Source organism: Homo sapiens, chromosome 5 (assembly GCF_000001405.40).
Source record: "Homo sapiens chromosome 5, GRCh38.p14 Primary Assembly".
In the NCBI taxonomy this organism is placed as follows: Eukaryota; Metazoa; Chordata; class Mammalia; order Primates; family Hominidae; genus Homo; species Homo sapiens.
This window is the reverse complement of record NC_000005.10, coordinates 177103993-177615323: the sequence shown is the minus strand read 5'-3', so window position 1 is coordinate 177615323 and position 511331 is coordinate 177103993. Positions and strand designations below refer to the sequence as shown.

Genomic DNA, 511331 nt, shown 5'->3' with positions numbered 1-511331 from the left:
ATTGAATGCCTATATTAGAAGAGATTAAAAAGATTTAAAATTCATAATCTAAGTTTCCATCTTAGGAAACTAGAGAAGAAAGATCAGTGTAAGCCTAAAGCAAGCAAAAGGATAGAAATAAAAATTATAGTAGAAATCAATAAAATAGAAAACAAGAAACCAATAGAAAAATTCAGTGAAGTAAAAATGTGCTAATTTGTGCAGCAGCAATAGAAAAAAGAAATAAAAACAGTACTTTCACAGGTCAGTAAAATGTATAAACCTCTAGCTAAGCTAACTAAGAAAAAAAAACACAGATTGCTGATAACAGAAATGAGAAAGGGGTCATCACTACTGATCCCAAGGACATTAAAAAGATAACAAAAGAATATTATGAGCAACTCTGTACCCACAGATTTGACAGCTTAGGTGAAACAGATCAATTTCTTGAAAGACACAAACAACCAAAACTCACACAGGGAAAAGAGATGATCTGAATAGGCCTATATCTATTATGGAAATTGATAAATTATGGAAGTCAATAAACAACCTTGCAAACAAGAAAGCACCAGACCCAGTGGTTTTGTTGTCAAATCTAGCAAACATTATGGAAGAAATGGTACCAATTCTCTACATTCTCTTCCCAAAAAATAGAAGTGAAGGGAATACTTCCTAACTCATTTCATGAAGTTAGCATTTCCTGTATCAAAATCAGATAAAAACATTGGAAGAAAGGAAAACTACAGACCAATACCTCTCATGAACGTAGATCAGCGGTCTCCAACCTTTTTGGCAACAGGTACCAGTTTTATGGAAGATAATTTTTCCATGGGACATGGTGGGTGGGGCAGATGGTTTCGGGATGAAACTGTTGCACCTCAGATCATCAGGCATTAGTTAGATTCTCATAAGGAGCTTGCAACCTAGATCCCTCATATGTGCTGTTCACAATAGGGTTCACACTCCTGAGAATCTAATGCTGTCGCTGATCTGACTAGAGGCAGAGCTCAGGTGGCAATCCTGGCTCACCTGCCACTCACCTCCTGCTATGTGGCCTGATACTGTTACTAGTCCCAGGCCTGAGGGTTAGGGATCCCTGATATAAATGCAACTATTAGCAAAATATTAGCAAATTGAATTTATGAATAAATGTGAATCTGTGAATACACCACAATTTAACAGGATTTATTTCATATGTGCAAAACAGGTTTAACATTTTAAAAACCAACATAGGCCAGGTGTGGTGGCTCACGCTTGTAATTTTAACACTTTGGGGGGCCAAGATGGGCAGATCACCTGAGGTGAGGAGTTCGAGACCAGCCTGGCCAATAAGGCGAAACCCTGTCTCTACTAAAAATACAAAAATAAGTTGGGCTTGGCAGTGCATGCCTGTAGTCCCATATACTCAGGAGGTTGAGGCAGAAGAATCGCTTGAACCCGGGAGGCAGAGGTTGCAATGAGCCGAGATTGCACCACTGCACTCCAGCCTGGGCGACAGAGCGAGACTCCAACTCAAAAAAAAAAAAAAAAAAATTACTGTGCCTAATAGCTCCCTCAGCTACAATCCACTGCTGTTACACTGGAGCCCCGTTGATGTGGTGGTATGATTTAGGAAACGGGGAAGCACGTTTCTAATTTTATGATTAAATCTTGGTCTTTTAGTGCATCCGTATCCCTGGTGTCTTCACAGGTGTCTTAGCTTTGTCCCACCTCCTTAGGTGAGACAGGAAGGCTAGAGGCGGCTGGAGCTGGGTGACTGTCGTAGGGCCTCAGTAAGACAGGCTCTTTTTTCTTGTTATAGAGATCGCTCTTGGTGTTTTTATTATATTTATTTATTTATTTATTTATTTAGAGACGGAGTTTTGCTCTTGTTGCCCAGGGTGGAATGCAATGGCGTGATCTCAGCTCACTGCAGCCTTCTGCCTCTAGGGTTCAAGCGATTCTCCTGCCTCGGCGTCCCGAGTAGCTGGGATTACAGGTGCCCGCCACCATGCCCAGCTAATTTTTTTTTTATTTTTAGTAGAGATGGGGTTTTGCCAAGCTGTTTACATGTTGATGCTGAAACTGAAAGTTGCTGTTCTCTTTTTTTGTTTTGTAAAATATGTTCTCAAGGCATGAGGGCTGAGATAGCAAAAAGGCCATGTGTCCGTCCATTTGGCCTTTTGGGAAACAGTCTGCAGTGGAGTCGACCCTCCGTGAAGGGAAGGCCTGATGGCGTCTGATTGATCCTGCTAGGGAGGGCTCCTACTGGCTCTGGGGGTTTAGCATCCCCACGCCCACTCACCTGCCTCATTCTGGCTTCACCATCTCTCCCTTGGACTGGGTGCTCTCCTTCCTCAGACTCCACCCTGCAGTCCACCCTGGGTCCCCCAAAGGATCTTTGTTATCCCCCAAAGGATCTGTGTCATAGAACACAGGTAAGTGTTCAAAAGTTCTCCCCTGGCCGGGCTCACACACATAATTCCAGCACTCTGGGAGGCTGAGGCGGGCAGATTGCAAACATAGTGAAACCATCTCTCTACTAAGAAAATACAAAAAATTAGCCAGGCGTGGTCCCACATGCCTGTAATCCCAGCTACTCCGGAAGCTGAGGCAGGAGAATCTTGAACCCGGGAGGCAGAGGTTGCAGTGAGCCGAGATCGCGTCACTGCACTCGAGCCTTGGCCACAGAGTGAGAGAGGCCCTGTCTCAAAAAGAACAACAAAAAAAGTTCTCCCATGCTTGAAACTTCTCAAAGCCCCTGCACCCCTAGAATAAAGTACAAGTTGCTTAGTGTGGCATTCACAGATCCTCATGACTCACCCCAGCCTTCCCTCTGCTGCCCACCTCCCCACTTCTGCACAGTATCGTGGGTGCCAGGAACACTCCAGCTGCTCCTGGGTACCTGACACACATGCTGGCTCCAGGCTGCCTGCCTTTGCACATGATGATCCCTTCCCTTTCCTGCTGACAAATTCTCCACCAGCAAGACTTTGCCTCCTCGGGGAAGCCTTCCCCAAGCACTCCACACAGCTCTCATTTACAGTGCCACACTCTGGGTCCCACTAATGCCCCATCGGCGCTCCTCAGCACCCAGCAGCAGAATCCCTGTCTTCCTCGAGGCAGCGGAGCCTGAGGCAGATCCTCTGCATCTCCACCATGCCCCTGTTTTCCTCTCAGCCCTCCCCATCTGCCCTTTCCAGCAGGGGAGAGGAGGGAGGCCTGTAGGGAAGGAACACCTGCTCATGGGCACCTGCTGTACAGGGCAAAGGGGAAGAAACCTGGCTCTGAAAGTGGATTCCAGGGGTTCCCAATCCCAGCCCCCCATCCCTTACAGCTCTGCGACCTTGGGCAAGCTACTTGCCTGTCTGTGCTTTGCCTTCCTGATGTACAGAACCAGTGAATTAGGACCCAGCTCTTAGGTAGGGAGGCCTAAGTGAAATGCGGTGTGGAGAATTTGGTTATCTGGTGAATGTTCAACAAGGGATGGTTATTATTATTGCAACCACCGCCTCACTGGCCAAGCGCTGTGCCAGGTGCTCCTACATCCTGGGTAGGTTTCGGCCACGCCCTGGCCAGCAAGGCAGGGATGTCAAGTCCATTCCACGAAGGAGGCAAGTGGGGCACTGAGGCGGCACAGGACTGCCGCTTCTCGCCACCCATGGCTCAGGCGTCTCCCACTCTCCTGGAGAGTGGTGGAGGCCCAGGATGCAGAGTGAGGGGAGCTGCAGATTTGGAACGCGTCAGGCCCAGCCTGGAGTGCCCAGCACAGCCTTGAAGATGGAGGTGGGGGTGGCGGTCAAGGGAAGCAACAGGCTGCAGGGCTAGGGATGCACCTAAGCTCAGGTGTCAGCTGATCTCAGAAGGTGGAGGGACCTTCGCTTTTCTTCTGCTCATTGCACTCCCCCAGTGCAGGTGGAAAGGAAGGAACCTCCATTTTCTGAGGTCTTCCTATGTGACAGGAGAGTGCAGAGCTGGGAGCTTTGATATTACACCTGTTCCCACCAACTCCCAAGAGCTGGTGTTACTGCCTGGTGTCCATGTCAGTCCAAGATGAAGCAGCTGGGATTGTCCAGGGAACTGGCACAGTCCCCTCTCCACCACCCCTGCACTAGAGTCGAGGCCTGTCTGCCCATCACAATAGTGGGTGTGGCTGAATCGATGGGGAAGGTCAATTTAGGATCACAAAGACCCTGGACTAAACACCTGAACCTGAAGCTTTACCCCAGCCCTTTCTGCTTAAATCCCTCGGCTTATACACAGGTTACACAGTGCGCAACCCACACAACTGCACACAGCAGCCCTGATCATCCTCAGAGAAGTCTTTTGAACCAGAGCTGTGGATTCCACCTTCCTGAGCTCTGGGATGGTGCTCAGGAATCCCTTCCTTCAGGACTCCAGGTGTCCTGGTGTTAAAACAAACCCACATTACTGGGGCCTGATGGTCTCCTCTGCCTTCTGCCTTGCATCTTTGGCAGCCAAATGCCTTGGAGTGGCCTACATGCAGGGTCCCTTGCCTCCCACTCTCATGGGCTCTGGGCTTCCCTCCAAGTGATTCCCCCAAGAGCACTCCCCAGTTCATGTCTTCTCACTGCTCCTGGGCATTCAGTGACCACTGTAATCCCTCTGTGCTGAGGGAACACCACAGGGATCCTCCCACTTCTCCCCTTCTCCTCCCCACTCAAGCCATGACCCGAGGCACCGGCTGAGTGCCCTGCCTGCCTCTCTCCAGTCCTGTGGGTGAATCTCCTCAGCCACTCTCCCTCCTCCGTGTCTCAGTGAGGCCGGAGGAAGCTTACCCAGAGAGAGCCTGAAGGTGGTAAGACTGCTCAGAAGGGCATTCGGGGGCTGCCCAGAAGCCTTGGTGGGGTGGAGGTAGTACAGGAACCCTCACACCTTTGGCTTCTCCTCCCCCCTGGACTTGTCGTCCCCGCCCCACCCCAATTCCTTGCCAGCTTGTAACTCACCCGTCCCCTTGCCCCTCAGCCAAAAGTGACATGTGAGCGGTCCACGACACATTTTGTCTGGCCTGCCATACTTTTTGAAAGTTTCATTTAGGTGCTATCATTTAAAAAATCAGAAGATATCACTTAAGAATCCAGCATTCTAGTTTCTTTCGAAAAATCAGAAGATCTGGCAACACTAGGCCCACATTCCGGCATGGCAACAACCAGCTAGAGCGGTGCTGGCTGTTCCCCCTCTGTGGGGCTTGTGCTCTGGTTTCTGAAGTCCTAACCCTCACCAGGCCCAACTGCCACCTACGCCAGCTGCATGGCCCCTACACTGTGTCTCTGCACGAGGCAGCCCAGCAGGAAGGAACAAAAGTGGGGGTGATGAGAGGTTGTCCTGTTCAGCCCTCCCCACTACCCACAGGCCTGGGCACGTGAAGGAGGTCAGAGTAGGGTGAGCAGGAAGGCAGGGGGGGTCCCGGACAGGACACACCCCAGCCTCTCTCTGATCACTGTGCATGGCAAGCAGCGTCCCAGGCACCCCACGTGTCCTGGCCCAGCCCAAGCCTGCCTTGGCGGCCGGGTGGCTGCAATTGCGTAGCTTGCTGTCTTGGTCCTGGCCACTCCACATCCTGTCAGAGCTGGGCCCACGACCTGAGGCCTTGTCCTGAGCCTGAGCAATATGGCCTGTAGGTACAGGCTTCCTCACTGTCCATCCAGCTCAGCTGAATGTGCACCAGGGTGTGGCGGTCTTGTCACAGTCCAACATGATGTTGAGGACAGTGCAGGGGGCCCCGCCCACAGACAGGGCAGTGCGGGAAGCCACATGGTACTTCACAGTGTTCAGGCCTCCCTCCCTGTCCACCTTGAACTGCTCCTGGGGAGGAAGAGAGGAAAGAGCACGGACTCAGGGCTGCATGGGTGCCAGCTACCCACTGACCCCACACAACCTCGCCATCAGAGGTCCTGTGGTCCCCACTGGAGAGGAAGAACCCAGAGCTCAAAGCAGTGAAGCCTCTTGCCCAGGGCTGTGCCCCACTAGGAAGCAGGCGAGCCGGGATCTCCAGTTGGATGCATAAGCCTCCTAGAGAAGGGGCTGTTTGAGGGTGGGATCCCTGCATCCCGGGTGTGGCTGGGATTCTGGCACCTTCAGCTACGCCTCCGCCACCCCACCCTGCCAGCCTGCATGGACCCTGAGGTCTGGGCTGACCCACAGTGCCCAGGGTGCCCACAGCAGCCACCAGAGCAGGGCACGGTGCCCAAGCAGAATGCCCGTCGACTGACCTGGGCCAAGCAGGGGAGGATGGGACCATTTGGGCCAAGGAGAACTTGGTGAAAGCCCGGGCCTGCTGGCTCCCCACATGACCACCTATCTGTCCCCAATGAGGAGCCCTGCCAGCACCTGTTTTTGAGCTGCGATGCGCTTCTGGTCCCTCTTCCGCCAGGCTGGGTCATGCAGGTGGCGAAATGTCTTGTACCCAGTTGTGATTCCCGAGGGGCGGAAAAGCTAGGGAGGTCCAAGGAAGTCGGGGTCAGGCTGCCCTTCCTGGAGCCCCAGCCCTCACCACCAGCTCCCGAGGTCCCACAGGAAGGGACCTGCACTCCCAGCCTGCAGGAGAGGAGACTGGGGCCCACAGGGCAAGGAACTGGCTAGATGACCATGCAGGGCAGGGTTAGGGCAGGGATCAGAATCAGGGCCATCTCCAGACCCCAGGAGCTTCATCTGAGGAAACAGAAGAAAATCTCAGGGCAGCCACCGCAGCTGAGGTGGCGGCGGGGCCCGGGGAATCTCACCTGGAGCCCAGCTCCCTTAATGCGCCGGTAGAACTCGTCGTCCTCGCGGCCCCAGCCCCAGAAGCGGTTGGACATCCCATTGCACTGACACAGAGACAAGCAGCGTCACTCGGCCCATCTTCCCGGGGGGGGGGGCCTTTGGTCTCCTACCGCTCGGGAGTGCCCCTCTCCCCCAGCGCCTCTGAATAAGCCCCGGGTGCTTGCAGGCTCCTGCACTTCTGCAGTGCGGGCGGCAGGAAGCAGCGCGTCCCGGGCCCTCTCCCGTTCTCACGGGGCCTTGAACCTGTGTGAGAGGCTCACCTTCTCAAAAACGGCTGGCTGCCCAGAGGGGATCTCTGTGGGGAACTGTCGATGGGCAGAAGCGCCAGCTCCTACTTGATTTCTGCTTCCCCCATTCCCCTTTCTCCTGGTGGCCCTGCCCTCATCTCTTCCTGTGTGTGTGAGAGGGGTAGCAGGGTTCCATGACAGACACCCATTCTTGCACCTGGCTCAGGGGCTTCATTTACATAAAGCTGGCCCCTGCCATGGCCTGGAGAGGAGGACACCCAGGCCTGAGCCACAAGTGCTTCTTCCTGCCTGCCCGTCCACCAGCCAGTGACTGGCTGAGGGGTGGGCTCAGCACTCAAGCCGGCCAATCAAGAGCCAGTGCAGCTCACTGCGGGACTCCTGCCTGAGCTACAAGGGAAGGGCCCCATCTCCCACCAGCCCGGGGCCTAGATGGATACAGACTGCAGTAACAACCACCACCTTGCCAATAAACCCAGTGCAGGGAAGGAGAGCTGGGAGATGCACAGAGAAACAGGGTCCTGGTGACACTGTCTGAGAGGTGGGCAAGGTACACCTGAACCGCCCCTACACTCTTCAGTGTTAAGGGCCACTAACCACCCAGGTTTCTGAAGCCCCCGTGCAAGCAGTTCTGCTGCTGCGGCTGACTGGCTCGCCTGCTCTTCGCACTCTGGCTGCTCCCAAGTTCTCCTGCTAGGCCAGGGCAGGGCTCCATCTGCTGGGCCCCAGAGGCACTGCCCCATCCTTCCCACCACCCGCAGCCTGGAGGGAGCTCCCGGCTCTGAGCAGAGCAGGCTGTCCGGGCCTCACCAGCCGGTAGTGCTGCTTGGAGAGCAGCAGGATGCCGCCGACATAGGTCTTGTAGTGGTAGAGAGGGTGGAGCTCCGGGGAGGCCACGTGGAAGGGCCCAGCCTCAGGAAAGCCATAGTCCAGCTCCTCGTTGAGAGGGAGCAGGTCAACGTCGTGCATGGCAATGTAGTCCGTGCTGTTGCTGCTCTCCAGGAAGCCCACGTTGATGAGCGCTGCCCGGTTGAACCTGTGCAGGGTGGGCAAGGCTGGGCAGGGGCAGCACACGGGCTCACTGCCTGGGGCTCAGCACCCACCCGGGGGTCCCCATGGTGCCTATGCTGCCCTCTGGCCCAGCACTGACTTCACTCAGCCTGTGGGGCAGTCCCTCCACTCATCGCATATTTACTAAGCACCCACTATGTGCCAGAAACCATTCAAAGCACGGGAGGTACAGCAGTGAAAAACCAGGCCCTGTTCTCAAGGAACTGAGATTCCAATAGAAGGAAACAGAAACAAGCAAACACAAAGCGTGGCCAGCAGTGGTTCGTGCTGGGGGGAAAAGCAAAGCAGGCAAGGAGGGCGATCTTGCTGGGGGTGGAGGTGGCTCTTGTCCTCGGTGGGGCCGTCAGGGAGGGCCAGGGGAACTGAGTGACAGAAACCTGAAGGCCTGAAGAGATGACCCACAGGGCAGTGGGTGCCTAGGGCTCTGCATAGGAGAGATGGCACTGCCACGGCAGGAGGCAGGAGCAGACCAACGGGCAGCTGGGCAGGGCGAGGGCAGAGGTGGGGATGTTGGGGGTGACACAGTGACTGCACAAGGCCCAAGGGCCACTGAAGGACGGGGCTTTGACTCGGGTAAGATGGGTGCCATGGAGGCTCTGAGCAGGGTAGAGGCGTGCTGTGACTTATGCCTGGACAGGACCGCCCTAGCTGTTGTGCTGGAAGAGACTGTCAGAGCAGGGGTGAAAGCAGGGAGACCAGCTGGGAGACTATGGCAATGATTTAGGTGAGAGACCAAAAGATGAAGGTGGCCTAGCTCAGGAGGTGGCAGTGGCAACAGCGAGAAGCGGGCAGATTCTAGATGGATTTTGCTGACGAATAGGACGCAGTGTATGACAGAGAAGGAGCAGCTGAGGATGACCCCCGGGCTTTTGGGCTTGAGCAATGAGAGCAAAGAGCTTCCATTCCCATGGAGAAGAGGACAGAGCTACAGGTTTGGGGCAGGGCAGGCCACCAGCAATTCAGCTGTGATCATGGAAGCTTGCAGTAGCTCTGAGGCCACCACGTGGAGGGACTGTGTAGATGGCTGGGCTGTTGAGCCTGGAGTTTAGGAGAGAACTCCAGGAAACAGCCTCAGGAATCATCAGAGACGTGGTTTAATGCTGGAGATGACATGAGATGCCCCAAGGAACACCTGGAGTTAAAAAAGGGGGGCTGCCGAAGCACCGAGTCCAGAGAAGCCCCGATGGTGAGAGCTCGGGGAGATGAGCAGAACCCACAGACACAGAGGCCCAGCCAGTGCAGAGGGAGGACCAGAGGGTGCTGCCCCAAGCAGGGGCATTTTACGAAAGAAGATGCTGCTGGCAGGTCCACAGGATGAGGGCCCAGCATGGCCTCTGGACCAACAGAGTGGAGGAGGTGGCTGGTGACCTCAGTGAGAGCTGCTCTGTGCCATGGTGGGTGCAGGAGTCTGAGCGGAAGGGGTTCAAGAGAGACGAGGGGAGAGAAAGGGAAGGAGGTCTGCCAGAAAGCAGAGAAGGGTGACAGCCTCGAGGGATGTGGGATCCAGGGAGTCTTTTTCCTTTGAGAGAGGAGCCACTTCAGGGTGTGTGTGCTCATGGGTATGCTCCAGGAGAGGAACGCTGATCGAGAGGGAGAGGAAGGGCCCAACTGTGGGGTGGGGGGAAATACTGAAGGATGGGGATGGTGGGAGTCAGCCCGGACAGAAGCTGGAACAGCCTTGAGTCCCTGTGCACAGAGGCTGGCAGGTGAGTTGTGGAGGGAACTGGGGAAAGTTCTCTTCCATTTCATTCTGTTTTCTGAAATTGGAAGCAAAGTCGTCAGCTATGAGTGAGGACGAGGGATGAATGAGGAGAACAGATAGTTTTAAAGGCTGCAGTGGACAGACCAGAGGAAAGTGAGGCTCCCAGCAGGGCAGAGGGCCTTCCTGGCAGGGGCATCATCGGCATGGGGACAGCAGCATGGCCGCCTCACGTGTTGTCTTTCCTCTCCATACCCTCCAGTGCCCAGGCACAGGTGTGGAGCAGAGAGCTGGAGTAAATCAGGCTGGGATTACGCCAGCAGCAAGGGACCAGAGGCTTGAGGGAGTATGCCAGGGAGGGTTTTAATGATGGACCTTGGACTCCAGGTTGGGTAAGGAGGAAGTAAAGACAAGAAGGGTGGCAGGGAAAAGGGGGGGGTCTGGGGATCTGGATCAAGGGGACTTGAAAAGGTGGGAAGATCAGGCTGGTGGGGCTGAGAATCCATCTTCCAGTGGGAGTTACCTAGAGGGAAAGGAGGTGGGGGCTGGTGGGTGAGATCTCAGGCTGTGGTCATGGAAGGGAGCACTTTTTGGTAAGGGCAGGGATTTTAGGATAACGCCAGACTGTGGGCAACTTTAAAGCCGTGGCCTTGACCCTCCCTTTCCCTAATCCCCGGGCCAATCCCCAGGGAGTCCTGTCTGGGCTTCCTCCACAGCACCTCTCTCTACCCACCCCCCACCAGGCCATCAAGCCACTGTCACCGCAGACCACAGCAGTGACCACCTAACTGCTCTCCCTGCTTCTCCTCTTGCCCTGGTATAATCCATTCCACATACGGCAGCCACAGTGAGCTTTTCAAAATGGAAATTAGATCAGGGCCCTCTCCAAAGGTTCCTGTCACACCCAGTGAGAGGGGTCTGCCACCTCCCGCCCTCCTGCCCCTGCCCCAGGTGGCCTCTCACAGGGCCTGAGAAGCCTGAGCCCGGGCAGGGGTGCCGAGGGGAGAGGGTGGGGGCGGGCGCTACCTGAAGTGGTCCACCTGGTTGAGCACGTAGATGTGGTGCCGGATCTTCTTCCTGCTCAGGAAGCGGCGCATGTGGGGCACGAAGACCAGGAGCTCCTCGAAGCGTTCGCGGAAGGGCACCAGCACTGCCAGGCGGTGGGGGCCCCAGGATGCGTCTTCTTCCCAGTGCTCAGGGGGCGGCTCTGGGGGGCAGGCACGGGGAGGGCCCGAGGTCTCCTGCCCTTGTCCCCTGACTGCCCGGGCCACGTCCCCAGAGCAGCTGAGCTGCAGCCAGAGTAGGGAGAAGAAGCCCAGCGAGAGGCAGGCCACGAACAGGTGGAAGACGGAACACTTCCGAGGGAGGCCGCCGGAGAGCAACCCGGACCTGGAGCAAGCGCGGGACAGGGTCAGGAGGGCGGGGCAGGGCTGGCCCTGTGACAGACCCGTTCTCTGGCCTCCCCACGAGGAGGCTGCACATAACTCGTCTACCCCAAGCACCTGGGAATTAGTACAGAAGCAACTTTAATGTTTCTGCTCATGCCACTACCATGCATCCGAATCCTGCTTGCCTCTCTAGACCCAACCCATGCCACCCGCTCTCGGGAAGCCCTCTGAACCACTCCCAGTTCACAGAGCTGCCCCGGCTCCTCAATGCTCTCTTACTTTCTGTGACTGAGTCCTGGTCAGAGCTGCTCAGGGCAAGGATGAGGAGGCTCCTGTCACTTGCAGGTGCTCCTCCCCACGATAGTGGCTCAATGTCCTGAGCCAATGACAGGAGTCCCCACCTTAGAGATGCAACCCACTGCTTTCCAAACCCGCTCCCCTACAGATCCACCCCAGCAGAAACCGTGGCTCCATCCTGCTTCCAAGAATGACCAGAAAGGCCACCCAGACACGGGTGTGTGCTGGCATTAGTCCAGGTAAAATGACCAATGTTTACTCTGGGAAGATCAGACGTGCCCCCCGAAGCAATGCAAGGCCCAAACTGTCAGTGGCGGTTCACTGAACGAGCCTCAAACCTTTAGTCCAAGAGGCAGCTCATGATAAAAGATGGGAGATGGAGAGGGAAAGAAAGATGAGGGCTGGGTACAGCACAGGCACTGATTTCAGAAACTGGAAAAACAGCTGAACATCACAGACACTGGGGTGATGCCAGGAGACAGCCTTTTGGTTAGCAAATACAAAGAAACAGAATTCACCAGATTCCTTTGCCGCTCCTCTGGAAGTTCCTGAGTATGCTGAGACAGGAGCTGAGGAATCCATGAAGGGAGAAGCTTCCTCTGTACTCCCCCTACCTTCTCCCCAAAGTAATCTGCAAAGGAATCCACTTCACAATCTTAAGAGTCAGCGATTAGCTATCAGGTCTTATAAATTCTATCTCCTGGCCAGGCGTGGTGGCTCACGCCTGTAATCCCAGCACTTTGGGAGGCCGAGGCAGGTGCATCACGAGGTCAGGAGCTCAAGACCAGCCTGGCAAATATGGTAACACCCCATCTCTACTAAAAATACAAAAATTAGCTGGGTGTGGTGGTACGCGCCTATAGTCCCAGCTACTTGGGAGGCTGAGGCAGAAGCATAGCTTGAATCTGGGAGGCGGAGGTTGCAGTGAGCTGAGATCACGCCACTGCACTCCAGCCTGGGCAACAGAGCGAGACTCCATCTCATAAATAAATAAATAAATAAATAAATTCTATCTCCTAAGTCCCCCTCTGATCCTTCCTCACTCATCTGTTCCTTGCCCTGCTCAGACCCCTTCAGTCTTCTGAATGACCCTCCTCTGTTTGCCAGACAAAGGCCAAGCCCTTTGGCCTGACAGTCAAAGCCCTCCATGACCTGGCCCCAACTCCAGGTGCTCCCAAGCCTTCGCCCCATGTTCTCATGTTGGGCACCTCGGAGCTTCTCCACTTGCTATATTCCTTCCTGCTCCAGCCCTCACACAGCCTGCTCCTTCTGCCTGAAATGTCCTTCTTTATCTGCCTGAGGACCCCTGTTGATCCTTCAGAGCCGAACTCCAATGTCATGGCCAGCACTGCCCCCTGCCCCCATAATGCTCCCACTTTTGTATTCCCACGGCATCTTCCCACTTTTTTGTAATGCCTTGTGTCCTTGCTTCTCAGGCCGTGTCAGATTCTTATCTGTGGCCCCAGCACAGCAAGCACAGGCCAGACAGCAGAGAGCTTGCCAAGTGAGTTACAGAAAGGGGTAAGGCAGTCAGGGCATGCCTTAAGTCACATGCTAAAGCCAGACCAACTCCTCCCTTTTTCTAGAGAGACCGCCAACCTGGAAGCCAGTAGCCTTGCAGCCAGGCCCAGGTTCCACACGCAGCTGAGAGGTGGCCTGGTAGGAAACCCCCCAGGGCTTCTGACTTACCCCCCATTATCCTGTGGTGGTGGATTCAGCTGGGGAGGAGCACAGCCCAGTCCTGAGAGTGGTCTGGGAAGGCTGGAACCTCTACAGATTCTCCCTTGCCCTCTGGGCTTTTTCTGGGGACAGGGTAGAGACTGGAGAGATGGATATGGGGTGATATCCCACCTTCATGAAAAGAAGCAGTGACTATTATCCAGGGGAACGGCGTGGACTGGGTACTCCGAGCACGTCCACACGCTAATTCCCTCGGCCCTGCTCCCCTCTCCTATGAGGACCACATCCCCATGGGCATCATCCTGTGCTCTAAGAGCACAAACCGCAGAGCAACTGGATTGAACCCAGAGTCCCAATTCCTCAGGACAGTGGACACCGAGAACAATTGTTCCTGGTGCCACCAGGTGGCAAACCAGATTTGCAGTCCCAGTGGCTCCCAGGCCCAGGCCACCCTGGCTCTGAGGGGCAGTCCAGAAGAGGCTTTGTCTCCCTCATCAATCACTGCCCAAGACTAGTAAAAGGCGGATTCAAACCCAGGCAGGCTGGCTCCAGAGCCTACACTAGATAGCTACACTAGCCTGCATCAGTTGCGTGGATCTTTGCACCAACCCTGTGTCAAAAGCACAGAATTGACATCAGTAAATTTCTCTGGAAACAGCTATGGAAAAGGATCAGGAAATAGAAATGCTCCTCTGTTACCTTTCCTTTCTTGTCTCATACAGACCTTCGTACTACGAGGTTTGAATCCTCAGCTGCTCTGGTTACAGGACCTCAAAACTGCAAAGGTAACGGGAAGACAACTGGCACCTCCTGTTGTGCTAGGCAGTGCCATGCTCTTTACATGTGTGCGGTCCTTTAATCCTCACACAGCCCTGCAGAGCCAATACTGTCATAACTGGCTCAGTGACGGAAAGGCTGCGGTCGGACAGATGCAGGGGTCTCTGCTCACATAATTACGGAGGACTCCTGCCCAGGTCGAACGCTAGTCCACGCTTTCTATTATATTCCTGTTTTCCCCTTTCAACACCAAGTCTGAAAAATCCCCAAAAGTACAAGTTGTGGCCACTAAATTCCAGAATCTTATGGCACCTGACGGACTTAAGAAACATGAAGGAAATGAGGTGTCATTCACGAGGAGGAGATCCAGTCATGTGTTCTGTGAGAAGACTTACAGGGACACATCTCAAGTGCCCCACGAATGGAGGCAGTCAAATCGCTTTCCCCATTCTGCTTTAGTGAGAAACAAAATTAGCTAAGGTGTGGGCCAAGCTCGCATCTTTCACGTAGGGCCAATACAGCTGCACAGGAAATGGACTAATGCGTGTATAAGGAGTGTCTAGTACGTGCCAGGCAGTGACCAGCCAGGCAGAGCACGGAGCTTCTGTCTGGTGGGTTCTGCTGGTGGCCTGCGAAGGATGGGGGGAAGTGTTAAGGAGGAAGGGTAGGGTCTGAGGCTATATGGATGTGATGAGGAAGGCAGAGACCAGAGAAACGGAATACACGTCCTCAGGGATCAGAGACAAATTGAGAAACACAAATCCATGGTGAGAGGTCAGCGGAGTCAGAGACCCGCATGCAGATAGAGGGAGGCTGGTGGAGAAACACAGACACAACGAAACACATAACGAGAGAGACTAGCAAAGAGGGGATCAGAAACTCACAAAGGGAAGTCAATGGAGAAATACGGACCCACGGGCCGGGGGGAAGGTGCTGGGGGAAGGACGAGTGCCGCGGAAAGGGAGAGGGGGCGGGGGAGGCAGAGACCCACAGGGACAGACAGAAACCGGAACAGAGCGCCAGGGACCCACAGGGAGAACCACACGCCCTCACAGAAACCCGCAGACATGGAGACGTGATGGCCTCGGGTTCCCAGATTCCGCCGGCGGCCGAGAAGGGAGCGGCGCCCGGGAGGACGGGGCCCGGGCCCACCGCCGCCGCTCACCTGCCGTCCTCCCAGGGCAGCTGCGCCGCTTTCCTCCGCGAGGGGAACATCGTGCGGAGAGGCGGCGGCGCATGGGGCAGGCGCTCGCAGCCCGGCCGGCCCGGCCTCCCGGGCCTACGCGGCGCCTCCGCCTCCCGCTCCGCCCAGGCCTGTCCGCCCCGCCCCCCGGTCCGCCGGGTCCGCCGCTCCGGCCGCGCCGCCAGCTCCCGGAGCCGCCGCCTCCAAGGTTCTGCTTGCGAGCAGCGCGGGCGCGCCTCCCTCTCTGGGCGGCTCCTTCCTAGCCGCCCCGGGACCCGCCTGGAAGCCCGAGAAACTGAAGCCCAGAGGCCCAGGGCCTCCCAACAAATCACTGGGCTGGGACTGGACCTAAGAGTCCAGACTCCCAAACCAACGCTCGGGGAGAATCTGCATCTCCGTCCTCTTTCCGAGGGGAGGCGGGAGCGTCCCGGGGTCCCCGTCTCGGCCCAGGCGGCGCGTTCTCCGCGCAAGCTTGGAGGGGCAAAGCCAAGCTCACGGCTCGGCGCTGAGTTCAGCTGACAGCCCGCGCAGGCGTTAGGAGCCGAGCCCTGAAGACAAGTTGACTGAATTTGAAACCCGACTCTGCTTGCCGGGCGCGGTGGCTCACGCCTGTAATCCCAGCACTTTGGGAGGCCGAGGCGGGCGGATCACGAGGTCAGGAGAGCGAGACCATCCTGGCTAACACGGTGAAACCCCGTCTCTACTAAAAATACAAAAAATTAGCCGGGCGTGGTGGCGGGCGCCTGTTAGTCCCAGCTACTCGGGAGGCTGAGGCAGGAGCATGGTGTGAACCCAGGAGGCGGAGCTTGCAGTGAGTCGAGATCGCACCACTGCACTCCAGCCTGGGTGACAGGGCGAGACTCCGTCAAAAAAAAAAGAAAAGAAAAAGAAAAAGAAACTAGACTCTGCCAATTCAGCTGTGTTTTGACCAAGCCACATCTCTGCATCTGTTTCCTCACCTGGGTATATCAATGGCTCCTATTCTATATGGTAGCTGTGGGGATTCAAGGAGAAAGTGCAAACACTTGTGCAGCGCTAGGCACACAGTTCAACGCCATATAAATGACAGCTGTCATCCAGGAAAAGGGTACTTTGGTGGAGCTGAGAACTGAAGAAGGGAATAGGAGACTGAGTTCCCATATCTGCCCCGTCACCGTGGGAACTTAACCATCCCCCTCACCCCCAGCCCCCCCACCCCTCCTACTAGCCTCCTACCTGGGGAAAGAAAGCGGCAATTGTTAGACTTGACCTCCTCTGCTCTTCCAGGCAAACTTTTAAGTTTCCTAATAGATAGCAAACATCTATTAAGTTCTTATTATGTGCCAGTCATTGTTAATAGTTCTTACTACATGAGGGTTATCTCACGTAGTCCTTATCGGTAGGTGCTTATCCCCAAGTTAAAATTGAGAGAACTGAGGCACAGAGAGGCAAATCAGGTAGTTTGGTTGCAAATCTATGGGTTTGGGGTTTTTGTTTTGTTCTTCCCCACAATCTATGATCTTAATCACTCTGCTCCAGAGAGAACTTCACCGTGGGTGGGAAATGAATCATTCCCAGTAACCCCTTTACCCCGTAAACCTGGAAGTATATAATCCACCCATTCCCCTTCCTGTTGACTCCCCCAGGGCACTGCATCCTACCCCAGAACCGTGGTCAATGCACAGCCCATCTAAAGGGGACCACTCCATCCGGTTAGCTGTTACTATATCAGGATGAAGCTCTACTTCAGATTGTCAGATTCACACTCTCAAGAAATCAGATCTCAAATGAAAACCCAAATTATCTAATTTTTAAATGTGATATCCAGCTAAGAGCCATGTTGATAATGACACTTCAACTCTGATCTCTTTTCTACTTTTTTATTTTATTTTATTTTATTTATTTATTTATTTTTTGAGACAGAGTCTCACTCTGTCAGTCAGGCTGGAGTGCAGTGGCACGATCTCGGCTCACTGCAACCTCTGCCTCCCGGGGTCAAGCAATTCTCCTGTCTCAGCCTTCCGAGTAGCTGGGATTACAGGCGCCTGCCACCACGCCTGGCTAATTTTTGTATTTTTAGTAGAGACGGGGTTTTACCATGTTGGCGGCTGGTCTCGAACTCCTGACCTCAGGTGATCCGCCTGCCTCTGCCTCCCAAAGTGCTGCGATTACAGGCGTGAGCCACCATGCCCAGCCTGTGGTCTCTTTTCAAAAACCCACAACTCTAGTCTAATCATGAGAAAAACATCAGACAAATCCTAGCTGAGAAATCGTACAAAATACCTGACCTGTACTCCTCAAAACAGTCAAGGAATCATCAAAAACAAGGAAGGTCTAAGAAACTGTCACAGCCAAAAGGAGCCTAAGGAGACACAGTGACTAAATGTGATGTGGAATCCTGGAACAGAAAAAGGACAGTAGGTAAAAACTAAGGAAGTCTGGATAAAGTAATGCATGATGTTACTAATAGGGAAAATGTCTTCACAATTTTTCTGCACTTTTAAAGCTGTTCTTTAAAAATACTTTTTTTTTTTTTTTTGACATGGAGACTTGCTCCGTTGCTCAGGCTGGAGTGCAGTGAAGTGATCTCGGCTCACTGCAAGCTCCGCCTCCTGGGTTCACGCCATTCTCCTGCCTCAGCCTCCCAAGGAGCTGGGACTACAGGCGCCCACCACCACGCCTGGCTAATTTTTTGTATTTTTTTTTTTTTTTTTTTTTGTAGAGATGGGGTTTCATCATGTTAGCCAGGTTGGTCTCGATCTCCTGACCTCGTGATCTGCTCGCCTTGGCCTCCCAAAGTGTTGGGGTTACAGGTGTGAGCCACCGCTCCCGGCCTTTTTTTTTTTTTTTTTTTGAGACAGAGTCTCACTGTAGCCCAGGTTGGAGTGTAGTGGTGTGATCTTGGCTCACTGCAACCTCTGTCTCCTGGGTTCAAGCAATTCTGCCGCCTCAGCCTCCCAAGTAGCTGGGATTTCAGGCATGCGCCACCACACCTGGCTCATTTTTTGTATTTTTAGTAGAGATGAGGTTTCACCATGTTGGCCAGGCTGGTCTCAAACTCCTGGCCTCAGGCCATCCACCTACCTCAGCCTCCCAAAGTGCTGGGATTACAGGTGTGAACCACCGTGCCCGCCAAAAAACTTTTTTTTTTCATGTGGAAGAATTAGTTGGCAGCATGAGCCCAGATTGCATCATCCCATTAGGGGAAGCAGCCCCCAAACTTGTCTCCTTCTTCCTGGTCTTTCTCACACACTGCTGTAACCTCCCTCACATTTCTTATTAGAAGGTTCTTCTCAAAACTGCCTGCCCATTTGCCTCCCCCAACCCCCAACAGCAGCCTCACATCCCTGATCAATAACACTGTGATTCTGAGGTGCCAGTAGGGCTCTCAGTGGCTTTACCAGACCCTGGGTGATTACTGCAAAGGGCCCAGAGGCCAGAGGGAGGGGGGCAGGCATTTACCCCACCACCTGCTCAGTATTAAGCCAGCCAAGCTGCTGCCTTCAGCTTGTGCCTGTGGGTGCCTGCAGCCCCTCTTGAAAGGTGGGCATGTCCAAATCGCTTACCTGGAGCTCGAGGCTTCTCTAATCCAACCTTCCTTTCCAGCTTCCTCACAACACCCTCTGCAGCTGAAATTAAACACCCACCCACCTCCATTCCAGCTGTTTGCCTCCACTTCTCCAACCACCCCTGTCCTGCCATCTCCTTCCAGCAGAATCCTTCCTCTCCTTCATGGTCCTGGTTGAAATCACTTGCTGTTGGTTTAGCCCATCAACATCCTTGTCCCTGCCAGCCCAGGGTGGCTGTCCTGTAGCACTCCCCTGCTCAATGCACCTCCTTACCAGGCACTTCCTGGCAGCATCCATGACAATCCTGCTTACTGACTCTAGAAAGAGGGAACTTCACCAGGGAGCTGGCACAGAGGAAAGGGTGTAAATTTGAGCCCCAGCCCAATTTACTTGTTGTATAATCTTGGACAAACCCACTATTCCCTGCCACAGGAAGGCCTGGAGAAGAAGGAAAGAATGAAGCTGACTGGTGGGAATTCACTTTGGAATGTGAAGTGCTTTGCTCTTTGGAAGAACTGGCATTCCCTGAGGCACCCTGCAGTGTGTGCCCACTGATGACTGAGTCACTTGCACTGGACAAGAAGTCATTTTTTTTTTTATTGGGAAACTCATGTAACAAACCTACATTTATTGAAAATGAAATCAGTAACTAAGACTCTGCAGGCCCCACCCCAACCAGCACCAAGGCCTCTACTTGGTCTGGTCCCAGTTCTTTAAGCCCCAGAATGGACAACCATGTGAAGCAGCTCAGGTCAACTGCAGGGCCACATTCCCACACTGCAAACCCCTCCACCCACCCTCAACTCACACACACCCTGGATCAGCAGGTCTAGGCTGAAAGAGAGAACAGTGAGGTTCCCAGGGTGGCAGGTGGGTATGACAGGCACCATACCCCAACCTGCTCAAAACCCTAAGTTAGCAAAGGAAGACAGAAGACTGGCTTGCCTGCCCATTCCCCTCCCCCCACCCCCAACAGCAGCCTCACATCCCTGATCAGTAACACTGTGATTCTGAGGTGCCAAGAGGAGGGGCTTTACCAGCCCTTGGGTGATTACTACCAAACGGCCCAGAGGCCAGAGAGAGAGGGCAGGAATTTGCCCCACTACCTGCTCAGTATTAGCCAAGCTGCTGCCTTCAGCTTGTGCCTGTGGGTGCCTCCAGCCCCTCTCCCTTCCAGAACAGGTATGGCTGGAAACCAGTCCTCCTGACAGAAGAAGTCAGTTCCAGGAGGTCCTTTCTCCCCCAGCCTGGGAGGATGGGTTGTGACGCCTGGGACAGCTACACAAGCTTCTTGGCTTCAAAGAAGCTCTTGAGGTGCCGCATCTGCCAGACACCGATGGCCACGAGGATGAGGGTCTGCAGAATGGACCACCACAGCACCCGCTGGTTGGTGCTCTCACTGGTCTGCCGGAAGCGCTCCTCTCGCCACTGCAGGGGAATATAAGGTGAGCCTGAGTTGGCTGGGGCTGCTAGAACTGCTGATTCCCAGACCAAGAGGATGCCCAAGGTCAGCCAGCTTTGCCCAGGTTCCAGCCAAGTGCCTGCAAAGTGTCACTCTACCTGGGGACTATCTTTACCCTCAGGCAACCTACTCATTCTCCCAAGTCTGTTTCTTCATCTGTCAGGCATAGCCCTCACCTAGTCCTGCCCTGGTGCCTGGGAGAGAGGTAAGGTAGTTGTGGTATCACCCCACGAGGCAGAGCTGTCCTGGAGCACACAGGAGTGGACTTGCTCTAAGCCCTCTGCCTAGGTCTCCCACACTGCTCCTTGAAGATGGTGGGCACAGGCTGTAAACTGGCAGGCTGGGGGCTGGATCTGGCCTTTAGGTATGTTTTGTTGGCCTCACACAGTGCACAGTCTTTTGTCAACATTTAAAACACAGGTAATTTGTGCAGCAGCAATAGAAAAAAATAAAAAATAAATTAAAATGTTCGCATAAAAATCCTATTTCCTCTTGAAAAAATGGAACATCTGTAAAGCCAGGGCTGGTATTTCTGCAAGGAAGCCCCCAGGTGACACTGAACAGTGGCTGTGCTTGTTTAGATGGGTCACTGCCCTACTAGTCCTTAAGGTCACAGATTCACTTATGGTAATCTCTGGTTCCTGGTCACCGGTAAGTTTGAGACCCTGGTCCTGGGAGCATGTGGACCCACTGAAACAGCACCCAAGGTGTTGGTATCAAATGCTACTGTGCCATTCTGTGTGTAACTGTGATTTAGGGCAATGACAGCCTCTTACGAGTCTGTATCCTCAATTACAAGGTCGAGTTAGTAATACCCGCCCCACGACCTACAATGCAGTGCAGGTAAGTCCCTTGGGGGTCTCAGAATGAATTTAATGTGAAATTCCTGGCTGAGCCAGTGGGCAGCTTCTAGGGAGAAGCCCACTGCTCCCGGCCCAGTCACTCACCCGCTGGTAGTTCTGCTCTTTCTGGATCTGCTCCACTTGTTCCACCAGCTGTCGCACTCGTAGCTGCAACTCACTCAACTTGTCTTTAGCAGCAATTTCTGCATAGTCATTGGCATGTTCACCTACCTGGATGTCCAGGTGAACTCTCTGAGGACAGACAAAGGAGATAAGGGAAATCTGGTAGCCCTGCTCCATCTTCCTGCCAGAGACTGACAGCTCATCCCCGACTTTCCTTCATCTGTTCATTTAGCCAACAGACTGGGCCCTCTTCAGTGTCTTAGCCCCATGAGGCTCTGGGCACACAAGCAAGTATTAAGCCTGGGCTGGTGCTCTGAGTGAGGCATGTACAAAGAGCTCAGTCACTGTGTCCTGGACATCCAGTGGAAACCCAGTGTTCTTAGGAGACACAAAATCTGACATAATCCTCTCACACCCACAGCACCACCAGTCCCCCAGTCCTCACCAAAGGATGAAGGCTGAAACCTGCAAGTCTCACATGGGCCCACTTACCAGCATGCCTCCAGCAAAGAGGGAGAACTTGGTGGAATTGGAGTGAAGACAGATCTGGTGCTCACCAGGGGTATGGGAAGTGAAAGTGAACCTGCCCTCGGAGCCATACTGCCGGGCCAGGATGACCTGGAGGAAGGTAACAAGCTTCAGTCAGTATTATGGTAGGGATGGGAATGGAGGAAAACAGTGCTTAAGGCTCTAAGTACTGCAAAAGTTGACAGGCACAGCCTTTCGCACCTCACAACACTGAAAGATTCAAAGCTGCTCAGCAGCTGTTGCCATATGCTTGTGTGAGAACTCTCTGGGGCAGGTGTTTAGACTCTGAGAGTCTGACATTAGGGTGGCAAGTGACTGACTGCTCTTGGGAAGGGCTTTCCTTTATAGCTTATGCCCTTTCAACTTTTTTGGTGTGAGTTGTTTTTTGGGGGGTTCTTTTTTGTTTTTGTTTTTGAGACAGAGTCTCACTCTGTCGTCCTGGCTGGAGTGCAGTGATGCTATCTCAGCTCACTGCAGCCTCAGCTTCCCAGGTTCAAGCAATTATCGTGCCTTAGCCTCCCAAGTATCTGGTATTAGAGGTGTGCGCCACCACACCCGGCTCATTTTTTTTTTTTTTTTTTTTTGTATTTTTACTAGAGACGGGGTTTGCCAGACGGAGGTTGCCCAGGCCGGTCCTGAACTCCCGGCCTCAAGTGATCCACCCGCCTCGGCATCCCAAAGTGCTGGGATTACAGGCAAGAGCCACCACACCCCGCCATGAGTTTTTTAACGAAAAGTGACAGAAGGTGAGAGCTGAAGGGTTTTGCCGTTCGTTTTAATATCCTTACTTGGGAAGATTAAAAGCTGCTCATTTTGTGGGGAAAGTATCATGTTCTGTGAAATCTTAAAGTCTAGATGACTTTAAGAGTTGACAAAACTCTTTGATTTTTATCACCACAATTAATCCGCCCATTTCACAGACCGGGCGGGGTCTGCAAGTCAGCAGGATATTCCCACAACATCAACTGTCTCTCCCACTTTAGCAGATGCAGGAACTAGAAGAGGAAGTACCGGAGCCCGCCTAGCTGAGAGGCTGGCGGAGAGGAGGGGGGCGGTTGGCTCACCTTGTCCTCTGGGTCCTTCACCTCCACAAACATGCCAAGCCCCGGGGTGGCCGGCTGGTACTCCTCCCGCTGCTTGTCATACAGCTGCGTCCGGTAGTTTCCTTGAGGGAAGCAGGGCGAGCCCAGGTCAGAGGAGCGCGAGGTGGCATGGGTTCCGCGACCGCCTGGGCACGGCGAGGCCGTCTCCTCCCGGCTCTAGAGAGCTGACTGTCTCGCATCCCCCGCCCCAAGACCACGGTCACGTTCCAAACTCGCCCCTTCCTCCCCGCCCCCGCACCTATGACCATGGTCTCGTCCGGGATCTCCTCAATAAAGCACTTCTTCTCCGTCTCTCCGATGTGAAAGTAGAGCGCGCTTCCGCGCGTCGCCAGCCACAGCACCAGCAGGAGGGTCCGCATCACTCTACCCAGCCCGGTTCCGGGCCGGGGCCGGACGAGCAGCACGCCCAGCTCCACAGCCATCTTGCTCCACCTGCCTGCGCAGCCGCAGCCGGCCGCGCCACGTCGCCCTGCCGCCGCCGCGGTGCCTGCCGGGACCGCGAGTTCCGCCGGGTGGACCACAAATCCCGAGATGTCCCGCGGCCCTGGCGCGGCAGTACCTGATTGGGGCGCGGCTTTTACCTGAGAGAGAGCGGGTGCCCTAGAATAAAAACTTATTTCCGTTGACTCTCTTCATGGCCTGGCAACTGACGATGGTTACCAGCTTTTCATAGATGAAACTGAGGTCGTTTGTTTGAGGTTGCGGAGCGAATTGCGAACAGAGACAGGATTCGAACCTAGGATCCCTGACTTTCCTTGGCACAGCATCTACCAGTCTTGATTTGCTTCTACCTTTAAAAATGAATTTAAAGAGAACGACCAAATAATGCACAAATGTATTATCAAAAAAGATTAAAAGAAATAAAAGGCAAGGTCTCCCATTACCACTTCTTTGTCCTCATACCCTGTCCACTCCTAAATCGGGTGTTACCCTCTCAAGCATTTCTCCGATCACACACACACACAAACACACACACAGCCTCTGCTGCCAGATCCCAACTGCAATGGCTCGTTACTAGCAATTCTACAGAAATAGAAAGGATCATAAGAGAGTACTATGAGCAAATATAAGCCAACAAATTGGATAACGTAGATGAAATGGACAAATTCATAGAAATGCAAAACTGACTCAGAATAGATAATATAATCTGAATAAACCTATAACTAGTGAGGAGATTGAATCAGTAATTTAAAAAAAATCATCCTTACTTAATATAGTTAAGATGTCAATACTATCCAAAGCAATCTACAGATTTAATGCAATTCCTGTCAAAATCCCAATGACATTTTTTGTAGAAACAGAGAAACTCATTCTACAATTCATATACTCTCAAGGGATTTCGATTAGCCAAAACAATCCTGAAAAATAAGAATAAAGCTGAAGAACTCACACTTCCTGATTTCAAAACTTACTTCCAAGCTTCAGTCATCAAGACAGTGTGGTACTGGCATATAGACAGACATATAGACCAATGGAATACAATAGAGAGCCCCAAGATATGCCCTCCCATATATGGTCAAATAATTTTTAACAAGGAGACCAAGCCCATTCAATGCGGGGAGGAGGGACAGTCTTTCTAACAAATGGTGCTGGGAAAACTGGATATCCACATGCAAAAAAGTGAAGGTGGTTCCTTCTCTAACACCATAGATAAAAATTCACCCAAAAAGACCCACAACTTTTAAAATCCCAAAGCATAAAACTCATAGAAAACATATGGCAAAGGGTTTACCACATCGGATTTGGCAACAGACTTCCTGGATATGACACTAAAGGCACAGGCAACAAAAGAAAAAATAGACAAATTGGACTTTATGAAAATTAAAACATTTTGTGCATCAAAAGACTCTGTAGCAGAGTAAAGAGGCAACCCACAGAATGGAAGAAAATATTTGCAAATCATATATCTGACAAAGGATTAATATCCAGAATATGCAGAGACTCCTAAAACTCAGCAACAAAATAAGAACAATCTCATTCAAAAACCACAACAAAGGGCTTGAATAGACATTTCTCCAGTGATCAACAAGTGGCCAGTGAGCACATGAAAAGATACTCAACATCACTAATCATTAGAGAAACACAAATCACAATGAGATAAAGAACAATGAGATACTACGTCATATACCCATTAAGATGGCCACTAGAAAAAAAAAAAGGAAAAGAAAGAAACTACAAGCATTGGCAAGGATGTGGGGAAATTGAACCCTTGTGCACTGTTGGTGGGAATGTAAAATGGTACAGACACTGTGGAAAACCGTATAATGATTCCTCAAAAAAGTGAAAATAGGCTGGGCATGGTGGCTTACGCCTATAATTCCAGCGCTTTGGGAGGCAGAAGCAGGAGGATTGCTTGAGCCCAGGAGTTCGAGACCAGTCGGGGCAACATGACGAAACCCCATCTCTACAAAAAATACAAAAATTAACTGGATCTGGTGGCATGCGCCTGTAGTCCCAGCTACTCAGGAGGCTGAGGCAAGAGGATTGCTTGAGCCTGGGAGGTCAAGGCTACAGTGAGCTGTGATCATGCCACTGCACTCCAGCCTGGGTGACAAAGCAAGACACTGTCTCAAAATAAATAAATAAAAATAGAATTACCATATGATTCAGCAAGTCCATATCTAGAGATATCCTCAAAATAATTAAAAGTAGGGTCTCAAAGAGATATTTGTACACATATGTTCACAGCAGCATTATTCACAAGCAAAAAAAAAAATGGAAGCAACCCAGTTCTTCATCAGTAGATGAATAGATAAGCAAAATATGGTACATCCACACAATGGAAATCCTTTCAGCCTTAGAAAGGATGGGAATTCTGACACATGCTACAACATAGATGAATCTTGAAGAAACATTACGCTAAGTGGACTAAGCCAGACATAAAATGATAAATACTGGGTAATTCCATGTATATGAGGTACTAGAGTCGTCAAAATCACAGAGACAGAAAGCAGAATGGTGGTTGCCAGGGACTGGAGGACAGGGAGAGTGAAGTTATTGTTTAATAGGTATAGAGTTTCAGTTTTCCAAGATAAAAAGAGTTCTGTAGATGGATGGTGGTGAGAGTTCTATGGCAATATAATGTACTTAATCCCACTGAAGTGTACAGTTAAAAACAGTCAACTTTGGCCGGGCACGGTGGCTCACGCTTGTAATCCCAGCACTTTGGGAGACCGAGGCGGGAGGATCACAAGGTCAGGAGATCGAGACCTGCCTCACCAACATGGAGAAACCCTGTTTCTACTAAAAATACAAAATTAGCCTGTGTGGTGGCACATGCCTGTAATCCCAGCTCCTCGGGAGGCTGAGGCAGGAGAATTACTTGAACCTGGGAAGCAGAGGTTTGGTGAGCTGAGAAGGCACCTTTGCATTCTAGCCTGGGCAACAAGAGTGAAACTCCATCTCAAAAAAAAAAACAAAAGTGTGGTAGAATGCTCCAGTGTAATCATCTGGGCCTTGAAATTTCCTTTTGGGGAGTGTTTTAATTATGAATTAAATTTCCTTAATAGCTATAGGGCTATTCAAAGTATCTATTTCATACTAGTAAGTTGTGATAGTGTGTGCTTTTTGAGTAATTGATCTATTTTGCCTAAATTGTTACATTTATGTATGTAGAGGTTCAGTCAGGATGGTGGGGAAAATTATACAATAAAACACAAAACTTGGAAGGCCAAAAGGTTTTTGCTTAGCTTCAGATAGTTTGGCTGAAAGCGGCCTAATCCTCTTTGAGCCATAGCAAGGGTAAGTAACATAGGAATGTAGAGGAGTCTATCTAAATAGCTTGTTTACTCATGTGGTTCTAAAAGTAACCTTTAATCATTCGCGGGCAGGATGGCGCTCTGGGGGAGGCAGGGGAAGGCGACCAGGTTGATTACCCTCTAATGGTGTTTACTTGAGACTTTTGCTGTGTTTAATGTGTGCTAAGTAAATGACGAGAAGGCCAGCGAGTAGGAGGCGGGGAGTCGGGGCCACGTTGCAAATGTACAGCACTCTCCTGGGAGTCTGTAGGGGGCCTGGACAATCGGCCTGACTGACAAGCAGAATATCTGTGTCAGTGTACATTATTCATCTGTCGTTGAGTTGAGGTCTGCAGCACACACCCCCACATATGTATGTAAAGTTGTCCGTGGAATTATTCTCTTATGATCCTTCTGATGTGGGCAGGGTCTGTACTGATGTCACCCGTTTCATTACTGATACTGGTGATTTATGTCTTCTTTTTTCTGTATCAGTCTTGTAAGAGGTTTGTCAATTTTATCAGTCTTTTCAAAGAATCAGCTTTTTGTGTCATTGATTTTCTCTGTTGCTTTTCTGTTTTTAATTTCATTGGTTTCTGCTTGTTATTTTTTCCTCTTCTGCTTGCTTTGGATTTAGTTTGTTCTTCTTATTCTAGTGACTTGAAGTAGAAGTTTGTGGGGTTTTTTTGTTGTTTTGTTTTGTTTTGATTTTTGAGACAAGGTCTCACTCTGTCACCCAGGATGGAGTACAGTAGCAACATCTCGGCTCATCGCAGCCTCCACCTCCCAGGTTCAAGCGATTCTCCTGCCTCACCCTCCCAAGTAGCTGGGATTACAGGCATGTGTCACCATGCTCTGCTAATTTTTGTATTTTTAGTAGAGATGGGGTTTCACCATGTTGCCCAGGCTGGTCTCGAACCCCTGACCTCAGGTGATCTGCCCTCTTCAGCCTCCCAAAGTGCTGAGATTATAGGCATGAGCCACTGCACCCGGCCAGAAGTAGTTTAGATTATTGATTTGAGACTCCTCTTTTAGTTAGGATTTTGGTTGTACCTAGCCAGAGGAATGGAGAAAAGTATGTCTATATCATCTTCTCAGAAGCAGAAGTCCTAAACTATCAGGTATGTTTTAAAGAACAAAATTATTACAAATAAAATTAAATCCTTATTCCCTCCATCCCTTTCCAGATGCAGCTACTTTAATAACTTTGATTTATATCTATTCCACTAATAAGATATTTTAAAAATAGGCCGGGTGTGGTGGCTCACACCTGTAATCCCAGCACTTTGGAAGGCTGAAGCAGGAGAGCTGCTTGAGCTCAGGAGTTCACGACCAGACTGGGCAACATGGTGAAATCCTGTCTCTACAAAAAAATACAAAAATTAGCCGGGTGTTGTGGCTCGCACCTGTAGTCCCAACTACTTAGCCAGGCGTGGTGGCACATTCCTGTAGTCCCAGCTACTTAGGAGGCTGAAGTGGGAGGATTGCTTGAGCCCAGGAGGTCAAGGCTGCAGTGAGCTGTGATTGTGCCACTGTACTCTAGCCTGGGTGACAGTGAGACCTGTCTCAATAAATAAATAAATAAAAATTAAAAGAAAGAAATTATGGACCAGGTGCAGTGGCTCACGCCTGTAATCCCCACACTTTGGGAGGCCAAGGTAGATGGATCACCTGAAGTCAGGAGTTCGAGACCAGCCTGGCCAACATGGTAAAGCCCCGTTTCTACTAAAAATACAAAAATTAGCCAGGCATGATAGCACACACCTGTAATCCCAGCTACTCGGGAGCCTGAGGCAGGAGAATCACTTGAACCCGGGAGGCGGAGGTTGCAGTGAGCTGAGATCATGCCACTGCACTCCAGCCTTGGCGACAGAGTGACACTCTGTCTCAAAAAAATAAAATAAATTATGGCACACTTCTATAATTAAATATTATATCGCCATGAAAAAAGAATGGCCATCTGGTTATCAGTAAGAAATTGGTAACTATGCCTGCTTATATAAAAGAGGAACAGGGGTTTGGGGAGCTATTGTGGGAGAGGAAGCTGCTTTGTAAATGTTTTACTGAAGCATAAAAAAAAGACAGAAAAGTGCATAAGCTAAATGTTTACCTCTCAGTGAATTTTCATAAATTGAACACAATTTGTGAAAATACCAACACCAGATGCCATAAATGTGTATAGTTGCTGTCTCTGCATCTATTTTTGGGTCTGGCATAAGTTGTCTGAAGCCCAGCCATACCCTTTCACCTTTGGCCTAGTTAAAACTTCCCGTCCCCATGTAGTTGCCTCTGATATAATTCACTCATTCCTCATCCCACTAATTCAAAACCCAACACACCCCATAGCTGCTGACCACGATAAAACCTAATGGTCATCACTAGGGTCATGTAAATGTTTCCCCTTTCATGCATGCTTTCTTTAAAATGCTCAACATCACTAATGATCAGGGAAATGCAAATCAAAACCACAATGCAATACCACCTTACTCCTGCAAGGATGGCCACCATCAAAAAATCAAAAAATAATAGGTGTTGGTGTGGATGGAGTGAACAGGGAACATTTCTACACTGCTGGTGGGGATGTAAACTAGTACAGCCAGTATGGAAGACAGTGTGGAGATTCCTTAAAGAACTAAAAGTAGAACTACCATTTGATCCAGAAATCCCACTACTGGGTATCTACCTAGAGGAAAAGAGGTCATTCTACGAAAAAGATACTTGCACACACATGTTTATAGCAGCACAATTCACAATTGCAAAAATGTGGAACCAACCCAAATGCCCATCAATAAATAAACTGGTATATATATATATATATATATACACACATATATATATTATGGAATACTACTCAGCCATAAAAAGGAATAAATTAATGGCATTTGCAGCATCCTGGATGGAACTGGAGACTATTATTCTAAGTGAAGTAACTCAGGAAGGGAAAACCAAACGTCGTATGTTCTCACTCATAACTGGGAGCTAAGCTATGAGGCTGTAAAGGCATAAGAATGACACAATAGACTCTGGGGACTCAGGGGGAAAGGGTGCGAAGGGGGTTGAGGGATAAGAGTCTACAGATTGGGTTCAATGTATACTACTTGGGTGGTGGGTGCACCAAAACCAAAATCTCACAAATCACCACATCCCACATCTGTGGGATCAACTGCCTGGAAGCCTAAGGAGGGATGGACTAGAGGGAGAGATCATGGGGCCTTTCAGGAAATTCACCAGGGGGAATCTACTGGGGGACCAGTGTGAGCAGTAGAGCCCAGTGGGAAGGCGAGGCAGGCCCAGAGGCTCCAGGTCTGGCGTGACACTGTTCCTGATGCTCCTGGATTCAGCACCACCTCTCCCCTCCAGGGCCTGGGTGTTCTGGGACAGAGAGCACAGGGGAAAGAACTCTGATAGGAAATCCCTTTGTAGAGAGGCTTATAGGGAATAGAAGGTGTTTTTCCACAGGCCAGAGAGGAAGATGAGTGGTTCAGAGGGGAGAGAAATTGTGTGCCGGGGGTGATGTGGAGGTCACCAGCAAACCAACAGAATCCACCCAGCACCAGAGCAGAAGAGCTGCACATGGAAGCTCTGGCTCTGTGTCCTGAACATTCTATCCCTGATGCATCCCCTCCCCGACTACCCCCAGTTCAAGATGACTAATGGGAATAATGGTGGGGGAATCACAAGAATATCCAGATGTAGAGTATAAAGATTTTAGCTTCCCTGTAATTATGATTTATCATTCCTCTTTTTTCTCTCCTCCCTCCTTCATCCTTGCTTTCTTCCTTCCTCCTCCTTCTTTCTCTGTCTCTCATTCACTCTTTCTTCTTCTACCTTATCTTTCTCTTTCCCCCCTCTCTTCTGCCTTTTTCCTCCATATGCTCTCCTTTCTCTTTTCTTTGTCTCTCTTCCCTTTCTGTCACTAAACATCCACTGCCCACTCAAGTTGTTCCTGGATCTGTGTGAGGCTTGGTGGAGCACAGAATTTGTGGCAGAATCTCTCCCAGCTATAAGCCCCTGCAGAACATGCTTGTAAATGGACAATTGTAACTGAACACAGTTAACACTGTGATAGAGGGATTTACAAGGCCCAAGGAGCCCAGGAGATGAAACACTTGAGACAGTACTGCTGGACGTGGGTCTTGAGGGGTGTATAGGAAGTAGGTGGATGAGAGGGCAGGAATGGAGGTTGGAGGCATCCTTCAGAAGGGGCACAGCAGTTAGTAGAAGCCTACCAGAGTCCTGGGGGAGCCACAGGTGGAGTGAATGATGGAGCTCCCCAGTGTTGCCACAGATGGCATCCAAGTTCGGTGTCTTGGCAGCCAGTGCAGAATGAGATCACTCCCAAGTGAGAGGATCCCAGAGTAGTGGACCCACTGCTCTTATCTTACATTCCCAGCCGCGTTGTCTTATTCCATTTGTGTTACCATAAAGGAATGCCTGAGCCTGGGTAATTTATAAGGAAAAGAAGTCCATTTGGCTCATGGTTCTGCAGGCTGCACAAGAAGCGTGGCACCAGCAACTGTTTCTGGTGAGGGCCTCAGGAAGCTTCCACTCACGGTGGAAGGGAAAGGAAAGCAGGCATCACATGGCAAGAGGAAGGAAACAATAGAAAGAGGAGCTGTCAGACTCCTTTTTAAAAAATATTTATTTATTTTTATTATTTTTGAGACAGAGTCTCACTCTGTCGCCCATGCTGAAGTGCAATGGCATGATCTTGGCTCACTGCAATCTCCTCTTCCCAGGTTCAAGCTATTCTCCTGACTCAGCCTCCTGAGTAGTTGGGACTACAGGCTCCCTCCACCATGCCCAGCTAATTTTTGTATTTTTTTTAGTAGAGATGGGGCGTCACCATGTAGGCCAGGCTGGTCTCGAACTCGTGATCTCAAGTGATCCACCTGCCTTGGCCTCCCAAAGTGCTTGGATTACAGGCGTGAGCCACCACACCTGGCCCAGGCTCTTTCAATAAGCAGTTCTCCTGCGAACTAAGAGTGAGAACTCACTCACTCTCTCTAGAATGGCACCAAACCATTCATTATGGATCCAATCCCACAATACAAATACAATACAAACACCTGCTGCCAGGCCCCACCTACAACACTGGGGATCAAATTTCAACATGGGATTTGAAGGGGACAGATATCCAAACTATATCATGTGTCATCGCTCAGAAACAGATTGTTCTATCAGCACAATACATTTGCTACTTGGAAAACCACATCACCCTTCCTAATGTCTGGGTTACGGGCTTGGCAATATTGCTGTGAAGCCACTGGTGCACTATCTCCCTACATGCATGTCACTGCAAGCCCTAAGAATTTTTCCTTTTTATCCTTTAGGGTATTTCTATGGGCAGTCTGACCACTGGACCACTGCCATGGCACAGTGCAATACACAGTGTGATCTGCGGGCCAGCCCTGGTCTCTCAAGTTTGTTACAGGTCTGCAACAAGGTAAGTATAGAAATTTGAACCAGGTTCAGTGGCTCATGCCTGCAGTACAGCACTTCAGGAGGTTGAGGCAGATTCCTTGAGCCCAGAAGCTTGAAAGCAGCCTGGGCAACACAGAAAAATCCCATCTCTACAGAAAAAAAAAAAAAATTAGCTAGGCATGGTGGCATGTGCCTGTAGTCCCAGCTACTGAGGAGGCTGAGGTAGGAGGATCTCCTGAGCCTGGGAGATCGAACCTGCAGTATGCCATGATCGCTCCACTGCACTCCAGCATGAGCACTTTGTCTCAAGAAAGAAAAGGGGAGGGGAGGGGAGAGGAGATTGGGAGTAATTGTTTAGGATTTTTATTTTTTTAAATTGAGACAGAGTCAAATTGGGAGTAATTGTTTAGGAATTTTTTTTTTCTTTTGAGATGGAGTCTTGCTCTGTCGCCCAGGTTGGAGTGCAATGGTGCGATCTCGGCTCACTGCAAGCTCCACCTCCCAGGTTCACGCCATTCTCCTGCCTCAGCCTCCCAAGTAGCTGGGACTGTAGGCGCCCACCACCTCGCCCGGCTAATTTTTTGTATTTTTAATAGAGACGGGGTTTGACCGTGTTAGCCAGGATGGTCTCAATCTCCTGACCTCGTGATCCGCTCTCCTCGTCCTCCCAAAGTGCTAGGATTATAGGCGTGAGCCACCATGCCCGGCCTTGTTTAGGAAATTTTTATAGACATTTGACATTGGTATAACATCCAAGCACATGATCTGGTTTTTTTTTTTTAGTTTAATTTAACTTAATTTTTTTTTTTTTTTTTTTTTTTTGGAGACAGGGTCTCGCTCTTTCTCCAGGCTGGAGTGCACTGGCATGAGCTCAGCTCACTGCACCCTCCACCTCCCAGGTTCAAGCCATTCTCCTGTCTCAGTCTCCCAAGTAGCTACCATGCCCGACTAATTTTTGTATTTTTTGGTGGAGACAGGGTTTCTCCATATTGGCCAGGCTGGTCTTGAACTCTTGACCTCAAGTGATCAGCCCACCTTGGCCTCTCAAAGTGCTGGGATTACAGGTGTGAGCCACCTTGCTGGCATTTTTTTTTAAACTTAAGTTCTGGGATACATATGCAGGATTATGCAGGTTTGTTACATAGGTAAACATGTCCCATGGTGGTTTACTGCACCTATTAACCCTAGGTATTAAGCCCTGCATGCATTAGTTACCTTTCCCTGAGGCTCGCTCTCCCCACTCCCCTGCCCCGATCAGTTTTATTTTTTATTGGATTTTACAAAAATACTCATTTGTGAGGGGTTGGGAATTTAAACAACAACAATGGCCGGGCACGGTGGCTCACACCTGTGATCCCAGCAGTTTGGAAGGCCGAGGCGGGCGGATCACGAGGTCAGGAGATCGAGACTATCCTGTCTAACACGGTGAAACCCCGTCTCTACCAAAAATACAAAAATTAGCCGGGCATGGTGACAGGTGCCTGTAATCCCAGCCACTCAGGAGGCTGAGGCAGAAGAATCCCTTGAAGCCAGGAGGCAGAGGTTGCAGTGAGCCGAGATCATGCCACCGTGCTCCAGCCTAGGTGACAGAGCGAGACTCCATCTCAAAAAAAAAAAAAAAACCTCCACACCCCCACCCCGCAACCCCACACACAGGTTCTTGATACAGTTGATAGTACCAGTCTAGAATGGTTCAGAACCATGGACAGCACCTCAATCTCCCTCCAAAACCCTATTGTCATTGCCTCTGCCTGTTTCCAGCTCCAGTGAATGCCACTGGTGAGCTCCTAGCTACCAAATCCTATGGGTGCTTTTAAGCACGTGCCTTAATTGACGTTTCTAAAGCGTTTAACTTTTATCAACATCTGCATCTGTCATTTTTGTTTAAAAATAATTCCCAATGAAATAATAGAAAACGTTCCCCTAGGATTATTAAGATGCCATACCACTAGAATGAGCGGATGGTTTTTTGTAGCTGAAACATATTATTAATCTTAAGACATTGCATTAACAGTTTTCATGTACTTTTTAGTGGGTTCTTGGAGGCAGGAGACAGGTTTCATTCAATTTTGTATCCAACATGTATCATAAGGCCTGGCCCAGAGTTTGTGCGAGTAAATGCCTGCCACTTATCAGCTGAATGACCTTGGACAAAATATTACTAAACTTCTTTTTGATGCTGTTTCCCAAGTTATAAAATTATTATAATAATAAAGTCTATCTCATGCCATTATATTTAAGATGAAATTAGTTAATACCCTTAAAAGTGCTTAGAACAGTGCCTAAAACAGAAGAATAAAAGATATTATCATTTTAAGCCAGCCACGGTGGCTCACACCTGTAATCCCAGCACTGTGGGAGGCCAAGGTGGGCAGATCACCTGAGGTCAGGAGTTCAAGACCAGCCTGGCCAACATGGTGAAACCCCATCTCTAATAAAAACACAAAAATTAACTGGACCTGGTGGTGGGCACCTGTAATCCCAGCTACTCAGGAAGCTGAGGCAGGAGAATCACTTGAACCCAGGAGGCAGAGATGGCACCACTGCACTCCAGCCTGGGTGACACAGTGAGACTCTGTCTCAAAAATAAATAAATAAATAAATATATATATATATGAACAAATAAAATAAAACCTGGGAAATTTGACTCAACTTTTGGCATTCTTTTCTCTGCACCAGATACTTTTCTCCAGATAAAGGAAAGACCCCATACAAAGACCCCATACAAAGGGGCCTCTGTCTTTAAAGAGCTGGCCATATCAGGGGGAGTATGTTCATTCTTATGGCTTCTGTAACAAATTGACACAAATTAATATGGCTTTTCCATTATTCTCTCACAGTTCCAGAGGTCAGAAGTCCAAAATCAAGGTGACAGCAGGGCTGTGTTCCCTCCAGAGGTTCTAGGGGAGAATCCTTCCTTGCTTCTCCCAGCTTCTGGTGGCTCCAGACATTCCTTGGCTTGTGGCTGCATCATTCTCGTCAGTCTCTGTTTCCATCTTCACACAGATTTCTCCTCTGATGTCTTTTCTACTCTCCTGACTCTTACGAAGATTCATGTCATCTGGATTTAGGGCCCTCCCAGGTAATCCTGGATAATTCACCCCAGAATGATCTCATCTCAAGATCTTTACATTAGTTATATTTGCAGCTAGGTGCAGTGGCTTATGTCTGTAATCCCAGAACTCTTGGAGGCTGAGGTGGGAGGATCATTTGAGCCCAGGAGTTGGAGATCAACCTGGGCAACATAGTGAGATCCAATCTCTACAAAAAAATTTAAAAATTGGCTAGGTGTGGTGATGCATACTTGTAGTCCCAGCTACTTAGAGGCTGAGGTGGGAGGATCACTTGAGCCTAGGAGGTCAAACCTGCAGTGAGCTGTGATCTTGCCACTGCACTCCAGCCTGGGTGACAGAGAGGGACCCTGTCTCAAGAAAAAATTATTATTATATTTGTAAAGACTCTTTTTCCAAATAAGGTCATATTCAAAGGCTCTGGGGGCTGAAGCATAGCCATATCTTTTTTGTAACCACTAGTCAACCCATTACAGAGAGCAAGAAGTGTACCCATGATAAGGTATCCAGTGACATTAAAAAATGGGACAATTGGCTGGGCACGGTGGCTCACACCTGTAATCCCAACACTTTGGGAGGCTGAGGTGGTCAGATCACCTGAGGTGGTCAGATCACCTGAGGTCAGGAGTTCAAGACCAGCCTGACCAACATGGAGAAACCCCATCTCTACTAAAAATACAGAATTAGCCAGGCGTGGTGGTGCATGCCTGTAATCCCAGCTACTCGGGAGGCTGAGGCAGGAGAATCACTTAAACCCGGGAGGCAGAGGTTGCGGTGAGCCAAGATTGCACCATTGCACTCCAGCCTGGGCAAGGAGAGCAAAACTCCGTTAAAAAAAAAAAAAAAAAGCACTTCAAGTGGCTTAACCCTTAATTACATAACATGTTAAGGTTAGAGGCTTTTTCTGAGACAAAGTTGCAGCCTCAGCCTCCCAGGCTCAAGCCATCCTCCCACCTTAGACTCTGGAGTAGCTGGGACTATAGGTGCATGCCACCACGTTCTGGCTAATTTTTTTGTAGGGACAGGGTCTCCCTGCGTTGCCCAGGCTGGTCTCCAACTCCTGGGCTCAAGCCATCCTCCCACCTTGGCCTCCTAAAGAGCTGGGATTACAGGTGGGGGCTACCATGCCTGGCCAAGATAGAGGCTTTTTTTTTTTTTTTTTTTGAGAGTCTCTCTGTCACCCAGGCTGGAGTGCAGTGGCGTGATCTCGGCTCACTGCAACCTCTGCCACCAAGGTTCAAGCGATTCTCCGGCCTCAGCCTCCTGAGTAGCTGGGACTGCAGCCGCCTGCCACCACGCCTGACTAATTTTTGTACTTTTAGTAGAAACAGGGTTTCACCATGTTGGCCAGGCTGGTCTCTAACTCCTGACCTCAGCTGATCCACCACCTCGGCCTCCCAAAGTGCTGAGATTACAGGAGAGAGCCACCGTGCCCGGCCAATAGAGGCTTTGAAAAGGAAAGGTTCAGCTGGGCATGGTGACTCATGCCTGTAATCCCAGCACTTTGGGAGGCCAAGGCAGGCGGATCGCCTGAGGTAGGTAGTTCAAGACCAGCCTGACCAACACGGAGAAACCCCGTTTCTACTAAAAATACAAAATTAGCTGGGTGTGGTGGTGCATGCCTGTAATCCCAGCTACTCGGGAGGCTGAGGCAGGAGAATTGCTTGAACCCAGGAGGTGGAGGTTGTGGAGAGCCAAGATCGCGCCATTGCACTCCAGCTTGGGCAACAAGAACGAAACTCGTCTCAATTTAAAAAAAAAGAAAAAAGAAAAGAAGAAAGGTTCAGGAAAATAAATGTGGCTTGATTAGAATGAAGCCAGGAGAGAGGTTAGATCAAACAATGGGTGGAAGTGAATATCCTTACTACAAGTTGGACAACTAGAAGTAGGCTGTCATCAGGCTGCAGACTGGTGGCCTGCAGGCATATTTTGTTTGGCCGGCACAATGTTTACAATTTTTCTTAGATTAGCTGCCAACAGTGACAATGCCACAGTTTCTATATAATAAGAATTTGTGGGATGGGCGCGGTGGTTCACGCCTGTAATCCCATTACTTTGGGAGGCTGAGGTGGGCAGATCATGAGGTCAGGAGATCAAGACCATCCTGGCCAACATGGTGAAACCCCGTCTCTACTAAAAATACAAAAGTTAGCTGGGCGCGGTGGCAGGTGCCTGTAATCCCAGCTACTTGGGAGGCTGAGGCAGGAGAATTGCTTGAACCTGGGAGGCAGAGGTTGCAGTGAACTGAGATTGCACCACTGCACTCCAGCCTGGTGACAGAGCGAGACTCCATCTCAAAAAAAAAAAAAAGAATTTGGGGACATATTGGATAGGAGCTTGAAGCTGTTTTGCCACATTTAACATAAACATGAGAAAATGATAGCCGTGCATATCCTAAGAGGAGTGATGGAGATTATGAGGAAGAAGTGGATCCATCAGTCTGCCCCCCTCAGCTCTGTTGCTAACTTTAAATGTAAAATTAGGCCAGGTGCGGTGGCTTATTCCTATAATTCCAGCACTTTGGGAGGCCAAGGCGGGCAGATCATGAGGTCAGGAGATGGCCAACATGGCGAAACCCCATCTCTACTAAGAATACAAAAATTAGCTGGGTGTGGTGGCAGGCGCCTGTAGTCGCAGCTACTCAGGAGGCTGAGGCACAAGAATCACTTGAACCCAGGAGGTGGAGGTTGCAGTGAGTCGAGATCATGCCACTGCACTCCAGCCTGGCGACGAAGTGAGACTCTGTCTCAAAAAAAAAAAAGTAGAGTTAGCTGGGTGTGGTGTCACATGCCTGTAGGCCTGTAGTCCCAGCTACTTGGGAGGCTGAGGCAGGAGACTCACTTGAGCCCAGGAGGTCGAGACTGCAGTGAGCTATGATTGTGCCACTGCACTCCAGCCTGGGTGACAGAACAAAACCTGTCTTAAAAAAAAAAAAAAGTACATGTGGCCAGGCGCAGTGGCTCATACCTGTAATCCCAACACTTTGGGAGGCTGAGGCAGGTGGATCACCTGAGGTCAGGAGTTCGAGAGCAGCCTGGCCAACATGGTAAAACCCCGTCTCTACTGAAAATACAAAAAATTAGCCGGGGATGGTGACAGGCTCCTGCAATCCCAGCTACTCCGGAGGCTGATGGAGGAGAATCGCTTGAACCCGGGAGGCGGAGTTTGCGGTGAACTAAGACCGCACCACTGCACTCCAGCTTGGGCGACAACAGTGAAACTCTGTTTCAAAAATAAAAATAAAATAAAATAAAACATGTTGAAATGATAATATTTGAAATACATTTGGATAAATAAATTATATTAATAAAATTAACTTCACCTGTTTCTTTTTTTTTTTTTTTTTTGAGACGGAGTCTCACTCTGTCACCCAGGCTGGAGTGCAGTGGCATGATCTCTGCTCGCTGCAAGCTCCGCCTCCTGGGTTCACGCCATTCTCCTGCCTCAGTCTCCTGAGTAGCTGGGACTACAAGTGCCCACCACCACACCCGGCTAATTTTTTGTATTTTTTTTTAGTAGAGACAGGGTTTCCCCGTGTTAGCCAGGATGGTCTCGATCTCCAGACCTCGTGATCCGCCTGCCTTGGCCTCCCAAAGTGCTGGGATTACAGGTGTGAGCCACCGCGCCAGGCACCTGTTTCTTTATACTTTTTTTAATATGGCTACTGGAAAATCTTCAAGTAACATATATGTCTTATTCTGTTCAAGTTGAATAGTGTTGCTCTATCTCTCCAGCCACCTCCTGAGGTCTCTCCTGTGAGCTCTGGGAGCTAGAAAGTTGACAACATGATTAAAATGAGCCTTAAGGCAGCTGGGATAGGGAATAGAGTAAGGGTTTGGATCAGACATGGATTGATTTCCAGGCTCTGAAATTCTCTAGTGGCATGCCTTCCAGTGAGACACTTACCATTTCTGACCTCGTAAATATAGTCTAAATGTTCCGTGGGACACTAAAGGCAAAGCATCGGGCACAACACCTGGCATGTAGTAGGGACTCAATCAGCAGGAGCTACTTTCCATCAGAGAGGGCGCTGCTCCAGTACTTGTTACTGTGCAAATATAACTAGACTGCAAATACAGGTCTAGACATGCCAATTTAATGGAGATCTGAGAGTTAAGAAATCTATTTCCTGGCCGGGCACGGTGGCTCACACCTGTAATACCAGCACTTTGGGAGGCTGAGGCAGGCGGATCGCCTGAGGTCAGGAGTTCGAGACCAGTCTGGTCAACATGGCGAAATCCTGTCTCTACTAAAAAATATAAAAATTAGCTGGGAGTGGTGGCAGACACCTGTAATCCCAGCTACTCGGGAGGCTGAGGCAGGATAATTGCTTGAACCCGGGAAGTGGAGGTTGCAGTGAGCCAAGATCACGCCATTGCACTCGAGCCTGGGTGACAGATTGAGACTCTGTCTCAAAAAGCAAAAAAAAAGAAAAGAAATCTGTTTCCTAAACTGGGGCAGCTTCCAAACCCCACTGGAGTGGGCCCGGGAACATCCTGCAGGAAACTGGGCAACAATTCATGTTTCAAGTTTCATGTGGCCTCAAGTGAACAAAAGATCAGTTCACAGGTGGGGCACTGGCTTTGGCCTGGTGAAAAGCAGGCAAAGATGTGTGAGCTCAGTTAGCTTTGGGAGAGTATCACAGGCAGGCAGGTGACATTTCCCTCTGATATGGCCCACTAAGAATAAGGGGGAGCAGTTTAGGGATCTTAGGCAGAATGACGTCTTCAAGTAGCCACTGAAGGGAATGATATCTGAGAAGAGAAAAATAGGACTGCTGGGTAGGGCTTGTAAAAAGTAAAGTAGAGGTTCTTCTTCAAAGACTTTCCTTCCCATCTAATTAGGAATAAATAGTAACTTCTCTTAGAAGCAAAATTTATTCAAAGACCTGTGCTAACATCTTAAATATCTGCTAGCCGTAATAAAGAAATCAATGTACTTTATGTTTTTAGCTCCCACAATTTAGCCTAAATATTTGCCCCGGCATGCTTATACTGGTCCAAGCAAGCATTAGGTCATAGCCTGTTCCTCTTCCTTATTTGAAGGTGTTTTTACCTTTCTCAGCATTCCACAAGTTACTTCCTCCTTCTTTTGTTCTCCTCTGCCTTTGCCTCTTTTAAAAAGTTCTAAGTTACTAGCCAATCAGGACAAATACAAAATGTGAGGTCCCGTTCCAGCCAATAAAAACCGGACACAGCAGGAAGGTGGACGCGTCAGGTTATAGATGACCCTGTCTCCTTTGTTCAGTGTACTCTCGTGGCAAAAGTGCTGGCGAGTGTATCCTTTCTGCAAAAAGTAAAAATGGCCTTGTTGAAGAAATTAAATTTATGTTCAAGTGCTATTTCTTTACAGCACCGAAAAACCAACATTTCTAACAGGCTGAAGGTCAAGGGAGAGATTGACCTTCTAGATCTCTCCCTTGGAGCTAGATCTGCAATGTGGCCAACCCAAAGGTTGTCTCCAAAGCCAGGAGAATAGAGCAAGCTGGATGAGGAGGTGGGCAGAATCCTGGGGAGGAAGGATGATTAGGGAGAGCTCAAAAGGAGGATGGCAGTCAGGAGAGTGGTGCCATGGCCTCCAGGGGATGTGGGTACATGAAGGCAGCAAGTGTCAGCCTTGGAGCCGTTGAGAGGGCTGATCCAGTGGAGGTGGAAGTTTCCAAGGCCCCCAAGACCTTACTCTCATGCTAATCCAGAGCAGCTTCTTGGCGTGAGGAAAACAGGAGCCAAGAGTGAAAGGGACGTGAGAATGTGTCTTCTGCTTTTTGGAAGGCAGGGAGAAAGGAAGGGCTATACCTGCAGGAGGGCCATATAGTCCATCCTCATTATTGTCATTGTCAAAAATAGGGTTGATAGGCCAGGCGCAGTGGCTCACACCTGTAATCCCAGCACTTTGGGAGGCCAAGGCAGTGGCTCACCTGAGGTCAGGAGTTCGGGACCAGCCTGGCCAACGTGATGAAACCCCGTCTGTACTAAAAATACAAAAATTAGCCAGGTGTGGTGGTGCATGCCTGTAATCCCAGCTACTCAGGAGGCTGAGGCAGGAGAATCACTTGAACCTGGGAAGTGGAGCTTCCCAGGAGCTTCGCCACTGAACTCCAGCATGGGTGACAAGAATGAAACTCTGTCTCAAGAAAAAAAAAAAAAAAAGGTTGATAGGTCATTTATATTCTTAGGCAGAAAATGTAGCAGAAACAGGATTTAAGATAACAGAAGAGAAAATAGAAGAAGCCAGGTCCTCAAAAAGGCGGGAGGAAGTGGAATCAGAACCCAGGTGGAGAGATTTATCTAGGATGGAAGGGAGTCCTTGACACCTGGGCCCGAAGGGACACAGAAAGAGAGGAGTCTGCGTCTTCTGTTCATGGCTCCACAGACATGCTGTGAAGAATCTGCTACACTGAGGAAGTCTGTAGGCAGGGACTGGGGTGTCCCACCTCTATTCTTGCCACTTTAGGAAAGAATGAGGATAGGGAATTTTTTTTTTTTTGAGACAGAGTCTTGCTCTATCACCCAGGCTGGAGTGCAGTGGTGAGATTTCGGCTCCCTGCAACTTCTGCCTCCAAGGCTCAAGCGATTCTCATGCCTCAGCCTCCCGAGTAGCTGGAAAAATAGGCATGAACCATCATGCCTGGCTAATTTTTGTATTTCTTGTAGAGATGGGGTTTAGCCATGTTGCCTAGGCTGGTATCAAACTCCCAGGCTCAAGTGATCGGCCGATCTCAGCCTCCCAAAGTGTTGGGATTACAAGCATGAGCCACTGTTCCCAGCTGGATGGGGAAAACTAAGAACCTGAAGGGAATCAGAACATGCCACCCAAAATATGCCACTTTGAGATATCAATTATTTTAAGCTAAAGGCAATTGAGACAAAGCAGATGCAGGAAGCGCTCTTTGACCTCCCACTTTCTACCTAAAAGAAGGGCATAAATTTCCCAAGAGAAAGGTGCCCTTCTTTTTTTTTTTTTTTTTTTTTTGAGATGGAGTCTCGCTCTGTCGTCCAGGCCCAAGTGCAGTGGCGCAATCTCGGCTCACTGCAAGCTCCGCCTCCCGGGTTCACGTCATTCTCCTGCCTCAGCCTCCTGAGTAGCTGGGACTACAGGCACCTGCCACCACGCCCGACTAATTGTTTGTATTTTTAGTAGAGATGGGTTTTCACCGTGTTAGCCAGGATGGTCTTGATCTCCTGACCTCGTGATCTGCCTGCCTTGGCCTCCCAAAGTGCTGGGATTACAGGCGTGAGCCACCGCGCCCAGCCGAAAGGTGCCCTTCTAATAACAGGAAGTGAAGAACATTATAATCACTGGAGATGAGGAGTCGATGCTGAAATGAATCTGTACAAAGCAAGCTTTATTCAAATAGCCCTTATCAAGCTGAGCACAGTAGCTTAACCAGTAATCCCAGCACTTTGGGAGGCTGAGGTGGGTGGATTACTTGAGGCCAGGAGTTTGAGACCAACCTGGGCAACATGGCAAAACGCCATCTCTACAAAAAAATTAGCCGGGCGTGGTGGCATGCACCTGTAGTCCCAGGTACCCAGGAGGCTGAAGTGGAAGGATCACTTGAGCCCAGGAGGTCAAGGCTGCAGTGGGCCGTGATCACACCACTGCACTCCAGCCTGGATGGCAGAGTGAGACTCTGTCTCAAAAAATAATAATAGCCCTATTAGCTGGGCACAGTGGCACACATCTATAGTCCTAGCCACACAGAAGACAGAGGTGGGAGGATCACTTGAGTCTAGGAGTTCAAGACCAGCCTGGGCAACATAGAAAGACCCTGTCTCTTAAAAAGAAAAGAAAAGAATTCATCTTTCATTAGCTTCCCCCATATATTCCTAGTCACTTTCCCACAATTTTTCAGTCCCAGCTCAAGTCCCTTTTTTCTTTGTCTTGTCACATGTCCACAATTTATCATTCATTGTTAAAATGGTTTATAAGCTGTTTCTTTGGGTCTTTATTTCTTTTTTAATTTACTTTTCTTTTTAATTTAATTAGAGACAGGGTCTCACTGTGTTGCCCAGGCTGGTCCCAAACTCCTGGGCTCAAGTGATCTTCCTGCCCTGGCCTCCCAAAGTGCTGGGATTACAGGCATAAGCCACTGTACATGGCCTGGGTCTTCATTTCTTTTCTAGGAAGGTGTCCATGTACACATAAAAATTAAAATTTTAACATCTAAATGTGCATGCTTTCCCCCGCTAATCTTCTTAGGTCAGTTCAATTCACAGAACCTAAGGGGGTAGAAGAGAAGTCAAGAAGTACCACTGAGGCAACTACTAAAGTGCACCCCACTAATTTAATGTGCTTTTTATTCTTTTTTTACTTTTAAAACAATGAACAATTTTAAAACAAAGATCAATTTTAAAAGATACTATTGAAATTCAATAAAACAACTTCATATATCAATTAAAATATGCACTTTCCCACTGTTTTACATGCTAAATACAAATAAATGTGGTCACGTACAGGATTATAGAAATGAAATAAATTCTGTTTCTTTGTCTTTAAAATCATCATACAGGCGAGGAGTGGTGGCTCTTGCCTCCAATCCCAGCACTTTGGAAGGCCGAGGCGGGAGGATTGCTTGAGCCCAGGAGTTCAAGTCCAGCCCGGGCAACAAAGAGAGACCTTGTCTCTACAAAAAATAAAAAAATTAGCCAGGCATGGTAATACACAGCTGTAGTCTCAGCTACTCAGGAGGCTGCATTGGGAGGATCGCTTGAGCCTAGAAGGTCGAGGCTGCAGTGAGCAGTGATCATGCCACTGCACTCCAGCCCGGGTTAGAGAGTGAGACCCTGTCTTGAAAAATAAAAAATAAAAAAATTAACAAATAAAAACATAATTTAAAAAGGAAAGATCATTATACTATCATTTTTTATTCTGAATCTTTAAACACAAGAATATGTACTGTCAGGGGGTTGGAGCCACAAACTGCCCTTGACTATAACTCAAACAATTCCAAACAGCTCCAATTTTACTTTTTTTTTTCGAGATCAAGTCTCACTCTGTTGTCCAGGCTGGAGTACAGTGATGCAATCTTGGCTCACTGCAACCTCCACCTCCGGGTTCAAGCAATTCTCCTGCCTCAGCCTCCCGAGTAGCTGGAATTACAGGCCTGCGCCACCACACCTGGCTGATTTTTGTATTTTTAGTAGACATGGGGTTTCACCATCTTGGCCAGGCTGGTCTTGAACTCCTGACCTCATGATCCATCTGCCTGGGACTCCCAAAATACTGGGATTACAAGTGTGAGCCACTGCACCTGGCCATATATATATATTTTTTTTTTCGAGACAGAGTCTTGTGTCTTGCTCTGTCACCCAGGCTGTAGTGCAGTGGCATGATCTCAGCTCATTGCAGCCTCCGCCTCCCAGGTTCCAGCGATTCTCCTGCCTCAGCCTCCCAGGTAGCTGGGATTACCGGTGCCCACCACCACTCCCGGCTAATTTTTTGTATTTTTAGTAGAGACGGGGTTTCACCATGTCGCCCACCTCAGCCTCCCAAAGTGCTGGGATTACAGGTGTGAGCCACCCCGCCCAGCCAATTTTACTCTTGAAATGAATGTTTCTCTGTTTTCATTTCAGAAAGCCGTTTGGGGGAGTTGGGGAGGAGACAACTGTATGACTGGGAGTTCTCACAATTAATTTCCACATAGAACACAATGTTTATTAAAGGGTAAATAAAAAATAATAATTTGAAGCATATATGTATATTATTAAAACTTATCAGCCAGGCATGGTGGCTGATGCCTGTAATCCCAGCACTTTGGGAGGCCTAGGCGGGAGGATCACCTGAGGTCAGGAGTTCAAGACCAGACTGGCCAACACAGTGAAACCCCATCTCTACTAGAAACACAAAAATTAGCCGGGCATGGTGGTGTGTGCATGTAATCCCAGCTACTCAGGAGGCTTAGGCAGGAGAATTGCTTGAACCCGGGAGGCAGAGGTTGCAGTAAGCCAAGATCATGCCACTGTACTCCAGCCTGGGCGATACAGTGAGACCCAGTCTCAAATAAAAAACAAACAAACAAACAAAAACTTATCAGTAACCCCAGCAATTGTTTATATTAATAACTTAGACCAACAGAAGCTGGTAAAATACTTCCCTGGGGAGTGTTTCATCAGTGACACTACTTAGAATTACCAGCACTTGGTGATGATAAAAAAAATGCAAACCAATTTTTAGTCAGTGTTATTGTTTTTAAATTCTCTGCAGACACATCCCTGACTGCCTGTACGCTGCACAGAAGCCTCACTTCCTGTCCTTGGTCAGCTGCCACCATCTTTACAGAGGAAAGAGCATGTGCAAAGGCCCTGAGGTGGGAGTATGGAGACCAAGGAAGGCAAGTGCCTGGGATACAGTGAGAAAGGGGAAAGGAAGAGCTCAGGAGGAGGAGGGCATCCGGTAAGGATTCTGGCTTTCACTCTAGGTGATATGCAGGTCTAGCTAACTCCAATTTTCACAGTCTGATGAATAATTGTCCAACAATTAATAATTGTCCAATAATGATAATATGATTGGCATGCTCCTGGGTGCATCTGAGTAGCTGGACAGCCAGAGGACTCGCCCCTGGGAGATAAAGGTATCACTGATATATGGGATATCATTTGCCAGATGAGACAGTGAGAAAATGCCTCTTCCAAGATCCAGGCTCTCTGAAGAGCTATCTTATCTGTGAAAATCCTCAGCACTACAAGGTGACCTCCAAGCAAGGATTTTTAGAGAGAGGTTGTCACTTTGTAAATAGCTGTGAAGATTTATCTGCAGAGGAAAAAGTAACCAGGTTAGTTTCTTCCCATCTCCCCAAGCAATGCCCCTCTTCTGGGTCAGAAAATGAGGGAAGGCTTTGAAATGGGGGAAAGGAAGCTACTCCCAAACTTAAGGCTGCAAATGCCGTCCAGCCCAGCATCAGAGAACCTCTGGAGGCTGTCACAGGGAAGAACTGCTTTTCCTTTCAAGGAGACAGCCAAGGCAAGCCACATCCCCTGGGCCCTACTACTGTTTTCTCCCTCCCCAGAGCCACTGAGTGGCAGAAATGAAGAGGACAGAGCCCCAGCCTCCCAAGGGCACTCCAGCTGCACCAGAAAAGCACCCCCACCACCCCACCCCGCTGCCCTGCTGGACCTCTGACCACACCGTGGGGCCCCAGCAGCAAAAGCAGCCAGAGAAAAACAGAGTGCTTCCGGGGCTTCTCCAAGCTTTCCAGGGTTCTATCCTGCAAAATCCTCACCCAACTGGCCGGGCACCTGAGTTGCAGACAGTGCAGGGAGGTGAGGGAAAAAAGACATTCTTGGAATAGTAAATAGGGCTCCAGGCCAATTAATATGAACTTTTTTTTGTTTTTTTTTGAGACGGAGTCTCGCTCTGTCGCCCAGGCTGGAGTGTAGTGGCACGATCTTGGCTCACTGCAAGCTCTGCCTCCCGGATTCACGCCATTCTTCTGCCTCAGCCTCCCAAGTAGCTGGGACTACAGGCGCCCACCACCACGCGTGGCTAATTTTTAGTATCTTTAGTAGAGATGGGGTTTCACCATGTTAGCCCAGACAGTCTCGATCTCCTGACCCTGTGACCCGCCCGCCTCGGCCTCCCAAAATGCTGGGGTTACAGGCATGAGTCACCGCACCTGGCCTGATGTGCCTCTTTCTCCTGGCCCTGAAGATGTCCCTTACTTCCTTTGAAGCTGAACAATGCATCTACATTTTGTATCATATTTTGTGTCTGGAGTGGAAGGACTCCTCTTCCCCTCTGCCTTGGCTGGAGACAACCTCCCTTGGGTAGCCAGCCTCCAAGGTGGCCTCGATGACTCATATTTCCTAGTGTTCACGCTCCTGTGTTGTCCCCCTTCACACCAAAGAGGGTCAGTCTGTGTAACCAATAGGATGCGGAGAGGCCCACACGGTGAGGACAGGGGCCTCCCACCAGCAGCCTGACTGCACCCTCATGGGTGTGGCTCCTCCAGCCCCATCGAGCCTGCAGATGGCTGCAGCCCCTAGTGACATCTTTCTTTTTTTTTTTTTTTTTTTCAAGATGGAGTTTCTGCTCTGTCACCCAGGCTGGAGTGCTGTGGTGCGATCTCGGCTCACTGCAACCTCTGTCTCCCAGGTTCATGCAATTCTCCTGCCTCAGCCTCCCGAGTAGCTGGGATCACAGGTACCCACCACCACACCCAGCTAATTTTTGTATTTTTAGTAGAGACAGGGTTTCACCATGTTGGCTAGGCTGGTCTTAAACTCCTGACCTCAAGTGATCCACCCGCCTTGGCTTCCCAAAGTGCTGGAATTACAGGCATGAGCCACTGCACCCAACCTTCGAGTGACATCTTGCCCTCACCTTTCATGAGAGATGCTGAGTCAATCCACCACCTAGCTAGGCCACTCCCAAATTCCCAGCCTGAAGAAACTACATGAAATAATAAATGCTTATTTTTGTTTTAAGCCACACTAAGTTTTGGTGTAATTTGTTACTTACCTCTTCTCTCCAATTAAGTATCCTTCAATAAACCACCCCCACACCTTTATCCAGACCCCCTGTCATGGGCACTCTGGGTGTGAGATCCTATGTGAGGTCCCCATTCCCTGCAGATGCTCCTGGGGTGGGCTTCAAGCCTATTGGAGTTCACGTGCCTTGCAGACCATGAGAGCTCTTGTCTCCTGGCCCAACTCTAAGCCAAGAGATATCAGTGGGACCAGGAAGTGAGTGGGTTAGGTGACCAGCAGATTTCCCATCTGCACTCTGCCCTAATCAGAATGACTTCCTGCCGGACCACGCATTTTCAGATGTGTAGGTGAGACCCTTCTTAATGTCCAGTGATGAGGACTCATTGTTCCTATTTGGTTTGCCTATTTCAGCAGGCGCTCAGAAAAGGCTATGCATCAGAAGCATGGATGTGGAGAGCCATTTCAGAACGGAAACTACTGAAACCCTCAGTTACATTATGACATCTATTAGAAAATTCACTCTGGGGCGGTGCATGGCAGGGCTGGAAGGTATAAATGTCTGGAGGCAGGGGGCCCTGAGATAAGGCTGTTATTGTCCAACAGAGCAGTGACGACTTCGCTATCTTTCCGTAATAAGTCATTTTGTTAGCTGACCTTTTTTCTTTCTTTCTTTTTTTTTTTTTTTTTTTTTTTTTTTGATGAAGTCTTGCTCTTGTCGCCCAGGCTGGAGTGCAATGGCACGATTTCAGCTCACTGCAACCTCCACCTCCTGGGTTCAAGCAATTCTTCTGCCTCAGCTTCCCAAAATGCTGGGATTACAGCATGAGCCACTGCACACAGCCTTGTTAGCTGACTTCTGACGGGCAGGCTGCATTAGTTATTGGAGGCACTGAGAACCACACACTGCATTTCTATTTTTTGAGAGGGAGTCTCACTCTGTTGCCCAGGCTGGAGTGCAGTGGTGGGATCTCGGCTCACTGTAACCTCCACCTCCCAGATTCAAGTCATTCTCCTGCCTCAGCCTCCTGAGTAGCTGGGATTACAGGCATGAGCCACTGTGCCTGCCCACATACCACATTTCAAGATGCCCTGGACTTTAACTGTCTGTGCCAGGCTCTTGTTAGGGTGCTCTTGTTTTTGGACACCCTACTGTATGTGCCAGGCACTGTGCTAACGTCTCCATTTATATCTCACAATGCCATAAGACACTCTTTTTGTTTGTTTGTTTTTCAGATGGTGTCTCACTCTGTTGCCCAGGCAGGAGTGCAGTGAAGTAATCTTGGCTCACTGCACTCTCCACCTCCCAGGTTCAAGCCATTCTCCTGCCTCAGCCTCCCAGGTAGCTGGGATTACAGGTGCACACCACCACACCCAGCTAACTTTTGCATTTTTAGTAGAGACAGGGTTTTACCATGTTGGCAAGGCTGGTCTCGAGCTCCTGGCCTCAAGTGATCCATTCACCTCGACCTCCTGAAGTGCTGGGATTATAGGCGTGAGCCACCACACCCAGCCAAGACACTACTTTTATCCCTGTTCTCTAGATGGTGAGACTGAGACCCAGAGAAACTGAGGACTTTCCTGGAGTCACGCAGCTAGCAAGTGGCAGAGCTTTTAACTTAACTCTGTCTGACTCCCAAGCCTTTCCACTACAATGTACAGCAGAGTGAGTCCACAGATGGCTTCAAAGAAGAAGGCACCCTTGACCTGGTCCTTGAAGGATCAGCACAAGTTTATCAGCCCTGGGAGGCATAAGGGAGAGAATCCAGAGAGTTGAGCACATCAAAGTTGTAAGATGTGGCTAAAACCCAGGGTTCAAGGTGGAGAGTGATGGGGAAAGATGCTGCTGTCAGGCAAAGTCCAGAAGGAAATACCAGGCCTGGGCTGAGCGTGGTGGCTCACCCCTGTAATCCCAGCACTTTGGAAGGCCAGAGGCAGGCGGATCACTTGAGGTCAGGAGTTTGAGACCAGCCTGGCAAACATGGCAAAACTCCGTCTCTATTACAAATACAAAAATTAGCCGGGTATGGCGGCGCATGCCTGTAGTCCCAGCTACTCAGGAGGCTGAGGCAGAAGAATTGCTTGAACCCAGGAGGCGGAGGTTGCGGTGAGCCAAGATCTCGCCACTGCACTCCAGCCTGGGCGACAGAGCGAGACTCCGACTCAAAAAAAAAAAAAAAGAAAGAAAGAAAGAAAAAAAAAATACTTGGCACTTATTCTTCAGGCAGGGGGCCTCCTGAGTTGTTGTAAGCAGGGGTGACAGGGCCAGACTTAGTGTTTCAAGATAGCACTGGGAGCAGCATCAAGACTGGTTTGGACAGTGGTTCTCCACAGTACTGTGTTTGAGAATCACCTGGAGGTTTGTAAAAAAAAAAAAAAAAAATACCTGAAATCCACCTCAAAGTGTCTGATTCAGTGGGGCTGGAGAGTGGCCCACGGATCTGCATGTCAGTCCATTTTCCAAGTTTTTATGACACAAGTGGTCACTTGAGGAAACACCAGTAATCTAGAAGGGAGAAGAAGCAAGGAGATTAGTTACCAAGCTGCTGCCAGAAGTAAATGATGAGTCCTGAACTTGAACAGTGGTGAGGAAAATGGAAACAACAGGATAACGTTTGTCTAATGTTGCCATTTGTTTTTCTTTTTCTCTAGTAATTCACATCTGCCCTCCCACCCCCGCTCTCAAATAGCTAGTCCATTCTGTGCTCATTGCACCTCAGGGGCGGGACATGACGGTGCAGAAAACAGAAACAAGAGTTCTGGTTATGATGCACTGGATTTGTTTCAACACAGGCGTGGGGAGAGAAGGTAGAGGTACAGATGAATCAAACAGGCCATGTGTGCCAGGCGCGGTGGCTCACACCTATAATCCCAGCACTTTGGGAGGCCGAGGAGGATGGATCACCTGAGGTCAGGAGTTCAAGACCAGCCTGGCCAACATGGTGAAACCCTGTCTCTACTAAAAATACAAAAATTAGCTGACCATGATGGCAGGTGCCTATATTCCCAGCTACTCGGGAGGATGAGGCAGGAGAATCACTTGAACCTGGGAGGCAGAGGTTTCAGTGAGCTGAGATCATGTCATTGCACTCCAGCCTGGGAGACAGAGCGAGACTTTGTCTCAAAAAAAAAAAAAAAAAATAGGCCATGTGCGAGATAAGATGGTGCATCCCTGTAGTCCCAGCTACGTGGGAGCCTGGGAAGTGAGGATTGCTTGGACCCAGGAATATGAGTCCATCCTGGGTGACAGAGCAAGATCTCTTCTCTTTAAAAAATGGCCAGCCAGGCACGATGGCTCACGCCTGTAATCCCAGCACTTTGGGAGGCCGAGGCAGGTGGATCACGAGGTCAGGAGATCGAGACCAGCCTGGTAACACAGTGAAACCCCGTCTACTGAAAATACAAAAAATTAGCCGGGCATGGTGGCACGTGCCTGTAGTCCCAGCTACTCGGGAGGCTGAGGCAGGAGAATAGTGTGAACCCGGGAGGCAGAGCTTGCAGTGAGCTGAGATCGTGCCATTGCACTCCAGCCTGGGCAACAGAGTGAGACTCCGTCTCAAAAAAAAAAAAGAAAAAGTGGCCATGAGTTGATAGCTGCTGAAGCTGACTGATGGTTGCATGAGGACATGGGGATTTATTACGGAATTCTGTCTATACTTGTCTATGTTTTAAAGGTCTGTAATAAAAATATCTTTAAAAATATTTCTGGATTTGGTTTCAAAAGGACTTAGAGAAAAGAAGTCTCAGACATAGCTGAAAAGTTCCAAGAAACATCAAGAGCAAGAGGAGAGGGAGGAAGGATTAGGAGAGATGCCTATTCCTCACTCTTTCCAGGTGGTAGGGCCCCACAGGCCTGCTACTTCTGCATCATGGGGAGAGAATGAGTCCTCTGATCAGTGCGTCTGGAGAATCGGGTGCATGATCTGCTCTGTTCTGCCCTTCTTCCTCTTGGGATCTCCCTGCCTACAATGGGTCCACACCCACTGCCCCTACAGGGATTCTGAGAGGGAGGCCTACCCAGCCCAGTACTGCCACAACTCAGGGGCTGCGGGGGGTGTCTGCCTAACTTGGGGGCTCAGTCATCAGCCCACACCAAGCAACATACTCTGACCTGGGGCATGACTTAGTTGGTAATAAGGCTGATATTGTGACTCCATCTGCCTTTCCTTTGCTTCATTTCCCAGTGTGTTTAGAACCCTGGTCAGGGAGACAGGGCCATCTCTTGAGGGTCTTCCAGAGACCCTAAAACAGAGGTTTCTGGAGGCTAGAGAAAAGGAAGGAAGGAAGTGAAGAAGAGAATGGAGGTAAGTGACAACAACATCTGAGGGGCCCAGAGAGGGGGCACAAAATCCAAGAGCAGAGGGAACTTATCCCAGGAAGCAGGAACAGTCAGCATGGAACGCCAATGAGGTGTGTCTAGGAGAAGACCTTAGATAGCCTCACCCAGATTCCCACAGGCAAGAATGGCTGGAGGAGGAAAGCCAGCTGTGGGGAAGAACGAGCCAGGTCTCAGCACCAACCAGTGGGGACCAATGACCTCTCCATGAATGCCTGTGGGGACAGATGACACTAAGAACTAGATTCCCCCAACACACACACTCATAAGGCCCTGAGCCCTTATGCACAGCCTCAGGGAACCCTAAATTAGCTGAGATTAAATTTCTGTCACTCCAGCAGAGTGCCAAGTGGAAATTAGGTGGAGTTATAGAAAACTTTATATTTCTTGCACACGTGGGTTTATGAACAGAGATTCATCCTAACCGGAGTAAATATTTTGGAAGCAGAATCAACAAGACTTAGAGGTCAGATGAAGCCGGAGTGGTGAACAACAGGAAGTCTCTCCTCCCTTATTTGGGAGGTTTGTTTCCTAAACACCCCAGGCAAATTCAGGTTCTTCAACACTGTCTGTGATGTTTTATTCCTTCCCCTGGTGGTGTTCCCTCATAGGGCCTTTAGTGTAGGTTTAATTGTTCTTGCCCAGTTAAGTAATAATCAGGAGTAATTACCATTTACTTTAATAATGCAATCTAGTAGCAATTTACTATTCGTAGAAAAAGAGTATCTGTTAAAAATATACCATTAAAACTTTTAATAATAGTTACTATAACATTTAGGCCTGGAAAAGATCAAGGCAAAGTCCAGCAGGCTTCACCTCCCCAGAGGGCCTTACCTGGATTTCCCTATTTCCTTCTTCCTCTGTGCCCCAGCTCCATCACCCTAGAGGAAGGTCCAATCTCACCCTGGGATTCAAGATCCCTCATACCCGACCCCATCTCTCACCCTCTGCAACCATATTTCCTCTCCTCTAAACTCCTTTTGCCCAAAGGTGCAAGCCCATTCTCAAGGTTAGAAGGAGGAGGACTGAGGAAGAGGGGATCAGAGTTGGTTTCCTCCCTCAAAAAGTGCTAAGAAATCCCTCTGTCTGGCTGAGGTCCAACTCCAGAACTCAAGGAGAGGAAGGGGCTTGGATCTGCTTTCCTCTGTGATGAGGGGGATTGGACAGATGGTGCTCAGTGACTTCCCTGGGGCTGGCTGAAGCACACACCTGTGAGGCTCATTAGCACCCAACATTACCTGTGCCGATGGGAAACAATGCTGAAATGGTAATCTAGTTTACATTGCCCTTGCAATTTCCCCTTCCTTCCTCTCCACGCGAGCAACTAGGGATTCCATGCCTGTTGCCTTGGGAGGGGAGACTAAGTCACAGGGTGGAAAGGAGGAGGCCTTGCAAACCATCCTGGATTTGGGGTTCCAAAAGCCCAAGCGCTTAGTGGCTTTCAAAACTTTTACTTGCAGTGGCGTGGTGGTTCATACCTGTAATCCCAGCACTTTGGAAGGCCAAGGTGTGTAGGGTCCAGCCCCACAGGGTCAGTGGGTTTTTCTCCCCGTGTGCAGAGACGAGAGATTGTAGAAATAAAGACACAAGACAAAGAGATAAAAGACAGCTGGGCCCAGGGGACCACTACCACCAAGACACAGAGACCAGTAGTGGCCCCGAATGCCTGGCTGCACTGTTATTTATTGGATACAAAGCAAAAAGGGCAGGGTAAAGAGTGTGAGTCATCTCCAATGATTGATAAGGTCTCGTGAGTCACGTGTCCACTGGACAGGGGCCCCCTCCCTGTTTGACAGCCAAGGCGGGGGGAGAGAGAGAGAGAGGACAGCTTACGCCATTATTTCTGCATATCAGAGACTTTTAGTACTTTCACTAATTTTGCTACTGTTATCTAAAAGGCAGAGCCAGGTGCACAGGATGGAACATGAAGGCGGACTAGGAGCGTGACCACTGAAGCACAGCATCACAGGGAGACGGTTAGGCCTCCGGATAACCGTGGGCTGGCCTGACTGATGTCAGGCCCTCCACAAGAGGTGGAGGAGTAGAGTCTTCTCTAAACTCCCCCGGAGAAAGGGAGACTCCCTTTCCCGGTCTGCTAAGTAGCGGGTGTTTTCCTTGGCACTGACACTACTGCTAGACCACGGTCTGCTTGGCAACGGGCGTCTTCCCAGATGCTGGCGTTATGGAGACCAAGGAGCCCTCTGGTGGCCCTGTCCAGGCATAACAGAAGTCTCCCACTCTTGTCTTCTGGTCACTTCTCACTATATCCCTTCAGCTCCTATCTCTGTATGGCTCGGTTTTTCCTAGGTTATGATTGTACAGCAAGGATTATTATAATACTGGAATATAGAGTAATTGCTACAAACTAATGATTAATGATATTCATATATAATCATGTCTATGATCTAGATCTAGTATAACTCTTATTGTTTTATATATTTTATTATACTGGAACAGCTCGTGTCCTTGGTCTCTTGCCTTGGCACCTGGGTGGCTTGCTGCCCACAAAGGTGGGTGGATCACTTGAGATCAGGAGTTCAAGACCAGCCTGGCCAACATGGTGAAACTCTGTCTCTACTAAACATACAAAAATTAGCCGGGTGTGGTGGCACACGCTTGCAATCCCAGCTACTCGGGAGGCTGAGGCAGGAGACTCACTTGAACCCGGGAGGTGGAGGTTGCAGTGAGCCGAGATTGTGCCACTGCACTCTAGCCTGGGGGACAGAGCAAGACTCCGTCTCAAAAAAAAAAAAACTTTTACTTGTATGTCCCCTAAAAGCAGTTAAAAACTTTTACTTGTATGTCCCCTAAAAACAGTTAAAAACTATACAACTTATGTAGCTCGTCCTGTGTCCTGCAACATAAATTATAGTGCCCAGAGCAAAATGAAAATGTGGGCCCTTTGTTCAAACATTAAGAACTTCAAGGCTGGGAGTGGTGGCTCACGCCTGTAATCCCAGCACTTTGGGAGGCCGAGGCGGGTGGATCACGAGGGCAGGAGATGGAGACCATCCTGGCTAACACGGTGAAACCTCGTCTCTACTAAAAATACAAAAAAATTAGCCGGCGTGGTGGTGGGCGCCTGTAGTCCCAGCTACTCGGGAGGCTGAGGCAGAATGGCGTGAACCCGGGAGGCGGAGCTTTCAGTGAGCTGAGATCGCGCCACTGCACTCCAGCCTGGGCGAAAGAGCGAGACTCCATCTCCAAAAATAAATAAAGAAAGAAAGAATTTGGGGGGGGGTCAGCCCCCCGCCCGGCCAGCCGCCCAGTCCGGGAGGTGAGGGGCGCCTCTGCCTGGCCGCCCCTACTGGGAAGTGAGGAGCCCCTCTGCCTGGCCAGCCGCCCCGTCCGGGAGGGAGGTGGGGGGGTCAGCCCCCCGCCCGGCCAGCCGCCCCGTCCGGGAGGGAGGTTGGGGGGTCAGTCCCCCGCCCGGCCAGCCGCCCCGTCCGGGAGGTGAGGGGCGCCTCTGCCCGGCCGCCCCTACGGGGAAGTGAGGAGCCCCTCTGCCCGGCCAGCCGCCCCGTCTGGGAGGGAGGTGGGGGGGTCAGCCCCCTGCCCGGCCAGCCGCCCCATCCGGGAGGTGAGGGGTGCCTCTGCCCGGCCGCCCCTACAGGGAAGTGAGGAGCCCCTCTGCCCGGCCACCACCCCATCTGGGAGGTGTGCCCAACAGCTCATTGAGAACGGGCCAGGATGACAATGGCGGCTTTGTGGAATAGAAAGGGGGGAAAGGTGGGGAAAAGATTGAGAAATTGGATGGTTGCCGTGTCTGTGTAAAAAGAAGTAGACATGGGAGACTTTTCATTTTGTTCTGTACTAAGAAAAATTCTTCTGCCTTGGGATGCTGTTAATCTATAACCTTACCCCCAACCCCGTGCTCTCTGAAACATGTGCTGTGTCAACTCAGGGTTAAATGGATTAAGGGCGGTGCAAGACGTGCTTTGTTAAACAGATGCTTGAAGGCAGCATTCTCATTAAGAGTCATCACCACTCCCTAATCTCAAGTACCCAGGGACACAAACGCTGCGGAAGGCCGCAGGGTCCTCTGCCTAGGAAAAGCAGAGACGCTTGTTCACATGTTTATCTGCTGACCTTCCCTCCACTATTGTCCTATGACCCTGCCAAATCCCCCTCTGTGAGAAACACCCAAGAATGATCAATAAAAAAAAAAAAAAAAGAAAGAAAGAAAGAATAAAGAATTTCAAGGAAGCGACAGCAGAGCACTGAGCCAGGCACACAGCCCTTCTGGGCGTGGAGCCCTATGTGGTGGCACAGGTTATGTATCTATGAAGCCAATCCTGCTCTCACATGTTAACATGTACAAAATACATGTTTAAACAGTTGTATGTGATACAATTTCACTATATTGTGCATTGTATACTTGTTTTAAATATATTTTATTTTCATTTTTTTAAGGGATTTTTATTTTTTTAAGGCGTCTCGCTTTGTCACTCAGGCTAGAGTGCAGTAGCATCTTTTTACCTCACTGGAGCCTCGAACTCTTGGGCTCAAGGGATCCTCATGCCTCAGCCTCCCTAGTAGCTAGGACTACAGATGAGTGCCATCACGCCCAGCTAAATTTTTAATTTTTTGTAGAGATGGAGGGTCTCACTATGTTGATTGGGCTGGTCTCAAACTCCTGGCCTCAAGTGATCCTTCTAGCTTGGCTTCCCAAAGTGCTGAGAGTACAGGCGTGAGCCACTGCACCCAGACTTTATTTATTTCTTACAGATACAGGGTCTTGCTTTATCACCCAGACTGGACTGCAGTGGCAGTGATCACAGCTCACTACAGCTTTGAATTCCTGGGCTCAAGCAAGCCTCCCAGCTCAGCCTCCTAAGTAGCTGGGACTACAGGCACATACCACCATGCCAGCTTTTTTTTCCTTTCTTTCTTTTTTGGAGAGACAGGGTCTTGCTTTGTTGCCCAGGCTAGTCTCAAACTCCTGGCTTTAAGTGGTCCTCCCACAGTGTTGGAGGTACAGGCATGAGCCACTGCGCCCAGCCTGTACTGGGCTTTAAATATATTTTCTTCCAGTTCTCAGAGCAGCATAATAAGCTAATTTAATGCATGAGAAATGTTTGTCATGACTGCTCATCAGCACTGAATGGATACAAAATGTGATACTTCCATACAATGGAATACTACTCTGCAGTATAAAGGAATGAGCTATCTAAACACGCTACAATATGGATGAATCAAAATAATTATGCTGCAGGAAAGATGCCTGGCAAAGCAGAATACATACTGTATGAAAATGCAAAATATTCTGTAGAAACAGAAGGCAGATCAGTGCTGCCTGGGGAGAGAGGAAGAAGTAGGAGGGAAGGATTATCCTCTGGGGGAACCATACAGTGGAATTCTCCCCAATGGCGCGTGAGTAAAAGTGATGTATATTCATTTCTGGGTACAGCTCATAGAAATGTCCCATGCAACCCTCACTTTTTTGCCTTTCCCATCCTCTGGATGAATGAAGAGGACTTTGAGAGCCGAGGTGAAGACAGAGCCACAAGATCCAAGGAGACTGGATCCCTGAGTGACTGCAAAGTCCCCTTCAACAGGCATTGGCCTGCGACACGAGGTAGACGAGATCTAAGGTGTTAAAACTCTTGCTATGTGAGGTTGGTTTGTTACAGCAGCTAACCAGCCCTAATACATAGTCCAAAGTAATCATCCTGCTAGAAGAGAGTCAGGTGTGCCCCTCAGAGTAAGGTTCCACACGGACCTCTGGCTGGTTCCTGCAAATTGGACTCAGCACTGAGAGTAGATAGGTCAGCCAGCCTCAGGGAGGAGACAGTCCAAATTGCTGAGCCAGTTTTCTCATGCAGCCATTGAATAAGTTCTTAAATAGCTGGGAAGAGACAGTCTGACAGCCACAGAAGGGGCCATACTGCCCATCGGACTTTTAAGAGGTTCTTTTGATGAACGTTCATCTGGGACACAAATAGCCTTATGTTCTGAAGCCATTCTGGACAATCTTTCCACATCTGTCATCCTCAGAACTTCCTGTCACTAAGCCTGCAGTCTTTTTTTCCCTCAAGTCCCTCAACAACAGAGTAAATCATGATCCAATGGCCAGGAATTGATGTGTCTTTATTTCAGGGTCTTTGCGTGGATTTCCCTTTTCTGTGCCCTTGGGCCCTGTCTGAGGAAGACTAGAACACTCTAGCAATTTGCTTCTGGCTGGAGCCAGCACACCATGCAGAGCCATCTGCAAACTGGACTTTGGATTTTTCTTCCTTAGTCAACTCATCATTAAACCGTTCATGAAACCACTGATCCAGGTTGAAGGATGGAATGGAGAAGAGGGTGGCAGCAGAGGAATGTAAGTAACTTGCTCTGGCAACCTACTTGTGCTTTAGGACTTGCATGGACCCAACCCACACATGTCACTTCCTCTCGATGACAGGGTGTTGCTGAGCACCCCTGATTTTATGGCTGAGTAGATCAGATAACACTCAGTTCAGGTCACGTGGTCACCTAGTAGGCCAGGATCAGGCATCCAATTTCACCAGACCCCTGAAGCAAGCCAGGAGCTATTTCTAAAATGGAATATAACTATTTGCTGAAGGAAAGCATAAGTTTGCTCCAAAATCCAATGCTTGAGTATTAAGACCAAAGCCAGAACTATTTACTCTGCAGCCTGGTCCACTAAGAAAAGTTTCTCTTTTTGTATGATCCTGCCTTAAAGTTGGCAGCTTTCAAGTGACCCAGTAACTGGTCAAAATAACGTACCTAAGTACAGGCCGGGCGCGGTGGCTCATGCCTGTAATCCCAACACTTTGGGAGGCTGAGGCCGGAGGTTCAGGAGGTCAGGAGTTCGAGACAAGCCTGACCAACATGGTGAAACCCTGTCTCTACTAAAAATACAAAAATTAGCTGAGCATGGTGGTGCGCGCCTGTAACCCCAGCTACTCCGGAGGCCAGCAGGAGAATCACTCAAACCCGGGAGGCAGAGGTTGCAGTGAGCAGAGATCCCGCTACTGCACTCCAGCCTGGGTGGCAGAGATTCCATCTCAAAATAATAATAATAATAATAATAATAATAATAATAATAATAATAATAATAATGTATCGAAATACATCTATGTTACCTACCAAGTCTAAAGAAGCCCCAGCCCAAGTATTGCACCTCTTCCCTAGTAGGGAGTGTGATCTACAGCAGCTTTCCCTTCACTTTGTACGAAATATCTCAACATATCCCAGACTCCTAGATGGCTTACTGCGAGGCCCCTATATATTTGTGAGATTTATTATCCATCCTCTGGCACACACATCATGCCTTACCAAATCATCCAGGATATCTGCTATTCCCTTTTCTTAAGGTCCATCAAGATGATGTCATCAGTGCCTCAGCAGATTAGCCTGATATCCATTAGAATGGAGATTTAGTAAAAAAAATCCCTGTAAACTGGCAGGGTGCAGTGGCTCCGCCTGTAATCCTAGCACTTTGGGAGGCCGAGGCAGGTGCATCACCTGAGGTCAAGAATTCGAGACCAGCCTGGGCAATACGGGGAAACCCCGTCTCTACTAAAAATACAAAAAAATTAGGGGGCGTGGTAGCATGTGCCTCTAATCCCAGCTAATCTGGAGGCTGAGGCACGAGAATCCCTTGAACCCAGGAGGCGGAGGTTGCAGTGAGCTGAAATTGCGCCACTGCACTCCAGCCTGGGAGATAGAGTGAGACTCTGTCATTAAAAAAAAAAAAAAAAAAAATCCCTGTAAACTAAGTGGCTGGGTCCAGAGTGTGACATACCCTGAAGCAAGACAGTGAGGGTTTACCGCTGCCCCTGCCAGATCAATGCAAGGGATTCCTGGTGTTTGGTACAGAAGAATAACCATTGACCAGACCTCTTGTTGCCTATTAGAGACCAACAACTGTGCTGATCTGTCCCAAGAAGGACCGCATCTGGAAGAATGCCTGCAGTTGGGGTTCTTACCAGAATAAGTAAGTTTATCATAATGCTCTGTTGTTCTTCAAGGCCGTCTCTCTTCTGTTCTGGGCAAACTGAAGAGGTAATGGTGATGTGATGGGACTCACCCTGCGTCTTTCAAATCTTTGATAGTGGCATTAATCCCTGGGTGAGATAAGGTACTATTTTTGATTTATTTTCTTGGTAGTTAAGGAGAGCTCCAGGGCCTTCCATGTAGCTCTTCCTTTCAAAATAGCCCTTGCCCCATGGGTTAGGAAGCCAGTGTCAGGATTCCGCCCCTGTTGATACCAATAGCAACTCTGCATATAACCACAATTTCAGAGTACATAGCCCAGGCATGAGACAGACTTCACTCAAAACTTTTTTTTTTTAATCTGTGCCATGTACATGTATTATACAGTATATTCACAAAAAGAGGGGGGAAATTCCATTTTTAACAATTAAATACATAATTATTAAGTTTTAAAAATTCTCCTTTGTGTACCACTCCAAAATCCTCTCCTGCACATACTATTTTTTTGGAAACACCTAGTCGTCTCATCGTTATCACACCGGTTGTAACTATGTACCTACGTGTCTACCTTCCCCATCAGACTCGGGAACAAGGAGTCGGGTTTGAGTCCCACTGTCCCAAGCACAGAACGCTGGACTCCCAGTAGACCATATGTTGCAAATAAAGACCTTCGTCCCTTTCAACTCAGGCCGTCCACGAGCCCAGGAGTTCCAACAAAATGATGTACAGCAACCTTTTCCAGGCCTTTATGTTGCCTCAATATTTCTCACCTGCAAAATGGGAATGATCCGTACCTGCCTCGCTGTGCTGTCGGAAGGAGTCAGACGATGGGTGTGAAAGTATTGTAACACTATAGAAATTAATTCACTCATCCATTTAACAGGCAATTATTAAGTGCTAGGGTGGTGCAGCGCGATTACCACCGCATTACACGCGTTCCTCCAGCAGGTTGCATCCTTCCCGTCCCGCGTAGGGGGGGAAGGGCGTCTCCCCACCAAGTTTTTCTCCCAGCGAACTCCGGGTGGTGACCTTATTCAAAATGGCGCAGGCGGCCTCGGGGGCTAGTGCGGCGGCGCGGACTCCGCGTGCCCTCTGACCTGTTGGCAGCAGGCGGAGGGGGGGAACCGGGCGCCGCCATATTGGCTGTTGTCCTGTGAGGGGAGCGGTAGCGGCGGCGGCGGCGGCGGCGGCGGCGGCGGCGGCGGCGGCGTGTGGAGCGAGGGAGCGGCGCGAGCGGCGGCATGACGCGGAGGCGGAGCAGGCCGAGCGGCGGTGCGGGCAGGCGCGAGCGGGCTCGGGCCGCGGGGCCGCAGAAGCCCCAGGCGCCCGAGCCCCCGCCGCCGCCAAGCCTGGAGGCGGGAGCGGGTGCAGGCCCTCCGGAGGCGCCGGCGGAGCCCGACCACGACGGCCCCAGGGAGGATGACGAACCCAACCTGGTGCCCGGCCCGCAGGTAGGAGCGAGCGGGGAGACTTCGGCGGCTCGGGCGCTTTCACCTTCCCCGAGCGGGAGCGGGAGTGGGGCGGGGTTGGGGATGGGCCATCCTGCCGCGGCTGGGGTAGCAGCCTTCCCCCGGGTCCGGCGCCGAAGCTTTCTCCCCCGGGGCGGGAATGGAGGCTGGACCCCTCTCCCCAAAGCCGAGGCTCGGTCCGCGCTCCTGCGACTAGGCTGAAGCTGCTCCCCTCTCCCCGCCGCCTCCGGGCGTTCCGGCCGTACACCCACACTGGGACTGGGACTGGGACTGGGCTGTGATCCCGAGGCCGCAGCTCCGCTCTCGGCCCGCCACCTCCCCCGGGCCCACCTGCTCCCTCAGCCACAGGCCATCTCGGGGCTCTGGGACTGGACGACTGCAGCCTCTTCCCTCTGCCCCCGGGAACGGCTCCACTCCGTCCCCTGCAGCGCCTGCAGCCGCGGCCCCCTCAGCAGCTGTGTCTCCTGGCGCCTCCTCGCCATACCCAGCAGAGCAGTTGGAGCAGACAGCCAGGCTGCCCGGAGGAGTTTTTGGTGGGGTTTCTGCACTGAGGTGGAAACCCAGCAGAACCTGCCCTTCTTCCCTCCCCTGCTCCGCAAGGCAGCCCACCCCGACCTTGAGATCCCAGGTTTGGAGAATCCTGCTGAGAGCGAACAGTAGGAGGATTCCCCAAAGCTTCCAGCTTGCCACCTGGAAGAAGGTCACTTTCTTTTGAGCAAAGGAGATAACGGGAGGTACCCTGCCAAAGTTCACTGAGAGGCGGGGGTGACATGGGCCACGGTTGCTCTGGGAGGGTTGTGGCACTCGGGGCTGGGTGGCTCTCCCTAAGCTTGCTCTGACAAAAGAGTTTTGAGTTGGTCTTTTGGCTGAGCCTGCCCAGGAAGGCAGGCTCCTGCAGGAGTCTTGGAGGGTCGGATGCGGCGCCGGATGAGGATGAGGCGTGGCGGAAGATGCGTTTGGCTCTGCAGACACTGCATCGGGCAGCAGGGGACTCTGGGAGGCTGGTGCAGCCAGAAGGCATGGCTCTTGACAGCCTTCTAGTAGAATCTCTGGAATTGTGCATGTGAGTGGGGTTGCCGTTTGGGGTACCTTCCCACAAAGCCTCCCCTGACCTCCCCAGTTGCGTCAGGTGCCCTCTCTGTGCCCACAGCCCTCTGTGCCTCCCTCTGGTAGCACTCCCCTTTCTGTGATGAAACATTGTGTTGATATGTCTGTTGCCTGCCCTGGACTGTGAACTCCACAGGGACACAGGCTATGCCATCTTTCTCTGATCTTCCACGCCTCGCCCAGGGCCTTGCTAACACAGAATAAAAATAACTAGGTGAATGAGAGAGAAAATGAATCGGTCCAGAACCCGTGCTTATTGTAACCCAGTTTTCATGCTGATTTCCTTTGTGTCTCAGATCACAATAAGGTTTTTAATTAATGAAAATGTCAGCACTTACTGAGTGTCAGAAGCTCCACCTTCATCCGCATCCCCATCTCCTATCCTAGGCTGACACTTCCGTAGGAGACTCCCCAGGTTGGACCCCCAACCCCTACTGGGTCTAGCTTCCAACCCCAAAGCTGCTTCCCCCACCAGCCTACTCTGGGACCCCCGTGGGAGTGCTGTTATCCAAAAAGGGAGAGTGGGAGAAGGGAGAGCTGGAAAGCTGTTGTCTTCTCTTCTTCCCATTCAGCAGACCATAGAATACTTCAGGGTCTCTGCCACATAGAGATGCCAAAAAGCTTGGATGATGGCTCAACCATTCAGTTTTTATTAAGGACACAACTTTGCCAAGAGCTCTAAGCTTCATCAATTTCTTTGACATCTAGGTTCCTACCATGTTCTTACCTACTCCACTACTTGACCTGCTGATTCATTTATTTGTGCCAGGCACTTTACATACCTTACTTCTAATCTTCCCACCTCACCTGTATTTCTCCGCAGCGTTTAGCACAAATATGATGAATTGACCATTGATGTGATTATTTGTTTTTATTTGTGAACTCTGCGAGTTCAGGAGCCATGTCAGTCACCATTGTACCCCTGTGCCTGGTGGTTAACAAATATTGATCAACAAACTGGAGGATATAATTATCATTACTCCATTTTTCAGATGAAGAAACAGAAACTCAGAGCAACTAAACATTTGCCCAAATGACTCCAACTGTAGGTGTCAGACAAAAGAAAAGAAAAGGACTTTTAGGTACTTTGGGGGATTTTCAACAAGGCATTTTTTTTTAAACTATAGCCCCAAAGAAGGGAAACAAACTGGTAAATTCGGTTCTAGTTATGCCCCACTTTGACCGGGGGTGGGGTCTGGAAGCAGGCTTTTGTGCCCTGGTGCAAAGCACCTAGTGTAAGGGTAGGGTTCAGTCATTGCTCTGCCTACAAGCGTGTTTTTGGTGAGGAACTCTGGCTCCCATTGCCACTCATAACCCTGTCTTACATCTACAGAGTGGATAAGGAAGATGAAACTCAGTGTCATATACCAAACTGAATCCAAAGGTGGCAAATAAGACCACTTCCAGTCCACAGGCTTGTTGTAATGCCCCAGCTCACATATTGTTTTGTTTCTGTTTTTATTTTCATTTGAGCCAATATTTTAAAGATCAAAAGGTTTCCCACACATTTGGATTTGGGGCTCTTTTTTAAACTAAAGATATGGTGATGCTGGGTCCACTTTTCCACAAGGCAGTAATCAGTAGTCTCTGAGTAGCATTTGGCCCTTTTAGACAGCGTATGCTCCTTAGGCATCTTTGGTTCTTTCCAGGCCCCTTCACTCATTGGCATAACCTGTACACATTTAAAGCAGGACCTTGAGTTTAATTGGGATCCCAAATGGCTTTCAATTGTTTCAGGCCACTAAACCACATTGATCTGTTTCCTAACAACCCAAATCCTCGTTTATAGCACAAGAAGGCTGAAACAGTTACTACCTTATTAGCAAAGGAAAACAAAACAAACAAAAAAAAAAATAAAGAACAACTGAAAAAGCAATTGTAGGAGGCAGTGGGGAATAGTGTTTAGAGACTTGGATTGAATTCCCAGCTTAGCCTCCTAGCTTTGTGACTCCGCAAGTTGCTTCTCTCTGACCCCATCAGGAACTTCACAAGAGGCCTTGGTGGCTCACGCCTGTAATCCCGGCACTTTGGGAGGCTGAGGCAGGAGGATCTCTTGAGGCCAGAAGTTTGAGACCAGCATTGGTGACATAGTGAGATCTCTGGTTCTATAAAAAAAAAAAAATCAAAACTTAGCTGGGCATGGGTTCACACCTATAGTCTCAGCTAGTTGGGATGCTGAGGCGGGAGGATTGCTTGAACCCAGGAATTAAGTTACCCAGGACTTCATGTGCACGCCACTGCACCCCAGCCTGGGGGAGAGAGGGAAACACCGTCTCCTTTTAAAATAATAATAATACTTCACAAGAGAAGCAACCTATGCAGCAGCTAGTACATAGAAGCGCCTCACCTAAGAGAGGGGGCAGGAGCTGTGCCAGGTGGCCATACAAAGCCTGAGTGTTCTGGCCTGTTAGCTCTGCTAGCTGTCTTTCATCTCTCTTGGACCACTGAGTTTGTAATCCAGTGTACACTCAATAAGCCCCCAGGAGACTTGCTAGGATGTAAGCCAGCAGTTGGTGAGGAGAGGTGAACTCATCCTACCCTTCCCCACCTCTTGTTCCCTCCACATTGTCCTCTGGGACTTTGCCCAGTCTAGTTTAAAGGGACTCTAGAGATCCGATTCTTCCACTGTTCCCTCAAGAAATTGGAGCAGATGATTAGTCAGTATCTTTAATAAAAGCATCTCATTATGTTTAATTCACTCAGCAGATACCAAAACCACCTCTGTGCCAGGACCTTTATTTGGGGTGCACAGATGGATAAGATAGTTCCTATCTTTGGGGACCTCCCCCTTAGAATCAGTGCCTACCCAGCCTGCACTACTTCCATTGTCAGTAGGAGGAAATGATACTGAGGGGATCCTTGCCACCTCTGGTTCTTCTTTGTAAGCCAGTAGAGACTCACTATATAAAAATGTCAAAAGACCTTTGAAAATGAAGACTTACCCACTTAGGATTTTAATTTTTTTTTTTAATTTAGAGATAGGATCTTGCTATGTTGCCCAGGCTATCCTCAAACTCCTGGACTCAAGTGATACTTCTCCTTAAGCCTCCCAAATAGCTGGGACTACATGTGCATGCCACTACACCCAGCTGAGTTTTAAATTTTTAATTTTTGATATCAGATGGATGATCCTAACACCTTTACTTACCTCATCTAGAATTTTTTAGAGCAGGGTCTATGTTTTAATTTATTTGGGGGGAAATATATTGTGTGTGGACCTTATATACTCAATACATGGCTGTTAAAAATTATAATAAGTAAGGATTCTACCACTTTGTTCTTGTCTGCCCCCACAACTGGGCCAGGCTGGCAGTTATTCATTTAGGCCAGCCATTCGCATGCTGTGATGCCCAGTTTTATTTCACATGGCATTTATTGTGCAGACACTAACCGATCCCAGCTCTGTGCCAGGCCTGGGCTAGCTGCGCATGCAGAAGTGAATCAGACATAGTCCCTTCCCACAAGGGGCTCATAGTCTAGAGAACGTGTGTATAGTAATTGCAGTAATGCTAGAAGGAGATATAGCATCGGCTTCCTCTGAATAAAGGTTCAAATCCTGGACCCTATTAAGTGGCCTTTGCAAGTGTTTCAGCCTCTTGGTTTGTTTTCTCATGTATAAAATGACAATCCAGGCTGGGCGCGGTGGCTCATGCCTGTAATCCCAGCACTTTGGGAGGCCGAGGCGGGAGGATCACGAGGTCAGGAGATCGAGACCATCCTGGCTAACACGGTGAAACCCTGTCTCTACTAAAAATACAAAAAAATTAGCCGGGCATGGTGGCGGGCACCTATAGTCCCAGCTACTTTGGAGGCTGAGGCAGGAGAATGGCGTGAACCTGGGAGGTGGAGCTTGCAGTGAGCCAAGATCGCGCCACTGCACTCCAGCCTGGGCGACAGAGCGAGACTCCTTTCTCAAAAAAAAAAAAAAAAAAAAAAGAAAAGACAATCCAGTCTTACATGGTTAATGTTAGGGTCCAACAAGTGCGGTATGCTTAACACAAGTGGTAGCTCTGAGTATTGTAGATATTTGGTGTCAGGGTTGCCCAAGACATAACCTAGAGGAAGATGGGTCAGAGAATGCTTCTCAGAGCTGAGTCTTCAAGGTTGTGTAGAAGTTCTCCAGAGGACAAGGTGGTAGAAAGGAGTCTAAACAAAGGAAGGAACTTGTACAAAGACCCAGGGCGAGCACCACTCATTTGGAGAGTCGGGAGAGATCCGGCTGAAGGGGCTAGCAGGGTTCTTGAAAACCACACCAAGAGGTTTAGGCTTTATCCTGTAGGTGGTGAAGAATCAATGAAAGGTTTTAAGCAGGAAAGAGAACGTGATGTGCTTCAATACATTCTCTGATAGCATGTGAGGAAGTAATTCTCAGTGGGAGAGACAGCTGTGATTGCTTGATTCCACCTCTCCCTTGCCCCAAGCTAATAATCATCAGATCCCCTGTGCTTTGCTGGACCCTATCCCAGACTTACAGAGTCAGTCTCCAGGTCTGGATCCCAGGTATCTATTGTTGAATTGTTCCCAAGTGACTCTGACATGTGACTGGGTCTGGGAGCTGCTGAATTGAGGGTGCCAGGGGGATCTTTGAGGAGACCTAGGGTATTCTTCAAACAGTGGGTTTCCCAGGGAGGAGCTTTTCCATAAACAAGAACAGAAACAACCTTAGTTTAAAACAGAACAAAAAACCTTCCCCCAGTTCTGATCTATTAATGATATTTGCCAACTTCCATTGTGTATAATCTTCCATTGTGTATCCAAACACTTACCTGTGCCTACTCTGTGCTACAGCTTCTGCTGAATGACTGCAATACAGTGACTTGTGGGACACAGGCTCTGCCCTTGAAAAGCTCACAGTATTGTGGAAAGGACAGATTTCAACCACTAGAATATATATGATAAGCTCTATTCTAGAGATACGTTTTTAAACAAAAGAGTGTTAGGATATCCTAGAGCAAAGCCAAGTTCATTCTTCCTGTGGACTTAAGAGGATGTAACACCCAGATCGAGCCTAAAAAAAAGAGAAGAAAAAGGCAGAAGGAACAGCATATGGGAAGGTGTGACTACTTTATGTATTTGGTCCTTCTTGGCAGGATGTGCAGAAGCAGAGAAGGACTGAGGAGAGGCATGCTATGTCTTGGGAAGGGCCCTGTGTGTGTGCCTTCGGTTCTGTGCCTGTGAGCCTGCCTTCATCCTTCAGACTCTGGGTGGCTCCCAGCACAGCAGCTGCATGGTTGTGCAGCCTGTGGGCCAACATGCTGCAGTCCATCTCCCCTTCATTCTCCACCAAAGGCCCTTAGCTCCCTTTATTATTTCCCCCTCCATGCTTAGGATGCTTAGCACAAGTGGTAGCTACGAGTAGATCTATCTACTGTGAAAAATGATGTAGGGAAACTAAAGCAGAAAGAAGGGGCTGGTGGAACTGCAAACACTGAAGGTTTTATTAGGAAGTTATAGCCAGAAAACAAGGAGCTGGGGGTTCAAAGAGGCCTTGAAGTCACTTGTCTAGTCCTTCTGTCCTTTGCTTCAAGAAATAAATTTGGGGCCGGGCGCGGTGGCTCACGCCTGTAATCCCAGCACTTTGGGAGGCCGAGACGGGAGGATCACGAGGTCAGGAGATCGAGACCATCCTGGCTAACACGGTGAAACCCCGTCTCTACTAAAAAATACAAAAATTAGCCGGGCATGGTGGCGCGTGCCTGTAGTCCCAGCTACACAGGAGGCTGAGGCAGGAGAATGGCGTGAACCCGGGAGGCGGAGCTTGCAGTGAGTCGAGATCGCGCCACTGCACTCCAGCCTGGGCGACAGAGCGAAACTCCGTCTCAAAAAAAAAAAAAAAAGAAATAAATTTGGTTTGGGCAAGTCTCACTTAGTAAGTTTCCCTGTCATTTCTTCCAGGGCAGAAGAGGAAAGAAACTAACGGGTATTGAGCACCTACTTTGTGCCAGGCCCAGGCCAGGTACTTTACATAATTTATTTCCTTCTGTCCTCACAACTCTGTAAAATATGGTTTTATTCCCATTTCATAAATGAGGAAATTGAGGCTCAAAGAAATTGAGTAATATTCCAAGATCATATTGAAAATGGCAACTGGGATTTGAACTCACAACTGTGTGTCTCGTCCCCAAAATTCATGCTCTTCCTCCTCCATGAGTAACGTGTGCTGGGGTTAGAGTAGCAGAGTGGCAGTTTGACCTGAGGATTCAGGTAAATCTGCGGCTTGGGCCCTCCTTGTGGCTCATTGCACCCAGGAGGCAGTTCAGCGGATGAGCTAGCCTTGTGGGGATATTAAAACAGAAAGTTTTAGGGTTAAGGTCACTAGGATCAGAGAGACTCACTCCCAACCGAGCTTGTACAACCAGAAAGGATTCTCCACTGACTAGTCTCGTAGTGTGAAACAGCTGTTCTACCTCCTGGAAGGGCCTGAGCCCACAGCCTGCATGGAAGTTTGGGTAACAGCTCCAGGGCACTGAGGTGGGGTTGTGTCAGCTCTCTTAGAATTAACTGCAGCTCTGATTGTCAGCATTAGAATAGTCTGAGATTCTTCTCACTGATTGCCCTCTCATCAGTGGCTCAGAGTGACTCATAGCATGTTGGGAAATGCACTGTTTTGGCTCTGTTTTAAATTCTGCCTTTGTGTTGAACAGCTGAGACATGAGCCAGATGGGCTTTAAGCTTTCATTTATTTATTCAGTGAATGCCTGCAATGTGTCAGGCCCAAGCCAAGCCTAGGTTCCTGGGCATACTTAAATGACCAAGGTCCACACACTGCCCCCAGAGGGCTCACATTCTACCAGGAATTTAGGAACAGACAGAATACATCTGTGGCACATTTTGATGATGCTATACTAAATAGAATCAGTTGTGCTTAGCTTGACCAGCAAGAGCTTCATTGACCTTTGACCAGAATCTTAGGGAATGAATAGGAATTGTCAAGGGTAGATGTTTCCCGGCACTTAGCACAATTGGCAGGAGACAGGGACTCTGACAATGTTGAATGAGGGAATAAATGGGTGAATGGAAGAGTGACTGATGATAACTATGACAATGAGTTTTTCTAGGCTGAGGATTAATCATTTTCTCTGCTTCTGAAAGGGAATTTTAGCTGCTGGTGTTGTCCTCTGCCTGCCTTGGTGACAGAGAGGCTCTTGGAGTTGGGTGCCTTGAGAGTAGAGTGCTCTAATGGGCCATTTCAAAATAGAATTTGGGACCTGTTGCAGGGCAGCTGGTTAGATACAGCATGTGTCTTGGGGCAATCCTGTACGAACATACACAAACTCTGGAGATGAAAAAGAATCCATGGGATGAATGAGGCCACGCTGAGTGCTGGAAATTCAATCCAGCTTCAGAGTAGTCCTTGACAGCTGTCTGGTCTGGCAATGGGTTATTCCCAAATTGTGGACAGAAAGGCCAAGCTAGAAAATTGAGTCATGCCCCCAGAGAGCTATCTTTTTTTTTTTTTTTTTTTGAGACAGGCTCTCACTGTTACCCAGTTTGGAGTACAATGGTGCAATCTTGGCTCACTGCAACCTCCGTCACTTGGGCTTGAGCAATCCTCCAACCTCAGGAGACCTTATATATTCCTAAAAATTATTGAGGAACCCAAAGAGCTTTTGTTTGTGTTGTTTATATCTATTGATACTTACCAAATTAAATATTAAAGCTGAGAAAGCTTTAAAATATTTTGTCACTAATTTATTTAAGAAAGACAATATTAAAGCTATCTTGTTAACATAACAATTTTTAATGAAAACTATATTTTCCAAAACAAAATTAGAAGAATGGCCAGGTGTGGTGGCTCATGCCTGTAATGCCAGCACTTTGAGAGGCTGAGGCAGGCGGATCACTTGAGGTCAGGAGTTCAAGACCGGCATGGCCAACATGGTGAAACCCTGTCTCTACTAAAAATATAAAAATTAGTCAGGCGTATTGGCAGGCGCCTGTAATCCTAGCCACTTGGGAGGCTGAGGCAGGAGAACCGCTTGAACATGGGAGGTGGAGGTTGCAGTGAGCTGAGATCATGCCACTGCACTCCAGCCTGGATGACAGAGCGAGATTTCATCTTAAAAAAAAAATTAGAAGAATGGTCTTCTTTTCATTTTTGCAAATTTCTTTTCATCTGGCTTAATAGACTAAAGCTGGCTTCTCATATATGCTTCTGTATTCAGTCTTTTGCAATACATTGTTTTGGTTGAAGTATATGAAAAAAAATCCAACCTCACACAAATATGTAAGTGAGAAAGGGAGGAATGTTTCAGTAGCCTTTCCAAATAATTTCCATTATTGAATTTGAGCCCATATCAGTGAAGTCTTCATACTCATTTACACTAAAATCTATTGGTCGAGCCAGTGCTTTGAATCCATCATGCTTTGGTCATTTGGAAAATAGGCTCACTGGATTTTGCACATCTTCCAAATGTTTTCCATTTCATTTTACAATGCCAAAAGATAACATTTGTTAATATCACCACCAATTTCATCAGAAAAGTCTTCAAGTATTTGGAAGCTGTCAAACTCATGGTGGTAGATGCAAGTTTCAGAATTTTAATTTTCACTTGAAAGCTTGCATTTTATATCATTGCCCACAAATACTGTCAGTTGTTTTCCTTGAAGTGACAGGCTCATTTTATTCATTGTTCATTTTTTTGAGAAAATGTCTGCCAATACCCAAGTCTAAATAGTAAGTCATTCTTTCAGTTAAAAAATGGTGTTCCATGAAAAAAAGTGGCTTCCTCTTCCTTTGATTTTATCTCTCTTTTATCCAGGAAAAACTAGAATGCCCTAACTTAATGCTTCTCAGGCCAAGACAAAAAAGTCTTGGGCCTGATCTGGTAAGGGAGCAGAGATAATGGTTTTAATGGCTACAGATGCCAGCCCCCTAGGCCCTAGAGTGCACCTAGAGCTCACTTGGCCCCTTCACTGCTCTGGGGATGTGCATGCTACAGCATGGATCCCTTGTGAGTAATCTCACACTCTCCAGAGATTCTGGTTATGCTTAGAGTGAAGAAAAATTATCTTGGAGCTTTTTTGAGGAGATCCCAAATCAGTAGAACCCCCAGAACTTTTCTTCCCTCATCTTTTGCCTAAGGCTAGACCTGCATCCTCAGAGGCTCTGAAATTTAAACTGAGGTGAGCAGGAACAATGGGCTGCTGCCCAGGGCTGCTGGATTCAAGAATCAGTTCCATCAGCCTTTGTGATGAAGAAAAATGGTTGGAGTTTTCATTCATTGGATGAACATTTACTGATCTCTTCTTTGTGTAGGAATACTGTGCCAGGTGCTAAAAGTACAGCTTGGGAGCAGCTGATTGAAAGTCTGGGTTGACCGACTTTTCAGGGCATAAGGGGTCATGAATGCCAGAATTTGGGAAATGGCAGCAGATCACAGTCAAAGGGAACTCTGAACCAAGAGCTGTTCTCTGCCAAAGCAAAAATTTGAAGGAACCAGTGGCATTACTGACTATAAATATAACATCTCTAGGGCTTGGGATTCTTATCACCCTCTAGCAATTAAAGTGGAGATGAAAGTAGCAGAGGAAAGTTCCCAGTTCCACAAGGCATCATACCTAGGGGCAGGCGCCATGGCCTAGAGTTCAGACATCAGCTTTAGGGGTGGCCCCTCAAACTGCCTGGGCCTCAAAGAAGGACTCAAGTGTACCAAACTCAGAGAGGACAGTGGATAAACTAGTCTTCAATGTAGACTTAGAACAGAACAGCCAAGGGGCTTAGATAATAGATTGAGTGCCTGCAGCCTGGATCCCTTGAGCTAAGTGCTTTGTATCTCTAATGTGACTTAATCCTGTGGGCAGCTTTATGCAGCATGGGTGGTATCATCACTCAGTTCTGTGGGCAGCTTCAATTAGAGCTTAATTAGCTTTTCAGGCCCTGTGTTTCTTGCTTTAACTAGGAAGACAACCTATCCTGTAAAGTCACTTCTAGTGATGGCTAATCTCATTTATTTTGTGTACCATTTTGGCTCTCGGGAGAGTCACATTATTTCCATTAACTGGGGGCATCTCATTATAATCCCTAAAGAATGCAGTCTTTTACTCTTAACGCGGTTAAGATTGGAACCATTCTGGAGGTCAGGTGGACAGATGGGCCTTTCTCTGTAGGCAGCAGTAATTTCAAGCAGTGTCTCATTGGACTGCCTGCCGGCTGCATTGCCATGGGGACACCTAGCAAATCTGAGTTCTCTACCACATGGCCCACTGAGTCCATGCCTGAAGCCAGGCCCTGTGCTGCACTGTGAGGGATCCAGACAGGAATCAGACCTGGCACCTGCCTCTTGTAGAAGGGATGGAAGATACAGGAAAATAAATTGTGCAGAAGACACAACTACTGTAACCAAGGCACAGTGTACTAGGAGGAGATGGGAGAGGAGAAGTGAATTACGAGAGGAGAAAGCCTAGAGGAGGTTGGACTTAAATTGAGCCTTTAGTCTCAGCTAGTCATTGGAAAAACATGAGAAGAAAGTGGGTTTTAAGCAAGGAATCACCTTTAGCGAAAGCATGAAATAGAAAAAGGCAGAGATTATTTTGGGAACTTAGGGAATGACTTCATGGGGTTGAGGGGAGAGATTAAGATTTCTAACAAGTCAGTTTAGATTCATCATATATGAGAGACTCACGTTTGTGTAAAATGCAGTGACCATTTATTGTTTCCTATTGTTCCTGTCGTGTTAATGATGAATACCATGTGTTCAGCAACATCTATGTGCCTAGCACTGGACTAGGTGCTTTGTCACATTTATTTCTCACAGCTGACCCTACAAATTAGGACTTAATCCCATTTTACAGATGAGCAAACAGAGAGGGTAAGTAGAACTAGCCCAGCATCTTACAGCTGGTAAGTGATAGAGGCCAGGATTAATGCCAAAGCCAGTGTTGTTTCCACTGCGCCCCAGTGCCTTCCACAAGTACTTTGGCACTAAGTGCAGTCACACTGATTACACACTTAATTTATAAGAATTGTGTATTTGCTTTTAAAAACAGAAAACACACGTATCATACGTTTTATTACACATTTGAATTGTCGGTTATAACTACAAAACCATATACAGTCATTCCTCCACATCTGTGGATTCAACCAATTGTGGATAGAAAATATTCAAGGAAAGAAAAGGATGGTTGTGTCTATACTGAACAAGTATAGACTTTTTGCCTCGTCATTATTCCCTAAACAATACGGTATAGCAGCTATTTACATAGCATTTACACTGTATTAAATATAAGTAATCTGGAGATTGTGGGAGGGTGTGCATTGGTTATATACAAATATGACACCATTTTATATCAGAGATTGGAGCATCTGCAGATTTTGGTATCTGGGGGGTGTCCTGGAACTGATCCCCCATGAGTACTAAGGGATGACTGTATATTGTGCTTTATAGGCCACATAAAGAATTTCAGGCTGGGCACAGTGGCTCACGCCTGTAATCCTAGTACTTTGGGAGGCCGAGGCGGGCGGATCACGAGGTCAGGAGATTGAGACCATCCTGGCTAACACCGTGAAACCCCGTCTCCACTAAAAATACAAAAAAATTAGCCGGGCGTGGTGGCGGGCACCTGTAGTCCCGGCTACTCGGGAGGCTGAGGCAGGAGAATGGCGTGAACCTGGGAGGCGGAGCTTGCAGTGAGCCGAGATCGTACCACTGCACTCCAGCCTGGGCGACAGAGCGAGACTCCGTCTCAAAAGAAGAAAAAAAAAAGAATTTCGAGAATAACTATACAAGATTTTAATTGTATGTACTGACTTTCGAACCTAGCATGCAAATGAAATGAAACCGTTGTAGTAAAATTACATGTCTTGGTGCTCGCCTTGTGGTCATCATCATGGCAGGAAAAGGGACTCTATCTAGAGTTACTGTGGCACTTCGTAGCTATGGAAAGTTTCCTCTTTGCCTTAATTTCTCTGAATACCATCCTTCTCTATCCACCTTCCACCCCTGCAGTTGCCATTAAACAACTGTCTTGCTCATTGAAATGTTCCCTTGGCAGACACTGATTTAGGCTGTATCTTTTGTGAGTTCCACATGTAAAATTTCTGTCTCTCTGGTACTCTTTTTCTAAGTTCCTTGTACTTCCGAAAGTTTCATTATGCTTCTGGTACTACTGTTTGGTTCCTTTCTTTTTTGAGAAACCAAGGACCCAAGTCAGTGTAATGGTAACATTAGAGGTTTAAGGATACCCTAATGCTAACTCATTATGAGAAAGTAATTTCACGGGAGAAAAATGATGGCATTATCTTATTGGTAGGATGAGGGTGATACCCTTATTATTCCCGTAGGCCTCTGCAGACACATGTTACCCAGTGTTGGGTAAGTTTGGAAGGTATGTCAGTTAACTACCATTGCATAACAAACCACCTCCAAAACCTAGTGGTTTAAAACAATACCACTTTCTATCTCTCATGAGTCTGCTCTCGGCTGGGCTCACTCATGTTTCTCTGATCAGCTGGCCAATCAGCTGGGAAGACTTTGCTTTCTCCACAAGTCTCTCACATCCCTCCAGCAGCTAGCCTGGTCTCGCTCTCAGGCCATGGCAGAGGTTCAGGAGTGAGCAAGCCCAGCCGTGCATGGAAACAAGTGGAAATGTATACACACCTTTCAGGTTTATGGCTGGCAGCCTATTTGCTAACATCCCATTGGCCAAAGTGACATAGTCAAGCCCAGTGTCAGAGTGGGGGCAGATACAAAGTTGTAGGATATAGGAAGCTATTAATTGGAGGCATTAAATGTAATCAGTCTCCCAGTCAGGACCCCTCAATGTGAAAGCAAACCTACAGACTTATATTTGTTTTTCTTTTTTTTTTTTTTTTTTTGAGACGGAGTCTCGCTCTGTCGCCCAGGCTGGAGTGCAGTGGCGCGATCTTGGCTCACTGCAAGCTCCGCCTCCCAGGTTCAAGCGATTCTCCTGCCCCAGCCTCCCGAGTAGCTGGGACTACAGGTGCTTGCCACCATGCCCAGCTAATTTTTTTGTGTTTTTAGTGGAGACGGGGTTTCACTGTGTTAGCCAGGATGGTTTCGATCTCCTGACCTCGTGATCCGCCCACCTGGACCTCCCAAAGTGCTGGGATTACAGGCATGAGCTACCGCGCCCGGCCTGAGTTATATTTCTAAGCAAGTTTGTCACAGAAGGCAAAAAAAAAAGTCCAAATAATGACTGTATTGGGCCTATGCTATGGGCATACACAGGGTAGACACTTTACCTGCTACGCAGTGATGATCCTTACAACAACTCTGCAAGGTAGGTAGGAATTGGAGCCCAGAGAAGTTAAATAACTTGCTCAAGGTCACCCAGCCAGTATGTGTTCAGGCAGGAATTAGAATGCATATCTGTTTGATTTCAAAGCCCAGACTGTTTTCACCATACTCACTACCTCTCAGGAGCACCAACCAGAGCCTTACCTTCCCTCTGACACAATTTCCCATTGAGTTGATGCTTTCTGACTAGCTGTACAAACGCCTCCTCCAAAATGTTGCTGCGATCCTAAGGGAATTGTGCAATTCTTCAGAAAACCCACACATTCTCCTAAACTGTCCACTGACTAAAAGCATTCTTTCCTTCCAGATGGGCATTGGTCCCTGGGCTGTACAGGCAGCCCAAGAATTGTGGACACTCCCAGCCATGCCAGAGAGGGAAGGGCCATCTTCTCTTTAACCTTTAAGATTTGGGGATGTCAGAGAATTAGGATATTTGAGCATGAGTTTTGGAGCCAGACTCACTAGGGTTCAACCACTCGCTAGCTTTTAACCTTGGGCAACTCATTTAACTTCTTGAAATCTGTTTCTTCATCTTAAAAAATGGGAATAAGAACACCTCGTTTGCAGAGCTGTTACAAGGACTAAATTTTAATTATGTCTAAAAAGTGCCTAACCCAGTGCCTGGCACGTAATAAGTGGCATTACTAATATTGTTACTATTATTTTGAAGGAGAGCCTTTCCCCTCCTGGGAAACCCTGTTTCTGTCTGTTGGACAGGTCCCCCCCGCCTCCAGCCAGCCTGTGCAGACTTGCTGCCTGCTGTGTCACCGGGAACGCAAAGGCTGGGAAGAAGGCCCTTCTCAAAATGGACTGGTGTTGCAGGGTGAGAAGCTGCCCCCTGACTTCATGCCAAAGCTCGTCAAGAATCTCCTAGGCGAGATGCCTCTGTGGGTCTGCCAGAGTTGCCGAAAGAGCATGGAGGAAGATGAAAGGCAGACAGGTCGAGAACATGCAGTGGCGGTAGGTAACCGCTGACAGGGGTCCCTGAATGCAGGAGGGCTCCTCCCCAAGGAAGTCAGGCTGTTCCCTGTCCTCAGGTGGCTCTCCTTGGGCAGCTCCCATGCCCAGGCACTGAGAGACTTCTGGGCTGCACTGGCACAGCATTGGCAGCTCAAGTTCAGATTTGGGGGAAGAAGAGAAACTTCTGGCAGCCCACCGGTCAGTCCCTCAGGGTGGTCTGTGCACAGGATGAGGGCCCACTCATAGGTACTGGTAGATCACGAGCCTGCTGCCTTCGGCTCTGTGGCAGCTTGAAAGCCAACCAGTATGACATGGGAGACAGAGATGAGTTTGAGGGTCTGAAATGTGCCCTAGTTAGAAGGACAGACACTTGGGAGTCATCTAAGTCTGCTGTTTCATGAATCACGATGGCCAGACTTTCCTCATTTCTCACGTCGCTGCAGATCTTCCCTTTTACCCAGGAACAGTTTAGCTTCAGGACTCCTGGTCAAAAGGCCCTTCCTGTCATTGGCCGCTCTCTACTCCCCAAAGGCCCGCAGTTCACAGGCAGTCTCTGCCCCTACCAGAGTCTCTCTCCCCAGTCTCCACACATTGCATGTAAGTGGGACCACCGCAGCCCTTTCCCAGCAAAGGCCTGGCCCTCATTTGTTCTTATAGCTGGAGTTGTATTAATTGTGTTTTTGCTATGGCACATGGTCTGGAGGAGAAGGAGCTCCCTCAGGAAAAGCTGAGGCAGCAGAGGGTCAGCTCCGATGTTTGCTGTTTGACCGTGAGCCTTTTTCCTCCCCCTTCTCCAGATCTCCTTGTCACACACATCCTGCAAATCACAGTCTTGTGGAGATGACTCTCATTCGTCCTCGTCTTCCTCCTCATCATCCTCATCCTCGTCCTCCTCTTCCTGCCCTGGGAACTCGGGAGACTGGGATCCTAGCTCGTTCCTGTCGGCACATAAGCTCTCGGGCCTCTGGAATTCCCCACATTCCAGTGGGGCCATGCCAGGCAGCTCTCTTGGGAGTCCTCCTACCATCCCCGGTGAGTCTCCAGGCTCGGGAGAGAGCCAGGCCCTATAAATGTGGACAGCTGTGTTTTCCTATCCACTTTGTTCAAACAAATCATAAGACTGGTTACTAAAATAAGTAAAAGTGGAACTGTTCTGGTGGAAGCAGGGGCAGCTTAGACCTTGACTATTTCTGGAACTCCTTTCCCCACAACTCTGAACTTGAAAAATACTGCTAATAGAAAAACGTTTGCCTCTCAAAGTTGTCATTGGCTCTGGTAGTTCACATTGGATCAAGAGGGCATCCGGTGAGGTCTGTCTGAGTAGAAAGTGGAGTCATAGGACTTAGATCACCTGACCCCTGCAGCACCACAGAGGACCTGGGCAACCTTGTCTTCCTAGGCCTTGATTTCCCCACCTAAGGGATGGGTATAAAAGCACTGAATTTAAATGCCCAAGAGATTGGCAGTGTAAGCCGTAATAGTTATTAGCTAATTTAGCAGCTGTGTAAGTCTTCTTTGACCCTGAAATAACTCTCAGAGACCCAGAGACAAAACTCTTGGGTTATTGGTTTATTATGTAAATATGATTTACTGTCATACTTCTAAATGAAGGAGCTGAGTTCTTCAAAGTGGGTCTGCTCCCAGAATTATGAGTGTTGAGCAGTATATAATTCCATTAATTTTGGTACATAAGCTAGAGAGTCATCAGAACCTTTTTCCCACTTGTCTGAAATCTGGGGCCCTCAGGGGTCTGGCATGCCCTGCTGCTGTGGTACACGTGGCACAGAGGCAGAGCCTGGGCCTGCTGCTCCACTGGCTTCTGCAGATCATCCTCCAGGCCTGAGGAGCACCTGTGTACAAGCAGATCCTAGAGAGACCCTCAGAGACAGAATGCATATCTTCTGCTCATGCTGCAGAAAAGGCATGGGGCCTTGTGTGGAATCAGCATTCCTAGTACCTTCTTGCTTGGGCCTGGGCTCCTTGAGCCTGCTCAGCTGTGTTGCTGCCCACACAGAATCTTCTGCAGCTCCAGGGTCCCCTGTGCTGAGAGGCTGTGCCCTCTTGTCACAGAAGCAGGATGCTGTGGCAGTGAGCCTGTGGGCTTTCCTTCCCAGGTCTGGGCTCCCATTCTGACCCCTTTCTCCTCCCTCTGCCCACAGGTGAGGCTTTCCCCGTCTCGGAGCACCACCAGCACTCAGACCTCACTGCTCCCCCTAACAGCCCCACCGGCCACCACCCGCAGCCAGCATCTCTAATCCCGTCTCACCCCAGCTCCTTTGGCTCCCCACCCCACCCACACCTGCTGCCCACCACCCCGGCAGCACCTTTCCCTGCCCAGGCTTCAGAGTGCCCTGTTGCTGCTGCCACTGCCCCCCACACTCCAGGGCCATGTCAGAGCTCCCATCTACCCTCCACCAGCATGCCGCTCCTGAAGATGCCCCCACCATTCTCGGGGTGCAGCCACCCCTGCAGCGGGCACTGTGGTGGGCACTGCAGTGGGCCTCTCCTCCCACCCCCGAGCTCTCAGCCACTCCCTAGCACTCACAGGTAAGTGTGCTGCATGAAGGGCAAACTCGCTACCCACTTGAACTTAGAATTTTGGAAAATTTGGGGTTAACTTTGAGGTGGCAATTAAAAAGTAGACTATGTCTTTCCTTTCATTATTTTTCAATTGTAAAGAAGTATGTGTTTTGGCCTGGCACAGTGGCTCACACCTATACTCCTAGCGCTTTGGGAGTCCTAGGCAGGAAGATCACTTGAGCCTAGGAGTTTGAGACCAGCCTGGGCAACATGGCAAGACCCCCCTCTCTACAAAAAATTTTGAAAATTAGCCAGGCATGGTGGCATGCAACTGTAGTCCTAGCTACTCAGGAGGCTGAGGCAGGAGGATTGCCTGAACCCAGGAGTTTAGGGTTGCTGTGAGCATTGATCATGCCACTGCACTCCAGCCTGGGTGACAGAGCTTTAAAAAAAAAAAAAAAAATAGTATGTGGGGTTTTTTTGTTTTGTGTTTTGTTTTGTTTTAACTTGGAACAATTCAGAAATGTATAAGGAAAAAAATGTCTTCACAACCTAAACTTCTACCACTGTGGTATATTTTCACCATGTTTCTGTATATAAATAACATACTTAGATATTTGATATACCTTTCGTGTAGTAGTAATTTTTTAACATTATGTCATGATCATTTCCCCAGTTAAAATTCTTCAAGAAACTTTTCAATAGTCATATAATGTCTTACTGTATAGCTCAAGCATACTTTATCATTCCCCTATTCCTGGATATCTAGGCATTTCCAGTTGTTTAACCATAATGAATGAGACTGTAATAAGCATCCCTGCACCTAAATCTGTTTGAATGAGAAATCATGTCCTTCAGGGAGATTCCTAGAAGTAACTCTTAAGTACTAAGAAAGGTTATACTAACATATATTTGAAAGAGAATTCTTTGGAGAAGATAGAGGTATATTTTTATGTTAGAAATCAGATCTGTGTTTATCATGCATTTCTATCTTCCTATTGGAAAGTCTCCTGTGTCTGGCACATGCCGGGTTGACAGTGTCTGCAGTCTGCCACCCGCCGGTTTTCACTTAGCGTTGCCTCCTCAGCATATTTGTGTTCTCTTGTGGTGTTCTTAGCCTCTAGCTTCAAAGGCTGGAGAACATCGACCGCAATTCATGTTACTGTTCTCTAGTTGCTGAGCATTTGGGTTATTCGGACATTTTAACATTACCAACAGTGTCTCTAAAGATGTCTTTTCTTAAAGCCTTTTTCCTCTTTTGGATTTTTCTTGTTGGAATCAAGTTCTCAGAATGAAAAAAGTTACTAGTTAAAGGCTGTTTAGGTGTTTTTTGTTCTCTTTGAGGGTTCTTAATACACATTGAAAAACTGCTATCCAAAGGGGTCTCCAAACTGATGTAACCACCAATGAGTGCTGGTTTCCCATATTCACAAGCACACTATTTTAATTTTTCTAAAATCAATTTTGTGGCCTGGTGCCCAGCTCATGCCTATAATCCCAGCCCTTTGGGAGGCCGAGGCAGAAAGATTGCTTGAGCCCAGGAGTTGGAGACTAGCAAGGGCAACATAATGAGACTCTGTCTCTACAAAAAATTTAAAAACTAGTGGGGCATAATGTGCATGCCTCTAGTTCCAGCTACTTAGGTTGCGGGGGCTGAAGTGGGACAGGATCGCTTGAGCCTGGGAGATACAGGCTGCAGTGAGCTGACATCGTGCCACTGAACTCTAGCCTAGGCAACAAAGTGAGAGCCAGTCTCAAAATAGAAAATAAAATCAATTTTGCTGGCCAGGCGCGGTGGCTCATTCCTGTAATCCCAGCACTTTGGGAGGCTGAGGTGAGCAGATCACGAGGTCAAGAATTCCAGACCAGCCTGGCCAGCATGGTGAAACCTCATCTCTATTAAAAATACAAAAAAAAAAAATTAGCTGGGCATGGTGGCGTGTGTCTGTAGTCCCAGCTACTCAGGAGGCTGAGGCAGGAGAATCGCATGAACCTGGGAGGCGGAGGTTGCAGTGAGCCGAGGTCGCAACACTGCACTCCATCCAGCTTGGGCAACAGAGCGAGACTCCGTCTCCAAAAAAAAAAAAAAAAAATCAGTTTTGCTAATGCAATAGATAATGAATGGTTGGTTTAGAACAAACTTCTGTAAGCACCACTGATAATGATTCCTGCCACCATCTTTTTTAATCCACGTCACATGCTTAGCATCCTTTCTAGCAGCAGAGAGGGCTGCTTTGGACTGCCCTGGAAGCTGGGCCTCCACACAGCTCCTTGAGCTCCGTCCTTGCTCTCAGTTCCCCTGCCACCTCAGCCTCAGCCCAGCGTTGGGACCAGCCCAATGGGTGCTTCAGCTGCTCATGGCCCAGCCTAAGGCTTCAGCTCTTCCTGGCTCAAATTATGGGATGTTTCAGGCGTATGTCTCATTCTTACCCTGGGAAAATACTCTGTATTACAAGATATCCCAGTGCTTCCTGAAATCCAGAGGCAGAACAATACAGTGGAGAGAATATGAGCTTTGCATAGAGAGAAACGTGGGCTTGAGTTCCCCACATCTCCCCTGCCTGCACCCACCATGTACCCCTTCTCAGGGCACTGTGCACATCTCACTTTATCCTCCTGTTTATCGTGCATCATTGTCACTGTCTGTTTGCATCCTTGAGTCCTGGCCACCTGTTGGGCAAAGCAGTCAAGTACTCAGCTTCACTCTCTACCACTGCAAAGTGGGGATAATGACACTTATTTTGGAGGACTTGGGGGATGGTTAGAAATAATATGCCAAGGCCGGGCGCAGTGGCTCACGCCTGTAATCCCAGCACTTTGGGAGGCCGAGGCAGGTGGATCAACTAGGTCAGGAGATCGAGACCATCCTGGCTAACATGGTGAAACCCCATCTCTACTAAAAATACAAGAAAATTAGCCGGGCGTGGTTGCGGGCGCCTGTAGTCCCAGCTACTCGGGAGGCTGAGGCAGGAGAATGGCGTGAACCTGGGAGGCGGAGTTTGCAGTGAGCCGAGATCATGCCACTGCACTCCAGCCTGGGCGACACAGCAAGACTCCGTCTCAAAAAAAAAAAAAAAATGCCGACTCTAGAACCTGGCACAAACAGTGGCTCTTATAGTTGGTGTCCCAGAAGTCACTTGCTTTTTCTCAACTCCGTGCCCTGTGGTTAAGGCAGCTCCACCCATCTACTCCAGAGCACCAGAGTCTGCTCAGAAGCACCTTAGAAAGTGAAAGGAGACTGGCCTCATGGATAGCCCTGAGTGTTCCAGAGGAGCCTTCAGCCCACTAATGGGTTCAGGCCTATTTATTGAGCACCTGCTGTGTGCAGGGTTGTTATGCTACACACTGGGACCCAAAAACTGAAGCAACACAGCCCCTGCCCTTGAGGCGTGCAGTCCAGTTTGAGAGACAAATGCGCAAACAGACCATGACAGTGACGCACAATAAGCAGAAGATGGAGTGACGTGTGCACAGTAACCTGAGAAGGGGTGCATGGTGGGTGCAGGCAGGGGAGGCGTGGGGAAACCTTTCCAGAAGAGCCACATTTGTGTTTGGGATGGGCCTTGAGGGACAGTGCAGGTGTTCGCCCTGTTCAGGTGAGAGGTGCAATGTAGTTGGACCACCTGGGACCTCTGTGGAGTGGGGCAAGTGAAGGGCGGTCAGGATGGCAGGTGGTGGTTGGGATGCTTCCTGGGTTTCTGCATCACCCTGCCTCACCTCTGGGCCTTCCTCCCCATCATCAGGGATCCCGGGTGCAAGGGGCACAAGTTTGCACACAGTGGCCTGGCTTGCCAGCTGCCCCAGCCCTGCGAGGCAGATGAGGGGCTGGGTGAGGAAGAGGATAGCAGCTCTGAGCGAAGCTCCTGCACCTCATCCTCCACCCACCAGAGAGATGGGAAGTTCTGTGACTGCTGCTACTGTGAGTTCTTCGGCCACAATGCGGTGAGTGAGCCTGCCCAGGCTAGAGAGGGCTGGGGGCCAGCCAAGGTGAGCAAAAGGAGCACCCTGCTCTCCCCAGAGACCCCGTTGCTCACGGTGGTAATTACCGTGCTGGGGCCGTGAGTCCTTGCACCTGCGTCTGCTCGCTTGATCCTCACAGCACATTTGTGAGGTAGGGGTTTTTAAACATTTTGCTACCTTTGCTCTTCTCATGGTTTCTCTTAAGATTGACTTTTTTTCCTTAGGCAAAAGGAAAGGAAATGGCAGAGAGAAAGCTATGATTCTGATGAGTATGTATACGTGTGTAATCCCAGAGAAGTGAACGCTTGGGAGTGATGAAGGCAGAGTGGAAGCAAAAAGGCTCTCAGTCCCCCAAGTGTGACAGCCAGCCGAGGGACAGGCCGTGAGCACAGACGGCGCCAGGAAGGAGGCTCAGATCAGAGGGCATGCTGGCTCTGGCCAGGGGGAGGAAGCAGTGCAGAAGTCTCATAAGGTGAAGAGGAGAGGGCCGCTGGTTAGGGTAGAGCAGCTGAGGATAGAAGAAATGAAAGTAATTAAATTGCTAGTCACCTTTGAGCTAGGGGTTATTATCCTCATTTTAGAGATGACAAAATTGAGGCTCACAAAGACTCGGTGACTCGCCCAAGGTCATACAGCTTCCCAGTGACGAAGCCCGGGCTCCAACTTGTTTTTCTGGCTCCCCAGTCAGTGTTTGCCCAGCTCTGCCCTGTTCCCTCCTAGTCCCTTCACCCACTGCCGCCTGGATTCAGCCTGGCTGAGAGGGTGAAGCCATGTGGCCTTGGTGGCTAATGGTAGAGAGAACAGTTGTCTTGCTTCTCATCACATACTTGGTGCCCGTGGGAGGGAGTGCTGTGGGCCCCCCAGGCCCAGGGTGTAATGTCAGCACCTCCCCCCCACCCCCAGCCACCCGCTGCCCCGACGAGTCGGAACTATACCGAGATCCGGGAGAAGCTCCGCTCGAGGCTGACCAGGCGGAAAGAGGAGCTGCCCATGAAGGGGGGCACCCTGGGCGGGATCCCTGGGGAGCCCGCCGTGGACCACCGAGATGTGGATGAGCTGCTGGAATTCATCAACAGCACGGAGCCCAAAGTCCCCAACAGCGCCAGGGCCGCCAAGCGGGCCCGGCACAAGCTGAAAAAGAAGGTGGGTGTAGGGAGAGCCCAGCTCTGCCGTCTCTCCTCCCTGAGGACCCTCGCCCCAACCCCCAGGACTTCTGGGGCATGAATGATGCTGGCTGCCAAAGGCCTCAGCTTGGCTCACTGTTCTGGGAAGGTCTGAATGAGTTTGGGAGGCATCAGGGTCAGGGATCCTGGGGGCAAATAACTGGAGGAAAAAACGTGTCATGGCCTGAGAAGTTGCTTGCTGGATTCCTCCAAGCTGAGGACTTGCTTCAGTCAGTCATTTATTCATTCAGCAAACACTTCTACAAATACTGGCAGCCAAAGTGTGACACAGTTAAGTTCTCACCCAGAAGAAGCTGTCCAGTGGGGAGACTGACACAAAACTGGACAAGCATATTAGCATGTGACAAGTACTGGGATGAGGGAAGTCCCCCATCCTGCCTGGAAATGGCTTTACAAGAGGCTGACTGTGAGTACAGACTCCTCAGGAGGGCCCTCCTGGCAGCAGGCACGGCACATTCCACAGCAGCTTGACAGCCAAAACTGAGCAGAAGAGAGGCAGGATGGACAGTGTTGTTGAGGGAGGGCCTCTGAGGCCCTGCGGAAGAGCTGTGGCTTTATCCTACCGGTGAGAGAAGTCACTGAGGGTTTTAATCAAAGCATGCACTTGGTCACACCTGCATCCTAAGATTATGCCGTGGCCAAATGGAAGGTAGCTTGGAGGATTCCAGGCAGGAAGACCTCGAGTTCGATGCCTCAGGCAGGAAACGCAGGCCAAGGGAGAGATGATTGATTGTGGGGCCAGAGAAGAAGAGAGGGATTTTCAGAGGAAGCTGAAGTGATGGGCCTTTGATCTGATGGCAGGAGAGGGAGATGGAGGCAGGGATGTCTCCCAGGTGTTTGCTTGGTGACCAGCAAGATGGTGGTGCCTTTCACTGAGCCAGGATGGGATTTGCAGAAGACAGTGAATTCAGTTGAGGCATGTTGACTCGAAGGTTCCCGTGAGACATCTAAGTGGAGAAGTGCAGGGCTAGCATTTACCAGCGCAGAGATGTAATTGAAGCCAGGGGAATGAACCAGGCCTCGGGACTGAGGACAGAACCTGGTGATCTATTCCTCGGCAGCCCTCCTGCCAGATGAGCCCCAGAGCTTGATGGCTTGTCCCTTGTGGCTTCTTTACCTCTTCACCTGCCTACTCCCAACTGCATCTGCACAGTGACACGTTTAGGAGCCCAGCATCCGAAGAGATTTGGGTGTAACAACCAGCTAGTTCCAGTTCCTGGGTGGTCAAACAGCCCTAGTGCTTTGGAAAGCAGAAGTGATTCACCATCCTTTTTCAGCCCCAAGGACAACCAGGATCCTTCTCCCGCCGCCTGAAGTAGTGAGCCAAGGGGTCCCACCGCTGCCTTCTGAAGGTGGTCAGCACTGTCTTTCTCCCATGCAGTCACCTAGCCAGAAAGGTTCAGTGGGCTGCAGTAGTCTCTGGCCTTTCCTGGCTTCTTAGGACAGTGGTTCCCAGTTAGGTCCCCAGAGAGCACATCCGGCAGTTCCCAAGTCTGATGTGCTTTTCGTAAATATGTGTGCTCAGATGTCTCTTCCCCTTTACTGATAATGCTATCTTCTCTCACCTTTTCTTCTGACAAACTTTCCTTCCAAGTTCAGTTCAGCTGTTTCCTCCTTCATAGCCATCCTTGGGTAACTTCCACTGTACTCCCAACCTACCTCATATATCTGGAGGCTCTGCTCACTCATCCCACACTGCACAGCTCCTGTCTGGCAGGCCCAGGCAGAACCAGGCAGCCCTGCCTTTCCAGACTTAGTCGTGGGGCTGCAGGCAGGGACAGACACACAGTGGCAGCGTGATGCATCAAGTGATTATGGTCATTATCTCTGTAGACAGCAGCCTCCTCCCTTGTCTCCTTCCACCTCCTGGACTTCACAGTCTGGCTCTCCACCAAAGCCCAGCTGCTCCTTCTCTCCCGCCTCAGGAAATGGAAAGAGCTCAGTGTCTCTCTGCTCCCTTCTCCCACTGCCAGCCCGTGACACTCTCACCTTGTCTTTGTGTCTTCTGTCTACACGAAGGTGAGAGAGTCATGGGCTGACAGTGGGAGAAGGGAGCAGAGAGACACCCTGCTTCTTAAAAACTGCACCCCTGGCTCTGTCATCTGTGACCTCCTGCCACTCCTCCACATCCACTGAAGACTCTCCTGCCCCGTTCTCTTCTTCCCAGGTCAATCCGTTTCTCACTCACTTGAATGGAGTAAGCATTGCTAAGTATTGGTAGGAGGGCAGGCAAATTGACCCATCACTCACTCACTCACTCACCAGTACTCAATTCCTTGTCCCGCTGTCTTTCCTTCAGACCCACTCAGAAACACTGCAGCCCTGGGTTCCACCCCAGCCTGGCTCTCCCTTTCTACAGCTCAAGAAAAGCACATGAGTGAATCTGTGGCAGCCAGCCACGTGGGCTCCCGATTGCCGAGTTCCCGTGTCGCCAGGCGGGCCTCTCATGGTTCCCTGGGCTTCCTGTACCTTAGCACGTCCATTCCCCACAGTCCTTCTGTCAGGCCTCCAGTCTTCTCAAACCGCTAGGCCTTCCGAGCCCACACCTTATTTTTTGGCAAATAGCCTCACTTTTTATTTCAATGAGGAAAAAAGCCATTATACAGGGATTCTCCCACTGTTTTGCCATTCCCACCTGCAAACATACTTTCTTCCTTGTCATGAGAGTCACCCTTTTCCCGCCTAAGGCCTGTGCGGTACTTTCTTGACCCCTCAGCCCAGCAGCAGGCTCCTGGTCTAGCTTAGCCTCTCCTCCATGCTGTTCCCGTCCACATTTCATTGTGTCCACCATTCTCTTTTTTGGAAGCAAACTGCTCCTTGAGCCTGTTACCTCTCTCTCAACCCCTCCCCAGCCTCTTTCCTCTCATCACAGCCACACTTCTTGAAAAATGATGTCTGCATTCACTGTCTTCCCTTCCACCCATTAGCTCATTGCAGGCGGTTTTCTACCCACACCCTCTCCAGAGTCACCGGTGACTTTTTTGTTGCCAAATCCATCCTCCTCTGCTGTTCCTATCGTGTTAGTCCACTAGAGAATATCTGGCATTTGTGTTTGTCCTTTTCACACATTGTCTTTGGGCTCCTCTGTCCTCAGCCAGGCAGGAAAGGGCAAGGGGAGTGCCATGTTCTCCAGATGTCTTGCCTGCCCCTCTGACGTCCTTTCTGTCTCCTTTGTGAGCTCCTCGTCCTCCACTTGACCCTCCTTCATGGGGACATCTCCCTGGGAAAGAGATGCCATCTAGAAACAGCCCAATAGTGTTTCCTCCCCACCCTGTACATCCACGTCTCCAACTGCTACTGGACACCTCCTTGTGGACGTCCCACAGGTATCTCAGACTCTGCACATCCAAAGTTCAGCTTGTTGTCTTTCTCCGAACAGGCCTGCTTTCCCTTCTCTGTTGTCTGTCTAGTCAATGGCACCGCCTCCCACCCTGTTGCCTGAGCCGGAGCACTGGGCGCCCGCCTGGGGAGTGCATCATAGTGACCTGGAATAGCATGCCTGGAACTGGATCTCAGTTTGACACTTGGCTCTGCCACACTTGCTGTATGACATTGGGCAAATCACTTAACCTCTAAGCCTCAGTTTCTTCATCCATAAAATGAGAATAACAGAACCTAAGTCGTAGATTGTTGCAGGGATGAAATGGAGCGATGCATGGAAAGGTTAGGCAGAGTGCCTGGCACATGTGAGTTCTCAGGCAGTGGGGCTGCTGTGGCAGCCATAGTGGCCATCAATGTTTCTCTGACTTTTCTCATTCTGTCTCCCTACCCAGCACCAAAAGCCCTATCCATGCCACATCGCTGATAGCTCAGACCAGTCCACCGCTCTCCACCCTACTGCCACTACCTTAAAAGCCATCAGTGGCTGGACATTGCCCTCGGGCACAAACACTGTAGGGCCTGCAGGGCCCTTCACGATCAGCCCCTGCCAGCTTTATCTCTCAGCCTCTCCTTTCTGACCTTCCTGCCCACCTGCCCCACCCAACCCCCACATCCCCCAAAAAATCTGGGCTACAGCTATACCTCTGAATGATTTGCATTCCCAGAAGATACTGAGCTTTCCCATTTCCAGCCTTTCCACTTGCTATTCCTTCTCTCTAGAAAATGCTTGTCTCACTGCCTCCGGGATGATTCCACTCCCCATTCTGTGCTCAGTGCAGATCCTCCCACCTCCAGGAAGCACTCCCTGGTGAACCAGTCTGTGTTGGGAGCATCTCCTCTAGATTCCCAGATCACCCCGTGCTTTCTTCCATGCAGCACTTGTCACTGTCACTCTGAATTCAACAGGCTGTTTGCTGTTGTCTCCCTCAGCAGACTGAAGTCAGCGAGGCAGAGAATGTCTCACGTACGCTAAACTCACAGGGCCTGGCCTGCTGCCTCACAGCCTCAATGGTCGGTAAATGGTTGTCAGATGGAATTGAGAAACATAGGAACTTCTGAAGATCAGGCCTGGGTGTATTGTCCTGGCTCTGCCACTTCCTAGCCACCTCCTCCTCCTGTTCTTTCCAAAGTCGAGGTTTCTCACCTATAAGCAGAGGGTCATGATGCAGCAAAGACAGTGGCGAGGATTAAAGGAGACATCTATGGGAAGTGCTGACGGTACAGAGCAGAAAGTGTGTGTTTCTGTGCTTTCTCCTCTGGCTTCCAGAGTGTATATGGTTCCATATCATTCCCTCCACACCAGCAGTTGTCAAACTTTTTTTTTTTTAGCAGCCAAACTTTTCTGTGAAATCTGTGTGGTGCTGGGGGAGCGAGGTGAAGGGCCCTTGGTCCTCGTTGGTCCAACCCAGGGCCTCTGAGCCCTACTCACAGCTAGAAATGCTGCTGCAGCTGCTGCAGACCAAGCTGCTCCCTGAGGGCCACGAAGCCCAGCCCCACCTTCGCACATGGGAAAGGACCCCACACAGACTCTCAGCTGTCCTCATACTGACCCTGGAATGTAGAGATGCCTCTTCTTCCTAATTTACAAATAGGAAAAGTAAGGTTCAGAGAGAATAAGTGATTTGTCCAAGGTCCCACAGAACAATTGACTGTAGTCCATTGTGGAGCCAGGGTTCACAAAAGATAAGTGCCTGCTGGGACGCAGGGTCACCCTCTGTACATTGACTCCGAGGTGGTAGCAAGCCCTGGTTTCTCTCACCAGCTGCCCTTTCATGTTTCTCTTCCTCCATTCCCAAATCAGCTGGAAGTACAGGAGGCAGTGGGAGTCAATGGCGCCAGGCGCACCACAGCAACCTCCTTCCCGAGGGTTTTTTATCTGCCGCCTGTCTCCCTCTAAAGGCATCGTTGGCCTTGAGGTGGGATGGAGAGGTTGGGGTGACTGAGATCCCACAGACTTTCATTTTGATTCCCTAGATCCAGATCTGTCAAAGCCAACTGGCAGGGCCTGGCCTCTCTGAGCCTTCCAGGCCTCACCTGGGCAAAGGAGCAGCTCTCACATCTTGCTGTGTAGGCCAGTGTGTTTGTCCATGGTATGCCATTGGGCACACTCTAGGTGTGACCTTGATTACTTGAGACCAAATGTGCAGCAAGTGGCCTCTCTACGGGAACACCGCCCTCTTTGGTAACACCCAGACATAGCATCAGGAAGGCACATGCCCTCCCAACCAGAGTAATCTCATCTACCCCCACACCTGCCTCCTGTAAGACCCCGTGATGGCATGGCTTTTTCCCCACCACCCGTAGGGGTGGAGAGAATGCCTCTCTAGTAGTGGTCTTCACATGCATCCCCACTTTGGCTTTACTCCGGAATTATTGTCCCCATTTTGCAGATTAGTCCACTGAAACTGAGGCTCTGGGTGAACAAGCTGTAAAAACCCTACCCTCTGTGGGTGTGACTACCCCTGCCCCCAGGACATGTACCTGTCTGGCTGCAGTTTGCCCTCACTCCTGCAGGGTGGGTAAGCAGGCTAGGATTTTAAGGCTTTGCTTCCAGCAAGTTAGTGGCAAAGCTGGGCCCCAGGCTGATGGGTCAGGTATCACATTGTGCCTGGCAGTTGACAGCCTCCTGCTAAAACTGCCTCTTGCCTTGGCAGGAAAAGGAGAAGGCCCAGTTGGCAGCAGAAGCTCTAAAGCAGGCAAATCGTGTTTCTGGAAGCCGGGAGCCAAGGCCTGCCAGGGAGAGGCTCTTGGAGTGGCCCGACCGGGAACTGGATCGGGTCAACAGCTTCCTGAGCAGCCGTCTGCAGGAGATCAAAAACACTGTCAAAGACTCCATCCGTGCCAGCTTCAGTGTGTGTGAGCTCAGCATGGACAGCAATGGCTTCTCTAAGGAGGGGGCTGCTGAGCCTGAGCCTCAGAGTCTACCCCCCTCAAACCTCAGTGGCTCCTCAGAGCAGCAGCCTGACATCAACCTTGACCTGTCCCCTTTGACTTTGGGCTCCCCTCAGAACCACACGTTACAAGCTCCAGGCGAGCCAGCCCCACCATGGGCAGAAATGAGAGGCCCCCACCCACCATGGACAGAGGTGAGGGGGCCCCCTCCCGGTATCGTCCCCGAGAACGGGCTCGTGAGGAGACTCAACACCGTGCCCAACCTATCCCGGGTGATCTGGGTCAAGACACCCAAGCCGGGCTACCCCAGCTCCGAGGAGCCAAGCTCAAAGGAAGTTCCCAGTTGCAAGCAGGAGCTGCCTGAGCCTGTGTCCTCAGGTGGGAAGCCACAGAAGGGCAAGAGGCAGGGCAGTCAGGCCAAGAAGAGCGAGGCAAGCCCAGCCCCCCGGCCCCCAGCCAGCCTAGAGGTTCCCAGTGCCAAGGGCCAGGTCGCTGGCCCCAAGCAGCCAGGCAGGGTCCTAGAGCTTCCCAAAGTAGGCAGCTGTGCTGAGGCTGGAGAGGGGAGCCGGGGGAGCCGGCCAGGACCAGGTTGGGCTGGCAGTCCCAAAACTGAGAAGGAGAAGGGCAGCTCCTGGCGAAACTGGCCAGGCGAGGCCAAGGCACGGCCTCAGGAGCAGGAGTCTGTGCAGCCCTCAGGCCCAGCAAGGCCACAGAGCTTGCCCCAGGGCAAGGGCCGCAGCCGCCGGAGCCGCAACAAGCAGGAGAAGCCAGCCTCCTCCTTGGGTGAGTGCACCAGGAACTGAGCGGCTGACCCCCTACCCCAGCCAGTCCACGGGGTGGAGGGGCAGCCTTTGTGTGTAGACAGCGCTGCCCCCAGAGCATAACCCCAAAGGCCTGGCCATGGGCACTGAGCCCTCCTGGCTGTGTCTTCCTAGACGATGTGTTCCTGCCCAAGGACATGGACGGGGTGGAGATGGATGAGACTGACCGAGAGGTGGAGTACTTTAAGAGGTAGGTGTGGGCTGCCTGCTCTCCCACTTGTGGAGGACTCCAGGTCCTGCCCACACTCAAGCCCTGTGTTGTGCCTCAAGCCTCAGAAAGGCCTGCTCCCTTGGCCCTGACCCCTTGGGGAGGCTCACCGCCCCCCCAGGCCCTCTCCCACCAGCCTGCCTGCTGAAAACCCACGGAGCCACTGGGCAGGATGGCACATCTGGGAAGGTGCAAGAGATAGGAGGAGGCATGTCAGGCCCCAAGAACCAGGGCTTTTTCCAGCTTTATTTGCTTTGTGTCTTCACTTGCACATTCTCTGCTTTGCCTGGGCTGAGGTCAATGAAGCAGTCTAGACCAGGAGTCTGGCCATGAACATGCAGCCTACTGATAAATGGCATAGAGTTGGGGAGGATAGAAGGGGTGGGGGCTGGCCAGGAGGCCTTCCCAGGAGAGGTGGTAACCAAGTTGAAACCTGAAGAGTAAGAATGAGTTGGCCAGATAAGATGAAAAGGTATTCATGCCAAGGGGGCCAGTGAGTACAAAAGATTAGGGTGAAAGAAACACGGCATACAGTCACCCTCCATATCTGCAATCAAAAATATTCAGGAAAAAAAACAAAACACAAAAAATAGCAATACATTACTAAATAATGCAAATTTTTTAAAAATTAGTATTTTTGGCCAAGCGCGGTGGCTCATGCTTCTCATCCTAGCACTTTGGGAGGCCGAGGCGGGTGGATCACCTGAGATCAGGAGTTCAAGACCAGCCTGGCCAAGTTGGTGAAACCCCGTCTCTACTAAAAATAGAAAAATAAGGCAGGTATGGTGGCACGTGCTTATAATCCCAGCTACTCGGGAGGCTGAGGCAGGAGAATCGCTGGAACCTGGGAGGTGGAGGCTGCAGTGAGCTGAGATTGGGCCACAGAACGAGACTCCGTCTCAAAAAAATACGTATTTTTACAGGTGGTGGCTCATGCCTGTAATTTCAGCACTTTGGGAGGCCAAGGCAGGCGGATCACTTGAGGTACTTGAGGTCAGGAGTTCTAGACCAGCCTGGCCAACATGGTGAAACCCTGTCTCTAATAAAAATACAAAAATTAGCCGGGCGTGGTGGCGGGCGCCTGTAATCCCAGCTACTTGGGAAGCTGAGGCAAGAGAATCGCTTGAACCTGGGAGTCAGAGGTTGCAGTAAGCCAAGATTGTGCCATTGCACTTCAGCCTGGGTAACAGAGTAAGACTCTGTCTCAAATAAATAAAAATAAAAATATAATAACTACATAGCATTTACATTGTATTAGGTATTTTAAGTAATCTAGAGATGATTTAAAGTATGTGGGAAGGCCAAGCACAGTGTCTCCCACCTGTAATCCCAGCACTTTGGAAGGCCAAGGTGGGAGGATCACTTGAGCTCAGGAGTTCAAGACCAGCCTGGGCAATATAGTGAGACCCTATCTCTTATTTAAAAAAAAAATAGTAATTTTAAAAAAAAGTATATGGGAAGAGCAGTGCAGGTTTTATGCAAATACTACACCATTTTTATATAAGGGATTTGTGCATCTGCAGAGTTTGGTATCTGGGTAACTAATCCCCAGCAGATTCAGAGGGACGACTGTACTTAAGGGAATGACGGAAGCCAGCCTAGCAGAGCTAGAGAATCAAACACCAGATGAGGAGGAACTGGAATCCCAAGGCAGTTTCACTGTCTTCATACATAGTTCCCTGGGCCCAATCCAGAAGCCCCCAAGCCAGCAAAGCTCCTATGCCTGCTAAACCCTAGCACCTGAGAGCCAAAGAGGTTTTGTAGAGAACCTGGTCTCTTAGTGATGGGGACATGGTACCTTAGGAGTCCAGTGAGCAAAAGAATGAACCTCTGATTGTGCTTCTCATGTGTCCCCCAAACCCAACAGGTTCTGTTTGGATTCTGCAAAGCAGACTCGTCAGAAAGTTGCTGTGAACTGGACCAACTTCAGCCTCAAGAAAACCACTCCTAGCACAGCTCAGTGAGGTACAGAGACCCCAAGAGTTACATCCACTGCCTCTCCCTGTGCTTGGCCACCCTCTCTGTACGCTCACCAGACCATTCTGTGCTCTGGGGCACAGGGAGTTGGACTTGGGGCATGGGATCCCTGGCTTCTGTCTGCATCTTCACAGCAATGGCAGGCTACAGCCTCCAAAGGTCAAGGCCCCATCTCCTCCCGCAGCCACTCACCTGTAGGCCTCTGTTCTATTACTCCTCCCTGGGCCCTGCTGCCCATGCTCCTGAAGGTCCCCTTCCTGGACTGGCATCTCCTAAGGCATAACCATCAGGGTCTTAACCAGCTGATTTCAAAAGTGCCCAGGTAGCCATCAGACCCATGGGGCTGCCCTCACCCCTGATGTTATCAGTCCTTGTGTCAAGTCCCACTTCCTGCCCTGGGCTCCTCAGTGTAGGCTACCAAGGTACTTCCCAGCTGAAGCAGTATAAGAAGGGGCCAGCCCTGAGTGAACATCGTGGGTCATTTAGGCATGGAGGAGTTGATGGGGGCTACCCAAAGCAGGGCAAGCTCCATGAGGATATTGGTAGCCACAGTGCCTCCTAGAGGAAGAGACCTGGGTGCCAGATGGCATTGGCATCCCCTCCCAGCCACCCACACAGGTCCTTTTGTCTGAAACAATGATGTACCAGATGATGATCTGGACTGGGAACAGACAACTGGAGAAGGCACTGGGCCTGGAACCCTATTGATGAAGAGAAGGGCAGCTAGCAGGCAGACCTTGGGCTGGGGGCTGAGTGGCTCTGCAGTTTCATATCTCAACCCTCAGCTGTGTCCCTGGGGTCAGGCCTTTTCCGGCTGGCAACCACACAGCTGTCCTGGAGACTGGAAGGCTGGGGCAGGCAGACTGAGCTCACAAACAACTCACTTCCCCCATGATGGCCCCACCTGTCTTTCTCCTCTTTCCAGTGCCAGGCCAGCTCCTCTCTGGGCCTAAGCAGCAAACTTCCTGGACCCTCAGCTCCCCAGGGGCAGCTCAGAGAGCCTGCAGCCAGGACAGCCTTCAGAGCTGGGGCTCCCTGTGACCCTTGTGCTGCCCCAGAGTCCAGACTGTCTTCTTTACACTCACTTTAGTCCTCCTCTCCTCTGAAGGGGTTGGGCTCAGTCAGCCCCCTTTGCCAAACTGAGATGCCCACAAGCCCCAGAAGTATCTTCCAGATCCAAGGTGGCCTCCTGCCTCTTCTCCACCTCCATGGGAACCAGGAGTAGCAGGAACCCCAGGCACTTCATCTGTTATCCCTACTGAGAGAAAAGAGATCGCATTTCCTCCCACAAGCCCAGTTCTGTCATTCAAGAAATCAAATGCAACTGTCTCCTTCCACTGCCTCCTCTTGACCCTTTTTCACCTGGTCTGGCCTCTTTTCCAAGATAGAAGATGCCCCTCTCCCCACCCCCTAGTAAGCGCTCTCCTTTGAGCCTCTTCACCCTCCCCCGGGCTGTGCACCTACAGTCAGAGGCAGGAGCACAGCTGCACAGCTGGCCTCCCAGCCCCTGCTGATGGACAGCAAGTGCCAAAGGCTGGATCTACTCAAGGATTGTCCCCCACCTTGTCAGGATCCTGGGACTGGGGCTCTGTCTCCCAACCCGTTAACCTGCATCCTCTGCTACAGGTGATCCAGGGAATCTTCAACATTTTCAGCCCAGGGAACAAAAATAGCAGCCAGCTGTTTCTGCTACCAGAGACCCATGGGTACCCAAGTGGCATGGGGAGGCTGGAGCATGGCTCATTGCTTACTGTGATTCTGCTCTTTTTTTCTTTCTCAGGCCCTGCCCAGGCTGAGCTGCTTCAGGGCGTCCTGAGGCCCTGACTGCCAGCTGAAGGCGTATAATTTTTCCCTCCGTGTGCCCCACCTACCCGTCCAAGACCCTCTGTGCTCCCCACCATCCTGGACCAACCAAAAGCTGAACGGATGCCACACTGTGCTGGGGCCCCTTGACCTCAGCAGAGCCGCTTCCTGGTGCTACGCAGCCTCCACACTCAGAGCCCGTGGACTGGGCTGGCCTAAGGGCCAGGGCTGATGGTACTGCTGGCCCAACACTGCTCTCTTTGTGTTTGGTTTTTTTGTTTTTGTTTTTATTTTGTTTTTTTCCAATTCTTTACTTTTGATACTGTGAAGATCTTTCGTGCCGAAAGATAAAGCAACATTTGGACACAGAGTTGGCATGTTGGTGATTTGTGGGTCTGGGCGGGGAGGGAGTTGAGGGTGTGCTCAGAAGCATGGGCTCTCCCTTAGTCACTAACCCTAGCATGCACCATGCATCAGCAGTTTGGTGCTATTGTCCCATTTTACAGGTGAGGAAACTAAAGCCGATAGGAAAGTGACTCAGCTCAACTTAGTCTGGCTGATTAGCATTGAGCGCAGACTGGTATGATTATGGCATCTGTGCCCTTTTCTCCTTTTGGGAGGTCTCTGGTATGTGAGCCTGGGGCAGCCCCTTCCCCACTCTTTCCTGTTTCCCTCTTTGCAAGATGGGTGAGTTGGAGGGGTTGAAGATGGTCTCTGTGCATCTGGATGTGAGAAGAGGTCTAGGAAAGACCCTGAGGCCTTCATGGATCTGTAGCCTGGGCCATCGAGGCCCCTCACACTGACTTCACAGTCAGGGGAAGTTGGGGGTAAATTGAGTTTTTTATAAATTAGATCTGATTTTCCAGTGGGGGTGGGACATGTAGCTGAGGGCTTGAGAGTTAAGAGGATAATGAACTCTTCTGTAAAGTCAAGCAAACTACCTCATCCCCCGAAATGGATCTGGTTTGTAAATTTGGATTTTAATACAATGAGTTTTCCCAAAATGCCCCTGACACACTTGTGTCCAAACTCCATGCCCCAAATTTAGTTTTCGCTCCTAAAACCAACTCGAGGTTATGTGGGGAGCTAACAGGGTCACTAAGAGCCATGTATTTGGGTGTTGTGAGCAGGACCAGAAACCATGTCCTCCATCCCTCCCAGGTTGAGACCCACCATGGGACTGGCAGTAAGCACCAGCTTATTTTTTTTATAGAGATGGGGTCTTGCTATGTTGTCCAAGCTGGTCTTGAACTCCTGGCTTCAAGCGATCCTCCTGCCTTGGCCTCCCAGAGAGCTGGGATTACAGGAATGAGCCACTGTGCCCAGCCTAAGCTTTCTTTACTAAAGAAGACTTCATGAATTCCTGTGTATCCTTCACATCCCAGCTAAGAGGCCATTGTACTGTGAAAACTATGACACTTCGAAAAGCGGTACCTTGTCTTAGGATCTTTCTCTTTAAGACCAGTTATCTGTCTATATTTCTAGTCTCAATCTACATAAGCTCCTCGCACACCAGGTATGTGTCTTGATTATCATCTGCTTGAGCGCAGTGCCAGCGCCCAGCACACACTCTTGAAGGCAAGAAAGCACAGAGCTGACCAAGTCATTCCTTAGAAGTCTCTAATAAAGTTGAAACCACTTACTCTGACAGTCACAGCAGGCATGCTCTGGTCGCAATCTCCTTTTCTGGCCTTAGGTCTGGCTTCCCCATCCCACCCTTGCCGCAATGCTGTTGCCTAGTGAATCTGTGTACTTGCACATCGCCAGACCTGTATTCCTGCAGCGCCCTGGCCCAGGACGCCTCTCCTCTCCCGGCCTGAGATTGCCATGTATTTGGGTGTTGTGAGCAGGACCAGAAACCATGTCCTCCTCCATCCCTCCCAGGTTGAGACCCACCATGGGACTGGCAGTAAGCACCAGCTTATTTTTTTTATAGAGATGGGGTCTTGCTATGTTGTCCAAGCTGGTCTTGAACTCCTGGCTTCAAGCGATCCTCCTGCCTTGGCCTCCCAGAGAGCTGGGATTACAGGAATGAGCCACTGTGCCCAGCCTAAGCTTTCTTTACTAAAGAAGACTTCATGAATTCCTGTGTATCCTTCACATCCCAGCTAAGAGGCCATTGTACTGTGAAAACTATGACACTTCGAAAAGCGGTACCTTGTCTTAGGATCTTTCTCTTTAAGACCAGTTATCTGTCTATATTTCTAGTCTCAATCTACATAAGCTCCTCGCACACCAGGTATGTGTCTTGATTATCATCTGCTTGAGCGCAGTGCCAGCGCCCAGCACACACTCTTGAAGGCAAGAAAGCACAGAGCTGACCAAGTCATTCCTTAGAAGTCTCTAATAAAGTTGAAACCACTTACTCTGACAGTCACAGCAGGCATGCTCTGGTCGCAATCTCCTTTTCTGGCCTTAGGTCTGGCTTCCCCATCCCACCCTTGCCGCAATGCTGTTGCCTGGTGAATCTGTGTACTTGCACATCGCCAGACCTGTATTCCTGCAGCGCCCTGGCCCAGGACGCCTCTCCTCTCCCGGCCTGAGATTGCCACGCTTCCCTGGAAGCGCCCCCCAGGCAGCTCTGTTAGAGCATTTACAGTAATAACCGTTTACATTTATACAGGGCCTCCCACTTCAAAACCACTGCCATCCGTATCTGATGCGTGCCCCACCAGTGAACGTATGTGTCACACAGGCGCAGTCAGGGAGGCAGGGTGTGTCGAGCGGTTTATCCCGCAACCCCGGCGTCCCCGGCAGGGATGAAAGCGCAGGGCCCACGCGAACTCGGCCCGCAGCTCCCGGCCCTAGAGGACGCACTGTCCGCCGGCAGGGGCGTGCCCAAGACGCCATGCTCTGGGAGAGGTTGGGCACCTGGCAGGCCGCCCCGACTCCGGATCAGCTGTCTCCGCTGCGTACGTCTTCCTCTTCCAATGGGCTTGGATTGAGCCTTCTAGCGCATATTCCAAGTCCTCCAATGTCCCACAATGCCTTGCAGCCGGTTTCGCCCTCGGTCCTGGCAACTGTCGCGTAACCACCCATGAAAGCGTCCATGCCTCGCCGTGCGATAGTATCTCCGGAACAAATTTGTCCCTCTGCGCGATCCGGAACTCCGAGGTCGTTCCTACGCGCCGTCGTTCGCCTCTTCACATCGGATTGGGTCTCACGCAAGGATGAGGCGGGGTTTCGCCGTGGCGCGCATGCGTGCAGCAAAGAATGGAGGAGTCGGAACCCGAACGGAAGGTAGGAGAGAGGCGAGACCCCGCGCGTGTGGGAGCGGGCGTGAAGAGGGGAGCAGGCCGTGCCTGACTGGCGTGTGCTTGCAGCGGGCTCGCACCGACGAGGTGCCTGCCGGAGGAAGCCGCTCCGAGGCGGAAGATGAGGACGACGAGGACTACGTGCCCTATGTGCCGTTACGGCAGCGCCGGCAGCTACTGGTGAGGGGCACGCGTCCGGGGAGGGATGGGGCCGTGACCGCGGGGTCGCAGGGGGCGGGCGTGGCCTCGGCCTCCGTGGGGAGGAGGGCAGTCTGAGGAGTGAGCTTCAGTACACCAGGGCGCGGCCCCCAGACAAACGAGGGACCGACGGCTTGATCTGAGGGGTAGGGCAGCTTTGCGCCTCGGGCACAGGATCCTCGCCCCAAAGCCAGGATCCTGACGCTGACCTTGTGGACTCCATGCCCATCCTATCTGTGGATCCCGGGTGGAACCTCAGCTCCAGAAGCTGCTGCAGCGAAGACGCAAGGGAGCTGCGGAGGAAGAGCAGCAGGACAGCGGTAGTGAACCCCGGGGAGATGAGGACGACATCCCGCTAGGCCCTCAGTCCAACGTCAGCCTCCTGGATCAGCACCAGCACCTTAAAGAGAAGGCTGAAGGTGGGCTGGGCAGCACTGCCTGGGCGAGAAAGAAGAAGCTGAGCCTGGTACACCGTTTTGGTATCTGTCTGACATCTTCCACTTCTTTTCTCAGCGCGCAAAGAGTCTGCCAAGGAGAAGCAGCTGAAGGAAGAAGAGAAGATCCTGGAGAGTGTTGCCGAGGGCCGAGGTATGGTTGTAGCCAGGATAGTGAGAAGGTGGACTGAGTCTTCTCCTCCCAGCCCCAGGCATGTTATATCTCAAGGGATCTGGCTTCTCAGAAGCAGGAGCCAGCCCTGAGCCATGTCTCTCTCTTCAGCATTGATGTCAGTGAAGGAGATGGCTAAGGGCATTACGTATGATGACCCCATCAAAACCAGGTATGTCTGTACAGTCTGCAGTTGCCCTTGCTTAGGATGGTACATGCAGGGATGCTCCCAGGCCAGCTATTCCCAGGGCTCTCTTGATCCCTGTTACCCATCCACAGCTGGACTCCACCCCGTTATGTTCTGAGCATGTCTGAAGAGCGACATGAGCGCGTGCGGAAGAAATACCACATCCTGGTGGAGGGAGACGGTATCCCACCACCCATCAAGAGCTTCAAGGAAATGAAGTTTCCTGCAGGTAGTCAGGGGCTGGAGAGAGATACCACACTTTTATAATCAAATGCCTGTGAGGTTATGTCCTGGCTCCCACTGAGCTCAGCCACATCTGCATTGGATCCAGTCACTGGGGCTGGAGGGATTTGAGGAGGAGTTTCTTTAGGTTCCTTGTTGCCTCAGCTGTACGTGTTCATTGTTCTCTGCTGTTACAAAGCTTCAGGAGGAAAGTGCCATTGGGCATAGACACTGGGTACAAATCCTGGCTGCACCTAGCCTGTGGGCCTTGGACAAGTCTCTTTTTTTCTTTTTTTTTTTCCACTCTCTCTCTCTCTCTCTGAGCCTCAGTTTCATCATCTGCAACTTGTAGGGGTAGTGCCAGTTTTACAGGCTTTGGGGCTCTGAGAAAGTACCTGTGAGTCATGAAGACGATGTCGGTTGGTTTTCATAGCCATCCTGAGAGGCCTGAAGAAGAAAGGCATTCACCACCCAACACCCATTCAGATCCAGGGCATCCCCACCATGTGAGTGTGGACTGTGGACCTGGGGTCCTTGAGGAGGGCTGGAACAGGGAGGAGCAATGGCTAGGTGTCCTTCATCTTCTGTTGAAATTGGCCCTCGGGTCATCCTCTCCCAACAGTCTATCTGGCCGTGACATGATAGGCATCGCTTTCACGGGTTCAGGCAAGACACTGGTGTTCACGTTGCCCGTCATCATGTTCTGCCTGGAACAAGAGAAGAGGTTACCCTTCTCAAAGCGCGAGGGGCCCTATGGACTCATCATCTGCCCCTCGGTAAGATAGGCTGGCCTGGAGGGCAGGCCAGAGATTGGGGCTGCCATCTGGTGCCAGCCTTTGTCCCTCTGCCTGCAGCGGGAGCTGGCCCGGCAGACCCATGGCATCCTGGAGTACTACTGCCGCCTGCTGCAGGAGGACAGCTCACCACTCCTGCGCTGCGCCCTCTGCATTGGGGGCATGTCCGTGAAAGAGCAGATGGAGACCATCCGACAGTGAGTGCTGGCGCTCCCTGCCCCCCACCTCTGCCACCTGCGAGTCTGTGGAAAAGCTAAAGGACCCTTTACCTTAGCCACTCCACAGATCTTCACAGAGGGCTGCTGTGAGTGCGACCCTCAAGGAGCTCCCAGTCTAATGGGGAGGTTAGTTGGGGGAGGACAGAGGGATGTGGCCAGGTACTGTGGGAGCACGGCAGATGGAATGGCCCACCTTGCTGGGGACATCTGGGAGGTGGGAGCTCAGAGAAGGCTTTTCCGGGAAGGTGACATTTGAATTGGGAAGAGGGGCAGTCCAGGCTGAAAGCACAGAGGCGGACGGCCCAGGAAGGTCAGGGTCATTCAGTGGTCAGTCAAGGAGGTTGAGGCACTGGGGTAGGGCTGGATCCCAGCGGCACCTGTGTCCTTTCAGTGCTGTGCAGTCCTCTGCAGACCACCAGAGGCCCTGGACCAGGCCCTCTGTTCACAGATGGGCCAGACCCCATCCCGGAGGCCTTCCTCCACGGACTTCTGAGTATTAGGGAGATGGTGAGCACAGAAAAGGTGAAGCCAGTGGGCCAGGAAAGCGAGCCCAGAGTAAAGCCTCTGGAGCTTGATGACAGCGCTTCTGGGTGAGAGGCTGACCCAGGAGAAGGGGGAAGGCGCGCCAGGCCGAGCGGTGGTGAAGATGGCTGCAGTGCCTTGGGAAAGAGCTGTGTGCTATACATAGGGCAGGTGGTGGGAATGATGAGAAGGGGACAGACAAAGAAATAGGAAGGAGGACAGAGAGCAGAGCAGATGCAGGGTGCCTGCTTGCCTCTAGATAGGTGATAGGCCAGTGGCCCCAACCTCAGGGTCTCTCCTTGGTCCCCAGCGGTGTACACATGATGGTGGCCACCCCGGGGCGCCTCATGGATTTGCTGCAGAAGAAGATGGTCAGCCTAGACATCTGTCGCTACCTGGCCCTGGACGAGGCTGACCGCATGATCGACATGGGCTTCGAGGGTGACATCCGTACCATCTTCTCCTACTTCAAGGTGCCGCCCCCGCCCGGCCAGGGCACCCTGCACCGCCCCCCACTGCACGCCACATCAGACTGCAGGGACCCCATGCCCCTGGCCACCCCAACCCACTGCTCATACTTTGTGGGCTGTGTCTCAGTTGCTCAGCTTCCCCAGACCCCATGCCCCTCAGCCCAGCCCTGTGTGCCCTTGGTCGCAGCCCCCCTCTTCCTCAGGGCCAGCGACAGACCCTGCTCTTCAGTGCCACCATGCCGAAGAAGATTCAGAACTTTGCTAAGAGTGCCCTTGTAAAGCCTGTGACCATCAATGTGGGGCGCGCTGGGGCTGCCAGCCTGGATGTCATCCAGGTGGGCAGGTGCTCCTGATGGGCGGTCTCTCACCTGTGGGGGCTGGATCTGACAAGTCTCCCTGAAGCTGATTGGAGCCGGGGGTCCACCTTGTGGGAACCGGGGGTTTCATTCAAAGCCCCTGACGCTTAACCAGGGCCATTTTTAGGGCACCAGCCCTTGGCGGCCAGAGGCTTCTGGTCACCTCCTGGTCCAGATGACGGGCCATGGCAGGGCTGTGGCGGGTAAGCCTAATCTCAAGATCACCTGACCTGATCTTTGTGGTGGCAGGAGGTAGAATATGTGAAGGAGGAGGCCAAGATGGTGTACCTGCTCGAGTGCCTGCAGAAGACACCCCCGCCTGTGAGTGCAGCCAGGCCAGGCCGGGGCCAGAGTCCCCAGGACCAGGGAGGGCTTTGGAGGGGACAGAGTGCCAGGGGAGGTGCGGTGGGTGCCCAGGCAGTTAGCCCCTGACTGGAGTTGGTCTTTCCGGACAGGTACTCATCTTTGCAGAGAAGAAGGCAGACGTGGACGCCATCCACGAGTACCTGCTGCTCAAGGGGGTTGAGGCCGTAGCCATCCATGGGGGCAAAGGTCAGGGTGGTGCAAGCACTGGCTTGGACCCTGCTGCAGTAGCAGTGCTTTACCTAATGCCTTCCCCTGCCTGGTTGGCCTGCCACTCCCCTGTCCCATGGTGGCTCTGACAGTGTCTGCCTGACCCTCCCCAGACCAGGAGGAACGGACTAAGGCCATCGAGGCATTCCGGGAGGGCAAGAAGGATGTCCTAGTAGCCACAGACGTTGCCTCCAAGGGCCTGGACTTCCCTGCCATCCAGCACGTCATCAATTATGACATGCCAGAGGAGATTGAGAACTATGGTAAGAGCCTGGGGCCCAAGGGCATGGGTTAGGCCGGAAAAGGGCCAAGCCAGGCCCCTAGTGTCCAGCGATGGGCCAGAGACTCTGTCCTTCTCTCTGCAGTACACCGGATTGGCCGCACCGGGCGCTCGGGAAACACAGGCATCGCCACTACCTTCATCAACAAAGCGTGTGGTGAGTCTGTTACCAGCGCCACCTTAGCTGTTCCCTGGGTCCCCTGCCTGTGGCCACCCAGGTTCTGGCCACAGAGCCCAGGATGGGCCCTGATGCTTCCCCACTCCTCCCCCAGATGAGTCAGTGCTGATGGACCTCAAAGCGCTGCTGCTAGAAGCCAAGCAGAAGGTGCCGCCCGTGCTGCAGGTGCTGCATTGCGGGGATGAGTCCATGCTGGACATTGGAGGTGACTGCAGAGCGGGATCCCCGAGTCCCCAGCCGGCAGGTGGCAAGGAGGGGTGCTGGAAGTCAGAAACGTGAAACCGGTGGACCGAGGGTGCCTAACGGGGGGCCCGAAGTCCAGGGCATGGATCCTGGTCCTTGACTTGGCTGACCCCTGTCCCCATTCCCCCAGGAGAGCGCGGCTGTGCCTTCTGCGGGGGCCTGGGTCATCGGATCACTGACTGCCCCAAACTCGAGGCTATGCAGACCAAGCAGGTCAGCAACATCGGTCGCAAGGACTACCTGGCCCACAGCTCCATGGACTTCTGAGCCGACAGTCTTCCCTTCTCTCCAAGAGGCCTCAGTCCCCAAGACTGCCACCAGTCTACACATACAGCAGCCCCCTGGACAGAATCAGCATTTCAGCTCAGCTGGCCTGGGATGGGCCAGGCTGGTCCTGGCTGCCTGTTCCCTGTGCTCTTCAGAATTACTGTTTTTGTTTCCTTTTACCCCAGCTGCCATTAAAGCCCAAACCTCTAGCCCAGCCCTGGCCCTGCCTCTGTGTTTCACCTCATCCGCCCCCTGGTTCCTGGACAGACGTCACCTCTGACCTCTGGAGCCCCTCTGAGGCAAGGCCCCAGCATCTCCCACTAGCACTGCCAACACCTGGCCTGCTGGTACTTGGCTGTGGAAGGAGCCACCGAGCTGGTGCCCGCCTCTGGGGACTCTGGGTCTCTCCACTGGGTTGTCTGAATTTATGACTCAAGGAGGGACCACATTGGCGGGCCAAGGAGAAGTGCTTGGATTCTCTGGTCTCCCTGGCCAGCTGTCATAGCTCTCAGGCCCACTCTTCCTGTCAGGGCTGTGATGTTTCAGGGACTTCTCCTGAAGCCCCTTGGGAGGCTGCTTCTTGCCTCAGGACCCCCACCCACTGCCTGCCTGTGCCAGCCACCTGGAGGGAGCCCTCCATTCCGTTGACTGAGGAGGCAGCAGATGTCATAGAACTGCCATTTAGGCCACAAGCTCTCCCTAAGCCTGCTCTGTGCCCAGCTCTGCTGAGCTGTGAGGACCTAGATGGGCCAGGGAGATGGCTGCCTGGGAAGCCGTCAGGCGAGGGGAGAGAAAGACGCACACGCAGAAACGTGGACGGCAGTCACAAGACCGCTAGCAGATGAGGCAGGATCTCAGCATCTGGTGAGAGGTAGGCAGGGACGGCACAGGCGGCCACACTTCCTCTGAGCCAGGCACTTTGCATGTATGGCCACATGCTCATTCCAGTGAGACAGCGGTTGCTCAAGCCATATTTGTCACTTGATATGTGGCATTGGGCAAGTTACTTAATTTTTCTGAGCACCGATTTCCTCACTGTTGAAATGGCGATGAGAACGCAAAGGATGTGGCGTCTGAGGTGGACGGAGCTTAGGGCTGCTTGGGCCACAGTGGGCACAGAGCTGGGTGCCAGGAGGCCTTCAGGACATATTTCCTGGCCAAGTGCATTCCCAAATGGCATTCCTTATCCTCTTCCATGTTCTCTCCCAGAGGTGGTGCTGAATGACCTGAGGCTGTTCCAGAATAAAGGTATACACACAGCCCCGCTATTGGCATCTTGCTAGGCAAGCCAACAAAAGGCGCCCCCAGCAGGAAGCAAAGCTTTAAATGAACATGTGACCTCTCCGGGGCCCCCTGGGACCTGCCACCCACACTCACGTGGTTGGGGCCATTCAGGGCTGTGGGTCCCATGTGGACTGGATGCCCAGCGTGAGTGTATACCGTGAGGGCCTTTGAGCTCTCGGACAGCGTGGAGTGGTCAAGGGAGGCCTCCAGGAGGAAGAGGTGGCCAACCGCCCCAGGCAGCACAGTGGTGAGGGGGCCCTGGAGGGGCTGGCCTGGGGGAGATGCAGGCCAGAACACACAGGTCCCTGAGTGTTGGGCTGAGGAGCCTGGGCTGCACCCCAGGAAGGGGAGAGACAGGTTGGTCTTGGGTTGTGGAGAGTGCTGCATGGAGGCCCAGTGGGGCAGTGGCCCCTGGGGGGATGCCAAAGGCTGGTGATGTTCAGTGGCTCGTGAGGTGGAGAGGAGCAGGTGAACACGAGAGAGATTTCAGGGAGAAAGAAAAGCAGCAAGATGGGGTGAGGCGCTCAAACCAGGACGCCGAGTGGGAAAGCCAGGAGTTGGCTAGAGAAGGGTCCTGGGTGGAGGCAGGGCCAGGGAGTGTCAGGCCCAGGGTGCGCAGCTGCCCGGGGCGGGACGGGGGAGGGGCGGGAACTCATGACTCGGGGAGCCAGACTGCGATCAGACGCGCGTGCCCAGCTGAACCAGGTGCGTGAGAAGGCTGCCTTCAGGTGGCCGGGGGCTCCCTCCAGGTAGGTGTGGGCACCTTGGGCAGCCAGAACCCCAGGGAGGAAATACATGCTGCCCCCAGCCCCTGAGCTGAAGACAGGCTCCCCTCCCCCCGGCCTGCAGCTGTCTCTAGACGGAGGGACGGGAAGTGGCCAGAAGGGGAAGTGTGAGGAGTTCCCGTCCAGCCTGTCATCAGTCTCCCCAGGTCTTGAAGCGGCGGCCCTGCTCCTGGCCGTGACCATGGACCCTCTGGAGACCCCTATCAAGGATGGCATCCTCTACCAGCAGCATGTCAAGTTTGGCAAGGTGGGGACCCCTGGCTGCCAGGCAGCTGCCAAGGACCAACAGTGGGTGGAGAATGCAGCCTCTGCCCCTGCCTCGGACAGCCCAGGCAGACCTGGGAGACTTGGGAAGGGAGTCAGGGTGGAGGATCCCACCCAGGTATGGGGAGTGGAATGGAGTGCGGGTGTCAGCCTGAGACGGCAGGGGCTGAGCAGGCTCTGCCAGACCCTGCCTCCGGGAGAGATGGGAAATACAGGAGTGGGAGAGGGTCGAAGGCTCAAACCTCCCAGCAGGGAAGAGCTTCACAGCCTCTGACCCATGAAATAGTGCCACCGAGGGCCCTAAATAGGGTGAGGGGCTGAGCTGGAGGAGGCCTCAAGGGTGGAGCCCCTCCCTGCAGCGGCACTGTCCTGGGAGCAAGGAGGCAGGGGGTCACCTCTCCTCGGCAGCAGCCCCACACCCCCGCAGCTCAGCTGCAGCTGCTGCCCAGGCAGATAAACCGTCAGTTTCCTTTGCTCGAAGCTATTTGCATGTTTCCTTCCTTAACAGCTTGAGGCAGAGGCCTCCCTCCCACCCCAGCTCTTGGCCTGTGGCCCAAGTGCCCCTTTTTGGGGGTGAGAGGGAACCAATATAATGGCAGTGTCTGGTGGTCTGCCCGGCCACTGGATGCTTTACAAACATGACCCAGTAGCAGTCCCAGCTCGAGTTCTCATGGCCTTTTGAGAGACGACATTGATGCTTGTGGAGGTCACAGTTAGGAAAGAGCGGGCTGGGATTTGAACCCAGGGCTGACCAATCCCAAGCATAGCCAAGGCCTCCTTACCTGGCTCCCTGAGAAACTGGGGAGCAGAGGCCCGCTCCTGGCTGGGAGCGTTTGCCGAGCAGCTTGTGCTGAGCCAAGTGGCACGGACAATCTGCCACCCAAGGGTCTTCACCCTCCCGCTCCCCTCCCGCAGAAGTGCTGGCGGAAGGTGTGGGCTCTGCTGTATGCAGGAGGCCCATCAGGCGTGGCACGGCTGGAGAGCTGGGAGGTCCGGGATGGTGGCCTGGGAGCAGCGGGTGACAGGTCGGCAGGGCCTGGCCGGCGAGGGGAGCGACGGGTCATCCGCCTGGCTGACTGTGTGTCCGTGCTGCCGGCTGACGGCGAGAGCTGCCCCCGGGACACCGGTGCCTTCCTGCTCACCACCACCGAGCGAAGCCATCTACTGGCTGCTCAGCACCGCCAGGCCTGGATGGGCCCCATCTGCCAGCTGGCCTTCCCGGTGAGTGCGGCGAGCAGGGGGGCGATTGGGCTGGGGCACCTGCCCCCGACTTGTCCACCTCCACGCTCACATCCCATCACCCAGCAAGCTCCACCGAGCACCTACAAGCCTGGGAAAAGTAAATCTATAATGACTCTCAGAGGGCCGTGCGTGCCATGGAGAAAATGGACCGCCAGGGGAGCAGGAGGAAGTGAGGGAGCGACGGGCAGGGTGGCCAGGGAAGGCCTCTCAGAGGAGGGCCCTGAATGACAGGAACCCACTGGGCAAAGGTCTGAGGACAGGGGCAGCCTGGGGAGTTGTGAACAGAGGGAGTCCCGTGGGCAGAGGCCCCGAGGCCGGACAGTGTGGGGTGTTTAAGGGCAGAAAGAAGGCGACGTGGCTGGAAGGAAAGGAGTGCAGGAGGAAGCCAACTCACAGAGCTTAGGAGAGCGGCTGAAATGCCCTAGGCCATGTGTGTGGTTTTGTTCTGAGTGAGAGGCGAAGGCTTTGGAGGGTTTAAGCCGGACATGTTTGTAAAGCCCCAAAAGGTCTGTGATGGGTCAAAAGGAAGTGAGCCTGGGGGTTCTTCAAAGAGGTAAACAGAGTTACCATGTGGCCCACAGGTCCACTCCTAGGTGTGTGCCCAAGAGAACTTGAACAGGTGTTCAAACAAAACATGTACATGTGAGGCAGGAGGATCGCATGAGCCCCAGAGGTCGAGGCTGCAGTGAGCTGTAATCGTGCCACTTCACTCCAGCCCGGGAGACAGAGCAAGACCCTATCTTAAAAAAAAACCCACATGGACATGAACGTCCATAGCAGCACTACTCACAGCCACCAGAAGGTGGAAACAGCCTACATGGCCATCAGCTGACAAATGGATAAGCAAAACGTGGTCCGTCCGCAAGATGGAATACTACTCAGCCATAAAAACAAACAAACGCCTGGCACAGTAGCTCTTGCCTGTAATCTTAGCACTTTGGGAGGCTGAGGTAGGAGGATTGCTTGAGCCTAGGAATTCAAGATCAGCCTGGGCAACATAGTGAGACCCTGTCTCAAAAAAAAAAAAGAAAAGAAGAAAGAAAGAAATGTACAGACAAGGTAACTCCATTGGGATAGAAATCAGATGAGTGTTGGCAGGAGCTGGAGGAAGGGAGAAGTGGGGAGTGGCTGCTCATGGGTACAGGGCTTCCATGTGGGATGATGGAAAAGTTCTGGAACTAGACAGTGGCAACAGTGCACAGCCTTGTGAGTATACTAAAAAGCACTGGTGGCCGGGTGCGGTGGCTCAGGCCTATAATCCCAGCACTTTGGGAGGCCGAGGCGGGCGGATCACCTGAGGTCAGAAGTTCGAGACCAGCCTCAACATGGAGAAACCCCGTCTCTACTAAAAATACAGAAGTAGCTGGGCATGGTGGTGCATGCCTGTAATGCCAGCTACTCGGGAGGCTGAGGCAGGCAGAATTGCTTGAACCTGGGAGGCAGAGGTTGCGGTGAGCCGAGATCATGCCATTGCACTCCAGCCTGGGCAACGAGAGCAAAACTCCGTCTCAAAAAAAAAAAAAAAAAAAAGAAAAGAAAAAAAAGAGCACTGATGATACACTTTAAGATGTAAAATGGGCCGGGCGTAGTGGTTCACACCTGTAATCCCAGCACTTTGGGAGGCCGAGGCAGGCGGATTACCTGAGGTCAGGAGTTCGAGACCAGCCTGGCCAACATGGTGAAACCCTATCTCTACTAAAAAAAAATTACAAAAATTAGCTGGGTGTGGTGGCACACGCCTGTAATCCCAGCTACTACTTGAGAGGCTGAGGCAGCAGAATTGCTTGAGTCTGGGAGGCAGAGGTTGCAGTGAGCTTAGATCGCACCACTGCATTCCAGCCTGGCCGACAGAGCAAGACTTTGTCTCAAAAAAAAAAAAAAAAGTAAGATGGTTAAAACAGTAAATTTTATGTTCTCTGTATTTTATCATATTTTAAAAATCAAAAAACAAAAGGCAGTTGAGGTTAGGCATGGAGGTTCGTGCCTGTAATCCCAGCACTTTGGGAAGCCGAAGCACGTGGATCACCTGAGGTCAGGAGTTCGAGACCAGCCTGCCCAATATGGTAAAACCCTGTCTCTACTAAAAATACAAAAAATTAGCCAGGCATGGTGGTGGGCACCTGTAATCCCAGCTACTTGGGAGACTGAGGCAGGAGAATCACTTAAACCCGGGAGGCGGGCTGGGCGCGGTGGCTCATGCCTGTAATCCCAGCACTTTGGGAGGCCGAGACAGGCGGATCATGAGGTCAGGAGATCGAGATCATCCTGGCTAACATGGTGAAACCCCATCTCTACTAAAAATACAAAAAAAATTAGCCAGGCCTGGTGGCGGGCACCTGTAGTCCCAGCTACTTGGGAGGCTGAGGCAGGAGAATGGCGTGAACCTGGGAGGCGGAGCTTGCAGTGAGCCAAGATCGCGCCACTGCACTCCAGCCTGGGCGACAAGAGTGAGACTCCATCTTAAAGAAAAAAAACAAACCCGGGAGGCGGAAATTGCAGTCAGCCGAGATCTCGCCATTGCACTCAAGTATGGGTGACAGAGCAAGACTCCATGTCAAAAAAAAAGGCAGTTGACAGGAGCAAGGAGCCTGGTGAGGAAGCTGTGGCATTTGACCCGGCTGTGTTGCTATGGGCCAGGGTGGTGCTAGTAGAGGAGCTGAGTGGGAAAGAGCACAGGGGACATGCTGAAGGCCTGGGTGTGGGGATGAGGCAGAGATTGGGGGCACCTTGCAGGGTCATAGCAGGTGGCTGTGGTGAGATGGAGGAAGACACCTGGGGTACTGCTCTAGGCTGTCAGACATACAGAAGCTGGCCCAGCCAAGCCCAGGGGCTGCAAGGGACATCCTTTTGTGTCCCCAGTGATCTGCAGCTCTCAGACACCCTCAAGCACAGTGCCTCTTGCCCAGCCCAGCACTCTCAGTGGGGAGCCAGGTGGGAGAACAGGCTCGGAAGGGGACCTAGGCTTATGCAGCGAGCCGGGCAAAGCTGGAACTGGAGCCCAGGCCCCTGGATGCCCCCTGGCTTGTGGAGTTCTGGGATACTGAGGGGAGGGGACAGGGCATGGGAGTGCGGTGCTCTCACCTTTGACTTGAACTCATTCCCCAGGGGACAGGGGAGGCCTCCTCAGGATCCACAGATGCCCAGTCTCCCAAGAGGGGCCTGGTCCCCATGGAGGAAAACTCCATCTACTCCTCCTGGCAGGAAGGTAAGTTGGAGGACGTGCAAGGGCAGCCTCAGCCCCCCACACCCAGGGCTGGGTCTTTTTGGGACTGACGGAGCTGTCCTGGCCACCTGCCACAGTGGGCGAGTTTCCCGTGGTGGTGCAGAGGACTGAGGCCGCCACCCGCTGCCAGCTGAAGGGGCCGGCCCTGCTGGTGCTGGGCCCAGACGCCATCCAGCTGAGGGAGGCCAAGGGCACCCAGGCCCTCTACAGCTGGCCCTACCACTTCCTGCGCAAGTTCGGCTCCGACAAGGTGAGGTGCAGGGGTGGGAAAGGGTGAGGGGCTGACACCCTGGACCCTCCTGCTAATCCCCACCCGTGTGCCCTGTGCCCAGGGCGTGTTCTCCTTTGAGGCCGGCCGTCGCTGCCACTCGGGTGAGGGCCTCTTTGCCTTCAGCACCCCCTGTGCCCCTGACCTGTGCAGGGCTGTGGCCGGGGCCATCGCCCGCCAGCGGGAGCGGCTGCCAGAGCTGACCAGGCCCCAGCCCTGCCCCCTGCCACGGGCCACCTCTCTGCCCTCCCTGGACACCCCCGGAGAGCTTCGGGAGATGCCACCAGGACCTGAGCCACCCACGTCCAGGAAAATGCACCTGGCCGAGCCCGGACCCCAGAGCCTGCCGCTACTGCTAGGCCCGGAGCCCAACGATCTGGCGTCCGGGCTCTACGCTTCAGTGTGCAAGCGTGCCAGTGGGCCCCCAGGCAATGAGCACCTCTATGAGAACCTGTGTGTGCTGGAGGCCAGCCCCACGCTGCACGGTGGGGAACCTGAGCCGCACGAGGGCCCCGGCAGCCGCAGCCCCACAACCAGTCCCATCTACCACAACGGCCAGGACTTGAGCTGGCCCGGCCCGGCCAACGACAGTACCCTGGAGGCCCAGTACCGGCGGCTGCTGGAGCTGGATCAGGTGGAGGGCACAGGCCGCCCTGACCCTCAGGCAGGTTTCAAGGCCAAGCTGGTGACCCTGCTGAGTCGTGAGCGGAGGAAGGGCCCAGCCCCTTGTGACCGGCCCTGAACGCCCAGCAGAGTGGTGGCCAGAGGGGAGAGGTGCTCCCCCTGGGACAGGAGGGTGGGCTGGTGGGCAAACATTGGGCCCATGCAGACACACGCCTGTGTCCACCCTGGCCTGCAGGAACAAGGCAGGCCGCCTGTGGAGGACCTCAGCCCTGCCCTGCCCTCCTCATGAATAGTGTGCAGACTCACAGATAATAAAGCTCAGAGCAGCTCCCGGCAGGGGCACTCACGGCACACGCCCCTGCCCACGTTCATTGCGGCCAACACAAGCACCCTGTGCCGGTTCCAGGGGCACAGGTGACCTGGGCCTTACCTGCCACCCGTGGGCTCAAACCCACTGCAGCAGACAGACGGGATGGAAATCATTAGGACTCCATGTTGCTCTGCACGGCCGAGTGACACGAAGAGGCAGGCGGAGGGAGCTGTGAGGCTTACTTGTCAGACTCAGGAAGGAGCAACATGAGGGCCCAACTGGAGACCCGGAGGCCCGAGCTGGGAGGAGGCAGTGGGGGCGGGGTGCAGGTGGAAGGGATTTCAGAGACACCCTCGTCCAAAACACTTGTTCCCTGCTGAAACTCCAACAATTTGCAGATACTTCTGGGAACCCCAGGCGTCAGTCTCCTCATCTGTAAAGGAGAGAGAACCGATGACGTATCAGGCATAATCCTTGATGAGAGTTTGCTGCGTGCCTACTCAGTGCCAGGCGCTGGGGGACACAGCCGTGTTCAGGACAGCCTTGGTCCTGTTCTCCGGGAGCCGACATTCCAGGGGGAGAGAAGTTTCCTGAAGACTTCCATGCTGCGTTCCCTCCTCTGCTCCTGCTCCTGGCGCCATCCTAGGAGCCAGCCACGCACGCAAGCGTCATGCCTCCAGGGCTCTGACTGCCCAGCCCCTCACCGCAACTCCACCTCAGCTGCACACACCCTTGGCACATCCTGAACCTCATTTTCATGACGGACACACAATTTTTGCTCTCTCCTGTCCAAGCCTCATCCTCTGGCCGCCACCTCCTTCCAGCTCACTTCCTTTAGTGCGGCCAGTACCGCCCCTGCCTAGGCATGTCGACCTGCAGGGACCCTTTTCTGGCTCTTCGAGGCCTCTGCCCACCATCCCCTCTTTGTTCTCCATAGTCCCTTCCCCCTGTTCTCTCTCGTTTCATCTTACTGGTCTGGCAAAGTCCCCGGCCTTGGGCGAGCCCAGACCTCCTCAGTGCCTGCACACAGCTGCCCACAGCCAGAGAAATCCATTTAAGCAGACTGCCTGCATCCTTCTTAACAGTGCAAGGCAGGCACTCCCTGCCACAAGAGACCCTGTTCCCTAGTAGGGCAGCTTTTCTCCTCCCCAGAACCTCCTGTCTATCCCCACCCAATGTCTCCTCACAGGCATATTGGGGAAACAGGTCGGGCTCTCCCACCGTATCTGCAAGTGTACTGGCATCCATCTGTCTTCTTCCTACCCCTACAGTAGAAACAGTGTCTGTCCCCAGCTGTGCTCTGATCCCGGCTCCTTTCACCTCAGAGCTTGGAAAATTGAGCTGTCCCCACTCTCTCCTGCGCCCATTCATCCTACCAGCAGCTTTTCCAGCCACACGCAAACATGCTCTGTAATTTCACATTTTAAACCTTCCCTTGACCTCACATTCCTCTTCGGCCACCTCTGTTTCTCTGTTCCTCTTCACAGCAAAAACTGTTCAAAAGAGTTGTTGATTACTTTCATTTCCACTTTCTCACCCCCATTCTCCCCTCAATTAACTCTCCTTCATCCCCATGATGCCATTATGTGGCTTTTATTAGAGTCACCAACCTTATTCTCCAAAACAAAAGCAACAAGGACTTTGACTTCTCAGCAGCACTCGGCTCTGGTTCTTGAAACACCCCCGTTACTTGCTATTCCTCCTACCTCATAACAATCTCCTTCCCAGCCTCTACTGCTGCCTTCTCTGAGTTCTTCCCAGGGTCCTAGGCTCAGATGTAGTGTAGCTCAACCCTGCTACACAAAGAATCTCCTGAAAGCCTGTAAAAATGTCCATGCATGTTCTGTGAGTGATCTACCAAGAAAATAAAAAATTTTAAAAATCAAATGCCCATGCCTGGGCCCACACGCAGGGGCTCTGATTTCATCAGTCTGGTAGGTGGGTTCTGGGCATCCACGCTCACTGGATTTCCGGATGATTGTAGTATGCAGCCTAGGCTGGGAACCACTGGCCTCAGCAAGCCAGTCATTCTCCAGGTGTCACAGACCCTCTAGGTGCTAATGACCCCGAAGGTCTGTCTTCAGTGCACACCTCCCCCTGAGCTCCAGATTTAGGAATCCCACTGCACACGAGACATCTGGATGTGGAAAAGACATCTCCAGATCCCATGGGTGAAAGGGGGTTGGGGGAATGGAGACTCTGGTGTTCTTCCAGGATGTGTGTGGACACAGAATGCAAAGCCTGGAGGGATGCTAGAGCCATAGGGAGGAAGATTTTGGCTCACTTATTCATGCAAGCACTTCCTGATGGGTAAGGTCTTAGAGCAAGCTGAGGCCAAGAGGCGGGCAGTCGAGGTGCTGCTGCAGGCACCCCCACTCCCTACAGTGGCAAGCCCAAGCCCAGCCCTTGGCAGCTCAAATCCCAGGACACGCTGAAGGTCACCCAGAGAGTCAGGGGCATGGCTAGAACCAGAACCCAGGACTCTGGGGACCCAGCATGGCATCCTTTCCTTCATTACAAATCTGAGCTGCTTTGTTTCCTAGGGATTTCTGTGATATTCCAAGGGGACTGTGGGAAAGAAAGTCCTTGGAAACCACCAGGACGCTAGAGGCCTGGCCTGGAGCCTCAGGAGTCTCGGCCACCAGAGGGCGCTGGGTCCTTGTCCAGGTCCAGTTGCTACGCAGGGGCTGCCTGTGCTGGGAGGCTCCCCAGGGGACACAGACCAGAGCCTTGCACCAGCCCAAGGAATGGGAGCCTGGGGTCCTCTCTGCTGGAGGACTGCCAGGACCCCCAGGCTGCCGCCTCTTCCTTTGCTCATTTGCTGTTTCACTTTGTCAATCCTTCCTTTCTTCGTGTGTTCATTCACATCCACTGTGTGCTGGCCCTGGGGAAATGTTAGATAAGACACATTAGCTGTGTGTCTTCATTGTCCTAACAAAGAACACACCCTGGAAAGAGCACCGCAGAGAGTCCCCATTCCCCCATCTCCCTCCACACATGGAATCTGGAGATGCCTTTTCCACATCCAGATGTCTCTGGTGCTGTGGGATTCTTAAATAAACAAACATTTCATACAGAATGTGAGATGATGGAGATGCTATGGGGAAAAATAAAGCAGAGGGAGGGCCTAGTGTGTGATGCGGGTGAGGCATCCAGGGATTGCTGTTTCAGCTGTGATCAGGAAAGGCCCTGGGAGGAGGCCACATCTGAGCAGAGACCTAAATAAAGTTGGAAACCTGTTGCTGAGATATCTGGAGAAGTGTTTCAAGGGCCGGGCACCGGGCATGGTGGCTCACGCCTGTAATCCCAGCACTTTGGGAGGCCAAGGCAGGTGGATCGCTGGAGGTCAGGAGTTTGAGAGCAGCCTGACCAACATGGAGAAACCCCATCTCTACTAAACATATAAAAATTATCCGGGCATGGTGGTTCATGCCTGTAGTCCCAGCTACTCGGGAGGTTGAGGCAGGAGAATCACTTGAACGTGGGAGGCAGAGGTTGCAGCAAGCCGAGATCACACCACTGCACTCCAGCCTGGATGACAGAGCGAGACTCCGTCTCAAAAAAAAAAAAGAAAAGAAAAAAGAAAAAAAAAGAAAAGTGTTTCAAGCAGGGGAACTGGCAAGTGGAGAGGCCCTGAGGCAGAAATATGCTTGGCCTGCTGGAGGAAATGTGAGTGAGGAGGTCAGGGTGGCTGGAGTGGAGGGAGCGAGTGGTAGGAGTCAGACCCAGTTTATTCATATTCTGTAGGTCTTAAGGACTTCAGTTTTATTTTGAGTGCAATATGAGCCCACTGGAATGCTAAAAGCTGAGAGTGACATGGTGCTGTGATTCTGGCTTTAAAAATATCACTTTGGCTGCTTCGTGAAGACTCTGGAAGGGGCAAGGGTGAAAGCAGGGATGCCCGTTAGGAGACCGTTACAGGGGCGCAGGCACAAAATGGCAGTGGCTGGGACAATGGTGGCAGCAGCGGTTAGATGTGAACATGTTGAAGGTGGAATTTGCAGAATCTGGGGGAGGACAGAAGAGAAAGGATAACTTCATCGTTTCTGCTGAACCAGTTGGATAAATGTTGGTGGCACTTCTTGAAGTGAGGAAGGAGTTAGGAAGGTGGGAAAGGCACAAGTTTGAATTGGGCCATGATGGTCTGAGATACCTAGTACAGTGGTTCCCCAACCTTTTTGGCAGAAGGGACCGCTTTCATGGAAGACAATTTTTCCACAGACTGGGGGTGGGGTGGGGATGGTTTCAGGGTGGTTCGAGTGCAGTACATTTATCATTAGACTCTTTTTTTTTTTTTTTTTTTGAGATAGAGTCTCGCTCTGTCACCCACACTGGAGTGCAGTGGAGCCATCTTGGCTCACTACAACCTCTGCTGCCCAGGTTCAAGTCATTCTCCTGCCTCAGCCTCTCAAGTAGCTGGGATTATAGGCATATGCGCCACCACGCCCAGCTAATTTTTGTATTTTTAGTAGAGACGGGGTTTCACCATATTGGCCAGGATGGTCTCGAACTCCTGACCTCAAGTGATCCTCCCCCGCCTCAACCTCCCAAAGTGCTGGGGTTACAGGCGTGAACCACTGCACCCGGCCCATTTATCATTAGATTCTCATAAGGAATGAGCAACCTAGATCCCTCGCATGCACAGTTCACAATAGGGTTCACGCTCCTATGGGAGTCTAATGCTGCCGCTGCACTCAGCTTCTCTGGCTTGCCGCTGCTCACCTTCTGCTGTGCAGCCCAGTTCCTAACAGGCCACAAACGGGGAGTTGGGGACCCCTGATCTAGTAAACATCTAGGCAGGGTTTTGGATAATGGAGTTAGAGTTCCTGGGGAGAGGTCAGGCTGGCCATGAAACATGGGATGCCTTTGCATATAGGTGGTGTTGAAAGCCACAGGACAGTACGGGGTCTCAGGGGGTGAGCATAAAGAGAGGCGACATCAGATGGCCAAGGCCAGAGGCAGAGGAGGATGGGAAGGAGGGGCCAGTGGGGCAGGGGGAAGCTGTGAAGCCAGGGAAAAAGGGTGTTTCGCGGAAAAGGATCAACCTGGACCAGTGCTGCCCCTAGGCAGGGCAGGATGAAACTTAACCACCACGGATTCCATGGCCCCATGGCCTCCAGGCCACAGGGGACCTTGAGAAGAGAGATCTCAGGGGACGGGTGCGGACAAGAGCCCGCCTGGCATGGCTTCAAGAGATAACTGAAGGAAAGCAAGTGGAGACGCGATAAACAGACAACTCCCTGGAGGAATTTTACTCTCGAGAGGAGAATTAAAGGGTAGTAGCTGGAGAGGGATGTGGGGTCAAGAGAAGGTCTTTAACGACGAGAACTCTCACGGCGGTTTGTGCAGAACAGGGTGGGTGTGATGACTGTGGATGGAGAGGGGAGAACTGCAGCGACTCTGTCCTAGGAGGAGGTGATGGGCCGGGACCACCAAGCGAGTGGAGGGTGGACGCCCCTTCCCTCACCCCGACACCCGCATGTGCTCAGTGTCCGTGCCGCCGGCCCTAGTGCCTGGGCTGAACGCGGGGCCGGGACTCTGAGGACGCCTCCCAGGCGGCGCAGTCCGCTCTGGCCAAGGTGGAGCGGGACGCGGCGCTTCCGACGGTGCGCGGGTCGGCTCGGGGTTGCAGGGACATCCGGCGTCCGCTCCTGCCCTGTTTTCCTGCCTTCGGCAGAGCGTTGCGCAACTCTAGCTTTAAACGCCCCTGTCCCCCTCAACTTGTCTCCCCCAGCCCCTCTGATTTACAGATTCTGCAGTCCCCGAGGGTTGCGCCTACGATACCGACACTCGCGGCAGCCCTGCGAGGCGAGTATGATCGTCCCATTTTTCGGAGTAGCAAACTAAGGTTCAGAGACTACTATGTCCCAGGTCGGTCTGGTTTGAAGGTCCGCTTTCCTCTCCCTCCGCCAGCGGGCGGTGCGAGGGACTGGGCGAGGCAGCGCTTCCCTAAGGAGGCGACCCGCAGCCCCGGCCCCCTCCCGACTCCGCCCCGTTGCAGGGCCCGGGTCGGCGAGGCCTCTCAGCTCTAAGCCCGACGGGACTTGGTGATTGGGCAGGACGGAAGAGCTGGGTGGGGCTTTCCACCAGCGGAGAAAGTCTAGTGGGCGTGGTCGCGACGAGGGCGTGGCCTGGTGCCCCGCCCCCGTCCGCGCGCTCAAAGTGGAGGGTGGCTGTGGGGGCGGGGTCAGAACACTGGCGGCCGATCCCAACGAGGCTCCCTGGAGCCCGACGCAGAGCAGCGCCCTGGCCGGGCCAAGCAGGTATCGACGACCGCGCGGGGCGTCTTGGGCTGCACCAGGCGGGCGCCCGGGGCCTGCTGAGGACCACAAAGGGCACTGGGGGTCGTGGTCCAGGCTGTGCTTCCTCCCGCTGGCCCTGGCCCCTGCCTCCGCCCCCGCCCCCGCCTTCCTGCCGCTAAGCCGGCTGCGGCGGGGCCGATTGGCGCCTGCGCCGCTTCCTGCGGCCGGGGCCAGTCTAATGCATGGGGCCCGGGCGGGGGACTAAGGGGAAACTGAGTCACGTCGGTGTGGGAGCAGTTCTGTGTGGGAGGCACCACCCCCCACTGGGCTCGGGGAAGGATCCCCCTCCAAGCTATGCTTGAGGGTCCCAGCCCCCATCTGTCTCCACAGGGGCCGCACCCCACTCCCGCCTTCCCCTTCTTCAGCACCCAGGGGTCCCGCCCTGGCTCCCAGCAGCCTCGACTGGTCCCGGAATGGCTAGGAGGATCCGCTGCAGCCGCCTCCCTCCCCTCCCCTCCCCTCCCCTCCCCTCCCCCCCCCCTCGCGTCCCAAGCCCCCGTGTGCTCCCTCCGCTGGCTCTCCGCACAGTGTCAGCTTACACGCCTTATATAGTCCGAGCAGGCTCCAGCCGCGGCCTGCCTGCCGGGACCTGGGGGCGGGGGAGAGGAGAGCCGGCCCCTGACTCACCCGGCCGCCCGAGGCTCCAGGCTGGCTTGGGGGGAGGCCGCGCCAGTTTAGTCCCTCGGCCCACCCCTGGTTGCAAAGAACCTCAAGCCTGGATTCAGGCACCCCTCACCGTTCCAGTCCCAAGGGGAGGGGGGCTGCTCCTGTCTTTCCAAAGTGAGGTCCGCCAGCCAGCAGCCCAGGCCAGCCTGACAAAATACCTGCCTCCTATGGCTTGGGCGTGCTCAGGGGCTGCCCGTGCCTGCCTGGCCCCTGTCCAAGGCTGGTATCCTGAGCTGGCCCGGCCTGCCTGCCTGCCCGCCCACCATGCTGGCCACTCACCTTCTCTTCTCTCCTCTCAGGAGCCGGCATCATGGATTCCTTCAAAGTAGTGCTGGAGGGGCCAGCACCTTGGGGCTTCCGGCTGCAAGGGGGCAAGGACTTCAATGTGCCCCTCTCCATTTCCCGGGTGAGCCTAGGTTTGGGGAGGGGGCTCCCCCAGCGGTCTTTCGGTGCTTAGGTCTCCAGAGGGTGATGGGGGGAGTCCTAACAGGAGCTGGTCAGGGGCCAGCAGGCCAGGAGATGTCTAGGTCCGGAGATGTAGTGGTACCTGCCTGCCACAAGGACTCCCAATGAGGTGGATACTGGGAGGGAGCACCCAGGCTTCTCCAGCCCTGCACTGTACCCGATGCTGTTCTCCCAAGCTCCTGTGGCCACCTCTGAGGGCTGGAGGGAGGCTCATTGTGCAGGATGGGAGCCTAACATTTCAGGAGGTATCTAAACTTGAGGTGGCAATGCTTGGAGCCAGGCCCCAGGCAGGACACTGTGACTATAGGATTTCACTTCAGCCTCACTGCCGCCCAGGGAATAGCAATCCTCATCCCGTTTTTCCAGATGAGAGAAGAACTCATGGAGAGGTGGCGGGGCTCGCTCATCGAGTCCATGGTGAAGCAGGGATTGGAATTGAGGCACAGCATGGCGTACATTTTTTGTGGGTAGAAGGGGTCTCTCCCCAGCCTATGTAAGGACCCACATCCACTGTTCCCATTCAGGATGTGGTGGCCTTTGACCCCAAGCAGAAGTGTAGGACAGGGCTCCATTCTAGGGGCTTAACTTCAGCTTCCAAGAGCCTGCCCTGGTGTGGGTGGAGCTGGAGGCTGGCTCCTCCCTGTAGCAGGGGGATTGCCTTATAAGCCCAAGAATGCAGCCCCACGCTGGGATGGCCAACAGTGGCTGCGGTCTGCAGAGCTGAAAAGGGCTGGCCTAGGCCTGGCCCCCTGAACCCCACTGGTGGGCCTCTCAGCTGGTCACCAGGCTGCAGCTCCAGCTATATGGTCCAGTTGTGAGACACAACAAATTGCCTGCCCAGAGTGGGTGAGGCCAGCCTGTCGGCTGGCATCTCTGACTGGCCTGGGGGTCAGGAGGGGGTGGGGACTTCCTGCCCCTATATCCGCCTGCCCCAAGAGACCCACCCAGGCGCCGGGTGGGCAGGCAGCTGTTGTCAGGAAGCCCAAGGCAAGCCCAGCCTGGAGGGGCCCAGAGGGTCGTGGCCTGAGGAGGGGCTCAAGCTGGAGTCTGTCTGTAGGAGCTGGGCGTGGGGGTTAGGGTGGGCAGGCCAGCAGTGCTCTTCTCAGGGGTCCTTTGATGGCATTCTCCTGGAACCTGCCCCGCCAGCAGGGTAGTGAGGCAGTGGTTGCCCTATGACACACGTCCCACTACATAGCCCTCACACAGCCCTGAAACCTACCTGACGTCCTGCTCCCTGGGAAAGTGCTGGCCCAGTGTGTCTGGGGAGCCTGAACCTCAGTTTCTTCCCTGATGGAGATGACTTTCAGATATGGCCTGTTGGGGGCACTCCGGGCTCCAGCTCCCTGGTCAGCATCCCTGGCATGTGGGCGGGGCCACTAGCTGATCCCAGCCCTGGAGTTGGACCTGGGCCCACATGGGTGGGTGAGGTGGGCTTTTCTGAGTTAGGCCAGCCCCCTCCCCCTCCCCTGACCCCAGAATGGAGGGAGGTGGGAGGGGCAAGGGCTGGCTGTGGGCCCAGGCCTGGGAGATGAGGTAACGTCTGGGACTGGGGGGCTGGGCTGCTCAGGCTGACTCACCCCCACCTCATGCAGGGTCCAGCCCCCTGGCTTTTTCCCTCCTTGGTTCCTCTGGCCTTACCCTGCCCCTGGCTTGAGCCCCTCCCTGCCTCTCTCCAGCCACCCGCCCAGCGCTGTCTTCTGCTCTCCTGCTGCCCTCCCCACGCTCTGAACACCCCTCATCCTCTGTGCTTCCTGCCCTCCTCACTCTGGGAAGGGAAGCCGTCCCCGCCCCCCACCCCCTCTCCAGGAGCCAGCTAGCTGCACCCCAAGACCCCCACCTCGGGCTCAGCCCACAGCTCCCAGGAGCCAGCCCTGTGGGCAGGGAGTGGCTGGGCCAGGTTTCCCTTCTACTGACTCACCATGACCTTGAGTAAGTCACTTCCCCTCTGGGGTGTCACTTCCCCATACACAGTATAAGGGGTTGATTTAGTTGGATTGAACTAAAGGTGAGGGAGTGGCTCAGGGTGTCTCCAGGTGGGCTGACCCCTCAGTTGGGCCCCCATGCTCAGCAGAGGTGGCCCACAGTGGTGGAGCCTTAGGGTCAGAGACACTTCCTGGCTCTGCCTCTTACTAGCTGGGTGACTTGAGGCAAGTTGTTTAACCTCTCTGTGTACATTTGCAAGTGCAAAATGGGTAAAATCCCAGATTACTCCACAAGGTTGTTGGAAGATTCAGTGTCAATATGTAGCATAGTTGGTGCTCAATAAACTGAAGCAAGTCTTCTTATCTAGCGAGTGAGGAAGGGGCCGCCGAGCTCTCTTAGCCTTCTGACCTCCTACGCAAGCAAGAGGTCATGTTGAGCCCAGCTCGCCTTTCTTTTCCCAGTGCTGTCAAGCTCTGTGCCTGGCTGCCCTGCCCTCTGACATCTCTCTGAAACCTCTTGCCTCCCCTCTCCCTGCCTCAGCTCAGTCTGTGCACTGACCCACCTGAGGAGCCTCCTGGGGCCACTGGCAGCCTGGACCCCCCCAGATCCCCCCCACCCAGTGAAATTGTCTTCCAGCACTGCCTCACAAAAGCCTACTTGATGCAGTGCCAGGCCTCTTGCCAGATGGCTGGGTGGTCCCTTAGGCTTGGACCCAGTCAAGCTGCCCTGCCTGTGTTGCTGGGGCTGGGCTAGAGGCCTGGAAGGGGTTTATCAGGGTCACCCTCTCAGGGCCTGGGAGATACCCAATCCCAGACATTAAAACTGCCAGTAGCCCCTCTACCTTCAAAGCCAAGTCCTGGTCCCTTCCCCTGGCATTCAAAGCCATCGTAAGTGAACTCTCACCCGCTAGGCAGCACACGCCATTCTCCTTTACCGAGGCCCACCGCTTCCTCAAAGTCATTCCTGATGGTCTCAGCTCATGCTGGTGGCAGCCATTTCTCCCAGCCTACTGTCTCTACTCATTGCCACAGGAACCAGGGACTCCCAGCTCAAGAGCCTGAAGGATTGGGGTCAGGGGAAATTGGCAGTCGAGGGCTTGGGAGTGACAGCCATGTATGGCCTACGAAGTCCCAGCTGTCAACTTAGGTCCCATTCAGGCAGTGTTCACAGGGAACCGGGAGATAACAGGGCCTGTTCCTGGCTCTCAAAGGGTCCCAGCAGACCCCTATAGATGGCCCCCGACAGGGTGCTGGGGGGTGAGAGGTCCATAAGAGCCCCCGGTGGTTTCGGGGAGGAAGCTGCCCCCTGCATGGGCCAGAGGGCATATCTGGTAGGTGGAGTGGCCTGGGCAGGAGGCCAGCAGGAGCCTCAAAAGGCAATGGTCCTCCTGAAACACTTGGGCTTTAGCCTGAGCGTGGCTGTTTGTGGACATCATAGCAATTTCTGGACTGTGGGGGAGGGTGGTGGCGGTGAATAGATAAGCATCGTGACTGGGGAAGCTCAGGTGAGCACCACCTGAGGGAGAGGGTCTGGCAGTGAATAAATAAGCAGTGTGACTGGGAAATTGTGAAGCTCAGGTGAGCGCCACCACCTCCTGGGTTGCTTTAGTGTCCAGCAGCTGCCTAGAACTATGTTGAATGAAGAGCTCTCTGGGTTCTGGAAGTGGGACAGCTTTGGGTGGGGCAGTGTTACCACCGTCAGCCTGGCTTGGGTCTGCAGGGTCCAGGGCCTCGGTCACTTTGCTTCTCTCTCCACAGCTCACTCCTGGGGGCAAAGCGGCGCAGGCCGGAGTGGCCGTGGGTGACTGGGTGCTGAGCATCGATGGCGAGAATGCGGGTAGCCTCACACACATCGAAGCTCAGAACAAGATCCGGGCCTGCGGGGAGCGCCTCAGCCTGGGCCTCAGCAGGTATGCGGGTGGACATGGATGGGTGCGCCCGCGCTGGCAGTGGGGATCCCTGCGGGCCCGGCCCGCTGTCACGCTTTCCTTCTCCTCCAGGGCCCAGCCGGTTCAGAGCAAACCGCAGAAGGTACGAGGCTGGCCGGGACATCCGGGCGGTGGGCGGTGTGGGCTTGGACGGCCAGGCCTGCTCGCCCTCCTGGCACATTCTCGGTACCCCAATCCCTGGCCGGGAGTGGAGGGCAGAAACCGGAGCTAAGGCGGGTCTAGGGCCCTGGAGTTGAGCCAGGGGCTGCTGCACGGTCCTGGCACCACGCATGTCCGCCTGTCTGTCCGCCTGTCTGTCCGCCTGCTGCCTCCCGCCGCCGGCGCTGCGTGCTCGCCCGCACTCGGTCAGCCCTCGGTCCTGCGTGGACTGAGATCGCCACTCCCAAATGGGCCCCTTGAAACCTGAGTCGTCCTCTCCCCGTAGCCTCCAAATAGATGTAGGGGGTGGGGTGGGGGTGGGGGGCTGGAGCTGCCGCTGTCCTCTGCTGCAGGCGCCCCACTTCCACCCAGGCCCCCACCTTACCCTGCCCGCCCGCCCTGCCCGGCTGTGTCTCTGCCCAGGCCTCCGCCCCCGCCGCGGACCCTCCGCGGTACACCTTTGCACCCAGCGTCTCCCTCAACAAGACGGCCCGGCCCTTTGGGGCGCCCCCGCCCGCTGACAGCGCCCCGCAGCAGAATGGGTACGTCGGCCCCTGCCCGCCCGCGCCCACGCCATCAGGCCCACTGTGGCCCCACGCCCGCTGCCCGCTGCTGCTCAGTCTGTGCTGCGCCCCAGCCCGGCGGAACCGTGCGGCAGCGCCCCCTGGCGGCCGGGGTGGGGCTGCAGGCACAGGGCCCCTCCCGAGGCTGTGGCGCCTTGCAGGGCACCGCCCTGGGGAGGGGTCTCTGAATGACGCCGCGCCCCCTGCTGGCGGCTGGGGGTTGGGTTGTGGTGTCGGGCCAGCTGAGCCCCAGACACTCAGTGCCGCCTTGTCCCCGGCTGTTCTGACCCCTCCCCGTCTTTCTTCCTCTCCTGTGTCTGTCCCTTTGTCCCTTTATCTGTCTGTCTGTCTTATTTCCTTCACAGGTGCAGACCCCTGACAAGTCAGTGAGCCCCCCTCTGCCTGTGCCTTTCTTCTTCCTTTTGGCACTCTGGGTGGCGGCCCCTCCCCACCCTGGCTGCCCTCCTCTCCACTTCGCCCTCCTGTCCTCTCACCTACCCGCCCAGCAGGGCTCCTGGCCTCACCCTTACCCACTCCCTCCCATCACTGTAACCCAAACCCACATGCACCAAATCCTGGGAGGGGCTGCCCCCACCGCCCACCCCCAGTGTGGGGTTCTGAGCCACACCCTCCCCACAGACAGCCGCTCCGACCGCTGGTCCCAGATGCCAGCAAGCAGCGGCTGATGGAGAACACAGAGGACTGGCGGCCGCGGCCGGGGACAGGCCAGTCGCGTTCCTTCCGCATCCTTGCCCACCTCACAGGCACCGAGTTCAGTAAGTGCCAGCCCAGGGCAGGGGGTACTTTCCTCGCCCCCAGCCCAGGCGTGATCCCTGACCCTGTGTCTTTTTTGGTCAATGCCTGCCTCTGCCCTCTCAGTGCAAGACCCGGATGAGGAGCACCTGAAGAAATCAAGGTACAGGGACGGGCACCAGCCCCTCTCCCACCTCCTGCCTCTTCCATTCCAGCTACTGCCCTGTGTCTACTCCTGAGGCTCCCAGCTGGGGCTCTCAATTCTCCCTTCCTTCCTTCCTTCCTTCCTTCCTTCCTTCCTTCCTTCCTTCCTTCCTTCCCTTCCTCCTTCCTTCCTTCTTTCATTTCTTCCCTCCCTCCTTCCTTCCCTCCTCCCTCCCTGCCTCCCTTCCATCTCTCCTTCCTTCCACTTCTTCCTCCCTCTCTCTCTGCCCCTCAGGGAAAAGTATGTCCTGGAGCTGCAGAGCCCACGCTACACCCGCCTCCGGGACTGGCACCACCAGCGCTCTGCCCACGTGCTCAACGTGCAGTCGTAGCCCGGCCCTCTCCAGCCGGCTGCCCTCTCTGCCTCCCTCTTTCTGTTCCTCCTGCCCAGGGCACCCCCTTAGTGCCTCCAGCTTCTGCCTACCTCACCCCCCCTTTCGTGCCCCTGGCCTGAGCCTCCTGCTGGCCTGGCCCTGGCCGCCCACCTGGGTTCATCTGACACTGCCTTCCCTCTTTGCCCTGTGGTACTGCTGTCTGCCAGGTCTGTGCTGCCTTGGGCATGGAATAAACATTCTCAGCCCTGCTTGCTCTGCCTGTCTTCTATCTTTGTGGACCTGGTTTGCATTTGGGGTGTGGGGGTGTTTCGTGGTTCGGACTGTTTGGGCCCTGCCGTCCTCGTTTTCAGTGGGAGGGGGTACCTGGCAAAGGGGCCCTGCCCTGCCATCACAGATGGCTTCCTGGCATGAGGGGAACCCCAGGAGCTGCCTCAGAAGCGGGAGCCCTGCCTCGTCTCCCAGCTAGAGACCGCACACCAGCTAACTGGACATTGCTAGGAGAAGCTGCCCTTCCCATCCCTACCCCAGTGGGACCTGGAATCCAACTCGGCAGTTTCCACGCCCCCAGTCATCTCCCGTGGGGCCAGCAGGACCCAGGTTGGGGGGTGGGGCCATGTCAGGAAGCTCAGCCATGCAGGGCCTTGAATGGCAGATCTTGCAGCCAGGTGCCCAGGACAGAAGCCCCAGCCCCAGCCTCATCTACACCCCAGGAGCCCTGGCCTGGTGAGAGGGAGTGGGCTCGGGCCTGGGCAAGGGTGGGCAGCCTCCAGGGGCATGGGGGTGGTGGGCTTCTCTCAGCTGCCTGGGGCTCCACCCCCGTCCTTTGGGGTCCCTGGGCACCCCTTTAGAGTCACTTTCCCCGGCAGGCCCTACCGCCCCCAGCCCTACCAGCCGCCCGCCCTGGGCTGTGGACCCTGCGTTTGCCGAGCGCTATGCCCCGGACAAAACGAGCACAGTGCTGACCCGGCACAGCCAGCCGGCCACGCCCACGCCGCTGCAGAGCCGCACCTCCATTGTGCAGGCAGCTGCCGGAGGGGTGCCAGGAGGGGGCAGCAACAACGGCAAGACTCCCGTGTGTCACCAGTGCCACAAGGTCATCCGGTGGGTGGCCTGTTCCTGTCCGACCCTGGCTTTCCCATCCTGCAGCCCAGCCCCACCTGTCTGCCCACCTGTCTTGCCTCAGCTGCGACTGGGGGGAATAAGGATTCAGTTCTCAGCTGGAGTAGGAGTAGGGACCTGGGCTGGGTCCTCCCATTCTTAATCCCACGCTACCTACCCCAGCCCACCCACAACAACTGCTAGCAGCATCTGCCGTGGCGAAATAGCCGAAGGGCCAACCATAGGCTGAAGCTGCACCCCTACCTTTGCTGCTCTCTGGGCAAAGAGGGGCCTGCCCCCTCCCAGCGCGTCTGCCCCTCCCTCCTGCTCTCTGTCTCCCTCTGCTCTCAGAGCATACAGGCCTGGAGCCACTCCCTCTGTGCACTGCCCCGTGGGGCCAAGCAGCATCAAACACCCCCCAGCATCAGCGTGCCGGATTCTAGAGCCTTCCTAATTCGCAGGCCTGGCCTGCTCTCATCTCTGTCAGCTCTTTTTTTTTTTTTTTTGAAACAGAGTCTCACTGTGTTGCCCACGTTGGCGTGCAGTGGCGCGATCTCGGCTCACTGCAACCTCTGCCTCCTGGGTTCAAGAGATTCTCCTGCCTCAGCCTCCTGAGTAGCTGGGATTACAGGCACCCGCCACCATGCCTGGCTAATTTTGTATTTTTAGTAGAGACGGGGTTTTACCATGTTGGCCAGGCTGGTCTCAAACTCCTCACCTCAGGTGATCTCAGGCCTGCCTTGGCCTCCCAAAGTGCTGGGACTACAGGTGTGAGCCACTGTGCCCAGCCGACTCTATCAGCTCTTGCCAGGTAGAACAGGCAGGCCAGCAGGACAGGGCAGCTCCAGGGTTTGCCCAGGGGCGGCTCAGCTTTTATGAGGCTCCAGTCGTCAGCCCTTCCTCCCGGGGTCCTCCCTGCTCTAAAGCTGCCTCTCCTGTCACCAGCAGTTCAGTGTGGCGGACTGGCTCTGTAAGCTTCACGGCTGCCACGGTCACTTCCCAAGCCTGTCTTCTATCCTATGTGGAAAATGGGGAGAATGAACTGTCCCTCCCAAGGCCTCCTGGTGGGTGGTCAGTCAACCTGAAGGGGGCCAAGACCCCCACCTCTCTGCGTGTGCTCCCTCTGACCGCTCTCGCCTCCCTGCAGGGGCCGCTACCTGGTGGCGCTGGGCCACGCGTACCACCCGGAGGAGTTTGTGTGTAGCCAGTGTGGGAAGGTCCTGGAAGAGGGTGGCTTCTTTGAGGAGAAGGGCGCCATCTTCTGCCCACCATGCTATGACGTGCGCTATGCACCCAGCTGTGCCAAGTGCAAGAAGAAGATTACAGGCGTGAGTAGGGCTGGCTGGCGGGGAGGTGGTCCCAAGCCTGTCAGTGGGAACGAGGGCTGCTGGGAAACCCACAGTCCAGGTCTCTCCCCGAGTGAGCCCTCCGGGTCCTTACCAGCGTAATAAATGGGCTGCTGTACTGGCCTCACCCTGCATTAGTCAGGATGCTCTTAACAAATGACCATGTTCCTGCTCAGAAACCGCCCAAGGCTGCAAAGAGCAGGAGGACCAAGCCAGGAGAAGCCCTGGGCCCTCCTGACTCCCACTTTGGGCTCTCCCTGCCCTGGTGAAATGACAGAACGGCCAACTTGACACGCTGAAGCTGCTCTGTCTCATGCGTCCTCCTCATTTCTGGATCCAGAGCCAGGGCTGCCAGGAGTAGCCAGAGAGCTCTGTGTGGTGATGTTCATATTAGTGAGGTTTACCTTGACCACGAGCAGTGGGAAACTCAAAATAATGGTGGCTTATTTCTCATCTAAAAACATCCCGGGGTGGGTGGTCTGGGACTGATCTGGTGGACCCAGGCTCCGCCTTGTTGCTTGACTGTTGGCAGCACCTGCTTACTTACCACTCATGGTGCAAGATGACACTTCAGCCTCCGCCAAAATGCTCACCTTCCAGCCAGCAGGAAGTCGGAAGGAGAAGAAAGGGGACAGAGCCCCATGGCGTCCATCCTTAGAGGATGCTGCCACCTGAACCTCTGCTTTCATCCTGTTGGTCAGAACCCAGTCACATGACCACACCCAGTGGCAACGGAGGCTGGGAAATATAGTCTTTATTTTGGGCACCCATGTGTCCAGCAAAACTGGGGGTTCCATCAGTCGGCAAGAATGGGAGAGTGGCCGATGCAGTGGCTGATGCTTGTATCCCAGCACTTTGGGAGGTCGAGGTGGGCAGATCACCTGAGGTCAGGAGTTCAAGACCAGCCTGGCCAATATGGTGAAACCCTGTCTCTACTAAAAATAAAAAAATTAGCTGGGTGTGCTGGCGCACCTGTAGTCCCAGCTACTTGGGAGGCTGAGGCAGGAGAATCGCTTGATCTTGAGAGGTGGAGGTTGCAGTGAGCCAAGATTGTGCCACTGCCTTCCAGCCTGGGAGACAGCAAAAAAAAAAAAAAAAAAAAAAAAAAAAAAAAAAAAGGGCCAGGCACGGTGGCTCACACCTGTAATCCCAGCACTTTGGGAGGCCGAGATGGGCGGATCACGAGGTCAGGAGATTGAGACCATCCTGGCTAACACGGTGAAACCCCATCTCTACTAAAAATACAAAAAAATTGGCCGGGCATGGTGGAGTAGTCCCAGCTACTCGGGAGGCTGAGGCAGGAGAATGGCGTGAACCTGGGAGGCAGAGCTTGCAGTGAGCCGAGATCGCGCCACTGCACTCCAGCCTGGGCGACAGAGCGAGACTCTTGTCTCAAAAAGAAAAAAAGAAAGAGAAATCTGCCTCCCAGCCTTGGGCTCCTGCCCTACCAGCCCACACCCCTGGTAGAGCCCCCTCTCCCACCAGCTCAAAGCCCAAGTTCCTTCACTGTGACCTTGTCTGCTCCTCTAAAACAGGCAACACCAGACAGTGAGAAGAGCCAGCCAGACATGGGCAGAAAACCTATTTCTGTGATCTACTGGCTGTGTGAGCAGGGGCTAGTTGCTCTCTCTGGGCCTCACTGAAGAGAAGGGTGGCACTATGCTAGGGCCGGCACGGTTGCAAGGTAGATGTAAGATGGGGTACAGGTGTTGTGGAGGGCAGAAATGCACCATCCGAAGGCTACATGTCCCCCACACTTATGTCTTGCTTGGCCCACACTGTTTCATTTTAAAATCAGTAGCAAACAATTTAAAAAATCAGAAGATTTGCCTGCATGATGCAGTGGCTCATGCCTGTAATCCCAGCACTTTGGGAGGCCAAGGTGGGAGGATTGCTTGAGCCCAGGAGTTCAAGACCAGCATGGGCACCATAGCAAGACCCCTGTTTCTACAAAAAAAAAAAAATTAGAAAATTAGCCAAGTGTGGTGGCATGCACCTGTGGTCCCAGCTACTTGGGAGGCAGAGGGAAAGTGAGATCTCCTGCTTTTTATTTCTTTATGTATAATGATAGGGTCTTGCTCTGTTGCCCAGGCTGGAGTGCAGTGGCATGATCACTGCTCACTGCAGCCTTGATCTCCTGGGCTCAGAGGATCCTCCCACCTCAGCCTCCCAAATAGCTAGGACTAGAGGTGCCCACCAGCATGCTCAGCAGATTTTTAAATCTTTTTGTAGAGATGAGGTTTTGCTATGTTGCCCAGGCTGGTCTCGAACTCCTGGCCTCGAGCGATCCTCCCACCTTGGCCTCCCAAAGCACTGGGATTACAGACGTGAGCCACTGCGCCCAGCAGATTTCTCTTTAACACCTAGATTTCAGCCTGAGCCAGGCAGGCATTCCTGAATGAACCAGTAGTACTGCTCCCAGAAGAAGAGGTCCTCCTCCGTGTGACACAGTCCCCACTTGGCCCTTGCAGGGATTGGATCTGGGATCCCTGGATTTAAACTCAGGGCCATCCTCATAACAGCCTCACAAGGCTGGGATTAGCTTCCCAGTTCACAAGGGAAGAAACCAAGACTTGAGAAGGTCAAGGTCTGGCCAGACCCACACATCTTGGACCCTCATACCGCCTCGAGGCCCCATGCTGCCCTCTGCCTGCTCCAGATGTGAATACTGCTGGCCCTGGCTGGCCCCGGCTGGCCCCGAGGGTCCTAGGGATGAACAGCCCAGCCCAGGGAGAGCTCAGCCCCTTGTGCCTCTGCCCCTTCCCACCTCCTGCGGAGGCCAGTCGACTCACCCACAAAGGGCCAGGCACTGTGGGGATAGATCAGCTAACAAAACAGTTGATGCTTCCTGCCCTTCTGGGCCTTACATTTTGGCTGGAAGAAGAGGGGAGAGGCAGACTGTAAGCAATAAGCGCAATAAGTAGGTTGCCTGGAAGTAATGTTAGATCACGTTACGGAAAACAGGAAAGAGCAGAGCGACAAGTGCTGGGGTGCGTGGTGCAGGGAAGGCAGCTGGCTGCTGCTGGTGTGGTCAGAGTGGGCCCTCATGGAGAAGACTGCATTCGAGCAGAAACTTGAAGGGGGTGAGGGGTGAGCCTAGAGATATCTGGGGCAGAGCAGTCCAGGCAGAGGGGACAGCCGGTGTCAAGCCCAGGACAGGAGTGTGCCTGGTGTGCCAGTTTCAGGCAAGAGGCCAGTGTGCAGAGGCAAGGTGAGAACGCAAGGGAGAGCAGTGGCGGAGACGGTTGGGAACGAGGTCAGACCTGCTGGCCTCCAGCCTCTGCATGGGGCTTGGCTCTTGCTGGGAGCAATGGGAAGCAGTACACAGTTTCATGCAGGGGGAGAAGGCCTGTCTTGGGTTGCAGGGGCACGCTGTGGCAGCTGGGATCAGAGAGAGGAGCTTGTAGGCCAGTTGTTATGTGGTCCCACGGGCCAGATGGCCATGGCTTACCTCACTTCAGGGAGGCTGTGAGAAGCACTCAGAATCTGGATGTGCCTTGGGGGTGGGCCCCACTGGATTTCCTGGTGGACCTGGTGTGGGGTGTGAGAGGAGGGTGTGTTTGGCTGCAGCAGACAGGAGAATGGAGTTGCCATCCGCGTGATGGGGATGGCTGTGGGAGGAGAGGTTTGGGGTGAGGGAATCAGGAACTGAGTGCTGGACATGGCAAGTCTGAAGGCGCAGTGGTCGTCCACTCAGAGACCTTGGAGTTGGAGATGGAGGTGTGGGAGTCCTGAACAGTTAGATGTAGTGTTTACCGCGAGAAGGAACAGGGCTTGCGGCCAGCCCTCCTGTGTTCCCGTGACCCAGGGCAGGGCAGGAGGGGCCTGAGCCTGCCGAGTGACTGGGACCTCCTTCCAGGAGATCATGCACGCCCTGAAGATGACCTGGCACGTGCACTGCTTTACCTGTGCTGCCTGCAAGACGCCCATCCGGAACAGGGCCTTCTACATGGAGGAGGGCGTGCCCTATTGCGAGCGAGGTACCCACTGGCCAGTGAGGGTGAGGAGGGATGGTGCATGGGGCAGGCATGAATCCAGGTCCTCTTTCTCTCTGCCCCCATTCTCAGACTATGAGAAGATGTTTGGCACGAAATGCCATGGCTGTGACTTCAAGATCGACGCTGGGGACCGCTTCCTGGAGGCCCTGGGCTTCAGCTGGCATGACACCTGCTTCGTCTGTGCGGTGAGAGCCCCGCCCCTCGAACTGAGCCCCAAGCCCACCGGCCCTCTGTTCATTCCCCAGGAGATGCAGGAGAAGTTGGGAAGGGGCCTCTCCTGCTGCCCCCAACCCCATGTGACTGGGCCTTTGCTGTCCTTAGATATGTCAGATCAACCTGGAAGGAAAGACCTTCTACTCCAAGAAGGACAGGCCTCTCTGCAAGAGCCATGCCTTCTCTCATGTGTGAGCCCCTTCTGCCCACAGCTGCCGCGGTGGCCCCTAGCCTGAGGGGCCTGGAGTCGTGGCCCTGCATTTCTGGGTAGGGCTGGCAATGGTTGCCTTAACCCTGGCTCCTGGCCCGAGCCTGGGGCTCCCTGGGCCCTGCCCCACCCACCTTATCCTCCCACCCCACTCCCTCCACCACCACAGCACACCGGTGCTGGCCACACCAGCCCCCTTTCACCTCCAGTGCCACAATAAACCTGTACCCAGCTGTGTCTTGTGTGCCCTTCCCCTGTGCATCCGGAGGGGCAGAATTTGAGGCACGTGGCAGGGTGGAGAGTAAGATGGTTTTCTTGGGCTGGCCATCTGGGTGGTCCTCGTGATGCAGACATGGCGGGCTCATGGTTAGTGGAGGAGGTACAGGCGAGACCCCATGTGCCAGGCCCGGTGCCCACAGACATGAGGGGAGCCACTGGTCTGGCCTGGCTTGGAGGTTAGAGAAGGGTAGTTAGGAAGGGTAGTTAGCATGGTGGCTCATGCCTGTGATCCCAGCACTTTGGAAGGCCAAGGTGGGCAGATCGCTTGAGGTCAGGAGTTCGAGACCTCATGGCCAACACGGTGAAACAGCGTCTCTAGTAAAAATACAAAAATTAGCCGAGTGTGGTGGGGCATGCCTGTAATCCCAGCCACTCAGGAGGCTGAGGCGGGAAAATCACTTGAACCTGGGAAGTGGAGGTTGCAGTGAGCTGAGATCACACCACTGCGCGCGAGCCTGGGTGGCAGATGGCAGAGCGAGACCCTGCTTCAAAAAAAAAAAAAAAAAAAAAAAAAGAAGGGTAGTTGTAGTTGGGGGTGGATCTGCAGAGATACGGTGTGGAAAACAGCAATGGCCACAGCAAAGTCCTGGAGGGGCCAGCTGCCGTCCAAACAGAAGAAGGCAGGGCTGGAGAGGGTAGCCCTTAGGTCCTGGGAAGCCACGAGTGCCAGGCAGTAGAGCTGGGGCTGTCTCTTGAGGTTAGGGCAGGGCAAGGCACAGCAGAGTTTGAAATAGGTTTGTGTTGTATTGCAGAAAAGAGGCCCCAGAACACTGAGGGAGTGCAGGAGGGAGGCTGGGAGGAGGAGTTGCAGCAGGGCCTAGGGGCGGGGGCCAGGCAAGGGAGGGGCAGAGAGTAATATGGCAGAGATGGGACCCAGTGGCAGGTCCGGGGGATGAGGGATGGAGAGAAGGACAGGAGCGTTGCCAGGCATCTGGCCTATACCAGACATGCTCACGCTGTCTCCCGCGAACCTCCTAGCAACCTTGCGCCGTTGTCTGCAATCACTTATTTCATTTTTTCTTTTTTAACTTTAATTTTTTTTGTTTTTAAGAGACAGGATCTCCCTAGGTTGCCCGGGCTGGTTTCAAACTCCTGGGCTCAAGCAATTCTTCCTCCTTAGCCCCAAAGTGCTGGCATTACAGGTGTGAGCCACCATGCCTGGCCCACTTATTTTCTAGATGAGGCACAGAAAGATTGGGAGACTTGACCAAGGTCACGCTGTCATTGAGCCATGAGCCAGACTAGAATCCAGGCCTGAAGCTGGGTGCGCTGTCCCAGGACTGGCTGGCACTGAGTACCATTTGCCAGCGAGCATCTCTCTGGGAAGCTGACTTCTGCCCGGTACCTGGAGGACTGTAGACCTTGGTGGTGGCGCCGTCACTCTGGGGCTTCCTGCCTCCCACTGATGCCCGCACCACCCTAGAGGGACTGTCATCTCTCCTGTCCCAAGCCTGGACTGGAAAGACTGAAGAGAAGCCTTAAGTAGGCCAGGACAGCTCAGTGTGCCATGGCTGCCCGTCCTTCAGTGGTCCCTGGCATGAGGACCTGCAACACATCTGTTAGTCTTCTCAACAGGCCCTTGGCCCGGTCCCCTTTAAGAGACGAGAAGGGCTGGGCACGGTGACTCACACCTCTAATCCCAGCACTTTGGAAGGCTGAGGCTGGAGAAGGGCTCCAGCTTAGGAGTTCAGGACCAGCCTGGGCAACATGGTGAGACCCTGTTTTGTTTTGTTTTTTGTTTTTTTGAGATGGAGTCTTGCTCTGTCGCCCAGGCTGGAGTGCAGTGGTGCAATCTCAGCTCACTGTAACCTCCAGCTCCCAGGTTCAAGCGATTCCCCTGCCTCAGCCTCCCAAGTAGCTGGGACTACAGGCTTGCGCCACCACGCCCAGCTAATTTTTTTGTATGTTAGTAGAGACAAGGTTTCACCATGTTAGCCAGGATGGTCTCGATCTCCTGACCTCATGATCCGCCCGCCTCAGCCTCCCAAAATGCTGGGATTACAGGTGTGAACCGCTGCGCCCGGCCTGGTGAGACCCAGTTTCTACAAAATATTAAAACATTAGAGGCCAGGGCTGGGCGCGTTGGTTCACGCCTGTAATCCCGGCACTTTGGGAGGTCAAGGCAGACAGATCGCCTGAGGTCAGGAGTTCCAGACCAGCCTGGCCAACACGATAAAGCCCTGTCTCTACTAAAAATACAAAAATTAGCCAGGCATGGTGGCACACGCCTGTAATCTCAGCTACTCGGGAGGCTGAGGCAGGAGAATCGCTTAAACCCAGGAGGCTGAGGTTACAGTGAGCTTGAGATCGTGCCACTGCACTCCAGCCTGGGGAATAGAGTGAGACTCTGTCTCAAAAAAAAAAAAAAAAAAAAAAAAAAAAATATATATATATATATATGTGGCCAGGCGTGGTGGCTCACACCTGTAATCCTGGCACTTTGGGAGGCCGAGGTGGGCAGATCACCTGAGGTCAGTAGTTTGAGACCAGCCTGGCCAACATGGTGAAACCCCGTCTCTACTAAAAATACAAAAATTAGCCGGGTGTGGTGGTGCATGCCTGTAATCCCAGCCACTCAGAAGGCTGAGGCAGGAGAATCCCTGGAACCCAGGAGACAGAGGTTGCAGTGAGCCAAGACTGCGCCACTACACTCCAGCCCGGGCAACAAAGCAAGACTGTCTCAAAAAAAAAAAAAAAAAATTCAGCTGGGCCTAGTGGTGCATTCTTGTGGTCTCAGCTACTTGGGAGGCTGAGGTGGGAGGATCACTTGAGCCCAGGAGGTTGAGGCAGCAGTAAGCTGCCCTCCAGCCTGAGCAACAAAGCGAAACCCTGTCTCTTTTTTAAAAAAAAAAAAAAGGGAGAGAGAGACAAGAAGGGTCTCTGCTGTGTTCTCTCTTGGAATCCTGGAGAATGAGTGCAAAGCTTCGTGTGTGATTTTCATGTTTTTTTTTTTTTTCTGCCTGCCTCGGCCTCCCAAAGTGCTGGGATTACAGGCATGAGCCACCGCACCCAGCCTCGTGTTATTTTCATGATGCCTTGCCGGAGTGACTTTATGTCAGTGCCTGGCATATAGTGGATGCCCAGTAAGTGTTTGTTGAATGATCACGAGGCACCTGTGGGACATTTAGGAGACACATTCAGGAAACAGCTGAAGATTCAAGTCTGGATTCACCTCCACTTCAATTCGGGAATGAATTTGAGACAGGCTCAGGGCAGTCAACATAAATGCTGGTCACTGAGGCCTAGGGAGAGCCAGGAGCAGGGCCCACGCAGGGAGCATCAGGGGTCAAGCAGATGGGATGTGGTTTTCTTTCAACCTGGACATCCTTGGCATGTTAACCACAGAGTAGCTTTCACTTCCACAAGGAAATGTGCTCTCTCCCACTTCTCTTGAACTGTGAAGCCCTCTCCGTCCGTCCTCGGTTCCCATGGATACAAGCGAGAAGGGCACAGGGACGGATGGTAACTGTAGCCGGGAGCCCGTCTGGGAACGCCGAGCAGCACGGCCAGATCTGCCAGTTTATCGACAGCGTCCAGAGGTTCAGATTTGTATGTGAGATCTGGTGTTTGAATATTGGCAACTACATTAGATTTTTTTTTTAATCCTATTAGAAAAATAACAAATGTGGGCCAAATCCAGCATGAGGACGGCCAGGGCCCAGCATAGTGAGGAGGTGAGACGCCGGAACACCAGCATCACAGCACTGGGCAGGAACAGCACGGCCAGGGCAGGAGGACAACAACCTCCAGGGAAGGGGCAAGGAAGCCTGGACAGGGCAAGAGCGTGTCAAGAAGCTGCCGACAATGTCAACCAGGCAGATAAGGCCGAGGAGTCCCTCGTGGCATTTCACAACAAGGTGACATTTGCCAGATCAGTTTAGCCGAGCTGGGGCGGCTGCCAGGGTTAAAGAGGAACAAGGCGGGAGGGTGGGGAGGATGTGGAAGGAGAGAGTGCAGACAGCTCTTTTAAGAGGTTTGGCTGTGGTGGGCCAAGATGACCGCCAAGCTCAGCTGAGAGGCCAGGGTGTGGGTGGCGGGAGAGGCCTGGGAGGCATCTGCTGGAGGATGGTGGGAGAAGATGGGAGAAGTTGGGAGGGGGCCGTAAGGAGAGAGTGGGGTGAAGGGCAGGGGCAAATGCAGAACCGTGGAGCTGGAGCTGGCCTAGAGTGGGGCAGGAGCAGGTGCCAGGCACCTCCTTGAAACAGCCACCCTCACTCCGTAGGCCGGAAACATGATGCAATCACATGTCATTTAATCATCATAACACCTTTGAGAACACATTATTACAGGCATGTTTCAGATGAGGGTACTGAGGCTCAGAGAGGATCAGTGACTTGTACAGAGTCACCCAGATGGAATGGCCTGGACTGCCACTCCAAGGATCAAAGGCCAAAGTGTTCCCTGCTGACCCACCAGCACTCCCCAGCTCCTCTCATGCGTCCCCCATCACCTGGGCTCCCATCCAGACTTTGCCGCTCCACCAGCTGTGTGCCTCCGGGCAAGACACAACCCTTCTTTGAGCCTTGGTTTCCCCATCTGTCAAATAATAGCAGCTGGGCACAGTGGCTTACACCTGTAATCCCAGCACTTTGGAAGGCCGAGATGGGTGGATCACCTGAGGTCAGGAGTTCAAGACCAGCCTGGCCAACATGGTGAAACCTCATCTCTACTAAAAATACAAAAATTAGCCAGGCGTGGTGGCGGGCGCCTGTAATCCCAGCTACTCAGGAGGCTGTGGCAGGAGAATTGCTTGAACCCAGGAGGTGGAGGTTGTGGTGCGCTGAGATTGCGCCACTGCACTCCAGCCTGGGTGACAGAGTGAGACTCCGTCTCAAAAAAATAATAATAGCAACCACAAGCTGCAAAGATCACAGTGTTCCGAAGCTGGGGTGCAAGGCTGTGCGGGGGGAGGCCATGGGGACCGGGAAGTAAATGTCTTCGTGCCAGGCAGGAGAGGCCATTAGCACCCTTGGAGGGGGCAGAGCCCATGGCAGGGGGCTGAGTGGGTAACTGGAGAGGCAGCAGGCAAGGGAGGGGTTTTTCCCAGCTCAGAATGGCTTGAGCTCATTTGGATCAGCAGGGAGAGAGGCGGTGGAGGGCGAGGAACTGTTTTGCCAGAGTACAGAGGCAGGCCCTCATGATTCTGCCACTGCCTCCTCAGTGCAGGGCCCCACATGGCCTTGGTACACACATAAGGTACACACACCATCCTCAGACTCTCCAGGTGGCCCTGCCACAGGAAGGGAGCTGAGGCCCTGGGCTAAAGGGCTGGCCACAGGTCGCCCTTTGAACTTGAGACTGCCTAAATCCAAAGCTGACCCTGAGACTGGAAGAAGAACCCCTCCCAACGGAGGCCTTAAAGGAAGGAGGGGAGGGGACCAGGGTTCCGGGGGTCATGGTGGAACAAGAACAAGCTCGCTGACTGACAGCCTGGGGGAACTCAGGACACCAGCACCAGCCACTTGGGAGATTGTGCGGGGGGAGCCACTTCTGAGCCAGTGAGGACCCCAGGACCAGCCTGGGCCCTCCCGCTCAGGTTTTTGGAGTACTGGAAGATCAACTGAGATTTCACCCAAGTTTCTTGCCACTGACAAAATGACCACTACTTGGGTACGAGGCAGATTAGGTAGGCCTCTCAGCTGCAATTCAAGCTAGTGTAAGCAAAAACGGGGATAATTGAACTGAAAAAGTGAATGGCTTCAGACCTGGCTGGATCCAGGTACCCATGGCGGCTACCGGGACCCTCTCTCATGCTCTCCACCTCTCGGCTCTGCTGTCCTCAATGCTGGCTTCATTCTCAGAAGGCTCTCCCCACTGTTGGCAAGGATGGCCCCCAGCAGCTCCAGGCCCATACCTGGCCAGCTCAGCAGCCCCAGCGGACAGAGGGAGCCTTTCTTTTCTTTTTTCTTTTATTTTTTATTTATTTATTTATTTTGAGATGGCGTCTCGCCCTGTGGCCCAGGCTGGAGTGCAGTGGTGTGATCTCAGCCCACTGCAACCTCCGCCTCCCGGATTCAAGCGTTTCTCCTGCCTCAGCCTCCTGAGTAGCTGGGACTACAAGCATGCAACACCAGGCCCAGCTAATTTTTGTATTTTTAGTAGAGACAGGGTTTCACCATGTTGGCCAGGATGATCTTGAGCTCTTGACCTCGTGATCTGCTCGCCTCGGCCTCCCAAAGTGCTGGGATTGCAGGCGTGAGCCACCGCTCCCGGCAAGGGAGGCTTTCTTAATGGCGCCAGCGAAAGTCCGAGGGCCAACGCCCATTGGACTAACTTGGGTCATGTGTCTGTCTCTGAAGTAGTCACTGGGTCTGACCCTTCCTGGCTTGGACGACATACTCCTGTTTAGAGCTGAAAGTGGAAAGTCTGCCAGAAAACGGGAGGCGGAGCAGGCCTGGCAGGGAGGTCCATGGCACTTCCTCCCCTCATGCCCAGGGCCCCGCCCCCGACTCCACTCCCAGACCTCAGAGCTGGAGCATCTGCAACTTCTGATCAGACTCCAGCCCACCTCACCCCTGCATGCAGAAATAGGGGTGCTACAAGGGGAAGCGGGGAGGGTGTGTGGGGTACCGAAATGACCTGGGACAGACCTGGGTTCCCATTCAGACTTTGTGTCTGAATGGGACACAAAGCTGTGTGTCTCCGGGCAAGTCACTGACTCTCTCTGGGCCTCAGTATTCCCATCTGTAAACTAATAATAACAATCAACACATTGACAGCACCTACTATGTCCTGGTCTCATTTTAAGCACTTCCTAGATACTTTTTGAAAATCCTCAAACTGACCCTAGGAGGTAGGTACCATCACTATCACCCCCATATTACAGTTGAAGATGAGTGATTCAAGATAGGTCAGGCACCAAGCTCAAGGTCACACCATTAGCAATAGACTCCTCAGGAGCAGAGCTAATGTGAATGAACGTGGCTGGCCCGGCGCCGGGGGCAGATACCTGGGAACAGCCATGAGCTTTGTGATGATCAAGGGGCAATCTGTGTGTGTGCTTGGTGGGATCTTGCAGAGGTTGGAAGAGGCCAGAGAAGACTCCACCAGCTCTTGCTGAAAAAGTCTTGCAGCCTCCCCTCAGCCCTAAAACCTTCCCGGAGAGGTGTGGGGGAGCACAGAACAGGAAGGTGGGGGTGGAGGGAGGAGGGTGGGGCTGTGAGGAGGGAGGGAGGGAGGGGGTTCTCCTTCTAAGCCTCCATCCAGTCCCATTTTATTCTCACAACAGGTTATCAAAAGGAAACTCAGAGAGGGGAAGTGTTTCAGCCAAGGTCACACAGCAAAGGCCCAGTTTCTGGATCTCAGTCCTCCCTTGTCTCATCTTTTCCACTCTGGGGATCCAGAAGTCATTGGCCCAGCCTCCCGCTGTGTGTAGGGGGAGCTCATGCTCTGGGGGTGGGAGAGACCGACCTGTCAGTGACTTGAAGGGTGATCGGTTTGGGGGTGGCAGACACGAAGTCCTGGTAGGAGGAACCCACCAGCCTCCCACCCACCAAGGCTGAGTGTGTGGGCTTCAGGGGCAACAGCAGCTGAAAGGAGGCAGGTTCTCAGAGGACAGTGACCAGTGGCCACCCACTCCCACCAGTCAGGGCAACTGAGAACTATGGGTCCACTGAGTTTGGCAAGTTAGGGGTTACTGGTGACCTTGGCCAGAGCAGTGCCAGAGAAAATGCGGGGAGGAGGAGACAGAGGACAGATGTCTGTCTGCATCCTATAGAAATGAGGGGATGAAGATAACCTGGAAGGGTGACGGGTGCGGAGACCAGGGGAGTGGGCTCTAGGGCATGCCAGCAGGGAACACCCTTGCTTCCCTGAAAATAGGGAAAACTGAGTGCAGGGTGTATGGGAACTCTCTATACTATCTTTGTAACTTTTCTGTAAATCTAACACTGTTCTAAAATAGAAAGTTTATTTAAAAATGTTGATGGCAAGAGGTGAGAGTGGGCGTGGCTGGAGAGTTTGTAGGTGGCTGGTGGGGAGGCAGGAATTTGAGGAAGGAAGAGCTTAGATGCATTTAGGGCTTCTGTTTTTTGGATGCAAAATTGAGTGTGCAGGAGGCTGGGGGGTGAGGGGAGCGGGGGGGGCGAGGAGCTGTGAGCTAGGACAAATCAAAGGAAGCTGGAAGAGGCTGAGGCCACAGATGCTCATGGCCAGCCATCTGCTGCCCCTCCCCGGCTGCAGGGTCTCCCTCCTCACCAGAATCAGGCTCTTCATGCCTAAGGGTGGGGGATGGCTGAAGCTCTGTCCCTCCATGGCTCTCCCCACTTCCCTTCCCCACCATGTGTCACCCACTCCCTTAGGGATCCCCATGGCAGGCCAACCACACCTACTGGCCAGTTGGTCTAGGGCACAGGGCCTGGCTGTGTCCCTGCCTGGGTGCCTCACTCTAGTGGTGGCCATGGAGAAATTGCCATGGCCTGTGGTCCCTAGACATAGTGGGCACTGACTTCCCAAGGCAGGGGCCTGTGAGTATTTTGAGTTTTAAGAGGGTTCTCCCAACTCCAAAGCGCCAGGAACACTGCCACATAGGCAGCCCTGCTCTCCTTCTCTTGGCATAGCCAATTACCCAACGCAGAACTCGGAGGCCTGGCTAGAACCACCTCCTCCTCCGCGGTGCGGTTGGGACCAGGTGAAGTTTGCTCAGGGAGGTCGAGGTTGGAGGCTTTGTAGTGGTGGAAAAGGCTTCTAAGCGCTGTGGACGGTTTCAGGGTCCCAACCTAGCAAGGAACGGAGTTCTGGAAGGCCCTGGCATGGTGTCCACTCCCTTGCAGGGGGTACTTTTCTGAGGCCCCCTCCCGTTCTGTGCTTAGAGCTTTAGGAGATAAAGGTGCCAAGAGGCTGGCCCTGAGCGTCCTTGGAGGAGCCCTGCCGTGGGAGTCTGGGGTTAGATGCTGCTTCCGGAACTCTACTTGGGACTCCTCTGGGAGGCGTGAGGCTTGAGAGAGAATGCAAAGGATCTCCTAGCTGGCCCCATCTGAGAGGGCACAGGCGTGGAGGGGAGGAGAGGCCTGGAATGGAGGGATAATGAGCTGGGTAGGGGCTGAGAATGGCCTGGAATAAGTGGTCATGGAGCCGAGATGGGGGGCTGTGGTTGGGAATTGGGAACTGGGATCAGGATGAGACTGGGATGGGTTGGACTGAAGATGTGCCGTGACACATGTTGGGGGGGACACGTGCTAAGCATGGGGCTGAAGCTGGGATGGGAAAGCAACTGGGGTGGATTTGAGGGTGGGATGCAGATGACAGTGGATATGATGGGATAGACTAGGCAAGGACCTCTCAGGGAAAGGAGACGGGCCAGGGGTGGGGTGTTGTGTGAGCTGGGTTGGGATGAAAATGGGTTTAACATGAGGTGGGACGCACCAGGAATGGAGATCAATGAAGCAATGGGTGGGGCGGAACCGGATTGGGACGGGGGGTGGGCGGGGGGAGGTGGGGACGGGACTGGGTTCGGGGCTGGAAGGAGGGCTAGCGCCGAGGTTACGGACGGGGCAGGTGAGGGTTCGGGACGTGGGTGGGGCTGGCCCTGGAGCGGCGCGCAGGGGCGGTGGGTGAGGGGCGCCCGGGGCAGGCCGGGAAGGGGGGGCGGGCCTCCCCCTGGGCCGGGCCGGGGCGGCGCTAGGACCGAGCGAGCGGAGGGAGCGAGCCGGGCGGAGCCAGCGCCCCCCGCCCCCCGCCGGCCGGCTCCCCTCCCCCGGCCGCTGGCTCGCTCGGCTCGCGACGCTGCAGAGGCTCCGAGGCGGCGGCGGCGACTCCCTCTTTCCCTCCCTCCTCCTCCGTCCGCCCGTCCGTCCGCGCGTCTGTCCGTTCGGCCCGGTCCGGCCCGAAGCATGGCCGGCGTCAGCTTCAGCGGCCACCGCCTGGAGCTGCTGGCGGCTTACGAGGAGGTGATCCGAGAGGAGAGCGCGGCCGACTGGTGAGCCCCCCGCCCCCGCCCCCGGCCCCTTTGTCCCCGCGCCGCCGCCGCGCCTTTGTTTCTCTCCCGCCCCGCCGCCCCGCCGCCGGGAAGGGAGGGGGACCCCGAAATGGTGCAGCGGGCCGGGAGGGCCGGGAGGGGCTGCCTTTGTGCGCGCCGGGGGAGGGGCCGGCGGGCCAGGCGGGGCACTGCCGGGCCCCGAGCGCCCGGAGGCGGCCCAAGGCGCGCGGTGGGAGCGGCGGCCGGACGCGGCCCGGAGGCGCGGGGTCCCGATGTGGGGCCCGGGGCCGCGTGGCCCTGCGGGAGCCCATCCCCCACCCTACCCCCCGGGCCCGGGGGACAGGTGTGCACGGGGCGGCCAAGGGCACCTTCGCCACCTTCGAGCGGGCGAGGTCCGGGCGGGGACGGGGCGGGGACCGAGCTAGCGGAGCCAGCGCAGCCTGCCCGGCTCAGCCCGGCCCGGCCACAGCACAAAGGAAAGCGAGGGCGGGGGAGGAGCGGAGCGGGCTGGGGGCCGGGCGCCCCGCCCACCGGGGGGCCTCTCGGAGTGGGCCGCCCTCCCCCCGAAACCTGGGCTGGAGTGAGGTGGAAGGATGTTTGCTGCCACATGGCGACCGCGAAGTGACTCCCTTACCGCCGCGGGTCGCGGAGGAGGCAGGGGTGAGCTCTCCTCCCCTACCTGAAGGGGACTGCGGGGACTAGGCAGCTGGGCTGGGGGGCACCGAGCTGCCTAAGGGGCCAGCTGAGATCCCTGGGAGGAAGCCCTCTGGAGAACAAGTGTGGAGGGAGCCCCCAAAGACGGCTGAAGGGGTGAACAGATCCACCGGCCCCCAGCAAGGGGCACTCGGTCCCTGATGGGGGAGGAGCTGGGCCGCCCCTCACCCCGCCCCCCAGCTGTTGTCTCCCGCTGAGCTGGGGGAGGGGATGGACCACCTGCTCTGGGGCTGGCGGCCCAGGGTGGTGGAAAAAGGAAACCGAGGGGTTCCTCACAGCCCCATCCTGGAATCCTTTAACCCCCCCGTAATACTCTTCTTCTAGGGAAGGTGCCCATCTGGTTCCTAGGCCTCCTCTCCCTGCTGGCAGATGGGAACAGGTTCTTCTTGAGGAAACTGAGGCAAAGAGGAGGGCAGGTCTGAGGGACCCCGCTTGGGCTGGCCTCACCCGCACACTGGGAGGGCAGCCAGGTGGGGACTCTGACCTGGGGGCTTCTGGAGGAGAGGATGAGATGGCTGGGCATCCATGGCATGGTACTGCAGCACTGGCCAGCAGCCAGGCCTGGAGGGATGGACGCGAGAGACAAGCTCTCGTGTCCTGCAGGTCAGTCACAGGAGAGGCCGGCACAGGCTCAGCAGGCAGGCGGCCCACCCATTGTCCCAGCCCTGCCCCAGGGGGGCTGAGATCATGGGAGGAGCTCTGGGCAAGTGGCCGGCTTGGCCTGGTGAAGGAGCTGGCTTTGGGATAAGGCCCCGCCTGGGGAGAAGCACAGCTCACCCCAGAACACCTCCTTTGCCCTCCAGCCTGGAGGGGTGTTGTCTACCAACACCCCATTTTCTCCTAAAAGCAGAGCTCTGGTGGCCTATTGCCAAGGCCACACAACCCCTGTTGCCCCACATCCTGCTCAACACAGGCCTGCCCCCACCCACCCCAGCAGCATCCGTGTGGCCAAAGCGAGTTATTCATCACTGGTGTGCGTCAGCCCCCATCTGGGTTGTGTGTGGGACACACACAGATGCACACATGTACCCTCGCACATGCACACATTCGTTCACTAAGGGCCCAGATAACATTTTGAAAAAGGGGTGTGAGGATCACTTTCTACACAAGAGAATATGAATACCCCAGGGCCCAGCATGGAACCAGGGGTGCAGTGAGGTCTGAAGACTCAGAGGCAGACCCTGCACATAGGTCCAGAGGGAGGGGTGTCTTGGGTAAATTGCTGTCTGCCCCCCGACCCTTACCTTGCCTCCAATGGGGAGGGGTGGTTGGGGGAGTTCACTCCTAGGTGGCAGGGCCTCTGAAGTGCACCACTACTCTGGCACAGGGAGCAGGGGACCCAGGAAATGAGGTTGTGTGGTGGGAAGGGCCACTGTTGTCCTGGTTGTGATATGACTCACTGTGATCATACACAAGTTCCTGGTCCTCTTGGAAAGAAAAGGGATTGGGCCCAGCACTACCTCGGATACTGAAGGCCTTTCTAGCACCACCATCCTGAGAGTGATGGTCCTGCGGGGTCCACCTGCCCTCAGCCCCCGACTCCAGCTCACCCTCCACCCCAGCTCACCCCCCATCCCAGCTCACCCCAGGGTCTCTGGAACTGCCACATTCCAGCTCCCACCTCACGCTAGTTCAGTTTATCTGGCTAGATGGCTTTTGAGTTGGTGTCAATATCACACATACTTCTGGTATGCGGTGTGCTGGACCCCAGGACCCAGAGAGCAGGATGTGCTGATTGACTGAGTCAGCGTTCCTGCCTTCACCAGGCTTACAGCTGGGGGCAGTGTCTGTCTCCAGGAGTTGGAGCTGGTGAGATGTGTAGATGCCTGGTCGCCTACCCCATCCTGATTCCCTGTGGTTTCGCCAGCTTCCACCTGGTGCACCACCAGGCTCGGGGTGCCTCTGATGTGGTTGAGAAGCACTGGTCTTTGTATTCCTGCTGGGATATGGTGGGTGCTCTGGGAGGGGCAGCTCAGGAGAGGCTGCTGGGGGCCAGCACTGGGCTCTGAAGAACGGAAGCATTCCACTGGGAATAGGCGTGGGGTAGAGGAGCAGGTCTTGCCTTCCACGTGAAGAGAACTACATAGGCAGAGGCTTCAGGGTGAGCCCTGTCCAGAACCCTGCTTGGGTCAGGGAGCCGTCCAGTGTGTCCCAAGTGTGTGGTGTGGACAGGGTGGTCCAATGGAAAGGCAGGCTGGAGGGTTTGAACTGGGGTATGGTTTCTGCTGGGGGAGAGCTGCGGCTGGAGCAGGAAGAGGTGGCCGGAGGTGGGGAGCCAGGGGCTGAGGATGGAAGGCACCCCGGGGAGCCTAGGCAGGCCAAGACAGGTCCTCTCAGAGGGAGGCTTGATGTCTACAGCAGTCTCTAGGAACTAGGGTCCCTGGGCTCTGCATTAGTTTCTCATCAGTGCATGGAGAGAGACAGAGCCTGCTTCTCCCAGGGCCCTTTGTTCCCGTGGTGGGTTAGGGCAGCAGGACAGGTGGTGGGCCAGCTGTGCTGGAAGCATCTGTCAGGGCCAGGCTGGGGCTGGGGGTAACAGTTGGACCAGGAGCTCCCAGCCCCACAGCCCACCTGTGTTCCTTCCTGGAGGTAGGAAGCCGGGAATCCAGGAAGGGGAGGGGCTGAGGCCATTTGGCCCTGGCCACAACCTCCTGAGACGTCCCCTCCATCCCTCCCGCCTTCATTTCCTTTGTCCCTTCACTTCTGTCCTTTCTCTTCTTCCTCCTCTCCTGGTTTCTCCCTCTGCTTCTCCCCTCCTCTTTCTCTTCTCCCTTGCCCTCCCTTTCTGCCTCCCCTCCTCACAGCCCCAGCCTCCTGCCTTGGCACCTGGGGAATAGGAGTTTGGAGAAGGGGTTGAGAGCCCTTTCAAACTTCAGGGACAAGGCCCTTCCTCCTAGGCCCCGGCTCTCCTCCCTCCCAGAGGGTCCTCAGCCTGGGCCTGCATGGGGTGATGGAGGAGGCATCTCTGCCTTCCCTTCTGTGCAATGGTTGCTCTGTCACCGCAGCCTATCAAAAGGAGCCAGGGCACACAAAGCTAGGGAGGAGGAGGAAGGAGGAAGGCCACCAGGTCAGCTTTCTGTTAGAGCTCAGACAGAAGGAAAGGCCAGCAGTCTCAGGAAGCCTCAGCCAGGACTGAGGCAGCCTAGGGGCTGGAAGGCCTGGAGCTCAGGCTTGGCCACCCCGGGGCCAGAGTCTGGGCGAGAGTGACTGCAGTGACCTCATCCCCATTTCAGAGAGGCGGAGATTGAGGCTGAGGGCGGGTCCCCAGGGTCCTTTGTGTTCAAGGAGAATGCAGTTGGGGTGGGCCAGTCGTGTGCCAATTGCAGGGTTGCCATGGTTACTGGGGGATGCCCAGAGCTGTTGGGAGCACCAGGTTCTCTCTTCTCCTCCTCCCTCCCCGGGGGAGGGGCAGCGGGGACCAAGGCACGTGCCAGGTAAGTTCCTGGCACTAGCCAATGGGGGATGAGGATCCTGGTAGCCAGGGAACGGTAACCAAGGAACCGTCGCCTTGGAATCTCCATCACACACCCGCTCCACTGGGTTGTAGGCTGCCAGGGCCAGGGCCGGGATGCTGCGCACTGAGCTCGACCAGCCAGCAATTTCTCCCCTCACTGCCTGCGCCCCCCTGACCCAGGCCTCCAGCAGTACCCTGCTGGGCTCCCGCCTGAACCGATGCCTGGCCCTGTTGTCATGGCTACAGCAGGAGCCCTCCCCGTTCCTGTCCTACCCACTCCATGTCCCTCTCCCTCCCCAGAGCCGTCCCCACCCAGAATTGGCGGCCTGGGCCCTGACAGTTTGACAGCCACCCCTCCCTCTCCCCAGGGCTCTGTACACATATGAAGATGGCTCCGATGACCTCAAGCTTGCAGCATCAGGAGGTAGGAATTCCAGCCATTCCCTCGCCGCCTTCTCCACCCCCTCCTCCTGGTTGTTTTCTTCCCCACCCACCTGGCTGTAGGCCACCTCCCTGCCTGCACCCTGCAGCCCCACACTTGTCTGGATCTGGCGGGTGTCCTTCCTCCAGTCATCCCTGTGTCCCCAGGGTGGGGAGGAATCTCAGAGCCTTGTTGAATGTTGGACTTCTGAGGCTGAGCCTCCAACAGGGAAAGTGACTTATCTGAAGCCACACAGCTGGGACACTTTGGGGGAAGGGCCCTATTCACCGCCTTCCCCAGAGCCAGAAGGCTTGATTGTGCCTCTGGGCACTGGCACCTGGTGAGACATGATGATGTGTGAAGAATGAGACCTGAGTGTGAAGAACAAACACTTCCTCAGTCCTACCCCCAAATCAGGCCCTGCAGGAGTCACAGGCAAAGCTACATCCCTGTGCGCCACCACCCCCACACATACCAACACAAAACTGGGACCCACAGACCCCAGAGGCCAGAAGACCCCTGGGGGTGCCTGTGGAGGCCTGGAGGAGTCTTTGCTTTGAGTTCCAGGCTCTTTTTGGGAAGGGTTTAGGAGGCAGAGAGACCTGACACTCTCCTGATTACCCTAGAAGGGGGCTTGCAGGAGCTTTCGGGACACTTTGAGAACCAGAAGGTGATGTACGGCTTCTGCAGTGTCAAGGACTCCCAAGCTGCTCTGCCAAAATACGTGCTCATCAACTGGGTATGCGGCCGGGGCTGGGGAAGGGGGCTGAGGGCCCAGAGCTGCTCATCAACTGGGTATGCGGCCGGGGCTGGGGAAGGGGGCTGAGGGCCCAGAGCTGCTCATCAACTGGGTATGCGGCCGGGGCTGGGGAAGGGAACTGAAGGCCCAGAGCAGTCGCCCTCCCCGTCGGCCCTCTGACACCCGTGGAGAGGGAAGCCCACCCTCTTCCCACCCCGGGGAAGATGCACCCTATCGTGTAGGGCCCCCCTTGTCCTTTCCTGACCCCCTCTTTGCTGGGTACTTTGCAGGTGGGCGAAGATGTGCCTGATGCCCGCAAGTGCGCTTGTGCCAGCCACGTGGCTAAGGTGGCGGAGTTCTTCCAGGTGCGTGTCAGGGGCCAGCGCTCTTGGGGGTGGGGACAGCCACCAGGGTCTGCGTGCTGGGGTGGGGATGGCGGGAGGATGGTGCCGCCTGAGCACTGCCGTCTTCTTGCGGAAGGGTGTCGACGTGATCGTGAACGCCAGCAGCGTGGAAGACATAGACGCGGGTGCCATCGGGCAGCGGCTCTCTAACGGGCTGGCGCGACTCTCCAGCCCTGTGCTGCACCGACTGCGGCTGCGAGAGGATGAGAACGCAGAGCCCGTGGTTAGTGTGTGTTTGGCACCCGTGGGCTCTGCCTGCGTGGCCTGGTGCCCGAGTCTGGCCTGCCCGGTCCCTCTTAGCTCTCACCCTTTAGGTGTCGGGGGTTCCTGGGGCATTCAGCCTGCTTATGCTGGGTCCTTCGACACTGCAGGGCACCACCTACCAGAAGACGGATGCAGCTGTGGAAATGAAGCGGATTAACCGAGAGCAGTTCTGGGAGCAGGCCAAGGTATGGAACCCTGAGCCCGGCCTGGCTGAGCCACCCCTCATGGACCCCATGGGGCAGGTCTGAGTCCCTCACTGCAGTGGCATGGCCCATGCCACGTGCCCCGCCCCCAGCGCTGGGTTAGGGAGGGGCTGGAGGGGCAGGGTCCAGGCGCCTAGGCTCGGGGCCTACCCTTGTTCGCACCGGGGCTTGCAGAAGGAAGAAGAGCTGCGGAAGGAGGAGGAGCGGAAGAAGGCCCTGGATGAGAGGCTCAGGTTCGAGCAGGAGCGGATGGAGCAGGAGCGGCAGGAGCAAGAGGAGCGCGAGCGGCGCTACCGGGAGCGGGAGCAGCAGATCGAGGAGCACAGGTGAGCCTGCCCGCCCGGAGCGCTCCAGGGGCCCCCGGGCGCACCCTGACGGGTGCTGGCTGCTTATCGTTCCAGGAGGAAACAGCAGACTTTAGAAGCGGAAGAGGCCAAGAGGCGGTTGAAGGAGCAGTCTATCTTTGTAAGTTCTTTGCCAAGGCTCCCGGTCTCTGGGTCAGGGAAGTGAGAATGGTCCCTGTGTTCCTGGGCCTTGTGGGGAGATCAGTGGCTCAGGGACAGTGGTGGCTGTTCTGGGGAGCTGCATGGGCACAGGGTGCCATGGAGCATGAGGCCTGGCACCTCATCACGTGGGGCTCTGGCCTCTGGCCGTGGAAAAAGACTACTTTGGAGAAGCTTGTGCTCTAGATTGGAAGAGAAACTCCATCTAGACCCAGACCCTCACTGACCAGGCTCCCCCTCCCCTGCCCTGGGGTTTCTCGGCGATTAGACACTGTTCTGCACTCTGAGGGGCCACAGGAGTGAGGCAGGCGGCATGGGTGAGCCTGGGCCAGTGCTGAGCATCTGCAGGCAGTGTGTACCATCTCCTTGGGAGCAGCATCTCCCTGGGAGCAGCCCCTTTGTTCCAGGGGTACTGTCTGAATCTCCACACATTGGGAATGGCCCGTAGGTCCTGTGGATTGGTCCCTGAGAATCACAGCAGAGTCACATCTCCATGCTTTGAATTTAGTATTTTGGAAATAGCTAATGTCATTCAGGACTGAGCATGGCTCAGTTCAGGAAGGGAGGTGGGTTGATACTCATCTGGATTGGGACTGTAATGGGCAGATGCATGGCTGTGGGGACTCAAACGGGCTCCGGAGTCACCCACAGGAGGCTGAGAGAGAGGAGGCAAGACAGTCCTGCAGGCAGCAGCATTAAGTCACTCCAGTCACATCTGCCCTTGGATGGGGTGGGGATGATGTGTGGCTGGTAAGCTCCATCCTCAGTCATTCATTCAACACACACCTGCCACCTGCCACATAAAGAACATGGTGGAGAACGAGCTGGGTAAGATCTTTTTTTCATAAGTTGATTCATGTATTTTTTTTTTTTTTTTTTGAGATGGAGTCTCACTCTGTCGCCCAGGGTAGAATGCAATGGCGTGATCTTGGCTCACTGCAACCTCCATCTCCCAGGTTCAAGCGATTCTCCCGCCTCAGCCTCCTGAGTAGCTGGGATTACAGGCGCACACCATCATGCCTAGCTAATTTTTGTGTTTTTGTAGAGACTGGGTTTCACCATGTTGGCCAGGATGGTCTTGAACTCCTGACCTCGGTTGATCTGCCCGCCTCGGCCTCCCAAAGTGCTGGGATTATAGACGTGAGCCACCGCGCCTGGCCACATGTATGTAACTGTGGCAAAATACATAAAATGTACCATTTCAGTCATTTTAAAATCTGCATTTCATTAAGCGGCATTAAATTCATTCACATTGTAGGATAACCACCACCACCATCCATTAAACACAAATTCTGCCCTTCCCCACTCGCCAGCTCCTGGCAACGACCATTCCACTTTCTGTCTCTATGAAGTTGACTACTCTGGAGACTGCCTATCAGTGGAATCGCACGGTGTTTGTCCTTTTGCGTGTGGCTTATTTCACTTAGCATGATGTCCTTAAGATTCATCCATGTTGTAGCATGCATCAGAATTTCCTTCTTTTTGAAGGCTGAATCATATTCCATTGTATGGATATACCACATTTTATTTATCCTTTCAGAGTGAGGTTTTTTAAAATTTTTTTATTTTTTAAATTTTTTTGAGACGGAATCTCGCTCTGTCGCCCAGGCCGGAGTGCAGTGGCGCCATCTCAGCTCACTGCCAGCTCCGCCTCCCAGGTTCACACCATTCTCCTGCCTCAGCCTCCAAGTAGCTGGGACTACAGGTGCCCGCCACCACGTCCGGCTAATTTTTTGTATTTTTAGTAGAGACGGGGTTTCACCATGTTAGCCAGGGTGGTCTCGATCTCCTGACCTCATGATCTGCCCACCTCAGCCACCCAAAGTGCTGGGATTACAGGCGTGAGCCACTGCACCCGGCCTGCCTCCCAGGTTTAAGTGATTTTCCTGCCTCAGCCTCCCAAGTAGCTGGGATTACAGGCGCCCACCACCACGCCTGGCTAATTTTTGTATTTTTAGTAGAGATGGGGTTTCACCATGTTGGCCAAGCTGATCTTGAACTCCTGACCTCAGGTGATCCACCCGCCGGCCTCACAAAGTGCCGGGATTACAGGCATGAGCCACCGCACCCAGCAGATAAAGTTTATTATTTATTTATTTATTTATTTATTTATTTATTTATTTATTTATTGTCTTTTTAGTAGAGATGGGGTTTCACCATGTTGGCCAGGATGGTCTCGATCTCTTAACCTCATGATCTGCCCTCCTCGGCCTCCCAAAGTGCTGGAATTACAGGTGTGAGCCACCTCACCCAGCCAAGTTTATTTATTTATTTATTTTTATTTTTTTGAGACAGAGTCTTGCTCTGTCGCCCAGGCTGGAGTGCAATGGCACAATCTCAGCTCACTGCAACCTCTGCCTCCTGGGTTCAAGCGATTCTCTTGCCTCAGCCTCCTGAGTAGCTGGGATTACAGGCGTGCACCACCATGCCCAGCTAATTTTTGTATTTTTAGTAGAGACAGGGTTTCACCGTGTTGGTCAGGCTGGTCTCGAACTCCTGACCTCGTGATCCACCTGTCTCGGCCTCCCAAAGTCCTGGAATTACAGGCGTGAGCCACCGCACCCTGCCTGATAAAGTTTATTTATTTATTTATTTATTTTTATTTATTTATCTTTTTTAAGATGAAGTCTCACTCTTGTCCCCCAGGCTAGAGTGCAATGGCGCCATCTCAGCTCACTGCAACCTCTGCCTCCTGGGTTCAAGCGATTCTCCTGCCTCAGCCTCCCAAGTAGCTGGGATTACAGGTGCACGGCTCCATGCCCGGCTAATGTTTGTATTTTTAGTAGAGACAGGGTTTCACCATGTTGGCCAGGCTGGTCTCAAACTCCTGACCTCAGGTGATCCTCCCACCTCGGCCTCCCAAAGTGCACTGCACCCAGCCCTGATAAAGTTTATTTTTTTGCTAACATTTCAAACATACACACATGCAGGTAGACAGAATAGTGTTGTGAACCCCCTGAGCTGATTTATTTTCACCAGTTATCAACATTTCAGGTAAAGTCTGAAGGAGCTTACCATTATTTTATAGTCCCATCTGGCCCTTCAAGTATAGTTCACGTGAGAGTGACAGTGGACATTCTAGCAGGTCAGTGTGGTACCCTTTCAATTTCAGGTCCTCTAAGGAAGGGAATATGCGAGAGACTTTGGGATTTAGCACTGTGAAATGCTTTCTCTTGGCTTAAGGAGCTGTTGCTTTCTCTCCCCTGTTACGAATTGTGTTCCATATCTGAGTTCCCTTTTTGCCTGGCCTGCAGGGGAGCTCCCGTGTATCTGAAAATGCTTTAGGCACAGCAGTGGCTTTGACCCATGTGGTTAGTGCGTTGATCTCTCTCCTCCCTCTGGGCCTTACTTGTTTCAGTGTTCACATGGTTGGTAGTTTATTAAAGCCTTTGTGGAGGGCTGGGCTCAGTGGCTCATGCCTGTAATCCCAGCACTTTGGGAGGCCAAGGCAGGCGGATCATGAGGTCAGGAGATCGAGACCATCCTGGCTAACATGGTGAAACCCCGTCTCTACTAAAAAATACAAGAAATTAGCCGAGCGTGGTGGCGGGCGCCTGTAGTCCCAGCTACTCGGGAGGCTGAGGCAGGAGAATGGCGTGAACCCGGGAGGCGGAGCTTGCAGTGAGCCGAGATCTCGCCACTGCACTCCAGCCTGAGTGAAAGACTCTGTCTCAGATTAAAAAAAAAAAAGCCTTTGTGGTAGTTGCCTCTGGTCCTTTCTTTGAACAAGGCAGAGGAACCAACTGAGATTACAGCAGGCAGTGGGCAGAGCAGCAAAGGCTGGTGGGACACAGGCTCATGGGAAGGTGAAGAGCCTAGGCTGACTGGAACCCCGTGGGCTGAGGAGTGGGGGAGATTTGATTGGGAAAGGAGAGCAAGGGCAGAGGAGGAGTTTAGACTTCATTCTGGGGGTCACAAAGTTATCACTGAGGTGATAGCCCTCCTGAGGTGGGATACTACGAAGGGCCCTTCTCCCAGTGCTCCTGACATAAGCTAAAATTTTAGATTATAGGCTCAAAAACAGAGCAGCCCTGGGACTTCACCACCTTAGCAGCCCCTCCTGCCCAAGCTGCCACCTGAGCAGCAGGGGACACCGACTAAGAAGCCTTTGGTGTGTGAGTGCAGTTGAGCAAACATGCGCCCGCCTTGTGCTGGCCACCCACCCGGAGACCCCGGTCCTCATCCTGCGTTGCTCACAGCGGAGGGGGGAGGTGCCTCCGGAAACAGGAACTTAGGATGTGGTGTCATCGTGGTGGAAGCCAGGAGCACCCTGTGGGGACCCAGAGGAGGAAATGACCTGAACAAGCCTCTTGTTCAGAGGTCCTTCCCCAGGAAGCAGTGGCCACGCTGCAGCTGGAAACCAGAGGGCCTGGCCCCCGGGTGGGGAGCAGGCATTTGGGAGGGAGGCCAGTCTCCCATGCTGAGGCTTGGAGGTGGGAACGGGTGTGCCTGTTCTGGGAACTGACTGCGTCGTGCTGAGGACTTGATGTCTACATCTCACAGTATGTGGGAGCCTTGGGGTGGGGGCCGGCAGGGGGTGGTGTTGGAGAGGTGACGGCTAGGTCAGGCAGGGGTGGGGGACGTAGGCCAAGTGCGGGCGCTGCCCACCCAAAACAACGTGTGCAGTGGGCAGGTGAAGCCAGTAGGCGATGGTGGGGCCGGGGGTGAGCGGGTGGCACACGCCTGTCTTAAGGGGGCTGCGGCGAGGCCCCGGTGATGGCTGCTCCGGGCTTGCAGGTGATGTCGCCAGGGCTCTGTCACCTCAAGAGAAACTGGGACCCTCATCTCAGTATGAAAGTTCCTGGTTTTTAAGTGGTGGTAACTAATGAACATGGTTTAAAAATATCATACCAGCAAAACAAAAGCCATCTGTGGGTCATATTTAGCCAGTGCTTGCTGTGGCTCATGGGAACCCCTGAGGGATTTTAAGCTCAGGAAAATCATGGTCTGATCCGCATTTTGGAAAGGTCCTTTCAGGGCCTATGGAGAGCAAATAAGGCAGGTAGCAGTGAGGAAGGCTGGACCATGATGCCACGGTCCAGGCAGCAACATTGGGAGCATGGTGGCCCCGGCACTAGGGTAGGAGGTCCAAGAAGTTATCTGCAAAACAAGGAGCACTTCTGGAGGGCCCTAGGCACCTGCTTAGATATGGGGATGAGCAAGTGAGTGAGTGAGCCTGGTGCCCAGAGGCCTGGCAGGTCAGAGATGAGGTGGCTGAGGGCCCTGAGGGAAGAGAGGGGCTGTGTGACAGGGTTTGACGGGGCAGAGGTACCACCTCTGAAACCCTTCCTGCCAGATTGCGAAAGAAGCATGGGGGCTGTAAGAAGGCCAGAAGGGGCCGGGCGCGGTGGCTCACGCCTGTAATCCCAGCACTTTGGGAGGCCGAGGCGGGCGGATCACGAGGTCAGGAGATCGAGACCATCCCGGCTAAAACGGTGAAACCCTGTCTCTACTAAAAATACAAAAAATTAGCCGGGCGTAGTGGCGGGCGCCTGTAGTCCCAGCTACTTGGGAGGCTGAGGCAGGAGAATGGCGTGAACCCGGGAGGCGGAGCTTGCAGTGAGCCGAGATCCCGCCACTGCACTCCAGCCTGGGCGACAGAGCGAGACTCCGTCTCAAAAAAAAAAAAAAAAAAAAAAGAAGGCCAGAAGGCCGGGCACTGGTGGCTCATGACTGTAATCCATCCCAACACTTTGGGAGGCCAAGGCAGGAGGATCCCTTCAGCCCAGAAGTTTGAGACCAGCCTGGGCAACATAGGGAGACCCCATCTCTACCAAAAAATTAAAATTAGCCGGGCATGGTGGTGCACACCTGTAGTCCCAGCTACTCGGGAGGCTGAGGTGGGAGGATTGCTTGAGCCCAGGAGGCAGAGGCTGCAGTGAGCCGTGATTGTACCACTGCTCCCCAGCCTGGGTGGTAGGGCGAGAACCTGTCTTAAAAACAAAATCAATAAATAAAATACAGTAAAAAAGAAGGCCAAAAGCCCCTGTGGGGGGTAGGTGCACCAGACACTGTCCCTTTGGTTTCTAGGGTGACCATCGGGATGAGGAGGAAGAGACCCACATGAAGAAGTCAGAGTCGGAGGTGGAGGTGAGAGCTGGGGGCACCAGCCAGGTGAGGCAGACAGGGCTATCTCAGCTTGCCTGGCCCAGCCCCAACCTTTTCCTCGTGCCCTCAGGAGGCAGCAGCTATTATTGCCCAGCGGCCTGACAACCCAAGGGAGTTCTTCAAGCAGCAGGAAAGAGTCGCATCGGCCTCTGCGGGCAGCTGTGATGTACCCTCGCCCTTCAACCATCGACCAGGTAGTCCTAGGCCCCACCCCCCGTCCGGCCCCACTCCTCAGGTTGCGGCCCTGAGCCTCTCTGGGACTCTCTCAGAAGGGAGGCCTTGCCCAAGCAACCCTTGGAGAAGGCGAGACCCTTCATCCAGCGTGCATCCGCCCACCACTTCCCAGGTGGCAGGACCCCAAGAAGGGCCAGGGATGGTGGTGAAGTCGCTTGTGGCTGAACAGTGGGGAGTGCTAGGGCCTGTGGGGCAGCTCTGGCATGGGCTGAGGCACAGCGCTGGCCACGGGGAGCAGCTCGGCTGGGGTGAATTAGGTCTGGCCTGGAAGGCCGGAATGCATGCGTGCTGGGCTCTTGCCCCGGGCCTGAGGGAGCCTCCCGGAGCTTGCACCCAGGTGTCCCCGTTCCGCTTCTCAGTGTGCTGCTTCCGCCTCTCCTGAAGCTCTTCCCTGCCCTGTCTGCTGGTCTGAGTGTGCTTGCCCCATGCTGGGGTCCCGCCACAGGCCGTCCCTGCTGTACTGCTCCCAGGCTGGCTGTGTGTCTGGGGCTGGTGTGAGGCTGCGGCTGGCTTGGCTGATTGTGCCCCTGGCTGAAGGCAGCTTGGACATCCAGGGCCAGGCCCTGGGGGCGGGAGAGGCCTCGGGCAGGGGTGGGGGAGACTGACCCTCTCTTGTCCTCTGTCTCTTTCTCTGTCTGTCTCTCTCGGCAGGTCGTCCGTACTGCCCTTTCATAAAGGCATCGGACAGTGGGCCTTCCTCCTCCTCCTCTTCCTCCTCCTCCCCTCCACGGACTCCCTTTCCCTATATCACCTGCCACCGCACCCCAAACCTCTCTTCCTCCCTCCCATGTAGGTAGCAGCCCCAGGCCTCGGCGGGGGTGGTAAGGAGGGCCCCGCTTCCCAGCAGCCCCCCGCCCTCACTCCCCCAGTCTGACCGCTGATCTCTGGTGTTTGCCCCCAGGGCAGGCACTGCCTGCCTCTTGCCCCTGGCCTTATGGGGCACTGGCCTCCAGGGGCCTAGCTTACAGGGTCTGGAGCTGTAGTCTGGCCCCTGGTGGGGCTGGAGAGCTCCCAGCCCCCACCCAGATTCCAGAGAGGAGGTGCTGGCCAGGCCCCAAGGTGGACAATCCTGTCTCACCCGGCTCCCCCGCCCTCACTGACCCACCTGGGGTTTGTTCCACAGGCAGCCACCTGGACAGCCACCGGAGGATGGCGCCCACTCCCATCCCCACGCGGAGCCCGTCTGACTCCAGCACCGCCTCCACCCCTGTCGCTGAGCAGATAGAGCGGGCCCTGGATGAGGTCACCTCCTCGCAGCCTCCACCACTGCCACCGCCACCCCCACCAGCCCAAGGTGAGAGAGGGATGCTACCTGCACCAGGCCTCCCATCATCAGTCCCTGGCTGGGAGCCCCAGGTTGCCATGGTAACCGTTCTCCAGGGATCTGGGCCACCCATCACCAAGACTGCACTGCCCTGGAGGCGGCTGTGTGGGGAGGAGCCCTGGTGTACAGTCAGACCTGCCCTCTCTAAAGCTTAGCACCCGCCCTCTCAAGTGGGAATCGGGCCTTGGCCTTCCTCCCGGAGCTGCCAAGGGGCTTAAAGTCACTGGGGTCACTGGGTAAGGGGGCAGTGGGACACCTGCATGGAAGTCCCTGGCTCCCTCACTCCTTAGTGGGTGGGCAGGGTCTCCATCCTCCCCGAGGGGAGCCGGTTACATATCTCCTCTGCCTGTGCTGTGACAGAGACCCAGGAGCCCAGCCCCATCCTAGACAGTGAGGAGACCAGAGCAGCAGCCCCTCAGGCCTGGGCCGGCCCCATGGAGGAGCCCCCTCAGGCACAGGCGCCTCCCCGGGGGCCAGGCAGCCCTGCAGAGGACTTGATGTTCATGGAGTCTGCAGAGCAGGCTGTCCTGGCTGCTCCCGTGGAGCCTGCCACAGCTGACGCCACGGAGATCCACGATGCAGCTGACACCATTGAAACTGACACTGCCACTGCTGACACCACTGTTGCCAACAACGTACCCCCCGCCGCCACCAGCCTCATTGACCTATGGCCTGGCAACGGGGAAGGGGCCTCCACACTCCAGGGTGAGCCCAGGGCCCCCACGCCACCCTCGGGTACTGAGGTCACCCTGGCAGAGGTGCCCCTGCTGGATGAGGTGGCTCCGGAGCCACTGCTGCCAGCAGGCGAAGGCTGTGCCACCCTTCTCAACTTTGATGAGCTGCCTGAGCCGCCAGCCACCTTCTGTGACCCAGAGGAAGTGGAAGGGGAGTCCCTGGCTGCCCCCCAGACCCCAACTCTGCCCTCAGCCCTTGAGGAGCTGGAGCAAGAGCAGGAGCCGGAGCCCCACCTGCTAACCAATGGCGAGACCACCCAGAAGGAGGGGACCCAGGTGCGGCAGGGACTGCCTGGTGGGAGGGATGGGAGGGAGTGGGGGCTGAGCAGGGTGCTGGCCCTGCATTCCTCATGCTTGCACCAGTACCCCCTTCTCTGTGACCCACATTATTTGAGGGGAAGTCCATCCCACCCTCCCTCCCTGGGCCGGCTCTGCTTTTGTTCCCAAGGCAGGCATCCTTGTTTCCCTGGCAACCACTGATGGAATCATTGGTTGCTGGGGAAACGGGCTCAGGCCTGATAGGTCAGCCCCAGTCCTGCTGGGTGGGGCCAAGTGACCTGATGCTTTCCCCTGCAGGCCAGTGAGGGGTACTTCAGTCAATCACAGGAGGAGGAGTTTGCCCAATCGGAAGAGCTCTGTGCCAAGGCTCCGCCTCCTGTGTTCTACAACAAGCCTCCAGGTAGTACTGGGCTGGATGATGGGGAGGAATTTGGGTGCGGGGGCTGGATTTGAGTGTGGGTAGCCACCCCACCACTACCCACCGCTCACAGAGGCTGGGGACACAAGCGGTCTGCTAGGTCCCTAACTCCTCTCCCTTTCTAACGCCACAGAGATCGACATCACATGCTGGGATGCAGACCCAGTTCCAGAAGAGGAGGAGGGCTTCGAGGGTGGTGATTAGCGGTGGCGCCAGCCCTAGGCTACCCTTGCCAAGGCCGCCCACCTGCATCAGCCTCTGGCCAGACGGCCCGCCGTGCCTGCATTCGCAGCAGCTCCGCCTGGCACCCACTCCGGATTCCGGCCCTGGCTGGGGACTTGGCCGCTTCCCTACCCACAGGGCCTGACTTTTACAGCTTTTCTCTTTTTTTAAAAAGTTGATAGGAGACTTGTACAGTTGACTGGCTTTCCTCTCGTTGGTAGTTGAGACGCTGTTGCAAATTCCACCCCTCCTTCCCTGGTCCAGATTGTAGCTCTTAGTCCTCCCTGCTCAGCTGGCCGGGTTGGAGGCCTCACCCTGCTTGGGGCCTGGCGTGGGGGGAGCTCTGGTGGGAAAATGTCCCCCACCTCTTTTCCTAGTTTTATGTTTCTTGGGAAAATATCACTTTGTATTCTCTGTCCAGGGCTTCAGATATTTTGCACGAATTTTAAAACATGGCAATAAATGGCTCGTGGGCTCTGGCTCCCTGGGACCCCCTCCCCGCCCTTCTTTTGACCCCTTCCTGTCTGGCCCAAAGGAAGTAGCAGGCCCAGCTGGGGCCCCTCGGCTACCCCCCGTCTCCTGCCGGGCAGGTCCCAGGTTGGAGGCCCTAGGCGCGGTTCAGGTCAGGGCTATGGATGGGGCCCAGGGGCTTTGGTGGCCCCTCCCCAACTCCTTCCTCTTTGCTTGGGTTCCTTTTTCACGTTTAGTAACTGTTTTTTTTTTTTTTTTTTTTTTTTTTTTGGAAAGCACAAACTTCTGTAACGGGTCGTGCTCATGTCTGTTAATAAAGAAATCCAGATCCCTTCGGGCTGCCGCCTGCCCTGACCCAGGTTCCCAACTCCTCCCACCTCCGAGGCCGCAGCACCTCCTTGCCACCAGGGGGCGTCCTCACCCTAATTCCAAGGCCCGCCAGGCGGGGGCGGGGTGGGGGGGCGGTGCTAGGGGCTAAGGCTCCCAGGGGAAGCCGCTTGGCACCTACAACCACCGGAGAAGGGTTGGTCTTAGACTTAGTGCTGTACCCTTAGGTTCTGTTGTGGCGGAAACGCACGTTGAGGGTCCTTCCCGCCAAGGCCCCGGCTTGTCTGGTCACACAGAACCCTGGGCGAAAGCAGCCGGTGCACCCTCCGCTTGTACCAAACCAGATCACACACCTTTATTATCCTCAAAATGTAACAAACGGGATAAGAAATCCCTCCCTCCCCCCGCCCCTCCCCGCAGTCCAGGGAAGCATTTAAAAAGCCCCGCAGTCAGGCCAGGAGTCCGCCGGTGGGGCCCGGGGCGCCGGGCGCCCCTCTATACGGCTGTAGTCCTCCCGAACAAGGGGATGGAGACCGGCAGACGCCAAGCTCCGTGCTCCAGGGGCTCGCGGCTGCTGAGCTCTGAGTCGGTCCAGCTGGGGAAGACCCGGCGGCCACGGTCGGCCTGCAGGCAGAGGGCTGGGCAGGGCGGCGCGGGCCGAGGGGCGCTGGGCAGGTGCAGCGCCGAGGTGTAGCCCCGGTCCAGGAAGAGCGGCTTGTAGCTGGGAGGCGGCTGCTCCTGCTTCTCCGCGCTGTCGCGGCGACTCAGGAAGGGCGTGACGATCTTGCGGTAGAGGCCGCGCGTGTCCGTGAGCACCTCGCTATAGGGCGGCGGCGGCTCTGCCATCAGCACCGCCTCTTCGTAACACGGTGGTTTGGACATGTCCGATTCCGCTGCGGAGTGGGAGGCGGTCGGAGGAGGTGAGGCCGCCGGTTCCCAGCCTCTCGCAGAGGCCCCGGCCAGGGGCCGCCCGCGCCCCAGCCCTAGCCCGAACCCGAGCCCGCCGCCGCCCGTGTTCTCCCGGAGGCTGCGGATGGAAGCCCTGAGGGTAAGCAGCGAGCCCTCCAACGCCCGCCCACTTCCGGCGGCCCGGATCGCCCCCTGGCGGAGGTCGGTACTCACCTTGGCGCGGGTAGCTCCAGGGCCGTGGCGGCACCGACAGGTGCGTAGGCGGCGGGTGCGGGAGCGCGTGGTGGTGCGGGTGTGGGTGCGCGTGCGCGTGCGGCTGCGCGGGCCCGTGGTGCAGCAGCGGGTGCACGTGCACGTGCGGATGCGAGTGCGCGTGAGCCGGCGCCTCCAGGCGGCTACGGTGTGGTGGTGGCTGCGGCGGCGCCAGGCCCGGGGGGCTCCCGGCCAGACTGCCCTCGAGTTCGAGGGGCTCCAGCTCTAGGGCGCGCAGGTTCTGCTCGCGCAGTCGCTCCTCCTGGCGCCGTTTGAGGCGGCGGCGCAGGAAGCTGCAGAAGCAGCAGAGCAGGACGATGAGACCCCAGATGAGCCAGAAGCCGGCGAAGCACGTGAGGAACGTGTAGGTGCCCTGGGACATCACCATGGCGGCGGCACGGGCGGCGGGTCCTCAGACGCTTCACTGGACACTGGGCTCCGCTGCGTGGCCCCGGGCCCGCGCCACACTCTCAGGTGCCGCCAGCGTCACTCGGGGACCCGCGGCCGGGGGCTGCCCGTGGCAGGTCTCAAGTCGTGCGCGCGCCGGCGGGGGACAGCAGCGGCGCCCGCTCCTTCCCATGGCGCCGGCGGGCGCGCGGGCGTGCCTCACCCGGGGCCGCGCGGGACCTGTAGGGCAGACACGGGGCGCAGTGAAGGCGCGCCGCGGCCCCCAACGACTTCCCGGCCCCCGCCCGCGCCCTGCGCAGTCCGGGGAAAGCCTCCTCCGTGGGAACCTCGCGCTCCCCGGGGGCCCGGTGACGTCACCGAGGAGGGTGACGTCACGCCTCGAGGTTTCCCCGGTAGGGTTTCCCCGATCTGAGCCCCGGCCGCCGCCGCGGAGCCCGGGCGCCGAGGGGAGCCGAGGCGGGCCAGCAGGGGGCGCGCGAAGGACGGACTCCAGCTCTGAGTCCGAACGAGAGATTCGCCATCCGCAGTCCCGGGGCCAAAGGGTTTCAGGAGCCTGTGCGCACCAGGTCCCTGAAGAGGCGTCTCGGCGCCGTTGCTGTGCGGCGGGGAAAGGGTGGTACATCTCCTAGAGCCCCACAGACAGCCACCCGACGCCCTGTACAGACGCCTGGCAGCCCCTGGCTGCCCAAAGCCCGGAACAACTGGCTCCGCACCGCGCCCTCCGGGTCTCCCGCCGCTCCCGTAGGGGGGCTCAGGCGGGTGGCTCCGACTGGTAATGCGTGCCACCGGCCCTGCCTTTGTCTGAGCCTAGCGCGCCGCGCCGGGCGTGGGCCACACTCTCTTCCTTTCCTCCAGGCGCCCTGCCTGCTCCAACTCCGCTTCCCCGCCTCCTGCCCTTGCACAGCCCCACTTGGCTCTGCCTCTGTCTTCAGGCCGCCGTCTCCCTTTCCCTCTCGCGGAGGGGAGGAAAACTAGATGAGGGTTGGAAGCTAGTCTTTCGTACCCACCTGGTCCTGCACTCACTCCAGATGGGCATCTCTAGTTCCGCTTCCTCCTCTCCACAGCTGCGGGTGAGAGGGGGAACCTTGCACCCTAAGAGGGAGGTAGGAGGGAGCCCTGACTCTGAGAGTGAAGGGTGGCAGGTGACTGCTCACCGCCCCCACAGAACAGAACTGAGCCTTTCCTGAATGCCTTATACACACAGGTTTGAACGAAAGCCTTTGGGGTAACTGGAATGATTCCTATTTTACAGACGAGGAGTTGGGGGAACAACTGGCTGTGTAGATGGCAGGTGGTAGCACCATAATTTGAACCCAGGCCTGGCCACAAAACTCTAGCCTGAGTGGGGTGGGGGGTAGCGCTGCCTGGGCTACTTTGTGGGCCTCTTCCAGGAGCCCCACGGACCCTACCCTCCGCGTGCCCGAGGCACACACACACTGCTTCGAGAGCCACAGGGAGCCTGAGCCCCAGGCTGGGGGGAAGCCAGGCCATGGCCACCCCACACTTCTCCCCAGATGGCTCCTGTCTGACTCCATGGCTGCCTTCAGCCACGTGCCACTTGGTGCCCTTGCCAGTCCCCTTCTCCTGGGCCTGCGTTCCAGAACAGACAATGGCAGGAACCATAGCTCTGCCCGCCCCCTCGACAACCCTGCCATGAGGCTGCCATGGTGACGCAGCCCAGATAAAAACACGATGCTGCCAGTCACTGGGAGTTAATTACATCTGTTATTCTTTTCCTGAGCCATCAGGAATGCTCTGAGGAAACTGGCACTAACTAGAGGTCCCCCGGTCTGCCAGGCAGGAACAGCTCTGGGTCAGAAAAGGTAACTCTGGGGCTGGAGGTGATGGGGTTTAGCTGAATTAGAAATATCTTTCAAGGACCACGCAGAATCCTCTCTTCAACACCACCTTGTCTGTGGTGGTTGTGCCCATTTGATAGACAGGGAGATAGGCTCAGAGAGGGGAATGACTTGCCCCAGGTCACACAGCTCAGAAGGGGAGGAGCTAGGATTTAGCCTGAGTCTGAATCCAAACTCTGTGCCAGATGTAAGTGGCAGCCATGGGGGCACTGGGCAGACAAGCCAGCTAGCAGCCAAAATGCATTCCCATCCCTTCCCACCAGGGCCCTGGCATGCCTGATCACCAGCCCGACTCTGCTGTGGAATAGCAGTGTGAGAAAGAGCTACAGGATGAAGGGGAGATGTAATGGCAGCGCCAGGTTAGCAAGAGACAAAAGAGAGGGCCCTCTGTGCCCTGAGGGCGCCCAGCTCAGCAGGTGGGGCATTAGGCCATACAGGGCAGGCCACGCCCAGGACCTGCTGGGTGCCGTCATAGCTGCATTTTATAAACTAGGCAACTTTGGGCCAAAGAGAGGAAGGCTCTTGCTTAAGGTCACATAACTAGCCCCCTGGCCCCAACCTGGCTCCACCCCCAGGTGGAGTGGGTAGGGATTTGACACTGAACGCTGTCTTCTCGGCAGTGCCACAGCAGGCCCACGGGACTGGAATCCTGTCTGAAGCCTCCCTCCCAGGTGCTCAGTAGACTCTCATCTAACCGACCATAGGTGCTCAATACATAAACATCAGAGGTTCATTCAGACCTTTCAAAATGCTCTACCTGACCAGGCCAGACTTGGCAAAGCCTCCCGAAAAAACCATGCCCCCTTACTGCTCCTTTACTATGTGAGCTCTTGCCCTTGTCTGGGAGCCTTTCAGACTCAGAGCCTGCCTGCAGCCTGCTGCTCCCAGCCACTCCCTCCACTGCCCACACTGCTCCAGACTGGTAGTAGCCAATACGTGCCTCCTCCTACCTACCCAACACATTCAGGTGCTCGGAGCGATGCCCTGCAGATGGACCGAAGTCTGCCATTTGATTACTCACGTTCTGTTTCCTGTTTCTCTTTTCTTACTTTCTTGAAGGTTATTTGAACATGTTTTAGGGTTGCATCTTGATTTATCTGTAGTGCTTTTGAACCATATCGCTCTGCATGTTTTCTCGGGCCACACACTCACTGGGAGCACGGCAGGGGGATGAAAGCGAGACCCTTGGTGAGTTTCTTAACCTCCAAGTTGCCTCTGTTTCCTCATCGGTGAAGATGAAGCTAATCATGCAAAGGGTGTGGAGGTACCAACAGACATTAGCTCTGATGATGGTGGTTTCTGAGCTGAGGATGCAGACATGTGTGTGTCCCCAGGGTGCTCCCTGCCTGAGGGTGGGCTCCACACTCACTCTTCGAAGCAGGCTACAGGGTGCTCCCTGCCTGAGGGCTGGGCACCACAGTCACTCTCCGAAGCAGGCTACAGGGTGCTCCCTGCCTGAGGGCTGGGCACCACAGTCACTCTCCGAAGCAGGCTACAGGGTGCTCCCTGCCTGAGGGTGGGCTCCACACTCACTCTCCGAAGCAGGCTACAGGGTGCTCCCTGCCTGAGGGTGGGCTCCACACTCACTCTCCGAAGCAGGCTACAGGGTGCTCCCTGCCTGAGGGTGGGCTCCACACTCACTCTCCGAAGCAGGCTACAGGGTGCTCCCTGCCTGAGGGTGGGTTCCACACTCACTCTCCGAAGCAGGCTACAGGGTGCTCCCTGCCTGAGGGTGGGCTCCACACTCACTCTCCGAAGCAGGCTACAGGGTGCTCCCTGCCTGAGGGTGGGCTCCACACTCACTCTCCGAAGCAGGCTACAGGGTGCTCCCTGCCTGAGGGTGGGCTCCACACTCACTCTCCGAAGCAGGCTGGCATTCTTGTTAGTTGGCAGATGAGAACACTTGGCTCAAGGAGCTTAAATGACACCCAAGGGCACACAGAGCCAGGGCCTGGCTGCATTGCTGTGGGCACCTCCCACACTGCCCTGTGCACACTTCAGCCTTACAGGCCAAAGCACCAAAGATCTGCTACTGGGTCCTTTATCTCAGCAAAGAGCCTACCATTCCTTCCGTCCGCCGCATCCTCTGCAGGGTGGCATTTGTCCACTTCCTTTGGTCCTCCTGCCACTGCCTTGGCCAGGCCAGCATCGTCTCTCCCCTGGCCCCCATCACCATGCTTGCCACTGTGCTGTGCCCCTGCCCAGCCTAGTCACTCCTCACAACACTACGCTGCCTCAGGAGCCAATCTAGCATTTAACATGGCTTAGATCTGGGCCTCTCAAATTTAAGCAGGCAACAGAACCACGTGGAGGCTGTTAAAACAGTGCTGGGCTCCATTCCCAGTACTGGATTCAGTAGGTCTAGGATGGGGCCCGAGTTTGCATTTTAAACAAATTTCCAGCAGATGCTGGTACTGCAGGGCCAGGGAGCACACTTTGAGAACCACTGACCTAGGTGCTGGCCTCCCGAATGAGCTCCTGCCAAGGCCTCTGGGGCTCACCTGAGCCACCTCACCCCTCAGGGATGGGAAGCCCAATGATGCCAGGATGTTCCGGGGTGGCCAGGGCCGAGCACCATCGGCCTTACCAGCTGGCACCCAGTAATTGGCTCAAGAACCACCTATGGAAGGAGATGCTGGAGGGCTCGTTACCTGGTTGGTCTTTTAGCTGTGGGACCGGGGGAGTACCTCAAGGGCTGGCTCTGTGTCCAATTCATTCCTGGGAAATGTCAGCCATTCACCAAAACGTCACTCAGAGAAGAGCCATCACCCAGCCCCCGCCTGGCAGGGCAGTTCATAAGCAAGTGGAGACCCCATGTGTCTACGTGAATCAAAGGAAAAGGCTGTACGGAGGCACACACCAGGGCTCTGGGGGGTGGGGATGGAAAATCCCGGGCAGCAGGGGCACTGGGTCACACCTGGACTTGAGGCTAGAGCTGCTGGTCTTCAAGGGAAGGGACAGGAACTCAGAGCAGGGGGTGAGGGCTGGGGGGCAGGACAGACTGACAGCCTGTCCTGTGTGCCTTGCATACGCCAGGCCCACTACTGGTCTCTATGCTAGTTATCTAAGGAAAACTCAGGAGGTGGCTGCTGTTCTCTCTACAGACAAGGATGTAGGCTCAAGGAGTGGGTCCAGCTCAGGTCTCCATAGCCAGGTGGTGTGAAGCCCGGGTGATGACAAAGTCCTCGGTCCCGGCAGCAAGGGCATTTCAGGGAGCCACTGGTGACACCCTTACACCCTTCCCACATCAACACAGAGGAACTGAGGCCAGAGAGGACTTGACAGGACTTGTCTCCACTCCCAGTCAGCCAGGCTTGGAGCTGGCCAGAACCGCCCTCCGCCTAGGCCAGGGTACTGAGTGGCAAGCACCCTTGCTTGCAGGTAGATGACCTAACCCTGACACCAAGCCAGGAACCCAGGGCTTGGGAAACTACAAATAAGACCACAGAGACTGAGGCCTCGGTGGGCTTGTAGGTGGAGAGCCCTCCCTCAGGCCAGTGTCTACTGCGCTCAGCTCCGGCCCTCCTCAGGGCAGGGTTTTCAGAGACCAGGTTCCTCCTCTGAAACCTCAGCCTGTGGCTCTCTGTGCCTTCATCCCCGCAGCTGGCATGGAAATAATGATCTGACCTCCCAGGGGAGGCGGCCCCACGGGCGTGATGGTGACACCCTGTGGGGGGCAGCCTGGGTAACATGCAGAGTGCCGAGGGGTAGGCCTGAGCTCAAATCTGGCTTCTGCCCTCACCGAGCCATGTGATCCCATCCTGGCTACTCCCATACCTGAGCTGGAGTTTCTTCAGCAGTAGGACCAGGGTGCCGAGGGGACAACAGAACTCCCTCTGATGAGGGATCACCCTGCAGCCTCAAGAGGCTCAAATGCAGAAAGCAGCCCCTGGTGTCACAGTGTACACAGCCTGGAGGCGGCCCAGCAAAACCTGCGGTCCCTTTCCCACGGACCAGAGGTCTCAGACACAGGACCCTTAGGTTGGACACAGTTCTCAGACATGTTTTAAAAACAATCCATGTTCACAATCCATTTTTAAAAACATTCTGATTAATTGCCAACATTTAAAAATCCAGGAGATTTTATATAAAGGTCTGGATTTCTGGTTCATCTTGAAAATTGGACAGTCAGGTCATACCAAGTCCACATTTCACACAGTGACAAAGATTGGAGCTGAGCGGCTCCCTGGCCCGCCTCACTCATTCCATTTCCCCCCTGATCCTTGGAAGCATGTGGGTTTCCAATGCCTGGAGCTAGACTGAGCACCCACAGGCTGCAGCAGTGCATGGACCCATCTTTGCTAAATTTTCTCTCCCACAGCCAAGACTGCAAGCTGAGCAGGCCATGGAGCCCATGAGCCGAGGACCAGGGCTTGGGGTTTTCCCAGGGGACTGAGGCAGCCCTTTGCTGCTTGGTCTCACCGGAGAAAATGGAGGGAGGGAGGAAGTGAAGAAGGGAGGGAGAAAGCTGGCCCCATCCTATAATGCATCTGGGGGAGCAAGAATGTGGCTGATTTAGCTGGAAGAAGGAAAAATGTACCAAGACCCGAAAGACAGGGAATGTCCTCACTGGAGGAAAGTGAAGGAAGAAGGCTCTACAGTTCTTCTCCTGGGTTACAAGAGAAGTTAGCTAGCAGGCAGAGAGGAGCTTTGCCCCCAGAGAAGCCTGCAGTGTAGACTCAGCTCTGCCACTTACTGGTAGTGTGACCTTGGGCAAGTCACTCACCTCCCTGAGCCTCCCTTTAGAGTCTTCATCTCTAAAATGGGGATAATAAACTTACCTTGCGCAACTGTTGTAAAAAAAAATTAGGAGATAATGGATGCAGAGCACTCAACACAGGTCTCACAGAGCAGGAAGGGAATGAAAGGCACCCGTGAGTAATTCCCCAGGCGCCCCTGCCTGCAGGAGACTCAGGCCTGACCTCCAGGGCACCACCCATCTAAGGGCATCTTATGCCAAGGCCTCCAATGCCCCAGATGCCAGTCACCTCTAGGATGCCTCCCCGGATGGGAAAGGAAACCCAAGGACGGTTGTGGTCGCTGGGATCCTGGATCTGAAGCCCGCGGTCGGGGCTGGCATCTGCTGAGTCAGGCCTGGGAGAGCTGGCAGGAGGGCCATTTCTCTCTCCAGCATGATGCCCGCTGAGGGGAGGTTGGGAGGGGAGCCAGAGGTCATTTCCTCTGAGTCAGAGGCCATTCTCCTCCCAGAGGAGCTCCCCTGGCGGACCAGGCACCTCCATGTGGCGCGTGCCTCCCTGCCGGCCAACCTGCATGCTACTCAGTACAGTTGGGGCATTGTGCTCAGACAAGAAAGGGGCACTTGTGATCCAGACAATGGGCTGGGTCGCTCCCATTTGGCCTGGGCTTCAGCTTCCCTGGGTCAGCAATATCCTTTCCTCTGCTCCTGCCCACTCTGCTTCCACCCCTCCCTGGAGAATGGTGGCTAGGAACACGGAGCAGAGACTCACCGCGGGCCCATGCCCGGTTTGGCACGTGCCTCGGCCGTGAGGAGGAGGAGGGATGCAAGCTTCGCTCCTCTACCCTGGTAAGAAACGTCGCCCCTGGGGAACCCAGCTCGGCTCAGGCCATGTCCAGGGCCGGCGCGATTAGGTGGTGGCGGCGGTGGGTGGGTGGGTGGGGGGTCTATGGGCAAAGACCCCAGCGCCAGCCTCCATGCCTCCTCCTCCCGTGACAAGCCCAGGGGCTGGGCCGCCCCCACGTTTGCAGCCACCCCAGGAGCCCTGCTGCGACGACTGCAGCCACGTGGGAGCCAGCTCGTGCCCACGGCCGTTCGCCCCCACCCCCACCCTCGACGGGCTGTGGAGGCAGGCACACCCAGCCGGGCCAGAGGGGCGACATGCCCCCGCCGCGCACCCCTCTCCCCCTGCACCCCCGGGCTGTGGGCCCGCGTCGGGGGAGGGGGGAGGGAGGGGGAGGGGGCGTCGCCGCCCCGCAGTCGTGTTGCCGGGGAGCGCAACCCCGTTGCTGTGGCAACCGTTTCCAAGCGAACTGGTGGCGGCTCGCGCCCCGTTCCGGCTCCCTCGCTCACTGGCGCTCTCCCTCCCTCCGGTGTGGACTGGGGGAGGGGCTGCTCGCGGCCCGGGCGGGGGACCGGGGCGGCGACCCGGGGCCAGGGCGCTGAGCCGCCCGCGGGGAAGGGCTCAGTCCTGGGACCATCTTCCGCCCGCGCTCCGTGCCCGCCCGGCCCGCAGCCGCCGCGGTACTCACGGGCCCAGGCATCCTCCTCGAGCTCGTTCTCCTGGCTCGGGGCGAGCAGCGCGGGCCCAGCGGACAGAGCCCCGGGCCTGCGGGGGGAGGCGGCGGCGGCCCGGGGGAGCAGACAGTGGCAGCGAAAGCGGCTCCGAGCGCTGGGCTGGAGGCGCGGGGCGCGCGCACGGGCGCGTACACGGCGGGTGCTGAGCCCGGCGTGCGCGCGCGCGGCAGCCGGCAGAGGGCCCCGCACCCCCAGCCACACGCCGCGAGGAGGCTGCCCCCGGAGGGAAGGAGGGGGAGGACGGTCACCCACCTGCGGCGCCGAGACCCGGTTCTCCAGCCCGCCGGGCTCACACCCGCCAGGGCACCCTCACAGGGGAGGCACACGCCGGCCGACCCGGTCCACACTCCAGGCTGGAGCCCAGGCCACACCGGTCGTGCACGCTGGATGCACAGCCAGGCAGCTGAGGTCGAGAACCCGGACGCGCACACAGCTCAGCTCGGAGAGCACACACATGTCCAGGTCCCCGTCACATCCTGACAGGCGCTGCGCACACGCAGTGGGCAGGGGCCCCCGAGCAGGCAGGCACCCCAACGTGGCTCCCTCCCAACTCACGACCCCTCTCGCTAGGTGCCCAGCAGGCGTACACCACCACATGCCTACTAGGAAGCCACGGGGAGGAGGACCTAGTGCCGAACCCACAGCCCTGGCCTCCGTGGACATGCCTCCCCCCTACCCCAGCAGGGAACAGATGACCCCTAGAGAGCGCCCCACTGTCTACCCCGAGGTCCAAGCTTGCAGAGGCCACTCTGAAGTTGGCTGTCCATCGGCCTCTTAACTGGGCTGTTTTTCGTCCAACTTCTCTACTGCACTTAAGATGATTTGCCAAAAACCCCTCCACCACCATATTAGCTGGAACATTTGGGGTTGAAGTGACAGAACTCCCAAACAAATAGGTTTGAGCTGTACCCCGTCTCTACCAAAAAAAAAAAAAAATCTGCACGCCTGTGGAGAATCGCTTGAATCCGGGAGGCAGAGGTTGCAGTGAGCCGAGATCACGCCACCGCACTCCAGCCTAAGGGAGGGGGTGAGACCCTGTCTCAAAAAAAAAAAGAGAAAGAAGAAAGAGAAAGGACAGAAAGAAAGAAAAATAAAAGAGAAAGAAAGAAGAAAGGAAAGAAAGAAAAGAAAGAAAAAGAGAAAGAAAAGAAAAAGCTTTGAGCTCAAAGGGGACTGGTTCATGCAACTGGCAAGTCCCAGGGTAGATTCTAGCTTTGGTCACAGTTGCTTCCAGGTGTTCCCGCAATGGTGTCAGGCACGTATCTGCTTCTGTTTGCATCACTCTCAGGCAAGCTCACCCCAAGAAGTAGCGAGGACAACCCCAACAGCCCTAGGCTCATATCCTGCCATCTATCCCTGGAGGAAAACGGAACCCCAATTCCTTCCCCATCATTTGAGCAAAATACAAGCAAACAACTCCATGAATGATTCTTTTTGGACTCATTTGGGCTGAGTCTCTATCAGTGAACCAATCTAAGTGCCTGTGTGTTAAGGGAGAGGATATGTGCTCCTTATGCAAAGGGAATGGCCTCCCAGTACCCGCTCCCTTTTCTTTGTATACAGGCACCCTGATTTCAATGGGGGAATCACTGCCCCACGGGTGCCATCCTGGTGAAACTGTGAACCCAAGTGCCCTGCTCCCTGACAGTGCACAGCAGGCAGGTATCCAGCCTGGCCACTCAGACTCCTTGAGTTTGCAACTGGGCTCAAAGAGGCAAAACCAAATGGCTCTATCATCTTGGTTCTGGTGGGTGTCTCCTGATGAGAATGGAGCCCACAACTAAGACCCCGAAGCTCCTCCATATCCTTGGAACACCTTCTAAGTTAGCGGGAGGACAGTTCTGTCACTTGCAACATTCCCACCTGGCTCTCTCACTCTAGGTATGTGTGTGGAGTATGCGTGTGCAGGGGGTGCAAGCCCAGCCCCGTCTAAACCACATGGACAGAGACTGGGGGTGCTTTTGTACATGCTGGAGCAAACACCCCAACACAACCAGTAAAAACCCTTCAGGGAATCCCCTACCTTCCAGATGAGGCCCCATCTGGGCCTTAACCCTGTGATCCTTAATCTAGCTTTCAAAGCTGGCTGTGTCTCACTGACTTCAGCTCCAGCCATTCCTTGCTTCCACCCCTGGCCTCCCATGCTCAGCCATCCTAAACCACTAAAGCCCTAGACCATCCATCTGGCTCCTCTACTTGGGTACATCTGACCCTGTGTCCTGGAGGGCACCAATTCTGACACCTTCAGGGTCAAGGGGCCTCCCTGTTTGGTGCTGCCCCACCCCCAACCCTGTCAGCTCTAGAATCCTCTCTTCCACAGTGCTGATCACACTGGGTCCCGCTGTTCCCACGTCTGCCTCCCTACCAGACTGAGCTCCAAGCTGCCAGGGGCCTCGTCTCCATCTGGGTCCCAGTTCCCACCATAGAGCTGGGCATGGAGGACAGCTCAGGGAAGCTTCTTGGGAAATGAATTCTGGGAGTTCCCTCTGCCAAGGACCCACTGTGTTAAGAGCTTTAAGGTGAGTTTAACCCTAGCCAAGAAGTTCCCTGGATGCCTCCCTAGCCCAAGGGGGAGCTGGCCAGGGTGTCCTGATCCAGGTGCAGGCAGAGTGCCTCAGGGTCCTGCACATCCACCTGGCACGCGCTCTCTTGCATACCTGCCCAGGGCTGGGCTTTGGTATGACATGCTAACACCTACCTAAAAATCCCCCACTCCCACCTCATAACAGCCTGGGGCAGAGGGGCAAACCCACCCCAGGCTCCTTTCTCATGATACATGGGTAGGATCCAGCTTTCCCATCATTACCTGGTTTCCTCCCCACCCTGCAATGGCCACTTAACCAGTTGGAAGACCTTGAGCAGGTCCCCACTCCCCTTACTTCCCTTAGGTTGGTGGGAAGCAGCAGGCACTCCACATGTCATGAGTGGGGCCACAAAAGGCCCCTTCTGCCAGGCTGCTGGCTTGGCACCTTCTGGCTGTGCTTAAGCCAGGTGGTTAGTTTGGTACTCAGCACCACTCCCCAGCAGGTGGGAGTCCTGCGGTGGCTTGGGAACTCAAGGGGCTGGCTGGCTGCTTTGGTGGATTCTCACAGCTGCCCAGAAAGGTGATGGGTCTTACACCTACCTTTCCATATCAGGGAAGCGCCTGTGCAGGGCCAACTTGAAAAGTGGCCAGGCTGGGGCTTGAACCTGGAACTGTCAGCTACAAAGCTCACATGGCTCCTGCAGCACTGGGTGCCCAGTCCAGAGGCCAGGAACAAGCTTGATGGGGCTTACGGGGCATTCTCAGGGAGCTGGGGACACTGGGAGTCTATAGAGCAGTGATGGGGTTGCCAGATCTGGGACAGACTGGTAGGCAACAAGCTCTCAGCCCCAGAGCCCAGGCAGGAAGCTCCCCTTGAGTGCCTCCCAGTCCCCCTTCCTCCCAGGTGAATGTCCACTTCGAGGCCGGCTCAACCACCGTCTTCAGAGAACTCTCCCACACTGGCCACAGCCTATCTGCCAGCGTCACCCACTGTCTAGGTCTTTGCCCATAATGTGTCAAGGGCAAAACAGAGGGGTGGATATGATGCACGTGCCTCAGCCCGGGGCCCGTACATGGCTGGCGTCCAGGTAACGCAGGCCTGGGGCAGACATTCCTTACACAGCTCCCACCCTACTCTTACGTCCACATTTAGGCAGCCAGGCCACCTTAGCCTTGGAGGGGAGGACACCAACGGGGCCCGCCTTACCAGCAGTCAGAAACAGACCCACATCCCAGTGGGTACCCAAGGCTTCTTTCCTTAGGCCCCATCCCATTTAGGAAGTTGGGAAACCCACTGGGTGAGCCCAAAGGCTACCAAAGCCTGGCTGTCTGGAGAGGCTAGTTCAGAGTCAGCCCTGGGGGCTCCTGGGCCTCGGAAGGGCACACCCTGCTTCCCTCCAGGCCCACCTCCAATCCCTTCCCGCTTCCAGCTGGGCCAGGGGAGCAGGAAGACCCCTGGAGCACCGGAAGCAAGAAAGAGGCAGGCAGGGGCGGCTAGCCAGGTTTGTGCTCGGACTATTCACACAGAGACATGTGGCAGCTTACGTTGGACAAAACGAGTAATAAAAATTGGCTTTAAATATGGAAAAAACAGGGCCCTGTAATCCCATGCTACCCTAACACTGGGACCAGGATGGCCATCACAGTCTGGGAAGGGCCAGGGCTGGGACCTGGGGCACAGGCACAGCCTCGCCCTATCCCCTTCACCCACACAGGTACACACGCGCGCGCACGCACCCCACAGGCGCACACAGGAAGGGGCGGATTATTGCTGGGCACATGTGTCTATTGTTATGAGGGGAGTCCGGAATGTTTGAGGGTTGACCAGGGATGCCCCACCCCCTCCTAGGGGCTGGGCTTGGGCGTTTCTGAAAGAGGTGTCTGCAGGACAGAGCCCAGTATCAGGGACCAGGCTGTGGGAGCTGGAAGGCAGAGGCAGACCTATCTGGGCCGGCCGGGGCAGTGGGCTGATGGGTATCACAGGCAGCCCAATCTCTGGCCACTTTGGCACAGGCCTAGGGCATACAGAGGCCCCAGACCCAGCGCTGACAAGCACTGAGAAGGGACAGCTTTGGGCCCCAGAGGGTAGCAGCCTGAGCCCAGGGCAGCAGGGGGAGGCACGAGTCTTACTCAGAGGCCGGGGTGGCCAGCACAGTGCTGAAGGCTCAGGGGTGTGACCACCCTCAGCCATCCAAGCTGGGCCAGAGGAGCCTTGAGTTTGGCAGTGGCTCCTCTGCCAGCTCCCGCTCTCCCAGCCAGGGCTGGCTGCCCCCAGGAGCCAAGGCGGGGGCGCCAGGTCTGCGGCGGGAATTAAGAATGCTCTGGTCGCTATATACATTCGTACAAATACATAAATACAGAAAGCCCCGAGCTCCACGGAGAAGAGCTGAAGGGACGCACCTTTGTCCCAGGGATGGCCCAGGCCCTGCCAAACTCAGCCAGGCCAGGGGCTGAGGGACGGAGGACACTGGGGACAGCTCCGTCTGTGTTCCCCAGGCCACGACTTGAGTGGACAATGGGGAAGATCACTGTGCAAAACTGTAAACGGCGCTCGGAGTAGCTGCTACCGCCAACTGCTGGTGGGGGCCTCGGGCTGGGGGCTAGAGGCGGGTGGGGAGCTCTTCCTCGCTGTCGCTGCAGTTTCCACAGCAATCCTGGAGGGACGGGGAAGACACGGAGGGAGGGAGAGAGGCAGAGCAGGTGCCATTAACCACGAGGGACGTCACATGGGGCCGACCCTGCCAGGGCAGGCCAGGAGCTGCCTGAGGGGTGCACTCTGGGGAGGGGCCTCTCCACAAGGAGCCTGGAGCAGCAGCTCAGGCCACACGTGGGTGGGCGTCATTGCAGAGGCTGCCGGCAACAGACTGAAGTAAGGGGGCTGGGTAGATCCCACGGTCTGCCAGGGCAAGGCCTCTGCCCAGCCCTCTCCCCTGGGGCTGGCAGAGACAGGGCACGGGGAGACAAGCGAAGCAAAGCTGGCAGCTCGAAGGGGCCAGGGTGCAGGGGATCAAAGCAGTGGGCAGGGGGAGTGGGGCGGGCACCAGACTTCTTTCTCCCACATCTTGCCTTTGCCATGGAAGGGCTGCCCGTGGCTCCCCGAGGCCAGGCAGCAAGGCCAACCCACGGGGAGCCCACACTGCTCACCTCTGGAAAGAGAAAAGAGGCCATGAGCCCAGCCAGGGGTGGGGGACAGGCGGGAATGAGGCCAGAGACCCTGGGCACCACAACAGGACTGGAGGACGCCCACTCCCAGCGCATGCGGGCACCGGCTCTGCCTCCCACCCACCGTCCCCTGGAGCCAGGTTAGGGGCCCAGGTAGGCCGCTGCTGGGGCTTACTTGGCGACTGAAGAGTCTCTGCAGCAGTCCCTTTTTAGGAGGTGCAGGTGGCTGGCCCTTCCAGTCCAGGTCTGGGGGAACTGAGCCATCCAGCCCAAAGACATTCAGCTCTTGGAAGCACTCGGTCTCCACCATCTGCTGAGGAGCAGGCGGCTGTGACAGCTGTCCCCAGGGCAGCCTCCTGGAGCCCACCCCACCAGCAGGGCAGGCCCCCACCTCGTTCTGCCAGGGGATGGGCACACTGCCTGTGGCAAACTTCTGGTAGAAGTCCTGGTCGGTAGGCTCCAGCTCCACGCCCTTGACCGTAGAGAACTGTTCAATGTCCAGAACATCCTTGCAGTAAATGGCCTGGGGCTGGTGGGACAGAGGCAACGGTCAGATAGGAAACACACACACGCACACGCGAAGGCAGCTCAGCCCTGATTCTGCCTCGGGTCTTGGCCTAGTGCTGCCTGACACCAGCAGCTCTCTGATTTGGAGAAACCAGGTGCCCCACGCACTTCCTAAGTGGGGCAGGCCCTTCTCTCCGAAGCCTGGTTTTCCCCTCTGTGAACTGCGTACGTTATTCCTCACTGCTCAATGACTGTGAGGCTGTGTAAAGGCCAATGCCAGGCACCTCCTTCGCCTGCCCACAGCTTCCTGGGTATGCAGTTGGGGCGGGGAGTACAGGCTGAATCTCAGCCGGCCCCTCCGCTGGGCACCACCACGCAGAGCCTGGAGCTGGTGACTCCCTGGCTCCCCGCCCTGCGATGACCTGGGACTTGCCGTCTTCTCTCCCAGCCAATCAGAGGACTGGCACGGTCTCCCACTGCTCCACCTCCCCAGACCCACACTGGGAGCCCACCTCAGCTCCAGGCGGCCACCTTCTTTTTTTATCTTAACATTGTTTTCTAAATCCTTCAATTAAGATGTCAATTAAAATCATTGTCATGTAAAATGGTACAGCTGCTTTGGAAAACAGTCTGGCAGTTCCCCAAAAGCTTAAACATCATTACCATATGACCTAGTAATTCTACTCCTAGGTATAGACCAAGAGAAATGGCGGCATCTGCACACACAAAAACTTGTACAGGAATGTTCACAGCAGCAATAACAGCCAAAAAGTGGGAACAATCTTAATGTCTACCAACTGACGAACAGGTAAGGAAAATGTGGTCTATCCATGCAATGGAATATTATTCAGCCTTAAAAAGGTATGAAGCACTGATCTATGCTACAACATGGATGAACCTTGAAGATACTATGCTAAGTGAAAGAAGCCAGGCACAGAGGATCACATACTATGTGATGCCATAGCTATGACATGTCCAGAGTAGGCAAACAGAGAGAGACACAGAGTAGACTGGTGATTGCTAGGAGCAGCGGGAGGGAAGCATGGGGAATGGCTGCTAAGGGTATGGGTTTTTTTTTTTTTTGCAGAGTGGGGCAGGTAATGAACACACTCAAGAATTTATCGTGGTGCTGACTGCATAATTAAAAAGCCAATGAATTGCACTTTTTTTTTTTTTTTTTGAGATGGGAGTTTTGCTCTTGTTGCCCAGCCTGGAGTGCAATGGTGTGATCTCAGCTCACTGCAACCTCCGCCTCCTAGGTTCAAGCGATTCTCCTGCCTCAGCCTCCCAAGTAGGTGAGATTACCGGCATGCGCCACCACGTCCAGCTAATTTTTGTATTTTTAGTAGAGACGGGGGTTTCACCTTGTTGGCCAGGCTGGTCTTGAACTCCTGACCTCAGGTGATCCACTCACCTTGGCCTCCCAAAGTGCTGGGATTACAGGCATGAGCCACCACGCCCAGCCGAATTGTACACTTTAAATGGGTGAATTGTATGGTATATAAATCATATAAATTAAACTCAATAGAGCTGTTAAAAAAATATCATCAAGCTTGCTTTTTCATCTACTGCTTCCACAAAGTTAAACTCCAGGGCACTGATTTTATCTCCGACTTTGAATGGAAGATCCAGAGGCAGTGTAGTTATTTCAAGGTTAAATGAGATGATGTACACAGGAAACAGAACAGACTGAGTGGCAGTGCCAGCCTCAGGGGCGAGCTGATGAAAGTCAGGCTCTCTTAGTTCAAGTAAGTGCCTCTGACAGGGCCCACCTTTGCTTTGGAAAACAGTCTGGCAGTTCCCCAAAAGGTTAAACATAGTTACCATATGACCTGGTAATTCTACTTCTAGGTATAGACCAAGAGGTATGGAGGCCAAGGCGAGCAGATTACTTGAGGTCAGGAGTTCGAGACCAGCCTGGCCAGCGGTTCCAGTGAGGCCCATGTGAGGCAGTCACTCAGGGCAGTAGCCCCCTCACTGGCCTCCCCACTTCCACTCACACCCACTATGGCCCACTCCCCACACCTCACATTCCTGCCCAGGGTCCCCCAGCGGTCCCATCTTGCTGAGAACCTGCCGGCACTCCTCTTTGCCTGCACGGGCTCACTCAGCCACACAGGTGTCCTCGCGGCTGCTCCACCTCACAGGGCTGGCCCCTGCCTCAGGACTGCAATACCCGGCTGTTTCTTCTGCCTGGAATGCTCACACCCCAAACCTTGGCATGGCTCTCCGCTTCACATATTTTACATTTCTGCACCAGCATCACCTCCCCAGAGACCACGGTGTCTAAAAGCGCTCCCCCCACCATCATTCTCTGCCATCTTCGTAGCTTGCTTTAGTTTTCTTTTTTTTTTGAGATGAAGTTTCACTCTTGTTGCCCAGGCTGGAGTGCAATGCGCGATCTCAACTCACCGCAACCTCCTCCTCTTGGGTTCAAGCGATTCTCCTGCCTCAGTCTGCCGAGTAGCTGGGATTACAGGCATGCGCCACCATGCCCAGCTAATTTTGTATTTTTAGTAGAGATGGGGTTTCTCCATGTTGGTCAGGCTGGTCTTCGAACTCCCAACCTCAGGTGATCCGCCTGCCTCAGCCTCCCAAAGTGCTGGGATTACAGCGTGAGCCACCGCACCCAGCCGCTTGCTTTAGTTTTCTTTGTCACACTTAACATTACCTGGAATTCCTTCTGGCTTACGGGTTTGTTTGGGTGTGTCTCCCACTAGAATGTAAGGGCAGGACTGGCTCCAGTGGGCCTCATTATCTCCAGGGTCTGGCATAAATGGGCACTCAGCTATTTGCTGAATCAATAAACGTGTGTGTCATTGACAGCTATCAACCTGGCCTGCCCTGCCCATCCTTCGGGCCTCTCCAGTGTTCCTGGTGAACCGTTAATTACAGGACCAGTCCTCATAGACATGGGAAGGGGAAAGCACATGACCTCATCTTAGCCAATCAGAACCTTCCCTATGACTGTCACACAGAGAAGCCTAATTCAGGGGGAGGGAAAGAGTCAACAGGTTGAAGGCCAGGCAAGAGCTGGAGAATCGTGGCACACAGCAGGAAACCCTGGAGCTGGCCCTACTTTGGGACTTTCTGGCCAAATGAACCAATACACTCCACGGTGAGCTTAAGTGAGTTTAGGTTGGTTTTCTGCCACCCGGACTCTGACAACTAGAGGATACTCTTGCCTGCTGGGTGCCTGGCCCACTGAGATGCTCAGTTAACAGGTGAGACTCCATAAGGAAAAGTGACCACCCACAGAAGGATGGCCAGCCCAACAGCCCCTCCCACTGCTGGCAATTGCATTGTAGTTTTCCTCTGGGGAACTGAGCTCCCCCATTGGTGCAGGTTCGGGTGGGTGTATGATCTGGGTGTGGCCAGTGAGGGGCCTCTGAGCAATGAGAGGCAATGGGCATCAGCTTTGGGACTTCTTTTCCCCCATGAGGATTTCTTTTGAAATTATTGGGCAAGGGCAGGCGCGATGGCTCACTCCTGTAATCCCAGCACTTTGGGAGGCCGAGGCAAGAGGATCACCTGAGGTCAGGATTTCAAGACCAGCCTGGCCAACATGGTGAAACCTCATCTCTACTAAAAATACAAAAATTAGCCGGGCATGGTGGTGGGCGCCTGTAATCCCAGCTACTCAGGAGGCTGAGGCAGGAGAATCGCTTGAACCTGGGAGGCAGAGGTTGCAGGGAGCCAAGATCTCACCACTGCACTCCAGCCTCGGGGACAGAGCAAGACCCTGTCTCCAAAAAGAAAAGAAAAGGAAGAAAGGAAAGAAAGGAAAAAAGAAGGGAAAAAAGAACGAAGGAAGGAAGGAGAGGAGAGGAGAAGAGAAAAGAGAAGAGAAGCTCTCTGTCTACTGTGGTGGCTGAGCTGCTGGGGCCCACTGCTGCCGCACCATGGGGAGAGCTACCCCAATATGAAGACTACACACTCAACGGTACAGTGAGGGGAAGGAGAGAGAGTTCCTAGGACATTGTCAGAGGCTCCAAGCCCCATCCAGGCATGCCACAAGCCAGACCCATCCTGGGGCTTTTCCTTTTTGTGAATTATCTTTATTTCTGTGGCTAAGCCACTAGATTGTTTTTTCTGCCACTTGCACTGGAAGCATCCTGGCTGATACTACAAGAGCCCCTGAGCCCCAGCCCTGGCTGGGCCCCGCCCTCAGCAGGAGTGGGCTGCACTCACGTCAGGCTTGAACGGCGGCTCCAGCATGCCAGCTCCCAGCCGCTTGAAGTTCAGCTTCTTAAAGAGGGGGTGCTCCTTCACCTCGCGGGCACTGCCCCCACGACACCCCAGGCGTTCGGCAGGGTCCTTGCAGAGGAGCTGTGGCAGGGGTGAGTCGGCCAGGCAGGCCAGGCAGGTGAGTGGGTGGGAGGGAGGGAAAGGTGCATCCACCCCAGCCCTGGCTGGCCAGGCTTCTGTGAGCTGCCGTACCTGTGAGCAAAGTGAGCGGGCCTGCGGGGAAAAGCGCTCGGAATACTCCTCGGGGACCTCCTTCACCAGCCGCTCCACCTCCTCCCGCTTGATCTTCTTCTTCCTCTGCTGGAAGGGCGACTGGCCTGCGATCATCTCGTACAGGAGGCAGCCGAGCGCCCACCAGTCAGGGCTGAACGTGTACCGTTCATTCTTCACCACCTCCGGAGCTGGGCGGGCGGCATGGGAGTTAGGGCTGGGCAGGAGGCGGGCAGTGGACCCTCAGGCCCCAGGAACGCCAGTGCACGTTAGGTCTGGGATACACTCACACCCGCTGGCCAGGGGGGACCTTGGCCAGTAGGAGAGCACAGGCCCCATCAAGCGGGGTGAATACGGCCCTGCAGGAGGCCGCGCCCAGGGTCCCCGGGTCTTCAGATTTTACACAAGAAGTCAGAAATCTGTATTTTGTATGTGAAACCATCTGGCTTACTAAAAACAGTTTGACTTAAACACAAATGTAGGCCAAATTGGGCCCATGTGGCTACCATTTTGCAACTTCTGGATTTAATATCAGCGAGAAGAAGGAAACTCCTATTTTCTGAATACCTCCTACCTGCCAGGGCAGCCCTGTGGGGAGTTTTCCCTGAACTCTCCCTTTTCATCTTCCAGGCAGCCCTGGGAGGCAGGTATGATGAGTGTTTTCCAGTGGAGCAGAGTGAGGCCGGGAGCAGCGGAGTGTCTGGTTCAAGGCCACGCAACCGGCAAGAGGCGGAGCCTGCAGAGCCAGGACTCTGCCTCCTGCGTCTCTCGGTCTCCAGGTGGAATGTGGGGCCTCATGTTGGCCCCTCCACTGGCCTCCCTCACAGATGGGCACAGGGAGGGCAGGGACTGGGGCCACGGAAACAGGTTTGGGTCTCTCTCCTCCATCCCCCGGTAGCCACCTGCAGGCTCAGCCATAGCAGGGTTTAATAAGTATTCAGCAAATGAACGACATGGCTTCACAACTGTGTGCGGCCCCGGCTGAGTCTTGGTCTCCTAACCTCTAGAAGAGGAGCATCGGCATGGGCCCTTTCTACTGAGGCCCCTTTTGAGAGAAGACTCCCAGACAGAAGTGGGTGTGGCTGGGTGGGTGGATAGTGAGGGAACCCAGGAGGCTAGTGGGCCGGGCAGAGAAGACTCACCCATGTAACCCACGGTGCCCACACGCCCTTTGATGGTCTGGCCCTCGGGCACATGCACAGCTAGTCCCAGGTCAGAGATGCGGATGTGGCCTGAGTGTGGGTGGAGAAACAGGTGGACCCGTTAACAGGCCAGGCCTCTGCATCTCACCCCACCCTGACCCACCCCAGGCACCCTTACACACCGTGGTCATCCAGCAAGATGTTCTCGGGCTTCAGGTCCCTGTGCAGAGAGAAGAGCAGGGTCAGATGCTGCTCAGTTTGCCAGGGAGTCAGAAGGGGCCAGCCCCCCCAGCTCACTCGCCTCCGGGGGCCAGGTGTGGAGCAAGGTGCGAGACTCATTTGCTGCCAGGGCGACAGACAGCCCTGCTCTCCCTGGCAACAGCCCGGACTCAAGGGAGCAGAGGAAGGATCTAGAGCCAGGACTCCCAGGACTCTCTAGATGAGTGGAAGACAGCTCCACCCCGGAGGGGCCTCCCCAGTGGAGACCAAGGAGTCTCCACCCCTTGGTGACTGACTCTGCCTTTCCTCTCTATCAAATGGGACTACTCATCCGTCCCCTGACTAGGCTGTTGTGAGGTTCACAGGAAGTCGGCAACAATCAGAGCCAGGGTTCTCTCTTACCCAGCCCCATGTGCCAGGCACTCTGTACTTAGCTCACTGGGCCCCTCCAGTAGGAAGTTGGGCCTACTTCTAACAACCTGGGAAGTAGGAATTATAGTCTCTGCTTCCTAGAAAAGGAAGCAGTGTTGGGAGCAGGGAGCTCCTGGCCCAAGGTCACACGGTGGGGGGTGGAGGGGTGACAAAGTCAGGATACCCCGTGGGTCCAGCAGAGCCCAAAGCCTAGGTCTGGGCTACTCAGGTTGGCCTGGCGTGTGAGTTAAGCCGGTGCCACAGCCCCCAAACCAATGTCCTTCTGTAGTCTGGCCTGATCGGCAGCCTTGGCCACCCCCGTCCAGGCCCAGCTGCAGTCGCTGGCAGGGAAGGACTAAGCCCCTGGGGTGGCCGAGCCCTCCCCACCTGTACACGATGCGCTCCCGGTGCAGGTCCTCCAGGCCACAGCAGATCTCGGCGGCGTAGAAGACGGCCCGCGCTTCGGGGAAGCCAGCCTGGCCCATGTGGTAGATGTGGAACTTGAGGTCGCCCCCGTTCATCAGTGTCAGCACCAGGCACAGCGCGTCCTTGGTCTCATAGGCGTAGGCCAAGCTCACCTGTGGCCGAGGGGACCCGAGCCCTCAGGCAGGAGCTGCGGGGCGCTTGGCGGCAGGGCTGCCCAAAAAAGCCTTCTCGGTGCCACTCCTTGGGCCCAGCCTGCTCCCCAAGCCTGGTGTCAACACCCCAAACCCGCCCTTCCTGGCATCCCACATGGGAGGGTGGGGCCTGGGGGGTGGGGACGGTCGGTGCGCCAGTGTGGCCAAGGGGAAGGGAGAGTCTCCTTCTGTACTTACTACAAACCTACTGTTCACTTTCTCCAGGATCTGCTTCTCGTTCAGCGCCATGGCCTCCCCTTTCCGCTTCTTGATCCGCTTTTTCTCTAGCTTCTTGCAGGCATACATCTTACCTGTGGCCCGCACCTGGCAGGCGCACACCTGTGGCCAGACAGACAGGGGCGAATGGGGGCCAGCTGTGCCATTGCTGGGCATCCAGGGGGTGGTCCAGGTCCCAACACACCCACCCTATTCACTCTCCCAGGGGCTCTGGCCTGGCCACTCACCTCCCCAAAGCCACCTTTGCCCAGGACTCGGTATTGCCTGAAGGTGTTTTTGGTCACTGGCTGCCTGTGGCAAGGGGTGGGGAAGCAAACGCTGGCTGAGCAGGAGAGCCCAAGGCCTATGAAGAACCCCGGCGACCTGGCCTGTCCCGGCCCAGCCTTCAGGGAGCTCACCTTTCCAGCCACTTCCACTGCAGGAAACGGTTGAAGTAGATGCTGTCGAGGTAGTCGGCAAAAGGGGCCACGCTCAGGTACTCGTGGGTCAGCCTGTTGAGGAAAGGCAGGCCCAGCTCACCCGCCAGCCCCTGACACCTCAGGCTCTTGGCTTGCTGGGCCAGGCCTCCCGTTCTGTACAGGCTTAGCCCACAGGTATCGTCGTCGGCCAGTCCTCCTGCTAACCCCTGAGCGGGGAGACACACAGCCTGTGCTGAAGCTGTGGGTGCTACTGAGAGGGGAGGCAGCCTGCTCAGGTCACACAGCAGGGGCAAGGCCAGGGCTGGGCAGCTGAGCTCCCTCACCAGCCACCGAGCTGTTCACAGTCTTCCTGGCCCCCAGAAGCCCCCTCCGCTGGGCATAATTCCAGGCTTGTGGGCAGGGACAGGCTTACCGGGTGAGTTCCTGGAAAAGGTCTTTGCAGGGACCCTGCTCCAGCCGCTGGGTGCAGTTCGTCACCAGCTGCCGGGGGACCTCAGGGATGAGGTCAGGACCCTGGGAACAAGCCCCAGACAGGTCAGTGCAGGGGCTCCCTTGGATGGCTGCCCACTTCCAGGGGAGAGGGGTCAGGCAACTCGGGCTGGTGCCATGAGAGGCTGCAGGCCAGGGTGTGCCAGCCAGCCTGGTTGCTGAAGTCCTTCCTGCTGCCCACCCATGAGGCAGAGCGCAGCAGAGCCACTGGGAGGCCGCCTGGCCCAAGCCCAGCCCATACCCTGGGCTGCATGCCCGCCGTGCTGCCTGGAGCAGCTCCAGGGCACTCTCTGTCCAGGCTGTGTGTTACATGTGTCTGTATGAAGAGACCACCCTCAGAAGCCTGACACTGTGGTCACTCCTGTGCCTGACACGGGGCTCTGGTGGCTCCCATCATCTCTCCATCGCTGCTCACTCACCGTGTGGCTCAGAAAATTCTGCGTTAGCTGCCGCCCACATGCCTTCCGCTTGTCATCCGGGGTCACTTCATACTCGGCCTGCAGGGTGGAAAGCAAAGAAGCTGGAGGTCTGGGCAGGGCAAGCAGCAGGTGTGGGGAGGAGGGGCACATGGGGCCAGGACCTCGGCCACCCGCGGGGCTGGGCAGGGCTGGGCTGCACTCACCACCCCATCCAGGAAGGCGACGCAGCGGCTCAGCTCCGGCCTCGTGGCACAGAACTCTCGGAACAGCAGGCGCCCAATGGGCTGCCGCTCGCACAGGCTGTGATAGTCACGCTCTGTTGGCAGTGATGGAAGCTGCTGGGTCCACAGCCCGAGAGCACATGGGTGGGGCATGTGCCCACACCACCAGGCCCTGGGCCCCCACAACAGCTTCCAGCTCTGCAGTGTGGTAGCCACAATCTTCTTCAGAACCCTCACCACAACCCTCAGGTGGGCACAGCTGTTTTGGGGCTGTGAGGCCCAGAGAGGCTAACTGACTAGCTCAGTGTCACACAGCCGGGAGTCTGGCTCCAGAGCCCAGGCCTCCATCCACCTCCCTGCATTGTCTCCTGATTTACACGACTTGCGTATGTCACGGTACTGGGGTTGGGTGCGGTCCGTGAGGTTCCGGCCCAGCCCAGCCGGGGCCAGGCCCACACCTGCTGCCTGCCTGGCGAAAGTGCGAGAGGAAGCTGTGGCTTCCGGCAGGCTCTCAGCTGGGCCTCCTTCCCAGGAGGTGGAAGCAGCCCGGGTGTGCTCTGCGCACGTGCAGGCCACCGGGGGCCTCAGCAACCTTGGGTGCTGCTCAGACCTGGGGCCTTGGCCAAGATTGGCAGGAACTGGGGTCCTGGGCCCTTCTGTCCCCTCCCAGGAGTAACCCTGTCACACTGCCCAGGCTGAGGGCTTCTGGTCAAGGATTTGCTGGGCACCCCTCAGGGCTGGGCCTGGGAGGCTACGCCCCAGCCTGGGGGTCCCAAGGCAGTCAGTCTGTGGGCTGGCCCAGCTGCTGCTCCCTCTGTCCTGTGGGCCCTGCTCACCCTAGCTGGCTCTCCTTTTCAAAGTGGAATCAACTGCCCCAATCTGCCCCTGCCCTATTCCCGACACCCGCTTCAACCACCCTCGGTGTGACCCTGTTTGCTGTCTGCTCTCCACCCGTCCCAAGCCCAGGAACTGAAACTGGGCTGAATGGTGCAGTCCTCATCCTCCTGCTCACTGGAGCCCCCAAGTCTGCCCCTCTGCTCCGGGGCAAGGTCTCAGGGGAGGCTCCCCCGGCCCCAGCAGGGCCCCTCGCCTCAGCACCCCCAGTCTCTGCCCAGGCCTCACCGAGGCTGAGCCGCAGCTCTTCGCACTGGCTGATGTGAGGGAACTGGAGCATCTGCCGCCATTTCTTGCTTTTGCCTTTGCGATTTCCACCGCCACCTGTGGGAGCAATAGGACACTGGGTCTCGAGTCCCACTGCCTCAGAACTGCCTCTGGGTCCTCAGTGCGGTCCACGGCCTCTAGGGCCCAGCCAAGGCAGAGCTGAGGCAGAACAGCACCTCAGGCCTTCCCTCTGCACGCTCCAGCACGCCCTTGCTGCGTTCCAGGACACACGTGCTTCTCCTGCTTCAGGCTCCTGCACTGGGAGAGCCAAGAGAGGCAGTGAGGTCGCTGCGGGAGGACAGTGTTCCAAGTAGCTCCAACAATGGGTCCAGCCCCAGTTGCTTCCCGCCAGGTAGGAGTTCCCCCGGTGAAGAAAGGGGAGAAGGACGTCACAGTGCTGAGAAGTGCAGAAGGCCCGGGAGGGAGAGATTCTAGGCCAGTGGGGCAGGCCTGAGAGACGCACAGGGCAGCATGGGGACAAGGAGGCTCCCAGGCCTCTATCACCAGGCCCCACATCAGAGATATCAGACGCTCAAATGAGGCAGGGGCAAGGGGGCTGGCACCCAGGACTCCCCGTCCCCTGCACACTGGGGCTTCCCCGGTCCCCTGCCTGTCTTGCTTGACCTCGCAGACACCCCATCTGCAGCAGCTGAGGTCACAGCAGCAGTTCGATTGCCTGCAGAGCCCAACAGGTGTGGGAAACGTGGGCCAGATGTGAGATGACCAGGAACAGCGAAGGCCTCTCTGACAGGGCCAGCTGCAGGAGAACGCCAGCTGATTGCTTGATTGCTGCTAGGAGGGTTTCTGGCTCAATGTGGCCAGCTCTTCTGATTTTTTCAAAAGCAGCCGGAATTGCAGACTCTAACATAAAATATTGGCCCCCATTTTGTTTAAAAAAAAAAAAAAACTCACTGCAGCCAAATAAAATGTGTCAGGGAGCTAGCCAAATGTGTGTGGCCTGTGGGCCACCAGGTTGAGGAGGGTGGAAGGGGCCTGAGCCTCCCAGAGCTGGGTCTGAATCTCTGATTCACACTGTGGCCCATCACTCGCTATCTGTGAACCTCAGCTTCTCCATGTGTGTTACGTAGTGAATGGGAGACACTGTCCACATCAAGTAGGGCTGAGTCAAGAGGTGAACCCCAACTCCAACAACGCCATGGCAACCTTAGACAACCACTTTCTCATGCTGGGCCTCAGTTTCCCCTCTGGCTTTCTAGTCCTGTATCCATCTGGCCTGGGTGAGGGCAGGTGGTACAAGGGCAGAAGTTGCCTTCTAGGGAGGGGGCAAGGCTAGGTCCCTAGATGACTCCCCGACCTAAGCTGCCTGGAGAAGGAAGTACTGCAGGGGCCCATTGAGAAACTTGCTAGAGGCCTCCTGCGAACATGCCCTGCAGTCATTGCTTCACTGTGAGTGAGCAACAGACACCCACCCCTCAACCCAGGGCAAGGCCTTCCCAGAAGGGGAACTCCTCCCCCACACCCACAGGTCCCTCACCCAACCCTCCATCCGCCAGCCTCCCACCCTCAGTTACTTCCTCCTCCCCCCTCCCAGCCACATCAAGGCAGCAGCAAAGAGTCACATGCAAATATCCTGTCCTGGGCTGCCCAGTCAGTGGAGCTCTTCCCCACCCTCCCTGTCCCCTTTCAGTGTCCCTGGGCCCCCTCCCCATGCCTCTGAGTGCCTGGGAAGAGAAGGGGTACTGAGGGAGGTCTCAAGCCCCAGCGTTGTCCCACTCCATCCTCACAGCAACTCTGCCAGAGCAGGCCCAATTTTATATGAAAACTGAGATTCTGAAGTGAGGAATCAATTCACCCAAGATGACCAAGCCCAGAGTATACCCAAGATGACCAAGCCCAGAGACCAATCCTGGGTACAGGATTCGTACCCAGCTCCCTATGGCCACAACCCAAGCTCCTTTCCCACCCCAAACATGGCTGGCATCTATTAGGTGCCAACTGTATACACACACCAAGGGTTCCCAAACCCCACCTGGGGCCTCAGATCACTTGAGAAGCCGTCAGGGGCCCCAGCCTCAAGCTCATGAAAAGCCAGTTCATGAGGTGGTTCTGATGCAGCCCGTCCAGGCGCCTGGGCTCAGGACTCAGTGACAATCAGGGTTTCCTTTAGTCTTTATGTCCCACCCCCAACCGTTCCACAAAAAGGGGTACTGAAGTTGAGAAAGAAGAGACATGTTTAAAGTCATGCAGGTCGGCCAGGCGCGGTGGCTCATGCCTATAATCCCAGCAATTAGGGAGGCCAGAGGCAGGCGGATCACTTGAGGTCAGGAGTTCAAGACCAGCCAGGCCAACATGGTGAAACCCATCTGTGCTATAAATACAAAAATTAGCTGGGTGTGGTGGCATGCACCTGTAGTCCCAGCTACTTGGGAGGCTGAGGGAGGAGAGTCACTTGAACCCAGGAGGCGGAGGTTGCAGTGAGCCCTGCACTCCAGCCTGGGTGACACAGTGAGACTCTGTCTCAAAAAAAAGCCATGCAGGTGGGAGGGGCAGAGCCAGGTTGTCGTAAGGGTTCTCTAGTGGAGGTACCAGTCCCCAGTCTGGCCATACCACCCTGTGCCTTGCCCATGGCCTGACAAAGCTTGTCCAAAGGTACCCACACTCTCCGGCCAGGCAGTGCCATCAGCAGGCCTGAGGCCTTAACTGGCTACAGCCCTAGGGAAGAAGGCCTGTTTCGGCCCTCCCCACCCCTCCTCCCTGGCTGGTTGGATGACGAGGCAGAACAGAATCGGCAGATGCCCCCAGAGGCTGGGAGGAAGGCCTAGCCCATGGGCTCGATAAGGGACAGGGGATAAGACAGGCTCCCCAGGCAATGAGGACCCAGCCTGCCATGCCATTTCTGGGCTGCACCTCGCCAGAGCACTTGGTGGGCACGGGGTGCCAGGTGTAGCACCCAGCTGAAAGTTCCTCTGGGCTTCCTATAGACTGTGCCGGTCATCCTGTGTCTTAGGCCCGAGTCAATCACAATCTTGCTGTGTGACTGATGCTAATCCCTGGTTTGAGCCTCAGCTTCCCACATGTAAAATATGGTAGAAAGGTGAAGCAGATGACTTTTTAAGCCTGGAAGCCCAGCAAAGGGTGGAAAAACTGTCACAATCTCCCTCCTTGCCCTGGAGTTCCAAAAAGATGGGTCTTGTTTACTGCTGCTTCCCCAGCACCCTGGAAAAGGTGGGGCAGAGTGGGTGGTCAGTGATCATGTTACTGAGGTGGAGTGTGGCAGGTGGGGGCAGACTGACCACAAGGCAGTGAGGACCCGATCTGGTCCTTCTGTGTCTCCCAGGACCTGCACAGAGCAAGTGCCTGATAACATCTGGGGTGGGAGCCACGAGGAGCTACACACACACTCGGTCCACCAGACTGGTTTCCCCAGCCAGACCTCTGAGCTTACAATACTGACAGAGCAGCATGCTCTGCTCCCACTTCTTTCTGTGTCCGCTAGCCCCACTAGACCATGGGCTCCCTGAGGGCAAATATCCATTCACCTCTGCCCTCAGTGTCCTGAGGCACGGAGCAAGTGGCAGTCCTATAAGTAGCATTTGTGGCCAGGAGTTTCCCCAAGTCAGGTGGGCTGTGCTACGCAGAGGGTCCGTTTATTCATTCTCCAGCTTTACCTATCGCCAACTTTGCGCGGGATTAGGCTAGGGTGCTGGGGTCTGGGCCCCTGGCACGTGGGGCATCTTTACACCTCTCCCCTGGAGGAGGCTTGCCTCTCAGACAGGCTCTCCTGGGGCTCCGGTCCCACCCTTCCCTCTTCGTCTCACCTTCTTTCACTCCTTCACCCCCACCCGCCGCGAGGGCGGCGGCCTGACCCCCGCCCCTTCCTGGGCCCCGAATCCCGGGGGCAGGTGCGGAGGAGGAAGACGACGGGCCGGAAAGGCTCGTGTCTGGGCGGGGTGTAAGGCGCAGGGCCCGCGGGCCTAGGGGATCCGACGGCTGGGTAGCCCTGCGGAGCTCAGACGCAGCGCACTCGCGCTCCACGCACCCGGGCCCGGCCGCCCACCCGGCCGCCTCACCTTCCCGGGCCTTGAGTAGCACCGTGTTCGCTACGATGTTCTCGAGCTCCATGGGCTGTGGCGCCGCCTGGCCCGCCGGGCCGCGCCGCCGGCCGGGATCGCGCGCGAGTGCCGAGGCCGGATGGCGATCGGCGCGGCTCGGCGCGGCTCGGCTCGGCTCGCAGTGACCGCGCCGCGGCCTCCCCGGCCTCCCCGGCCGCCGCAGCCAGCCGCGCACTCTCCGCCCCCTCCCGGGGGCCACCCCGGCGCTGGCCCGCCCTGCCCCGCCCTCTGTTTACCTCATTTGACCAATCACCGGGCAGAAGCTCCCCGCGCCGTCTTCCCATTAGTCTTCCTCTTCATTTTTTCCCCCGCCCCCCCAGCTGGGGACTCGCTCAAAGAAGTACGGGGGCGGGACCAATCACGTCACCTCTTCCTGGTTGGTCTGAGGGCGGGGTTCAGCCCCTAGGTTCGAATTTCTAGGCTTTCGTAGGATACCAAACTGCCAATTAGGGCCGAGCCCTCAGCCGGGACAATGGAGGTGGGTACTCTGGGGCACGCCCAGGAGGCCGAATATGTGATTGGGTGAAGAAGACGTCCGTCATCTCAAGTACTGCATTTTGATTGGGTCGTCGCCTGAAGGTGTGGCCCGGCGGCCTTTGGCTCGCAGACGGCTTTTCTAGGGTTTTGTCGGGGACGCGCTCCGTATCCTGGGCCTCCTGCGGGCTGGCAGCGAGTTTGTTTGGTCCACTTGTGTGGCCGTATTCCCTTGGGTCGGCCCCAATCAGGAGGGCGCACATCGAAAGAGGGAGAGACAGGGAGGAGGCTGCGGCCTCGCAGCCGTTCCCCGACCTCTTGCCCGGTCGCCGCAGGCGCCCCGCCCAGCCCCCGCAGCCGGATGTTGTGATTTCTCTCCACCCACTCGGCCTCGCCTTCCCTCGGCCTCTGCCGCCTTATAAGGCAGCGCTACCACCCCTAGACCTCGGGATGAGTTCACACCCATTATACAGGTGGGGAGCTGAGGCGCCGGACGTCAAGTGGCTGGCTCCAGCCCGAAGACTACGGAGAAAACAAGGCTGAAATCTTACAGCTAATCAACACCTTGTAGCTTAACACCCCGCTTCCTCCACCCCCTACTTCACGCAGCAGGAAACAGGCTTGCCCAAACTCCGCGAGTAAGGCAGAGCCGGATCCATCTAGGCTTCTCTAGTTCCTATGCATTCATTCATCCGAAAATACAGAGCAACACCTCTGTGCCAGGCACCAAGCCAGGTGCTGGAGAACACAGTGATGGCAGCAAGATAGCCAGGCTCCCTGCTTACTTGCTAGAAGTGGAGGGAGCAAGTGAGGGCAGGGTGAGATAAAGGTAATTATTCTGTAAATAAACAAATAGATGGTTTCAGAGAGTGACAACTGCTCTTCGGACGTTAAGAGAGTGTGTGACACTCTCAGGGTGTGACATTTGAGCGGATCCAGTAGAAGCAACAGCAAACGCAGAGGCTCTAAGCCAGACTAAGTGGTGTGTTCAGGGAATAGGAGAAGGCGTCCGCAGCTTCTGGGCCCAGTGGTCTGAGATGAGACAGAAGGAGCAAAGGCACTAGCTAGGTCATGGAGGACTGTGAACACGTCCAGGAGGCTGAAGTGTTTTTGCTAAGTGAAATGTGAAACATTTGAAAGAATGATTTATATTTTAAAAATATCACTCTGGTGGATTCCTAGGGGGCCAAGAGTGGAAGCAGAGCAGTCAGGAGTTTACAGAATTCCAGTAAAGAGATGGTGGTGGCCTGGACCTACAAGGTGGCAATAGAGACGGAGAAAAGTGGATGGATCTAGGATCTAGGGAGTTAAGTACCTTAAAAGAGGGAAACCCTCCTGGCTAATGCGGTGAAACCCCGTCTCTACTAAAAATACAAAAAATTAGCCGGGCATGGTGGCGGGCACCTGTAGTCCCAGCTACTTGGGAGGCTGAGGCAGGAGAATGGTGTGAACCTGGGAGGTGGAGCTTGCAGTGGGCCGAGATCGTGCCAATACACTCCAGCCTGGGCAACAGAGTGAGACTCCGTCTCAAAAAAAAAAAAAAAAAAGGGAAACCCAGGGCCCAGTGGAACATAGGGCAGGTACCTCACTTAGTGAAGGCTGTTGTGTCCAAGTGAAATCTGAAGATTCAGTGAAAATGTGCAGGTTACTGGAGTAGGGAGGGAAAGAGCCTTCTGGACAGAGGGGTATCACATGTTCGAAGTTCCGTAGAGGAAGTCAGGAAGGGCTCCTGCGTTCAGCACCTAAGCATCCAGCTGGGGTTTAAAGGTACACAGTGGTACACAATGGGGTCGACATGGGGGCAAGAAATGAGGCTGAAGTCTCAGGAGGGGCCTGGATCAGGGAGGGCCTTGAGAGCCACCTAAGGAATTTTGGACTTCGTCTTGAAGGTGGTAGGGAGCTCTCACGGAGGTTTTGAGTAGGGTGATCAGATTTGCTTTCATAGAGAGCTCTGGGCTGCACTGTGAAGGATAAGCTGAGGGGAGGGGGCTGGCTTGTTGTTGTTTTAGTTCCCAACATCTGAAGCCCTTCCCGTTTGAGAAGAATCCTATGAGATGTGGAGGCAGACCCTGCCTTCAACTCAGGAAATCAAAGAAGGGAGGTAGAATTTTTTCTCCCAGGTCTCTGGTAGCTGGAGCACAATTCCAATGTTTCCAACCAGGTCTTTGAATCTAGAGCATGTGACCGGCACAAGACATCAGGGGGATCATTTAGAATTCACTGTGGAGGCCGTGGAGGTTGGGGGAGGCAAGGAAGGCAGTCAAGCTAGGCCCTTCCTGGGGGAGGGGGATTCAGCAAGCCCCCCAGGCTGCCCCATCCATTCCTCATCTGCTTAGTTACTCAGAATTGGCTTCCTTGTCTGCAAGCCAAGTATCCTAAGACAGGTGAGAGACCTTTTAGAAGGAACTTTTAGAGAGAGGAATGATGGTGCCCTATGCTGGGGCAGTGGCCAGGACATGCAGACAGGTGGACAGATGGAGACCTGGCATGTAGCTGGCATGAACAGGACATGGCAATAGATAAGAGGTGAAGAGGAGATGTCACTCAGGAAATTTCGTTCCAGCTCTTTAAGCCATTTTCCACCTACAGCCAAAGTGATATTTTTAAAAGGGAAAATTGGCTAAGCATGGTGGCTCATGCCTGTAATCCCAGAACTTTGGGAGGCCAAGGCAGGCTGATCACCTGAGCTCAGGAGTTCGAGACCACCCTGGCCAACATGGTGAAACCCCATCTCTACTAAAATATAAAAAATTAGCCGGGCATGGTGGTGCGGGCCTGTAGTCCCAGCTACTCAGGAGGCTGAGGCATGAGAATCGCTTAAGCCCTGGAGGTGGAGGTTGCAGTGAGCCAAGATCATGCCAGTGCATTCCAGCTTGGGCAACAGAGCGAGACTCCATCTCAAAAATAAATAAATAAATAAGAGGGAAAATCTGCCACCAACCATCTGAGATGTGCACATCTAGGAATCTATCTTACAAATATCATTGCACTTAGTCGGGTGCTGTGGCTCACGCCTGTAATCCTAGCACCTTGGGAGGCCGAGGTGGGTGGATCACGAGGGAAGGAGTCTGAGAACAGCCTGGCCAACATGGCAAAACCTATCTCTACTAAAATTTAAAAAAATTCACCAGGTGTGGTGGCGGGTGCCTGTAATCCCAGCTACTTGAGAGGCTGAGGCAGGAGAATCGCTTGAACCTGGGAGACGGAGGTTGCAGTGAACTGAGATCGTGCCATTGCACTCTAGCCTGGGGGACAGAGTAAGACTCTGTCTCAAAAGAAACAAATATCGTTGCACTCAAGCAAAATAAGAAATGCTTAAGGCTGGTGGGGCCTGGTGGCTCACACCTGTAATCCCAATACTTTGGGAGGCAGAGGCGGGAGGATCACTTGAGACCAGGAGTTCAAGACCAGCCTGGCCAACATGGCAAAACCCCATGTCTACTAAAAGTCCAAAACTTAGCCAGGTGCAGAGGTTGCAGTGAGCGGAGATTGTGCCACTGCACTCCAGCGTGGATGACAGAGTGAGACTCTGTCTCAAAAAAAAAAAAAAAAAAAGAAATGTTTAAGGCTATTCATTGCAGCATTGTCCAAAAAGATGGATCATACTAATTGTCCTTAATAGAGACTGATTAAGTAAAATGTCCTTTCCTACCCAGGAATACGATGTAGCTATTTAAAAAAAAAGCGTGGAAGTGCTTGTATACTGATATAAACAATCTCCAAGATATATTGTTAAGTGGAAAAAATCAGGGTGCAGAACAGTGTGTAAGGCTTGCATAAGAAGTGTCTGGGCTGGGCACAGTGGCTCAGCCTGTAATCCCAGCACTTTGGGAGGCCGAGGCGGGCGGATCACCTGAGGTCAAGAGTTCAAGACCAGCCTGGCCAACATGGGGAAAGCCCATCTCTACTAAAAAACACAAAGATTAGCTGGGAATGGTAATCCTAGCTACTCAGGAGGCTGAGGCAGGAGAATTGGTTGAACCCAGGAGGTAGAGGTTGCAGTAAGCAGAGATGTTGCACTCCAGCCTGGGTGACAGAGTGAGACTCTGTCTCAAAAAAAAGGAAGGGTCTGGATAGATTAGGTTCTGCTGCAGTAACAAACAATCCCAAGTTTAAGTGACCTAAAGCAACAAAAGTTCATTTCCTGCATACACCACATGTCTAACACAGCTTGTTGGGTGGTGGGGTGGCACTACACATAGTAGTCACTCAGGGCCCCAGCGTAGTAGGGGCTTCATTGCAGTTTGTGCTTCTACAATGGCAGGTGGTGAAAGGAAATGGGAAATTTGGTAAATCATACAATAGTCCTTAAAGCTCGCACCCAAAAGTGACACAAGTCACTTCTGCTCACATTTCATTGGTCAAAGCAAACCACATGGCCACAAGTAGCTTTCAAGGGGTGGGGAGAAGGGCTGGCATGGTGGCTCATGCCTGTAATCCCTGCACTTTGGGAGGCCAAGGCTGGTGGATCACCTGAGGTCAGGAGTTTGAGACCAGACCGGCCAACATGGTGAAAACCTGTCTCTACTAAAAATACAAAAATTAGCCAGGCGTGGTGTTGTGCACCTGTAGTCCCAGCTACTTGGGAGGCTGGGGTGGGAGAATCGCTGGAACTCAGGAGGCAGAGGCTGCAGTGAGCCGAGATCGTTCCACTGCACTCCAGCCTGGGAGATAGAGTGAGACTCTGTCTCAATAAATAAATAAATAAATAAAGGAGTGGGGAGACACAACATTACTATGGCAGATTATATTTTCTAAAGATGAGTGTAACAATGCATTCCCATCCCATGGGCACCTCTGCAATGGAACCTTGCCACCCCCACAGCAAGAGATAGAGTTTAATTTCCCTCCCCTTGAATTTGGTCTGACCTTAATGACTCTCTTGTCATCGGTAGAATATGGTGGAAATGATGCAGAGTGAAGTCTGAGGCCAGGTCAGGAAAGGCCATATGGCCTGGCTGTCATAAAATGCCGGCTCCCCAGAACTGTCCTCTTGGGCTCTTTCCTCACAGTCAGCTGCTGCTGTGAGAAGCCCTAGCCAAATGGAGAGGCCACATGTGTGTGCTCTACTGTGGTTGACAATCCCAGCTGAGCCCAGGACGCTGGGATGATCCAGTCATCCCACCCCCAGCACCAGACATGTGAGTGAAGAAGCCTCCATATGATAATTCTAACCCCTGGCAATTTGAGTCACCCCCAGCCATGCAAGTATCCAGCTGAGGTCCCTGGCATCTTCCCTGCTGAGTCCTGCCTGAATTCCTGACCCACAGAATCCATGAGCATGATAAAACAGGCCACTAAGTTTGGAGTAGTTTATAATGCAGAAGCAGGTACCTGGCATCACTCCTATAGGCCTGGAAGGATAAAAGAATTGGAAATGTTTGGTGAACAACACTAACAACCACCACAGACAGTTTTGCTTATATATATGTTGCCACCTTGGGAAGGCCACGTGAGGCAGCAGAAATGCTGCTTGCATCTGGGAAGGGGTAGTTAAATGGCTGGGGATGGGGGTGGGAGGGAGGTTTTTCACCTCCCTTTTTGCACCTTTAATCTTGCATTGTGTGACTGGATGGCCTGTCTTAAAAACAATCAGCCGGATCCTGTCACTCTTACTCAGAACTCTCCAGTGGCTGCCTGTGGTAGGCAACCTCTAAGGTACCCCTGCCACCACGGATCTCTGCTTCTTCCTGGTCCGTGGATCTCTGCTTCTTCCTGGTCCGTGGATCTCTGCTTCTTCCTGGTCCGTGGATCTCTGCTTCTTCCTGGTCCGTGGATCTCTGCTTCTTCCTGGTCCGTGGATCTCTGCTTCTTCCTGGTATTCACAGCCTTAAGATCCCCTTAAGTGTCAGGTGGACCTCCTGACTCACTTTTTTTTTTTTTGAGATGGAGTTTTGCTCTCCTTACCCAGGCTGGGGTGCAATGGCATGATCTCAGCTCACTGCAACCTCCACCTCCTGGGTTCATGCAATTCTCCTGCCTCAGCCTCCCGGGTAGCTGGAATTAAAGGCACTCACCACCACGCCTGGCTAATTTTTTGTATTTTTAGTAGAGACGGGGTTTCACCATGTGGCCAGGCTGGTCTCAAACTCCTGATCCGCCCGTCTCGGTCTCCCAAAGTGCTGGGATTACAGGTGTGAGCCACTACACCCGGCATTTTTTCTTTTTCTTTTTTTCTTTTTTTTTGTTTTTGAGATGGAGTCTCGCTCTGTGGAAGTCTCGCTCTGTTGCCAGGCTGGAGTACGGTGGCTTGATCTCCACTCACTGCAACCTCTGCCTCCCAGGTTCAAGCAATTCTCCTGCCTCAGCCTCCCGAGTAGCTGGGACTACAGGCGCGTGCCACTACGCCCAGTTAATTTTTGTAGAGATGGGGTTTCACCATGTTGGCCAGGCTGGTTTTGAACTCCTGACCTCAAGTGATCTGCCCATCTCTGCCTCCCAAAGTGCTGGGATTACAGGCGTGAGCCACCAGGCCTGGCCTGCCCCCGGCCTTTTCTTTTTTTCAGAGTCTCGCTCTGTCGCCCAGGCTGGAGTGCAGTGGTGCAATCTCGGCTCACTGCAAACTCCGCCTCCCGGGTTTAAGCAATTCTCCTGCCTCAGCCTCCGGAGTAGCTGGGATTACAGGCGCTGCCCACTACGCCTGGTTAATTTTTGTATTTTTAGTATAGATGAGGTTTCACCATGTTAGCCAGGCTGGTTTCAAACTCCTGACCTTGGGTGATCTGCCTGCTTCGGCTTCCCAAAGTGCTGGGATTTCAGGCGTGAGCCACTGGGCCGGGCCACGTTTTTTTTCCCTAAGAGACAGGGTCTTGCTCTGTCACTCAGGCTCGATCACAGCTTACTGCAGCCTCCACCTCCTGGGCCCAATCGATCAGCCTACATCAGCCTCCCGAGTAGCTGGGACTACATGCGCATGCCACCATACCCAACTAATTAATTTTTTTGTAGAGATAGGGTCTCCCTCTGTTGCCCAGGCTGGTCTCAAACTCCTGGCTCAAGCAATCCTCCCTCCCTGGCCTCCTAAAGTCTTGGGATTACAGGCATGAGCCATGGCACCCAGCTTGACTCACTTCCAATGGAAGGAATGCAGCCAAAGTGATGGAATGTCATTTCCAACATGAGATTACTAAAAGATTGTGGCTACCATCTTACGTAACTCCTCTTGCTCCCTCACTGGCTCAGTCTGAGAGAAACCACCTGTTAGGTTGTGAGATGGAGAGACCCTATGTGGCAGGCAACTGATGTCTCTAGCCAACAGCTTTGTAAGTGAACTTGGAAGTGGATCCTTCCCCCGGCAGCCTCAGCTGACCCTCCGATGCAGCCTTGTGAGAGATGCTGATCCAGTGGCACTCAGTTAAAAAGTGCCGGGTTCCTGACCCATAGAAACTGTGACCCATAAATATCTTTTTTAAAAAGAGTTTATGGCCGGGAGTGGTGGCTCACACCTGTAATCCCAGCACTTTGGGACGCCAAGGTGGGTGGATCACCTGAGGTCAGGAGTTCAAGACCAGCCTGACCAATATAGAGAAACCCCATCTCTACTAAAAATACAAAATTAGCCAGGCGTGGTGGCACATGCCTGTAATCCCAGCGACTCAGGAGGCTGAGGCGGGAGAATTGCTTGAACCCGGGAGGCAGAGGTTGCGGTGAGCCGAGATCGTGCCATTGCACTCCAGCCTGGGCAACAAGAGAGAAACTCTGTCTCAAAAAAATAAAATAAAAGCTTAATTGGCCAGGAGCAGTGGCTCACGCCTGTAATCCCAGCACTTTGGAAGGCCAAGGCAGGCCAATCATGAGGTCAGGAGTTCGAGACTAGCCTCGCCAACATAGTGAAACCCCATCTCTACTAAAAATATAAAAATTAGCCAGGTGTTGTGGTGGGCACTTGTAGTCCCAACTACTTGGGAGGCTGAGGCAGGAGAATCCCTTGAACCTAGGAGGCAGAGGTTGCAGTGAGCCAAAATCGTGTCACTATACACTCCAGCCTAGGCAACAGAGCGAGACTCTGTCTCAAAAAAAAAAAAAAAAAAAGAGTTTAATTGATGTGAGGCTGGCCCACGTGAGAGAACTGGAGTTATCATTGAAATCAGTCTCCATAAATGTCATTTTAAGCTGCTAAATTTTGGGACAATTTGTTATGCAGCCATAGATAATTAATACACTTCTCATTACACTTAAAAAATAAAACCTCCTTGAGGCTGCAGTGAGCCATGATCATACCATTGCACTCCAGCCTGGGTAACAGAGCAAGAACTGTCTCCAAAAAAATAAATAAATAAATAAATAATAATTTAAAAAAACCTCCTGTAGTCCCAGCTACTTGGGAGGATGAGGTGGGAGGCTCACTTGATCCTAGGATTTCAAGGCCAGCCTGGGCAACAACATAGTGAGACTTAGCTCTACAAAAAATAAACAATTAAAATGTTAAAAACCCTATGTTCTTCCCCGTGGCCCACAATGGCCCAACTTGATCCGGGCCCTGCTTCCCTCTCCAGCGTTATTTCATGCCCTCTCCTTCTCATTCGGTGTGCACCAGCAGCCACACGCTGAGCTTCTTCCTGCTTCCATCAGGAGCTGCACTGTCCAACATGGTAGCACCTAGTCACATGTGGCTACTTAAATTAATTAAATTTGGCCGGGTGCGGTGGCTCATGCCTGTAATCCCAGCATTTTGGGAGGGCGAGGTGGGTGGATCACCTGAAGTCAGGAGTTCAAGACCAGCCTGGCCAACATGGTGAAAACCGTTTCTACTAAAAATACAAAAATTAGGCGGGTGTGGTGGCAGGCACCTGTAATCCCAGCTACTTGGGAGGCTGAGGCAGGAGAATTGCTTGAACCCGGGAGGCGGAAGTTGAAGTGAGCCAAGATCGTGCCATTGCACTCCAGCCTGGGCGACAAGAGCGAGACTCCATCTCAAAAAAAAAAAAAGACTGTATCTCAACAGTTCAACAGTCTGACTGGGGAAGCAACAGTACCACCAGCCAAGGTGTGAAGGATGGCAGGCTGGGTACCTTCTGATCCCCCCAACGTCTCCTTGAACAGGCAGTTCTGCAACCACATGAAATCTATGTCCCAAGTCCCTGCTAAAGAGGAAGTGGGGGCCGGGCATGGTGGCTCACACCTGTAATCCCAGCACTTCAGGAGGCCGAGGTGGGCAGATCACAAGGTCAGGAATTTGAGACCATCCTGACCAACATGGTGAAACCCCGTCTCTACCAAAAATACAAAAATTAGCTGGATGTGGTGGCAGGTGCATGTAATCCCAGCTACTCAGGAGGCTGAGGGAGAATCGCTTGAACCTGGGAGGCGAAGGTTGCAGTGAGCCGAGATCGTGCCATTGCACTCCAGCCTGGGAGACAGAGCGAGACTCTGTCTCAAAAAAATAAAAATAAAGAGGAAGGGGATTTGTGTGTGTCTGTGTGTATCCAGAAACCTGTGAGCAGGACTCAATGGTTTCTCATCCCATGGACCCACCGCCCAGCTGCAGAAAGACAGAAGCCAGGTCAAGGGGACACTGCCTTTCTGCTCTGGTCTACAGCAATTGGTGGAAGACAGCCAGATGTGCAAGAAGATCTGGGGACAAGTGTGCAGAAATTATAGAGAAAAATGTATCCACATTGGAAAGTTTCTTTGTACACCTCTATGGATTGAGCTCCAACCACACGCCAGGCTCTGCCTTTTCACATGCAATCCCATTCAAACACCTCAACAAGTCTACCAGACAGCATGAGTGCCCATCCCTCCCTACAGAGATGTGGCAATGCAGATTGAGAGAGGCCGAGCTCCTTAGCCGTCATCACACTGCGGGGCGGTGGCCAAGGTGGGAGTGGAAGCCTTCCTGACTCAAGTCCAGTGCTTCCCTACCCTGCTTCTAAGGTCAGTATTTTCCCGTCCTTTAAACTACTGACTTACCCATCATGATCACATGAAGGGGTTTGTTTTGTTTTGTTTTGTTTTGGGAACTTCCTGGTAACAGTGTATGAAGTCTGGCAGCATAAGTTAGGACTTTTGGTTGAAACTAAAATTAGCTCAGGCAAAAAAAGGAATTTTGGGGTTCAGGTAACAGAAAAGCATAGGTGGTGGTTCTGACTTCAAGCGTCTCTGGATGCTGGGTCTCAAATGGTGTCATTCAAAATCTGTCTTTTTCTTTTTCTTTTTCTTTTTTTTTTTTTGAGATGGAGTCTCACTCTGTCACCAGGCCGGAGTGGAGTGGCGCAATCTCGGCTCACTGCAACCTCTGCCTCCCTGGTTCAAGCAATTCTCCTGCCTCAGCGTCCTGAGTAGCTGGGATTACAGTTGCGTGCCACCACTCCAGGCTAATTTTTTTTTTTTTTTTTTTTTTTAGTAGAGACGGGGTTTCACCATGTTGGCCAGGATGGTCTCGATCTCTTGACCTCGTGATCCACCCGCCTTGGCCTCCCAAAGTGCTGGGATTACAGACGTGAGCCACGATGCCCGGCCTAAAATCTGTCTTTTTCATACCCTGGCTCCACTCTTTTTTTTTTTTTTTTTTTGAGACGGAGTCTTACTCTTTTGCCAGTCTGGAGTGCAGTGATGCAATCTCAGCTCACTGCAGCCTCTGCCTCCCAGGTTCAAACAATTCTCCTGCCTCAGCCTCCCAGGTAGCTGGGGTTACAGGCGCGCCACTACACCCGGCTAATTTTTTTGTATTTTTAGTACAGGCAGAGTTTCACCATGTTGGCCAGGCTGGTTTCGAACTCCTGACCTCAGATGATCCATCCACCTCAGCCTCCCAAAGTGCTGGGAATACAGGCGTGAGCCACTGCACCCAGCGCCCATACCCTGGCTCTGCTTTTAATCTTTATTATCTTTATTCTCAGGTAGGTTCTCCCTCTGAGATGTTAAAGATGGCTGCCAGCAGCTCCAGGCTCATTTGTTAGGAATGTGACAACCTCCATGGAAAGAGAAGGCCTCTAGCTTTATAATTCCAGCAAAAATCCTGGGGCTGCCTCTCACTGGTTCGATGTGGGTTAGGTGTTCTTTTTTTTTTTCTTTTGAGATAGAGTCTGGCTCTGTCGTCCAGGCTAGAGTGCAGTGGTGCGATCTTGGCTCACTGCAACCTCTGCCTTCTAGGCTCAAGCCATCATCCCACCTCAGCCTCCTAGGTAGCTGGGACCACAGGCGTGCACCACCACGCCCACCTAATTCAGGTGTTCATTTGAACCAATCGCTGAAGACAGAGGTGGTGTTCCGATTGGCCAGGTCTAGATCAAATGCCCACTCCACCCTCAGCCAAGGGATAGGGTAGGCTTTATTTTATGTATATTGACGCAGGGTGGGGAGGAGCGATTCCCCAAAGAAACAATGAGGGCCATTTCTAGAAGCAGGGAGAATGAATGGTAAACAGGAAATGATAGACATCCATCACAGGCTCTCAAATTATGTTTCACAGCTGTAGCTACCTTGAATTTTCTGGAAGTCAAAGAAGGGGCAGTAGAAATTGAGAGAGATGGAGAGATTTGAGAAATATTTATGTAGCCTGGTGCGGTGGCTCATACCTGTAATCTCAGCACTTTGGGAAGCTGAGGTTGAGGAGATAGCTTGAGCCCAGGAGTTTGAGACCAACCTGGGGAACACAGTGACACCTCACCTCTACAAAAAATTAAAAAATTAGCTGGGTGTGGTGCTGCACGTCTGTATCCCAGCTACTTAGGAGGCTGAGGTGGGAGGATTGCTTAGAGCCTGGGATGCTAAGGCTGCAGTGAGCCATGATCACGTCACTGCACTCTAGCCTGAGCAACAGACTGACACCCTGCCTCAAAAAAGAAAAAAAAGAAAAATATTTAAATAGTGGAATGAACAGAACTAGGTGGCTAAGTAGGCTGGGAGCATGAGGAAGAGAGAGCTCTTGGTTGCAAGCAACAGAAAATGACTCTAGCTGCTTCAACAAAAGGGAATTTACTTTGTGAGAAGGTCTTCGGGAGTTCACGGCATCAGCTCGAAGGAATAGGCTTGGAAATGTGCAGGAATTAAGAGCCACTGGAAGACTAGGAAGCAGGAAGTACAGTGATTTCCCTTGAGCAGACACGGAAGTTGTCCACCTAATATCCATGCCACCGCTCTTCCCTGTTTGCAGAGTCCCAGTTCTGTTCCAGTGGCCACTTTACCTCACATGCCTCTGACCCAGATCCAGGGTTAATAGGTTTAGGCCAGTGATGGGGATCCCCTTTTCCTTGCCAAACATGGCTTAGGGATGTCATGTGAGCCTGTTCTAGCTAAGAAAGCATGAGGAGAGGTCTGCTTGAGATTTGAGGGAGGGTTCCTCATTCCTAAGAAGGAGCTAGTGGAAGGGAAGGTGCCTCTTCTTTGCTTGAACATAATTGAGTTGAAGTGTGATTCCTGGAGCTGTGACAGCCATCTTGTGACCATGAGGGCAGGCAGCCTGAAGGTCTGCACACAGAAGACAAACAAAAAAAGAAAGAACTTGGGTTCTTGATGACATTGTTGAACCACTGAAAGCACTGTTCCTGGAGTCCTGCTGCTCCAGACATCTGGTGACATGGGATGATGAATTCGAATTGCCCTACTGCATATGCTTGGTTTTTGGAAGGCATCCTGACTTAATGCCATGTAGCCGGGATGATTTGGTCAGGGCACAGGTGGTGCAATGCCAGACCTCCAGCTTTTCCTGCCATCCTTGTGTGGCTTGATCAGGATTCAGAGCCCTGGGAGAAAACACTATTGGCTGAGTTTAGGTCCCTCTGGCTATACTATGGTAGGGAGAGGTTGGTCTGGTCCATTAGGCTTCCATAGTGGAGATGGTCTCTAGAAAGTACCCTTTCAGCCGGGTGTGGTGGCTCACGCCTGTAATTCCAGCACTTCGGGAGGCCGAGGTGGGCAGATCATGAGGTCAGGAGTTCGAGACCAACCTGGCCAACATGGTGAAGCCCTGGTCTCTACTAAGGAGACAAAAAATTAGCCGGGCATGGTGGCGTGGGCCTGTAATGGCAGCTACTTGGGAGGCTGAGGCAGGAGAATCACTTGAACCTGGGAGGTGGAGGTTGTAGTGAGCCGAGATCGCACCATGGCAGTCCAGTTTGGGCGACAGCGCGAGACTCCATCTCAAATAAATAACTAAATAAAAATAATAATAAAGTACCCTTTCACCACCACAGCTGGGGAGGGGTGATCACAAAATGAAACTGGGAGAGGAAGAGGAAGGGAGATGGATGTTGAACATCCAAATGACCATTAATGTCCACCTGACACCTCATCTCACACTCCCTACAAGGCACCTTATGCTCACCACATTCCCCATTTGACACGCTGCATTCAGGCTTCTGTGCAGTTGTATTACTCACTCTGCCTGCAAACCCCTACTTGTGGCGAAGACCTGTTCAAAAGGCCCCTTCCATGTAGAGGAACAGCTGCCTTCTCCCCAAGAGGAAGGAGCCAATGTGGGAGTGGCCTTAGGGCCAGGGTCTATACTCAGGAGCAATCAAGAACTGACAGAGCCAGGCATGATGGCATGAACCTGTAATCCCAGCTATTCAGGAGGATGAAGCGAGAGGATCACTTGCGCCCAGAAGTTCCAGGCTAGCCTGGGCAACTTAATAAGACCGAGTCTCTTTGAAACAACAAAAAAGGTGACAAAGGTAGTTTCGCTTTAATGACTCGTCAATATATCTAATAGTTTCACTTTCATCATGGAGTTAACAGCTGTCACGTCAATGACTTTGAAACCAGTTACCTTTGAAACCAGTGGTTGGAAAGGTGCCCCTCCTCTCCTGCCCTCCTCTTTCTGTGTTTCTGTTCCAAGAAGTCTTCCACAGCCTGCCTCTCTTCCAGCAGAATTAATAAATTGCTACACTCAGTCTTCATTTCCCATAAATTACTTTGTATAACTTAGGACTTTGTATAACTGAAAGTGACAGAAGTCCACTCAAATTGGTTTTATTGGCTCATATAACTGAGAAGTCTATTTTTTTTTTTTTTTGGAGATACAGTCTCAGTCTGCTTCCCAGACTGGAGTGCAGTGGCACAATCACGGCTCACAGCATTTTGGACCTCTGGGCTCAAGCAATCCTCCTGCCTCAGACTCACAAGTAGCCGGAACTACAGGCACGCGCCACCATGCCTGGCTAATGTTAAATTTTTTTGGAGAGATGGGATCTCACTATGTTGCCTACATCAGTCTGGAACTCCTGGGCTCAAGTGATCCTCAAGTGATCCCCAGCCTCCCAGAGTGTTGGGATTACAGGCGTGAGCCACTGTGCCTAGCCATAACTGACCAAGTCTTAAGGATACTTCTAGTTTTAGGATGTAGGCTCTCAAAGTCATGAGAAATCAATCCATCAGTACTAGTTCTCAAATGTCGTGTAACAAATCACCCTAACTTGTGGCTTAAAGCAACAACATTTAATGATGATTTATCACAGTTTCTGATGGTCAGTTTTGCCTTGAGGTCTTTCATAAGATTGCAAGCCAAATGTCAGCGAGGGCTGCAGTATCCACTTCCAAGGCAGCTTATTCATGTGGCTGTCCAATTGGCACTGGCTGTCAGCAGGGTGCTTTCCTTTCTCCCTACATGGGCTTCTCTGCAGGGCTGCATGTGTGTCCTCACAACACAGTGGCTGGCTTCCTCCAGAGTGAGCAACCTAAGAGACCGAGGCAGAAACTGCAATGTCTTTTATGACCTGGGCTTGGAAGTCCAACACCCTCACTTCTGCCATATTTTTTTTTTTTTTGAGACAGTCCCTGTCGCCCAGGCTGGAGTGCAATGGCACAATCTCTGCTCACTACAACCTCCACTTCCTGGGTTCAAGCGATTCTCCTGCCTCAGCCTCACGGGTAGCTGGGATTACAGGCACACGCCACTACGCCCGGCTAATTTTTGTATTTTTCATAGAGATGGGGTTTGGCCAACACGTTGGCCAGGCCGGTCTTGAACTCCTGACCTAGAGTGATCTGCCTGCCTTGGCATCCCAAAGTGCTGGGATTACAGGTGTGAGCCACCACACCCAGCCACTTCTGTCATATTCTGATGGACACACAGAACAGCCCTAACTCAATGTGGGAAGACACCATACAAGGGCATGAATCCTAGGTGGTGAGGATCAATGGGGGCTGTCTTTGAGGCTGTCTACCACAGCATCTTTCCATCCTTCCTGCCCTGTTTGCTTTGCTTTTCCTATGTGTAGGCTTCATTCTCAAACAGGCCCTCCCTAGAGAGTGACAAAGGTGATCATCAATGTGTTCAGACCCACATGCTCTGTGCTTAGTAACCCCAGTGCAACTTTTTTGCTTTCCCAAAAGTTCTGGCAAAAGTCCCAAGCTAGCACTTTAATTGGCCTAAATTGTGTATATGCTTATCTCTGAACCAATCACTGTGGATTAGAGATGTCATGCTCTGATTGACCAGACCTAGGCCACATCTCTAGCCCTAGCTCTGAGGGTAGAGTTGGCAGCACTAGAGCCCATGGAAGAAGTAAGAGAGGAGTCGTTGCTAAAGGAAAAATCAAAGTGTCATTACCGAACCAGGACAGATGCTGGGCAGCACATGTGCACCCCGTCTTCTTCTCATGTTCCAGCTGCACATCTTAGTGCCCCTTGGTTTAGCACTTTTCTCATTAAATCATTTGCTTTCTTGCCTCACTTCCTGTGGTTGGTAGAATGCTAAGATGGCCCCAAGATCTCTACCCCTGGTGTTTGCACACCTCCCAGTTATTCTGTCAAACATGAATGTAGATGCTTCTGTGAAAGAATTTTGCACATGTAATTTAAGTCCCAAATTGTTTGACCTTAAAATAAGGAGAATGGCAGGGCCAGGCATGGTGGCTCATACCTGTAATCCCAGCACTTTGGGAGGCCAAGGCGGGCAGATCACGAGGTCAGGAGATCGAGACCATCCTGGCTAACACAGTGAAACCCCATCTCTACTAAAAATACAAAAAATTAGCTGGGCGTGGTGGCGGGTGCCTGTATTCCCAGCTACCCAGGAGGCTGAGGCAGGAGAATGGCGTGAACCCGGGAGGCGTAGCTTGCAGTGAGCCAAGATCGTGCCACTGCACTCCAGCCTGGGTGACAGAGCCAGACTCTGTCTCAAAAAAAAAAAAAAAAAGGAGAATGGCTTTGGTGGGCCTGACCTAGTCAGGTGAGTTCTTAAAAGGCGACACATGGCCCGGTGCAGTGGCTCAGGCCTGTAATCCCAGCACTTTGGGAGGCCGAGGCGGGTGGATCACGAGGTCAGGAGATCGAGACCATCCTGGCTAACATGGTGAAACCCCGTCTCTACTAAAAAGACAAAAAATTAGCTGGGCGTGGTGGTGGGCTCCTGTAGTCCCAGCTACTCGGGAGGCTGAGGCAGGAGAATGGCGTGAACCCGGGAGGCGGAGCTTGCAGTGAGCGGAGATTGCGCCACTGCACTCCAGCCTGGGCGACAGAGCGAGACTCCGTCTCAAAAAAAAAAAAAAAAAAAAGAAAATTAAAAGTGGGTATTGTTGTAAGATGCTGAGTTTATGGTAGTTTGTTACATGACAATAGAAAATGAACACACTTCACAGTGGACTCCAAGATCCCCATGATCTTTGATCTCCTTAACCTCCTGATCTCCACAGGACCCAGAGCATAAGAATGTCCCTTCTTCTGCTTCCAGTCCCACTATCTAGAAAAGAGAGGAGGAGCCCAGCTCTTCATTTCACCCCCACCCACAAACTCCCAACTTTCCGGCCCTCAAGGGGTGACCAAGGAAGTTGCTCCACTTGGCTTTCCACAAACAGCCTGTGCCCCACCAGGCTCAGGAGGGCAGCTTGACCAATCTCTATTTCCAAGACCTTTGGCCAGTCCTATTGATCTGGACTCCTGGATAGGCAGCTGGACCAACGGACGGATGCCATGAGGGCTCTGCTGCTCCTGGGGTTCCTGCTGGTGAGCTTGGAGTCAACACTTTCGGTGAGTGCTGTGGGAACCAGGATTGTCCCAGGATTGTTCTGGGGGGTCGCTATCACAGCCATGAGCCATGGCCTCTGCTCATGACCTGTGGGTCCAGGTGACTAGGAGGCCTATGTGGAAAGGTGAGGCCAGCCCGGAAGGCCCAGGCAGAGGAGACAGACAACCAGACTGGGTGGATACAAGGGCACAGCCTGCATTTCTGGGGGAGATGGGCCTTAAGAAGACAACGGGGGGAGGTAGAAAGGGTTTGGGTCTTGGGAAGAAATCTCTGCATTTCTGGGCTGTGAGAGGAAGCTGCAGACTAGCAACAGATCGGTGGCAGGCTATGACTTATAGTCAGTTCCCTGCCTTCTTCTCTCCCTTGTAGATTCCACCTTGGGAAGCCCCCAAGGAGCATAAGTACAAAGCTGAAGAGCACACAGTCGGTAAGTGGCCTGGCTCCTCCTCCCGGGAACCCTTGGGTGGGGATGTGTATGGTGCAGTGTGTGCAGTCTCAGGGCAGTCTAGTCTAGTGCCTACCTGGTGCTAGGTCTTATGCCCATGGGCACTAGAGTGATCGTGAGCTGTGTGATCCTTGAGGGCAGGGTATGGGCTGTGTCTAAGTGCCCACGAGCCTGGCTCGGAGCAGGTGCTTGAGATATGTGCTGCTGGCGCCATCACACCTGGGCTCCTGCCAGCCTTCCTCAGTTTCCCCAGCTTCTCCCCTTCTTTTCCTTTCCCCAGTACGTCTCATGGGCATCATTCATGCCACACAGAGGCCAGGGCCTTCAATGGGCAAGGAAGGATCAAGAGCTTGTCTCTGGCATCTGAATGCCTCTGAAGCCCAGCTTTATCACTTATGAGCTGGGTGACTCTGGGCGAGGGATTTGAGTTCTCCAAGCTTCAATTTCCCCTTCTGTGAAACCAGGTTGATAACAGTAAACCTCTTAGGGTTGTTGAGAAGGGAAACCCATGTGAGGTATTCAGCCCATCACCTGGTGCATGGAAATGCTTTACAAATATTAGCTTTTATTATGAAACTACCTTTTAGATGAAGGGTACCTGCCATTTCCCCCTTCCTCAAGCTCTGCCATAGCTCCCCATTGCTTTCATTCTTCCAGACACTAAATTACCTACATGCCAGGCATGGTGGCTCATGCCTGTAATCCCAGCACTTTGGGAGGCCAAGGTCGGTGGATCATGAGGTCAGGAGTTCGAGACCAGCCTGGCCAACATGGTGAAATGCTGTCTCTACTAAAAGTACAAAAATTAGCCAGGCATGGTGGCATGCGCCAGTAGTCCCAGCTACTCGGGAGGCTGAGGCAGAAGAATTGCTTGAACCTGGGAGGTGAAGGTTGCAGTGAACGAAGATCACACCATTGCACTCCAGCTTGGGCAACACAGCAAGACTCCGTCTCAAAAAAAAAAAAAAAATTTACCTAGAGTGTGGCACATAGCAGGGCCTGTGAACCAGATGGACCTTACCCTGGTGGGCCTGACTTGGTGGGGTTGAGTCTCTAAGCATGGCGTTGAGGCCCAGCACATTCCAACCCTGGACTCCCTCAGCCTCCTCTCTTCACCCCACACCCAAAAGTTTCTCCTCTCTCTTGCCTTACCCAAACTTGGTGCCCTATCCTTGCCTAATCCCCTGCCTAAGGTCCCCCTCCTCTCTGTCCGTCCATCCCATCTGCATCTTTTTTTTTTTTTGAGATGGAGTCTCGCTCTGTCCCCTAGGCTAGAGTGCAATGGCGCGATCTTGGCTCATTGCAACCTCCGCCTCCTGGGTTCAAGCGATTCTCTGCCTCAGCCTCCCGAGTTGCTGGGATTACAGGCACACAACTTCATGCTCAGCTAATTTTTGTATTTTTTAGTAGAGACAGGGTTTCACCATGTTGGCCAGGCTGGTCTCGAACTCCTGCCCTCAGGTGGTCCGCCCACCTTAGCCTCCCAAAGTGCTGGGATTACAGGCGTGAGCCACCGCGCCTGGCCCCCATTTGCATCTTAAAGGTCCATCTCAGATCCATTTCCATTTACTGTCCTAGTTCTGGTTTGGTCCTTGGCAAGTGCACTTTGCCTTGAACAAAATAGTGGCAAAAGCTTATTGAGCAGGTACTTTGTGCCAGACACTGCTCAGCATTTCATGGCATTATCTCATGAAGCCCCACGACAATTCCTCTGAAGAAGACACAGGCAATTCTCATTATTCGCGATGGTTATGTTCTATAAAATCACAGTGAACATTGAACTAGCAAACAGTATTAGGTTCCTGTGAGCCTCTGGTCACAACATTTTCATCAACCAACAGCATATAATCTGGTTTTATGTATGATTCTGTTTAAAGACATTTTATTTAGTATATGTGTTGCTGATTCATCAATGCTAAGCTGATGGCACTATAGCACACACCTGAATCAAGTGTCTAACACACGCTTTCTCCCTAAGGTAGCCTTCTTGTGCTTAGGAACTACACAGCTCTTCAGCAGGAGGCTCAGAGGCCATTTCCAAAAGCCAAATCCCCAGCAAAAGCACAAAGTGTGAAAAACGTTGCACTAAGTAGACTGAGAAGGACACTCATTCAATAGGAGAGCTGAAACAAGCAGCAGCAGCGTGACGCCTTGTTGAACCTTAACTGGGAATGTGCAAATTTTTCACTGCTCTGTGCATGCCCACAAATGGCCATGAAAACATTTCAAGTATTGACTTGGGAGTTACAAATAAAATTCAGCAAGTAGGCACATTCTCAATGTAGAACCAGAGAAGAATGAGGATCAACTGTACTATTATTACTGCCGTTTTACAGATAAGGAAACCAAGGCTCAGATCAGAGTGGTTAACAGTGACTTCAACATTCAACAAGTATTATTAAGTGCCTACTTTGTGGCAAGTGCTCTTCCTGGCCTTGGGACTGAAGACTTACCCAAGGTCACACAGCTAGCAGGTTGTGGAGTCAGGAGTCTACTCCAGCTATCTGACTCCTGAACCCAAGTTTTTTTTTTTTTCTTTAAGATGGAGTCTCACTCTGTCACCCAGGCTGGAGTGCAGTGGCGCGATCTCGGCTCACTGCAAGCTCCGCCTCCCGGGTTCACACCATTCTCCTGCCTCGGCCTCCCGAGTAGCTGGGACTACAGGCACCTGCCACCACCCCCAGCTAATTTTTTTGTATTTTTAGTAGAGAGGGGGTTTCACTGTATTAGCCAGGATGGTCTTGATCTCCTGACCTCGTGATCTGCCCGCCTTGGCCTCCCAAAGTGCTGGGATTACAGGCTTGAGCCACCGCGCCCGGCCCTGAACCCAACTTTTAGAGCAGAAAGTGTTTTCAATGCACAGCGACCTTTTTGAGGGTCTGTCCTTTTCCTGACCAGACCCTGAGGGACAGTGCCTGAGCAGTTGAGTACAGGGGAAGTCCTCAGAGAGTGTGTTGTCCCTGCAGTTCTCACTGTCACCGGGGAGCCCTGCCACTTCCCCTTCCAGTACCACCGGCAGCTGTACCACAAATGTACCCACAAGGGCCGGCCAGGCCCTCAGCCCTGGTAAGACTACGCAGAGGAGTTGGAGCAGGGGCCTGGGAGACATGTACCCTGCCTGTCCTTCTGTCCAAGGAACTCTGCTTGGAGAGAGGGGACTGTGATAGGGCAGGGTGGGCCAGGCCCCTGGGTAGAGCAGGGAAGCCTTGTCTCTTTCTACAGGTGTGCTACCACCCCCAACTTTGATCAGGACCAGCGATGGGGATACTGTTTGGAGCCCAAGAAAGTGAAAGGTGCTACACACAGCCTCTGGGGTGGCCTGGGGCTCTCTCCTCCCGCCTCATTACTCTCCTGGTATCACCAGACCCCACACACCTGGGATTCTGGACCCAGCCCCTTCTCTCCCTCCACAATACCCTTTGGAAGTCCAGAGGGAGAGTTCTGGGAAGGAGTGGTCCCATTTTGCAGGTGGGTAAACCAAGCTTGGAAACTTGGAGTAGCAAGGTCACAAGGCAAGTAGGTTCAAGAAGGGCCTTGGCCCCCAGCTGTGTGACTCAGCTCCCTGCTCTTCCTTCCACCATGTCCATCTCTCAGACCACTGCAGCAAACACAGCCCCTGCCAGAAAGGAGGGACCTGTGTGAACATGCCAAGCGGCCCCCACTGTCTCTGTCCACAACACCTCACTGGAAACCACTGCCAGAAAGGTGAGGAGATGTGGAGGACCTGGGCGGGGTGCTGGGGGACAGGGGCAACCCTGGGCCTACAGAATAGGTTGCTGGATACTCGGAGACTTGGCATGGTCCTAGACTCTCCTGAGACCACTATCCCTCTTTGTCCCCAGAGAAGTGCTTTGAGCCTCAGCTTCTCCGGTTTTTCCACAAGAATGAGATATGGTATAGAACTGAGCAAGCAGCTGTGGCCAGATGCCAGTGCAAGGGTCCTGATGCCCACTGCCAGCGGCTGGCCAGCCAGGGTGAGCAGATGGTTGGGAACGGGCCAGGGAGGAGCGTCAGGAAGACAGGCTGGCAGGAGGCCGGGTGGTGTGCCAGGAAGGAGAGCTCTCTGGGGGGGTCTTTAGGCCCAGGGGTGGCTCACTGCGTTCCCTCCCCAAGCCTGCCGCACCAACCCGTGCCTCCATGGGGGTCGCTGCCTAGAGGTGGAGGGCCACCGCCTGTGCCACTGCCCGGTGGGCTACACCGGAGCCTTCTGCGACGTGGGTGAGTGAGGGTCTGGGGCAAGCAGAAGGCCAGCCCCCAGGTGGGACGGGCTTGCCAGGAAGGAGGAGGGAGAGTGCGGAAAGCAGATGAGAGGGAGGCAGGAGAGCCCAGCCTTGGCTGCCCAGGGAGCCCCCTTTCTCCTCAGACACCAAGGCAAGCTGCTATGATGGCCGCGGGCTCAGCTACCGCGGCCTGGCCAGGACCACGCTCTCGGGTGCGCCCTGTCAGCCGTGGGCCTCGGAGGCCACCTACCGGAACGTGACTGCCGAGCAAGCGCGGAACTGGGGACTGGGCGGCCACGCCTTCTGCCGGTGCGCCGCGTGGGGCTGGGTGACCCCTCCGCCCCAGGGCTCCGGGCTCCCGGCGCTCTAACGGCGCCCCGTCGTGTGGCTACAGGAACCCGGACAACGACATCCGCCCGTGGTGCTTCGTGCTGAACCGCGACCGGCTGAGCTGGGAGTACTGCGACCTGGCACAGTGCCAGACCCCAACCCAGGCGGCGCCTCCGACCCCGGTGTCCCCTAGGCTTCATGTCCCACTCATGCCCGCGCAGCCGGCACCGCCGAAGCCTCAGCCCACGACCCGGACCCCGCCTCAGTCCCAGACCCCGGGAGGTTAGGAAGTGGGGGGGGGAAGGAGGAGCCGAGAGGGCGCCGGGCGAGCTAGATTCCGGCCAGCCGGCCGCGGGCTCTCCGTCCTCAGCCCCTGCTCCTCCACAGCCTTGCCGGCGAAGCGGGAGCAGCCGCCTTCCCTGACCAGGAACGGCCCACTGAGCTGCGGGCAGCGGCTCCGCAAGAGTCTGTCTTCGATGACCCGCGTCGTTGGCGGGCTGGTGGCGCTACGCGGGGCGCACCCCTACATCGCCGCGCTGTACTGGGGCCACAGTTTCTGCGCCGGCAGCCTCATCGCCCCCTGCTGGGTGCTGACGGCCGCTCACTGCCTGCAGGACCGGCGAGTACCCGCCCGCCCAGAGCCGCCCCAGGGGCCGCGGCTCCTCCGTCTCCCAGCGCAGCTTCCACGCTGCACCCGAACCCGTGCCCTACCTTCTCCCGCCCCACCCTTCTTTCCACGCCCCTCCGGAGCTCCCGGGGAGGAAGCTGGAACACGGGATTGGGGTTCGGGAGCAGGGGGCTTCCCCAGAACGCTTGTGGCCAGGTCTGAGAGCGCTGCCTCTCCCCTACCCCCCCCGCAGGCCCGCACCCGAGGATCTGACGGTGGTGCTCGGCCAGGAACGCCGTAACCACAGCTGTGAGCCGTGCCAGACGTTGGCCGTGCGCTCCTACCGCTTGCACGAGGCCTTCTCGCCCGTCAGCTACCAGCACGACCTGGGTGCGTGGGGGCGCCCCGCGGGGACGGGAAGAGAGCTTGGGGCCCCGGCGTCCCCGCCTCACGCTCCTCTCCGCCCGGGTTAGCTCTGTTGCGCCTTCAGGAGGATGCGGACGGCAGCTGCGCGCTCCTGTCGCCTTACGTTCAGCCGGTGTGCCTGCCAAGCGGCGCCGCGCGACCCTCCGAGACCACGCTCTGCCAGGTGGCCGGCTGGGGCCACCAGTTCGAGGGTAGGCACAACTGCTAGGGGCAGGGGTAGGGGAGGAGACCTTTGATCACTGGGTTAGGCGGAAGAAGCCCGCGACTTTGGTATCGTTCCGGGTGCCTACAGAATGGGTGGCGCTGACCTGATGGGTTGTGAGAATGTGTAGGTGAATCCCAGGTAGAATCCCAGGGCCTGGGATTCACTGCTGGGATCCCCAAATCTCCTGGGGATACAGGGAGAATCGAACTTGCTCTTGGTTCCCTCTGGGCGCCGGGCTGCAAAGGCCAACTAGGACGCTGGCCCCGCGCTCCGGGCTAGTGTGGGAGCCAGGTTCTGCGACTCTGGATGGGTGGTGGGGGAGGGGTTTCTGTTTCCGCTCCGCCCATTCAAATCCTGGCTTTTCTCTGGACCTCAGCCTCCTTGCCTATGAAATTGAATTAATGGCACCTCCTCCCCTTCGGGCTTGCTGCGAGAGAGGAAGGGCATGAGTGGGTTTACAAGCGCCTGGAGCAGCTTTGTCCATCGTCCGGGCGGCAAGCGTTGTCAGATGGGGTGTGAAGAAGGCGCTCTGTGTTCGCAGGGGCGGAGGAATATGCCAGCTTCCTGCAGGAGGCGCAGGTACCGTTCCTCTCCCTGGAGCGCTGCTCAGCCCCGGACGTGCACGGATCCTCCATCCTCCCCGGCATGCTCTGCGCAGGGTTCCTCGAGGGCGGCACCGATGCGTGCCAGGTGAGCTCTTAGCCCGGTTGGCGCCCTTCCCCGAGGCCGTCAGGCACAAATCTCAGGTCCACAGCGCTGAGCTGCGTGTTTCCGACCCAGGGTGATTCCGGAGGCCCGCTGGTGTGTGAGGACCAAGCTGCAGAGCGCCGGCTCACCCTGCAAGGCATCATCAGCTGGGGATCGGGCTGTGGTGACCGCAACAAGCCAGGCGTCTACACCGATGTGGCCTACTACCTGGCCTGGATCCGGGAGCACACCGTTTCCTGATTGCTCAGGGACTCATCTTTCCCTCCTTGGTGATTCCGCAGTGAGAGAGTGGCTGGGGCATGGAAGGCAAGATTGTGTCCCATTCCCCCAGTGCGGCCAGCTCCGCGCCAGGATGGCGCAGGAACTCAATAAAGTGCTTTGAAAATGCTGAGAAGGAAAGCTCTTTTCTTCATGGGTCCCGCCGGGAAATGCCAAGACAGAAAAGCGATTCACAGCTTCTCCACAGCTCTCAGAGAACAAGGTCTATGAGATCTTAACGTGCAAAATCTAGATGCCAGCCCAGCTAATGTTTACTGAGCCTAGGATACTGTATACCAAGCCCTGTGCAAGGAGAAGCTGCATGTTATTCCTTATGAGAAACTAACATTTTGTTTACAGAGCAGTAGTTCTCAGACCATACATTAAGATCACTTGGGGAGCGTTTTGAGCCAATCTATGCCCAAGTTCCACCTCAGACCAATTAAATCAGTATGTCTAGGGATGGGGCATGGGTAGTGGTATATTTGTAAAACTCCCCAGATAATTCCATGTACAGCCAAGGTTGAGAATCGTGGTTAGAAATACTTAGCATTGGCCGGGCGCGGTGGCTCACGCCTGTAATCCTAGCACTTTAAGAGGCCAAGGCAGGTGGATTGCTCAGGAGTTCGAAACCAGCCTGGGCAACACGATGAAACCCCGTCTCTACTAAAATACAAGAAATTAGCCGGGCACGGCGGCGTGCGCCTGTAGTCCCAGCTACTCAGGAGGCTGAGGCAGGAGAATCACTTGAACCGGCAGGAAGGAAGGAAGGAAGGAACAGAGGGAGGGAAAGAGAGAGACAGAAAGAAAAGAAAAAAGAAAATAGAAAAAAAGAGCATTGACTGTGGCGTGGACCCTAAGGGCTGGGTGACATATCGTTGTCCCCACCCCAACACGCACTAGTGTAGTGGGTCTGAGAGTCCCTTGGCTAGCAGTACCATCACCAGGGAACTTGTTACACATAACAAATTCTCGGGCTACACTTTATACTGCTGAACAGAAAGTCTGGGGTGGGGCCCAGCAATCTGTTTAACAGCCTTGCGGGGGATTCTGATGTTCTCTCATGCTTAAGAACCACAATCTGGGGGTTGAATGGTTGGTTCCCTTACAAGTGAAGGTCTGGCTGTCCAGACACAACATCCTTTTTTCACAAAACCAGCTTTTTAAAATTAAAAATAGATTGGCCAGATGCGGTGGTTCACGCCTGTAATCTCGTCACTTTGAGAGGCTGAGGCGGGAGGATTGTTTGAGCTCAAGACTTCCTGACCCGCCTGGGCAACATAGTGAGACCTCATCTCAAAAAAATTTTTTTTAATTAAAATTTGTTTTTGCTTTTTTAGAGACGGGGCCTCGCTCTGTGGCTCAGGCTGGCGTGCAGCGACACGATCCTATAATAGTTTACTATAATCTCGCTACTGAGTTCAAGCGATCCGCCCGCCTCGGCCTCCCAAAGCGCTGGGATTACAGGAGTGAGCCGCTGCGCTCTGCCAAACCCATCCTACAGGATAACCTTAGAACTGCGACAGCACTAAACGCCCACGCCCCACGTGCCCCAGCCTGGGTGGTCGCTCCGGGACGGCGCCTTGTGTGACGTCACAGCCCCGCCCAGCCTGCCTCACAGCGCCGCAGGCCTTCCCCGCGTGGCGCCTCTATATTTCCCCGAGAGGTGCGAGGCGGCTGGGCGCACTCGGAGCGCGATGGGCGACTGGAAGGTCTACATCAGTGCAGTGCTGCGGGACCAGCGCATCGACGACGTGGCCATCGTGGGCCATGCGGACAACAGCTGCGTGTGGGCTTCGCGGCCCGGGGGCCTGCTGGCGGCCATCTCGCCGCAGGAGGTGGGCGTGCTCACGGGGCCGGACAGGCACACCTTCCTGCAGGCGGGCCTGAGCGTGGGGGGCCGCCGCTGCTGCGTCATCCGCGACCACCTGCTGGCCGAGGGTGACGGCGTGCTGGACGCACGCACCAAGGGGCTGGACGCGCGCGCCGTGTGCGTGGGCCGTGCGCCGCGCGCGCTCCTGGTGCTAATGGGCCGACGCGGCGTACATGGGGGCATCCTCAACAAGACGGTGCACGAACTCATACGCGGGCTGCGCATGCAGGGCGCCTAGCCGGCCAGCCAGGCCGCCCACTGGTAGCGCGGGCCAAATAAACTGTGACCTGGGCGCGGCTGGCTCCTCCTCCACTTGCGCGGTGGGGGGAGTTGTAAATAAGGAAACTGGTCTTTGCAAGACGGTTACCTGGTGGAGCCGGGATTTTGAGTCTAGAGGCTGCCAGGCCCCTGTGCCCTACACCCTGCTCTCCCATGGACGCCTTGCAGAGGCTCCTGGCCTGACTGCTGCTCCTTGGCGCGTTCCCAGGGTCCTAGGGACTCCGCAGCTGAGGAAGAGTCCAAGGGTGGGGGCTTCTCAAAGTCTGTTTCAGCCTTAGCGTCCTTTCTCAGAGATATTCCCACACATTAGGCAGGACAAGTAAAGGGAGCCCCCTCCCCATCCCGCGAACACCTCTCCCCATCAGGGTGTCAGGCTGGAGGCCAATTTGCTCCTCCCCCCTCCACTCATACCTCAAGCACTAGCAAGTTGTGAGTGGGTGACAGGATGGGCTTGGTGGCTTGTAAAGCAGTTCTGGGGCTCACAGGCCTCTGCATCTCTGCCCACATTCCTCCAAGGGGAGCCTACTGAGAGGGCTCATGTCCAAGACCATCGCAATTGGGTTTGAGACCTTACATCCTGCCTTCCCCAGGCCTTCGAAAAGGCCCCGCAGGAGTCCCTGGACTAGAGGGAGGAACTCTGGCATCCCTACCCGGGAGTCTCACTCTGCAGGCCTCAGTTTCAGGGTGACCTATGGAGGAGGGGGAATTGAAAAGCTTGGGTAAGTTTGAGGCCTGGTTTATTGCCCAAAGATAGTGGACAAAAGTGGGAGGGAGGGTGTCTGGTCCCTGCCCTCCATGTGCTGGGGCCCAGGGCATGGCCTCTCTTGCCCACCCCCACCCTTCCCGTCCCCTCCCCCAGCGGCCCTGATGGCAGACCCCACCTGTCACTTATTCTGGAGCCCTGATCTTATCCCAGCAGGAAGGAGTGATGTGTGGCTGAGGTGGGTGAATTTAGAGGGCAGAGGGAGACCAGAGGAAGTTCAGCCAGGTGGGGGTCAGGGGGTGGGGGTGCAGAATCCTCCTTACACTTGCCTTGGGGGTGGCCCCAGGCCTAGGAGGGGCTTCCAGGGAGTTTGAATTGTGGTTTGGACTCACTAAGGTAGGGCCAGGCAGATGGTTGGGGTGAGCCTGCAGGGCTGGCTTCTCTGGAACTGCACCTGGCCTGGGCAGGGCAGGCTGCTCTTGCAGCCAGTCTTTGAGGGGAGATGGTGCTGCTGAACCCCCTGGCTTGGTCTTCCCTTTGCCATTGATGGAGAGCAAAAAGACTTCCGAATGCCTGAGGAGAGTTTTAATTCCTTTGTTTTTTTTCCATCAGGCAAGTGTTGGGAAGGGAATTAATTGTGGTGGTGCCGAAGACCTGGGTTAGGATGAGGAGATGGTATCTTGGAGGAAGGAAGGTGGCAAGGAGGTGTGCAAATTCAGTAACGCAGGCACCAACATCTATGCACAAACAGCTGCACAGTCATATACCCAGACCCACCCTTACTCCTGCCTATCCTAGTCATGTGTACACGTGCAGAGGACCTGAAATCATACCCAGATATCCTGCAGCCTGCACACAGCCTCCCACAGGTGTGTCTGTGTACACCTGCATGGGCTGGCACACCTGTACACAAATACAAGCTTCTACACATGACAGGTGCACATGCAGACTCACCCCCACACATGCACACACACCGACACTCTCACACAAGCCCAGAGCTTTGCGGAGCTACAGAAGGAGAGACTGGCACCCAGGGTGGCACAGGCACATGCACATACCTACACACACCCTCCCTCCCCTGCCTTTCCACCCCAGGCCTTCCCCATTCCAGGCTGTAGTCTGGGCCCACAGCCTAGAGGCGGGTGGCATTGTGGTGAGCAGGCAGTGCAAGACGGGGGGAGGGTGTGGCAGGGGGTAGCTCCTCCAGGAAGACCCTGGGGGGCAGCGGGGGTGAGCGGGGCTCAGGCCTGGCACAGCATAGGGTGGCGCGGGTGATGAGGTGGTCCAGGGGCTTCAGGGAGTGCATCCAGCGAGGCAGGAAGTCCCATGTCTGTAACCACTTGGGCAGGTGCCCGGGACTCCGACTCTGCAGGACATTGATGAGCACCACGAAGGCCAGCAGGGCCCCGAAGGGCGTGCCCACACCTACCATGACCTGCCAGCCTGCCATGGAGATGCCAAACACCAGTGAGGGCAGCAGCAGGAAGCAGACAAGGAGATAGAGGACGGCAAACCAGCGGTACTTGGCCGTGCGTTTCCCCAGCGCCTTGGCCATGCGGATGGGCAGGCGTGTGCAGGGCACCGGGTACCACAGAAGGATACCCGAGATGTTGAAGAAGAAGTGACAGAGGGCAATCTGCAGGGGATGAGGCAGAGGGGCTGAGATGGGCACTGGCTCCCAGGTCCTGTGTCAGGCCAGCAGGGGTAGATGATAGGAACCCCGATCTGGTCTGGGCAGCAGGAAAGTTTCCACTTAGGGGTGATGTGCCCCCTGCCCCGAGATCACCCCGAGGTGGCTATGCTGGCTATGCAAATATTGAAATACTTCTAGACCAGTTGGTAAATAACTACTGCCCTGAGCTCCCCACATTTTCCCCACTGACCCCTCGCACAGGAATCCCCCAGCAGATACTGCCAAAATCCAGCAGCTAAAGGATTGATGTCAGTTTCTGGACCCTCATTCAGTCAGTGCCTTGGCTTGTCAGTTACTCCTTTGCTCCTAGAATAATTCCCCTTTGCCATTTGCGGCCTTGACCCCCGCAATGGATTCCCCAAACTGCTCCAGGCCCTCTTTTGTAGTGCCTCTTCCTCTTCCTCTTCCTTATGGTGCAAATCCGACTCACTGCTATTTATTGGTGTAATTATGAGCAGTGTCTCCCTATTAGATGCTAAGGTCTCGAGGGTGGTATTGGGTCTACTTTGCCCATAATGGTTTCATTGAGCATATTAGGTGGCCCTTAGTAGGCAGTCAAAATATTTGTTCCATGTTGTCACACCTTTGTGAGGCCCCACACCCCAGAGGCAGCTCCATCCTGCCCCAGGCGAGGCTACACTCCCAGCGCACCTGGAAAGCGCTGGACAGCTTCTCCCTGGGGCTGGCCAGGGCAGCCAGGATGGCCGTGGTGGTGGTGCCGATGTTGGAACCCAGTGTGAGCGGGTAGGCCCTCTCAATGCTGATCACACCAAGACCTGGGGACAGAGGGAGAGGAAGTGGGACCCCCAGCGTCTCCTTCGGCCCTTTCCCTGCCAGCCCTGGCCCACCCCACTCCACCTCTACATGGGCACTCACCGATGAGTGGGGTGATGGCCGAGGTGAACACAGAACTGCTCTGGACCACGAAGGTCATGCTGGCGCCCACCACCATGGCAAAGTAGCCTGTGACCCAGGTGAAGGGGGCAGGGAAGTCTGCAAGGAAACCGCATCCCAGCAGGCTGGGGTCAGAGCGGGGACATTGGGAGAGCAGACCTCCGCGGGGGCACTGGGAGAGCGGACCTCCGCGGGGGCACTGGGAGAGCGGATCTCCGCGGGGGCACTGGGAGAGAGGACCTCCGCGGGGGCACTGGGAGAGAGGACCTCCGCGGGGGCACTGGGAGAGCGGACCTCCGCGGGGGCACTGGGAGAGAGGACCTCCGCGGGGGCACTGGGAGAGAGGACCTCCGCGGGGGCACTGGGAGAGCGGACCTCCGCGGGGGCACTGGGAGAGCGGATCTCCGCGGGGGCACTGGGAGAGACGACCTCCATGGGGGTTTGCTCCCACTGCAGTTGCTTCCACTTGGCCTCTTTGCTCCTGGATTGAAGGCCTTTCTCAGCCTGGCTCCGTCAGGCAACTGTGCCTTTGATGGGGCTGTTCCCTCTGCTGGGAATATCCTACTCAGCATCTGAATATTCATCCTCAGACTCAGCATGGATGTCACTTCCTCTGGAAAGCCTTCCCTGACCCCCTGCTCTGGAGCAGACTTTTTCTCCCTTCTCTGAGCTCCCACAGCCCCATGATACCCCTTATTCTAGTACTTGTCATGCAGCCCCTCCCAGTGCATGAAGTTTAAAATGAAAACCAAGGCTGGGCAAGGTGGCTCACACCTATAATCCCAGCACTTTGGGATGCTGAGTTGGGTGGATCACCTGAGGCTGGGAGTTCGAGACTAGCCTGACCAACATAGTGAGAGCCCATCTCTATAAAAAAAATTTATGGTTAATAGGAAGAGGCTGGGCATGGTGGCTCACACTTGTAATCCCAGCACTTTGGGAGGCCAAGGCGAGAGGTTCACTTGAGGCCAGGTATTCAAGACCAGCCTAGCCAACATGGCAAAACCCTGTCTCTACTAAAAATACAAAAATTAGCTGAGTGTGGCGGTGCACACCTGTAATCCCAGTTTACTCAGGAGACTGAAGTGGGAGGATCACTTGAACCTGGGAGGCAGAGGTTGCAGTGAGCTGAGATTGCACCACTGCACTCCAGCCTGGGTGACAAAGTAAGACTCTGTCTCAAAAAACAAAAAAGGGAAAATGAAAATCAAATGGTGTTGCTCCCTTACCCCAAGTCTTCTGAGTGCTCATGTTACCCTCAATAAAGTCCAGGCTCTGAGCAGAGCCTGGAGACCCCATGCTCTGGCCCCTTCCGTGCCACCTCACTGACCCCACTCAGGCAATCCCTTACCCTGCTCCTGCCAGCTACTGGCCACCCTTCTGTGCCACGGACCTGCCATGCTGGTTCCTGCCTCTGAGCCTTTGCACATACTGTTCCTCCACCCAGAGTGCTCTTCATCCGCATCGTGGCTACTTGTGTCTGTTCAAATGCCAACTGCACTGAGCGGCCTCAAACAGCGCATTGGAAACCGTCTCTTCCACACCCTACTGCACTGCCATTTTTGCTATGTCCTTGGCAGGTACCTCTCTCTGAATTTATCCCCCTAATTCATTTTCCTTCCTATTCCTAATTCATTTTCTTTTTCTATTTTTATTTATTTATTTATTTTTGAACTCTGTTGCACAGGTCGGAGTGCAGTGGTGCCATCATAGCTCACTGCGGCCTCAACCTGCTAGGCTCAAGCGATTCTCCCACTCAGCCTCCTGGGTACCTGGGACTATAGGAGCACACCACCATGCCCAGCTAATTTTAAAATTTTTTGTAAAGACAAAAGTCTCGGCCGGGCACGGTGGCTCATGCCTGTAATCCTAGCACTTTGAGAGGCTGAGGCGGGTGGATCATCAGGTGAGGAGTTTGAGACCAGCCTGGCCAACATGGTGAAACCCTGTCTCGACTAAAAATACAAAAAATTAGCCGGGTGTTGTGGCCGGCACCTGTAATCCTAGCTACTCGAGAGGCTGAGGCAGGAGAATCACTTGAACCCTGGAGGTGGAGGTTGCAGTGAGCCAAGATCATGCCATTGCACTCCAGCCTGGGCAATAAGAGTGAAATTGTCTCAAAAAAAAAAAAAAAAAAAAAAAAGACAAAGTCTCACTATGTTGCCCAAGCTGGTCTTGGACTCCTGGGCTCAAGTGATCCTGCTGCTTCAGCCTCCCAAAGTGCTGGATTTACAGGTGTGAGCCATTTGCCAATCTCATGTATTTTTCATTGCTTTCCTCCCCCTGCTGGGCTGTGAGCCCCTCAGGGCAGGACCCAACTCTGTTTGTCTCACCTCTGTATACCTGGCACTACACCTCCCTTGTCACACAATGGGGGCTTAAGTACTCTTTGTTGATTGAATCAAACAATGGTCCTTGAGCATCTCCACCTGCTAAAATGGAACCACAGCCAGAGGCGGCCACAGGTCTCCAGCTGTCAGTACCTCAGTGGCCTCAGAAACCACCTTCTTTGTTCACATCGGGAAACTGAGTCTCAGAGATGGTAGGGTTTACCCAGATCAAGGCAGTCACAGGACTTAGCAGGATCTGGAAAGGCCCATCCTGTGGCCCTGCCCAGTCAACTGCTCGCAGCTCACCCGTATTGATGACCTTCTGGATGACCTTGGCCACTTGGCCCTTGAGCAGGGAGTTGAGCATCTTGACTAGGAGGATGAGGCAGGTGCACAGCAGCACCAGGGATCCTGCCAGCAGGATGAGCCCCACAGCCAGGTCCGGTAGGCCAGTGTCCACAAAGATGTGGTTGCCTGCAGGGGGTGGAGCTCCTGACAGCTGACCCCACACCTGGCTCCCAGGTCCCCACCTTTGCCACCCAGTTGGGCTCTGATCCTAAGGCCCCATCTCAGGCTCCTTGAGCCTCAACACCGGAGCTTGACCCAGGCTCAGGAGCTGGGCTAGTTGACAGCCATGCTTCCTGGGGCTGGACACAATAGTGGCTGTGTGGGATTGCCCTGCCACTGCTAGGCTCTGCCCCTGCCATGCAGGACACCTCCCATGTTGCAGGCACTTACATTTCTCCATGGTGGCATTTCCAAGGGTCTGGCTGGAGTTGGCCTCTGCTCTGGACATGGAGGTGGGAGCCTAGATCAGGAGGAGGGTGACTTAGTGAATTAGGAAAACACAGCCTGAGGTTGGGGCTGAGATGGGAGTTAGGGAGAGATGGGGAAGATGGAGATGGGCCTCCTGCTCTGTGACCATGGATGGGTCTCTTGCCCTCTCTGAGCCTGTCTCTTCCACTGAGGACATGTGGATGAAAGTGCCTGCCACACAAGAATCTGGTCCTCTGTGTGTTCTGCCCTGTCACTCCACTGGCCCAGCTCTCCCTGGGGCCACATCCAGTGGCTTCCTGTCTTTCTTTTCCTCCCTCTCTCAGTGGCATTGGGTGCTGCTGAACATGTTCCTCTTTTTCTGAAAACTCCCCCTTCCTCATCTTTTATTACCCATCCCTTTCTCGGTGCCCCTTCCCCAGCATCCTGGCTCCTTCCTCTCCTCCAAGACACCCTTAGCTCAAGCTCCATTCTCCTCTAGATCAATTCCTTATCCTCAGGGGGTGTAAGGGGACAGAGGGCCCAGCCCACACGTCTCTTCTGCCCACCTACTGTCAGTGAGACAAAGGGGCTCCCCAGGGAGGCCCTACAATTCAGAAGGCCACAGGTCCGGGCCGGTAACCTAAGTGAGCAGCTCGGGCTGTGTGTGGAAGAGGTGGGGAGAGTTTCTGCTGGGCCTGTAGAGTCAGCAGTAGCTACTCAGCTCCTGATCACTGTCACCATCCAGGGACGCAGCCTAGTGTGGCTAAATTGCCCAATTTCTATGAGAAAAGCCACAACTCTGAAGTTCTAGATGAAATCTCCCAATCTGGGCCAGGTGCAGTGTGGCTCATGGCTGTAATCCCAGCACTTTGGGGGGCTGAGGTGAGAGGATTACTCGAGGCCAGGAGTGGGAGGCCATCTTGGGCAACATAGCAAGACCTTGTCTCCACAAAGAAAATTAGGGCATGGTGGTGTACACCTGTAGTCCTAGCTACTCAGGAGGTTGGAGCAGGAGGATCTCTTGAGCCCAGGTGGTCGAGGCTGGAGTGAGCTATGATCATGCCCCTGCACTCCAGCTTGAGTGACAGAGCAAGACCTTATCTCAAAAAATGAAAAACTCCCGAAAGCAACAAACTCCCAATCTGTAAATATTGGCGACCACTTTGAGTTATCTTTTACAATTCAATGAAGGTCAGCAGAAGCAGGCCAGTCTGGCCTGTGGACAACTCATTTGTAGCCTTGTTGGGTTAAGAAGTTATTTATTTATTTATTTATTTATTTTGAGACAGAGTTTTTGTTCTGTTGCCCAGTCTGGAGTCCAGTGGCACAATCTCGGCTCACTGCAACCTCCGCCTCCTGGGTTCAAGCGATTCTCCCGCTTCCACCTCCCGAGTAGCTAGGGTTACAGGCCCCTGCCACCACGCCCAGCTAATTTTTTGTATTTTTAGTAGAGATGGGGTTTCGCCATGTTGGCCAGGCTGATCTCGAACTCCTGACCTCAGGTGATTCACCCACCTCGGCCTCCCAAGGTGCTGGGATTACAGGTGTGAGCCACCATGCTGGCCAAGGTAAGAACTTTTATGGCGTCTGGTGTAACATCCGGGTTTATTTTAGCGGGATGTGCTCCCTTGAATGGGGCAATGTGCTCTTCTGTGCTCCCAGTTCGCCACATCAGGGCCTTGGGGACCCATCAAGACTGGGCCTGAATGGCAGGCCAAGAAGCCTGGAAAAAATAGGCTGCGATGGGCTAGATGAGAAAACCAGGCTGGGAAAGCAACGGTAACTGCTGCGAGGGTAAGGGAGAGAGAGAGCCAGGTGTTTGCTGTTAGGCAGATCTGAGTTCAAATCCTGCTTCTTATACCAACCACCCTGGGTAAGCCATGCCACCTCTCAGAGCCTGTTTTCTCTAACGCAGGATAATAGAGGAGCTGCTGTAAAGGTTACAGGGGGAATGTGTTTAAAGCGCTCATCACAGGGCTTGGCTCATCATGAGCCTTCGGTAAACTGTCTTCTGATATGGAGTGACCCTCTCCCTCGCTGGGCCCGTTCAGGATCACATGGTTGGGAGGCTGTGTGTGTGACTGACTTCCTAGGTCAGGACCAGTGGCCCCTGCAGATGAACCTGAGAACCCTAGCCCTGTTGGGGAGGAGCCTGCTGGACCTTCCTGGGAGTACCCAGCCTGGATGCTGAGGTAGCAGACAACCCCTTGAATGAGTAGGTGCCTGGTCAACGTGTGCCCCACTGACCTAACCTGGGCTGGGCCCAGTGGTCTCTGTGGGGAGGACTGTGGGACCCTGCGAAGGCTGGAGGAGAATGGGGAACTTTACTGGGGTCCCAACTTAGGGCTGGCAGAGGCAGCAGCAGGGCCAAGCCCTCTGGGTTTTTAGAACCTTGACCTTCTTGCCTGGGACTGTGTGGCCCTGGCTGGGAGCCCAGAGACCCTAAAGTACAAGAGAGGAAGGTAAAGCTGGCAGGAGGGACAAAGCCAGGCAGAGAGTGAACTGCCGGGAGGGAGCAGGCCCTGGGGCTTCCCTGTGGGGCAGAGGGAGAAGATGGAAACTCCAGCTTAGATAAAAGAGCTGGGAGGCCCAGGATCTGGGGGCATCTTCCCAAGATGTGCCCATCCCTGCCTGGGCCTGGGGTGGGGTAGGAGAGGCTGGAGGGGCCTGAAGCGGGTGGTGGGCTCTGTGGGAAGAACAGAATGGGCCTGTGGACAGCCCTGGGCCCATACCCCAGCTGAGCCGTTCCCAGCTGTGTGTCACCAGAGCAAACACTTAGCCTCTCTGGGCCTCAGTTTCCTCCTCTGCAGCATGAAGTCCATAATGCTACCCACCTTTTCCCAGGGGCTAGTTGGAAGCATTTTGGAAGAGGGAGTTGGGATTTAAGTGCCTATAGGGACACCCTAAATTAAAGAGGCCCCTTCTGGGGACTGAAGGAGGTGATTAAGCTCACAGGAGACTGTCAGGATGTGGGCCAGCGCAGCAGTTTCCCCCTCAGAGGAAGGGGAGCTCTAGGGCCTTTGTTCTTCTGGAAGCCGAGGGAGAGCACTGTGCCAGCAGCACCACCTGGTGGCGAAAAGGAGAACTTCTCCTTAGAGCAACACCCGCTATCTCTGGAGTCGTCTCCACGTGGCTATGGTCACCTGGTGGCCTTCAGGCCTGATGGGCAGCATGGGAAGCAGACATACATAGTAGAATGTCAGACCGGTGAGTGAGAGAGGCAACGAGATAGTCAGGATTCTACCAGGATTTGTATCCTACCTCAATTACATGGACTTGGGCAAGCCACTGCACTTCTCTGGGGCTCAGTGCTCCTCGTCTGTAAAATGGGGACGTGATAATCCCTGCCTCCCAGGTTGCAAGTCCTCAAAAGATGCTTGTTTAATCCAGGCAGGTATAGTTGACAGTCCACAGTGTGGCCACATAAGAAGGTGATTCCCAGGACGGTGTCAGGGTCCCGGGAGACTCAAGTGTCTGATCACTCAACTGCCGCTGCTGCTGCTTTCCCCATCTGGTAGGCCTTGGACTTGCCTCCTCTCCCTGGTGCATAGCTTCCCTGGAGACTGTTTCGGGCTGGTTCAGGTCCAGCATGGTGAAAGTTGGCGTCAATGGGAACAGGTTGGAAGGGAGCACGGGGAGACTCTGTGGCCCGTCTTTGGGCAGGAAGAGCCAGGACGCACTTCACACTTTGCAAGACCAAGCACATCCACTGCTGTGTGAGTCACACTCCTTCGGGGCGCTGTCCCAGAAAGGGGATGAAAGTGAGAGCTTGGGTCCCACCCACCAGCTACTCTCCAAGCCGAGGAAATGAGACCCTGCCCTGCAGAAAGCGTTTAAGGAAAGCATTTCCTGGTAGAGTGAGGAAGAGAAACCAGCTGGACAAGTGTCAGCTGCAGCCGTAGAGAAAGGCCCAAGGGCGGCCTCCCCAGAGTGAACCTGGGTGAGGATGACTTCAAGTGAGGACGTGGAGGCTGCTGGTTGAGATCTGCCGGAAGCTGCAGTAGGTGGCCGGCAGGGAGCTCAGGGGCAGTGAGGAACAGAGCTGTCTTCCATGGCTTGCTTTTTGCGAAGATCAAAGTGTGTGATTTCTCTCCCTTCCAGATTTTGCTATGAAGTAGAGAGGCTTGTGGTGAGTCAGAGAGCACTAAGAGTGCTCAGAGAGCTCGTGAGAAAGTGGTTGATGTATTAAAGAGGTCATGAAGTCAGCGTAAAAGCTGCCCGCAGGGGTTTTTTTTTATGTAAGGCTGCTTTGAACACTCAGAGGCTGAGCTGGAGCAACTTCAGATGCAAAGGAGCATCGCAGGGCGAGTCAGATGAGTGTTTTCTGTTCGCACCAGGGTAAAGGTCCAGTCACAAGAAGCAGCAAGGGGAAGGGGAAGGGGAAGGGGAAGGGGAAGGGCTTGTGCTGTGCTGTGCTGTGCTGTGGCTTGGATTTCCTCGTATCTCATTGTAAATGGAGTTATGTCTCACATGCAAGCATCAGGGAGAAGCAAATATGGTGCATTGTGGTTTGGATGAAGCATTTGCCTTTTCACAGCTGAGTAAGGAAGTGTGCTAATTGCCTGCTTCCTCATCAGCCTGGCATAATGGGTGGTCCATGAGCATCCACTTGATTCAAACAGATCTTCCCAGTATTAGAAGCAGCAGAAACAGTGCAGAAGGACAAGGGACTCCCGCCTGTGGCAGTCTCCAGGAGAAGGAACCCCCGATGCCAGCACAAGCGGCTGTTAACATCTCCAAGGAGTTCTCCACGCAGCTCACCTTCCTGTTACTTTCCTTGGTATCCTTATAGCACTCTGCCTCTTCCCCACGTTACCTGGGTCCCAAAACATGGCCCAGCTGAGTCACTAACCCCTCTAGGGTGCTCAGGCCCTGACATGGTAGGATAAGCTCTGGCACGTTTCTTAGCCTCTCTGAACCTGTGTCTCTACCTGTGAAACCCAAGGGTTGCGCTGGATCAGCGGTTCTCAAACTTGAGCACTGAGCACACCTAGAGGAACTGCTGAAGCATAGGCCATTGGCCCCGCTCCCAGGGGTTTCCAGATTCAGTAGGTCTAGGGAAGGGCAGGGTGATTTGCATCTCTAATAGGTTCCCACACGGCACACAAGATGCTGGCCTGGGACCACACTTCAAGAACCACTGGGCTAGATCAATTACATAACAACTTTAATTGATTGGTGATGTCTGCCTAAGGCGATGTGGGAAGTTGGGAGGAATTAGCAATGTTAACTGTAAGCACAGTAGAAGGGCCACATATTTGCCCTCTCCTGGCTAAATGATCTTCAAGGTCTATCTGGAGCATTTTGAACAGACAATGAAACCAAGAGTCTGAAGAGGGAGTCCTCTTACCTGGGGTTAGGCCTGGGACTCACCTGTAAGGAGTCTGGGTGGCACCAGATCTGGATGAGACTGTGGTTCCTCAGGGACTCATCACCAGTGGCAATGCTGGTTATCACAGACTCGTCCAGCTGTGGGCAAGATGTGGGCAGGGGGAGTGAAGGAGGCTGGGTCCCTTGTTACCCCCACCCTCACCCCATGCCAGGCCCTGCTGTCACCTGGATGATGAGCTTCGTGAAGGGCTCTGTGATGATCTTGAGCAGGTCAGGAGCATCACGGCCACCATGGATGTTGAAGGAGGCCACCACAAGTCGAGTGATGTGGTGCAGGTAGCCAGTGGCAGCCTCCAGGGGCAGCAGGACCAGCACTGACAGCCAGTTAAAGCAGTCATGCACCGTGGCCCCCGCGAAGGCCCTGGGCAGGGAGGCCACATTGCAAGGCAGGCTCGAGCCAGTGCACAGTCACGCCTGGGGTTCCTGGCATCTGGGGCTGTCCTCCCCCAGGCACGAGCCCCCAACCCCCAGCCCCCCTCACCGCCGGAAGTCAGTCCTGTCCCCCGCCTGCATCAGGGCCACGATGGTGTTGGTGACAGAGGTGCCGATGTTGGAGCCCATGATGATGGGGATGGCAGAGCTCACCTCCAGCACTGGTAGAAGAGAAGACGTCCTAATGAATTTGACGGTCACCCAGCTCCTGCACCACCACAACTCCTGTCAGGCCCCCCACCCACGTCCCAGTCCCCAGTGGCCGCTCCTGCCATGCTGCTGAGTCTGCCTAACGTTGGCGTCACAGGTGCATGTGGGCACGGGCTGTGCGTTTACAGGTGTGTGCATTCATCCATGCGAGTAGATGTACACGTGCTGCACATGGTGTATGGATGTGAACGTGTGTGCGTGTGAGGCCTTCGTTATGAGGGCTCGTGGGCTCATGTCCTATGTGCAAATAGAGATTTGTGCTTGTGTGTGCACACATGCCCCAGAGTGTGATGGTTAGTTTTTTTGTTTGTTTGTTTTGAGACAGAGTCTCGCTCTGTCGCCCAGGCTGGAGTGCAGTGGCATGATCTCGGCTCACTGCAAGCTCTGCCTCCTGGGTTCATGCCATTCTCCTGCCTCAGCCTCCTGAGTAGCTGGGACTGCAGACACCTGCCACCACGCCTGGCTAATGCTTTTTGGTTTTTGTTGTTTTTTTTTTTTGTATTTTTAGTAGAGACAGGGTTTCACCGTGTTAGCCAGGGTGGTCTCGATCTACTGACCTCGTGATCTGCCCCCCTCAGCCTCCCAAAGTGCTGGGATTACAGGCATGAGCCACTGCGCCCGGCCAGTGATGGTTAGTTTTATGTGTCAACTTAGCTAGGCTGTGGTACCCAGTTATTCAACCCAACACTAGCCTGGGTGTTCTGTAAGGTGTTTTGTAGATGCAATTCACGTCTACAGTCAGCTGACTTTAAGAAAAGGAGATTATCCTTGGTAACCTGGGTCAGCCTAATCCAATAGAATGAAAGGCCTCAAGCAGAACTGAGGCTTCCCTGAGAAAGGAGAAACGCTGCCCTGTCTGGACTGCAGTGTCGGCGCCCACCTGAGAGTTCCCGCCTGCCCTTCCAATGCCCTGGCCTACGGATTCCTGACTTGCCCAGACAAACTACCATCGGGGAAGCCAGTTCCTTGCCATAAATCATCTGGGTCACATACAGCTACAGTTGGGCTCCTCTCATGTCCCTGGCTGATACAGGAGTCAAGCTGAATGGAGGCCAGCCTTACTGGGGTCACGCTCCCCATTTGCCACCCTTCCCAGCTCCTGGGGTGCCCCTCCAAGCTCTTCCCCACCCTGGTGGGCCAACTCACAGCCAGAGGAGACCATGCTGACGATGATGGATGTGGAGGTGCTGGAGCTCTGCACCAGCACGGTCACCAGGATCCCCACCACCAGCCCGGCCACCGGGTTGGACAGGATGGCGTTATCCTTGAAGATGTCACCAGCCACCTTCCCTGGGGAGCATGAGCCAGCGTTGTCCAAGGCCCTTCAGGAACCCCTCCCAGGTCTCCTCCACCCGGGCCCTACCTCCAGCCAGCTGGAAGGCCGAGCTGAGCATGTCCAGGGAGCAGACGAAGAGGTAGAGGAAGGTGAGCATCAGTGGCACCTTGAGCAGCATGGCGCCAGCCTGGCGCAGCTTGGGGACCAGCCTGGACTCTGGATGGGGGAAGCCATGAGCATAGTGGGCAGAGGCCAGGGCAGGGACTGCTGCCGCCTCTGCCACCCCCAGCCCAGGCCCACCTGGCTTCTGCTCCTCCTCCAGGGCCAGCTTGGCAGGCAGTGGTTCATGGCGCTCCAGGACCTCCCCACAGGGGCAGGTGTGCTCAGCAAGGGCCACAGGGCCCAGGCTGGGGAAGGCATAGGCAGAGGTCCCCGGGATCCTGTGTAGGACTAGGGAGGGAGCCTGGTCAGGAGCCCCAGGGCCCCAAAGTGGGGAGGCGGGGAGGAACAGGCGGGGGAAGTGGCCTCATCCGGGATGTGGGCAACCGTGGGCAACCAGGGTCCAGGGTGTGGGAGCAGCACTTACCCTGAGGGCTGGGCACGTAGGCAAAGGCCGTCCCTCGCATCACATGCCCCCCACGGACTGGGAGTGGGGAGACAGCAGGGGACCCCAGCCTCTCTCCGTAGGACAACATCCTGGGCACCCACTATGAGGTCTGCAGGTCAGTGGGTCTCAGCAACGCTGAATGACAATAGCTGTGTCCGGGACACTCATGCCCACACACCCTCACCTGCACAAACCCCCATGGCGCATGATTCCAAATACACACCTAGCAAAGCACACCCTCCATCCTCACCACACACACACACCCCTCCGAGACTCACACGCACAAACACACACCCAGCAAACCACACCCTCCATCATCACCACCACAGCCCTCCGAGACTCACATGCAGACTCACATGTGCACATCTGTGCTGGGCACCTGCATGTGAGTCTCGGAGGGGTGTGTGTGGTGGTGGTGAGGTGATCATTCATTCACCATTCACTCATTCAATGAGTATTATTGAGCTCTAGCCCAGGCTCCGAACCAGAGGCTTGGATATAGCATTGATAAAAGACACTGAGAACTGAGGACGCCCAGCCTGTTTGGGGCTGGAGGGGGCCAGGGAATACGTGGTGTTGGCAGTGGCTGCAGGTGTGGGCTGGGGCTGGGCCGGGCTTCAGTTTTGCCCACCTGGAGAGCAAGGAGGAGCTGCAGACACCTGCCTTCTCATGGGGTCAGCTGGGCACACACGGAGATCCCCTGGGCCGGATCCCGAGTTCCTGGGTTCCCCTCACAATGAATTCCTTTCCCCATCCACCCCCTCAAGGGGCAATGAACAAACACTGACAGGCTTGCCTCAGCCCCCCCTTGTCCCCGCACTGCCCCAGGAGTCTTGGCTATTGGGGTGGAGTGCCCTGATCTGCCTCAGCACTCCCCGCATTGTCCCAGCGTCCTTGGCTGTTGTAGGGGTGTGAAGAGTTGAATTCAAGTCCTGAAGGAGCAGGAGTCCTTTTTTTTTTTTTTTTTGAGATGGAGTTTCACTCTTACCGCCCAGGCTGGAGTGCAGTGGCACAATCTTGGCTCACTGCAACCTCTGCCTCGTGGGTTCAAGCGATTCTCCTGCCTCAGCCTCCCAAGTAGCTGGGATTACAGGTGCCTGCCACCACACCTGGCTAATTTTTTGTATTTTTAGTGCAAACTCGACCTCAGGTGATCCGCCCACTCGGCTTCCCAAAGTGCTGGGATTACAGGTGGGAGCCACCGCGATTGGCTGGACTGACATGTTATATGGGGCGCGGTGGGGGTGGGCGCAGATAGGACACAGATGAAGGGGCTGGGGTGCTGGGCTGTTTCCTACTCAGAGCTGGGGGTGGGGTTGGGATGTGAGGGTCCTGGGCTCACCTTAGAATTCTGTGTTTCAGCTTCTGCTCAGCAGCTCAATGAAGCCTCCAGGACCCTGAGGAGAACTGAGACCCTCCTCTTTATACTCTTGGGTCAAGGGCAAAGTCCCTGGAACCCTAGCTGCCCTCCCTCTGTCCCCCAATTAACCTCACCCCTGAGATTCCTCCCAGTTAATTGCTAATCGTCAGCTCTGCATGGGGAATCTATGGTCAGGTTCTTCCCATCAACCACGACCCAGACACATCCCCCGCCTGCAGGCAGAGACCCTGATGCCACTCAGCACCTTGTTCCCAGGGTCCCCTCGTTCCTGGCCTGACAGGACTCCCCAGGGAATGACCCAAACATCCTATGGCCTTCGGAGGTTGCAGTGAGCCAAGATCGTGCCACTGCACTCCAGCCTGGGTGACAGAGTGAGACTGTCTCAGAAAAACCAAACCAAACCAAACAAAAACATCCTATGGCCTTGCCAAGCGTCGGGGTGTCTGTAAGTCTCCCAGGGGGAGCTCAGAGGAGAGGGAGTGTGAGATGAGGACCTAAGCTGGAAAGGCCGTGGAATGTTGAATCGTGGCAGGTCTCTAATGCCCGACCATGGGTCCAGGATGTGAGTCTGAGTGAATGTGGAGCCGCTGGCCAGACTGGGATGGGCCTGATCTGCCTTTTAGAATGGCCCCCGGGGTGGAACCCGGATATATGGAAGGGAGCCTGGAAGCGGAGGGGCCAGTTAAGAGGCTAATGGTCCAGGCAGGAGATGATGAGGCCTGAACTCCGATGGGAACGGAGGGGCTGGGGAGGACAGGTGCATCCCAGGGACATCTGACCAGTAGAATTGGTGACGGGGAGGGAGAGAGGAAAAGGAAATAGATGGGAGTCGGGTCTCTGGATCTTTGGCTAGGGCTGGGTTCATGCCCAGGTAGGAGGGTGTCGCTGAGTCACGGAAATGCAATCAGTTCTCAGTTCTTGTGTCAGAATCTCTGGGTCCTTGGGCTTGAAGGTGCTGTTAATGTCACATCGAGTGTCTCCACCTATGAGCAAACTGACACCCCCACAGCGGGCCCAGAGACCCCGGCCCACGTGACCTGTTTCTCTCCATTCCCCCGTGCAGTTCAGACCCTTGGCAGGAGCAGCTGAATCCAAGGTGCTCCTGGTGAACTGGGGGTGTTTCTCCTTTTTAATAAGGTTGTGCTTTTTGATATTTTTGAAGTTTGCCTTCCCTGCTGTCACGGAGCTCTGGGTTTAGTGGGGGAGGCAGTTAGCTATCGATCAAATCCATCAAGAGATATAATTCCAAAATGCTGCTGATTTACACAGCCACCACTTCTAAAGATTTATTTTGGGGCTACAGCCCTAGTGAAAGTGAGAAAATGCTGGATCTGACCAGAGCTGCTGTTGGGACTCATACAAGCAGCAGAGAAGGCAGCTCCATTCCAGCACCAACGTATCTCTTGCCAGCCTCTCTGCCATTTCAGCACCTCCCTGCCTACTGCCTGCCTCCTCCCTGGCCAGTGACAGAGTCTGTGTGTCCCCCTGGGTGGTGAGTCCCACCTTGTCTGTGCACCTGGGCTCTGGCCATGGCCTCCCCAGACCTTTTCTGGGCTGAGAGCCTGCCTGGTTGGGGGTGTCTCGCGTTGAGAAAGGAACCCAGCAGGAGGAGCTGTTTTGGAGGGAAGGTGCCAAGCTCCGTCTGCTCAGGCTTTCTGAGCGGCCTCTGGCACGAGCAGTTGGCTCTGCAAGCCAGAAGCACGCACTGTGCTTCTCACCCCAAACCTGGGCCTCCTCCTTCTTCCTGATCTTGGTGAGCGGCACACCGTCCATCCATCTGGGTCGGGCACCAAGCAGACATCCTTGCTGTTTCCTTCCCCTCCACTTCCTCGTTTCCAACTCAGTCCTCAATTCTCCCAATTTTATTGCTCCAGGAGCTCCCTGATCTTTTGCTGTTAGCCATCTCTGTGGCCACCTCCCTGGACTGGGCCTGTCATCTCCCCTGGGTCATTGCGGTCACTTCCCAAGTGCTCTGTCCATTTCTGCCCTTGCTGCCCCTGATCCATGCTCCAAAGCAGCAGACAGCAATCTTTTCAAAATGCCAAACTAGGCCGGGCGCGGTGGCTCACGCCTGTAATCCCAGCACTTTGGGAGGCCAAGGCAGGTGGATCACCTGAGGTCAGGAGTTCGAGACCAGCCTGGCCAACATGGTGAAACCCCATGTCTACTAAAAATACAAAAAAATTAGCGGGGCGTGGTGGCGGGCACCCGTAATCCCAGTTACTCGGGAGGCTGAGGCAGGAGAATCACTTGAACTCAGGAGGCAGAGGTTGCAGTGAGCCGAGATCGCACATTGCACTCCAGCCTGGGCAACAAGAGCAAAACTCTGTCTCAAAAAGAAAAAAAAAAAAAGGCCAAGTTAATCATGTCACCTCCTCTTCCTTTCGAAACCTGCCCCTGCTAACCACTTAGCATAAAGCCCAGGATCCTATAGTAGCCTGGAAGGACCAGGGTGACTTGGCTTCCTACCTGCTTTGCCAGCCTTAACCCGTGCCTGAGAAACTGTACCCCAGGGAGGACATGTACAGGAGGAGAGAAGGGGCCAGGGCCAAGCCCAGAGGAGCACCCACTTTTTTTTTTTTTGAGACAGAGTCTCGCTCTGTCGCCCAGGCTGGAGTGCAGTGGCGCGATCTCAGCTTACTGAAACCTCTGTCTCCCAGGTTCAAGCGATTCTCCTGGTTCAGCCTTCTGAGTAGCTGGGACTACAGGCACCCGCCACCACGCCCAGCTAATTTTTGTATTTTTAGTAGAGACAGGGTTTCACGATGTTGGCCAGGATGGTCTCGATCTCCTGACCTTGTGATCCACCCGCCTCAGCCTCCTAACGTGCTGGGATTACAGGCGTGAGCCACGGCACCTGGCCAGCACCCACATTTAAGGGAGACTGAGAGGAGCAGCCACGGACCAGGAGGAAGCCACCTCAGAAGCCAGGCTGGACCACATTTTGAGAGAGACACCCTGGTTGGCTGGGTCAAGTGCTGCTAAGATGTCAAGTAATCTGAGAACAGAGAGGCTTTAACAACCAAGGGCTGTCAGCCACCTGGGAGGGCATGTTGGGGGAGGAGTCAGCTTGTGATGGTGTGGGAAGGAGCGGGAGGCGGGGGAGCAGAGACAGCATCGCCAGCGTGAATATGAGACGCTGACATATATTAAATTTCATCACACCAGTGAAAACCATTTCTCCGGGAGAGGCATCACTGCTGAACGGAGAGAGAGAGAACGATCCCAAGAACAAATGTGCACATCCAGGAACTGAGCAAGCTGTGGAGGCTGGCACAACCAGCCGTTTCTGCAATTCTTCAGAGCCATGTGCTCCTTAAATGCACAGTTTGCTGCATGTGGGTTTTCCGCAGGACCTAAAGTTGAAGATGGTCAAGGGAAGAAGAACCCTTGAGCATCTTATGCCGGCATTCACACCAGCACAACTGCCATGCACACAGTCATGAGTGTGCACTGCACACGTCGGGGCGCATCCCCTCCAAATCTCAGGCCTGTAATCCCAGCACTTGGAGGCTGAGGTGGGAGGGTCACTTGAGCCCAGGAGTCCAAGACCAGCCTGGGCAACATAGCAAGACACTGCCTCTAAAAAAATTAATAAATAATTAGCCAGGTGTGGTGGCACGCATCTGTAGCTGGGGAGGCTGAGGTGGGAGGATTGCTGAAATCTGGGAAGGCAAGGCTACAGTGAGCTGTGATTGCACCATTGCCCTCCAGCCTGGGTGACGGAGCGAGACCCTGTGTCAAAAACATAAATAAATAAATAAATAAATAAATAAATAAATAAAAGAGGCTGGGTGCGGTGGCTCACGCCTGTAATCCCAGCACTTTGGGAGGCTAAGGCAGGCAGATCACCTGAGGTCAGGAGTTCGAGACCAGCCTGGCCAACATGGTGAAACCCCGTCTCTACTAAAAATACAAACATTAGCCAGGCGTGGTGCCGCGCACCTGTAATCCCAGCTACTTGGGAGACTGAGGCAAGAGAATTGCTTGAACTCAGGAGGTGAAGGTTGCAGTGAGCCAAGATGATGCCACTGCACTCCAGCCTGGGTGACAAGAGTGAAACTCCATCAAAAAAAAAAGAGTGAGAGAGAGAAAGAAGAAAGGAAGGAAGGAAAGAAGGAAGGAAGAGAAAAAAAGAGACAGAAGAAAGGAAAGAAGAAAAAAAGGAAAGAAACAAGAAAGAGGAGAGAGAGAAAGGAAAGAAAGGAAGGAAGGAAGGAAGAAGGAAGGAAGGAAGGAGAGAGAGAAACCGGGTGCGGTGGCTCACGCCTGTAATCCCAGCAATTTAGGAGGCCGAGGCAGGTGGATCACCTGAGGTCGGGAGTTTGAGACCAGCCTGACCAACATGGAGAAACTCCGTCTCTATTAAAAATACAAAAAATTAGCCGGGCATGGTGGCCCATGCCTGTAATCCCAGCTACTTGGGAGGCTGAGGCAGGAGAATTGCTTGAACCCGGGAGGCGGAGATTGTGGTGAGCCGAGATCACGCCATTGTACTCCAGCCTGGGTAACAGAGCAAGACTCTGTCTCAAAAAAAAAAAAAAAAAAAAAAAAAAAGGAAAGAGAGAGAGAGAAAGAAAGAGAAAGAAAGAAAAGAATGAAAGAAAGAGAAAGAAGGAAGAAGGAAGGAAGGAAAGAAAGAAAGAGAGAGAAAGAAAGAAAGAAAGAAGGAAAGAAAGAGGGAAAGAGAAAGAAAGGAAGGAAGGAAAGAAAGGAAAGAGAGAAAGAAAGAAAGAGCATTCTGTCCATGACCTGGATTTTCATTTTGGGGGGATGGGAAACTGACTAATAACCAGCATAACCTCATAACAGCGTAACAGGCTTTCCCATCAGTGTAGTTTGAGAGCTCCTACCTCTTCTCACAAGCATGTTATGTATTCAACAAACATCTAAGCTCCACGATGAGTCAGCACAGTGCTGTACGTTGGGTGTATGGCAGTGAACGTCTCATCCCGGCATTCAGACCAGCACAATTGCCATGCACACAGTCACGAGTGTGCGCTGCACACATCAGGGGCACATCCCCTCTATATCTCTTGTCAAAAAAGTGGTTCTCACCGGTGGGTTCCCTTTGGGTAACAAAGCAATGGCTTTCCTGGCCTCCTTGACTTTGTCCTCTCTTGGAGAGCCTGGACTTCAACAGAGCTGCCTGGCCCCAGCACAGAGCAGGCAAGGCCCTGAAACATCGTCTCTTCCAAGTTCTATTTTCCAGATAGGGGCCCAAGGCTAAAATAAATGCTATGGGTCCAGGGCAGGGTTGGCTGACCTGTGAATGCCTCGTGCCTGTTTAGGGGATAAGTGCCCTGCGTGAATTATTAATCTTGGTGGCCAAGGCACTGGTCACTCATTTACTGATAAGGCCAAAGTCTGTGGCCAAAAGAGCTGAGGCTGCTTTGGGCTTTTCTCAGAAGTCACCTCTTCCCCTGCAGCTCGCTTCCACATATGGCTCTAGCCTATCACACTGGCCTTAGGACCAGGCCAGAGAGGGAGGCTGACAGCATGCTACCAAGGCGGGCCCCGGCTCTGGTGTCCAGGTCCGGACCTGAAGCTCTGAGGTCTGGCTTTAGACTTCAGGTCTTAGGCTCTGTATTTCAGGCCTGGAGCTCATCTCCAGGTTCTGGGATCTTCTCCCGGCTAGGAACTCCAGGCTCTGCACTCTAAATTCTCAGGTTCAAGCTCTGGGTTCTGGGCTCTGGGCTCTGAGACCCAGTCCCCTGGCCCTAGTTTCTGGGTTCGGGTGTCAAGCTTGGGGCTCTGGTTCTAGACACTGGGCTCCAAATTCTGGGCTCCAGGCTCTGATTCCATATTCCACACTGCAGGTTCTGAGCTTCAGGCTCTTGGCTCCAGCTTCCGGGTTCTGGGCTCCAACTTCCAGTTCCACACTCCTGGCTCCAGGTTGTGGTCTGGGTTCCAGGTTCCTTCAGCTCCCCAGCACTGGGTCAGGAACACAGTGACCTCCCTGGCTAGTGGGGTTATCCCCACCTACCCTTCTTAGCTAGCTGGGACTTCATGCTGGCAGCCAGCGCCCTAGGCCAGCCTGAGGGGTGATGCTGGTTCTATGGCAGTCCTCCCTTTGCTTTCTGTCCCTGGTCTAACCCCAAGCCAGTTCTCTGGAGACAGGTGCTAAGATGGTTACTGAGCACCCCTTGCCCAGACCCTACAGTTTTCACAGTCCACATGGACACATTCATGTTCCCAGCTCTTCCTGAGCCCACCAGGCCCACCAAGGATGTGAATGGTGCCCCCTGGAGTTGGGCAGTTCCTGATCCTGTGCTCAGCCTGAGCTGCATCTGATTCAATGTAACGAACCAAGTGTGTTCCCCGCAACCTGGGCCTTTGTCTCCCCATGGTAGCTGACTTCCAGCTTCTTCTACACCCGCTCAAAAGCCAGGGTCACCTGACTACCAGGCTAGACACCCTGCGGGGTGCATCTTGTGATCACCTCCCTGGGGGTTGGGGCTGTTGCCTCAGCACTTCCGGCAGGGGCTCCAGATGAGCAGCCAGTGCCTATTCCTGACTCCTGGAACTGTGGCCCAGAACCCAGGACACTGTGCCCTGTGCTTGCTCTGTGCCCATTTTGTGCCATCCTCTTCCCCAGCCCCAAGACTTGGTGAAGGTGGGGGGAACCAGAGACAAGTAGCAAGATTGTCTCTTGAGGACTTGGAGCCACATGGGCTTGGGTACCCTGCGTGTCCTCAAGAAGGTCATGCCTGTGCTATTAGCCAGTGCCCTCTGCTAAATGGGGTGTTGCAAAGATGCAGAGAGGTCAAAAAACAACAGTGTGTGGGCCAGGCGGGGTGGCTCATGCCTGTAATCCCAGCGCTTTGGGAGGGCGAGGCGGGTGGATCACCTGAGATCAGGAGTTCGAGACCAGCCAGGCCAACATGGTGAAACCCCGTCTCCAAAAATAGAAAAATTAGCTGAGCATGGTAAAAATTAGCTGGACATGGTAAAAATTAGTGGGCGCCTGTAATCCTAGCTACTCGGGAGGCTGAGGCAGGAGAATTGCTTGAACCTGTGGGGCACAGGTTGCAGTGAGCCGAGATCGCACCACTGCACTCCAGCCTGGGTGACAGAGCGAGATTCCATCTCAAAAAAACAAAAAGCAAAACAAACAAACAAACAAAAACAGCGACTGTGTGTGTTCTCCCTTCCTTCACACTGCACACTGGGTGGACGGGCTCCTCCTGGCTTCCCACCTGGTGGGGTTGGGGAGTGGCTCCACCATCTTTTCTGACCACCCATAAGTCAGCTCAGAGCAGTGGCTGTGAAACAGGCCCATGGGCTGACCAGCTGGTGCTCCTTACCCCTGCCGCAGGTCTGAAGGAGGAGGCCATGGGCCTGGGCCTCTCTCCCAGCAGATGGGGCCTGGCCAGGCAAGGAGGTGAGGATTCTGGGAGCACAGAAACTGGGAGGAAGGAAGCAGTTCCCCCTCAGCCCAGGGCTGCTTCAGGGGGTGTGTTGGGAAAAGAGTCTCAGAGGAAATCATGGCAGAGGGGCACACTCCACCAACTAAAATGGGCCGAGAGGGGTGGTGGGCTCCAGCCCCCGAAGGAAGGACTGGGCTCTACCAAAGAATGGTGGACCATCAGGGACAAAGAGGGATCTTGGGGAGTCCTTCGCATTATTGTAATGATTAAAAATTGTATCCTTAAAAAAATTAAAGCTAAGATGAAAGTCTCTTTTGACCACTACCCCCAGTCCTGGTCCCCTTCCCGTCTCGTTAGTTTGGTGATTCTCCTGCCTCAGCCTCCCAGGTAGCTGAGATTATAGGTGTCTGCTAATTTTTTATCGTGCCTGGCTAATTTTTACCATACCCAGCTAATTTTTACCATGCCCGGCTAATTTTTCTATTTTTAGTAGAGATGGGGTTGGCCAGGCTGGTCTCGAACTCCTGACCTCAGGTGATCCACCCGCCTCACCCTCCCAAAGTGCTGGGATTACAGGCGTGACCCACGGCGACCGGCCCACACACTGTTGTTTGTTGACTTCTCTGCATCTTTGGAGAACATTCTCTCTCCTTTCCCTACCCTTGTAAGTGCCTGTGCGCTTGTGGTTTATATAAAGTTATGCCATGTGTATTGCTGTGCTTTATTTCACAGTACAACAGCACATCTTGGAGGATTTTCCACATTAGAACACGCTGTACCCAGTTCTTTGTCTGCTGTGTGGTACTGCAGAGCGTGGACACGCTACAGTGTATTTTATTAGGTCCACCCCCAGCCACATAGAGTTGTTTGTTTTCGGGTCACAGATAACCCTGCGGGGATAGGCCTCTTTGTGCCCGGGAGTGAGTGATTCTCTAGTGGCATCACTGAGGTCACACACTGTTTTTAATTTTTGGCAGAAACTCCCAAACTGTCCCCCTGGAGTAGCCATATCAAAGCACTCTCCTGGGGCCAGGCGTGGTGGCTCACGCCTGTAATCCCAGCACTTTGGAAGGCTGAGGCAGGTGGATCATGAGGTCAGGAGTTCGAGACCAGCATGGCCAACATGGTGAAGCCCCGTCTCTACTAAAGATACAAAAAAAAAAAAAAAATTAGCTGGGTGTGGTGGCACGTGCCTGTAATCCCAGATACTCGGGAGGCTGAGGCAGGAGAATTGCTTGAATCCAGGAGGTGGAGGTTGCAGTGAGCCGAGATTGCACCATTGCACTCCAGCCTGGGCAACAGGGTGAGACTCCATCTCAAAAAACAGAACAAAACAAAACACACACATAAAACAAACAAACAAAAAACCACAAAGTGCTCTCCTGGGAGAGGACCTGGCTCCCCATCGGGGATTTCTGCAGCATCTAGGCCCCCTGGGGTGTGTCCCCATCAGACAGCCTGGGTGCTGGTGAAGCTCCCGTGACAACTCCTTCCAGGTTCCTGGGCTAGTCACTTACCCTCTTGCAGCCTGAGTTGGTCTTCACCAGGTTGTTTTGTTGTGAAGGCAAAACATGAGCTAAAGGATGGACCTCAGTAATGTGAACTTCAGTTCACATTGGGGACCTCAGTAAATGTGAATTCCTGCACCTGCAGGGCTGACCTCTGTGCATGCTCTTCTCCCTGGCCCCTAACCCTTTATCATGGGGCAATCCCATTGGTCCCTAACAGTAGCTGGCATCATTGCCGGGCCCACAGAAGTACAGGACTAGGTGAAGGGTGGGCTTGCCCTGCGGGATCTGTTAACTTTGGAGAGACAGCCTATCTCTCACCTCTCTATCCTGGAGAACATGGAAGGGTGTCTGTCTCCTCCCACAAGGGAGAAAGTTCTGTGGCTGGTCAGAGAAGGGACACGGGCTTGTCTCCCTACCCCAACCTCTGGCCACACACTGTGAGGGTGCTATGCAGTCCCCTGCCAGGACCACCAATGCCCTGCTGCCAACGCATGCTTTGCTAAGACTATGTGAGACTGTAGGGTCATTTATCAGCCCACTAGGCCAAGGGGATAGAGTGGTGATTAAGATGGACAAGGTCGGCCAGGCGCAGTGGCTCATGTTTGTAATCCCAGCACTTTGGGAGGCCTAGGCGGGTGGATCACTAGAAGTCAGGAGTTCGAGACCAGCCTGGCCACCATGATAAAACCCCATCTCTACTAAAAATACAAAAATTAACTGGGCATGGTGGTGCATGCCTATGATCCCAGCTACTCAGGAGGCTGAGGCAGGAGAATCGCTTGAACCCAGGAGGTGGAGGTTGCAGTGAGCCGAGATCGAGCCGCTGCACTCCAGTCTAGGCAACAGAGTGAGACTCCATCTCAAAAAAAAAAAAAAAGATGGACAAGGTTTCTACCATCGCAGCATGAGTATCATCATATTGTCAGCACGAGTATCAATCAGTAAACAAGGTAATTGCACAGTGGGATAACTACTGCAAATTTAGAAAACTGGCTAGAATGATAGAGAACAGAGTCAGGGAGCCCATCCCTGGCTATACTGGGTGACTAGAGAAGGATCTTCTGAGGTGTTTAAACAGAGATCTTCAATGAGGCAGGACTTTTGTAGTTGCAGGTCTTAAAAACCTCTCATGGTAACAAGCACAGACACGAAAAGGATTTATTGGCTTGCAAAAGGAGAAAAGCAAGGAGTGTTTTATTTCAGGTATAGCTGGATTTCGTCAGGAATCTTCCTTCATCTTTTAGTCTTGCTCTCCAGTGTTGGCTGCATTCACATGCAGGTTCGCTCCCTAAGGGTCCTTTCTACAAACCCCAGGAGACGGTAGAAAATGACCGGGACTGGGACTCTGATTGGAACACCTGAGGTCAGAGGACTATGTCTGAACCAAATTCTGGCCAGGGAAAGGTACTACTCTGATTGGCTAGTGGAATGGAGTACGCTGATTGGCCAGTGGAATGGAGTATTCTGATCAGCCAGGCTTGCCAGGGATCCGGTTATGCCAGCCAAACAAAATGGGCTGAGGGGGCAGAGGTGTGAAGCTCCCATAGTGGGACAGGGTGGCTGGCAAACCCCACAGATTTCCAGGAGGAGGAGGAGCCAGTTGACTGCGCACGGGGCAGGTAAGGGGAGTTCCTGGCAGAGGAGACAGCGAGTGCAAAGATTCCAATGGGGAAGGCAACGTGACCTGTTTGAGGCAGTCAGGAGACACCCCTCACTCTCTCAGGTGCCTTCTCCTGGCCCCTACACCCCCTAGCTTCCTGTTGCAGCACTTACCTCTCTGGGCTGGAACCCAGTCTGGCTTCTCTCCCCGCAGTCTGGGGCCCTCCTTCTGGGAGGTCCTCCTTGCCTCCCACAGTGAGGGGTTTGGACTTCCAGCTAGACCACCCAGCTAAAGCAGGTAAGAGTGAGAACCTGCCCCTGAGGGGCCAGGTGCGGTGGCTCACGCCTGTAATCCCAACACTTTAGGAGACCGAGGCAGGCGGCTCACAAGGTCAGGAGATCGAGACCATCCTGGCTAACACGGTGAAACCCCGTCTCTACTAAAAATACAAAAAATTAGCTGGGCACGGTGGCGGGGGCCTGTAGTCCCAGCTACTCAGGAGGCTGAGGCAGGAGAATGGCGTGAACCCTGGAGGCGAAGCTTGCAGTGAGCCAAGATGGCCAAGATCGCGCCACTGCACTCTAGCCTGGGCGACAGAGGGAGACTCCGTCTCAAAAAAAAAAAAGAGAGAGAACCTGCCCCTGCTACAACAATCAGTGTCCCCCTTATAGACCTTTGGTGCCCTCAAAGGATTCTCCAGTTATGTGTGCAGAGACACTCAGTCCCCAGTAGAAGCAGAGAACAGGACCAGAATGATGTACTCAGATCCACAGAGACCACAGTACAACAGCAACATGATGGAGAGGCACAGCTCCCCACAGGGTTCTTCACCCCCACACCTCTCCCCGCCCTCTCTCTCACCTCCACACCATGACAGGTCTCACTCTGTCATCCAGGCTGGAGTGCGGTGGCACGATCTCGGCTCACTGCAACCTTCGCCTTCCGGGCTCAAGTGATCCTCTTCCACCTGTCTCCCAAGTAGCTGGGACCACAGGCATGCACCACCACACCCAGGTAATTTTTTGTATTTTTGGTAGAGACAGAGTTTTGACATGTTGCCCAGACTGGTCTCAAACTCCTGAGCTCAAGCGATCCACCCCCACCCCCCTTGGTCTCCCAAAGTGCTGGGATTACAGGTGTGAGCCACCTCACCCAGCTCCCATATTCTTAAAAAAAAAAATACTATAAGATATTCACACACCACCCCATATACTGTGCAGTCAGGAAGAGAGGTTCTGAAAACAGGAAGTCAGGAGGCACATCCTGAGGTCCCCAAGAGTTTCCTGGCACTGACCTTGGTGACAGAAGTAGTGTGTTTTGAGGGTGGGGGAAGCCACAGGACAGTCTGGCACACAAGGAAGACAACTCATGGCAGAATAATAATAATTATTATAATAACAGTATCATACATCAAGGACAAACCCAGCTGCCCCAAGCCTACTGCAAAATCTGTATGTACAGTATAGTCTATGTGGGTGGGGTACAGGGCTGCCTGCCTGCACCCTCAAGGCCTTACTCATACCAGCTTCCTGAGGAGGGGCCGGCCCCTCCTCTTGCCCCTGTTGAAGCTTGGCACAGGCTGGGGAGGCTGGCACTGCCAACGCCATCCCTCCATGTTGGGCAAGCCTGTTCCAAGGGGCTGGACTCACCTCCCCCATTGTGGCCTGGCTGCAAGGGATTGGGGGTGAGCTTGTTGAGGGACAAGGCGGTGGCAGCTGTGGGGTGTGTCTCATCTGAGTCCCCTTTCCACCCCTACCGGCTCTTCCTGCGGGCCTGCCCATGGCAGGAAGGGGCCAGGGACACTCATGGCACAGACAGGGCATGCAGAGCGGACCCATGGCATGCTCGGCCCGCCGGGTGCCATGCAGCTGTCCTGGACTGTTGGGTAGCTGTCAGAGGGCTGAGTCGGTGGTGGAGTTCAAGGATCCCCCGATGGGCTGGGCTGCTGATTTGGTCTGTGGTGGGGTCTCCTCGGAGCTGGGCCCTTGGGCGGGCAGCTGCAGAAATTCTGGAAGTACCAGGTCCTCTTTCCTCAGAAGGCCCCTCTGGTCGTGGGCCCCGCTGCTCTGCACCCGGTTCAGCAGCTCCACCAGGCCTGGAGGCAAGCCACAGCATGAGGGTCCCCCCAGCAGACCTGCCTATATGCCAGCCCACGATAGTCCCACTGCCTTACTGTGGCCACTGCCTCCCTGGCCCCAGCACCAATGGCCTGCGGCCCCCTGTTCCAGCCCCTTTGACCCCCCAACCCCCATCCTTCCTGTTCCACGCCCAGTGGCACCCAGCCCCCTGCCTTAGCTCAAGGCTCTCTGATGCCACCCTGAATGGTCCCCAACCCCACTGCCCTAGTCTTTCTGATCCCCAGCTCATCCACCATGTACCTTCGATGTCACAGGTCTGCCGCTTTCCAGTGGCACTACTGGGCACCTTCACCAGAGAACTGGGGGACGCTGGAGGGGGATGGGTGGCCTTATCCTGAGTTCTAGGTGGGCAGCCCTGCGAGAATTTGGGGTCAGAGCCAAAATCGGGAGGGGAGAAGCAGAGGGTGGAAGAGGCCACTCGCCTTTCGCTCACCTGGCTGCGGCAGGGAGATTTGTCACGGGCTTTGGAGATCTTCACACCTGCAGCAGAGAGGGCCACAGTTAGTGTTTGCCTCCCACCTGGACCCCCTTCCTCCTGGGCCACAGCTGTTCCAGATCAAGCCCCGAGGCCAGCGTCCCCTACCTGGAAGAGTGTCCAAAACCAGTCTCTGGGCCGCCACCGAGCTCACTAGCTTCCCCAGATCCAGAGGCTGTTTCTCGCCTGGCTGTGGGGAGAGGTCAGCAGCCCGCGGTACAGGCCTCCGCCCGGCCCCGGCCCCGGCCCCGGCCCCGGCCCCGGCCCCGGCCCCGGCCCCGGCCCGGCCCCGCCCCGCCCCGCCCCGCGGCCCGGAAGCTCACCCGGTGCAGCACCACCTCTAGCGGGCTCAAGCCGTGCTTCTCCAGAATGGGCTGCAGCGCCTCCTGCAGCCGCTTGGTGGGCTTGGCTGAGATTCGTACCACGCGCTCCAGCGCCGTCAGCTCCAGCCTGCGAGGAACCCTCGGGCAGCAGAGGGCCGGAGGGCCGGCCCCCCGCCAAACCCTTCCCAGGACAAACGCGAGGGGGTGGAGCTTGAACTGCAGAAGGTGGGACTGGCTTGTAGGGGGCGGGGTTTGTCCCAGGGGCGGGGCTAGCACGAGGGGCGGGGCCTGGGGAGCCAGGTAGCTAGAACAGGGCCTGAAGGGAGCGTCAGGACCTGGGACCCAGACTTGGGGGCAGGACACTCACTCGAAGGTGATCCTGTTTTCCAGCCGCACTTCCTGATCCGCCAGCACGGTGCAGTCCTGATCCAGGACCAGGGCCTTCTGTGGATGCCAGGCAGGGTCTAAGAGTCCCTCCCCCAACCCCCAGCCATCCCTGTGGGTCTGAGAACAACTTCACGCCCTCCCATGGCCACCACTGGGCTTCCTAGAGGAAGGGATGGAGGGTGGAAGAGCTGTAGGGGAGCAAATGGGTTAAGGTACCAAGCTGGAGTCCAAGCCCAGGAAAGCCAAGGCCAGGGAGAAAAGTGGCAAGAATGCTGGACATTCTTGGGAAAGGACAGAAATTACGAGAAACGTAGCTGCTGGCATGAAATGATAAGGGGCAGGCCTAGATCCGGGATCTCTGGCCTACTCTTTCTGTGCCAGGACAGGCTCTGCCTCCAGGACAGCTGTCTCGTGTCCCTCAGGTGTGTGAAATCCGACCAGACCAGCTGGAAGCATTTCCTCCCTCACCACCCACCTTTGACCAACCACCCTGGCCTGGTCCCATTTTTGACATTTGTCCACTTCTCTCCATTCCCCGCTACTAAGGACACTTCTTGTTTCCTCATTCAAAAAGGGCCCACCCTCAAAACTGCTGTGAAACCAGAGGATGTGAAGCATCTGGCACAATGCCTGGCACACAGTAGGTACATAAACAGTAACTCTCGTGATGACCACCTTCAGAGGCCCCACTGCCTGCTCCAGCCTGATGTGGGGGTTGGGGGCAGCATCTCCCAGGCAGTAGGCTTATGCTGTGCTGCAGGAGCAGGTGGAGTGTGGGTGAGGAAGTTATATTTAGCATGTATGAAAGCCCATCTGGGCTGCTGGCAGCCGCCCTAGCGGCCTGAGAAGAGTGGGCAAAATGCCTCCCACTACTGCCCTCGCACCCCTGCACTCCAGGCCCCTGAACATGCCCCGCAAGTACCCACCTGCAGGCCTTTGCCTAAGCTGTTCCCTCTGCCTGGAATATCCTCCCCCACAGCTCTGCCCATCCACATCTACTGCTGCTTCTTCCATGAAGCCTTCCGGACACCAGCCAGAAATGCCTACCCTCTCCCAAGAGACCTTCTCTGGAGTTTTCACTCTTCCTCCTCCCTGATCACTCCCTGCTTGGCTTACTTTCAGCCTGTGGGCCAGGAGGACAGCCCCAGATCTAGGTTCCTCTCCCCCACACACCTGGCAAGGCCTTAGGACTTGTCTACTAGGTAAATGAAATCCCGATGGCCCCCTGGAAGGTAGCATTCTTCCTTGAGATTCCCCTGACTGAATGGTTTCCTTTAAAGCCAGTTTTCCCCTAGGTCTTCTTTAAAGTTTAAGCTAGTTTGCACCTAAAGGAAAAAGTTCATTGGTTAGGTGCACTTGGGTGCCCCTAGAGGCTAAGGAGGTGAGGGCACCCCACGGATGGCCATTTCCAGGATGGGTCTGTGGGGATGGGAGTCTGGACTCTGGGAATGATGAGGGGCAAACCCCAGCTCCAACAGTGGTTCTCTCCAGTTTTACCTCCCTAAGGTCACCACAATAGGATGATGGATGAAGGTGGAAACCTGGAAGGACATGAGGTGGGGGGTGGGTGGATGTCTGAGTGAGTGAAAGTTGGTGCTGAGGGTGCTTTGGAGTTGGGTTTAGAACTTGAATTGGGGTTGGAGCCATGACTGAGCAGAGACAGAAATGGAGTTGGGGTCAGGATCAGGAAGGAGGTTAGAGTTGGAGCCAGGTCACGTTCCCACCTGTTCATTGCCCACCAGGTAGACCTTGATGTCAGGTAGAGAGAGGCCTCGTTTCTCACAGATCCCTGCCAGCATGTCTCGGATGGTGAGGCCAGGTCTGGCCAGGGCCAAGGAGGCTGTGCCATCGGGCAGGTACACACAGCAGTACTTCCCTGGCCGGCTTTCACTTTCACCCTCCGTGCTCCCAAGGCTCTTCCGGTGGCTCTGATTCATGGCAGGAGTGGGGGAGATTATGTGTACACATGCAAGGGCATGCACACAGGTACACAGAGATAGGTAAGCTTGCTGGGGCTCAAGCATGCACACGCACTCCCAAGGCAGGCAAAGATACGTCCTCCTGCAGGAACACATGTATGCACACCCAGGCATATGGGCACCTAGAGACGGGTCCACCCGCTGATTCCCACACACGTGCTGTGTATACACACCTGGGTGCTGCACATGTGCACACATTTGCCAACTGAGGATGTGTACCCATGACATATATGGGGACCAATGTAGTGAGACAAGTAAGGAGGCTGAAGGGTTGGCTACGCAGAGCAAGCTGGGAGACGCAGTAAGGACAGCAACTTGGAATGAGGGCCACCACGTAAATGGGCCTGAGTAGTGACTCTAGCCCATAGAGCATCTTGTCTTCCCCAACAGTCGGCTCACCTCAGATTTGCTGCTGACGAAGGCTAGGAAGCCAAGGTCCAGGCTGGCGGAGGAGTTGAGGGAGCCCTGAGACTCTCGGCGCAAGGCGGCGTTTGCAGTCCCGCCCAGCTCTAGTGAAGAGGGAGCGATGAACGCGAACAGCCCCCCGCCCTCACCCATCCTCTGCGGAAGCCTGTTCCCCACTGGTGGGCCTTGTTTGGAGCCATCCTGCAGGGGCCCAGGTGTAAATCCCTGGGAGCGACACCACCGTTGGAGATTTCCAAACGTCTGAGGTCTAGCCCAAGACCCGAACCACCCAGGGGAGTGTGGTGGTCACTGGGACCTGGGTTTCAATTTTCACAGACTTACAGACTGTGGGCCACGTAGGAGGAAGGGGGCACTCCCCAAATTTAACCAAACTCCCGCCTTCCCCACATCTCTGTTGCTCGCTCCTGCCCTCACCCCGGCGGAAGGACTTGCGGAGAGGGCGGCCCCCAGGACCCTCAACGGGTGGCAGCTGCCCCAACTCCTCCACACCCAGCGGCAGCGACTTCCCGGGCTTCAGCTTCGGCTTCTGTGGGTACAGGGGAGGCGCTGGCACCGGGCTGGGCCCCAGCCCGCATGCAGACCGTGGGCACAGACTCGCAGATCTGCACCCGGAGGCGTCCCCTCTTGCACGCGGTCCGCAGGACCCCCTGCCTCGCCCAGTCCCTCGCCCAGTCCCACGCACCTTCCTCGTGGCGTCAGGGCTGCCGAGGCGCGAGGAGCCAGGTTCCCGCAGAGGGCGTCCCTCGGCTTCGGCTAGCAGGCACTCGCGGTACAGCGGGGACTTGACGAAGCGCGCATAGCTGTCGAACTTCATCAAGTTGAAGATCTGCGGGGCGACCCCGGAACAGGTGAGCCGGGGCTGGGGTGGGGGCGCTGGGCTGCCTGCACCCAGGCCGGGTCCTTGGGGCTGGCCCCGCCCCAAACCTAGGGCTGGATTTCCCAAGCCCCGCCCCGACCTCAGTTCCTATACCCACCCCCGGGGTCCAAGCCCGCCCCGAGCTCAGCTAGGCTCCGCCTCTAACTGTCCTTCCCCGTGCCTCTGATACCGCCCTCTGAGCTCCGCCCTGCCTGCCCCGGCATTTGGCTCTGTCTCCGCCTCCAAATTTGCCCCCTCCGCTTTGTAGTTCAGACTCCCCGCCAGGGTCCGACCCCGCCCCTGCTCCTTTTGTCTCCCTTTCAAGGCCAATCCCCCCAGGATCGCCCACCTGAAGCTGCTGTGCCCGAAACATGTCCGGCCGGGGCTCGGCCAGCACCTCCTCGCCAAGCCAGGCCTGACGGTCGATGTTCACTGGGCTCAGCGCCTGGCTGGACAGGAACTCCTGGTAGATGTTGCGGGCCTCCTGAGCTAGCTGAAGGAGGAGGGACAGGAGGAGTTGGTCAGGGAGCGTGGCCCAGTTCCCCTCTCCCCAGCCCTCGGCCCCAGCTCCCCCTTCCCCCACCTGCTGGGTATCGCTGGCCGGGATCTGCTGGAAGCGCTCGCAGGCCTTCCAGAAAGTCACGTTTTCCGCGCTGAACTCCTTCTTCAGGAACTCCTGGGAGGGGAAGGAGGGGGAGGCAGGCAGAGACTCAGAGACACAGAGACCAAACTGGGGGATGTGATCAAAAAGATTGGGACAGAGACAGGGCCAAGAGACCAAGCCAGACAGACAGGGCCAGACAGACAGACGGAGCCAGACCGATCTGAAGACAGGGAGAGAAAATGAGAGGCAGAGACAAGGACAGGGAGAAGGAAGAAAAGTTCCCAGCTGGGAGAAGAGGAAGAGGGTGCTGCAGGAAGGCTAGATGAGGAAGCTGACAGAGGACCCCACTCTGGCCAGCCTGAAGCTCCATCCACGCCCTGCCCTCTCCCGTGTCCCCCCTTCCCTTTCCCTACCCCAGGCTTACAGTGAAGTAAGCCAGGCCCAGCGGGTCCTGCAACAGCCGCTCGAAGGACAGGGCCCAGCTGGCCACAGGCTGCTCCTCGGTTGGGAAGGGGCTGCTGGGACCACTGGGGAGGCTGTGGATGCTGAGAGAGCTGCCGCGGCCCTCGCCCTGGCCCTGGGGCCCCGTCGTGCTGCTCAGCTCTGCAGGGGGATGGACAAGTTGGGGTGAGCCTTGCTGCCTTCCCCAGCCCCTGGCACAACCCACCCTCCCCCATGCATCCACTCTGCAGCCATGTTCCCTGGAAAGATAGCAGGTGGCAGGGGTGTCCCCACCCATCTCCACCTCCCTCCTCCCTCCCACTCAGCCAGTTCTCCACACATTCTGTCACTTACCTCCATCTGACACAGCCAGAACCTATAAGAGACCCAACAGAGAAAGTCAGAAGAGCCCAGTGAGGATTCCCAGGGGACAGTTCTGGGCCCGACTCCCAGGAGCTGGAACTGCGTTCTCCTCCACCTGGGCATCCCCGGCCAGGTTCTACTTGGTCAGGGTTTTCCTCAGTCTGCCCCTGGCTCCCCTTCCATCCTGTGCCAACCACTAAGTACTGGGACTTATGGCAGGTACCTTCCAGCAGCCCCTGGTTCCCTCCTCCCCCAGCCCCTGCTGGGTGAGCCAGGTGTGCATAGCATGGTGGGTAGGAACAGACTTTAGTCTCTGCCACTTACTAGCTGTGTAACTTTGGGCAAGTTAGTTAACTTGTTTGCCTCCATCTGTAATCTGTAAATAGGAGATAATGCCTATTTACAAATGGAGGCAAACCATTTGCTTCCATCTTGATGTAAAGATCAAGTCAGTTTAATATATTCACAGCATTGGCTGGACACGGTGGCTCACGCCTGTAATCCCAGCACTTTGGGAGGCCGAGATGGGTGGATCACCTGAGGTCAGGAGTTCGAGACCAGCCTGGCCAACATGGTGAAACCCAGTCTCTACTAAAAATACAAAAAAAAAAAAAAATTAGCTGGATGTGGTTGTGGATGCCTGTAATCCCAGCTACTCGGGAGGCTGAGGCAGGAGAATCGCTTGAACCCAGGAGGCAGAGGTTGCAGTGAGCTGAGATTGTGGCATTGCCCTCCAGCCCGGGTGACAAGAGCAAAGCTCCGTCTCAATAAAAGAAAATCAAATAAAAATATATCCACAGCATCTAGAACATGGGCCAGCATGTGATATGGGCTGTATAAACATGTGCTGTCTTTGAGGAAGGAGAGGTGTCTCTGCAGCCAGTGATCTTACTATCGCACGTGTTGCCTATTGGGCCCAGGGTCCCATTACCACCGTGGGAGGGCACAAGATGCTGGTCTATAGTACAGAGCAGTGGTTCTCAAACTTCAGTGCAGAGTGGGAGGACCCCACCTCTGGAGATTCAGGTTCAGTAGGTCCAAGATGGGGCCTGAGGCTGTCCATTTCTACCAAGCTCCCAGGCGATGCTGATGCTGCTGGTTCAGGGACTACTCTGTGAGTAGTACTGCTGCAGTAACTAACTCCATCCTTGCCCCCAGTGCACAACTCTGGTTTCTCTGGGAATCCCAATCATTAGTGAAACAGAAAAACTCTCCTCTCAAAATGACTCTTGCGGTGGTTTCTCTTGTTTCTCTTTTTACCTTCCTAGCAGCTCCTCCAGCTTCCCCACTATCTCCCACTCATGCAATGTGGCCTCAACCCCTCTCTGGCTCTGTCCTGGGCACTTTGTCCCATCCACAGATCCACAGCTCCAGACACACATAACCAACTTCCTGGTAACGGCTCCAGCGCCTATCACCCCTGACTTGGGGTTAGAGGGCAGGACAGAGGCTCAGGGTGTGCGCGAGGAGGGCAGGGCCAGGCAGCCCAGCGGAGGGGGGCGAGTCCCCCCTCAAATGTCCCACAAGCCCTCAAGCTCCCAAATGGAAGTCCCAAATGGAAGCTCCCTCTGCCTCCACCAAAACACAGTACCAAACCAGCTTCCCTGCCCCCATCTTTCTTCCCATCACCCGGGCTTCCAACATCAGGGCTTGAGTCATCCCCAGTTCCTACTTCCCGCTTACCTCCTACACTTTCACCATGCCCTGTCACAGAAGTTCCTACCACCAGCCCCTTATTCCCATCCCAACTGGAAACAGGCCTGCAAACATCTCCACCCCGGAAAGCCCCCCAACCCCCACCCTCCTGAATGGAACCTTCCTCTCTGTTTCCTACTCCCACCCTGAGAGTATTCAGGTCACAGGGCGGCCATCTGTGGGCCAGATCCGGTCTGCAGATATGTGGGAAATTACTATTACCTTGGCCCTCTCAGGTTTTATTATGATGATTATTATTTTTATTTAAAGGTATTTTCCACATTTAAAAAGCAAGAGATTTTAAATTCCACTTGCTCCGTGAGACTGTAATGCTCCAGCTCCTTCCCAGCAGGACAACCTTGTCCGGGATTGAGCAGCCACCACCTTCCCCAAAAGGGCTTACACTCCTCTCAGAGGCCTCTGGGGCCAGTTTAATGCATTTATGTTACTTGTGGAGGCAGTGGGAGGCAGGCTCAAATTTGGGAGGTCAAATTTGTGCTGTGTGACTTTGGACGAGGTACTTAACCTCTCTGTGCCTCAGTTTTTTCCTCTCTAAAAATGGAGCAAATAATGGTCCTGACTTCGAAGGATTGGTGCGATTAAATGAGTGAAATATATATAAAGAACTCAGAACACTATCGGGCGTGTAGTAAATGTTCAAGGAACGTTACTATTAATGTCGTTCTTGTGTCAGTGTTGATGCCTGACCCCGCTACACATTCGAGTTTGCCACTCCCGCCATAGAAGGAAAGAGCACAGGTGTTGGGGGCGGGGGGCGTCTCTCAGATCCAGATTCAAACCCCAGCCCTGACTTTTTCCAGTTTTACAACTTCGGGCTCCTCCCTGAGCTTCGCTTCCCATCTGGAGCCCGGGAATAAGAAGTTGCAGTGGAGGGCAGCGAGTTAGTGCAGAGCGCGCTGGGCGGGGCGTCGGGCCCAGCGCGCCCCGCCCCCGTCTCCGGCCCCGCCCCTCCTGGCCCTGCTCTCGTGCTCCCCGCTCTGTCCTCCCCGCAGAGTCAAATCCCCCAACGAAAGTCGGTGCTTCCCACGGCGACAGGAGAAAGTCCCCACTCCGAGGGCGGCAGAGGGCTGCGAGGAGGGACGGGACGAAGCCTTTCCCTGCGCGGCCGCAAGGTTCCTCTGCAGCCTGCACCTACCTGCCCGCGCCCGGGCTCCTCCTCCCCCGGCTGCACCGCCACGGTGTTCCCAGCCTCGGAGACGCAGTCATCGCCCTCCCCCAGATCCCCGAGAATCACCCGGACTCGCCCCCCTCCGCTGGGCTGCTTGGCCCTGCCCTCCTCGCGCACACCCTGAGCCTCTGTCCTGCCCTCTAACCCCGAGTCAGGGGTGATAGGCGCTGGAGCTGGCGCCAGCCAGCACTTCAATTTTGTTTGGCCCTCACAGGTTTATTTTCCACGTTCTGCTTAACTGAATGTCGTTAAGTGGGGCTGCCTGCTAGATCCTCCCCAGGCCCCACCCCTCCCCACGGTGCCAACCCGGGCCCTTTCCCTGCCCCCGGAGGCACGTTGCGGTTGCCAGGTTACGGCTAAAACCCTACCTGGGCCTGACTAATGAACCCCCTTCAGCCTCACCCATTTTCCTCCCCCTCACCTCCACCCTACACTTCACCGAACTTTTCTATTTTCCCCACACCCCTGCTTCCGGCTTTGCCATTGCCAGTGCCTGGGTATCTGCTCCTGCTCTTCGCTTGGAATTGCTCCCCGATCTCTGCCCGTTGACATTAGTCGTCCCCAAACACCAGGCCCCTTGAATGCCCCTTCCCACCACGTGCTTATCCACCCATGTCCCGGCCTCTCTCCCTGCCAGTCTGGTCACCCCTGGAGTGCTGGCCTGGTTGGTGGGAGGGGTCAGATCTGAACTCCCTCCTCAAGAAGCACCGTCTTTGCCTCGTGCTCCCAAGCAGCCATCAGGACCCTGGCCTTGGCACCCCTTCACTAGGGACTCTCAGCCCCTGAATGCCACCTGTAGCTCTCCATCCTGAGCCTCTCTTGCCCTGACAGTTGTTGATAGCATAGCTGGAGCTGAAATTGAGTAGGGACAGAAATCTGGAGATGGGTGGGAGTGGGGGTGGAATCCAATTCCAGCTCTGCTATTCGGGAACAAGTAACTTCTCTGAGCTTCAGTTTTCCCTGGGTAGCATGGGGCTCAGCACTCCCAATTTCCTGAGGCTGCTGTGAAGCTTGAATGAGGCCCCATGAGTGAAAGCACCAGGCATGCCACAATCAGAGCAGCACCCCACAGCGGAGTGAGGTGCAGGTGTGCAGGGGCCCTGCAGGGGCTCTGGCCTGCCCTGGCTGCCACTGCAGGGCCTGGGGAAGTTGTGTTGAGCAGGGCTGGCCTCCCCTGCTTCAGCCTGCTTGAGAAGAAGTGGTGAGTGAATGGAGAAAAAGGGGAAGAAAGGGCAAGGAAGGGTGTGGTGGCCAGTGACACACGGACCCAGGCTTGGACCTCGGCCGGTCATATTTTTTTCTTAGGAATTTGGTCCTGGGGGAGCTGCTGGCACCTGAAAATGCTAAGGTGAGAGTAAGGCCCCAATTTCCTGAGCTTTGACTGTGTGGCAGGCACCCTCTGGCAGCACACATTCATGTCCTCCCTCCATCTTTACGGGTATCTTGTGTGGCAGGTATTATTACCCCCATTTTACAGATGAGGAAACTGAGGCCCAAAGAAGCCATGCAGCTGAGATGTGGCAGAACTGAGATTAGAACTCAAGTTTGCCTGATTCTGGAGCCTGAGGCCTCCCCACCCTCTACCCAAGCTGACTCCCTTTGTGGACCAAGGAAGCTTGGAGGCCCAGGGCCTCAGCCCTTGGGGCACAGGTGGGCAAGTCTAATCTGGCATGACCTGCTCAGGGGCTCCTCTTGAACTGTGCCCTCTAGAGGGATCAGACCTTGAAGGAGGGCCAATTTTCTGAGCATCTTCTATGCTGGGCACCCTCTACCATCCTCTTGAGGATTTCATCCTAGCTTGAGGGGCTGCAAGACCCTGTCTGGAGATGTCCACACAGAATCTGGGTGTCTGGTCCCTTCAACTTGAACCAGCCTGTGGAGATGACCCCTGGCCTTGCCCCTGTATAAGGCCACCCTGAACTCGAGTGCCCTGAGCTGGACGCGAGGGACAAAGAGAGAGCTGCATGGGCTTTGCCTTGCAGGTCTTCCTGCCAGGAGGGGAAGACTAACTAGGCCCTCTGACAGGACAGGACAGGCTAACTGCCCCTCCAGGCTTAACTCTCAGCCTCCCCTAGGGCCCTGTCCCTGTGTTTGCCCACAGCCAGGCCTATGCCGTGCCCTCCCTCCTCCAGCTTGCAGACCCTTTAGGGACCGTCTCCTACAACACGGTGCATGGAGCTAGTGGAGAGTCTTGCTCTGTCGCCAGGCTGGAGTGCAGTAGCACGAACTCGGCTCACTGCAACCTCTGCCTCCCAGGTTCAAGCAATTCTCCTGCCTTAGCCTCCCAAGTAGCTGGGACTACAGGCACATACCACCACGCCCAGCTAATTTTTTGTATCTTTAGTAGAGAAGGGGTTTCACCATATTGGCCAGGATGGTCTCGATCTCTTGGCCTCATGATCTGCCCGCCTCGGCCTCCTAAAGTGCTGGGATTAGAGGCGTGAGCAACTGTGCCTGCCTCCTCTCTCCCTCCTTCCCTCCCTCCCTCCCTTCCTTCCATCTTTTTTTTTTTTTTTTTTTTTTTTAATATAGGATCTTGCTCTTTCACCCAGACTGCAGTGCAGTCTGAGTGTGATCACAGCTCACTGCAGCCTTTACCTCCTGGGGTCAAACGATCCTCCCACCTCAGTTTCCCAGTAGCTGGGACTACAGGTGCATACCACCATGCCCAGCTAATTAAAAAGAAGATGGGTCCTCACTATGTTGCCCAGGCTGGTCTCAAACTCCTGGGCTCAAGCGATCCTCCTGCATTGGCCTTCCAAAGTGCTGGGATTCCAGGCTTGAGCCACTGCCTGGTATTTTCACCTGTGTCTTTTGTGCCTTGCCAGACTAGGGGGCAGGGACTAGGGCTGATGGGCCTGGGTCGGGAGTGTCTAGGATAGGGGCAGTGGCAGCACCAAGCAGGCACTAAGGAGGGGTTGTTGAATGAATGAGTGAATAAGTACATGAACAAATGAAAAGGTAAAGAGGCTGTGTGAAGACATCCCTAGGAAGGGGGCTGGGAGATGTCTCCAAGTGACAGGTTTCCTTGCAACTGCCTGACAAGCTGAATGGCAGAGAGGCAAGGCTGACAACTGAAGCTTCCACAGCAGGGAATGATGGTGGTGAGAGGAGAGGTAGGGGAGGACTGGGGCCAGGCAGTTCTGGGGGTTCAGATGCTGACGCTCTACTCTCTGGCTGACCTCGGCACAGCATTTACTTCTCTGAGCCTCCCTTGGGAGGTAACTCATGGAGGGACCAGACATACCTGTCCCCCAGGCGCCCCTCCATCCACATCCGCACCTCAGATCCCAGTGCCTGTCTGGCCCTCCCTGCCCTAGCTGTGCAGGGCCACGGGAAGCTACTCAGTGACCAGCAGGCAGCCAATCTGTGACCCTCGGGATTCTAAGAGGTGGCACAGAGAGTTTGGAACAGGCCCAGGAAGGGCAAAGATAAACCTGTGTGTGACAGTTCTGAGAGGAGCCGGGGCGTCTGTGGGCTTGATGGAACTGGGGGCAGACCTTGGGGCACCCTCCCTGCTCTAGGTGACTTTTGAGTAGAGAAGTCACAGGCTGACACAGAAGGGGCAGGGGCTGGGTCTGTCTCTGGGCCCCCTCTGCTGCCCTGTAGTTCTAGGCACTGTCCCAGAAGCATCAATCCAGTTGCCCTCCCAGGGTGGGCCTGGGGTTAGCCTCCTTGGCTTCCTGGCCCGGTCGCCTAGGCAAGGACGAGCGAAGTGTCATGCCTGTGACATGGGAATGCAAGGGAGGTGGGTTTTCTTTTTGCACTTTCGTTGTGGGGTCGGTACTGCAGACAGTGAGATGGGGGGCTGAGCTGGCTTTGAAGGGTGGCCTCTCTCCCAGCCGGCCAGCCCGGGGCTGGGCAGGAAAGAGATGCTGGAAGAAGAAGAGGTAGAGGCAGGTTTTGGGAACTAAGGGGCAGGAGTGGTGATGGGGCTGCCTCAGCTTCTTGGTGAGGCAGGAGATCTTTGAATTGGGGCTGAAAATGTAGGGGGCACTGGGCTGACAATTATGCAGCCCCCACAATGGGTCAAAGGCCTCATATGCATTATTTCACTCTATCATCTCAACAAGCCTTGAAATTCATTCCAACCTCCTCATTTTAGGGATGAGGAAACTGAGAGCTGGCGAGGACCCTCCCTCCAGTAAGAGAGAATAGAACCAGGACTGGAACCCAGGTCTCTATAGAGCCACTGGCTTTGGCCCGTGATACTAGGCTGGGGCCTGGTGGTGGGCCAGGACACTGGCCTTCCTGAGGTTGTTAAGAGGGACTCTTCCAAGTGAGGGGGGAACCCTAGGGAGAGAAGGGAGGCCCAGCACAGCTTGCCCCATCTGCTGAATGAATGAGAAGAGCCAGATCCTCTGAGGGCAGCTCTGATCTGGGGCTAAGCAGCCAGGGAGAGGGTTAAGGGGTGGGGCAGCTGCAGCCAGGGGGATCTTAGTGCTCAGCCCTTCCTGGAAGCTCAGGAATAGAACAGGCAGAAGCTGCATCAACCTAGTCTGACCCTGCTGCCCCATCCCGGGCTGCCCAAACAATGCTAGTTCTGGCAGGAAGCCTCTGGAGTAGCTCCGGCTGGAGGACACCGACCCAGCAAGAGCTGCCACTAACATGACCTTGGGCACCTGGAGCAGGGGGTGAGGAGGGGAGGACTCAGGCTGAGCGGGATGTAGGGGCTTGAGCCACTGTGGGGATGGGCAGGGGGCAAGGAGCACATCGAGTGTCCCTGAGACCCTGGGATGCAGCCCCAGATGCAGCAGGTGAGGGAGTGGTGGGGGCTGGACCAGAAGCCTGTGCCCGCTCTGGCCTCACTGCCAGGGTTGTACCAGGCTCCCGGCTGGGCCATCTGGAAGGGTCTAGGGGTGAGAGCACCAGGTCCTACCACCTGCTGCTGTCTGTACCCAACTTCTCTCGCCTGCTGGCAGCCCGTGGGCTCTTGCCTGGCCCTGCCGGGTGTGCCTCCTGGGCTCCACCCTGGGTGTGCCCACCCCCTCCTCGTGGCCCTGGCCCGGAGCCCACACTCACCATGCGCCCGTTGGGGACGCCCAGGTGCTTGGGCTTCCCTGGCATGCCGCTGCCGATCAGGGGTCCCCGCCGCGGGGGCTGCCCACCATGGGGACTGTGGGCAGCGCCGGCCAGAGCTTGCACGGTGGCGGGCAGGCAGTGGAGAGAGCCTGACTCGGCTCCTGCGGGCCCTCACATCCTGAAACACCGCTCACTACCTCTTTTCTCTGCCACAGGAAGTGTCTCTATAGAAACCAAACCACAGAAAGAAGCAAGGTCTAAGAGAGCGAACGCCTCTTCCTACACACACACGCGCACACACACACACGTTCACGCACACACACGCCACCAACACACTCCTGGCAGCATCCCGCACGGGCACCAACACAAGGCAGAGGCTTCCGTGTGCCCAGCAAGGAGCCCAGCCTGGTCTGGCCAGGACCAGGGAGCTCTAAGTTCATGCCTGGGCTCACAGCACACGAGTAAACATACCTAGGCACCTTTGTCCACCCTGGGGGCGTTCCTGTGGACATGCACACACGTGCACTGGGACCTGTGTATCCACACGTGTACTTTACTCGGCACACACTTACCTCATACCTACTGTGTGCCAGACAAACATGTGCTCAGTACCCCTCTCCCCGGCAGCTGCACATATGCAGGGTACCTCTAGCCCCAGACACCTACAGGCTCCTTCCATGCATGTGGCCAGGTGTGCAGACAGATGGATAACTTGCCCGCATGGCTGTGCACACACAGACATTCAGGTATGCGTGTCATAAACACATGGGCTCTCCCTTACAAGGGGGACTTGGGTGTATAGTCATGTGCATGCACAGTCCCCTGAAGAGGTGCATGTGACAGGCACACCTGAACATAGGACATATGTATTCCGACACTCCAGTGACATATGTGTAAGCAGATATGATGCACACGCTCACCTACCTAGGTAGGGGACTGGATCACCTATATCTGTGGCCAAAGACTTGAGCGCATTCATACTCACTCAGAAATCCTGCCTTAGTCAACTCAGGCTGCTATAGCAAAAATACCATAGACCAGGTGGGTTAAACAACAAATAAGTATTTCTCACACTTCTGGAGGCTGAGATGTCCAAGGGCAAGCCGCTGGCACATCTGGTATCTAGAGAGGGCCCTCTTCCTGGTTTGCAGACAGCTGTCTTTTTGCCATGCCCTCACGATAGCAAGTGGAGATAAAGGAAGCCAGCTCCCTCCTGTCTCTTTTTATAAGGGCACTAATTCCTAATCCCACCCTAAGGGGTTCTCTTTCATGACCCAATTACCTCTCAAAGGCCCTGTCTCCAAATAACACCTTGCAGGTTAGTGTTTCAACGTATGAATTTTGGGGGATATAAACTTAATTTGATAGCATGTAGTGTTGGCTGAAGGGTGGGCATCCTGCCCTCGGCCCTGACCTGGCCCCAGATGAACTCCAGTTTTAAAAATTTTAGCTAGGGTCCTTGGTTTGCCTCTTTCTCACACATGCGTGTCCCCACTGCAAGGACTTATATTTTCTTCTAAGCGTGGGCTCACTAAGACCCCTCAACTTGCCCACCATTCTGATTTGAGCTCCTCTTTCTCTCTTTTTCTTTCTTTTCTTTTCTTTACTTTTTTTTTTTTTTTTTTGAGACAGAGTCCTGCTCTGTTACTCACCCAGGCTGGAGTGTAGTGGCAGGATCTAGGCTCACTGCAGCCCTGACCTCCTGGGCTCAAGCAATCCTCCCACCTCAGCCTTCCAAGTAGCTGGGACCACAGGTGCATGTCAACGTGACTGTGTAATTTTTTTTTTTGTAGAGATGTCTCCTATGTTGCCCAGACTGGTCTCAAACTCCTGGGCTCAAGCAATCCACCCACCTTAGCCTCCCAAAGTGCTGGGATTACAAGTGTGAGCCATCGTGTCCAGCCTCAGCTAGTCTTTCTGCAGGGACAAGGTGATAGCCACTTCTCCATATTCTACCCTCTGCCCCACTGCCCCTTCTAGGGCTGTGACCTGAACTCTTCAGTGGCAGAAACTGAATAGCTCTTCACCACAAATTCATGTCCTTTTTTCCTGGGCACGTGGCTAACTTTACTTTCCCAGGTTCCCTTGCAGTCAGATGTGGACATGTGACCACTTCTTGCCAATTGAAAATGTGTGGGATGACATGTGTCATTTTTGAGCCAAGGCTTTGAAGAAGTAAGTGTGTGCCCTGCACCCTCCCTCTTTCTCCTTCAGCTGGATGGATAGAGAAGATGAGGAGGCCCAGGGGATTGTGGAACCACAAGAAGGAAAAAGCAGGGTCTGTGTATCAGTGCCTGAAGGCAAGCCACCCATCAACCTGGAAACCAGCTTCAGACCATTATGTAAGTGGGAAGTAAAATTTTTTGAGCCTCCTGACAGATGCACAAACCTTGTAAAAATAGTTAAAAAAAAAAGAAACATCAAAAAAATTTTCAGGTCATTATATACATTAGGGCCTATTTGTTATAGCAGCTAGCACTGCCCTAGTTAACACACTTCTTCTCCCAGCACTGCCTCACCTCTCTCCAGACACCTTGCTTCAGGCCACACAGACAGAGAGATTCAGTCAGACTTGATGTGTGAAAGGGGTTACGGTGGAGGTTGCTTTTGGGCCTGGACCATTGCCAATGGTGGTCTTAATAAGGTGTGTGACTGTTTCAATGTGCCTGTGGGGGTTGTAGGGTGTGTGATATGGGTGAAGACTTCCTGTCTGCTGTGCCATGGATCTGGGCCATTTCCTAGGTGGCTTTACAGTCCTAGTCCTCACAACCACTTTGTGAATGGTGCTTATTATTACCATTTCACAGATCAGGAAACTGAGGCTCAGAGAGAAGTGAGTTGCCCAAGGCTATACATCCTCTTAGAGATCTGCTAAGCTGTGAGTGTGCTTGGGGTGCCTGGAACTGGGCTTTGGCCACCACAGATGCCCACAGCTCATCTTCTTCCTGCCAAAGGACAGTCACAGTCTCTGCCTGGGACTCCCTTTGAAGTTCATACTCTCCTGCAGAGACACCTCTTCCCTTCTCTCCACCATGGATGCCAGTTCTAGCTCTGACCACATCTTCACCACAGCTAGCCCTGGCTGTTCCCATCTCTTAGCCCTTATCTAGTCTTCTCCATGCCATGAGAGTGGTGGAGTACCTCCACCCACAAAGCACCATCCTCGACTTCTCCCTTCCTGGCTGCCCACAGGGCATCAGTTCCTGATTTAGTCTCTGGCTGGGACTTCAGATCCTTCTTCTCTGTGAAGACCTCCTTGGCTTAGGCCTCACCCTCTCTCCCCCGATCATGATGAATCCAGTCTCCCTATTATCCCCGCTCCAATCTCTTCTCCTCACCATAGCTAGAGGAATCCACATTGGTCACTCCCATGCTTAGAAATATCCCATTGAGTTCTGGGAAAAGGCCATGTTCCTTACTTGGGAATTGAAGGCCCTTTGAGTTTTGGCTTCAGCTCCCCCGCAGCCCCCAACTCCAACTTCTCAGCCATTCCAAACTACTTGTATTTCATCTGCTCTCACACATCCCTCCCTAGATTGCAGCTCCTCTTCTCTCTGCTGAGAATGCCTTTACCTTTCCCGGAAAACTCCTACTCATTCTTCATGACCCAATTCCAGGTTCTAGAACAAATATTCATTCTTTCACCAGTTACTTATTAATCACCTCCTATGTGACAAGCACTATTCTAGATGCCAGGGATTCAGTAGTGACCATAGCTGACAAAAATCCCAGCCCCATGAAGGTCCCATGGAATGTGCATGTTTTTGTTTGTATGGGTGCAGATAAATCTCTGGAAGGGGACACTCCTTGCGAGGGGAGTGGCAGAAGACTTTTGTTGTGTCTTTTCTTTTCTTTTCTTTTCTTTTTTTGAGATGGAGTTTCACTCTTGTTGCCCAGGCTGGAGTGCAATGGCACAATTTTGGCTCACTGCAACCTCCGCTTCCTGGGTTCGAGTGATTCTCCTGCCTCAGCCTCCTGAGTAGCTGGGATTATAGGTACCCGCCACCATGGCCGGCTAATTTTTTGTATTTTTAGTAGAAACAGGGTTTCACAATGTTGGCCAGGGTAGTCTCGAACTCCTGACCTCAAGTGATCCACCTGCCTTGGCCTCCCAAAGTGCTGGGATTACAGGTGTGAGCCACCATGCCTGGCTTGTTGTGTCTTGTATGTCTGTTCTCTCTCTGTTTCCATACACACCACAAGAATGTGTGACTTTTTTGAGACAGAGTCTCACTCTGTCACTCAGGCTGGAGTGCAGTGGCAAGATCTTGGCTCACTGCAACCTCCACCTCCCAGGTGCAAGTGATGCTCGTGCCTCAGCCTCCTGAGTAGCTGGGATTACAAGTGTGCACCACCACACCCAGCTAATTTTTTGTAGAGACAGGGTTTCGCTATGTTGGCCAGGCTGGTCTCGAACTCCTAGCCTCAAGTGATCCACCCACCTCGGCCTCCCAAACTACTGGGATTACAGGTGTGAGCCACCGTGCCTGACCAGAATGTGTGACTTTAATAATAAAAAAGCGAACGAAAAATATATGACCAAGAAAAGATTCAGCACTCAATCCTGAATAAGTCCATTCATTCAAGAGGGCAGTTTCTAAAAGGAGCAAGCAACCAACATCCCTCCCTGTGATCTACAACAGGAGTCATTGATTCAAATGTCTGGAGGAGCCAGGCAAGTGCTGTAAACGAGTGACCAGGTGGGGACCAGCTTAGAAGAGGAAGGCATTGGTGGAGGGGCAGTCCCATTCAGCTCCAGCCTATTGTTCTGTTGTGGGAATGTGTGCCTAGATCTTTTGCTGCTGCTTCTTTTTTTTTTTTTTTGGGTAAAAAAACGGAAGTCTGGATTTCTTTTCTTCTTCTTCTTCTTCTTTTTTTTTTTTTTTGTAGAGACAGAGTCTTGCTCTGTCGCCCCGGCTGGAATGCAATGGCGTGATCTCTGCTCACTGCAACCTCTGCCTCCTGGGTTCAAGCAATTCTCCTGCCTCAGCCTCCCGAGTAGCTGGGACTACAGGTGTCCGCCACCACGCCGTTAATTTCTTTTGTATTTTAGTAGAGACGGGGTTTCACCGTGTTGCCCAGGCTGGTCTGAAACTCCTGAGCTCAGGTAATCTGCTCGCCTCTGCCTCCCAAAGTGCTAGGATTACAGGCCTCAGCCACTGAGCTCAGCCGGAAGTCTGGATTTCTGATGTGAATGTACATATTCCGACTTTGTGTGTGTGTGTGTGTGTGTGTGTGTGTGTGTGTGTGTGTGTGACAGAGTCTCGCTCTGTCGCCCAGGCTGGAGTGCAGTGACGCGATTTCGGCTCACTGCAAGCTCTGCCTCCTGGGTTCAAGCCATTCTCCTGGCTCAGCCTCCCGAGTAGCTGGGACTACAGACACCTGCCACCACGCCCGGCTAATTTTTTGTATTTTTTAGTAGAGACGGGGTTTCACCGTGCTAGCCAGGATGGTCTCGATCTCCCGATCTCGTGATCCGCCGGCCTCAGCCTCCCAAAGTGCTGGGATTACAGGCGTGAGCCACCACGCCCAGCCTCTATATTCTGACTTTAAAATACTGGTAGTTAAGCCATTTATTAGAATATTGGCAGGTAAAACAGAGCTCTATTCAGCTGCAGGCCACCAGTTTTCGACCTCTGATTCACAGCTTTCCTGGGCCTTCCATGGACGTTACTTGCTGTACCAGGCACTGCGCTCTTTTGCATAGGGATGAGTTCCAGTCATCACTGGGGTCCCAGGCCAGGATCTGTGTCTGTTCCTCTTGCTTCAACCCGACTAGGCCTGAGGAGTTGAGGGTAGTGGAGGCCCTCAAATAATTGGGAATTCTGAGTCTCCAAAGGCGCGAAGCTGGGGCGCCTGACGGCAGGCACGGCTTAAAGGCTTGCCCAGGGCCACCCGGGGAGGACAAGGGTTGGAATGCAGGACTCCGCCTTCAATTCAGAGCTCCTTTCTCCAGGACTAGAAAAGGTTATTCCAGAGACGGGACTTGCGGCCAGAAGCCCAAGACGTCCTAGTCTTCGCGAATCCGCCCCATTAGAGCGACCGACAAAAACTACAAATTCCAGCATGCCCCGAGTCGCGGACGGCCCTCGCGCTCCCGCCGGCTCCAACCATCCCTCTGCTCCTCATTGGCTCGCAAGCCTAACGTGCTGTTCCGTGACTGGTTACAGCTCTTGTCGCTCGAAAGAACCCATTGCTGGGGCTGGCCGGCGTGTGCCTTGGAGCCTCTAAGGAGATGAAACTGCACTCAACCAGGATGAGAGGCTGCCCGGCCAATGCAGCTGCCGCCCCGTCTGCTGCGGAGGCTTTGCTTTTTGACTCCCTGGCGACAGTAAAGTTGAAGAGCTTCCGGCCGGAGGCCAATAGATGGGACCCCCGGAAGGCGGAAGTTCTAGGGCGGAAGTGGCCGAGAGGAGAGGAGAATGGCGGCGGAAGGCTGGATTTGGCGTTGGGGCTGGGGCCGGCGGTGCCTGGGAAGGCCTGGGCTTCTCGGCCCCGGCCCTGGCCCCACTACACCTCTCTTTCTTCTTTTGTTGTTGGGGTCTGTGACTGCGGATATAACTGACGGCAACAGTGAACATCTCAAGCGGGAGCATTCGCTCATTAAGCCCTACCAAGGTGAAGCCCTTGGGGCGGGAATGAGTGAAGAGTGAGGGCGAGGCTGAACAGGGCTAGGGGAAGGCGTGCCCTTTCTCCTGAGCAGAGCATCTCTGTGGGTTTCCTGCCTCTGGTGAGGCCAGTCCTGGCGTGGCCTCTTAGCACCTGTCTCTTCCCACAGGGGTCGGTTCCAGCTCTATGCCCCTCTGGGACTTCCAGGGCAGCACTATGCTCACGAGCCAGTACGTACGTCTGACCCCTGACGAGCGCAGCAAAGAGGGCTCTATCTGGAACCACCAGGTGAGTGGTTCTCAAGAGGATAGGCGTACTGTGCGGTTGGCTGCTAGTCCCTGCCTCCCGAGCAGCTGAGACCCCAGCTTCGTTTATAGGTTTGCACCTCCGTCCCTGGCCTTTTCCTCATCTCGGTCACACCCACCAATAATAAGAGGCGATGGGTATTGGGTACTTACTATGTGTCAGGAGCTGCGCTTGACACTTTACATCCTCCTCACTTTAAAAGCCATGCGAGATGAGTAATGTTATCTCCATTTTACCCACTGAGAAGCTAAGACTCAGGTTTGAAAGGGCCTTACCCAAAGTTACATAGCCAGAAAGTAGTGGAACTGTCAGGCTGTCTGCCTTGAACCCCCTCAGTAATGGGAAGAACCGAGCGAACTGGATCTTTATTGGGTGTTTTGCTGTGTATTAGGCACTGACCTTGCCATGCCTTATTGCATTTAATTTTCAAACAAGCTGTTTGAAATAGATGGCTTTCATGACTATACAAAGATAACCCAGCTAGCAAATGTCATAAACAGTATTTAAACTCTGATTTGTCTGATCTCTAAGCCCAGCAGTTCACTCGATGTACTTGACTCTTTTCACCTGGACAGTGGAGGAACCCCTTAGAACCCTTTTTGCAATGCTTGGTTGAGGGTCTTGTCATCAGTAGTGTGGAGGGACTGGACCTGTGGGCAGTTCTAGTGTCTGTGACCTTTGCCTCAGAGTATGTAGTATGTAGTATGTGAGCAGTGGCCAATGACAGCTGCTACACAGAATCCACACTGAGGCAGTCAAGGTGAGGAAAAAGGGGAAAGAAGAATAATTTGGGGCTGGGTTACAGCTTGGAGCGGGACCTGCTCCTGCCCCAGCTTGCCTAATCTCAGCCCTTCCCATGGCTTAAGCTGTTGGCCAGTGTTCTAGTTTTCTCCATCACCCTGCTCTCTGATCCCTGCTGGTTGACTTTCTTGTTTAGTTCTGGGAACCCACACTGTCCTTGTGTTGCCTGGTCTGCCCGTCCCCTCTGCTCCTCCTCTCCTTCCTGCCCCGAGCCTCCACACTGCTGTTAGTGGCATCTGCGGATACTTTCTTCAGCTTTCAGTCTGATCCTCAGAGCGTGGAGTCCCCTGTGAAGGGGTAAGCATGCATTATGTCTGCACAATCTGGCCCCTTGTGCATCTCCAGTCATTCTCTGTGTTAATTTTGTTCCAGCCCCCCCTGGCTGCCTTCTTGCCTCAGGACCTTTGCACCTGTTGTTCCCTCTGTCTGGGACACTGCCTCCTGGCTCCTCATGCCTGCTTGGTTCCTTCTCATCTGTTAAGTCTCAATTCAAGTGCCACCCACGCAGACATTTCTTCATTAACCACCCTATCTCCCCCGAGTCACATTCTGTCACATTCTGTCTTAGGGCTTTCAGATATTTTAAAGAAATGATAATTCAGCCTTATATTTTTCATGGAAATGAGTTCAGTATAGCATTATTATTATTTTTTGAAAGCAAGGTGCAAACAGTGCTGGAACTGTAGAAATCAGGAGTAGCCACAAGTAATAGACGCATCTAAGACAGTGGCTTACATTTTGGTTGTAGATAGCTGATGGTTGGCATCATCAGTGGCTCGAGGATGTCACAGGACTGAGAGGCTTCTGCACTTGCCTTCATCGAATTTTCAGTCTGGAGTACAATTGTTTTGCCTTCCTTCCTCCACCTTTCTATTTGGCTCTGCTGATATTCCTGAAACATTTGGAGTGCTTCCTGTAAACTCTGGAAAGAAATGGCTTGGAAATCAGAATTTTCTGTTCAGTGTTTCCCAAGAACTGCCTCTTCCTTTAATGAGCTGGAGAGATGCTTCCTAAACTTTTCCCTTTTTTATCTCCTTCATTCACTCCATCCGGGAGAGGCATGCACTCAGGCGAACATTCCCTGAACACCTGCTGTCTTCTGAGCAGCCATAAAATAGCTCCTGCTGTGGTGCAGGGGGGGTGGTCTAGATGAAGGAGTGGCTCAGAGTTGACTAGAACTCTTAAGTGCCTGGTGGCTGCAGCATAGGACCTGGGGAGGCTGCTCAGGCCCTGTCCTTTTGGGGGTCTTGTGCGGAGGCTGCGGCAGTGGTCTTTAAGCTTTCTTTGCTGTTGTAGCAACCTTTTGAAAAGTTGGCATCAAAAATTGTTTGTCATTAGGTTTAAGTATTTGCAAAGGATGACAGCATATTTTAAATATTGACATTTTAAACTAAAACTGTTCAGTATTTTAAACATTCAGTGGAATCTAAATATTGCAATTTGATATCCACTTTTTTTTTTTTTTTTTTTGAGACGGAGTCTTGTTCTGTCACCCAGGCTGGAGGGCAGTGGCGCAGTCTCGGCTCACTGCAACTTCCGCCTTCCTGGTTCAAGTGATTCTCCTGCCTCAGCCCCCTGAGTAGCTGGAATTACAGGTGTGCACCACCACGCCCAGCTAGTTTTTGTGTTTTTAGTAGAGGTTTTTTTTTTTTTTTTTTTTTTTTTTGAGACAGAGTCATGCTCTATCACCCAGGCTGGAATGCAGTGGTGCGATCTCAGCTCACTGCAACCTCCACCTCACGAGTTCAAGCGATTCTTCTGCCTCAGCCTCCCCAGTAGCTGGGATTACAGGCGCGCACTGCCATGTCCAGCTAATTTTTTGTATTTTTAGTAGAGATGAGGTTTTGCCATGTTTGCGAGGCTGGTCTCCGACTCCTGGCCTCAAGTGATCTGCCCACCTCGGCCTCCCAAAGTGCTAGGATTACAGGTGTGAGCCACTGTGCCTGGCCAGTATGTCAGTTTTTTAATTGAACTTGTACTTTCATTTCCACACAGAATATTATCCTAATGCAATATATTTAATGCTTGAAAATGTTATTCATTAGCCTACCATATTCTTCTGCAAGTAAAATTAATATAATAATTTAAACTTTTCAATTTTGTTGAGACTGAAACTTTTAATATTTTGTTTGAGATTATTATAATTATCTGTACACACTTGATAAAAGTAAATGCATTACACAGTTTTTGAGTAATTATACAAAAGTAAACATTTTTTGAAACATGAGATCTCAGTAGGATGTCACCCCCCACCCCCATCTGGATGGATAATACTGTCAGAATAAGACAAGTTCAGTACCACTTCTACTTTTTGTTTTTATGTACATGAATTCTGAGAAACTGTGTTCTCTTAAATAGTAGTTGGAGATGGGGTTATTTTTAAAATTTTAAATTTCTATTATAGATGGGATCTTACTATGTTGCCCAGTCTTATCTTGAACTCTTGGACTCAAGCAATCTTCCCACCTCAGCCTCTGAGTATCTGGGACACAGGTGCTCACCACCACTGTGCCTGGCACAGCGGGAGTTTTGGTAGAGCAGCATCACTGAATATTTTGATCTTCTTTTGGTTTATAAACCCAACGTCATGCAGTGATCTTTTATCAAAATTTTTGATGATGTTTCGGCTGACTGTTGATTACATCTGCATTCCGTTTCGTTGCAAGCAGAGATGTGGAAACTGCTGAACTGTAAAATAGCCTCTTATTGCCAGGTGATTCTGATGTAGTTGGCCTGGTGTAGGACCAAGGCATTAAGCTTTCTGAGCTCCCCAGGTGGGTTTGCTGTGGGTTAAGAACTGTGGTCATATCGTGTTTGTCCCCAAAAGCAGCTTCTGAATCATTTCCAGCCTGTGCCTTGCCTGCTTAAGATCCTCCAGAGGCCTTCTATTGTCTGTATCATAGTATGTCTCTACTAATCTGCAGTTTTAATCTGGGGTCATGAAGACTTTCCAAGGCCTGCGTAGTCCTGGAGGAGTCTGTTTCCAGGTCCTCCACTGTCTCATGTGCTCATTCCTGAAACCAGCCTCCCCGTGAACATGCTGGGAATGGGTGTGTGGGTTTTCCTTTCCCACCTCCCTCACTCAGTTGCCCTTCTGCTCTGAGGTCAGCCTCCCAACAGCCTGGTCTTTCTTCAGGGTGTTGTCCCCAGGTGCAGAAAACTCCTGGGCACCAAAGAGACCATTTGAAATCTGGTTTCTGGGCTGACTTTTGTACATGTGAGATATTTTTTTTTAAAGTTTTCAAATATATGAGGGCTATTTTAGTTATCTTTTAAAATTGTTTATTATTGTTAGATAGCTGATGGAATTGCATCATGGTCAGATTTTTTGGACGCGTTCTGTTTGTGCTTATGAATGTGGATTCTCTACTTGTTGACTACAGTGTGCCACGTAGGTTCTTTAGGTCAAACTTGCTTTCTGAGCTTCCCAGGTGGGTCTGCTGTGCAGCCAGGGTTAAGATTGAGTTCGGATCTTCTCTAGCTTTCCTCATGTTTTTGTCTGCTTGCTTTTATAAGTTACTAAGAGAGCTTTGTTAAAAATTTCTGTGTATGGCTGGGCAAGGTGACACGTGCCTGTAAGTGTCAGCTACTGGGGAGGCTGAGGCAGGAGGATTGCTTGAGTCAAGGAGTTCAAAACCAGCCCAGGCAGCATAGTAAGACCCCATCTCAAAAAAAAAAAAAGTGTTAAAAAAATTTCTGTATATGGATTTGTCTGCATCTTTGTAGTTCTGTCAGTTTCTGTTTTATATGTTTTGAGGCCAAATTAGGTACATACAAAAACTTAGATTTATTATATCTGTAGGTAAATGGAATCTTTTATCATTAAGAAGAACCCCTTTTTACATTTTGTTATGGGTATAGCTATAGAAGCTTGCTTTTTTTAAAAAAAAAACAACAACCGGTAATCAATTTATTAAAATAGTCAACTTTAAATATCTGCAATGGTGACTTCCACCTCAACTCCTGGCTCAATACTGATGGAAGTAATCTGCTTAATCTCAGAAGGACTGTGGAGGTCAGTGAGCCACTTGTGGATTCTCATCTGGAAACGATCCCGTGTGTTAGAACCTTCACAAGGAGTTTTTCTTGTGGTGATTCTCGAAGCCTTGATAGGCGTTCCAGCTGGTCTTTTCACTTTGAGATTCTTTTCCTTTGCTCCTCTGATCAAGTCAGCACACACCTTTTCTGGGGATTCTATGTTGCAGCTCATTAAAGTGATTCAGATTCAGTGAATTGTCACCTCTGGCTCCGCAGGTTTTCTTCAGGTATCTTTAAAGCCGTGGGTGGGCCGGGTGCGGTGGCTCACGCCTGTAATCCCAGCACTTTGGGAGGCCGAGGCAGGCAGATCACCTGAGGTCGGGAGTTCGAGACCATCCTGGCCAACACGGTGAAACCCCGTCTCTATTAAAAATACAAAAATTAGCTGGGTGTGGTGGCGGGCGCTTGTAGTCCCAGTTACTCTGGAGGCTGAGGCAGGAGAATTGCTTGAACCTGGGAGGCAGAAGTAGCAGAGAGCTGAGATTATGCCACTGCACTCCAGCCTGGGCGACAGAGCGAGACTGTCTCAAAAAATAAATAAATAAATAAATAAATAAATAAATAAATAAATAAATAAATGCATGCCATGGCTGCTGCGAGCCTTCCTGACCAACTTGTTCCTCAGCCAGAGCAAACAGTGGTGAGGCAGGAGCAGGAGCGGGCAGACCACAGCTCTGCAGCGCCTGTGGCCCTGTCTTCCTGAAGGAGCAGAAGCTTGCTTTTGGTTAGTGTTTGCATGATACATTTTTCCTGTCCTTTTACTTTTTCCCATTTCTTTATGTTTTAGCGTTTTCTCTTATAAATGGTATATTACTAGGCTTCAGGGGTGTTGTTTTTATGTTGTAAATGCATATAACATAAAATTTACCACTTTAACCCTTTTTACCTTTAAATCCATTAATTTATGAAACTATTTTCTTCAGTAGGCTACACATTGACATTGAAAGAGTGGCTTTTTTTTTTTTTTTTTTTTTTTAGACAGGGTCTTAATCTGTCACCTAGGCTGGAATGCAATGGTGTAATCACGGCTCACTGCAGCCTCGGTCTCCTGGGTGTGATCCTCCCACCTCAGCCTCCTGAGTAGCTGGGACTACAGGCGCACACCACCATGCCTGGCTAATTTTTTTTTTTTTTTTTTGGTAGAAGTAGGGTTTCACCATGTTGACTAGGCTGGTCGTGAACTCTGGGCTCAAGCAGTCCACCCACCTTGCCCTCCCAGAGTGCTGGGATTACAGGCATGAGCCACTGCGCCCAGCCTGACAATGGCATTTAAAAGATGTCATGGCTATGTAAAAAAATGTTTCCACTGTTGTACGTACACATCTGCACATGCAAGAAAATTTCTCAAATCTTTCTTCCTTTTCTTTTCTCTTCTCTTCTTTCTCTTCTTTTCTTTTCTTTTCTTTTTTTGAGACAGGGTCTCACTCTGTTGCCCAGGCTGGAGTGCAGTGGCGCGATCTCGGCTCACCACAACCTCTGCCTCCCGGGTTCAAGTGATTTTCCTGCCTCAGCCTCCCTAGTAGCTGGGACTACAGGCGCCCGCCACCGCACCCGGCTAATTTTTGTATTTTTAGTAGGACGAGGTTTCACCATGTTGGCCAGGCTTGGTCTTGAGCTCCTGACCTCAGGTGATCTGCCTGCCTCGGCCTCCCAAAGTGCTGGGATTACAGGTGTGAGCCACTGCATCTGGTCAAATTTCTCAAATATTTCTATTGTGATAAAATGTATGTAACACAGGCTGGGCGCGGTGGCTCACGCCTATAATCCCAGCACTTTGGGAGACCGAGGTAGGTGGATCACGAGGTCAGGAGATCAAGACCATCCTGGCCAACATGGTGAAACCCCGTCTCTACTAAAAATACAACTAATTAGCTGGTCATGGTGGCGTGTTCCTGTAATCCCAGCTACTCAGGAGGCTGAGGCAGGAGAATTGAACCAGGGAGGCAGAGGTTGCAGTGAGCTGAGATCACGCCACTGCACTCCACCCTGGCGACAGAGCAAGACTCTGTCTCAAAAAAAAAAAAAAAAAAAAAAGTAACAAAGCGTACCATTTTAACCAGTTTTTAAAATTAAAAAAAAATTTTTTTTTTTTTAGAGATGGGGGGGGTCTCACTTTGTCACGGAGGCTGGAGTGCAGTGGTGCAATCCTAGCTCATTGCAGCCTCGAACTCCTGGAGTCCAGTGATCCTCCTGCTTAGTGTCCTGAGTAGCTGGGATTACAAGGCATGTGCTATTGTGCCTGGCTAATTTTTTTTTTTTTAATTTTTTGTAGAGCTGGGGTCTCACTATGCTGCCCCGGGCTGGTCTCGAACTCCTGGCCTCAAGCAATCCTCCTGCCTTGGCCTCCCAAAGTGCTGGGATTACAGGCGTGAGCTACTGCGCCTGGCCCATTTTAACCATTTTTAAGTGTACAGGTCAGTGGCATTAAGTGCATTCACATTGCTGTGTAGCCATCACCACCGTCTGTCTCCAGAACTCTTTGCTCATCCCAACTGAAACTCTCTACCCATTTAACAATCACTCCCATCCCCACAGTCCCTGGTAACCACCATTCTACCTCATCTCTGTAAATTTGACTATTCTAGGCATCTCACATAAATGATAAATGGAGGCATACAATATTTGTCTTCTTTGACTTATTTTACTGAGCATATGTTGAACGTTCCTCCATACTGTAGTATATGTCAGTACTGCATTCCTTTTTGTTGCTGAGTAATATTCGTGTGTGTGTGTGTGTGTGTGTGTGTGTGTCTAGACCACATTCCGTGTATTCATCTATTCGTAATGGACACTTGGGTTGTTTCCATCTGTTGCCATTGTGAATAGTGCTGCAGTGAACATTGGTATACAAGTATCTGTTTGAATCCTACTTTCAGTTCTTTTGGGTATATACCCAGGAAGTAGAATCTCTGGATCATACGGTCATTCTATTTTTACTTTTTTGAGGACTACCAAACGGTTTTCTGTAGCAACTGCACCATTTTATATTCCCACCAGCAATGCACAAGGATTCCAATTTCTCCACATCCTTGCCAACATTTGTTATTATTTATTTATTTATTGAGATGAAGTCTCGCCCTGTCGCCAGGCTGGAGTGCAGTGGCGCGATCTCGGCTCGCTGGAACCTCTGCCTCCCGGGTTCAAGTGATTTTCCTGCCTCAGCCTCCCGAATAGCTGGGACTACAGGTGCCTGCCACCATGCCCAGTTAATTTTTTTAATATTTTTAGTAGAGACAGGGTTTCACCGTGTTAGCCAGGACGGTCTCCATCTCTTGACCTCGTGATCTGCCCGCCTTGGCCTCCCAAAGTGCTGGGACTACAGGCATGAGCCACCGCGCCCGGCCTAGGGTTTTTTAATATATTCTAGATATTAATCCCTTATCAGATATGTGATTTGCAAATATTTTCTCCTATTCTGTGGGTTGTCTTTTCACCCTCTTGATCATGCTCTTTGATGTACAAAAATTTTAGTTTTAGTGAAGTACAATTTATCTTTTTTTTTTTTTTGTCTGTGCTTTTGGTGCTATATCCAAGAAATCTTTACTAAATCCAGTGTCATGAACATTTTTTCCCTAGATTTTCTTCTAAGAGTTTTAAAGGGTTTTTTTGTTGGTTTGTTTATTGTTTTTTGAGGCAGGGTCTCATTTTATTGCCTAGGCCGGAGTGCAGTGGCGTGAACACGGCTCACTGCAGCCTTGACCTCTCCAGCTCAAGTGATCCTCCTGCCTCAGCCCCACAAGTAGCTGGGACTACAGGCATGCGCAGTCAGGCCCAGCTAATTTTTGTATTTTTTTGTAGAGACAGGTTTTCACCGTGTTGCCTGGGCTAGTCTTGAACTTCTGCGCTCTGGTGATCCACCTGCCTCAGCCTCCCAAAGTGTTTCAGATTACAGGTGTGAGCCACTGCAACCGGCCAGGTTTGAGCTCTTAAGTTTAGATCTCTGATCTTTATATACTTATTATTATTTTTTTTTATAGAGATGGAGTCTTGCTGTGTTGCCCAGGCTGGTCTTGAACTCCTTGGCTCAAGCAAACCTCCCATGATGGCCTCCCAAGGTGCTGGGACTACAGGTATGAGCTACTGCACCTGGCCTCTTTACTTTTCAAATTAAACTTTTTATTTTGACATAATTATAAATTCACATGCCGTTGCAGGAAATAATACAGAGATCCTAGGTGCCCTTGGGTTTTGTTTTTTTATTTAGCATTTAGTCCATTTACATTTAATGAAATATGATACATTTGGGTTTAATCTGCTATCTTACTCTATATATTCAAATTGCCTATTCTCTGTTCATTTTTCTCTCTAGTCTTCTTTTAGGTTAATTTTTATTATCCTATTTTTCCTCTTCTATTAGCTTGAAAGTTATATGCTCTTTTCTCAGTTTTAAGTGGTCACCCTAGAATTTAAAGCAGGCATTCATGTTGTACCAAAGACTAATGATAATGTGTACTTTACCTTCTTCCTGGACAGTGCAAGGATCCTAACACACTTTAACTCCATTTATTGTTGTCATTTGTTTTAATTATTTCTGTTTTAAATCACACAACCCATTGTTTTGTGCAGTCAGATATTTAGATTTTCACCCTTATAGTCACTGTATTTGTTGTTCTTCGTTCCTTCTGGAATCTGACTTTACATCTGGATGGGGATCATTTTCTTTCTCCCTGAAGAATGAAAGTGTGAGTCTGCTAATGAATTCTTTTGGTTTTTGTTTGTTTGTCTCAAAATATCTTTATTTTACCTTCATTCTTGAAGGATACATTTGCTGAGTATAGAATCCCATGCTGGCTGTTACCTTCCTGTATCTCCAAACATATCAGTCATCTGCCTTCTTGCTCCCGCTGTTCCCGCCGTGAAGCCGGGTGTCAGGCTGATTATTGCTCCTGTGAGAGTCATTGCCTTTTTTCCCTCTGGTTCCTTTTTCTTTAAGATTATTATTTTTTTTATGGCCGGGCGCGGTGGCTCACGCCTGTAATCCCAGCACTTTGGGAGGCCGAGACGGGCGGATCACCTTAGGTCGGGAGTTCAAGACCAGCCTGACCAACATGGAGAAACCCCGTCTCTACTAAAAATACAAAATTAGCCAGGCGTAGTGGCGCATGCCTGTAATCCCAGCTCCTCAGGAGGCTGAGGCAGGAGAATCGCTTGAACCCAGGAGGCAGAGGTTGCAGTGAGCCAAGATCACGCCATTGCACTCCAGCCTGGGCAACAAGAGCGAAACTCTGTCTCACAAAAAAAAAAAAAAAAAGAAAAAAAAAGGCTGGGCGTGGTGGCTCACATCTGTAATCTCAGCACTTTGGGAGGCTGAGGTGGGCGGATCACAAGGTCAGGAGATCGTGACCATCCTGGCTAACACGGTGAAACCCTGTCTCTACTAAAAATACAAAAAAATTAGCCGGGTGTGGTGGCGGGCGCCTGTAGTCCCAACTACTGGGGAGGCTGAGGCAGGAGAATGGCGTGAACCCGGGAGGCAGAGCTCGCAGTGAGCAGAGATTGTGCCACTGCACTCCAGCCTGGGCGACAGAGTGAGTCTGATTTTTTTTGAGAAAGAGTCTCACTCTGTTGCCCAGGCTGGAATGCAGTGGCACAATCTCGGCTCACTGCAACCTCCACCTCCCAGATTCAAGCAGTTCTCCCGCCTCAGCCTCCCAAGTAGCTGGAATTACAGGCATGTACCACCACGCCTGGCTAATTTTTGTATTTTTAGTAGAGACGGGGTTTCACCATGTTGGCCAGGCTGGCCTCAACCTCAAGTGATCCACCTGCCTCAGCCTCCCAAAGTGCTGAGATTACAGGCGTGAGCCACTGCACCCGGCCAAGATTCTCTGTTTTTAAGGAGAACAATAGACACTCCAGACTAGATGGGGGAGGACGTGGGTTGAAAAACTACCTATTGGGTACTGTTCTCCCTGCCTGGGTGCAGTATACCCATGTAACCTGCACATGTAGCCCCTGTATCTAAAATAAAAGTTGAAATTGAAAAGAAAGAAAAAATGCTTTTGTGGCACACGTTCTCAGGATTGCCTGGGGCTGTACCACGGGGAAAAAAATTAGAAAAAAATAGTTTCATGTTAAAAAAAACTTTTTTGTTGTTGTTGCTGTTTCCTCTATCCCTCCCTTCTTTTTTTGTGCCTAAATATGGTTTTCTTTTTAGTCATCTCCTTTGGTTTGTAGGACTTTTCAAGTTTGTGGCGTGTCTTTGAATCAGTTTTAGTAAGTGCTTAGACGTCTTTAAATATTCCTTTGCCTTCATTTCTCACATCTTACTCGGGAATCCCAATTATATGAGTCTTAGCCTCTCTCACTGTTTCCTCTGTCTCTTACCCACAATTCTATATCTTCCATTCTTTTGTGCTCTCGGGGACTCGGCCTAGGTTTTGTTATCTGGGTTCCTGGTGCCCAGAGTGGGAGCAGTGAGTCTGTGGCATCAATGAATGCATGAAGCATATTGCTCAAATTGGGGTACAGTGTTTTTTATTTTTCTGTGATCACAGAAGTAATATGTTTATTATACATTATTCAAACATGGTAAACAGTCGCCATAATCCCCCTCCCAGAATTACCCATCATTAATACTGGTTCATGTTCCTTTACTCCTGTATTCATTTCTCTTCATGCTCATCTGCATTGGACGTTAATGGTCTTTTTCACAGTTGCCAGTCTGACAGGTCAACATCCTGTTTGGGTTTGCCTTTGTGATGGGTCTTTGTTTAATCACTTGCTTACATACCCATCTGCAGACTTCCTGAAAGTGGATTCTTGTCACCGTGTGTGTTGACACCTTAGTTTTCACAAGCGACTTCCTGATGCCTAAGGCAAGGCTTTCTCCCTTGGCGTAGGCGGTGCCCATCCCTGCCCCAGCTCACATGGTGGTGCCCTTGAGTCCCAGAGCACGACCCTGACCAGCTCTCATCCCCAGCGCTGGTACCACACTTAGGCTGGGCTGGGGAGGTGAACTGGTGAAGGGCTGGGTTTTGGAGTCAGCCAGACCTGGGCTTGAGGCCAGCAGCACTGACCCGGCCTGATTTTCCTCACTTGGGAAGGTTGGTTAGCAGGGTGGATGTGGCAGTGGATGTGGGTGACCAGAAAGGGGCTGGTGCAATTTATGTGAAAGGCCTGCAGGCCGCGGGAAGTACTGAAGGCAGAGCAGAGCTCTCGGAGTCAGAAAACCCTGCATGTGAATCCAGACAGTCCGCTGAGCAGAGCTCTCGGAGTCAGAAAGCCCTGCGCGTGAGTCCAGACAGTCCACTGAGCTGCTCTGGACAAGTTGTTACACCTCTGAATTTGTTTTCCTGTAAAATACTTTGCTCAAATAGGAGTTGTAACGTCTGCAGAAGGTTCCAGGGCAAGAGCAGTGGATGGAGAGGAAATGGCTGGTGGGTTTGGCTGGTAATGAGGGTGAACAGTGTGGCAGCCACCTAAACCTACTCAGGAGCAGCCTGAGGTCTGCTGGCGGGGTCTGGGCCTCAGGCAGCCTTGGAACACTGGCCTCCCCCACCTCACCTGGTGCCCAACAGTCTCTTCCCTTCACGGCCAGAACATTTAGGGGTCTGTGGTCAGTGGCACTTGTGGCCCTGTGCCAAGGAGTGCCCAGTCTTAGCTGGGGAGAGAAGAGAGGTCTGTGGGGCAGGGGCCGTGCTGGGGTTGCCTCCAGCTTGCTGGAAGGCCCTGGGGAGCTCTGAGCAGCCCATTCTGCTCTCCCTCCAGCCGTGCTTCCTCAAAGACTGGGAAATGCACGTCCACTTCAAAGTCCACGGCACAGGGAAGAAGAACCTCCATGGAGACGGCATCGCCTTGTGGTACACCCGGGACCGCCTCGTGCCAGGTGGGCTGGTGTTCGCTCAGCTGGGCCCTGTGGGGGTGGGCACGGGCATGGCTGCTGGCCCCCTAGGGAGGTGGGGTGGGGCTGCCTGTGGCTCGTGGGGACCAGCGTCTCCTCTCCTGTTAGGAAAGTGCTGCCTCCCGTGGATAAAGTCCTGCGCCTCCGGAAGGAGCCTGGCTCTGGAAGGAAGGTCACTGAGGGGAGAGGAGCAGCTGGGTCCTGCAGCTCAACCCTACACCCTCATTGGCCTGGTTTTACCATTTTAAACAGTTATTGTTGTAAAAAAGCCAAAACATGAAGACTGTGTGGCTGTGACTGCATGTGGCCCACAGACCCTGAGGTGTTTCCTTGGTGGCTCTTCACAGAATGTTTGCTGCCCCTAGTATAGAGGGTAGAGCCTCCTGGGTAGGGCTGTCCTGTGGCTCACTGTTTTTTGTAGGCCAGGTACCCCCTTGACACCTGACATCTGCCTCAGTCCCCTCACAGTTCAGCCTTCAAACTTGAGTCCTCTGTGTCATATGCCTAGACCCCCCACTTCTGAGGAGAAAGCCTCAGCTTTCTCCTTTCACGATCCCTTCTCTCTCGGTGAATGGCCAGTGGGTTGGGCTCTCTTGCCCCCACCCATGTTGGCATTGCTTGCCTTTTAGGTACCCATGGGACGGCTCCTGTTTCTCCCATTCTGAGAGCATCTGCTTATAATTCTAGGGCCTGTGTTTGGAAGCAAAGATAACTTCCACGGCTTAGCCATCTTCCTGGACACCTACCCCAATGATGAGACCACTGAGGTAGGCCCCTGCTCTATCCTGCTGAGCAGGAAAGGAAGGACTGGGCAGTCGGCTAGAGGAGGGGGCCCTGGGACTTCCATGGTCCCAGCACAAGAGGAGCCTCCAGGGATTGGGGTGGTGGGTGCCCCTGCTCGCCCCACAGGCTGGGCTGCTTGTGGAGTAACCGATGTCTTGGTCCCAGCGCGTGTTCCCGTACATCTCGGTGATGGTGAACAATGGCTCCCTGTCCTACGACCACAGCAAGGATGGGCGCTGGACCGAGCTGGCGGGCTGCACGGCTGACTTCCGCAACCGCGATCACGACACCTTCCTGGCTGTGCGCTACTCCCGGGGCCGTCTGACGGTGAGCAGGCTAGGCGGTGGGGGTGGCAGCTGGTGGCCCTGTGCTGGTCCCACAGAGGCTCAGGAGGGCAGGCTGCTGTCCTGCGAGGTGCTTAGCGTGCTGGGCCCTGCAGGTGATGACCGACCTGGAGGACAAGAACGAGTGGAAGAACTGCATTGACATCACGGGAGTGCGCCTGCCCACCGGCTACTACTTCGGGGCCTCCGCCGGCACCGGCGACCTGTCTGGTGAGTGGGCCGGGCCAGGCGTTGGTTCCCAGCCCAGCTCACCCTGAGGGACTGGGAGCTTTCCATGCAGTTGATTGCCTGCCTTCATGTGGTTTCTGAGCTCACCTGGCTGTGTTCCTCCTCCTCCTTTCTTCTGTAAATGGCCTGTCCGGGCCTCAGTTCCTGTGGTTTCTGGGCTCACCTGGCTGTGTTCCTCCTCCTCCTTTCTTCTGTAAATGGCCTGTCCGGGCCTCAGTTCCTGTGGTTTCTGAGCTCACCTGGCTGTGTTCCTCCTCCTCCTTTCTTCTGTAAATGGCCTGTCCGGGCCTCAGGCCTTGAACGGTCCCTTGGCAACCTTCCCCATCAACAGGAGGCAGCGGGTCAGTTAGATTTGGGCAATGTAGATTCCCAGATTTATCTCCAGCCCAGACCGCTCTGGACCTGCTCAGCCCTTGTGCCCACAGCTGAGGCCACATCTTGCCCATCGGGATGTCAGTGGCACCTGTGCCCCTCTATTTGCTTGCTGTCTTTCCGGACCCTTCTTTCTCTCACATGGCACCTCTGGTCCATCAACAGTCCCTGTGGCTTTATTTTCACAGCACGTCTCACCACTTCCCTCCCCTCCCTGACTACCTGGCGGCTTCAGGCCACCAGTGTCTCTCACAGGAGTCTCCCAAGTGGTCCCCTCCTTCACCAGCCCCCAACAGTCTCTCGTGAGCACAGCAGCCGTGTAATCGCCTTCAGTAATCGCCTTCAGCCCGTGTGAGGCCTCCTGCTGCTCTGCGCAGAGCTCTGCAGGGGGCGCCAGGGCCTCTGTGCCAGCCCTGCCACCTCTGGCTCCCTGCTCACTGCTCCCCCTGCCTACTGTGGCTTCCAGCTGCTGCCTGGATGCGCCTGTGCCCTCCTGCCCCGGCTGTTTCACCCTTGTCTCCTAGGGCCTTGCTCAGATGTTACCTCCTCAGTGCGGCCTTCCCTGATGCCCTCGTGGAATGTCGTGCCCCCTCCTGTGTCCCCAGCCCACTCCCCAGCATCTTTGCTGGCTTTATTTTTCTTCATAATATTTACCATCTTTGAGTCTACCGAGTAATTAATTTTATTGTCTCTGGCCCTCCTGCTCAATTGTAAGCTCTATAAATGGCTGTTTGGCCCAGGGCAGGTGCTCAGCGAGCACTGGGGTGCCTCTAACCTGCTCAGGCCTCACTGGTCACCAGGCCGTGGTGGCCCTTGGCTGTGGTTCTCGGTTTCTCTTTGGGGCCCTGAGCAGGTGCCAGGCCCAGGGCCAGCTCCTGACCAGAACTGGCACGTGACACGGGGGACCTGACATGGGCGGTTTATCCTCAGGATGACCCATTCCAGGGCCTGTAGTCTGCCCACTGCCCAGGAGCCTCCTCTCTCAGCATGGAAGTGCTTGGGTCCGCTCAGACCCCAGAACATCCATTGTTTGGGGGTTTTTCAGTCACATACCCAGCAGAGGAGAGAGGTCTGGTAAGCACCCTTCCTGCCAACCAGCTTTCATCATTTCCAGCTCGCGCCTGGCTGGTTTCCCTCCTGCCCCGGGTTGCCTGGAACTTCATCACACTGTTTCAGCCCTTGTCTTTGGAGGGTTCTTGATAGGAGCAGAGCAGCACCAGTGCTGTGGCCGGTGGCAGCTCTCACAGCTGTTGGGAGAGCCCAGCACAGAGTGGAGGAGGCACCATGAGGGGAGCCGTGTCTGACCACTGGTCAGGGGTCATCAGTGCCAGGCACCTTACGGGTGATGTCACCTGATGTATTTTTAGGCAGATGGCCATCTCGTTCCCTTTTTACTCAACCATTGGGAGTTTGAAAACTGAAAGGATTTTTCCTAAGATACGAGCAGGAAGCAGCAGAGCCCAGATGGGAACTGGGGCCTGACTCCAGGGCCGGTCCTTGTCCTGCAGGGCCGCTCGCCGTCTCCAAGGGCTGTGCATGCTCGGCTCTCACACTGTGTGCCTGGCCGAGCTCTTGCTCATTAGGTCCCCCCTTGGCTCCAGAGATTCCTGCTCCCTTCAACAAGGCCTTTCCTCAGATTCCAGTCCCAGGCTGACCAGGACCCACGTGTCGGCTTTGAGCCTCAGCCTCCTCATCTCTACAATTGGGTGATCCATCAGCGTCAAGCCAGGGCTCTTCCCTGTGCATGCCATTGGACAGAGCCTTTCCCCAGTCTCCTCAGGCACAGCTGCTGACCTGCGTTAGGCTCAGGCCCTTAGCTGGTTGCCGAGTTGTTCCCCTGCAGCCTGTATGTGGGTCTCTGTGGCAAGAATGTCTGGTGGCTCCTGCCCTTGGGACCTCAGCCTTCTCAGCCAGTCACACAGCGACTGTTGGTCTTTCCCGGGTCTGTTTTTGAGCACTTATTCTGCAGGCAGGCCATCTTCTGTGTGGTGTAGACCCTTCTCATGTACTTGCCATGGCAACCACACAGATGGAGATCATCACTCCTCTACATGTGCGGAACATGAGCCTCAAAGAGGGCGGCAGACCCCAGGATTTAGACCCAGATGATTCTGCTTGTAAAGCCCTTACTGTTTTCTCTCCACTCTGCCTCCTCTCTTTTTTATTGCTGGTGACTGGAGGGAGCTGGGAAGAAAACAGGCCCTAGCCGGCTGGGCAGTGCTCTCCCCAGGGGCCTGGCAGGTTTACTGGCTGCAGCAGCAGCTTTCCTTGTGGGAGGGTCTTGGGCCACGTGCCCTGCGGCTGGCCTGTAGGCTGTCACAGGTTTATTCTTGGTCCTGCAGACAATCATGACATCATCTCCATGAAGCTGTTCCAGCTGATGGTGGAGCACACGCCCGACGAGGAGAGCATCGACTGGACCAAGATCGAGCCCAGCGTCAACTTCCTCAAGTCGCCCAAAGGTGCGTGTGCACAGCCCCGCCCTGCCTGGGCCTGGGCGGCCTGACCCAGAATGGGGTGAAGCCAGCCTGGCGGGTCTTGTGGTCCAGTCGTGGTTGTGGTGGTTGTGGTCTGGGCTCTTGGATCAGCCCGGTCCTGGCAAGCGGCACTGGCTGGCCCTGTCCGAGCTCCTAGAGTATTGGGCTTGGATCGTGTCAGCTCTGGCAAGTTTTTGAGTAAATGAATGAGGCGGAAGAGAAGTCTGCAGAGAGTCAGTCCCTGAGGACATCCTAGTCACGTGAGTGCTGTGGCAGCAAGCAGTGGCTGATCAACAAACGTGTGAGTGGTGGGCCAGCATCCTCCCTCACTAGGTGCTGGGGCAGTGGCCAGCAGAGCCAGGGGGCTGGGTATGTTGGCCCACCTGTCCCTTCTGTGAGCCACCTGGAAGAAGTCGTGCTGCTGGTCAAGGGGGTGGATTCCTTAGCTAGAAGGAGAGAGAGAGCAAGATTGGAAATTGGGTTTCTACAAAACCCGAAGCCTGGGTTCTTCCCATGGCACTAATTAGCTACCCCTTTCCTCACAGAGTGAACGTTGTGGTTGGAGGAATGAGGCATCTGTGTGTGGAGAAGTCCACCCTAAGAGCCACAGATGTGTGCCTGGGGGTCCAGCCAGTGACAGAAGTGCACGGCGCGGGCTCTGTCGTAGCCCAGCCCTGGGTCCCCATGCCGTGTGGGCCAGTTTGGCCGCGTGTTTCTGCTTTTCAGGAGAAGCCAAGATCCAGTGTTTTATGTGACAGTTCACTTTTTAAAGATTCAGATTATTTTGAAATGTTTTGGGGACCACACAAACCTTGCTGCAACCTTTGGTCAGAAGGCTGCCAGCTGCTGGGTGTTTGCAGAGGTGGCACCTGCCTTGCCCACCCAGCATCCCGTGCAGCTGGCAAGGCAGGATGAACTCGTTTTTAGATTCAATCCATTTGTTCCTTCAGATGTGACCAAAGCTGCCCTCTGTGCCTAGCCATGGGCTGGGTGCTGGAGACACGAGATCAGGCAGGCCCTGCCCCTGGGGCTCATTCTAGGGTCTGCGGCAGACAGGGAGACAGAGGGAGCTGTGAGAGCCCTGAGGCTGAGTGGCTTTCTGGGGAAGCACCATCCCTAGGGACCTCCGCGTTCGGTCAGTGGCCGCTGCTGTCGGTGTGCAGAGCAGAGGCTGGGGCGAGAGTGGTCAGCAGGCCTGCTGGTGGCAGCTTGTGCAGGAAGGGAGGATGGAGGTTGGCTTGTGGCTGGCAAGAGGGTGGCATGCACGTCGCTGAAAGGCAGGGCCTGGGCCCGAGGCCTGGGTGTGGGGACGCCTGAGGAGACTGTACAGTGTGGAGTCGGGGGGGCCGCAGTCAGGGAGGGAGGCAGAGTGGCAGAAACAGGGCCCAGCCAGACCCCAGCTCCTCCACCCACAGCCTGGAGAGCTTGGGAAAGTCAGTGTCTTCTCTCCGCCTGTACAAGGGAGCGTACCAGTGGGCCCCATCCCAGGATGGGCAGGACCTGTGGGAACCTTGTGTGGAGGAGAGAGGCTGTGGGCTGGGGTGGAGTGTGGGACTCAGGTCCTGGGAGACCCTCCTGGGGGGCTGCCGAGAGCATCCAGCTGTGGGCTGGGAGAGCCTGTGACCAGGGCCGCGCTGCTCCAGAAAGGGCCCTCAGACCACAGCGTGGGGGTGGGGCTTGGATATGTAGACTCCTGGGCCTCCCCTTATCCAGAGTTGGACTCAGAGGAGCCCAGGAGTCTGGTTTTAACTGGCTTCCTGCAGCAGAAGGCAGCCCAGGCTTGTCGCTGGGGTCCCGGGTCCCTGTGGGCTTGGTCCTCTCTCTGCCCCACCCTGCCCTGGGGACTGCAGAGCTGGCTGGGATGGGCTTCACCTGACCTCTGCCCCTCCCCGGTGAGGGGGGTGAGTACGACCGGCCTGCCCACCGTGGCCGGCTGTCCTGTTCCATCCCCACTGCCCTCCTGCAGCCCCCTGATCCCCGGCCCGTGCTGCCGTTTCAGCTCCCCCGTTTCTTCTCCCCCAGACAACGTGGACGACCCCACGGGGAACTTCCGCAGCGGGCCCCTGACGGGGTGGCGGGTGTTCCTGCTGCTGCTGTGCGCTCTCCTGGGCATCGTTGTCTGCGCCGTGGTGGGGGCCGTGGTGTTCCAGAAGCGGCAGGAGCGGAACAAGCGCTTCTACTGAGTGGCGCCTCCGGCGGGGCCTGTCCCTGGGCCCAGGAGCCAATGTGAACTTTTTTTTTTACCGGGATTATAAAAGAACAACAAGATGACCTTATTTCTTAACTGTTTCAAATAAATGATTAAAGTATTTTCATACATTTTGCTTCTTGCCCAGCAGGGACAGGTGGCAGAGCCGAGGCTTAGGGTCTGGCACCCCCCACAGCTGGAGACGGAGGCTCTCCTGGGGCTGGTGTCTCAGGAGCAGGGGTCTGTGTCTACAGATGGGCTGTGGCCCCTGCAGGCAGCTGTTGAACACTGGAGGGTCCCCCGGACCACACTGGGGTGGGCTCCTGAGGACGTGGGGAAGTGATTTTGTTTTGTGGTGTGTGGCACGTGTGGCGACGGATAAGGCCTGAACTGGGAAACCCAGGCCTTCCTGTTCACCCTGAGCTGCTTCCTGAGACAGATGCTCAAGTGAGGCTGCAGGCGCGGTGTGGTGGGGCCGAGTGTGACCGTTTGCTAAATAAAGTGAAATACCCAACCTCAGCCGTGTGACTGTCCTGAGGGGCTTGCTTTGCTTTCTCTTCTAATGACTTCCAGCCCGCCAGTGCTTTAGAGCTTTCAGCTCGTCTGCTCTGACCTGCAGAGTCCCGGAGGATGGGATGGGTTGCCCTGTTTCCCAGCTGGGGACACACGGCTCTCAGAGGTCAAGTACAGCTTGCCCAGTGTCACCTGGCAAGTGATGTTTTGGGGATGGGGCCCTGTGCTGTCTCCCACATGCTCTGGGCCTCTGGGTAAAAGGATGGGTGGTAAGGGGCACCACGTGGAGGCTTGGCTGGGCAGGCGGGTACACTGACGGGGAACTCCGGGGGGCTCTGGGATGATGTGCAAGGGGCTGGAGGATGGTGGGGGTGGTTGTGGCAGTCCCTTTGGGGCACCTCAGGGGACAAAGATGATAACGGGGAGTGGAGGAAAGGCAGCAGCTGAAGGCATGGCACCACCCCCGGCAGCTTCCATAATCGTCGCCCCCAGCTGTGGCTGCCTCCACCTCGCGCCGTGGAGCAGCATGTCCCGTCCCGTCCCAAGCCACCCCTCTGGCTCTGATCCCAACTCTAGCCCTCCTTGGACACCTTGCTGAGCCGATGATCTTGTCTTCCTCGTCCCCTTCCCACTCCCCGTTCAGTTGCATTTGAATCTCCCACCTTAGAAGCCAGCCGTCCCTCCTTTCAGCAGCCAGGCTTTTGGTAATTAACACTATCAAACAGATTATCATTGCAAAAAATATAGAGAGACATGAGTGAGAGTAAGGACTTTACCCTCTGTCTCTCATTCTCCAGAGCTCTTCACTGGTCCACTGTCACCCGCCTCTCGTGTCCTCTGTGTTTCCTCCTTCAACAGGTTAGACGTCTAGAGATTCCACACAGTGACTGAGAGGTTCGAGTTTGTGCTGCTTTCACGGGTTTGGGAGCCTGTTCGTGAAGCCTGAAGAGTAATCATGATCCTCCTTATTGAAGTATTTTATTAACACTTTTCCCAAAGCAGTTCCTTTCCTTGAAAAGGTAGCAGATCGTGTGTTTATGACAGGCCCTGCTTCGGAGCGATTGAGGCACATAACTCATTTCATCCACGACGCTCACCTGTCAGGTGCTGGAGGGCTTTAGGCCAGGTGTGTAGAGCCGAGGCCCAGAGACGAGCTCTCCACGGCTGCTACAATCACGTCATCGGCACCACGCTCACCAGGCTTCACCTTTAATTTTTGGCTCTAAATTGGTCTTCACCGAATTCCTGAATTACTAGGCCAATTAGTGTCCCATACTAGATGGTTCTCAGCCTTGGCTGTGTATTGGAGTTCCCTGGAGAACTGAGAAGAGCCTGCCTTCTTCTCCAGTTCTGGCTGAGTGTGTCAGGTGGAGCTGGGGCAAGGGTGGCTTCAAAAGCCCCTGCAGTGGTTTTAACAGGTACCCAAGCTTGAGCACAAGACGGAGTTAGGGCCCATGCTGTGGCAGCAGGTGTTAAAGGTCCCACGCTGTGGCAGCAGGTGTTAAAGGTCCCACGCTGTGGCAGCAGGTGTTAAAGGTCCCATGCTGTGGCAGCAGGGGTTAAAGTGATCGTGCCGGTCTCTACTTGGCTGTCACGGTGGGCACCCCTTTCCATTGGAACATAGCCTTGTTGTACCTAAGAAAAGTTGATTGTTTCAAAATTCATACCTAGAGGTGCTTCCCTAGAACGATCGATGTGTATTCTGACATCCGCATTTCACACACGCAGGACCGTGATGCCATAGTCTATGTTTTTGCCATGTGTGTCTAAAAATTTGAGGTATTTCATCATACAAAAGTTAAACGTGAATGTGTGGCTATGGACCTGCCGTGCGACGTGAGAAATATCACGGACGCACTTGGATCCCTCTGTCTCCTCCTGCCAAAGGTGATTGCTGCAGGATCTGACTTTTTGTGTCTGTCTGAAAATTTTTACCACAGGGATATGTATCTCTACATACATTGTATTGTTTTGAATTTCTGAAGACTAAGTGGTACATGGACGTATTCCTCAACTTTTGCAATTCAGCATGGTTGGTGAGTCTTTGGATTACATGTGGCTCAAGATGGGTGTTTCTCACTGTGAGGTATGAACAGACTCCAGTTTCTCCATTCTGCTGCTGATTGGAGGTGGTTTAGGGCTTTTGCTCTGCTACATGATACTGCTCTAAGCACTCCTGGATGTGTCTTATTTATTTATTTATTTATTTATTTATTTTTGAGACAGAGTCTTAAACTCTGTTGCCCAGGCTGGAGTGCAGTGGCACAGTCTTGGCTCACTGCAACCTCTGCTTCCTGGGTTCAAGCGATTCTCCTGCCTCAGCCTCCCGAGTAGCTGGGACTACAGGTGTGCACCACCATGCCTGGCTAATTTTTGTATTTTTAGTAGAGAAAGGGTTTCATCACGTTGGCCAGGCTGGTCTCGAACTCCTGACCTCAAGTGATCCACCCGTCTCAGCTTCCCAAACTGCTGGGATTACAGGCGTGAGCCACCGCACCCAGCCCATTTTCAGTTTTACTAGAGGGTGCCTCGCTGCTCTCCAAATCGGGCCGTGACCACAGTGGGGTGGCACCTGCCGAGATCCCCTCTGTCCCTCAGCACCTGATATAGTCAGAGCTTTCCATTTTTGACAGGTGGATGCAAAAGCTTTCGTTTGTTTCTCTGCTAGCCATGTTGGGATGTGTGTGCGTTTATTGGCATCTGTGTTTCTGTGTGGTGGTTTAGTCCGGGCCCTTTCTTCCGGCCGTGTAGGAGTGCCTGTGCGGGGCTCCTCTGGTGATATGCCCTTGGCGCATACCTTCCAGTGTGCCTGGGGGCTTTTGCTTTTCAATGACGTCATTTGATATACAGCCTATAATTTAGTGTGATTTCATAATCTATTCTAAAGATTTTGTTTTTGCTTAAAAGCTTTAAAATTTTGCTTTTCAAATTTGGCATTTAATCGAAGTGGAGTTAAGCTGGCGTAGGGTGTGATGTAGGGAATCCATTTTTCCAATTGTCTCCAGCCAGTTCCAGCACCATTTACCGACCCCTGGGTCCTTCTGCACCCTCTGAGGCGCACACTCAGGTGGCCACGCCACATCTGCTCCTAACCCTGCCCCTCAGCTTCCTCCCCTCTCGGGCTGGAAGGCTATATACTTGGCTGAGCTCCCGGCTCCTTCCAGCTAGGGCGGCCGTGTGCCCACTGCGGCTGGTCAGATGCCCGAGCCTGCCGACGAGGGCCTCCAGTTCCTCTGGGTTTCCCCAGGTGAGGAGATCTAACAGCAGCTGGTGTGGCCGGGCCCGCTCCCGTCTTCCTGTCTGGAATGTGGAAGGGACCCCTGGCATGCAGAACCCCCCGTGTGACCACAAGGGCTGAGTGGAGCACCCGGAGCCTGGTGGAGGGAGAGTCCTTGGCGTGGCTGAGGTGCTGCCCAGCCCGGACTGCCAGCTGCAGGGGTTTTATGTTAAAAAAAAAAATGCCTATTTGTTCAAACTACTGTGAGTCATGTTTTCTGTTCTTTTGTGGCTAAAAGCAGCCCTGCCTTTATCCCCTCCGTGTGGTGAGTTTTCTGACATGTATAGGTCTGCTCCAGACTGCCGCTGATGGTCACAGTCCATTCTGTGCCACACACGGCATTAGGCACTGGGGATACAACAGAGGACAAAAGGGACAAAGATCTCTGTCCCCATGGAGCTCATAGTCTAGTGGAGAGATCGGGTGAAATAAGTATGTTACATAGTGCTTACATTGGTTTCCTAGGGCTGCCATAAAGGACCACAAACTGAGGGGCTTGAACAACAGAAAGTGATTGGCTCTCAGTTCTAGAGGCCGGAAGTCTCAAGTCAGGGTGTTGGCAGAGCTGCGCTGTCTCTGATGGCTGTAGAGGAGAGCCCTTCCCTTCCTGTTCCCGGCTTCTGGCCATTCTCAGCAGACGTGGGAGTTCCTTGGCTCGTAGACACACCACTCCAGTCTCCGATTCCATCATAACGTGGCCATCTTCAGATCATCTTTCCTCTGTATGTCTCCATAGCTCCAGTTTTTTCTTTTCTTACTTTTTTTTTTTTTAATAGAAATGGGGTCTTGCCATGCTGCCCAGGTTGATCTTGGAACTCCTGGGCTCAAGCGATCCACCCGCCTTGGCCTCCTAAAGTGCTGGGATTACAGGCATGAGTTACTGCGCCCGGCCCAAATTTTCTGTTTTTTGTTTTGTTTTTTTTGTTTTTCAAGACGGAGTCTTGCTCTGTCACCTGGGCTGGAGTGCAGTGACCTGATCTTAGCTCACTGCAACCTCCACCTCCTGGGTTCAAGCAATTCTTCTGCCTCAGCCTCCCGAGTAGCTGGGATTACAGGCATGCACCACCAGGATCGGCTAATTTTTTGTATTTTTAGTTGAGACGGGGTTTCTCCGTGTTGGTCAGGCTGGTCTCGAACTCCCAACCTCAGGTGATCTGCCTGCCTCGGCCTCCCAAAGTGCTGGGATTACAGGCACGAGCTACCATGCCTGGCCTAAGTTTTTAAACTTCTGTAGAAACAGGGTCTCACTGTGTTGCCCAGGTTCAAGCAATCCTCCTGAAGTGCAGGGATTACAGGCATGAGTGGCTGTGTCCAGCCTTTTTCTTTCTTTCTTTCTTTCTTTCTTTCTTTCTTTTCTTTCTTTCTTTCTTTCTTTCTTTCTTTCTTTCTTTCTTTCTTTCTTTCTTTCTTTCTTTCTTTCTCTTTCTTTCTTTCTTTCTTTCTTTCTTTCTTTCTTTCTTTCTTTCTTTCTTTCTTCCTTTCTTTCCTTTCTTTCCTTTCTTTCCTTTCTTTCTTTCCTTTCTTTCTTTCTTTTTTTTTTTTTTTCGAGACAGAGTCTTGCTCTGTCGCCCAGGCTGGAGTGCAGTGGCTCAGTCTAAGTTCACTGCAACCTCTGCCTCCTGTGTTCAAGTGATTCTCCTGCCTCAGCCTCCCAAGTAGCTGGGACTACAGGTGCGTGCCACCACACCCGGCTAATTTTTGTATTTTTAGTAGAGACGGGGTTTCACCATGTTGGCCAGGATGGTCTCAAACCCCTGATCTCGTGATGCACTCACCTCGGCCTCCCAAAGTGGTGCAATTACCAGCGTGAGCAACTGCACCTGGCCTCTTTTCTTATTTTAAATTAACTTTTTCCACGTGTTCTGATCCAGGCTCCTTTTCCAAATTAAAAGTGTATATTTAAACATTCCATCTTAGACAGTGTGATAGTCATGAGGTCATAGAAGTAGTTAAGAGGAAAGTTAATCTATAATGAAGATCAAGTTGAAGAGGAAAAGCATCTTTTCTGGAGCCCTAGTCTTTTGCAACATTTTACAAAACAATGTAGGTAAAGAAAAGGCTAATCTATAATCAGAGGAACAAAGGTTACAGCTGCCTAGGTTACAGCTGCCTACCACATGACTCAGCCTCCATAATCACATTCCTTTAAGGCTCAAAGTAATTTAAAGTTCCAACAACATTGATTCTGAATTACTTATTTTTGTAGACCCTTGCAAATGCACCCACAGGCAGCAGATTGCTGGGCACACAGCCATCTGGGGAGTGGACCTCCACTGTCGCTGGGCCCACTGGCATTGGGGACAGCATTTACATGGGAGAGAAATCAGCCACTGTGTATGCATTGTTGCAGGTTTTCTTTTGCTCACAGCCAAACCTAATCCTAACTCATACAAGTGGGAAGTTGTGATCAGAGGGAGAATCTAGTCTGTAGAAGCATTAAATGGTTAAGTTAGCAAATTGAGGAGAAACATCACAGGTTATTTATTTATTTAGAGACAGGGTCTGGCTCTGTCACCCAGGCTGGTGTGTAGTGGTGCCGTCTTGACTCACTGCAACCTCTGGCTGCTGGGTTCAAGTGATCCTTCCACCTCAGCCTCCTGAATAGCTGGGAATAGCTGGGACTACAGGTGCACACCACCATGCCCAGCTAGTTTTTGGCGGTATTTTTGGTATTTTGTTTTGTTTTGTTTTTTGAGATGAGTCTTACTCTGTTGCCTAGTCTCGAGTGCAGTGGTGCAATCTCACCTCACTGCAATCTCAGCCTCCTGAGAAGCTGGGATTACAGTCATATGCCACCATGCCTGGCTAATTTTTGTATTTTTAGTAGAGACAGGGTTTCACCATGTTGCCCAGGCTGGTCGTGAACTCCTGAGCTCAAGCAATCCTCCCGCCTCGGCCTCCCAAATTGCAAGGATTATAGGTGTGAGCCATTGCATCTGGCCAACAAATCAGTCAGCATAGGAGGAGCGGATCTTGTGGAGAGAGAAGGCGTTAGGAGGGAACTAGGCAAACCCTGGATTGACTTGTGTGAAGTCAGGTAGTGAAGATGACCAATATGTAATAAACTGGTGACTCTGGGCCACGTGCCATGCAATGGCACATCCTCATCATCACAGCTGATCTTGGGCACCACTACTTGGTAGAAATCTCCAGAAATCTGGAATCCTGGACCTGGATTCTCTTAGTATGCTGTAGGGGCTATTATATGTAGCCTGTCCTCACCATCATCCTGAAGGGGTAGAACAAGAAATCAACAGAATTTACTTGGAATTTTGGTTCCAAATGGCTGTTAATTAAAAAAAAAAAAAGTGCAATCTCCTGCTTTCCTGGTCTCTTAACTCTCCGATTCTTATATCCCATGTCTTTTGCACTTTCTGATTTTGAGGTATATCTCCTTTAGAAACTCTCCTATAGATGGTTTCGAGGTGGCCGTGGTTTGTCTGCCCCCTCCAAAACTCATGTTGAAACTTCATCTCCAGTGTGGCAGTACTGAGAGGGGAGGCTTTAAGAGGTGACTGGATCATGAGGGCTTTGCCCTCAAGAGATTAATCCACTCATGGATTAATGACTTCAGGGGTTAGTCGCTTAATGGGTTATCATGGGAGGAGAACCAGTGGCTTCATGAGAAGAGGAAGAGAGACCTGAACTAGCATGTGAGCACGCTCAGCCCCCACCCTGTGATGCCCTGTACCAGCTCCAGACTCTGCAGAGTCCCCACCAGCAAGACCTCACCACATGCAGCCCCTCGACCTTGGACTTCCCAGCCTCCAGAATTGCGAGATATTCCTTTTCTTTATAAATAACTCAGTTTCAGGTATTCAGAAAACAGACTAAGAGGCTGGGTGCGGTGGCTCATGTCTGTAATCCTAGCACTTTGGGAGGCTGAAGTGGTAGGATTGCTTGATCTCAGGAGTTCAAGACCAGCCTGGGCAACATTGTGAGACCCTGTCTCTACAAAAAAAAAGAAATTAGCTGGGCGTGGTGGTGCAACTCGGGAGGCCGAGGCACAAGGATTGCTTGAGCCTGAGAGGTTGAGGCTGCAGTGAGCTACGATCATGCTACTGCACTCTCGCCTGGAAATTTTTTTTTCTTTATTTTTTGAGACAGAGTCTCGCTCTGTCGCCCAGGCTGGAGTGCAGTGGTGCAATCTTGGCTCACTGCAAGCTCCGCCTCCCGGGTTCAAGCAGTTCTCCTGCCTCAGCTTCCTGTGTAGCTGGGATTACAGGCGCACGCCACCACGCCCGGCTAATTTTTTTTTTGTATTTTTAGTAGAGATGGGGTTTCACCATGTTGGTCAGGCTGGCCTTGAACTCCCGACCTTGTGATCTGCCCGCCTTGGCCTCCCAGAGTGTTGGGATTACAGGAGTGAACCACCGTGCCTGGCCTTTTTTTTCTTTTTGAGATGGAGCCTCCCTCTGTCACCCAGGTTGGAGTGCAGTGGCACGATCTTGGCTCACTGGCAACCTCCACCTCCAGGGTTCAAGCGATTCTCCTGCCTCAGCCTCCTGAGTAGCTGAGACTATAGGCATGTGCCACCACACCCAGCTAATTTTTTGTATTTATAGTAGAGATGGGGTTTCGCCATGTTGGCCAGGATGGTTTCGAACTCCTGACCTCAAATGATCCGCCCACCTCAGCCTCCCATAGTGCTGAGATTACAGATGTGAGCCACCATACCCTGCTGAGGATCTTTGCATCAGTGTTCATTAAGGAATATTGGCCCGTAGGTTTCTTTTCTTGTAGTGCCTTCGTCTAGCTTTGGTACTGGGGTAATGCTGGCCTCACAGAATGAGGAAGTTTTCCCTTCAAGCTTTTGGAAAAGTTTGAGGATTCGTATTCTTCAAATGTTTGGTATAATTTTACCAGTGAAGGTGTCAGGTCCAGGGATTTTCTTTGTCAAGAGATATTTGATTACTGATTCAGTCTCCATAATAATCATAGGGTCTATTCAGAATTTCTGTTTCTTTGTGATATCATCTTGGTAGGTTTTATGTTCCTAGCAATTTGTCCATGTCATCTAGGTTATCCAATTTGTTGGGATACAGTTGTTCGTAGTACCCTCTTATAATCCTTTTTATTTGCGTAGAATGGGTAGTAATGTTCCTACTTTCATTTCTGATTTTAGTAATTTGAGTCTTCTTGTCTTTTCCTAGTCCATCTAGCCAAAGGTTTGTCAATTTTGTTGATCTTTTCAAATAACCAACTTTTGGTTTCATTAATTTTCTCTGTTGTTTCTCTGTTCTCTATTTCATTGATCTCTGCTTTAATCTGTATTATTTCCTTTTTTTCTGCTATCTTTGTGTTTAGTTAGTTCTTTTTCTAGTTCCTTAAGTTTTTAAGTTAGGTTGTTAATTTGAGATCTTGGCTTTTTTTCCCCTCTTACCATTATTCTCAAGAAATATAAAAATAAACACAATCGTACAGAGAATGAAGCACTGTAAAAGTAAAGCATTGAAGAGTAAATATGAAATATATTGCACAAGAGGGTTGAGATCAAAATACCAGAAATATAAATTATATCAATAAATGTAAATGAACTCATGTAACAAAACATTTTATCAGGCCAGGCGCCAGTTGCTCACACCTGTAACGCCAGCACTTTGGGAGGCTGAGGTGGGTGGATCACCTGAGGTCAGGAGTTCGAGACCAGCCTGGCCAACATGGTGAAACCCCCTCTCTACTAAAAATACAAAAATTAGCCGGGCCTGGTGGTGCGCGCCTGTAATCCCAGCTACCCGGGAGGCTGAGGCAGGAGAATCACTTGAACCTGGGAGGCAGAGGTTGCAGTGAGCCGAGATTGTACCACTGCACTCCAGCCTGGTGACAGAGCGAGACTCTGTCTCAAAAAAAAAAAAAAAAAAAAAAAAAAAAAAAAAATATATATATATATATATATACACACACACACACACACACACACACACACATATATAAAAAACTGTATATAATTATATGTAATTAATATAACAACAAAAATTACATAGACAATTTTATATAATTTCTGTGTATATGAGATATATATTATGTGTGTATATGACTGAGGAAGCCAAGCTCATAGGCCTGTGGAGTGAAGTGTTTCCTCAGAGACCAGGCATGCTGTTGGAAACATGAGGGAAGAATAAGCAGTTAGAACCACCTGGAGACACGGATATGCAACTTTTTAGTTGACATAAAGGACTCAATATAGGGGTTGATAACAAAATGGATTCACCAAATTAGTTGAAGATCAACTAATTTGAAGATCAGATCAAAGATCAGAGGACCTTGGGAGGAAACACAGAGATGGAGATTTATAAAGAGATTTATAAAGAGGAGATTTTTAAAGAGAATGGGCCCGGCATGATGGCTCATGCCTGTAATCCCAGTACTTTGGGAGGCCGAGGCAGGCGGATCACGAAGTTGAGATCGAGACCATCTTGGCCAACATGTTGAAACCCCGTCTCTACTAAAAATACAAAAAAATTAGCTGGGTGTGGTGGCGTGTGCCTGTAGTCCCAGCTACTTGGGAGGCTGAAGCCGGAGAATGGCTTGAACCTGGGAGGCAGAGGTTGCAGTGAGCCGAGATCGTGCCACTGCACTCTAGCCTGGTGACAGAGCGAGACTCTGTCTGAAAAAAAAAAAAAAATTAAAAAAATACAAAATTAGACGGGCATGGTGGTGCGTGCCTGTAGTCCCAGCTACTCGGGAGGCTGAGGCAGGAGAATCACTTGAACCTGGGAGGCGGAGGTTGCAGTGAGCTGAGATCGTGCCACTGCACTCCAGCCTGGGCAACAGAGTAAGGCTCTGTCTCAAAAAAAAAAAAAAAAAAAAAAAAAAAGAAAAGAAAAAAAGGAATATGGAGAATATAAATGGAAATCAGCAACCAAAAGATAACTGAAAAAATCCTTTGTATCTGGAAACTAAAAACATACTACCAAATAACATTCGGACTTAAGAATAAATCATAATGAAAGCCCCACACTAAAAGAGGAAAGCTTCAGGACCTGGCTAAAGGAAGAGAGGTTTGTGGCTGGAACAAGAACATTTGCAGGGTGCCCGGATCCCTTGAAGAGGACACCCTGACACTGACCGTGGGAACAGCCTACGCTACACATGCAGGCGTTCAGGTGGAGTACTCTTCCCATACTCCAGAGAACAGGCTGAAACTTTTGACTCAGCAAAGGCCAGAAGGAAAAGGGGAAGTGGTTTATCAAGTGCCTGCTGGAGCATATAACATCCCAGACACTGAGCACTTGCATACAAGTGACCGACATGGCTGGCCCCACCGCTTGCCAGTGCTGCCTGGTCAGTGGGTTAGACTCATCCCATGACGCTAGCAGGGTAGTTGCTCTTGTTGTCTTTGGAAGGACCTTTTCTCTCCTTTTCTTTTTTGAGATGGAGTCTTGCTCTTGTTGCCTAGGCTTTAGTGCAATGGCACAGTCTTGGCTCATTGCAACCTCCGCCTCCTGGGTTCAAGCGATTCTCCTGCCTCAGCCTCCCGAGTAGCTGGGATTACAGGCATGTGCCACCACACCCGGCTAATTTTGTATTTTTAGTAGAGACGAGGTTTCTCCATGTTACTCAGGCTGGTATCAAACTCCCGACCTTAGGTGATCCACCTGCTTTGGCCTCCCAGAGTGCTGGGATTACAGGCGTGAGCCACCATGCCCGGCCATGGAAGGACTTTTTCAAGAAACCGATGTGGTCAGTTTTCCGTATACCTCCAGGTGTTCTGTTCTGGCGTCTGGGTGCTCCACCAGCACGGAGAAAGACGAGTGCCCTGTGGCCTGAGTCCCAGGCACTGAACACTCTAGCCTGGGCAGCAGCTCCGGGAGGACTCAGCTTCCCGAGCACCGCCCTCAGGTTGGGAATCCACAGCAGCACCCACAACACACCACACAGTGCACCAGCCATCAAGGGGGCGCACAAATGACCAGGGCTGCCTTCCAGGCAATGGCCACTGCCTGGTGGATCCAGTTAGTAAGCCAAGAGCAGTTTGAGGACATACCATCTCCATCTGGCATCAAACCACCCTGCTCACTGCGCCAGTTGTTGTAAGGACACCTTGGATTTGTTGTCCTTAGATATGATGTAACAGACACAGAAATGACTGCCATGGTGGGAAGAAGCTTATACTCACAGTTCCCTAGAAACAGGCGGCACCGCACACTAACACGGGCCACACGGGGAAGCACCAGTGTTGGTCGGGGGCAGAGGGAGGGAGGGGAACTGTGGGGCAAGAGCCTTTATTGTGGTTTGCTTAGGAAGGAACCTGAGAGGCAGAGTGAGCAGGTCTAGGATTGCCTAGCTTGAATAATTTCAATGGGTTTGGGGTAGGATGTCCCTAGTTGTCCAGTCTCTGGGGGATAGTGGTGCAGCGTGTAAGAGCCCAGTAAAGGAGGTGGTTGGAAGGTATGGGCTCTGGATTGGTTAGTATGAATATGAAAGGCACGGCACGCTTGCAGGTGAGTGAGTGAGTTACTATCTCTAGGAATTGGATGAGAGGATGGAGTATGATGAACCTTTGATTCCTGGAGGGCCATGAGTTCACTGTGGTATGGAAATGCAGCTGTGCTGTGATCAGTTAGTGGAGGCAAAAATTAATAATGAATTTTAGAAATGATGGATGCAACTCCCAAGGAGTTAGTTCACTGGACGTATAAGGAAATGCAAAGTAACTAGAAACAAGCTAAATATACCATCCTATTGTTCTCTGTAGCAACAATGAAGGCAAAAGATGGTGATAGGGCAGATCCTGAGATTGGGCCAAGCTTGGATTGTGGCTGGTCTGAGCTACAGCTATTCCCAGGGCCACTTTTGAGGGGGAAAATTATGCTGAAACAACAGTGAAGATGGTTAGAATGATTCACAAGAGAGTGGGGAAAACAAAGGGAAGAGTCAAGATACTCATCCCAGCAGGATGGAATCTTTAAAGGGTTCTTAATGAAATGGACTGAATAAAGTAGGCATTGATGGGGTCAAAACAAAGGTCATCTCCAACACCCTTGGAAGTCCTTGGGTGGACAGATGGGAGCTTCTGCTGGTCCCCCACTATTGAAGGGCCCTAAACAAATCTGATTTACTCACCTTAGTTTGGAAGATTTTAAAATGTTAGAGGGAGGCCGGCCTGTAATCCCAGCACTTTGGGAGGATCACCTGAGGTCAGGAGTTCGAGACCAGGCTGACCAACATGGTGAAACCCCATCTCTACCAAAAATACAAAAAAATGGTCAGGCGTGGGGGCACACGCCTGTAATCCCAGCACTTTGGGAGGCTGAGGCGGGCGGATCATGAGGTCAGGAGATCGAGATCATCCTGGCTAACACGGTGAAACCCTGTCTCTACTAAAAATACAAAAAGTTAGCCGGGTGTGGTGGCACGTGCCTGTAGTCCCAGTTACTTGGGAGGCTGAGGCAGGAGAACCGCTTGAACCCAGGAGGCAGAGGTTGCAGTGAGCTGAGATCACACCATTGCACTCCAGCCTGGGCAACAAGAGCAAAACTCTGTCTAAAAAGCAAACAAACAAACAAACAGACAAACTAGCCAGGCATGGTGGCGGGTGCCTGTAATCCCAGCTACTCAGGAGGCTGAGGCAGGAGAATCGCTTGAACCCAGGAGGCAGAGGTTGCAGTAAGCTGAGATCGCGCCATTGCGCTCCAGCCTGGGCGACAGAGTGAGACTCCGTCTCCAGGAAAAAAAAAAAAGGCCAGAGGGAAAGATGACAAGGAGAAAGCTGATAGGTAGTCACCTGGGGCAATTGTGCCACAATCTAATCAAGATAATGACTGACACCCACTGCGGACCCAAGGCCATGTGGACATGAGCCGGTGAAATGGTCAGGGGCTGCAGGAGAGACTTTACTGGGACACCTTTTTGTGGAACCCAAGCTCTGTGATTCCAAAATCTATTTGTGAAGTCCCAATGGGAGCGAGAGTTCGACTGGGAGAATATGGGAATGTGATACCTGATGGAATGGAAACGGTGAGGGTTGAGCAGGCTTTATGCAAAGCGACTGCAGCTCCTTTACCTGAATGTACTATGGGGGTGGATATTGGGTCTGGCTGAGGTGTTTCTCTTACCTAGCATGCTAAAGCGGAAGGCATGTGAATCTCCCCACCTGCCAATATTGATTGGATGTACTTGATGGAAACCAGTAAGATTGCCCAAGCCTGTGCAAGTTGTTCATTTGTTGTACCGTAGCCCCGCTGAGGAGCAGACTGGACCTGAGGGCAAAAGCCGGAGTGCCACCTAGTGGCAACCACTGGGATTTTGGACCAGGAAATTTCCATTTGACTAACTTGCTATTGGATTTAATTAAAGTCCAATTGCCCCTATGACTTAAGGACATAAAATAACCTTGAAACCTGAAATACTTATAATTTCTTGGGTGATGTTGGGGAAATACTCTGATAGGAGGGCAGTGCCCAGAAGGGTCCATCATCATTTGGAAATGATTTTTCTGGAAACATGCTATCTGGGGAATGCAAGAAGGCCGTCCCAAGTGGGTGCCTCTTCCCCCACAGGCAACTTCAGAGCCACCTAAGGAGTTTCACGGGCCACATGGGCAGTGAGTGCCCTATGAACAGCTCTCTATTGACCAACAAGAGCCGCCTGGTTTATGGATGACAGGCGGCTTTCAAGGTGACAGGACAGCTTCCTATCTGGAAGACCATCAAAGAAGGTAAAAACAAATCACCTCAGCAGGTTGAATTGACTGGTGTTTGTGCTACATCTCACGGGCAGTGGCCAACCTGCCCGCACAGTCAGCAGAAGGGCAATGGAAAACTGGCCTATTAGTGATCCCACTAATAGGTCCACATGGGCCTGTGGACATCATTATGGGAGTCGGAGGGGTACATTAAAGTAGGACGTTTGATGTTCATCAGAAGAACCCCATTCCAGGATCAGGGGGTGATTGGATTCAGTCAGTGGATATTCTGGTGTGCTCACTTAAGGAGGCCTCATGATATGAGGGACATACGGGGTTGCCACAGTGCAGGGATGGACTGAGTCTAGACATGTTCCCCTTGCACCCTCTGAGGCACAAAACACCAGTAACTGTTCTGTCTGTCAACGAGAGGCTTGATAGGCAAGTCACACTGAAGCCTGTAGCCCCAGGAAGTGTAAGTCGTGGCAGGAACAGTCACTCTGCACACTGGGCTCAGCTTCCCTGTGGTAGATGCAAATGCTCACAGCACAGTAAAAGGACTGGAACTCAGCTGAGCGCAGTGGCTCACGCCTGTAATCCCAGCATTTTAGGAGGCCGAGGTGGGCAGATCACCTGAGGTCAGGAGTGCGAGACCAGCCTGGCCAACATGGTGAAACCCTGTCTCTACTAAAAATATAAAAATTAGCCGGGCATGGTGGCAGGTGCCTGTAATCTCAGCTACTTGGGAGGCTGAGGCAAGGGAATCGCTTGAACCCAGGAGGTGGAGGTTGCAGTGAGCCGAGACCGCGCCATCCATTGCCCTCCAGCCTGGGGGACAAGAGCGAGACTTCATCTCAAAAAAAAAAAAAAAAAGGTACCAATTTGGACTCTGCCAGGTCACATTTCTTCAGACCAAGGAACACATTTTACAGCACATAGTGTCCAACAGTGGCGGAGACATCCTCCCCAGAGTGATGGTTTGATGAAGAATTGGAATAGGCAAGTGAAACATTTGTTGACTGAAATAGGAAAAGCCAGGCAAGGTGGCTCATGCCTGTAATCCTAGCACTTTGGGAGGCCGAGGCAGACGGATTGCTTGAGCTCAAGAGTTTGAGACCAGCCTGGGCAACAATGGCAAAATCCTGTCTCTACAAAAAATACAAAAAATTAGCTGGGCGTGGTGTTGCACACCTGTAATCCTAGCTACTCAGGAGGCTGAGGCAGGAGGATCACCTGAGCCTGCGAGGTCAAGGCTGTAGTGAGCTGTGTTCATACCACTGCACTCCAGCCTGGGCAACAAAGTAAGACCCTTCATATATTACCAAGTTGGGCAACATACATGAAATTGGGGTTAGAGTAGGGAAGTATGGGTAGAATAAGACAGGAAAAATATTTGAAGAGATAAGAACTGAAAACTTTTGCAGAAGCTCAAGACACCCCAGGCAAGGCAAGCACCAAGAAAACCACACCCAGGCGTGTCACAGCCAACAGTTGAAAACCAAAGGTGAAGAGAAAATATTAAAAGCAGATAGAGGATAACAATACATTATATCCAGTGGAAAAATAAGACTTTCAGCTGACTTAGAAAAAATGCAAATCAGGCCGGGTGCGGTGGCTCAAGCCAGTAATCCCAACACTTTGGGAGACTGAGGGGGGCAAATCACCTGAGGTCAGGAGTTCAAGACCAGCTTGGCCAACATGGTGAAACCCCATCTCTACAAAAAATAAAAAAATTAGGCATGGTGGCATGCAGCTGTGGTCCCAGCTACTTGGGAGGCTGAGGCGGGAGAATTGCTTGAGCCCAGCAGGTCAAGGCTGCAATGAGCCCTCATTGTGTCACTGCACTCCAGCTGGGTGACAGCAGAAGACCCCACCTCAAAAAAAAAAAAAAAAAAAATGGCCATACTACTGAGCCTACAGAGGCCTGTTTGCAGTGTTCCTCCCCGGATAGCAGGGGCTGCCAGGCACTTCTGAGACCTGTCTAGCCAGGGCTGGCCTCTTGGCTTAGCCCCTGTGACACCAAGCGAGGGACCGGCTGGCACCCAACTCCTGATCATTATGCTGCACTGCCACAACAGCTGGGGTTGGCGGGGGGGGGGGGTGCGTTCCAGAGGTGGCCTCTGTGTGGGGGTCTGCTGACTGCTTCTTCTGACATCCTATGGGCATGGAGACACAGGCCCACCAGCCCTTCCCTACCCCTTGCCTATGGCTTGGCCAAGCCCCTGTTCGGCATTGGTTTGCTCTGTCGCTGAGGTCGTAGTCTGCAGGAAGAGGCTGACCCTGAGAGATGCAGGGCCCACTGCTACTTGGGAGAATGCGCTGAAGGAGGGAGGCCTGGGAACCTCCTGGAGCAAGTGACATTGAGCAGAGATGGCAGAGGCAGGGAGGTGGGCAAGGCCATGGCATGTCCCCTGCCCAGCTCAAACTTTGTCCTGAAGGCCATGGGAGCGTGGGCCTTCAGCGGGGGCATGAGGCCTTCAGTGGGGGCGTGACCTGGTTAGCTCTGTGACTGGGGAGTGCTGCTCTCTGGGAGAGGGGAGGCTGCGGGCAGCCCAGGGAGGAGGCTGGGCAGGGTTCCAGGGTCGGAGCCAGGCTCCCGACTCCCCCGATGACTCTTCCTTGCAGGGGAGAAGGGGAAAGGGATCTGGGGAACGCAGGGCCATCTCCTCCTGCACCATGGAGTGTCCATGGAGTGGAGGAGGACGGTGAGCCCAGGATTGGCTCCCCTCTTCAAGGGGTCCTAACTGGGACAAAGGCCTGGGGCGGGGGGGTCTCCCTTCTCCCCTTCCACTCAGGGCACAGATGCAGACTCTGTCCTTGGAGCCCAGAGGACCATAGACCCGGGTAGAGTCTGCACTGCAAGTACAGGCAGCAGAACCCCAGTTACAGTGGGCTGGTGGAGGCAGGAGGTCACAGGGCGAAGCGCAGGACCCTGCGGACTCCAGGGCAGAGGATCTGGGCTGGTCACTGCTGGGGGGGCACTGCAGCTCCTCTGTCCAGTCCTGTGCCTAGAGGCCACTAGCTCTAGCATTTTCTCACAGGGGCCCAGGGGACATCCAAGGGCTTGGGGCAGGATCCCTGCTGGTCCAGGCTGGATCCCCCCATGCCCCGTCCCATCCTGTTCCTGGGGAGGTATTGTTCCTGTCTGGCCTGGCCGGTGGCCTTGACCCCAGCCCACATGCTGTCCCTGGCTCAAAACCGCTCTGCAGCTCCTAGGATGAAGTCCAAACTCCTTGACATGAGCCCTCCAGCCCCTCTGCAGCCCCACCCCGACTCCCACCACCTCCTGGCCATGTCTTCAGCTCACATATGCTTCCTTCTTTCCCTTTGCTGAAAATTCTCCTCCTTCAGAACCTCCCCACCCCTATCCCACCCAGACTGGAGGCCAGGCCACCTAGGGCCCAGACATCTGAGTAGGTTCGTGTCTGCACTGCATGGTGCTGACTTTAGTGAAATAAAATTGGAAATTCATTCACAACCCTTGCGGCTCCTTCCTTCAGAGATGGCTGATTGCAGGGGGGAGTTTGGGGGAACCCATCAGCATGTTCTGGGCCCTGCAGCCTCTCCAGTGTCAGCCTGCACCAGGCTATTTGCTCTCTGTAAGCCACACCGCCCCTGCCATGCTCCTTTCAGCCCCAGGGCCTTTGCATGTGCTGTTCCTTTGTCTAGAATTCTTTCATCTCTCCTATACTTAGATAACACCTCTTCATCCATTTCCCCAGTAAAGCCTTCTCTGGCCTCACCAATTAGGTCAAATGTTCCTTAGAATGTGTTGTGGGGCATGGTCTCTCCCTGTGAGGACCTGTCCAGCTGGACCTCCGCCTTCCTGCGACTGTATTGGTGTCTTTCCCTCTCAAGCCTATGAGCTCTGCAAGGGCAGGGACCCTGTATGATTTTGCCTATCGTATGTCCTCCAGCCCCCAGCACAGCGCCTGGTGTCCAGTGAGAGCTCAGCAAATACTTTGTGAGTTAAGGACAGGCGGCTGGGTAGATGGATCGTCTGCCTAGACAGGGCAGTTATTCCGCTGTGAGCAACTCTTAGAGAAACTTCATTTTTTTTCGGCGCCTGGCCGAAACTTCAAGATGTTTCCCGGCCAGGAACGGTGGCTCACACCTGTAATCCCAGCACTTTGGGAGGCTGAGGTGGGTGGATCACCTGAGGTCAGGAGTTCGAGACCAGCCTGGCCAACACGGTGAAACCCCGTCTCTACTAAAAATACAAAAATTAGCTGGGTGTGGTGGTGGGCGCTTGTAGTCTCAGCTACTTGGGAGGCTGAGGCAGGAGAATTGCTTGAACCCGGGAGGCGGAGGTTGCAGTGAGTCGAGACTGAGCCATTGCGCTTCAGCCTGGGCAACAGAGCAAGACTCAAAAAAAAAAAAAAGATTTTTCCCAAGGAACTGAGGCCTGACTGACATGTGCTTGTGTTTACCAGGACTGTCTCTTTACAGAGCATCTATCCCTCCCACCTTCCCTCCCCTCTCTATTTTGGGATTACTGGAGTCACAGACTCAGCCCGTGGCTGGCAGCAATGCTCCACCCTGCTACAGCTGCGTTCATCTTCCTGTCCCCAGATGTGGCCCCACCTGCTGGTGCTGAGGCTAGAAGTCATCACAGCCACTCCTTCGGCCGGCTAGGAGAGTCAGGTGCAAGAAGGGTTTATGGACTCTGAGTAAGGCAAGCAGGGGCTGCCTGGGAGGCAAACGCCGCGGTCTGGTTGCACTGGCCTTTGAGATGGGCGGCTCCTTCATGCCATGGGCACCGCAGAGGCATTGGCTCTGATCCTTCAACGCTGTCGCAGGGCTCCTGAGGCTTAGAGACGGAGGTCACCTCCTGAGTCATACACAGCTGAGACATCAGTGACAGGAGAGGACCCCAACTGCGTGGATACCAGAGCCCAAGGCCCCGGAAAAGGCCATTTCGCGTGCCTCCAGGGTATGGCCTGCCTGAGGAAGCTGTTACCCCACTGACGTTTTCGTAGCAACAACAGCTTCCTCACAGAAGAGGAGGGGGGCCGAGATATTATTCCCATTCGACACAGTAGGAAGCTGGGGCCCACGGGGGCCTTCGGGGGCAGATGGCAGGCAGGCTTGGGGACAGACCCCGGAGGGCAGGAGCCGGGTCCGCCGCCCCTCCGCCGGCGCCTGCGCATTGAGGCCCAGCTCCCCTCTCAACCCCGCCCCATCGCTTGGGTTTTCAAATTTGAAACCTGCTTCTTTTCCCGCCCGAACGTGTGGATCAGCGGCGGGAGAGGGCGGGGCAGAGCGCCAGCCAATAGGGCATCAGAGGCTCCCCGACCCCGCCCCGAGGATGACAACAGCGATCCTTGAGAAGCCATGTGCGAATGGGCGAGCGGCGGCCGGAGGCCCCGCCCCCGCGGCACCCACGTGCAGCGGCTGGGCCCGGCGCTTTCAGGGGACCACCAGGCCCCCAGAGCGCCGTGCTATGTTGGGGGCTAGTCACTAGCACGGGGCTGGAAGCTGAGATCAAAGACGCCAATGAGCCGGCGTGGGTGGATGAGTGAGGCGGGCAAGAAGCAGCACCGGTTAGCCTGAGGGTTCGCTCCAGGGCCAGGCCTGGAGCCAGCGCCCTTACCTGCCCCTGGAAAGTCTGAGACCACTCGGGGCGGGGCGGCTGCCGGAGGGTGGGCTGCGGCTCCGTGGCGGGTTCCAGAGGGGCGGAGCCAAGGGCTGGGCGTTCCCGCGGGCGGGGCGTCCCGGGGGCGGGGCGGGCCCCTGTGTTTGTTGCACCGTGTCAGTTACTTTGTAACAAAAGTGCTGCAGCCGCTTGCTCCGGCCGGCACCCTAGGCCGGCCCGCCGCCAGCTGTCGCCGACATGGAACCCTTGGCCAGCAACATCCAGGTCCTGCTGCAGGCGGCCGAGTTCCTGGAGCGCCGTGAGAGAGGTGAGGAAGGACCCTTGGCTGAATTCCGGGCGGCGACCTCGCTGACACGGGCCTGGACTGGACCTGGCTCCCAGCTTGAAGGATGCACCGCCCTAGGACAGTAATCCCGGGGCGCCTCGCCCTCAACTCGAGAGGAGTCCCGGGGCGGTAGAGCAGGGACGGGTGGGGGAAATGGTCCTGGCGCCAAAAGCCTTTCCTTGACCGTGCTGTGCCTGGGGCTGCCGCTGGGACCAGGTCCAGCCCCAGCCTGACGCGGGCGGGGACTCTCTCTGGCAGAGGCCGAGCATGGTTATGCGTCCCTGTGCCCGCATCGCAGTCCAGGCCCCATCCACAGGAGGAAGAAGCGACCCCCCCAGGCTCCTGGCGCGCAGGACAGCGGGCGGTGAGGAGGCCGGGGGCGGCGGGAGTGGGGGTGGGGGTGGGCGCCGCCCCTGGTCGGGCCCTCCTCTGCCCACTTGTTGCTTGCATCTTTTGGGCCAGGTGTCCCGCTCCAGGAAGCGTTCAGACCCCTCCTGCCATCTCCCCACTCTCCAAACACACTCACACCTTTCTATTCATTCAAGGACTATTTCTTGAGCACCTCTAGATGTGCCGGGAACTGCCAACAGCAGTTGGGGTCCCGCTTCCACTCGCACTCCCGCACCCCACACATCAGGCCACTCACCTCCCCCGCTGGCTTCCTCCTCTTCTCTCCTCTCCCCAGCCCTTTGCATATGCTGTTCCCTCCTATTTGAATGCCCCTCCCTCCAGTACCGGCTTGGGAAACATCTGTTTCCGCAGTTAGCTGTCACCTCTGGGAGGTCCTTTCTGGCCAGCTGGCAGGCGCCCTTGTTAGGGCCCTCATACCCACCTGGGCAGGCTTCTGTTAAGCATTTGGCTCCGTGTGTCTTTGACTCCCCTCGCCCTGCCAGGGGACTCTGGTGTCTGAGGCCAGCATGAGCTCTCCACAGGGGACTTGTTTGGGGCAGACATCTGTAGTGGCTCTTGAGCCACTGGGGGCCCTGGGATTGGGGCATGGGCAGTAGCTGATTCCCCTTCACCTCATCCTCTCTGGCATTGGCAGGTCAGTGCACAATGAACTGGAGAAGCGCAGGTGAGTCCCAGTCCTGCCCTGACAGCGCCAGCCCCCAGGGGCCACTGCCCTCTGGCCTTCCCTCCCCTGCCATTCCTGTGGCCGGCAAGGTGGGGCTGGCACTGCCCTCCAGACCTCTTCCCCACAGGAGGGCCCAGTTGAAGCGGTGCCTGGAGCGGCTGAAGCAGCAGATGCCCCTGGGGGCCGACTGTGCCCGGTACACCACGCTGAGCCTGCTGCGCCGTGCCAGGATGCACATCCAGGTGAGGCCCCCCACTGCGCCCGGACTGGCTTGCCCTGGTGTATGGAGGGCTGTGCTATGGAGGGGCTGGTGGGACTGGGGAACGAGACCTGAGGTCAGAGCTCAAGAACTGTGTGACTTAGGACAGCTCTCTGAGCTTTTACTTTCCAGATCCATTAAATGGGAAGAAAAGCAGACAATAACTCAGAGGGTTGTTGAGGCTTAAATGAGTTCACTCTATAAATGTTCACTGTTGCTGTTACAGCTGTTATCACTTAGATCACAGCTGTGAGACCTTGGGCAGGTTACTTAGCCTGTCTGGACTAACCTTCCCTCCTGTTTGAGGGGAGGGGATGGCTGTTGAATTCTGTGATGGGATGTATGTGGGGGTCCTTGGGACTGTAGAGGGTTGGTCCTTGCTCTCCCCCTCTCACCTTCAAGGCCTCCTGTTATGGGCAGTCTATCCTGGTGCCACCTGGGAGGCAGCTCCAGGGACAGGAGGGGAAAGGACTGAGAAGACGCCAGTCACTGGTCCTCCCAGGGCTCCTGCTGCTGCTGGGGCTGAGCTCAGTGCCCCCTGGTGGACAGGAGTGGATGTGCTGAATAAAGGCCCAGGTGGCCCTGGCCATGTCAGAAGTGGCCTTGGAAACCACAGGACTTTTCCTGCCCTCTAGAGGAATACATGAAGGCACAGCTAGGCTGAGGGCCAACAAGTTGCACAGCTGATGGGCGGCAGATTCAGGACCCATGCCCAGTTCCCTGGCTTGCGTTATCTCCTCTGACAAGTGTTTACTGAGCACTGGTTCTGCTAGGCCCTATTCTAGGCACTGGGGGCTGTGGCACACAAAGACCTATGCGCTGTTAGTAAATAAACCACAGCTGCGGGAACAGCTGCACTGCCGCCCGGCGTCTGTTATTACCATCATTGTGGCTGAGTAACACTCTGGTTGGGTAGTGGCCCAGTTTCTCACACGGAGCTTGCCTGGCCTGGTTCTCGGATGGATGATGTGTGCCCCTCAGGGGCTGGCTGGCCTGTGGGCAGGACCTGGGCAGTGCTCCTTCTCTGGGGCTCCATCACCCCTCTCCTGGATTAATTCACCGGCCTCCTCCCAGCCTTCCTGTTACCTGTTTTGCCTCCACCAGGCTGTCTTCTACTTTGCTCTAGAATGATCTCTGCAGCACACCTATCTACCCAGGCCCATCTCCTGCTGAAAACCCACCAGTGGCCCCTGACAGGACAAAGCCTCTGCTCCCCTTCCTTCCTGTGAAACTCAAGGCCCTTCATAACCCAGGACTTGCCAGTAGGCTGCTCTTTTGGCCTCATCTCTCCCTGTGCCCCACAGAAGCTGAATGCTCTGTGCTCTTCCCAGGCTCCCTCTGCTGTGTCTTGACGTTTCTTCCTCCCTGTGTTTGCCTCGGCAGCTCTTATCTTTCTACGCCCAGTCCAAACGCCTCCATGGCCCAGTTCTCCCCTTCTTGTTGAATGACCGAATGTAAGCTTCTGCCCACTGAGGGCTCCGCCTGGGAGAGCCCTTGGCCTTCCAGTCCTTGGAACTTCAGGGCTGGCAGAGCTTGGCGGGAGGTAGGGGTATGGGAGGGAGGGTGCTAACGCCTTCACGCTCTCGCTCTTGTAGGGATCGTGACCAGGAGCTACAGACTGGTAGCCTTTGTTTGTTCTCTAGTTTTCTAAAAATTTAAATTAGCTGTCAATCCCTCAAAAGACATTTGACATGAAAAATCTGACTTTCCAGCTAGCTTCTCGTAAAGAAATGGGGGGCCGGGCGCGGTGGCTCACACCTATAATCTCAGCACTTTAGGAGGCTGAGGCAGGCGGATTACCTGAGGTCAGGAGTTTGAGACCAGCCTGACCAATATGGTGAAACCCCGTCTCCACTAAAAATACAAAAATTAGCTGGGCATGGTGGCGGGCCCCTGTAGTCCCAGCTACTTGTGAGGCCGAGACTAGGGAATTGCTTGAACTTAAGAGGTGGAGGTTGTGGTGAGCCGAGATTGTGCCACTGCACTCCAGCCTGGGCGACAGAGCGAGACTCTGTTTCAAAAAAAAAAAACAAAAAACAAAAGAAACGGGGAGACCTGGTAACACCGGGCCTGTTTCCCATGACAGCACATGCCTGGCTCCTGAGCCAGAGTGTACACGCAGCAGTGCACCCTGCTCCCAGTTCCCACCCCTGGACGCCACAGCACTCCAGTCCTTTATCCTTGACTAGGCCCCAAATGCCTTTGAGATTGTGGTGCCCCCCCACCCCCAATCTAGGCAGCACCCTGACAGGACGTGTGCATGGCCGGAAAGGGGCTGGCTTTCTGGAGGATGTGGGTGCAACCCTCTGGGGCCTGGATTTAGTCGCCACCTGCCCGGAGTGGGCATTGGCCCTGTGGCCGTGGCCCGGTACTGAGTGGTGCTGGGGTGCAGCCCAAGCCCCCACGCCGCTGACCCCAGCCCCTTGCTCCTTTGGGATCCGCAGAAGCTGGAGGATCAGGAGCAGCGGGCCCGACAGCTCAAGGAGAGGCTGCGCAGCAAGCAGCAGAGCCTGCAGCGGCAGCTGGAGCAGCTCCGGGGGCTGGCAGGGGCGGCCGAGCGGGAGCGGCTGCGGGCGGACAGTCTGGACTCCTCAGGCCTCTCCTCTGAGCGCTCAGACTCAGACCAAGGTGAGTGCCCCGAGGCTGAGGGGTTGTGTGGCCCTCGGGGCGAGCCAGGTCTTCTGACCGGACCCCTCCCCGCGCAGAGGAGCTGGAGGTGGATGTGGAGAGCCTGGTGTTTGGGGGTGAGGCCGAGCTGCTGCGGGGCTTCGTCGCCGGCCAGGAGCACAGCTACTCGCACGGCGGCGGCGCCTGGCTATGATGTTCCTCACCCAGGGCGGGCCTCTGCCCTCTACTCGTGCCAGGCCCACTTGCCAGGCAGGAGCCCTCCCCAAGCCTTCAGGGCTGCTCGGAGTCACCTGTTGGAATGGACTAAAAGGACCCTTGTGTGGGAACAGGTGCTCCCCAAACACCCTGCTGCTGGCTGCCAGGCAGGCCCTCTGGAAGGGAAGGGGCAGGACTCATCAGGACCTCCCTGGACCCCTGCAGGGCAGGCAGCTTGGGCCCGAGCCCAAGCATTTGGCTCTGCTGCCCCCAAGGGGACAGGAAGCCTCTTGGGCCTCTTCCCTTCCTGGACAAGGCCCCCTGCCTTTGCCTCACATAAACTGTACAGTATTTTCATTAAAAGCCTCTTTCATAACTTCCCGTCCATAGTCTTGCCTAATGAAAACGGGGGAACTCCCAACCACAGACCCACTGGAAGAGGAAATAATATCAGTTCCCATCACTGACACTGTTGGCCGTGCCAGGCAGTGCACTTAATTCTCACAACTTGAGGCTGTTCTGTCTCCACTTCACGGATGGTAGAAATGAGGCTGAGTGACGTGACTCGCCTGAGGTCCAAAAACAGTGAAGCCAAGATTCAAACCAGAGCCTTCCGACTCCAGAGCTGGGGCCAACTGAATTCAACAAGTATTTATTGAGTGTCTATTATGTGCTAGATACTGAGACACATCAGAGAACAAAACCAAAAGCCCTGCCCTTGTCGGGCTTACAGTCTAGCACTTACCGCCAGTTAACCTGCAGGCTACCTGGAGCCCCGGGCAAGTCACCGCACCTCTGTGCCTCGGTCCTCAGCTGCCCAATGGGAGAATAAGCAGACCTGGCTCAGACATGAATCATGTGCTTGGTGTACTGCAGATGCCAAACTGCATCCCCACAACCCACCACGTAGACAGCAGACAGGGCTGGAAGTTGATTTTTAATGATAAAGTACAATGAAGGGAGGGCAGAGAGGCTAAGCCTAGCTGTCTGGGGTGCTGTGGTGGTGGTAGACTGGCTACACAAACTGTTGCTGCTGCTGCTGCTTCTTGGTGGCCGCCTTGCTGGCGAGGTCCTTGGCCTTCTCTGTAGCTGCCAGTGCCGTCTCCTTTGCCTTCTCCTTGGCTTCCTTGGCTGTCTCAACAAGTGTTTTGGAAGGGGCCTCGCCTGTCGCGAACGGCAGGTGGCTGCCTTTAGAAGATGCCTGAAAGACCAACCTAATTTCCCTCCCCCATGACACCAATCTCCTCTGGGCCAGGCTCCACTAAAAAGGTGGTATTCACCCTCCTCCCACCCCCAGTACAGACAAGGAGTCCCAGCTCAGAGCAGGGCAATGACTAACCCAGACTCCACGCCCGCTAGGCTGAATGAGCCTCTCCCTATGAGGAATATCCACATACCCAGAAACTCACCTTGCAGCTTAGCCAAGATATATTCAAAACCCTTCATAGTCTTGGTCACGTTGCTTTTGAATCGGGCAAGACCAAATTCCTGGCATGAGATGAGAATGGGAAGGATACTGAGTTGCCCACTGACCCCAGCCCAGCCCCAACACCGAAAGCACTGGGTCCCAGAGCCCCAGCAGCCCCAACAACACTGCTCACCTGGACAGCTCTGGAGACACCAAATAAGCTAGAGGAGACCCAGGCTTCCCGGCGGATTTCAGTCCAGCCACTGTTGTCAGAGTTCACACAGTAAACACATCGTTCCTCCACCACCTATGCAGAGGCCAACCACAATCGTGGAACAGTCTTTCATTTTGCCAACTTGCACATAAATCTGACTCCCTGTCACTTTTCATGAGGCGAAGCAATACAATGAAAATCCATTCCTTCCCCTGACTGCACCTCCAAGTGGCACTGACAGAACAAGAAGCCATAAATAAGGTCGTTTTGCTCTCGAAAACCTCTCTTCTGACTCTTAAACTAGAAGGCAAAAGGTCTCTCTCTTGAGATCAACAAAGGGCCTTCCAGCCCATCCTGCTCCTGGATTTTGTTTTGTGCATCTAGACGCATGCAGTGTTTTAGCCGCCTTCCACCAGCTGCAGCTCTGGAGCTTCCTGACAGTCCAAATAAAAACATTTGCCCGGCGCGGTGGCTCACGCCTGTAATCTTAGCACTTTGGGAGGCCGAGGCGGGCGGATCACTTGAGGTTAGGAGTTCGAGACCAGCCTGGCCAACATGGTAAAACCTTGTCTGTACTAAAAATACAAAAATTAGCCAGGCGTGGTGGTGTGTGCTTAGAAATCCACCTCTTCAGAAGGCTGAGGCACGAGAATTGCTTAAACCCAGGAGGTGGCAGTGGCAGTGAGGTGAGATCATGTCACTACACTCCAACCTGGGTGAGACTCTTGTCACCAGAAAAAAACAAAAAACAGAAAAAAAAAAAAGAAAAGCACTGCCTCCGCCACTCAGCATCACTCCTGTGAGTCCAACATATATCTGTGCCATAGATGCCAGATGGGAGCGCTTTGCATTTAGAACTTAGGACAACTCCGTAAGATAGGTACCCCTCCCCCACTGTATGAATGAGTCAAAGGACAGGTCCAGAGAGGATGGCCAGCTGAAAAGAAGAAAACCTGAGGTCATACTCTACAGCTGTCAACCCTCAGTAACCCAGACCTGCCTCCGGCCACAAAAGCTGCCTTATGGCTCTCTAGCCACATGTATCTGAGGAGCTCTCTATCTCGGGGGGAGGGGAGAGGGGGAGGTGCAGAATCACAACAGGAGGTGTCTCACCATCAGCCGGGCGTGGTTGATGTTCCAGGTGAAGGTAGTCATGGTCTGATTCTGTGGGTCCACAATAGAGTCCTCCAGGACGTACACCGAGTGAGCAACATTGGCAGGAAATAGTCGCTCGGCCCAGCGTGGCATCCTGTTGGTCTTGGTCAGGAGTCGCCGGGACAGCAGTTTCTGGTCAGGGGTCACCTCCCGGTGTACTATGTCTTCCGTCAAGACATGTTTGCTGCAGGTGTCAGGGTGAAGGTGACCCTCAGAAGCTTGCCCCTAAGAGACTGCCCGAGGGGATTCCCATTTGGAGGCTCCGGGCCTAGAGAGGCCACGCCTTCCCGTAACCTTGCAGGGTGGTATGTGCTATGGTTCAAACCAGAGTTAAGGGCCCATCCCAGGGCAAATTCCCACTCCCGCCATCTGACTGACCTGGATTCCTGCCTTCTAGCAGGAATGGACCTCATGATTTATTGCACCCCAGGAAAGCGCCACGGGCAGAGAAATAGGATTTCCAACTCCAAGATCCCTCCCAACTCCCATACTGCCGCCTCTTCTTGTCTCACCACACTGAGAAAAGAATCTTACACTAAGGTCTCAAGTAAACCACCACCCAGGCCCAACCTCCCTTCAGGACCTTGCAGGCCTGGCCTGGCCGCTTCCCCGATAAGGTCTACCTAGGATTCGATATCGAGTCCTTCCTGGTCCCAGTACTTGGGGGTTACCCATAATTCGATCTCCAGATAGCGAGATGGCGCGGTTTTGCTCTTCCAAATACCACGTACCTATAGGGATTCGGGTACCGCTGCCAGAAGGCGGCGAACACTTGGTCCCAGGAACTCCGGAGCACGCTCTGGCCCAGGAAATACTTCACCATCGTCCCGGCCGAAGCGGGCTCAGCACCCGCGCAGCATCAGGGGTGCGGAGCCTGGGAGGCACGCGAGGGCCGGGCCGGGCCGGGGCTCGGCGCACACCCGCCGCCAGGCTCGTAGCTCAGTCACCACCGCACCGCGCCCAAGCAGCTGCCGCCGCCGCCGCCGCCGCCATGAGTTGTCCGGCCGCGCGCCACTTCCGGCGCAGCCACACAGTAGCCACCGCTTCCGGCGCCCGCGCCACGTGACCTTGCGGCCCCGCCCCCTCGCCCTCTAGCCCCCTCCCGCGGGAGTCGCGGCGCTGCGGGTAGGAGCCGGGTTGCGGGAGACCCCAGGTTCGGTTGGGATTCCCAGCCAGAACGGAGCTTAAGCCGGGCAGGCGAGCGAATGACGGAGTAGCGAGCTGCACGGCGGCGTGCTGCGCTGTTGAGGACGCTGTCCCGCGCGCTCCCAGGCCGCCCCGAGGCTTGGGGTCTTCGAAGGATAATCGGCGCCCGGGGCCGAACAGCGGGGGCACACGGGGCGCTGCCGAAGTGCAAGGCCACGGCCAGAGCTCGAGCCCGACGCGCTGTCTGGAGTCGTAGGTTGGCGCCGTTTGGGGTCGGGGTCTGAGGCTTGGGCGCTGCCTGGGCCGAGCGGAGATCGGGGTTTGCCTCCCGTCCCCGCTCAGGACCCTGACGTGGCTGAAGCGGCCCCGGGAGCATGAGCGGGCAGCGCGTGGACGTCAAGGTGGTGATGCTGGGCAAGGAGTACGTGGGCAAGACTAGCCTGGTGGAGCGCTACGTGCACGACCGCTTTCTGGTGGGGCCTTATCAGAACGTGAGTGCATCCGGAGGGGCCAGGCACGGTGGGCGGGGGAGTGGGGGGCCGGTAATCTGCACCTATGGCCCCGATCTCTTCCCTCTCGTTGCAGACCATCGGGGCCGCCTTCGTGGCCAAGGTGATGTCGGTCGGAGACCGGACTGTGACATTAGGTATTTGGGTAAGTCCCCCGGCCATCTATTCTTGGGAGACTCATTCCTGAGGAGGTGTAGGTCCTGCCTATTACTGGTTGATTTGTGGCCTCACAGACCCATTTCTCATAGACCCGTTTCCTTATCTGGAAAATAGCGGGGTCTGGAGAACGTGGCCTTAAGTTTGACTCAGGCCTTACTCTTTAGGACACAGCAGGCTCTGAGCGCTATGAGGCCATGAGTAGAATCTACTATCGGGGTGCCAAGGCTGCCATCGTCTGCTATGGTAAGGGGGGGGGGGGTTTGGGCTGTCTCACAAGAAAAGATGGGTGCCAGGCTAGCCAGAGAACAGCCCTTGACCACTTGGTTGTCTCCTGCATGCCGCACACCAAGACCTCACAGACAGCAGCAGCTTTGAGCGAGCAAAGTTCTGGGTGAAGGAACTGCGCAGCCTAGAGGAGGTAGGTGAACAGACCTCACTAGAACACTAGGGGCTGGGGTTTTGTTGGCCTGTGGAGGTGACCCTTGTCTTCTGCCTCAGGGCTGCCAAATCTACTTATGTGGCACCAAGAGTGACCTGCTGGAAGAAGACCGGAGGCGTCGACGTGTGGACTTCCACGACGTCCAGGACTATGCAGACAGTAGCTGCTCCTCAGCCCTTTGGGGGGTGGGGGTGTGTGGCTGTCTGGGTGGATCAAAGAAAATAGGGACTGCCTTGGCTGCCAGGGCAAGGTGCTCTAGGAGGTCTTCCTGGCCTCCTTGAACTGTGGGGTCCAGGAGACTCCCTGAACTGCTAGCCCTCCCTTTTGTCTGTTTATCTAATTCTCAGGTATGAGGCTTTAGTCACTTCTCTTTACAGATATCAAAGCTCAGCTCTTTGAAACATCCAGCAAGACAGGCCAGAGTGTGGGTGAGTGCTGTGCTGGAGCCTCACAGCAGGAACATGCAGGGGCACCAGAGGAAGCTGAATAGGGCACAGAGGGCTGGGTCACTGGGAGATCCCAGGGCTACTGGCATTGGGCCCTCGCTGATCATCATTTTTCCTGCCAGACGAGCTCTTCCAGAAAGTGGCAGAGGATTACGTCAGTGTGGCTGCCTTCCAGGTGATGACAGGTGTGTGCTTCCCCAGCCTTTATGGAGACTTACTCTAGGCCCACAGCATCTAGCCCCTTTCCTGAGTTACCTGATCCCAACAGAATGGTGCTGAGCTGCCACCTCTCTTTTTGACAGAGGACAAGGGCGTGGATCTGGGCCAGAAGCCAAACCCCTACTTCTACAGCTGTTGTCATCACTGAGTCAGCACTCACCTGGCCTGGGGGAATTAAAGGAATTCCCCGTAAGGGCTGGACCCAGCTCCTTTCTGGGCTTGGGTAGTCAAATGTCTGAGCTACCCCAGGTCCTCATGTCAGCAGAGTGGCGCCTGCCTGTGCTGGCCCATGGAACGGAGACAGCATTGGGCTGACTGTGGGCATGAGGAGGGATAAGGCTGATTTGGACCCCAGGCTTCTGCCCTGGACAGCACTTGTGTCTGCAGATTATTTAAGTGGCTTTTGATCTGTAAATAAAATCAGTGCACTGTGCATCACACCCAGCCCCTTTCCCTGCTGTGTGGATTAGGTGTCAAGACACCTAGTTCTTCCTGGGGCCACCCGGCTGGCCTCACTGCTTATATTAAGGCTCCTCCCAACTCTCATTTTCCTTTGGAAAACAAGACTTTTTTCCCCATGGTTACCGCTGAGATACTGGGGCTGTAGTAGTATAAAAGCTCACAGTTCCTTCTGAGTGCTGAAAAGAGTGCATGAGTTGCTTCGAAATAAAAGGGTCAAGCATTCCTACCTGAGACAGGTTGGTCTGACTAGCTCTACTGCATCTGTCATGTTTGGGCCCCTATGTCAGACCTGTGACTCAGGTCCTGAGCTTCCCAGTGACATCCTACAATGTGGTTTAATGGTAGGAAAGTCCTAAGTTCTGTAAGCCAGAAAGGTCTAATGGATCCAGATTTGGTTCCAATTCAGCTGCTAATTTAGAAAAGGGACTTAAATCCTCATCTTGAGTTTCTCATCTGTAAAATAAGGTGACTACTATGCAGCCCAAGGATTGTGAAGAAAGTGAAGAGTAACTCTAGTACTAAATGTTTTTCCCAATCTTCCCAAGCACTTTTTGCTGAAAGGGCAGGAAGTTCAGGACTAGGTCACAAAGGGAAGCAAACTCCCAAGTTTTCCCCAAAGAAGATCCAGATATTTCTGAGGAATCAGGTGTTAACTGTAAACAGGGCTGACACTTGCTGCTCAACCAGAAGGAAATTTATTGCAGCCCTTTCTGGTATGGAGGGTGTGGCCCCAGGCCAGGGGCTTTCCCTTAGTTTTATCCTTTGCCTCTGCTTTCCTGCCTTTATTTAGGCCTGGGCTGAGTCCTCTGCAGTGGCCAACACCTGCCTTGGAAAAATGTACAACTTAGCCAACATGGTCAGACTCACACTCAGAGAGTGCTTTGGTTCCACTTCCTTTTTAAAAACCAATTCCTCAAACTGCCCTTCCTTCATGAGTGATGGGGGCTTCCTGTGGAGGGAGACTGAAACTGAAACCAGCCACTCCCAACAGAGGGAGAAAGAGGCTTGGGCAGCCCTGTGGCTGCTGAGAGGAAACACACTATTCCCATGACGTGCTTGGAGGAAGGGCTTAGCTTCACAGTATCCCTGCGCCCCCCGCCCCCCACCTCGTACTATCTCTGGGGCTGGCTTCTGCTCTCACCCCAAACAATCCTCCCTCCTGTTAGACTACAACTCCCCACAGCCAATAAAACAAAACACAGGGCAAGGGCCATATATGAGTAAAGTTAAACTTTACTTTACAGTAAATTTTTTTTCTATATACAAAGAATTACAGTACATGTTTATGGGGACTCCTAACACAGGGCTCCCCTCTTTTTCACTAGGAGTTTCACTTACAGCTGACAATCTATGGGGGCGGGGGGGGGGGGGCGCGGCAAAAAAGCAATGATGGACCTTGGCTGATCCCCCCGACCCCTTTCTTAACAATATAGGTAGATGTCTATCGTCAGCTTGCCTCTTTGCCAAGACCTAGGAGGCGGCTCTGCCATGAGCTGCTGTGTGCTGCCCTCCCCACCTTCAGCACACTCATCTACACACACACAGGTAGCACCCACCTCGATGAGACCGCCTTGCTCTGGCCTGCCCCAACCCTGGAAGTTGAAAACATAGAACCATTTATTTCTGCTTCTACTCTCTGTGCCCATGTCTTGTCCACGAAACTTTGCTGAACTTCCAGGACCTTACACCTGAAGCCCCACAATAACCTGATGTTTTGAAAGCCATGGGAAAGCAGCTCTAGAGAAGGAACCACATAAGCAGAAACAGCGCATGTTAAACTCGAAACACTTCTTCCGAGGTTGTGGATTTCTAGTTTAATTCTTTCCACTTCCTTAGAAAATACTACCCTTAATCTTCATAAGCAGTAGAGGGGCTTCCATGAGTGGAAGAGGTAGAGAGGGGCAGAAGGGAGCTGAGGAAGACCCAACAACCAGAGCTCTCTAACAACCTGCTCCAGGCAGCGTGGACGGAGGCTATGGACAAGGTGGCCCCAGCCCTGAGAAACTCAATGGCCACCTTCACCTGGATATAGGATCTCTTCCACCTCTGGATTGCACTGGGCCACTCCAGGGTTGGGTGCAGGCTTCACTGAGGATCTTCCTTCTCCCCACTTTTAACAAAGCCTCAAACTTTTCTACATAAAATCTCCTCCCAAACAGGAACCCGGGTTTCTTGAGCTGCCAGTCCCTCAACCCTTGGCAGTGCTTATTTATACCGTGAAATTAGCACCATCATTACATTTTATTGTGTGTGTGTACAAAACAATGATCTATTCTTATTTCAATTTACACTATAGCAGCCTCTGGCCCTGTTGCACTGGCCCTAGGAAGCTCAGCTGAGAACTAACTGGCCATAGCCAATGACAGGCTCCCACAGCAACTACCAAGCAGTGACTTGGAATGTCTACACATGGAACTGCTCAAATGAAACTCAGCAAGAAAGGGGCTGGAGGCAGCTCCTTCTCTGCCATGATCTGAGAGAGGTTAGGACACTGGGCTCCTCTAACCTGGCTGATAAACCCCAAGAGGATGACAGTATCATTTAAAAAACCTTAGTAAAATCCACCTTATAGGGACTAAGGGTAAAACCTATCCAAGTTTCATGCTGTCCTCATTACTCCCTATGGGGGAATCTGTCAGGACTAAACTTTCTGCCATTCTGTTCTCATGAGGCAACATTAGAATTACAACCTGGGAGTCCGGCTCCAGTGAGCAGACAGTGCCGAGCCTGGGAAGGGATCAACAGGGTGTTTCATGCCCTGACCATAGTGTGGGGTGAAGGATGTAAAGAATAAAATAACTATTTTCATCAATGCTAAAGATTTGGTTCAGAAGAGGGTCAACACAGTGATTTAAGTCATCTCAAACTCAGTAACAGGGTAAAGCAGACATTTAAAAATGAGGATGTTTCTGTATCAATGACAGCTATTTTGCTATTAGACTGGGTTGGCTCCAGCAAGATAAGCAAATGAGGCTTTGAATGTAAATTTCAACATTTTTCATAATCTTTTTCTGACTTAGCAGGGCTAGATGTATTGGCTTTCTAGCTACCCATGGAGAATTTCAACTTTTGCCTTGTCCCTGGAAAAGGCCTCCTGGGGAGCTGGCTCCAAGGCAAACACTCTTGAGATCTCAATTTCCAAGCACATACCCAAATACCACCCTGCGTTAAGGACCAGAAGTTTTCTAAGATGAAAGATTTCCTTTTCACTCCAATTCACATCCCTTTGGAAAAGGGGTCTTATTACAAACTTCAGGGGACGTCCCACAGGGCTGGCAAGGCCACTCCCTCCCCACCTTCCTCCAAGAGTCACATTTCCCAACAGTTGTTGTGACTCTGCTTCTAATTGGATAGTGACTGCTTTCATGATTTTAACCATCTAGTATCACATGCTGCTACTGGTGGGCCCAATAGCTCAAATTTCTAGTTTCCAGTGGTTTTCTAGTTCCCATTCAATGGCCCTTGAAGGAAGCCCAGATGTCCATCCATTCAGATGAAGAACTGCTCCCCAAAATGGCTCAGAAGCTGTTTTCCCAGGCAGGTCTGGAACGAAGCCTCCAATGAATGGCGGAGAATGGAAAGAACCAAAATAAAACCACAAAGCAGCCAATCATGGCCCCTTTCCCTCACTCCCTCCTGTCCTGTGAGACATCTAGACTGCTGTCAAGTTGATTACCTACCAAAGCCTACTTTAGAGAAGCTACTTTAGAATCAAACTTCTCCACGGAAAATTTTTACATGGCCTGCACGCCCTCCCCCCGCCCCCCCCAAATTCACAGTTTATTTCATGAAACAAAGAGCTACGGTAATTTAACACACAACATAGTGAAAGGAGACTCTGACAGTGCAGTGCAGATACCTTTTTCTGATCACAACTACAGATGACTGGAGAGAAAAGGGCACAGGACTGGCACCAAGCAAACCCTACTCATATGACCTAAAAGATTAGGGAAAGGGACCTACTAGCTGCAGTTATATATTTATTATTCTCACACATGATAAATACTTAATATAATGAACTTTAATGTTCTCGGTGAATTTCTTTAAAAATATCTTTTTCATGGTTTAAAATTCTTTTAAAAGAAAATAAGATGCTTTACGTTTTCTCTTCCTTTTGAACAAAGAGCTTTTCCTCTTTGATGATGTGGGAAGAGAGAGAGGATGAAAGGGGAGAACTAGGCAGGTGGAATTCACAGAGGAGATTCCGAGGTCTCAGTGAAATGCAGGGATAGGCCCCTAAACTCAGGACAGCCCTGCCCAGCCTCGTCCCTCTGCCTGAGTTCAAGTGTCTCAACCTCAGAGACAGACTTTGGGAAATAAAAGCAGATTCTATTTTTAATCTTTAGATAAAGCGCAAATGCTTCTATAATAACTACTGTTCCCTCCGTGGAATTGATGGGAGTAACCTCAATAAGAACTTGAGGAAATTGGGACCAAATACAGAATCCTATTGAGAGCGTGAAAGCCATAACTAAGAGATAATGGCCAGGAGACGTTAGGGCCGGGGATGGCCTGCTGGCTAAGTTGGCAAAGCAGAGAGGTAAACATGTTGGTCTAAGGACAAAGGAGGGGTAGACAAGTGGGAGGAAACTAGCCAAACAGCACTTCCTGTTGGCAGTCTGTGAGCTGGGTGAATGGTAGGGCAGGGTAGCACCAACAGATTTCCCAGCCCTTGGGCCCCAGCTCAGGGCAGCAGTAACAGATAATCAGCAGTTAATAGGAGTCATCTCTTAGCCTGGACGTTGCTCTAAACACCACCTCTTGCCAGTCTTCAGGGAAGGGTTCTGGCTTGCCTTTGAGCTAAGTCAGCAGGCAGGTGCTCTCAATACAGAGCACAGCAATTCTCAGGGAGGCGAAGAAGAGGACTCCCTCCACTCAGGAGGGAAAAGGAATGGGGAAAAGAAATTTCCCATCAGGATCTGGTACTCTTCCTGAAGCTGGTGTGTCTAGCTCAGAGCTTGCCAGAGATTCCCTATGTCCACTGCCCGAGGCTCTGAAATCTGAAAGCACCTGAGTGTTTTAGGGAAATAGGGATGGGGTGGATTCATGTACAAAGAGAAAAATAGGTAGAAACAAAAGCAAAGAAAGAGAAGCTTGCCAAATGCCTTCTTCCACTGCTGGAAATCTACATTCGCACAGAGCCCGACTGCCCCTGACCACCTGCTCCTCCAAGGACTGATCTTGAGACTCTGCACAGCCCAGACAAAAGCAGCAGCGGCGACCCCACAGCCAACAGCCTTGCTGGCCTCAATGCAGCACCCTTGCATCTATAGAGGAGACCTCTGTGAGTGTGCGCGCATGCACACGCACCCATGCACACCGCAGCCAAGAGACACTTCCTCAACACAACCACTTCTGGTGCCACAAAGGACATTTCAAAATGAGTCTAAAGCCCCAGGGCCCCTCAGAACTTCCTGTTACTTCCTGGTCAAAGGTTCCTGAAAGCCTTGGAATCCAGGCTCACAGGGATGAGGCCTGTATCTCTCATCAGTGACTAGCACCCGGCCTAGAACACGTGAATGCTCAGGAAATCGCCACTGATTTGAAAGAACACCATTTCCTCCCAAGGGTTCCTAGGTGCCCTCAATGGGGCTCTGTCTGGTTGGGGAAATCGCTTTGAGAGCCCCTATACCTTCCAACCTGACCAGCGGAATTGAATTCCATACTTGACTCCAGAGTGGACTTTTTATTTCACGATGACCATGTGGAAAAGTTGGGGGAAAGAGACCCAAGTCTGTCTGTCTCCTTGGTTGGGGCCCACTGGATTTTCATACATGGTTCACACAACCATAAGCCCCCACTGGCTAATGTCACAAGAGTTCTGAGTGTTGGGATATGAGGAAAGAATAACAGTGGGAAAGTGTTCGGGGCAGATGTGTTTTTTTTTAAGGGGGAAAGAAAGAAAAGATTTCCCCTCCCCAAATGGTACCCTGGGGGCAGCTTGTTTGTTCATGTGACATTGATTGGTACTACTTCTGTTCTGATTCTGCACACTTGTGACTGGAAGGAGCCTGGTTAAGAGCTGGAAGTGTATTTTGCTCTGGTTTGGGGTCTTGCCCTCTTCCAAGAGACCAGCAAGTCTGTGCCAATGTCTGTGTGCTCCCAGCAGACCAGCAAGACTGTGCCAGTGTCTGTCCAGCCACTATGGGCCAGAGCCCTGCCCGTGATGAGGCTTTTCCCAGGGCCCAGGGACTTTGCTCTGTGGTTACCAACTTCTTTTCTTCAGTGGGGAGGGAGGCTGGGGCCTTCCCGAGAGACCTAAAAGATTGCCCACTCTTGGCGGCAAGTGCAGGTAGTTGCTGGCCTCCGACCATCTGCTTCGCCTGCTTCACCAGGCCCGGGGATTGGCTAAGAGGCCCTGGGGTCTGCTCAGCCCCTGCAGAAGCTCTTCCTGAGGCCTGAGTTGTTGGCTCATATAAAAAGGCCTTGGCAGGAGGCTGAGAAAGAAGTCTGGCCTGGGTGAGTGATTTAACAGCTTGCCAGGGGTCCTCTGAAGGGGCTGCTGCTTTCCCAGATGTCTGAAGAGGATCTGACACACAGCCTTTCTCAACAGCTCTCGGCATATGCCCCAGACCTTTGCTGGCAGGCCATGAACTTGACTCCAACACTGGCATCTTCTCATCAGCCTGTGGTGTGACCTGATGAGGTGAAGCTGCCCGCTCCTTCTGGCGAGGAGTTAGGTCTATGAGATCCATCACCAAAGCAGCTCTATTTTTTGACTGAGTATTCTGGTCCACAGGCCTCAGTGCTTTTTCTTTAGCTACAAGGGTCTGGACCACAGCTGATAGTACTTTCTCAGGAGGTGGGAGTCTCTGGGACAAAGAGGCATGGGGTTTGTCAGTAGGCCTGTCTGAAGTCTGGGGTTTGGGACTGCTAGTAATGAGCAGTCTGTCTGGCGGCGGAAGTCTCAGGCCAGTGGGAACTGAGGTTTTCTCCAGTGACTGGGGCCTTGGGCTGGCAGCACCTATGGATTTATCCAGCCTTGGGTCAGCCGTCCCCAGAGGTCTTTCCAGTGGTTGGGACCTGACTGAGGGTGAGGAGCTTGGGCTGGTCACTGGAGAGGGTTTGTCGCTTAGCTGGGGTCTTGGTCCTGCCACTGCTGGTGGCCTGTCCAGTGGCCTCTGGCTGGAAACCAAGGATTGGGATTTGGTCCCTGACCCAGCGAGGTCTCTGACCTTATCTAAAGGCTGGGGCCTGGAGTCAGTTCTCTCAAGAGGTCTTTCAGGTAGCAATGGCCTCTGACAAGTCCCTGCCAGAGCTTTTTTGGAGAGCGACAGCATCTGGTTGGTGTCAGCAGGAGGTTTATCTGACATTTTGGGTGCCTGAGCAGCCATTCCTGTTGATTGCTCTGCCAGGTGAGTGCTTGGCCCTGGAGGCAGCGGTACTGGGGGAGGCACATACTCACGGATCTCCCCAGGTTCCAGAGGATTGGGCCCACAGGGGTCATGCTCAGTACAAGACAGACGCCCATCCAGTTTGGAAATGAAAAGCATCCCTTCTCGATGCTGCTTACAAAAGGAGCTGGGGCACATCTCACAGAAGGAGGCTGCTTCCTTCCCGCAGATGTCACACTGATGCCACGGACATTCCCATTTCCCTGAAAACACAGAAGTAAATCAAAAGTTTAGGAAAAAAGAGATACATATCACATGGGCCAAGGCTATGCTACAGTCCGAAGGTGTGGATGATGACCTTCCTTCACACTGTCCCTGCTTCAGAGAGCTTATGCCACTCACCAGCCACCTCTTGCCCCAGAATTCCAGCTTCTTTTTGTGCACAGAATACATAAAGTAACAGCGAATTATCAAATAGCAACTACTATCAACTAAATATACAAGCAGAAGAGTAAATTGGTATTTCTATGACTATTTCCAGCAAGGAGGTGAGGGGGGGGCGGGGGTGGGGACAACAAAAAGTTTCTTTTACATGAAACTTAAGATATTACTTTTATATTTTTGCAATCTCCATTTGTACTATACAGCTTTTAAATAAGCAACTCAAAGAGAAATATCCTGGTGATTTAGATTCCTGCTTATTTGCTATTAACAGTAATAGAAAAGATATAAAATCATGAAAAATGGAAGATTTACCTTTGCTCTATTTTAAGTCTTGAGATCAGCACAGCACGTTATATGTTGTTCACATGGAATCAGTAGAAAAGACCCAAAGCTGACCTAAGCTTTTACCTGCCTCCCCACATTTCATGAAACCTGAGGGTCTTGACCAGGGACAGTGTTTCCACCTTCAAATCAACTACACCAGCTCCCACTCCTGGCACACAGGCAAGATTGGTTCTATCATAGCCTGCGCCAGTGACGACCCTGAGCAGTTGATTCTGAAACAATTCTACTTCCTGGTGCTGACAGGTCAATGTGATGGCCTTGCCCTCATCCTACCTCAGTTTCTTTTATTTCATGACCCTGGCCAATATACAGTGAAGGAAAGCCAATTTGGGGACAAATTCCTTTTACTTATACCCTAAAGTTCTTAACGTTCTGCAACTCTTGGAAGCAGGTCACTAGTAATGTATAATCTCCTCACCCTGGAATGGCTCCCTACTGGTTTCTCTTTTTTGTTCATTAAAATAGATGGCATATCCAAATCCCTAAAATTCTCTAACCCCAAATCACTACTCAAAGGTTCTCAATTTCTTCAACTACAAATTTCCTGGGTACCACATCCACCTGAGCAGCTTTCTCATGTATTAACTGATACAACCAAATCTCCTTTAGAGGAAAAAAGTCTACTCTGCATGGGGGGAGACTGCACTAGGCGTAGGGGAGCAAGGTAGGAAGTGCTAAAAGGGTGGCAATCCATCTCTCACTGACTAGAACCACCTAAAGGCTTTACTATCTCAATCTTTCTTTCTCTAGAAAGGCAACATGATTTAATAGTCTTGGAGTCAAAAACCCAGCTCTCAATCCAGCTCCTCTATCTATGTGTGAAAGATCACCTCCCCAATCCTCACTCTGTTTCTTCACATGCATTATGGAAGAAAACCAACCATTATGGGCTGCTGGGGGAATGAAATAAACATGACTGTAAGTAAAGGACCTGAAACACAGCAAGTGCACCGCTGTCCCATTCTTCATAACTAAGAATTCTAAGCCTTTGCTTTCATTATTTCCAAAATAAGAAAATAGACCATACCCCTCAAAATTATGCATGGAAAGACCAAATGGCACTTTCTTCAAGGCTGATGCAAATGGCATGAGACCCTGAGTATGATGGAGAGAACGAGTAGCGGTACAAATGGATTTTGGCACCAACCTGCTGGTCGCTTGGTCAGATTGAGACAGTCTGCGTGGTAAACTTTTGGGCAGCCTGGTTTCTTGCAGGAGACGAGCTGGCCAGCATCCCCACAACTAAAACACTCATCTTCTCGCTCCTTTGTGATTTCACCCTGGGTCCTGCGCTTTCCCTGTTGCTTCTTCTTGAATTTCTTTGACTTTTCTTCCGTGGCAATGGGTTGATTCTACAGGTCAGATATTGAACAGTCAGCATTCTGTGAACACATTAGTACCAATCTTAACCGGGTTAACTACCCTCTCTGAGCCTCATTCTCTTCTCTGGGAAAAGAGATTGTCATGAAGATAAAATGCAGGAAAGGTACCTGGTACATCACAGATACGTAGCAATAATTTTTGTATCAACTACTCCTGCCACCTGAACAAAACAGAAGACAAAAATCTTTGTGTTTTTGCTGATCCATAAGGCTGGTGTTAAATGACATGCCTTTCATAAGTTTTATTAGTTAATTAATTTATTTATTTTTCAAGACGGAGTCTTGCTGTGTTGCCCAGGCTGGAGTGCAGTGGCGCGATCTCGGCTCACTGCAACCTCCGCCTGCTGGGTTCAAGCAATTCTCCTGCCTCAGCCTCCTGAGTAGCTGGGATTACAGGCGCCCACCACCACTCCTGGCTAATTTTTGTATTTTTAGTAGAGACGGGTTTTCAGCATATTGGTTAAGCTGGTCTCGAACTCCTGACCTTGTGACCCACCCGCTTTGGCCTCCTAAAGTGCTAGGATTACAGGCGTGAGCCACCGCACCTGGCCAAAGTTTCACTTTTATATTCGTCTACTTTCAGAACTAAACTAGACTTCTGTGTGTGGGTACACATGCCTATTTCTCGTTCATTCAACAAAGCATAACTGAACTTACTATAAGCAATGTGTTAAGACACAAAAAAGTTAATTCATGGTCCCTGCCGTCAATAAGACTACACATCAAGTCAAATTAGCTTCAGGTCCACCACTCCCAAGGCAGACCCTGGAGCAGCCAGCAGATGTTCTCTCTTTGTTCCCTGCAGCCCACACTTGGTCACCAAATCATCTTATCACATTCTTCATTTTAACCCAGAAACATCCAGGACCAATCTGTAAGGCTTAATGGAGGTCCACCCTATTCTGACAGACCAGTATCTACTAAGAGCACACAGTGACCTCTCTAGCATCTACCTCTGACTGACTCCTGTGAAATGCTATCCCATGCAGACATCAAGGATGCTGAAACTGACATCCGCACTACACTTAATACCATTAAGTACAGGTTAAACTGAGTTACTATTTTAATTTATAGGAAACAAGTCAACATCTTAAGGAACAACACCGTTAAACCAACAAAACTAAACAAAAAGCACAATAAAATCCAGTATAATATAGAGGTGATTCTCCTTATTTAACAAGATTAAAAAATGATCATTGAGTGCTCTTCATTTCTGGCCAGGCGCAGTGGCTCACGCCTGTAATCCCAGCACTTTGGGAGGCTGAGGCAGGTGGATCACCTGAGGTCAGGAGTTTGAGACCAGCCTGGCCAACATGGGGAAACCCCATCTCCACTAAAAATACAAAAAATTAGCCAGGTGTGGTGGCAGGGGCCTGTAATCCCAGCTACCTGGGAGGCTGAGGCAGGAGAATCACTTGAACCTGGGAGACGGAGGTTACAGTGAGCCGAGATCATACCATTGCACTTCAGCCTGGGCAACAGAGCGAGACTCCGTCTCAAAAAAAAAAAAAAAAATTTATTTACTCTTTTCTTATTGGCTTCTATGTTAATTTGCATTTTTCAGTTCTTAATGTTGAGCTTCACAATCAAAAAGGCATATGGAACATACTCAATTGAAGTCACTATATAGTTTATTTTGTATCAAAATTAAACTGCAATTTTCACTGTGCTGTTACTTATGATACAGAAATCTTGAATTATCCAGATGTTCATCTAGTATGTCCATCCATTATATAAAAAAATTAAGACAGTCACTAAAAATGATCAGCAAGGACTTTAAAAAATAATAATATAAGGGCCGGGCACAGTGGCTCACGCCTGTAATCCCAGCACTTTGGGAGGCTAAGGCGGGCGGATCACGAGGTCAGGAGATCGAGACCAACCTGGCTAACAACAGTGAAACCCTGTTTCTACTAAAAATATAAAAAATTAGCCGGGCATGGTGGCGGGCGCCTGTAGTTCCAGCTACTCAGGAGGCTGAGGCAGGAGAATGGCGTGAACCCGGGAGACGGAGCTTGCAGTGAGCCGAGATTGCGCCACTGCACTCCAGCCTGGGCAACAGAGCGAGACTCCACCTCAAAAAAAAAAACACAAAACAACAACAACAAAAAAAATAAGGAGAATATAGACATGGAAATGATACTTAACAGTTACAGAATTAGAATTCAATTATTCAGAAAGTGCATACTAAAAAAACAGGAAGACACAACAATGCTTATACTTTTTTATAATGGTGAGATTAAGAGTTCTACTTTTATCTATGATGTTATGCTACATTTAGAAGCTTAAACTGCAGATTTTTTGGTATCTTCAGAAAGAGAAAGTGAGAGAAAGACAGGGACAGACACAGATATACCAAGAATCTATATGGCTTATTAGGAGATGTGAGATCAAGACGAGGGAGGTAACTAACCTTCTTTATAAGGTCCTATTTCACAGCATTATTAGTTAGAAAAGTAGCACCAATTAAAGTCAGATGGCCCAAAACACTTCAACAATATCCCCAAAAACCTCTTATATAATTGATCAGCCGAATGCTTAGTGAATTGCAAGTGGCCCTATCAACACCTATTCAATGTCATTGAATTTTTCTTTTTTTTTTTGAGAAGGAGTCTTGCTGTGTTGCCCAGGCTAGAGTGCAGTGGTGTGATCTCAGCTCACTGCAATCTCTGCCTCCTGGGTTCAAGGGATTCTCCTGCCTCAGCCTCCTGAGTAGCTGGGACTACAAGCACATGCCACCACGGCCCAGCTAATTTTTCTATTCTTATTAGAGATGGGGTTTCATCATGTTGGCCAGGCTGGTCTCGAACTCCTGACCTCAGGTGATCCGCCCACCTCAGCCTCCCAAAGTGCTGGGATTACAGGCATGAGCCACCATGCCTGGCTGAATGTCATTAATTTCAAAGAGATTTCTTCTTAAAATGTAGACTGCCCTAACACTGTTAGGGAGGGAGGACCGCACCACTAATCCCAAAGCAGAAGTCTAGAAGGGTGGTACCTTTGGCCTTACACCCAAGAAGCCACTGCAGTTCGGGGCTCCACATTTGCAAACAGTCTTTCCATTCCCAAGACATTCTAGGTTGTAGTTGAAGGTAAGTTCAGTGCCTGCATAAGAGACCGTGAAAATATTAATATCTATGGTTTTAATTACATTATTTCTGTATTAATTACAAAGGATACCAACTCCCAAGAGAACAGATTAATTTTAAAAAGAATTTAGCTCTAATCCTATATTTTAATTAATTCTAATCTTATAACATTAATAATCAGGTAATACAATTTAACAGAGAAAACTTAAATGGCTTAACAAGTAATATTTAAGATAACTCTTCCTCCAGAGGTGTTAATTACCTCAAGTTGTTTTTCATTTGTTTATTAACCATTCAGATTCAAAATATGTTAATTCATTACCAAAACAAACAAAAAACAACTTATCAATGTGTCAGGCCCTGGGAATACAAGTATGAGGAAAACCTGTTTGTCTGTTCTCAGGTGAACACATGTTACCTGGCAGCACTCTGGAGAGGCATCTCAGTACAGAATAACACTAGAAATCTGTAGATTACAGACTGGTTGTAGATCCAGCTACGTCACAGACTTAGCAGGGTAATCTGAATCCTGAGCAGCCCATTTTAAAATGGAGAAATCTGACAAGCTTATTGAGACAATATGACAAAATGCACATAGCAGTAACGTGTAAACTTTAAAAAAAGGTACTCAAATTAACAGGCAAACTGTCCTCTTTCTCTCTTTCTGTCAAAGGTCCATTTCACCAAAACTGTGAGAGGAAATAAACATTCAAACTCAAAACTCATAACTAAAAGCCAGTTATGGGAGGCCTACCAAATATAAGAATTTTACATAAATATGTGAAGAGGTTGCCTATCACAGGGGTAATGTTTACAGTTAATGTATAAGGTAACCATCATTCATATTAAAAACTGTCAATTCTTAGGAAGATTTCCCTTTGCAGACTGACATACCTTTTATCAGTGAGACTGCTATACATAGTTTTTCATCGAATGTTAAAGGAAATCATTCTTATCACTATTTCTTTATCAAGTATGTTCACAATACCAGCAGCTACGTTAGGGTCATGCTGTAGGAGTAGCAGAATTATCCACGGCCTGATGAGGCTCATGCCATAAGGAGCTTGCAGGAACTGAGTGAGACTCACCAATGTTAACGGGAGGGTCATGTTTCCCATCTCATGCCTGAACTTAACTGGATTGAATCTTTCGTGGTTCTATTCACACTGTTTTTTTTTCTTTTTTCTTTTTCTTTCTTTGAGACGGAGTCTCACTCTGTTGCCCAGGCTGGAGTAAGGTGGTGAGATCCCGGCTCACTGCAGCCTCCGCCTCCTGGGTTCAAGCTATTCTCCTGCTTCAGCCTCCTGAGTAGCTGGGATTACAGGCGCCTGCCACCACGCCCAGCTAGTTTTTGTATTTTTAGTAGAGACGGTGTTTCACCATGTTAGCCATGCTGGTCTCAAACTCCTGAAGTGATCCTCCCACCTTGGCCTCCCAAAGTGTTGGGATTATAGGCGTGAGCCACTGCGCCCAGCCCCACACTGTCTTTTTCTTAATAAAAGATTTATGGATAGATAACTAAAATTTTATAGATACGATGTGCTTATAATACAACTGTACCTTATACACAAATAAAAGAAAGCAGGATACTTGTCATAACTTGCTGCTCACTGAACATATACTATGTAAGTGTAATCACAGAGAGGCTAAATTAAATCAGAAAGTATCAGTGCTCATAAACTAAACAGTGATACCATTCTAGAAAAGAGTTCAATATGCAGCAATCATTGATGGATCTTCAGTTACTGGGCATGGCAAAGAGCATGAGAGAAGAGATAAACAAGAGTAGGGATGGGACACTTGGGAGACAGTAAGTTGCAGGTATGTGAAGGGCCCAGGAAGTTGAATGAAGGCCTCAGCTCTGATAGGCACTCTGCCTGTCCCTTAGCACATCCTGTCTCATTTTCCCCATCCTGAACCTATGCAGACTGAAAGTCAAGTGAGGAGAGGAAGAGTCTGAGAATTTCAACACCAAGCTACCTGAGCTGATGAACACAGGAAAAAAAGAAGAGAAATTTGTGGCTAGACATGGCAGAGGAGGGCATCCCCATGGACATGAACTGCAGGTTCTAAGTAGAAGAATGGGACTATCAGCACTCAGCAGACATAGTAGAACTAAATCATGTGACTGATTTATTATAGAGGAACTATATTTATATTGATTTAATATAGAGGAACCTCTCCACCCCTGGGGCGATTAGAGAGAAAAAGGGAGAAAAGAATGAGAGAGGTGTGACATCCAAGGATAAAAGTAACATAGGTATAATATCATCTACTTTACAGCACTTTTGCAAGGCTTAAATGAGATAATATGCTTAGAATCGTATCTGGTATTCCGTATCATTTATTGAATTACTCCTGTTACAAAGTAGAAATCTAAACAATATACTCTGAAACCACCCATTCCAAAAACTTGAAATAAATCTGCAACTAAAAACCAGTCTCAAATAAGCAGAGTGCAGTGCACAGTGATGCTCAAGTGTCCTTGGTGTCATCATGTAAAACATTATGAGAAACAAACGCAAAACCCGAAAGTAACTAGTGGCTCAAATTTTAAAATCTAAAAATTGTCACAACCTAAAAAGTCTGAAAGACTCCTGGACAACACATTTAAATTGTAGAGAAAAAAGTACACTGAGTGTGAGAAGTCCCATAGATTAAATTTAAAACACAGGCCGGGCGCGGTGGCTCATGCCTGTAATTCTAGCACTTTGGGAGGCCGAGGTAGGCGGATCACTTGAGGTCAGGAGTCTCTACTAAAAATACCAAAAAATAGCCGGGCATGGTGGTGGATGCCTGTAATCCCAGCTGCTTAGGAGGCTGAGGCAGGAGAATTGCTTGAACCCGCGAGGTGGAGGTTGCAGTGAGCCGAGATCATGCCACTGCACTCCAGCCTGGGCAACAGAGCGAGACTCCGTTTCAACAAACAAGCAAGCAAACAAACACACACAAAAACAGACTAAGATCTGAACAAATATCATTCTAATTCTTTTATCTTGATCAATGCTTCCTGAGGACAACAGTGACTGAGCAAAGGAGAACTAAGGTCTTCCAGAACATTCAAATGGGATTCTGCTTCAACAGTAATTAGACTATATTACTGTATATTACAGACTACCTAGGCCAGTTCTATCCCAGTTTGAGTATAAGAGGCTGATTTTAACTGTTTTGCTCATATCCTTGCAAAACTACATTTGAAAAATCATAACTTTCTTGTACATTTCAAAATGTACAACGTTTATACAAATTTTTTTTTTTTTTTTTTTTTTTTGAGATGGAATCTCCCTCTGTTGCCCGGGCTAGAGTGCAGTGGCACGATCTCGGCTCACTACAAGCTCTGCCTCCTGGGTTCACGCCATTCTCCTGCCTCAGCCTCCAGAGTAGCTGAGACTACAGGCGCCTGCCACCACGTCCGGCTAATTTTTTTGTATTTTCAGTAGAGATGGGGTTTCACCATGTTAGCCAGGATGGTCTCGATCTCCTGACCTCGTGATCTGCCCGTGTTGGCCTCCCAAAGTGCTGGGATTACAGGCGTGAACCATCGCGCCCAGCCACAAATTTTAATACTTAAAAAAGCATGCAATTTGGAGGGTGTTACATGCATAGGTATATATGTTTAAAATAATTGTATCAAAACCTTGAAGCTATAGATTAAGATCCTTTAATTTATGGAAAATATCTACCACATAACTTTACTGTCAAACCACTCAGCCATACCAGATTTACTTTCGATTCAAATTAGCTTCTTACTATTTGTCCTGGTTACAACCATCTCGCTACCCCGTTAGAGAGACAAGCACCCAGGTGAGCCATGACAGAGCAGTGAATTCTCCAAAGATCCTGTTCTTTGACATCCTAGAGGTTGAGAGGTTTTTGTTGTTTTGTGTGTGTGTTTTTAAGAGTCAGAGTTCTCACGATACTACCCAGGCTGCTTCTCAAACTCCTGAACTCAAGCGATTTCTGGCCTCAGCCTCCTGAATAACCGAGACTACAGGCATATACCACCACACCCAGTGGTTTATTTTTAAAATAGCCTTGGGTCCATAACCCATAAGATATGGAAGAGTGAGAGATCAATCTTTGGTTTATAAAGTGGAAGAAGAGCAACTTCAGGAAGGTGAGAAAGGAGACTGAAGAGCTAGTAGTTTCTAAAGCAAACCTATTAGTGGTAAGTTCATATGAATGTGAAAATTTGTTCCATTAAAACCATCCATGTTCCGAAGACACTGTGCTAAAAGAAATGAGCCAAGCTAAGCGAGGTGGCTCATGCCTGTAATCCCAGCACTTGGGAGGCTGAGGCAGGAGGATCACTTGAGCCCAGGAGTTCCAGACCAGCCTTGGCAACATAGCGGCAAGACTCCGTCTCTACAAAAAAAAAACAAAAAACAAAAAACCTGGGAATGGGGACATGTGCCTATAGCCCTAGCTACTCAGGAGGCTGAGGCAGCAGGATTGCTTGAGCCCAGTTTGAGGCTGCAGTGAACTGTGATGGTGCCACTGTAGTGCAGCCTGGGCAACAGAGCAATGCTCTGTCCCTAAACATTAAAAATGAATCAATGAATGAATGAAATGAGGTGGTCAGAAAAGGACAAATATTGTCCATTTATATGAAGTACATATAGTAGTCAAATTCAGAGACAGAAAGTAGAATGGTAGTTGCCAGGGGCTGTGAAGAAAAAGAAGAATGGGGACTTAGTGTTTAGTAGGTATAGAGTTTTAGCAGGGGAAGATGAAAAGAGTTCTGGAGACGGATGGTGGTGATGGTTGCACAAAAATGTAAATGAACTTAATTCCAGAGAACGGTACATATAGAAATGTTTAAAATTATAATCTGAGGAAGCTGTTTGTAAAAAACAAAAGCCCTGAAATTCAGATGTCAGCTGCAGAATCCTGAAATGATTCTTACCTGCTTTAATGTCACTTAGTGCAAAAAGGCCTACACGGGTATCTCCATTCACAGACCACTTCTGTGTTTCACAGTTGGGCTGGCAGCAATGATTCATGAACCGAGCATAGTTTCCTTTGGGACCAGCATCAATGATTCGGTCCTAGAATTCCAAAAGAAGCTACACATCAGACTTCCTGAGACCTCTGCTGTGGATTAAAATTTGACTATTCTCTCTAATAAGTTGGAGTTTCTATTTGTAAAGACTGAACCTCTCAGAGAAAAGATCCCAAAGAACTTTGGTTCTCAAAGTGTGATCCCTGGACCAGCACCATCACCATTTGGCAATTTGTTAGACATGCAAATTCCTGGGTTGTGCTTCAAATACACTAAAGCAGAGACTGTGGGGTGCAGCATTCTGCGTTATATATAACAAGGCTGCCAGGGGTTTCTGACTACATTGAAGTTTGAGGACCACTGCCCTACAAATAGCAGCTTGTCCCACTTTCTATTTAGGTAGTTTCAACCCAGATGCACATTAGAAATCACCTAAGGAGATTTAAATACTAATGCGGAGTCCCAATCCCAAAGTAAGATCAGAATATCTGGAAGTGAAGATCTCACAAATCCTAGTGCACAATTTGAGAAATGTTTACAAAGGTAAATACCAAGAAAGGGTTTTATTATAAAAACTAAGGCCAGGTGCGGTGGCTCATGCCTGTAATCCCAGCACTTTGGGAGTCCGAGGCAGGCAGATCACCTGAGGTCAGGAGTTTGAGACCAGCCTGGCCAACATGGTGAAACTTTGTCTCTACTAAAAATACAAAAATTAGCCGGGCGTGGTGGCGGATGCCTGTAGTCCCAGCTACTTGGGAGGCTGAGGCAGAAGAATCGCTTGAACCCAGGAGGCAGAGGTTGCAGCAAGCCGAGATCATGCCACTGTACTCCAGCCTGGGTGACAGAACGAGACTCTGTCTCAAAATAATTTTAAAAAAAAATTTACATAATCTTATCAGTAAAATAATTAAATATTTAACAATTTTCTCAACTGTAAAATAAAATAAAAAAGAATTATGTACTTTTCTGAGTTCAAACTTGTAATCCTGTAGAAAAAATACTCAAAGATATAAGCTCCAATTTTCATTGAATTGTTCAAAAACAATGCTAAAAGCTGCTGTATTGCCTCTGGCCATGAATACCCAGAAAATGAGCACTCTTACCTACTCCAGAACCCCAATCCAGCAATCCCAATGGGTATGGGAAAAGACCCTACCTTGGGAACTGCGTTACATGCCTACAAATACTATGGCTGGGACAACACAAATTTACAATCTTGTAACAGTGAAAACAGCATTTCCCATTACTTACTTTGTCTAGGGTGAGCATATAGAAATTAGTGATATCATGTTCTTGAGCATAGCGAATTCGAGCTCTGCATTCTTCTTCATCTATAAGCTCACCCACATACTCATTCACAAATTCACCCTAGAACAAGAAATACCTCCTGACTTAATGGCAAAAAAGGACACTGGTATCCAAATGTATACATTTTTTTAAAAAATTAATGAAAACATCACATTCTACAAAGCAGATTACATGAGTATAATTTTAGGCACACATAATTACTTTACGATCCCCAACTATTTGATAATGAGAAACACCTCCTTACTCCTACCACTGTCAGCAGCAGAAAGATTAGGATACACTGGATACTAAAGATCCTCCAGAATGGAAGATTAGTAAGTAAACTAGAGCGTCCTTATAAAGAGAGATGGATGGCCAATCTCTACCTGCCCCAGAGCCCGAGAATTGGCTTCCCCAAATAAACTATGTTCATCTTCCTTGGTGCTTGCTCTGCTCTATATTTCAAAGTACCATCCTCCCTATTCATTATGCTACAGTCACTCTGGCTTTTCACACGTGTTCACTCCTAACCTGCAGGGCTTTAATGCACCTTGCCTGGGTCAACAGCTACTTATATTTCAAGTCTCAATTTAAAATAGCCTCACAAGTCAAGAGTGATGGCTCATGCCTGTAAACCCAACACTCTGGGAGGATAATTTGAGCCCAGGAGTTTAAGTCCAGCCTGGGCAACATGGTTAGACCTCACCTCCACAAAAAATACAAAAATTAGCCAGGCGTGGTGATGCGAGCCTGTAGTCCCTGCTACTCAGGAGGCTGAGATGGGAGGATCACTTGAGCCTGGAAGTTGAAGGTTGCAGTGAGCGGAGATGGCACCAGTGCGCTCCAGTTTGGGCGACAGAGTGAGACCCTCTCTCAAAAAATAAATAAAATAAAATATAATATCATCAGAGACAAACTAGTTTCAGTTCCTTTGTCACACATCTCTAGAGCCCTTTATACTTTCACACTGGGAGATGATTTGTTCAATATTTCTCTCCCTCCGAAATGTAAATTTTATGAAAGTATAGGCCATATCTCTCGTCTTGGTTAGTGCATCCCCAGCACAATACCTGGCACATACAGTAAATATAAAAATAACTACTTAGCAAATGACTAAACGCCAACCCATATACACTACATTTCCTGGAAACCAATAAAATTCTTCAGAAAATGTAACCAGAATAAGGCTTATTTTATTAAAAAAAAAAAAAAGACTATACAATATTATTTATTTATTAGAAACTTAGAGATCCTGCCAAGTTTTAAGTTGAAGACATGACTGCATTTTCATCCAATAAGGCTTAACCTTCTTATCCTTCATGTTTCATGAAGCCAGACCTGTTTTTTCCTCACTAAAAATGTTTTATTAGTAGGTGGATCAATGTCTCTGTATCATGTGCTCACTGTCATCTCTCTTAATTACCAGCTGTAGGATATTCACAAAAAAGCAAACAAAGCCATAGCATCTCTATGAATGTCCCATTTTTTCCAACCTCCTACACAGTGACCATGATCAATACAAAGGACTTGGGAGATCAAAACCATCCATTCGTAAGCCTCTAAACGGTAGAAGGATATGGCAAGACACAACAATAAGGTTAATTATTAACTGTGTTATTTTCTTCTATGATGAATTTTCTAATGTCAAGGATCAATGATATCAAGCAACTGCAAAGAGGAGAAAGTATATGGTAATTTAGCTTTTTCTAACCTTTTTAATATCTGTTTTTGTCCGTAGACCCCAACCCCGCTGTAATGTGCGGAAAATTTCAACCTCTGGATATTGGCGCTTGGAAAAGCACTGGTTTTGACAGCGCCCTCCGGCAGGACACACTGTGGGGTGGCACTCATAGAGCAGCATGCGGTTGATGCATTCAGAGTCTATCCCACAGGGGTTCTCATCAGTAGCTTTACAGTTGCAACGGGGTATTTCAGATAAGTCTGCAGTGAAGATCTGTACCCTGCCAATAGGACGGTTTACCTGGAAAAGTAACACAAAGTACACCGCATAAAACAAGTCAGCAGAAGACAATTCACGTCCTGAAAAAGGCAAACTTTTTTTCCTTGAAGTTGCAGCCACATTTCCCATGATTTTGAACTATCAACACTTAGTTTCATATAAAAACAGAGCCTCACTTGACATACAAAATATGAACTCCACAAGAATTGCTTGAACCCAGGAGGCGGAGGTTGCAGTGAGACAAGATTTCACCACTGCACTCCAGCCTGGCCGATATGTTGAGATTCCATCTCAAAAAAATAAAATACGAGCCAGGTACGGTGGCTCACGCCTGTAATCCCAGCACTTTGGGAGGCCGAGGCAGGTGGATTACGAGGTCAGGAGATTGAGACCATCCTGGCTAACACGGTGAAACCCCGTCTCTACTAAAAATACAAAAAATTAGACAGGTGTGGTGGTGGGCGCCTGTAGTCCCAGCTACTTGGGAGGCTGAGCTTGCAGTGAGCCTAGGTCGTGCCACTGCACTCCAGCCTGGGCAACAGAGTGAGACTCGGTCTCTCGGTCACAAAAAATAAAATAAAATAAAATAAAATAAAATAAAATAAAATAAAATAAAATAAAATATGAACTTTAAAAATTTTTTTGAAATTCATTTTAAAAAATAATTTCAGCCGCGCCTGGTGGCTCACACCTGTAATCCCAGCACTTTGGGAGGCCGAGGCAGGTGGATCACGAGGTCAGGAAATCAAGACCATCCTGGCTAACACGGTGAAACCCCGTCTCTACTCAAAATACAAAAAAATTAGCCAGGCGTGGTGGCGGGCACCTGTAGTCCCAGCTACTCAGGAGGCTGAGGCAGGAGAATGGTGTGAAACTGGGAGGCAGCGGAGCTTGCAGAGATCGCGTGACTGCACTCCAGCCTGGGTGACAGGGCGAGACTCCGTCTCAAAAAAAAAAAAAAAAAAAAAAAAAAAATTTTCAAAGCTGATAAGCCAGGTGAACTATAAACTAGGTTTCTGCTATTGCCACATGTTGGTGTCACATTTGCTGCTACAAAAAAATAGGCATTATTCTTCCTTCCTTTTTTTGAGAGGGAGTCTAGCTCTGTTGCCCAGGCTGCAGTGCAGTGGCGGGATCTTGGCTGACTGCAACCTCTGCCTCCTGGGTTCTAGCCATTCTACTGCCTCAGCCTCCCAGGTAGCTGGGACTATAGGCACACACCACCAAGCCCGGCTAATTTTTGTATTTTTAGGAAAGATGGAGTTTCACTATGTTGGCCAGGCTGGTCTCGATCTCCTGACCTTGTGATCTCCTGACCTCAGGTGATCTGCCCGCCTCGGTCTCTGAAAGTGCTGGGATTATAGGTGTGAGCCACCACACCTGGCAAAAGCACTGTTCTTAAGTGGCAAATAAATGGCATGAAATCATCTGTGTGTAATTTGAGTTCCTCTATGCTTCCTGCATCAGCCTCACAAGTAGTTGGGACTACAGGCAGGTATCACCACACCCAGCTTATAATTTAAAATCTTTTAAAAGGACTATAGCAATGTCACTCATGGATTAATTTAGAAGTGGTGCTAGTGCTCAAAAACACAGTGAAAGTTTGGTGAGTTAAAACATGAAGGTCAAACAGTTATTGTGACACCAAAGCCATTAATGTAGAGGTTTTAACAAATACTAGCAACAATAAGGAAAGACAATAGATGTTCCAGTACAATAATGGATTTGTGCATGAGAATGTATCTCCCCTCATTTCATATTATTTCAGTGGGAACAGTCAAATTTAGTCTTCTAAGACACAAACCGCACAAAAAATTTTGACTGTTCAGGAACTGTGTGATTTTGAATAAATTACTTGCAAGACTATTGTAAGAATAAGAAATATATGTATAGTACAGCACCTAGCTGCCTCTTAAACATGGTAGACATATTAAATTCTTTCTTCCTTTCTTATATAATGCCCTTATGATTGTTTCTCTCATATCAAATATTCTAGATTACTCATTCCAGTACACCTAAAATCACTTACTTAAAAGTCATTTCTGTCCTCTAAATTTTCAAATGCTTTCATTTCTTGCATTTTATTATTTGCCCACTCCCCTTTAATATTATGAAATCTACAATCTGGATATATGCTGCCATCAAACCATTTTTCTATCAACATTTAACAGGAGGAGGCCAGGTGCAGTGGCTCACATCTGTAATCCCAGCACTTTCGGAGGCTGAGACTGGAGGATTGTTTGAGCCCAGAAGTTCAAGACCAGACCAGGCAACACAATGAAACCCTATGTCTACAAAAAAATTATAAAGCTTAGCCGGGCATGGTGGCAAGTGCTTGAGGTTCCAGCTACTCAGGAAGCTGCAGTGGGAGGATCGTATAGACCTGCAAGACACTCCAGCAAGATGCTGTCCGTGGGGAAAATGGATGTAGGTCTCACTGCCAGATCTGTTCCTAGATTCATCAAAACACTGGTAAGGTTTGGAAACTTCTTGCTAATGGAGAAATATCCCCAACACATGCAACTGGAAGCCATAAGGCATAAGGCTTACAATGTCTAAGGCAAATTCTAAGGGGACAGACAACAACAGCTAATCTCAGTCACCCAAGACTACAAGTCCTGAATAGGGCATTTGAACATTCACTTCTGATTCGAAATATTTTTACTTGAACCCTTCCCAAATACACATAAAGGTTCATGCTACTTCTTTTCTCTCTACAAATATATATTTGTTTTTGTTTTGAGACAGGGTCTTACTCTGTCCCCCAGACTGGAGTGCAGTAGTGCAATCACAGCTCACTGCAGCGTTGACTTTCCAGGCTCAGGTGATTCAGGTAGCTGGGACAACAGGCACCCCAAATTTTTTTTTTTCTTTGTATTTTTTGTAGAGACTGGGTTTTGCTATGTTGCCCAGGCTGGAAAATATATGTTTTAATCATTGTTTCTTATCAACTGATCTAACCTGTTATTAATCCAAAAATAAGTTTTGTACTTATCACATCGTAAACCAAAAGCAAACCAAAACAAATCCCACATGGTTAAGAACAAAGACATGGATATGTAATTCTAAGTAAATCTCACTATAGATCAGGAGTTAAGTAACTTTTTCTGTAAAGGGTCAGAAAGTAAACACTTCAGGCTTTGCAGGCCATAGATCTCCACATGTAGCTCGACTCTGCCACTGTAATATAAAAGCAGCCATATGTAATATGTAAATGAAGAAGCATGCCTGTATTCCAATAAAATTTTCTGGATACTGATTGAAAGTTGAATTTCATATCATCTTTATGTGTCACAAAATCTCTTTTTTGCCAATCACTAAAAAATACAAAAACAACCTGTAGTTCAAGAGTATTACAAGAATAGGCAGTAGACCACATTTGCCCATGAACCATAGTTTGCCAATGCCTGCTCTAGATCCTTTTCCTGGAAATGTTTATTAAAAAAAAAAAAAAAAATGGAGTAAAGAAGTTGGCCTCTAAGTTCTTGATGAGATCACTCACAGGAAACTGCTCTCTCAGTAGCTCAATATGGTTAATATGTTAACTCTAAAATGCCTACCTTGCTGTTATCTGACCCTCAGGACTATGTGAATAGAATTATTTTCCATTTCTGAGGCCTAACGACTATGTTCCAAGAATATATTTTCACATACATTGTGAGACTCATTTAGATCCAATTATAGGTTTTGAAATTCTTAATTTCAGAAGTTGTAATCATTTGTAAGGATTAACAGTTTATGACTTTTTTCGTTTTGTTCTTTTTTTAATCTAATCTTGGTATGGATATTTTATGACATTTAAAGTAACAATTTAAAGGCCAGGAGTGGCAGCTCATGCCTATAATCCCAGTAATTTGGGAGGCCAACGTGGGAAGACAACCTGAGGCCAGGAGATCGGCCTAGGCAACATAGTGAAATCATCATCTCTAATAAAGGGGGGGAGAAAAAAGCAAAAAAAACTGGGCCTGGCACAGTGGCTCACCGTGGGAGGCTCAACTTTGGGAGACCGAGGCGGGCAGATCACCTGAGGTCAGGAGTTCAAGACCAGCCTGGCTAACATGGTGAAACCCCATCTCTACTAAAAACACAAAAATTAGCCAGGTGTGGTGGCACAATGCCTGTAGTCCCAGCTACTCAGGAGGCTGAGGCAGGAGAGTGGGCTGAATCCAGGAGATGGAGGTTGCAGTGAGCTGAGACCACGCCACTGCACCCCAGCCTGGGCAACAGAGTGAGACTCTGTCTCAGGGGGAAAAAAAAAAAAAGACTTCAGAAGCAGTGTTTATGACTTTTATCCCTTTTTAGAGGTCTTCCAAAGTTCAAAAAGAAAATATACTTATTTAAAAGAATAAAATTCAGGCCAAGTGTCGTAGCTCACGCCTGTAATCCCAGTTCTTTGGGAGGTTGAGGTGGGTGGATTGCTTTGAGCTGAGGAGTTCAGGACCAGCCTGGGCAACATGGTGAAACCCCAACTCTACAAAAAATACCAAAATTAGCCAGGCGTTGGTGGCTCATGTCTGTAATCCCAGCTACTTAGGAGACTGAGGCAGGAGGCAGGAGAATCACTTGCGCCCACGAAGCGGAGGTTGCAGTGAGCCAAAATTGCAGCAATGCACTCTAGCCTGGGTCACAGAGGGAGACCCTGTCTCAAAGGAACAAACAAAGAACAAAACTGATTCTGTCTTGTAAATACCATGTAAGTCCATCAGACTAAATCTAAGACACGGTATGGAATTTTAGTGTTCTTACTTTTCCTCTATCTTGTAACAACTTACTAATTCATCATTACACATTATTACTAACTCATCAATAATTCACAACTATGCTAAAGAAGACAGAAATAATAAGAAAAGGGAGGCCGGGCGCAGTGGCTCACGCCTGTAATCCCAGCACTTTGGGAGGCTAAGGCAGGCCGATCACGAGGTCAGGAGATCGAGACCATCCTGGCTAACATGGTGAAACCCCATCTCTACTAAAAATACAAAAAATTAGCCCGGTGTGGTGGCGGGCGCCTGTAGTCCCAGCTACTCGGGAGGCTGAGGCAGGAGAATGGCTTGAACCCGGGAGGCAGAGCTTGCAGTGAGCCAAGATCGTGCCACTGCACTCCATCCTGGGCGACTCCATCTCAAAAAAAAAAAAAAAAAAAAAAAAAAGACAAGGGAAGCACAATGGAATCACATATAAGCACGATGAAATACTGAAACTGTCACACTTTAGATTTCTTACGGCATTACCCAAAGTACTGCATTGTCGTTTAAAAAAAGTATAAAAGACCGTCTACTACACCTGAGGAAAGGAGTTTAAAAATAAAAAAGCAAGTATAAAACACTGGAGACACGATCTTGAAGGTCTGATTTCGGTAGGGTTATCAGATTTAGCAAATAAAAATCCAAGTCATCTAGTTCAATCTGAATTTCTGACAAACAACGAAAGTTTTTCAGTTTAACTATGCTCGATCCAATATTTGAGACAAACTTAAACATACTAGATTCTCAAGATGGTGGTCAAATTAGTCTCCAAGTAGCATCTCAGATTATCAGTCTTTGGAAACACACAGCCGGGCGTGGTGGCTCATGCCTGTAATCCCAGCACTTTGGGAGGCTGTGGCGGGTGAATCACTTGAGGTCAGGAGTTCGAGACCAGCCTGGCCAACACGGCGAAACCCCGTCTCTACTAAAAATACAAAAATTAGCCGCATATAGTGGTGTGCGCCTGTAATCCCAGCTACTCGGGAGGCTGCGGCAGAAGACTTGCTTGAACCTGGGAGATGGATGTTGCAGTGAGCCAAGATTGCACCACTGCACTCCAGCCTAGGAGACAGGGGGAGACTCCATCTCAAAAACAAACAAACAAAAAAACAACACACACACACACACACACACACACACACAAAGGATAAGTGAACAAATAATGCATTTCTAAGAACAAAAAAGAAATAGGGTATTCTCATCCAGGAACAATGCCATCAAAGATGTTTTACAAGAACAACCTGGGTAATCTCCTTTTCTCAACAGGCCTAACAATATTCTTTCATGTTTTATGATATTTGAGCATCGCAACTAACTTATCTGATAAAAAGAGGTTTGTAAAAAGGATTTAGTAAATATTAGGTTGGTGCAAAAGTAATTGAGGTTTGCCATTAAAAGTAATGATAAAACTGCAATTATTTTAGCAACAACATAACACTAAAATTTCTAATACATTTGTTCTCCACTGTCTCTTTATTTTTATGTCTGTCAATTATTCATATAAATGACATAAAAATGTTTAAAATACAAAGGCTCCACTGGACCCAGATGATAATGGTGATGACTATTTCACTAGGTAGGTTAAAGGTTAGGTCCACCTAAAATCAATTCTCCTGACACTGGGAATCCTGGCAATGCGCTAGGAATGGTGTTCTGGTACTTGTTTCTTTTTTTCTTCTTTTTTTTGGAGACGGAGTCTTACTCTGTCGCCCAGGCTTGAGTGTAGTGGCACGATCTCGGCTCACTGCAACCTCTGCCTCCCGGGTTCAAGCAATTCTCCAGCCTCAGCCTCCCAAGTAGCTGGAATTACAGGCACCTGCCTGGCCAGGCTGGTCTCAAACTCCTGACTTCAGGTGATCCGCCCGCCTCGGCCTCCCAAAGTGCTGGGATTACAAGCGTGAGCCACCGTGCCCGGCTATTTCTGATCTTCTTTTAAGCTCATACCTCTACCTAAAACGAACTATGCTTGTGCTTCCGTTCTTGTCATGAACAGAGTGGGAAGAGCCAGCTATTCCATTTCTCTTCTAGAGAAGGTCCCCCAAGATTTTCTCCTCACCTTTATATGTTTATAAGGTGGTGGCTTCTTGTCATTCTTTCGGTCTTCCTGCAGCTGTCTTAGCTCTTTTTGGGCCTTTAATTCCTCAAACCTTGCTGCAGCTTCCTGAAGAGCTATGAAAACAGACAGCACAAGTCACTTCAAAATCTCTGGGTGGAATTACTTATTTATTCACTTATTTTTTACTTTTTCCCCTTTAAGTTGGAGAAACTCCATGTTTTACACAAAAATCGACCAATGCTATATGAAAAAGAAAACACATAACAGCTATTTTCAAACAGGTAATGTAGTCCAAAGGGTATTCAGACATAGTATTAAGACAAAACATAATCCAGAACTAAATGGCACAATACAGACTATCACCCTTTAGATCACTGGCATCCATCCATCTGAATACGAGAACTTTTTTGCTTATCTGTGGTGGCGGATATCATAAAAATTATGCATGGACTTTTTTTTTTTTTTTTTTTTTAGCTCATCAGTTATTGTTACTGTTAGTGTATTTTATGTTTGGTCCAAGACAATTCTTCTTCCAGTGTGGCCCAGGGAAGCCAAAAGATTAGACAACTGTGCGTTAGATGAGAAAACAATAAACAACTAAATGACTTTAGAAAGCCCACAGATGCCATCTCCTAACAACTACGCTTCATCTGCTTAGCAAAGTCACTGCCTTTAAGCCTTTCTTGCCTCAGTCCTAAACCTCCCACTTTCGGAAACATGCTACATCTTAGGTGCCCCAGATATTGTGCTCACTCTCCTCTGGCAGAAAGTCAAAGTTGAAGCTTTGTTCTCCTTCTTGCCTCTTATCCTAAGACTTGTTGTGTAAATATAAACTATTAGCTCTAATGATACACAGATCTTCATAGCTAATCTACACTCAAGTACCGTACTTTATTTTTTTTGAGACAGGGTCTCACTCTAACACTCTGGTTGGAGTGCAATGGAGCAATCACAGCTCACTGCAGCCTCGACCTTATGGGCTCAAGTGATCCTCCCACCTCAGCCTCCCAAGTAGCTGTGACTACAGGCATGCACCACCATGCCAGGCTAATTTTTTTGTACAGACAAGGTTTTGCCATGTTGCCCAGTCTGGCCTTAAACTCCTAAGGTCAAGGTATCTGTTTGCCTCAGCCTTCCAAAGTGTTAGGATTACATGCATGAGTCACTGTGCCCGGCCCCTGTACTTTCTCATGTTTAAAAGATTGCAGTATCTGAAAAGTCCAACAAAATCTTAAGATTCTCATTCTGCACTTAAAACTGTAATTCCTTATTCTTCACCCACATTAAAAACTCTGAGAATCCCATTCTTCCCACTTTCTCTGTGCCTTTCCCCAAGTCTGTCAATCCTTTAAAGAAATTCTCCCCTCTGACCTATCCTTTTTTCTTCATTTCCTTGTAGCCATCTACCAGAGTTTGTATGTGTTCCATGGAGTCATCTAAATTGTCCTAAAATGTGTTCTTTCCAGGAGAATCATCTAAATTTTCCTAAAATGTGTTCTTCTAAGGAGGTAGACTAGAACATTATTCAGCATGTCCTAGTCTACCTCCTTAACATCTATCCAATATAAATCATATTCTCCATCCCCATGAACAATTCACCATTAGTCTCATTCTTTCTTTCTTTCTTTTTTGGTGGTGATGGTGGTGGGGCGGGCGGGGAGGGGTGGGTGGACACACAGAGTCTCGCTTGCTCTGTCACCCAGGCTGGAGTGCAGTGGCATTAGCCTCTGCCTCCCGGGTTCCAGCGATTTTCCTCCCTCAGCCTCCCGAGTAGCTGGGATTACAGGCGCACATCACCATGCCCAGCTAATTTTTTTTTATTTTTAGTAGAGACAGGGTTTCAATGTGTTGGCTAGGCTGGTCTCAAACTCCTGACCCCATAGTGCTGGGATTACAGGCTTTAGCCACTGTGTCCAGCAGAGTCTCGTCATTTCTGCCCCAAACTACTTAAAACAGCCATCTCACTGATTTTCCCACTTGCAGCCTCTCACCTTTTAATGGTCCCAACAATGTCCCAGGCTAAAGTTTCTAAAACTCTGCTCTAACTAGGGATCTAGTTAGATCTTCATCCTTTCAGGAAAATAGCCCAACACTCCCCCAACCATGTGCTTAAACTGTACCAAATACTTGGAGGTTGCTAACTCAGGATTTTATTAATAGATTCAACACGTGCTTTCACATGTGATGCCTTCTTGGTAAAATGTATCACATTTTAAGTCCTTTTCCTTCTTCAAAGTCAGTGTAGAGGTTAGATTCTGGCCCTACTATAAGAGTCAGAAACATTCCTCTATCACTTACTGGTACTGATATGTTAGGCGAGTACTTTAACATTAATGTGCCTCAGTTTCCTCATCTGCAAGATCAGGATGGTATCCACCTCATAGGGTTATCATAAGCACTTAAAGCAGAAAATAAACACAGAACAGGGTCTGGCAAACAAAAATGCTAACTATTATTATTATGATTCATTCCTCAAAGTCACTTAGTAATCATTCATGACTTCCAAACATTGCTCCCCAGCTTCTTCTTGCTCTGTTCCCACAGCATATACAATACACACTTCTGCCACAATATTAATAATACCAAAATCCCGGCAGGTATTTCGACTGCTGGTATCTATTTCAGATTCTCCTGCAAAAATACAAGCTCGAAGAAGTCAGAGGCACCTAGAAACCCCCTGATTAAGGCAGAATCTCAGAGCTTAGGCAGGCTCAGACCTGCGGTATTCCTTATACTCCGCCTTCTCCCCCAGTCTCAGTGGTGGCCAGCTCTGTGCAGGCCAAAATACTGGCGACTTTATCCCTGACCACCTGAGATTACAAGACTCAAGACCCCAGCTCCTGAAGTATTAGTACTAACAGCACAGTACTATGTATTTTTGTATTAGCAGTAGAACTGATAGACAGCCCATATCTATGTACAGAAACCACAAGACAAACAGGGTAAGTGAGGAGCTACTAAAATAACATGTGGCAAACAGAACCTTTGTTAAACTTGTTCCCTATCGACATTACTCCCATTCCCTAACCAGGAAGTTTTACCTGCTTAGAATCTTCTTCCATGTCACTTGCTTAGAATCCCTTTTCATCTCACCCTATAGACAAAGTCTTACACAGATGCTCCTCATGTTAACAATTGGTTTACCTGGATGTAATCCCATCATAAGCTGAGGAACATAATGGAAGTGCATCATCATAAAGCTGTAAGTTGGACCATTCTGAGTTGGGAACCATTTGTACTTTAAGTACCAAATAAATTAAATAGCAAGGGATATATTATCTTTCAAAGGACAGCTAGAGGAAGAAGGTAATTACCACTAAGGGGATACCAATTATGTACTCTGCAGGGACACTTTTTATAATCCCACTGTATTCTAAGAGCAAACTTTCTCCATTACATGGTAAGAGAAAACCGGGTTCGAAGTTGATTGGACCACCTGGTAAGCAGTAAAACTAGTTCTGCTTATAACAGGGCACCCTGCCTTCATTGCTAGGCCAGTTTACAAAACTTTATTTTGATTCAGAGCATTTATGCTTTGACCTTTACTAGTTTGTTCTACAATATCTGGTGAATTTTACTTCTTCCCAACGAGCTCAAGACAAGACAAGACAAGACAAGACAAGACAAGACTCCTTGGAGCAAATGTAGCTCTGCTAGAGATCTGAGCCTCTGTCTAGCAAACTGAAGTGTTTCTTCTATGAAATAGTTTCAGAACTCCATTATTTGATGGAATGCTGACAAAACAACTGATAAGTCAAAAAAAAGCTCAAGGAAATTCAAATTAAGTAAAGGTTAAGGCTCAAAAATAATGAGTTACATGGGTCAACTTCCTTGCAAAATACTGTATTTGCAGCCAGATAATGCCCTGAGAGGACAAAGGCAGTTTCAAAATGGAGCATATGTGAATTCTAAAACAGATCAGACACTCAGGTAACAGAGGTCTGTGTTTGCCTGAGAAACAAAAAGGATAAAGTTACCTTTTTTATATGTCCCATCCACTCCTTTGCCCATCTTATCCTTGCTGCTCACGTCACCCTCCATGTAAGGGAAGACTCGGGCCTGGTGAGTCCACAAATAGTCATTAGATCCAAAAAAGAGGACTGGGAACTCTCCCACATCATGTCTCATCTTATCAATGTTGGAAGGAACAGCTCGAGGATGGCAGATCTCAGCTGGCCACCACCTGGGAAAGGTGAAAAGGAGAAGGAAAACCTCTAGAAGGCTGCAAGGCATTAGGAAAATAACCTACTCATATAAAAGTAAGGATTAGCAATGTCTGTCTGTCCACATTAAAGTCCATCTTACGGCATTCTTACAACCTAACTAGAACACAAACAAGTCGTATGTGCTAGAAGCTGGAAAACATCTGCCCACATTCCCACACAGGCGCGCACTCCCTTAGACTCAATTATTCTACTTCAAGGATTCTACTTAAAGGAAATAATGATATAGGAACAGAGAGTTATGACAATAACATTCACTGAAGCATTATAAGAAGGAAAAACTGGAAAAAGTATAAATGCTCAACATCAAGAAAATAATAGTATTATCCATGGTACACTATACAAAATAAAATACAATTTGGTCTTTAAAAAGGAAACCTTCAATAATTAGTAGGAATATGGGAGAACAGCACCAAGAAATCAAAACACAAACACATACAAACAAAATCAAAGAATGTAAATTACTATACAGCCACTTTAGGGAGACAATTTGGCACTACCTATTAAAGCTGGAAACCTCTATCTACCTACTTTACTCCAGAGAATGCCCTAGAGAAGGCCCTAAGTATATAAACCAAATATATACTTGTATATAAGTATATACTTATATTCAAGGTCCCAAGTATATAAACCAAGAAAAACTGACCAAATGTTCACAGTCCAAACAGGAAAATGGATAAGTGAACTAGACATTATGTGACTACATAAAGGAACAGTGAACTATGAATGAACCACTATACAATACTATGATGAATCTCAGGGGCATAAAAGTGAATGAAAAAAGTTGCAGGAAAATGTATCAACAATAATTCCTTTACATAAAGGTCTAAAACACAGCAAAGAAAACAAACTCTCACAGAAGGGCGAAGGAATGAAAAACCTAGAATTGAGTACAGTGGTTACCTCTGGGGGTAGGAGAGAATGGAATCAGGGCATGGAATAAACCTCAAAAGTACCAACAGTGTTCTATTTCTTTAAGTGGGAGGTACATACACAGGTGCCACTTTTGTCATTCTTTAAAGTCATGCATGTTACATCCTTTGTGCTTTCCATATTCAATCAAAATATATTTTTTAATTTTATTATTATTATACTTTAAGTTTTAGGGTACATGTGCACAACGTGGTTTGTTACATATGTATACATGTGCCATGTTGGTGTGCTGCACCCATTAACTCGTCATTTAGCATTAGGTATATCTCCTAATGCTATCCCTCCCCCCACCCCCCACCCCACAACAGTTCCCGGTGTGTGATGTTCAATCAAAATATTTTAAAAAAGAAAAAGTGGCCGGGTGCAGTGGCATGTACCTGTAGTCTCAGCTACTCAGGAGGCTGAGGCGGCAGGATCCCTTAAGCCCAGGAGTTTGAAGTTGCAGTGAGCAATGATCACACCACTGCACTCCAGACTGGGTGACAGAGGATACCCTGTCTCAAAACAAACAACCCAAGACACATAACAGAGTATAATCTGTAAAAACAGTTATTTTGGATGGTGGGGGGCATAACTGCGTATTGGTACGTCTGGGAGTACATATGCCGAAATGTTAACAATGCGCCTGCCTTGTGAGATTATTACTGTCTTTTCATTTAAAAAAAAAAAAAAAAACTTTTCACAAAATACACAAAAGAAAAAAAAATTTCGACAGAGAACATGTATTATTCCTATAATTGTAAATCATAAAGTTAGGTTTCTCTTCCTATAAGGAAAAAAATCAAGAAGAAGAGGGGAGGAGTACCATGAGTAATTAAGTAGATCATTAGAAATACGTTAAGCATTGTATCTGAGAGGTCTCAAGAAACAGAGGATGGTAAAAGAGATGAGTGCTATTCTTCAGGCTTACCTGTATCGTCCAACTTTTACCCAGACAATCTCCCTGTAGTGTGGCTTTTTGCCTGCTTTACAGTCATTGCAATACCAGTTTCCTTCAGGGATATCAATGTTCAGGCATTCACGATGAAAAGCAGCAGGGCAAGAATCACAGCACAGAAGGCTGCCTCCTGTGGGAATAAAAAAATGTGGCATTCAGATCACAAGACTGCAAGTCATGTATGTGTACATCCATACACATATATATATATATTTTCTTTCTCTTCACTAAAAGATATACTAAATAAAAACATTATCAGTGACACATAATGACCAGAGTATAAACAGCATAAGCTTTATTTAACTCTCGTCAGGTTCAGGTTGGAATTCTAGCTCTAGGACCACAGGCCCTTGGGAAATTCACTTTCCTTGCTGAGCTATAATTTCCTCAGCGGTAAGGAGTTTTCTCTAATAAACAATAACCACATCTGTTTGAAGATTCACCTAGCTAATAAATTACCTAGTAGCGTCTGACACATAAGTAGTATCTCCATATGGTTAGTTCCTTCCCTCCTTTTAGAACTACTAACTTTTCGGCTGGGCACAGTGCCTCAGGCCTGTAATCCCAGCACTTTGGAAGGCTGCAGCAGGTGGATCACCTGAGGTCAGGAGTTAGAGAACAGCCCGGCCAACAGGGCGAAACCCCCTATCTACTAAAAAATTAGCCACGCGTGGTGGCACATGCCTGTATTCCCAGCTACTCGGGAGGCTAAGACAGGAGAATTGCTTGAACCTGGGAGGCGGAAGTTGCAGTGAGCCAAGACAGCACCACTGCACTCCAGCCAGGGTGACAGCAAGGCTCTTGCCTCAAATAAATAAATATATAAATGCTTTCAAAACACAGTAGTTTCAGCAGACGGGCAGGCATTTTATTTTGTTGCCAAAAAGAAATGAGCCACGCTCTTGCCAGAAATGAGCATGATTCAAACATGCTAGACTCAAACATGTAATTCCAAGTTTTACCCTGAAGTGGGGAGTAAAGCCTTAGCAAAGAATATATCCGAGTTAATCTTGTTCTCACTGTGCTTCTTTCACCTCTTAAAATCCTACTATAGAAAAAGGCGGGGGTCTTGGCGGCCGGAAGAGGAGTAGGTGCGGGTGAAGATGGCGGCCGCCGAGGTCGTGAACTGCATCATGGAGGTGTCCTGTGGCCAGGCGGAAAGCAGCGAGAAGCCGAACGTCGAGGGCATGACGTCCAAAGATTACTACTTTGACTCCTACGCCCACTTCGGCAACTCCATGTTTCACAACCGCCACCTCTTTAAAGACAAGGTGGTGCTGGATGTGGGCTCGGACACAAGCATCCTCTGCATGTTCGCCGCCAAGGCCGGGCCCGCAAGGTCATCGGCATCGAGTGTTCCAGTAGCTCTGATTATGCGGTGAAGATTGTCAAAGCCAACAAGTTAGACCACTTGGTGACCATCACCAAGGGGAAGGTGGAGGAGATAGAGCTCCCGGTGGAAAAGGTGAACATCATCATCAGCAAGTGGATGGGCTAACTGCCTCTTCTACGAGTCCATGCTCAACACTGTGCTCTATGCCCGGACAAGTGGCTGGCGCCCAATAGCCTCATCTTCCCAGAACGGGCCACACTGTATGTGACGGCCACCGAGGACCGGCAGTACAAAGACTACAAGATCCACTGGTGGGAGAACGTTTATGGCTTCGATATATCTTGCATCAAAGATGTGGCCATCAAGGAAACCCTAGTGGATGTGGTGGACCTCAAACAGCTGGTTACCAACGCCTGCCTCATAAAGGAGGTAGACATCTACACCGTCAAGGTGGAAGACCTGACCTTCACCTCCCCGTTCTGCCTGCAAGTGAAGCAGAATGACTACGTGCACACCCAGGTGGCCTACTTCAACATCGAGTTTACGCACTGCCACAAGAGGACCGGAGGGACCGGCTTCTCCACCATACCCGAGTCCCTGTACACGCACTGGAAGCAGACGGTGTTCTACATGGAGGACTACCTGACCTTGAAGACGGGCGAGGAGATCTTCGGCACCATCGGCATGCGGCCCAACGCCAAGAACTGGGACCGGGACTTCACCATCAACCTAGATTTCAGGGGCCATCTGTGCGACCTGTCCTGCTCCACAGACTACAGGATGTGCTGAGGCCCGGCTCTCCCGCCCTGCACGGGCCCAGGGGCTGAGCATTCCTAGACGGTTGTGGGGCTCCCCCTTCCTCTCTCTCTCCCTCCCTCCCCCAGAGGAGGTTTTAGGGGCCTGGGCTGGGGGGATGGGGAGGGCACATCATGACTGTTTTTCATAACTTATGTTTTTAGATGGCTGCATTTATGCCAATAAATCTTCAGCTGGGAAACAAAAAAAATTCTTACTATAAACATACTTCTGTTGGCACTTTATATATAATTTATTCCCATGCTGACTTTTGCTTTTTTTTTTTAACAGTCCAGAGGTCTTTTATTTTTTTTAACACCTATGATGCCATGAATTCATAGGGAATAGGTTCCAGCAGCTCAGACTCCTTCCCATTGGTTCTCACAAAGTATGCTTCTCTGAGTGGAGCAAGCTAGTGCTTCAGTTGAACCCAGGTTAACTTTCTCTTTGGCTTCTTTTTCTGATCATTTTCCTTCACATGTTTCAGGAAGCTATCTTGGCTCTTAGGAGTGCTTAATGTGCTCAATATGCACATGAAATCTCTTGGCAAGAATCTTGCCCTTGTTTGTTTACAACAATGCCAACAGCATGCTGGGTAACACTGTAGACTCTTCCAGTTTTGCCATGATAACACTTGTGGGGCATTCCTTTTTGAAGAGTACCCATTCCTTTGATGTCTACAATATCACCTTTCTTATAGATTCGCATATATGCGGCCAAAGGAACAACTCCATGTTTTCTAAAAGGCCTACAGAACATGTACTGGGTGCCTCTCCTCTTTCCCTTTGTGTTTGTCATTTTGGCGAATTACAGGAAGATGGCAGTTTCGGCCAAAAGGGCCTTTACTTAATAATTCTCTTCAACAAGCTCTTAAAATAAGAGTGGGAGTTTTATTTGTTTTTGTTGGGGCCAGGGGTGTGTTTCAGATCAGACTCCTACTTCAACTGGAAAAGCTCACTTTTGTCTGTATTGTATAGTGAAGCTCAGATTCAGAGTAAGATTACATTTGGAAATGTGTCTGCTGCTAAAAAACAAGTCTGAAGAACAATTATGTTGCAATATGTTATTTGTTTGACATACGTGAAGAAAGTATGGCCTCTCAGAGATATATTGCTGGAAAAGAGTGCTAAAATAACCTGTTCAGAACTGTGGATATTCATTCTTAGATACTATGCTAAAACTCCACAGTGTATAGTTGCAATGTGGAAACTGAAACTATGTCACTAAACTTAAAATGACTACACTAAAATTCATTGATCTGTCTTCTATTTTGAATGCATCTTTTACATATGCAAAGTTTTTAACATCATGCATTAGCTATATTAAAAATATTGCCTCATCTCTACTAAAAATACAAAAAATTAGCTGGGCATAGTGGCACATGCCTGTAGTCCCAGCTACTCAGGAGGCTAAGGCAGGAGGATCGCTTGAACCCGGGAGGTGGGGGTTGCAGTGAGCCAAGATAGCGCCACTGCACTCCAGCCTGACGACACAGCCAGACTCCATCTCAAAAAAAAAAAAAAAAAAAAAAAAAATTGGTTCATTGAGTCATATGCATCTTCTAAATGGCCTATTTCATTATACTTTTAAAATCACATTTATTAATACTACCATGATCCAATCAGTAAGTACTAAGAAATTGTCAAACTGAAGGTAGCAGACAATAGTTTACGAAAATTTTAATTTTCACTTAAAAGCTCAAATTTTATCATTCGCCATTATTTTGCAGTTCTTTTTCTTGAATTGATAGGCTCACAGTTGTTCATTTTCAAGTAAATGTCTGCCAAATATCCAAGCATGAATAACCATAGTTTATCAGTAACTCTTACAATTAAAAACGGTGTTCCATGAACAATGTGGATAGTTCAGCTTGAAACTCAGTTGCATGAGTGCTTTAACTCAAGATAACCATCAGTATGCAAAGAAACTGCTTTACGTGTACTTCCCACTTCATCACAGAGAATAGAAAAACAATGTTGACTTCATGGACAAGATATAATAAAACTAAGGTGTTTTACTTCAAGAAACTTCTAAGGTGAAACTGCCATGCTTTTACTGCGAGTAGGTGATGATACAGAACACGATGACTGCTTACTTGTATTGGTTTGGAGGTAGTGCCTTGGTTTATACTAAGGTGGCAGCAGTTTTACCAATCCATTGACTGTGTACTAGCTGTCAGATTTCAACTAAGTAAAAAAAGCTTCCAGAATTAACTAAACTCCAGTCTTTGGCTACAGAAACAATATATCTCAAGTAAGGAAAATTCTTCTTTTACAGAATTATTGGCATATACATACACCTGATAATACAAATCTCCTTAGTGATGTGAATTCAAAATATGTCAGACAAGTCTCAACCAATTTAGAAAGTTTATTTTGCCAAGGTGACGATCACGTCCATGACACAACCTCAGGAGATCCTGGCAACATGTGCCTAAGGTGGTGGGGGTACAGCTTGCTTTTATATATTTTAGGGAGATAAGAGACATCAGTATGTGTAACATTGTCATTGGTTCTGATAGGGGGTTGGGGTTCCAGGTCATAAGTAGGTAAAAGACAAAAGGTTGCATTCTTTTGAATCCTTCATCAGCCTTTCACTGAATACACAATTTAATCTGGCTCAGTGAAACTGCATTTTTACATAAATAGGGCAGAGGAAGCAATGAGGTACGCATTTGTCTCAGATGAGCATAGGGATGACTTTCTGTCCCACACCTGTGAAGATAAGCTATCGGTTTCCATTGCCAGGGTGAAATTCAACAGAACAGAGCAATTCTCCTGCCTCAGCTTCCCAAGTAGCTGGGATTACAGGTGTCTGCCATCACGCCTGGCTAAGTTTTGTATTTTTAGCAGAGATGGGGTTTCGCCATGTTGGCCAGGCTGGTCTCGAACTCCTGACCTCAGGTGATCCGCCTGCCTCAGCCTCCCAAAGTGCTGGGATTAGAGGCATGAGCCATGGCGCCCAGCCTTGTAGCTGTATTATTGAGGAATAAAATGGGAGGCAGGTTTGCCTGATGTAGTTCCAAGCTTGACTTTTCCCTTGGCTTAGTGATTTGGGCCTCCTGGGATTTATTTTCCTTTCACAGTGGTATCTATTTTTTTGGTTGTTTTTTGTTTTGTTTTGTTTATGAGGTCAGTCTCGCTATATTGCCCAGGCTGGTCTTGAATTCCTGGGCTCAAGCAATCCTCCCCACCTTGGCCACCTGAATAGCTGGGACTACAGGCATGCACCACCGTGTTCGGCTTCTTTAGTGATATCTTAAGAAAGAGGAAAGAAAAAGAAGGTATTGTTTTCTTGAAGGAAGTCATCTTGCAGGGAAAGTGGGTAATAACAAAGATAATTTTTAGAAGAAAATCAAACAAAATGAGGCAGGCTGCAGAAAAAGTCAGCCCTACAGAGGATTAAAAATGAGACCAGAGACCATTTAAACTTATTTTCTCACTGTGCAAGGGCTTTAATCATATCTTTTCATTTAATTGATGCTATTATAATATGACTGTGTGATAGGGAATAGAGCCTATATTTTATAAACAAGCAAACCAAGCCTTGGTAAAGCAATTTGCCTGAAGAGACAAGCCAGAATTCAAACTTGGACTTTGAGATTCAAAGTACAATGCTCATTCTATTACATATATTGACTCTTTTTAAAATTAGTCCCTCAGAATGTTCAGAGCCAGCCAGGTTTTCAGGAAACTGCATAATCAATAAGTAGATAATAAAAAAATTATTGCCAAGTAACTACTAAATCAACAAAATAAAATCTGAAAATAAATGAGAAAACTGAAGAACTGGTGCCACTCTCATCACTAGAAAATAGTGGAGCAAAGTCCACAATGAACTTAGAAAAATACCATTACAAAATACCAATACCATTACCATGAACTTAGAAAAGTATCATTTACCTTTGTACTAGATATCCTTCTAGTACAAAGGCAAATGATGCCTCAAAGCAGAGAAATGAGCACCTGTGGGATCACAAAAGTTCAGACAACCAAGAGAAAAACTGAAATAACGAATTCAGAACTTTAGGTACTACAATTAACATACTGGTGATGAGTGCTAAAATCTTCCATTTAACTAGCAAAAATCAAGTTGTCAGGGATGATAAGGATAGAAAAGAAAATACGTAAAAGGTTATACTAACTCTGCTCTAAAAAACAAGTATTTTAAAAATGAATAAAATGGCCGGGCACACTGGCTCACGTCTGTAATCCTAGCACTTTGGGAAGCTGAGGAGAGTAGATCAACTGAGGTCAGAAGTTAAGAGACCAGCCTGGCCAACATGGTGAAACCCCATCTCTACAAAAAAAAAAAAAAAAAAAAAAAATTAGTGGGGCATGATGTTGAACGCCTGTAATCCCAGCTACTCAGGAGGCTGAGGCAGTAGAATCGCTTGAACCGGTGGGGGAGGGATGGGGAGTGGCGTGGCAGCAGAGGTTGCAGTGAGCCGAGATTGTACCACTTCACTCCAGCCTGGGTGAAAGTGCTAAGAATAAAATATATAGAAAATTTATCTTTCCTCTACGTGATCTCTTAAGAACTAATATTCTTACAATGAGAAAATATATAACTAAAGTTCACAAATCCCTTCGCTTTTTCCATCACGTTCACTCTTTTTCTATTAATTTGTATAAAATTGCTTGTTAACAAAACACAATTACATGGTAATGCTATTTTCAAGAATTGTTTCTATCTAGGTATCAGACTTTCTATCTGCTGACATGCATGAATGTCTGGAATAATGCCACTTAATATTAAGCAATGATTTTTTTTTTCTGATGGTGAGATTAAGTGAATTTTTGTCTTTACTGCTTCAATTGTTTATCATTTTAACAAAATTCAAGTCATTATTCAAAATAAGAAAAATAAAACCTCTCCCTATTGGGCAACAAAGCCAAGTTTTAAAAAGTTCTGCTGGACAGGCACAGTGGCTCACCCCTGTAATCCCAGCACTTTGGGAGGCCGAGGCGGGCAAATCACTAGAGGGCAGGAGTTTGAGACCAGCCTGGCCAACATGGTAAAACCCTGTCTCTACTAAAAATACAAACAATTAGTCGGGCATGGTGGCGGGCACCTGTAATCCCAGCTACTTGGGAGGCTGAGGCAGGAGAACTGCTTGAACCTGGGAGGTGGAGGCTGCAGTTAGCTGAGATTGTGCCATAGCACTCCAGCCTGGGCAACAGAGTGAAACGTTGTCTCAAAAAAAAAAAAAAAAAAAAAAAAAGTTCTGCTATGTAATCATTAATTCGGGACATCATTTCCTGAATGGCAGATGAATAGTATCATTTCTAATATTTTTTCCAGTGGCAATATGATGAAAAGTATTTTTGTTCCAATTAAAACATTGATTTAATCCCTTTTTAGACTACAAATAGAGGAAGAAATGATTTCTTACCTTCTGAGCACACAAAGCACCAGCTAACATTAACATGCTCATGATTTCGGCAGCCCCGCCTAGGGGTAAAGTGATTAGGGCAGATGATACTATTAGATGCAAGGATCTTTGACCCAGCAGCCAGGCAAAAGTCATTGGCGTGGTATGCCACAGGACAGCGGACACAGCGCATCAACCGACCTAAAGCAGGAAAATCAGGGACAAGCAAAAGAAAAACAAAAATATTAAATATAAAAAGAATGTGAGTTATTCAAGTCTATTTGTTAGCACTGAAAAAATGTCACAAATAGAAGGAATGACCACTAAGATGATGGATCTTAAACACTCGATCCATCAAGAAAACTCAGATGGGAGCTATGTGATAAGTCTCCAAAAGGAATCAAATCCCGTAACTGTCAGTGAGCCTGCTTCAACAAGGGAAAGCCCAACTCAAACCACTGTCCTGACAACTAGGAAATCAGCCCCAGAATAAATAGGGAGAGGGGAGACAACAATAATGCTTGCCTGGAACTCTGTGATTCTTTTAAAGCCTTTCAAGTGAACGAACCTCTCTACCCTCTCCAGAGGAAACACATCCCCTCAAATACTTCATCTATTATAAACCATCACGAAACCACCACCAAACCCTCTAATGCAATCTGTAATAACAATTAAAAACGAGAAGGTAGCCAACTGCAACTCTTTTCATTTTTCTTTGTATTAATAAAGACATGGGGTTTCCCTGTGTTGCCAAGGCTGGACGTGACCTCAAAGTCTGTGTGCTCAAACAGTCTTCCCACTTCCTGCTTTACCTTCCCAAGAAGCTGGAAATACAGGTGTACACCATCACACTCATCGAAACTGCAATTTTGATCCAACAAGTGAAATTACTTATGAGACCCATGAGGCCAGGAAATAATCCTAAAAAAGGTACTGACAGTCTGATTAAAACAAACATCAACACTGCTAAATTTTACCTCCTCAATCCTCTATGGAAAAAGTCAAGGTTCTTTTGGCACACATGAATTCACCAGCAGAGATACAGTATTGGGTTTTTCCAGGCGCGGTGGCTCAAGCCTGTAATCCCAGGACTTTGGGAGGCCAAGGCAGGCAGATCACCTGAGGTCAGGGGTTCCAGAACAGTCTGGCCAACATGGCGAAACCCCGTCTATACTAAAAATATAAAAAGTAGTCGGGAGTGGTGGCAAGCACCTGTAATCCAAGCTACTCCAGGGGCTGAGGCAAGAGAATCTCTTGAACCTGGGAGGTGGACATTGCAGTGAGTTGAGATCACACTGGGCAACAGAGCGAGACCTCCTGTTTTAAAACAAAACAAAACAAACAAAAAAACACATGCTGGGTGCAGTGGCTCATGCCTATAATCCCAGCACTTTGGGAGGCTGAGGCAGGCAGATCACCTGACGTCAGGAGTTCGAGACCAGCCTGACCGATATGATGAAACCCTGTCTCTACTAAAAATACAAAAATTAGCTGGGCATGGTGGCATGTGCCTGTAATCCCAGCTAGTCAGGAGGCTGAGACAGTAGAATCATTTGAACCCAGGTGGTGGAGGTTGCAGTGAGCCAAGATCGAGCCATTGCACTCCAGCCTGGGCAACAAAAGTGAAACTCCATCTCAAAAAAAAAAACAACAACAAACAACAACAACAACAAAAACAACTTGTTTTACCAAAGAGAACACATTTCAAAACTTAAGTTTACCTATATGCACAGACAGTTTTGGAAAACTCAGGTCTCAGCTTAACTATGAAGCAGAAGAAAATTTCTAGGACAAGAGTTTTCATTAAAAAAACAAACAAACAAAAAACAAATCAACACGAAACCCCCAATCCTGCCTTGGCATGCATTTCTGAATGATATCACACTGAAACCAGAGATATAAAAATGGCCGGCCGGGCGCAGTGGCTCACACCTGTAATCCCAGCACTTTGGGAGGCCGAGGCAGGCAGATCACCTGAGGTCGGGAGTTCAAGACCAGCCTGACCAACATGGAGAAACTCTGTCTCTACTAAAAATACAAAATTAGCGAGGCATGGTGGCTCATGCCTGTAATCCCAGCTACTCGGGAGGCTGAGACAGGAGAATCGCTTGAACCCGGGAGGCAGAGGTTGCGGTGAGCTGAGATTGCACCATTGCACTCTAGCCCAGGCAACAAAAGCGAAACTCCATCTCAAAAAAAAAAAAAAAAAAAAAAAAGGCCCAGGGGGGCCACGCGTGGTGGCTCACGCCTGTAATGCCAGCACTTTGGGAGGCTGAGGTGAGTGGCTCACGAGGTCAGGAGATCGAGGAGACTGGGTGACAGAGCAAGACTCCGTCTCAAAAAAAAATAAAATAAAATAAAATAAAATAAAAAAAAAGCCCAGGGGAAGACTACACTCTGGTTTTCTAATCAATAGGGGGAAGAGGACATGCAGCAGAACACTTTCTCAAACTACATCTCACATGAAATCCAAATATTTAATACCCTACCACACGACCACATTGTGTTCTATGGAGCCCTGGCATTGCCTGGCTGCTGAACTAGTTCGTTATGCCCCTCTTCTCTCCCAAATACAATGTTGGTAATCTCTCTGATAAAAGCTAGAGAGAGGCCATAAAGTGACATGGTGGATTGATTGCATTTGAAAATATCTGTTGCCGGCCGGGCGCAGCGGCTCACGCCTGTAATCCCAGCACTTTGGGAGGCCGAGGCAGGTGGATCACGAGGTCAGGAGATCGAGACCATCCTGGCTAACACGGTGAAACCCCGTCTCTACTAAAAATACAAAAAAATTAGCCAGGCATGGTGGCAGGCGCCTGTAGTCCCAGCTACTCAGGAGGCTGAAGCAGGAGAATGGCGTGAACCCAGGAGGCGGAGCTTGCAGTGGGCCAAGATCACGCCACTGCACTCCAGCCTCGGCAACACAGCGAGACTCTGTCTCCAAAAAAAAAAAAAAAAAAAGAAAGAAAAAAGAAAATATCTGTTGCCAATTAAACTGAGGTTTTACAATTAGACTGGTCCACATAAGAAATCCATACCTTTAGATGCAGAAACATTGGCTGGATTAGCAGCATGACAGGTTATACAGATGTGGAGGGAGCACCGGAAGCCCTTGTTCTGCATAACAGTGGGTGGGTACTTCTGGACACACTCTTCATGGTAAAACTTTCCACACAAGGGTAGAAGGCACCTTTTAACATCTTCCCCACTCTGCTTACATACAAAACAGGTATGGATTCCTGAGAAGCCAAAAGAAGATAAATTAGTAAGAATTCAAGAATCTACCAAATGCTAAACCATTAGGTGAAAAGTTCATAAGAAATTTTATAATGGACTGATCGGTTTGACATCGTCTGAACCCACTGTAACAATCTTAGTATTATTATAAATGAACAATCTGGTAATAGATACTCCCTGACGTGATACAACAGAAAGTACATATTGTCTACAGAAAATGCTTGCCGCTGGCACCCCCGCCAAAAAAAGAAAAAACTGAAATTAAACCTAATCAAGCCCCTGGACTAACTACAAGTTTACAGGAAATATGGATGACAGAGGAACAAGTTAAGGGGATACCTCCAGGAGGCAACCAACGAAATTTAAGTTGGGCTGGGAGAGGAGGCTCACGCCTACAATCCCAGCACTTCAGGAGGCTGAGGTGAGTGGCTGGCTTGAGTCCAGGAAGTCGAGGCCAGCCCAGGCAACGTGGCAAAACTCCATCTCTACTAAACATACAAAAATTAGCTGGGCGTGGTGATGCATGCCTGTGGTCCCAGCTACTCAAGAGGCTGAGGCAGGAGGATTGCTTGAGCCTGGAAGGTGGAGGTTTACTGAGCTGAGATCACACCAGTGCACTCCAGCCTGGGTGATAAGAGTGAGACCCTGCCTCAAAAAAAAAAAAAAAAAAAAAAAAAGTGTGGGGGCAGTATTGTTAAAGATAAGTAGAAACTTAAGAGATGTATAAAAAAGTTTACACTACAGGAAATCACCCGACATACAATGCTGGTAATCTCCCTAACAAAACCTACAGAGACGTTTTTGGCCTCTCTCTGGATCTAGATCTTGATTCAAAACATAATAAAAAGACATCCCTGAGACAAATGAGAAAATTTGAAAATGAACTGGCTGGTAGATGACACAAAGAAGTTATTACATATTCTCGCTATACATTAGATGTTGTGTTAGAAACCTTTTGAAATATAGGGAGAAAATGAGAGAGAAGTTGATAACTACTGAAATTAACTGAATACATGGAGATTCTTTACATTGTTCTACCCTGGTGTATGTCTTAAGATTTTTGTAATAAAAAGTCAAAAACCACCCAGAAGCAATGTACTCAGCACTTGGGAGGCTAAGGCAATTGGATCACTGGAGGCCAGGAATTTAAGCCTAGCCTGGGGAACATAGTGAGACACCGTCTCTACTAGAAATACAAAACAATTAGCTGGGTGTGGTGGCAGGCGCCTATAATCCCAACTAATACAGAGGCTGAGGCACGAGAATCTCTTGAACCTGGGAGGTGGAGGTTGCAGTGAGCTGAGATCACACCACCGAACTCCAGCCTGGGCCACAGAAGGAGACTGTCTCAGAAAAACAAAACAAAAAAACAAAAAAACAAAACAAAACAAAAACCACAGACCTCTATCTCTCTGTGAGATGCAGTACAACATAAGAAAAAGAGCCTAAGCTTGACAGGTAAACAGACCTCAACATGAATCCTCCTACAGGTAATTGCTGGAAACGGCTCATTCAAATCATCCATTTTATCTATAAACACTGAGAACATCCAGCAAATAAATATTTTAAGAACAATATTTGAATATGTATTTGTAAACAGGGAAAACACTACCTGATGCTGAATAACTGGTAACTTTTTTTTTTTTTTGAGACTCAATCTCCCTCTCTCGCCCAGGATGGAGTGCAGTGGCATGTTGTCAGCTCACTGCAACCTCCACCTCCTGGGATCAAGCAATTCTCGTGACTTAGCCTCCCAAGTATGTGGGATTACAGGCACCCACCGCCATGCCTGGCTAATTTTTATATTTTCAGTAGAGACAAGGTTTCACCACATTGGCCAGGCTGGTCTCAAACTTCTGACCTTAAAAAATCCGCCCACCTTAGCCTCCCAAAGTGCTGGGATTACAGGCGTGGTAGCTATTATTAAACCTAAGCAATCTAAACAATGATGTGACCACCCTATTGCAGGAAAATAGGGTGAGCCAAGAGCACTAATAAGTGACTCCCATTTCTTACACTGTACCAAAACTGGTAAAATGTCCTACTCTCAAAGATAATAGCTTTCCTAGGAAAAAGAGAAAAAAACCCACAAATTTAAAAAACCAAAAATAAAAAAATTCTATCTTCTCTATACCTCATGTCATATGCAAAACTTTAATACAAAACACATCACAGACCTAATAGTGAAATGTGAAACTAAAAAATTCTATGAAGAAAACACAGAACTAAAAATCTTTGTGACACTGGTTGGACGTGGTGACTCACACCTGTAATCCCAGCCCTTTGGGAGTTTGGGAGGCCAAAGCAGGTGGATCATCTGAGGCCAGGAGTTTGAGAACAGCCTGGCCAACATGGTGAAACCTCGTCTCTACTAAAAATGCAAAAATTAGCTGGGCATGGTGGTGCACGCCTGGTATCCTTGCTACTCGGGAGACTGAGGCACAAGAATCGCTTGAACCCAGGAGGTGGAGGTTGCAGTTAGCTGAGATCACGCCACTGCACTCCGGCCTGGGTGACAGAGTGAGACTCTGTCGCAGATTAAAAAGAAAAAAAACAACAACGAAACTTTGTGACACTGGGTTAAGCAAAACTTCTTAGCTATGACAGCAAATCACAGTCCATAAAAAGAACAAATTGATAAACTGGATTTCAAAAAATTAAGAACTATTAGTCTTACAAATACATCACTAAGAATATGAAAAAGTTGGCCAGGTGCAGTGGCTCATGCCTGTAATCCCAGCACTTTGGGAGGCCAAGGAGAGTGGACCACCTGAGGTCAGGAGTCCGAGACCAGCCTGACCAACAGGAGAAACCCCGTCTCCACTAAAAATCCAAAAATTAGCCAGGAGTGGTGGCACATGCCTGTAATCCCAGCTACTTGGGAGGCTGAGGCAGGAGACTTGCTTGAACCCAGGAGGCGGAGGTTGCCGAGACTGCGCCATTGCACTCGAGCCCGGGTGACAGTGCAAGACTCTGAAAAACAAAAACAAAAACAAAAACCGAAAAAAGAAAATGTGGCCAGGAATTGTGTGTTACACCTATAATCCCAACACTTTCAGAGGCTGAACGAGGAGGACTGCTTGATCCCAGGACTTCAAAACCAGCCTGGTAATAATGTAATAAAATCCTGTCTCTACAAAAATATTTTAAAAAATTAGCCAGGCATGTGGCAAGCACCTGTAGTCCCAGCTACTAAGGAGGCTGAGCCAGAAGGATAGCTTGAGCCTGGGAGGTTGAGGCTGAAGTGAGCCAGAATCATATCACTGTACTCCAGACTAGGCGACAGAGAGAGACCCTGTCTCAAGGAAAAAAAAGAAAAATGGGAGGGGGAGGGAAGGGGCAGGGAGGGTACAAAGTGTCCAAAAACTTGAATGTTCTCAGCAGCTTTATTTATAATAACCAAAACGGGAAACAACCCAAATGTCTATCAACAGATGAATGGATCAACAACCAAGTAAATCCATACAACAAACTACTACTCAGCAATAAAAAGAAATGAACTATCAATACACACAACAACCTGACTGAATCTCAAAATAATAATGCTGAGTGATGATTTCACAGATGCATACATATACACATACCAAAATTTATCAACTCATAGGCCTGAAATATGTGCAATTGTTTGCACTTCAATTTTACCTTAATAGAGCTGTTTTACACACTCAAAATGATTTTTCTCTTGACCCTATAATATCCTCCCTTTAGGTACTGTCTTCCTTTCTGCTGAAGTCAAGTTTCTTCAAGAAGTTATGTATACGGCTATCCACTCACCCTTCAATCTAGTGTAATGAGACATCCTCTGGCAAAAATTGAAGCATTTTCTCACTGCCACATACAAAAGCCTCTCTTCACTCCAGAACCTCCTTAGTATCTTTGCTGCATCTGCCCCTACAGATAACACCTGACTCCTGTGGCTTCAGAGATATTGACTAGCTCCTCCTCTCCTTCCAGTAACTCGTTATAAGAGCATATACGCCCAGGTAGTGTCACTGACCATTATCCTACCCTAATGACACTTTTTCTTTGGGAAGTATCATCCAGATGTGCAGCTTCAATGACTTACAGGCATAAGATCTATACCTCAGCCCTGATTTCTTCACTGTTTACATGCTGTAACATCTACACATCATGCTAAGAAAAAAAAAAAAAAAAGGGAGAGAGAGAGCGAGAGAACACTTTCCAGCCTGGGCAACATAGTAAGACCCCCTTTCTCAACAAAAAATAAAAAAAATTGCCCACGCATGGTGGCAAGTGGTTGCAGTCCCAGCTACTTGGGAAGCTGAGTTGGGAGGATTGCTTGAGCCCAGGAGCTCAAGACTACAATGAGCTATGATCACGCCACTGTACTCAAACCTGGACAACAAGACCTCATCTCTTATTAAAAAAAAAAAAAAAAAAAAAAAAAAAAAAGAACACTTTACTTTAGCGCAGCTTTATGAAGTGCTTTACCAGCTGGTCTCAGCTGACTATTCCTATTTTCTAACCCAATCTAAGCATTATAACCCGCAAATAATCTTTTTACTTTTTTGGTAAATATTTTTATCGATGTATAATGTACACACCATAAAGTACACGCATCCTAAGAGTATAGTTGATGAAGTAAACATGCTCATGTAATCACTACGCAGATTAAGAAATATAAAATATTACCAGTAACCAAGAAGCCCTCTTAGTTACTGCCTATGCCTTTTACCTAAAATATCCTAAACTCTATAAACACATTGGCCTGTATTCCATATTCCCCAAATGTTTTACACGCTTTCATTACTAGACCTTCTGCACTTCCCCTCCCGACATCAATTTCTCTTTCTCTCTTAAAGCTAAACACAGATATCTTCCTCTATGGCATCAGCTCATCTTTGCTTACATTACATTCTAAATGTATCACCAACACAATGCTTTTTGCACTGTATTATGCTACCCATTTATTATTCACTTGGTAGCTTTTCTGAAAGCAGTGACCCCACAGCACCATTTCTATATCTGTAACAACTAGCCCAGTGTTGCCACAAAATAGTGTCTCCAATAAATGTCTTTCCTGAAAAACTTAAAATTCAAACTTTCTTTGGAGGAAGACCGTTCGATATCTACTTTACCTGTGCGACATTCATTGCAGATAAATTTTCCTCTTGGCATCTCAGTCAATCCAAGGCACTCCAGGTGGAAAGCCCCACAGCACTGAGCCTCACATAACAGCAGCTCACCCAATTTTTCACAATTCTGTTAAGAGAAAGAAAACATCTATCTGTTTTTCCATGTTTGAGAATCAAGAGTAAAACCAGTGTCAGTGGGTTAAAGTAAACAAAGGTTAAAAGTGGCAGAAAAGGAGGTGAGAAAGAGGCAAGGGCCCGTAGTTGTAGATTTTAGTCTAGTTACAAAGGTGTACCATTGGAGAGCTTTAACAAAGGAAAGCTAAAATCAGGTATTCATTTTTAAAAAGACTGTTCTGACTGCTACATGGAAAACGAGTTCAAGAGTAGAAAGGTCAGAAAAGAGCATAGAGATAAACCAGAAAGCTACTGAATGGTTCAAGCAACAGACACTGGCTAGCTAGAGTTGGATCATAAAGTTCCAAAAGAGCTCCCACCAAGGTCTAAACAGCCCTTTTGGGACATACCTACAACCATCCCAGAGAGAGATCACTTTTCTGAAATAATCTCAGCTAAGATAGGGCCTCACTTAAGACAGGCGCTTAGGAAATAACAATGGGCATCTGTCACTATAAAACATTGTAAGATTTATCAATTTTTTTTTTTTTTTGAGAGGAAGTCTTGCTCTGTCGCCCAGGATGGAGTACAATGGCGCAATCTTGGCTCACTGCCACCTCTGCCACCCGGGTTCAAGTGATTCTCCTGCCTCAGCCTCCCGAGTAGCTGGGATTACAGGCATGCGCCACCATGCCCAGCTAATTTTTGTATTTCTAGTAGAGATGGGGTTTCACCACGTTGGCCAGGCTGGTCTCAAACTCCTCACCTCATGATCCACCCACCTTGGCCTCCCAAAGTGCTGGGATTACAGGTGTGAGCCACCGCACCCAGCCCAAATATTTTTAAAGCCTTGTACTACTATGAAAAGCAAACAAGGGGAAAGGTGACTAAGTAAGTTTTAGCTTCAAGAACTCATAGAAACAGAATAGGTCTTGATCACTTAAGAATCAAAGCTTAAATAAAAAACAGGACAGCTTTAGGGAGAAAGGTTAGAGAGGTAGCCTGGAATTGATAGGGGAACTCAGGGACTTTATCAACCTATAGTCTGAGATATCCTCAAATGTCTGACTCCCCATTATCTACTATTCACATATAAAAACTGAAAAATAGCACTATATATTGTACTTTGCATATTCAGAGTGCCAATAACGTTTCTATATATGGTAAAAAAAAAAAAAAACTGACCTTCAGCACTTAAATAGGAAAACGTTAATTACAACGTGAATTAGAAATAAAGTTTTTGCATTAACTAAATGTTATAGACTAATTATTCAACTGGGATAACCACGTAATTTATCTTTCAAACCGGGACACCTGAGAGTGAAAAGAAGTGCTATTAATAAATTGTGACAGCACAAGGGACCTACACAAAGACTGATCCAGACAAGCCAGGACCACAGGGTCACCTTACCTTTAACCTTTTCATTAAATGATCTTTGTAAAATGTATTTACACTCTGACTTGTCTCACTAAGTAAATAATGGGCATAACTGTTTTTGAGGATTAAGACTGTTGTTTGGGATCTGGTCCAAGAATGTAATAGTGAAGATAATAGGCAAAGAAACTGGATTGAAATTATATTGGCCACAATAACATTTTCTGGTCTGAGTTTACTTTTTTAGAGATCTCAACTTATTTATCTATTACTATTTATTATTTGTGAGATAGGGTCTCAGTCACCCAGGTGGGAGTGCAGTGGCATGACCATGGCTCACTAAAGCCTCTACCTCCCCAGCTTCAGGTGATCCAATGACCTCAGCCTCCCCAGCAGGGGAATTACAGGCACGAACTGTCATGCCTGGCTAATTTTTGTATTTTTGGCAGAGACAGGGTTTTACCATGTTGCCTGGCTGGTCTCAAATTCCTGGGCTCAAATGATCCACCCACCTCAGCCTCACAAAGTGCTGAGATTAGTGCTGTGCTTGGCCTATGGTTTCAATTTAAAAAAGAAGAACTGGCCGGGCGTGGTGGCTCACGCCTGTAATCCCAGCACTTTGGGAGGCCGAGGCGGGCAGATCACGAGGTCAGGAGATCGAGACCATCCTCGCCAACACGGTGAAACCCCATCTCTACCAAAAAATACAAAAAATTAGCTGGACATGGTGGCGGGTGCCTATAGTCCCGGTACTCAGGAGGCTGAGGCAGGAGAATGGGAGGCTGAGGCAGGAGAATGGCGTGAACCCAGGAGGCGGAGCTTGCAGTGAGCAGAGATCGCGCCACTGCACTGCAGCCTGGCCGACAGAGCGAGACTTCGTCTCAAAAATAAATAAATAAATAAATAAATAATTAATTAATAAAAAAGAAAAAAGAAAAACTAACATCCTCAAGTTTTTTGTTTATTTAAAAGACAAGTCTGTAATCTTGACCTGTTGGGCTACAGGTATGAGCCACTACAGCTGGCTAATTTAAAAAAAAGACAAATTTTTTAAAAATAGAGACAGGGGTCTCGCTGTGCTGCCCAGACTGGTCTAGAACTCCTGGCCTCAAGCAATCCTGCTGCCTCAGCTTCCAGAAGCACTGTGATTGTAGGTATGAGCCACTGCGCATTGCCTAACTTCAAGTTTGTATATACTAAATTTTAAGAATTACATAGGTAAATCAAGACCATTAAAAATATATATATTCAAATGGTCATTGACTCTACTCACAAAGACTTCAAGTCTCTAACAATAAAGTGGAATCCCCTATCTCACAGAGAGGCAATCCAACAAAATGGTTAAGACTCTAAACCAACCAAGTCCAACGGAGCTTAAAGGTTAGAAAAACGGAGAGGGAGACTCTAAATCCAGACTGCCGAAGTTTAAATCCAGGCTTCTCTCATGAATATAAACAAGCTATTTATCCTCTCTGTAATTTAGTTTCCTCATCTGCAAAATGGGAATAATCATAGAACTCTACTTATGAGATTATTAGGATGACTAAATAATGTAATATTTATAAAGTGCTTGGAACAATACTTCATACATAGTAAATACTCTACAAATATTTATTAAATAAATAAAACAATATAGGTGGTAGGCTTTCTAAAGTCACCACATTAAAGGAAAAACATCTCAAAGCTAAAATTACCCTTGAAAAGTTTCTTACAAACCCAAAGATTGTGACACCATGAGAAGTACTGGAGAATTATATTTGAATAAGCAACCAGAGATTCACATATTCCATCTCAGACTTGTTTCGCGGCATATATTCCTTCATGGGCCTTAAGGGCACGTGGTTCACCAACACTAAACTATTTCTCCAAGTATCTTTCTTTGTGGGGAGAAAAAAAGGGGTCAAATCCTTAAAGAAAGTGACTCCACTGGAATCATCCAAAAGCATTGTTATTCTACCAAGAAACCATCATAAAGAGATGGAGTGGGTTTCCCTTTAAAGATGAACATGCAATGAAAACACAAGTGGGCAAACATTTCTCTACCTGACAGACATTCTCCTTGAGTGCAGCTCCTCCACCGCGTTCACCCTGCATTTTTTTAGAGGCAGGCATCCCGGGATCGTGTTCTACACCTTCCTCAACAGTCTCCTTGGGGCTTGTGGCCGTCCTGTGAGGCATTAGTTCTCCCTTGCAAAGAAAAAATAATGTCCCACATCTGTATTATTGATGTCTCTTCCATTTGACCCCCTCCCTCTGGGCTGCTATTTGTCTAGCCATTAAGCACTTACAGATGTTCAGCCAATCACTCGGGCGGACTGCATGCAATGTTAGTTCTAACCCTGCTGTGATTGGGCGGGTAGTGGGCGCCTCATGCCCTGCCACTAACTGCTCTGAGGCTGTTTGTTCCACTGGAACTTTCTGAGCTGTTCCATTTTAAGGTTTCACTAAGGGAGAGAAAACATTCTTAAGTTTATTTGATTACTTATTTGTCCTTCCAAGATCAGTGTTTCCTAAATAATGCCCCTCTTGGGCATTCTATTCAAATTGTCCTGGAAAGAAACATTCTGCATCATAATGTGTGATGCTGACCTGACTTCTCTCTTTTAACCTGAGTTGGAAACCCGAAGATAATATCAATGATTGCACTGATGCTTTGCAAGTAAATGGTTTTAAATCTTTTGTTTCCTGAAGGCCGATATTCATAAAAATTGTCCTAAGATTAAGTAGCTGATGGTCTCAAGAAATAAGCAAGTAAATCTTCCCGCTAACCACAGCAGTCTCGATTTTTTTTTTTTTTTTTTTAAGTAGAGACAAGGTCTCACTGTATTTCACAGGTTGGTCTCGAAATCCTGTTCTCATATGATCCTCCCACCTCAGCCTCCCAAAGAGCTGAGTGGCATGAGCCACAACGCCCAGCCAGCAGTCTCAATTTTTTTCTTTTGCAACAGAGTCTCATTCTGTCACCCAGGCTGGAGGGCAGTGGCATGATTTCGGCTCACTACAACCTCTGCCTCAAGGGTTCAAGTGATTCTTGTGCCTCTGCCCGATTAGCTGGAATTATAGGCGCATGCCACCACACTCAGGTAATTTCTGTATTGTTAGTAGAGATGAGGTTTCACCATGTTGGCGAGGCTGGTCTCGAACTCTCAACCTCAAGTTATCTTCCCGCCTCGGCCTCCCAAAGTGTTGGGATTACAGGCGTGAGCCACAGCACCTGGCCAGTCTCAACTTTTATAGGACAGTATCTATGTTCCTTCAGATCATATGTTGACTTGATATTGTACTCTCCGGTTTTACAAGTTTACTTAACGATGAAACACTTATATACCTGATTGGACACCTACAGCATAGGATGTGATGATCTTTTAAAAAGACCATATTGACAGCTGCAATACATGCCTTGCCTTATTATTAGGATAAGGCTCTACTTTTCCTCCAAGATTCCTTATGGCCATCAGCCATTTCAGTAGAATAGTATTCTTAAGAAAACTCAAGGGAAAGAGGGATGTGGCCTCTGGCGTGAAAAGTAGCTTCTCTTTAGAAGGTGAAAAGATCAGGAACTGAGTAATACCTCTGAGCCTGGAATCTCTTTTGACGAGTCATCATTTTTCACTTTTTTACACTGCATCTTGGCTGCAGCATGCCTCTGTCGTTTTCGCTTCCTTGGCTTGTCAAATATCTTGGTAGTGCCTATGACAGGAAAATAGGTGTTAACTGCTGGCTACTAACACACATGTCCAAAATCTCTTATCCTATTATTAGAATAAAAACCAACCTTAAAACTCATTTAATTCTCCAGCTTTGTGGATTAGGAAAACGGGGGAAATAATAATTGAGACTAACTCATGATGACATAACAAGAAGGGAAATGGCTACATATATGTAACTGCTCCCTCATATAGATTAAATAGTAAGTGTATAGGTTATTACAGAAATTTTAATTTATATGATTGAAATGACAAATCTTGTAGTTCTTCAAAGGAATTAAATCCTATAGATGAAGGGGAAATGCATTTTACTAGTCATCAAAAGATACCACTCCCTAGACTTCAAGACTGGAGACAATAATACAAATCACTATATGATTTAAAGATTAAGGACTGGGCACCGTGGCTCAAGCCTGTAATCCCAGCACTTTGAGAGGCTGAGGCCGGCAGATCACATGAGGTCAGGAATTTGATACCAGCCTGACCAACATAGTGAAATCCTGTCTCTACTAAAAATACAAAATTAGCCAGGCATGGTGGTGCATGCCTGTAATCCCAGCTACTCAGGAGGTTGAGGCAGGAGAATCACTTGAAACCAGGAGGTAGAGGTTGCAGTGAGCCGAGATCATGCCACCGCACTCCAGCCTGGGTAACAAGAGCGAAACTCCATCTCAAAAAAAAAAAAATAAATAAAAAAAATAAAAGGATTAAGATGGAGGGTTGAGGCTGGGCAGGGTGGCTCATGCCTGTAATCCCAGCACTTTGGGAGGCCAAGGTGGACAGATCACGAGGTCAGGAGATCAAGACCATCCTGGCCAACATGGTGAAACCCTATCTCTACTAAAAATACAAAACAAATTAGCCAGGCGTGAGGGAGTACATCTGTAGTCCCAGCTACTCAGGAGGCTGAGGCAGGAGAATCGCTTGAACCTGGGAGGTGGAGGCTGCAGTGAACCGAGATTGTGCCACTGTACTCCAGCCTGGGCAACAGAGCCAGACTCCATCTCAAACCAAAAAAAAAAAAAAAAGAAAGAAATTCTTCTAGTCCCTCCTGCACTTTCTGTTAAACACATTTCAACTGTGTTATAGAAACATAAAGAGGAATCTAAGAGGTATTTCATAAAACATTTAGGATATCTGTGCTAGTTAACAGTATGAAAGCTGGAGTTTTGAAGACTGCCTCAGTGAGCTCTTTTTTGACTGCCTGATTGAGTTGGAGAAGCTCTGCCATCAAAACTGCTCGCAGCCTAACACTAAAAGAAGAGTTAATATGAGCACAATAGAAAGATTTGAAATTCTCATGAGCTGGAACACTTAACACAAAATTTATAATGGATAAAGTTCATGTTGTAGGTTTTATTTTAAAAACGAAATATAAAAATACAGGAAAAGAGCTGTTGTTATTATTATTACTACTATTATTTTAAGAGACATGGTCTCGCATTGTTGCCCAGGCTACAGTGCCTGGTGTGAGCAACAGCTCTCTGTAGCCTCAACCTCTCGGGTTCAAGGGATCGTTCCTTGAACATGTTAAGCTACATGTCAGCTTAACAAGTAGCTGTGACTACAGAAATACACCACCATGCCTAGCTCATTTTTTTAAACTGTAGATAGAGACAGGGTCTCACTAAGTGCCGAGCCTGGTCTGGATGGAACACCTGGCCTCAAGTCATCCTCTTATCTTGGCCTCCAAAGCACTGAAATTGCAGTTGTGGGCCACCATGAACGGCCTGATATTATTTTGAAAGCAGCTTATTTTTAAATCTTACAAGCAAATTGACCAACCTATGGGATTACAATTGTCACATAGCTAAAATAAGCTAACATGTTGCTAGATTTACTTGTTAGAAAATTTAATAATCGTAGGCCACATGAAATATAATCTTCCCATGATACTCTTTGCTAGCAGACCACATCTGTTGCAGTGTGCTCAAATCTGGAATAATATTTCAAAAATGACACTAATCAATAAATGGCATTGGCAGACAAATGAAGAGTGGAAGAAAGAAGTGGCATGGAGAAAACCTGGGGTGGATAAGAAGACAGGAGTATGACCATGAAATTGGTCAGGTGTGGATTTAGTTCCCTGACCTTGCTACCTTGTTCATCTTCACATTTCTTCTATAAAACAGGAATACTATAGATAATAACCTAACTCTCTGTAACGCTTTAGAGAGATTACAGGTAGCATTCCTACTAAAAGTCCTGGTAGAGTAGATATTCAATTTATCAATATTTTTTCTTTTTCAGGAAGCAGATTTTGGGCAAACCAGTTTTAAAACTTGTACCTCACTGGTCGGGCTTACACATGTAACAATTTTTGTGGTTAACAGACAAAGCACTTCAAACTTACTACTGCATTACGTTTTTTAAATCTCAAAAATACTCACCTCCACCAAAATCTTTTGAATAAGATGTGGCACAAGATTCAGTTATGCCATTCTCCAGGTGACCAGCTTCATAGCACTATAAATAAGTGAAAACAACACCATTTACAGAGGAATGAAAAAATAAACCCTTTACTTTATATGCCAAAGTCTGAATTGTCAGCTGCCATGGATATTGAATTTTGACTTGTTTTAGCAATTAAAGAAATCAACCTGACCACAGTAAAGGGTTGAACGGAAACTTCAGGGGGAAAGGAATCAGATTTTAAAATGCTCCAACAGACAGGGCATGATGGCTCACACCTGTAATCCTAGCACGTTAGGAGGCTGAGGCGGGTGGATCACCTGAGGTTGAGAGTTAAAGACCAGCCTGACCAACATGGAGAAACCCCATCACTACTAAAAATACAAAATTAGTCAGGTGTGGTGGCACATGCCTGTAATCCCAGCTACTCAGGAGGCTGAGGCAGGAGAATTGCTTGAACTTGGAGAGGCAGAGGTTGCAGTGAGCCAAGATCGCACCACTGCACTCCAGTCTAGGCAACAAAAGCGAGACTCCATCTTAAAACAAAACAAAAACAATGCTCCAACAGACCTGTGAACACCACCTACTCCTTAAGAAAAAATAAAGACTTGCCAGAGATTTCCAACATATAGACTAGATACACAATGCTTTCTGTGACTGAAATGGATGGAGAAAGAGAAGGGGTATGTACCCAGAGATCCACAGGCTCAATTTTATTGCACTCCACCCTGTACTTAAAATCCATCTTCATGGCTGGGTGCAGTGGCCCATGCCTGTAATCTCAGCACTTTGGGAGGCCGAGGGGGGCAGATCACCTGAGGTCAGGAATTTGAATCCAGCCTGGCCAACCATGGCCAATATGGTGAAACCCCGTTTCTACTAAAAATTATACAAAAATTAGCTAGGTGCAGTGGCACATGCCTGTAATCCCAGCTACTCGGGAGGCTGAAGCAGGAGAACTGTTTGAACCCAGGAGGCGGAGGTTGCACTGAGCCAAGATCGCGCCACTGCACTACAACAGCCTGGGAGACAGAGCAAGTCTCAAAAAAAGAAAGAAAGAAAGAAAGAAAAATAACCCATCTTCCTACAATTGTATTCACAGCTATTAGATTTGACAGAGACCTGTTTACCTGGTGAACTGTAAATTAAACAGTTCTGAAATACTGAATGACATTCCAACTTAAAATGACTTCAGATTAATCCAAATTAAAGCAACATTAAAACTCAAAACAAATACTCAACATCAGGAGTCTAATCAAGAGCCACACATTTTATTCACCTCACCCACTACTAATATACTTCTATGAATTAGTTCCACCCCAAGCAAATGTCTTTTCCTACAAGAATGATGATATTCTTCATCATAACTGTAAAACAACATTTAGTGGTCACAAAAAGTTAGCATAGTAAAGGCCATTCTGGCTGGGCACGGTGGTTCACACCTGTATTCCCAGCATTTTGGGGGGCCGAGGCAGGCGGATCACCTGAGGTCGGGAGTTCGAGACCAGCCCGACTACCATTGAGAAACCCTGCCTCTACTAAAAATACAAAAAATTAGCCAGGCATGGTGGCACATCCCTGTAATCCCAGCTACTTCGGAGGCTGGGGTAGGAGAATCGCATGAACCTGGAAGGTGGAGGTTGTGGTGAGCCGAGATTGTGCCATTGCATTCCAGCCTAGACAACAAAAGCAAAACTCTGTCTCAAATAAATAAATAAATAAATAAATAAATAATAAAGGCCATTTTTGTTGTAGAGTTCCTAATGTTTGGAAGTAAAACAAGATAAAATACAGCTGTGAATTTCTGAATGCTCATTTTATCATATTAATAAATCATAAGACTGCAATTCTCCTCACGTTCACTATATATCAGAAGTCTATTTCAAGTAAAATGAATGGGCAAATGTCAGGTATCCAATTCAACAAAACGAGACTCCTAGACAAATCCACAAAATACATTTCTGTAATTTTTTTTAAAATAGCAATCATTTTATTTAGATAACAAATTAGTTCATTGTTTAACAGTTACCCAAAAGCTGTGGAACAAAATAATTACAATGCTCCCCAAACTACAGTCAGAGAATAATGCAGGAAATAGTCTCATTTCTATTATGATCAATTTTATAACTTAAAATAAAAATTAACAGCACACACACACACACATGCACACACACAACAATCATACCATATGAATAAAAATCAAACTATTCTGTTTAGAATGAAAAAGACCAAAGAACTTCTTAGAGGATGTGACTAAGATGCCAGTAACTTACTTTGTATATATAGTCTAGTGTGGATATACATTAAGCCAGAGTACCCTTAAAGCACTACCAGAACAGATCAATCTCTCATTCTGTTTGACATACTGATTAATCCACCTGCAGACAGGGTGGTGGTGTGCCTGGTAAACTAAAATGGAACTGAATCATGGCTTTAGCCTTATGACAAAATATACCTCAGAGTAACCAGGACTTCAACAATGAAGTAGGCCAGGTCAGATGGCAGGACAGACTCCCAAACAGACAAGAGGACACTTTTCTCCAGAGTTTGGTGCTAGCCATAACCAATAATTCTGATTTTCTCTTGCTCTGATCCCAAATTTAACGGCAACCCCCTCTCCCCAAAAGTAAAAATTCAACCGTGACGAAGAGTTATTAAGTATAATTAATACTTAAAAGATACTGGGAATCTAAGAGAGGGTGAGGATAAATATCAGGGAGTATTTTTTCTTTTTTTTTTTGAGAGAGAGAGAGTCTCGCTCTGTCGCCTAGGCTGGAGTGCAATGGCATGACCTCGACTCACTGCAACCTCTGCCTCCCAGGTTCCAGCAATTCTCCTGTCTCAGCCTCCTGAGTAGCTGGGATTATGCGCAGGTACCACGACGCCCAGCCATTTTTTTTTTTTTTGTATTATTAGTAGAGACGGGGTTTCACCATGTTGGCCAGGCTGGTCTCCAACTCCTGACCGCAAGTGATCTGCCCACCTGGGCCTCCCAAAGTGCTGGGATTACAGGTGTGAGCCACCGCACCCAGCCAATATCAGCAATTTTTTGGTAAATGGTGCTGAAACAACTGGACATCAATATGGGGGAGAACAAAACTCCATCTCAAAAATTCAAGATGGAACAAAGATCTATATGTGAAACCAGAACCAAAAAACTCCTAAAACACAGGGAGAACATCTTTGTGTCCATGGGGCACACAAAAATTTCATTTATTGATTGATTGACTGAGACAGGGTCTTGCTCTGTCACCCAGGGTGGAGTGCAATAGCGCAATCATAGCTCACTGCAGCCTCGACCTCTGGGGCTCAAGACATCCTACCACTTCAGCCTTCTGAGTAGCTGGGACCAGACATGCAACACCACACCATTTTCTGGGGTTTTTTTGGGACAGTTTTTTGTTTTGTAGAGACAAGGTCTCCTTTATTGCCCAGGCTGGTCTCAAGCTCCTGAGCTTAAGCAATCCTACTGCCTCGGGTTCCCTAAGTCCTGGGATTATAGGCTTGAGCCATCACAATAGATTTTTTATTTTTTTGAGACGGAGTCTCGCCCTGTCACCCAGGCTGGAGTGCAGTGGCGCCATCTCGGCTCACTGCAAGCTCCGCCTCCTGGGTTCACACCATTCTCCTGCCTCAGCCTCCCGAGTAGCTGGGACTACAGGCGCCTGCCACCACGCCCAGCTAATTTTTTGTATTTTTAGTAGAGAGGGGGTTTCTCCATGTTAGCCAGGATGGTCTCGATATCCTGACCTTGTGATCCGCCCGCCTCAGCCTCCCAAAATGCTGGGATTACAGGCATGAGCCACTGCGCCCGGCCACCATCACACTAGATTTCTTGAATAAAACACAAAAAGTATTTATCACATAAAAAAAAAATTGATACCCAGTCTCTACCAAAAAAAGACAAAAAATTAACTGGTGAGCCTGGGAGGCAGAGATTACAGTGAGCCAAAATTATGCCACTGCACTCCAGCCTGGGTGACAGAATCAGACCCTGTCTCAAAAAAACAAAACAAAAGGGCTACGACGACACGGCAATAGGAGAGTAGACTAGTGATATTTGAGATAGTAGTTTAGTAGAAAACAGGTAAGAGGATTTGAACCCAGAAAAGAAATTATAACAAACACAAACTTAATCTTCAAAGCATTTAAAAATTTTTTTCACTTGGAAAGGAAACCTGAAACCAGTTTATACACATACATGGTCACACAACTGCAAAACAGCCTTTCATGTAGGAAATCTCAGATCATGTATGACTGCTGACACACACACTAATTTCTATATGTATGTACATCAATGTTATAACTGCTACTCAAAATGTCATTTTTAAAATTTCTCATTTCCTGAGTTTATTTCTTTTAGAACTTACAAAAATAACATACCTTTTTAGAAAGGCCAAGGTCCCCCTTCTTGGGCATAAATCCAGGGTCTAAATCATTGGATTCAAGAAGTTTCTTAGTTGGTTTTCTTTGACGTTTACTTTCATAATTTCCTGAAATGCATGTATCTTTACATTAGATGATTTAGAAACTGGGCACAAGTTAATTTTTAAAAAATCTGTATACCACACAAAATGAATCTCAATGTTTTTGATGTTTTCCCCGTCATCTTATGGGAAGAGGCAGGATGGTAATTTGCTTATTATAAAATATTAGTAAACAAAACAAGTAAACAGTTTTCAATGCAAGCACCAACTAATGTGAGGGATGTGTGTGTGGTGACTTTAACTCACAAAATCACTAAGGGAGAAGTCAGAAGGACGGAACTGCCTTTATAACAACTGATTGTTGGTGAGGATAAAATAAGGAGAAGTGGAGTGAAATAGAACTTGGATCATGGTCATAAATGGACAAAGATTATAGTTTCTGCTCTGCCCCTAAGTAAATAAAATTCAATAGGTAAAAGATAATTCATAGGATCACTCAAGAATAATATAAAAGAGCTGACTTAATAGAGTTTTGGCACATAGTAGGTACTGAAATAATAACTATCTTTACTGTTCTTTCAAAAATCTTTTTTATTATACCCAACTAGTTTAAGCACAATTGGAATCGTTTCTTTAAGGAATAACATCAAAAGCTACTGTTGATAATGTAAAAAAGTTATATCCAAAATTTAAAGGGGTACAGAAAAGAGGATTCTTGCCATTCCTTGACTGACTATAATATTCAATAGTTACAAGGTGAATTAGAGACAATATGTTTAGATCCAACTCTCCCCAGGTGATATATAAAGAATGATCAAGTGAGAAGTAACTGGTAATTAACTTCTAATGAACTGGTAATTACTATGTTGTCAGGTATATAACATTACACATTAATACATTATGATCTCCATTTATAGATGAGGAAACAAGTTCAGAGATTAAACAACTTCCCAAGTAACACAAGGATTGGTGGAGCCAGCACTTGAAGCATAGTGCTTATTCCACTAATGTGCAGTACTCCTCTTGAAGCCCTGTTATCCTGGTTGTTAATTTACACAGTGGCTGATCAACAATCATGAAGAGCAACACTGGAGCAAGGAGCATAGTTATTAAAAATACATCTTCTTGATAGTGTGCCACAGTTCATGGTTAGTAACTATATCTAATTAACCATCATTTTAAGTATTTCCCAGGACAAAAGGGGGTAGTTTATTGTATATAGATACAATGTTGGCTTTACATCAAAACATACTAAAATCTCCTGCTTCCTCTAATCATATCTGCTCAAATACTGAGACCCCAACCCCACCTTACCTGGCGTTTTAACTAGCAATTCCTCAGACTCAAGGGCAGGCCGTGGAGAGACTTCCGGAGCCACAGGCACAGACAAGGTCAGCTGCGGCAACTCAGCATGTCCACCTCCAAGTTCTGACTGAGCCAAGGGGCCCTCCAAAAACGGAGCCTCCCTTTCAAGAACTGGAGGCTCTTCTTTGGTTGAAATCAAAGAATTCTCGTCCACCTGCTTGTTCTGAGCACTAGATCGACCTCGGGCTAGAAGGCTTTCCTCTTCACAGCGGGAACTTACCTAAGAACAAAAAATAAAAATAGAGTCCACAGGCCAAAATTGTTGTAATTTAAGTGTCAAAAAGAATAACACACTTTAAAAGGAATGAAATTCTGACAAAGGCTACAAAAAGTGGATGAACCTTGAAGACATTATGTATGCTAAGGGAAATTACTTAAGACACAAAGAACAAATATCGTATGATTTCAAGTATATGAGGTATCTAGAATAAGAAAATTCTTGAGACAGAAAATAGAATGGCAATTGCCAGGGGCTGAGCAGAAAAGGGAGTTATTGGTTAATGGGTATTGATTTTTAATTTGGAAAGATGAAAAAAATTATCGAGATGGATGGTGGAGATGGTTGCACAACAATCTAACTGTGCTTCATGCTACTGAACTGTACACTTAAAAATGGATAAAATAGGCTGGGCGTGGTGGCTCACGCCTGTAATTCCAGAACTTTGGGAGGCCAAGGCAGGCAGATCACGAGGTCAGGAGATCAAGACCATCCTGGCTACCATGGTGAAACCCTGTCTCTACCTAAAAATGCAAAAAATTAGCCAGGTGTGGTGGCGGGCACCTGTAGTCCCAGCTACTCGGGAGGCTGAGGCAGGAGAATGGTGTGAACAGGAGAGGCAGAGCTTGCAGTGAGCTGAGATCACACCACTGCACTCCAGCCTGGGCAACAGAGTGAGACTCCATCTCAAAAAAAAAAAAAAAAAAAGATAAAATAATAAAATTTACATTATATATATATATTTTTTTAACCAAAATTAAATGAAGTTGACTGAGATACACTGAAGCTATAATATTGATAAGTCCACAACAATAATTCAAAAGCAGGGGAAAGAGACTGCTCTAATGTCTCCAATTAAAACAACTACTAATGAACTCCTTAATGTTACAATTGGTAATTAATGGGAAAGAAAGAAGCACTTATTCTGCCTTTCAAGTATTTCAGGACAATAACAGAGTCCAATTAATGAAAGAGACTATCAGTTAATAAAAATAGAGAAAATAATAAAATCTGAAAGTCTTCATTTTGTAACCTCTAATAAAATTATTGATATAGGTAAAGATCTTCAACTGGGGTTTTCAAAAAACCATCAGGGAAGCTGGGCATGGTGGCCCACACCTGTAATCCCAACACTCTGGGAGGCTGAGGCAGAAAGATCACTGGAGCCCAGGAATTCGAGACCAGCCAGGGCAACATAGTGGGACACCGCCTCTACAAAAAAAATGTTGTCAAAAATTAGCCAGGTGTGGTAGTGTGCACCTTTGGTCCCAACTACTCAGGAGGCTGAGACGGAAACATTGCTTAAACCCAGGAGGTCAAGGCTGCAGTGAACCGTGTTCGTGCATCTCTGCACTCCAGCTTGGGCAAGACACTGTCTCAATTTTAAAAAAGAAAGAACAAACTGTCAGGGAATGGCTGATGGGAATAAAACATTTTTTAACCCTCTAATGTACAATATATTCCACATTATCATCTCTGATATAGTCTAGCTAAAAATGTTCAACTTTCAATCTATCAAACTGATAGGTTCTATCTTCCATTTGACAGAGAACAGGAGATAGAGAAAACAATCTAAGTGACACCTATGAGGAAGCAATTACACAAATACAGAAAGTAGATGACTTTATATGTCACTCTCTTATAGACATGATCATGATCATGAAAAAAGGGATTGTTCTGAATTCAAAGTGATTTGAGAACCATAACAACCAGTTACAATGAGCAGTCCTAGATTGAGTCCTGGTATGAATAATCCAAAGGTAAAGGTTAGGGGATAATTGATGAAATTTGAAAGACAGTTGATGTCAGATAAACAGATCTTATATAAGATGTAAATATGTTAAATTGATTATAAAGGAAAATGTTCCATTTTTTAACTACATATTAAACTATGTAGGGGTAGAATGTCAAGATGTCTCTATTTCATTTTAAAAAACTGAGTTGAAAAATAAGACAAATAAGATATATTTACTTTTGAAATTAGGGTCAGACTATATATATTTCACTTTATAGCCTATATTTTTACTTAAGATTAAATCATAACAATATTCCTAAGTCATTACTCTTTGAAGGCAAAGAGGGAAAAATATATACATAAATAAATACAATATGTAGATTCATTTATATATTTCCTGAATAACCACTAAATCCTAAGTACTGTGCTAGAAGCTGAGAATAAAAAACAAGATCTCAGTTAAGGAAATTATTGTTTCATGAAGATAAAGTATGACATTGAAGATAAAATTGCAGTTTCCTAAGGACCAGTGAAAGTTTGCTGAAATTTTGCAACATACCTTGTGCACCTGCTCCTGTACCTTCTTTTGTTTTTTCTTAGGAGCAAATATCTGATCATATTCTTCTGTATATTCCAAAAGCCACTTGCTTGGCTTCCTAAGGCGTTTCTTCTCTGACCGCACAGCTAAAAGATGATAAACAAATTCAACATTAATCAAAAAGCTTCAGGAAAACCCACTGTTTTTATGAGACCATCTGATACTCCCAAAAGTAACCAGATGGGAAACCACATAGTAAAATAGACTATGGCTTAAGATGCAAGAGGCACAAAATGGCTTATGTTTTCTCATATGCAAAAGGAGCTGGGGGGAGACAAAAGGACTTGTGTTACCTTATATACACAAATAATAGAATATATGTGGCCCATCCAAAATTAAGGAAAAGGTTAAATTTAAAGCCAGGTCTTATAGTCACTGACACCTGTACATATAAAGCTAATATATACCTAACAAAAATGTAGCATCTAGATCAGGTAAATAGGTAAAATACATCTTGAGTTACAGGCTAAGTATGCCTTATCTGAAACGCTTGGGATCAGAAGTGATTTAGAATTTTTCATATTTTGTAATATTTGCATATATATATAATAAGTTATCTTGGGGATGGGACCCAAATTGAAATACCAAACTCATTTATGTATTACACACATCTTCTATACACATAGCCTGAAGGTAATTTTACAAAATATTTATTTTCTACATTATACAAAGTTTGTGTACAGTGAACCATAAGAAAGCAAAAGTGTCATTATCTCAGCCACCATGTGGAATATCTGTGGTTGTTTGGCATTACCATCATTCCTGTCTCTGAATTTATGTGCTACTGACAGGCAAACATTTTCTTATACTTATTCACACATAAGTACTTAACAGTAAAAATATGACATACCATTAATACAGTGAAAAAGTAATGTGTGTTCAGGGTAGCTAAGCAGCACAGTAGTATCACGAGAATACATGTATCAGCTGATAAAAAAACAGTAATAACAATGTCGGGCTTTGTGTCTCCATCTATGATGCTGTGTTTTGATTAAAAGGTTACTGTATACTGTTTTATTTTATAAGGTAAGAAGAAACATCATCAGAAGCAATTAGGAACCAGGAAGTCCTCTAGGAATGAAGAGGCATTCTGTGGGATAGCTTTTTAAAATGTTTCCTCTAAAGTCATCTGTCTCATTAACAACGAGTATTGTCTAGAAGGATCTCATTTTATTCATTTCTTTATTTTTTGAGACGGGGGCTCACTCTGTCACCCAGGCTGGCGTGCAGCAGCATGATCTCAGCTCACTGCAACCTTCACCTTCCAGGATCAAGCGATTCTACTGCCTCAGCCTCCTGAGTAGCTGGGATTACAGGCGCCTGCCACCACACCCAGCTAATTTTGTATTTTTAGTACAGACAGCATTTCACCGGGTTGGCCAGGCTGTTCTCGAACTCCTGACCTCAAGTGATCTGCCCGCCTTGGCCTCCCAAAGTGCTGGGATTACAGGCTCTCGAGACACTGCGCCCAGCCCAAGGCTCTCATTTTATAAACTGACATGATTTCTTTTTCTGTTATGAATGAACACTGCTCTGGTCCTTCAATAAGCCCATCACATACATTAACCATGTCATCTATAGGTACTTTTTCTGCAGTGTTAATGTCATCTTCATTATCACAATCACTCTGATTCAGATCGATGTCAGCTCTATCACCATGTTGAACAAAGAAACGGGAGCCTCTTTGTCGATATTAAAAGCTTTCTTGTTATCCACTTCTTCCAGCTTACTGACAAATGGAAGGTATACTTTTTGCATATGTAAGGATGTTACACATTTTTCTCACTTTACTGAAGAAGCCATCAAAATCACCACCTTGTTCATTATCATCAGTGAACACAGCTGAAGGTCACAAGTGGTGCCAGGCATGCACAGCTGTACCTTTAGTCACTGTGTTCCAGACACTGACAACAGCATATATGGCATCCTTCACTCCTTTTGAAACCCTTTCACACCCATACATCTATTCACAGCTGCCAGCATATTCAAGAAAGCATTTTTATATTTACTCTTCATCAATCTAGGGATTCCCTGGTCATATGGCAGTGAAGTCACACTTCAGGGAAAGCACATGGCATAAACATTATTTTTGATAAAATTGCAGCTGCAGGATGAGCCGAAGAGTTTTCAAGGAGGAACAGTCATCATCCTGTCCAGCTTCCCTGAAATAAGCACCAACTACTGCTATAAAATGTTTGTGAAACCAATCAGAAAAGATGTCCCTAGATATCCATGCCTTTCTGTTAGCATAATAACGAACTGGTAAGAAATTCATGCCTTTGGGGCAGGTGCGGTGGCTCAGGAGTTCGAGACCAGCCTGGCCAATATGGTGAAAGCCTGTCTCTACTTAAAAAAAAAAAAAAAAAAAATACTAGCCAGGCATGGTGGCTCATGTCTATAATGCGAGCTACACCAGATGCCGAAGCATGAGAATCACTTAAACCCAGGAGGCAGAGGTTGCAGTGAGCCAAGATCTAGCCACTGCACTCCAGGCTGGGTGACAGAGCCAAACTTTAAAAAAAAAAATTTATGCCTTGGGGCTGGGTGCAGCAGCTCACGCCTGTAATCCTAGCACTTAGGGAAGCCAATGCAGGAAGATCACTTGAGCCCAGGAATTCAATACCAGCCCAGTTAACATAGTGAGACCCCATCTCTACTAAAAATAAAAATAAAAAAAAATAGCCAAGCATAGTAGCACACAGCTGTAGTCCCAGCTACCAGGGAAGAATGCTTGAGTCTGGAAGATCAAGGCTACTGTGAGCCATAATTGTGCCACTGCACTCAAGCCTGGACAACAGGGCGAGACTATCTCCAAAAAAAGAAAAGAAAAGAAATTCATGCCTTGAAATCACTAACAGTGAGAACACAAGCTTTTGCCTATCATAGCAAGTTTACACTTACACATGCCTGCTTAATTAGCACATCCCAGCACAGTTACTCTGTCCTAGTCATCCTGAATTCCTGTAGGGCCTGTCTCATCATACATGGTGGTCAGTCTAATACCATACTCTTCTGAAAGATGTTTCACACTTACACCACTGTCTAGTTTCTCCAAGAGCCTGACTTACTTTCTGCACTATACCTAAATTCTTCCTCCTTTCTTATTACTCTAATCTATGGGGATATCTTCAGGCTTTCTGAGAAGTTCAACAAAATCTTTATACCACAAAGCAGGAAAAAATTCTTTTTAATTTAAAAACACAATGAATAATGCAAGGAGGCTTTTGCCCCATGTGGGTTATTTTGGAAAACTTTCTGTTGGTGCATCCAGCCTGCACGTGTGCCATTTTATCACCTTTTATGGGTATAATTGCATGGGAAAATCCGGCTGTGCATGCAAAAGATACATCTAAGCTGAAGGGTGATGGAAGGATAGTTTTTCCCTGGGGGACGTTGAATAAACTCTGCTGTGTTCCTGTGTTCTGACTGACACATTGCATGATGTCAACTGTGGAATTTTCCACTTGTGGTATTATGTCAATATTCAAAAAGATTTCGATTTTGGAGCATTTTGGATTTCTGATTAGGAATGCTCAACCTGCATTTTAAACAACATCTCTATGGATTTTGTAGAATATCAGGAATGACATTTCAACAGAATATTATATAATCGGCACTACCACATGAATTTCAAAACCACTTTACAAACACTTCATCGATTTAGTATCATATGGTTGTATTACTGTCTCATGCTAAAAAACAGAGAACTATACATCTAAACAGAATTATCAAAAAACATAAAAGGCATGGGAGGCCAAGGTGAGCAGATGGTTTGAGCCCAGGAGTTCAAGAACAGGCTGGGCAACAAAGTGAGACCATGCCTCTACTAAACATAAAAATATAGCTGCCTGTGGTGGCACACACCTGCGGTCCCAGCTACATGTGAGACTGAAGCAGGAGGATGGCTTCAGCCCAGGAGATAGGGGCTGCAGTGAGCCAAGACAGTGCCACCACACTCAAGCCTGAATGACACAGCAAAACCCTATCTGTAAAAATAAAATAATAATAATATATATAACTGATTATATGTCATTATCCCAATAACATAAAAGTGTATGTCATGTATGCAAAAGGCAGGAGAATAAGATTTAATATATATGCAATTGCTTTATGGATCAAAAGAAAAGAAAAAATTGAAAGATTAAAAATGGAATTTTGGGTACGTCCTTTAAAAAAATCTTGTCACGGTTTGGGCGCAGTGACTCATGCTTGTAATCCCAGCACTTTGGGAGGCCAAGGTGGGCGGATCACCTGAGGCCAGGAGTTCGAGACTAGCCTGTGAACATGGAAAAACCCCGTCTCTACTAAAAATAAAAAATTGTGTAGTGGCGTATGCCTGTAGTCCCAGCTACTCAGGAGGGTGAGGAAGGAAAATTGCTTGAACCTGGAAGGTGGAGGTTGTAGTGAGTCGAGATCGTGCCACTGAACTTTAGCCTCCATCTCAAAAAATAATAATAACCTTGTCATGTTTTATGATCAAAATATTAAAGTATACATTTTTCTTCAAAGTAATGGTGAAAACAGCTAGGCAAAGTGGCCCACGCCTGTAATCCAAGTACTTTTGGAGGCACAAGCAAGAGGATTACTTGAGCCCAGGAGTTCAACACAAGCCTGGGGAACATGGCGAGACCTCGTCCCTACAAAAAGTTAAAAATTAGCCAGGTGTGGTGGCACGCGCCTGTAGTCCCAGCTATTTGGGAGGCTAAGGCGGGAGGATCACTTGAGCCCAGGAGTTTGAGGCTGCAATGAGCTAGGATTGTGCAACTGCACTCCAGCCTGGACAACAGAACAAAACCCTGTCTCAAAGTGGGGGCAGGGTGGTGACTTACACAAACCCATCTTATTAGTTAATTATTGAGGTGGCAAGGTCATAATTCCATCCCAAAGTCTCTCAAAACTCCCCATGAACATTTTTCATTAAAACAGATCCCTATGCTATCACATCATGCCCCTTTATCCCCATCCATCACTAACCCCCTCACACAAATTGGATCTCAATCCTAGACAGTCTCCTTCCTTTGTCTTCTTCTTGGCAGGTTCCATAGGCTAAGTCTTGTTGCATTTCCTCTTTTTTTTTTTTGAGTCGGAGTCTCGCTTTGTCGCCCAGGCTGAAGTGCAGTGGTGTGATCTCGGCTCACAGCAACCTTCACCTCATGGGTTCAAGTGATTCTTGTGCCTCAGTCTCCCGAGTAGCTGGGACTACAGGCACAAGCCACCACATCTGGCTCATTTTTCGGATTTTTAGTAGAGACAGTGTTTCATCATGTTGGCCCAGCTGGTCTCAAACTCCTGTCCTCAGGTGATCTGCTCACCTCAGCCTTCCAAAGTGCTGGGATTATAGGCTTGAGCCACCACGCCTGGCCACGTTTCCTCTTATAATTGCTGTTTCCACTCTACCTTTGGGGTTTGCTTCTCTCATAGAGTAACTTCTCAGACTAGGCTTCAATACTCCAGCTCTCTATTTCCTTGCAGCTCACAATGAAACCAGCAGATAGCACAAAAGACTGGAAATTAAAGTGAGAAATTCTGTACTGGATACATCTATTAGGTGACAGAGAACTTATGGCTCATAAAACCTAAAATATTTACTATCTGGCACTTTTCTACTTTGGTAGAAACGTCTACCAACTCTTTCCCTAAATAAAAAATAAAGTAACATACTGAGGCTGAAGCACGAGAATCACTTGAACCCAGGAGGCAGAGGTTGCAGTGAGCCAAGACAGCACCACTGCACTCCAGCCAGGGCGACCGAGTGAGACTTCGTCTAAAAAATAAAAAATAAAAATAAAACACAAATAGAGTAACATATTGTAAGTGAAACAGCATGGTGACAACTGAATGATTTTTAAAAAGATGTTTCCTGGGTGGGATGCAGTGGCTCATGCCTATAATCTCAGCACTTTGGGAGGCTGAAGCCAGCAGATCACTTGAAGTCGGGAGTTTGAGACCAGCCTGGCCAACATGGTGAAGCTCCGTCTCTACTAAAAATACAAAAACTAGCCAGGTGTGGTGGTGCATACCTGTAGTTGCAGCTACTCAGGAGGGTGAGACAGGAGAATCACTTGAACCTGGGAGGCGGAGGTTGCAGTGAGCCTAGATCGTGCCACTGCACTCCAGCCTGGGTGACAGAGCAAGACTCCACCTCAAAAAAATAAAAAAATACATAAAAAGATGCTTCCTGGCTGTTGCTAGGCTTCCCCTCTTTCTTCCTTGCCTCAACTACCCCAACTCCCTACCTATGTTCTCTCCCAGTTACAGCACTTTTCAGTTAGAAAAGCATGGAGAATTCACCTACTCTTACTACAGAGGAGCAAAGTGAGGCAAAAAAGTAAGTGATTTGCCAAGCTAAGATAAAGAATATATCAGGAACAAAGGAGGAATATGACCTTTTGGATACTGGAAGAAAATATCAAAATCCATAAAACTGCACAAGTCAATGGAAAGAGGAGTAATTATGCAAACCTTAATACAGGATATGTAGCAAATATCAAACAAAGCAAGAGCCAAATCACACTACCCCTAAGGTTCTCAGCAAATATGCCCTAATTCCTACCACACAACCAGTACGTCATGCCTACTATACAACTACAAAATGTCACTGTATTGTGAAGAAAGAGATAAATGACAAATACTGGATGAGTATAGCAATAGCCGTAGACCTCAGAGTATACACTACCAACTAAAATGATAAAACAGCCAAAAAGTTGAAACAGCCCAAATGTTAATCAATGAATGAATGAATAAATAAAATTAGGCATACATCTATGGTGGAATACTATTTAGCAAAAAAGGGGACAAATTACAGATGGTAAGTTTTTTTTTTTAAATCAGAAAAATATACCAAATGAGAAGAACAAGACACAAAAGATCACATATTGCATGATTCCATTAATATTAAATGTCCAGGGAAAAGGCAAATCTACAGAGACAGTCAACTATTGGTTCTCTAGGACTAGTGGTAGGAAGAGGGATTAACTATATACAGATTAGAAGGATCTTTACTGGGATGGTAGAAATGCTCCGAAATGGATTTACAGAGATGGTTGCATAACACATTAAATTTGCAAATAGTATTCGATTGTATACATAAAATGTACGAATTTCACAGTATGTAAATTATACCTTGGATAAAGTTAATTTTAAAAAGTAAAATCTCTTTCATCAAGACTGAACTACATACAGTTTTCTCCTTTTCATTAAAATGGTGAATTTTTCCAAAGGACTAGAATACTAGTAGCAACATCACTCTTCCAATACAGATTATTAGACCCTATTTATACCTCGACTTTCCTAGTTCTGGAGCCTCAGAGAAAAAAGTTTAAAGAAACAAAAAAAAAGGCAAAAACCCCAAAACCATTCCTAATAGTGGCAATCTAGATCATTCAGCCTAGGCCGGGGCTGGTGACTCGCGCCTGTAATCCCAGCACTTTGGGAGGTCGAGGCAGGTGGATCACTTGAGGTCAGGAGTTCAAGACCAGCCTAGCCAACATGGCAAAATCCCGTCCCTACTAAAAATACAAAAATCTGCTTAGCGTGGTGGTGCATGTCTGTAGTTGCAGCTAATAGCTCATAAGTCAAGATCATGCCACTGCCCTCCATCCTGGGTGACAGAGTAAGACTCTAACTCAAAAAAAAAAAAAAGAAAAGAAAAAGAAAAAAAGGCCAATGTTATCAATATACTATAATAAAACTTACGTGAATGTGCTCTCTCTCCCTCTCTGCCCCAAAATAACTGCATTGCACTATACTCACCTATTTTTGGACCTCAGTTGACTACAGGTAATTGACACTGTGAAAAATGAGTTTCTAGATAAAGGGAGACTACTGTACAGAGTAAGAGAAATATGTAAAACCATATAACAGAGCTGCATACAGCGCAATGCAGCCTGAGAAAATCTACAGGATGAATCTTCCAAAAAAAAATAAATTACAAAAAAAAATTCTGCTTTTTTTTTTTTTTGAGAGAGTTTCTCTCTTGTGGTCCAGGGTAGAGTACAATGGCACAATCTCGGCTCACTGCAACCTCTGCCTCCTGGGTTCAAGCAATTCTCCTGCCTAACTGTCCCGAATAGCTGGAATTACAGGTGTGAGCCACTGTGCTAGGCCAAACTTTCTGCTTTCTGTTCCATGTTTTAGGTTATTTTAAAAATTTAAATATGAATATTTAGGCCGGGTGTATGGCTCACATCTGTAATGCCAGCACTTTGGGAGGCCAAGGCGAGCGGGATCACCTGAGGTCAGGAGTTTGAGACCAGCCTGGCCAACAGGCGAAACCCTGTCCCTACTAAAAATACAAACATTAGCCCGATGTGGTGGCGCACACCTATAGCTACTCCGGAGGCTGAGGCAGGAGAATTGCTTGAACCCGGGAGGCGGAGGTTGCAGTAAGCCAAGATCGCATCACTGCACTCCAGCCTGGGTGCTAGGCTCTGTCTAAAAATAATAATAATAATATTTAACTCATAAAAATCCAAAGTTAATGAATATTGTTATCATCCTGCCAGAAAGTAAAGGAAACTAACTTCCATCTGCCTCCTTATCAACTTATATTTTATTGTTGTGGTATATTTTAATGCCATATGTATTTAAGACCATAAGGCATTATTATTTTCATAGTCAACTGATTTACTCAAATATTTAGCACTTTCTTTATTCTGAATTCCTACTGAAAAAGGATGTATCACAGAAAATTGCAAACATCTACAAAACCAGTATAGTAAACACCTAGACTCACTGATTACAAATTCATGGCCAATCTATTTTTATCTGTATCCCCATCTTTCCATGTTATTTTGCAATATCTCATACTCCATAATATTTCATCCATATGTGTTTCATCATGTATCTCTAACGGGATATTTTAACATAACAGAATACCTCTAGTACATGTAATAGTATTTACTCAGTAAAAATATCCCTATCCACACCCTGCCCTACAGTTGTTATAAATTTGGCAGGACTCTGTAAAATAAAAAACCATTGGAAATTCCAAACAACCAAAGTAAATTAACCATCTGAAACATAGCTTCATTCATATCAAAACTATACATGCAGCCCCTTAACAAAATTTCATACTTTACTCAAAATTTTTTTTTAATTACTAGATTGTGAGTGGGAATACAGACTTGGAAAAGGGGGTGGTTAGACTGGATGTTAAAAAAAATTAACAGAATGCCAATCTGTACTTTTCTGTACTGTTAGTAGGAACATATCAGTATAACAACTATGAAGTGAAATTTCAAATTGGAATACTATGAGATATCGCCAAAGACAAACCAAATGACCTAAGCTGGGCATGGTAGTACACGGCTGTGGTCCCAGCTATTTGGCTGAGGCAGGAGGATCTCTCAAGTGAAGGAAAGAGTTTGAGACCAGGCTTGGGCAAAACAGCAAGAACCCCATTTCAAAAATAAATAAATAAACCTCGATAGCAATTTATCTTTCAGGTTCTCTCACACATACCAAATGACTTAAGATTTTTAACTATGCTAAATTTTAAATTACTTAAAACTGGAAAACAAACTAAATGTCCATTAATTGAGAACAGGTTTAACAAATTATGGCACACTACTGGCCGGGCCCGGTGGCTCACGCATGTAATCCCAGCACTTTGGGAGGCTAAAGCAGGTGGAACACTTGAGCTCAGGAGTTCAAGACCAACCTGAAACCTCACCTCTACCAAAAATACAAAAATTAACCGGGTGTGGTGGCACGTGCCTGTAGTCCCAGCTACCTGGGAAGCTGATGTGGGAGGATTGCTTGAGCCCCGGAGGCAAAGGTTGCAGTGAGCCAAGATTGTGCCACCACACTCCAGCCTAAGCAACAAAGTGAGACCCTGTCTCAAAAACAAAAACGAAAAACTATGGCACACTCTGCTGCTTAAAAAATGAGAAACTCATTATGCATGGATATGAGAGTGAAACAAAAAAATCAAGGTACAAACAACGTATATATACTGTTGAATTTGTGTAACAAACACACATCTACCTTTTTCTTGGTAATTCATACACTGAGTATCTCTGGAGAGCAGATCTAAGCCACTGAGGTACAGGGTTGGGAGGAAAATTTTTACTGAATAGCTTCTCTCATCTTTTCAATACATACTCAAAACCAAAAAATTCAAAACTGAAGTAAAAATAAAATTATATGAAAATATTTGAAATATAATGAACGAAAATTGTGAACTATTCTTAAGGAAAAGACATCATCTGCTTTAACAGTAATATTCACATGTACATTAATAATAATTCACAGGAATGGATTATTTCCAGCACCCATATGACCCTATTTACTAGCAAAGGTAGATCTATATAAAGGCGGTGAAAGTAAAGGATGTCAGGAAAAAGGGGAGAAAATAAATAAGAAAGGCCACAATTGGGTTATAACAAAGCACTACTTAAGAAACTACCTGTCACGTTCATTCTATGAGGCCAGTATACTCTGAAAGCAGAACTAGACTAAGACGGCTGGGCACGGCGGCTCACACCTGTAATCCCAGCACTTTGGGAGGCTCAGACAGGCAGATTACTTGAGATCAGGAGTTCAAGACCAGCCTGGCCAATATGGTGAAACCCCGTCTCTACTAAAAATACAAAAATTAGCTGGGTGTGGTGGCACGTGCCTGTAACCCCAGCTACTTGGGAGGCTGAGGCAGGAGAATCACTTGAACCCGGGAGGCAGAGGATGCAGTGAGCCGAGATCACACCACTGAAGCCTGGGCGATGAGGGCGAAACTCCGTCTCAAAAATATAAAAACAAAAAACATCAACAACAAAAAGAACTAGACAAAAGGTATCACACAAATAGGAAAACTGTAGACCAATATCCTTTGAGTATAGATTTTTAAATCTTCAGCAAAATACAAGCAAAACACATCCAACAACATTACACAACATGACCAAGTAGGATTTACCCCAGGACTTCAAAGTTGGTTCAAATTACAAAAATCAATCAATATAATACATCATATGGATAGAATAAAGGGGGAAACGCAAAATTGTCTTCTCAATAGACACAAAAAAGATCTTACAAATGTGACAAAATAGGTATAAAAGAGAACATTCTAAATATGAAAGGTAATATAACAAAACCACAGCTGACATCATAGTTAATGAAAAAGACTCAATTATTTCCTCCTAACATCAAAAACAAGACAAGGATGTCTGCTTTTTCCACTAGTATTCCGCATCACACTGGAGGCTCTAGCCAGGGTAAGTAAGCAAAGGGGGAAAAGGGCAACTAGATTAGAAAACATGCAGATTGCATGGTCATGTACACAGAAAATCCAAAATAATTCATAAAAAAATACTATTACTAACAAACAGTAATCAATTCTATTAATTAACAGAGATGAGTTCAGCAAAGTTGCACGATAAAATAATATACAAAATGTTTGTATTAATATTAAATATTAAAATAATATACAAAATTTTCATAAACATGAGATAATTTGAGAATGAAATCAAAAACAAATTCATTTATAAAAGGACAAAGAAAGACTAAAATACTTAGGAATAAATTTTTTTAAGTGCAGAATTTATACACTGAAAATTACAAAGTATCATGGAAAGAAGTGAAAGACGAATCTAATTGGATGAAAAGTCATCTATTATTCATGGATTGGAAGACTTAATATTGCTAAGATGGCAACACTATGCAAACTACCCCACAGATTCAGCACAATCCCTATCAAAATCATAACTGGCTTTTTTGCAGAAACTTACAACCTTGTTCTAACATTAATATGAAACACCAAAGATGCAAAAGAGCCAAAATGATCTTGAAAAAGGGTAAAGTTAAAAAACTTATACTTTCCAATTTCAGAAACACAGTAAAATTAATTACTACAAAAATACTGTAATTAATTACTACAAAAATACTGTAACTAACACTTACAATTTTTATTTATTTTTTGTTGAGACAAGAGTCTTGCTCTGCCACCCAGGCAGGCTGGAGTGCAGTGGCATGATCTCAGCTCATTGTAACCTCCACCTCCCAGGTTCAGGCGATTCTCCTGCCTCAGCCTCTTGAGTAGCTGGGATTACAGGCATGTGTCACTACACCTGACTACTTTTTGTATTTTTAGTAGAGATGAGGTTTGACCCTCATGTTGGACACGATGGTCTAGAACTCCTGATCTCAGGTGATCCACCCACCTTGGCCTCCCAAAATTCTGGAATTACAGGTGTGAGCCACCACCTCATTGAGAGCACAGAACCAACCTCTTACGTAGTTATGACCAACTGACTATCAATAAGGATGCAAAGACCATTAAATAGGTAAAGAATATTCTTTTCAGGCTGGGCGTGGTGGCTGTCTCTTGTTTTGTTTTTTGGAGACAGAATCTTGCTCTGTCGCCCAGGGTAGAGTGCTATGGCACAATATCAGCTCACTGCAACTTCCGCTTCCTGGGTTCAAGTGATTCTCCTGCCTCAGCCTCCCAAGTAGCTGGGATTACAGGCATCTGCTACCACATCCGGCTAATTTTTGTATTTTTAGTAGAGATGGGGTTTCACCACGTTGGCCAGGCTGGTCTCGAACTTCTGACCTCAAGTGATCTGCCCGCATCAGCCTCCCAAAAGTGCTGGGATTAAAGCTGTGAGCCACCGTGCCCGGCCTAGCCACCGTGCCTAGACTGGCTCTCTTAAAAAAATTAAAATTAGCCAGACGTGCTGGCGCATGCCTGTAATCCCAGCTACTTGGGAGGCTGAGACATGAGAACTCCTTGAACCCAGGAGGCAGACGTTGCAGTGAGCCAAGATCCGGCTCTGGGTTGCATTGCAGCCTGGGTGACAGAGCGAGACTCTGTCTGAAAAAAAAAAAAAAGAAAAAGAAAAAGAATATTCTTTTCAACAAGTGGACACCCACATGCAGCAAAATAAAATTGGACCCCTCACTCACACCATATACAAAAAATAATTCAAAATGCATCAAAGGTTTTAGAAGAAAACATAGGGTAAATCCTCATAACCAAGAATTACACAATGGTTCTAACATACACCAACAATAGCAAACAAACAGAATGTATCAGGATTTAAATTCTTGTAATTCAAGGTATATGATCAAACTAATAAAAAGACAACCCAAATAAGAGGAGAAAATATGTGTGTATCAAATAAACCCAAAGAATAGGAGAAAATACTTGCATCATATATAATAATGGACTTATATGTAAAATATATAAAGACCTCTTATTACTTAATAACCAAAAGGCAAAAAAGCCCCAATTAAAATATAGTCAAAGACTCTAGATATGTAATTGTCCAAATAAAATACATAAATGACCCAAAAGTATATGAAAATATATTGAACATCATTAGCCAGCAGAGGAATGCAAATGAAAATCATAATGAGATACCACTGCTCCACACCCAAAAGGACGGCTATAACCAAATAAAGTGTCAGCAAGCATATGGAGGAAGTGGAACCCTCATACATTGCTAGGAGGGATATATTATGGTAAAGCAGCCTTGCAAAACATCCTGGCAGTTACTCAAAGGGTTGAATATAGAATAACCAAATGACCCAGGAATTCTACTCCTAGGGATATAACCAAAAGAAATAAAAACTGGTCAACATGGTGAAACTCTGCCTCTACTAAGAACACAAAAATTAGCTGGGCGTGGTGGTGCGCGCCTGTAGTCCAAGCTACTTGGGAGGCTGAGACATGAGAATCGCTTGTACCTGGGAGGTGAAACTTGAAATGAGCCAAGATCGTGCCACTGCACTCCAGCCTGGGTGACAGAGTGAGACAACATCTCAAAAAGTAATAATAATAAAAAATAAAACAAAGTGGGGGCCGGGTGCGATGGCTCACGCCTGTAATCCCAGCATTTTGGGAGGCCAAGGTGGGCAGATCACCTGAGATCAGGAGTTCGAGACTAGCCTGGCCAAAATGGTGAAACCCTGTCTCCACAAAAATACAAAAAACTCAGCTCGGCATAGTGGCACAACCCTGTAGTCCCAGCTACTTAGGAGGCTGAGGCAGAAGAAACACTCAAACCCAGGAGGCAAAGGTTGCTGTGAGCTGAGATCACACCACTGCACTCCAGCCTGGGCGATGAGAATGAAACTCTGTCTCAAAAAAAGAAAAAACAAAAACAACAACAAAGTGGGGAAGGGGAAATATGAGTTTTACAGGGCAGGCGCAGTGGCTAATGCTTGTAATCCCAGCACTTTGGGAAGCTAACATGGACGGATCATAAGGTCAGGAGTTCGAGTCCAGCCTGGCCGACAAGGTGAAACCCCATCTCTACTAAAAATGCAAAAATTAGCCAGGCATGGTGGCGCATGCCTGTAATCTAATCCCAGCTACTTGGGAGGCTGAAGCAGGAGAATTGCTTGAACCCGGGAGTTTGCAGTGAGCTGAGATTGTACCACTGCACTCCAGCCTGGGCAACAGAGCAAGACTCCGCCTTGAAAAAAAATTGGGGGGAAAAAAAGAGTTTTATATACATTCAACTTAAGTTGTTAACAGCTTAAAATAGATTACTGTACCTGTAAGATGTTTTATTTAAGCCCCATGGTAACAACATGGAAAATGCCTATTGAAGATACATAAAATGAAATGATAAAGAAAACAAAGTATGTCAATTAAAAAAAAAAACAAAAAACAAGGAAGGCAGAAAGACAGCAAAAGGGGGACAAAACAGCTACAAACCAGACGAGAAACAATTAGCAAAATGGTAATAACAAATCTTTGTCTGTAATTACTTTAACAAAAAATGAGGCCAAATACAGGCCACAGTGGCTCACACCTGTAATCCCTGCACTGTGGGAGGCCAAAGTGGGTGGATCATTTCAGGCTAGGAGTTCAAGACCAGCCTGGCCAACATGGTGAAACCCCGTATCTATTAAAAATGAAAAACCACACAAAATTAACCGGGGGTGGTGGAAGGCACCTGTAGCCCCAGCTACTCAGGAGGCTGAGGCACAAGAATCGCTTGAACCCAGAGGTGGAGGTTGCAGTGAGCTGAGATTGCCCCACTGCACTACAGCCTGGATGACAGAGGGAGAGCCTGTCTCCATAAAAAAAGAGGCCGACCACAGTGGCTCATAACCATAATCCCAGCACTTTGAGAAGCTAAGGCAGGTGGATCACTTGAGGAAGATCACTTGAGACTGGCGTGGCCAACACTGCAAAACCCTGTCTCTACTAAAAAGACAAAAATTAGCCAAGCGTGTTGGTGCACGCTTGTAATCCCAGCTACTCAGGAAAACTGAGACACTAGAATTACTTGAACCCGGGAGGCGGAGTTTGCAGTGAGCTAAGATCATGCCACTGCACTCCAGCCTAGGCGACAGAGCAAGCCTCTGTTTCAAAAAAAAAAAAAAAAAAAAAAAAGCAATTACTATAAGAAAAAAAATGGATTAAACTCCCCAATCTAAAGATAGAGTGGTTGAGTGAATGAAAACCATTATACAATTAGGTACTATCTATAAAAGGCTCACCTAAGATTTAAGTGAGCCTTAAATCTCACTTCACAGAGGCTGAACGTGAATGGCTGCAAAAAGATATTCTATGCCAGTGGTAAACAAAAGAAAGCAGAGGTTTTGGCCATACTTATATAAAACAAAATACACTTTAGGTAAAACACTGTCACAAGAGACAAAGGAACACATGATATGATAATAAAACAGTCAATTCATCAGGAAGCTATAACACTTGCAAATACGTAATTCACCTAACATCAGACCACCCAAATATAAAAAGCAAATAATGACAGAATTGAAAGGAGAAATAGAGTAACACAAGGAGATTTTAATACTCCACGTTAAAATAATGGAGAGAACCACAATGAAGATCAATAAAGAAACAGAGGACTTGAACAATTGCATATAACAAACATATATAAAACACCAATACCAAACAGCAGCAGAATACACATTCTTGTCAAAAGCACATAGAATATTCTCCAATATGGTCACACAGAGTCTTTTTTTTTTGACACAGGATCTTACTCTGTCGCCCAGGCTGGAGTGCAGTGGCGTGATCTCAGCTCGCTGCAACATCTACCTCCTGGGTTCAAGCAGTTCTCGTGCCTCAGCCTCCTGAGTAGCTGGGACTACAGGCATGAGCAACCATGCCCAGCTAGTTTTTGTATTTTTAGTGGAGATGGGGTTTTGCCATGTTGGCCATGCTGGTCTTGAACTCCTGACCTCAGGTGATCTCGCCTTGGCCTCCCAAAGTGCTGAGATTACAGGCGTAAGCTGCCATGCCCAGCCACACAAGTCTTAACAAATTTATGAAGACTGAAATCATACCAAGTATCTGTTCCAGTCACAATCAAGTGAAACTAGAAATCAGTATCAGTACAAAAACTGAAAAATCCACCAATAGGTGGAAATTAAACAACAAACTCTTGAACAATCAATGGAAGAAAGAAGAAATCACAAGGGAAATTTGAAAATATCTTTTGACAGGGCCGGGCGCGGTGGCTCACGCCTGTAATCCCAGCACTTTGGGAGGCGGAGACAGGAGGATAACAAGGTCAGGAAATCGAGACCATCCTGGCTAACACAGTGAAACCCCGTCTCTACTAAAAATACAAAAAATTAGCCGGGCGTGGTGGCAGGCACCTGTAATCCCAGCTACTTGGGAGGCTGAGGCAGGACAATCGCTTGAACCCGGGAGGTGGAGCTTGCAGTGAGCTGAGATCGTGCCAGCTCACTCCAGCCTGGCGACAGAGCGAGACTCCCTCTCAAAAAAAAAAACACAAAACTTATGGGATGCAGCAAAAACACTACTAAGAGAGAAGTCTGTATCAGTAAATGCCAACATTGAAAAACAAAGTTTTCAACTCAACAACCTAAATTTACACCTCGAGAAGACAGAAAAATAAATCTAAGCCCAAAGTTGGTAGAAGGAAAGAAACAAAGACTAGAGCATATAGAAATGAAAAGATAAACTACAGAGCAACATCTTTTATAAATACTGATGCAAAAATCCTCAACAAAATACTAGTATATCAAATTAAATAGCACATTAAAAGAAACATACGGCTCCCGTTAGGGCCAGCTGGAGAAAAAAAAAAGGGGGGGCCGGGCGCGGTGGCTCATGCATGTAATCCCAGCACTTTGAGAGGCCGAGGAGGGCGGATCACAAGGTCAGGAGATGGAGACCATCCTGGCTAACATGGTGAAACCCTGTCTACTAAAAAATACAAAAAAAATTTAGCCGGGCGTGGTGGGGGGCGCCTGTAGTCCCAGCTACTCAGGAAGCCGAGGCAGGAGAATGGCGTCAATCCGGGAGGTGGAGCTTGCAGTGACCCGAGATTGCGCCACGGCACGCCAGCCTGGGCAACAGAGCGAGACTCCGTCTCAAAAAAAAAAAAAAGAAATATACATCATGACCAAGTGGAATTTAATCTTGGAATGCAACGATGGTTCAAAAATAGAAAAAAAAAATCAACAGAATACAGCACATTAACAGAATAAAGGACCCCAAAAAAACTACATGACCTTCACACTTGAGGTAGAAAAAACATCTGACAAAATTCAACTACCTTTCATGACTGAAAAGAAAGCACTCAACAAACTAGGAATAAAAAGAAATTACATGCCAGGTATGGTGGCTCACACCTGTAATCCCAGCACTTTTGGGGGGCCAAGGTGGGAAGACTGCTTGAGCCCAGGAGTCTGAGACCACCCTAGGCAACATAGTAAAATCTTGTTTCAACAAAAAATTACAAAATTAGTCAGGTGTCATGGTGCACACCTGCAGTCCCAGCTACTTGGGATGCTGAGGTGGGAGGATCACTTGAGCTCAGAAGTTTTAGACCCACCTAGGCAACATAGTAAAACCTGACCTGTACAAAAAGGTTAAAAATCAGCGGAGTATGGTGGTGCATGGCTGTAGTCACAGCTACTTGGGAGGTCAAGGTGGGAGTATTGCTTGAGCCTGGGTGGTTGAGGCTGCAGTGAGCCATATCACCACTGCACTCCAACCTAAGTGACAGAATGTGACCCTGTCTACACTTTGGGAGGCCGAGGTGGGCAGATCACAAGGTCAAGAGTTCGAGACTAGCCTGACCAACATGGTGAAACCCCGTCTCCACTAAAAATACAAAAAAATTAGCCGGGCGTGGTGTCAGGCGCCTGTAATCCCATCTACTCAGGAGCCTGAGGCAGGAGAATGGCTTGAACGAGGGAGGTGGAGGTTGCAGTGAGCCGAGATCGCGCCACTGCACTCCATCATGGACACCAAGAATGAAACTCTGTCTCAAAAAAAAAAAAAAAAAAGAATGTGACGCTGTCCAAAAACAAAAACACAAACAAAAAAGTAATTACATAAATATAATAAAGACTATATATAAAAAGACCACAGCTAATATGCTTGACAGTGAAACACTGAAAGCTTTTCCTCTAAGATAAAGAGCAAGGGAAATATACCACTGTAGCAACCTATTCAACACATTATTTGAAGTCCTAGCAGAGTAATTAGGCAATAAATAGGGAAGCAAGGAGCCAAATTATCTCTTTGCAGATGACATGAACCTTTATGTAGGAAACCCTAAAGATTCCACACGCTATTAGAACAAAGAAGCAAATTCGGCAAAGTTCCAAGATACAAAATTAAACCTGAACATTTCTATATACTCATAATGAACAATATAAAAGGAAATTAAAACAATCACATTTGCAATAGCATAAAAAAGAATAGAATACTTAAGAATAAACTTAACCAAGGAGGAGAAATGGTTGTACACTCCAAAACACTGTTGGATGAAATTACGGAAGATATAAATAAATGGAAAGATAGCCTGTTTTCATGGATTGGAAAACTTAATATTGTTAAGATATCCCTACTACCCAAAGGAAACTAAAGTCAATGCCATCCCTATCAACATCTCAAAAGCCATTTTTTTTTGCAGAAATAAAAAAACTATCCTAAATTAGTGTGTAATTTCAAAGAACCCCCAAATAAACAAAACAATCTTGAGAAGAAAAAAAAAAAAAACTGAAGGCCTTACATTTCTTGATTTCAAAACATATCATGAGGCTATGGTAATCAAAACAATATTGTACTGGCATAAAAATATAGACATGTAAGTCAATGGAACAGAATAGAGATCCACAGAGATCCCTGGCCAGGGTGGTGGCTCACACCTGTAATCCCCGCTTTTTGGGAGTCTGAGGCAGGAGGATCACTTGAGCCCAGGAATTCAAGAACAGCCTGGGCAACATGGTTGGACCCCGTCTCAATTTTACTAAAAATTAAAAAAAAAAAAAAAAAAACAGAGATCCCTGAAATAAATCACATACATGGTCAAATGACCTTCGACAACAGTGCCAAGACTACACAATGGGGAAAAGATAGTCTCTTTAACAGATGGTATTGTGAAAACTGGATATGCACATGCTGAAGAACGAAGATGAACTCTCATTTTACACCTTACATAAAAATTATCATAAAATAGATCAAAGACCTAAACATAAGACCTCCAACTATGAAACTCCTAGAAGAAAACAGACGAAAAAACTTCATGATATTGGAAGGAACAAGAATTTCCTGGCTATGAGACCCAAAGCACAAGTAAAAATTTTTTAAAAAGCAAAAATGGAAAAAAAAAATCACATTAACTTCTACACAGCAAAGAAAACAGTCAACAGAGTGAAAAGGCAGGTACAAAATGGGAGAAAATACTTGCAAATCATACATCAGATAATTGGTTAATATCCAGGATATATGAATAACTCTTATACCTCATTTTTTAAAAATAACAAGATTTAAAAATATGCAAAGGGATATGCACAGTAGCTCATGTCTGGAATCCCAGCATTTTGGGAGGCCAAAGTGGGAACATCATTTGAGCCCAGTAGTTGAAGACCAGCCTGGGCAGCATAGCCAGAAACCTGTCTCTACAAAAAAACACAAAAATTAGCCAAGTGTGGTGGCATGCACCTGTACTCCCAGCTACTCAGGATGCTGAGATAGGAGGATCACTTGAGCCCAGGAGTTTGAGGCTGCAGTGAGCTATAACTGCACCACTGTATTCCACCCTAGGTGACAAAGAGGCCCAGTATCATTAAAAACATATGTATATGGACAAAGGACTTATAAAATGATGCAGCAATTATGCAAAACACTATAGAGGTTCATCAAATTAAAAGTAGGCCGGGTGCGGTGGCTCACACCTATAATCCCAACACTTTGGGAGGCCGAAGCAGGAGGATCACTTAAGGTCAGGAATTTGAGACCAGCCTGGCTAACATGGCAAAACCACTGTAATCCCAGCTACTTGGGAGGCTGGGGCACAAGAATTGCTTGAGCCCAGGAGGCAGAGGTTGCAGTGACTTGAGATCGCATCATTATACTCCAGCCTGGGTGACAGAGGGAGACCCTTGTCTCAAAAAAAAATAAAAATAAAAGTAGAATTACCCTATGTTCCACCAATGCCATTCTAGGTATTTATCCAAAAGAAATGAACATCACTGGGTGCAGTTGCTCATGCCTGTAATCCCAGCACTTTGGGAGGCCGAAGCAGGCAGACCACCTGAGGTCAGGAGTTCGACACCAGCCTGGCCAACATGGTGAAACCCCATCTCTACTAAAAATACAAAGTTAGCTAGGCGTGGTGGTATATGCCTGTAATCCCAGCTACTTGAAAGGCTGAGGCAGAATTGCTTGAGCCCAGGAGGCAGAGGTTACAGTGAACTGAGATTGTGCCATTGCACTCCGGCCTGGGCAACAAGAGCGAAACTCCATCTCAAAAAAAAAAAAAAAATTGAAAACCAGATCTCAGAGATATCTGCATATCCATGTTCACTGTAGCATTACTCACAATAGTCAAGATGTGGAAGCAATCTAAATGTCCATCAACCAATGAACTGATAAAGAAAAGATGCTTTAGTATGGAAAAGAAAAAGTATGTTGGAATATTATTCAGCCATAAAAAAAGGTTATCGGCAGGGCGTGGTGGCTCATGCTTTTAATCCCAGCACTTTGGGAGGCCAAGGCGGGTGGATCACGAGGTCAGGAGATCGAGACCATTCTGGGGAACATGGTGACACCCTGTCTCTACTAAAAATACAAAACAAATTAGCCAGGCATGGTGGCATGTGCCTGTAGTCCAAGCTACTTAGGAGGCTGAGGCAGGAGAATTGCTTGAACCCACGAGGCAGAGGCTGCAGTGAGCCGAGAACCCACGAGGCAGAGGATGCAGTGAGCTGAGATCACGCCACTGCACTCCAGCCTGGGTGACACAGTAAGACTCTGTCTCAAAAAAAAAAAAAAAAAGGTGATCCTGTCATATGCTACAACATGGATGAACCTTGAAAACATTATGCTAAGTGAAATGTGAAATAACCCAATCACAAAACAACAAATACTGCATGATTCCACTTACATGAGATGTCTAAAGTAATCAAATTCACAGAAGCAGAAAGAATGTTAGTTGTCATGGATTGAACAAAGGAGAAAATCAGGAGTTGTTGTTCAATGGGTATAGAGTCTCAGTCAAGCAAAACGAAAATGTCCTGGAGATCTGCTGTTGTACATGTACATGATTCATGACACTATAATACACACTTAAATACTGTTTTTTTGTTTGTTTATTTTGAAATGGGGTTTCGCTCTGTCTCCCAGGCTGGAGTGCAGTGGCGCAATCTCAGCTCACTGCAACCTCCACTCACTGCAACCTCCACCTCCCGGGTTCAAGTGATTCTCCTACCTCAGCCTCCCGAGTGGCTGGTATTACAGGAGCGCGCCACCATGCCCAGCTAATTTTTGTATTTTTAGTAGAGATGGGGTTTTGCCATGTTGGCCAGGCTGGTCTTGAACTCCTGACCTCAGGTGATCCATCAGCCTTGGCCTCCCAGAGTGCTGGAATTACAGGCGTGAGCCACCGCACCTGGCCGTAAATACCGTTAAAGAGTAAATCTCACTCTAGCCTGGGCAACAGAGCCAGACCCTATCTCAAAAAAAAAACCAAAAAAGGTACATTTAGGTTACATGCTTTTTAACCATAATTTTAGAAGAAGACAGAAGAACTGATACATACTACAAGAGGCATGAACCAGAAAACATTAAACTAAGTAAGGGAAACCAGACCCAAAAGGACCATATATTGTATGATTCCATTTCTATGAAATGTACACAATAGACAAATCTACAGATTGGTAAAAACTGAAGGCAGGGCTGGGCACAGTGGCTCACGCCTGTAATCCCAGCACTTTGGGAGGTGGAGGCGGGCGGATCACAAGGTCAGGAGATCAGAGACCATCCTGGCTAACACAGTGAAACCCCGTCTCTACTAAAAATACAAAAAAAAATTAGCTGGGTGTGGTGGCGGGCGCCTGTAGTCCCAGCTACTCAGGAGGCTGAGGCAGGAGAATGGCGTGAACCCGGGAGGCGGAGCCTGCAGTGAGCCGAGATCACGCCACGGCACTCCAGCCTGGGTAACAGAGCGAGACTCCGTCTCAAGAAAAAAAAAGAAAAAAAAACCTGAAGGCAGATTGACAAGAGTTCTGTGTTTCTGTCTGGGATGATGCAAATATTCCACAATTGATCGCACTGATTGTTGCACAACTCTGTGACTATACTACAAACCACTCAATTAAAAACGTTAAAAGCTGAATTTTATGATATGATAACTGCATTTTCAATAAAGCTGTTAGAGAAAAATCTACTATGATACACAGTTTTGAGAATCTTATGTTAATGGATATTGCTGTAAAAAAGAAAAAAATATGTATATACATGTATACACACACTGCTTTATCCTCAACTGTATACTGTGTAATGTTAGTATCTTGAAAGATTTCTGTTTTCCATCTGCTGCTAGGTACAACACTTGGGTACTTCTGGTATTTTTATTTGTTCATAATCCTCATTCCAGTAGGAATTTAAGACACCTAAGACCTTCAAATAAGTACTACAGAATACTTGCAGTTTTTTCAAAAGCGCATGTGGTTCATCAAATTGTCCACAAAACAGAAGGACCTATCTTAAGTAATGGTCAAAGAAAACCTAACATCCAGCCAGATGCAGTGGCTCACGCCTGTATCCCAGCACTTTTGGTGGGCGGATCACTTGAGTTCAGTTCAAGACCAGCCTGGCCAACGTGGTGAACCCTCATCTCTACTAAAAATACAAAAATTACCAGGTATGGTGGCGGGTGCCTTAAGAAAAAAAAAAGAAACTACCATCCAATAGAATCTATTTGCTTTCTATAACCTAACAACTGGATTTAAATCCTAGGATCGGAGCCTCTCAATTACTTGCAGTTACATATTGAGTCCCAAAAAGCTTGGGGATTTTAAAAGGTAAGAAACGGGGAACAGGTCAGGCAAGAGTAATCCCAGCACTTTAGGAGGCAAAGGCTGGCAGATGGCGTGAACTCAGGAGTTTGAGACCAGCCTGGGCAACACAGTGAGACCCTGTCTCAAAAGAAAAAAAAAATTAGAAAAAAAAAAAAAAGAGAGAGAGAGAAAGAGAGAGAGAGAAAGTGAGAAAGAAAGATGTTATAGAGATTTACTTGAAAAGGTTGGGGAAAAGGGCTTCTGGTAAAGTTTAACTTTTGAATATATATGGAAATCTCATCTTCAAAATTCAGACCTTTCTACATAAAACTCCTTCTTCATTGAAGTGATGATTCTTCCCCGCTAGTTTATACTTCACTTTACCATTACAACAGACCAATTTCAGAAGGACAATGTTTATCAGCACTTTCTCCAATTTTTTTTTTTTTATCACATTTAGATGTCCTTACCTGGTTCAGGGAGCTCAGCCTGTGGTGTCAAACTGGGAATTCCTGGCTCCTTTTCCATGTCACCAATGCTGGCACTGGATTTATCACAAACATTTAACCGTGGCCCAGCTGAATCTAAGCAGTCAGCATGATTTTGCTCTGTCAGTGGTTCCTCAAGTATGCTTGCTGAAGGAGTTCTATGCTCTGGAAACTCATCCCGCCCCTCCTGCACAGGGTCACTAGGAAGTAAGACCCTAAAGGCACACTCAGAGTTTTCTTTCTCTTTAAATCTGTTCATGCGCTTACGAGGTTTAGTGCGCCTTTGGTTTAAACGCTGCCACCGCTTTTTAGGCACCACTTGATTTACACCATTGAGTTCATCATTCTCACTGTTCATTACAGAGTCCAGCTCTGGGCCTTTTCCGTTTTCAAAAGAGAGTCCTTTTTCAGAAATTTTACCAGGATCAGATTGCTTAACCTTGCTATCGAAATGCACATCAGAAAAATGGTCACCATCTTCACTTGTTAAGTGGCCCATTATCTGAAGGGGATCCTCTTTACTAGGATCTTCTGCCCCACCTCTCAATGAACCTCCACGTTCTCGGTCTCCCTGCAGTACAGCATCAAGAGTCACACTTGGAAGCTGATTCAGTTTTCTTTTGCGCTCGGTCTTTAAGGCTTTACGGTTCACTGTGTTCTTTACCATTTGGGCTGAAAAAGCATCTCGCAATTTGGATGAAGGCTTTGATCGTCCACAGTTGCGCCTAGTAACACAGTCTGAACGACTTTTACCAGAAGCAGGGAGGTCTCTCTTGTCGGACAGTAAGCCAGGTAGGGAAGCAGACAACTCGCCAGATAATGCAGAGTCACCCCCACTAGGGCTAGGATTGGCGGAGTTCTGAGTGCCATCTCCCTTTTTCTCTGAATTGTGTGTGGAGCCTCCTGAAACCAAAACCTTAGAGACTCCTACAGGACTATTAGTAGAACAGTCCCCACGACCAGGACTCCGGTAAGAGACCAGGTTTTGAGCAGTCATCAACCGCTGCTCCTTCGTCTTACTATCATGCATATCTTTCAACATCATTAGCAATGTACTGAATTTGTAGTCTGGTTCAATAGGTATGTGATTCTGACTAGAAGCAGAAGAGAAAAGTAATGGTTTTGATGGCTTTGATGTTCCAGAGTCACTGACATCCTCACCTAAGGATCTGTAAGAGAGTTCCTTCAACTCGGATAAAACATGTTTCACCACTGCTGTTTCTATGTCACTTGAATCCCTGGTTTTCTCATGCATATTGTTCAGTAGTTTTAGACCATCCACTTTCCCACTTTTAGAAATGCTGGCCAAAGGAGAGCCTTTGGTATCAGAAGAGCAGCATTTCAAACTGCACTCCTCATTTATAACTGGGGGTTCTGCCATAACTGGATTTTCTTTGTGTTTGCACTTTATACTTCGGAACTTGGGCTGTTTGCTTTTCGAATGTAATAGAGCTTGATTTGCTGCCCCACCCTTTATTAACGAGTTCTCACTGGATATGCTTGATGACAGGTTGAATTTTGGAGAGAGAGCATCATTTGTAAAATCTGACTGGGGTTTGTGAACAAGAGTAGATGCCTTCAGATCAGAGAGATTAACCTGAGACGTCTCGGTTCCAGGCTCTGCACTCTTAGTACAACCCATTAAGTGGTCTGTATGTGAGTTACTAATGAGAGGCTTCTGTTTTGCTTTTACCCTAGTGTTTGTGGCAGCAAACCTAGAATACTTTATCTTTTCATTTTTCTGCATAGATAACATGTTCTCTGTTCTATCGAAAGCATCTGGAATTTCAAGGACACTGTTATCAGACTCTGAGCTGTGTTCTATGGGATCCAGGTCACTGCTTCCATCATCAGAAGTGGTACAGATACTAATGGAATCACTTCGCTTTTCCTCATCACCTGCTCCAATATAGCAGAGCTTCACTTTTGAACCACACACCAGGCTTCGTTGGGGTTTATTCTTCTCTCGAGAACACTTTGAGATCAAAGCACCCTCAGGCAAGCCCAATAAAGAGTCACCATTTGAAGTCTCAAATTCTTTCTTTGCAGTGTTTTTTCCACAGGAAGAAAACAGAAAACTTCCTGGGGCAGTGTTGGACCCTGTGAGGCTATTTGCTATCCTGGAAAGTTCATTAGAGGCCTGCGTATCAGATATATCCCCAGAGATAAAGTTTAGGCCAAGGTTCTCTGGAATCTTTCCCCTCCGTTCATCTTTATGTGCTTCAAATTGTATGTGGCCCTTTTTCACACTAGTCCTTTTTGGATTATCAGAGCTCTTTCTGGCTCGAGATTTAGCGCAAGGCTTTTCCTTCTCATCTGCAGAATGTTCAGAATCAAAAGCCAGTGATTTCAAACAGCCATTAAGCAACAGGTCATGTTCTGACTCAGGATCATTTGTGCAGTCTTCAAATGGCATATCTTCTTCACTGTCCAACTTGATTGAACCAGGAATACATTTTCGGTTCTTTGACCCCTTGGGAACATCATACTGTTCTGCAAGTCCAACACTGGCTTCCCATTTACTCAAAATTTTCTGAGGAACCTTAAATTTAAAGGAGAAAAAGAATTATCACTTATCAAAGAAATGGGTGGGGGAAAAGGGAGATGAAATCAGAAGCTTTTTTTTTTATTCCTTTTTTTTTTTTTTTTGAGACAGAGTCTTGCTCTGTCGCCCAGGCTGGAGTGCAGTGGCACAATCTTCGCTCACCACAACCTCTGCCTCCCGGGTTCAAGTGATTCTCCTTCCTCAGCCTCCCGAGTAGCTGGGATTACAGGCACCCGCCACCACACCCAGCTAATTTTTTGTATTTTCAGTAGAATAGGGGTTTCACCATATTGGCCAGGCTGGTCTCAAACTCCTGACCTGAAGTGATCCGCTCACCTCAGCCTCCCAAAGTGCTGGGATTACAGCTATGAGCCACCGCACCCGGCCTGAAATCAGAAGCTTTTACAAACCTGTCAGGCCTCCTGCTTTTATGGAACCAGCCAGGTAGTTAGCACCTGAGCTCAAGCAGCATCTGAATCACCCTAATGGAGCTTCCTCAAAAATACTTCTGCTAATAAGATTATGTCATTAGAGTAAGGACTGATCTCACAAACACTCCACCCTCCCTGCATTTATAAGCACAAAGCAGAATATAGACTAAAACTGGTAACATTACATTTCTAAATTAAAGAATACTTGGCCGGGTGTGTGGCTCACGCCTGTAATCCCAGCACTTTCAGAGGCTGAGGAGGACGAATCACCTCAGGTCAGGAGTTCAAGACAACCCTGGCCAACATCGCCAAACCCCATCTCTACTAAAAATAAAAAAATTAGCCAGGTGTGGTGGCAGACACCTATACTCCCAGCTACTGTGGAGGCTGAGGCAGGAGAATCACTAGCACCCGGGAGTTGGAGATCACGCCATTGCACTCCAGCATGGGGGACAGAGCAAGACTCCATCTCAAAAAATTAATTAATTAATTAATTAATTAAGGAATATGAAGGCCAAACACATGTTCAGTTGCATAAAAAAGAAAGTAGGGAGGCTAAGACACGAGAATCATTTGTACCCAGTAAGTGGAGGCTCCAGTGAGCTGAGATCACGCCACTGTACTCCAGCCTGGGTGACAGAGCAAGACTCTTTCTCAAAAAGAAAAAAGAAAAGAAAAAAAGAAAAAGAAAAACCAAGAAAAAAAAAAGAAAAAGAAAAAAAGGTTAAAGATGATGAATATAGAAAAAACAGGATAAGAGGAATCAGCAGGTTTGATCTACCTCCCTAGGGAACTTGAAATTTGAAATTCTAGTTATCACTAGCCACCTGGCTAATCAAGAATCGACTATAAATGTTAAATATAACCTGGATTATAACCAAGCCATCTCCTAGGCTTCATCATGTAATCCAGAGCTATTATACTGATGACACCATGGGTATTACATTATCTTTTCTGGATACCTCACAGCATGAAAACATTGAGACTCTGAAATACAGCTAATTTTTCAGACTCTTATTTTCTTCCTTACCTCCATACAATAGGTATTAGTCAAGATTCTAACTACCACATAGTGTTCACAAATAGTTTAATATTTGTGAAGGGGATGTTCTGCAGAGCAAGTAAACATTCAGATCATTGCTGGGGATGGTGGCTCATGGCTGTACTCCCAGGACTTTGAGAGGCTGAGGCAGGTGGATTACATGAGCTCTGGAGTTCAAGACCAACCTGGGTAACACAACCAGACCCTGTCTCTACTAAAAACACACACACACACACGCACACACACACACACACTAGCTGGACATGCTGCATGCATATGGTCCCAGCTACTCAGTAGGCTGAGGTAGGAGGATCATTTGTGCCCAGGAGGTGAAAGTTGCAGTGTGCCGAAACCGTGCCACTGCACTCCAGCCTGGATGACAGAGCACGATCCTGTCTCAAATTTTAAAAAATAAAATAAATGAATAAAAGGCTGCGTGGAGTGGCTCACACCTTTAATCCCAGCACTTTGCGAGGCTGAGGCAGGAGGATGCCTTTAGCCCAGCCTGGGAAACACAGGGAGACCCACCCCTTCTCTAAAAAAAAAAAAAAAAAAAAAAAAAAAAATTTAAATAAATAGGCCAGGCACGGTGGCTCACGCCTGCAATCCCAGTGCTTTGGGAGGCTGAGGTGGGCAGATCACAAGGTCAGGAGATCGAGACCATCCTGGCTAACATGGTGAAACCCCGTCTATACTAAAAATATAAAAAATTAGCCAGGCCTGGTGGCGGACACCTGTAGTCCCAGCTACTCGGGAGGCTGAGGCAGGAGAATGGCGTGAACCCGGGAGGCGGAGGTTGTAGTGAGCTGACATCGCACCACTGCACTCCAGCCTGCACAACAGAGCGAGACTCTGTCTCAAAATAAATAAATAAAAATAAATAAATTAAAAAATAAATAATTACGGTAACGAGGCCGGGCACAGTGGCTCACGCCTGTAATCCTAGCATTTTGAGAGGCCAAGGTCGGGGGGATGGCGGGGGGTCACCTTAGGTTAGGAGGTCGAGACCAGCCTGGCCAACATAGTGAAACCCTGTCTCTACTAAAAATACAAAAATTAGCAGGGCGTGGTGGCGCAAGCCTGTAATCTCAGCTACTTGGGAGGCTGAAGCAGGAGAATTGCTTGAACCCAGGAGGCAGAGGTTGCGGTGAGCCGAGATCATGCCACTGCATTCCAGCTGGGGCGACAGAGTGAGACTCCATCTCAAAAAGAAAAAAAAAAAATTAGGGTAACTAGAGGAGTAGCCTCCTCTTAAAGAAAGGATCAAACGGACAATCTGGTAGTGTGTATTTTTTTTTTTTTAAGCACAGAAACACATATCCACTAATGCTCATGACTGTGACCAGAGTAAATCAATTTTCCAGAATCTGAAAGCCCCAATAAACACCTCTAAAAAGATTGGTAACTCTACGTACCTAAAGACTTAACAAAATAACCGACACATCCCTATCAGCAACCAGCTGAAATATCTGAAAGGAAGCCGTTAACCTCTTTCATCCTAACAACACATACTAATTGTTTCTAAAGCATCAATTGTATGTCATATTAAGTATTTTATACTTATTTCTAATGTTTACAACAGTTCTATAGGGTGTAAGTTATTGTACTAGCTTTAGAGATGAAGACACCAAGTCTTTGAGAACTCAAGTGTTAAGTGGCAGACCCTGCATATGAACTCTAAATTATCCTAATTATGATTTTTAAAAATAGTCTACAAGTATTGCCAGCATGGTATCTCATGCCTGTAATCCCATCACTTTGGGAAACCGACATGAGAAGATTAAGTCCAGGAGTTCAAGACCAGCCTGGGCAACATGGCAAGACCTTGTCGTTCTACAAAAAAATAAAAATAAAAATTGGGGCTGGGCACAGTGGCTCATGCCTGTAATCCCAGCACTTTGGGAAACCAAGGCAGATGGATCACTTGAGGACAGGAGTTTGAGACCAGCCTGGCCAACATGGTGAAACCCTGTCTCTACTAAAAATACAAAAATTAGCCAGGTGTGGTGGCATACACTTGTAATCCCAACTATTTGGGAGGCTAAGGCATGAGAATCGCCTGAACCCAGGAGGCAGAGGTTGCAGTGAGCCAAGATTGTACCATTGTACTCCGGCCTGGGTGACAGAGCAAGACTCTGTTTAAAAAAATAATAATAATAATAAATAAAAATTAGCCACTGTAGTCATACATATCTGTAGTCCCAGCTACTCGGGAGACTGAGTCAGGAGAATGGCTCGAGCCTGGGAGGTCATAGCTGCAGTAAAAGATGACTGTGCAACAGCACTCTAGCATGAACAACATAGAGAGACCCCCGTATCAAAGAATAATAATAATAAATAAAAGTATTTAGACCCAGGGGAGTATAAAACACCAAACTAAGAATTATTATTTCTCCTTCTAGAATTGAATATAAGAGAATATTAAATCATAGAGACAAACAGTAGAATGGTGGTGACAGTGATGGGAGAAGGACAAATGGGGAATTACTGTTTAACAGGTAAAAGAGTATCAGATTTGCAAGATGAAAATAATTATGAGATGTTTGCACACCATTATAAATGTATTTAAAACCATTAACTGTACACTTAAAAGTGTTTAAGATAGTAATTTTTATATTATATATATTTTAACACAATAAAAAAAACTGGAGGAAAAAAGAGTATTAAAATAAGCTGGTATTTTTCTCAGCCAAATTTAACATAAAACATCAAGCAAAAGAAAAAAAGCCACAATACTGATGGTTGAAATATAACTAGAGTAGAAACTTTAGACTTAAGCACTGACAAACATAAAAAAGAAAATTATTAAAAACTTTATGGTTCTCAGTGGGCGCAGTGGCTCACGCCTGTAATCCCAGCACTTTGGGAGGCTGAGGCGAGTTGATCACCTGACATCAGGAGTTCAAGACCAGCCTGGCCAATATGGCAAAACCTGTCTCTACTAAAAATACAAAAATTAGCCAGGTGTGGTGGCGGGCACCTATAATCCCAGCTACTTGGGAGGCTAAGGCACAAGAATGGCTCAAACCTGGGAGGCGGAAGTTGCAGTGAGCCAAGAGTGTGCCACTGCACTTCAGCCTGGGTGACAGAGTGAGACTCTGTCTCCAAAAACAAAGAAACAAACAAACAAAAAAACCACATTATTCTCATTAACAGAAATAATTAGTCCAAGTGGCAAGAAGCAGAATATTTCATTTTAATGATACTTTCATCATGCATAAAAGATAACAAAAGAATGGTCACGCTATGTCATAATTTTCACTACTGAGTGACACAGTAAAGTTGACTAAAATAATTTATCAAAAAATTTAGTATAAATATGTCACAAGCTAGCCCCAGCCCACTGGGGAGGAAAAACAAACAAACAAACAAACAAAAAAAACCCACCTGCATCTGCTCCCTAGCTCTTTTCTCACAGATATTCTACTACCAAAGGAAATAACTTACATTTCAAAAATATAATGCTTCTTCCCTGCCTCCTCTCTGCTAACTCCCAAGTAGATAATGATTTTTAAAAGGCCGGGCCAGGCACAGTGGCTCACACCTGTAATCCCAGCATTTTGGGAAGCTGCTTGAGCTCAGGAGTTCAAGACCAACCTGGCCAACATGGCGAAATCCTGTCTCTACTAAATACAAAAGTTAGCCAGGCGTGGTGGTGCTCGCTTATAATACCAGCTACTCAAGAGGCTGAAGCACGAGAATCACTTGAACCTGGGACGCGGAGGTTGCAGTGAACAAAGATTGCACCACTGTACTCCAATCTGGGAAACAGAGCAAAGTTCTGTCTCGAAAATAAATAAGAGGCCATTTTCTTTCTTTTTCTTACTTGCTTCTGTCACTCAATAAAAAGCCTTTTTCGTTTCCTACCTTATGCCTATATCCTTTTTCTTTCTGTTTCCCTCTTCTCCTAAGGACAGGTAGCTCTTCGAATTGATGTCTGCCTTCAAACATGACGATTGCTTTTCCAGCCACCCAGGCTCTCTCAGAAGGATCTCCAAAAGCCTCCACGTAGTACTGCCGATAGGGCCTCCGGTTGGAAACTAGGTAAGGGTAAGAGAACCAGAATCATTAGATCAAAGAAATTACTTCTCATCATTAAGAGAACAGCCACATCATTGCCGCCAAAGAAGACTGTCTGGAAACAACTAACATGCCCACTGAACTAGACAACCTAGAATAGATCATACACAAGGAAAATTTTAAGTATTATATATGTGTGGCAAGAAAATACACAGGAGGTTATGAAAGAATCAGTAGTCTAGTCTGATGACGTGGTATAGCTTCAAAACCAGCTAAATGTAGATTAACTACAAAGAAGAAATTAAGATAGTAGACAGGTAAGTTTCCTTCACTATCAGTCTATAATTTCATTGTTCCAAAAATACAGAAGATGTATATAGTAAGCCCACAGCAACAAAAATATATATACAAAAAAAAACCCAAGAAAACGTGAAAAACACTAGGCTAATATAAAGAAGAAGAAATGTTTCAGCAAAGCAACATGTATGATCTGTTAACATTTATAGTGTAGCTACTCATAGACGAGCACCACACAAGGTGCTTTGCATGGATTCCTCCCCACAACCACACCCCCAAAATAATGTATGGTTTTGGTATTTTAGATATAGTAAGTTCAATAACTTCAGAGAGAACAAGCGCATGGTCAAACACTGGTTTTGCAAAGAAAGTGAAATGCAATATTTCAAATTAGGGAAATTTTAAAAGAAAAAGGAAAGCCTACCAGTAATAAAACCAAAAATAAATCCAGTTTAGCCTATAATTTCTTGGTTATCTAAAGTTCTATACATACAATTAAAAATATGAAAATACAAATCCCATCTAGAAAAGATTATAATTCATCTAGTATATGTTATCTTCCACACATTTACAATTTTATTAGCAACTTTTATTACACTAAAAAGTGTCACAAAAGAAAGTCAGGACAACACATGTTTAACAATTTGTCACTTTTAATAAAAGGAAATAAAAATCATTTTATACGAAAATTCATTTTAACTCACATCTAGTTCCCTTGTAACAACCATGTCTTATTTCAAAACACAGAAAAGAATCCAAATAACCTTTGGAAGAATTATGGAATGCCTACTTCCCTCAGAATGCAAAATGAAAAATGAAAAAAGAAAGACAAAGGAGAGAAGGGATTTATAAACTGAACTGTCAACGGTAACTTCTCTGTAAATGCTGGTTTCAAAAGTGTACACATGGTAGTTTTTCTATTAAAAAACATAGCTTAATAATGAAACTAAAACTTAGTTAAATTTTGTGTTGTCTGGTTCATTTTAAAAACAAACTGAAAAAAAAAATGAACTCCTTATTTCCCACCTACTGAATTAAATCCTTCAATAAAAATCACCTACAGGAACTGGAACTGGTTAATATACACATGTGTGTACCTATACAGAGGTTCTTAAAGTCAATTTGAGAATTAAATCACTCTCCCATGAGTCAATACATTGAACTGGCCAGGTGTAGGGGCTCACACCTGTAATCCCAATACTTTGGGAGGCAGAAGTGGGAGGACTGCTTGAGCCCAGGAGTTCGAGACCAGCCTGGGAAACATAGCAAGACCCTATCTCTACTAAAAATAAAAATACTGGCTGAGGATGGTGGCATGTGCCTGTAGTCCCATCTATTTGGGAGGCTGAGAAGGGAGGATCACTTCATCCTCAAAGGTCAAGAATACAGTGAGCCATTATCACGCCACTGCACTCCACCCTGGCAGTACAGCAAGCCCCTGTCTTAGAAATAAATAAATAAATAAATTTCATTAACAGATCAAGAACTTCTGATGTGCCAGCAACGTGAGGAGAAAAAAGAACTCACTGTCTGACAGATAAGTCATATATAAATGATTACAGTACAAAAGGCATGACAACTGCAAAAATAAACACTTATTTCTTAAAAAAAACCACTCAATTATAAGTGGGAGGAGACAAATGAAGTACTTGAACAACTTTTTTTTTTTTTTCTGAGACGGAGTTTCACTCTTGTTGCTCAGTCTGGAGTGCTATGGCATGATCTTGGCTCACTGCAACCTCTGCCTCCCAGGTTCAAGCGATTCTCCCGCCTCAGCCTCCCAAGTAGCTGGAACTACAGGCATGCGCCACCACGCCCAACTAATTTTTTGTATTTTTAGTAAAGACGAGATTTCCTCATGTTGGTCAGGCTGATCTCAAACTGCCGACCTCAGGTGATCCGCCCGCCTCGGCCTCCCAAAGTGCTGGGATTACAGGCGTGAGCCACCGCGCCAGGCTGAACAACTTTTAAAGTTAAACAGTTTGGCCAGGTGGGATGGCTCATGCCTGTAATCCCAGCCCTTTGGGAGGCTGAGGCAGGCGGATCACCTGAGGTCAGGAGTTCAAGACCAACCTGGCCAACATGGTAAAGCCCTGTCTCTACTAAAAATACAAAAAGTAGCCGGGCGTGGTGCAACTTGCCTGTAATCCAAGCTACTTGAGAGGCTGAGGCATGAGAATCGCTTGAACTCAGGAGGCGGGGGTTGCAGTGAGCTGAGATCCCACCACTGCACTCTAGCCTGGACAAGAGTGAGACACCATCTCAAAAAAAAAAAAAAAAGTAAACAGTTAAAGATAGAATTATAGTATGAGGGCACAGAACCCTCAAAGGCATGAATGAATAAAACTAAACAAAACTACAAGTAGTTCTAAACACTATCATAAACTAGAAGAAAAGGGAAACTAATAAAGGTTGGGCAGCAACCAGACTTGTAAGAGTTTGCATGGCATGTTAAGATCTTAGCCATTACAGCTTTGACTTTTAGCTGACTTTTAGTCCCAGCTACTCGGGAGACTGAGGCAGAAGAATCGCTTGAACCCAGGAGGCAGAGGTTGCAGTGAGCCAAGATCCCGCTACTGCACTCCAGCCTGGGAGACAGAGCAAGACTCTGTCTCAAAAAACAAATAAAAAACAACAAAAAAGACACAGATGCTTAGGTTGGACACAGTGGCTCACACCTATAATCCCAGCACTTTGGGAGGTGGAGGCAGGCAGATCACCAGAGGTCAGGAGTTTGAGACCAGCCTGGCCAACATGGCGAAACCCAGTCTCTACTAAAAATACAAAAATTAATGCCAGGTGTGGTGGTATGCACCTGTAATCCCAACTGAGGCAAGAGAATCACTTGAACCCAGGAGACAGAAGTTGCAGTGAGCCAAGATCACGCCTCATTGCACTCCAGCCTGAGCAACAAGAGTGAAACTCCATCCAAAAAAAAAAAAATACAAAAACACCAGATACTATACAATGTTTATAGAAACACTGTTCAGAATGGCCAAAAGGAAAACAACCCAAATGTTCTCTGATGGATGAATGGAAAAACAAAATGTGGTACTTACAATACAATGACGTATTATGTAGCCTTTAAAAAAATTGAGAGAGAGAGAAAGAAATTCAGAAACATACTATAGCATTGATGAACTTAGAAGACATTATGATAAATGAAGTAAGGGGTCAATAGGACAAATGTCTGATTCTAGTTATATGTGGTATCTAAAATAGTCAAATTTATAAGGAAAAAAAACACAGAACAGTGGTTACCAAGGGCTATGGTGATGTTGGTAAATGGGTACAGAGTTTCAGTTTGGGAGATGAAAGAGTCTGGAGATGAATAGTGGTAATGGCTACACAACAATGTTAATATACTTAATGCTACTGAACTGCCTACTTGAAACAATGAAAACATTAGGCGAGGAAAGGTGACTCAGGCCTGTAGTCCCAGCACCTTGGGAGGCTGAGGCAGGACAGCACCTTGGGAGGCCGAGGCGGGAGGATCACTTAAGGTCAGGAGTTCAAGAACGGCCTGGCCAACATGGTGAAATCCTGTCTCTACTAAAAATACAAAAATGAGCCAGGCGTGCTGGCACATGCCTGTAGTCCCAGTTACTCGTATAGTCCCAGCTACTCAGGAGGCTGAGGCAGAAGAACTGCTTGAACCCAGGAGGCAGAGGTTGCAGTGAGCTGAGATCCTGCCACAGCCTGGGCAACAGAGCAGGACTCTATCTCAACAAAACAAAACAAAAAAAAAACATTAAATTTATGTTTTGTCTATTTTTTAAAAGTCAAATAACCAATGATGGGGATATGGGAAAAATCAGAACCAATGCATTCCTAGTGGAAACGTATCCCCATTGTAAGTTGAGGAGCACAACAGATTTGTGGAAAAATTATAAACAAATCACAGATGCTCCATGACATACCCATTATAAGCTGAAAATATTAAGTTGAGGCCGGGCGTGGTGGCTCGCTCCTGTAATCCCAGCACTTTGGGAGGCCGAGGTTGGCAGATCACGAGGTCAGGAGATGGAGAACATCCTGACCAACATGGTGAAACCCCGTCTCTACTAAAAATTAAATTAGCCGGGCGTGGTGGCAGGTGCCTGTAATCCCAGCTACTCAGGAGGTTGAGGCAGGAGAATTGCTTGAACCAGGATGTCAGAGGTTGCAGTGAGCTGAGATCGTGCCACTGCACTCTAGTCTGGTGACAGAGAGAGACTCCATCTCAAAAAAAAAGAAAAGAAAAGAAAAGAAAAGAAAAGAAAATATTAAGTTGAATATGAAGGCTGGCCAGACGCAGAGGCTTCACGCCTATAATCCAAACACTTTTTGAGGCCAAGGCAAGAAGACTGTTTGAGCCCAGTAGTTCAAGACAAGCATGGGCAATACAGGGAGACCCTGTCTATAAAAAAATTTAAAAATTAGCTGGGCATGGTGGCCCTTGCCTGTAGTTCCAGCTACTTGGGGGGCTGAGGCAGGAGAATCACATGAGTCCAAGAGGCAGAGGTTGCAGTGAGCTGACATCGCGTCACTACACTCCAGCCTGAGCAACAAAGCAAGACCCTGCCTCTAAAAAAAAAATAATAATTAGAAAATGCATTTAATACACCTAGCCTACGCTAAACATGCTCAGAACACTTACATTGGTCTACAGTTGTGCAATATTTCTGACACAAAGCCTATTTTAAAATTAACTGCTGAATATCTCCTGTAATTTACTGAATACTACATTGAAAGTGAAAAACAGAATGGTTCTACAGGTAACTTGAAGTACCATTTCTATTTAATGTGTATCGCTTTCGCACCATTGTAAGGTCGAAAAATTCTAACTCAAATTGGGGACCTACTACATATGAAATGTCTAGAATATGCAAATCCACAGAAACAGAAAGTACATTAGTGGTTGCTTAAGGCAAACACGTATGGGTGTGGAAAGATGGAGACAGAGGAAGCTAAAGAGTATGGGGTTCCATGTTAGGGTGATGAATATATTTTCAAATTGACATCTTGGTGAAAACTTCAAGTATGGAGTTGAGTATACAAATCTAAAGCCTGGATAAAGACTATCACTAAGGATATGAATTCAGCTTACTGACGACAATTTAAAACTCAGAGTTAGTAAGACTGTCATTCAAGAAGGATGAAAAAGGGCTATTACAGACTAAATGTTTGTGTCCTCCTGAAATGCATTATTCTGAAGCCTTGACCCCCCCATATGTTGGTGTTTACAGGTGAGGCCTTTGGAGTAAGTAGATTTACTAATTTTATACACTAAATATACTAAGAATACTAAATACTATTACTAGATTAGTAATAGGTCCCTCATGATGGAGGTGACCTCATGATGCAACTAGTCTCCTTAAAAGAAGATGCCACAGTGAGTACTTTCGCTCTCTGCCAAATGACGACACAGCAACAAGGTGGTTATCTACAAGTCAGGAAGACAGCCCTCACTTGGGATCCGAATTGGCTAGCACCTTCATCTTGAAACTTCCCTGTCTCTAGAGTCAAAAATAAATTGGCCAGGCACAGTGGCTCACACCTGTAATCTCAGCACGTTGGGAGGCCAAGGCGGGAGGATCACTTAAGGCCAGGAGTTCAAGACCAGTTCATGCAACATAGGGAGATCTTGTCTCTACAAAAAATATAAAAATTAGCCAAGTGTTGTGGTGCACACCTGTAGTCCCAGCTACTGAGGAGGCTGAGGTGGAAGGAGTGCTGGAGCCCTGGAGCACTGGAGCCTGGGAGATGGAAGTTGCAGTGAGCTGTAATTGTGCCACTGCACTCCAGCCTGAGTGACAGAGCAAGACTCTTTCTCAAAAATAAGACTAATATTAAAATAAAAAATAACAACAAAAAATAAAAATCCTTCTGAATCCTATATACCTATCTGCCTGCAGCATCCTCCCTTCTCTGTCTCTGTCTCCATTGCCTCAAATCAGTCCAATCTAACTTCTACCTCAATGAAACCAACAACAACAAAAAAGGTACTCGTGATCTCCACCTTCTTATCCCTAATGGACATTTTATTTGCTCTCTAGGCAACACTCAGCAAAATTGACCACATCGTCCTTAAACTACAGTGGTCCCAGCTCACGTGAGACTTCACTTTCGATGGTTTCAGTTACCTGTGATACAGTAAAATAAGCTATTGGGGTCGAAGGTAGGGGACAGATTCCCATAACTTTTATTACAGTGTAATTGTTCTGTTTTATTTATTTTTTGAGATGGAGTCTCGCACTCTCGCCCAGGCTGGAGTGCAGTGGCGTCATCTTGGCTCACTGCAAGCTCCGCCTCCCGGGTTCACACCATTCTCCTGCCTCAGCCTGCCAAGTAGCTGGGACTACAGGCGCCCGCCACCCTGCCCAGCTAATGTTTTGTATTTTTAGTAGAGACAGGGTTTCACCTTGTTAGCCAGGATGGTCTCCATCGCCTGACCTTGTGATCCGCCTGCCTCGGCCTCCCGAAGTGCTGGGATTATAGGCGTGAGCCACTGCACCCGCCCTGTTTTATTATTAGTTGTTACTGATCTCTTACAATACCCAATTTATTTTTTATTTACTATTTTTTTTTTTTTAGATGGAGTCTTGCTCCATTGCCCAGGCTGGAGAGCAGTGGTATGATCTCGGCTCATTGCAACTTCCACCTCCCAAGTTTAAGCAATCCTCCTGCCTCAGCCTCCCCAGTAGCTGGGATTACAGGCATCCACCACCACGCCCAGCTAATTTTTTGTGTGTTTTTAGAAGAAACAGGGTTTCACCATGTTGGCCAGGCTGGCTTTCAACTCCTGACCTCAAGTGATCCGCCCGCCTCGGATTCCCAAAGTGCTGGATTGCAGGCGTGAGCCACCACAACCAGCCACAATGCCCAATTTATAAATGATACTTTATAATAGGTATGTATGTACAGGAAAAACATTATATATATGGGATTCAGTACTATCCAGTTTCAGGCATCCACTGAGAATCTTAGAACATATCCCCAGTACATACTACTGTACTCTAGCCACATTCTCCTACTTTTCCTCTTCCACCTGTTTCATCTGATTCTTTTTCATCATTCTTTTTCAGCAAGCTCAGTCTCTTTCATACAGATGTCAAATGATGTCTTCCTCAATGTACCTTTTGTCTCATAGTATCTTTTGTCCCAAAAAATCTCACCCATGCCTTGCCCATGGCTCCAACTAATATGAACAAGAATATGTCCTTTCTGAGTTATAGATGCTCTGGTGTTCTCTCAGTAAATGACGATCTATTCAGCCATCCAGTGATGAAGCTAAAAACGTGGGAGCCATCCTATGATATGGAAACCTGAGAACTGAAAGCCTCAGGACTTCATTCTCCCTCAGTCAACATTATCCAATGCATTACTACATCAGATGCATTTTACCTCCTCATCTGTTTTTATTTTCTATTCGCAATTTTCATCACACCATAATCACTAATAATGACTTAACTGTCTCTTTTTACTTATTTGTGGTCCCCTTCTAACACATGTTCAACAATCCAGCCACAGTGAACTTTTAAAATGAACAGATCAGAGCATGGCGGCTCCTGCTAAACACTTTTTAATTATATACATTGTTTCTGAGATAAAAATAACAAAATTTTTTAACAAAGTCAACAAGGCACTGAACACTTTGTCCCATATCTACTTCCCAGCCTCATACTGTGCCACCCTCCCTTACTCTGTGAGCTGCAGATTCCTGGAACCATCTTCTTCTCTCTTCCCTAGTTAACTCCCAACTCATCCTCTCAAGTAACAGATCAGAGATAACTTTATTAGCAAACACCACTGATGAAGAGTCCAGGTCAGTTATCCCTGTTATATCACTGAATAGGCATCAAAATTGTTCCTTGGACAGACTTCTCAGTTAAGTAATAATGCATTTGATTATTTTCTGGTGTCTTGTCCCTTATACTAGATTCTAATTTCTCATGAGAGCAAGCAGTATAGATGTATGGCCCAATAATGAATCCCAAAACCTAGCACAGTACTCAATCTATACAAGGTATTTACTATTTGTCAAATAAATAGCATGGACTCAACTAGTATGCATAAGAAACACTATAAATAGGCTGAGTGCGGTAGCTCCTGTCAGTAATCCCAAGTACTTTGGGAGGCCGAGGCGGGCAGATCGCTTGAGCCCAGGAGTTTCAGACCAGCCTGGGCAACAAGGCAAAACCCTGTCTCTACAAAAAAATTAAAAACTAAGCCAGGCATAGTGGCGAATGCCTGTAGCCCCAGCTGCTTGGAAGGCACAGGAGGGAAGATCGCTTGACCCTGGGAAGCTATGGCTGCAATGAGTCATGATCACGCCACTGCATTCTAGCCTGGGCAATAGAACGAGACCCTCAATCAAAAGAGAGACGAGGAGAGAGAGAGAGAGAGACACCCTAATGAGTAAGAAACCAGCAGTCATAGGGACAGGGAGGTTAGAAAAGAAGGACTCAGAGTTTTCTAGTAGTAGAATTTAAATATCCAGACAGGTCACAAAGGATAAGGTATCAACATTTTTTTTGAATTAAAGAGAAAGTGTCTCATTGTATTGCCAAGGCTGGTCTCAAACTCCTAGGCTCAAGTGATCCTCCCACCTCGGACTCCCAAAGTGCTGGGATTATAGGCATGAGCTACCGTGTCTGGTCAAGGTATTAAATTTTTAACACACTAAGTTATTTTCTTCTTTTGAGACAGAGTCTCGCTCTGTCACCCAGGCTGTAGTGCAGTAGTGTGATCTTGGATCACGGCAACCTCCACATCCCGGGCTCAAGCAATTCTTCTGCCTCAGCCTCCCCAGTAGCTGGGATTGTAGGAGCATGCCAACACACCTGGCTAATTTTTGTATTTTTAGTAAACACAGGGTTTCACCATGTCAGCCAGACTGGTCTCGAACTCCTGACCTCAGGTGATCTGCCCGCCTTAGCCTCCCAAAGTGCTGGAATTACAGGTGTGAGCCACTGCGCCCAGACACAAAACCTAGTACTGTGCTAGGTTCTGGCACCTGTAGTCCCAGGTACTCGGGAGGCTGAGGCAGGAGAATGGTGTGAACCCAGGAGGTGGAGCTTGCAGTGAGCCGAGATTGTGCCACTGCACTCCAACCTGGGAGACAGAGCAAGGCTCTGCCTCAAAAAAAAAAAAAAAAAAAAAAAAAGACACTAAAATTTATAAAGGTTTTTGGGCACCTCATTATTCAAAATATAAAATCAAATCCAGGAATTCTACTTTGGAGAAATCATCCTTTTTAAAAAAAAAAAAAAAAAAAAAAAGAGGCATGGTGACTCACACATGTAATTCCAGCACTCCGGAAGGCCAAGGTGGGAGGATCCCTTATTAAGCTCAGGATTTCAAGACCAGCCTGGGTAATATATGGAGACACTATCTCCACCCAAAAAAAAAAAAAAAAAGCCATGTGTGGTGGCACACGTCTGTGCTCCCAGCTATTCCAGCTATTCCAGCTATTCAGGATGCTGAGGTTGGATGACTGTTTGAGCCCTGGAGATCAAGGCTTCAGTGAGGCGTTGTTATGCCATTACACTCCAGCCTAGGCAACAGAATGAGATCCTGTCTCAGAAAAATAAACAAATACATAAATAATAAAAATATGAAAAAAATCTCCACAAAGTGGAAAAGGCAAGCTGCAAAATATACAATGTTCTGTTTGTGATAAAGGAAAGACGTGGAAGATGACTAAGAAGTATGTATTTACTCATGTAAATAAAAATATAATTTATATGAAAAAACATTATGTATATAAAAATATATTAATATCAGCCAGGTGTGGTGGCTCACGCCTGTAATCCAAACACTTTGGGAGGCCAAGACCTGTGGTTCACTTGAGGTCAGGAGTTTGAGACCAGCCTGGCCAACATGGTGAAACCCCGTCTCTACTAAAATACAAAAATTAGCTGGGCATGGTGGCACGCACCTGTAATCCCAGCTACTCTGGAGGCTGAGGCAGGAGGAGAATTGCTTGAACCCGGGAGGCAGAGGTTGCAGTGAGCCGAAATTGCGCCACTGCACTCCAACGTACGTGACAGAGCAAGATTCCGTCTCAAAACAAAACAACAACAACAACAACAAAAATTAATATCAATTGGTTGCCTGTTGAAAGGAGTGAAGAATGTGGCGGATCACAGCAAAGCAGAGAGTAAGCTGATTTTTCTGAATCTCACCAACATCTGACTTTCAGAAACTAAAATACATATATTAAAACTAAAATAAAATCACTACCATCCTAACAGAAAAAAGGACAGCTCAAATCAAGTTTCAGGCCAGGTGCAGTGGCTCACACCTGTAATCCCAACACTTTGGGAGGCTGAGGAAGGAGGATCACCTGAGGTCAGGAGTTCAAGACCAGCCTGGCCAACATGGTGAAACCCCATCTCTACTAAAAATACAAAAATTGGCCCGGCACGGTGGCTCACGCTTGTAATCCCAGCATTTTGTAAGGCCGAGGCAGGCAGATCACGAGGTCAAGAGATCAAGACCATCCTGGTTAACACGGTGAAATCCCGTCTCTACTAAAAATACCAAAAAAATTAGCCAGGCATGGTGGCGGACGCCTGTAGTCCCAGCTACTCGGGAGGCTGAGGCAGGAGAATGGCATGAACCCAGCAGGCAGAGCTTGCAGTGAGCCGAGATCACGCCACTGCACTCCAGCCTGGGAGACAGAGCAGAAATTCTTCTCTAAAATAAAATAAAATAAAAATAAATCAAGTTTCAGCCCCATCCTTTAGAGTAATTTAAAACTAAGGTACCTAAGATTCAAACACAACAATCAACTGAAAAACAAACAATAGCATTTAAAGGAAATACTCCAAATTAAAATTTTAAACTTCAAAATTATTAATAAACATTTACAATTGTTTCAGCTTTTATATTATAAAAAATGATACAAACCTGATTAAAGTAGAAATACGTAAATATACTAAAAGGTGATTCCGGACAATGTAAACATTAGAAAAATGGCCTAACACCTTCCTGGCATCAACAGAATAATTGAGAATGTTTAAATCAGCCGGGCACAGTGGCTCACGCCTGTAATCCCCATACTTTGGGAGTCTAAGGCGGGCGGATCACCTCATCTCAGGAGTTCAAGACCAGCCTGGCCAACATGGTGAAACCCCGTCTCTACTAAAAATACAAAAATTAGGCCTGGTGCAGGGCTCATGCCTGTAATCTCAGCACTTTGGGAGGCCAAGGCAGGCAGATCGCCTGAGGTCGGGAGCTCGAGACCAGTCTGACCAACATGGAGAAACCCCGTTTCTACTAAAAATACAAAATTAGCTGGGCGTAGTGGCACATGCCTGCAATCCCAGCTACTGAGGAGGCTGAGCCAGAAGAATTGCTTGAACCCGGGAGGCAGAGGTTGCGGTAAGCTGAGATCACGCCACTGCACTCCAGCCTGGGCAACAAGAGCAAAACTCCATCTCAAATAAAAAATTAAAAAAAAAAACAAAAAACAAAAATTAGCCAAGCGTGGTGGCGGATGCCTGTAATCCCAGCTACTCGGGAGGCTAAGGCAGGAGAATCGCTTGAACTCACAAGTCAGAGGTTGCAGTGAGCTGAGATTGCACCACTACAGTCCAGCCTGGGCAACAAGAGCGAGACTCCGTCTCAAAAACAAACAAACAAAAAAAAAAAACTGAGAGAAGGTTTAAATCATAGAGTAAAACGAACTTTTAAAAGCCCCAAAAGATAAAATATGTAACACCAATTCATTCACAAAATGTTCCAAGGAAAAAAATATATTATTATTAAGATAACAAAAATTGAGTTATTCTAAAGGCAACTGCCTTTAACATGTATAATCACTGCAAGTATTACCTTTCATTTTTGAATGTGTGTTAATCAACGGATCAGAACAAATCCTGCAGGGCCACCATGGGCGTCTCTTGAATTTTGCCCAGATGAGATCTCCAACTTCATACTTCAGTGGCGTAGACTTTTTCTTAGGTTGACACTTTAGACAGACAAAACATGGGGCATCAATAAGAATCAAAATATTTTGAAACATTATTGTCATTCCTATTAGCCTTCTGAAAAAGCAATGTATGAAAAATTGAGAATGAAAACACTCTAGCCTAAAAAGAATTACAAAATAAGTACAACTAAATTATTCCATCTTAATTGTTCATAACATAGCCCTTTATACATAGTTCTCAACTTATAATTGTTTTATATAATGAATCTATCCGTATTTTGAAAATAAAATTAAGCTGGCTTTATTTTTAAAGAACTAAAAACACACACAATAAAGAAAATCATCCGAAGGAAAAGACACCCTTGATCTAGTCCTTGGATCAAAACACAAAGGGAAAAAAAAAATGGAGAAAAAATTATAGGAAGAATTTTTAATAATATCAAGAGACTTCAGACCCTTCTGCATGTGATATTCTACATGCTTTTCAAACCAATATTTCTATTAGCGTATTAACAATAGTAATAGCCAGGAGTGGTGGCACATGCCTGTAGTCCCAGCTAACACTTTACTTTCAGACATAAGCCCCAGAGAAAACAGCAAAGAATTCTTCTAAATACTCACAGAAGTTAAATCTCATTAAAAATACTGGGATTGGCTGGGCACAGTGGCTCATGCCTGTAATCCCAGCACTTTGGGAGGCCGAGGCAGGTGGATCACCTGAGGTCAGGAGTTCGTGACCGGCCTGGCCAACATGGTGAAACCTTGTTCTACTAAAAATACAAAAATTAGCCGGGGGTGTTAGCGGGCACCTGTAATCCTACCCAGTTACTTGGGAGGCTGAGACAGGAGAATCGCTTGAACCCTGGAGGCGGAGGTTGCAGCGAGCCAAGAGCCACCGTACTTTAGCCTCGGCGACAGAGAGACTCTTCAAAAAAAAAAAAGAAAAAAAAAAAAAAGGCTGGGTGCAGTGGCTCATGCCTGTAATCCCAGCACTTTGGGAGGCCGAGGCGGGCAGATCACGAGGTCAGGAAATCGAGACCATCCTGGCTAACACGGTGAAACCCCGTCTCTACTAAAAATAAAAAATTAGCTGGGCATGGTGGCGGGCGCCTGTAGTCCCAGCTACTCGGGAGGCTGAGGCAGGAGAATGGCGTGAACCCAGGAGGCGGAGCTTGCAGTGAGCCGAGATGGCGCCACTGCACTCCAGCCTGGGAGACAGAGCAAGACTCCGTCTCGGAAAAAAAAAAAACCTGGGATTAGTTCCTCCTGTATATAGAGCTACTAGAAAATGAAACAAGAACTACATCTTACTTTCTTTTAAAAAGCTCTAAGGGGCCAGGCACAGTGGCTCACATCTGTAATCCCAGTACTCTGGGAGGCCGAGGTAGGCAGATAACTTGAGGCCAGGAGTTTGAGATCAGCCTGGCCAACACAGCGAAACCCTGTCTCTGCTAAAAAGAGAAAAAAATACAAAAATTGGCAGGGCATGGCGGCGCATGCCGGTAATCCCAGCTACTCGGGAGGCTGAGGCAAGAGAATTGCTTGAACCAGGGAGGCAGAGGTTGCAGTGAGCCAAGATTGCGCCACTGCACGCCGGCCTGGGCAACAGAGTTAGACTCTGCCTCAAAAGTAAAAAGAATAAAATAAAATAAAAAGCCCTAAGGGGGCCAGATGCTGTGGCTCTTGCCTATAAATTCCAGCACTTTGGGAGGCTGAGGTGACAGGATCACTCCAGCCTAGGAGTCTGAGATCAGCCTGGACAACATGTCAGACCCAGTCTCTACAAAAAATTTAAAAAATTAGCTGGGCATGGTGGTGCATGCCTGTACTCCCAGCTGCTTGGGAGACAGGTAGGAGGACTGCTTGAGCCCAAGAATTCGAGGCTACAGTGGACCATGTTCATGCCCACTGCACTCCAGCCTGTGCTACAGAGTGAGATCTGTCTTTAAAAAAATCTAAGGGACCATATTGATGGTTATCAAGTAAATTCTCAAAAAGAATACGACTTCAAAGTTAATTGACTTTGAAACTTTAAGAGATACCAAGAATCGATGGGAAAGACAAATATTTTATCTGTACTGAAAACTGCAATCTGAGTAGGTTCCAATAAATTTATTATATAATTTGATTTTTGATTATTTAAATATGATTTATTTGGCACTGCTAAATATGGAACTTGCTTATTTATTCAAGTCCTAAATGACTTCAAATACATTAAGTAACATGATGTTTGCTACATGCAAGGCACTGTTCTTCAAGTAAACACATTATTACCCATTATTTTACTACATGCCTGTGGTTACATAGTTATTAAGTGACAGAACCAAGGATTCAAACCTGGGGAGATACAACTCCAGAGCCTAAATTCTTAAACCACTCTCCTGTTATCCAATAACAACAAAACCTCATTATTATTATATGCTTTATGACAAATTTAACTATAACCAATCTAGCACATGTTGTTGGTTCTGTCTTCTCCTCAGAGAACTACTACAAAAAGATTACATTGTATTTTTGGAAGTATAATCATAAAATACATGCATTCAATAGACAGAGGAGAAAGAATGTCAGTGGTATCAGGTAAAGACAATAGCCAGAACCACAGAACCAGAGAAAGTAGTAATAAATCCTCTCTTCTGACTCCATCACAAACTGTGTCACCTTCAAAAAGTCTGTTAATTTGGTCTCAGTTTCCTAAGCCACAAAATTGGGAAAGTAACACCTACTCTATAATACACCATCAAAATGAGTAACTAGTAATTCAGCTCCCAGTATTTTAAGCCCCAAAAATAATTCAAAGTAATTTCCTATAATTCCTAATTCTAGGGTAAGATATTTAAAGCAGGTTTTTGTTTGGTTGGTTTTTTGTGTGTTTTTTTTGAGACAGGTTCTCACTCTGCCTCCCAGGCTGGAGTGCAATGGTGCAATCTTCACTCACTGCAATCTTCGCCTCCTGAGCTCAACCCATCCTCCCATCTCAGTGTTCCAATGCTCACCAACATGCCTGGAAAATTTCTGTATTTTTTGTAGAGATGGAATATAACCACGTTGCCCAAGCTGTTAAAGCATTTTTTTTTTAAAATGACAAAAGTTAATATCCACCAAGAGATCTGTTTAAAAAAATTATGCTAGGAGCCGTGGTGGCTCAGGCCTGTTGTCCTGGTGCATAAGGAGGCGAGGCTGGGCGTTCAAGGCCAGCCTGGCCAACACAGAAACCTCTCATCTATATAACCAAAAAAAATTATGCTATTACAACTCTATGAAATATGCTAAGATGTCATATCTTAAAGATAACAGAGCTATACATACACTGTATGATCCATTATAAACTAGGCTGAAGCAATAATGATGACCTTAAAAAAACTTTTAAATAACAAGGCCATTGAGAAACACAAATTTTAAAGTTTCATTAATTGATGGTACAATGAGTAAAGACTTTAACAAACCCCTATTTACTTTCTTCTATCTTGAAAAATTTACATGACCAAATAAAATAACATATGCAAACCCACTGGAAAAATAAATCTATATAAATACACATTAATACTTTCGTTCATAGACAATAAGGACCAAATCCAACTGATCTTAATAAATAAACTTAGAAACAGGCAAGAATTCCAGACCACAGAAAAGCTTCTAAACATGAAAATAAGAACAAGGGTGTAAAAAAGCAAGACGACTTTAAGACCAGCTTAAAAATTTTATCTTGCAGAGACAGACACTAAAATAAATCCATTTAAGCCCATAATTCAACTACACACAAACTTAGTAAACACCTATGTACAAAGCTCAACAAGACACACAAAGACGAATAAGTCACAATTCCAGATCCCAAGACACTTGGGAAAAGAGATCAGAGAAAATGTAAGTAAAGAAGTGGCATCTTCCAGGCTTAGACTGGCAGGACTGGCAGATTTCAGAATGGCTTTTTCTAATGTCTATAGGTCCAGTTGGAAATAATATACTGGTACTAAGCCTTTTTTATATATGGTATTGGGCCGAATTCTGTGTACACTGCCACTCTACACACACACAAGATATACTCCTCCCTAACCCAGTAGCTGTGAATGTGATCTTATTTGAAAGTAGGGTCTTTGCAGTTGATCCAGATGAAGTCACAAGGGTGGGCCTTAATTCAGTGCAACTGTTTCCTAATAAAATGGAGAAATTTGGAAACAAAGACAGGCACAAATAGAGGGAAGACAACGTGAAAACACAGACAGAACACAATCTATTAACCAAGGAAAGCCTGAGGTCAGACATTAGGAGAGGGACAGGGACAGATACACACTCACAGTCCTCAAAACAATGTGCTGACAACTTGAGTTTGTACTTCTAGCTTCCCGAACTGAGAGAGAATTTCTGCTGTTTAAGCCAGCTAGTTTGTGGTATTGCATTACAACAGCCCCCCAAAACTAATACACATACATTATTTTGCTTACCCCTCACAACCTTACAAGACAGCATTATCTCGATTTTGCAGATAAAGAAACTGAGGCTCAAAAAGGTTAAGTCACAGGCTGGGTGCGGTGGCTCATGCCTGTAATCCCAGCACTTTGGGAGGCCAAGGTGGGAGAATCACTGGAGGTCAGGAGTTCAAGACCAGCCTGGCAAACATGGTGAAACCCCATCTCTACTAAAAATACAAAGATTAGCCGAGCATGGTGGTGTGTGCCTGTAATCCCAGCTACTTGGGAGGTTGAGGCAGAAGAATCGCTTGAACCTGGGAGGCGGAGGTTGCAGTGAGCCAAGATCTTACCACTGCATTCCAGCCTGGGCAACGGAGTGAGATTCCAGCTCAAAAAAAAAAAAAAAAAAAAAAGTTAAGTCACAATTGTAACGATTAGAATTTAAATCCATATCTGAATAACTCTAAAGACCATGTTTTTTGCATTAGAAATAAATATGGCTAGAATTTGTTTGCAAAGTGTTTAAATCCAACCTAAAAGCTAACTAGATTTAAAACCTCCCATTTTCTTTTTGATTGTTGGTTTGTTTTTTGAGACACAGCCTCAGTCTGTCACCCAGGCTGGGGTGCAGTGGCGCGTTGATTTCAGCCACTCGAATAGCTGGGACTAAAGGCACACACCACCACACCCAGAACACAGGTCTCCCTGTGTTCCCCAGGCTGCTTTCGAACTCTTGGTCTCAAGCAATCCTCCTACCTTGTCTTCCCAAAGTGCTGGCATTATAGGCCTGAGCCACCACGGCCACCTTATATTCCTTATTTCACTGACAGTGACGTATCACTTTATATTAAACTAACCCAGAAAAGCTCGTCACTACCATCTTCGAAAATCACTAAAGGCTTAAGACATCTCTACAACTCTAACTAAGAAGTGGCTCTTGAGCCAAAAGTTCTGTTTAAAGGAATTTTGGACGAGATCTTTACTTTCACTAATGAATTTTTCTAGCAACAGTTAAAAATCAAACCTATGTTGCACTTCTGAGGATTTTTTAAAAAAACCTAAACCGGTTCAACTATGTTCCTGGTCATATGGGATATGCTATTTTAATGTAAATTGAATATAGTCATTGGCTATCAATCTCTTCCCAGACATATCCAAAAATTACAGTTGAGCTAAATATTAAAAAATAGCCATAGTGCAACAATTTTTTCTTTTTCGTTTCTGAGACAGGGTCTCCCTATGTAATGCAGGCTAGAGTGCAATGGTGTGATCACAGCCCATTGCAGCTTCCACCTCCTGGGCTCAAGCAATCCTTCCCCCTCAGGCTCCCAGGTAGTTGGGACTACAAACGCACACCACCACACTGGGCTGATTTACATATATATATTATATATAAATATACATATAATATAATATATGTTATATATAATATATTATATATAACATATATTATATGTTATATTATATATTATATATATAAAAAATATATAATATATAATATATAATATAAATTATATAATATAAAATATATAATATATAATATAGTTATATATAAATATATAACTATATTATATATATTTATTTATATATATAAATATATATAATTATATAAAATATATAAATATATTATATATATTAATTATATAAATATATAATATATAATATATATTTAAATATATAAAACTTATATATTATATATATAAATTTATATATATATATATATAATATACATATATAATATATAAATATATAAAATATATTATATATAATATATAAAATATATATAATATATAATATATAATGTATATATATTATAATAAAAAACAAATATATATTATATATATATATAATATATATTTGGTCTCTGTCTCAAAAAAACAAACAAAAAAGCAAATATATATTTGGTTTTGTTTTTTTGAGACAGTCTCGCTCTCATCCCCCAGGCTGGAGTGCAATGGCACAATCTCAACTCAATGCAACCTCCGCCTCCTGGGTTCAAGCGATTCTCCTGCCTCAGCCTCCCGAGTAGCTGGGATTACAGGCGCCTGCCACCATGCCCGGCTAATTTTTGTATTTTTAGGAGAGACAGGGTTTCACCATGTTGGCCAGGCTGGTCTCGAACTCCTGACCTCAGGTGATCCACCAGCCTCCGCCTCCCAAGTGCTGGGATTACAGACGTGAGCCACAGCACCTGGCATTTATATTTTTTGTAGAGACAGGGTTTCACCATGATGCCCAGGCTGGTCCCAAACTCCTGAGCTCAATCAATCCACCCAAATCGCCCTCCTAAAGTACTGGGATTACAGGCATGAGCCACTGCACCCAGCCACAGTTTTTTAGAAAAACTTGCTGAGAATCTATAGTGATACACAACTTGAGGTAAAGACGAGGGGAAGTGGGGGAAGTACTAATGCTTTACATAACAATTATCATAGAAATTATCGCAACTCTAAGGACTCAGTTATTGTTTTAGTTACCAAAAACTCCCATAATATTAAGTTGTTATAAAGAGACGACAGCAATATATAAGACAAAAACACATCCGTTTAGATGCTTGATTTATATGATATCCAAAGCCTACTAAAACTTTTCCACAGCTTAAACTACCCATATTTAAGAATAACGTCATCAAATCAACCCAAGTATAAATACATAATCTCATTTATAAACAAGAAAAGGCCAGGCGTGGTGGCTCAGGCCTGCACAATCCTAGCACTTTGGGAGGCCAAGGTGGGTGATCGCTCGAGGCCAGGATTTCAAGATCAACTTTGGCGAGATCCCATCCTTGCGTGCACACACACACCCACACACACCCACACCAGGCAGACATGGTAGCACACACCTGTAGTTTCAGCAACTTGGGAGGGTAAACTGGGAGGGATGCGTGAGCTTGGGAGGTCAAGGCTGCACTGAGCCATGACTGCCCCACTGCACACCAGCCTAAGTGACAGAGTGAGACCCTGTCTCCAAGAGAAAAAAAAACCCAAAACAAGTAACTAGACTATGTGAGGATATCAAACAAATCTAAAAGAAAAATATAACAATCAAATTAAAGTTTTCCTAAAAATGGACAAAAAATCTGAATAGAAATTACTCAAAAAGACATACGAATGGCAAACAAGAATATGACAAGGTGCTCAGTATCACTGATCATCAGAGAAATGCAAATCAAAACTACAATGAGATACCATCTCAAACAGATAAAATGGCTTTTATCCAAAAGAAAAGAATAAAAGGATGTGGAGAAAAGGGAACCCTCATACGTTGTTGGTAGGAATGTAAATTAGTACAAATCTAGACAACAGTTTGGAGGTTCCTCAAAAAACTAAAAATAGAGCTACCATTTGATCCAGCAATCCCACGACTAGCTATATACAGAAAAGGAAATCAGTATTTCAAATAGACATTTGCCCTCCCATGTTTATTGCAGCACTGTTCACAATAGCCAAGATTTGGAAATAACCTAAGTGTTCAACAGATGAATAAATAAAGCAAATGTGGTACATATACATAATGGAGTGTTATTCAGCCATGAAAAAGAATGAGATCCTATCATTTGCAACAACATAGATGGAACTGGAGATCATTATGTTAGATGAAATAAGTCAGGCACAGAAAGACCAACTTCATGTGTTCTCACTTATTAGTGGGAACTAAAAATTAAAACAATAGAACTCATGCTGATAGACAACAGAAAAATGGTTACTAGAAGCTAGGAAGGGAAGTAGAAAGATGGAAGTGAGGACGGTTAAAGAAAACAAAAGAACAGATGATTCAGTAAGTCCAAAAAAAAGTTAGAAATAATGAATAAGAACTAGAATTTGATAGCACAACAGGTTGATAATAATTTAACTGTATATTTTAAAATAAGAAAAAGGGTATAATTAGATTGTAACACAAAGGATAAATCCTTGAGGGGATGGTAACTCCATTTACCCTAATGTAATTATTACATATTGCATGTCTGTACCAAAATATCTCATGTATATCATAAATATATATACACAAACATTGAAAATAAAATTTTTTCTTAAACACAGAATGACCATATGATGCAGTAACTCTACTCCTAGGTATACAATACCCAAGAATAATGAAAACACATGTCCATACAAAAACTTGCAAAAGCATACCTTGGAGATACTACAGGTTCGGTTTCAAGACTACCACAACAATGCAAATATTGCGATAAAGTGAGTCACGAGAATGCTTCAATTTCACAATACATATATAAAAGTTAGATTTACACTACACAATAGTCTGTGTACAATAGCATTATATATTAAAAATAACAAATTAAGAATGCTTTGTTGTATTCAATGTATAAATTTGGGGGAAAAAATATATAGTGCTAAAAGAAAAGAATATCCAGCCTGGGCAATATAACAAGAACTCATCACTAAAAAAACAAACAAAAAAATTTTACCCCTTAACTGAGGCTGGTTGTGGGGGTTCACACCTGTAATCCCAGCACTTTCGGAAGCCAAGGCAGGAAGACTGCTCGGGCCTAGGACTTCAGGACCATACTTGGCAATATAAGTGAGACCTCATCTTTACTTAAAAAAACAAAAAAAGAGGCCAGGCACGGTGGCTCACGCCTGTAATGCCAGCACTTTGGGAGGCCGAGGTGGGCGGATCACCTGAGGTCAGGAGTTCGAGACCAGCCTGACTAACGTGGTGAAACCCTGTCTCTACTAAAAATACAAAAATTAGCCAGGCGTAATGGCAGGCGCCTGTAATCCCAGTTACTCAGTAGGCTGAGGCAGGAGAATCACTCGAACCCGGGAGATGGAAGGTTACAGTGAGCTGAGATTGCGCCATTGCACTCCAGCCTAGGTGACAGAGCGAGATCCCATTTGAAAAAATAAAAATAAAATAAAAATTTTAAAAAGCGGGGAGGGGAGGGGAAGGGAGGGGAGGAAAAAACAAAGCCAGACTTAGTTGGGGGTGCTGGCACAACCTTGTAGTTCTAGGCAAAACAATCACTTGAGTCCAGGATTTTCAGGTTACAGCAAGCTACGGTTTTATCACTGTACTTGAGCCTGGGAAAGAGAGCAAAACCCTGTCTCTAAAAAATGATCATCTGAGCTGCAAGCTTTATGCTGATGGAGGGTCTTGCCTCAGTGTTCATGGCTGCTTGCTGAAGGTCAGAATGGCTGTGGCAATTTCTGTTTTTTGTTTGTTTGTTTTTGCTGAGACAGAGTCTCACTCAACTGTTGCCCAAGCTGGAATGCAGTGGGACAAAAACAACTCACTGTAGCCTCTGCCTCCTGGGTTCCAGCGGTCCTCTAGCATTGGCCTCCCAAGTAACTGGGACTAAAAGTGCATACCACTATGACCAGCTAATTTTTTTTTTTTTTTTGAGACGGAGTCTCACTCTGTCACCCAGGCTGGAGTGCGGTGGCGCGATCTCCACTCACTGCAAGCTCCACCTCCCGGGTTCACACCATTCTCCTACCTCGGCCTCCCGAGTAGCTAGGACTACAGACGCCCGCCACCATGCCTGGCTAATTTTTTGTATTTTTAGTAGAGACAGGGTTTCACCGTGTTAGCCAGGATGGTCTCGATCTCCTGACCTCGTGATCCGCCCACCTGGGCCTCCCAAAGTGCTGGGATTACAGGCGTGAGCCACTGCGCCTGGCTAATTTTTTAAATTTTTATGTTTCCCCGGATGGCCTCAAACTCCTGGGCTCAAGTGATCCACCTGCCTTGGCCTCTCAAGGTGCTGGGATTACAGGAAATAGCACAGAACCCACCACAGCAATTTCTTAAAGTAAGACCACAATGCAGCCAAGCACAGTGGCTCACACCTGTAATCCCAGCACTTTGGGAGGCCAAGGAGGGCAGATCACTTGAGGTCAGGAGTTCAAAACAGCTTAGACAACATGGCAAAACCTCATCTCTACAAAAACTACAAAAAATTAGCCAGGCATACTGGCAGGCACCTGTAATCCCAGCTATTCAGGAGGCTGAGGCAGGAGAATCACTTGAACCCGCGAGTTGGAGGTTGCAGTGAGATGAGATTGTGCCAATGCGCTCCAGCCTGGGTGACAAGGTGAGAACCTGCCAAAAAAAAAAAAAAAAAACCAAAAAAAAACCCATAATGAAGTTTCCCACATGGATTGACGATTGACTCTTCCTTTCCTGATTTCTCTGTAGCATTCAATGCCATTTGATAGTATTTTATGCACAGTAGAGCTTCTTTCTCTCTTTTTGGGTGTTTTCTGGAGACAGTCTTGCTCTGTCACTGTCACCGAGGATGGAGTGCAGTGGCACAATCTCGGCTCACTGCAAACTTCCTTCCCGAATTCAAGTGATTCTCGTACTTTGGTGGCAGGTGCCTGTAGTCCCAGCTATTAGGGAGGCTGAGGCAGGAGAACCTGGGAGGCGGAGTTTGCAGTGAGCTGAGATCACACCACTGCACTCCAGCCTGAGCTACAAAGGGAGACTCCATCTCAAAAAAAAAAAAAAGAAACCACATTTTTTTGCTCATCTACAAAATGCAACTCTTCATCTGTTAAAATATCATCATCAGCCGGGCACGGTGGCTCACGCCTGTAATCCCAGCACTTTGGGAGGCCGAGGCGGGTGGATCATGAGGTCAGGAGTTCAAGACCAGCCTGGATAACAAGGCAAAACCCTGTCTGTACTAAAAATGCAAAAATTAGCCAGGCATGGTGGCATGCGCCTGTAATCCCAGCTACTTGGGAGGCTGAGGCAGGAGAATCGCTTGAACCCGGGAGGCGGAGGATGCAGTGAGCTGAGATCATGTCACTGCACTCTAGCCTGGGCAACAGAGCGAGACTCCATCTCAAAATAAACAAATAAATAAAATAAATAAATAAATAATAAAAAGAAAAACAAGAGATACCAGGACACATAACAAAATTATAATCACAGGGTGGGAAAAACCTCTCTCAGTAATTAACAGACTAAGCAAAGGGCAAAGTCACTACAAGTTTACAGGCAGTGGCTCATGCCTGTAATCCCAAAACTCTGGGAGGCCGAGGCAGGTGGATCACTTGAGCCAAGGAATTCAAGACCAGCCTGACTAACATAGCAAGACCCTCGAGATACCAAGGTATGACATTCATTGAAACGGTGAGTAGGCCAGGTGCAGTGGCTCATGCCTGTAATCCCAGCACTTTGGGAGGCCAAGGTGGGCGGCTCACTTGAGGTCAGGAGTTTGAGACCAGCCTGGCAAACATGATGAACATGCTGAAACCCTGTCTTTACTAAAAATACAAAAAAATTAGCTAGGCGTGGTGGCATGTGCCTGTAATCGCAGCTACTTGGGAGGCTGAGGCAGGAGAATCACTTGAATCCAGGAGGCGGAGGTTGCAGTGAGCCAAGATCGTGCCACTGCACTCCAGCCTGGGCAACACAGCGAGACTCTGTCTCAAAAAAAAAAATAAATAAATAAAATAAAAAATAAAAAAACAAAAATTAGCCAGGCGTGTTGGCAGGTGCCTGTAATCCCAGCTACCCAGGAGGCTAAGGCAGGAGAATCGCTTGAAACCTGGAGGTGGAGATTGCAGTCAGCCCAGACCACACCACTGCACCCCAGCCTGAGCGACAGGGCAAGTCTCAAAAAAATAAAAAATAAAAATATTAATTATATCTTAATAGACTAAAGAATAGAAGTAACAATTTTCTTAATAGCCCAGACATACCTGATTGGCCCCCTTCCCCATCTCCCACATATCACACCAACTTATTTCCAACTCTAAGAATGCATTTTACAATTAATCATTAGTTAATCAATTCCTCTGGACTTCTCAAAATCCTTCTGTTGAAATTCCATCACAGAGGTAGTTTTCAAATTGTGTTCCTCTGAGATAGTGCTCATGAGAGCCCCTTGTAGGCTACCCAAGAGGGTGATAAGAAAGCTGGCTGCTCCACATTCCAAGTCAAAGCAGCTCCATCTTTTTTTCTATGTTTTATACTTGTGCTCTGTGTATGATTTATTTGGAAACATAAAAATTTAAAAAACAAAACTAGCTGGGCACAGTGGCTCACGCCTATAATCCCAGCACTTTGGGAGGCTGAAGTGGGCGGATCACCAGAGGTCAGGAGTTCGAGACCAGTCTGACCAACATGGAGAACCCTTGTTTCTACTAAAAACACAAAATCAGCTGGGCGTGGTGGCGCATGCCTATAATCCCTGCTACTAGGGAGGCTGAGGCAGGAGAATTGCTTGAACCCAGGAGGCGGAGGTTATGGTGAGCTGAGATCCTGCCATTGTACTTCAGCCTGGGCAATAAGAGTGAAACTCTGTCTCAAAAAAAACAAAACAAACAAAAAAAACACTTAAATCCAAGGTCCTAGGATGAAAAATAAAGCCCTTCCTAATCTGACTCCTACCCTAGGAAAAACTATGACCAAGTTCCATCACACGATTTACACTTTGTAGTTCACATAAATCTTATGCTATCACACCTCCATGCACTTGATCATACTTTACAATCTAAGGCACGCTTCATTTTCCTATCTGGCTAATAGCTACTTATACTTCATAACTCAGCTCAAAGAAACATCTCTTGGGTCTACTTTACCCCTACTTAAGGCTCTGGATCCCCTTGTGCATACCTCTTTTTACTGCACTTGACACATTACATTGATATTAATACCACACTCTAAGAGTCTCAACAGCAGAGGCAATAATCTTATTTTCTATTCATTTTTTTTGTCTTATTCATGTTTTAAACTCCAGCACCTACTCAGTAATCAATAAAAATGTGCTAAACCAAACACTTTCAACAAAGCACTTTTTAATGTTCTTAAAAACAAACATTAAACAAGGATCACTTAAGCCGAGGAGGTCGAGGATGCAGTGAGCTGTGATCACTCCACTGCACTCTAGCTTCAGTGACAGGGTAAGACCCTGTCTCAACAACAAAACCTTTTAACTATAAAATCATTATAAATTTGTTTTTTATTTTTAGGGGTTTTTCTTAATCCTTATAAATTTAAAACATGTCTATTAAAGGCCGGGTGCGGTGGCTTACGCCTGTAATCCCAACACTTTGGCAGGCCGAGGCAGGTGGATCACCTAAGGTCGGGAGTTCAAGACCAGCCCGACCAACATGGAGAAACCCCATCTCTACTAAAAATACAAAATTAGCCAGGCTTGGTGGTGCATGCCTGTAATCCCAGCTACTCAGGAGGCTGAGGCAGGAGAATCACTTGAACCCGGGAGGCGGAGGTTGTGGTGAGCCGAGATCCCGCCATTGCACTCCAGCCTAGGCAACAACAGCAAAACTCCATCTCATAAATCAATCAATCAATCAATCAAATGTCTATTAAAATATTTTAATGCAGCCAGGAGTGGGGCTCACATCTATAATTCAAGCACTTTAGCAGGCCAAGGTGGGCAGATCACTTGAGGCCCAAGAGTTTGAGGCCAGCCTGGCCAACATGATGAAACTGTCTCTACTAAAAATACAAAAAAATTAGCCAGGCGTGGCAGCGCATGCCTGTAGTTCCAGCTACTCAGGAGGTTGTAGTATGAGAATCACTTGAACCCGGAAGGTGGAGGTTGCAGTGAGCCAAAACTGCTCCACTGCACACCAGCCTGGGCGACAGAGCAAGATTCTATCTCAAAAATAATAATAATAATTTAATGCAATTTTTTGCATTAACAGAATATGCAAAAAATTAAGCAAAAACCAAAAACAAATAGCTCTAAAATCTTAACAGAAATAAAGATTTCTTTAAAAGGCAATTTGAGAGAGTTGAGAGAGTAATCAGAGCAGAGAGAAAACTCTGGGCACTGGTTGGCACAAAGAGTTCCCATACATATAGGTTCTCACACATATAATTGTGAACATACAATCTAATACTGATATTTTTTTCTTTGAAAGACAGGGTATGAATGAATCTGTCACCCAGGCTGGAGTGCAGTGGCATGGTCATCGCTCACTCCAGCCTCAACCTCCCAGGCTCAAGCAATCCTTGTTGTTGTTGCTGTTTTTTTGTTTTGTTTTGTTTTTTGTTGTTTTTGGGAGAAAGAGTCTTGCTCTGTCACCCAGACTGGAGTGGAGTGGCACAATCTCGGCTCACTGCAACCTCTGCCTCCTGGGTTCAAGCGATTCTCCTGCCTCAGCCTCCCGAGCAGCTGGGAGACATGCACCACCACACCTGGCTAATTTTTGTATTTTTAGTAGAGAGGGGGTTTCACCAGGTTGGCAAGGCTGGTCTTGAACTCCTGACCTCAAGTGACCCACCCACCTCAGCCTCCCAAAGTGCTGGGATTACAGGCATTAGCCACTGTGCCAGGCCCAATCCTTGTTTGATGTTTGCCTTTCTCACTTTACTGAAGGATCCATGAGGGCAGACACAATGTCTATTCTGCTCATCACAGTATTCCCAGCACTTAAAAACACTGCACAGCTATACTCCAGCCTGGACAACAGAGACCCTGTCTCAAAAACAAAACAAAACAGTGCATAGCACATAATTAATAAATTAATGAGTAAGAAAGTAATTTGTGACACCTGTAATCAGTTCTTTCACACATAATGTAACAGAATCCTCACAATAATTCTAGTAGGGGGTATTGTTTTCATTTACCACTGAAACATCCAAAACAAAAAGTTTCCAATTAATTAATGAGCTCACTTCTGACTGATCCCCAAGAAATGGATATCTGCCACTCCTCCAGAACTCTAGAAGTTGGACCTGGAATCTGGACTACACCCTCGAGCTAAAGAATCCAAAGGCTTTTTGGCAAAATATAAAACAAAGTTGTTATAAGCTCTTCCAACACAATGTATCCCTTATATGAATGAGCCTTTCTAGGTTTTAACTGTACCAATAATCAGGAAAAGTAATGACATAACCAGATTTTACAGATTTCTGGTAAATGCAGATTATATACTAATTATACAGTTATAAACATCAATAGAACAATAATGGGGTCGGGTGTGGTGGTGTGTGCCTGTGGTACTAGCTACTCAGAAGGCTGAAGTGAGAGGATTGCTTAAGCACAGGAGTTCAGGACTGCAGTAAGCCATGACTGCCACGGCACTCTAGCCTGGGCCACAGAGCAAGATACTGTCTCTTTAAAAAGAAGAAAAAAAAAAAAAAGAATAGCCAGGCATGGTGGATCACACCTGTAATCCCAACACAGCACTATGGGATTCAAAAATTGCTTGAACCTGGGAGGTGGATGTTGCAGTGAGCCGAGATCGTGCCATTGCACTCCAGCCTAGGCAAAAAGCGTGAAACTCCATCTCAAAAAAAAAAAAGGAAGAAGAATCGAATATTTAGATCTTAGATTTTAATCCCTCAATTTCAAAACACTGAAGTCACTGAAATGTTACGATTTTTGCAATCGGGCCGGGCGCAGTGGCTAAGGCCTGCAATCCCAGCACTTTGGGAGGCCGAGGCAGGTAGATCACTTCAGGTCAGGAGTTCGAGACCAGCCTGGTCAACATGGTAAAACCCTGTCTCTACTAAAACTACAAAAATTAGCTGGGCATGTTGGCATGTGCCTATAATCCCAGCTACTCAGGAAACTGAGGCAGGAGAATCACTTGAACCCAGGAGGCAGAGGTTGCAGTGAGCCGAGATGGCGCCACTGCACTCCAACATGGGTGACAGGGCAAGACTCCATTTCAAAAAAAAAAAAAAGAATTTTTGCAATCGAATAATGTTTATATCACAAACATGCTTTGTTGTAAAATCGAAACAGGATGTATCTATCACTTGCCATCTGGAGAGTATTTTATTAATAAAACTACTCTAGATGTTACTATTTTCATACAAAGTATTATTTTCCATATGGCTTAAATGATATGACACTATTATACTCAAGGCTATAATATTATTTGCTTTTCCAAGAATAACCTCTGAAGAAGGCTTTCAAATACTTTATTTTTTTTAAGGCAGATTCTCACTCTGTCACTCAGGCTAATGTGCTGTGGCCTAATCACAGCTCACTGAAAATTATACCTATTGAGCTCAAGTGATCCTCCCACCTCAGCCCCACCAAGTCGCTGGGACTAATGACACATGCCACCAGCCTGGCTAAATTTAAAATTTTTTTTTTTAGAGATGAGGTTTTGCCATGTTGCCGAGGCTGGTTTCAAACTCAAGGGTTCAAGCGATCCTCCTGCACTGGCCTCACAGAGTGCTGAGATTACAGGTGTGAGCCACGTCCCCAGCCTCAAAAAGACTGTCTGTAACATATACGCATTCAAATTTTCTTCCTACTCACTGCCGAAATAAATTACGGAAAATTAAGCATAACCTTTTGTGACAACATTTGTCCAAATCTTCTGTGACCACATTTGCCCAAAACTAAATCAATGATATAATAAATACAATGGCTTAAAAGTCAGGCCGGGTGTAGTGGCTCACGCCTATAATCCCAGCACTTTGGGAGGCTGAGGCGAGTGGATCACGAGGTCAGGAGATCGAGACCATCTTGACTAACACGGTGAAACCCCGTCTCTACTAAAAATACAAAAAATTAGCCGGGCGTGGTGGCGGGTGCCTGTAGTCCTAGCTACTCGGGAGGCTGAGGCAGGAGAATGGCGTGAACCCAGGAGGCAGAGCTTGCAGTGGGCCAAGATAGCGCCACTGCACTCCAGCCTGGGTGACAGAGCGAGACTGTCCCAAAAAAAAAAAAAAAAAAAAGTCAGATAAGGCCAGGCACGGTGGCTCATACCTGTAATCCCAGCACTTTGGGAGGCCGAGGTGGGCAGATCACCTGAGCTCAGGAGTTTCATACCAGCCTGGCCAACATGGTGAAACTCCATCTCTACCAAAAATACAAAGAAAAATTAGCCGGGCGTTGTAGTGGGCACCTGTAATCCCAGCTACTCAGGAGGCTGAGGCAGAAGAATTGCTTGAACCCAGGAGGCAGGGGTTGCAGTGAGCCAAGATCACGCCATTGCACTCCAGCCTGGGTGACAAGAGCAAGACTCCGTGTCAAAAAAAAAAAATTCAGATAAGTATTTTGGGCAATGGTGCATTGATTATATAATAACTTCTGGCCGGGTGCAGTGGCTCACGCTTGTAATCCCAGCACTTGGGGAGGCCAAGGTGGGAGGCGATCATCTGAGGTTGGGAGTTCGAGACCAGCCTGGCCAACATGGCGAAGCCCTGTCTCTACTAAAACCACAAAAATTAGCTTGGCAAGGTGGCGTGCGCCTGTAATCTGTCTCGCTCTTGTTGCCCAGGCCAGAGTGCAGTGGCGCGATCTCGGCTCACTGCAACCTCCGCCTCCCGCGTTTAAGTGATTCTCTTGCCTCAGCATCCCAAGTAGCTGGGGCACCACCACGCCCTGCTAATTTTTGTATTTTTAATAAAGACGGGGTTTCACCATGTTGGCCAGGATGGTCTCGATCTCTTGACCTCGTGATCCACCCGCCTCGGACTCCCAAAGTGCTGGGATTACAGGCGTGAGCCACCGCGCCCGGCCTTTTTAACCTCTTTTCTGACGACCAAGGAGGAGAATAAAAAGGAATGCTGACCAGCAGGATAATGTGAATATGAAAATAACACTAAAATATCCTTCCCACTAACCAAAGCAAGTTGAATTAATGTTCATTTAACTACCAAATTACTGCTTCATCCATTAAAAGTTAACATATTAAATGTGCTTATGAAATAATATTTTGGCAGTCGCATTAGAACACATATGAATGACTATTGTTCTCAGAAGACCAATCAATAATAACCTGTGACAATCACACACGTCGATAAACTTTTTTCTGTATAAGAGCCAGATAGTAGGCCAGGTGCAGTGGCTCATGCCTGTAATCCCGGCACTTTGGGAGGCCCAGGCGGGCAGATATGTTAGGTCAAAAGTTCGAGACCAGCCTGACCAACATGGGGAAATCCCGTCTCTACTAAAAATACAAAATTAGCTGGGTGTGGTGGCACGTGCCTGTAACCCCAGCTACTCAGGAGGCTGAGGCAGGAGAATTGCTTGAACCCAGAAGGCAGAGGTTGCGGTGAGCCGAGATCGTGCCATTGCACTCCAGCCTCGGCAACAAGAGTGAAACTCCGTCGCAAAAAAAAAAAAAAAAAAAAAAAAGCCAGATAGTAAATATTTTAGATTCTGCAATGTAAGACATACACTCGAAATTACTCAATCCTCCCATCACAGCACAAAAGCAGCCAGACAACATATTAGTGGCAACATTCCAATAGACTTCTTGTAGTTACTGAAGTTTTAATTTCATATAATTCTTTTTTTTTTTTTTTTTTTTGAGACAGAGTCTAGCTCTTTCGCCAAGGCTGGAGTGCAGTGGCGCTATCTCGGCTCACTGTAAGCTCCGCCTCCCGGGTTCACGCCATTCTCCTGCCTCAGCCTCCCGAGTAGCTGGGACTACAGGCACCTGCCACCACGCCCGGCTAATTTTTTGTATTTTTAGTAGAGACAGGTTTTACTGTGTTAGCCAGGATGGTTTCGATCTCCTGACCTCGTGATCTGCCCACCTAGGCCTCCCAAAGTGATGGGATTACACGTGAGCCACCGCGCCCGGCTTAATTTAATTCTAACATGATACAAAATATTCTTTTTTTTTTTTTTTTTTTTTGAGACAGGGTCTCGCTCTGTTACCCAGGCTAGAGTACAGTGGCAGGATCTCAGCTCACTACAGCCTCAACATACCAGACTCAAGTGATCCTCCCACCTCAGCCTCCCAACTAGCAGGGACTACAAGGTATGTACCACCATGCCCAGCTAGTTTTTAAAAAAAATTTTTAGAGACAGGATCTCACTATGTTGCCTAGGCTGGTCTCCAAGTCCTGGGCCCAAGCCATCCTCCCACCTCAACCTCTCAAAATGCTGGGATTATATACGTGAACCACCATACCCGGCCTCAAAATATTTTCCTTTGGATTTTGCCTCAGCGATTCACAAATGTAAAAACTATTGTTGGCTCACTGGTTGTACAAAAACAGCTTTTAGCCATATTTGGACTGCAGGCTAGTTTGCCAAATCCTGCCATATATTACCACTAAGAAGTCATTTCTATGTATCATATGATAAAAACCATTCATGTTACTTCAAAGTCACACTTAGAAGCTGTTATCTACTAGTTTTATTTATTCATCAGATTCAGTCTTTATTTCATTTTACCTGATGAAAGCATCAAAGCCTAAGCACAATTATGTCTTTGAAGAAATAACTTTAAGACTGAGATGGAAAAAAAAAAGACAATTATAAAAAAACAAACTCCAAAAGTGTCTCTAACTCCCAACTCAAGAAATTCTCCCACCTTGGCCTCCCAAAGTGCTAGGATTATAATAGGCATGAACTACCACATCCAGGATCCAAAAATATTTTTAGCAAAGGCTGCCACAGTCAAAAGTGTTTATAGTGACATCAGAGGAAATGGAGTCGTCATGAACTTCAAGGGCCAGTATCTCCCCCAAAACAGTCAATAAATAGGGGAAAAACTATCACAAGCAATTATATAAACTAGGGAAACCCTTCAAAGGTATACAGCAAAGACTTAAGAAAGGAAGGGGCGGACTTCCTCTAAGAGTTAAGTATGGAATTACCATGTGACCCAGCTATTCTGCTGCTAAGCATATACCAAAAAGAACTGAAGGCAGAGACTCAAACAGATATTTGCACACCCATGTTCATAGCGACATTATTTACATTGTCGAAAAGGTGAAATCAACTCAAATGTCCATCACAAATGGATAATACAATGTGTTATTATTTACAAGATGGAAGATCATTCAACCATGAAAAAGAAGTCCTGATACACACTACAACATGCAAAAACCTTGACAGCATTATGCTAAGTGAAATACACCAGACACAAATAGACAAATACTGTATGACTCCACTTAAATAAAATACCTAGGATAGGCAAATAGAGTTACTACAAAATGGCCAAAATAGACAAAGGGAGGAAAGGAGAATCATTCAATAAGTACAGAGTTCTTGTTTGGGATGATGACCATCAACTGATGAATGGATAACAAAATGTGAAATATCCATACAATGAAGTATTATGTGGCCGCTGATACATGCTAAATAAGGATAAACCTGCAAAACATCATGCTAATAGAAAAAAACAGTAACAAAAGTCTACATATTATATAATTTCATTCATATGAGTCTCAAATAGAGGGATGTAGAGACAGGCAATAGTATAATGGTTACTTAGGGGCAGGGAAGTTAAGGTGTAGGAGGATGGTAACTAAAGCGTACAAGGTTTCCTTTTTTTTTTTTGGAGACGGAGTCTCGCTCTGTCGCCAGGCTGGAGTGCAGCGGCGTGATCTTGGCTCACTGCAATCTCTGCCCCCCTGGTTCAAGCGATTCTCCTTCCTCAGCCTCCTGAGTAGCTGGGACTACAGGCGCACTACTAATTTTTGTATTTTTATTAGAGACGGTTTCACCACGTTGGCCAGGACGGTCTCAATCTCTTGACCTTGTGATCTGTCCACCTCGGCCTCCCAAAGTCCTGGGATTACAGGCCTGAGCCACCACGCCCCGCCCGGTTTCCTTTTTTTTTTTTTTTAACATGGTAAATTATCAAGCAAGAAGGTTTCATTTTGAAGTGACAAAAATGTGCTAAAATTGGCTCCACTTTATGTTAATAAGCCAGATATAAACAGATAAATATTATATGATACTACTTATATTATCTAAAATAAAACAGGCAAATTCAAAGGGAGAGAAAGAATTTAGGTTACCAAGGAGTAGGAATAGGGAACTATTAGGAATTACTATTTAATGGATAGTTTATGTTGGGGATATTGAAAAACTTTGGTATAGAAAATGATTATATAACACTGTGAATACATGTAATGCACTGAATTGTACACTTCCAAATGGATGAATAGGAAGTCACGTACACTTTCCAAAAAAATAAAAAATGAAGTTGGCCAGGCGCAGTGGCTCACGCCTGTAATCCTAGCACTTCAGGAAGCTGAGGCAGGCGGATTGCCTGAGCTCAGGAGTTGGAGACCAGCCTGGGCAACATGGTGAAACCCCGTCTCTACTAAAATACAAAAAAAATTAGCCGGGCATGGTGGCATGCGCCTGTAGTCCCAGCTACTCAGGAGGCTGAGGCAGGAGAATTGCTTGAACCCGGGAGGCGGAGGTTGCAGTGAGCCGAGATCACGCCACTGCACTCCAGCCTGGGCGACAGAGCGAGACTCCGTCTCTAAAAAAAAAAATTAAATAAAATCATGCATACTTTACAAAAACAAAAAGGGTACTGACTCCCACCAAAAAAAGAAAAAAAAATAAATTATACACCACAGCTGGGCGCGGTGGCTCACACCTGTAATCCCAGCACTTTGGGAGGCGGAGGCGGGCAGATCACGAGGTCAGGAGATCAAGACCATCCTGGCTAACACGGTGAAACCCCATCTCTACTAAAAATACAAAAAAAAATTAGCCGGGCGTGGTGGCGGGCGCCTGTAGTCCCAGCTACTCGGGAGGCTGAGGCAGGAGAATGGCGTGAACCCGAGATGTGGAGCTTGCAGTGAGCAGAGATCGCGCCACTGCACTCCAGCCTGGGCGACAGAGCAAGACCCCGTCTCAAAAAAAATTATACACCACAATAATACAACAAAGCAAAATAACACATGATAACCTCAACAGACAGAAAAAACATTTTAAAAATCTAATACCTTTTCATGATAAAAACACTAAGCAAACTATTAGGTTGGTACAGAAGTAATTGCAGTTTTTGCACTGTTGGAATTTGCAATTTGATATTGGAATACATTCTTAAATAAATGTGGTTATGTTATATATCATTTTAATGGGCACTTTCTTGCTTTATGTTATTTTTGCTAAAGACTTATTACTTGTTTATTTTATGTTTATTTCACACTATGGAAATGATGCTAGACAAAAAGCAAATTTGAGCAATTTTCTTACTCAGGTTCAAAATGGGTCATAAAGCAGTGGAGACAATTCACAACATCAACAACACGTTTGCCCCAGGAACTTCAAACAAACGTACAGTGCAGTGGTGGTTCAAGAAGTTTTGCGAAGCAGGCGAGACCCTTGAAGATGAGGAGTAGTAGCCGGCCATGGGAAGTTGACAACGACCAATTGAGAGCAATCATCGAAGCTGATCCTATTACAACTTACCCAAGAAGTTGTCGAAGAGCTCAACGTCGACCATTCTACGGTCGTTCAGCATTTGAAGCAAATTGGAAAAGTGAAAAAGCTCAATAAGTGGGTGCCTCATCAGCTGAGCAAAAACTAAAAAAAAAGTCGTCGTTTACCATTTCTCAATCGGACTGTGGCATGCAATGAAAAGTGGATTTTATCTGACAACCAGCAATGACCAGCTCAGTGGATAGACTTAAGCAGCAGCTCCAAAGCACTTCCCAAACCAAACTTGCACCAAAAAAAGGTCATGGTCACTGCTTGGTGGTCTGCTGCTGGTTGATCCACTACAGCTTTCTGAATACCACTGCAGCTGAGAAGTATTCTCAGCAAATCAATGAGATGCAAGGAAAACTGCAGTGCCTGCAGCCGGCATTGGTCAACTAAAAGGGCCCAATTATTCATGACAATGCCCAACTACACGTTGCACAAACAATGCTTCAAAAGTTGAACAAATTAGGCTACGAAGTTTTGCCTCATCCTCCATATTGACCTGACCTCTCTGCAACTGACTACCACTTCTTCAAGCATCTCAACTACTTTTTTGCAGGAAAAACGCTTCCACAACCAGCAGGATGCAGAAAATGCTTTCCAAGACTCATCAAATCCTGAAGCATGGATTTTTACGCTACAGGTATAAACACACTGGTCGGGCATGGTGGCTCATGCCAGCAATCCCAGCACTTTGGGAGGCCAAGGCAGGTGGATCACCTGAGATCAGGAGTTCGAGACCAGCCTGACCAACATGGTGAAGCTCCATCTCTACTAAAAATACAAAAATGAGCTGGGCGTGGTGGTGGGCACCTGTAATCCCAGCTACTTGGGAGGGTGGGGCAGGAGAAATCACTTGAACCCGGGAGGCAGAGGCTGCAGTGAGCCAAGATCACGCCATTGCACTCCAGCCTGGGCGACAAAGTGAGACTCTGTCTCCGGAAAAAAGAAAAAAAAAAAAAAAAAGCAATGAACAATCCAAAAAGGAAACTGAGCAAAAAATCCCACTTAACAGGATCCAAAAGAAAGACACACAGATAGATGCTTCTCAAATTACAACAGGGCTAAGTCCCAACAAACCCATCATAAGTCAAAAATATCATAAGTTGAAAATGCATTCAATCCTCCAGTAAACCCTATCATAAAGTTAAAAAATCATTAAGTAAAACTGTGGGAATTAACAACTGTTTGTACCTATGAATAAATTTAACCTAGGCTGTGAAAAGTCTTATACAGTGAAAATTACAAAACATTATTGAAAGGAAATTAAAGACCTAAAGAAATGGGAAGACATCCCAAGTTCATTACTTGGAATTTTTAATACTGTGTTGTTAAAATGGCAATACTCCCTAAAATCATTTACAGATTCAGTGGAATCCCGATGAAAATTCCAATGGCCTATTTAGAGAAATGAAAAAGCTAACCTCAAATTCATATGGAACTCTATGCATGAGGCCCTAGGTTCATTCAATACCGGACACCTCCGCCAAAAAGTAAAAATCATATGCAACTGTAGGAAGCCTAAACAGCCAAAACAATACAGATGCTCCTCAACTCACAATGGGGTTACATCCTGATTAACCCATCATAAGTCGAAAATATCGTTAAGTTGAACCATTGTTAACTGCAGATGCTCGACTTACTATGTGCTTACGTCCAGATAAGCCCACCATGAAGTTCAAAAACTCTAAGTAAAACCATCGTATATCTGAGACCATCTGTACTGGAAAATAAAATAAGACTGAAGAACTCGCAGAAGCAGAATTCAGCTACAGTAATCAAAAACAGTGTGTACTAGTAGCCTACGAGTAGAAATATAGACCAATGGAATAAAATTAAAACTTCAGAAATAAAGCCTCACAAATATATTTTTTTTTTTTTGAGATAGAGTTTTGCTCTTGTTGCCCAGGCTGGAGTGCAATGGCGCGATCTCGGCTCACCGCAACCTCTGCCTCCCAGGTTCAAGCGATTCTCCTGCCTCAGCCTCCCAAGTAGCTGGGATTACAGGCATGCGCCACCAAGCCTGGCTAATTTTGTATTTTTAGTAGAAATGGGTTTCACCATGTTGGACAGACTGGTCTCAAACTCCTGACCTCAGGTGATCCACCCACCTCGGCCTCCCAAAGTGCTGGGATTACAGGTGTGAGCCACCACACCCGGCCATATTCAATAAATTTTTGACACGGAGAAAACAATAGTCAATGGAAAAAGAATAGCATTTCAAAGGAATGTTAAAAAATTAGTCTCTTTTGAATTCAATGGAAAAAGAATAATAGTCTCTTCAACACATGGTACTGAGAAAACTGGATCACCTAATAAACTTTGGCTTATGCCTCATTCAATATATAAAAAGTAACTCAAGGTCTGGCACAGCCTTGCCCAGTAGCTCACACCTGTAATCCCAGCACTTTGGGAGGCCGAGGTGGGCAGATCACTTGAGGTCAGGTGTTCAAGACCACCCTGGCCAAAATGCTGAAACCCCATCTCTACTAAAATTACACAAAACAATTAGCTGGGCATGGTGGCACGTGACTGTAACCCCAGCTACTCAGGAGGCTGAGGCAAGAGAATTGCTTGAACCCAGGAAGCAGCCATGTCAGTGAGCCGAGATCGCGCCACTACAGCCTGGGCGACAGAACGAGACTCCATCTCAGGGAAAAAAAAAAAAAAAAAGTAACTCAAAATGTTATCAAGGGCCTAAATATAAGAGCTAAAACTACAAAACTTTTATAAGAAAATTTAGGGATAAGGGTTCATAATTTCAGATCTGGCAAAGGATTCATAGATTGAACAACAAAACTGAGCAACAACAAAAAAAATAGGTGAAGTTAAAATCCCCCCACCCAAAAAAACTAAAACTTTTTTTTTTTTTCAGACAGCATCTCACTCTATTACCCAGGCTGGAGTGCAGTGGTACCATTTTCACTCACTGCAGCCTCCAGTCCAATTCAAGTGATCCTCCTGTCACAGCCTCCCCAGTAGCTCAGACTACAGGTGCATGCCACCACACTTGGCTAATTTTTGCATTTTTTGTAGAGACACGGTTTTTCCATGTTGCTCAGGGTGTTCTTGAACTCCTGAGCTCAAGAGATCCGCCCACCTCAGCCTCCCAAAGTGCTAGGATTATAGGCATAAGCCACCTTGCCCAACCCTAAAAGCAAAACTTTTAGAAGCAAAGAAAATTATCAAGAATGTGGGCTGGGAGGCCAGGCGCGGTGGCTCATGCCTGTAATCCCGGCACTTTGGGAGGCCAAGGTGGGCATATCATGAGGTCAGGAGTTCGAGACCATCCTGGCCAATATGGTGAAACCCCATCTCTTCTAAAAAAAAAATACAAAAATTAGCTGGGCGTGGCAGCACGTGCCTGTAATCCCAGCCACTCGGGAGGCTGAGGCAGGAGAATCGCTTGAACCCGGGAGGCGGAGGTTGCAATGAGCCGAGATTGCGCCACCGCACTCCAGCCTGGGTGACAGAGCGAGACTCCATCTCAAAAAAAAAAAAAAAAAGATTGTGGGCTGGGAGCAGCGATCATGCGCATAATCCCACCACTTCGGGAGGCCAAGGCTAGAAGGCTAGAAGATTGCTTGAGCCCAGCCTGGGCAACACAGTGGGAGCCTATGGCTATAACAACAACAACAACAACAACAGTGATTTGCCAGGCATGGTGGTGTACACCTGTAGTCCTGGTTACCTGGGAGGCTGAGGTGGGAGGTAAGGATTGCTTCAGCCCAGGGAAGTCGAGGCTGTAGTAAGCTATGATCACACCACTGTACTCTAGCCTGGGCAACAGAGTAAGACCTTGTCTCAAAAAGAGAAAGAAAAAGAATGTCAAAGAGCCTACAGAAACAGAATGGGGGAAAAAAATTTGCGAATCATATCCCTAGTTAAGGATTTAATATCCAAAATATATAAGGAATTCTTACAATTTAAAAAAAAGGCAAATTGAATTTTAAAGTAGACTAAGGGGACAGGCACGGTGGCTCATTTTGGGAGGCCAAGACAGGCAGATCACTTGAGCTCAGGAGTTCGAGACCAATCGGGCCAACATGGTGAAACCCTGTCTCTAATCAAAATACAAAAATTAGCAGGGTGTGGTGGCAAGCACCTGTAATCCCAGTTACAGAGGCTGAGGCAGAAGAATCACTTGAACCTGGAAGGTGGAGGCTGTAGTGAGCTGTGATCCCACCACTGTACTCCAGCCTGGGTGACAAAACAAGACTGTCTCAAAATAAATAGGATAAAATAAAATGGTTACAATGGTGAACTGTAACTTATTTAATTTTGAAGTTTTTATATTTTATTTTTTATTTTTTGTGGAGATGAGGTTTCCCTATGTTGACCAGGCTGGTCTCAAACTTCTGAGTTCAAGTGATCCTCCTGCCTTGGTCTCCCAAAATGCTGGAATTACAAGTGTAAGCCAATACAATCAGCCTTAAGTTATTTAAATTTTACCTCTTTTTTTTTTTTTTTAATGAGACAGAGTTTCGCTCTTCTCACCCAGGCTTCAATGCAGCGGCAGGATCTCGGCTCACTGTAACCTCCACCTCCTGGGTTCAAGCGATTCTCCTGCCTCAGCTTCCTGAGTAGCTGGGATTACAGGCACCTGCCACCATGCCGGTCTAATTTTTGTATTTTAGTAGAGATGGAGTTTCACCATATTGGCCAGGCTGGTCTTGAACTTCTGACCTCAGGTGATCTCCACCCACCTTGGCCTCCCAAAGTGCTGGAATTATGGGCGTGAGCCACCGTGCCTGGCCGTTTTACCTCAATTTTTAAAAAGTGGCTACCTTCCCAAGATAAAACTATTTTTTGAATGAAGCATTCATTTCCAGTATAATATACAGAAAGAACATTTTATTACTTCATAGATAAACTTACAATGTGATTGTTAATAAACGATTACAACTCAGAAGTCAGACAAGGAAATAAATCCTCATACTAGACAGACGTTACATTTTGAGCCCGGGCGCAGTGGCTCACACCTGTGATCCCAGCACTTTGGGAGGCCGAGGCAGGCGGATCACCTGAGGTCAGGAGTTAAAGACCAGCCTGGCCAACATGGTGAAACCCTGTCTCTACTAAAAATACAAAAATTAGCCAGGCATGGTGGCAGGCGCCTGTAATCCCAGCTACTCAGGAGGCTGAGGCAGGAGAACTGCTAGAACCCAGAAGGCAGAGGTTGCAGTGAGCGGGAAACCATGCCATTGCACTCCAGCTTGGGCAACAGAGCTAGACTCCATCTCAAAAAAAGAAAAAAAAAAAAAAAAGGTTACATTTTCCTGTGAAGAACAGGATGGGACAGATTTGCAGATGACACTTGCCTTTCTATTGATGTTTTTAGGCCAAATTTTTATGCAGACCAGAAATACAAGTAATCAAATTTCTAGCTCTCATCAGAGCGAGACCACGTCTCCCAAACAAAAAAAAAATTCCTCTCATTTTAACCTTCTATTTACAAAAAGACAAGAATCCACTAAAAATACATTATGTAGTTGTGTTCTTAGTACTTTGCAACAGGAGAGGCAGCCTAACAGAAAGTAAATGCTCTGAAAGCAGATGACCTTAGTTGGAATACCAGCACCATCACTTGGCTAACCACTTAAATCTCTCTAAGCTTCAATTTCCTAATGTGTAACCCTGAAATAATGGCTGTCTAGCAACTCAGGTGGGGTTCTTTTGAGGATTAAATGAGATAATACTTATTAGGTGCTTAGTACAGATCCTGGCTGCCTGGCATGTGGCACCGAATATATTAACTAAGAGAATTATGGATAGCAGCAGGTACCTACCATGTGCCATGTACTGAACTAGGAATTAATTTTCAAAACACCTTATAGATTAAAAACTAAGGTTGAGAGGTTCTTTGTCTAAGGCAAGCACGGGACTCAAGTATGGTCTCAAATGGAGGCCTGTCCAACTCCAAAGCCTACATTCTTTCTACAATCCCAAGCTGCCTTTCTACGTAAGAAATTTCATGGCTGGGCGCGGTGGCTCATGCCTGTAATCCCAGCACTTTGGGAGGCCAAGGTGGGTGGATCATGAGGTCAGGAGTTCAAGACCAGCCTGGCCAACATAGTGAAACCCCGTCTCTACTAAAAATACAAAAATTAGCCGGGCATGGTGATGCGTGCCTGTAGTCCCAGCTACTCGGGAGGCTGAGGCAGGAGAATCACTTGAACCCAGTAGGTGGACGTTGCAGTGAGCCGAGATCGTGCCACTGCATTCCAGACTTGGCAACAGAACGAGACTCCGTCTCAAAAAAAAAAAAAAAAAAGAGACATTTCATTAATCTTTATCACTTTTGGCATTATTTGTCAACTGAGGGAGAAATTAACTAATTATTTCACATTTACTTTTGAAGGCCAGCAGTAATCCCAGGAACTTGAGACCAACCTGGGCAACACAGGGAGACCCTGTCTCTTGAAAACATTTTTTAAAAATTAGCCAGGTATGGCTGAACATAGTGGCTCATGTCTGTAATCCCAGCACATTGGGAGGCCGAGGCAGGTAGATCACTTGAGCTCATGAATTCTAGACCAGCCTGGGCAAACATGGCAAAACCCCATCTCTAAAAAAAATAAAAAATTAGATGGGTGAGGTAGCGCCTGTGCCAGCTACTCAGGAGGCTGAGGTGGGAGGACTGCTTGAGCCCAGGAGGCAGTGAGCTTAGATCACACCACTGCAGTCCAGCCTGCATGACAGAGAGTAAGACCCAGCCTCAAAAAAGCTATAATGGGCAAGGCAAGGTAACTCATGCCTGTAATCCCAGCACTTTGGGAGGCCAAGGTGGGCGGATCGCTTGAGCTCACAAGTTTGAGACCAGCCTAGCCAATAGGGCGAAAGAAACCCTGTCTCTACAAAAGCATGGTGACACATGCCTGTGGTTCCAACTACTCATGAGGCAGAGGTGAGAGGATCGCTTGAATCTGGGATGCAGAGGTTGCAGTGAGCCGAGATCCTACCACTGAACTCCAGCCTGCGTGACAGAGTGAGACCCCCATCTCAAACAAACAAACAAACAAACTATAATGACTTCCAGCCTGGTTAATTTTAACAAATTCCTAGTAAAAATTTGGAAAGACCCGATGACATTTTTCAACTAGATTTTTTTTTTTTTTTAAGACCGAGTCTCACTCTCTTGCCCAACCTGGAGGGCAGTGTCCTGATCTCAGCTCACTGCAACCTCCACCTCCCGGGTTGAAGCAATTCTCATGCCTCAGCCTCCCGAGTAGCTGGGACTACAGCCATGAGCCACCACGCCCAACTAATTTTTGTGTTTTTAGTAGAGATGAGGTTTCCCCATGTTGGCCAGGCTAGTCTCGAACTCTGGATCTCAGGTGATCTGCCCACCTCAGCCTCCCAAAGTGCTGAAATTACAGGAGTGAGCCACAGCGCCCGGCCTCAATTAGATTCAATCTGTGCTTTTTCCCACTGAGTAGCAGCCAAAATTAAGAAACAGAAACAAGTGCCTAGAACAGTGGCTCACACCTGTAATCTCAGCACTTTGGCAGGCTGAGGCAGGTGGATCTGTTGAAACCAGGAGTTCAAGAACAGCCCGGCCAACATGGTGAAACCCCATCTCTACTAAAAATACAAATATTAGCCAGGCGTGGAGGAGGCTAGAGGAGGAGAATCACCTGAACCCAGGAGGCAGAGGTTGCAAGTGTGCCAAGATCATGCCACAGCACTCCAGGCTGGACTCTATCTCAAAAAACAAAAACAAAAAAAAAAAAAAAGAAAGAAAGAAACAGAAAACAGGTTTATAAATAACCCAATGTTCACAGGAAAAATTCAGGTAAAAAAAATATAATTTCAATCGTTTGCACAAAAAATAGAGGCCTAGATGGAAGGATTACTTGAGCCCAGGAGTTTGAGACCCAGCCTGGGCAAAATAGTAAGACCCTATCTCTATTTAGAAAAAAATTTTTTAAAAATAGGAGAATATAGGGAAAGGTCTATCTACACCTTGCCTACCCCTCCAATGTCATCCCTTCCTGCCCCACCCTCCCAGCCTAATCACGCCACACTGAATTTTTTTTTTTGAGACAGCATCTCACTCTGTCACCCAGGCTGGAGTGCATAATCAGAGCTCACTGCAGCCTGGAACTCCTGAGCTCAGATATCTTCCCACCTCAACCACCCAAGTAGCTGGGACCACAGGCACATGCCACTCCACCCAGCTAATTTATTTTTTTTGTAGAGGCCGGATCTCCCTATGTTCCCCAGGCTTGTCTCAAACTACTGGGCTCAAGCTAGACTCCCACCTCAGTCTCCTAAAGTGCTGCGATCACAGGCATCAGCCCCCATGCCTGGCCCATACTCAACTTTTTATTCTCCCAAAGCAGCAGCTTTGGGAGAATAAAATTACTCCTGTAATTTCAGCACTTTGGGAGGCTGAAGTGGGCAGATCACCTGAGGTCCAGAAGTTGAGACTAGCCTGGCCAACATGGGGAAACCTCATCTCTACTAAAAACACAAAAATTAGCTGGGCGTGGTGGCTCATGGCTGTAGTCCCAGCTACTTGGGAGGCTGAGGCATGAGAACTGCTTCAACCTGGGAAGGGGAGGTTGCAGTCCTTATAATCCTAGATCATGCTCCTCTCAAGCAAGCACATGTTGCCCTGCCTCAGGTACAATGATACTCCTATCTTACCAGTGCCTGGGACATAGTAGGCAACTCAAAAAAACAACTGAGTGACAAATAAATAAATAAAAGGGCTGTCCCAGTTAATGTTAGCAATTTTCAAAATGCAAAATTACCAAAAAAAGTCCTTGATAAACTCTCTTTTAATTGAGAACTTAAGAAGTAATTGCAGGCGGGGCACAGTGGCTCACTCCTGTAATCCCAACACTTTGGGAGGCTGAGGAAGGCAGGTCACTTGATGTCAGGAGTTCGAGACCAGCCTGGCCAACATGGTGAAAGCCCGTCACTACTAAAAATACAAAAAAATCAGCCGGGCGTCGTGGCACGTGCCTGTAACCCCAGCTACTCAAGAGGCTGACACAGGAGAATCTCTTGAACCTGGGAGGTGGAGGCTGCAGCGAGCCTAGAGTGTGGATTCCAGCCTGTGCGACAGAGTGAAACTCTGTCTCAAAAACAAAAAACAAAAGAAAAGAAAAAAAAACACATTAAAAAATGAAGTAAAGCTCATTCAAGGGTAATCTTGAAGACAGTATTACCCTGATACCAACACCAGACAAAGACATCACAAGAACACTGTACACTTAGCCGGGTACAGTAGCTCATGCCTGTAATCCCAGCACTTGGGAAGGCGGAGGCAGGCACATCACCTGAGGTCAGTAGTTCAAGATCAGCCTGGCCAACATGGTGAAACTCCATCTCTACAAAAACACAAAAAAATTATTCAGGCATGGTGGTGCACACCTGTGGTCCCAGGTACTCAGGAGGCTGAAGCAGGAGAATCGCTTGAGCCAGGGAGGCAGAGGTTGCAGTGAGCTAAGATCACACCGCTGCATTCCAGCCTGGGCCACAGAGCGAGACTCCATTTAAAAAAAAAAAAATATATTCGGCCGGGTGCAGTGGTTCACACCTGTAATCCCAGCACTTTGGGAGGCCGAGGCAGGCGGATCACCTGAGGTCAGGAGTTCGAGACCAGTCTCAACACGGAGAAACCCCATCTCTAACAAAAATACAAAATTAGCCAGGCGTGGTGGTATATGCCTGCAATCCCAGCTACTCGGGAGGCTGAGGCAGAATTGCTTGAACGTGGGAGGCGGAGGTTGCGGTTAGCCAAGATCGCACCATTGCACTCCAGCCTGGGCAACAAGAGCGAAACTCCGTCTCAAAAAAAAAAAAAAAAAAATTCAGACTTAGGCCAGACTTGGTGGCTCATGCATGTAATCTCAGCACTTTGGAAGGCTTAGGTGGGCGGTTCACCTGAGGTCAGGAGTTTTGAGACCAACCTAACCAATGCGGTGAAACCTCGTCTCTACTAAAAATACAAAAATTAACCAGGTGTGGTGTCACACACCTGTAATCCTAGCTACTTGGGAAGCTGAGGCACCGGAATCGCTTGAACCAGGGAGATGGGTTACAGGGAGCCAAGATACTGCCACCGCACTCCAGCCTGGACAACCGAGTGAGACTGTGTCTCAAAAACAAACAAACAAACAAAAAAAAAAACTGGAAAGAAAAAGGGAAAAAGAACAACTGCAGACTTAATTCATCCTTCATGAATTAAGACAAAAAATCCGGGCATGGTGGCGAGTGCCTGTAATCCCAGCAACTCGGGAGGCTGAGGTACAAGAATCACTTGAACCCCGGAGGCGGAGGCTGCCATAAGCCAAAATGGCACCACTGCACTCCTGCCTGGGTGACAGAGTGAGACTCCATCTCATTCATTCATTCATATATATATATATATATCATTCATATATATATATATATATATATATATAAAATCATTCATATATATGTGTGTATATATGTGTGTGTATATATATATGTGTGTATATATACACACACACACACACAAACTATATATAAAAAACTTTCCAAAGGTATTAAAGATCTAAATATTTAAGTTGGTGCAAAATAATTCCAGTTTTTGCCATTACTTCCTTTTTTTTTTTTTTGAGATGAAGTCTCACTTCATCACCTAGCCTGGAGTGCAGTGGTGCAATCTTGGCTCACTGCAGCCTCAGCTTCCTGGGCTCAAGCGATGCTACCACCTCAGTCGCCCTAGTAGCTGGGATTACAGGCTAAAATTAAAAAGACAGCAATAAATGTTGATGAGAATATTAAGAATTTAGAACCCACGCCCGGATGCAGTGGCTCATGCCTGTAATCTCGGCACTTTGGGAGGCCGAGGTGGGTGAATCACCTGAGGTCAGGAGTTCAAGACCAACCTGGCCAATGTGGTGAAACCCTGTCACTACCAAAAATACAAACATTAGCCAGGCGTGGTGGCGGGCGCCTGTAGTCCAAGCTACTTGGGAGGCTGAGGCAGAGAATTGCTTGAACCCGAGAGGCGGAGGCTGCAGTGAGCCAAGACCATGCCACTGCACTCCAGCCTGGGCTACAGAGGGAGACTCTGTTCTAAAAAAAGAAAGAAAGAAAGAAAGAAAAGAAAGAAAAGAAAGAAAAGAAAGAAAAGAAAGAAAGAAAGAAAGAAAGAAAGAAAGAAAGAAAGAAAGAAAGAAAGAAAGAAAGAAAGAAATTAGAACCCATATAGGCTAAAGTAGGACTGTAAAACGGTGCAACCACTATGTAAAACAGTCTGGCTGTTCCTCAAAATGCTAAACATAGAATGACCCTATGATCCGACAATACCACTTCTAGGTATTTTCCCAAGAGAACTGAAAACATATATTCACGCTAAAACTTTAATACAAATTTTCACAGTAGCACTGCCTGTAACAGCCACAAAGTGGAAGAAACAAAATGTCCGTCAAGTGATGAAAAGACAAACAAAAAGTGGCATCAGTACAAAGCAATATTCAGCAGTAAAATGGAATGAAGTATGCATACATACAACAACATAAATGGGCCTTAAAACATTATGCTAAGTTAAACAAGTCAGACACGAAAGGCCACAAATTATATGACTGTATTTGTATGAAACGCCTAGAATAGGCAAATACATAGAAACATGAATTAGATTAGTGGTTGTGAGGGGCTAGAGGAGACTTAATGGGAAATGACTGCTGGGAATGGGTTTTCTTTTGGGGTGATGAAAGGTTCTGGAATTAGACAGTGGTAACAGTTGTTCAACTCTACACCCTTTAAGTAGCTGCATTTTATTCTTTATTTTTGAGATACAGTTTCACCCTGTAGCCCAGGGACTGAGTGCAGACTCAGCGTCCTGAGTAGGTGGATTACAGGTGTATGCCACCACACCGGGCTAATTTTTGTATTTTTAGTAGAGATGGGGTTTCACCATGTTGGCCAGGCTGGTCTCAAACTCCCTGACCTCAAGTGATCTGCCCACCTCTACCTCCCAAAGTGCTGGGATTACAGGCATGAGCCACTGCGCCTGGCCAAAGAGGGTGAATTTTATCTTATGTGAATTATATATTTTTTTTTTCTTGGAGACGAAGTTTCGCTCTTGTTGCCCAGGCTGGAGTGCAACAGCACGATCTCCGCTCACCACAACCTCCACCTCTCAGGTTCAAGCAATTCTCCTACCTCAGCCTCCCGAGTAGCTGGGATTACAGCCATGCGCCACCACACCAGCTAATTTTGTATTTTTAGTAGAGACAAAGTTTCACCATGTTGGTCAGGCTGGTCTCAAACTCCTGACCTCAGGTGATCCATCCACCTCAGCCTCCAAAAGTGCTAGGATTACAGTTGTGAGCCACCGTACCCGGCCTATACTTTGATTTTTAAAATGCAATTAGTATACATTTATTTATTCACTTATTTATTTAGAGACGGAGTCTTGCTAATGCAGTTAGTATACATTTATTTATTTATTTATTTATTTAGAGACAGAGTCTCGCTCTGTCCTCCAGGCTGGAATGCCGTGGTGCGATCTCAGCTCAAAGCAACCTCTGCCTCCTGGGCACAAGCTATTCTCCTGCCTCAGCCTAAGACGGGGTTCCACCATGTTGGCCAGGCTGGTCTTGAACTCCTGACCTCAGAAGATCTGCCCGCCCCAGCCTCCCAAAGTGCTGGGATTACAGGTATGAGCCACCACCATGCCTTTAAATTTGCAACTATATAACCAATATACATTAAAACATGACATACTATAAAAAATTCTTATGTAAAATAGTATCAAGTATTAGCTTGATTGTTTTTCATGAAGAGGGGGTCTTGATATTATTGCCAAGGCAGGTCTTGAACTCCTGGGCTCAAGCAATCCACTTGCCTCAGCCACCCAAAGTCCTGGGACTAGAGGCCATGAGCCACCGCTCCAAGCCAAGTCTGATTTTTTAAGTTCATGCTTTAACAAAAATTCTCTTAAAAATCTAAAAAAGGCCCGGCGGAGGCTTACGCCTGTAATTCCAACACTTTGGGAGGCTGAGGAAGACAGATCACGAGGTCTAAAGAACGAGACCATCCTGGCCAACATGGTGAAAGCCTGTCTCTACAAAAAATACAAAAATTAGCTGGGCATAGTGGTATGCACCTGTAGTCCCAGCCACTCAGGAGGCTGAGGCAAGAGAATCACTTCAACCCAGGAGGCAGAGGTTGCAGTGAGCCAAGATCGCGCCACTGCACTCCAGCCTGGAGACAGAGCAAGACTCCATCTCAAAAAAAAAAAAAAAAAAAAAAAAATCTGAAAAGAGCGAGGGAAGAGTACGGAGGAATAAATATTTATTGGTCCCTAAATGCCCTAGAATACCTAGGGTATTCCATATTCGAAGGTATTTAGGGTCCAATAAATATTTATTATTCCTTTTCCCCCTCAACTACAATAATTAATCTTCATTAAGAATCCCCATGCAGGCCAGACGCAGTGGCTCACACCTGTAATCCCAGCACTTTGGGAGGCTGAGTCGGGCATATCACCTGAGGTCAGGAGTTCGAGACCAGCCTGGCCGACATGGTGAAACCTGTCTCTACCAAAATTACAAAAAATTACCTGGGTGTATTTTGTAAAAATACAAAAATTAGCGGACACCTGTAATCCCAGCTACTGGGGAAGCTGAGGCAGAAGAATTGCTTAACCCAGGAGGCAGAGGTTGCAGTGAACCGAGATTGTGTCATTGCACTCTAGCCTGGGCGACAGAGTGAGACTCTGGTCTCAAAAAATAAACAAATAAATAAATAAGAATAAAAATAAATTGCATATATACAGTTGTTCACTTTCAGAATGTATGAACAGGAAATATCTATACATTCATGCAAAATAAAACCATCCAGGTTTAAAAAAAAAAAAAAAAAAAAAGCCAGTGCGGTGGCTTATGCCTATAATCCCAGCACATTGGGAGGCCAAGGCAGGCAGATCACCTGAGGTCAGGAGTTCGAGACCAGCTTAGCCGACATGGTGAAATCCCATCTCTACTAAAAATACAAAAATTAGGTCACACCTAGTGGCTCACTCCTGTTATCCCAGCACTTTGGGAGGCCGAGGCGGGTGGATCACCTGAGCTCAGGAGTTCCAGACCAGCCTGACCAATACAGTGAAATACAAAAATTTCTACTGAAAATACAAAAATTAGGCCAGGCGCGGTGGCTAACGTCTATAATCCCAGCACTTTGGGAGGCCAAGGTGGGCGGATCCCCTGAGGTAGGGAGTTTGACACGAGCCTGACCAACATGGAGAAACCTAGTCTCTACTAAAATACAAAATTAGCCAAGCATGGTGGGGCATGCCTGTAGTCCCAGCTACTCGGGAGGCTGAGGCAGGAGAATCACTTGAACCCAGGAGGTACAGGTTGCAGTGAGCCGAGATCAAACCACTGCACTCCAACTTGGGCAACAGAACAAGACTCTGACTCAAAAAAAAAAAATTGCCGGGCACGGTGCCTCACGCCTGTAATCCCAGCACTTTGGGAGGCTGAGGTAGGTGGATAACCTGAGGTCAGGAGTTCGAGACCAGCCTGGCCAACATGGTGAAACCCCGTCGCTACTAAAAATACAAAAATTAGCCGAGCATGGTGGCAGGCGACTGTAATCCCAGCTACTCAGGTGGCTGAGGCAGGAGAATCACTTGAACCCAGGAGCTGGAGGTTGCAGTGAGCCGAGATCGCACCATTGCATTCCAGCTGGGGCGACAGAGGGAGACTCTGTCTCAAAAATAATAATAATAATAAAATTAAAAAGGGAAAGCTATGCTCTAAAATGGAAAGATTTCAACATACACCATTATGTGAAAAAGGAAGACCAAGTGTGCACAGTCCACTACCTTTCTCTTAAAAAAGGTGGTCTCCGGGAAAGCACAAGAATTGGAGGTGCGTTACCTGAGCAAACATGGCACAGAGGTCACTTCACTGGTTAACTTTTCATGTATTTTTTAATCATATATCTATTCAAAACTTCAATCTGAAAAATGATTGGGTCAGCTTAAAAGTAAAAACTAACGAATGTCTATTTAATATAATCCTTTTCCTTTAATTAAAACTATTAATTTCTTATTTGGTTGGATATGGTAGCCAGATTCCAAGCTGGCCCCCAATTATCCCAGCCTGATGGTATTCATGCCTTTGTGTAATCCCTTCCCTATCTGCTTGGTATGTGTGGCCAGCCAATAGAATACACATCATAAAAAGTTACTGCATCTTCCTGCTTGGTCTGTCCCTGTCTCTTGGATCACTCACTCCGGGAAAAGCCAGCTACCATACAGTAAGCAGGCCTATGGAGAAGTGCAAGTGGGAAAGAACAGGCCTCATACAAAGAGCTAGCATCCATATGAGTGAGCCGTCTTGGACAGGGATCCTACAGCCTTCAGAGACCGCAGCCCTGGCAGACATCTTGACTGTAAATTCATTAGAGAGACTGAGCCAGCACCATCCAGCTAAGCCACTCCATGATTCCTTACAAAATGTGAGATAATAAATATTTACTCCTCTAAGCTGCTACACTTAGGGGTCTGTTACGCAGAAGGGATAACTGATAGAGCAGAAAACATTCCATCCACAGCTCTAAAAACTTATGTTCTCAAAAAATTGTCGTAAAAACACTATAAAAATTATTAGCATAGTACTGGATATTAAAACCCCTATTAAATCAGTAAGACTGTAGTAGATATGAGTTCTTCAAATTTTTACAAGAGTCTAAAGTCAGTTTATCAAATATCTAGAAGCACAATAAGCTTTGAATCAATAAATCACTCGAAAACACAGATCTAGCTATATAATAAATGAAACTTTGACTATACAACTACAGAAAATCATTAACTAAAATGAAAACCAGATTGGGAAAATATTTATATCCAATGAGACAGAAATTTAATATGTATAAAACATTAAATCCAAAAAGATACATCAGCAAAGAATATAGACACAAAACTCCTAGAAAAAAATACAAACAGTAAACAAGTAGAAATCATTTTCATCAATAAAACTGTAGTAATTAAAGCAATCTTGTAGTAGCATTTTGCACCCACTTAATAAAAAAAAAAATCAGTGCTATCTAAGTGTGGGACAAATGCTAAATTCATATACTATTTAGAACTGTGTGTAAAATGGTAAAATCCTTTTGGAAAGCCATCCAGAAATAAGTACATCAAGAGCCAACTATATATATGATATTCCACTATCAGCAGTTAATCCTCAAGAAATAATTAAAAAAAAAAAAAACAGAAAAAGAAATTCCACAGACATTACTATGAAATTGATAAGGTATCTATCAAGACTTCACTTACAACTCTAACAATTATCTTCTCCTCCAAAGAACTAATTTCAGTGGTTTAATGACCTGCCCTAACACTTCTGCCCCAAAGCTCTGTTAGAAAAGCACTTTACGTACAATACCTAAATAAAAACATAATTTAAAAGGAAAAAAGAATAAATATAAAACCTGGGAAGGGCACGGTGGCTCACAGCTGTTATCCCAGCACTTTGGGAGGCTGAGGAGGGTGGATCACTTGAGGCCAGGAGTTTGAGACCAGCCTGTCCAACATGGTGAAACCCTGTCTCTACTAAAAATACAAAAATTACCCAGGCGTTGAGGGCACACGCCTATAATTTCAGCTACTCGGGAGGCTGAGGCACAAGAATCACTTGCCAAAAAAAAAAAAGAAATGGCCAGGCGCAGTGGCTCACGCCTGTAATCCCAGCACTTTGGGAAGCAGAGGCGGGCGGATCACAAGGTCAGGAGATCAAGACCATCCTGGCTAACATGGTGAAACCCCAGTGAAACCCCATCTCTACTAAAAATACAAAAAATTAGCCAGGCATGCTGGTGGGCATCTGTAGTCCCAGCTACTTGGGAGGCTGAGGCAGGAGAATGGCGTGAACCCGGGAGCCAGAGCTTGCAGTGAACCTGGCGACAGAGGGAGACTCCGTCTCAAAAAAAAAAAAAAAAAAAAAGAATCGCTTGAACCCAGGAGGCAGAAGTTGCAGTGAGCTGAGATCATGTCACTGCATTCGGGCCTGGATGAAAGTGAGATGCAGTTCCAAAAAAATAAATATAAATATATACAAACATACATACATACATACATACATACATACATACATACATACACACACACACAACCTGGCTCGGCACAGTGGCTCACACCTGTAATCCCAACACTTTGGGAGGCCGAGGCAGGAGGACCACTTGAACCCAAGAATTAAAGACTAGCCTAGGGAACATAGTGCCATCCCATCCCTACAAAAAAATACAAAAATTAGCTGGGCATGGCCAGGTGCAGTGGCTCACACCTGTAATCCCAGCACTTTGGGAGGCCAAGGCAGGCGGATCATGAGGTCAGGAGAACGAGACTATCCTGGCTAACATGGTGAAACCCCGTCTCTACTAAAAATACAAAAAATTAGCCGGGTGTGGTGGCGGGCACCTGTGGTCCCAGTTACTCGGGAGGCTGAGGCAGGAGAATGGCGTGAACCCGGGAGGCGGAGCTTTCAGTGAGCCGAGATGGCACCACTGCACTCCAGCCTGGGCGATGGGGCAAGACTGTCTCAAAAAACAAAACAAAAAAAATTAGCTAGGTATGAAGGCACACACCTGTAGTCCCAGCCTACTCAAAGGGGCAGAGGTGGGGGTATTGCTTGAGACTGGGAGGTTGAGGCTGCAGTGAGTTGTGACTGCATCACTGCACTCCAGCCTAGCCAACAGAGTGAGACCCTGTCTCAAAAGATAAAAAAAAAAAAAAGGACACGCACGGTGGCTCATGCCTGTAATCCCAGCACTTTGGGAAGCCGAGGCGGGCAGATCACCAGAGGTTGGGAGTCCGAGACAAGTCTGACCAACATGGAGAAATCCCATCTCTACTAAAAATACAAAAATTAGCCGGGCGTGGTGGCACATGCCTGTAATCCCAGCTAGTCGGGAGGCTGAGGTAGGTGAATCGCTTGAACCCGGGAGGCAGAAGTTGCAGGGAGCCGAGACTGTGCCATTGCACTCCAGCCTGGGCAACAAGAGCGAAACTCCGTCTCAAAAATAAAAATAAAAATAAAAAAGACTGAGTCTCGCTGTGTTGTCCAGGCTGGAGTGCAATGGCACAATCTTGGCTCACTGCAACCTCCGTCTCCTGGGTTCAATTCAATTCTGGATTCTCCTGCCTCAGCCTCCCGAGTAGCTGGGACTACAGGCACCCGCCATCACACCTGGCTAATTTTTGTATTTTTAGTAGATAGGGGTTTGGCCACGTTAGCCAGGCTGGTCTCGACTCCTGGCTTCAGGTGATCCTCCCGCCTAGGCCTCCCAAAGTGCTGGGATTATAGGCGTGAGCCACCGTGCCCTGCTGGCAATTCTTAATATATTGTGACACGATGGAAGTGCTGTTCCTCAATATACTAATTATAAAAACAGACTTAACGTATTTTCAGTTGAACCAACTATAACGTTAAAGAAATGCCTTTGGTATATACAACTATAAATTACCAATTTACAATCATATTTTTAAAAAGAAATGCTTTTGAATGTAAAATTCCAATGACAAATTAGTGTAGCATTAATGTCTGTTATTTTCACTGGGTATAGACACAACTTGCACATCACCTACTTTCACCAGGGAGACCCAACAACTCCAATTACAGCATCAAGAGAAATCAGAGATAACACAGGAAATATAGCCTCATAATTTACAAAGAAAGACTACCTTCAGACTCACTCTGGTATGTGAGGGAATATCACATAACCAGTAATTACTTTTAATTTAATCTAATGTGAAAATATAATTGTTCATTCTCTAAAATAGATTTTATCTTTCCAGCAATTGCTAGAAGAGCATTATGGTATTTTATATAAGGTCACTAGCAATGTGAAAGGAACTTTAGAAGTATTAATAATAACAGCAAAAAACACTAAAATTTGTGTTTTACTAAGGGAAAATCACAAGTATGTATGATTTTATTGGTTTCCTAACAAATTATCTAAAAATGGAAGCAACGTTTTCAAAGTATGGTTTGTGGCAGGGCGCGGTGGCTCACGACTGTAATCCCAGCACTTTGGGAGGCCAAGGCGGTGGATTCCCTGAACTCAGGAGTTTGAGACCAGAACGGACAACACAGTGAAAACCTGTCTCTACAAAAATACAAAAAAGCCAGGCGTCGTGGCGGGTGCCTGTAATCCCAGCTACACAGGAGGCTGAGGCAGGAGAATCGCTTGAGCTCGGGAGGCGGAGGTTGCAGTGAGCCGAGATCGTGCCATTGCATTCCAGCTTGCGTGACAGAGCGAGACTCCATCTCAAAAAAATAAATAAATAAATAAAAATTAAAAAATACAAATATAAAAAATTAGCCAGGCATGGTGGGACACACCTGTAGTCCTAACTACTCGGGAGGCTGAGGCAGGAGAATCACTTGAACTTGGGAGGCAGAGGTTGCAGTGTGCCAAGATCACGCAATTGCACTCTAGCCTGGGTGACAGAGTAAGACTGTCTCAAAAAAAGAAAAGAAATAAAGAAAGTATGGTTTGTATATAGGCATTTAAAAGAATGTGGATCATCTAGAACAGGGGTCCCCAACGCCCAGGCCACAGAATGGTACTGGTCCTCTCAGCCTGTTAGGAACCGGGCTGCATAGCAGGAGGTGAACAGCAGACAAGGGAGCATTATCGCCTGAGCTCCCACTCCTGTCACATCAGGGGTGGCATTAGATTCTCAGAGGATCATGAACCCTATTGTGAACTGCAAATGCAAGGGATCTAGGTTGCGCGCTTCTTATGAGATTCTAACTAATGCGTGATAATCTAAGGTGGAAAAGTTTCATCCCCAAACCATCCCACTCCCACCTGTGGAAAAACTGTTTCCCAGGAATTTGGTCCCTGGTGCCAAAAAGGCTGGGGACTGCTAATCTAGACTACAGAAAAAACTCTCTCTGCATGGAATCCACCATACAAAACTGTAATCCCAGCACTTTGGGAGGCCGAGGTGGGCAGCTCACCTGAGGTCAGGAGTTCAAGAACAGCCTGGCCAACGTGGTGAAACCCCATGTCTACTAAAAAATACAAAAATTAGCCAGGCGTGGTGATGCACACCTATAATCCCAGCTACTCCAGAGGCTGACGCACGAGAATTGCTTGAACTCAGCAGGTGGAGGTTGCAGTGAACCGAGATGGCATCACTGCACTCCAGTCTGGGCAACAAGAGCAACATTCCGTCTCAAAAAAAAAAACAAAACATAATGAGATGAGACATTACTACATATCTACACGAATGGCTAAAATTAAAATAGTGACCACACCAAATGCTGGTGAGGATGCATAGAAACTGAAGCACTCGGCCAGGTGCAATGGCTCATGCCTGAAATCCCAGGACTTTGGGAAGCCAAGATGGGTGGATTACCTGAGGTCAGGAGTTCGAGACCAGCCTGGCCAACATGGTGAAACCCTATCTCTACTAAAAATACAAAAAATTAGCCAGGCATGGTGCACATGCCTGTAATCCCAGCTACTTGGGAGGCTGATGCAGGAGAATCACTTGAAGCCGGGAAGCAGAGGTTGCAGTGAGCCGAGATCGTGCCACTGCACTTCAGCCTGGGCAACAGGGCGAGACTCCGTCTCAAAAAACAAAAAATAAAAGAAACTGGATCACTCATATACTGCTAGTGAGAATGTAAATGGTACAGACACTAGGGAAAACAGCTTGGTAGTTTCTTATAAAACTGAACATTGGGCCAGGCGTGGTGGCTCACACCTGTAATCCCAGCACTTCGGGAGGCCGAGGTGGGTGGATCACCTGAGGTCAGGAGTTCGAGACCAGCCTGACCCAACATGGTGAAACCCCGTCTCTACTAAAAATAAAAAAATTAGCCTGGTGTGGTGGTGTGCACCTGTGGTCCCAGCTACTCAGGAGCCTGAGGCGGGATAATCGCTTGAATCCGGGAGGCAGAGGTTGCAGTGAGCCAGGATCGCGCCACTGCCCTCCAGCCTGGGTGACAGAGAGAGATTGTCTCAAAAAAACAAAAAAACAACTGAACATTGGCGGGGCGCCGTGGCTCACGCCTGTAATCCCAGCACTTTGGGAGGCTGAGGAGGGTGGATCACCTGGGGTCAAGAGTTTGGGACCAGCCTGGCAAACACAGTGAAACCCCATCTCTACTAAAAATACAAAAATGAGCTGGGTGTGGTGGTTGACACCTATAATCCCAGCTACATGCGAGGCTGAGAAAGGACAATCGCTTGAACCCAGGAGGCAGAGGTTGCAGCGAGCCAAGATCGCGCAATTGCACTCCAGCCTGGGCAACAAGATCGAAACTCCCTCTCAGGAAAAAAAAAAAACTTAACATGCCATTACCATATAATACTGCAATTGTTCTACTGGTATTTATCCCAGAGAAGTGAAAACTTACAGTCACACAAAACCCCATAAATGAACATAAATAGTACTTTTACCTTAATTACCAAAAGCTAGCATTGCCCCAGATGTCCTTCAACAGGTGAACGGTCAAGCAAACCATGGTATATTTGTATCATGGAATATTACTTAGTGATAAAAAGGAAAAAACTAGGGCCGTGCGCAGTGGCTCACACCTGTAATCCCAGCACTTTGGGAGGCCAATGCAGGTAGATCACTTGAGGCCAGGAGTTCAAGACTACCCTGACCAACATGGTGAAACCCCATCTCTACTAAAAATACAAAAATTAGCTGGGTGTGGTGGCAGGGGCCTATAATCCCAACTGCTCAGGAGGCTGAGGCAGGAGAATCGCTTGAACCTGGGAGGCGGAGGTTGCAGTGAGCCAAGATCATGCCATTGCACTCCAGCCTGGTCCACAAGAGTGAAACTCCGTCTCAAAAAAAAAACAAACAAAAAAAACAACTATTGATTTAGTCAACAACTTAGATGAATCCCCTGGAAATTATGCTAAGGGAAAAAAAGACAATCCCAAAAGGCTGCATACTGTATGACTCATGTTTATCTAACATTTGTGAAATGACAAAACTTCAGGAAAAAAAGTTTAGTAACTGACAAAGGCTAGAGATGGAGGGGCTAGGCCAGGCATGGTGGCTCCTGCCTGTAATCCCAGCCATTTGGGAGGCCAAGGCAGGCGGATTGCTTGAGCTCACGAGTTCAAGACGAGCTTGAGCAACATGGTAAAACCCCATCTCTACAAAAACATACAAAAATTAGTGGGGCATGGTGGCAAGTGCCTGTAGTCGCAGCTAATCAGGAGGCTGAGGTGGGAGGATCGCTTAAGCCTGGGACACAGAGGGTGCAGTGAGCTGAGATGCAACTACTGCACTCCAGCCTGGGCGGCAGAGCAAGACGCTGTCACATACGAAAAAGAGATGGAAGGTTGCCAAGAAGACGATGGATGTAGTTTTAAAACGGCTGGCAACAGCAGGGATCCTTATGGTATTAGAAATGTTTAGCAACTTTTTTTTTTTTTTTTGAGACAGAGACATACTCTGTCACCCAGGCTAGAGTGCAGCGGCGCGATCTCAGCTCACTGCAACTTCCGCCTCCTGGGTTCAAGCGATTCTCCAACCTCAGCCTCCCGAGTAGCTAGGATTACAGGCATGACCCACCATATCCAGCTAATTTTTTTTTTATTTTTAGTAGACACGGGGTTTCACCATGTTGGCCAGACTGGTCTCGAACTACTGACCTCAGGTGATCCAGCCGCCTCAGCCTCCCAAAGTGCTGGGATTACAGGCATGAGCCACTGCACCCAGCGAACATTTAGAAAGTTGACGGGAGTCATGGATATACTAACCTATACAGGTGATAAAAACAAAGAACTTAATATACACACAATGAAAGACTACCAGTAAAACTGGGGACATCCAGAATGTCCTGATAGAAATACAGATTTCTTTTAAGGAAAAAGATAAAATTTAAGGACATCTGAATAAGATGGATAAATTACATGAACGTCAATGCCTAAGTAAGACTGGCTGGACGCGGTGGCTCAAGCCTGTAATCCCAACACTTTGGGAGGCTGAGGCGGGCGGATCACAAGGTCGGGAGATTGAGACCACCCTGGATAACACGGTGAAACACCGTCTCTACTAAAAATACAAAAACTAGCTGGGCGTCATAGCACACGCCTGTAGTCCCAGCTACTCAGGAGGCTGAGGCAGGAGAATTGCTTGAACCCAGGAGGTGGAGGTTGCAGTGAGCCGAGATTGAGCCACTGCACTCTAGCCTGGGCATCAGATGGAGACTCCGACTCAAAAAAAAAAAAAAAAAACGATTGGTGAAGTACATCAACATCAATATTCTGGTTGTGTGGTATTAGATATTTTTTGCAAAATATTACCATTGCAAAACCAGGCAAAATATACAAGGGACCTCTCTGTATTCTTTTTTTTTTTTAAGAGACAGGGTCACCCAGGCTGGAGTGCAGTGGCACAGTCAGTGTTCACTGTAGCCTCAAACTCCTGGGCTCAAGCAATCCTCCAACCTCAGCCTTCCAAAACGCTGGGATTACAGGCATAAGTCACTGTGCCTAGCCCATGGAATTTCCTGATTTTTTTTTTTTTTTTTTGAGATGGAGTTTCGCTCTTCTAGCCCAGGCTGGAGTGCAATGGCACGATCTTGGCTCACTACAACCTCCGCCTCCCGGGTTCAAGTGATTCTTCTGCCTCAGCCTCCCAAGTAGCTGGGATTACAAGCACGCACCATCACGCCTGGCTAATTTTGTATTTTTAGTAGAGACGGGGTTTCTCCATGTTGGTCAGGCTGGTCTTGGACTCCCAACCTCAGGTGATCCACCTCAGCCTCCCAAAGTGCTGGGATTACAGGCGTGAGCCACCACGCCCAGCCTGGCCATGGAATTTGTTACAACTGCATGTGAATCAACATTTATCTAAACAAAAATTTCATAATAAGAAAATATTCGCGGCTGAGGTGGCTCATGCAGAGTAGGAGAATTGCCTGAAGCCAGAAATTCAAGACCAGCCTGGGCAACATAGCAAGACCCTGTCTCTACCAAATAATTTTTTCTTTAATTAGCCAGGCGTGGTGGCATGGGCCTGTAGTCCCAACTACTCATGAGGCTAAAGTAGGAGAATCACTTTAACACAGGAGGTCTAAACTGCAGTGAGTTGTGATCATACTACTAGACTCCAGCCTGAGCAACAGAGCGAGACACTGTCCAAAAAAAAAAAAAAAATCTTGTTACATGTTACATGCTCATATGAAAAGATGTCTTAACATATTAACCAAAAGGGAAAAAAAGGGGTGTGTAGAGAGAAGAGACAATTTCTAATAGAATATTAAGAGTGTAAATGAGGGAGTATATGAAAACTGACAAAAATCAAGAGATTTTTATATTCCATTTTTAAGTTTGACTTTTTTTTTTTTTTTTTTGAGACAAAGTCTCACTCTGTCACCCAGGCTGGAGTGCAGTGGCACAATCCCAGCTTACTGCAACCTCTGCCTCCTGGGTTCAAGCGATCCTCCTGCATCAGCCTCCTGAGTAGCTGGGACTACAGGCACGTGCCACCACACCCAGCTAATTTTTTTTTGTATTTTCAGTAGAGACAGGGTTTCACTACGTTGGCCAGGCTGGTCTTGAACTCCTGACCTCAGATAATCCACCCCCTCAGCCTCCCAAAGTGCTGGGATTATAGATGTGAACCACCGCGCCCGGCCAAGTATTACTTTTCTAAATTCAAAAAGGTTCATAGGAATTGCTTTAAAAGGCTACAATTGAGATTATTTAAATTAGATTCAAAAGTAACTGTTCAATTGTTATTATCCTACCACTAAATTTCAGAGACTGGATCTCCTTTCAATGGGCTCCCCTGAAAACCAGGAAGAATAAATTAAACATTTCTATCTAGAACAAAGGACAACCTGCAAAAAGCAACAATGTAATAAACTTACACCACTTAACAGTTGGAATACAGAAAGCTATTGATCCTATTGCACAAATTAAATTATTCTGATTATCAAACAAAAATACAACAAATGCTCCTGATTACTAATTAAAAATGGAAACTGTCAACAGCAGTTAATGTCTTTATCTTACTAATCAAATAAGTTTGGAAAAATAGAGAAAAAAAAAAACAAAAACTTAGCCAAATGCAGTGGCTCATTCCCGTAATCCCAATACGTTGGAAGGCTGAGGGCGGTGGATCACTTGGGCCCAGCCAGGAGCCAAGATCAGGCCACTGCACTCTAGCCTGGGAAACAGTACAAGACCCTGTCTCAGAAAGAAAAAAAAAAAAACTCAAAAATATCTTTCTTGAAATTCACAACTCTTTCAAATATACATTTGACTCTTGGCATGCAGCAGTAGGCATCACTTACTGCACACCTACTTCAGAACCAGCAGTGTATTACTTCATATAAATTATCTTGTATCATGGCCAGGAGAGATGGCTCACACCTGTAATCCTAGCAACTTTGGGAGGCCGAGGTGGGTCGATCACCTGAGGTCAGGAGTTCGACCAGCCTGGCCAACGTGGTGAACCCCATCTCTACTAAAAACACAAAATTAGTCGGGCATGGTGGCGCATGCCTATAATCCAAGCTACTTGGGAGGCTGAGGCAGGAGAATCAACTTGAACCCATGAGGTGGAGGTTGCAGTGAGCCAAGATCGTGCCATTTTGCACTCCAGCCTGGGCGATAGAGACTCTGTCTCAAAAAAAAAAAAAAAAAAAAAGTTATCTTGTATCATAGACTTAACAACCCTCCAATGAAGGTACTAGCCGTAATTTAGAACTGAGGAAATGGGCCTTAGAGACATTAAGGGACTTCTTCCAGTAAACACAGTGCAGTATGCAGTCAGAGATGTCCAACCTAAAACCATTATAATTTATTATCCTTGGCCAGGCTCAGTGGCTCATGCCTGTAATCCCAGCACTTTGGGAGGCTGAGGCAGGCGGACCATAAGGTCAGGAGTTCAAGACCAGCTTAACCAACGTGGTGAAACCCCATCTCTTCTAAAAATACAAAAATTAGCCAGGCGTGGTGGCATGCACCTGTAATCCCAGCTACTCAGGAGGCTGAGGCAGGAGAATTGCTTGAACACGGCAGACGGAGATTGCAGTGAGCCAAGATCGCACCACTGCCCTCGAACCTGTGCAACAGAGCAAGACTCCATCTCAAAAAAAAAAATTATTATCCTTAATTAAAAGAGTGAAAGTTGAGAATGGAGAAAAAAATTAATGCATGAGATATTAGGAAGCTCAAATTCAAAAAGCCTTAGAAATTGAGTACATGAGGAAATGAAAAAAGAAAAAAAACCAACCAACCTGTAAAGTTTTAGTAATTTGGTCCATTGAAAATGATGAAGGCTGACAATCCACTTATCACCTTTCTAAAATGTACTCACTCCCCTTCCCAAACTGTACCTCTGTAATAGCATCATTCATTCATTAACTCGATATGTCCCCAGTAAAAAGAAGGCACCATGCTATACACTGTTAAGATGCAAAGATGAATCAGACCAGGAGAATAAAGGCATGAGCAAGGGGAGAGTATGGAGCAAGGGACCATTAAGAGTTCAGTTTGGCTGAACTCAGGGTACACAAGGCTCTAGCATCAGATTTGGAAAGGTCAGGACAGGATCCTATCAAAAAGGACACTGAATTTGGGCTTTATTTGTTCAGAAAATGAGGTGTGAGGCATTTAGGTTACAAATTTAAGTAGAGACCCAGTATTTCTCATTTTGGAAGTAGGAAGTAATTTTACACAGGATAGACTGGAAGGAAAGACTAAATGAAGACCAACAATAAAGATGTCATAGAAAAATGAATAAAGGGAGAAACTGAGGGCATCTGTAAAATTTTGTAATAGTAAAAACATTCAACTATACAGCACGGCATATAAGCCTATCTTTATACCTTTATCTCCTGACAACCCCACTCCTCCCAGATAGCTAGCCAAGGATTTCTGGCCACTTGCATATGCTATTCCCTCTTACTGGTATGTCTCTGCTTAAACTATAAATAACCACTCTGTGAAGTCCTCCCTGATTATTCTAGGCATGCCTTCCTCCACACTCCCAAAGTACTGCATACATAACACCTACCAGACCACTTAGTATTCTGTATTGTCATTGTTTACACTAGTTTTTGCCACACAGTGAAGTTCCTTAAAAGCAAACTATCTCTTTCCTTTTTTTAATTTTTTTATTTTTTATTATACTGGCAGTGCCTGGCTCAAGAGGTACTCAAATGTATTTTAATCATTTAAATGATTGACTGCAAGGTTTCCAGCTTTGAGATGAATAGGATAATGATGTCATCATGAACACAGAAGTAAATGCGTGTTTGGCAATAAAAGAGATGGGTTCAAAATGAAAATAATAGGCTGGGCGCAGTGGCTCATGCCTGTAATCCCAGCACTTTGGGAAGCAGAGGCAGGCGTATCACTTGAGGTCAGGAGTTTGAGACCAGCATGGCCAACATGGCAAAACCCTGTCTCTACTAAAAATACAAAAATTAGCCAGGCATGGTGGTGGGCGCCTGTAGTCCCAGCTACTTAGGAGGCTGAGGCAGGAGAATCACTTGAACCCAGAAGGCAGAGGTTGCAGTGAGCCGAGATGGCACCACTGCACTACAGCCTGGGTGACAGAGAAAGACCCTGTCCAAAGGAAAAATAAAAAAGGAAATAATATTACATTTTAGGTGAATATAACACAAGGTAGAGGAGCAGCTTAGTTGACAAGTAGAATTTGTTGGTTTGAAGTCAGTTCAGAAGAGAGTTTCATAGAGTGGAGTAGCAGCAGAATCAATGAAAGTGAATGAGACTGCAGAGAAAGAGGAAGAAAAAGAGAACAAGGACGCAAAAAAGGACTGTTTGAGAAGTGGTATGCAGGTCGTGGTGGCTCACACCTGTAATTCCAGCACTTTGAAAGACTGAAGCAGGTGGATCACTTGAGGTTAGGGGTTCGAGACCAGCCTGGCCAACATGGTGAAACCTCTCTCTGCTAAAAATACAAAAATTAGCCAAGCATGGTGGAGGGCGCCTGCAATCCCAGCTACTTGGGAGGCTGAGGCACAAGAATCTCTTGAACCCAGGAGATGGAGGTTGCCGTGGGCTAAGGTCACACCACTGCACTCCAGCCTGGGCAACAGAGCAAGAATTCATCTTAAAAAAAAAAAAAAAAAAAAAAAAAAAAAGGCTGCGCGCGGTGGCTCACGCCTGTAATCCCAGCACTTTGGGAGGCCAAGGCGGGTGGATCACGAGGTCAGGAGTTCAAGACCAGCCTGGCCAAGATGGTGAAACCCCGTCTCTACTAAAAATATAAAAATTAGCTGGTTGCGGTGGCGGGCGCCTGTAATCCCAGCTACTCCAGAGGCTGAGGCAGAGAATTGCTTGAACCTGGGAGGCAGAGGTTGCAGTGAGCCGAGATCGCCCCACTGCACTCCAGCCTGGGTGACAGAGTGAGACTCTGTCTCAAAACAAAAACAAAAACAAACAAAAAAGGTCACCCAGCCAGGAGGGAATCGGAGAGAGAGCAGAACCTCAGGTGTGAAGAGATCAATTTTCTTCCAAGATAGCTAAGGAGGGAGTAGAAAATTGTGGGATGATGGGTAGAGAAGAGGAAGGAACCTCTGAGGAATCATTTTTGTCTCAGGCAGCAAAACTATAAGCCTTAGACATCATCTGCCTCATCTCTCTCCATTCCTCAAATCCAGACTCCAATCTGCCTCCAGATCAGGTAGCCCCCAAAAAGCTGCCAATTTTCTCCCTTTGAAATAATCTTTTAGATTTACCCCCTTTCTTTAGAGTACTCACTGTGCTCATTTTTTTTTTAAGAGACAGAATCTCATTATATTGCCTAGGTTGGAGTGCAGTGGCTATTCACAGGCACAATCACAGCTAATTGCAGCCTCAAGTGATCCTCCTGCCTCGGCCTCCAGAGTAGCTAGGACTACAGGTACATGCCACTGGGCCGATTCTTAAGTCTTAATTACTATTGCAACATACCCTACATCCTAACCTTGCCTCTAATCTCCTCTACTCAAAGTCTTCCAAACAGATTTTACATCACTTCTCAGCTAAAATCTCTCAAGGGCTGCCAGTTCCCATCACATCAATACCAAATGCTTCAGTCTGAATTTCTAGGCCCCATTACCTGACTACATCCATCCTACCCAAGCAATCTCCAACAAGTATCCTCTGAAAATGCCATGCTCATTTAATTCTCCACATCCAAAGCACCTAGCCTGTCTCAACAACAACAACAAAGCATAAAACCTTTGTACACTGGGAAGAATTAGAAAATATCAGCCCAATTAAATATAAAAGTACCAGGTCAGGATTATAAATTGTAATGACAATCACTTCACTGTATGCAGAGAAAATAAGAGCACATGATGGTAAACTGAAGAGGCTACTAATTCGTGACAAGAGGCAAACAGTCCACTTAGAGGTAGATACACAAAATAACAGAAAATATGACCCTTCTTTCTCTAATTCCAGACAGGAAATCTACAACCCTAATAACTACTCTTACCCACTGCCAAGAGAATTTTCTCCTTTTTTTTTTTTTTTGACAGGATCTTGCTCTGTTGCCTAGGCTGGAATGCAGTGGCATGATCATGGCTCACTGCAGTCTCAAACTTCTGGCCTCAAGTGATCCTACTACTGCCTCAGCCTCCTGAGTAGCTGGGACTACAGGCATACCACCACAACCAACTGAGTGTAGAGACAGGATCTCACTATGTTGCCCAGTCTAGTTTCAAACTCTGGGCCCCAAGCAATCCTTTTGTCTCGGCTTCCCAACTTGCTAGAATTACAGGTGTTAGCCACCAAGCCCAGCCAAAATTACAGACAAAAAGAGACAAATAGCAATTTGCTAAGGATTTTCTAAAATTCCCAGCATAGTAACAATACCTACTATATCAATAACTTAAATCAACTGTGAACAAGTTGAATACATTAATATCACATGACTACATAGAAAAGTTATTTTTAATTACACTTTTCTCAAGCTGTATTGCTTACCTAACTTTGCATTCTAAGATTGACCGCTTTTTTTTTTTTTTTTTGAGATGGAGTCTCCCTCTGTCTCAAGGCTGGAGTGCAGTGGCACAATCTCGGCTCACTGCAACCTCCGCCTCCCGGGTTCAAGTGATTCTCCTGCCTCAACCTCCCGAGCCTGCCACCACGCCCAGCTAATTTTTGTATTTTTAGTAGAGACGGGGTTTCACCATGTCGGCCAGGATGGTTTTTTTTTTTCTTGAGAGGGAGTTTCGCTCTTGTTGCCCAGGCTAGAGTGCAATGGGGCGATCTCAGCTCACTGCAACCTCAGCCTCCCGGGTTCAAGTGATTCTCCTGCCTCAGCCTCCCAAATAGCTGAGATTACAGGCTCCTGCCACCATGCCTAGCTAATTTTTTGTATTTTTAGTAGAGACGGGGTTTTGCCATGTTGGCCAGGCTGGTCTTGAAATCCTCATCTCAGGTGATCCACCCGCCTCAGCCTCCCAAAGTGCTGGGATTACAGGCGTGAGCCACCATGCCCACCCTGACCTCACTTTTTAAGTCCTCAGTCTGAGGCCGGGCTCCGTGGCTCACACCTGTAATCCCAGCACTTTGGGAGGCTGAGGCGGGTGGATCACCTGAGGTCAGGAGTTCGAGACCAGCTGGGCCAACATGGTAAAACCCCATCTCTACTAAAAATACAAAAATTAGCTGGGGTGGTGGTGCGCACCTGTAATCCCAGCTACTCAGAAGGCTGAGGCAGGAGAACTGCTTGAACCCAGAAGGCGGAGATTGCAGTGAGCCGAGATCATGCCATTGCACTCCAGCCTGGGCAACAAGAGTGAAACTTCGTCTCAAAAAAAAAAATGTCTTCAGTTTAAAAATATCAAAGGCAAAAATAAAGGCAATAGATTTCAATCACAACTTTGAACCAAATTCCTAAAATAATAAATTAGGGGATGGGTACGGTGGCTCACGCCTGTAATCCCAGCACTTTGGGAGGCCAAGGTGGGCGGATCACCTGAGGTCAGGAGTTCAAGACCAGCCTGGCCCACATGGTGAAACCTCGTCTCTAATAAAAATACAAAAAGTAGTCAGGCATGGTGGTGCACACCTGTAGTCCCAGCTACTCGGGAGGCTGAGGTGGGAGAATCGCTTGAACCCAGGAGGAGGTGGTTGAAGTGAGCTGAGATCGCGCCACTACACTCCAGCCTGGGTGACAGCATGACTGTGTCTCAAAAAAATAAATAAACTACATACTTGCTTCTTCAAGGTGATAAAGTCTTTGAGCAATTTCAATTTCTCCCTGAAAAAAAAACTTCTACATTTATACATTTGCTAACTCCCATTTTAGACATGTAACCTACTATCTAAAGGCTCCAATATTTTCAGTTTTTTGTTTGTTTGTTTGTTTGTTTTTTTGTTGTTTTTTTTTTTGAGACAGAGTTTCACTCTTATTTCCCAGTATGGAGTGCAATGGCGCAATCTTGGCTCACTGCAACCTCTGCCTCCTGGGTTCAAGCGATTCTCCTGCCTCAGCCTCTCGAGTAGCTGGGATTACAGTTGCCCACCATCACGCCCGGCTAATTTTTGTAGAGACGGAGTTTCACCATGTTGGCCAGACTGGTCTCAAACTCCTGACCTCAGGTGATCTGTCCACCTCAGCCTCCCAAAGTGCTGGGACTACAGGTGTGAGCCACCACACTCAGCCTTCATTTTTTTTTTAATAGAACCAATACTCCACTAACATCTCTTTGACGAGAAACAGGTTTACAATTCTATTTGTATGCTTCTAGAGAAACATCTATCTCCATTCTCAGATTTAAATTTATGTGCAAAAACAAAGACACGATATATATATAAAATAAATTTCAACGTGAACCCAAGAAAAAGGATTTGTCTGAGCTGCCAATAGGTTTTCAAAACAGCCTACCCACCCTAATGTGTAGGACAATTCAGACTCAAGATAACCACTAAAGCAAATTTTTTTAAATCTGCAATTGCCAAGAAACCAAGGAGTACCAAGGCATAATTAAGATACAAATCAACAGAAACAAAAGTGACACACCCACATTCTCCCTCTGTAACTTTAAAGAACAGCAGGGATATAAGGTAAAGCGAATGTTTAATGAACTCAGAATAACAACATACCATAAAAGTTTTTCTTATAAAAACTGAATGTGGTATGAGACATTTGTTGGCCAAAAAAAATTCTCTTTGCTAACATTACCGGCGGTGACCAAACAATGTGTTTGGGCAGAAACAAAATCAATATCAAATATTAATATTTAAAGCTGAAGGAATCTTATAGCAATCAAGAACTTCTGGAATTTAGACGCAATAAAATTGAGGCTAAGAGAAGTGAACTGATCATTTAGCTAGAAAGTCAAGAAATTCTTCATAAGCTCAAATAAAAACAAATGTTATCATTTATCACCCTCTAACAATACTTGACAGCATTACTGAAAACAACAACTCAAATAAGATACTCTCCATTTCTATACACACGGAATATATACATATCACACATACACATACACACTTCAAAATCTGAAACTACTGTAGTTCTAGCTGATGCAGGAGGATCGAATGAGCCCAGGAGTCCCGACGCCAGCCTGGGCAACATGACAAGGCCAGTCTCTAAACAATAAATAAATATAAAACTTTGTCTTAGTTAGGGTTCTGTTAAAATAAAATAAAATAAAACAAAACAAAACTAGAAAAACTTCAAGAGCTAATGGTGATACAAAAATTAGCCGGGCGTGGTGATGGGTACCAGTAATCCCAGCTACTCGGGAGGGTGAGGCAGGAGAATTGCTTGAACCCAAGAGGCAGAGGTTGCAGTGATCAACCACTGCACTCCAGCCTGGCAACAGAGTGAGACTCCACCTCAAAAAAAAAAAAAAGAGCTAATGGTGGCAGTTATCAAAAGCACAGGATGCTATACCTTCAAAACAGGTAGTTCAGAAAAACTAGCCTAATTTAGATTTTGACAATGTCCAAGAAAACTTCATCTTAGCCACTTTAATCTGTGTTCAAAATGCCCTTCAACCTGAAGTAAGAGTCAAGTCATCAAGTAAAAAAATAATCTGCCACATATAGCAACAGGACTCCAAGTACTAAATTGGTTCACCTGCACTCATGGTGCTGGCAGGCCAAAACCCATCTTTTTTTTTTTTTTTTAATCATATATGTATACCTCCAACTTGAGAAATTAAACCTGAACTCAATCAAATGCCTTTAAAAGCATTAGCCTACTCTCAATGAAGAGTTATTTGGAAAAAGCTTAAAACAACCAAATTCATACAACAGAGATAAATTTAAAAATCAAAGTAAAATTTTGCCCAAAGCTTATGATTAGCAATAGGATTTCAGCTGTGAACTGATAAGCAACCAAAAACAAATTTGTTACAAGTTTCCCTTTAAGTGGCCTGTATATATACATATATGTATATATTTAAGTTGTACCAAAAACTGCTTACAAATGGCAATTCCTGTGAAGTAGATGATGATGAAGTTCCAGGTAATTCTAGCATGTTTCCTAATGTACTGGTACTGGAATCTGGATCATCCTGAAAAGATAAATTTATTGAGTTTAATTGCTCTTCTATTGTAATGTTTGTGTCTCCTAGTGAAAAGGGGGCTGGGAGAAGGGCTGCTTTTTCATTGCTGCCGTCCACTTCATTTCTTTGCTTATTTTTCTGTGTTTCAGTCTGAGGAGCTAATGGCAAGAATGGCGATTTGACTGCACCGTGTCTACTCTCTGGTGTGCTGTCTTGTTCACTTCCCATGGCCACTTTTACACCATTCTCTGATTTAGTCTCATAATTGCAGGTGGCATTGGTCTGAGTTTCCTCAAAGATCTCCTCTATACTCTCATCCTCTGTGACTGGCTGTTCTGGGTCCATTTCAGAATCTACATCTGCATCGTCCACACAAGTAAAATTCTCAAAGTGCAGAAAGCCATTCTTGATAGTCTTTGTTACTTTTACCTGGAGTTCAGGGGAGTTATTACAAGAGGGTTCCTGTTTCATAGCAAGTGCTGTAGGACCACCAGGACTCAAGGAAGTGCAAACAATTGGCGTCTGAGCTCTTGAATCACTTTTTTCAGGGTCTTGAAAGGATTCTGATCCATCAGCAGACCCATTTAAATACTCTACATTGATCATGGAGGCCAAATCCTGTAGTCTCCGCAGTGGAATGTAACAAGATGGAGAATCTTGTCCATAAGCATTTTGGGATGTTCCACTGACAGTCGATAACTGCATAGTACACCCATTAAGTGGCTCAGAAAAATTGGATTGACCATTACCGAAAGGGCTGTCCTTGTCTTCAGGGGCATCTAAATTCACTGGATTGGAAAAGGGCAGCAGACAATTTCTTCTGGGTAGTTCACAGGTCTGATCCATCCTGGGCCGGCATCAACCTGGAATCCAAAAGCACAGCAATTAATCTGAGTTAATAGGCCATCTGACTCGACTCTTTAAAATGGCAGCCACTTCAAGGCCTAGTGGCCTCTATGCCTTTCTGCTGCACTTCCATGGGCAGAAAAAGTTCCCCCGACTGGAGATGAAAAAATGGCCTCGATGAGCCTCTGAAAACTCCATTTTCCCGAAGCTGGGCCGATCCTGCTACATAGAAACAGCCCGTCTCTTTTTCCTCCTCTGTAGACTGGTGGACACTTGGGATGAACTAAAATTAAAACCCCTCTGCCCGTCAAAATTCCCAATTCTCAAACAGGACTAGTCCTCCCCCTCCCTCGCCAGGGGTCGAGCAGCTGGATCTCTCAAAAGCAAAAGGCTGCGGGGTCCGAGGGGGGCTCCTGGACCCTGCACAAAAAGGTACCCCCCCCTTCCTGGCTCGCTAGGGCGCAGCGGTCACAATAGCGCTGCACCCTGCGCCCAGCCAGCGCCGGAGCCTTTGCAGCGGCGGTGCGCAGGCCGCAGGCGAGCCGGCCGAGGCGGCTGCACCCCAGAGCTCGCCTTCCTGAATGCAGGCCTGCTGGATCCGCAGCTGCAGGGCGAAGAGGCCTGGACCCGGCAGAGGGAGAAACCGAGGCGGCCAGCGAAGCCCAGTCAGGGTAGCAGCAGCTGCTACAGCTCGAAAAACATGGCTGCTGCCGACGCCGCCGCCGCCTGCCCGGGCCGCGCTCCTTCCCGCAGCCGCGGCAGCACCTCCCAGCCGAGCCGATCGCTCTCATCAATATTCAGCAGCAAGCAAAGTTTGCTGCGGGAGGGCAGCCGGCCCCGCGCCCCGCAGCCTGCTACCTGAGGGGAGGCGGAGGCCGAGGTGTTCGCAGGCGGCCGGCGGGGCACGGGCCGCGCCGGGAGGAAGTTCGCGGCAGCCCGGCCAGCTAGGCCTGAGCCCGGCTGGTAGTGATGGAGGAGGGGGAGGGGGAGGAGGCCGGCGGCTGCAGCGCCGCCGGCCACCAACCCCGCATCGCGCCTGGCCCTCCCCCGAGCCCCTCACCTTACGGCCACCACCATCTTCCCCGCCCGGCCACCCTCCTCCCTCCCTTCTCCTCGCGCCTGCCCGCCGCCCACCCCAGCGCACTAGTTACCGTGCCCCGCGCCCCCTCCCGGGCCAGCTGGGGGGAGGGGGTGACCCTCATTACACTGGGGTGCGAGCGGAGCGGTGGGGAGAGAGCGGGGCCGCTCGCCGCACCCCCCTCCCCCCGCGTCTCTCTTCAGGGGAGAAGGCAGCGAGCGCGACCTGCCCCGGCCTATTCCGCCGCCGCCTCCTCCTCCTCACACCCCCACCGCGCGCGCCCCCGCGGCCGCGCGTGCGACCGAGCGCCTCGCGCCGGCCCGCGTGCGGCTGGGCCCCGAGTGCGCGCGCACCCCTTCCCCCACCGAGCGCGCGCGTTCCCTTCTCTCACTCTTCGGGGTTCAGGGCGGGTGAAGTCGGGCTTGTGAGAGCGCCGCCCAATCAGCGGAGCTGCCGCTGCCGCCCCCTCCCCTCCCCCTGCGCGCCCGCTCGCGGCCGGGGCCTACGGGCCGGCCCGGCTGCCCGGGCGGGGCCTGAGGCGGGCTCCCCAGGGGCCTCGCGCGCCTCCTTGGAGTGTCGGGGCCTGCGGGCGTCGTGGGTGGCATTCCGATCCCCTCACCTACCTCGGGGCACGGCGCTGGCCTCGGGCCGCACACGGCTCCCGCACCCTACGCGTCTCGAACCCCAACCCAGGCGGCACCTGGCGCGGCTGAGGCCTGTCCGATCGTCCCGCCAGCCCTGCTCGGGCCCGCGTCAGTCCCGGCCTCCATCTTAGGTTACAGCCCAGGCTCCCCATCCACTGGGCACCTGCCCTCAGCCCGCTGGGTTCGGCCCGAGGCCAAGGCAACCCCCCTCCTGCCGCAGGGCTCACCTGGGGGCTTGGGCTGGGGTCTTCGAGGCCTCAGGCCCCGAGCAGACGCGGCCGCAGGCGAACCCCCTACCCGGCCGCACCCCAAACCCACACCACCACCACCACCACCACCACAGACCAAGCTGAGCAGGAAACAAAATGGAGGCAGCAGCTCGGGTCTGCCTCCCTGAGCCAAGCCTGTGCAGCCCCAGGGCTCCCTCCTGTCTCAGGCTCGACGCCCGCGAGGCAGAGGCTGGATCGTCCCGGGTGCCGCGGGCAGCCGCCCTACAGCAGCGCAGACGGGCCGGGGACTCGGCCCTGCGGTGCCCACAGCCCCTCACCCACCACCCCTTCCCTTCCCCCTCCCCCCATCCCTCTCCCTCCCCTTGCCGGGCCGTGCGGGGTGAGCGGCTCTGGGGAGCCGGGTCGGGTTACCCGCCCCGGCACTGCTCGCCCGGCCGTGGCCTCCGCGGGGGAACGAAGCCAGGCGACCCCAGCGCTGAGCCCACCCCCGGCACCGAGCCGGGCTGCAGCCTGACAGCGCGTCCGCACCTCGGCCTGCAGCCGTGCGGCCCCCGCCCAGGGAGGCCGAGTCCCCAGCCCGGGCCCAGCCGGGACGAAGCTCCCTCACCACCCCCGAGCCCAGGGGTCCTCGCAGCCTCGGGCGGGGCGAGGGGAACGCCGGGGGAGGGGGTCCTCTAGTCCCTGCACCGCCTCCCGCGCCTAGTCAAGGTCTGGGCCTGGCACGGGGGCTCGGGCAGCGGGCGCCGGCCGGCGTGGGTATGTGCGTGCGCGCCGGGCTGGGGGCCGGGACGGGACGGGCCGCGCCTCGCACCGCGGACGCTGCAGTTCTCGGCACCCAGGCAGATGGCCCTCTCGTGCCACCGCCGCCCAGAGCGGGCCGCCTGCTCCGCAGCCCGGTTCCCCGGGGAGTGCGCGCCTCGCCCCTGAGGGCCGGGCATCTGGACCCCAGCGGAGCTGCGCCGGGACACGGGACCGCCCGGCTGGCCGGGACAAGCCCGCTGGCGCAGCCCTCGGCCTGGGGCCTCACGGCCTGCATCCTGCACCGGGCCCGCAGCACCGAATCTAGCACGACCGCGTGGCGTCCAATCCCCCAAGACAGCGGAAGGGCGGGACAGGGAGCCCAAGCTGGGCCTGAACTTGCGACTCCAGCCCCTCGGGCCCTTCCCCCAGCCCGGACTCCGTCGCCCCCTGGGCTTGATCCCCACCAAGAAGCTCACCTCAGGAGTTACCTGGTCCCTAGGGCGCTAAGCGCCTTCTCGCTGTTCAGAGAAAGCCGGATCCGGCCGCCATAAAAATTCCGCCTCCTCCAGAAAGCCTTCTGTGATTAGATTTGGAGTTAACTCCATCTCAAGCTGAGGGCACCGCCCTCGAGGGCCACGTGACTACTATTCTTCCCATGGCTTAGTAAATGTGCATAGTTATTGCCCCAGTGGACTGTTTACTCACTGCCTTCTGTTAACTTTGAGCCCACCTGGGAGAAAGGCCATTTTTGGCGTTGCCCTGTGTGACATTAGTGCTGGCCAGCTAAACTCCATCCTTCCCCTGCCTTCAGCCAGCGACTGGCCCAGCAGGCGTGGAGCTCGAGATGCTCTTACCCTTTTGCTCTCCAAGGCCCACAGTCCAGTGATGGAGGCTCCCAAGTCAACAGGCCCTTAGCACATGTCTGCAAGTGCCGGATGCAGACCCTGCCAAGACAGCAAGTGGGCTTTGTTAGAGGGAAAGTGCCCACTGGAACGGGACTGATGAGAGGGCTGTGACCTCAGGGAGGCTCCTTCTGTTGAAGAGTCTGAGGTACCCTGAAGATTCTCAGGTGCAAAGTCAGGTTGGTAGTTGTCTATGTGTTGGGACCAACCAGAGAAAAGTCGAGTCTATACCTACAAGGGCCAGCTCTTTGTTCTGCTAGGGTCACTCACCCTGCTAATCCCATCTGGGCAATTCGACTCAACAGGCAAGCTCTGACTGGTTCCTTCTTCACACCTAATAATTTGAGCCAATCATTTTGACTGACAGTTACTCCTCTGCCAATTGCCCCAATTCATCAATGCTCCTCCCAGTCCTTTACTTTGCCACTAACCATCCTGAGGGCCTGAGACCTGCCTTGAACTAGTCACTTAACAGTCCTGAGCCTCAGTTTCCCCATCTGCAACTTCCAATGCACAGCACTGGCTGCGAAGATTCTGTAAGGTAAAGGTCTAAGTGTTAGCAGCCTACACTCAGACTTAGTTATAGGCTGAGCACTTGATGAGTGCTGAAATGTAATTCATCGCTTCATTCAGCAACCATTTCCTGCATTCCAGGCAGTGTGCTGAGTGCTGGGGAAACAAAAGATGAGATCCTGGCCTCGGGAAAAGACAGTTAAATAAAGGTGCTATGGTGTGAAAATAGGGTTGAGACAACAGTTTCTTCCAAAGCTCACCTCTGAACAACACTGCCCTGCAGAACCCCTCTCTCCCACCTCCCAGCTCCTCTGGAAGACTGAGGGCCAAAAGGAGATTGGCAGCTGGGGATGAACTGCTTGCTGACAGGTCTGGGGGAGAAGACCAGGACCCCAGGGAAAACCTCTCAGACTTCTCTGGGATAACCCCTGAGGGCCTTACCTGCCTCTTAGAGTAAAACTTGGCCACAGAGGTCTCAATCACAGCCGACCCATCTCCAGCCTCCCCATCTGGCAGGCCCTGGCCAAGCATCTCATGTGTGCCAGCACTAGGTTGAGAAGATCCACAGCGCCATAGATTCTCACAAGGACACTGACTCCTTGAGTGGGGGCAGAAGGGAGAGGACTGTGTCCCTGTAGGGTGGGGGCCTGGGATGTACACTCAGCTCTCCTCTGGCTGGTTGTCTCAATCCAGGGACCTTTTCTGGGCCTGTGACTCCCATCCTTAGGACTGAGATAAGAATCAGTAAACACTTGCTGGGTCTGTACTAGTGTACTGGACACTGTCCTGGGCACTTCACATACAGTCGTTCCTATGACCCTTCACCAGCCCTACGAAGAATTGAGGTCCAAGAGACTAAGCCCTCATGCAAGGTGTCAGCACCTTAACTCTCACCTGGTATGATGGGCCTCACGTGCTTGCTCTCAGCCTGTCCACCCTACACATACTGCCTGTGAAAAGCCCAGCATGGTGCTTACACACAGGTGCCCAGAAATTTGAATGACAGGCAGAGGGACTCTACCTTGGGCTGAGTTTCCTCATCTGTAAATCTTGGTTACTGATAATTCCTACCCTGGTGAGATATAATAGATACCTGTTGGGACATTTGGCCAATGTACAGTGATCTCTTTTTTCTTAGAACCACCCCTTTTCATTCATTAATTCCATAAATATTTTGGGGCTCCCCGTCACAGCCTTGTGGAAAAAGCAGACAGGTAATAACAAGGCAGAGAACTGAGTACTGAGAGAGAAGCCAAGGGTGCTGGAGAAGCTGAGAATGCCCTTGAAACTAACTCAGGGGTATCCTTGAGGAAGCAACATCCAGAGAGAGTCCTGGAGGATATTCAGGAATAGCCAGGCAAGAAGGGGAAGAGGCAGAGATTCCAGCAGAGTCCAGAGAAACACCAGGCTTCAGAGGAACTGACCACAACAAGCATGTCTAGTGTATGTGCCGGGGCAGAGGTAATGAGTGCAGAAAGAGGCTCAACCAAGGATGGGGCAGACACAGAGCCTCACCCTTCAGGGCTTGGTTGGTTAAGTTAAAGAGTTGAAGCTTTATCTGGAAGGCAGTAAGCAGCCATGGAAGGTGAGGGAGGAGGATAATGACGTGATGGCATCTGAGCAGTAGAAAGCTCACTCTTCTGTGTCCAGAAGACACTGGTTCCTCCCCTAGAAACACAACTCCAGCAAGGGCTCTGCCTGTTGTTACAATAACAGTTGTAGCTTATCCTCCTCTGTTCCAGCTACCCTGCAGGATACTCATTTACTCCTCTGAGATGGGTATTATTGTTATCCCCATCTTCTAGAAAGGAAGCATGACTTGCCCAGAGACAAACTCCCATCCTAGTTCCAGCTCCTTGTTCCCACTGAACAGGAACAGCATCTGCCTTCTGACTAAACAGTTAGGTCTTGGGAGAGGCATGGAGGCCTTTGGTAATTAATCCTGAACATAGCTGGTGAACACCAGGACCATGCCTTCTGATGGGTCTAGGAGCTGTTTCCTTCCTCTCCCCACCCACGGATTTCCCCAAAATTGAATCAGTTTTCAACTTAAGATCAAGGAAGGCCTGACCACATCTGAGACCAGGCAGCCCTCCAGCAGTCTCCTTCCTGCCCCAAATACCAGGTCCTGTCGCTAACCTGAGCCTGTACGCCCAGCCCCAGCCCGAAGGACTCAAGCATCCACCTTTAAGTTTTCTTCTTCTTAAACCTCCTTCTGAAGCTTGGTATGGTGGCCACTAATCCCTGCCCTCCTGCTCTCACTTCCCCCAACTGCCCAGTGCCAGGACAAGCCACATCCTGTCCAGCCTATGCTCATGCCAGTCACTCTGCCTTTTCCCCTGGGCAGACTCCATTCATCCTGTTTAGAAGACTCCTCCTCCTGGTAGTCTTCCCACCCCTACAGGCAGCCATTTTCCCTGAGTCCTGGTAGTAACTAATGGCTTCTAAATCTGGTCTCATCCAGTTGGACAGTCACTTCCAACAAGACTAAGGACATATACTCTCTGACCTCCAGTGAACAAGCCCAGACCGTGAAGCTCAGAGTGAGTGCTCCAGAAACATTTCATGATGCCTGATCTATCCCCTCCTCTCCTCTCCAAGCCTGTGTCTCCATCAGACAGAATTGTGGTTTCAATAACGGACCAAATGAGTTGTACAAAACTCAGATCCTCCCAAAAAGGATTCAAGATGTTTGAGGAACAAACAGCCTTTGGTGCCAGACAATGCTTTACAAAGCATAAGAGGCCAGGTACAGTGGTGCACGCCTTTAGTCCCAGCACTTTGGAAGGCTGAGGCAGACGGATCGCTTGAGCCCAGGAGTTCAAGACCAGCCTGGGCAATATGGCTAAACCTTGTCTCTACAAAAAATACAAAAAGTAGGCCAGGCGCTGTGGCTCACATCTGTAATCCCAGCACTTTGGGAGGCCAAGGCAGGTGGGTCACATGAGGTCAGGAGTTTGAGACCAGCCTGACCAATGTGGTGAAACCCCGTCTCTACTAAAAATACAAAATTAGCCGGATGTGGTGGCACACACCTGTAATCCCAGCTATTCGGGGGGCTGAGGCAGGAGAATCGCTTGAACCCAAGAGGCTGAGGTTGCAGTGAGCTGAGATCGCGCCATTTCACTCCACCCTGGTCCACAAGGCGAAACTCCATTTAAAAAAACAAACAAACAAACAAACAAATTATCCTGGCATGGTGGTGTATGATTCGCACCCATAGTCCCAGCTACTTGGCAGGCTGAGGTGGGAGGATCGCTTGAGCCCAGGATGTGGAGGCTGCAGTGAGCCATGTTCATGCCATTGCACTTCAGCCTGGGTGACAGAGTGAGACTCTGGCTCCAATAAATAAATAAATAAAAGTATAAGAGACCTTATGACCAGGCTCAGTGGCTCATGCCTGTAATCCCAGCACTTTGGGAGGCCGAGGAGGGCGGATCACAAGGTCAGGGGTTCGAGAACAGCCTGGCCAACATGGTGAAACCCCGTCTCTACTAAAGATACAAAGGATTAGCTGGGCGTGGTGGCACGTGCCTGTAATCCCAGCTACAAGGGAGGCTGAGGCAGGAGAATCGCTTGAACCTGGCAGGTGGAAGTTGCAGTAAGCTGAGATCCCGCCATTGCACTCCAGCCTGGGCTACAGGGCGAGACTCCGTCTCAAAAACAAAAAGAGCTTACGTGACCTGGAGTCAGATGGATACAAATTCAAACTGCAGCAGGGCCATTTACCAGGAATGTCATTTTCGCTCTTTGAGCCTCACCAAATGGGATAGCTATGAAGATAAAATATTCAAAGTACGTATAACCTGGCCCTGGGCCCAGCACAAAGCAACTGCCCACTGGGCACCTCCTTCAGGATGCCCCCAGGTTCCTCAACCCAATTATCTGTCTTCTCTCTCCCACCCCAATCCTGCTCCTTCTCTAGGCATCTGATTTTGTTGGATGCACCCCCAGCTTCATATCAAGCCAAGCACTTCTGAACCTACTGATTCAAAACGGAGGAAGAGAAAGTGAGAGAATGCTGGGTTCTGGCAGTGCTTGGATCAGGGAGTGGAAGGAGGAGTATGGGGAAAGGGGGAGGTCTCCAGCCAGTGGCCAGAAAGGTGGCTGCACCTCCTCCTGGGTGAGGATTAGGGTTTATAGCTCACCCACCCACACCTACCCCTTGTTGCCCCTCAAAGAGAAGATATCCTATTTTACAGATGAAAACAAAGGCTGAAAAGCAGCTCATGAAATCACTGCTCTTGCTAGTGGAGGAATGACAAAGAGTTTGTACCCAGTAGTTGCTCAATAAATACTAAAAGGGCTGGGCGTGGTGGCTGAAGCCTATAATCCCAGCACTTTGGGATGCCGAGGTGGGTGGATCACTGGAGGGCAGGAGTTGAAGACCAGACTGGGCAACGAAACCTCATCTCTACAAAAAATTAGCTGGGCGTTGGCCGGACACGGTGGCTCACGCCTGTAATCCCAGCACTTTGGGAGGCCAAAGCGGGCAGATCACAAGGTCAGGAGATCAAGACCATCCCGGCTAACACGGTGAAACCCTGTCTCTACTAAAAATACAAAAATTAGCTGGGCGTGGTGGCGGGCACCTGTAGTCCCAGCTACTCGGGAGGCTGAGACAGAAGAATCGCTTGAACCCGGGAGGCGGAGGTTGCAGTGAGCTGAGATCGCGCCACTGCACTCCAGCCTGGGTGACATAGTAAGGCTCTGTCTCAAAAAAAAAAAAAAAAACCCAGAGGCCAGGTCTGGTGGCTCACGCCTGTAATCCCAGCACTTTGGGAGGCCGAGGTGGGCAGATCACTTGAGGTCAGGAGTTTGAAACCAGCCTGGCCAATATGGCGAAATCCCCTCTCTACTAAAACTACAAAAATTAGCTGAGCGTGGTGGTGCACGCCTGTAATCCCAGCTACTTGGCAGGCTTAGGTAGGAGAATCTCTTGAAGCCGGGAGGCAGAGGTTGCAGTGACCCAAGACCACATCAGTGCACTCCAGCCTGGGTGACAGAGCGAGATTCTGTCTCAAAAAAAAAAAAAAAAAACCCTCCAGAGCTGTAGATTCAGCTAGCTTGATTTATAGAAAATGTGTCTGAAATGGCAAAGGCAGAACCCATCATCAAATCCCTCAGCCAGGCTGGGTGCAGTGGCTCACACCTGTAATCCCAGCACTTTAGGAGGCCTAGGTGGGTGGATCACGAAAGGTCAGGAGTTTGAGACCAGCCTGACCAACATGGTGAAACCCCATCTCCACTAAAAATACAAAAATTAGCCAGCCATAGTGGTGCACACCTGTAATCCCAGCTACTTGGGACGCTAAGGCATGAAAATTGCTTGAACCCGGGAGTCTGAGGTTGCAGTGAGCCAGGATCACACCACTGCACTCCAGCCTGGGCAACAGAGCGAGACTTTGCGTCAAAAAAAAAAAAAAAAAAAAAAAGGCCTTCAGCCAACTCAGATTGACTTTCAGTCAGAAAAGATCTGACTTTGTTTCTCATGAAAACCAGTGTTAGGCTGGATGTGGTGGCTCACGTCTGTAATCCCAGCACTTTGAGAGGCTGAGGTGGGTGGATTACCTGAGGTCAGGAGTTCAAGACCAGCCTGGCCAACATGGTGAAACCCTATCTCTACTAAAAATACAAAAAATTAGCCCAGCATGGTGGCAGGCACCTGTAATCCCAGCTACTTGGAAGGGTAAGGCAGAAGAATTGCTTGAACCCAGGAGGCAGAGGTTGCAGTGAGCTGAGATCACATATTGCACTCCAGCCTGGGTAACAGGAGCGAAACTCCGTCTCGGAAAAAAAAAAAAAGAAAGAAGTAAACCAGTGTTCCAGTGTTAGTATGCATCCCTGTGACAGCCATCCCCTGCTGGATTCTAATTCTAGAACAGACAGACAAGATCAGAGCGTAGCCCGAGTTTGTTGGGTAAGGCCTGGGAAACTCTGCAGGCTCCCCAGCACCCAGTCTCTGAGGCACCCCGCCCCCCACCCCCGCTGACTCCGAAGGAGATTCACTTGGGTGAGATATGGCTTTTCCCTCCTTAGTGAGAAACTGGGAGAAAGAAGACCGAAGAGATGTGATTTCTCAGGCCCACCGAGGACAAATGGAAGGTGCAGTCTGGGAACTTGTTCTTCTAACTCCAGCCATACTCAGAACAATCTGGAAAATCTTCATATCTCTCAGGCAAAAACTTTAAGCAAAAACCGAGATTGGAAAACAGGGCTTTGTAGAACAAAGAGAGCAGCTGTGAGTGGGGGATAGCGGGACAGGGCTTTTTCCAGAGATATAGTTGGCCTCTCTATCACAGGGCCTGGGTTTGCTGTTCCCTCTGCCACCCCATGACTCCTCCTGTCAATCAGCTGGAGTCCCTCCTCAAACAGGTATTCTTTGGCCCCTCCCCTGGCTCTAGGAGCTCCTATCAGGTCCCAAGTCACTCTAGCACATCTTCCTGTTGAATTGCCTTAGAGCTATTACCACTCTCTGAAATTACCTGATGTCTTTCCTATTTATTTCTTTATTTTCTTTTTGTTGAGATATAATTATCATACCATAAAATTCACAAAGAGTACAATCCAGTGGTTTTGGTTTTTGGTGTTTTTTTGAGACAGGGTCTCACTCTGTCACCCAAGCTGACGTGCAGTGGCGCGATCTTGGCTCACTGCAACTTCCGTCTCCCAGGCTCAGATGATCCTCCCACCTCAGCTTCCTGAGTAGCTGGGACTACAGGCACACGCCACCACTCCCGGCTAATTTTTGTATTTTGTACTTATTGGCCATTTATAATCTTCTTTGGAGAAATATCTATTTAGATCCTTTGCCCATTTTTTAAAAATTGGGTAATTTGTCTTTATTGTTCTGTTTTGTTTTGTTTCAGAGTCTCGCTCTGTCGCTCAGGCTGGAGTGCAGTATCATGATCTCGGCTCACTGCAACTTCTCCTGCCTCAGCCTCCTGAGCAGCTGGGATTACAGGTGCTCATCACGCCCGGCTAATTTTTGTATTTTTAGCAGAGGCGGGGTTTCACCATGTTGGCCAGGTTGGTCTCGAACTCCTGACCTCATCATGTGATCCATCTGCCTCAGCCTCCCACAGTGCTGGGACTACAGGTGTGAGCCACTGCACCCGGCCGTCTTTATTGTTCAGTTGTCAGAATTCTTCATGTATTCTGGATATGTCCTTTATCAGATATGAAATTTACAAATATTTTATCCCATTCTGTGGGTTGTCTTTTCATTTTCTTGACAGTGTCATTTTAAACACAAAAATTTTAAATTCTGATCAGGTCTAGTTTTCTTGGTTTTTCTTTACTTTTTTTAAATTTTTTTTAAGATAGGCTCTCACTTTGTTCTGTCACCCAGGCTGGAGTGCAGTGACACGATCTGGGGTCACTGTATCCCTGATCTCCAAGGCTCAAGTGATCCCCTCCACCTCATCCTCCCTAGTATTTGAATTACAGATGTGTGCCACCATGCCTGGCTAAGTTTTATATTTTTTTGTAGAGACAAGGTTTCACCATGTTCCCCAGGCTGATCTCAAACTCCTGGGCTCAAGCAATCCACCTGCCTTGGCCTCCCAAAGTGCTAGCACTATAGGTGTGAGCCACCTATTTTTTCTTTGTTGCTTGTGCTTTTGGTATCATATCTAAGAAACTACTGACCAAAACTTAATCATGAAGATTTACCCTTATGTGTTTTGCCAAGAGGTTTACAATTTTAGTCCTTATATTTAAGACTTTGATCCATTTTGAATTAATTTATGGTGTGAGGGAGGGGTTCAACTTCATTCTTTTGCATGTGGATATCCACTTGTACTAACACCATTTGTTGAAAGGACTATTCTTTCTCCATTTGAATGGTCTTGGCACTCATGACCACAAAAGCACAGGTTTATTTTTGGATTCTCACTCCTACTCCATTGATCTATAGACCCATCTTTATGCCAATACTACACAGCCTTGATTGCTTGATTTTTGTTCTTGTTATTATTCATACTCGTGTCTTTCTGGTTGTCTATAATGGAAACACCAAGAGGTGAGGACTCCTTCACTGGTCTGTTCCCAATGCGTAGAGCAAGACATGGTGCAGAGTAGATGCTCAATAAATATTTGTGAATTGAATGAACAAATTATTGAATGAGTACAGTCCTGTTGGGAAGAGGCCAATTGAGAGGGGAAGGTTGAAGGTACAAGACCAAGAGACGACTGAGGCAAAGAAGGTGCGGGGTGTGTGGGTGGGATCACAGGTGAAGGCATGGGCCATGGACCAGAGGACGAATGCCTCAACCTCTGATACTGGAGGGAAAGGCAAACTGGGGCCTCAGCTGTGTTTTATGTGGGAAGGTAAGGAAATTGAAGGAAGTCCCAGCCAGTGCCTCTGTTTTCTTGGAGAGGTGAGAAGTGAGATCATTAGCTGAGGTAGAAGAGAGGGGCGGTAGGCTCAAGGAAGCTGAGGACGACTGAATAACCTTGGGGCTCCAGCCCAGATCACTCCAGTCACAGGTGGAGGGTGCCCACTGGTTAGGCCCAACCATGGGCTGAAGTTGGGGGTGGTACCAGAGGCGGGGTCAAGGCAGGTTCTGGGGAGGAGGGGTACCAGATGAAAAATGGAGCTGGGGCAAAGGTAGGAAATATGTTCAGTTTTTCAGTTTTTCCTTTTTTGAAACAGAGTTTCTATTGCCCAGGCTGGAGTGCAATGGCGTGACCTCAGCTCACTGCAATCTCTGCCTCCCAGGTTCAAGCGATCCTCCTGCCTCAGCCTCTGAAGTAGGTGGGATTACAGGCGTGTGCCACCACGCCCCACTAATTGTTCAACTGTTCAGTTTTGTTTTTTTTTTTTTTTTTTGAGATGGAGTCTCGCTCTGCTACCAGGCTGGAGTGCAGTGGTGCTATCTTGTCTCACTGTAACCTCCACCTCCCAGGTTCAAGTGATTCTCTTGCCTCAGCCTCCCAAGCAGCTGGGATTACAGGCCTTCACCACCATGCCCAGCTAATTTTTGTATTTTTAGTAGAGACGGGGTTTCAGCATGTTGGCCAGGATGGTCTTGATCTCTTGACCTTGTGATCCTGATCCGCCCACCTCGGCCTCCCAAAGTGCTGGGATTACAGGCGTGAGCCACCACGCCTGGCCTGTTCAGTTTTTTTTTACAGATGTACTTTTTTTTTTTGAGACAGAGTCTCACTCTGTCACTCAGGCTGGAGTGCAGTGGCGCGACCTCGGCTCACTGCAACCTCCGCCTCCCAGGTTCAAGCGATTCTCATGTCTCAGCCTCCCGAGTAGCTGGGATTACAGGTGTGTGCCACCACACCCGGCTAATTTTTGTATTTTTAGCAGAAGTGGAGATTCACCATGTTGGCCAGGCTGCTCTCGAACTCCTGACCTCAAGTGATCCACCCACCTTGGCCTCCCACCACGCCTGGCGATATCTTAAACACATACAGAAAAGGCCAGGCGTGGTGGCTCACGCCTGTAATCCCAACACTTTGGGAGGCCCAAGTGGGTGGATTGCCTAAGGCCAGGAATTCGAGACTAGCCTGGCCAACATGACGAATCCCCATCTCTAATAAAAATACAAAAACTAGCCAAGCTTGGTGGCTAACGCCTGTAATCCCAGCACTTTGGTAGGCCAAGGCAGGAGGATAACCTGAGGTCGGGAGTTCAAGACCAGCCTGGCCAACATGGTGAAATCTTGTCTGTACTAAAAATACAGAAATTAGCTGGGTGCGGTGGTCTGTGCCTGTAATTTGAACTCCTGGGGAGGCTGAGGCAGGAGGATGGCTTCAACCCGGGAGGTGGAGGTTGCAGTGAGCCGAGATTGTACCACTGCATTCCAGCCTGGGCGACAGAGCAAAACTCCATCCCAAAAAACAAATGAAGAAACAAAAATTAGCCAGGTGTGGTGGCATGCACCTGTAATCCCACCTACTTGGGAGGCTGAGGCAGGAGAACTGCTTGAACCCGGGGAGGTGGAGGTTGCAGTGAGCCGAGATCAGGTCACTGCCCTCCAGCCTGGGCGATAGATCAAGACTTTGTCTTAAAAAAAAAAAAAAAAGACAAAAACAGAAAAGTAAAAAAGAAAAATAATGGCTGGGTGCAGTGGCTCACGCCTGTAATCCCAGCACTTTGGGAGGCCTAAGTGGGCGGATCATCTGAGGTTGGGAGTTCGCGACCAGCCTGACCAACATAGAGAAATCCCGTCTCTACTAAAAATACAAAATTAGCTGGGCATGGTGGCGCATGCCTGTAATCCCAGCTACTCGGGAGACTGAGGCAGGAGAATTGCTTGAACCCTGAAGGCTGAGGTTGCCGTAAACCGAGATTGCGCCATTGCACTCCAGCCTGGGCAACAAGAGCGATACTCCATCTCAAAAAAAAAAAAAAAAAAGAAAAAGAAAACAAAAAAGACCTGGACTCAATATGCGTTAACATTTTGCATATTTGCTTGGTAGACTTTTTTCGAAGGCATTTCAAATTGAGTTGCAGAAATCCTAATACTTCTCACCTACAACACTTAGTAAACTTCTCCAAAAAGGAGAACAGTTTTCTACATAACCACAATACCACCTAACAATAATTTGCTTCAGTCTAATGCCTTTTCCATATTCAAATTTCCCTAAAATGTCTTTGGTAGATGGATCATACACTGGTCCTTGTATCTCTTTTTTTTTTTTTTTTTGAGATGGAATTTTGCTCTTGTTGCCCAAACTGGAGTGCAGTGGCACAATCTGGGCCAACTGCAACCTCCACCTCCCGAGTTCAAGCGATTCTCTTGCCTCAGCCTCCTGAGTAGCTGGGATTACAGGCACACACCACCATGCCCGGCTAACTTTTGTATTTTTAGTAGAGACGGGGTTTTGCCATGTTGGGCAGGCTGGTCTTGAACTCCTGACCTCAAGTGATCCACCCCCCCTCGGCCTCCCAAAGTGCTGGTATTGAGCCACCATGCCCGGGCAGTCCTTGTATCTCTTAAGTATCTTATAATCTAGAAAGTCCCCAACCTTATGTTTTTTTGTTTGGGGGTCTCGCTCTGTCGCCTAGGCTGGGGTGCAGTGGCATGATCTCAGCTCACTGCAACCTCCGCCTCCTGGGTTCAAGCAATTCTCCTGCCTCAGCCTCCTGAGTAGCTGGGATTACAGGCACACATCACCATGTCCGACTAATTTTTTTGTATTTTAGTAGAGACAGGATTTCACCATGTTGCCCAGGCTGATCTTGAACTCCTGAACTCAGGCAATCCACTCACCTGACACTCTGGGCCTCCCAGAGTGTTAGGATGATAGATGTAAGCCACCATGCCCAGCCACGCCTGGCTAGTTTTTGTATTTGTAGTAGGGAAGGGGTTCCACCATGTTGGCCAGGCTGGTCTTGAACTGCTGACCTCAGGTGATCTGCCTGCCTCAGCCTCCCAAAGTGCTGGGATTACAGGCGTGAGCCACCGTGCCTGGCCTATTTTTTTTTTTTTTAAGATGGAGTCTCCCTCCTGTTGCCTAGGCTGGAGTGCAATGGCTTGGTCTTGGCTCACTGCAACCTCTGCCTCCTGGGTTCAAGCGATTCTCCTGCCTTAGCCTCCCAAGTGGCTGGGATTACAGGCAGCTGCCACCATGCCCAGCTAATTTTTGTACTTTTTAGTAGAGATGGGGTTTCACCATGTTGGCCAGGATGGTCTCGATTTCCTGACCTTGTGATCCGCCTGCCTCGGTCTCCTAAAGTGTTGGGATTACAGGCTGAGCCACCGTGCCTGGCTGTGGTGGGTCTTTAGAGTGCCCATTGCCTGAGCTGGTGTTGGAGAGGCAGCACACTGTGAAGTTATGAGCACAGACGCTGGCCCACAAGGCCTGATTTGAACCCCCAGCTCTGCCACTTAATAGTGACCTTGGGTAAGTTACCGAGAACTTCTCTGTGCCTCTGTGATCGCTCTGTAAAGTGGGATTTTCTTTTTTTTTCTTCTTCTTCTTTTTCTTTTATTGAGATGGAGTCTCACTCTGTTGCTCAGGCTGGAGGGCAGTGGCACAATCTCACTGCAACCTCCACCTCCCAGGTTCAAAGGATTCTCCTGCCTCAGTCTCCTGAGTAGCTGGGATTACAGATGTGCACCACCATGCCTAGCTAATTTTTGTATTTTTAGTAGAGACGGCGTTTAGCCATGTTGGCCAGGCTGGTGATTCACCCGCCTCGGCCTCCCAAAGTGCTGGGATTGCAGGTGTGAACCACCATGCCCAGCCTAAAGTGGGATTGTTGAGAGGTAATATGTAAGTTTAGAACAGTATCTGGCACCTGGCAAGTCCTCCAATGATTGTAATCACGATTACTATTTTAGCGAGGTTCACACAAAGTTGGTGCATGGCAGCCTTCTAGCAAGATGTGTTTCAGTACCTCCCTGTTGTGTTATAAACATTCCCACCTTATTGCTGGTGTCTTTCCTGATGTAAATCCCATGGTTTCATGTCCTGTCCTACTACTGTTCCTGTATAGCTTAAATTTCCCCTTGTTAGACCAAGTGAAGGGACTGTGGAATTGGAAGACTCAAAAGTCATATGGTTACACTGTTGTTAACAAGCAGTGTACATTCTAGTAAGGGGCAGTAGGAAGAAAAAGCCTTAGTACAAGGCCGTGTGTGATGAGATTGTGACTTCCTCTAAGGTAGGACTATCCACAATCATAAAAACTGTTACCAACGTGTTTTGGGAGCTCACAGTGTGCCAGGTACGAGACTTTACAATCTTCACAAAGATACTGAAGTAGGTATTAGTAGTCCCATTTTCCAGAAGAGGTATCTGAGGTTCAGTGAAGTTAAACACTTGTCCTAGGTCACATGGTAAGCAAGTAATTTTTCTTTCTTTTCTTTTTTTGAAACAGGGTCTTGCCCCGTCACCCAGGCTGGAGTGCAGTGGTGTGATCTCAGCTCACTGCTATCTCTGCCTTCTGGGCTCAAGCGATCCTCCCGCCTCAGCCTCCCGAGTATCTGGGACCACAGGCACACGCCACCACGCTCTGCTAATTTTTGTATTTTTTGGTAGAGACGGGTTTTGCCATGTTGCGCAGGCTGGCCTCAAACTCCTGAGCTCAAGCAATCTGCCCGCCTTGGACTCCCACAGTGCTGGGATTACAGGCATGAGCCACCCGGCCCGGCATTTATTTGGGATTACAGGAGTGAGCCACCATGCCCAGCATTTATTTATTTATTTATTTATTTATTTTTGAGGCAAGGCCTCACTTTTTCGACCAGCCTGGAGCGCTGTGGCGTGATCTCGGCTCACCACAGCCTGCCCACTCTTGCTCAAGTGATCCTCCCTCCTCGGCCACCGGAGTAGCTGGGACCACAGGCGCGCACCGCCATCCCCATCCCCGGCTAATTTTTGTTTGTTTGAGACGGAGTCTGTCGCTCAGGCTGGAGTGCAGTGGCGCCATCACCGCTCACTGCACCCTAGAAGGCCCGGGCTCAAGTGATCCCCTCACCTCGGCCTCCAGGGTAACTGGAAGTAAAGGCACGCGCCACCACGCCCGGCTAACTTTTGTATTTTTTAGTGGAGACGCGGTTTCGCCATGTTGCCCAGGCTGGTCTCAAACTCCTGAGCTAAAGCAATCCGCCCGCCTAGACCTCCCAAAGTGCTGAGATTGCAGGTGTGAGCCACCGCGCCCAGCGGAGCAAGTAATTTCAACTTGGTTCTGCTTGCTTCCAAATCTCCTAAAACACTACTTTGGACCAGAGGGGGTAAAAAGGACATGGCCCCAGAAGCCAGCGAGAGAAAAAGGGGGAATTTATCAGAAGGACACAGGGTCCGGGCGTCTGGGACAGGCGGCCTCCCCAACTCCCTCGGCCGGCGGAACAGGGTAGTGGGAGACCCGGCTCCACACTCCCAGTTCGGCGCCCGCGGAATCCAGCCGGGTGCACGTGGCCAGCACAGCCTCTGGGCCCTGCCGCACTCAGGTCGGGCTTCCGCTCCCGGCCACACGCGGGCCGCATTCCTGGGAGAACGCCTCCTATTGGTCCGTTCGGTCAGGTGGCTGCCACGGGCCAATCAGCGGCGGCTGGTGCCGTGGGCCGCGCGAAGGGCTCTGCGGCGGTGGAGCCTCAGAAAAGATCATCTTTGTACGTTGGGTTGCGCCGGCAAAGGGCAGCCAATTCCTATTAACTTTCAGCGTGTCCCAGATCTTGCTAGCGACCCCACTGGCCCTTTGTGCCTGTTTATCTGAATTCACCACCAGCCCTGCCGCAGCGCTTAGAAAACGAGACAGAGAACAACTGGGCCGGCCCTCCTCGTGGGCTTTGAGTCCCGCCCTATTGCTTCCATGGGTTTTTGTGTCCCTTTCTCCTCTCTCGCCTCTGGAGCGCCAACCCTTTCCTGTCTTCTTGCTCCTTCCCGGCAGCCCACAAACGGCCGAGAAAAATGTCAACTACCCTGCAACCAGGCTCTGCTTCTCCTTCCCTCCACTGTCCTGTCCCCTCTTCCTCATCTTCCTCCTGATCCCACTGCACCCTGGCTTCAGATCACCAGTAGTGCCGCTGTAGCCAAATCCGGTGACGTTTCACCATCTTTGCTGCTTTACTCTGAGAAGCATTTGACTCTTTACCCTACTTGAACCAACCAGGTTTCCAGGCCATCCCACTCCTACCTGATCCCTCCTAATTCTCACAAACCCTTCTCTATGCCTCCATGTCATGGGCATGTCTCCCCTTTTCCCTGCCTGACAAACAAAGGTGTCGCAGTGCCCCATCCCAGGCCCATTTGCTTATTATTCACCCAGTTTCCACGAGGGATCGTCATCCACTCAGCACGTGCATTCCCTAGATGCCAGCAATGCTGGGGCCTCAATCTAGCCTAGATTTGTCCCACAGCCCCAAATTCACTACCTGGGAATCTCACAGACAACTCAGGCTCAACATAAGCCATTCATTCAATAAATATGTATTAAGCTGTGTGCTTATTTATAGTAAATATCTATATCTTTATATACAGACATATTTTTTTCAGTTGAAGTCTCGCTCTGTCGCTCAGGCTGGAGTGCAGTGGCGCGAAATCGGCTCACTGCAACCTGCGCCTCCCGGTTTCAAGCGATTCTCCTGCCTCAGCATCCCGAGTAGCTGGGATTACAGGCGCACGCCACCATGCCCGGCTAATTTTTGTATTTTTTAAGTAGAGACGGGGGTTTCACCATGTTGGCCAGGCTGGTCTCGGACTCCTGACCTTGTGATCCGCCTACCTCGGCCTCCCAAAGTGTTGGGATTACAGGCGTGAGCCACCGTGCCTGGCCTTTTTTTTTTTTTTTTTTTTAAGACAAATTCTCGATCTATCGCCCAGGCTGGAGGGCAGTGACCTGATCTCGGCTCACTGCAACCTCCACCTCCCGGGTTCAAGCAATTCTCCTGCCTCAGCGCCCCTAGTAGCTGGAATTACAGATGTGCGCCACCACACCCCACTAATTTTTGTATTTTTAGTAGAGATGGGGTTTCACCATGTTGGCCAGGCTGGTCTCGAACTCTTGACCTCAAGTGATCCGCCCGCTTTGGCCTCCCAAAGTGTTGGGGTTACAGGTATGAGCCACCACGTCCGGCCAACATTAGGTGTTTTTTGTTTTGTTTTGCTTTTTTAAGAAAGTCACTCCATCGCCCAGGCTGGAGTGCAGTGGCGCCATCTTGGCTCACTGCAACCTCCGCCTCCCAGGTTCAAGCGATTCTCCTGTCTCAGCCTCCCTAGTAGCTAGCTGGGATTACAGGTGTGTGCCACCATGCCTGGATAATCTTTTTGTATTTTTAGTAGAGATGGGGTTTCGCCATGTTTGCCAGTCTGGTCTCAAACTCCAGATTTCATGTGATCCGCCCGCCTCAGCCTCTCAAAGTGCTGGGATTGCAGGTGTGAGCCACCTCGCCCAGCACACAAGTTACCATTAATAAATATTTCTTTATTGCTGCATGCAAGAGCTTGTAGTGCTGTCTATTGTGACAAGCACACAGTGTGTACTTCATTACTCTGTACTGAATGCATGCAGAAAGGATGTCCGGCATAGTACACGGCACAGAGGAAGTCCTCCATCAAAGTTAGCTCTCTTCCTCTTTAGAAGCTAGGAGGGCCGGGGAATTCAGTCTTGGGAGCCTTGGCTGGGATGGGGGAGGGAAACTGTGGGAACACCGAGGCGTCGTCCCTCAGACAAGCTCTTCCCCAGCGATAGGAACTATCCCAGCGCCTCACCCACAGTGCAAAAGCTACATAAGTGACCTAAACTTCAGAAGTAGAAAGCAAAAGTGAAAGTCTTTGCCCTTGTCCACTCCCAGGGCAGACCTCTGATCTGTCAGCTCAGCAAAGGCAGCACTGCCCAGTGATGGGGGCGGGAGGCTGAACCAGGACTGATGGCCTAGGACAGGCAGCTGCTGCAGCTGTCCTGGGAGACGCACAGACCAGGGTTCAAAACTTGGTTGGAGGCCGCACGTGGTGGCTCACACCTGTAATCCCAGCACTTTGGGAGGCCGAGGCCAGCGGATCTTTTGAGGCCAGGAGTTCAAGACCAGCCTGGCCAAGATGGCAAAACCCCGTCTCTACTAAAAATACAAAAGTTAGCTGGGCATGGTGGTGCGTGCCTGTAATCTCAGCTACTACTCACTAAGCTGAGGCAGGAGAATTGCATGAACCCCAGAGGCAGAGGTTGCAGTGATCTGAGATTGCACCACTGTGCTCCAGCCTGGGTGACAGAGCAAGACTCTTATCTCACACACAAAAACAAAAACAAAATAACAAAACCTGGTTGGGTGATCTTCGGGGTATGAATTGACTTCTGTGAGTCATCATTTTCACCTATAGGCAGGGGATATGAATGGACTAAAGGAGACTCCTTAGATCTCTCCCTAAATCTCCCTCCATCTCTTAGAGGCATCTAGAAAACATTGGTGTTTGGCTTTTGCTTTGGCTGAAAGGGAGGGAGAAGCAGAGGGCTCATGGTGCACTGTCGCCACCGTGTGACTAGCTGGGGAATTGCATGGGGAAGGTTCTCAGGCCCAGGAAAACGTTATCTGGACTGTGGAGTTTGTTGTTGTTGTTTTTTGAGACAAGGTCTATCTCTGTTGCACAGGCTGGAGTGCAGTGGCGCGATCTCGGCTCCACTGCAACCTCCGCCTCCCGGGTTCAAGCGATTCTCGTGCCTCAGCCTCCCGAGTAGCTGGGACCACAGGCGCCTGGCTATGGAGTGCAATGAAGACTGAGATGGGCCCCTGCTGCCAGCATCCTCTTCCACTGCCTACAGTGCTGTCATCTCTGGGGGAGTGAGCAGCCTACCCCTGGGCTTAGGGTACTGGTGGTGCCTTCTCTGGCTCTAGAACTTTTGTTGACTTCTCAGTGTGGCATTCAAGGCTCCTCACAGCTGGCGCCCTGAACACCTGCTCTGTACTTGGAACTCAGAGTGACTTAGCCCAGACCTTCCCCAAGCCATTCTCCCTACTTTATCCTCCCTTCTTGGTCCTCCTGGAGCTCCTTTTGTTTTCTCCCTGACTGAAATGAAGCGCATTTCCCCGGTGAGCATGTTCAGTTCCCGAGATAGTATTCATGGAAAAAGCAACCATTGATGAGTGCCTGCTGTGTGCCCGGTGCTGTGCTGGAGCCTTGTGGGGATTCATTCTACCTACTCTTCACAAACCTCACTGGGCCAATTACTACGATTGTCCCCGTTTTGCAGAAGAGTACAATGAGGCAGGGAAAGGTAAAGCTGTCCACCCAAAGTCATGTAGTCACTGGATGTGACAGAGTCCTGCCTGTAACTGTTAGGCTGCCTAGTATGGTGGGGAGGGCAGACAGACCCAGGTTCAAATCCCCTCCCTACTGCTCTCAGCTTATTTCCCAGCTGTGAGGCTAAGCTTCCTCCTCTGTAGAATGGGAGGGCAGCTCCCACAGGCCATAGGGGCTGGCTCAGAGAGGCAGGCAGCATGTGGGTGCCTAACACGAGGGTATAAGAGGTATGCATGTGGGGTGGGGCTATCAGAGGAGGCAGCCAGGGCCGGTGTGGAGCACACCAGGGTACGCTAGAGTCCCCTCAGGGAGGTCAGGCAGAGGAATTAGGCTGGCACCTTGCAGGGCTGCCCCTGTCTAGCCCAGAAAGACTGGAGACAGGACTGGGAGCCCCAGCTCAGGACCCAGCCAGCAGGAAGTGGGGGGCTCAAGGATCCAAGCCCCCACCATCTCTCTCCTATGCAGCCCCCACCTGTTGCCCCCAAACCCACTTTTGCCTTGTCAGTGCCTTTTGCACTTGGCAACCTTACGTGGGCCCTTCCAAACACATATCTGACCATGTCTGCTGCTACTGAAAACCTTGACCTTCCACTGTTCACCAGGGACTCAACCCATCACCCAGGACCATGGTACCTGTTGCCACAGCCCTGCCAACCCCGTCACCCTCTCAGGCCTTTGGCCCTCTTCCAACCCCTTGAAGCATCTTGGGCCTTCGCGCATGCTGTTCCCATGGCTTGAGATGCTCATCCTCCCTGCTTAATGTGGAGGTGCTAGAAGCTCTCTTCCAGGGAGGTGGGGAATTGGAACCCCGAAAGAGGAGGAGGAGTTTGGAAAACCAGAAGCGGGGAGACTGTTCTAGGAAGAGAGGGCAGGTGCAAAGGTCCTGTGCACTGGGGAAGGCACTGAAACTAATGAGAACAAGATGCTGTGCCTGAGGCCAAGGCCAGATCATGAAGGTCTCCTATTAAGCGTATTATGGAGCTTGGACCAACGCCTGAGGATGGGGAAGGGTTTGAGCAGGGGCAATTATGGTTTTGTCCATCAGCGATTCCCTTGAGTAAGGTGGAGAGTGGCTTATCAGCATCGTTCTGAAAAACACAGTGCCTAGAGCCAGGGTCTAGGAATCACCCGATCACCACCAGCCAGGGTCCTTCAGGAATCACCCGATCACCACCAGCAGGGGAAGACTCGGGGTCCCCAGCTCAGGCTTGCACCATGCACCAGGCTGGAGTATGCACTTCCTGTGGCTGCCAGCAGGTGGCAACAACGCCCCACCATGTCCCCTCCAACTCTTCCTTCTACCTGGAGACCCCTCACAGGGCAGACAGACCAGAGAGAAAAAAAGAGATGGAGGAGGAAAGGAGAGGACGAGGCCAAGGGATGGACGTGGAAGGGGCTGGGAAGAGTTGGGGTGAAAGGCACAAGGATAGTGAAATTGGGATGCTGCTGGCTTCCTGTTGTTTGTTTCACGGTCAGGCACAGTGTGTTGGTCTGGCGACATTTTCATCATCATCTGCCCTGTCCACCCCCTTGTGGTCCCTCCTCAGGCCCCTGAAACACACTGATGCCACCTGTTCACTCAACTTTCTGTCCTTTCCCATCTCCAGGTTCTCCATCACCTCCTTCACCCTCCCACCCCCCATCAGCCAGTCCCCTTTTATTATTATTTATTTATTTATTTTCTGGGTTTTTTTTGAGACAGAGTCTCGCTCTGTCACCCAGGCTGGAGTGCAGTGGTGCGATCTTGGCTCACTGCAACCTCCGCCTCCCAGGTTCAAGCAATTCTCTGCCTCAGTCTCCCAAGTAGCTGGGACTACAGGCGCCCGCCACCACGCCCAGCTAATTTTTTGTATTTTTAGTAGAGACGGGGTTTCACCATCTTGGCCAGGCTGGTCTTGAGCTCCTGACCTTGTGATCCCCCGCCTCAGTCTCCCAAAGTGCTGGGATTACAGGTGTGAGCCACTGCGCCCAGCCCCCTTTTATTTTTATTTTTATTTTGTTTTTGAGAGGGAGTCTTGCTCTGTCATCCAGGCTGGAGTGCAGTGGCATGATCTCGGCTCACTGCAACCTCCACCTCCTGGGCTCAAGCGATTCTCCTGCCTCAGCCTCCCGAGTAGCTGGGCTACCTAGTAGCCCACCCACACCCAGCTAATTTTTGTATTTTTAGTAGAGACAGGGTTTCACTGTGTTGGCCAGGCTCATCTCAAACTCCTGACCTCAGGTGATCTGCCCGCCTCAGCCTCCCAAAGTGCTGGGATTACAGGCATGAACCACTGTGCCCGGCCTCCCTTTTATTTATTTATTTATTTATTTATTTATTTATTTATTTATTTCAGACAGGAGCTTGCTCTGTGTTCCAGGCTGGAGTGCAGAGACTCAATATCGTAGCTCACTGCAACCTACTGGGCCAGATCCTGAAGGCCTCCTCTGCGTGTTAAGGAGCTTGGACTATTCCAAGCAGAGACTGTTCTCTCTGTAAGAGTGATCCTACCACCTCAGCCTCCCAAGTAGCTGGGACTACAGGCACGTGTTCTCGCACTCGGCTAATTGTTTTATTTTTTTTGTAGAGACAGGGTCTCACTGTGTTGCCCAGACTGGTCCTGAACTCCTGGCCTCAAGTCATTCTCCCGCCTCAGCCTCCCAAAATGCTGGGATTTCAGGCGTGAAATGCCATGCCTGGCCTAGCAAATCCTCTTATTCTGCATCTGGCCTTCCACTTTTCTCTATCCCCTTGGCCAAGCTGGGAGCCTCAGAATGTAGCTGTGCAGAGGCGCTGCTGGCCCCAGACCAGAGAGTGGGAGACAGCGTGGATGGTCACTCTGTGGATGCTCTGGGGCTCTTACTTCTGTCTTCTTGGGAGGCCACACATGTACTTTGGGGGGCTGTTCCGGTTCCCGGCTCTGAGTCTAGCCAGGCGCTGCAACAATCCCCTCCACTGCCTGCCCATCTGCACCAGCCCCTTGCTTTCCTGTCTTGTCACTTGCCTTAGGATAAACCCACAGCCTACGAGGCCCCCTGGGTTTGGCCTCATCTGGCACCGTGTTCCCCCTCACTCTTGTGCTCTGTCCACGGAGCTGGATCGGATGCCCTCACCTTCGCCCTGCACCTGCCTGCCTCCAGACCTTTGCAGAGACCATTCTGTCTGCCTGGAATGCATTTCCTCCCACTCTTCACAAGGCCAAGGCTCTCCTCCTTCAACTCAAACATCATTCCCTCAGGGAACCCTTCCCGGAGCCGGAGCCGGAGCCGGAGCCGGCCAGGATCAGTCCCCACCGTCAGCACTCACAGCTGCAGGCTGTTGACCTTCAGAGCTCTGCGTTTCATTACAGTCAGCATTTTCCTGGGTGTTTGTTGAATATCTGTCTCCATTTGTAGATACGAAACTCCTCAGGGCAGGGGCCAGGTCTGTCTTCACTGGGTATACCCAGTGACTAGAAGAGTACCTGGCCTATGGTAGGTGCCCAGTAAACATTTCTTGATTTACTGAGCCTTTCAATTCCCAACACTCCACAACTCCACACCCCTGCACGCCTTCCTCTATCTGGTCAGTGCTCAGTGCTTCGTTCTTTTTTTTTTTTCTTCTAATACAGAGTTTTGCTCTTGTTGCCCAGGCTGGAGTGCAATGGCACAATCTCAGCTCACTGCAACCTCTGCCTCCCGGGTTCCAGCAATTCTCCTGCCTCAGCCTCCGGAGTAGCTGGGATTACAGGCGCGTGCCACCACGCCCGGCTAATTTTTGTATTTTTAGTAGAGACAGGGTTTCACCATGTTGGCCAAAATGGTTTTGATCTCCTGATCTCGAGATCCATCCGCCTCGGCCTCCCAAAGTGCTGGGATTACAGGCGTGAGACACTACGCCAGGCCTCATTCTCCATTCTTATCACCCTGCCCCCCAGACAGTCGTGCTAATAGTTTTGTGTGTGCGTTCTTGGAAAATGTGTGTTTTCCGTGTCATCATTTCGTGCAAGTGGCTTTGTGCTTTAGATCTCATTCCATTTCTTCCTCTTGCCTCTCAGCACGAGATTTCTAAGTCCCCCATGTGGCTCTGTGTCCACCGGGTCCTCCACACATTCTGCTGATCCGCCTTCCAGTGAGGAACCCCAGGCTGGATCCAACCCCTCCTCCTGCCTTCCCCACACGGTCACATGGGAGGATCTCTGTGTGTTGTGTGTGTGTGTGTGTGTGTGTGTGTGTGTGTGTGTGTGTGTTTGGGGGCAGTTATATGTTCAGGGCAACATTTCCAGGTCATAGGGCATGTGTGTATATACTTAGCTGAATGCTCCTAGACTTCGCTGGGACAGCTTCAGCCCCCAGTCCAGGAGAGCCTCTCGTCTCCTTGCCAGCACCTGGAGTTCTCCAGCTTTTTTTTTTTTTTTTTTTTGAGACGGAGTCTCTCTCTGTCACCCAGGCTGGAGTGCAGTGGGACGATCTCAGCTCACTGCAAGCTCCGCCTCCTGGGTTCACGCCATTCTCCTGCCTCAGCCTCCTGAGTAGCTGAGATTACAGGTGTGCACCACCATGCCTGGTTAATTTTTGTATTTTTAGTAGAGACGGGGTTTCACCCTACTGGTCAGGCTGGTCTTGAACTCCTGACCTCGTGATCTGCCCTCCTTGGCCTCCCAAAATGCTGGGATTACAGGCTTGAGTCACCATGCCTGGCTAATTTTTGTACTTTTAGTGGAGACGGGGTTTCACCATGTTGCCCAGGCTGGTCTCGAAATCCTGACCTCAGGTGATCTGCCTGCCTTGGCATCCCAAAGTGCTGGGATTACAGGTGTGAGCCACCATGCCCGGCCTTTTTTTTTTTTTTTTTTTTTTTTTTTTTTTAAATACCGAGTTTTGCTCGTGTTGCCCAGGCTGGAGTGCAATGGTGCAATCTCAGCTCACTGCAACCTCTGCCTCCTGAGTTCAAGCGATTCTCCTGCCTCAGCCTCCCGAGTAGCTGGGACTACAGGCGCCCGCCACCGCGCCCGGCTAATTTTTTGTATTTTTAGTAGAGATGGGGTTTCACTGTCAGCCAGGATGGTCTCGATCTCCTGACCTCGCGATATGCCCGCCTCGGCCTCCCAAAGTGCCGGGATTACAGGTGTGAGCCACCGCGCCCGGCCCATTCTCTGACTTTCTCACTTGCCAGTCTGGTAGGTAGGAAGTGAGAGCACACCTAAGATTATTCTCGAGTCTCCAGATCTCCTCCAGTGCTTCTTAGCCTCTGGGTCTCCTCCTCAGTCAATTACCTGGTTGCACACTGTCCTTATTTGTGTTTCGAGGTGCCCGTCTTCTTTCGGAGTTGCAGGAGTTCCTTAGATATTGGTCCCTTGTCTCCCATGTTGTCCCCCACACAGTATTGGGGAATCCTGGTTTATAAGCAGACACCCCCAGCCTGGAGGTCCCTCAAGGGCAGTAACAGTCCCGAGCTGTCCCTGCGACTCCATCCTGACATCAGGGCTGGGCCACCGGGTCAGAGGATGAGAAGGGGTTGCCGGACCCCCTACAGACACTCTGGGGCTCATGGTTGCAGTCCCCTCAGGAGGCAACATGGATATTTTGGGAGCATTGTCTCAGGTCCTGAGAGTTTTTTGGAGCCTCTCTGAGATCAGCTCAGCAGCCTGGGATTTGAATTCTGAATTTGGGAAATTTATTCAACATGTCTTTTTTCCATGAACGTCTATGGAGCACGGACTATTAGGCAGACACCATTGTAGACATTGGCGGCGCAGCCCTTGGCTTCTCAGAGCTCACCTTTTGGTGGGAGCCAGTAAAGAGTGAACAAATAAGATCATCGCAAAGAAAACAAACGTCTAAAATATGGAATAACAGAGAGAGGACTTTGGCCAGGGTGATCAGGGGAGGCCAATCTTAGGAGCTGACTTTTATTCTGAGAGCCAGAAGAGCCAGGTGAAGATAGTGGCCAGTGCAAATGCCCTGGGGTGCTAGTGGGCTTGGGACAAGGGAGACACAGAAAGGTCATGGGGCTGGAGGCTAGACAGGGGAGGGGCGAGTAAGGAGCTTGGCAGTGGTCAGGGACCCATTCAGGCTGTGTCAGGTGGTTCTCTATTTGGGCTTGGGCTGCTGTGTGACGTGGGCAGCAGGATGGTTTGGCCTGAATGTGACTGCCTAGGAGGGTACTGGGCCCTGGAGTTTGTGAACTGGCTCTGGGGTGGCCGAAGCTTTGGGCCAGGCAGCTCTGGCAACTGTTCTGTACCCAGAGGGAATACTTTTCTTCCTTAATGTTTTTTTCTTTTCATTTTTCTCTCTCTCTTTTTTTTTTTTTTTTGAGATGGAGTCTGATCTGTCACCCAGGCTGGAGTGCAGTGGCGCGATCTCGGCTCACTGCAAGCTCCGCCTCCCGGGTTCACACCATTCTCCTGCCTCAGCCTCCTGAGTAGCTGGGACTACAGGCGCCCGCCACCACGCCCGGCTAATTTTTTGTATTTTTAGTAGAGACAGCGTTTCACCGTGTTAGCCAGGATGGTCTCGATCTCCTGACCTCGTGATCCACCCACCTCGGCCTCCCAAAGTGCTGGGATTACAGGCGTGAGCCACCGCGCCCAGCCTTTTTTTTTTTGAGACGGAGTCTCTCGCTCTGTCACCAGGCTGGAGTGCAGTGGCGTAATCTCAGCTCACTGCAATCTCCGCCTCCTGGGTTCAAGCGATTCTCCTGCCTCAGCCTCCTGAGTAGCTGGGATTACAGGCACGTGCCACCACACTCAGGTAAGTTTTGTATTTTTAGTATAGACAGGGTTTCACCATGTTGGCCAAGATGGTCTTGATCTCCTAACCTCGTGATCCTCCCGCCTTGGCCTCCCAAAGTGCTGGGATTACAGGTGTGAGTCACTGTGCCCAGCCTCTTTTCATTTCTCTTTTTGGAAACATTTTTCCTCTTTGTGATAGGTAATACATGTACCAGGTACAAAAATCAAAGGAAACAAAGGCATATACAGTGTAAGGTCCTTTCCTGCCCTCACCCCAGCCACCTACTTCCCCTCCTGGGAAGGGAACCAACTATTGTGCCTGCTTGCCATCCCCAAGCGGTTGCATTCCTGCAAACTCAGGTTCACAGTTCACACCGATGCAGGCGCACGCCACACACTGCCCGTGCCTCGAATTTTCCACTTAGCAGTGTAAGGCGGAGACAGTTCCCAATGAGTCCACTTAGGAGTCCTGAAGGGTTCCAGGGGGGCCTGGAGGCTCCAGAACTACAAGGAGCCCACAGCATGTGCCTTGGGCCGGTGGTGAGGTCAATAGGGCCATGTCAGGCTGCGCCCCCGAGTACCAGCGCGAGAACGTGAGGCTGGCACTGGGGGCCCCGGAAAGGGCTGGCGCTGTGGAATGTGAGCAGTGGCAGGGATGGAGAGGATGTGGGGAAAGCTGGGTGAGTTCAGCTGTTGGCGATTTCACGCCCCCTCCTCAACCACTTCTCAGGGACGGGCCCCAGCCGTGGGGCCCAGGTGCCGACGAAGGTCAAATTTCGATAGCAAGAGAGTAAAAAGGATATTTCCTCCAGAGGGAAGCACTCTCCCCGCAGTGGGAGCTGCAGCTGCCCCACACTCATCCTCCAGGATTAGGCCAAATCCCACAGCAGGCGGAGGGGTGGGGGGTCCCCAGTTAGGGCCCGGGGAATGTGGGAAGGGGTGGGCAGTACGGGGTGGACTGTACACACCTGACTGTGCCTGGACCTGGGAATGGGTCTCCTTCTTCCCTTCATTCAGCAAACACTTTGCTGCACCCCAGTTCTACCAGGCGTTGACCTGGGTGGGGATTTTGCGGGGAGGAGCAAGACTGGTAACAGCTGAACTGGATTGAGGGCCACACAGCATGCGATGGGGGCCGTGCAAGGAGACCCAGGAAATGATGGCGGTTTCTGCTGGGGAGGGAGACAGTGAGAGCAGGGGGTGGGGGGAGTTGCTTTTCAGTGAAAACCTTTCTGTACCATTGGAATTGCTTTTTAATTGTTGAAACTAGGTACATTTATTGACTTCTTTAAAACTGTGGTTCTCGGCCAGGCAAGGTGGCTCATGCCTGTGATCCCAGCACTTTAGGAGGCCGAGGCGGGTGGATCACCTGAGGTCAGGAGTTTGAGACCAGCCTGGCCAACATGGTGAAACCCCATCTCTACTAAAAATACAAAATTTAGCCAGACATGGTGGCACACACCTGTAATCCCAGCTACTTGGGAGGCTGAGGCAGGAGAATCGCTTGAAACCAGGAGGCAGAGGTTTCAGTGAGCTGAGATTGCGCCACTGCACTCCAGCCTGGGCAACAGAGTGAGACTCTGTCTCAAAACAAAACAAAACTAAAGCCGAGGCAGGCAGATTACTTGAGGTCAGGAGTTCGAGACCAGCCTGGCCAACACAGTGGAGCCCTGTCTTTACTAAAAATTCAAAAATTAGCTGGGCGTGGTAGCGCACGCCTGTAATCCCAGCTACTCGGGAGGCTGAGCCGAGAGAATCTGAGACTTTATCTCAAAAAACAAAACTAAACTAAACGATAGTTCTCAAAGTGTGACCCCCACTCCTTCCCCAGATCAGCAGCATCTGGGTAGCAATGCAAATTCCCAGATTCCACCCCAGACCCACTAAATACACAATTCTGGGGGGTAGGGTGTCCAGCATACAAGCCCACTAGATAACTCTGACATCTGCTACATCTTCAGAGCTACTGATTTAAAAAACACAACCAAGCCAGGTGCGGTGGCTCACGCCTGTAATCCCAACACTTTGGGAGGCCGAGGAGGGCAGATCACCTGAGGTTGTGAGTTCGAGACCAGCCTGACCAACGTGGAGAAACCTCGTCTCCCAGGCATGGTGGTGCATGCCTGTAATCCCAGCTACTTGGGAGGCTGACGCAGAAGAATCGCTTGAACCTGGGAGGCGGAGGTTGTAGTGAGCCAAGATCATGCCATTGCACTCCAGCCTGGGTGACAAGAGTGAAACTCCGTCTCAAAAAACAAAAACAAAAACAACAACAAAACACAACCAAAGCAGAACTTGCGTCTTGGTGCTCACAGTCTGGGGGAAGGAGACTATTCAGAGCATCCCTCTACTACAGAGACAGCCGCCAGAGCCTGTGAATGGGGCCCAGCCTGGAAGCCGACCTGGAATGGAGGACCTGAGGAGGCTGCCCAAGAATTGAGGCTTGAGTGACATCTGAAGGGCAAGTGGGTCTCAGCCACGTGGGAGGCGGTAGGAAGTGTGTCCCCGGGAGGTGGTAGGAAGAGTGTCCCCAGGAAGGAGTGGCCCATGGGAGGGGACTGAAGGGGCAGGGACCGAATGCCATGGGGCTGGAGGCAGGAGCACTGAGACA

The 511331-nt window shown here is 50.0% G+C and overlaps 18 protein-coding genes, 2 long non-coding RNA genes and 3 pseudogenes across 112 annotated transcripts, besides 157 other annotated features; 12 read left to right on the top strand and 11 right to left on the bottom strand.

Moving 5' to 3' along the window:
- B4GALT7 (beta-1,4-galactosyltransferase 7) lies at nt 4994-15192 on the bottom strand. Of its 6 annotated transcripts, none has more exons than XM_047416681.1 (7): nt 15064-15192; nt 13131-13898; nt 10783-11145; nt 7797-8022; nt 6702-6785; nt 6310-6414; nt 4994-5784 (listed from the first exon to the last, which is right to left on the bottom strand). In XM_047416681.1, the coding sequence occupies exons 3-7, from the start codon at nt 10851-10853 to the stop codon at nt 5629-5631; spliced, it is 642 nt and encodes a 213-aa protein (XP_047272637.1). In that variant the 5' UTR covers nt 10854-11145; nt 13131-13898; nt 15064-15192; the 3' UTR covers nt 4994-5628. The 6 variants fall into 6 exon arrangements, with proteins under 6 accessions (XP_047272637.1, XP_047272638.1, NP_009186.1 ...); XM_047416682.1 differs by having other exon boundaries at nt 13846-13898; NM_007255.3 differs by lacking the exon at nt 13131-13898.
- Nucleotides 8099-8702: an enhancer, noted in NCBI's record as "H3K4me1 hESC enhancer chr5:177033623-177034226 (GRCh37/hg19 assembly coordinates)". NCBI's record gives its function as "activates a minimal SCP1, AML or CMV promoter by ChIP-STARR-seq in naive H9 embryonic stem cells {active_cell/tissue: H9 hESC(naive)}" and the evidence as "EXISTENCE:reporter gene assay evidence [ECO:0000049][PMID:30033119]".
- Nucleotides 14840-15379: a silencer, noted in NCBI's record as "silent region_16704". NCBI's record gives its function as "represses an Ori minimal core promoter by ATAC-STARR-seq in GM12878 lymphoblastoid cells {active_cell/tissue: GM12878}" and the evidence as "EXISTENCE:reporter gene assay evidence [ECO:0000049][PMID:35858748]".
- Nucleotides 15560-15739: an enhancer, noted in NCBI's record as "active region_23732". NCBI's record gives its function as "activates an Ori minimal core promoter by ATAC-STARR-seq in GM12878 lymphoblastoid cells {active_cell/tissue: GM12878}" and the evidence as "EXISTENCE:reporter gene assay evidence [ECO:0000049][PMID:35858748]".
- Nucleotides 15940-16039: an enhancer, noted in NCBI's record as "active region_23731". NCBI's record gives its function as "activates an Ori minimal core promoter by ATAC-STARR-seq in GM12878 lymphoblastoid cells {active_cell/tissue: GM12878}" and the evidence as "EXISTENCE:reporter gene assay evidence [ECO:0000049][PMID:35858748]".
- TMED9 (transmembrane p24 trafficking protein 9) lies at nt 18082-23121 on the bottom strand. Its single transcript, NM_017510.6, has 5 exons — nt 22926-23121; nt 22649-22749; nt 21549-21674; nt 21039-21185; nt 18082-20057 (listed from the first exon to the last, which is right to left on the bottom strand). Exons 1-5 carry the CDS (start codon nt 23107-23109, stop codon nt 19908-19910), a joined length of 708 nt encoding a protein of 235 aa, NP_059980.2. The 5' UTR covers nt 23110-23121; the 3' UTR covers nt 18082-19907.
- Nucleotides 20717-21916: an enhancer, noted in NCBI's record as "BRD4-independent group 4 enhancer chr5:177020409-177021608 (GRCh37/hg19 assembly coordinates)". NCBI's record gives its function as "activates an origin of replication core promoter dependent on BRD2, P300/CBP, MED14 and CDK7 cofactors, and independent of BRD4, by STARR-seq in HCT116 cells {active_cell/tissue: HCT116}" and the evidence as "EXISTENCE:reporter gene assay evidence [ECO:0000049][PMID:35650434]".
- Nucleotides 39785-60696, bottom strand: FAM193B-DT (FAM193B divergent transcript). 2 transcript variants are annotated; one of them, XR_941274.3, is made up of 3 exons: nt 60395-60696; nt 49731-49850; nt 39785-40205 (listed from the first exon to the last, which is right to left on the bottom strand). It is a non-coding gene; the product is annotated as an FAM193B divergent transcript (long non-coding RNA). The 2 variants fall into 2 exon arrangements; XR_007059074.1 differs by lacking the exon at nt 39785-40205 and adding an exon at nt 43193-43709 and having other exon boundaries at nt 60419-60696.
- Nucleotides 53815-53983: a transcriptional cis regulatory region, noted in NCBI's record as "candidate enhancer chr5.4837 targeted for multiplex CRISPR interference". NCBI's record gives its function as "positively regulates DBN1 gene expression with high confidence in K562 cells {active_cell/tissue: K562}" and the evidence as "EXISTENCE:mutant phenotype evidence [ECO:0000015][PMID:30612741]".
- Nucleotides 57894-58340: a transcriptional cis regulatory region, noted in NCBI's record as "candidate enhancer chr5.4836 targeted for multiplex CRISPR interference". NCBI's record gives its function as "positively regulates DBN1 gene expression with high confidence in K562 cells {active_cell/tissue: K562}" and the evidence as "EXISTENCE:mutant phenotype evidence [ECO:0000015][PMID:30612741]".
- Nucleotides 60503-60652: an enhancer, noted in NCBI's record as "active region_23730". NCBI's record gives its function as "activates an Ori minimal core promoter by ATAC-STARR-seq in GM12878 lymphoblastoid cells {active_cell/tissue: GM12878}" and the evidence as "EXISTENCE:reporter gene assay evidence [ECO:0000049][PMID:35858748]".
- Nucleotides 60503-61152: a biological region, named in NCBI's record as "H3K27ac hESC enhancer GRCh37_chr5:176981263-176981766".
- Nucleotides 60559-61062: an enhancer, noted in NCBI's record as "H3K27ac hESC enhancer chr5:176981263-176981766 (GRCh37/hg19 assembly coordinates)". NCBI's record gives its function as "activates a minimal SCP1, AML or CMV promoter by ChIP-STARR-seq in primed H9 embryonic stem cells {active_cell/tissue: H9 hESC(primed)}" and the evidence as "EXISTENCE:reporter gene assay evidence [ECO:0000049][PMID:30033119]".
- Nucleotides 60673-60832: an enhancer, noted in NCBI's record as "active region_23729". NCBI's record gives its function as "activates an Ori minimal core promoter by ATAC-STARR-seq in GM12878 lymphoblastoid cells {active_cell/tissue: GM12878}" and the evidence as "EXISTENCE:reporter gene assay evidence [ECO:0000049][PMID:35858748]".
- FAM193B (family with sequence similarity 193 member B) lies at nt 60761-95536 on the top strand. 20 transcript variants are annotated; one of them, NM_001366498.1, is made up of 12 exons: nt 61229-62156; nt 63193-63282; nt 76177-76419; nt 77217-77451; nt 78579-78966; nt 82683-82881; nt 83124-83371; nt 83803-84042; nt 90119-91139; nt 91292-91367; nt 93253-93350; nt 95143-95536. In NM_001366498.1, the coding sequence occupies exons 8-11, from the start codon at nt 83890-83892 to the stop codon at nt 93347-93349; spliced, it is 1347 nt and encodes a 448-aa protein (NP_001353427.1). In that variant the 5' UTR covers nt 61229-62156; nt 63193-63282; nt 76177-76419; nt 77217-77451; nt 78579-78966; nt 82683-82881; nt 83124-83371; nt 83803-83889; the 3' UTR covers nt 93350; nt 95143-95536. The 20 variants fall into 20 exon arrangements, 17 of the variants coding, with proteins under 17 accessions (XP_011532875.1, XP_011532874.1, XP_011532881.1 ...); XM_011534573.2 differs by lacking the exons at nt 63193-63282; nt 83124-83371 and adding an exon at nt 60761-61075 and having other exon boundaries at nt 61974-62156; nt 76177-76282; nt 95143-95535; XM_006714879.4 differs by lacking the exons at nt 63193-63282; nt 83124-83371 and adding an exon at nt 68096-68156 and having other exon boundaries at nt 76282-76419; nt 95143-95535.
- Nucleotides 60943-61152: a silencer, noted in NCBI's record as "silent region_16703". NCBI's record gives its function as "represses an Ori minimal core promoter by ATAC-STARR-seq in GM12878 lymphoblastoid cells {active_cell/tissue: GM12878}" and the evidence as "EXISTENCE:reporter gene assay evidence [ECO:0000049][PMID:35858748]".
- Nucleotides 61483-61592: a silencer, noted in NCBI's record as "silent region_16702". NCBI's record gives its function as "represses an Ori minimal core promoter by ATAC-STARR-seq in GM12878 lymphoblastoid cells {active_cell/tissue: GM12878}" and the evidence as "EXISTENCE:reporter gene assay evidence [ECO:0000049][PMID:35858748]".
- Nucleotides 97999-98268: an enhancer, noted in NCBI's record as "active region_23728". NCBI's record gives its function as "activates an Ori minimal core promoter by ATAC-STARR-seq in GM12878 lymphoblastoid cells {active_cell/tissue: GM12878}" and the evidence as "EXISTENCE:reporter gene assay evidence [ECO:0000049][PMID:35858748]".
- Nucleotides 98297-99121: an enhancer, noted in NCBI's record as "H3K27ac hESC enhancer chr5:176943204-176944028 (GRCh37/hg19 assembly coordinates)". NCBI's record gives its function as "activates a minimal SCP1, AML or CMV promoter by ChIP-STARR-seq in primed H9 embryonic stem cells {active_cell/tissue: H9 hESC(primed)}" and the evidence as "EXISTENCE:reporter gene assay evidence [ECO:0000049][PMID:30033119]".
- Nucleotides 98363-103747, top strand: DDX41 (DEAD-box helicase 41). 3 transcript variants are annotated; one of them, NM_016222.4, is made up of 17 exons: nt 98363-98405; nt 98489-98599; nt 98877-99036; nt 99131-99205; nt 99335-99395; nt 99503-99639; nt 100066-100138; nt 100255-100408; nt 100487-100623; nt 101477-101639; nt 101840-101971; nt 102242-102313; nt 102448-102544; nt 102679-102828; nt 102931-103002; nt 103118-103228; nt 103397-103747. In NM_016222.4, exons 1-17 carry the CDS (start codon nt 98379-98381, stop codon nt 103531-103533), a joined length of 1869 nt encoding a protein of 622 aa, NP_057306.2. In that variant the 5' UTR covers nt 98363-98378; the 3' UTR covers nt 103534-103747. The 3 variants fall into 3 exon arrangements, with proteins under 3 accessions (NP_057306.2, NP_001308759.1, NP_001308661.1); NM_001321830.2 differs by having other exon boundaries at nt 98808-99036; NM_001321732.2 differs by having other exon boundaries at nt 98489-99036.
- DOK3 (docking protein 3) lies at nt 104224-113420 on the top strand. 19 transcript variants are annotated; one of them, NM_001375799.2, is made up of 7 exons: nt 104224-104404; nt 104743-104781; nt 105667-105849; nt 106782-107087; nt 110214-110313; nt 110409-110581; nt 111932-113420. In NM_001375799.2, exons 3-7 carry the CDS (start codon nt 105784-105786, stop codon nt 112277-112279), a joined length of 993 nt encoding a protein of 330 aa, NP_001362728.1. In that variant the 5' UTR covers nt 104224-104404; nt 104743-104781; nt 105667-105783; the 3' UTR covers nt 112280-113420. The 19 variants fall into 19 exon arrangements, with proteins under 19 accessions (NP_001362728.1, NP_001362726.1, NP_001138347.1 ...); NM_001375797.2 differs by lacking the exons at nt 104224-104404; nt 104743-104781 and adding an exon at nt 104923-105036 and having other exon boundaries at nt 110664-113420; NM_001144875.2 differs by lacking the exons at nt 104224-104404; nt 104743-104781 and adding an exon at nt 104923-105064 and having other exon boundaries at nt 105749-105849.
- Nucleotides 105093-105242: an enhancer, noted in NCBI's record as "active region_23727". NCBI's record gives its function as "activates an Ori minimal core promoter by ATAC-STARR-seq in GM12878 lymphoblastoid cells {active_cell/tissue: GM12878}" and the evidence as "EXISTENCE:reporter gene assay evidence [ECO:0000049][PMID:35858748]".
- Nucleotides 105373-105512: a silencer, noted in NCBI's record as "silent region_16701". NCBI's record gives its function as "represses an Ori minimal core promoter by ATAC-STARR-seq in GM12878 lymphoblastoid cells {active_cell/tissue: GM12878}" and the evidence as "EXISTENCE:reporter gene assay evidence [ECO:0000049][PMID:35858748]".
- Nucleotides 107063-107112: an enhancer, noted in NCBI's record as "active region_23726". NCBI's record gives its function as "activates an Ori minimal core promoter by ATAC-STARR-seq in GM12878 lymphoblastoid cells {active_cell/tissue: GM12878}" and the evidence as "EXISTENCE:reporter gene assay evidence [ECO:0000049][PMID:35858748]".
- Nucleotides 107133-107242: an enhancer, noted in NCBI's record as "active region_23725". NCBI's record gives its function as "activates an Ori minimal core promoter by ATAC-STARR-seq in GM12878 lymphoblastoid cells {active_cell/tissue: GM12878}" and the evidence as "EXISTENCE:reporter gene assay evidence [ECO:0000049][PMID:35858748]".
- Nucleotides 110865-111816: an enhancer, noted in NCBI's record as "H3K4me1 hESC enhancer chr5:176930509-176931460 (GRCh37/hg19 assembly coordinates)". NCBI's record gives its function as "activates a minimal SCP1, AML or CMV promoter by ChIP-STARR-seq in primed H9 embryonic stem cells {active_cell/tissue: H9 hESC(primed)}" and the evidence as "EXISTENCE:reporter gene assay evidence [ECO:0000049][PMID:30033119]".
- Nucleotides 111817-112770: an enhancer, noted in NCBI's record as "H3K4me1 hESC enhancer chr5:176929555-176930508 (GRCh37/hg19 assembly coordinates)". NCBI's record gives its function as "activates a minimal SCP1, AML or CMV promoter by ChIP-STARR-seq in primed H9 embryonic stem cells {active_cell/tissue: H9 hESC(primed)}" and the evidence as "EXISTENCE:reporter gene assay evidence [ECO:0000049][PMID:30033119]".
- Nucleotides 113270-113319: an enhancer, noted in NCBI's record as "active region_23724". NCBI's record gives its function as "activates an Ori minimal core promoter by ATAC-STARR-seq in GM12878 lymphoblastoid cells {active_cell/tissue: GM12878}" and the evidence as "EXISTENCE:reporter gene assay evidence [ECO:0000049][PMID:35858748]".
- Nucleotides 113340-113409: an enhancer, noted in NCBI's record as "active region_23723". NCBI's record gives its function as "activates an Ori minimal core promoter by ATAC-STARR-seq in GM12878 lymphoblastoid cells {active_cell/tissue: GM12878}" and the evidence as "EXISTENCE:reporter gene assay evidence [ECO:0000049][PMID:35858748]".
- Nucleotides 113420-113469: an enhancer, noted in NCBI's record as "active region_23722". NCBI's record gives its function as "activates an Ori minimal core promoter by ATAC-STARR-seq in GM12878 lymphoblastoid cells {active_cell/tissue: GM12878}" and the evidence as "EXISTENCE:reporter gene assay evidence [ECO:0000049][PMID:35858748]".
- Nucleotides 114250-114489: an enhancer, noted in NCBI's record as "active region_23721". NCBI's record gives its function as "activates an Ori minimal core promoter by ATAC-STARR-seq in GM12878 lymphoblastoid cells {active_cell/tissue: GM12878}" and the evidence as "EXISTENCE:reporter gene assay evidence [ECO:0000049][PMID:35858748]".
- Nucleotides 116107-116846: an enhancer, noted in NCBI's record as "H3K4me1 hESC enhancer chr5:176925479-176926218 (GRCh37/hg19 assembly coordinates)". NCBI's record gives its function as "activates a minimal SCP1, AML or CMV promoter by ChIP-STARR-seq in primed H9 embryonic stem cells {active_cell/tissue: H9 hESC(primed)}" and the evidence as "EXISTENCE:reporter gene assay evidence [ECO:0000049][PMID:30033119]".
- Nucleotides 117065-117114: an enhancer, noted in NCBI's record as "active region_23720". NCBI's record gives its function as "activates an Ori minimal core promoter by ATAC-STARR-seq in GM12878 lymphoblastoid cells {active_cell/tissue: GM12878}" and the evidence as "EXISTENCE:reporter gene assay evidence [ECO:0000049][PMID:35858748]".
- Nucleotides 117325-118034: a silencer, noted in NCBI's record as "silent region_16700". NCBI's record gives its function as "represses an Ori minimal core promoter by ATAC-STARR-seq in GM12878 lymphoblastoid cells {active_cell/tissue: GM12878}" and the evidence as "EXISTENCE:reporter gene assay evidence [ECO:0000049][PMID:35858748]".
- On the top strand, nt 117720-131930 carry PDLIM7 (PDZ and LIM domain 7). Of its 4 annotated transcripts, none has more exons than NR_103804.2 (13): nt 117720-117796; nt 118801-118907; nt 122647-122798; nt 122889-122919; nt 123399-123517; nt 124178-124314; nt 124418-124454; nt 125293-125553; nt 125697-125931; nt 127076-127256; nt 131134-131254; nt 131342-131457; nt 131594-131930. NR_103804.2 is itself a non-coding variant. In NM_203352.3 (13 exons), exons 2-13 carry the CDS (start codon nt 118812-118814, stop codon nt 131678-131680), a joined length of 1272 nt encoding a protein of 423 aa, NP_976227.1. In that variant the 5' UTR covers nt 117720-117796; nt 118801-118811; the 3' UTR covers nt 131681-131930. The 4 variants fall into 4 exon arrangements, 3 of the variants coding, with proteins under 3 accessions (NP_976227.1, NP_005442.2, NP_998801.1); NM_203352.3 differs by lacking the exon at nt 123399-123517 and adding an exon at nt 123904-123920 and having other exon boundaries at nt 125492-125553; NM_005451.5 differs by having other exon boundaries at nt 125492-125553.
- Nucleotides 118327-119068: an enhancer, noted in NCBI's record as "NANOG-H3K27ac-H3K4me1 hESC enhancer chr5:176923257-176923998 (GRCh37/hg19 assembly coordinates)". NCBI's record gives its function as "activates a minimal SCP1, AML or CMV promoter by ChIP-STARR-seq in naive and primed H9 embryonic stem cells {active_cell/tissue: H9 hESC(naive and primed)}" and the evidence as "EXISTENCE:reporter gene assay evidence [ECO:0000049][PMID:30033119]".
- Nucleotides 118445-118524: a silencer, noted in NCBI's record as "silent region_16699". NCBI's record gives its function as "represses an Ori minimal core promoter by ATAC-STARR-seq in GM12878 lymphoblastoid cells {active_cell/tissue: GM12878}" and the evidence as "EXISTENCE:reporter gene assay evidence [ECO:0000049][PMID:35858748]".
- Nucleotides 120222-120516: a silencer, noted in NCBI's record as "tiled region #583; HepG2 Repressive non-DNase unmatched - State 12:CtcfO, and K562 Repressive non-DNase unmatched - State 5:Enh". NCBI's record gives its function as "represses a minimal TATA promoter and a strong SV40 promoter by Sharpr-MPRA in HepG2 and K562 cells {active_cell/tissue: HepG2 | K562}" and the evidence as "EXISTENCE:reporter gene assay evidence [ECO:0000049][PMID:27701403]".
- Nucleotides 120222-120612: a biological region, named in NCBI's record as "Sharpr-MPRA regulatory region 583".
- Nucleotides 120463-120612: a silencer, noted in NCBI's record as "silent region_16698". NCBI's record gives its function as "represses an Ori minimal core promoter by ATAC-STARR-seq in GM12878 lymphoblastoid cells {active_cell/tissue: GM12878}" and the evidence as "EXISTENCE:reporter gene assay evidence [ECO:0000049][PMID:35858748]".
- Nucleotides 122405-122946: an enhancer, noted in NCBI's record as "H3K27ac-H3K4me1 hESC enhancer chr5:176919379-176919920 (GRCh37/hg19 assembly coordinates)". NCBI's record gives its function as "activates a minimal SCP1, AML or CMV promoter by ChIP-STARR-seq in naive H9 embryonic stem cells {active_cell/tissue: H9 hESC(naive)}" and the evidence as "EXISTENCE:reporter gene assay evidence [ECO:0000049][PMID:30033119]".
- Nucleotides 122947-123490: an enhancer, noted in NCBI's record as "H3K27ac-H3K4me1 hESC enhancer chr5:176918835-176919378 (GRCh37/hg19 assembly coordinates)". NCBI's record gives its function as "activates a minimal SCP1, AML or CMV promoter by ChIP-STARR-seq in primed H9 embryonic stem cells {active_cell/tissue: H9 hESC(primed)}" and the evidence as "EXISTENCE:reporter gene assay evidence [ECO:0000049][PMID:30033119]".
- Nucleotides 123522-123816: an enhancer, noted in NCBI's record as "tiled region #15492; K562 Activating DNase unmatched - State 8:EnhW". NCBI's record gives its function as "activates a minimal TATA promoter and a strong SV40 promoter by Sharpr-MPRA in K562 cells {active_cell/tissue: K562}" and the evidence as "EXISTENCE:reporter gene assay evidence [ECO:0000049][PMID:27701403]".
- Nucleotides 123522-124550: a biological region, named in NCBI's record as "Sharpr-MPRA regulatory region 15492".
- Nucleotides 123585-124550: an enhancer, noted in NCBI's record as "H3K4me1 hESC enhancer chr5:176917775-176918740 (GRCh37/hg19 assembly coordinates)". NCBI's record gives its function as "activates a minimal SCP1, AML or CMV promoter by ChIP-STARR-seq in naive H9 embryonic stem cells {active_cell/tissue: H9 hESC(naive)}" and the evidence as "EXISTENCE:reporter gene assay evidence [ECO:0000049][PMID:30033119]".
- Nucleotides 123628-123727: a silencer, noted in NCBI's record as "silent region_16697". NCBI's record gives its function as "represses an Ori minimal core promoter by ATAC-STARR-seq in GM12878 lymphoblastoid cells {active_cell/tissue: GM12878}" and the evidence as "EXISTENCE:reporter gene assay evidence [ECO:0000049][PMID:35858748]".
- Nucleotides 129877-130592: an enhancer, noted in NCBI's record as "H3K4me1 hESC enhancer chr5:176911733-176912448 (GRCh37/hg19 assembly coordinates)". NCBI's record gives its function as "activates a minimal SCP1, AML or CMV promoter by ChIP-STARR-seq in naive and primed H9 embryonic stem cells {active_cell/tissue: H9 hESC(naive and primed)}" and the evidence as "EXISTENCE:reporter gene assay evidence [ECO:0000049][PMID:30033119]".
- Nucleotides 130593-131308: an enhancer, noted in NCBI's record as "H3K4me1 hESC enhancer chr5:176911017-176911732 (GRCh37/hg19 assembly coordinates)". NCBI's record gives its function as "activates a minimal SCP1, AML or CMV promoter by ChIP-STARR-seq in naive H9 embryonic stem cells {active_cell/tissue: H9 hESC(naive)}" and the evidence as "EXISTENCE:reporter gene assay evidence [ECO:0000049][PMID:30033119]".
- Nucleotides 137101-137601: an enhancer, noted in NCBI's record as "H3K4me1 hESC enhancer chr5:176904724-176905224 (GRCh37/hg19 assembly coordinates)". NCBI's record gives its function as "activates a minimal SCP1, AML or CMV promoter by ChIP-STARR-seq in primed H9 embryonic stem cells {active_cell/tissue: H9 hESC(primed)}" and the evidence as "EXISTENCE:reporter gene assay evidence [ECO:0000049][PMID:30033119]".
- Nucleotides 141453-141502: a silencer, noted in NCBI's record as "silent region_16696". NCBI's record gives its function as "represses an Ori minimal core promoter by ATAC-STARR-seq in GM12878 lymphoblastoid cells {active_cell/tissue: GM12878}" and the evidence as "EXISTENCE:reporter gene assay evidence [ECO:0000049][PMID:35858748]".
- Nucleotides 141513-141892: a silencer, noted in NCBI's record as "silent region_16695". NCBI's record gives its function as "represses an Ori minimal core promoter by ATAC-STARR-seq in GM12878 lymphoblastoid cells {active_cell/tissue: GM12878}" and the evidence as "EXISTENCE:reporter gene assay evidence [ECO:0000049][PMID:35858748]".
- Nucleotides 141513-142832: a biological region, named in NCBI's record as "hESC enhancers GRCh37_chr5:176899493-176899996 and GRCh37_chr5:176899997-176900498".
- Nucleotides 141690-158714, top strand: DBN1 (drebrin 1). 9 transcript variants are annotated; one of them, NM_001393630.1, is made up of 16 exons: nt 142484-142548; nt 142927-143205; nt 146425-146480; nt 147104-147216; nt 147507-147581; nt 147697-147843; nt 147992-148069; nt 148262-148413; nt 148489-148552; nt 154621-154680; nt 154769-154892; nt 155584-155721; nt 156056-156226; nt 156617-157266; nt 157567-157669; nt 157821-158714. In NM_001393630.1, the coding sequence occupies exons 2-16, from the start codon at nt 143114-143116 to the stop codon at nt 157889-157891; spliced, it is 2094 nt and encodes a 697-aa protein (NP_001380559.1). In that variant the 5' UTR covers nt 142484-142548; nt 142927-143113; the 3' UTR covers nt 157892-158714. The 9 variants fall into 9 exon arrangements, with proteins under 9 accessions (NP_001351080.2, NP_001350470.2, NP_004386.3 ...); NM_001364151.2 differs by lacking the exons at nt 142484-142548; nt 142927-143205 and adding an exon at nt 141690-141888 and having other exon boundaries at nt 147107-147216; NM_001363541.2 differs by lacking the exons at nt 142484-142548; nt 142927-143205 and adding an exon at nt 141690-141888.
- Nucleotides 141827-142328: an enhancer, noted in NCBI's record as "H3K27ac hESC enhancer chr5:176899997-176900498 (GRCh37/hg19 assembly coordinates)". NCBI's record gives its function as "activates a minimal SCP1, AML or CMV promoter by ChIP-STARR-seq in primed H9 embryonic stem cells {active_cell/tissue: H9 hESC(primed)}" and the evidence as "EXISTENCE:reporter gene assay evidence [ECO:0000049][PMID:30033119]".
- Nucleotides 141973-142172: a silencer, noted in NCBI's record as "silent region_16694". NCBI's record gives its function as "represses an Ori minimal core promoter by ATAC-STARR-seq in GM12878 lymphoblastoid cells {active_cell/tissue: GM12878}" and the evidence as "EXISTENCE:reporter gene assay evidence [ECO:0000049][PMID:35858748]".
- Nucleotides 142203-142572: a silencer, noted in NCBI's record as "silent region_16693". NCBI's record gives its function as "represses an Ori minimal core promoter by ATAC-STARR-seq in GM12878 lymphoblastoid cells {active_cell/tissue: GM12878}" and the evidence as "EXISTENCE:reporter gene assay evidence [ECO:0000049][PMID:35858748]".
- Nucleotides 142329-142832: an enhancer, noted in NCBI's record as "H3K27ac-H3K4me1 hESC enhancer chr5:176899493-176899996 (GRCh37/hg19 assembly coordinates)". NCBI's record gives its function as "activates a minimal SCP1, AML or CMV promoter by ChIP-STARR-seq in naive and primed H9 embryonic stem cells {active_cell/tissue: H9 hESC(naive and primed)}" and the evidence as "EXISTENCE:reporter gene assay evidence [ECO:0000049][PMID:30033119]".
- Nucleotides 142492-142678: a silencer, noted in NCBI's record as "fragment chr5:176899647-176899833 (GRCh37/hg19 assembly coordinates)". NCBI's record gives its function as "represses an EF-1alpha promoter that drives an FKBP-Casp9 reporter gene in an ReSE screen in phorbol 12-myristate 13-acetate-treated (for megakaryocytic differentiation) K562 erythroleukemia cells {active_cell/tissue: K562(+PMA)}" and the evidence as "EXISTENCE:reporter gene assay evidence [ECO:0000049][PMID:32094911]".
- Nucleotides 144403-144948: an enhancer, noted in NCBI's record as "H3K27ac-H3K4me1 hESC enhancer chr5:176897377-176897922 (GRCh37/hg19 assembly coordinates)". NCBI's record gives its function as "activates a minimal SCP1, AML or CMV promoter by ChIP-STARR-seq in naive H9 embryonic stem cells {active_cell/tissue: H9 hESC(naive)}" and the evidence as "EXISTENCE:reporter gene assay evidence [ECO:0000049][PMID:30033119]".
- Nucleotides 146041-146586: an enhancer, noted in NCBI's record as "NANOG-H3K4me1 hESC enhancer chr5:176895739-176896284 (GRCh37/hg19 assembly coordinates)". NCBI's record gives its function as "activates a minimal SCP1, AML or CMV promoter by ChIP-STARR-seq in naive and primed H9 embryonic stem cells {active_cell/tissue: H9 hESC(naive and primed)}" and the evidence as "EXISTENCE:reporter gene assay evidence [ECO:0000049][PMID:30033119]".
- Nucleotides 146587-147132: an enhancer, noted in NCBI's record as "NANOG-H3K4me1 hESC enhancer chr5:176895193-176895738 (GRCh37/hg19 assembly coordinates)". NCBI's record gives its function as "activates a minimal SCP1, AML or CMV promoter by ChIP-STARR-seq in naive H9 embryonic stem cells {active_cell/tissue: H9 hESC(naive)}" and the evidence as "EXISTENCE:reporter gene assay evidence [ECO:0000049][PMID:30033119]".
- Nucleotides 147679-148224: an enhancer, noted in NCBI's record as "H3K27ac-H3K4me1 hESC enhancer chr5:176894101-176894646 (GRCh37/hg19 assembly coordinates)". NCBI's record gives its function as "activates a minimal SCP1, AML or CMV promoter by ChIP-STARR-seq in naive H9 embryonic stem cells {active_cell/tissue: H9 hESC(naive)}" and the evidence as "EXISTENCE:reporter gene assay evidence [ECO:0000049][PMID:30033119]".
- Nucleotides 157457-158157: an enhancer, noted in NCBI's record as "H3K27ac-H3K4me1 hESC enhancer chr5:176884168-176884868 (GRCh37/hg19 assembly coordinates)". NCBI's record gives its function as "activates a minimal SCP1, AML or CMV promoter by ChIP-STARR-seq in naive H9 embryonic stem cells {active_cell/tissue: H9 hESC(naive)}" and the evidence as "EXISTENCE:reporter gene assay evidence [ECO:0000049][PMID:30033119]".
- Nucleotides 158710-158909: a silencer, noted in NCBI's record as "silent region_16692". NCBI's record gives its function as "represses an Ori minimal core promoter by ATAC-STARR-seq in GM12878 lymphoblastoid cells {active_cell/tissue: GM12878}" and the evidence as "EXISTENCE:reporter gene assay evidence [ECO:0000049][PMID:35858748]".
- On the bottom strand, nt 159038-169329 carry PRR7 (proline rich 7, synaptic). Of its 5 annotated transcripts, NM_030567.5 has the most exons (4): nt 168364-168510; nt 161284-161368; nt 159830-160495; nt 159038-159600 (listed from the first exon to the last, which is right to left on the bottom strand). In NM_030567.5, exons 3-4 carry the CDS (start codon nt 160254-160256, stop codon nt 159203-159205), a joined length of 825 nt encoding a protein of 274 aa, NP_085044.2. In that variant the 5' UTR covers nt 160257-160495; nt 161284-161368; nt 168364-168510; the 3' UTR covers nt 159038-159202. The 5 variants fall into 5 exon arrangements, with proteins under 5 accessions (NP_085044.2, NP_001362522.1, NP_001167572.1 ...); NM_001375593.1 differs by lacking the exons at nt 161284-161368; nt 168364-168510 and adding an exon at nt 168662-169329; NM_001174101.2 differs by lacking the exon at nt 161284-161368.
- Nucleotides 159280-159419: a silencer, noted in NCBI's record as "silent region_16691". NCBI's record gives its function as "represses an Ori minimal core promoter by ATAC-STARR-seq in GM12878 lymphoblastoid cells {active_cell/tissue: GM12878}" and the evidence as "EXISTENCE:reporter gene assay evidence [ECO:0000049][PMID:35858748]".
- Nucleotides 159510-160059: a silencer, noted in NCBI's record as "silent region_16690". NCBI's record gives its function as "represses an Ori minimal core promoter by ATAC-STARR-seq in GM12878 lymphoblastoid cells {active_cell/tissue: GM12878}" and the evidence as "EXISTENCE:reporter gene assay evidence [ECO:0000049][PMID:35858748]".
- Nucleotides 159722-160016: an enhancer, noted in NCBI's record as "tiled region #1974; HepG2 Activating DNase matched - State 1:Tss, and K562 Activating DNase unmatched - State 1:Tss". NCBI's record gives its function as "activates a minimal TATA promoter and a strong SV40 promoter by Sharpr-MPRA in HepG2 and K562 cells {active_cell/tissue: HepG2 | K562}" and the evidence as "EXISTENCE:reporter gene assay evidence [ECO:0000049][PMID:27701403]".
- Nucleotides 160250-160859: a silencer, noted in NCBI's record as "silent region_16689". NCBI's record gives its function as "represses an Ori minimal core promoter by ATAC-STARR-seq in GM12878 lymphoblastoid cells {active_cell/tissue: GM12878}" and the evidence as "EXISTENCE:reporter gene assay evidence [ECO:0000049][PMID:35858748]".
- Nucleotides 160250-160964: a biological region, named in NCBI's record as "H3K27ac-H3K4me1 hESC enhancer GRCh37_chr5:176881361-176882061".
- Nucleotides 160264-160964: an enhancer, noted in NCBI's record as "H3K27ac-H3K4me1 hESC enhancer chr5:176881361-176882061 (GRCh37/hg19 assembly coordinates)". NCBI's record gives its function as "activates a minimal SCP1, AML or CMV promoter by ChIP-STARR-seq in naive H9 embryonic stem cells {active_cell/tissue: H9 hESC(naive)}" and the evidence as "EXISTENCE:reporter gene assay evidence [ECO:0000049][PMID:30033119]".
- Nucleotides 160569-160800: a silencer, noted in NCBI's record as "fragment chr5:176881525-176881756 (GRCh37/hg19 assembly coordinates)". NCBI's record gives its function as "represses an EF-1alpha promoter that drives an FKBP-Casp9 reporter gene in an ReSE screen in K562 erythroleukemia cells {active_cell/tissue: K562}" and the evidence as "EXISTENCE:reporter gene assay evidence [ECO:0000049][PMID:32094911]".
- Nucleotides 161370-161459: a silencer, noted in NCBI's record as "silent region_16688". NCBI's record gives its function as "represses an Ori minimal core promoter by ATAC-STARR-seq in GM12878 lymphoblastoid cells {active_cell/tissue: GM12878}" and the evidence as "EXISTENCE:reporter gene assay evidence [ECO:0000049][PMID:35858748]".
- Nucleotides 165186-165686: an enhancer, noted in NCBI's record as "H3K4me1 hESC enhancer chr5:176876639-176877139 (GRCh37/hg19 assembly coordinates)". NCBI's record gives its function as "activates a minimal SCP1, AML or CMV promoter by ChIP-STARR-seq in naive H9 embryonic stem cells {active_cell/tissue: H9 hESC(naive)}" and the evidence as "EXISTENCE:reporter gene assay evidence [ECO:0000049][PMID:30033119]".
- Nucleotides 165687-166187: an enhancer, noted in NCBI's record as "H3K4me1 hESC enhancer chr5:176876138-176876638 (GRCh37/hg19 assembly coordinates)". NCBI's record gives its function as "activates a minimal SCP1, AML or CMV promoter by ChIP-STARR-seq in naive H9 embryonic stem cells {active_cell/tissue: H9 hESC(naive)}" and the evidence as "EXISTENCE:reporter gene assay evidence [ECO:0000049][PMID:30033119]".
- Nucleotides 167225-167853: an enhancer, noted in NCBI's record as "H3K27ac-H3K4me1 hESC enhancer chr5:176874472-176875100 (GRCh37/hg19 assembly coordinates)". NCBI's record gives its function as "activates a minimal SCP1, AML or CMV promoter by ChIP-STARR-seq in primed H9 embryonic stem cells {active_cell/tissue: H9 hESC(primed)}" and the evidence as "EXISTENCE:reporter gene assay evidence [ECO:0000049][PMID:30033119]".
- Nucleotides 167225-168885: a biological region, named in NCBI's record as "H3K27ac-H3K4me1 hESC enhancer GRCh37_chr5:176874472-176875100".
- PRR7-AS1 (PRR7 antisense RNA 1) lies at nt 167380-177435 on the top strand. Of its 2 annotated transcripts, NR_038915.1 has the most exons (4): nt 167380-167680; nt 170730-170928; nt 175293-175410; nt 176454-177435. It is a non-coding gene; the product is annotated as a PRR7 antisense RNA 1 (long non-coding RNA). The 2 variants fall into 2 exon arrangements; NR_038916.1 differs by lacking the exon at nt 170730-170928.
- Nucleotides 167796-168885: a silencer, noted in NCBI's record as "silent region_16687". NCBI's record gives its function as "represses an Ori minimal core promoter by ATAC-STARR-seq in GM12878 lymphoblastoid cells {active_cell/tissue: GM12878}" and the evidence as "EXISTENCE:reporter gene assay evidence [ECO:0000049][PMID:35858748]".
- On the bottom strand, nt 172433-189801 carry GRK6 (G protein-coupled receptor kinase 6). 8 transcript variants are annotated; one of them, NM_002082.4, is made up of 17 exons: nt 188427-188648; nt 184357-184452; nt 183217-183329; nt 183014-183091; nt 182518-182618; nt 182085-182177; nt 181914-181977; nt 181648-181788; nt 181220-181410; nt 180385-180422; nt 180203-180292; nt 179043-179251; nt 178794-178931; nt 174487-174624; nt 174271-174405; nt 174078-174079; nt 172702-173587 (listed from the first exon to the last, which is right to left on the bottom strand). In NM_002082.4, exons 1-17 carry the CDS (start codon nt 188476-188478, stop codon nt 173497-173499), a joined length of 1770 nt encoding a protein of 589 aa, NP_002073.2. In that variant the 5' UTR covers nt 188479-188648; the 3' UTR covers nt 172702-173496. The 8 variants fall into 8 exon arrangements, with proteins under 8 accessions (NP_001004106.1, XP_047273082.1, NP_001351093.1 ...); NM_001004106.3 differs by lacking the exon at nt 174078-174079 and having other exon boundaries at nt 172433-173587; XM_006714859.3 differs by lacking the exons at nt 174078-174079; nt 188427-188648 and adding an exon at nt 188705-188767 and having other exon boundaries at nt 172702-173589.
- Nucleotides 173990-174686: an enhancer, noted in NCBI's record as "H3K27ac-H3K4me1 hESC enhancer chr5:176867639-176868335 (GRCh37/hg19 assembly coordinates)". NCBI's record gives its function as "activates a minimal SCP1, AML or CMV promoter by ChIP-STARR-seq in naive H9 embryonic stem cells {active_cell/tissue: H9 hESC(naive)}" and the evidence as "EXISTENCE:reporter gene assay evidence [ECO:0000049][PMID:30033119]".
- Nucleotides 182845-182964: an enhancer, noted in NCBI's record as "active region_23719". NCBI's record gives its function as "activates an Ori minimal core promoter by ATAC-STARR-seq in GM12878 lymphoblastoid cells {active_cell/tissue: GM12878}" and the evidence as "EXISTENCE:reporter gene assay evidence [ECO:0000049][PMID:35858748]".
- Nucleotides 183455-183674: an enhancer, noted in NCBI's record as "active region_23718". NCBI's record gives its function as "activates an Ori minimal core promoter by ATAC-STARR-seq in GM12878 lymphoblastoid cells {active_cell/tissue: GM12878}" and the evidence as "EXISTENCE:reporter gene assay evidence [ECO:0000049][PMID:35858748]".
- Nucleotides 188075-188724: a silencer, noted in NCBI's record as "silent region_16686". NCBI's record gives its function as "represses an Ori minimal core promoter by ATAC-STARR-seq in GM12878 lymphoblastoid cells {active_cell/tissue: GM12878}" and the evidence as "EXISTENCE:reporter gene assay evidence [ECO:0000049][PMID:35858748]".
- Nucleotides 188075-188974: a biological region, named in NCBI's record as "H3K27ac-H3K4me1 hESC enhancer GRCh37_chr5:176853351-176853890".
- Nucleotides 188435-188974: an enhancer, noted in NCBI's record as "H3K27ac-H3K4me1 hESC enhancer chr5:176853351-176853890 (GRCh37/hg19 assembly coordinates)". NCBI's record gives its function as "activates a minimal SCP1, AML or CMV promoter by ChIP-STARR-seq in naive H9 embryonic stem cells {active_cell/tissue: H9 hESC(naive)}" and the evidence as "EXISTENCE:reporter gene assay evidence [ECO:0000049][PMID:30033119]".
- Nucleotides 189395-189564: an enhancer, noted in NCBI's record as "active region_23717". NCBI's record gives its function as "activates an Ori minimal core promoter by ATAC-STARR-seq in GM12878 lymphoblastoid cells {active_cell/tissue: GM12878}" and the evidence as "EXISTENCE:reporter gene assay evidence [ECO:0000049][PMID:35858748]".
- Nucleotides 205760-213183, top strand: F12 (coagulation factor XII). Of its 2 annotated transcripts, NM_000505.4 has the most exons (14): nt 205760-205853; nt 206221-206278; nt 209263-209362; nt 209519-209589; nt 209891-210001; nt 210139-210270; nt 210410-210514; nt 210660-210825; nt 210911-211128; nt 211234-211465; nt 211707-211843; nt 211927-212070; nt 212626-212774; nt 212865-213183. In NM_000505.4, the coding sequence occupies exons 1-14, from the start codon at nt 205797-205799 to the stop codon at nt 213030-213032; spliced, it is 1848 nt and encodes a 615-aa protein (NP_000496.2). In that variant the 5' UTR covers nt 205760-205796; the 3' UTR covers nt 213033-213183. The 2 variants fall into 2 exon arrangements, with proteins under 2 accessions (NP_000496.2, XP_011532764.1); XM_011534462.3 differs by lacking the exons at nt 205760-205853; nt 206221-206278; nt 209263-209362; nt 209519-209589 and adding an exon at nt 209596-209764.
- Nucleotides 210688-211017: a silencer, noted in NCBI's record as "silent region_16685". NCBI's record gives its function as "represses an Ori minimal core promoter by ATAC-STARR-seq in GM12878 lymphoblastoid cells {active_cell/tissue: GM12878}" and the evidence as "EXISTENCE:reporter gene assay evidence [ECO:0000049][PMID:35858748]".
- Nucleotides 210688-211640: a biological region, named in NCBI's record as "H3K27ac-H3K4me1 hESC enhancer GRCh37_chr5:176830685-176831542".
- Nucleotides 210783-211640: an enhancer, noted in NCBI's record as "H3K27ac-H3K4me1 hESC enhancer chr5:176830685-176831542 (GRCh37/hg19 assembly coordinates)". NCBI's record gives its function as "activates a minimal SCP1, AML or CMV promoter by ChIP-STARR-seq in naive H9 embryonic stem cells {active_cell/tissue: H9 hESC(naive)}" and the evidence as "EXISTENCE:reporter gene assay evidence [ECO:0000049][PMID:30033119]".
- Nucleotides 211368-211417: a silencer, noted in NCBI's record as "silent region_16684". NCBI's record gives its function as "represses an Ori minimal core promoter by ATAC-STARR-seq in GM12878 lymphoblastoid cells {active_cell/tissue: GM12878}" and the evidence as "EXISTENCE:reporter gene assay evidence [ECO:0000049][PMID:35858748]".
- Nucleotides 211448-211497: a silencer, noted in NCBI's record as "silent region_16683". NCBI's record gives its function as "represses an Ori minimal core promoter by ATAC-STARR-seq in GM12878 lymphoblastoid cells {active_cell/tissue: GM12878}" and the evidence as "EXISTENCE:reporter gene assay evidence [ECO:0000049][PMID:35858748]".
- Nucleotides 212497-213354: an enhancer, noted in NCBI's record as "H3K4me1 hESC enhancer chr5:176828971-176829828 (GRCh37/hg19 assembly coordinates)". NCBI's record gives its function as "activates a minimal SCP1, AML or CMV promoter by ChIP-STARR-seq in naive H9 embryonic stem cells {active_cell/tissue: H9 hESC(naive)}" and the evidence as "EXISTENCE:reporter gene assay evidence [ECO:0000049][PMID:30033119]".
- PFN3 (profilin 3) lies at nt 214663-215215 on the top strand. Its single transcript, NM_001029886.3, has one exon. It carries the CDS (start codon nt 214748-214750, stop codon nt 215159-215161), a length of 414 nt encoding a protein of 137 aa, NP_001025057.1. The 5' UTR covers nt 214663-214747; the 3' UTR covers nt 215162-215215.
- Nucleotides 216476-230890, bottom strand: SLC34A1 (solute carrier family 34 member 1). Of its 2 annotated transcripts, NM_003052.5 has the most exons (13): nt 230837-230890; nt 229474-229629; nt 229188-229337; nt 228975-229103; nt 228758-228901; nt 227451-227562; nt 227135-227330; nt 226952-227047; nt 221561-221630; nt 221129-221296; nt 218475-218591; nt 218250-218374; nt 216476-217541 (listed from the first exon to the last, which is right to left on the bottom strand). In NM_003052.5, the coding sequence occupies exons 2-13, from the start codon at nt 229580-229582 to the stop codon at nt 217038-217040; spliced, it is 1920 nt and encodes a 639-aa protein (NP_003043.3). In that variant the 5' UTR covers nt 229583-229629; nt 230837-230890; the 3' UTR covers nt 216476-217037. The 2 variants fall into 2 exon arrangements, with proteins under 2 accessions (NP_003043.3, NP_001161051.1); NM_001167579.2 differs by lacking the exons at nt 216476-217541; nt 218250-218374; nt 218475-218591; nt 221129-221296; nt 221561-221630 and adding an exon at nt 224811-225685.
- Nucleotides 217269-217444: a silencer, noted in NCBI's record as "fragment chr5:176824881-176825056 (GRCh37/hg19 assembly coordinates)". NCBI's record gives its function as "represses an EF-1alpha promoter that drives an FKBP-Casp9 reporter gene in an ReSE screen in HepG2 liver carcinoma cells {active_cell/tissue: HepG2}" and the evidence as "EXISTENCE:reporter gene assay evidence [ECO:0000049][PMID:32094911]".
- Nucleotides 218665-219320: an enhancer, noted in NCBI's record as "H3K27ac-H3K4me1 hESC enhancer chr5:176823005-176823660 (GRCh37/hg19 assembly coordinates)". NCBI's record gives its function as "activates a minimal SCP1, AML or CMV promoter by ChIP-STARR-seq in naive H9 embryonic stem cells {active_cell/tissue: H9 hESC(naive)}" and the evidence as "EXISTENCE:reporter gene assay evidence [ECO:0000049][PMID:30033119]".
- Nucleotides 223136-225949: an enhancer, noted in NCBI's record as "VISTA enhancer hs2229". NCBI's record gives its function as "enhancer in: trigeminal V (ganglion, cranial)[4/7]" and the evidence as "EXISTENCE:transgenic organism evidence [ECO:0001131][PMID:17130149]".
- Nucleotides 223136-226189: a biological region, named in NCBI's record as "VISTA enhancer hs2229".
- Nucleotides 224335-224414: an enhancer, noted in NCBI's record as "active region_23716". NCBI's record gives its function as "activates an Ori minimal core promoter by ATAC-STARR-seq in GM12878 lymphoblastoid cells {active_cell/tissue: GM12878}" and the evidence as "EXISTENCE:reporter gene assay evidence [ECO:0000049][PMID:35858748]".
- Nucleotides 224990-226189: an enhancer, noted in NCBI's record as "P300/CBP strongly-dependent group 1 enhancer chr5:176816136-176817335 (GRCh37/hg19 assembly coordinates)". NCBI's record gives its function as "activates an origin of replication core promoter dependent on BRD2, BRD4, P300/CBP, MED14 and CDK7 cofactors, with strong dependence on P300/CBP, by STARR-seq in HCT116 cells {active_cell/tissue: HCT116}" and the evidence as "EXISTENCE:reporter gene assay evidence [ECO:0000049][PMID:35650434]".
- Nucleotides 225665-225714: an enhancer, noted in NCBI's record as "active region_23715". NCBI's record gives its function as "activates an Ori minimal core promoter by ATAC-STARR-seq in GM12878 lymphoblastoid cells {active_cell/tissue: GM12878}" and the evidence as "EXISTENCE:reporter gene assay evidence [ECO:0000049][PMID:35858748]".
- Nucleotides 225855-225904: an enhancer, noted in NCBI's record as "active region_23714". NCBI's record gives its function as "activates an Ori minimal core promoter by ATAC-STARR-seq in GM12878 lymphoblastoid cells {active_cell/tissue: GM12878}" and the evidence as "EXISTENCE:reporter gene assay evidence [ECO:0000049][PMID:35858748]".
- Nucleotides 226708-227208: an enhancer, noted in NCBI's record as "H3K4me1 hESC enhancer chr5:176815117-176815617 (GRCh37/hg19 assembly coordinates)". NCBI's record gives its function as "activates a minimal SCP1, AML or CMV promoter by ChIP-STARR-seq in naive H9 embryonic stem cells {active_cell/tissue: H9 hESC(naive)}" and the evidence as "EXISTENCE:reporter gene assay evidence [ECO:0000049][PMID:30033119]".
- Nucleotides 227209-227709: an enhancer, noted in NCBI's record as "H3K4me1 hESC enhancer chr5:176814616-176815116 (GRCh37/hg19 assembly coordinates)". NCBI's record gives its function as "activates a minimal SCP1, AML or CMV promoter by ChIP-STARR-seq in naive H9 embryonic stem cells {active_cell/tissue: H9 hESC(naive)}" and the evidence as "EXISTENCE:reporter gene assay evidence [ECO:0000049][PMID:30033119]".
- Nucleotides 241122-241622: an enhancer, noted in NCBI's record as "H3K4me1 hESC enhancer chr5:176800703-176801203 (GRCh37/hg19 assembly coordinates)". NCBI's record gives its function as "activates a minimal SCP1, AML or CMV promoter by ChIP-STARR-seq in primed H9 embryonic stem cells {active_cell/tissue: H9 hESC(primed)}" and the evidence as "EXISTENCE:reporter gene assay evidence [ECO:0000049][PMID:30033119]".
- RGS14 (regulator of G protein signaling 14) lies at nt 242728-257400 on the bottom strand. 5 transcript variants are annotated; one of them, NM_001366617.1, is made up of 15 exons: nt 257255-257400; nt 249340-249361; nt 248969-249147; nt 248524-248616; nt 248290-248433; nt 247767-247910; nt 247499-247610; nt 247058-247167; nt 246404-246607; nt 244660-244736; nt 244293-244419; nt 244078-244159; nt 243928-243974; nt 243735-243849; nt 242728-243451 (listed from the first exon to the last, which is right to left on the bottom strand). In NM_001366617.1, the coding sequence occupies exons 1-15, from the start codon at nt 257297-257299 to the stop codon at nt 243249-243251; spliced, it is 1704 nt and encodes a 567-aa protein (NP_001353546.1). In that variant the 5' UTR covers nt 257300-257400; the 3' UTR covers nt 242728-243248. The 5 variants fall into 5 exon arrangements, with proteins under 5 accessions (NP_001353546.1, NP_006471.2, XP_047272595.1 ...); NM_006480.5 differs by having other exon boundaries at nt 244660-244733; XM_047416639.1 differs by lacking the exon at nt 257255-257400 and adding an exon at nt 252200-252271.
- Nucleotides 245141-245992: an enhancer, noted in NCBI's record as "H3K4me1 hESC enhancer chr5:176796333-176797184 (GRCh37/hg19 assembly coordinates)". NCBI's record gives its function as "activates a minimal SCP1, AML or CMV promoter by ChIP-STARR-seq in naive H9 embryonic stem cells {active_cell/tissue: H9 hESC(naive)}" and the evidence as "EXISTENCE:reporter gene assay evidence [ECO:0000049][PMID:30033119]".
- Nucleotides 245523-245592: an enhancer, noted in NCBI's record as "active region_23713". NCBI's record gives its function as "activates an Ori minimal core promoter by ATAC-STARR-seq in GM12878 lymphoblastoid cells {active_cell/tissue: GM12878}" and the evidence as "EXISTENCE:reporter gene assay evidence [ECO:0000049][PMID:35858748]".
- Nucleotides 247092-247730: an enhancer, noted in NCBI's record as "H3K27ac-H3K4me1 hESC enhancer chr5:176794595-176795233 (GRCh37/hg19 assembly coordinates)". NCBI's record gives its function as "activates a minimal SCP1, AML or CMV promoter by ChIP-STARR-seq in naive H9 embryonic stem cells {active_cell/tissue: H9 hESC(naive)}" and the evidence as "EXISTENCE:reporter gene assay evidence [ECO:0000049][PMID:30033119]".
- Nucleotides 247731-248370: an enhancer, noted in NCBI's record as "H3K27ac-H3K4me1 hESC enhancer chr5:176793955-176794594 (GRCh37/hg19 assembly coordinates)". NCBI's record gives its function as "activates a minimal SCP1, AML or CMV promoter by ChIP-STARR-seq in primed H9 embryonic stem cells {active_cell/tissue: H9 hESC(primed)}" and the evidence as "EXISTENCE:reporter gene assay evidence [ECO:0000049][PMID:30033119]".
- Nucleotides 250344-250393: an enhancer, noted in NCBI's record as "active region_23712". NCBI's record gives its function as "activates an Ori minimal core promoter by ATAC-STARR-seq in GM12878 lymphoblastoid cells {active_cell/tissue: GM12878}" and the evidence as "EXISTENCE:reporter gene assay evidence [ECO:0000049][PMID:35858748]".
- Nucleotides 250524-250583: an enhancer, noted in NCBI's record as "active region_23711". NCBI's record gives its function as "activates an Ori minimal core promoter by ATAC-STARR-seq in GM12878 lymphoblastoid cells {active_cell/tissue: GM12878}" and the evidence as "EXISTENCE:reporter gene assay evidence [ECO:0000049][PMID:35858748]".
- Nucleotides 250694-250823: an enhancer, noted in NCBI's record as "active region_23710". NCBI's record gives its function as "activates an Ori minimal core promoter by ATAC-STARR-seq in GM12878 lymphoblastoid cells {active_cell/tissue: GM12878}" and the evidence as "EXISTENCE:reporter gene assay evidence [ECO:0000049][PMID:35858748]".
- Nucleotides 253275-253424: an enhancer, noted in NCBI's record as "active region_23709". NCBI's record gives its function as "activates an Ori minimal core promoter by ATAC-STARR-seq in GM12878 lymphoblastoid cells {active_cell/tissue: GM12878}" and the evidence as "EXISTENCE:reporter gene assay evidence [ECO:0000049][PMID:35858748]".
- Nucleotides 256848-257348: an enhancer, noted in NCBI's record as "H3K4me1 hESC enhancer chr5:176784977-176785477 (GRCh37/hg19 assembly coordinates)". NCBI's record gives its function as "activates a minimal SCP1, AML or CMV promoter by ChIP-STARR-seq in primed H9 embryonic stem cells {active_cell/tissue: H9 hESC(primed)}" and the evidence as "EXISTENCE:reporter gene assay evidence [ECO:0000049][PMID:30033119]".
- Nucleotides 256848-257376: a biological region, named in NCBI's record as "H3K4me1 hESC enhancer GRCh37_chr5:176784977-176785477".
- Nucleotides 257147-257376: a silencer, noted in NCBI's record as "silent region_16682". NCBI's record gives its function as "represses an Ori minimal core promoter by ATAC-STARR-seq in GM12878 lymphoblastoid cells {active_cell/tissue: GM12878}" and the evidence as "EXISTENCE:reporter gene assay evidence [ECO:0000049][PMID:35858748]".
- Nucleotides 257477-257526: an enhancer, noted in NCBI's record as "active region_23708". NCBI's record gives its function as "activates an Ori minimal core promoter by ATAC-STARR-seq in GM12878 lymphoblastoid cells {active_cell/tissue: GM12878}" and the evidence as "EXISTENCE:reporter gene assay evidence [ECO:0000049][PMID:35858748]".
- Nucleotides 263357-263571: a silencer, noted in NCBI's record as "fragment chr5:176778754-176778968 (GRCh37/hg19 assembly coordinates)". NCBI's record gives its function as "represses an EF-1alpha promoter that drives an FKBP-Casp9 reporter gene in an ReSE screen in phorbol 12-myristate 13-acetate-treated (for megakaryocytic differentiation) K562 erythroleukemia cells {active_cell/tissue: K562(+PMA)}" and the evidence as "EXISTENCE:reporter gene assay evidence [ECO:0000049][PMID:32094911]".
- Nucleotides 263466-263515: an enhancer, noted in NCBI's record as "active region_23707". NCBI's record gives its function as "activates an Ori minimal core promoter by ATAC-STARR-seq in GM12878 lymphoblastoid cells {active_cell/tissue: GM12878}" and the evidence as "EXISTENCE:reporter gene assay evidence [ECO:0000049][PMID:35858748]".
- Nucleotides 263526-263715: an enhancer, noted in NCBI's record as "active region_23706". NCBI's record gives its function as "activates an Ori minimal core promoter by ATAC-STARR-seq in GM12878 lymphoblastoid cells {active_cell/tissue: GM12878}" and the evidence as "EXISTENCE:reporter gene assay evidence [ECO:0000049][PMID:35858748]".
- Nucleotides 263656-283757, top strand: LMAN2 (lectin, mannose binding 2). Its single transcript, NM_006816.3, has 8 exons — nt 263656-263872; nt 264033-264151; nt 276719-276836; nt 277539-277618; nt 277800-277961; nt 278074-278188; nt 280921-281040; nt 283078-283757. Exons 1-8 carry the CDS (start codon nt 263677-263679, stop codon nt 283236-283238), a joined length of 1071 nt encoding a protein of 356 aa, NP_006807.1. The 5' UTR covers nt 263656-263676; the 3' UTR covers nt 283239-283757.
- On the bottom strand, nt 268864-269256 carry RPS20P17 (ribosomal protein S20 pseudogene 17; annotated as a pseudogene).
- Nucleotides 275489-276442: an enhancer, noted in NCBI's record as "H3K27ac-H3K4me1 hESC enhancer chr5:176765883-176766836 (GRCh37/hg19 assembly coordinates)". NCBI's record gives its function as "activates a minimal SCP1, AML or CMV promoter by ChIP-STARR-seq in naive H9 embryonic stem cells {active_cell/tissue: H9 hESC(naive)}" and the evidence as "EXISTENCE:reporter gene assay evidence [ECO:0000049][PMID:30033119]".
- Nucleotides 278676-279301: an enhancer, noted in NCBI's record as "H3K27ac-H3K4me1 hESC enhancer chr5:176763024-176763649 (GRCh37/hg19 assembly coordinates)". NCBI's record gives its function as "activates a minimal SCP1, AML or CMV promoter by ChIP-STARR-seq in primed H9 embryonic stem cells {active_cell/tissue: H9 hESC(primed)}" and the evidence as "EXISTENCE:reporter gene assay evidence [ECO:0000049][PMID:30033119]".
- Nucleotides 288245-289188: an enhancer, noted in NCBI's record as "NANOG-H3K27ac hESC enhancer chr5:176753137-176754080 (GRCh37/hg19 assembly coordinates)". NCBI's record gives its function as "activates a minimal SCP1, AML or CMV promoter by ChIP-STARR-seq in naive H9 embryonic stem cells {active_cell/tissue: H9 hESC(naive)}" and the evidence as "EXISTENCE:reporter gene assay evidence [ECO:0000049][PMID:30033119]".
- Nucleotides 290746-291246: an enhancer, noted in NCBI's record as "H3K4me1 hESC enhancer chr5:176751079-176751579 (GRCh37/hg19 assembly coordinates)". NCBI's record gives its function as "activates a minimal SCP1, AML or CMV promoter by ChIP-STARR-seq in primed H9 embryonic stem cells {active_cell/tissue: H9 hESC(primed)}" and the evidence as "EXISTENCE:reporter gene assay evidence [ECO:0000049][PMID:30033119]".
- Nucleotides 294385-294884: an enhancer, noted in NCBI's record as "H3K4me1 hESC enhancer chr5:176747441-176747940 (GRCh37/hg19 assembly coordinates)". NCBI's record gives its function as "activates a minimal SCP1, AML or CMV promoter by ChIP-STARR-seq in naive H9 embryonic stem cells {active_cell/tissue: H9 hESC(naive)}" and the evidence as "EXISTENCE:reporter gene assay evidence [ECO:0000049][PMID:30033119]".
- Nucleotides 294885-295386: an enhancer, noted in NCBI's record as "H3K4me1 hESC enhancer chr5:176746939-176747440 (GRCh37/hg19 assembly coordinates)". NCBI's record gives its function as "activates a minimal SCP1, AML or CMV promoter by ChIP-STARR-seq in naive H9 embryonic stem cells {active_cell/tissue: H9 hESC(naive)}" and the evidence as "EXISTENCE:reporter gene assay evidence [ECO:0000049][PMID:30033119]".
- Nucleotides 297102-297396: an enhancer, noted in NCBI's record as "tiled region #13731; HepG2 Activating non-DNase unmatched - State 25:Art". NCBI's record gives its function as "activates a minimal TATA promoter and a strong SV40 promoter by Sharpr-MPRA in HepG2 cells {active_cell/tissue: HepG2}" and the evidence as "EXISTENCE:reporter gene assay evidence [ECO:0000049][PMID:27701403]".
- Nucleotides 297102-297396: a silencer, noted in NCBI's record as "tiled region #13731; K562 Repressive DNase matched - State 25:Art". NCBI's record gives its function as "represses a minimal TATA promoter and a strong SV40 promoter by Sharpr-MPRA in K562 cells {active_cell/tissue: K562}" and the evidence as "EXISTENCE:reporter gene assay evidence [ECO:0000049][PMID:27701403]".
- Nucleotides 302292-302351: an enhancer, noted in NCBI's record as "active region_23705". NCBI's record gives its function as "activates an Ori minimal core promoter by ATAC-STARR-seq in GM12878 lymphoblastoid cells {active_cell/tissue: GM12878}" and the evidence as "EXISTENCE:reporter gene assay evidence [ECO:0000049][PMID:35858748]".
- Nucleotides 302572-303141: a silencer, noted in NCBI's record as "silent region_16681". NCBI's record gives its function as "represses an Ori minimal core promoter by ATAC-STARR-seq in GM12878 lymphoblastoid cells {active_cell/tissue: GM12878}" and the evidence as "EXISTENCE:reporter gene assay evidence [ECO:0000049][PMID:35858748]".
- Nucleotides 302572-309825, top strand: MXD3 (MAX dimerization protein 3). 4 transcript variants are annotated; one of them, NM_001394986.1, is made up of 7 exons: nt 302572-302593; nt 303434-303563; nt 303840-303945; nt 304627-304656; nt 304784-304898; nt 307360-307543; nt 307621-308114. In NM_001394986.1, exons 2-7 carry the CDS (start codon nt 303494-303496, stop codon nt 307734-307736), a joined length of 621 nt encoding a protein of 206 aa, NP_001381915.1. In that variant the 5' UTR covers nt 302572-302593; nt 303434-303493; the 3' UTR covers nt 307737-308114. The 4 variants fall into 4 exon arrangements, with proteins under 4 accessions (NP_001381915.1, NP_001136407.1, NP_112590.1 ...); NM_001142935.2 differs by lacking the exons at nt 302572-302593; nt 307621-308114 and adding an exon at nt 308129-309825 and having other exon boundaries at nt 303426-303563; NM_031300.4 differs by lacking the exon at nt 302572-302593 and having other exon boundaries at nt 303426-303563.
- Nucleotides 303272-303451: a silencer, noted in NCBI's record as "silent region_16680". NCBI's record gives its function as "represses an Ori minimal core promoter by ATAC-STARR-seq in GM12878 lymphoblastoid cells {active_cell/tissue: GM12878}" and the evidence as "EXISTENCE:reporter gene assay evidence [ECO:0000049][PMID:35858748]".
- Nucleotides 304002-304201: an enhancer, noted in NCBI's record as "active region_23704". NCBI's record gives its function as "activates an Ori minimal core promoter by ATAC-STARR-seq in GM12878 lymphoblastoid cells {active_cell/tissue: GM12878}" and the evidence as "EXISTENCE:reporter gene assay evidence [ECO:0000049][PMID:35858748]".
- Nucleotides 304459-305325: an enhancer, noted in NCBI's record as "H3K27ac-H3K4me1 hESC enhancer chr5:176737000-176737866 (GRCh37/hg19 assembly coordinates)". NCBI's record gives its function as "activates a minimal SCP1, AML or CMV promoter by ChIP-STARR-seq in naive H9 embryonic stem cells {active_cell/tissue: H9 hESC(naive)}" and the evidence as "EXISTENCE:reporter gene assay evidence [ECO:0000049][PMID:30033119]".
- Nucleotides 305572-305621: an enhancer, noted in NCBI's record as "active region_23703". NCBI's record gives its function as "activates an Ori minimal core promoter by ATAC-STARR-seq in GM12878 lymphoblastoid cells {active_cell/tissue: GM12878}" and the evidence as "EXISTENCE:reporter gene assay evidence [ECO:0000049][PMID:35858748]".
- Nucleotides 305692-305761: an enhancer, noted in NCBI's record as "active region_23702". NCBI's record gives its function as "activates an Ori minimal core promoter by ATAC-STARR-seq in GM12878 lymphoblastoid cells {active_cell/tissue: GM12878}" and the evidence as "EXISTENCE:reporter gene assay evidence [ECO:0000049][PMID:35858748]".
- Nucleotides 307802-307881: an enhancer, noted in NCBI's record as "active region_23701". NCBI's record gives its function as "activates an Ori minimal core promoter by ATAC-STARR-seq in GM12878 lymphoblastoid cells {active_cell/tissue: GM12878}" and the evidence as "EXISTENCE:reporter gene assay evidence [ECO:0000049][PMID:35858748]".
- On the bottom strand, nt 308375-311525 carry PRELID1 (PRELI domain containing 1). 2 transcript variants are annotated; one of them, NM_013237.4, is made up of 5 exons: nt 311247-311525; nt 310474-310699; nt 309340-309453; nt 309148-309226; nt 308375-308902 (listed from the first exon to the last, which is right to left on the bottom strand). In NM_013237.4, exons 1-5 carry the CDS (start codon nt 311336-311338, stop codon nt 308754-308756), a joined length of 660 nt encoding a protein of 219 aa, NP_037369.1. In that variant the 5' UTR covers nt 311339-311525; the 3' UTR covers nt 308375-308753. The 2 variants fall into 2 exon arrangements, with proteins under 2 accessions (NP_037369.1, NP_001258757.1); NM_001271828.2 differs by having other exon boundaries at nt 308375-308869.
- Nucleotides 310395-310464: an enhancer, noted in NCBI's record as "active region_23700". NCBI's record gives its function as "activates an Ori minimal core promoter by ATAC-STARR-seq in GM12878 lymphoblastoid cells {active_cell/tissue: GM12878}" and the evidence as "EXISTENCE:reporter gene assay evidence [ECO:0000049][PMID:35858748]".
- Nucleotides 310475-310544: an enhancer, noted in NCBI's record as "active region_23699". NCBI's record gives its function as "activates an Ori minimal core promoter by ATAC-STARR-seq in GM12878 lymphoblastoid cells {active_cell/tissue: GM12878}" and the evidence as "EXISTENCE:reporter gene assay evidence [ECO:0000049][PMID:35858748]".
- Nucleotides 310673-311550: an enhancer, noted in NCBI's record as "NANOG-H3K27ac-H3K4me1 hESC enhancer chr5:176730775-176731652 (GRCh37/hg19 assembly coordinates)". NCBI's record gives its function as "activates a minimal SCP1, AML or CMV promoter by ChIP-STARR-seq in primed H9 embryonic stem cells {active_cell/tissue: H9 hESC(primed)}" and the evidence as "EXISTENCE:reporter gene assay evidence [ECO:0000049][PMID:30033119]".
- Nucleotides 310673-311594: a biological region, named in NCBI's record as "NANOG-H3K27ac-H3K4me1 hESC enhancer GRCh37_chr5:176730775-176731652".
- Nucleotides 310695-310754: an enhancer, noted in NCBI's record as "active region_23698". NCBI's record gives its function as "activates an Ori minimal core promoter by ATAC-STARR-seq in GM12878 lymphoblastoid cells {active_cell/tissue: GM12878}" and the evidence as "EXISTENCE:reporter gene assay evidence [ECO:0000049][PMID:35858748]".
- Nucleotides 310775-310824: an enhancer, noted in NCBI's record as "active region_23697". NCBI's record gives its function as "activates an Ori minimal core promoter by ATAC-STARR-seq in GM12878 lymphoblastoid cells {active_cell/tissue: GM12878}" and the evidence as "EXISTENCE:reporter gene assay evidence [ECO:0000049][PMID:35858748]".
- Nucleotides 310935-311034: an enhancer, noted in NCBI's record as "active region_23696". NCBI's record gives its function as "activates an Ori minimal core promoter by ATAC-STARR-seq in GM12878 lymphoblastoid cells {active_cell/tissue: GM12878}" and the evidence as "EXISTENCE:reporter gene assay evidence [ECO:0000049][PMID:35858748]".
- Nucleotides 311265-311404: a silencer, noted in NCBI's record as "silent region_16679". NCBI's record gives its function as "represses an Ori minimal core promoter by ATAC-STARR-seq in GM12878 lymphoblastoid cells {active_cell/tissue: GM12878}" and the evidence as "EXISTENCE:reporter gene assay evidence [ECO:0000049][PMID:35858748]".
- Nucleotides 311515-311594: a silencer, noted in NCBI's record as "silent region_16678". NCBI's record gives its function as "represses an Ori minimal core promoter by ATAC-STARR-seq in GM12878 lymphoblastoid cells {active_cell/tissue: GM12878}" and the evidence as "EXISTENCE:reporter gene assay evidence [ECO:0000049][PMID:35858748]".
- Nucleotides 311605-314126, top strand: RAB24 (RAB24, member RAS oncogene family). 4 transcript variants are annotated; one of them, NM_130781.4, is made up of 9 exons: nt 311605-311917; nt 312004-312152; nt 312247-312315; nt 312494-312572; nt 312680-312747; nt 312828-312927; nt 313146-313196; nt 313337-313399; nt 313517-314126. In NM_130781.4, exons 2-9 carry the CDS (start codon nt 312036-312038, stop codon nt 313579-313581), a joined length of 612 nt encoding a protein of 203 aa, NP_570137.2. In that variant the 5' UTR covers nt 311605-311917; nt 312004-312035; the 3' UTR covers nt 313582-314126. The 4 variants fall into 4 exon arrangements, 2 of the variants coding, with proteins under 2 accessions (NP_570137.2, NP_001026847.1); NR_109789.2 differs by having other exon boundaries at nt 312828-313196; NM_001031677.4 differs by having other exon boundaries at nt 311605-312152.
- Nucleotides 311645-311714: a silencer, noted in NCBI's record as "silent region_16677". NCBI's record gives its function as "represses an Ori minimal core promoter by ATAC-STARR-seq in GM12878 lymphoblastoid cells {active_cell/tissue: GM12878}" and the evidence as "EXISTENCE:reporter gene assay evidence [ECO:0000049][PMID:35858748]".
- Nucleotides 312715-313914: an enhancer, noted in NCBI's record as "CDK7 strongly-dependent group 2 enhancer chr5:176728411-176729610 (GRCh37/hg19 assembly coordinates)". NCBI's record gives its function as "activates an origin of replication core promoter dependent on BRD2, BRD4, P300/CBP, MED14 and CDK7 cofactors, with strong dependence on CDK7, by STARR-seq in HCT116 cells {active_cell/tissue: HCT116}" and the evidence as "EXISTENCE:reporter gene assay evidence [ECO:0000049][PMID:35650434]".
- Nucleotides 313482-313541: an enhancer, noted in NCBI's record as "active region_23695". NCBI's record gives its function as "activates an Ori minimal core promoter by ATAC-STARR-seq in GM12878 lymphoblastoid cells {active_cell/tissue: GM12878}" and the evidence as "EXISTENCE:reporter gene assay evidence [ECO:0000049][PMID:35858748]".
- Nucleotides 314744-314937: a silencer, noted in NCBI's record as "fragment chr5:176727388-176727581 (GRCh37/hg19 assembly coordinates)". NCBI's record gives its function as "represses an EF-1alpha promoter that drives an FKBP-Casp9 reporter gene in an ReSE screen in phorbol 12-myristate 13-acetate-treated (for megakaryocytic differentiation) K562 erythroleukemia cells {active_cell/tissue: K562(+PMA)}" and the evidence as "EXISTENCE:reporter gene assay evidence [ECO:0000049][PMID:32094911]".
- Nucleotides 314744-314954: a biological region, named in NCBI's record as "ReSE screen-validated silencer GRCh37_chr5:176727388-176727581".
- Nucleotides 314845-314954: an enhancer, noted in NCBI's record as "active region_23694". NCBI's record gives its function as "activates an Ori minimal core promoter by ATAC-STARR-seq in GM12878 lymphoblastoid cells {active_cell/tissue: GM12878}" and the evidence as "EXISTENCE:reporter gene assay evidence [ECO:0000049][PMID:35858748]".
- Nucleotides 315111-483526, bottom strand: NSD1 (nuclear receptor binding SET domain protein 1). 12 transcript variants are annotated; one of them, NM_001409305.1, is made up of 25 exons: nt 483390-483526; nt 480124-480237; nt 479294-479383; nt 423305-423440; nt 413623-413742; nt 411032-411204; nt 403129-405688; nt 379379-379503; nt 376817-377087; nt 375459-375568; nt 371054-371129; nt 368528-368646; nt 367000-367143; nt 363471-363594; nt 358173-358373; nt 355156-355335; nt 347606-347762; nt 345517-345722; nt 341540-341652; nt 334490-334759; nt 332743-332859; nt 331396-331537; nt 326399-326505; nt 323166-323370; nt 315111-321492 (listed from the first exon to the last, which is right to left on the bottom strand). In NM_001409305.1, the coding sequence occupies exons 3-25, from the start codon at nt 479345-479347 to the stop codon at nt 319865-319867; spliced, it is 7338 nt and encodes a 2445-aa protein (NP_001396234.1). In that variant the 5' UTR covers nt 479348-479383; nt 480124-480237; nt 483390-483526; the 3' UTR covers nt 315111-319864. The 12 variants fall into 12 exon arrangements, with proteins under 12 accessions (NP_001396234.1, NP_001396235.1, NP_001396236.1 ...); NM_001409306.1 differs by lacking the exon at nt 413623-413742 and adding an exon at nt 361234-361344; NM_001409307.1 differs by lacking the exons at nt 413623-413742; nt 483390-483526 and adding exons at nt 361234-361344; nt 482170-482309.
- Nucleotides 318623-319122: an enhancer, noted in NCBI's record as "H3K4me1 hESC enhancer chr5:176723203-176723702 (GRCh37/hg19 assembly coordinates)". NCBI's record gives its function as "activates a minimal SCP1, AML or CMV promoter by ChIP-STARR-seq in primed H9 embryonic stem cells {active_cell/tissue: H9 hESC(primed)}" and the evidence as "EXISTENCE:reporter gene assay evidence [ECO:0000049][PMID:30033119]".
- Nucleotides 319123-319624: an enhancer, noted in NCBI's record as "H3K4me1 hESC enhancer chr5:176722701-176723202 (GRCh37/hg19 assembly coordinates)". NCBI's record gives its function as "activates a minimal SCP1, AML or CMV promoter by ChIP-STARR-seq in primed H9 embryonic stem cells {active_cell/tissue: H9 hESC(primed)}" and the evidence as "EXISTENCE:reporter gene assay evidence [ECO:0000049][PMID:30033119]".
- Nucleotides 344683-345882: an enhancer, noted in NCBI's record as "MED14-independent group 3 enhancer chr5:176696443-176697642 (GRCh37/hg19 assembly coordinates)". NCBI's record gives its function as "activates an origin of replication core promoter dependent on BRD2, BRD4, P300/CBP and CDK7 cofactors, and independent of MED14, by STARR-seq in HCT116 cells {active_cell/tissue: HCT116}" and the evidence as "EXISTENCE:reporter gene assay evidence [ECO:0000049][PMID:35650434]".
- Nucleotides 348383-349274: an enhancer, noted in NCBI's record as "H3K4me1 hESC enhancer chr5:176693051-176693942 (GRCh37/hg19 assembly coordinates)". NCBI's record gives its function as "activates a minimal SCP1, AML or CMV promoter by ChIP-STARR-seq in naive H9 embryonic stem cells {active_cell/tissue: H9 hESC(naive)}" and the evidence as "EXISTENCE:reporter gene assay evidence [ECO:0000049][PMID:30033119]".
- On the top strand, nt 348686-349959 carry PRMT1P1 (protein arginine methyltransferase 1 pseudogene 1; annotated as a pseudogene).
- Nucleotides 349275-350167: an enhancer, noted in NCBI's record as "H3K4me1 hESC enhancer chr5:176692158-176693050 (GRCh37/hg19 assembly coordinates)". NCBI's record gives its function as "activates a minimal SCP1, AML or CMV promoter by ChIP-STARR-seq in naive H9 embryonic stem cells {active_cell/tissue: H9 hESC(naive)}" and the evidence as "EXISTENCE:reporter gene assay evidence [ECO:0000049][PMID:30033119]".
- RPL21P60 (ribosomal protein L21 pseudogene 60) lies at nt 350050-350598 on the bottom strand (annotated as a pseudogene).
- Nucleotides 455538-455667: a silencer, noted in NCBI's record as "silent region_16676". NCBI's record gives its function as "represses an Ori minimal core promoter by ATAC-STARR-seq in GM12878 lymphoblastoid cells {active_cell/tissue: GM12878}" and the evidence as "EXISTENCE:reporter gene assay evidence [ECO:0000049][PMID:35858748]".
- Nucleotides 480349-480902: an enhancer, noted in NCBI's record as "H3K27ac hESC enhancer chr5:176561423-176561976 (GRCh37/hg19 assembly coordinates)". NCBI's record gives its function as "activates a minimal SCP1, AML or CMV promoter by ChIP-STARR-seq in naive H9 embryonic stem cells {active_cell/tissue: H9 hESC(naive)}" and the evidence as "EXISTENCE:reporter gene assay evidence [ECO:0000049][PMID:30033119]".
- Nucleotides 480903-481454: an enhancer, noted in NCBI's record as "H3K27ac hESC enhancer chr5:176560871-176561422 (GRCh37/hg19 assembly coordinates)". NCBI's record gives its function as "activates a minimal SCP1, AML or CMV promoter by ChIP-STARR-seq in naive H9 embryonic stem cells {active_cell/tissue: H9 hESC(naive)}" and the evidence as "EXISTENCE:reporter gene assay evidence [ECO:0000049][PMID:30033119]".
- Nucleotides 480916-481215: a silencer, noted in NCBI's record as "silent region_16675". NCBI's record gives its function as "represses an Ori minimal core promoter by ATAC-STARR-seq in GM12878 lymphoblastoid cells {active_cell/tissue: GM12878}" and the evidence as "EXISTENCE:reporter gene assay evidence [ECO:0000049][PMID:35858748]".
- Nucleotides 481276-481435: a silencer, noted in NCBI's record as "silent region_16674". NCBI's record gives its function as "represses an Ori minimal core promoter by ATAC-STARR-seq in GM12878 lymphoblastoid cells {active_cell/tissue: GM12878}" and the evidence as "EXISTENCE:reporter gene assay evidence [ECO:0000049][PMID:35858748]".
- Nucleotides 481455-482008: an enhancer, noted in NCBI's record as "NANOG-H3K27ac-H3K4me1 hESC enhancer chr5:176560317-176560870 (GRCh37/hg19 assembly coordinates)". NCBI's record gives its function as "activates a minimal SCP1, AML or CMV promoter by ChIP-STARR-seq in primed H9 embryonic stem cells {active_cell/tissue: H9 hESC(primed)}" and the evidence as "EXISTENCE:reporter gene assay evidence [ECO:0000049][PMID:30033119]".
- Nucleotides 481455-482560: a biological region, named in NCBI's record as "NANOG-H3K27ac-H3K4me1 hESC enhancers GRCh37_chr5:176559765-176560316 and GRCh37_chr5:176560317-176560870".
- Nucleotides 481516-482185: a silencer, noted in NCBI's record as "silent region_16673". NCBI's record gives its function as "represses an Ori minimal core promoter by ATAC-STARR-seq in GM12878 lymphoblastoid cells {active_cell/tissue: GM12878}" and the evidence as "EXISTENCE:reporter gene assay evidence [ECO:0000049][PMID:35858748]".
- Nucleotides 482009-482560: an enhancer, noted in NCBI's record as "NANOG-H3K27ac-H3K4me1 hESC enhancer chr5:176559765-176560316 (GRCh37/hg19 assembly coordinates)". NCBI's record gives its function as "activates a minimal SCP1, AML or CMV promoter by ChIP-STARR-seq in primed H9 embryonic stem cells {active_cell/tissue: H9 hESC(primed)}" and the evidence as "EXISTENCE:reporter gene assay evidence [ECO:0000049][PMID:30033119]".
- Nucleotides 482222-482516: an enhancer, noted in NCBI's record as "tiled region #75; HepG2 Activating non-DNase unmatched - State 10:DNaseD". NCBI's record gives its function as "activates a minimal TATA promoter and a strong SV40 promoter by Sharpr-MPRA in HepG2 cells {active_cell/tissue: HepG2}" and the evidence as "EXISTENCE:reporter gene assay evidence [ECO:0000049][PMID:27701403]".
- Nucleotides 483667-484220: an enhancer, noted in NCBI's record as "H3K4me1 hESC enhancer chr5:176558105-176558658 (GRCh37/hg19 assembly coordinates)". NCBI's record gives its function as "activates a minimal SCP1, AML or CMV promoter by ChIP-STARR-seq in naive H9 embryonic stem cells {active_cell/tissue: H9 hESC(naive)}" and the evidence as "EXISTENCE:reporter gene assay evidence [ECO:0000049][PMID:30033119]".
- Nucleotides 485810-485859: an enhancer, noted in NCBI's record as "active region_23693". NCBI's record gives its function as "activates an Ori minimal core promoter by ATAC-STARR-seq in GM12878 lymphoblastoid cells {active_cell/tissue: GM12878}" and the evidence as "EXISTENCE:reporter gene assay evidence [ECO:0000049][PMID:35858748]".
- Nucleotides 504591-505090: an enhancer, noted in NCBI's record as "H3K4me1 hESC enhancer chr5:176537235-176537734 (GRCh37/hg19 assembly coordinates)". NCBI's record gives its function as "activates a minimal SCP1, AML or CMV promoter by ChIP-STARR-seq in primed H9 embryonic stem cells {active_cell/tissue: H9 hESC(primed)}" and the evidence as "EXISTENCE:reporter gene assay evidence [ECO:0000049][PMID:30033119]".

Coding starts and splice junctions, on each gene's coding strand:
- B4GALT7 (NM_007255.3), bottom strand. CDS start 15,113: ATGTTCCCCTCGCGGAGGAAAGCGGCGCAGCTGCCCTGGGAGGACGGC. Junction 11,146..15,063: donor CTGCCCTGGGAGGACGGCAG/GTGAGCGGCGGC, acceptor CGCTTGCTCCAG/GTCCGGGTTGCTCTCCGGCG. Junction 6,415..6,701: donor TTAAGGGAGCTGGGCTCCAG/GTGAGATTCCCC, acceptor GGACCTCCCTAG/CTTTTCCGCCCCTCGGGAAT.
- TMED9 (NM_017510.6), bottom strand. CDS start 23,109: ATGGCTGTGGAGCTGGGCGTGCTGCTCGTCCGGCCCCGGCCCGGAACC. Junction 21,186..21,548: donor TCTTTGCTGGAGGCATGCTG/GTAAGTGGGCCC, acceptor GTCTGTCCTCAG/AGAGTTCACCTGGACATCCA. Junction 20,058..21,038: donor AAGAGCAGAACTACCAGCGG/GTGAGTGACTGG, acceptor ATTCCCCTGCAG/TGGCGAGAGGAGCGCTTCCG.
- FAM193B (NM_001410826.1), top strand. CDS start 60,866: ATGACGCGGAGGCGGAGCAGGCCGAGCGGCGGTGCGGGCAGGCGCGAG. Junction 76,420..77,216: donor GTCGAGAACATGCAGTGGCG/GTAGGTAACCGC, acceptor CCCCTTCTCCAG/ATCTCCTTGTCACACACATC. Junction 84,043..90,118: donor GGCACAAGCTGAAAAAGAAG/GTGGGTGTAGGG, acceptor TTGCCTTGGCAG/GAAAAGGAGAAGGCCCAGTT.
- DDX41 (NM_016222.4), top strand. CDS start 98,379: ATGGAGGAGTCGGAACCCGAACGGAAG. Junction 103,003..103,117: donor CTTCATCAACAAAGCGTGTG/GTGAGTCTGTTA, acceptor CTCCTCCCCCAG/ATGAGTCAGTGCTGATGGAC. Junction 103,229..103,396: donor GTCCATGCTGGACATTGGAG/GTGACTGCAGAG, acceptor CCATTCCCCCAG/GAGAGCGCGGCTGTGCCTTC.
- DOK3 (NM_001375797.2), top strand. CDS start 105,784: ATGGACCCTCTGGAGACCCCTATCAAGGATGGCATCCTCTACCAGCAG. Junction 105,850..106,781: donor AGCATGTCAAGTTTGGCAAG/GTGGGGACCCCT, acceptor CCCCTCCCGCAG/AAGTGCTGGCGGAAGGTGTG. Junction 107,088..110,213: donor TCTGCCAGCTGGCCTTCCCG/GTGAGTGCGGCG, acceptor CTCATTCCCCAG/GGGACAGGGGAGGCCTCCTC.
- PDLIM7 (NM_005451.5), top strand. CDS start 118,812: ATGGATTCCTTCAAAGTAGTGCTGGAGGGGCCAGCACCTTGGGGCTTC. Junction 122,920..123,398: donor TTCAGAGCAAACCGCAGAAG/GTACGAGGCTGG, acceptor GTCTCTGCCCAG/GCCTCCGCCCCCGCCGCGGA. Junction 131,458..131,593: donor ACACCTGCTTCGTCTGTGCG/GTGAGAGCCCCG, acceptor TGCTGTCCTTAG/ATATGTCAGATCAACCTGGA.
- DBN1 (NM_001393630.1), top strand. CDS start 143,114: ATGGCTGGGCATCCATGGCATGGTACTGCAGCACTGGCCAGCAGCCAG. Junction 147,844..147,991: donor ATGAGAACGCAGAGCCCGTG/GTTAGTGTGTGT, acceptor TCGACACTGCAG/GGCACCACCTACCAGAAGAC. Junction 148,414..148,488: donor CAGCAGATCGAGGAGCACAG/GTGAGCCTGCCC, acceptor TTATCGTTCCAG/GAGGAAACAGCAGACTTTAG.
- PRR7 (NM_001375593.1), bottom strand. CDS start 160,256: ATGGTGATGTCCCAGGGCACCTACACGTTCCTCACGTGCTTCGCCGGC. Junction 159,601..159,829: donor CTGGAGCTACCCGCGCCAAG/GTGAGTACCGAC, acceptor CCCACTCCGCAG/CGGAATCGGACATGTCCAAA.
- GRK6 (NM_002082.4), bottom strand. CDS start 188,478: ATGGAGCTCGAGAACATCGTAGCGAACACGGTGCTACTCAAGGCCCGG. Junction 181,789..181,913: donor GCAAAGGTGGCTTTGGGGAG/GTGAGTGGCCAG, acceptor GTCTGGCCACAG/GTGTGCGCCTGCCAGGTGCG. Junction 180,293..180,384: donor CATCTTGCTGGATGACCACG/GTGTGTAAGGGT, acceptor ACCCACACTCAG/GCCACATCCGCATCTCTGAC.
- F12 (NM_000505.4), top strand. CDS start 205,797: ATGAGGGCTCTGCTGCTCCTGGGGTTCCTGCTGGTGAGCTTGGAGTCA. Junction 209,590..209,890: donor GGAGCCCAAGAAAGTGAAAG/GTGCTACACACA, acceptor TCCATCTCTCAG/ACCACTGCAGCAAACACAGC. Junction 210,515..210,659: donor CGGAGCCTTCTGCGACGTGG/GTGAGTGAGGGT, acceptor CTTTCTCCTCAG/ACACCAAGGCAAGCTGCTAT.
- PFN3 (NM_001029886.3), top strand. CDS start 214,748: ATGGGCGACTGGAAGGTCTACATCAGTGCAGTGCTGCGGGACCAGCGC.
- SLC34A1 (NM_003052.5), bottom strand. CDS start 229,582: ATGTTGTCCTACGGAGAGAGGCTGGGGTCCCCTGCTGTCTCCCCACTC. Junction 221,631..226,951: donor GCCACCCAGACTCCTTACAG/GTGAGTCCCAGG, acceptor CTCCTGATCTAG/GCTCCCACCTCCATGTCCAG. Junction 221,297..221,560: donor AAATGCCACCATGGAGAAAT/GTAAGTGCCTGC, acceptor CACCCCCTGCAG/GCAACCACATCTTTGTGGAC.
- RGS14 (XM_047416638.1), bottom strand. CDS start 257,299: ATGCCAGGGAAGCCCAAGCACCTGGGCGTCCCCAACGGGCGCATG. Junction 247,911..248,289: donor TTCGGGCACAGCAGCTTCAG/GTGGGCGATCCT, acceptor GTCGCCCCGCAG/ATCTTCAACTTGATGAAGTT. Junction 243,975..244,077: donor GGTTTTGGACACTCTTCCAG/GTAGGGGACGCT, acceptor TCTCTGCTGCAG/GTGTGAAGATCTCCAAAGCC.
- LMAN2 (NM_006816.3), top strand. CDS start 263,677: ATGGCGGCGGAAGGCTGGATTTGGCGTTGGGGCTGGGGCCGGCGGTGC. Junction 263,873..264,032: donor GCTCATTAAGCCCTACCAAG/GTGAAGCCCTTG, acceptor CTCTTCCCACAG/GGGTCGGTTCCAGCTCTATG. Junction 264,152..276,718: donor GCTCTATCTGGAACCACCAG/GTGAGTGGTTCT, acceptor CTCTCCCTCCAG/CCGTGCTTCCTCAAAGACTG.
- MXD3 (NM_001394986.1), top strand. CDS start 303,494: ATGGAACCCTTGGCCAGCAACATCCAGGTCCTGCTGCAGGCGGCCGAG. Junction 303,946..304,626: donor GGCGCGCAGGACAGCGGGCG/GTGAGGAGGCCG, acceptor TGGCATTGGCAG/GTCAGTGCACAATGAACTGG. Junction 304,899..307,359: donor GTGCCAGGATGCACATCCAG/GTGAGGCCCCCC, acceptor TGGGATCCGCAG/AAGCTGGAGGATCAGGAGCA.
- PRELID1 (NM_013237.4), bottom strand. CDS start 311,338: ATGGTGAAGTATTTCCTGGGCCAGAGCGTGCTCCGGAGTTCCTGGGAC. Junction 309,227..309,339: donor GTGTCTCCAGAGCTGTCCAG/GTGAGCAGTGTT, acceptor ATCTCATGCCAG/GAATTTGGTCTTGCCCGATT. Junction 308,903..309,147: donor TATCTTGGCTAAGCTGCAAG/GTGAGTTTCTGG, acceptor CGTTCGCGACAG/GCGAGGCCCCTTCCAAAACA.
- RAB24 (NM_130781.4), top strand. CDS start 312,036: ATGAGCGGGCAGCGCGTGGACGTCAAGGTGGTGATGCTGGGCAAGGAG. Junction 312,928..313,145: donor CGTCCAGGACTATGCAGACA/GTAGCTGCTCCT, acceptor TTCTCTTTACAG/ATATCAAAGCTCAGCTCTTT. Junction 313,400..313,516: donor TGCCTTCCAGGTGATGACAG/GTGTGTGCTTCC, acceptor TCTTTTTGACAG/AGGACAAGGGCGTGGATCTG.
- NSD1 (NM_001409301.1), bottom strand. CDS start 480,220: ATGGATCAGACCTGTGAACTACCCAGAAGAAATTGTCTGCTGCCCTTT. Junction 405,689..411,031: donor AAAAAGGATATAGGCATAAG/GTAGGAAACGAA, acceptor TTTAAATTTAAG/GTTCCTCAGAAAATTTTGAG. Junction 377,088..379,378: donor TACAGGAGCAGGTGCACAAG/GTATGTTGCAAA, acceptor TTTTGTTCTTAG/GTAAGTTCCCGCTGTGAAGA.